The 544,709-nt window shown below is 36.6% G+C and overlaps 1 protein-coding gene and 1 pseudogene across 1 annotated transcript; both read left to right on the top strand.

Moving 5' to 3' along the window:
* Positions 1 to 121,233: 121,233 nt before the first annotated feature.
* On the top strand, positions 121,234 to 395,092 carry NXPH1 (neurexophilin 1). The gene is made up of 3 exons (XM_010972100.3): positions 121,234 to 122,802; positions 123,666 to 123,829; positions 393,122 to 395,092. Exons 2-3 carry the CDS (start codon positions 123,776 to 123,778, stop codon positions 393,881 to 393,883), a joined length of 816 nt encoding a protein of 271 aa, XP_010970402.1. The 5' UTR covers positions 121,234 to 122,802; positions 123,666 to 123,775; the 3' UTR covers positions 393,884 to 395,092.
* An 83,883-nt stretch (positions 395,093 to 478,975) lies between these two features.
* Positions 478,976 to 544,400, top strand: LOC123613791 (large ribosomal subunit protein uL6-like; annotated as a pseudogene).
* The last annotated feature ends 309 nt before the right edge of the window (positions 544,401 to 544,709 follow it).

Here is a 544,709-nt window from a genome sequence, read left to right as displayed (position 1 = left end):
GAATTACTATAAAGCTACACTAATTAAGATGTGTGATACTGGCAAAAGAATAGACAAATCAATGGAACAGAATAGAGAGCCTAGAAATGGACACTTGGAGATATAGTTATCTGATCTTTGACAAAGAAATGCAAGCAATTCAATGGAGAAAGGATAGTCTTTTCAACAAATGGTGCTGGAACAATGGACATCCACACTCCAAAAAATGCCATCTGGATACAGAGACATTATACCTTTTGCAAAAATTAACTCAAAATGGATCATAGACCTAAACATAAAGCAAAAAGATATTAAATTTCTAGAAGATAAGAAAAATGTAGATAAACTTGGGTTTGATGATGACTTCTTAGCTGTAACATCAAAGTCAAAATCCTTGGAAGAATAAAAAAAGGATAAATAGACTTCATTAAAATTAAAAACTTCTGCTCTGCAAAAGACACTGTCAAGAGAATGAGAAGACAAGCCACAGACTGGGATAAAATATTAAAAATATATATATATGCAGGAGAGTATACCTCAGTGGTAGAGTGCAGGCTTAGCATGCCCAAAGTCCTGGGTTCAATCCCCACTAACTCCCTTAAAATAAATAAATAACCTAATTATGCCCTCCCAAATATATGATAAACGACTGTTTTCTAAATATATACAAATAAATCTTTAAACACAACAATAAGAAACTGAATAACCCAATTTGTATAAATTGGGCAGAAATTCTGAAGAGACACCTCATGAAAGATGATATACAGATAGCAAATAAGCATAGAAAAAGATGCTCAGTATTGTACTTCATTAAGGAACTGCAAATTAAAACAATGAGATACCACTGCATACCCACTAGAATCCAAAACACTGAAAAACACCAAATACCGGCGAGGATGTGGAGCAAACAGAATTCTCATTCATTGCTGGTGCAAATGCAAAATGATACAGCCACTTTGGAAGATAATCCGGTAGATTCTTTTAAAACTGAGTATGTTCCATGTTGCTGCAAGTGCCATTATTTCATTCTTTTTTAAGGCTGAGTAGTATTCCAATCATCTGTCCATTGACACTTAGGTTGCTTCCATGTCTTGGCTATTGAAATAGTGCGCCTATGAAATTTGGGGTGCACGTGTCCTTTCGAATTATAGTTTTCTTTGGATATATGCCCAGGAGTGGGATTGCCAGGTCCTAGGGTAAGTCTATTTTTAGTTTTTTAAGGACTTATAGATTATCATATTAAGTGAAGTAAGTCAGAGAAAGACAAATATCATATGATATCACTTATATGTGGAATCTAAAACAAGATACAAATTTTATTTACAAACCAGTAAAAGGCTCACAGACATAGAAAACAAACTATGTGACCAAAGGGGAAAGGGGGGAGAGGAATAAATTAGGAGTTTGGGATTAACAGATACACACTACTATATATAAAATATAAATAAGGACCTACTATATAGCACAGGAAATTATATTCAATTTCTTGTAATAACCTATAATGGAAAGGAAATGTATGTACGTATATGTATAACTGAACTGCTTTGCTGTACACCTGAAACTAACATTGTAAATCAACTACACTTCAATAAAAAAAAAATAATTAAAAAAACTAAACATGTCCTTACCATATGCCCCTGCAATTGCATTTCTTGGTATTTAAGCAAATGAGTTAAAAACATGTCCACACAAAAGCCTGCACGTGAATGTTTATAGCAGCTTAATTCATAATTGTCCAAAACTGGGAGCAACCAAGATGTCCTTTAAATAGGTGAATAGATAAACTGTGGTACATCCACACAGTGGACTATTACTCAGTATTAAAAAGAAATTTGCTGTCAAGAAAAGACACAGAGGAACCTTAAAAGCATATCGCTAAGTGAAAGAAGCCAGTCTAAAAAGGTTACATACGGTGATTCCAACTACATGACATTCTGGAGAAGGCAAAACTATAGAGACAGTAAAAAGAAAAATCATTTGCCAGGGGCTTGGGTGGAAGGAAGGAAAGATAATTTTTTCCCCTAGTATCTAATATTTGAGTGGCATTTTGTCTGTTTTACTTATTTCAGGTAGGAGCATGCATCTGGTCACTGTTACTTCATCTTAACCAGAAGTAGAAGTCCCTCCATTAATGAGTTAACAGTAACTTTGCATTATGTATGTTTGTGATCAATTTATATGATATGTATTACTACTATTTTGTGGAGAAGAGTCTAGGAATTTTTCGATATTGAAGAAGGGTTCCTCATAAACTCTCCAACTGGAAAGTGGGCAAAGACCAGGGACAGACAATTCATAAAAGAAGAAACTGAATAGTAAAAGTGCAAAAAAAATTTTTTTCAATTTAAAAATTTCAACTTAAAACACTTTTATTTATCACATTGGCAAATATGAAAAACATAGTGCTCAGGGTTGATGAGGCTATGGGACATGGACAACGTCATACTCTCATAAACTGAGGATAGAAACAAAGTTTTTTCCCCCAGTTTTATTGAGAAATACTTGACATACATCACTGTACGAGTTTAAGGTATACAGCATGATGGTTTAATTTGTATATATAATGAAATGATTACCATAATAGCTTTAGATAACATCCATCATTTCATATAGGTACAATAAAAATTAAAAAATTCCCTTCATGATGAGAGCTCTTAGGATCTATTCTCTTGACAACTTTCCTATGTATCACACAGCAGTGTTAGCTTTAGTCATCATGTTGTACATTACATCCCTGGTTCTTATTATCTTACAATTGATAGTTTGTACCTTTTGATCACCCTCCTCCAATTTCCCCTCTTCCCACCCTTTGCCTATGATAACCACAAGTCTGATCTCTTTTCTTACAAGTTCAGTAGTTTTAGGTTTTATTTTTCTTTCAGATTTCACATGTATGTGAGATCATATAGCATTTGTCTTTCTCTATCTGACTTATTTCACTTAACATACTGCCATCAGGATCCATCCATGTTGTTGAAAATGATAGGATTTCCTTGTTTTTATGGCTAAATAATATTCATATATACGTGATAAATATATATGTGTGTGTGTGTGTGTGTGTTTACACATGTATCTGTTGATAGACAGGTTAGAAACAAACATTTTACACACCTTTAAAATATGGAGGGCAATTTGGCAATGCATGCAGAATGTTAACTGTGCATACCTGTGACCCCACATTTCCAGTTTTAGGATATTTTCTCACAGAAATAATTAGGTGTGTGTACAAAAGTAAACATTAGAAGATGTGCATCACAACAGTGTTTAGAATAAAGCTTTGAAAACAGTAAATTGTCCTAAAGGAAAGTTTAGTTAAATTAAGGTATATTTACATATTAAAACACTGAAAGCTATTAAAAAGAATGAGGTCGAGATGTTTTCCTTTTTTTTTTTTTTTTGAGTGAAAATAGCAGCTTGCACAACACCATGTGAAATATGATTCTATTTAAGTAAATATTTTATACATAACATTAAAAGAATAGGCTTTTAATAATATTAATAAAATGTTAACAGAGGCTGTCTCTGGGGAGTGATCTCTTCTTGGCTGAGGTTGGAGGAGGGGGAAAATTCAATTTTCACTTATACTCTGTGGTAATGCTTGCATTTTTCACAGTGTACATATAGTATTTTATAATTGGCAAAAGTAAGGAGGATTTAAATTTTGACACTAGAAATAGAAGAGATCCTCACCCTTGACAATATTTGGAAATATTGGTTATATGATTTCTAAAATTCCTTACTGATTTAATATTCTGTGTTTCTAATGTCAAGACTAACCTTTCAGATTCCTTCCAGTGCTCAGTCTGTGGCTTCCTCCCCACTGCTGCTGCTGCTGCTTCTGCTTCTGCTGCAATGACAAATGTCATGTAAGGGTCAGGTGAAGGTCTTGGGTAAAGCTTAGACACTCCCTGATGGAGACACCCTTCCACTGGCTCAAGGGCTACTTAGTTTCCTCATCTTTCCAGGGATTTTATTCCTAGGTGACAATTTTGAGCTGGTTATGGGAAGTGATTTTATTCCTGGGTGACAATCTTGAGCTCGTTATGTACATGTACAGAAGGCACTGGGGCTGGAAAAGCTAGAGGTGGTTCTAGGAATCTCTGTACCTCCTTGGGGGTTGGGGTGGACCAGATTTGAGTGGGAAGGGAGGATTGTGAACTGACTTTTCATATGTATCTAGAGTCTTCTATTTTTACTCTCACTTTCAGGATATCACTACTAGGATGGCTTATCATTTATTCAATAAGAATTTATTGCTTTTTCCTAATAAAATGATAGCAAGAAGTAGCAGAATAAGATAACATCCTATAAAACTCAAGTAAATTTTTTCATCACTAAGCTACATTTGGTTTCTATGTTCTAAATCTATACCCAGAAATCTGCTTGTTTGAAAAACATTTAAAGATTGTTCAAAACCCAACTTGACATGACTCAACCATGTCTTCCTCCCCAAGCTCTTTCTCTTATTTGTCCAGGCAAGCTGAAAAACCTCAAAATTGTTTTGAATTCCTTTCTGGTAGTTTACCTCATGCACTCAATTTGTTGTTAAATTCTGGCTCATTATAAATTTATGATTCATTACAAGAAACTACTGTTTCTTTTCTAGTCTCTCAGCTTTTCTGTCCATCTCAGTCTTATTTACATTGTCTTTCCAAACCTGGCTGTTTCTTACCTTGAATTTAAAAACGTCTTTCCGTCTAGGATTTTATTTATTTAGTGTTTAGACCAATACTGAGCCAGTTTAGAGTCACTATATATGTATTTTAAGTACTTATTTTTATATCTACTTTATGGTAAGAATTACACATGTGTGTGATTTTGTGTATGATTGTTTGGGTGTGGTGGGTGATGGTGGGGTGGGGAGTTGATGATGGGTAAAGTAATAGAAGACAGAACCCATGCCTTAGAACTACACTTTAAGTGTGAGGTTAAACTCTGTTACGATTGTCTGGCTTCAGTCCCAACTACAAAATCTTCCAAAGGTTACATCATAATCAAATGCCTGATCAAGAAATTCAAAACCTTTATCAGTCCTAATTTGCCTTACTCACCTTCCAACACTGATTTCTGCTCATCCTCTCTTGTTCACCATCCCCCACATTCACCCTCCTCTCCCTGGACTTACTCGCCCAAGAATGATCCCTGTCTCCAACTGCCAAGGCCAAACTTCCACTGAACGTGTCCTTCAACTCCTGGTCTGGGCTCCCTCAGTACCTCCCGGCCCTCCTCCTATCACAATCACAATTGCTGCCACAACGTTTTCTGCATCTCCCAAATACCTGTTAAGAGTTCTCATTAAAGTCTTGTGAAACAATCTTAAATGAAAACTTTCTCAATTAGGAAAATAAGGGATACTGGACTTATAACCCACACCCAGCTCAAACAGTTTATATTTTTCCATAAGAGATGTACATAGGTCTTTGAGGGCAAGGTTTCTGTCTTCTTCTTGTGTGTCCCTTCCACATCTGCCAGACTGCTTTAGATGTACAATCTTAGGAGTTTAGTGAAAGCTTGTTAACTAATGAATGAATAGTTTGCATACAACTAGACCCTCTGAGGGTGGGGTGTCAGCTATTTCTCTTGGCTTTGTTTTGGTAAAGTCTCTCCATTAATTCTTAGCCAAACTTTAAAATCTTATTTTAGCATTCAATACTATTGTTTTACAATACTGATATAACTTGATATTCTTCATTATAGTTTCTTCCACTCATATTTTATCCTAAAAACCATGTAAGCATTTGTTCTATAGATTGTAAACGTTCGTATCCTTCCAAATTTGTATGTTGAAATCTAATTCCCAGTGTAATGGTATTTCGAGGTAGAGCCTTTGGGAGGCAAATAGGTCTTAAGGGCAAAGCCCTCCTGAATAGGATTAGTGCCCTTATGAAGGAGACCCCAGAGAGCTCCCTCTCTGTGAAGACACAGCAAGAGGATGACCATCTGTGAACCAGGAAGTGGGCTCTCACCAGACACTAAACAGGACAATACCTTGGTCTTGGAATTCCCAGCCTCTAGACTATCAGAAGTAAATTTCTGTTGTTTCTAAACCACCTAGTCTATGGTATTCTGTCATAGCATTCCAAACAGACTAAGACAACCTGTGAAACACAAACATTCTCCAGCCTTTTCAGCCTTTGCCAAATCTACTGAATCAGAAAATTCTGCAGAAGGTCCTGAGAATCTGTATTTTTGATGCCCAACTCAGGTGATTTTTATGGCCAGAGAAATCTGGAAACACTGCTCTATTGAGAAACTTAATAAGTATTAGTTGAGGTTAATGGTTATCTTTGGTCCTTACGTCAAACACAATTCTATAAGCATTAACATGACATCAGAATTCCTGAACTCCAATCTCATGAATTACCATCTGAGTGATTTGGGGGTAGTTCAGTGTTTCTCAAACTTGTCTGCAAATTAGAATCACAGGGTCTCTTTTAAAAATTCGAAGACCCAGGCCACACTCAAGGCCAATTAAATCTCATTTTCAAGAGCTATGACATAGGCATCAGTATTTTCTGACATTCCCCAGGTCATTGATTCCAAGATGCAAACTAGTTTGGGAATCACCAGACTAATTTACTGTCTCTAAGCCTGTTTCTTCATGAGTGAAATGTGGACAGTAAGTGCCATTCTAAAATGTTACTCTAATCATGCAATATATTTTATAAATGATAAAACTATATAAATCTAGTTATATTTTAGGCTTTAAAATATTTTGAGTAAAAATTACACATGTGCAGATAATAACTTTAATATTTCCTGCATGTTTTCTTTTTTAATGATTATAATTGTGATTGTCAGTTCAAAAGTTAAGCTTGCTGGATTCAGCTTGCAGAGGAAACCATCATTCATAAAGCTATGCCTACAATTCAGGCACATTTCTATCAGCTGGCAGTAGTGTGTTTGTGGCCCTGGTTTAAAGCAGTGGTTCTAAGCTCTTACAGTGTATCAAAATGTTCCTTGGATTGGGTTTATCTCCAGAGATTTTGACTCAATAGGTCTGGAGCGGGACTCCAGCAACTGTAAGTTCATAAAGATCAACATGTCATTCTGTTGCCCTGTTGCTAATCATGGTGAGTTTGCTATTTCTTTTTAGGTCTTCTGCTTTATACACCAGATTTAGTCATAAATGTTCTACTTTTTTAATGTCAGAGATACCTCTTCATTCATGTAAAGCAGAAAACAATTTCACAATAGTTAAAAAAACATTTAAATCCATATGGGTACCTCTCTTTATTGCCACTATCATTCAATCTTTATTCTAATCGAATCTTATCATTTTTATTTAAAATATGTCATGGCCTTCTTAATGTATACTCGAACTTCCCAATGGCTATGATTACTATTTACGTTTCTAAAAAGTCAGAGTGTGAAGGAAAAACCGGGCTGGTCTAGCAAGATAACTCACAAGTCTAGGAATGTGAAGGAGAGGCTGGGCTGGGCTAACAAGATAACTCACAGATCTAAGTATTGGAATACTGATCTGAGTTCTGCTGGACTAACTTGTAAATCTAGGTTAATTAGTGTTGGTTTGCTGTTCATGTTTTTTTGCTAGCCAGCTGGATTTTCAAAGATACATATCTGGCTTTGGAATGTTGGTTTGATGCCTCCCTGCCTCCACTTTTGTGATATTGACGCTGCTAAAGCTGTTCCATGCCTATTGGCCAAATACCCCAAGCTTGTACTTCACCCTATAAAACCTCATGCGCACGTCTTGGAGGTGCTCAGAGCTTTGGAGCAGAAGCCCCTTTGAGCCCGCCGGCGTAATACATCTGAGTACTCCAACCCTCCGAGTGGTGCTTGTTTCTTGGCTGGCCTGTCGTTTCCGTAACAAGAGATTGGATGGTTCGTCTGCTAGCCTGGAATCTGTCTCTCTAGGGCAGTGATTCTTAAACTTTAGTTTGCATAAGTAGCACCTGAGAGGTTCATTAACAATGTACACTCCATCCCAGACCTGGTGGATTAACCTTTGAGTTGAGAGCCAAAACTCTGGATTTTTTAAAAATTGAAGTATAGTTGATCTACAATGTTGTGTTAGTTTCTGACATAGAGCATAGTGATTCAGTTATAAATACATATGTGTGTGTATGTAAATGTATATATGTATGTATATATATATTCTTTTTCATATTCTTTTCCTTGTAGGTTATTACAAGGTATTGAATATAGTTCCTTGCGCTATACAGCAGGACCTTGTTGTTTATCTATTTTGTACACAGCAGTGTGTATCTGCTAATCCCAAACTCCTAATTTAACTCCCCCTCCCCTTTCCCACTTTTGTAACCACAAATTTGTTTTCTATTCCAGGACTCTGGATTTTAATCTGTCTCCCTAGGTTATTCTGATGCACTTAAATGTTGAGAACCATTGGTTCTATGGAACTAAGAGGCTTTCATTGCAGAAGAGGTTCTTAATAACCAGGAGAACAAAATGACTCCTTTGGGAGACAGTCATCCTCCTTTTCTAGCTAGTCTATTGGTTCATGGCCATCATGGCCATCATGGCCAGAATGCTTGGACTCAACAACATAAATTTCCTTTCACCAAAAAATTTCCTTTCATATACTGTTAGCAACAGTGACTAGCAATGAACTTCTAGGGGACCTGGTCTACTACCGTGTCAGGTAAATTACTTTGAGTTGGGAATGCTCCTTTATCATGGAGGAGCAGCATTTATCATCATTGGAGTAGTCCTTCTGGATTTGGATTTTCTTTCCCTGCTTACACGCCTCCAAAGCATCACAGGATTCCACACATGGTTTCTGACTGATGAACTCACTTGCATTGCAAAACAAGCAAGGCAATAGGCTCCTAACTGCCTGGCCTTGCTGTGTGGATATCCAATCATCCTGATGAAAGTAGGCTTCACTGGAAGCTTAGCCACAACACTATTTAAGAGGCAGCCCTGTGTGATATTGGTGTACTGTGTAGTAGGATGTAGACCATGAGCAGAACCAGTGACCAGTACATTTGATATTGTTTGCACAGCCAGGATGTCACCTAGGACCTACCTAGGGATGAAGGCACTTCTTTCATTACACCTACTCTTTCATTTTCAAAATTTTTGCCTTAACTCTTTACAATTATTTCTTTAACTTTTTTAGCTTAAGGAATTCAGTACTCAATGGAGGAATGCTTCATCTAAGAGTTAAAAAAAAAAAAGTAGGTTTTATTGAGTTGGAGCTGAGACTGCCACCTGGATATGTTAGATTATTTGTGCAATCAGGACAAAGATCCTTGGCAAGCTGTGGTGTTGGCTGAAAGCCAGGAGAACTTGAAACAAGCTGAGAAGGAATCTATCTTATAAGTCAGTTGCTTTCTTAAGAATGCCAGCAGAATGGTGGACTTGCACCAGTATTTCCTTGCTAAGTATGCTATTTATTCTTAAGTTTCCTTTTCAAATGATAATTAAAATAATATTTTTCTTTTCTTTCCTCTTTATTTCTGGGGTATATAATATTATCTAAGTGGTGGTTGAATTTATCATGTAGTATGTCGGCTGTAGAATCCTAGGATGGGATTGTGGCAGACCTGAAGAAGAATGGACATAAGCCAGAGGTCTTGGACTTGGTGGCCAATATCTCACCTCTGTGTGCAGTGGCTGGAAATGACTGTGGTTGTCTCCCATTGCAGTCATGTGAGGACTGGTTGGATCATGGGTTATGAGTTTTTTTTTTTCTGGATATAGGGGGAAAATGTATGTACTCAAGAGGGAGAGGGTGAGAGAGAATATGAATTATTGTGTGTGTATGTGTATGTTCTGGGCAGCCAGAGGGTGGACTGTAGCAGATGGCTTTGGGTTAGCTGTATGGTCAACTGTGATTTCTCCTTTCTAAGAGAGATTATTCCTTCGCACACAGACACAGGCCCCAGGAGATTTCAACTGTGCTGTGTGATTCTGTCTACCTGACCACAGGTATCTGCCTGGGAGTTGCCACCTGATTATGTTCTGCATCTCAGTGGTTAACATCTGGAATGGTGAGACAGAGTTGGAAAGCCATTAGATCCAAGTCACATTAGTGACAAATTCTAGAGAGAGATCTATAAACTCCTTGATGCCCTGGAGGCTCCCCACTTCTTGACGTTCTGAGACTTTGTCCTTCACTCCTCCCTTGGATTTCATGAAATGCTCCAGAACCCTTCCCATGATCTTCCTTTCTTGTCCAATTTAGCCAGAGTTGTTTTATGTTCCTCACAGCCAAAGAACACTAGTTAACTCGTGCAGAAACTGAAGACTACCTATGTTTGGGGCGATCCTTGATGTAGTTGTTTAATTTTAACAAAAAATCATCAATTATTTGTGAAGAAGAAAGTTACAAGGAGAAAGGAAGACTTCCAAGCTAATCTCCTTCTTTATGATGTTACACTGCCCTCCCTCTTCCCTGAATTCTTTGGTGGAAAACAACTCAACATTAATTACTGGAATAATTATATTTATTTTTCTAAAGTTAAAATGTGGGTCCACAGAGGAGATGGCATGGGGAGGGATGAAAAACAGCCATCTGGAGTGATCAGTAGCCTAGTGTAGCTGGTTTAGTGAGAGAACTGTGTCAGATGGACAGGAAATGAAGATACATAGACTTGGAGTAATGGCAAGCGGAGGAGGAAAACACGTGTAACTACATAAGCCGGATGGAGTCCTCTGGGGCTACTTCCTCATGGCTGTACCGTTTCACTAACCCCACTGCAATTAGGACACAGGTAGATGTTCTGGTGGTAGTGGCTACAGGTCATAAAGAAAACTGCCAAATAATAAAATTACATATTGGTGGCTTTAGGTATATTATTCAATAAAGTCACTTCTTCCTATTTATTTTTATTCACTGGACTTTCCAGCTTTCTCCTCATTGGAATCTAATATCCTCTAACACATATTAAAGCAGTAGTTCTCAAACTTGAGTAATCCTAACAATTACCTATGGGGTGCTTGTTAAAATGCATATTCTAGGCCTGCCCCTCAGAGGTCCTAATTTATTAGGTTCAAGGTAGAACCCAGGAAGCTCTACCTTTAAAAAAGAACCAGAACTTTCAAATGCAGTTAGTCATTTAGTTGAGTGACTGTAGGTAAATTATTTTCCAAACCGGGACACTTTTGATTGTGAAGTGAGTTGCTACTAATAATTATTCTGGAAGGACAGGTGCAAACCAGCACTATCCCAGGCAAACCACGACATGACATGGCCAGTAGTTGATCACATTTGAGAAATATTGCTAAGTGAAATTAAATGCCAGTCCTAGCAACTCAGATAATTCACACTGAAACTGATTGTAGTTGTAAAGTTCTTGTTATGTATGATAAATTTAGGGCCTTAAGAAAAAATAGTTGGAAGTCTATTTTTTAGGTGGGGAATTGCCTGCCAGCTATACCCCTAGAAAATTAATATAACCTTTGGTTGTTTTGCCCAGTGATTTTTAAGATAGTTCAAGCATTTTAAAATCACACACACACACACACACACACACACACACAAATCTTTTTCCTTCCCTCCTTCGGTCCCTCCCTCCCTGCCTTCCTTCCCTCATCAATTGATTTATCAAATGTTCATTGAGTAATCTAGAAGACTGAGAAAGTCAGAGTTTGGGAGAATGCCACCATGGACCCTCATTCCTTTAACTCTCCATAAAATGCAGAGACAGCCCGGCTCCTGCAACTGGTGTGATTTGCTGCTGTTCTGGATAGATGTTTTGTTGAACATCATTAAAAATAAAACGGAAGCAAAACGAAACCATGTATTTTACTTTAATGCTAGTTTAGCAATTCAACCAGAAACACTTTAACCTTGAATGCTCAAAGACTAGTTACTTCAAAGTATTTTTAAGCGATGTTAGACTGTAAATATGAAATTACATCTCTTTTGTCTGGCATGATTGTCATTGTGTTTAGAGTTACTCTTGCAGGTGAAGATACAGTTTCACTTTGTTCTTTTCCAGTTAATTTTGGGTTTGCATTGTAGAAAACAGATCAAGTGTGTCAGAAAGTAAGCACCTGCGGGGGCAGGGTGTGTGTGTGTGTGTGTGTGTGTGTGTGTGTGTGTGTGTGTAGCGTTAACTCTTTCAGGCACTTAAAAGAAATGGTGCTTGCTGCAGAATTAAATTAGCCAATTGCATTCATGGTGACATGGATAAATTAATGTTCCTTTAAAAATTCCTGACTTTCTGAATTATTTGCCTCATAGAAAATGATCCCCCTCCCCAATTTTTAAAGTTTAGAGTTCTAGTGAGCTTGGAAGAGTTTTATGATTACTTTTTCTCTCCTTTATCAAAAAGAAAAGGCATTTACTTAGGAAGATAACATCATCATTCTTTGATCTTTGTTGATGCTGTGGCATCTAATAGATGTTTTTAAAGACTTGGAACAACATGAAGCACTTTGATAGAGAGATAGATGCTTTTTTAAAGTTATTTTTTTCTTTGACTTTTCATCTTTCATATACTAATTACTGGAAACGCAATCTAAAAATCACAAGTTGAAATTCTTAATTTAGACTTAGCTCTCCTTAAGGAATTCAAACGTCAACTCTAAATACACCCTTTAAAATGCATAGGCCATGCTATGGTGTATATATTTTCTATAAAATAAATGTCACATTCAGCTTCTGTTAACCCACATTATGCCAGGAAATTTCCTAATGACTCTTTTAGACATTTTCTCTTTCTGTAAATCTATTACTGTGAAACTAGTTCCTTCCTGACTTCCTGTTATGTTTCTCTGCTATTGCATTATTGGTATTTATTGTGTTGCAATAATCTGTCTTTATAAATTAATTTTGTCTTTTTGTCTTAGTTTTTTTCAATGCCCTTGATTTTATTCAACTTGTATTAGCATTTTTATTATTAATTTCTTTTTGAAGAGGCATTCATACTTAAATGAGATTTATTCTGTTTGCAAAATTTAATTAAAATTTCCTTCTTCCTCAATACATTAAACCTGTCATTGTTCTTGGATTGTAATATTTCCTATTATTTCAGATCAATAATGGAGAATGAAAACATTCATACATTGACTGAAATGAGTTTCCTCTACTTTTCTATCTTCCCAGCAGCTACTTGAATATAATTCATCATCTTTGAGATCCTTTAATATAAAAACATATTCCTCTATCTCTTCTCTGTACAGAAGGCTTCTCTATAGCTCTTCATCTATAAATTGACATACTCCACAGCTGAGTTAGTTGTCTTCTCCGTATCCATTCACTCAGCCAGACAGTCATTGAGCACCAATCATGGATCAGACGCTGTTAGGTTATGTTTATTTGTTATTGCTTCTTTTCAACTGCAGGTTTCTTAAAAATTATTATTCTATTTCTAATGCTGCTCACAGAAAGTATGCTTAAAACACAAAGTCTCTTACTCTGATTTAAATCTTTATTCACTTGCATAGTTCATTGAGCTGTAGTGTGTTTCTAGATTTAAGAGCCACGACTACTAAATAAATGCACTAGTATTTTTCATTCTAAAGCTACCCAGTGAAGTCATATATCTATAAAGATGGTCTTTGTGCATGTATAAAATTTCACTGAGATCTGTAAAAGTTACAGAAAATTTGATGACCTTTATTGGCAATAATTTTACTTAAAATGGCAAATTAAACACAAGTGAATAAAAGCTGTAACTTAATATCATTTATTGCACACCAACTTGGTCAAATCAGTAATTTCATCTATCATAAAAAAAAAAAAGCTCTAGATATATGAAAAAACTTTGGCAGTCATGTTGAAATTATTCCATTCACTAAAAATTGCCCCTTTTCAAATAAAGTTTGCTTTTAGATCTTTACAGATTATTCTGTGAGGAAAGAATCAGGAGAAACAGGACATAAATTTTAAATGGATGTTTTGTTCAGATAATTTACTTAATTGGAAGCTGTTGCTATTAGTGGACACTGTTCAGCCAGGATTGGCAGAGCAGAAGACACCTGATGGCACAACTAAATGCTGTGGATGTCCTGGAACAGCTGTGAGAGGAGTTCTTGACTTTGGCCTCTGTTGCCATCAGTGCCCACATTTTGTCTGATTGGACCCAGACCTGGCCAGGATTTTATAACTCGCAATATATGTGATTTATAGTAAGAAATATATATTTTGTCTTCATCCCTGTTTCTGGCATAGAGCTCCTAAAACCCTTGGAATTTCCTAAATGGTGAGAGAGATAAATGTGTCTTTTGTTATGTTAATGAAGCGATTCTGTAGCACCTAAGGAAGGGGGCCCCACTTCCCAACCTCTGGGGAGGGGTGAGGGGCTGGAGGTTGGATCAATAGCCAATGGCCGGTGATTTAATCAATCATGCCCATGTAATGAAGCCTTGCCAGAAACCCAAAGGGCAGGTTTGGAGAGCTTCTGGGCTGGTGAGCATCTGGAGGTGCTGGGAGTGTGGCGCACCTGGGAGGGCATGGGAGCTCTGCACCCTCCCCCATACCTTGTCCAGTGCATCTCTTCCGTCTGGCGATTCCTTTTATAATAAACTGGTAACCTAGTAAGTAAAATGTTTCTCTAAGTCCCGTGAACACTCTAGCAAGTTAATCAGACCCAAAGAGGGTGTCATGGCTACCTCTGGTTTAGGCTCAGCCTAGTCTGAAGCACAGGTAACAATCTGGACTTGAAACCAGCATCTGAATTGGAGGAGGGGCAGTTTGGTAGGATGGAGGTCTTAACCTGTGGAATCTGATGCTCTCCCCAGGTAGGTAGTTTCAGAATTGAGTTAAGCTATAGGAAACTCAGCTGGCATCCCCAGCATTGCTTGGTGGTATAAGGGAAACTCTTCAGAACCATTTCAGACTCATTTGTTTAAAACCTCATTTACAGGTACTCCTACGAGATTAGCACACGCAGGAGCAAGATAACTCTTCTCTAGTCACATAAAGATGAACTGAGCTGATGAAATATGAATGCCACAGAAAAGTTGTCAGTTAAGGGTGGATGCTGGATCTAAAAGGTCAAATGGACTTGAGAACCGAAGTCTCCATTTAGATTATGGCAATTTAGTGGCAGAGAAACCTTTGTAACTCTGCAGAGGAAGCCAGCTGAGGTGGTGTTGGGTATTGGAGGGAAAGCAGGGCGGAGTGGCTAAAAGAAGAGTGAGTCTGATAAGCAAGAGAATAAGGAAGGGTGTGTGTGTGTGGGTGTGGGGGGAGAGAGGGAGGGGGAGAGAGGGAGAGAGAGGGGGAGAGGGAGAGAGGGAGAGAGGGGGAGAGGGAGAGAGGGAGAGAGGGGGAGAGGGAGGGAGGGAGAGAGAGGGGGAGAGGGAGAGAGGGAGAGGGAGAGAGAGAGAGGGAGGAAGAGGGGGGGAGAGAGATAGGGAGGAGGAGGGAGAGCAAGGGGGGAGAGCAAGGGGAGGGAGGGGGAGAGAGACGGGGAGAGGGAGAGAGAGGGAGGGAGGGAGGGAGGGAGAGAGAGAGAGAAAGAGAGAATGAATATGAACATTTAGTTTTCCCTGGTTCTGCAGAAGGATTTTGTACTGGTCTCTCCTCTCACTGCTCTGTAGTAACCCACCCTCTGATGGAAGAAGTGAGACAGACAGTTCAATGTGGAAGAGTCAGGAAAATTACTTAGGTCTTCTGGCCCAAACTATGTCCTCCAATCTAGCTTTCTTAAGAGCTGTGTCTCAGAGTATTGGCTACTTCCCAAGTTTTATCAAGTTGTACTTTATTTCCGATCTGCACTTGGATGTTTGCTTTCTGGGTAGGAAATACTAAAGGAGAAACGAGTGGCACCTGGGCCTCACAGTTAGCTTTTATTACATTATTTCAAATAGAATTTAAATTCAAATGATACTTTAGAACGATTTTAGTCATTTATCTATGTGGATCTTTTGTTTTAATAATGTGAAAAGCTATCATTAACTTTTATTGGGCCCTTCTAATAAAGTTTATGTTGTTAATTTAAATTCTATTAGAGGGAAAACACACACACAGATATACATGCTAGAAGGTCACAATTAATTCCAAAATCTTGGGATACAGGAACGTCTAAACAAAATTCTAGTTCAGATCAGTCTACCTCATTGAACAAATATTTACAGAACACCTGCTCTGATCCTGGCCAAATGCTGGGGAGGCAAGATGACTCCCTTGAATCCTGGGGAAGGACTCCACCTTACTTGTGCTAGATTTAAGGTGTGGGAAGCTCACTGGAAACACTTTGAAAACCTGTTGCCAGTTGAATAGGATGAGATACAATTCTGAGCATTGTTTACATTGTTTAAACATTTGATGGTCTGTGTTGCCAGCACACTCATTTCCTAAAACCAAGAGATGAGGCACAAGCCAAGACGAGACCCAGGCTCCACTCCTGCACCCCGCTTACGGGTTTTGTCACCTTCTGCCCAGTTGGATCTCCTGCCAATCCCTCTTCTAACAGGAAGTTTCATCTTCTCCTCGAAATCTCCAACTGCTCTCTAAACTAGGTTTATTCATCTTTGTGGTCACTGGTGTTCCTAGGACTTAGTAGTTTATCTTTGAAAGTGTACTTTCTTTCTGAGATTCATTTTTCACTTGCATTTCCTGCCTTTATTATTGAGAGCAACTACAAAATTTATAGATTAGATCTTTTTCCTTGAGTTAGTTTTTGTCCCTCCCCATAAGATACAAGTTATAAAGTCATTTGCATTTGCAACCCAAGATAAATCATTGTTGTTTCTAATCCAATACCTATAAAGGTGTTCTAGCTCCCTATAGACTGTTAATATTAGTTTTCTTAGTTTGATCCATGTGGCTTTTAAGTATTTAAAGTGCTTATGAATGTAGAAGTACCTAATATGAGCAACTCATCATTGAGCAGGATTACACAAAATATCCCACGTGTGCTTACCGGCTGTGATGCTTAATGGTCTTTCTTGCTCAGGAAGAATCATGGCATCTATAGCTCAACTTCTTGGAGAATTCACACGGTAGTTAGAAAAGGCCACTTCTCACCAAGTGGAGTTTAAAAATGTTGACAGGTGTCCCATTCTGAATCAGATAGTCTAATACTTGAGGTTTTTTTTTTTTTCCCCCTAGGAAATAAAATGAAAAAAAAAAAAAAAGGACATAAATATGACTTGATGTATATATCTGTCATTTTTACTCAAATGTTTTATTTTGAAGAGACCTATATCTGAGAAGTTTTATGTATCCAGTCCTGAGATATCTGATATTGATCCATTTCCATTGGCAGCACAAATGGATGCACTTCTATACAGGTGGACCTTGATGCAGAGCAGAACAAGCAGCAAGTGTTTTGACTGTGGTGCCCATTATAGAATTTTCTCTTAATGAGGCTTATTTCTAGTTGGCCATATTGGGATTATATTTGGTGCTTGCTAAGTACTCAGTAAATGATAATTTCAAACAATATATGAATGAAGGAACACATGAACTTGAAAGTAGAAAAACAAAGCTAATTCTATGCTCTGCCTCTAAGAACAATTTATAGAAGTGGACAATATAAATTATCCTCAGAGGATGAATCTAGTAAGGACAAGGATAAGACTTAAGCAAAGCCAGAACAATGCGTCTAGAGTGGGGATGAAGTAATGAGAAATGTACGTACCAGCACTATGCTGCAAACTTCCACAGATGTTATCCTCTTTAAATCACAAAATAATCCTCCAGAGGAGGCATTACTAGTCTTGTTTTAAAAGAGAGGATAGAGGGGCTCTGAAAGTTAGGTCACTACCCAAGATTATAGAGCCTTCAAGTGGTAGAACCCAGATTAAACTTTCAACACCATAGCTAGTGATCTTATGACAATGGCCTTGTCTGGATTTTAATATTGTTCTACTGAAACAAATGGGCTCCCCACAGTTATAAGGTGAGTTCAAGCATGAGAAAGAATGAGAAAGAAATATGGTATAAGATTTCATTTATCAAGGAACTATAGGGATTTAGGAACACAAATTAACCTAAAAGATATGAATTCCAGACTAGTTCATTTCACTTATTAAAGATTTATTTATTCATTCAATAAATATTGACTTGATATCCTCCATGTACCATTAAGTCCGTGCTGCTCACACCTGGCATGTGTCTTGGGTACCTCTCTGGCACTGTGTTCTGTAACCAAGCAGGACCCTACTGTCACTGGTGACCATCTAATATTGGTAATGGTGTTTGTAACTGCTTAACTGTAAAATGGTTTAAAGGGCTTTGCTCATGCTCTTGTGACCATGGTTGGGCTGGAGAAGAGGGAGGCTTGGGTGATCTGCCCAACCCCTCCAATGGTGCTGCATGTGAGGATTATGCTCCGTGCCCTGCTCCTGACCTCAGTGCCCTCTTCTTGTTCCCAGTGCCCTCCTCTTGACACCTTGTGGTTTCTTTGTATCCTGTTGTTTGAGCTGTAGGCCTCAGCCTGCAGCAGGAGACCACAGGCCTGAGCCTGCTTAAAAGGCTGAAAGCATTTATTAGCCTGACTTTAAACTAGACAAGTTTTTCTCTAGAGCTCTTTTCCATGAACCCCCTTCCTATGTATCTTTTGTTCTAGGCACAAGAATATTAACAGAGTCCCAAAGCCAGAGGTGAACTTCATACTCAGCAGAGGGAAGCGGACCACTGCATCTGCAAAAATAAGAACAACTTTGCAACAATCTGTTACCCTGTATGTGATCTCTATGGAAACTAGCTCTGCCCCTTGAACTCTTAAAATTTTAGTATAAAACCCCCTACCTTCTCTCCCCAGCAGGCTCACAGACTTAGTGGCATTAGCCCATTGCGACCTCCTTTGTCTGACAAAGAAATAAAGCTGACTTTTCTACTTCATCCAAAACTCTATCCTTGAGTCTCAGTTCTGTAAGTGGGGCACAGAGGTTGTGTTCAGCAACAGTTTCATTTTATTTGGTTCTCTAGAGTAAAACCTATGTTTGCAGGTCCTGTTCTTGCAGGTTTTACCCACTAAAATTCAGATGGTGATTTGCCTCTTGATTGTAGCCAGGGGCTTCCCAGTAAGTGAGAGAGCCTGATATAAAAGGGAGTGAAGAGCCAAAGGAGGTAATTTGTCTCCATTTCTGCTGATAAGGCCACCCAAGCAAGTTTTCCTGAGGCTACGATTATCTGGAGAGCTGTCTCTCACTTTTTACCCACAGAATCTGGAAGCTCTGTGACTAAATTGCAAAGATAAGCTAATGAGTGTATATGACCCAATAACAGACACCGAATTATCTAATCTTCCTTTGGTATTAGAAAGGTGGCCTGGGAACACCAGGTGTTAGAAACAGGTTTTCTTGTCACTTGTCTAACCAGTTGCATGTGCACAAAGTGCATGGGTGAAATACCTAAACCAGATTAAAAATTAACCAGTTAACTGTGCATATCACAGAGATAAAGTGACTTCTGAAAAATGCCAAAGTGCTATAGCATATTGTTATTATGAGTCCTTTATGATGAACTTCAATGGACTGGCTGTCACATTTAGTAGGTATTAAAATCTCATGAAGATTCTCTTATGAACAGCCGAGTGGTATAAGGCAATACTTCTCTAATTTTAATGTGCAAATGAATCCCCTGGGGAACTTGTTAAAATCCAGGTTCCGATTCAGCAGGTCTGGGGTGAGGCTTGAGAGTCTGCATTTCTACAAAGCTCCCAAATGATACTGATGCTGCTGGTTCATGGACCACCTTTTGAATAACATGCATGTAAAACTGAGGGCATTATCACCCCTTAATTCCTGGGATTTAATGAAACTTTTGCCCTAGAAATATATATATATGTAATATTTATACATGATAAATAGTAATATACTATATATAGTATTTATACTCTATATTTATAATGTATTTATAATTTATAATATTATTTATAACATGTAACTGTATTTATAATACATAATACTTATACTATATAAGTATAAATATAATATATATATAATATATAAATAAAATATATAATGTATCTGGTGCAGGACTCATGCTGTAACATCAGATCATCAAATCATCTTTATTTTCATCTTTCCTGCCCCAGTAATCATTGGGTGCCCTTGGATGAAAATTTCTCCAGATCCTGTGACTTTTTTGCTCATGTTTAAGTAATAGATCATCCTACTGTCAGTTAAGATCATGAACCAGGCTCAACTCAATAATCAGATTCTGGAGCCCAAGATATTAACTAAGCTCTAATCTTGATTTCACACGCAAATCACCCTTAGCCCAGCAAGAGCCCACTTCCCCGGACAGTCTGCCCTGGAAAGAGGCCCTCATTATCCTTTCTCTATTTACTCATCTTGGACCTTTTGGTTTAAAGCTGATTCTTTCCTTCTGGAGCTCTGTAGTGGAGTCTTTGCCATTCTGTTTGCGGGGGACCTCCCTCCTGCAGTTCCCTTGCTGCTGGCTGGCAGAGCCACTTGGATTCCACTTGGTGGCCACTTGCTCTTTCTGCTTTGGACCCTAGGCATCTGGCCTCACCTCCAGCCTCTTGCTGAACCTTCTTTAAGCCAGATTCTCTCTTATCACTGCCCACCTCTGGTCCACAGGAAACACTTGTGAATGGAAAACATTGTCTGCCATATGAGTAAACAAAGGACACTGCAGACATCAGCCTCAGCCACTACTGCCGCCCCCATAGGTGAGCTGGAGGGAGCTCAGGATGGAGACAAGCAAGCCGCCTGCTGCCAAGCTCTCAGCCACTGCAGCCACCGCCGATGGTGGCCCCGAGGAGACTGAGGATGCAAGTACAGGGTACTGGCCCCAGTTAGCTTAGGTGCACATAAAAGGAATGATTTTAATAAGCCCAGACTTTTGTGCCTTCCCATACAAAGAAAAACGCTAAATTCTTTAACTTGAGATGTCTGGTTTTCTTTAGCTAACAGTAATTTTTTGATGTTCCAACTACCTGTTCTTTGTTGTAAAAACTCCTATATATTCTGGTTCCTCTCCTGCCTCTTTGGAGCAGTGCCTCAGAGCGATCTGAGAAGCCTCATCCCAGGCTTAAGTCCTCAGAAATGTTCACCAAATAAAACATAACTCTCAACTTTCAGGTTGTGTGTTTTTTTCAATCAACACACTCTGATGTCCTGCACCCTGAAAAACTCTGGCAGTGTAGATGGATCTGCCCCCAGAGCAGTTATTCAATCATCAGTGGTGCTCTGGATTTCCAAAGGCAGAAGGCAGGCCTGGGTTCCCCAAAGTGCAGGGGTGTACCACTCAGGGTCACCAAGGGGGCCCATCTGCGTCCTTCTCAACAGAGCGAGGTGGTGGAGACTATTAACTAGGCATCAGCTCTTTCGAAAGTGTTCTCTTCAGACATTCTTTCTCCTTCCCTCTCTCAGTCCTCATAGTCTCAAAGTGGGGTCAGAGGGTTCAGAAGTTATGGCGCAGATTCTCAGAAATTTCCTTTGAAATGCTTCATATGGCAGTTTGGTACTCACTTTTAAATGTCGCTCTCATTCTTGTTACGGAGCAGAATGTCAACAACCTAAGTTTAGCAAGCACAGTATACCATGAGATGGGTGTGATACATGTCCCCATTGTACAAGTGAAGAAACTGAAGCACAGAGAGATTAATTATGCTGTAGGTGAACCTAAGAAGTTTTGCTCTCGAGTTGGTAATCTGAACCACTACGCTGGGCCTGCGGTAGAAAACTTCCAAATATTTGAAGGCAATATAATGATATATTCAAAAGAGAGTATTAAAAAGCAAGTGTTAGCTCAGACCTGCAAAGTAAAATCTTTGGATAACATTTTTGATTCTAGGCCTTATTTTTTTATTATTATTTTAATTTTAACTTTTTTTGGGGGGGTAATTAGGTTTATTTTTGGAGGAGGTACTGGGGGTTGAACCAAAGACCTCATGCATGTGCTCTACCACTTGAGCTACACCATCCCTGCCCCCTCATGTCTTATTTATTATTGCCTGAAAAGATAAATGCTTGGACTGCATTTCCTAAAATGTGTTCCATAAGACGGATAAAACATTCAAAGAACCATTCAACGCATTTACTGCATGCTACACAGGGAATTCTGTTCTTCTTGGAGATTTAGAATCTATTACCAGATTTCTAAGAAATCTTGTAGAAAAAAAATTATTTGATATTGGATTTTGTCTTTGACTTGGTGTGTGTATGTGGTAACATCAACAATGTTCTCTGGAAATTCCAAAGAATTGGCTTTTGGGAATTTTGTAATGGATCCATTGATTACTTCAGAGATGAGTGAAGGTGCATCTATTAATTATATTTTCTTCCTTCTTTGACTGTAAAGAATATTTAGTTTGCCACCTTTTACAGTGTCAAAAGCACATTTTAAAAACTAACTTGGAACTAAACCCCTTTATAAATAACACTGAAAATAGCAAAGCAGAAATGTGTTAACATGAGTTTATGTAAGATGTAAGGTTTGTTGCAGTGATTCTCAACCATGTCTGTACTTTAGAGTCACCTAAGAAGCTTTTAAATATCTGATGTTCAAGTACTCCAGGTGGCCCACTCCTCTGGGGGTAGGAGCCAAGTACATATCTAGATACAGGCTCTGATCTGACCTTCCCCCAGCCCACGTGAAACATAAGCAAGATACTTTCGTGCATTCAAACTACCTCTCTGAAAAGAAGATCAAATTACCTACCACTGACAGATTTAGTCTGGCTGAAATAAAATGGCTAAAAAATGTAAGATTTTCTTTCTTAAAAAAAAAACAAAAAACAAAATGCGTACTACTTAATGTTTCTACATCACGGCAATTTTCTAGGATATTCCTTATTGAGGATTTGTAATTTATAACCTTTTGTGTAAGCCCCCTCTCCTTATTTGGCTCCCATTTGTCAACTTTGTATTTCCAAACTGCACTCTACTGAAAATAAGGTAATTAGATCAATATAGTCATGTTAATGGATGTAATATGCAGCTCATTTGAAAGAAAATGGCAATACATATTTTCATAAATTCTACATTGCTCAACTCATTGATCAGAAATGTGTTAATGCTATAATGCTAGTATTTTGAATGTCTGAGAGCTTCATTGATGGCACCTTAGAGATAAAAAGCTACTTAACGTGCATGAAACTAGAATGAATGATTACACTGGATATATTTAAATTATCTTTAATGTCCTGTTTCTAGCAGCAAGTTTTATTCAAATGCATTGACTATTATTCCTAGAATTTAAATAAACCAGTTATGCATTTTTGTTCATTTTAGCTCATACAATGCCTTGTCATTTTGTTTGAATAGTGAGCATAATCCTGTTTGTCAAATAAAAGAGCAGCAAAATCATGGAGCTACATATCATCAAAAAGTCTACAAATAATAAATGCTGGAGAGGATGTGGAGAAAAGGGAACCCTCCTACACTGCTGGTAGGAATGTAAATTGGGGCAGCCACTATGGAAAACAGTATGGAGGTTCCTTATAAAACTAAAAATAGAGCTACCATATGATTCAGCAATATCATTCCTGGGCATATACACAGAAAATATGAAAATGTGCACAGCAGCACTATTTACAATGGCCAAGGCATGGAAACAACTCAAGAGCCCAAAAAACAGATGACTGATTTAAGATGATGGGGCATATATACACGGTGGAATATTATTCAACCATAAAAAACAATGAAATATTGCCATTTGCAGCAACATGGATGGACCTAGAGAATATACTAAGTGAAGTCAGAGAAAGACAAATATATGATATCACTTATATGTGGAATCTAAAAAATAATAAATCTATATAAAAATGATGATATATATACAAAACAGAAAACAGATTAACAGACATAAGATAACAAATTTACGGTTCCCAAAGAGGAAAGGGAGGAAAAGGATGAATTAGGAATATGGGATTAACAGATACAAACAGCTGTACATAAAATAGATAAGCAACAAGGATTTACTGTATAACAGGGAACTATATTCAATACCTTGTAATAGCCTACAATGGAAAATAATCTGAAAAAATATAACTGAATCACTTTGCTGTACACCTGAAACTAATACAATATTGTAAATCAACTATATTTCAATTTTTAAAAATTTAAAAAATCATGGAACTGTAAAAAATACAATGCCAGAATCATGTGATTTAATAAAAAGAAACCAGAAGTAAATTTTTGGGATTTTTTTTTTCCCATAGAATATTTGTTGCACACACTTCTTTGCTTTCCCCTTTGGTCCTTGCTCTTACCATGTATTGTTCCTTGGTTCTATTTGTAGTGGGAAAAACAATAATGATGGTTTCTATGTAGTGAGGAACTTTCAAGATATTTTGTGGTATCCTTAGGAAATAAAATCATTAGATGTTTTCTCCCTGAGAAGGCAGTAAAAGTTGGAGGAATGGGAAGGAGGAGACAGAAATGTAAAAGAATTGCTTGTTGGAATATTTGAATGAGGGTGAGGATGCAGAAGCAGTTTTATTAGAGAGAAAATGGATTTGTGTAAATAGAAGGCTACTTCTTATTCTATAAAGAGAAGCCAAAGGATTAGCGACAAGAGACATTAACGTTTAATCTTTATACTGATCAAAATTAGAGAAACTAAAGAATAAAGTCATCCTAGGTACACATACATAGTGAAAAAGTCATTTCTAAATTTCAGAAATATGAACTGCCTTCTAGGGGCTACTATTTAAATGTCACTTGCCTAAAAATAATACATTTTAATTGGACTTTGATTGGCAAGTTCTTCACTACTTCCTTTCTCTTTGTGAAGATCTGTTTCAACTGGCAACACCCAGGAGCAGGACATTTTTAAAATGGAAAAGGTGAGCAAAGACAATTACCTGCATCTGAGCCCCATGACACAGACAACTGTTTAAATATAATTCTTCTTAGTTGTAGTTTACTAGCCTAAAGGGCAATATTAAATTAGTTTCAATTTTTTAAAAATAAAAATACATGGTACAGAAAGCACTAGAAAGGGAATCTGAAGATGCTAGACTGAGTTCTAATTTCTCTGTAAATACTAAACTAACTGGAGCCTCGGTTTCATCAGTTGTCCAGGTAAAAAGCCACTTAATGTCTCTGAGACCCCAAAATTGCATGAATTAGCCTAGAGCAAGGTAGAGCAAATTTGCTTAAGCCAACGGTGCCATCTGGTGGCTAGATATGCTAATAACGGCTTCAGCCACTTCCCAGCTTTCCCAGGGCTCCGAAAACCAAGGCCTGTTTTTTAAAATGGCTGCCTTTTCTGTTCGATGAATGGTTCAGGGCCATTTGGAAGTCTTACGGTTCAGATTTGGTCTCTCTGATTTATTGTTTCTATTGTGAATTTAAAAAAAATGACTAAGGAGGTGAGTGAACAACATGTTTTTCGGTGAATCACAATTTGATAATCATTTTCTTTCCAAAGCTGTAAAAAAAACTCTAACTTCCTCTGGCTTTAGAGTTGCCTCTCTAAAGCAGACTAGGCTGCTGCCGGGCAATTGCTTGCAGTACAGGCTGTTAAAAGATAACTGAGGCCTATTAAAAATTTTAAGAGTTTATTTGAGCAAAAGTCGATTCAAATTAATTGTCAGGTTTCAGCTGGGACAAACAGTAAATATTCCTGGCAGTATCGAACAACCATTAGGTGCAAAAGGCGTCCTAAAAAGGATACAGAAGATACTACCCTCGCAGAACCACTTCTAAAGATAAGAAAGGACAAGAAAGAAAAGCAATTCCCCCGAGAGCCGCCAGCGGTCAGCAGGACCCCAGCCTTAGATGGAGTGCAACCGCGTTTTTGTCCGACCACGTTTTTCCGGGCCCACAACCCGATTCTCAGGACAAAAAACAACACAAACTCGGGGCCACTAGCTGTCCCTGGAACAGAAGGGATCAACAACCAACGGGTACCCAAAAGCAAATTCACAAGTCGCAATTCAAATATGTAATTCTTACAATTCCCCCTCACCCCATCTGCACTTCGGAGGGAAGGGACAGCGTGAAAGCGACCTTCCTCTCTTGCCCAGGCACCCTAGACAGAAGTCTGAGGAGATGACGTGGTTAGAATGCTCACCCTTTGCTCACTTGTGCCAGTTTTTCCAGGGTCCTGTGCACAGCCTCTGGAGCAAGTCGGGTGTCCCAGTGGCTCTTATCCTGGATGCCAGGAACCGTAGAGGAGGAAAAATAATGTTCGCTCTACCCATTGTGGTGAGCGTTTGGCAGAGACCGTTTTTTCTCTGGAGCACCTCGTAAATGGATAAGCTTCTAGGTCAAAAGTTTTCCGCTGCGGCCACTGTAATTCAAGATTATTTTCGGCAAAGTTAACTTGCTTGTTCAGCCTGAAAGCAAAATTTTGTTCCCCTGAGGCCTCACACTGGACCTAGTCCAGCTCAAGTTGGACACGGACCCGGTCTGGTTTCCAGGTCGGACCTCGGCTGACCCCCGGACCCGGTCCAGTTTCTAAGTCGGAACCAGTTCTTCTCCAGCCGGTTTCCGGACCCCCTCCGGAAAAGGGGACACTCCAGTGAATCCCGACACTTCCGTCCCAAGAGCAGCAGAGCTAGGGCGAGGGGCTCGTCCGTGGCTCGAGGGGCCGCGAGGACGCGGCGGGCGAGCTCGAGGGGCGCACAGGTACCTTCCCCGACTTGCTTATTGCTCCTGGGGACCCTCAGGGTCCCCTCCGGCGCCCTCCTCTGAAGCCAGGACTGTTAAAAGATAAACTGAGGCCCACTAAAAATGAGTTTATTCGAGCAAAAATTGGTTCGAGTCAGGCAGCAGCCCACCTAGCAGGTGGAAAGGAGCTCTGAGGAGCTGTACAAAATGAGAGACTGTATTTTATAAGCAGAAGTGGGCAGGAACAGGACGTTATACTACACAAAAAGACGGTTGGGTTCTGTGAGGTCCCTTTAGGGGGTCGGTGAGAGTCTGTCAGGCAGGTTACCTAACTAGTCCTGATAGATGATTCTGACTGACTGGTTTAAGACTCCATTTCTGGTAGAGCACAAACTGTAATTATGTCTTGGTTTGGTGACATGGGGTTTAACAGAAGCAACTCCATTTTAGGCCTTTTTTTTTTTTTAAACAAGGTTTAAATTTAAATATAAATCAACTTATTTATTCTCTCCTTATTCAGTTCCTACTCTTGTGTCAACTTCTGTGTGGACCAGTAGGGATTCAGAAACCAAAGGACGTCCCTCAGCTACTGAAGCTCTGGTTTAGAACCTGTGCTACTGACAACACACTGGCCTGGGTTTGGGCTCCCTGTTGAAATAGAGTCAGCAGCAGGGTAAGTCTCAGTTTCCACTTTCTTTGTCATTATTTCCTGATTTTCCTTTCACGGTGGTGAGGTCCTCCCCACTGTCTTCTGAATCCCCACTCTCCTCTCAGACAACCCTTAGTTTCTACACACGAATGAATCAGCGAGCACACTTTTATGTAATGCTTACTATTCCTTTACACGTTTAATATTCACAACTTGTGATACGTAAAATCTTGATATTCCCTCCACTGCTGTGTGACCAGCCCCTCCAGCTTAGTTCTTTTCCAAACTATCTGGCCGAATCAGAATTCCCACCTTTCCCAGTCTCTGCTGTGGTGTTCCATTTTATTTTTTTCATAGCATTTAACATTATTTGCAATGATCATTTTTGTTAATTTTTCTATTGCTGTTTTTTCTCTACGATGTAGGATGAGAAACCTGAGTCTTAGCATGTTGAAAACACTTTCTCTGAAGCTTGAGTAAGAGGCAAAGTGAGGAACCTAACCCAAGTCTTTAGATCTCCTAGTCTGGGGTCTTTACCACATACCCAAACCGCTTTAACTCCTGAAAGGGTGAGACCCTCTCTATCTAAGTCCCCCTCTTCAGCTCTTGAGTACTGTGTGTATTTTTCTGAGATGTTTGTGGACCAGAAAATGGAACCAACAAGAGAGAATGTGGAGAGAACTTCTCTCCCCTTTCTGTCCTTGTCCACTGTGGCTTATGAAACAGGAAAGGGAGTCAGAGGCAGGTATAGATTCGCTTTGGTTTCCCCAGGAACACTGACAGGTGGTGCAAACAGAAATCTGAATTATTTATAAGTGACTGTAAGGAAATATTTACTCTGGGGACTCTTAACCATTCTATGCTAGACCTATTTATAGTCTTTGTGATTTAGAGCTGCAGTTGGCTTTACCATCATTTATTCATTTATACATTGAGTCAGTGAGTCTTAATTTGGCAGCTGCAATGAGAGTAAACCAGAATAGATTATTTTCTTAAGCATTTAGGAGTCCAAGTAAATTTGACAGACTTACAGTTGTGTTTTAAATATATTGCTCCCTCATTCATGTCTCCCTATATTATGTAGGGGAGGATGAATTCTGGAGCCCACAACGGTGACATACATGAGGGCCTGTTGTTTCTCCCTGAATTCAATGGTATGCATGTACCAGCACCGAACAGTCCCTGTCACATGGTGGATGGTCACTACATACTTGTTAACTGACTACCTGAATGAATATGATGATACCGGCTTTCTGCTTAAAATCCTCTAAGGGCCTCTTATTTTACATATAATAAAGTCCTTGACTCTGACCTTCAAGCCCTGCTTACCTTTCTGACCTCACTCCTGCACCCCATCCTCACTGGTCTTTTTAAAATTCTCCTCTATCCAAGGACTTTGGCGCATGTTTTTCCTCTGCCTGGAATGCTTTCTTTTTTTCTTTTTTGCAGGCCCAGTTCAAATGTCCCATTCTCAGAAAGGCCTTCCCTGACCCCCTTTTTAAGCAGGTTCCCTTACTATTCTCCATTTCAGCAATTTGTTTGTTGCCTTTGTAGCATTTACTTCAGTTTTCAATGATTTAATATTTCTGAAAAAAAATTCCTATTTGACATAATACAAGTTTATGAGGTTAAATGATCCATCCACACTCACACAGCTAGTAATACAGTCTGATTTACTAAGAGCTTTATTCAGAATTTTAACAATTACCCCTGTCATATTATTTTAAGCTCTTGCATTCTGGTTTATTGTTCATCTTTTAAACTTAATTAATGCTCTTTTTATGTAGAGAATTTCACATTTTCATGTAGCTCTGCATATTGATCTTTTTCTTTTCTTTTCTTTTGTGCATATGTTTAGGAACACTGTCCCTACTAGGGATCAGATAAGAATTTAGCTTTTTTGCTTTCTAGTTTTATTATTGGTAATTTTCTGTATGGAATTCTGCAATCCATTTGAGATTTATTTTTGGTATATTTTGTGAATTAGGAATAAAGTTCTTTATCAAATAAAAAAATTCCTATTTTTTTTTGCTCCCCAGACAGCTAGCTCAGGGCCTGCCTATGGTAGATACTCCTGGGATAGCAGTTCAGGGATCAGGTGATACATAAGTAACCATGAAGTCAGGCTGCTGTGTGTGTCTTTCAGACAACTGGAGAGAATATGCAGATAAGACAATTTTTTTCTCCACTATATGCCTCAGATTTTCTGTAATCTTATGGGGTTAAGGTTTCTCTAATCTTCTAAAGGGTTAAGAAAATTTCTTCTTGGTCTGTGGGTCACATAATTCTGGTTTCCTATTTTATAGATGTTATATCTCTACTATTATAAGCTTCATTCTGTAGGAGCAAAAGCACTGGTACTTTGTTAGAGCAACAAGAATGGACTGAGACAACAACTATTCTCATCTCTTTCACTGTCAGTCTTACATATAAGCCCCCGTCATCTCTGGCCCTCCTGCATTGTGTCCTCCACATTGCAGCCAAAGTGAACTTTGAAAATAAATCAGATAGTTCGTCCTAGTTACAATACTGGCTCTGCTGCCTACAAGCATATGTGATGATACATGATGAAATCTCTCTGAGCCTCAGTTTGCTGATTTGTAAAATAGGGATAGTACAGTTGACCCTTGAACAACATGGGTTTGAACGGTGAGGGTCCACTTACATGCATTTTTTTTCAATAAATACATATTACATGATCCATGGTTGGTTGAATCTGCAGATGGAGAACCTTGGACATGGCGGGCGGACTGTAAAGTAATATGCAGATTTTTGGCTTCCAGGGGTGTCGGTGCCCCTAGCCCCTGTGTTGTTCAAGGGTCATCTGTAGTAGCACCCCTCTAACAGGGTTGTTAAAGGATTAAACAAGTTCATATTTGTAAAGCACTTAGAACAGTCTAAGATCGTAGTCAGTGCTCTATTTTAGCTTTTAACATGTAACAACTAAAACTCCTATTACTTCTCATTACACTTTAAGTAAAATCCAGACACCTTTATCACTAGTCTACAAAACATTATCTTATTTTCTTGCCTCTCTCTTCAAACTGGCCACTTTTGACTCTTCTCCTTGCTCACTGTTCAGCCATATGAGCCTTTTCTTCTGGGCTTTCCATCTTAAAACCGGCTTTACCAAGGCCAAGAGTTCTCTTCCTCCAGATCGCTGTTTAGTTCTCTCCTCATCAATTCAGGCTCTTCTATGTAACCTTTCCTGACCACCTTATCCCTCCCCTCTCCCCTGGTCATACTCCATTCCTTTATCCCTATTGTTCTGAACAGTGCCACAGCCTGCAGTTATCTTAGATATTGATTTATTTACTTGTTTTCTCCAGTCTCCCACGCTCTCAAGATATCTCCAGGATATCAGGCACTTTGTCTGCCTGGTTTACCTTTGTATCCCCAGAATATAGAACAGTGCCTGCTCCATAAATATTTGTTGAATAAATTGCAAAACAGTCTTACCATTGGTGGAATTATTGCCATTTCATTCTTCTTGGCTAACGCATAAAATCTATGGTGTAATATAATCTCTTTAAGCACTTAGGAAGTTCCAAACTTACATGATTAGAGTACAAGGAATTGGTTTGACCTCTTGTAGTTGCCTGTTTCAGGGCTTTTTTTCCCCCCCAGTGCCCTGAGTTATTTAAATAGGTCTGCAGTGTGATTTTTTTCAGTCAGTACCATTTTAATTAAATCATTACGTAAAAATGCTCTCTCTGGTCTTCCCTGCTAGATGCAATTTAAATTCTTTGAAATAGTTGAAGGAGATAAAGAAAGAAGGAAATAAGGCTGGGATGGTCTCTCAAGACTCCATAACCTAACATGCTTTGAGGAATGTGTAATCTGATTCATGGCACATTTTACCAGCTTGGTAAAAATGGAGTGTAACGATACTTCACTGCAGTGTTACATACAAAATATAGTTGAAAGCCCTAAGAAAAACCATTGGAAATCCAAGTGAGGACTTCCTGTGCATCTGAAACTGAGATTAGGAAATCTGCTTTGTCCTGGTATCCTCCCTCACTTCCCTCATCTCTGGGAAGAAGCAATTTAAATTCTTTGGATGGAAACCTAATCAAATGAGGCTGGCCTAACAAAAAGGAAGCACTGCAAAAAAGTAAAGACAGAGTTCAGTCCATCTTTTCACTTGCAAAATAGAACAAGATGCCATTATTAAACAATTAAAGAAATTTATTTATTTATATTTTTGTCTTTTTTTAAACTGAAATACAGTCAATTACAATGTGTCAATTTCTGGTGTACAGCACAATGTCCCAGTCATGCATATACATACATATATTTGTTTTCTTTTTTTTCATTAAATGTTATTACAAGATATTGAACGTAGTTCCCTGTACTATACAGAAGAAACTTTTTAAAGAATTCGGCAAGGTAGCAGGATACAAGATTTACATACAAAAATCAGTTGCATTTCTTTACACTAACAATGAATTAGCAGGAAAAGAAAGTAAAGAAACAATCCCTTTTAAAATTGCATCCAAAACAATAAAATACTTAGGAATAAATCTGACCAAGTAGGTGTAAGACATTTAAATAAAAGCAGATGATTATTCAATGTGTGGATCATTCAAGATACAGGTATCGGAGAATGAGAGAAATCCCATTTAGAATCATCGATGTTCCCTTCTAAGATATGCAAATATGGCAAACATACAAGTCCTTCAAGAGACAACCTAACTTCAGCCCATCCCTCAGTTCTTTCTTGACCCCACCTTGTCTTCACCCTCAGTTCCTGGAATCTCAAAGAGAGAATGAAGCTCATTCCTTGGTAGAAAATGAAAGGTGGAAATCTGACAGTTTGTTTTAGGTAGTGTCACAATGTTCCTGCCTCAGATTAGTCTCATCCTGTTATCTTGGCATCAAATTGGCTGCATCAAAGCAACTTCATCAATAGATAATATGCTCAAAATAGAAAACAGGCACATTACCTCACCACAAGAGTGGTTGTTACACCATCTGCCTTTCTGAATATGCCTCACTGACATCCACGCTAATTAAATCAAGTCGATTAGAACTCAGCAATGACCTAATTCCATGTTTAGCACATCAAGAGCTGTTTGTTTATACCAGTTATCGCAACAGGGTTACCAAACTGTGGAAGTAATTTAGGATGCACTTTCTAAATAATGTAGATCAATTTAAAGTGGATTCACTGTGGTGACTCCCTGTGGAATAATGAGATCAAACCTGTAGTTAATAAGGTCTATAAAAAAAATGAATATGACAAGAATGGAATATCTTAATTAAGTTATTAAAATTCTTCAGACAAATCAATTTAGTTAACTATCTATTGAGTGCCTACCACCTACCTGGTATTAGGGGTATAGCAGTGAACAAAATGGACCAAAAAATTCCCTACCTTCATGGAGCTCTCATTAGTGAGGAAGAGTCAATACAAACATTGGCAGTTAAACGTGCAGTACATCAGAAAGTGATGAGTTCTCTGAAGAAGAAAAATGCAAGAAAGGGGAACATTTCACATCTAATCTGTCATCAAATGCTGATGTTTTTACTTTCAAAATATATTCAGATTCCACCCACTTAAACTTCCACTACTCAGGCCAAGCCACCAATGTTTCGAGGGCAGAATAATGCAGTAGCACTACTGCTACTCCATTGCTTCCAGATTGGCCATCGTGCTTTAACTTGGCCCCTTTCAGTTTATTCTTAAGACAGCTCCCGGATTCATCCTGGGAGGAATTGGATAATTTCATTTATCTCCTCTAAACTCTCCAGTGGTCACCCAGAGTAAAGCTCAAGTCTTTAAAAATAGCCTCAAGGTCCTTCATTTTTTGGCCTTTGTTTGCTCTTTGTGTTCATCTCTTGTTGCTCTTCTCTTTTCTCCAGCCCTACTGGTCTGCTTGCTCTTCCTTGAACGCTGGGCATCTCCTGCCTCAGGGCCTTTGCTCTTGCCATCCCTCTGCCTAGAAGTCATCTCCTCTATTTTTTTTGCTTTGGATGTCACCTCCTTTCATATCACCTCTGGTATCTGCCTGGGGCTATGCTGATGGTTATTTCACAAAGCAGAACAAATAGGGAGTTTGACCCCAATTATCACCTTTCACCAGTTTCCCCCCAACACTATCAGGCACCTGTGCCCCATTAAAAGGGTGAGAGCACATGTTACATCTCGTCTTGTTCTGCACATCACTCTGATGCAGTTACTCAACTACTAGTTTTCTCATTTCATCCTCACCTTATTCATTGGACCTGTGCTCTTACCTTCCTGAATTATGCTCTTGGCTCATTAGCACTAGGACCCTGCCTGTCCATCCTGGTGGTGATATACATTTGAACTGCCTTGGGAATGCACCTTCCTTCTAACTCAGATCCAGGGGATGTTTCTAATTGAAAGTTGTCACCAGGCTCACCTGTGTCTCATCATAGGAGGTAGGATTTGGACATCTCTGGCTTAAGAAAGCAACTTCCATTTTAATGTTAGTAATAATAGAAAAATGGAATCCCAGCAAAATTTTGCTTTAGAGTTGATAATGGCCCTTAGGGTGGAGTGGAAGTTCATTATGCAGCTCTTTATTAAAGAGGAGGAAATGTCATTTTTATTGGATATTTAAATCATTAATTATGCCATCTGGGGGGTTACTAATAGGTGTGCTTTCTGCACTTTTCCTGTCTATCTCTTGCCCTACATTGCAGCAGTGGTAAATTCTGTTATCTTTCACTCTTTTGGGTCCTTTCATATTGCTGATCTTTGGATGGTAAGATTAAAGATTCAGGTATGGTCTTGGAGGAGGAAAGAGGACATGGTCCCACTAGCTTTCCAGAGTTTTCTGCTAACAGATAATTTCATTTAAATATTATATATGTCGTATATTAAATTACATATTATATATTAAATATTATATATATAATTACTCTGGTTGGGGCAACTTAATTATTCCTATTTTTCCATAATTTATACCATAGCATCTCAGTTCCTCTTTTATTTCCAACAGTAAATATTTCAGTTACCTACTGCTGTGTAACAAACCATCCAAAACCTTAGTGGCCTAAAACTAAAACCACTTTTTTACATACATGAAGTTTGTTGTTTGAAGTTTGCAGTAGGGATGGCTTGTTTCTGCTCCATGATGCCTGAGACCCCAGCAGAGAAGAAATGAATGGCCAGAGGTGATTGGATGGCTGGGGACTGGAGTCACCTGGAGGCTTCTTTTTCCACATGTTTGGTACCTGGATTGGGATGACTTGAAGGCCAGACTCATTTGGGACACCGTAAACTGGTGTTTGTACTTGTGTTCTTGCCATGTGGCTTGGGCTCCCAATAATAGGATTTTCATTACACATTAAAATGTTTAGTACCATCTAAAATAAAACTGTCAAGTAATGAAAAATAACTTTCACAAATTTCATGTTCCAAAATCTCCTAGGCCCTTATTCAAGAAACTGTTACTCTTATTTTACAACTTCATTAGGGGTGCACCTCATGTCACTTGGCCTGTAGCAGTTTATAAGCAGCCAATTAGATAATCAAGGCTGACTGCCGCAGGCAGGTGAACCAACAGGGCAGTAACTGTCAGATTTGTATAGGGGATGCAGATTCATTTTTAATCTTTCGGAGGAGTTATATAAATCATCATTGCAGCTCAGAAGGAGCAACAGTGGGGACCACTGAGTGTAAGAATCACTAGCTCAAAACGAGTCACTAGCCCTTTAAAACAGTATGGTGTGGAAGGGGACTGATTTTATGTACCAGTTACGGACATCTTTTGTAGCAAGGCACTTGGGCTCCTATTCCTAGTTCTATTATTTAACAGATGTGCTCCCTTGATTCTATAAAGTGGACTTATCAGACCCATCTCATAGGTTTATTTTGGAGCAAAGGGCGGAGTAAATGAGGTAGTGTCTGTAAAGCCGAGTGTAAATGGTAAGAGCTGATAAACAATCCTACCATCTCTGAGAGTCCCGCTGCTGACCCCGAATTATTGAGGAGGGCACGTTATAAATCAGTATGCTCATTTACTTAAATAGACTAGGAAATGTGCCATAAATATTATAAAGTTTGAAATTATAAAGTTCATAAACTAAAACATCTGTATCAGGCAAGGTCCTGACAGGAAGGAGCCCATTGAAGTTGGGTAATTTGAAGAGAGTTTTGCAGATATGTAGGCATGGTACAGGGGGCCCCTGGGGTATAGTGGAATAGAGAACAAGGGTGGAAAGGTACCATGCTGAGCCTCAGGGGGCGGGGACGGGGTTACCAGGAGACACATTGAGGCTGTGTGAAGAGGGCTGCTGGGACCCTTGGTGGAAGGATGCAGCCTGCCTGTGGGGACCCCTCAGGGAGGGAGGTGTGGAGATCATACCCTGACCTCACTCTCTCTCTAACCTGCTGGACACCAGAGGGCAAGGAGGGCAGCCTGCTCAGAAGACCCATGCCAGTTAGCCGTCTGCGGCTGGGAACAGAGGAAACCAACAGTATCCTTTTTTGTCTCCCAGGCAAGGGAAGATGAAAAGATCAACATGTGCAGTTTGTAAAATTTAGAACAGAACTTCTGCAAAGGAGATTAATGGGGCTTCCCTCTCCCCCTGCACCTGTTTTGATGTTCTGTGGGCGAGGCATAGGGTGAATGAAGATGCATTTAACATTTGGTAGTTTTGCAGCAGGCTGTTTGATGCAGATATTCTTGTTCCTACACTGCCATTCTCACTCAACAGGCCTGTTAGATGTTGAGAATTATGATAGAAGCTGTGGGAAAACAGGCTGAGGAGGAAGCTCGAACCTTATCTTGTAAGAACTTACATATACTTAGGGAGATAGGACAAACCCATGACAGCAAGCCATTCAAGATGATGTGTGACTATACATGTGGCAGGAGTTGAAAAGGGCAATTACCGAGGACTTGGAAGGGTTCTTGGCGGGGACAGTGTAGGGGACCTGTACTTTGGAGGTGGCTGAGGTAGAAAGGAAGACATTCTACATGAGCAGAATTAGCAAGGAGTGATATGTGGGCTCCAGTACCACCAACCAGAACAAGTACTATGCAATGAGCAAGGTGGAACCAGTCTTAGAGTTGGAGGTTCTCACATCTGGTTTAGGGGAAAATGTAGTAAGTCACTAGGGAATGAGGTAGATTTACTTTTTCATTTGATGACCTGGTAAATCTGGAAGGAACATCATGGAAGAAATAAGAACAATTCCTAATGTTGACTTCCTTGATTAACATAGAGTCTTTAAATGTGACCATTTGTATCTACTAGTTTTTGACAGTTTTTTAAACTGCTGAATTACAGGAAAGTTCTGACTTAAAATCTTGAGGTTGTTGGATTTACATAAATTAATAGGGTTGCAGGAATTTAACCAATTCAGACATCTTCCTGAGACTAAATAGTTAACTGACAACTGGAATAAAAATAGAAATTCACAATATCACTACAGTTGGGGATATGAAAACAGTTATGTTTCAAGGGTCTGACTTTCAAATGAGTCTTTACAGACAATTGTATGCATCAATATCATATGTTATTTATGTATAATAGGCTCTCTACTTTTTTGTGATTTTTCTGTTCTTGGGGTTTCTACAGTAAATTTTCGGTGTCTTTGACACTTTCTTGAATTTCTTCTTGCCTGAATTCAAAATGCTTCTTTCATCTGTACTATTAGTTGATTTACCAAATCTACCAGCCTGTACCTCGAAGAAGGAATGAGGGTTGCAAACTGGGTGCCCCACCACAATCTCCAACAAATGCAGAGGGTGGGAAGAAAATAATATTTGTCTAGAAACTTCTATCCACCAAGTCCTTTTGTATATATGATGTTACTACTATCCATAGAAACCTACATGGAAGGTTAATAGCATCCTCATTTTATAATTTGAGGACACTGAGGCTGAGAGAGTGTAAATTGACTAATGTCAGACAACTCTAAAGAGATGCAGCTGGGTCTTAAATCAAGGGTCACCCAGCTTTTTATCCCAACCTAAATATCTTTATTTTAACATAATCTAACTCTTTGTTGAATTAATTCCCAGAAAGTCACAACAGTTTTTGTTAGAATTTCACAAATATTTCATAGACAGTGATGTCTCTTATTTCAGAGAATATTAAAGCCATGTAAAAATACAGGACTACGTATCTTTCCTACTCTCTCAAACCCAGAATGGAATTAGGTTTTCTTGACTGATGTGGAAAGTGAAAGGAGATGGTGGACTACAATACAGGGAAATTAATTTACTTACACTTTTTTCAGTTTCTTTTTCCTTTGAGAGCTTCAATTTGTTCTGTTTTTTGGTTATGATTAATAAATTTGTTGATTTCTTTGTGTGTATGCATGTTACAAATTTTTGATATGGAAGGGGTAGAGGAGACAAAGGAGTTTCAGCCTTAACTGAGAAAAGATTCATTCTGGTTGGTAGAACTGCAAATTGAGTTGGTCCAAATCCTTTGATGTTTTGAGTACTGGGTGCTTACTCTTGGCTGACTGGGGTGCAGACACTCTGGAAGATACTAAGGAAGATAAAAATATAGCCAACTGCCCTCAAGCTGTTTCATTCTGGGTGGTGCTTAAAACAATGCACATAAACATCTTCATTTTTGTGTGTGTGGAAACATGCTATTATAGAAAGTAAACAGCAGGAAACAACGTTGACTGTTGTTAGAGAAGACAGAAGGGAAGTAAACTGGATGATACTGGATGCTGAGATTTTGTTTTGTTTTGGTTTTTTTTTTCCTTTTTAAAAATTTGTGAAATATAGTACATTCAGGAAAAAGCCTAAAGCATATACGTATAGTTTAATGAGGTACTGTAAAATGATAGTCACGTAAAAACTACCCAGATCAAGATAGAACGTTGTCTGCTCCTCAGAAGTCCCTGCATGCTTCCTTCTTATCAGAATCCTTTCCCTGCTCCAGAAGCAGTCCTTATCCTGAGTTTTGTAGTTAGCGCTTCTCTGCTTTCTTTTTTGCTTTATAGGTTTACCTATGAAGAATGCATTCCTAAATACATAAGGCTTATTTATTTAATCCACTTTTTAGCTTCATGTAAATGAAATTACACAGTGTATACTCTTAATGTGTCTGTTTTCTTTCAGCAATATGTTTTTGAGATTCATCCACACTGAAGTGTACTGGGGTTCATTAATTATCCTTGAGGTATAATATTCCACAATCTATTCTGCTATCGATGGGCACTTAAAAAAATTTTTGGAGTTGCTGTGAATACTGATGTTATATATAAACTTTCTTGTACGTGTATTTGAGCCCAAAGGCACACATTTTCGTTGGGTATATATCTAGGAGTTTAACACTAGGTCATAGGATATTTATATCTTGAACTTTACTAGTAATGCTAAATTATTTTCCACTTGTACTAATTTATACTATCATCAGCAATGTTTGACAGTTTTCACTGATAAGCATCCTTATAAACACTTGATATTATATATTTTTTAAAAATTTAGCCATTCCAGTGGCAGCTTAGTCATATTACATTATGGATTTAATTTACATTTCAAAGGTTACATAATGAGGAAGGGATATTTCCCTACATTTACTTTTATTCATTTGGATTTCCTCTTCTATTAAGTGCCTGTTTAAATCTTTCCTGCATTTTTAAGTGGGTTGTCTTTTTCTTACTGATTTGTAAGAAATATATGAGTTCTACATTGACTGTAAGTACTACAATTAGTGTTTCCTTCACCCTGTGGCTTGCCTGTCACTCATTTAGTGATGTTTTTAGATGAACTGAAGTTCTTAAGTCAAAACAATCTAATTTACTAAGATTTTTGGTGGTTTTTCTTTTCTCTCTTTTTAAGTTTTATTGTTTCTTTCCTTTGTTGTAATAAAACATTTTCTATCTCAAAGTCCTGAAGATATTCCATATTATTATCTAAAAGCTTTATTACATTGCCTTTCACACTTAGGTCCATAATAGGTTTAAAAACAAAGGGGAGGGGATAGCTCAAGTTGTAGATTGCATGCTTAGCATGCCTGAGGTCCTGGGTTCAATCCCCAGTATCTCCTCTGAAAGTAAATAAATGAATAAACCTAAGTACCCCCCTCAAAAAAAAAAAAAAAAAAACCGTGAAAATGACTTTTTGTGTGGTGTGAGATGGATTCTAATTTCATGTTTTCCCATATGTTTACACAATTGTGCAAACACCATTTATGAAAAACATGGTCATTTTCACTGCTCTGCATTGTCACTTTTGTCATAAAGTGTTTTTATATGCACAGGTCTATTTCTGTTCTCTCTATTCTGTTTCATTGGTTGTTTTGAATATTCTTTCACCAATATCACAGTCTCTTCATTACTTTAGTTTTATGTGAAGTTTTGATATTCAGGAGAGAAAATCCTCCCACCTTGTTCTTTCCTTTTGGAATGTCTAGAATATAGACTATTCTTAGACCTTTGCCCTTCCATCTAAATCTTAGAATCAGCTTGTCAAATCACACAGACACACACACATGATCTGTTGGTGTTTTGATTGAGATTGTGTTGAGCCTATAGATCATTTTGAAGAGAATTAAATTTTTGTAACATTGATTCTGTGAACACAGTAGATATCCCTGTTTCTTTAGGTCTTCTTTCATTTTGCTCAACAAAGTTTCATAGTTTACTCCATAGAGATTTGTGTATCTTTTATTAGTTTTATTCCTTAAATATGTGATTTTTTCTTGCTATTTTCAATCATATTTAAAGAATTATTTAAAATAAATATTTTTAGTGAAGTATGACTTCCAAACAGAAAAATGCACAAAACACAAGTATGCAGCTGAACGGATTATCACAAAAACATACCCTGGTTTTTACTACTTAAATCAAGAAGCAGAACATTACCCATGCATCAGAAGGCATCCTCATGCCCTTCCCAATTCTGATATCTTTTCCCTTCCCCAGAGGTATCCTTTAATCTTATTTCTAACACAACAGATTAATTTTGCATGTTTGAATTTTATATACTTTTGAATGCATTATGCATTCTTTTTTATTTGGCTTTGCCTCAACAACATATTTTTATAGTCATCCATGTTCTTGCATGAAGCAATAGTTTGTTTTCTTTTTTTTTTTTGCATTGTTTACTAATTTTTTTAAATTACAGTTCGACTGCACATACACATTATATTGCATGTAAATATATATATATATATACACAGTATACTACACATTTTTTAAGTTTACAAATATGTACTAATTATTGTTTCGAAGAATACATTAGATCTTTAGCTTTTTAAACTTACATAATTGTCAAAGGAATAAAGACGACTACAATAGTTTGTTTTCATTGTAGTTCTGATTTACCATACCTAATGACTATTCAGTTAACAACTCTATATTATGACTCTTGAAAATTTATTTCACTTTATTGGAACAGCTTCTTTTTATTCAGTAAGACTTTTTCAACCCTAAAACACACTAAATAAATATCCTTTAGGAAATGGCATTTTAACATTTGATTTCAGGCAGACACATTCACCAAAATCCTGAACAATTGTTCCTAGTCAAAGAATACCATGTAGAACAGATTCTAATTGTATGTCATATTTGCATGAAGCCCAAATGTGGTTTTGATTGGACACGAGACAGTGGCAGAAGTGGTGTCTTCCATGACTCTTCATACTGCTGTTTCCACTTGCTTCCAAGAAATCTCATGTTTAGCCTTTATTTTGCCCCCATCTTGTTTTACTGTACTGTACTTTGTTTATAAGTGCAGCTTGAATGCAAAAACTGTAACCTCCAAGAGGTTGAAAAGTTGTTATAAAAAATGATGCAGAAAGAAGAAAAAAATGAATACAATAAATCTTATATCACATTACATTTTATGTGCAAATTACTTTTTAACTATTACTTTTCACTTATATAAACTAATTTTCATTATTCAATTGATAATATATTCTATCTGTGATATTGTTTGGGTCTTTATGATTGGAATAAAATGCATTAATATTTTTTATTGAATATTTTTGCTTTAGCTTTTTAAACTTACATAGTTATCAAAGGAATAAAGCCGACTACACTAGTTTGTTTTCATTGTAGTTCTGATATTTTTGCTTTAGCAGTTGTGATATTGTGATTTATCGTAAGAAATAGATATTTGGTCCTCTTCCACTTCTCCTGGTAAAGCTTTTAAAACTGTGGGAACTTCCTAAGTGATGAGAGCCATAAATGTGTCTTTTGTTATGTTGAGGAGGCAACTTTTGGACCTCACCTAAGGATAGGGGCTGGGTTCACGAGAACCAACTATGTGATTGGAGGTTTGGACTGTTTCAACCCACTGAGGAGGAGTGAGGAGCTGGAGATTGACTAGATGGCCAATGGCCAATGATTTAATAATCATGCCTATGTAATGAAGTCTCCTTAAAAACTCAAAAAAGGACAGAATTGGGAGAGCTTCTGGGTTGGTGAACACATGGAGACTGGCGGAGAGTGGCGCCCTGAGAGGGCATGGAAGCTTTGCACCCTTTCTCCATACCTTGTCTTATGCCTTTCTTTCATTTGGCTCTTCTTGAGTAATATCCTTCTATAATAAACTGGTACTCTAGTAAGTAAAATGTTTCTCTGAGTTCTGTAAGCACTCCTAGTAAATTAACTGAACCTAAAGAGGGGATCGTTGGAACCTCCAGTCTATAGCTAATCAATTAGAGTGCAGGTGATAACTGAAGTTACGGAAGGGTGCAGTCTTGTAGGACTGAGCCCTTAAGCTGTGGGATCTGATGCTGGCTCCAGGTTGGTAGGGTCAGAATCAAGTTGAGTTGTAAAACATCCTGCTGGTGTCTGAGAATTGTTTGGTAATGTGGGAAGACCCTCTTTATACACTAGAATCAGTGATTAGAGTCATTAGTAGCAGTGTTTTCAGGAATGAATTAGTCATTGAACAAAAGATTGGTATATTTCATTGAATGACTATACTACAACTTATTTTTCCATTCTATTGCTTATGGATTTTTGACTGTTTTACTATTTCTGGTAATTAGTAATGTTTCTATAAATATCCTGAGCAAGTTGTTTGGTATGCATATGCTCAGATTTATGTTGGGTATAAACTTAGGAGTTGTTTTTCTGGGTCATACACATATGTGCAACTTTCACAGATAATGCCAAAGAGTTCTCAAAACTGCTCCCACCAAATAACATTACCACAGGCAGTGTATGAGAGTTATATTTGCTTTAATATTTGCAAACACTAGGTATTGTCACTTTTAAATAGTATCCATTCTGGCAGGTGTGTAGGGATATTCTATTGTGGTTTTAACTTGCATTTCCCTGATTGTTAAAAAGTTGAACATCTTTCCATAGGTCTATTGGCCATTCAGATATTCTCTTTTGTTAAGTGTCTGTTCAAGTCATTTGCCCATTTGTCTGACAGGTATCTTGACTTACAGGCATTCCTTATGCAATCTAGATACTAGCCCTTTGTCTGTTATTGGTGTTGCAAATATGTTCTCTTATCAAGTGACTTGCCTTTCACTCTATTAGTGGTGTCTTTTGATAAGCAGAAATTGTTAATTTTATTGATGCCCAGTGTATCAATCTTCCCTTTTATGGTTAATGTTTTTTGTGTTGTTAAATAAATCTTTGCCTACCTCAAGGTCGCAAAGTTGTTTTCCTATGTTATCTTTGGGATACTTGATTGTCTCACCTTTCACATCTAGATCTATAGTCAACCTGGGATTGATTTTTTTGTATGATGTGAAACAGGGGTCAAGTTTCATTGTTCTCCATATGGATATCCAATTGACTCAGCACCATCTTTTGAAAATACGACCCTTTCCTACAGCTCTACAGTTCTACATTTGTCATAAATCAAGTGACCATATATGCATGGGTTTTTTTCTGGACTCTACCCCTCCATTGATCTATTTGTCTATTATTGTATTAGTAGAACACTGGCTTAATTCCTATAGCTGTATAATAAGCCCTGGTGATTGGTAGAGTAAATCCTCCATTTTTGTCTTCTTTTTGCTTATCTTGGCTATTTTTGGCTTGTTGCAATTTATAAAAACTTGAATATCAGTTGGTCAACTCACACACACACAGCTGGAATTTTGATTAGAACTGCACCGAAAATATAGTTTAATTTAATTTGGGGGAGAGTAGGTGTGGTACATCCTTTTATTTATATAGATATTTAATTTCTTTCAATAATATTTTATTTTCTGTGTAGAAGTCTTATATATCTTTTATTAAATCTGTTTCTAAGTATTTGACTTGTAGGTGCTATTGTAGATGATGATGTTTCAAAAACCTCTTTCTCCAGTTGTTTCATGCTGGTACAGAGAACGACAACTGATTTTGGTCTGATAACCAGTGACCTTGTTAAATTCACTTACTAATTCTAATAAGTTATTTGTAGATTCTTTTGAATTCTCTATGTTCTCAATTATAGTGTCTGAATAATGACAGCTTTATTTCTTTGGGATTCCCCTTTTTCTAAGGGTGGAGACTTTTGAGATCTCAGCCTAAAGTAGAGGGTGGTTTACCAAGCTTACCCACTCTGATGGGCCTTGAACTCTTACTTTGTCTCCCCAGCCGTCTAATTGTGGGCATTGCTGCCAATTGTGCAGCTCAGCATCTCAGGTACTCCTTCCAGATAGATGCATGTTAACAGGTAAAAGCAGCCCACCAGCTCTGGATTCTCTCCCCTTTGGCCTGGTTGTTCTTCACTCTCTTGTTGGCTCTTTGATATTTTCAAGAAGCTGTTTTAAAACTATTCCTTCCAGCATTTCCCAGTTTGTCTTCAGTGAAAAGATTGGTATTGATTACCAAGTCTGCTATTATCCAAAGCAAAGGTGTATCAGATGTTCTTCCAAGGCAGCCTTGGGAGAGAAAGGGTGCTGGGTCTAAGGACAGAATTCCGACATCTGTTTGGGAGAAGAGGGTTGAGCTGTGGGTGAAGGGAGTGGACAGAGCCAGGTCAGAATGACCTGCTGGCTTTGGCTGTGCTCTGGGGTTGCAGTGATTATGGATAAAGCCAAAATGCAGAACTCTGTGTACTGGGGATGGGTGTAAGGAATACTACTGGGTGCACATGGAAACTTCTTTCTTATCTATGCTAAGCACAGTGATTGGAGTTTACCCAAAGTGGCTTCTGTCTCAAGCATCCATTTTCATTTTTAATTCCTGAGACTATAATGGCACACGGAAATCAGTTCAAGGAAGTAAAATTGAGTTCTAAGTTGTATAGTTCTGACAAGCAGGTATAATAGAGAAGTCCTTTCACTTGTTCAAGGACCAGGGATAACATTTATCGAGAAGGCTTATTTTACAGCCTTTGCCAAGTGAGATCTACAAATAGTTGGCACACAGAAATGGCTTTGTTCTATAGGGACCTTACTTGAAATGGTATTCATTATACTAGATTTTAACTATAGTAACTGTGGGCTGGGTTTTCCCTGTACAACATATATTCCTGTGAGTTTCATCTGAAAACTTGATATAAAACCTTGAGGTAAGTAGCCTGCCCTAGCAGAGGGCTGACCCCTGATGTGTACCATGCCTGAGCCTTCTTGAAATGTTGTTCTTCCCCTTGCCTTTCACTTTTTCCCTGTTTGAAAAATACCCTATTTCATTAGGAAGTATTACCTCTTTAAATTTTTTTTTCCTACAAAAAAAGAAAAAAATATAAAATCCTTCGCTGCTGATAGAGCTGAAGGGTCAGCAATCAATTTAAATTTTCACGTGAAAAATGGCTGCAGGCCTCTGGGAGTCTCTGGTTCCAACATTCATCCGGTTTTAGTTGATTCAGGGACACTTGAACACTGGAGAGTCAGCTTTTCCTTTTCTTTGCTCTTTGAGAGTCTGGGACTTTGGACATTCTTCATTAGCTGTTACGAAAACACCGTTTTTAACTATATATGCATTTCCCACAAAGTGGTGTTTTAAAGCCTTATCGGAGGCAGCATTTTAAGGGAAATGAATATTTTCAATAAAACTTGCCTGCTATAAAGTTAAAAACAGTTGGGCTTAAGTTGTTACTAATGCCACACAACCAAAACATCTGGATGAACTGCCATAGCTAATGTTTTTCAAGTGAGATCCAAGCTAAAGATTGTCCATCTTATTAGGACTCTTTTGGTTAGAACTTACCCTTTGCAACCAAATATTGGAAATGAGTCTTTAATCAATAATCATCAGTACAACATAAAAGTGATATAGCAGAATGCATAAAAATCCTTTTAGGCTATAAAAGCAATTTTAATAAAATTATAGTAGGAGAGATAAAAATATAACAAGAGGGAGTATGTAATAACAATGGTGACAGCCACAAATGCCTCAGACACACAAATCACTCACGCACACACCTGTGAAAGTGTCCCCTCCCCTCCCCCACCCCTAGAAATTAACTTAATTAAATGGGCAAAGCCTTGAATGAAATTGATCTTGTATACTGCACTCTACTGCCTAAGAAAGCCCCCTCTGTTTCATGTGATGGTAAATACACATAAATAATAAGGGAGGTCAGAGGAAAACAGAATGCCTTTATGTTTCTAGTTGGCTTAAAAGGATTTACAAATTTTGTGGGCTTAAAAAATAGCAGATGTTCTACAGTCACATTTTATGCTATTGACTTGATATTTCAATATAAATTGAATAAAACCTGGATATACTTTTTGTTTGCTATTACTTCTTGCAGAGTATTCTCAAAGGTTTTCAACAGGAAAGACTGAACTGATGTCATCAGAAGGAAGAAAGACATGATTCTCAGATGAAAGTACCTTAAATGGCGATGAAAACAATACAAAGCATTGGCATAGTGCCTTGAGAATCAAACTTTAGAGAAATGTAAGGCACAAAGAGGTAGAAAAAAATCCCAAATTATAGTTTCTTTAGAATAACACTATGTGCAGTGTCAACATATGACAGGTATTACTGTTGTGTTTAATTGGGATACCTTGAGGCAAAATGTTGGATTACATTCATTTTAATCAAAGCCCTGTAATGTATAGAGACATACTTCTGCTATACATGATTAAATCAGCTCCATTTGGAGGGGAGGAAAGGGAGGAAGATGAGGAATGGAAACTTAGGAACTGAGTAAGGGAAACAATCCCCAAGACCCATGTAAATACTATTATTTTTTCATATTATAAACTATTACCTCAGACACTCACAAAACTGAGTGTCTGAGCTGACCAAAGCATAGTTCTTTTCTTCAAAGTTACCATGACTAGTTGGTCAATAATTGTAAGTGCACTGGACACTCACTACAAAACAGAGACATAGGGATATGGAGGGAGTAAGGTAGAGGTGGGTGTAGAGAAGGCATAGGGAGAGCCCAGAAAGAGGTGCCCCAGAGCTAAACACCTAAGAATGCACAGGAGTTCACCAGGCAGGGAGGGAAAAGAAGGCATTTTGAGAGGCAAGTAAGTGCACAGACCTGGAGGTGTTTAACAGGTCAGAGCTGCACATACAGCACGAAGTGTGATACTCGGCATGACTGGTGAGATGGGGGAGAAGATGCACACTGGGGGTGACAGGCGGAGGATGACAGGATGTTGTCCTCTGTGCTGGGAGCTGGGTGTGGGGCACAAGTAAGCGTTCCGCATAGAAGCATAAAATAGTTCCATTTGCTCTTTAGAAAGAACATTCTTTCTGCCCTGTTGAGGGCTGATGGGAGGAGGCAATACTAGACGAAGGAAGGTTGATTGGGAGGCACTGCCAGACACCAGGGTTTGAGTCGGGACAGAGTTGTGGTAAAGAGGAATGTGGTGATAACTACCAGATGTCAGACTAGAGCTATGGTGGTTTAACTCACTAGGACAGGGAGTACAAGTTTGGGAAGGAGGGTAATTAGTTGAGTTCGGACTTGCTGTGTTTGTGGTCCTGGATCCTGGGTGATACCTCCATTGATAAAAGATAGTGGAGAGCACAGGTAGAGGGTGGGATGGTTTGGCACTGACCTCAAAGGTAGACGGATATTCATCATTCAGAAGCTGGCAGAGTACCTCTCTGGAAGGCATCACCTGTATCTAAAATTCAGGAGAATAAGCAGCTTTCACCCTTTCTTCTCTGTGGCCAGTGCCAACCCCACTCCCTAGCACTGCAATGGATGTGGATTTTAAAAGAAACATATCTCTTGGTAGTTTAATGGATGCCAGTCATTCTCAACCTCATGTTAAATAGAGTAATTACTAATTTAACTGAACTGATCTTTGGTTTGGAGAAAATGAGAGGAACTAATTTGAAGATATGGGGGAAACTGCAGTTACTGGATGATGGCAACTAGGCAGCTGGGGGTGCATGGCTCCACCCAGATTAGGAGGTTAGGATGAATAAAAGCCAACTTTCGGGAGAGAAGTCCAGATAGGGAGGTGGGAGAGCCCAATTTTAATACATGGGATCTTTTTTTTCTAGAGGATCCTATTTGCTCTACTGCTACTAATTTCCAACAACTGAAGTACAGTTGAAGGAACTTAACATTTATACCGTAGGTGCTTTTCATTTGAAGTAGGTACCGTCGTATCTGTGAGTCCATTTTACAGATGAAAAACCTGAGGCTCAGAGGGCTGAGTACCTTGCTACGTGGCAGAGCCAGGTCTCTCGGCCTACAAAGTCCACAGTACTCTTTCTACTCTATTATATTGGGTCCTGAGAGGAGAGAGGGAAAAAAATCAATAGGATGAACATGAGTGTGAAAGAGAAAGTGTGAGTAAAATTATTAAAATGTGTTTGATGGATATAGGTCCTTGGAAAAGATGGTCCCATGACTTCTTATTGCAGGGCCTGTGGTCAAGTGTCTTTCCAGATCCTCAGATCTCTAAGGGCCCTGAGGGTTGCATTGGAAATAAACCAAATCTGAAAGTCAGTATTTCACTTTTTCAGGATGTCAATTAATCACTGATTATAAGCTTTCCATCCAGTGGCTTTGCTTCCCAAATTATCTAACATGGTGGGAACATACTGACAGCATTGTGTTTTCAGAATATGCAGACTAGAGGTTTATAATTTTCAGTGTGCTTAAATTTCATCTCATTCAGTCCTCACATCAGTCCTACAAAATGACAGGTTTTTTTTTTTAATTTCAGAGTTTAGGAAATGGAAGATCAAAGAGGTTAAGTGACTTTCTCAGACCTTCACAGCTAGGAAGAGTTGGTGCCAGTAATAGGAAAAGCAAGTTTTTTGACTTAGTAGAGATATTCTTTCCACAATACCAAATGGACATGATGGTGTTTGTCTGTAGATTTAGAGAGAGACAGAGACAGAGAAAGAGAGAGAAAAAAGGAGAGGGAGGGAGAGGATATAGAGTAGAGAAAAGAATGAAAATCAAGATTCAATAAAAATCCAGAGAACTGACAATTCCTTTGCTTTCAAATGCATCATTTATGCCTTTAAAACATCCATCTTTTTGTTTTGTCCAGGGTTTTTCAAAGATCCTTAGGTTCTCAAAGTTTCAATGAAGCACCACTGATGTAGCCACACAGGCTGTCACTGAAGGGTCCTGGAGGCTGGGAAGTTAATGGGGCCCAGAAGCCCACTGCACTGCAGTCAAGCCCAGCGCCAGAGTTACAATTTGCTTGCTGGTTATGAGCTGAGCTGGCTCCCTGCTCTAAAGTAAAACCATCATAGAATGCTACTTGATGCTAGTAACAGCAACTATGAATGGTATACATGTGAGGCTGACTCTAGAGGGCAGAACTCTTAGCACCCCTTAGATTAAGTTCCTTCTATCGGTCAGCTTTAGTGGGTACCAGACAAAATGCCTGGCTTTCAAAGTGCAGTGCTGACTCTTTACCAAGTAATTCAGCCATCAGACCCTTCCAGGGTGTTCCTACAGCCCTTCTGCATTTCTCAGGAAATATTTATTTCTGCTGATTGACCATTGTTGACCAAGGAGTAAGTGGCTGTTGTTCTGTCTTTGGAGAGGAGCAGAGATGGCACACAGGCATACCTACAAGGCTCAATGACACCTTTCCCTGATTGTCTTGCCTAACGCTGCTGTTGAAGGCAGGCTAATTAGCTCCTTCCCGAAATGTCCGTTTAATTCTGTACTAGCCAAATCAAAATATCTTCATAATACAGCTTTCAAGGTACAGAGGGATCATTGATCCTAATGTCTCTTTCCCTTTGAATGCCATGGTTTAAAAAATAAAAAAAAAAAATTAGTTTCAGTCAAAAATACAAAGTAAAATTTTAAAAAATCTGTCAAAGTATTAAATGCGTAAGTAATAGCAAAACAGCCCAAAACTCTGCACTTGCAGCAGACTCAGGGTAATTACTTTTGATGAATATTTTCCTTTTTAAGAGGCATAGCTAATATAAGTAAGTAGACCAAAGAGGATATTTAAAATATGTCCATATATTGCCTTTTGTTAAGATCTTTAACCCTGGAAAATCATGTCCATAATCGTAGCTCATTATCTTAATTAGATCTGTCCTACATTATCTCACAATTTATTCTCATTATTTCATAGGTGATCAGCCTTTTGAAAAGAATGTGAGTGGAATTTTCTGATTTTTATTGTGATAGTGTCTGTCTTCTCTTTCGAACTCTATTGAGATCTTTGGGGTGTTAGAATGGTGATGCTATATTTAATTAAAAACTACATTAGAAAGATATTAATATTCATTCTGATGAATGAACACAGGATTAACTCAAGAATTAAAATCTCTATAATGGTTAATGAGGTGAACTATGCTGGGATACCCATAAAAACAGAGATGAATCATAAAAATTACTAAAAATCTGAAGCTTTTCTGTCTGCCATCATGCTGTGTACAGGCAGCAGGCCTCTTCAGTGACAAGTTACTTCCACATATGCTTGTCCCCAGGAGTGTGATGGCATTTGACTCAGGATCCTACCCTCAGGCTCCAACCCCTTAAGGGATCAAGATTCTGTTGCCAGAAAGCTGTATCTTCTCTCTTCATCTGTCCCTCTCATTCAGGGTAAAAAAAACCAGAAGGAATAGCTGGGTTTCAAACAGCTTGTCAGTTAACATGGGTTTGTAATCTTTTGATGTGGGAAATAAGTACTCTTTTTCAATTTTCTGGTTTGTAATATAGATTTTAGAGAAAAACTACAGTTTTTAACTATTTGTGCAAAATAGGAAGAGAAATTTGCAAAGTGAAGGTTATCAGCAGCTGTTTGTGAGGGCAGTGAAGAGCATAAACTGGCAGGAAATTTGGACATTGTTGGGCAAATTCTGGGACCCTCTGGGGTGGGTTGGGCAGTATACTCATGGGCAGAACATAAGTCCCAGCAGAGCAGGATGGGACCTCAGTGAGGGCACCACAGCTAAGAGACCAACAGTCTTTGCTGGCTACTGTTGGTACTTTTCCAGATAATTATTTCGTGGCAAATGTGGGTTAAAAAATGGAGAACAAAACCAAGTTTTGTTGTATCTTAAAGGTATCCTTGGTAGAGAGGATAGTACAGTGTGGTGGAAAGAGCTCTGAGCTGAATCAGAATTAATTTCTAGTTCTCCTTTAACTATTGGAAATTCATCACATTGCATAGCCTCTCTGGGCTTCAGTTTTTTTTCTCTCTGAAATTAGGAGGTTGAAATTTAAACAATATCACTAAGATCCTTCCAACTTTATAGTTCTGGGAAACTTACGGAAAGTCTAAGCAGTATCATGATAAAAGAAATAATCCTGATGTGGTGGATTGATTGCAAAAATGGTGTCAATCATTTCCCTCTCAGTATCTGCCTCCCTCTCAATGGACTTTGCCAATTTTCCCATCAAGAGGTGGAGTCTATACCTGCAGCCCTTAATATGACCTGGCCTTGTGATTTGCTGTGACCTGCAAAATGGGGAGGGGGGGAATTGCTGGTGTTCCAGGTCCAAGCCTAGGCCCCAAGAAGTTCTGTGTCCTTTGGCTCCCTTTTTCTATCTTGGACCCCTGCCTCCACTATGAGGACATGCCTGGATAAATTCACTGGCTGTATGTAAGAAACGTGTGGAGGAAAGCGGATCATTTCAGCGAAGACCACCCCAGCTGACCTGTTAGTTGACCACAGACACACGAGTGAGCTCAGATGAGAGAAACCAAGCCCAGCTCAAGTCACCAGAGCTGCTCAGTCCCCTAGACTTGTGAGAAATAATAAATGGTTCTTATATTATGCCAATAAATTCTGGGGTGTTTTTATACAATAAAAGCTAACTGATATACGAGACTTCTCTGGCTCTGCCCTCTACTCATTCACGCAAGAATTCAGTTCCTGGCTGAGTCCTCTCTGTCTGGCTCTGGTTATGTCTCAGGCAGTATTTCATAAGTGCTCATGAAAAGTCTGATGATCAGCCGAATAGCACTCACTGGGTCCTACCATCAGTTCTGCTGTTACTGCTGTTCCAGATGGGCGGGTTGACCCTGCACTGGTGGCAGCCGTTGCTCCTTCCTTCTACTAGCTGCCACTCTGGCTTCAACAACAAGTACTCCAAGGTGCCAAAGCTTTGGCAAGGGAAGGGTGACAAAATTACAGAAATGCCTTGTTTATTCTATTTGCTGTTACATGTTTATCAAAGCTGTGTCGATACACCCCAATGTCTTGAAGTTTGAATGAAATAAATTTTAGGTTTTATTTATAGCGCCTTGTCTTCCTAGGGCTGAGTGACTGGGCCAGAGAAAGAAATGAGTGAAAATGCCATGTTATGCCCAGAACACTTCTCCCCTTCAATGATTATGCCTTTGCTGTTGGGTGAACGTTGTCATGCCCAATGCTTTCCTTCCTAAGGATGAATGTTTTCTTAGAAGGCTCCTTTGTACTCCCAGTAAATACACTTCTGGAAGTTTGCCACACCATTCTAGGATACAGACCTAGATGTGTTCAAATCCTGGCCTGGGATGAAACTAGGATATCCCATTGCGATTGTTTTGAAATCTGCTCCCTGTATTCAGAGAGAGGAACACTGGGAGCCACAAGGTAGTTACTTAAGTGTCACTTACCTATCAGCTGATTCTCATTGCAATGTGCACTTCTAATTGCACATAATACCTGAATATTTTCGGTTCACTTTAACCCAGACACTGACAGAACCTCTTCAGACCCATTCTTCATCCATTCACACAAAAAACTTAGTCATCAGCATAGCCCCAGCTAAAAATTTTGTGGGAAGAACGAGGATGGGGTTTATATTGAATAATGTATTAGTTAATCTAATCTAAGCTGTGCTGGGATAATAAACAAACCCCTGAATCCTAGTGCCTCTGCACAAGTGATACACATTTCTCCCTCATGTGGACTCTGATGCTCTTCTCCATTTTTTTCTAGCTTTATTGAGATATTGACATATAATATTATAAGTTTAAAATACACAATGGTGTTAATTTGATACAGTTATATATTGGAAAATGATTTCTACCATAGTATTAGTTAACACTTTCATTGTGTATCATAACCATTTCTTTTTTGTATGAGAACATTTAGGATTTGCTCCTCCTAGCAACTTTCAAGTATATAATACAGTATTATTAACTAGAATCACTATACCCTTTCTCCATCTTGTAGCTACACCATCTGGATCACATAGTCTCTGAGGTCACCAGATCAGGGAAAAGAAAAGAACGGGAGAAGATTTAGGTGGGAAGTTACATATCTCTTTTGCTAACCTTCCATTGGCATGATCTGGTTGCATGATCCCACTTAGGTGCATCGGGCTTGGAAATGTAGAGAAACTCATTAATACTTGATAGGCTCCTATAGTCTGTACACTGTCTCCCCTTCTAGTCATCAGATTTCCAATTACTCCCTTATTCACACACACAGGACATCTCAACCCAGCCTCAGAGGAGACATCCCAAAGTTCAATCCAGTCACTACATCAAGCTCTATGAAATACATGAGCCTCTTTTCCAGGTCTGTGTGAAGCTCTTCTTCATCAGATGACCTATGAACTGAGAGGAAAATTATATAGATTTCCCACCTCTACTGGATATACATTGGTGGAAAGGGGCAGGATAACCACATTACACATTTCTACTTGGAAAAGGGAAGATTGGGGACCCAAAACAATGATGAAATCCCATTAGGAAGACATGGTGAAGGCTTCTCTATCTTGGGGATGGTGTATTCTTAGGTTAGACCTTGGTTCTGAGCCTTGAGAGCTATTCTTTCATCCATTGTACCCCATGGCTGCAAGCTATGCCCTCTGAGATGTTCTTTCTTTTCCATTATTCTCCTTAACACCTCTGAAGTCGGTACTGGGGAACATGGTCTCCTAGGGAGCTGCACAATTTTTTCTCAGCAACATACTTTCTCATGGAACATGGGGGACCCAAGAGTTGCAAGTTTCAAACATCAATAGTTTTTTAAGTGCAGACTCATGGTTTCTTTGGCAATACAGTTCTCTCACAAACATAGTAGGCTTCTGATATATTTGCTTCCAATAAGCTCCATGTGCTGAAATTCTTTTCTAGACAGAGCTCTACAATCTGCTTTGTTTCATTGCTTCTCACTTCCATGCGTTTCTCTGTCAACTTTATGGTGGCTACTTGAGGATGTCTGAACAATAGGTAGGAAATTCACATACTTAATGTGATCATTGTCCTGAGTCATTTCATCTAATAGGAAAGTTTCACTGTGATTTTGTTGCAAAGTTCTTTTAAGGCCCCAAATTTTACTGTTTGAGCTCTAGAAGTAGTCACTTTTTCAATTTGCAAGTCCCTAAATTTCTGAACTATTCCCATTCCTTTCATTTCTGTTTGAGCTTATTTCATCCTTATAATCTTTTGTCAAATATTGCCATAGTTCACTTTCAACATTTTCCCCCTAAATCAGTGGGCTCAGAAGCATATGGTCTGATTCCCAAATTACTGCAGGAAGTAATTTTACCAAATGTTTCCCCACTGCATAAAATGCATCCAACATTGGATTCCTCACTGCCTTCTGTCTAATTGCTAAGCCATTGCTATGCATTTTAGGTTTCTTTGTTATGGTCTCTTCTCACTGGTGCAATTTCTGAATTTGTTAAGATGGGCTGGAATATGCTGTGGAAACAGATACTCTTGTCCCCAACCTGGTTGTTGAACACAATGAAGTTTTCTTTCTTCGTGAAAAATCTCTAGGGTCCTGTCTTATTTCACTATAAGCCATGGTTATGAGCTACCATCAGATTAGAGGGGTATGAACTGTAAGAAAATTGGAAAAGGAAGTTTAGGGTGACATTTTGTTTAGCAAATTTGGATTTTATGTCAATACTATTGTTTAGGTATACTTACTTGTATGTTTATTCAATGTGATTAAGAATATAGTGCTTGAATCATTGGTTTCCCTCCTTTCAGAGAGCAATGGATAAGAATAGGGAGAGGAAGGTATTTTATTACATTTTCCAAAGTGAAGATTAGCAGAAAGTTTGTGCTAGTGGACATATGAAATAAAATCTCCTTTAAGTTATAATTAGATTTAACTTTTTTGCATAGGTAGTTAAATGACTGTTGCACTATCTTCTGGTGGCTTATTGGTGGAAAACAAATGCTTTTATTTGTTTAAAGTTTATAGCAGTGCTTTCAGCAACCTTGAGAGGCAAGCATGGCCGGTATAATTATTATCTTCATTTAATGGTATGGAAACAGAGGCATTGGCCCCAGTTCCTGGCTCATTGAGGGTCTTAAAGAAATGTTCTTGAATGAGTGAACAGGTGAACAAAAGGTTGAATGAGTAAATGAAACAGGTAAATAACTAGTTCTAGATGGGTTAGTAATTGACTTAATCTAACCAAGTTTTCTAATGTTCTGTTAGTTCTGCCTCAAAGAAGCTTCAGAATGCAGGCTTACACTTCTGCTATAAATATTTTCTTCAGAGTTTTGCTGATGAATTGAAGTTTCATAACAAAAAGAAAGCAGATGGCTTTTGGGAGGGGCTTATACTTGCTCTTTGAACTGTGTTTCTGTTTTGCTTGTTTATGCAGAGTGTGCATGAAGGTTGCCAGAGCCTTAATTTCAAACTACATCATTTAATAAAATACAATAAGGAGAATTAAAAAGAAAGGCTGCAGGGGGAACATCGTGCTTATTATCTCTGAAATGAGAGGACTATTTTTTCTACCATCAGTTGCCAATGATGGGGTTTTTGTTTCCTTGCGTCCGGGCACAATTGTGATATTCAATGAGAGGAGTGTGAAGTGTCATTTCAAAGCCAAACATTCAATTCCTTCTAATTCACAAGGGAGAGAAGGATCAAGTTGTGCAGCTGGGAGGTGATGTTTCTTCCCAGCAGCTGTCATTGAAGAGACACGTGCAAACCATAGAAGTCATTTGTCACAGAACCCATCCAGAATTTGCTATGCGTGTCTCTCTTGCTAACGTGACATGAAATAGTGAAGCTTTCAAAATCAAGTATGGAGACTTCGTTGTGTTGACATGGGCAAAATGAAATGGAGAGCCGAGGCAATTATGTGGATAAATCAGGCCAAAAATATCCAACCATTGAGAGTAAAGTTCTTTTTGCTTGAATTATTCAGAGCGACTGCCTGTGTTCATCAATTTATCAGGATAATGAATTTTATCCTATACTTTACTTTCTCACTACAGATATATCTTTAGTCTATGAATTTGAATGACTCTGTGATATTTTATTTCACTGGAAATTATAATAGGAGTTGAATGAGCAAGCACTATGTTAAAAGATCGCTACTGCAGCTATGATAATGAGCCAAGAGAATTTAAACTTCATTATTCAATAGCTAACAGATATGGCTATTGGAATGGGGGTAGAGAGGGAGGTATGAAATCTGTTGAGAATCAAACGCTTGCAACTAATCTCTCTCTCCTATTTAGCATCCCATTATCCTAAAATACCTTGGTCCATAGCTCCTGGCTGCTTTTATGGTAATTTGACAATTGGTTAAATGAGTCCGAAAATTTCACCAGATTTCATATAAATAATAATATATTATTATATTATACACACAATTGTATCCCTTTGTGTATTTTTAATATCCCTTATTTATATACAAAGAGATAAATATTTCAAATACATGATGGATCAGCAAGGTCAGTTCTTATGTCTGCCCATGCACTGGCTTTGAGCTTCTTGCCTAGAATCCTCAGTATGCTGTGCCCTTCAGAAATCCTTTCTATTTCTTCACACTTCCAGAGCTACTAGAATCATGCTCAAGAGGCCTGGAGTCTCCCCGGGAGCACTGAAAAGCTTGGAGCACCTAGCTACCTGGGTGATCTGGTCTCTGCCAGAGTTTCCTGTTTATCAGGGACAACTTGCCACTCAGAAGTTACAAATAAGCGCCTAATATTGACAGGCTTTTAAATTTTTTGTCACATGCCCTCTTCCTCAAATTCATAGGTTGAAGACCTAACCCCAATGTGATGGTATTTGAAGATGGGGCCTTTGGGGCATAATACAGATAATAAAGCTGTAATCCAATAGGACTAGTGCCCTTATAAGCAGACGGAAAGATACTGGAGCTCACTGGCTCTCTTCTCTCTCTGCTGTGTGAGCGCAGCGAGAGGCCATTCACAAGACAGGAAGAGAGCTTTCACCAGAAACCAGCCCTGCTGGCACCTTGATCTTAGACTTCTAGCCACTGAGACTGTGAGAAAACAAATTTCTGTTGTTTATGCTATCCAATCTATCATATATTGTTATAGCAGCCTGAGCATACTAATGCAGACTAATGTTTTTATGTCCTTTTATACTTTAATATTATTTTAGAATAAAAAATATGTATACACACATAATACATAAATACGTTCAGAGATGGTATTATAACCAATGGTTAAGATTAGAAATTGGACATTACTATTGGACAGTAGAGTTATAACAGAATTGTAATTGTGAATTACATACATAAATAAACAATTTTAGTGGCTACATTTAAAAGCAAAAAATAAATAAATAAATTTAACAATATTTTACATTTAATCCAATATATCTAGAATGTTGTCATTTCCACCATGTGATCAATTTAAAATTACTCGAGATAATTTACATTCTTTTTATATTTCAAGTCTTTGAAATCTGTGTATATTTTATATATACAACACATTTCAATTTTGACTGGCCACATTTCAAGTGCCATGGCTACCATACTGAACAGGGCAGGTTTAGATCCAGGGCTTTCAGTTCTGGGTTTGGGTTGGGTCTCTGTGCCTTATTTGCCCAAAAAATCTTTGGGTAATTTAATTAGTCCTTTAAACTCTGGGTTCCATATGTTTAAAATGGAAGTAATAGGAGTATCTACATCATAGTGTTGTCATGGCCCCTAAGAGATAAGCTATGTATAGCATGAACACTGCATGATGGATAATACTCAATAAATGCTGGTGAAAATTATTTTTGTAGTCATAGAATATGTACCCTTATTTTTCAATAAATACTGACTTGTATATTTGAAATGATTTTCCCACCTAATAATATCTTTCCATAAAGTCTAAGTTTATAGACACATGCTAGAAAGTGAAATGTGTTACCAACAAGGGTCATGTCATCTCATTGCAATGCAGTGTGTGTGTGTGTGTGTGTGTGTGTGTGTTTCTGACTACATTTTGAGAAAAGTACACAGGTGAGAACATGCTATCACAAAAATCTTCCATGTCTGAGAGATGCCTTTATGCCTTTATTGAACTGAATTCCAAGGTATAATGGGTTGCTTTATGTTGTGAGCTCAGGAAAGTAGTTGTAATGGTGTGAATGATGAAGCATTTTTTAATTTCTTAGTTGACATGCACCATATTACTCCAACCATTGCTGAATTAAATAGCCATTTCATTTATTGACAATCTCAGCAAAAAGGCCAGGAAAATCAATTCTGAACATGAATTATGGCATTTCTTTGAATATCAACCATTTCTATTGTTTCTAAAATCTGCACTATGGTAGCCTCTGTTTCTGAGTGGTAGGTTATTAATGAATTCTGGTTGTACCTTTAAGGTGCTTGTTATAATTTTTGTCAGAAAGATAATAGCAGTTCCTGGCACAATAACCTTTCCAACAATCTGTAACTTAATTTGCTGACAATTCCTATCCTCAGTTCTTGTAGCTAGAGGAGAAGAGGTGATGTGGAAATGTCGATCAAGGGACAGAGATGATCAAAAAAAGTTTAAATAAATAAATGATTAAAATGCTGGTATCTTCCCACATGATGAAGATATTAACAAGAAAAGGAAACAGTATACTATGAAGGCATTTTTCATGAAATGACTATAATGGGATTGGAGAAGAGAAAATTATATGAACCTACTTGAGTTCATTATAGTCTGAATATTGACCTTTGGTATTTGTCTTCACATGTCCTGGTTCCTGTCCTCATTCTCTGTCAAGAACAGCAGCAAATCAGTATGGTGCTCTTTTGTGCAGACCTGAACTGGCCTTAAAACTATATTTTTTAAAAAATTAAACTGTTAAATTCATCATTGTTAAGTGTATCCAGTGGAAGCTAATACCACTGTGATTTCTACCACCACCTAGTTAAAATTACTAGAACAAACTCTTTGAGTCAGACATTTTACGTTGTTCTTTTTCTCACATCCCCAACAGAATTGTATCCCAATGAAATACATACATTTTTGAAAGTTTTAAAAAATTAATTATCCTATCACATTTCTCTGCTACCAAAATGTTTATAAATTGGAATTACTTAAAAAAATAATTTTGTAAAGTTCTGAGTTAAAATGTTATCCTCTATGGAATTATAACATTTTTATTAACTAAAACTTTATAAAACCAAAGTAAACATTAAATTTTTGGTACATATTATTGCAAAACATAAAAAAAATTAAGAACTTATTTCTTCATGAGAAGAAATGTGTCTCTGTGTGTGTCTCATGGGAAGGGGAACTTAGGGTGTCTTAATGCAAGAATGCTTCTTGGAGAGCAACATTTCAAATTATCCCTGGAAACAATACACCATAAGGAGGTGTGCTTTTCTTCTGCAAAATGGTAAGAGTGACTGTGAAAAGGAAATGGGGTAGGGAAAGGAAAACTGAATAGATACAACTGCAGGTGTATTCTGCTGCAGATCTGTTTTAGGAAAGAACATACTGTATGTGGAAGCTGAGGATCCGAGCAGGAAACTTGAGTTCCTTAAAATGTGCCTATGTTTCCCTTTGGAGTAATCTTCTTAAATCCCCAGGGGTCAGCAGTCCCTTTTGGAAGACTTGGATTATAACTTTCCCATAATTCTTTGTAGAGCATTGACAAATGGAAAGAGTTTAAAAAAAAAAGAAACACTTTCAAGCTCTCCATCACGCTGTAGGTTAGGGGCTGTGTTTAACAAGGAGCAAGTTCAGTCAGTGTGGCATGCTGGAAATGCCCTGGGTTTTGGGGGGCTGGCTTTGATTTGCTGTTTTGTTACTCATTAAAAACAAAACCACCAGTTTCATCATTAGTGAAATTGGGATATCTGTAAATAGATGTTACAGTGTTGCTGTAAAGATTCAATGAAATAACATAGTTAAATCACCTGGTTCATAAAACTGAGTAGGTGCTAAATGAACAACATTTTTAAAAAATGTGTATACATGCCCAGTATTTACTTTCAGCAAAATTCTTCAGAGGAAGGATTGGGTCAGAAAGGCCTCAAGATTGGTCTCAGATACACCCGCAGTGGTAACCAGGTATTTACCTGCTGACTCAGGGATAATCTCACTTGTCATTTTTCAAGAAAAGGGGAAGAAACAACAAATTACTGCTTTTCCAGACTCGGCTTGGAAAATTGTAGGAATTTTCTTAGCCACCTGCCAGCATCAGATGATATATGCAAAAGCCACTCAGAGAAAAGGCCTCTTATTCCAGACACTTATCAGCTGAATACAATGCCCAACAAACAGCTAGAAGTTTTCATTTCACCAGAGAAGAGCTTCTGCTTTGAAAGGTTTTTTCAAAGTTTCCATGACAAAATATTCTTTCTCAGTCTCTGCACCAGTGAGCTGCTTTGTGTTTCTAGCGCAGCTAAGCAATTAAAAGAAGATGAATAGATGTATTCCGGCATGTGTGATAACAAATGGCATACTTAAGGTGACAAGGTTTTCTGTGTTAACTGGCTTTGCAGTCACTTGCAAGTTTTTGAAAAATATTCTCTTTTATCAGGAGTTTTTTCCTGCTTAATCTCAGCTTAAAGGCTATTTTTTCTCAAAGCAAATTGGAGGAGGACTTTTCAAGTCATCTTTGATGGGACAAAATATATGTACATATTCCCTCTGTGCAGAGGAGCTGCTGCTTTTTTTTTAAGACGGCTCAAAATTGACTAAAGTTTTAAGCGTTAAGCTGTTCACCATTACAAAAGATGCTCATCTTGTCAACAAATGAGACTGCTGCAGGAAGCTGAGGTGGTCCATTTAAATTGCTTCTCTGTGGCTCACGGTTTTTGGTAAGGTCAGTGCAAACTAGGGAGGCTCTCCATGGATCTTGGACTCATGATGTTTTTGAATGTAGATTATTTGCAGGAGCAGGGAATAATGGGAATTTAGATATCATTTTGATTGCAAATTGATGGGAAGAGAAGCAGATGGCATTAAAGCCCTTTTAATTTAACCTTTGGTCCTCATCAGGTCTGTTTTATTTTTTCTTGCCTTGGGAAAATTCACCTACCCTGGACTTCAGTTAGGATCTCTCTAGTTACATGAATTTATGTTTATTAAATCTGATAATTAGAATAATAGAGCATACTAACCTCCTGCTCATTTATGTGCTGTTTTACAGCTTCAGGAAACAGGCAGTGTGGTATAAGGTAACATATACAAACTTAGAGGAAAATGGACCTGGACTCAGGTTCTAACTCTGATGCTTTTGGCTCTGTGACCTTGGGCAAGTTACTTGACTTTGTTTAGCTACAAGTTGCAAATGTAAAATGAGGCCCTGGGATCTATCATACTCCCTAAGGGTGGTAATATGGCCTTGTGGTTAAGAAGCTGTCTTTGCCATCAGACAGACCTGGATTTGATAGACCTCTTCTACTCTGAAACTGTGAAACCCAGGGAATTTTATTAAATCTTCCTAGGCTTGCTTATTTCCTTACTTAAAAAAAATTTTTTAATGTTAAAATAGTAGTAACTACCTTGTAGGATTGTTGTGAGGATTAAAAGTGATAATGCATATCCTTGATAAAGAGTAGTTAATGTTAGATGAAAACTCCTACCCTAAAAAAATTATGTACCATTGTAAGTTCCTTAATAAAGACTCAAATCATAAAACATTGAAAAGGAACTCAGATTATAATCTAAAGTTCTCATTTTGTAGATGGAAAAAAAACCAAAACAAACACCAAATGGAGACTGTGACGTGCTCCAAATCCAATATCGCATACCTGACTCCAGCTCCTTCCATAACATGAGTGCATGGGGCACACTCCACAAGTAAACATGCTGTTCACACCAAGAAATTCCCAAGGTAGTATTTCACCCCCAAGTCAGTGAACTCACCAAGAACAACCTCTTTGTGGGGGAAAAAGAAATCTCTGTGATCACTGTATTCTCTTTCCTACCTAAAATAGCAATTTTTTTCCATGAGGAAACAAAGAAATGGCTAAGGTAGAGGGTAAGATAGAGGATTTAACTTCCACAGAAGAGTTGAGACATTCATCAGGACAGTCCTTTGTCCATAAGAATATGGAAGTAAAATCTCTGAGGGGGAAATGAGACAGGAAGGAAGGGGTCAGGACATAGCCATTCAAGGAATGACACAGCAGTTAGCACCAAGATAGTGGAAAATTCAACTCCCAACAGACCTTGAGCCCTAAGATGGCAGGAGACTTGATTTTCAATAGACCTTGAGCTTCATTATATGCTCACTGTAATATATTAGCATGGTAAATGACACACCCATGTCCCCCTGACAGTTCTGAGGCTAACCATAAAAAGTCAAAAAGTGGACGGTGGCCTAGTCATCAACAGCAAAGAGACAGAGTCCTGTGTCTAGTGAGAATCCATCTGTGCCTTTCAGTAAATGAAAAAAAAAATCTGCAGACCACTTATAGAAGTTGTCATAGATTTTTACACTGAATGTAAATTTTGTATTCTTGTTCTCATCCTTTCCATAGAAGGTATTTCCAACCTTCTCCAACCACAAGTCTTTCAAGAATTATTTTTATCGTACTTGCACAGAAACATTTTGTTCCTTAGTTTCATTTTAGACACTTCATTTGACTGAAACTAACTAGGGTTCCCAATGGAGGAAAGGAAAAATGTGAAAATTCAACCATGAAACAAATACGTATTTTATGACCTGCACTTTGTGACATTACCTTGCTGTGTGTCCTGGCTAAATGGTGCCCTTAGACATAATGAATCTTACTGTCTGATAGACTGCTTGAAGAGGTTAGAGCACTTCCCAGCTATTTAAAACTCTAAAGTGGGAACATTAAATGACAGAATGCCTTCTAGTGTTGTTATGGCCTGCATGGTAAACACATTTTGCTATTTCACAGTTCTCTGCATGGTGTCTTTTAAAGATATCCCTTCCACTGTTCCTCTCACTCCCTACTCTTTTCTTCTTACAGTGGGAAAGAACCTTATGCAAAGGCATAGAGAACAAATACTGTGCAGGATTTATCTACAAAACATGTTGAGGCTAGAGCTGTAATGTTTACCTATATTCTCCAATCTCCATCTGAATAAATAAAGTGGTATCGTGGGACAGGCTGCTCTACAGACAACGCGTTTCAAACTCATTCAGCCTGAGAAATTTCAACTGATACAGTTTGCCTATCAAATGGATTTAAAGTTGTATTGTCACTACGCTGCTCTCCACGGTGATTGCTTCTGCTCTGCGGTTCCATGCCTCAATAGACGGTTTGATTGTATATATCTGCTGCTTTGTTCATATGATTCTGTTTGTAATGGTCTGTAATGCACAACCCTGCTCTCCAGTAATAAAGCAGAACATAACCCCTTCCGTGATTTTAACTAAGGAGTTTATCTGTTTCTAGTGCTATTTTCTGAGAGTAAATGAGGATACCCTTTTTGCTGATGACTCTTTTCGTCTTTCTCTCCCTCCCTGTCCCCCACCCCCACTCCCTTCTTCCTTTCTTTCTTTGATCTATGCATCCTTTCACAATTCGGGTTTGATGAATATTTCTGCTGAATTTTTGTGAAGAGAAGATAAGTTATCAATGCATTTTCTCCTTGTTAATGGCTTCAGTGGTCTATCATTTATTATCTGAGTGCTGTGTGCCTTGAATAGACAGTGGAGCAGATGAAGTAGGCTTTCACTTGGTGACCTGCCCCCAACTGTCAGGGAATAGTCTTGGATCTTTGATCGAAATCAAGGACTGTCATTTGTCTCATACTTCGCTGGTTTCAGGAAGGATGCCGGGATTATTTTCCCTTGGAAAGAGAATCAGCTATATTTCCTTAAGATGCCTAGATTTCACTCTCAAGCTCAATTATCTATAAAAAGGGCTTTTATAGCAAAGAGACTTCACCACAGAGAAATGATGTTAAGTCAAATGGAATATAAAGAAAACCATATTCCAAATTCCGTCTGATAAGTAATTTAATATTAACTGAAATCTGCAGTTGCAGAATATAAAAAAGAAATAAAAAATAACTCTACTGCTTTCTCAAGGGAACGATTACTCAGCTGCCTCGCTGAAGTTGGCCCCTGTGTCCTTTCCACAAAATCACCCTCTTAAGCACTCTCTCTGACTAAAATCCTTAAAATGTCAATATAGGCATTACAATTTTATTAAATTTGATGCTGACTCAAAATGACTAGGTGTAGAACACCATTGAATTTCAAACTGACCTTGGCATATGGAGGAAATGGGCAGCTATAAACAAGTTGAGCTGGTCTAGATATAAGGTGAAGAAGAAAGACTATATGTACAGAGACCAGAGGGGAGAGAATTGCAAGTGCACAAACTGAGCAGAAAACAGGTCAGGAGACATATGAACCACTTCATTCCAGATTCTCCTTAAATATTACCTTCTCAGTGGAAACTTCTCTGAACATCTAATTAAATATAGAACACTTCATCACTCTCTAGCCCTCATTCTGCTTTATTTTTCAATATATAACTGTTATTATATATATTAAATGCCCATTATAATATATGTTAGACATACTAAATAGATATTAGATTTATATTATAAATATAGCTATTTGAAAATGTGATTATTATCTGAATTTCCCACTGTAGTATAAGCTCAATGAAATCAACAACTTTGGTTCACTGCTATAGACTCAGCACCTAACATAGTACCTGGCACTAAATAAATATTTGTTGAAACAAAAAATTAAAAAGTGGAAATATATATTGGTTTAGTTAAAATGAGGTTGGAAAGTTTAATTAGGAGCATGGATTGCTAGTAATTCTCCTAGTCACTCAATATTTTTTTTTGGTTGTGTGTGAAAACCATGTTCTATTTGGTACACAATGGTGATAATAGGAACTTGTCACAGATCTTGAAAAGATAGATGAAAAATACACATAGTTCAGCCCTTGCAAGAATTTCCTATGGGGTCTGTTACATTTGGGAAAGTCAAGTTCTACTATCTCTCTTAGGGAGGAAAATATAACCAGAGTATGAGATTTAATAGTTCTTACTGAATAGTAGCTAACATTTCTGTAGTGCCAAGCGGTGTTTCAAGTACTTTACATTCATTAGCTCTTTTGATCCTTAAAACAACCCCGAGGTAGGTTTTGTCATTAGCCCTGTGGTATAACGAAGACTTTAGCTGACCCTTTTTCCTGGTTCTTGGGAGGGAGTCTAAATCCTTGGAATTTTCTCGGTAAAAGGAGTGTTGTTATTCACGGTGGCCCCTGAGAGTTGATGCTAATGAGACGACTCATGGAGGGTCCCTAGTGAGTTTCGAGATGGGTGCTAGTCTGACTATGCCAGAAAGACTAACTATGTGATTAGAGAGTTAGGTCTTTGAGGTGGGTGGAGATTGAGTTCAACCATGTGGCCAGTGTTGCAGCCAGTCATGCCTTCACAATGAAACCCTAATGAAAACTCTGGACACTGAAGATTGGGGGAACCCGAGGATGTGTCCTGTCTCTGTAGGGAGAAGACATGGAAAATTTGTGTTTGGAATCCTCCCAGACCATGCCCTATGTGTTTCTTCTTTTCACTGGTTCTGAGTCATATTCTTTTGCTATAATACAACTGTAATAGTATAGCACTTTCCTGAGTTCTATAAGGTGTGTTAGCAAATTATTAAATTTAGTAGTGGGAACTCCCAAATTTGTAGCCAGTTGGTCAGAAGTGCAGGTGGCCTGGGAGCCCCTGAGTTTATGGTTGGTGTTTGAAGTGAGAACTGTCTTGTGGAGGCCTGAGTCCTTAACTTGTGAAGTTCCACCTAACTCCAAGTAGTTAGTGTCAGAATTGCAAGGTAGTCTCACTTTACTGGTGGAGAAATGGAGGTACGCAGAAATAAAATAATTTGCCCAAACTCTCACTGCTAGCAAGTGGCAGCCTTAGAAATTAAATTCAGGCTATCCACCTACAAAAAAAAATCTGCTCTTAATCATTATGTTATTTTCTCACTTAATCAAAGAACTCTTTTTAGTTTTCAGTAGGAGTAGGATTGGAATGAATCAAGTAGGATTTATTACCCTGTCCACAGTTTGATTTTGAACTTCTGGCATCCACAACTGTGAGAGAATAAATTCTATCATTTTAAGCCACCCAGTTTGTGGTAATTTGTTATAACTGCACTGGGAAACTAATACAGTATCTCAAATTTAATATGACCAAAACAGAAGCCTGGATCTGTCCTCATCCAAAACTTGTTTCCCCTTAGTCTTGCTTTCTCAGCAAATGACAACCTTATCCATCCAGTTGCTAAAACCAGAACTTGAGGAATCATCCTTGATTCCTCTTTCCCTTTGCTCCCACCTCTCATCCTCTAACAGGATTTAAAAACCTCTCTGTTGCCTTTATTCTACCAGATCTACCTTTCCCACCTCCATTGCTCTCCAGCTGCACTGTAACTGCACTGGTCAGAGCCACTGTCTCTCTGGCCTGGACTACAGTGACAACTTCCTTGGGTTCCTTCCTTACGTTCTTGCCCCTCCACACTTAGAATGAAATCCAAACTTCTTACCTGGTTTGCCAAACCCTGACTTGGCCCATGCCTACCCATCTGAATTCACCTCACCTCACTGTCACTCACTGTGCTTTAGCCATACAGATGCTCTTTGTTTCTCAGATAGACCAACTCAGCTTACCTTAGGCCTTTGCACTAGTTGTTTCCTCTGCCTGAAATGCACTTCTGCCTGCTCTTAATGTAAGTTTCTTCTTGTACATTAAATCTCAACTTCAGTATCACCTCCTCTGAGAGTCCTCCACTGACCTGGTTTAGCCAAACTTCCCAGTATTTATCCTCTGTCACATTAGCCTATTAAAATTCCTTGCACTGCACCCACCATTATCTAACATTTTTTGTCTTTATTTGTCTACTGTCCCTTTCTAGAATATAAGCTCTATGAGACTAGAGCTTGACTGGCTGACCACTGCTTTGCCAATGCTGGAGCAGTCTTTGGCATTTAAGAGGAGCTCAGCAAATGTTTGTTAGATGAATAACTCCCATTCTCTCCACCCCTTGCAAAACCATTTAAAAAATATTGACACAGGTATAGAGCCTAGAAGGTTTGGGCAAATCTGTAAGGCAGGGTGAACAATCATCTTACATGCTCCCTTTTTCTTTATGAGCGTTCCTTATACACTTTAGTTCCCTTGCTGGGGTTGTAAAGTTCTTCCTGATGTTGGCCTATGTTTAACACCTAATCAGGATGATTACATGTCAAGGAAAAAAAAAACATATTTATTTTGCAATAAAATGTGTAGAAGCTCTAAAGTTGTTAATACTGGGGGGTGGAATCATTGTAAAAAGTAGATAAATACATATACTGCTTAGTGGTACCTATAAGCCATTAAGACCTATTGAAGCATGCCTCATTTCATTATTTTAAATCACTACACACCCTGAAAACAATTTTTACAGTTCACTGATAGTTTTAGAAATTTTTATTGTCATTAGAAAACAATGAAAGGCAAATCATTAAATTTCTGGAAAAAGTTTACCTTTTGAAAAAGCATTTATGATTGCCCTCACTTTTTTTAAAATATAAATTTCAATTCCATATCTAACAATGCTTTCAGAAGTTGAATTTTAGGTTGATGTGAAAATGCTTGATAAAATTCATATAGTATCTTAGCATAGGCAATATCCTAATAAGTAATATGCTGACACAAAAATGCCTGATTTCATATGGTCTTAGTTCAGAGAAACATTTTTAAGTGGGTGAAGCAAAACTCAGTATTTTGAGCCAAGTGAAAATTATATGAAATTCAAATTTCAGTGTCCATAAACACAGTCATGCTCATTGATTTATGTACTGTCTCTGGCTGCTTTCCCATTACAGTGACACCACTGAGGAGTTGTGACAGAGACCACATGGCCTACAAAGCCTAGCTGTTTATTACCTGGCCTTTTATAGAAAAAGTTTGCTGACCCCTCTCCTAACATGTAAAAGTATTTGAATAATAATTTTACCTCTATGTTCATTTTAACCATCTAATTAGACAGCAATGCAGTGTGTTCTAAACTCAAATCAGTATTTTCTTGTATCTGAGAACTGTTGCCATTCAGTATAAGGACAGCAGCACAAACAGATGTAAGAAAATGGACTTGCTCACATCAACTGTAACAACATATGTCTCTAGAACCTATTAGTCAAAATATTCTTCCCTAGACCATGAGAACAGAAGATTGTCTTTGTTAAGGCATCTATTTACATTCAGGTACACCAGTCCATCAAACTTGTATTTAAAGTCCTTGGTGTTGTGATACAAAGATGACTGAAGAAGTCCCTACTCTCTAGGAGTTCCTGATCAAGCAGGAAGTCCACATTTTCATTCTCCAGACAACTCAACCAGTTACTTCTAATTGCTATCGTTGAGGAGAGGCGACAGAAATGCAGAGAGATCAGGCAATTTGTCTAAGACACCCTGAAACATTCGAAATCCCTGTGGTTTTTTTTTTTTTTTTTTTTTGGATGCAGGTTAACATAGTAATGAAAGGTATAGATACACTTTTACAAATAGCACAGTGCTGAACAAGTATGTCGGACAAAAGAAGAACCTAAAGATGGTCCAGACCTGGCAGGAGAAATCTGACAGGGAAGTCCACTCCAGAACTTCCTGGCCCATGTTATTTCTTTCAACATCTAACAGATTCCTGTATATGTCCCAGGTTTAACAAGGTTGAGGGTCAAGCATAGGGACATTGGGAGTAGGAGGACTTCAGACTGGAGTCTGTCTTTTAGCAAATATATTTCAATGGATCACAGACACCATACTAAGTTCCCCATTAAAAAAAAAAAATCTCAAAATAGACTTGGTGGAGCCCTGTAAAGTGTAGTAATATAAGGAAGAACAGCTTGGGTGCTGAGAGAAGCTCTGAAGTCTGACCTTTCTCAGATTCAGATTTAATGACCCACTTTTATTCCAGCTATAGGATAAATTCAGATAAAAATATATGCTGCTGTCCTGTGGAGCCCACATGTGGCCTTAACAAATGAGCATATTGCCAGAGCTCAGAACAACTGGTTTACAGATGCACTTATAATCACTTCTTTGGCACCAACTGGAGAAGCAAATCAAAAGAATAAAGGTCTAGACTGTAGACTTTGCCAATGTTAGGAAGTGGCTCCTCCCTCTGGCCTTAGCTATGTATATGAAATTATATATGTATGTAAAATTATATACATGCACACACACTTTTTTTTTCTTTCCCTGAACAATTTGAGAGTTACTTGCAGGCTTGCAGGATTCATGTCACTTCGCCTTTCAACCTGTGTCTTCTAAGAAATGACATTCTAAGAAATGGACATAGCCAAACATTATAATCATATTCAAGATGTCTAACATTAGCATAACACTATGATCTAGTTCTAATTTGCTGCCCATATTCAAAATTTCACAATTGTCCCAATGATGTCTTTCATAGGCTTACATTTTTTTTTTTCCGAAATTTAAAAATCCAGGATCTAGTTAAGGATCATGTATTGCATTTACTTGTCATACTTTTTTAGGGTCTTTCTAAGAGAGTTCCTAGCTCGATTTGGGGCATTTTTTTCATTTTTTTAAATTGAAGTATAGTTGATTTACAATGTTTCATTTGTACAACAAAATGATTCAATTATACACACGCACATACATATAAATCTATGCTTTTTCAAATTCTATTACATTATAGGTTATTACAAGATATTGAATATAGTTCTCTGTGCTATATACAGTAGGACCTTTTTGGTTATCTATTTTATATATGTTAATCCCAAACTCCTAATTTATCCCTCCCATCCTTTCCCTTTTGGTAACCGTAAGTTTGTTTTCTATGCCTGTGAGACTATTTCTGTTTTGTAAATAAGTTCATTTGTATCGTTTTTTTCAGATTCCACATATAGGTGATATTATATGATATATGTCTTTTTCTGACTTACTTCACTTAGTAGGATAATCTCTAAGTCCATCCATGTTGCTGCAAATAACATTATTTCATTTCCTTTTATGGCTGAGTAATATTCCATTGTATATATATACTCCACATCTTCTTTGTGTATTCATCTTTGAGAAGCATTTAAGTTATTTCCACTTCTTAGATATTATGAATAGTGCTGCTATGAACACTGGGATGCATGTATCTTTTTGAATTAGAGTTTTCTCTGAATATATGCCCATGAATGGAATTGCTGAATCATATGGTAACTCTATTTTTAGTTTTTTAAGGAATCTCCATACTGTTCTCCATAGTGGCTGCACCGATTTACATTCCTACCAACAGTGTAGGAGGGTTCTCTTTTCTCCACACCCTCTCCAGCATTTATTATTTATAGACTTTTTGATGATGGCCATTCTGACTGGTGTGAAGTGATACCTCATTGTAGTTTTTATTTATCTTTCTCTAATAATTAGTGATGTGCATCTTTCAGTGTGCCTATTGGCCATCTGGATGTCTTTGGAGAATGATCTATTTAGATCTTCTGTCTTTTGAGCATTTTTGAAGAGTCAAGTTTAGTTATTTTGCAGATTATCCTTTAATTGGGACTTGTCTGATTGTTTTACTATGACTCAGGTTTAACTTTTTTTTTTCAGGAATACTAAAAAGTGATGTGCTCTTCTTAGTACGTTTAATTCAGAGACACATTAGGTCATTTTGTCCTATAATTGGTGATGTTAAGTTTGATCATTTAATTAAGGTGGGATCCATCAGATTTTTCCACTATGAAACATACCTTTTCCTCTTTGAAATCAGTAACTAATTAGTTGGAGTGAGATATTCCGACTTTGTGAATATTTCCTTCTTCAACAATGTTTCACCCATGTTTTGGCACCTATTGTTGATTCTTACCTGAATCAGTTACTAGGGTGATTTGCCAGTGGTGATTTTCTAATTCTTTCAACCCTTCTATATCTATTAGTTAGAATTCTTCTGTGAAGAAGAGCTTTTTCTTCTCTACCCCACTTGAGATATTATTTATTTATGATAATGACACACATATATATAAGCACATAAATGTGTGATATATTTTGTATCTATAGAGACTGATGAATTTTTAAAAATTCATTGTGCTATGATTAGTTTCTGCCATTTTTCATTATGATACTCAGTTTAATATTGATCCACATTAACTTAGTACTGCTCCTTGGAATCTGAATCTGTGTGGTTGTGACTCTAACCTGAACCAGAGTTCTCCTGAGAAATGTAAGACTATGGCCCTAAAGAGTTGGAAGAGATATTAAGCATTACCTTCTCATGGACAGTAGGAATTGTCTATATTATGTCTTGTGTCCATCTGTGGGAAGTGTCCATCCTATTTGCTTTCTCTGGAATGCCTTTCTTCTCCCCAGTCAAGATGCCTCATGCATGGGATTCATCACACATCTTTTGCTACATGGTGGTGGGCTGCTGAGCCTGCAAGAAGAGACCAGGCCGACTCAGCCCTTAGACATTCAGAGAACAAAGCAGGACCTGTGCTTTCCAGTACTGTCCACACACCAAATGACAATGCCTAATTAGCAGGTTATTTTCTTTGTAGGTACGAGTCTTTCATTTAAAAGCTTGTGAGTTTTTGTAGGAGGAAAGAGGATATGGAATATTTACTGGTCTCTGTGCTAGCACCTGTCACAAATGCTAAGTTAAACCATGAGTAGCTTTATGAGGTAAACTCTATTATCCTCATTTTACAGATCAGGAAACAGAGAGTTAAGTATTCTGTCAAAGTCATGCAGCTTGTAAGTGGTACAGCCAATATTTGAGCCAAAGTTAACTGACTTTGAAGCCTGTGTTCTCTTCACTCATTACACTGACTCTAAAGTGTGCTCATCCGTGTGTGTGTGTGTGTGTGAGAGTGTGTGAGAGAGAGACAGACAGAAGCAGTGCTATTTATAATGCAAATTATTGGAGGCCTCTCAGAATCTCATACTGAAATCAACTAGATTATAAACAATTAAGATATGTTAGAACATAACATTATATACATTTTAAGGTGAATGCTCTTCACTGATACCAGATTTCCTCATTTCCACAATAAATATAAGGGAGGCAGTAGGGTCATGTATTTAAGAGACCCTGGATTTAGTAAAGAGACCTGACTTAAATGTGTGGATCTGGACAAGTCAGTAGGCGTGCTAAGCTATAGTGTCTCATAGATAGAAGGGTAATGCATATATAATATTTGGTTTATGGAACTGTAATCCTTGAGTTAGATAATATATGTAGAATACTTGATTCAGGGCCTGATAGAATTTGTGCTTAATAACGGATGACGATTGCCATTTTTAATTATGAAAGGGGTGAATGAGAATCTTTTTAGGTCAGTAAATATTCCTCACATCTGAAGACTTTCTTGACACATATTTTTAGAGAGAAAGCAATGAATTACCCTTGTTTTTTCTCCTACTTAACATTTAAATTAAAGTGTTTCTTAGCCAAACAGTTTCAGAGCCTTAGTAACTGTTAATTAAACAGCCATCTGTGCATGATACATGGAGACTCTTAACTTTTTCTTTTCTCTACTTGTTACTGATCAGAGAGAGTCCTCAGAGACTACCTGACTTGGGAAGAACAAGTGTTTGAGGTCATCAGGACTTAACTTGTGACAGTTTTAAATGATTGGAGGATACATGTATTTTAAATGACATTTGTAAGGCGGATTTTGATATTTATGCCAATGTTGCTGACAAAGAAACAGAGCACTACCTTTCATTGTTTTCAGATATTCTTAGTGTGACTTTTTTTTGTGAACATGTGCACTTTTCCCTTTACTCACTGCTTATAAATAGAAATATATTACATTTAATTGATTTGATACACTTATTGTCTTCTATTTCATTATTTTATAGGGTACTTTGCAATGGATTCGCTTAAAATATCTATTGAGTATTTCTTATATGCTAGGCAGTAAGTCACTTTACAAGAAAGGGTATAAGAAAAAATTAGTAAATATAAAAATATATGTATCAAGCACTATGCCTAGCTCAGGTAATATAAAACTTAATGTAAATTTATTAAGATATATTTTTTTCCTCAGTGAACATAAAGCCTGGTTTATCATCCCAATTTAATATTATTAAATATGTTTAATGGGGGATGAGGAAGCTGAAGTTAAAAGAGGTTGAAATAACTTGCATGAGATCACACGGAAAGTGAGTTGTAAATTGCAGTTTGGATTAATCAAATATTTTTATAACATTGTTTTATTTCCTACATGGGCTCTGAAACTATATCTCATTTTTAAAATACATTGATCTGGGATAAAAATATGCATTTTAAACTTGTTATAGTTTATTTAGAATCAGTATTACACAGCCTTTCATATACTGTAATCATCATACTCCATTTTCCCCCTTCAAGCCTTTGGACTATTTTTATCATACACTTTATTTATGTGTATGTTATAAACCCAGTGATATATTGCTATTAGTTTTGTTTGAATAGTAAATTCTCTTTTAAATTGATCTAAGAAATGAGAATAAATCTTATATTTATCCATGCAGCTACCTTTTCTAGTGTTCTCCATTCCTTTGTATGGATTCATGTTTCTGTCTCATATGTTTTCCATTCAGCCTGAAAGACCTCATTTTACACTTCTTGCAGTGCATGTCTTCTGGTGATAAGTACTTTCAGCTTTTGCATGTCTCAGGAAGACTCCTTTTTGCCTTTATTTTTGCAAAATATTCTTGCTGAGTATAGAATTCTAGGTTGACAGTTGTTTTTCTTTCAGTATTTTAAAGATGTTGCCCCATTCTTGCTTGCTTTGTTTTGGATGAGAAGTCTGCTCTCATCTTTACTGTATTTTATTTTTTGAGGTAGCACATTATCCCTTCCCCTGTCCTCACTGCCTCTCCCCAGGATACTTTTAAGAAGATCTTCTGTTTATCACTAATTTTTACCAGTTTGATTATGATGCATCTTGGTAGTCCAGATTTCTTGTTCTTGGGGTTTGTTGAGCTTCTTGAATCTGTGAGTTTATGGTTTTCATCAGTTTAGAAACATTTGGCCATTTCCTGGGTCCCTCCCTTTTTTCTCCTTCAAGGACTTTAATTACTAAATATTAGGCCCCTCAAAGTTGGCCCACAGCTCACTGATGCTCTGTTCATTTTTGTAAATACTTGTCTCTTTCTGTGTTTCATTTTGGATAATTTCTATTGTTACTTCTTCCTGCTTACTATTCTTTTCTTCTGAAATATCTGATCTCTTATTATCCTTAGCCAGTGGAGTTTTCATCCCAGTTGGATTGCTCCAAATTTCTGGCTTTAGAGAATCTCGCTTTTAAAAAAATATTTCTTGTCTCAACTTAGCATTTTGAATATATGGAATACAGTTACAATAATTATTTTAGTGTTCTTCTTTGTTACTTCTAACGTTGGTCTCAATTTGGGTTGGTTTCAATTGGTGTACCTCCTCTTTATGTATTGTATGTTATAGATTTTTTGTATTCCTGATTAATTTAAATTGGATGCCAGACATTGTGAATTTTGTCTTATTGAGTGTTGAATATTTTTAGATTCCTATAAATATTCTTGTGCTCGTTAAGTTACTTGGAAGCAGTTTGAACCTTTTGGGTCTTGCTTATACAATTTGGTGGATCTGACCAGAGCATCAATTAGTCTAGGGGTAATTATCCCCCCACATCTAATTCAGTACTCTTCTGAGTACTCTACCCAATGCCCCATGAACAGCGTGGTTTTCTGACATGACTGGTGATAACAGGCAGCAATCCTCGTCCTGTGTGACCACTGAATACTATTCCCTCTAATTCACTGGCCTCAGGTAGTTTCCTTAAATGAATGTGTTCGTACTTGAAGAAGACTCGCTGGAGATTTCCAGGCTTCTCTCTTTGTGTAGGACTTTCCTTTCTGGTCCTTTTGTCCTGTAAAGTCCATCTGCCTTGTTTTCTCTGGATTCTAAGTTTTATCTCCTCAACTCAGAAAGTCTGATGGACTCTGCTTTGTTTCTCCCTCCCTGGAGAGTGGCCTACAAAATCACAAACCAGGGAGCTGGGATAATTATGTGGCTCACTTTATTTATTTCCTGTTTTTCAGAGATTACTGTCCTTCATTGACTGATGGCCAGTGTCTTGAAAATTGTTGTTTTATATATTTTGTTTTTTCCTCTTTCTTATTTTAGGTTAACCTATATAAAAGTATATTAATTTATTATTAAAATTTATTAATATATGATAATGATGATGATGATGATAACTGTCTGCTATTGCATGCCTTCTGTTACCAGGCAGTGTGCCAGTAGACTTACATATCTTTTATTTTATTTAATGCTCACAGCAGCTCTATTTTCCTGGTTTTGTGTTTAAGAAAACTGAGGCTCTAAGAAGTTAAGTAACTTGTAAGTTTTCAGAGCTATTGGAATGACAGAGCTGAAACATAGACCTAGGTCTGTCTGACTCTAAAGCCTCAAATGTATCTTAGTCAGGGTAGGTTAACTTCTGTAGCAAACCACCCCCAGATCTTCAGTGGCTGAACACAAGGACAATTTATGAAAGCGTTCTCATTCACGTTACATTCTAGCGTTGGTTGATGGAAACTTCTGCCTCACACAATCTTTCTTTTAACTGGCCCCATCATTCCCAGAGCCTTGGAGTCCTCTGCTGCTCTGCTTCATCTGAAGACAATAAAAGAGAGTGTGGAGGATTGAGCTGGAAGCTTTTAAGACTGATCTCTAGAGCATATCACTTCTGATTACATGCAATTGGGCAGAAGTCACTTGTGGAGTCCCACATACGTACAGAGAGGCTGGGAAATACAGTCTAGCTATGTATTTAGGAGGAACAAGGAAAGGGTTTTGGTGAACAACTAGCTAGTCCCTACCATAACACATTAAGCCAAATTCTCCCCTAAGTTGCTCCTTGGGAAGCATTTGTATACCTTGCTCTAAATGCAGTTTTTCTAGGCTGGGGGCCTGGTTTAGTGTCACAGGTAATTCTCTAGGCTGATGAAAGTTAATGTAAAACATATCCTGAGAGGATGTGGATCTTCAGTTCATGTATCACACTGTCCCTCATTGGGCCACTAATTACCATCATCATCTTTATCATCATCCTCAATTTTAAGGAATGTAGTTTTCATAATTTCTGACATTTTAATCTGTAGGTACCACCTGTAAGATTACCCTTTGATTAAGGCACTATACTTGCTTTCCTGTCACTCTCACCTTGGACCTAAGCCTCCATGGAGTCAATGCCTTGTGCTCTTGGCCTTTATCTTGTCCATGTACCAGGCTTTCAGAATGGTGTCTTCCATGAAAGCTCTGAGTCTGTAAACCCAAAATGACTGTCAAGAACTTTCTAACTGCCCTGAAACAGTATCAGTGCTAAATTAGTAGTCAAAAATTAATCACAAATATGAGGAAGACACTTCCCAAGAGGGCTGGCTTATGTTCCTTTTGGAACTGGTAGTGACACCTGGGAGACCACGAGTTAACTGGAAAAGAGGCAAATCTGAAGAGCACTTCAGTCAACTTGCTTTGCTCAGCCCATCTGAGTCTTTCTTTTGATTTGAGAGCATCTCTCCCATCTGGTTGGAGTGTTTGAACAAATTCCTTAAATTCCATTCCAAATGCCCTAATTCAGGACCTCCTTTTCCCTCCTTCTTTGTCTTTAGTATCTTCCTTCCTGACTCGTCCTACAGAAGACTGCTGTGATCTTAGAAAGTGCAGTTCACATTGTTTTATTCTTGCTTGGAAATTTTCAATGGCATGCCATCTCCAGTCTTCCCCCATAACCCTCTGATCAGACAGATGGATGCCCTTTGTGCCCCCAGAATGTGTTCCATGTCATCCCACACCCATGCTCTTACAAATGCTGTCCCATGTACCTGGATAATTTCTCGTTCTCATCTCTATTCCTCATATCCCCACCCAGTAAAATCTCATCTCTTCTGTGAAGTATGCACCCATGTTTCTGGTTAAATAAATCCCTCCCTTGCTTGTACTTGTGTAGCACGCCGTGCAGTCACAATGTGATCTGTGTCTCATCTTCCCCACTAGATCACAGGCTCCTGGGGAGTAGATGTCACGTGAACCTTCTTATACATCTCCCACAGTGCTGGGCTCTGGTTCAGTGAAGGTGCTTAGAAATGCTTATTGGGCAAAATTAAAAGCAGGATGTGAAATCAACTGTACAAAGACCTTTTCCCTGAATTAATCTGAAAACTAACAACAGACTATCTCAAATGATTTGATGATAGGCTTAAGATAAGCTACTTATCCATGACCTAAAAAGTATTTTTAAGTGGTCATTTTAAAATAAAAAACTATTCCTTCAAATAGTTAATTTTTAAATAGATCTATAGTATCTTTTAATAGTCTGTATTTCCTTAAAGATAATATTAGGAAGGAAGAAAGATTAGAATTATCTCTATAAAATGTATTCTAATTTCAAATTTCCAAGAAGACATCTTAAATGATAGGCAGTGAATGTGCCTGGGATGGTGTCACTGCAGGTGTCTTCTGTAGCAATGTCCTGGATACAGTTTGGCATCTAGATTGTCTTTACAGGAGAAGCACAGCTTTCGTTGGAAAGTGCAACTGTTGGTGCAATGGGGCAATTGGACAGGGTTGCATTGAGGAGAGATCCTTCAGAGAGGGTGTGTATCTTCATCAAAATTCTAAATGCATTGAAACTGTCATTCAAAGAGTTAACATCTGTGAAGAATAAAAAATGCAATGGAGAGGTTTCAGGCAAAGCATGGGGAGACTGATAAAATTATCAGTGAATTAAATTCAGACAGATGGCTTTGGAAAGGAATGAAGTACACAAACCTTCCGTAGAGCATAATGACTCTCACCGTGACAGGGCCTTTGTCAACAGGGTAAGACTTTTTTAAAAAAATCTGGATTTTCAAGCAATTGGAAGTCAAATTCTTCTCCTTTTCTGAAGATGTTGTTTAGGACTTAAAGCAACAAAACAACAAAAGCTTACAAAGCCACTGGACAGCCTAAGACTCCTCACTGCCCGGGTGGATGCACAGCTTGGTGGAAGGCACCTGGTGGGCACCAGGGGTGCTGCTCCGTCTCACCGTCCTCAGACCCGCTGCCCACATCCGTGGGTCCTTGGCAGTTAAAATACTTCTACCAAACAGAAGCCAGTCATTAGCTCTGCTTACAACAGCAAGATGACAAAAGAAGCTTTCGGCCATTAAACACACGTGTGCACCCATACATGCACACGGAATTAAGACACAAATCAACTGATTTCTGCTCTTTAAAATTTGAATTTTTATCATTGTTGGTTGCATAAAGAAACATAGAGCTCCTAGAAAGAGCATCCTAGCTGATACTATCCTTCTACATTTAGACCAAAATAATGAGAAAATAATGTTACTTCTCTCAGGATTTCCTTTTTTCCATATGGTTTCTATTTTGTCTTCACTTATTTGGCCCTAGGGGCCCCCTCTTTCAGGTGACAGGCCCTGGCATATTTACACTTGGGCGAGGATGGCCAGGCTGCTTCTAAGCAATGGACGTCCCCTTTGTTCCAGACCAGATGTTCTGTTTCTCCCTGGTAACAGTTTGCATTGTGGTACCTTATTGTCCAGTGCTTTCTGTAACTGGTGCCAGGGTAGCCTCCAAATCCGCCAAGAGCAGCGCTGAATCAATGAGACAGCTGGCAGCCTCTCTGGGGAGGAAACATTTTTGCCTTTTTGATTCAGGCGGTCTCCACTAGTTCAGATCCAGGATGCCATGAATGATTTTTCTTAGCGACAGGTGAAAACAAAAAAGCTTTGTAAACCTAATTCAATAGAAGCTGGAGACTCAGTGTGCTATTGATTAAAAGGAGAAGACGGTGCAGAGGAAGTTTACACACGGTCCAGTTGCATTTTCCCCATAATCGACGCCTGTGCTTCTGTCTGTGTTGGAGTTGTCAGGTTTGCCAGGAAGAAAAGCTTGAGAATCAAGAGTATTGTGTTTATTGACCTAGGATTAGGATTTCATTCATGTCTCTGAGATGCATGTTACTTACAAAAGCAAGGTTACTCTTTTTTCATTTTTTAGATATAAAAGTCACGGATCTATTGCTAACTTTGCTAATAATTCAAGGTTCCTTTAATGAGTTTGTTCGCATCATTCACACTTTAATGTTCGGGATGTGTTTATTTATTGGGGCTATGAATTAGGGTAAAAACCATCCTGGTTTACCTTCAAGCAAAGGATGATAACTCAGTTTGGGTCCTCGTCCTAGGTCATACACATGTCAGCACACTTTTTCAGTCGACAAGAACACTAGCCTTGCACACCCTGTTCTCCTGCTGCTCCCAGACAGCAGGCCAGTTCTTGAGCCATTGCAGTCGGTGGGCCATTAGGAGAGGAGATGGCACCGTACCTGGGAGCTCCAGTCCTGGTGCGGCTGAAGCAAAACTATAACAGTAGCAGAATTCAGGGAACCTGTAGTTCATCCTCCCCATCAGTCGTGGCGGATGTATTGGCAGCATGATGGATCACACCCAGTCACTGACCTTGGTGGGTTAGCCTTTGTTACATAAATATCAGAATAAGTCAAAGCAGTGGGTCGACCCACTATCAAATAAGAGCGTTAAGCTGTGGCAGCAGCAGAGGGAAAACGAACATTAGTGTCAAGTGTTGTCCATATTTCTGAGGAGCAGGTATCTTATTATTCAACCACTGGATGGGATGGGATATTTCAGGAAGAGGGAAAATCAATCATCAATGCATGCTTGTGGCAGTATGAGTTTTTGTCTCTTAACTAAGGTTTAACTTAGAGAGTAGTGGGTCTGTAAAGTAGTTACTCTTATAGGGTAAAAACTATTAAATATTTCTTTACTTTAAATCTGAAACAAAATAGTCTCACCACTGAGAAAATTCAGTATAAACTTAAGTTTCAACTTGATTTACAAGACGTTGGCTCATCTACATGCAGGTCAACATTCAGTTGGTGACAGATGGCTTGGCTTGGGAATAGAAATAATTTAGTCTGGGATTCTGGGTGATTTTCCCCTGATGGTTCTAGAATTTATCTCTCATACATTCTCCCAAATCTTCACATTTACAAATGACCTACCTCAAATCAGTTTTCTGAATTTAAAGTTTTACTTGATCAGTCATGGAAAGAAAGGAGAAAATTTCAATGAGATATCTCAGTAGTCTGCAGCAGGACATGTGGAGGGCTCAATGGCTATGGAGGATCAAGGAAACAGAGGAAAGATTATGGTCAACTTGTTTTTCATTGAAAAGTTCATAGAGGTTAGAACAGACTGAAACAAAACTTGCCCATTTAGTTTCCAGATGACTTTATATCATGTGGTAAGGGTTTCTATCAGCTTTATCAGTAGCAAGAGTTAGTCCCTGTAACCGTACCCCTAAGCCAGTGGAATCACCGAAAATATAATATCATATCTTTTGAAATCAATATTAAAAAAGCAAGAGAACCAGATATGTGCTTGTCTTTCCTTCCAAGCCAAAGCATTCACGCTGACATTCTGAGGCACCCAGGCAAGGGTAGTAGATCAGGTGATGTGTTAACAGTTAACAGTCACACCGGCATAATTTGAATCCAGCCAGTTTGAGCTGATACGCATTTCCCCCCAAATATCTTCTGTGTGCTTATGACTGTGCCAGCCATCAGTAAAGAGGCTGTTTTAAGGCAGACAAAGGAGTTACTATTTATCATAGCAGGGTTTATAAATTTTGGAACTTCAGGAAGTGGTACAAGCTGAAAATGCACATAGACTCAGGAAGGATTTAGAGGGGAAGAGGAGCAAGATTATGTGCATACTAGCTTCATTAAGGAAAGAAAATCCAAGGGTGTTTCAAAGTGAACCTTCCTTCTTCTGAGATTGGTGTGACAGTGGGTGAACATTCCTCTCATAGACGACCAGAAATAAGCCATTTGTCTGATCCTGCAAGACATTTCTCCTGTTCTCTAGTTTTTGCTGTGGAGGTAGACACAGAAGTCAAAGCATTTGGGTGCGTGTGCTGTGTTTGGCTGTGAGGACTGCCTATAGAGAGAGAAGGTAAAGTGTAAGCCCTGATGTTATTCTGAGTGTATTTCTCTCCTTTCTGGGTGAATGCTTGAGATGTTGCTAGACTGAAAACTGAATTAATTCTCTTGGTAATCTTTCTCTTTCTTCTCAACTGCAGGACTTATAAAACATTGCTCTTTGGTTCTAGGTATCATTTTGGGATCACATCATGATAACTCTATGTGTGTGTGCTGGGAGGGCAAAGTTGCAAAGCAATTATTCAGCATGCTGAGGAAGGAAGCAATTACCGGAACATGTTTTAGCCCTGCTTGTCAGAGTGAGTTTCACTTGGGCACAAGGGAAGCATTTAACTTGGGCAGCATCCCTTTTTGGAGGCTTAATTTGTTTTTTCTTTCCTTTAATTGTGTGATTCCAGTATTTTAGCTACAACCCCTAGGCTGTAGGAACCTTTAAACAGCTCTTGATTATGAAGCAGGGCATTGGGTTTTGAAGAAAAATGAACAGGGAGCTGCATAATTTATAGGAAAACTGCATGATGGACTTTTTATTCATAAAGAACATTGAGGTTACATTGGCACAAGCCAAATACCTTTTTAATGAATAGTCAGTAATCAGCAGCAGCTACAGTAAGTGCTTGAATTTTTTCTCTTTTATGTGCTATGAGTCCATAAATTAAGCATCTGATTCTGATTGCTGTCATGGATGCATACGCTAATTGCTACCCGCCCCCACTGCTCAGATCTCCTGTATCAGCTTGTGCTCAGTTTAGAGCATTGTGAAAAATGGAAGACAAGTCTCTTTTAATATGTTCAATTTCCATCCACTGTAAATACCAAAATGGGAAAAGAGTGTTGACAATACATTCCACTTTCCTTTTTGGATCTAGATCACAGTTTGGATTTGAAGACAGCAGTGTTATGTTCTAGAATGTAAGAAAAGAGTTTATACCAAGAGCCACTAAAATGAACTACCAAGGTGGTTTTTTAAAAACCATTGTTAGTATAATTATTATTTTAGCAGAGCTTTATCAAAATTATAGGCTTTCAACTTGTTCATTCCTTTAAGATTTTGCACGTTTCCATCACTTAGAATGTATCCTCCCTTTTTCTATTTTCTGCTTCTCAAAATTTCCAATTCTAACCAAAAACCCAAACAAAATAGGAAAATATTCTTTTCTAATCTCTTCTGCAACCAGATCCTTTTCACTCCCCTACTGTTTCTTTGGCTTCTGTGAAATTAATGTGAACAGATAGTTATTAATGTATAACTAAGATGCTTTCTAATAGTTTGAGTATTTTTTAAAAATCTAAACATATTTTCTAATTGGAACAATGTTATATGTGGTAGTTATGGCTGCAGGCCAAGTCACAAAAATTTATTTACCCCAAAATATGGGTTAAGAGCAAATATTTAAAGTTAAAAAGTAGCATTAGAAAATAATATTGCAATATTGACTATAAAATAAATTATTAGAGCTTTATATATGTCAGCAGTGTTTTAAGTCCTTTACAAATATTAATTAACTGATTTTTTCACAATATTCTTATAAGGACTATGATTTTGCTCATTTTACAGAGGAGGAAATTAAGGCACAAGAAAGTTTAAGCAACTTCTTATGTTTGCATAGCTAATAAGTGGTAGAGCTGAATACTGAATCAAAGTTTAACACAAAAGCCTATGATTTTAACTGCAGTCTTAATTGTATTTAAATTTTTTTTAATTGTGGTAATTGAAGTATGGAAGAAAGCAAGCTTAGCAGACAACTTTATTAAATGTATTCAGAAAATAACTTTGGGACCTTAACTGCTTTAGAAGTTGGCAAAAATTATTCTATGGAAGTCTAGACACTTGCTTTCTTATCAAGTTTTTTGACTTACAAAAGCAATAGAGAGTAAAGGGTGTAAGGAAAATAAAGCAAGTCAAAATTTTCTGTGAATTTGGTAAGAATTCAAAACAGAAAAGAGGACGGGAATTAAAGAGAATTAGGGGAAACATAAAAAGTTTAAAAAACTAAATAGTGAATATGAAAGAGAAAAATTCAAAATTGTAACTTATGCCTAAGTTCTCTTATAAATGATAGAAGAAAAAAAAAGGGTTATGAGATCCGATAGTTTCCTCAAATGCCCACTAGGCGGCAGTGTTGTATGGGTCAGCTTTGTGGCTAAGACCTCTTAGCCAGGATCTAGGGTTTGTAGGGGAAGTGAATTGAGAAACGTATAGGGGAAGTTTATTATTCAATTGTCATAATTTGGAGAATGCCCTAATTATTGTCACCTGCTAGCCTTAATTTTTTTTTTTAATTCAGTTAATTGTAGTATTTTAAGGACAGAAAATGTATCTTCCACAGAGCCTCAAGTCAAGTTTCTCATATTTGGAAAAATAGCAGAGGTCATTCCTCCGGAGTGAAAAAGCTGAACTTTGCTTTGGGAGAATCACTTTCCTGATCAAGATACCTCCTCACACAGGTAAGTTTCTTACTGCATCTCAAGTGGTTATCTGAACATCCATATTCACCTAATTAGCATTGTTGAATAGATGTCATACAGCATTTGAAGCCTTGATTTTTATGTAAGTACCATGATTTTGTAGTTTAAACCTGTCATTCCATCAGCTGAGGACAGTGACTTTTGCTGCTTTCTATCTCACTGTTACTTGCCTGAGGAGGGGGCAACATTGAATGGAGGAAACCCAAGAGAACCTTTAGGTAGAACGTAATCACTGTAGAGATTTGAAGTGTTCAGCTTTGCGTTAGGTAAGCAGAATTCCAGCAAGTCAAGATCAGCAAATTTGTGCGATATTCTGGTAAGCCACTTCCCTTCTGCAGCCCACTCATTAATTTTCGGAAGCCTGACAGAATGGCTAAAAGGATGATCAATTTCAAGTGTCACTCCTGGCGTGTTTTTAGCCTATGTAAAAGGAGTTCCTGACAAGTAACCCTGTTAGTGCCCTCAAAATGTCTTCTATTATTAAATATCGGGAATAAGCTGAAATAATGAAACCAGCTTTTTTTCTATCACCAGAATGGTTGGTTTAGAAGATGATGAGATTGGTGTCTGTTACTGACTTTTAGGTGGGCTTCAAAAGAGCAAAACCTTGAGAGAAATGAACATTATTTCAGGAGAACTACTTTTCCTTAATGGATCTGTGTGAAACAAATGGGGTATCTCTACTCATGTTCTAAGTGATTGCATAACCTTGTTATCTAGTAGATAAATGCCTAACCCTCACTTCCGCCTACTCCCCAACCGTTTTTATTCAATGTATTACTTTACTTCTGGGTAGATAACTGATGTCACTGGGAACCCTGAACTGCTCCTGAAGGATCCATGGGTGGCAGTATAGATGTCTGTCTACCAGATGTCTGTCTACAAGATGGGGTGTCTTTCCCTCCTTGAGTTTCTTCTTTTCTCTTTTCTCCTTCTCACTCACTCATTTCCCTCTCTTTTTTCCTGAATGTCATCCTTTCCTCCTATTCCTTTTGATAATACTTTCTACCCTTAAATCTTTAGCCCCAATCATAGGCATTTTGTAGACATTTTGATGTCTGCTGGCACTAAAGCATTTATATCCTAATATTTGATGAATAAATATTAATCCCAGTGTACTTGGTAAGAAGTGGGGAGAGAGTTATTGCAACGATCTAGTTACAGAATCTCTACTGCAAAGATGTGGAAAATTCTAGGAAAGTTACAGCCTTCAGGTCGGACAAACACTGCATGGCCTTGTATGTGAATAAGTAGTGGCAAATGTTAAAACTACCCCCAGGGGCCTGACAGATAAACCAAGTAAATGGCACAGGCCTACTAAGGACAGAGAAGACTAGGAGAGCAGCTGGTCTGCTTCCAAGGGGCGGCTGCCACCCAGCTTCACCGCCTCTGCCCTTCAGAGTATGGGGTCTGCGTGAATTTACTTGGTTTGATGTTAACTAATCAAATATATATATGGTCCTGGCAAAGAAAGAAAGAAAAAAAGAAAATGAAATGGAGAGAAAAGAAAGGAAAAGAAAAAAGTAAAGACGAGGAAAAAAAAGTATCTGCAGGCCTAGAGTGCCACAGGCAGCTTGTTTGTGATCCCTACCATAAATACGATAAATTCTGGAGATAGAATGTTGTAATTTTGTTACACTTGGGAATCCTAATGTTACCATGGTGTTCTGAGAGAAGTTGGAGCACAAACAGTTTTCTAGATGAATGTTCATCCACTCAATTAAAACTCTGTAATTCATCAGAATGTGAAATTCTGAAATAAGATGGGAACCAATAAACTGACTAATTAAACAACATCACCTACTGTTAGGATATAAAGAGCTACTAATTTATAAAGCTAATTGGATTGGAATCCAGCTAAACTCAAACCAGAGTTACATTCTAATTGCTCTTTTACTTTAGAAAATATCAAAGACCATGAGGTGATTTTTTTATGGTGACAGTTCTTAACAAGCCATGCAGGTCTGCAATAGAAGCCTTTATTAGAGTACTGGTATTTGAAAGAATTTAAGTGAACAGGCTGACTTTATGGAATTGACTCCAAGTGCACCAGAAGAAAAAGAATTCATGAAGGACTTTTAAGACGCAGCCTTCATTCCGTGTACATTGATATCTAACAGTCTCATAATGTGGTTTTTAAAAACGTTGTTTTCTAGAATGCTGTCTGAAACATGTATCTTACAAACTGATTTGTTTTCAGTACTTTGAATGGGTTGAGAATTGTTTCCTTTGTCTTGATAGAGCTGTCAGGCTGTTTATAATCATGTTGGCTTTGGTTCCTGTCAAGAACAGACACACAAGGAGAAGGTGGGGAGACCTGTTTGACATGGCACTCCCCGTAGCTGCAAAGAGAGGGACTTAACCAAGTGGGAGAGCGTGTACAGACAGTGTGACATGGACTGGAGGACACAAGGTCTTCTTGTCTGAACTCCCACCGATGTTTCAGCCTCGGGCTGTGAACCCTTCCATTCAGAGTTTCTCAGATCTCACGTGCTCGTGCTTTCATAATCTAATTTAAAACCACCTCAAACAGACCTGAGAGTCATTTCAGGTCTCCTCATCAGTGATCTAGCTTTTACCCAGCGCCTTGAACGTGGGGGGCCTGCCGGGCTTTCGTGGGAGTCCTCACAGCCCCGCCAGGAAGCGTCAACTCCAGCTTTATCCTCAGCACCCAGGAGTATCAGAGCACAATCCCGCACTGCAGGCTCTCAGTAAAATGAGTAACACCCAGGAACGGTGCTGAGTCCTTCCACAGGACTCAGCGGCCTGCAAGTGTCAAGGTTGACCCTCTCGGTAGCCGCCGGCCGGTGGCGCGGACCGGGAACCCTGCGCCTCGCCTCTGGCCTCCGCTCCTTGCGGAGCCGGGCTGTGCGGGAAACCGCGCTCCGCCAGCTCCCTGCTGCTGCTTGCCGCCAGCAGGTGCCTCTCGGGCGGGCGGAGCGGCGGCTTTTACCTTCTGGGGTTCCATCAGCCATGCATTCCACCCACTGACCTTTCCTTCCTTTCCTGGGCGCCCATTTCCCGGTGCAAACAAAGGCTCATTATCAGTTCCCTGCTCTGTCTTTTGCCGCCTTGTGTCAGGCTGCAGCCTGTCAGCAACCTGCCACCCGCAGTCCCAAACCAGCGCTCCTGCTCCGTGTTTCCCGCACACGTCTCCTCTGTCTAGCGCTGGGAGCGCCGCAGTGCCAGCTCTGGGCGCTGTCGTGTAGCGCCAAGGCAGACAGGGTTAGGGGGACCAAACTCCGTCACCTGTCAAAGATTATGTCTCTATGAGGCAATTTCAAGTAGACTTCTATATTTTCCCGACACCCCCCTGCTCAACTTAGCACTTATCCATAGGCCCCCAAGCGAGGGCTGTGGTAGATGTGAAGTGAGGTTTTAACCTGATCAACATTAGGACTTGAAAGGGGAAGGTGGGGGATATCTATGCAATGAATGGAAAGCAAAACCCCCCAAGCAACCAAACAAACAAAAAACACAATTGCAATTAGATTGCAGACAATACACCTCCTGAGGGCAAAATGATAAACAATGGGCCTCCACGAAACATTGAGGAGGCTTCTTTAAGGGTTTTGCACAAGAGAAGAAATAATCTATTGTGTTTTAGAAATAGATGTATTGCTTCTGAGGCCAAATAGTATTGCCACATAACTACATTTTCTTCTCTTCAAGTGTTTCGTCTTTCTCTTTCTTTCTTCCCTTACTATAGATGTAGAAACCTACTTCCTATTTTTATGGCACTGAATTCAGTAAAGCTGCATTTCCTTGAGAGTAAAAAAGCCACACAACCCCAAAATGTGTGCGACATGCGTTTATTTCATCTCTGGGCTTGTCTTTCTGTGAGCAGTGAGTTTGAACACACACACACACACACACACATTACTCTCTAACAATCTCTTTGTCATATCTGCTTCGATAGGTAATGTCGTATGTAAATTAAGTCTCTAATTAATTTTTACGACCTTGGCAGCCTTCTGCAATTCTTTTTCTTAACATTATTGTGTACAGAGTTAGCATAATATTAAAAAATTTTAAACAATTTTTATTCTGTACTCTGCTAAACTATTTCCAATCGGTGGCACTTTAAATATTTTTCCTTTTTCTTTTGAAATCATTTTTTCCCTTTCAATGAGGACATTTTTTAATTAGGTGCCATGATAACATCAGTAAAATAAAAAAGATTTCTTAAGATTTAACCCATTATATGCTATCTTTAGACAGCAGTTTGCAAGCTGGCTGAGAATGCGTAGCCTGAGAATTTCTGTTTGGACTGCACTTTTTAAAATAATTGAAGTAATAGTTCATGTGTGAACACAGAGTATAAAATTCTGTAATATTCCCAGCTTATTCATATTTTATCCTTGCTGCCAGCATCTGCTTTATTTTCCAGCTGCATTAAATGTTCTCAAAGCTGTATGAGAACTTAACCTTCTCACTTCCAGAGGACAGGGAAAGACTGACAGATGAGGCTCTAAACGGGTCTTTGTCTGTCTTCCCATTTTCCAATCAACCAGTGCACTTTACGCTATTTCAGTTTTATGACTGGAACAGTAAAGACACAATTTCATTCATATTACCTTAGTCGAGTATGTACACCAGCAGGCAACTGAGAAAATTCTCACTTCTGATTGCAGAGAACTTCCTTTTAAAATTTCTTGGTAGTAGGATTTTTATATTTTAATCTGGAAGCACAAGCATTTTTCTAGTTTCTTCCTTTTGTGTGTGTGTGTGTGTGTGTGTGTGTGTGTGTAACCAAAAAAGTCTCCAAAAGTCAGAAGCTGTGTCTTCCCTTGGCTTTGTTATGGGTAAATTGTAGAGGTTTCTTGCTATAGATTGTACACTTGGCATCAGCTTTACAAGCACAACAGATCTTCCACTTAGTTACAGGATGTATTTCAAAAGAAATTAAATCCTTTCCACTGAGAGCAGAGAAACCTTTTTCTTTCCAGCCAGAAAAGATCTAGTTAGTTTATGTTACTTACAGGATCCTCCATATTATGACATAACTTCCTCATTGTGCATCTTCTAAAACGCTGCTCGCGCGATTAGGTATAATCAGGAAGTGAGTGGTACAACCAGATTGCCTTAAGCTATGTTGGAGGCAGCCTGGAGCCAGAAGCTTTAGAAAGCAGCTATAAGACCTCCTCACATTTCTGTTCTGGGAGGTATCCTGGGTTCCATTCCAGACCACCACAGTGAAGTGAATATCACAATAAAGTGGGGCACATGAAATTTTTGGTTTCTCAGTTCATATACTGTGTACTGTGTACAATAGCATTATGTCTAAAAAACCAATGTACATACCTTAATTAAGAATATTTATTACTGAAAAATGCTAATCATCACCTGAGCCTTCAGTGAGTTGAAATCTTTTTGCTGGTGGAGGATCTTGCCTCAGTGTTGATGGCTGCTGGTTGATTAGGGTGCTGGTTACTGAAGATTCTGGCAATTTCTTAAAATAAGGCAACAGTGAGGTTTGCCACACTGATCAACTCTTCCTTTCACAAACTATTTCTCTGTAGCATGCAATACTGCTTGGTAGCATTTTACCCACTTAGAACTTCTTTAAAAATTAAAGTCAATCCTCTCAACCCCTGTTGCTTCTTTATCAATTAAGTTTAAGTAATATTCTAAATCCTTTACTGTCATTTTAACAATCGATTAAGTTTGCTGACTTATATGAGCACAGTTCCTAGTGCCCCAAAACAATTATAATAGTAACATCAAAGATCACTTATCGCAGATCTCCGTAACAAATGTAATAATAGTCAAGAAGTTTGAAATACCGTGACAGTTACCAAAACGGGACACTGAGACATGAAGTGAGCAAATGCTGTTGGAAAATTTGCACAGATAGACTTGCTTGACACAGGGTATCCACAAATCTTCAATATGTAAAACACGCAGTGTCTGCAAAGCGCAGTACAGTGAAGTGCAATAAAACAAGGTCTGCCTGTATTTTAATCAAACAGTTTAACATGTCCTGGCCGCAGTTTTCAGAATTTGATACTCCATCCCACCCTACCCCCAACTCACTAAATATTCTGTTGTAAATACACTGAATTCGTATAATTGGTCAGAAATTCTAAATAAACATACACTGATTGCTGGTAAAATGGTTTTATTAAAGCACTCAGCAAGTGGGGTTGAAGCCAGGGCAAACTAGAGGGAAAGACCTGACGATGTCATCCCTTTCAGTTCCTTAGGTTGGGTCCCTGCCCCAGAAGCAGAGCCTGAGATGAGAATGTGGTATGGGTGACTTACTAAAGAAAGGCTTCCTGGACAAACACCAAACCAAGGGTGTGATTCCATGTTAGGTTCCAGAGGAGACTGGCTTCGGTCTACCCCATAGGGAAAGCCTTGAGGCAAGGGAGCTGAGCTTTCTTGAGCCTGCACTCTGTGAGTCACTTGGCTTAACACCCCATGAGGGGGAAGCAAGCTGATCCAGTAGCTTGAGGGCCGTCTTCCATAGAAGACTAACAAGTGTTACCCACTGGAGGTTAAAGCACACTGCAGCCACAAGAGGCCGCAGAAACAGCAACAGGACCCTAGGCCCACTGGGCAGAGCAGCACACAACCGCATGCTGTAACTCCTGGGAAAGCTGTTTCTTCGACGGCTAATTATTTTCCCTTCAGTTAAGCTTACTATGGTCCTAGTTCATTAATAGGAAGCTTGAATCCTAAATTGGAGTGACATTCTGGGGCCCACTTCAGTCTACTTGCAAGAGCTATTTGTGCACATCTCTAACTCCCTGTTCGGAGATGCATTGCTAGATTCAGATCAACTACAATGGGAATATTCCTATATGGAAATCCAATGTTGTTATAAACCCGGGCTTTTTTGTGGGGTAGGGTATAGAGAGGGAAGCTGATTGTTAAATGATTACCATCATACTATTCAGATGCTAAGCTAGAATGTTAGCAAAATATTGTTGAAAGTGAATATTTATCCCATTAAATATGTTAAATAATGTATGTGGAAACATTTTGTAATCATGAATTGCTATACAAATGTTAAGTCTTCCAACAATAGCCTTGAAATAAAACATATGGTGAAACGTAAGACATACAAAATATCTCCCCAATGTAAATACACTAGTAATACATTGCAAACGTAATTGTGAAAAGGGGATTCTTCAGTTGTTCCAATATAACTATTGCTGATACTAGGCAACAGCTGTGACAGAATAGAGTTCAGTTATCATTTCTTCTTTTAATCCTTTCCCAAAGATGGCTAATTAATTGCATTATGACTCATGTCTTACATTTTACTTCTTTGATAGGCAGATATAAAATCTTTTATTGGGAGAGGTGAACACATAAATGTGGAATACTCTCCTTTCTCATGGTTATTGTGAGGAAAATAGGCTAGTCCACTGCAAAGAAACCCCAACAAAACAAGAATTTCCAATATGTTCAAGCATTCTCAAGGAGCACAGTGGTCTTCAAACTTTTAAAAAATTCATCAATGAGTCTCTTTTTAAAATTCAGTGTTATGAAGCCCTGTGTGAGGGCTGGGAGGGTCACCTCTGCTCCTTTAGCAACCTCTAACACATTCTGACCAGCATCCAGGCCCTGGGGAATGCAGCAAGAAAAACTGCCCTGAAAGGATTGATTCCTACCATAGCCCTTCTCAGATTCCTACCCCCTTCTCAGATTCCAGAAAGTCCTATATTTCATCACTGAAGTTTTGAAAGTGCAAGTATGGTAGACAGAATAATGCCCTCCTCCCAAAAGACATCCACATCCTAATTCCTGAAACCTGTGCATGTGTTATTTTACAGGGCAAAAGGGATTTTGCAGATAAGATTAAGTTAAGGATCTTGAGACAAAGAGATTCTCTTGGATTATATAGACTGGCCTGTAGGACAAATGTCCTTATAGGAGGAGGCAGGTGCTGATGAAAGCAGAGGTCTGACTGACGTGAGGAAGGGGCTATGAACCAAGGAAGGAAGGTGGTCTCTAGAAACTGGAAAAAGCAAGGAAAAGGTTTCTCCCCTAGGACCTCCTGAAGGAGTCCAGTTCTGCAACACCTGTTTCAGACTTCTGACTTTCAAAACATAATACATTTGAGTTGTTTTAAGCACTAAGTTTGTGGTAACTTTCAGAGCAGCAATAAGAAAATAATATCCCAAGGTTCTAGGCTCTTATTGAAAGGTCCCTGTGACGATTCTTTTTTTCATGGTGCTCTTTAGTGATTTCTGTGAGCTGAGCAGGGACAGAAATAAATACAGCTCCAGAGAGGAATGCTACATGTGACTTTAAATGAGCCCCCAAACTTTTCCGTATTGATTTATTTATGCTAACAGATTTTTTTTATTAGAAAGGATTTATTCTAACTTAGCATGCAAAACATTAACAATTTCTAATATATGGAGTCTTTTCAAATTTTATTTATCTTCCTGCTAACTTGATTTTTACAAGATAAGCATTTTCTATTATAAATGAATTAGGTATTCATTGTACTAAATTGGAAATAGACATAGAAGGAAGAAGAAAAAGCTTCCATTTCTCATTATCAGAGAACACCACTCAATATTTTGATATACTTCCTTACAGTTTCTTCTAAGCATTTTTTTATATCTATTGCACTCATTTATGTATACAACATTTTGTTTTATGCTATTTTCACTTAATGTTATATAAATACTTACTTTATACTTGTGAACTTATTGTAATTATAATTTTTGCTGTTCTCCAATTTAGGGGCCATACAAATAAGGGTTCTCACATGCAGGTGTGAGAAATTAACTCTGGCTAATGGAAGCAGAAAAGCATTGAACTGAAAGAGTATTCAGGTGACTTATGGGACTGATGAGAAAACTGGGGAATTAAGATACGCAAGATTTAGCCAAGATCGCAGTGCACAGTACGCTTAGGGTCCTGGTCATGGACCTCTCACTTCTGACCCTCCCATCCTTAAATGCTGCCTTCAGTACCCAAAGGGGCCCAAGGAACACTATGCCTTTCTTTGTGGTTGGTGGGGTTTACTGCATGGTAACTTCCCCATCACCTTGAAGAGAATATTTTGACATTGGGCTTCCGCAAATTCCTTCACTTGGCAGTTCCCTATATTTTAACAGGATTTATATGCCAGTCTATGATGTGCAGATATATTCCCAAGGTTTCTAGGGTAACTTCTATATTGATTTCCAGATCATATCATCATGTCATCCATATAGGGGACAAAGAAGATGACCTTCAGAGGGGTGTAGCATTCAAAATTTTGGGGGATTAAATCTGCCTCCAGAGATTTTATATAGTTTTGAGGGAAGGTAGTAAAGATATACTATGCTCCTTGCCAGATTATAGCAAACTGTTTTAGGTCCTTTCTGATTTTAGGGATAGAGAGAACATAAACACATTTTTAAGATTAAAAGCGACATGCTAGTTGCCTAGGAAGTGTGTTTATTTGCTTCAGGAAAAACAGTACAGCTGGAGTGGCACCTTCAAATAGAGCAACCAACTGAGAAAGCTAACATGTTACCACTACCTTAAGTTCTCAAAGACCTACATGTCTTCTGCACAGACTAACTTAAAGGTCAAAAGGAATTTTCCATTCATTTTTCCCCCACAAATGTATTTTGAGTGCCTACTAAGTGCCAAGTCTATTCTACACCCTTGAGATACATAAATGAACAAAACAGCCAAAGCTTCCTGCCATCATGTAGCTTAAATTTCAGTGGGAATCTTCCCCTTTGCATTTTTCGGGTTTGGAGGAAGATACGCACCCCTGAGATTTACCATTGTGGTAGAGAGGGAGGGTGCCAGAAGCTTCCAGGTGGCCCTTCCTGTTGTCACAGCATCCACCCCCTGAGCTTGATCTCAGCCAGAGTGCTACCACCCTGAGGGACATTCTGGGAGTTTGATATATTTGATTGCTACAATGATTTATCAATGCTACTGAATTTAGTGGGCAAGGGTCAGGGGTGTTAGTCATCCTGTAGTTTGCAAGGCAGACCTCTACAGGAATCATCCTACTCCTGCAGAGTTGTGAATGCCACTCCAGATAGTCTACAGCCTAAAACCTAACTTCATCTTTCACAAAGACACTAAGTATTTTTGCACGGTTTTGACACTCTTTGAATCTTCCAGGAGTAGAACTACCATGTAAATTGGGAGTGGATTTTACTTCCTTTGCTTGGAAAAATTTAAGAGTTGCACACCATTTTGCAGCATCATATCAATGGTGGCAATGCTGCCTCTGGTCCTTGAGTTGCTGATGTGGCCCACGTATATCAGTCTTTATTGGAGGCTGTAACATTCACAGTGATCCTGTGTATGGGGCAAGCATCTGACTAATTCAGACTGAGGTGCTGTGACTTCAGGGTCAGTTGCTATGACTGCTAATGCAATCATGCCTAAACATTTCCTTTATGTTATTACGAATTAATTTACTTTTATTTCTTTTTCATACAACAGGAAAGGCATTCCACTGTTCTTTTCAAAACTGTGTGTTTAGATTGGTTCATATTATCTATGAATTTCATTTCAGGAAAGTAAAGCAAGCTTTAAAAAGTGTTCAAAGCAGTCTTGGGTCTGATTGACTTGCGAGTCACCACTTCAATGAAATCAAGGAGCCAGGGGAGGGGATTACGCGAGCTAATGAGCTGGCAATGGTATATCCAGGAAATGGGGAAATAACCCGTGTTATTGAGTTATTTATTGGGTTATTATACCCACAATGTGTTTGGGGTTCCACCAGGACTACTGTAATATGCTCTTAGTTCAGGATTTATCACTATTTATCAGCAGACCTACGAAAGCCCCTTTCTAACAGGTGAATTCCAGTGGTTCTTTCTCTGAGGGGCCAAGATTTTAAGTTAGCATTAGCAAGTGCCAAAGTCCCCAGTGCCACAGTTCCCCCTTTGAAAGCTGGGGGAAACTTCACAGTAAATACTTGTATGGTTGCAAAGTCCTCCTCAAAAATCCCCCTCCTCCCATTCAGTTAAGGAGCTCTTTGTCTGTGAGGTGTTGTGATTATTGACACTTGTTGCTCAGGTCATCAGCCTGGAGACTTGCCACTTATGCAAACCAAGAAGCGCTTTGGTTATCTACTCATATATTTTGGTTCTATGAACTTCACGGTCAGTCATTCTCTGCCAAAGAGCCCTGCAAGACAACCACTCCGATTTTCACCCTGGCCCTCCTTTGTGTTTGGTACCCACTCTTACCCTGTGTGGGGTGGTTCAGTGGTGCTCCAGAGCCTTGGTCATCTCAGGATCCTCCCATCCTCTTGGAAGTCAGGGAGACCATTTCACTGCAGTGTCTCCCACCAGTGTCTCGGACTTAGGTAAAAACCACCTAAGTGCTTTTCAGAGATGCCAGCACTCTCCTCACCAGTGTATTTCTCAAGGCCTGGGAGAATGAAGTGTTAGATCCCCTTGAAGGACATAGAGGGTAGGGGGTGGATGAGTTGGATGTGATTAATCTATTCCAGTATCATTTCATGAGCTCTTGTATATCTTCCTGTTTAAGAATGCTTTTTAAAATGGCATCTCAGCTTCATTTTGTGTTGTCCACTGTCATGACTAGTTTCAGGAAAACCATCTAAACACTAAGTAAACCCACTTCTAGCTGCTTGAATTAGTTTATCAAGTCCAGAATCTCTGGTGAATGTACTTATGCTGTGAACACTTGTTGGAGCACCTTCAGAACTCATTTCCAAGATTTTTCTGATATGAAATTGTATAATCCAGCAATTTCATTTGTGTATAAGCCTTCAGCAAAACCATTTGACTTTTTAATTGTATTCCCAAGACATTCTGGGATCTGACTCTAATTATAAGACTAGAACTATAGAGAAGTGAATGATAAAGAGAATTGGCTTTTCCTTGCAAAGTAATTTCTCCAAATGAGGTTACTAGAAGGTCTTCAAGTATAGTAGGGACAGCTTTATCAGACGAGAGTGGCAGTTGAAGTTTCAAGGAACATAAAAGTTCTCCAAATTTTCTGGTATGTATTACCCAGCTTGGGCTGCAAAAGCAAAACATCAGTGACTGAGTGGCTTAAAATCCTAGAAATTTATTTCTCACAGTACTGGAGGCTGGAAGTCCAAATCAAGGTTGTGGCTGATTCAGTTCCCAGGTGAGGGCTCTCTACCTGGGTTGTGGATAGCTGCCTTCTCACTATGTCCTCACATAGTACAGATTGAGAGAGAGAGAGAGAGAGACTATAAGGACACTAATATCACCATGAGGGCCCCTCCCTCATGACCTCATCTAAACTTAATTACCTCCCAAAGGGCTTATCTCCAAATACTATCATACTGGGGGCTAGAGCTTCAACATAGAACCTTTGGAGGGACACAGTTCAGTCCATACCATCACATATTCTCAAAGCTCAATTACTTCCTAGTGACTGTCCTGATTTTCACCTAAGACACATGGTAAATGTATGAATTCAAATGCTTGTTGTAATTTGGTAATTTATAGGATAAACATCCTCAATTGTTGTTAATTTCTGACTGCCTCTGGTTGTTTGCATCACTCCCTCAATATTCAAAACTCCAGGTGTGAGTGTCTGATTGGTCAAGCCTATGTTGCTGGCCGTATGGAAGACATTGTCTTCCATAGTGGGAGACAGAGCCCTAAATTCTTTACCTCTTGAGATTTCCCTTTACTAAATCAAAAGGATGTTCAGGTGTTGTGCAGCAAAAAATCCCAGCTGTTTACTATAATGATGTTCAGTTATTTTTCTTCGATTTTTTAAATGACACTGATAAATAGCAAGATTTCCATTTGTTTCCCTGGATAAAGTCTCAGAAGTAAAGTTTTGGTGTTAAAGGTTTTATAAAAAAAATTAGGATGTGTGATGTATCTGTCAAATTGCTTTTTAAAATTTTTGTTCCTATTTATTCTCACTCCAGTCATGTTTGAGTGATCCTGTTTCACCCTGTCCTCACTCCTACTGACCTAAGATGTTTCCTTTTCTGTTTTCCTTGAAAACATCAACTTTTTATCTTCTAAGGAAACTTGGCCTTTACCCCATTCCTGTTTTGATTTCTCTGCTTTCTTCTCAAGCCCCTCAAGAATACATGTGGTGAGAAGCACACACTCTCACTTCTGTGGTATTCTTGCCCCAAATACATAACCCCAGTCTGATTATGAGGGAATGCCAAACCTAGCCTGGATAGTCTACAAGAGAACTGGCCATCAAAAGTGTCACAGTCATAAAAAAGACAAAGACACGGGGACTGTCCCAGACCAGAGGAGACTAAAGAGGAAGGACGACTAAATGCACAGTGTGATCCTGAAGTGGGTCCTGGACCAGAAAAAGGCTATTAGTGGGAACACTGCTGAGATTTGAATAAGGACTGTAGATTGGCTAATAATATAATATCAATGTTTATTCCTGGTTTGGGGAATTGTATTACACTTAACACAAGATGGTAACATTGGAGTAGGCTGGGTGAAGTGTGTGTGGTACCTTTCTGTACTATTATTGTGACTTTTATGTAAGCCTGAACGTTTGAAATAAAAGTTAAATACTTTAATAAATACTTTTAATTTATGAAATATGCTCTATGTACAATGTTATGGAAGACAGCAATGGATGGAGGTGCTGTCAGATTCAGTAACAGAAAGGCTTTTCATTTCTAGATTTTTTTTTTATAATTCTGTTTTACTTCAAATTTTTGTTCAGCCTTGCATGGTGGACCTGGCCATTTCTCTTAAACCTGTATGCAAGGTTTACTTAACTGTCAGGGGCTTTGATAAAGTCCATGAGTGAAACTTTCCAAGCTGAAAGTACTCGCTCCTGCTGGGGCCTTGCTCTTTTGTGCATCTGTGGGTTCATTCTGCTCTTCACTCCTCCAGTGCATCCCCACCTCCAGTCCCTCCCTCCCGAGGACAGCTCCTCAGTGCCTCCAAGAAAATGAATACAAGTTCCTTATGAAGCATGTTTGATTTTTTTTGTTATTGTTGATGATCAACCTTTTCTCTGAAGACAGTAAACACACTTGCCATGGTGAGGAACTTAACTTCCACGTCCATTTGTTTCAGCAGTGCCTCAGGAATGTGCCTGCCCCTTCTTGTCTGCCTCTTGGCATGGACACAGATAGCCCCGCATGTGGTCACGGTGCTTACTGGCCCCTCCTGCCTCAGGAGGACACACTCATGGATGAAAATTCTAGATGATGCTTGTATGTCCCTGGACATAATTATCACTGTAAGACAGTTGGTCACGATAGGGCTTGCTATCTACAGTTCAGTACAGTACAGAAGTTCGTCCACAAAGTTGGTCCATGGATCACTGTATCAGCAGTTCTAGGAGACTTGTAAAAGTGCACATTCCTTTGGCTCCTGTCAAACCTACTGCTGGGTCAGAATCACTGAAGTCTCAAAGAAATATTTGCATGTCTGAACTGTCTTCATTCTTCTCTTCCTCTTGATTGAAAGTTTTTCAGAACATATAATTGAAAACTGAAAATAATAATAGTGTTTATTCAGAACTTGAGGAAAATACCTGATGGCAAGTATTTCCTGGAAGAACTGTTTCTTTCTAAACCTGGAACTATTATTGGAGAGTTAGCCAGAAAGTCTGAGGCACAATATCTTGACATTTAAAAATTTTTTGTTGAAGTTTAGTTGATTTACAATGTATTGGTTTCTGGTGTACAATATAGTGATTCAGTTATGTGTATATATATATTTAATTTTCTTTTTCATTATAGGTTATTAAAAGGTATTGAATATAGTTACCTGTGCTATATAGTAGAACCTTATTGTTTATCTATTTTATATATAGTAGTTTGTATCTGCAAATCCCAAACTCTGAATTTATCCCTCCCCCAACCCTTCCCAAATAGAAGGAGAGATAAAGAATTTCTTAGACAAGCAAAAACTAAAAGAATAAGCAACAGTAAACCTATCCTAAAATAAATTTTGGAAAGAATCTGTATTTTTAATAGGAATTTTTTATCTCTGTTATTTGTTTTTTTGTTTGTTTGTTTGTTTTGTCTTTAGCCACAACTACTTTGCTCTGTATTTGACTTTTCTGGACTTATTTTCATACCTCCATTTCATGGGAAGAATAGTTGATTCATTCTCTGAGAATCTCTGAGAGTCTACTTTGATTTAGACACTGATACAAAGAAGGGCCAAGGTCCTTGCTTTCAGGCAGTTCACACTCTTGAGGCAGAAGACAGACGAGTAAATAGTCAATTACATGCCAGTTGAGGAGGGCTGGGAGAGAAGAGGCATGCAGGAGAGCTGCCAAGTCAGCCTGCGGGCACGGGGCAGGGCTTCCTGCAAGGACTAACACCTGGGCGGGCAAGGATTGAGGCAGCAAGTGTGCCTGTGGTTTCCACTCTGTGTGTGAGCACGATGCCTCTCCCTCTCTCTGTTACTGTGATTTACTTTAGCCGTTTCTTCTCTACTGTTTTCAGTTCTGCTAGTTAAAATCCCATTTGTTTCTTACATCCCTCTTCCTTTATTTTTTTAACTAAACAATTCTGGAGGGTCAAACTTCTCATCTCCCTTGGACTTGACCTGTCAGATTTCTCCAAGTCTCAACCACTTATTCCTTCTGCCTCAGTTTCTTCTTCTCCTCCCTGTTCTCGCTGGACCTTGAATGAATAAATGGATGTGTCCCTTCAGGATCTTTGCCTTCCCACACCATGTACTGTAGGCCCCATTAGTGACTGAAAGGGCTAATCTCTGACACTGAATGACAATCAGTGAGGAGGTATTATTGGCCCCAAACAGGCATAATGATTTCTCTGCACAACCTGGTGTGAGTCAGGAGCAGGTGGCTTACCACAGCCCTCTCTTGCCACAGCTCTGCCAGGATCATGTTTTCCCAGTCTACTTGCTGCTTCATTCGGGTGAGTGAAGATATTGCTGGTCCTCCAGAAAGATTTAAAGACTTGTTCATAAAGTATCTGTCATACTTACTGATCTCTGCTTTGAGTCCCTTAAAGCATTTAAGGTGATAGTCATTTTGGTTCATTTTGGGTCAGTTGCTGCCTTCTTTAGAGTGTTCCTAGCCCAATGACAAATTTTCTTCTCATTGGGCCTCCTCATACCTACTTTCTTCTTTGGAAACCACGCACATCTCAATTTCCTTTTCATTCTCTTCCTTGAGGCAGGCTTCAAGGTAGGGCAAATGTAAGACATGGAAACATTAAATATGTGGAAGGAATTGAGCTAAGGAAAGACTTAAACACGATCACAAAGGTGGCCTCAAGAGTGTGCTGGGCACTCACGTAGGTCACCTCTTCTGAACCACTTTATGTCCTCTTTCCTCTTACCCACACTTCAGTGACTAGCTCTGTGCATTGTTCAGGAAAGTGATATCTGTCTAGTGGCACCTCCCCTCTCATGCTGAGTATGTCATGCTTCCTGCCTCTGAGCTTTTCTGGTGCCAAGAGCTTGACCTCTGTGCAAGCTCTGAAAGTGGAGTCATCCTTGGCCACTGGAGACAGAAGCTAATGGATAAAGTACATCTGTCTCTTTTGTCCCCTGGGTGGACAGTTCTGACATTTCCTAAGGCTCCTTTGAAGGCCGCAGGAGGATCAGTCATGAGTCATCTACAGCAGTGACGGACTCAGTAATGCATCTTTATAGTGTTCTTTCCTCTTTCTCTGTTTCACTCTCCTTGGTTCCTCACTGCTGCTCCCTGGATCTTATTCTCCAAGTTAGCTAGCTGTGCTTAAGACTTTATATCAATCTCTGCTTTCAAGGGGAGCTCAGACACTGACATCATGAGCAATTTTAGCATATATGCTTAATAAAGCCATGTTTCTCTTTTTTTCACTTTAGGAAATTTGGGGGCCATTACTGAAGCACCAGGAACATATTACTCTATTTTTTTGTTTGTTTGTTTCTCCTTCCTTTCACATATTTCTTCCTTCCTTTTTAAATTCAACAAATATTCATTGAATACTTACAATGGGCTAACCATTATTCTACAACTTTGGGGTATATCAATGAATAAAACAGACAAAGATTCCTGCCCTTGTGAAGCTTACATTCTAGTGAAGGGAAGGAGGCAATAAACAGTAAATCACTGAGCAATAAGTAAATCACAAAGTCTGTTAGAAGTCAATAAAAGCTATGAGACATGTGAAAATTAAAGGTAGGTAAGAGGAAATCAAGCATCCCAGGGGTGGGATGGAGGTTGCAAATATAAATAGGGTGATCAAAGTTGGTTTATAGAGAAGATGACATTTGAATAAAGACTTAAAGAAGAGGAGGAAGTTACCCATACAGACAATGGGAGGAAGAAGTTTCCCTCAGAGGCAAGCACTAGGCAGGGGCTCGCAGGCTGGAGCAGGCATGCCATTCTCAAGAAGCGGCAAGGGTGAACTTCTCTCTAGGCTATTTTGGCATTTTCTATGGGCTACTCACCTTAAGGCAGGTGTGAACTTCACACACACTGAGTTTCTCTGTCTGGTTATTCATAGCTCCCGCTCTGTTCCCCACAGACTCCTAATTCCTTCACATTGTTCTCCCCATTTTCATCTCCTTCCCCTGCACACTCCTAGGAATATCTTGCCATCTCCTCAGAAGTAGTCTCAGTGTATCATTCCTCTCATGCAGATGGAGCAAACATTTTTTTTTATTCTGTAAGATGAGAAGAGAAGGAATATTCCAATTTTGCAAGGGAGACTAAAACACAGGAAACTTGTGGTTGACCCAAGGGAAGGAACTTCGAGTCTCATGCACAATGGATTTTATTAGTTTGATTATATAAAAAGAAAACCTCACACCCATTATGATGGCTACTATTACAACTAAAAACCAGAAACTGAAATACCAGAAAACATGCATTGGCAAAGATGTGGAGAAATTGGATTCCATGTACACTGTTGGTGGGAATGTAAGATGGTGCAGCTGCTGTGGAAGCAGAGCACGATGGTCCCTCAAAAAATTGAAAATAGAACTACCATACGATCCAACAATTCCATGTTCTGGGATATACCAAGAAGACTTGGAAACAGGGTCTTGAAGAAGTATCTGTATACCCATGTTCATAGCAGCATTATTCACAATAGCCAAAAGGTGAAAGTCACCAAAGTGTTCATCAGTGGATGAATGGATAGACAAGATGTGGTATATACATACAATGGAATGTCATTTAGCCTTAAATAGGAAGGAAATGCTGATATATGCTTCAACATGGGTGAACTAAGTGAAACAAGCCAGTAATAAAAAGACACACACTGTACGATTACACTTCTATGAGGTACCTAAAGTAGTCGAACTCATAGATACAGAAAGTGGAAGGGTGGTTGCCAGGGGAGGGGACAATGGAGAATTGTTTAATGAGTACAGTTTCAGTTTTCAAGGATGAAAAGAGTTTTGGAAGTTGGTTGTACAAGAGTGTGAACAATGTGAATGTATATAACTACTGTATATCTAAAAATGGTTTAAGATGATAAACTCTATGTTATGTATATTTTATCACAATTAAAAAAAAATCTAAGTCACTGCAAGGTTTCAAAAGACTTTGATAACCAGTTTATGGATGGTACTTTGAGAATCATTAGACTAGAGGAATTATCCATATCCATGATCTTGTCATCTGTTTACTAGTCCAGAATCTAGATGCTTTGTGGGTCTGTCTGGCCACTCCGGAACTGTGCTGTAAGCATAAAACAGGGTTTGAGGGAAAAGTCAATCCAAGGCTTAGGTGATCTGCTTGAGTCTTGGGTTTCCGTACAGGCCAGTAGCCTAGATCTATGGAGGAATTCACAGGCTAAACTATGTGCTTGTCCTGAACCCCTTTGAGGTGGAAATGAACCCCAAAGAGGGCCCAGGAACTGATTCTCAGGGCATATTATCCCCAAATTGGAAGGAGTAATAATCACACTAGGAGAGGCTGGGCTGTTGTTGACAATCTTATCTTTTTTTCTTTTTTTTTGTTTTTTGACTTTTTGTATTGAAGTACAGTCAGTTTACAATGTTGTGTCAATTTCTGGTGTACAGCATAATGTTCCAGTCATATACATACATACCTATATTCATTTTCGTATTCTTTTTCATTATAGGTTATTGCAAGATATTGAATATAGTTCCCTGTGGTATATAGAAGACACTTGTTGTTTATTTATTTTATATATAGTAGTTAGTATCTGCAAATCTCAAACTCCCAATTTATCCCTTCCCACCCCCTTTCCCCCTGGTAACCATAAGTTTGTTTTCTATGCCTGTCATTAAAGTTTTGCCTACTAATTTTAGTGTAAATCAGTGGCTCTTATCTGCAGGAATTATTATTGTGGCTTTCTAATGGTGATTTTCTGTTTCCCTTATTCTTTCTTGAGTTCACTCATAGCCAAGCAACTATATAAGGAAAATTGTCTCTTCTCCATTTATTTATTTATTCAATCATTTGTTTATATCACTACAGATTCACAGATGCTTATTTTATTTTTTGGGTTATAAACCAATATGGTTTATTTTGTTGCTCAATTTCTTTCAGCTTTGGCCACTGGGAACTATTAAGGGTTGCATCCTTTTGACATGCTTCTGTCTTCCCTCCCTCCAACTCTCCCTCTTTTTCCTCCCTTCCTCCCTTCCTTCCTTCCTTTTTTCCTTCCTTCTTCCCTGTCTTTCTCTCTCTTTCTTTCCACTTTCTTATTTTCTAGGACTACAAGATATTGCAGGCTCCTCTTATATTTCCCATGCCTTGTCCCTAGAATCAATTGTTTGTAAAGGAGCCGTGGTTTCTTTTATTAGTAAGTGGTATCTGGAAACCAAGACCTGAGTGATAGCTAAGAAAATACATTTTAAGAAAAGAGTGTATGTGAAAGTTGAGGATCTGGAAATGGAATCCCTTAACGCTATTTATATTCACATATCCTGTGGAAATTCTTGTGTGTTGAACATTAGGATTTTGTAAGGTTTAAAGATATAGTGTGTGTAGTACAGTTCTACAAAATTACTGAGAAGTAAGTTCTACAAAATGCTAAAACTGTGAATGTGTTTATAACCTGTTGTATGTGATAGCTACCATGCTTTATTAGAAATAAGAGTAATGGCAGGTCAAAGCTGGTGAGGAAAAATGGTGCCTGTTGACCAAATGGTATGGATTAAGTCCATTCTTTTGTTTGTAAGATTCCTTAAAGCAAATTACCTCATATATACAGTTAACTAAATGGCATTTCACTTCTTGAATGCTTACTTCTGAACACTTGAGCTCTGTTGCAGGGGCCTTACGTAAGTATTAAAATCTTGGCCTTTTTGCTCGGTGTCCTCACGTTTCTTCTCTTCTTCCAAATGTGTTGCATTAGCAATTTCCTGCTTCACTGCTGTTCCCTATAAAACAAAATGAAAGGTTTCAAAGTCTTATGGCAGAGTTGAGTAACGGCGCTTCCATCTCTCTTTATAAGAATCAGCCTTCTCATTCTTGCCTGGTGTCTGCCTTACCATGATCACTCAGGCTTTGAGGATACTTAAATGGTAACAAAGAAATCCAAGAAAACCACCCCATCAACTGATGATAGCTCAGCTTCCCTGTGATTCCTCTGGACACTGTGGCCAACTACACAGCCCCTGATCTAAGTTGTGGAAAATGTCTGAGATCAGTGCAAGACTGGGTACACACACAGAATAACTGAGGGAAGATTTGGGCTGTGCTTGCATTCACCCCAAATACTTTGGGCTTAAGGAAAATTTTGGCTCTGAATGTGGGTGCTGTTGTCATTTCTTCTTTTTTTTAGACTATTGCAACATTCCTCATTGAAAGAGGAGTACTTGAACTTCTCAGAAAGGGCTAAGATAATTAAATTTGTACCCAGTGTAGAGTTCAAGCTAAAGAAGGGCCATTTAAATGGCATCCAGTAAGTGCCCACCTTTCCCATCACCACCAAATTTACACGTGTACTCTCATGCCAATTTAAGTGGTTTTCAACATTTTTCAATATGAGGAAATGTTTTTAATGGCTTTCAATCTCTAAAATCCCCATAGGAGAAGTTGTATTTTTAGGATCTTCTGAGAAAACATTTGATGATAAAAACTATAATTAATTCAACAATGCTTTGAAATAAATTTGTATTTTTCCACAACAATATATAGATATATTGGAAAAATAGTAGTCTATAGGATACATACTTTTTATTCGATCTCTGAATAACTCTCGGTTCACACGTAGATTCTGGGACTCCTCTTAATAAGCTTGGAGCAGGATCAGAGCACGATAGCCCAGCAACCACAGACATAAGCAGTAGTTGATTTATTGATATTACCAAGAGTTCTTAATGAAGGATGGTAGACAAGCTAAGATTAAGCCTTAGAGGCAGAAGCATAGCCCCTCAGAAGATTTATTAATAAAAATAATATTTTACAATTCAAGTGACATGCACTCTTTTACTGTTTAATCAGAATCAGAGCTTAACTCTTTTTGGAATCACTTTATACTGGTAGTAGGAGGCTGAGTTAAATTAAATTGTAGTTGGTCATGATAAGAATAAGGCTGAATTCTAATGGCCATTCATAGAGATTGCTCTTAAACAATAATATTAAAATGTGGCAGTGAAATAACCACTCTGATAATGTAAGGGAGAAATAAATTAGTACAATTTTCTATGATAGCAATTTGGCAAAGTGTTTTGAAAACCTTAAACACCTTGGCCTAGTGATTCTATCTCTTGGAGATACAAAATGAATTTCCGGATTTTTTGTATTGGTAAAGAACGTGGAGCTATCTATATTTTCAACAATAGAGACATGGTTAATTAAGCTCATTATGGTCTACTGACTGGATGGAACATTAATTAGTCATTAAAAATTATACATACAAAGTATTCATTAGGTGTAGAAATGCACATATGTTATTTATGAAAAAACAGCATACCAAATTGTACATATATTATAACTGTGTAAGTAACTTTTTCAGATTTTTATAATAAACCTGAGTATCTTTTATAATAAAAACTTAATACATCTGTTTATTTTCAAACTGTATATTACAAACTAATTTTCCCTTTTAAAAAATAATACTGGAAAGCAATATGTAACATAGCAAGATAATTAACATTTTAAACAGGCAGTCTTGAGTTCAGATTTCATTTCCAGACTTGGTAGATGTGTGACCTCGGGCAAGTAATTTAAAAGTTCTGATTTCAGGCTCCTTATCTATATAATGGGTTGTCATGAAGACAAGATGTAATAACATATATATGTAAAGTGTCTGATGTTAAAGATGGTGGCTATATGGGTTAACAACTCAGAAACTGCTCTGCGTGTATACTGGAGCTGAACAAATGAATACATGGATGGTGGATGGTGGGAGCCCGACTTCTCCAAGTTGGAGAGGGAATTTACAGAAAAGCAAGGAGAGGGCAAGAGGGGATAGAGATACCATGAGATACTGGATTAGAAATGGAATCATCACGATGAAACTGTATTTAACTTAAAATAGATAAAGATGGATAGATACAGAAATAATTATAGATATATATAACCCAAGTTACATATCTCGGTATACATACACATATATTTCTAGTTCTGTCTGCTGAGAGGGCCTAGAAGCAGTGCCTCCCCAGTAGCAACAAGCATACTCAGCATAGATCTTCGTTTCTAATACTCTTTTCTAATAAAAGGAACTAGGGGTCCTTGAAGAAATTGCTGATTTTAGGGTTGGGGCAGGGAAGACTCAAAATGAGCCTGGGGCATCTTGTAATGCTAGAAATTAAGAAATGCTCAAAAAACGAAAAGATAGAAGCATGTCTAAGAGACACAGGAGGCAACCTGAAAGAGTTGGAAGGATTTGAGCAACAAAATGAGCAATGGTAACACTGAATTGTAACCTAAAGAATGAAATACATACTTCTGAGTCCATACTGAAATACGTGATCAACTGGTAAACAAATAAATAGAGAGAAAAGACAAATCTTCCTTACAGAACTCCAAATAATTTATGCAGATACTACCTCCTCCAGGAGGTGGAGCTCAGTTCCTTCTGCCCCTCAGTGTGAGCTGTGCAGTGACTTGCTTTCAAAAATTAGGAATATGGAAAGGGAGCAAAAGAGTAACTTTACCGTGGAGAAATCTGATCTCCACTGCCTCAGCCAGGTGATCAATGTTAACATCAGTAGTCATAAGTCATGTTGATAGCATGTACCCTTGATGTAATGTGATTAAAAATGACACTTTACCTTTGTGATTTTTAGCCCCCAAACCCATAACATCAGTCTAATCATGAAGAATTAGACAAATTCAAATAGGTGGACAATTTACAATATGTCTCAAAGTTGTCAAGGTCATTCAAAACAAGGGAAATCTGAGAAACTGTTACAATCAAGAGATACCTAAGGAGACATGACAACTAAATGTTATCTAGTATCCTTAATGGGGTCCTGGAACAGAAAAAGGGCAGTAGTGGAAAAGCTAGTGAAATCTAAACAAAGTGTTCAGTTCATAGTAATGCACTGATGTTAGTTCTTTAGTTGAGACAAGTGTATCATAGTTATATGTGAGATGTCACCTTGCTGTGCCCAAGCAAGTGGTTGAAAAGTTCCTTCTTGAACCTGCCAAACCACAAATGGAGGGATACTGTTTCAGCTTTGGCCAGCTCTGAAGATTAGATGGTTCACTCTTCATTCCCAATCATTCATTCAGTTATCACTGATTTTATTCCTTAAGGCATCCTGCTAGGGCATTAAGGTACACTGGTGAGGAAAATAAGTGTGGCTTCTGGCCTCCAGGGTTGATTAGAAAGTGCATCCCTACAAAAAGCAGACATTTTCAAGCAATATTTACCCAGTGGTCCTAGTTCTCCCTGTTGTGGTGCCACAGAATGTATAGATGATTTCTCTTGCTCAAATAATTTTCAAATTTAGGGAAGCAATGACCATACTTTTTAAAACATTTTTTAATTGAATTATAGTCATTTTTACTATATATATATAGTCATATTTACATGTTGTGTCAAATTCCAGTGTAGAGCACAATTTTTCAGTTATACATGTATATACATATATTCATTGTCATAATTTTTTTCGCTGTGAGCTTCCACAAGATCTTGTATACATTTCCCTGTGCTATACAGTATAATCTTGTTTATCTATTCTACATTTTGAAATCCCAGTCTGTCCCTTCCCACCCCCTGCCCCTCTGGCAACTACAAGTTTGTATTCTATGTCTATGAGTCTGTTTCTGTTTTGTATTTTCACTGTTGAGTACTATGCTGGCTATAGGTTTGTCATATATAGCTTTTATTATGTTGAGATATGTTTCCTCTATACCCACTTTGGTGAGAGTTTTTATTATAAATGGGTGTTGAATTTTATCGAATGCTTTTTCTGCATCTATTGAGATGATCATGTGGTTTTTGTCCTTTGTCTTGTTCATGTGATGTATTACATTGATTCATTTGCATATGTTGAACCACCCTTGTGTCCCTGGGATGAATCCCACTTGATCATGATGTGTAATCTTTTTTATGTGTTGTTGGATTGTATTTGCTAATATTTTGGTAAGGATTTTTGCATCTATCTTCATCAGTGATATTGTTCTATAATTCTCTTTTTTGGTGGTATGAATTGTTTATTTTTGATAACCCCAAAAGTTGATATTGTTACTTCATGTTACTGATGAGAAACGGATAACTTGATCAAGGACATTAATTTGTTCTACAAAGAATTAATTGAGGAACTACTTTGTTTCAGACCCTCTTCAAAGTGATGGGGATAAAACAGTGAATAAAGCAAATCAAGTCCCTCGCCTAATGGAGTTTATTATTCTAGAGTAGTGGTGGCAAACTACCAGCCATGGGCCAAATCCAGCACTTGCCACTTGCTTTTGTAAGTAAAGTTTTATTGGAACATGGCCACACCTATTTATTGACATATTGCCAATAGCTTCTTTCCTCTATAATAGCAGAGTTGAGAATTTGTGACAGACAAAGCCAAAAATATGGCCGACAAAGCAAAAAATAATTTACTATCTGGCCCTTTATAGAAAAAATTGATCACCAATGTTCTAGGGAGATTGAAAGTGTAGGGAATGGTGGTTAGGCATCGAGGAAGATAGAAAAAAAATAATGTGAAGAATGCTATGTCAGATGGTGATGGATGCAATGGAGAATGATGAAGCAGGGTAAGGGGGACAGAGTGCAGCAGCAGGGTGTGGGGGCATGTGGTGGAATTCAGGATGAAGGAGGAACTGGTGACCTGTGAGTAAAGACGCCAAGGTATGAGGGAGTAGACAGAGAGGGTTTGTAGGAGAATGACATTCCGGCCAGAGGGAGCTGCAAAGACCCTGAGACAGAAGAGGATGTCCCTAGTTTTGAGGAACAGCAGCGGGAGAAGAGAATCTGAGGGAGGAGAAGAGTGGGAGGAGACGAGGCCTGAGAAGAGAGGGGGCGTGGAGGTGGTGCAGGGCCCCCGTGCAGTGGGGCCATTTACTTCTCCGGCAGGTTGTCTAAATCACAGCACTGGCTCTACAGTGAGAATGTGAGATTCAGCAAGAAGGGAGTGGCACTTCACTGAGTGAGTGGGGAGATATTTAGGCATATGTGAACCTTATGGCACCTTTTAAGTCACATGGAGCAAGTTACCTATAGAAAGGACTATGTTAGCTTGGATGTATCATCTATTATATTGACATAAAATGATACTCACCATTTTTCAAAATATAAATGTATTTGTATATGTTTTCCTTTACATATTCTTTTTCATGAAAAGTTATTATCAAATATCGAATATATTTCCCTGTGCTACTTAGTAGAACCTTGTTGTTTATCTATTTTATGTATAGTAGTTAGTATCTACAAATCCCGGACTCCCAATTTATCCATCCACACCCCCCTTTCCTCCCTGATAACCATAATTTTGTTTTCTATGTCTGTGAGTCTGTTTATGTTTTGTAAACTAGTTCATGTCATTTTTTAAAGATTCCACATAAAAATGGTATCATATGGTATTTTTCTTTCTCTTTCTGGTTTACTTAGTATGACAATCTGCAGGTCCATCCATGTTACTGCAAATGGCATTATTTCATTCTTTTTTATGGTTGAGTAATATTTCATTGTATATATATGCCACAACATTTTTATCCATTCATCTGTCGATGGACATTTATGTTGTTTCCATATCTTGGCTATTGTAAATAGTGCTGTTATGAACATTGGGGTGCATGTATCTTTTTGAATTAGAGTTTCCTCTGGATATGTACCCAGGAGTAGGATTGCTGGATCATATGGTCAGTCTATTTTTAGTTTTTTAAAGACTCTCCATACTGTTTTCCACAATGGCTGCACCAAACTGCATTCCTACCAACAGTGTAGGAGGGTTCCCCTTTCTCCACATCCTCTCCAGCATTTATCATTTGTGGACTTTTAAATGATGTCCATTCTGACTGATGTGAGGTGATACCTCATTGTACTTCTGATTTGCATTTTTCTGGTAATTAGTGATACTGAACATTTTTTCATGTACCTATTGCCCATCTCCATTGGAGAATTGCTTGTTTAGGTCTTCTGCCCATTTTTGGATTTGTTTGTTTGTTTTTTTGTTATTGAGTTGTATGAGTTGTTTGTATATTCTGGAAGTTAATCCCTTGTCAGTTGCATCATTTGCAAATCTTTTCTCCCATTCTGTATGTTGTCTTTTTGCTTTGTTTTAGTTTCCCTTGCTGTGCAAAAGTTTATAAGTTTAATTAGGTCCCATTTGTTTATTTTTGCTCCTATTTTTATTGCCTGGGTAGACTGCCCTAGGAGAACTTGGCTAAGATTTATAAAACATTAACATATACATATAAAAATATATTATAAATTTTCTTTGGTACCAAACAAATGTCCCTTTTGAAATATTTATTTGCGACTAGGATGATATCACATCTCTCTCTGAGCATCAAATGCCTTTGTTGTATTTCTTCTCCCATTCATATTTTGTAAATGAAGAAATTGAAGCACTTTTACAGGAAACCTGGATTCTTCTCCATTCATCAATTTGACTGGAAATGGAAGAAAAGGACATTCAAGCCTAAATGATGAGCTTTCTCCTTCCTCGTTTGTTACCTGACTAGAGTTCCACAGAAATGTTGGCTTTTCCATATGCTGACTAAACTAATCTATTAGCCTGGTGTGTGCCTGGATTTGAAAGCTCCAGACTGCAATTCTATTTCCTTAGACAATGCTTTTTATCTGACCCAGTCCTATCTTATCTAGAAGCAAAGACATTTTTCTGGTTGTTGGATTACTTTGATAAAGAGATTTGAGAAAGAGAAAACCAGAACAAGAATAATAGGATATTTTCTCAAGACACATATATACACCATCTCATTCCCATGTATGTTCAGGAAGAACAAGGGGATTTTTTTTTCTTAGTTGGGGTTATTCTGTGACATACCTAACATATTTGACACTTGCAGTGAATCATTCTTTTTGATACCACCTTTTCTCAAATGACAAAATTACTTTCAGTAATTATCATGAGATAAAATTAGAGATCTATAGCTTTAATCCATAAGAAGAATGCCTAAAGCTTTATGTCTAAGTGGTTTTGTGTTCAGCCATTGGTTTAGGATGATTTCTGGTTGCCTGATGTTGATCATAATACAACAAAATTATACCTCAAGGATGTTTTCACATCTGCCTCTAGTGAATCTTTCATGCAAAGTAGTTTTTTGGGCACTAAAAAGAAGAGATCTGGATTTTTGTTAAACTTACAAAGTAGATTGTATGAATAGTTTTGTACTTACTTGCTACTGACTAATAAATGTCTTATGTGCGGCATAATTTGATCTGAGACATTCTTTCATTATAATTTAGTAATGCGATTGTGGAGGAGTAGCTGTCATTCCCCTTAACATTCTTTTGTGACCCCTACCTTAATAACAAGAAACTGAGAGTGTTCTCTACTAATTTTAAGTCAGTTCACAAAAGTTTAGTATTTGGTGATCATCCTTTGTTTCCATGTTTGCTTGGGTGTTTCTGTAAACTCAGCACTTACATGTGTAGATCCTCAACTCTGATATGCTCAGAAGAGTAAGTTATGAAGTGACTTACCTTTTGTCAAAAACAAGGTCAATCTTATAACTGAATGGGTTTGCCAGGATCAATAGTGATTAGGCTAGGCTTTTATCAATGGGAATGAACCCCAAAGGTGTAAAGACTTTGAGTTCAACAAAAATGGCAAGAGCCCTTCAGCAATTTAAAAGTACTAAAAGAAAAGAATGAAAAATACCTTGACTATAAGGTTTCAAAATCAAGCTATGAAATCTTCCTGTTTCGTTTTATTTGGGATGTATTTCCTTTGCGAGTTCCTTTGCAAGAAATTGGTTCAATAGGTGAGCTGGGCTACAGCAATATGCGGAAAACACTAGGTGGCGCTAGAGGACTGTAATAATTGACCACAATTAGAGCCCTTAACAAATCACACCATTGTCAGAATCAAGAGGAGTGTGAAATTTTACATTAAAAATGATGCAAATAATCAGATTTCTTTCTCTTCTGACTATGGCTTCACTCACTATAAATTCAAGTGCAGTTTTATCACGAGTGAAATAGAGTTTATGCCGTGCTCACTGGGCATTAACTTTTCAAAACAAACTACACTGTAGAAACAATATTCCTTTGTTTGGATGCTCCCATTTTCGAATTTCATTGATCCTCAAAGTCATTGTCTTAGTTTGGTTAACAGTCATCAACTCATTGTAAACTATCCACATAAAAATATACTTGATAGTCAAGGTTTCCTTTCCTTATTTTGTGCAGTTTTTTTTTTTTTTTTTTTTTAATTTAAAGGATCACTGTAAATCTTGGCGCAGAGCAGAGCATATGATGAAAGGTTAAGGCTGTTCCTTCATCCTCCATTTGCTCACGTTGTAAAAAATAATGAAAAATGTCTGCTGCATAAGTCTATCTTCATGTTTCATCTTCAGTCCTCAACAGGAAAATCCATTTTATAACCATTTCATTGAGGATTATTTTTGTCCATTTTCATTGAAAGGTATACACTTTCTGGAAGTCAATTAAGAGGTGGGAAAAGAGAAAATAGTGCACAAGGTTAATCATCATTAAATTTTTGTTCATTCTTTGAAAATGATAAAAGAAAGCTTATACCTAGTTTTTCAATCAGCTTATTTGTCAAATTCTTCTGCAGTACTTGGAAAGATTCTGTCTCATTGATTAATTCTGAAACCTAAGATACAAGGTAGAAATAGTAAACTTGAGATTGAAAATATAAAAATACATAGTCTAAAGATAAAACATCTTTGTATCTTAGTCAATTAGAATATCAGTTTCACAAAATTAACACATATTAAATATAGTTCATCGTGTTTTGTTGTGGAAGCTAAAATCCAACATCTCTACATTGCAGATTCACCATTTACCATGACATAAAATGAGAAAAATAATTACTAGTAAGTTAAATTTAAGTTATAGTATTCCAAATTTATATTTCTTTATCAAAGATAATTTTTAAAATTAAAAATTAGCACAAGTTTTATATACAACTCCTTTGACGATCTCAATGTAACTTCAAGTTTTGGAACAAATAAAGATTTTAGGCTATAAGCTACAGACTGAAGGCACCTGGGCTGCTGAATGAACTCCTTGACTGCTATAATGGGTGGGTCCATCTCATTAGAGAATATATTTCTTTCATAGCATCATATGTTGCCATATAGCTTTCCTTTCTTAGTTTTTTTTTTTTTTTCTTAGAGCCCATGACCAAAAGTAATGCAAATAAGATCGCCAGACTTTTGTTGCTAACCTTGAAGGATTCAATTATGTTGGAACAGTTGTTAGTAATTATTCACTCAGATCTCTAATGGTGCCCCAATGACATAAGAGGGTTAAGGAAGCTTTCAAAATCCACAAGAGTTCCCCTACTGAGGAAGTAAACAGAACATCTTTTAAAATATATTTGAGGTGTACAGTTCGTATTAGGTTCAGAAAGCACTTGCTTAATAAACTATTCTTTGTTTTGTTTTAAGATCAGAATCTGAGAGGAAGGTCTTGTGGCAAAAAGCAGTCCACTCCAAAGAGGAAATTTATTCCCGGAGAACATTTTTATCCTGATTTTCAGAAACTCAAGATTTGTTATTCATTACTGTTTGAGTCAGTGGTAGTTTGACAAGCTTTCAAGATGTAAAGGATCAAAAGCAGAAAGTTGTTAAAGAACCGTTTTGTTGATATTTTGTTAAGTAAATGATCAAACCAATTGTGAAACTAGTGGTTCCTATGTTATTAAAGAGGAAAAAGTAGAATTAAAGAATTACCATTTCATTGAACAACAAATTCAGCAAAAGGTTTCAATTCTAAATGAAAAGGCTTAGAAAACAACTTTGAACTAGGGTTCAAGTGGTTTTATATTTTTATTCAGGAAGCAACTATGGTGGAAATAAGAAAGGAGTGAATTCTAGATCTAGAGATTTGGGTTCTAGGGTACTGGAATAACCTTGGGCAGGTCAACCTCTTTAAGACTACATAGTTTTAGAAAATATATACTACTCTTATCCCATGGCTCTTGAGGAGATTAAAGGAGATAATGTATGATGTGTGAAATAATTGTGCAGTATAAAGCCTTTTCATCCATCCATCCATCCATCCATTTATTTGCTCACGCTAACATATATTAGTCCTTCACTAAATGTCTTCATGTGTGCCTATATTTTGGTTCTCAATTGATTTTTCATTGATTCTGAAAGTGCTATCTGACAGATAGAATAACAGAAAACTAAAAATGCTAAGCTTGGTCTAAGATTTTTTTTAAGTGGAAAGTATATACAAGTATAATGTTTGCATCCAATAGATAGTACAAGACTGGTCCTGATACAGATCTTGAGGTACAGATGATAAGCCTAAGATCTGGAATAACTATATATCAAAGCAGCAAGCACCAAAAGATGAGATTAGGGGTCTTTCTTGGTTAGTTTGAGAGAAAAGAAAAGCCATTGGGTTGGAGCAGGAATTTCCACACAAGGACACTACCATAATTAAAATGGCATGTAAAAATAAGTGACTTCTTTTCAGGAAATGGTTAGTAAATTATCCAGACTAAAACAGAGGGCTATATAAAAAAATACTAAAAGATACATTTTGGGTAGAGCCATTGCATGAAGGTAACTAAAGGTCAAAATGAGGAGCAGGAATTTGACCCACAGTCTGCTTAAAATATTCCGACAGAAGGCTTGATGAGATAATACGCGTGACTGACCTATGAAATACACAGAAAAACAATGAGAGCTGATTCTAAGGTTTAAAGGCTGTATGCAAAGAAAGTTTGGGTGCCGCTAATGAAATTAGGGTAGCTGTGAATAGGACTTTGTTTGTGAGCTGGACAGGTGTTGGGAGTATTGGTGAGGTCACTCTTACATACTGAGTGTCGGGCAACAGTATACATTTGAATGACAATGCCCTCTGGTAGCTGAAGATGTTAAGCTGCCATTTAGGTCAAAGGGCAGGGCTTAAAAAATAGAATATTGACAGCCTGGGGAAAGTTGGTCGGAGGAACCAGCATAGGAGACAAGAAGAAACTTTTAGACAGGTTAGAAAGAAACCTGGAAAGGATAGTTTGGTGGAGAATTGATGATACGAAAATTGAGAAAGTCCACTGAATTCATTTAATGTAGGCTACAGGTTACTTTAGAGTCTTATCAATGAAAGGATGGAAATAGGATTCAGGGATGCTTTGTCAGGTCTCAGAGATCATGAAGCAGGAGCTACAGGTGCCTATGACATCAGGAATTTAACTGTGATTGGAAAAAGTGCTAGCGATTTTTCTTGACCAAGGGCCTTACAGTTCTCCTTTCTCCCAGAAAAGTCATTCAGAAGCTTAAAGCCATAAAGCCTAGAGTCCTGTTTTCCTGTGGGTCTGTTAATCCCGTTTACCAGATCCAAAGCTGGTGGTTGTTATGATAATGGTGTTCATATTCCTTTCCTGAACTCTCCATCCCCTTTCTTCTTTTACCTGGTGCTGAAGGTAGAGGGCATAGGCAGGATCTGAGAGTCCTGAAATGGGATTCACGATTTGGGGTGTACTTATGCAGAATGAAACTAGAATTTAGGAACACCTGGGGACTTTTTGGTACAACATCACACTTGGCCCTGGAAGTGAAGGGGGTTAATGAGTCAGTCATTGAGTAATTCATTCAGGCCAAATTTCTCGTCAGCCCCTGATTCTGAGAAGAGTGTTTGAGGGCATTTGGGCTGAGAGAACTTGTGTCTTTCATCCTGAGCCTTTCACTCTGGTCCTATTCCTTTTGCTCATTTCACCAGGCTGAGATTTACCTGACATTTTTTGCAATTATGGACTATTTGAGCACTTCATAGATGAAGTCTTGTTATTCCAGACTCTTTGATATGCTCTCTTGCAAGAAGGTACACTAGGCTGTTTTCTGGACACTGTGTTTTCCAAGTGTGCCTGAAAGTTCAGTTCAATCTAGTTCAAGGTAAGGCAAGGGATACAAAAGTGAATGACACAGTTTAGTAGAGAAGATAAATGTATAAACAGCATGATGTAAATGATTAAAATATGTTTTAATGCACAGATCTCTGAGAAAAGGGCAGAGGATAAAAGGTGACCCCTGAGCAGAGTTTGTAGGAAGATTAGAAGTTCACATAGAGGCTGAGTTGAGAGGATTCAAAGCAAAGGAAAGAAGGTGTGCAGGCCCCAGATTGAGACATACAGTTGTGTGTTGGAAGCTGTAAGGATCCTGCAACATGAGTGTGAAGTATGCAGTCAGGCAGGGGCCAGGAACAGCCCATGAAGATGGATGAGCAGACAGAGATGAACTGAAAATCAGTCTTCTGTGCTGAGCTGAGGAGTTTGACTTGGTTCTGTAAGCAGTGGGAAGTTGTGAAGATATTTAAACAAGTGTGTGATGTGAACACATTTTTGTTTTAGCTCTATCAAGTGGCACGGAGGAGGGCATCTGTATGGAGGTAGATGCTGAAAAGGGGAGACCAGTTAGAAGGCCATTGCCATAGACCAAGATGACTGATGATATGAGCCTGAGTCAGTAGCAGGAGCAGGAACAGAGATAGGAGGAGAGATATGAGTGTGAATTAGGTGAAAAACTGAGAGGTGCTATTACTTTTATTTTGAATGTGTAGGGAAAAAAAGAAGGCATAAAGAAATCTGATTCTTAGGTTTTCCAGTAAGGTGGTGATGTCACCATTTAGTCAGCTTTGGGTATGATAATGCTGTAAAACAAAGTAATCCCAAAATATTGATGGTTAAACAATAAACATTTATTTCTTACTCTTGGATTTGCAGGACTGTAAGTCAGCTTTGCTGGCTATCTTCCAGATCACAAGGCAGGTTCTGGTTGGCCTCATGCATTTTTTCATTTCAAGACCCATGCTGAAGGATGTGGCTCTTACCTGGTGTCTGCTGTTCTCCTGCAGGAGGCTAGAGGATCAGGTAGGAACATGCTATACCTCCTGAAGGCTCTGATTAGAATTAAAAGGTATCCAAAGGAAGCATTTCCTAGGAAGTAAGGAGAGAAAAAAGAAAGGGAAGAGAAGAAAGAAAATAGTTTTGCATATATGAGGAGGTATATTCCTCCATTTCACTGTGAGGTCACTTGGTAAAGGGCATGAGCTTAGTCGTATTATAAATTGAGAACTCCTGAATCTGTCACAGCAACTAACAGGATATGTGTGTAAAGTAATGATGTAATGTGTTCAGTTTAGGCATGCTAATTCTAAGTATCTGTAAGACATCCAAGTGGACATACAGACAATTGAAGAGCTGGGTCAAGAAAAATATCAGAGCTGGACTTATGAGCTGGTTGGTCATTGGGTGTTAAGTAATAAATAAAGCTATGGAAAAAGACAGGATTGTCTAATCAGAGTGAAAAGAGAAAAAGAGTTACTGTTGAAGCCCTGAGAAGCACCAATGTTTAGTATATGAAGATGAGCAGCATGTAGATAATATGAGAAGAAATGGTCAGGGGGTCAGTCGAAGCATTGGAGAGAGGATGGTGGTACTGACTAAACTAGAGAGGAGAGTTACAGGAGGAGGGAGTGGGGATGAATGGTCCAGTGACTCAGATTAGTTTTAAGTTTGCCTCCATGGAGAACCAGAGTGAAGAAGGAGATCTTCTGTAACCTGAGAGATTTCCTTTTAAAAGTAAATTGCAGATTGATGCTCACAGAATCACTAGGGAAACAGTGGATAATGTAAATAAAATCCAAGATATGGTCCCTGGCACTTAGTAAATGGAAGGCATTATTATCCTATTGAAAACTATGATGCTTAGAGAAATTACCACCAGTTTAATAGAAAATTTGATGTTCAACCCTTTTGCTTTGAATTTTATCAAAAGCATTTTATTATTAGAACCAAAAGAAGCAGAAAAATGTAATATTATGTGATTTTTTAAGGCATAACCCTTGAAGTTAATCATGGTGAAATTCCAGTGTAGTTATTTTCATTAATTTGATGTTAAAAAGGGAAATTGAGAGGGTTGTTGCATCCCTGTGATACCTCTTATTTAAAAGGTGTCTAATCCAGGACACTCTTACCATTGTGACCTTAGGGCTGAAAGAGCCATTTGCTCCCTGCCTGAATAAATCATCTTGTTTTAAGATTCTGTCTTCATATTGGCAAATCAGAATAAAAGCTGAAAAAAATGGATGTTTCAAAATACCCATGTACTTTAAATTATGGAGATGAGATATGCATTTGCAGACTTCCTTCCGATTTTCAGACAACCACAGAGCTTGCAGTATTTTCCTCATAATTTCTTCCATCTCTACGTGGTTCAGAGTCCCAGTGTTCTTCCTGGCTGAAAGCATATGCTGTATTTTGCTTTGTTAACAGAACATTGGTTATCAAGTTCTTTATCTTTAATTCTGCTTTAGGGAGCTGTCAATTAATAATTCCTGGAGGGACCACCATGAAGAGTTTCTGTAATTAGATTATAATGCAGAGGTTTGCTTAGTCACAGTATTTTAAAAATTTTTAATTATGATTTTTGGGCACTAACCTCAGTCTTCCCATCTTTTACTTTCAACTGCCTTTTAAATGCTGATTTTCTTCCATTTCTCTTATTGTGTTCATTCCCCTTTTTAAAGTCTGTGAGTATAATTAAAACTACTCTACCTTTGAGAACCTTCTGTCCTCATCTAGCAGAATAAATGAAATATGGATACAAAGACTGAGCATATAAATTACCTCTAAAAAAGAAAATGCCTTCTATGTAAAGCTTTTTGAGTCCCTTTAATATTTTTTTTTTAATTCCAAAGTTTGATGGCTATTTTTTCTCTCTAGTCCAGTGAGCTTGTTATTAAAGCATTCTTGTAAAGGTAATTTAGCACACCACATGCCTCATAGTTATTAACCAAGTTCTACTATATTCAATAATATCAAATCACTTTGCAAACGATACTTCCTTCCAGTAGCAAAATAGCTTGGGTGTGGAGGGGCTGGGGGGTTCTTAATTGTCCTGAGTGACATTCATGAATGCTGTGAAAGTAGCGGAAATAGCTTTGGGTCTTTTAAACAAATGTTCATAAGTATAATAAAGATGCCACTCTGAGTGTAGATTCTCATAAATCAGTGACATCAAAAATATGTGCGGAACAATTTGTATGGAAAAAATAATGTAATTAATACAACACAGCCAACCTTTGACCTAGAAGAAAGGATATAAGGATGGTGCAGAGAAGAAATGTTCCAAAAGGCCTTGACTCAAACCCACAAACACACTTAACTTACCTTAAAATATCTGAAATGCGCTGAACAGAATATATTCTTTTAAACTGTCAATATTTTTGAAAATCATAGTGCAGTATTCAGTTGTTATTTGTGAAGTGAGTTTTTTAAACCAGATTTGACTCCACATTTAATCATACAAAAGTAGAAAAAAGTTATTTTAGAACTGAAAGGCACTTTAGATATCATCTAACTCTACTTCCTCATTATATAGGGGAAGGTTCTGAGGCCAGGGGAACCTTCAGGTACTTTCCCAAGGTCATACAACATGTAAATACCAGGTTATACTGAGGTCAAGGCAGATGGATAGTGCATGCTTTATAAGTTTTTTGGCACTATGAGGGGAAAGATAGGTACAATAAACTTACTGTGTACAAAATGATATAATTTGGCCTGAAGCTTAAGCAAGGCCACAGCTAGGTGCTTCGTAACAACGTATTTACTTGGATTTTGGGTAAAAGATGATGATATTCATGCATTTTTAAGATAGGTTCATTTTAGGGCAGAGTTTCGTAGAACTCAAAGTTAATCTCTTTCTTTCTTTTCCCCAAGCCCAAGATAATTCAAATTTTCAACTCCTGTCCTCCCTCTCCCCCTCAGGAAAAAAGAATCATACAAATGAATTACAGGAAATCAACCAAACAACTAATTACAGTTAACAGGATTATCAGTTTATTTCAGATGAATTCTAATTTTAATTCATTCTAGTTCTAATTATCAGGAAAATTGTTTAGTATCAATGTTTCCTTTTGAAGTCAGCCAACTTTTATCCTTCTAAAAATATATTTCTTGGAGATAAATATATGCTATTCCTTTATAATATTCATTTCAGAATGGATCAGGTAGACTTGGGGGAAAGTTGAGGGCAGAGAACTGTGTTTTACTGTGGTTGTAATTCTTGCTAAGTTTATATGGGTATTAAGTTGCATCACACAAAATTTAGAGAATGATTTCTGAAAGGATTCTCAACATGACTAAAGTATGAAAAAAATGGCATGAAGACTACACTCTTTAAGGATAATCACACCTTTGTTCTATCCTGGTAAGGCTGGCTATGGATGAATTCTGAGTGCTTTTTAGAGTAGGGTACTACTTTAAACAGAGGAATATATAAGAATTATGCCTTTACTGTTTTTAGTTCTTTTTAAAGCAGATGATAGGACAGAAGGAGGGTGAACGAGCCATCCTTGTCTCCCTTACCACCATCCCCCACCAATATGATGTCACTAATATTGGAAAGGTTTAGCAGAAACAATGGTAAGTTTTTCAGTGTTACTTGGCTTAGTGTCCTTTTCTGACTGAGTACTACAGGAGATGAAAACTCCTACAAAGAGACAAAAAATGACAATCTACTGCTGTTTCATATCCCAGGCCAAATGTCTCATAGGATCCATCAGAGTTGAATGTCAGGACAGAAGGTCTCAGGTCATTACCATAAAAAGCTCTTTGGCACCCTGTGTCATAGAACAAAGTGTCAGACCAGTTCCCTTTACTAGGTACCTGTGGTGCTTTTCTTAAATAATCAGTCCCATTCAGACAGAGATTTTAAGGTCTGTGATCGTCTTTCTATTTCACAAGCAGTAATTTTTTTTTAAAGGCTAAATGGCACTAGAGGCAGAATGTTTTTGAAGTGAGGTTTAGAAAAAGAACTTAGTCTATCCCAAAGCTGGCCTGATTCTTTCTCATTTTTTCCAAAGGTCAGATGCAAGTTCAGCTCTGACAGCATTGAACTTGGGCATGTGGGTAGGGGCAAGCAATATTCACTCCAGCTCCACACTCCAGCAGGGGAGAGCCTGGCACCTAATGTACAAGTGGGGATCAATTTTAGGATGCTTCCCAAATCCCAGAGAGTGGAACCAGACAAAGTTTCCTTTGCCCTACTTGGACCTTCAGCCTCAGGTATGGGTGCTTATTTTTCTTCTTTTAACTTTTTATGAGCATGAAAAACCTGGTAAGTGAAGATAGCCAAGATAACATTGCAACTATGCTATATATAAATGTGTATTTTTTCTAAAGTGCATTTTCAGAGTCCCAATTAGAAAATGTGCTTCACAGCCTTACTCTGCATATGCCCCAATGAATTCTAAGAGGTCACAGAGGCTGAGTACAACTTATGAGATTAGAAGAGCTTGCTCTTTAAAGAGCTATTTTTAGCTTGGAAGGGAGAGTGTGGGCCTCAAAGTGCCTGGCAGATATGTCCTACAGTGGGATTCTAAATTGGAGGTCTGATTCCAGGCCAAGGTCTCAGTAGAGCTCCTCCTGCGTTTGCTCTAGTAAAGGATGGTTCTGTTGATTGTCACTTCTCTGTTGTTGGGTGAGGGGTTCCCCAGCGTTCCCCCAGGGGAACTCAACCTGTACTCTCCTGCGACCTCTTGTGTAGAGCTTACATTGGTACATTGTGTCTGGGCCCCAAATGACCTGAGCAGAAACGATAAAGCCTGAGGTGTCCAATAGCCACGCTCGAGGAAAGGACTCCCGAGACTCATTAAAAATCACGATTCTATTTTGATGGCCACTAACTCGGGGTCCTAAGATAAATTTCAACGCAACACTTACATAGAACTGCCATCCTGCAGAGTGCATCATTCGCAGGCTCTGGTGAAAGGCAGGCTTAGAGAGGTAGTCAGCCTCACTCAGACTTGTGGACTGAGTCTGGGAATCACTGAGGAGGTGCTGGCGGCCCCGCACGCATGAGAGGGCCTGGGCCCGGGGTCTCACCGGATATACGCGAAGCTGGCCTGAGGGTTGTGCGCTGGACAGGGTGAAAGGGAGAAGAAAAGGACAAGGTTTGACAGGGAATGGAGAGGGTGAGTGAGGAAGAGACACAGATATACAGAGACAGAGAGAGTCAGAAATCCTGAGAGAGACACAGAAGGAGGCAGAAAGATGCCGAGGCACAAGCAAGGAGTAAAATAAAGAGAAAGGAAATAGAAGAGAAAGGAGGTATCTCTATTTTAGTAAGAGACAGAGACAGCAAGGTGGAGATTGAAGAAGAGACAGTGAGAGTCAGAATGAAGAGGCGGAGACTGGGAGATACTGGTTGAGTAGGAGGTGTTAGGATGGAGGGAGGTAGCAAAAGCTCGAAGCATTCCCCATTGCGCCCCCACCTCCACTCCCAGGCGGCCCACCCCTCCTCTCGCTTGGCCCAGCCCGCGGCTAGGAGTCGAACGCGCAAGGTCGCCCAGTCCTCTCGGCTGTCGAGCGCTGAATGGCTGGCGGTCCGCAGCGCCCGGGTCTCCGTCCTCGGAGCCACAGGTCCGCGGCATCCACCGTAGGCGCCCAAGGCGGGCGGAGGAGCCCTGCACCTTCCTGCTCCCATCCCCGCCCTACGCACCGCCCCGCTATACTTCCCGCCACTCCTCTGGCGAGCGCAGTCTTCCTCACGCCCCCCGGGAAGGGGACACTGCGGCCACCAGAGACACCGCAGGAGCCACTTCACTCGGCGGGCCCAGCACACCGAGAGCCTAGGAGCGCGATCCATTTACATGGGGTATTAATTGGTCTATGAGGAATCGTTTACCCACGTGCCGAAGTAATTGCCCAAGTCGGGAAGGTAGGCGAGCCGAACTGTTGACCTACGGAGAGAGCATCACGGCAGCATCGGCGCCAAGAACCCCAGCGCACTCCAGAGCGTCCCCCAGTGGCCGGGCAGGACCAGGGACAGACCCTGCAACTACGCTCCGGAGTGGCTCCGGGCGCTTCTCAGTGTCGCTGGTAGAGGTGCAGCTGCTGAGAGCGCTAGGATCCTTCGGGTTTTGGCCACCCCACCCCTCCCTCAGAAACTCGGAGTGCTTGCGCCTGTTGTGTGGCTTTTTTTTCTTCCGAAAAGGCAGTGTTTTATCTCTCAAGTTTAAGTCCTGAGGACTTGCCCAGTCTCCTCCCCTTAAGTCATTTTTACCGTCCTTCGGCAGCCTCAGGAAGCAGGGAGCCTTGGACTGCATGTCCCAGAGCCAAAGCGTGTAGTCCCGGTCCGTCCGGCGCAGTAGCCCAGCGCATTCTCTTCTCTCCCTCCCTTTCTCTTCCCCTATTTACTCCTCTAGTGCCCCCTCCCTCTCTTGCCTCTTAAGTTTCCTGCACCGTGAATCCAACTGTGCTAAGCTTAGGCTCCCGCGGAACCAATCCTTAGCGCGACCCGGGCACTGGGACGCCGACTCTGCGAGTCTGGACGAGACAGAAAGACCGGTCCGCGCTCGAGCGTGGAGATGAAGCGCCAGGGAGGGCATGTCCGGGGCGCCGGAGACGCCAGGCCCCAGTAGCTTCTCCATGGAGTCTATCCAGAGCGGTCCCTGCTCGCCGGATTCGTCCCCAGTTCTGTGTGGTACGTACCTTTTTTCCTCCACAGTCCTGGGGTGGGGGATACCTTGGGGTGTGGTGGTGGGGCACCAGGAAAGGGCAGTGGGGAAAGCCACCGTTTAGGGGACGGTGCGCCTGGCCGGTGACCCTCACAGACCAGAGCAGGCTTCCACTTTAGAAGTTAGGGACTGGCTGTGCCCCTTGGCTCGAAAAAAAGTAGTATGTGTATTTGCGCTTGGACCTCTGTGAGTGCAGGAGGCTCGAATGGGTAAACTGAGCCCGGCTTTCCTGTATGCAAATTGCACTCCCTTCCCCCCCCCCCCCCCCCACCAAACGCGTGGAGATACCCGGCACCTAATCCTGGTCAGCTCTACCTACCTCTTCATCTTCCAGCGCCCCCCTCGCTCAATCCCTCTAGCTTGCTCTCCCTCTCTCTTTCTCTCTTCATCTCTCTCTGCTGGTGTGTACGTGTGAGAGCATTGCCAGGGCTGGCTAAGAACCAGCCGCCGCCTTCAGTCCCAGCCGCCCGGCCATCAAACACTAGAGCAGGTCTCGCTGCCGGAGACGTTTGGGCTCCGAACCAGCCTGCACGCGGCTCTGTGTGCCCTGCCACCTTCTGGCTCTACGGCCCAGGAACTCGCACCCAAGGAGCGCAGGGCACAAGGAGCACCTCATACTCTCACCCTTCTGCCCGTCTGCCTGCGGACCTCGCGCTGGGGGGTTTCAGGCGTTGGATTTACTCGCTTTTCAATTTTTCCTGCCCACTCCCTTCTTTGAGTTTTTTTTTTTTTGGTCCACCCCTCCCGTCACGACCCCCTTTTCCCGCTTGGTCGCCAAGCCTAACCTTGCCCGCGTGGTCATGGGATGTCTAATTTCATTTGTATCTAGGCTGCTGAGAGCGCTCCTTGCTCTGTAAAGTGGATGTCAGGTGGATCTATGTTTTTGAAGGAACAAAGACTCAGCGAAGGCACCGCCGAGGAAGTTTGAGACGCGGGAGGATGCAGGCTGCGTGCTGGTACGTGCTTCTCCTCCTGCAGCCCACCATCTACTTGGTAAGTCGCTGCCGATCCTGCGCCCCCGCAATCCCACCCTGGTGGCGAGGCCAGGCAACTGGGGGCGCGCGGGAGGAGGGTGAGGCCGCCAGTTCAGTGAGAGCAGCGTTCCTAGAAGCGACTGTGTTGGAACAACTTTGACAAGCTGGCCTCCCGATCCCTGTGAGATTTTCTGGGGTTCCCACCCCATTTCCTGCTCCAGTATCCCCTCTCCTGTGCGTGATTTTGAACAACGTCTAGGGCGACCTAGATATCCAGAAACCAAGGAGATAGTGGGATGGGGCGTTTTATGGGGAGAGATGGAAAAGAGAAGGGGTGGAGGACAGAGCTCGCATTAGTTTATCCAGAGTTAAACGAAAGGAAATGGAGGTGGAGAGTGGAAAGCAATGAATCTGCGCAGGTCAGTGACTTTGAAAGTGAATCCACCCACCTAGCCCCCAGCTTGGAGATGTGGCACAAAAAGAAGTGTAGGTTACTTTGTTCGACTTGTAGGGTTCAGACAGGACAAGTTTAACTGTCAGATAGGAGCACCATTAGCGTCCAGTAAGAGTTAGGTCAGAGATGCTCTGGGAAACATGCCGCACCCCACTTCCCAATTTCTCCTTTCTTTCAAACAACCGAACCTCAGTTCCAGTGCTGAGCCCCTTATAGCAGACTTTGTCACTGGGGAGAGAATTCTGAACAGAGGCGCCATCCAGGTCCTCCTGTAGCCGAGTTTTTGGGGGTCTGGACTTTGCACTCTGTTGGAACTGGGGTTTGGAGGATGTGTTGAGGGAAACACTTTATTGTGGCAGCAGTGGATTGGTAGCTGTGGGCACCACGCGGAGCCAAGACAGACAGTGCAGTTTCTCTGGTCTGGTTTCAGGGAGGGCCATGGACAATCTTATCCTGCTGGTGAAGTTGTGCTCAGTGCGCAGAACCCTATAGCCCACCTCTGGGTCTCAGGAGTACACTGAGGGTTCTGTGTGCTCTGACTAGGGGTGAGAAGCACTGAGGCGACCTGATGTGGTTGGGTAAACGGGAGTTGGGGGAGCAGTGCCTTCTCTTAATCCCAAGGGATTCAGAACCCACAATCCTGGGAGCAAAAGCATTGCCATTCCTGCAATTGAGAGCGTTTGCCAGCCGTTGCCCTGGTGCACGTGACTGCAGGGCTGCTAGTTGTATCAACTCTGTGTATGTTAATGAATGTGTATGTAAACATGTGTGAATATGTTTGTGAGGGTGTGAGTATGTAATGGATTTCAGTTTGAATCCAAGAACCCTCAGCGTTGCCTGTCTTTGCACCTTTATTGCCTTAGCATAGCAGCAGCGGACGCCAGAGGGCGCTGCGCATCAGTGTCCTCGCCTACAGGACACCTTGGGGTAAACAGGTGAAAGCCAGGGCAGCCAATCCAAAAGAACGGTCTTTCTGATTGTCACCGAAGTCTGCCTTCCCCGGCTAGAACGCAGACAGAATGCAAAAAGTGTCCTTCCCATTTCCCATCTGCAATCATTCTTGCCCCCACCTGTGTCCAGTAAACCCAATGACATTGAGAGCTTAGAGACAGAGGACAGAAAGTTTGGCCAGAGGAAATACAGAAATTGTTTATTGAAAGAAGGGGAGGGACCGCAGAGTGAAGGCTACGGAGGGGAAGTATTAACGATTGCCTTGACCAAGGAAACCCTCCTGCCCCTCTCCTCTGCATACCTTTACACAGCACCTGAACCTCAGGACTGTTCTTATGTCCTTGAAGTATGCTCACACACACGGCAAAAACTTGCGGCTGTGGCGCAGTTTATTGCCTGGAGCAAGTATTTCGATAGTCTAGAAAATAATCTATCAAAAGCAGAAGTGAAATCAATACGTTGTGTTAAATTTTAAATGTGTTTGTTGGCAGTTAAACCGTTTTCCACTCATTACAACAACGGTGCTGGATTTATTCTAATGCGCTGCGTTCTCAACAACAAGCGCATTAATTCTCCTTTAATTGTAAACTGGGAGCATTTGAAAACTATTCAGTGTGCAAATTATGCTGATTCAATTACCGTTTAGTTACAGACTTCATTACCTGAATGCCTTTTGGCAATACAGAGAAAGGAGACAATTTTTCCAGTTTCACTCAAAACAATACGAAATGTGAACAATAAAACAGAGAAGGCGATTTAGAAGTCCATTCTTTTCTCTCTGATCTAAAGTTGTTTTGTGTGTCGGGGATTGGAAGCCACATGCACCACCAAAACAAAAGGCTGATGGCTGTGACCCAAGGCAATATTTCCAGGGTTTGTAGTCCCATCATTATTTGTCCGCAGAATCCCGAGCTGTTTTCCTGAAGGAGGAAGAAGCTGACTTTTACCATGAAAATGAATTTAGAAGGGTGAATTGGGCAGTCAGGACAGGTTGGTTTTAGGCAAGTAAAGAAGAGGAAACCCTTGATTAAATCTCTAGGGCAGTGAAATAGACCAAGAAGTGGTCAAAGCTGCTTTCTCCATCTATTTTATTAAATACCAGATACAGTAACTGAATTTGTCATTCATTTGTAGCCGCACCCCAGAATATCCCAGACCTTTGCAAGAAACTACAGTAGATGCCTGCAGGTTGTCAGGAGCTGCTTTAAGTTACACTCCAAAAAGGCAGGGTGGCAGAACCATTATTTTATTTTATTTTTTCCCTTGAATTGACATAAGCTAGGAGGGAGTTTAATGAGTAATTTTTTGTCTTTATGGACTCACATCACAAGTTAAGTGACAGGGGCACTCTATTTTTACATTGCCTTCTAGCTGATATCATAGTGCACCTTTCTCTTTAAGCTCCTTGAATCCTGCTTATATTTCCCAAGGAGTAATCACATTATGTTCAAGGAGCAAGATTTGTTTAGGTATTTCCTATACAAAAATATTTAGGCTTCTGCTTATAGAGAAATCCCTTAAATACCAAATTTGGGATGATTTTTAAAAAATGAAAAACAATTTTCTATGCTCCATATTTAAGCTTCAGTTCCTTGCCTGTATTTATTTTAGGTGAATGTTCTCAAAGTATGTTTCTTGACTAAGGGTACTTCTAGGTTGAATACCTCTTCTAGGTTGAGGGTTTTGAGTCTTTTTGTGTTTATTGAGAAATAAGTCCATCCTATTTCAAACTAGAAGCTTATTTTAGTACTGCAATGGGAAGCTAATTAGAAATGTGTCTGCAAAGTTACCTTCTGAAGCATATTAGCCAGGATACTCAAAAATCACCACAGGGCTAACTCCAGCCGTAAATGCAGGGAAGTGGGAAATTATTTTTTTAAAAAAAGCAGGGAAATCTTCTGTTTGCTCAATGTTATTGAGTTGCAGATTTAAAAGTCTGAATTCAGCAGGAGAGGAACCTATGGTGTAACAATACTTGTTAAAAATTTTTTTTTCAAAGTCCTGCAATCTTTATTCTCTTGTCAGTACTAGACTGTTTCCAGGATATTTTCAGTATGATATAATGGGGTAACAGACTATAGAATTTTAGCAGAACTGAAGCACATGCTGGATAAACTAGGGAAATGTGGTTTCTCTCTCTGAAGAATGAGGGGTCCTAAACTGAGTTATTCTCAGTGGAACAAGCTGAAGGACAAGCATGGGCACACAGGGAGGACACCTACCAGCAGAAGCCAGAGGTGCCCTGCTTGGGGGCTCACCTGTGGCAATTTTCAGAGTCAAGAATGAAGTCTAATGAGCACTCCCAGGACACGTTAACAAAAAAGTTATTCAGAACTTGAGTCCAGAGATTTTAACAAGAGATTGAATGATGTTATTTTGGTCAAGTCATACATCCACAGTCTATTATAATGAGGAGAGGCCTCTTGCCCTCCAATTTAGTTCCCACTATTTCTGTTAGGAAATAAATTTGCTAATAATCTGGTTGCTTTTTTAATCAATCCTGGCAAAAATGGAAAGTTCTTTTTAAAACTTGGGCTTAAAATATTTTGAGTCATTTGTTCCCTCAAATTTAGGGTATCCTTAAAATATGAATTCAACAGTAATTGTCTAATAGAAATTAAAGAATGATTAATAAATCCATGAAATACTACCTCTACACTGTTAGAAGCCAGACTATTTGGATGCATTCCATTCATTATGCAGGTAACTTGTTAAGAAATGTAGGAGCTGAGGGAAGAGCAGCAGCAAAGAGACCACCAATATCTATTCTTTGCACTAGGTATATGTACTTCCCATCCTTTGAAAAGTAAGCCAGCTGCCCACTGAGCATTTAAATCAGTTTCAGCTTATTTCTGAAAAGAAAAGCACATTAACTACCTAACAGGGGCTATTCAGTGTTCTCTATTAATTACAGTTCTTGGAGGCAGTACTGTAAGTTATCCAATCCCACAGAATTTCCTCACTCTCCTGCCCTAGATCAGCCTTCCTGATATAGGATCAAACCTAGATTTTTGAAGGAGCCTATGCCCCAGCAGCACACCCTGAGAAGTCATCACTCTAATCCGTTGTATTCCAGGGCTCTGTAAGAGGTGAAGTTGCTACCATTCCAGGCATTTTCCTGAAATATTCAACTTTCCATTGACCAGGAAAGCAGCTTCCTGGGTGTGTGGAAAGCGCTTGGGTGGGTTGTTCTTCTGCCTCACTTTCAGGAGGATTATAGATTATAGTGGTCTGGGGCCTTCTAGTGATAGCTCCCAGGAAACTGCTTTCAGTATTAGGAGAGAACCAGAATTGCTCCAACTTTCTCAGCAATATTTTCCCAGAAAGCCATTAAGTTCGTGGCTCCTCTTTGTGTGAAGTTGATTTCCATTTGGCTTTGAATTGTTGACGGCTATTTCCTCCTTAATGAAAGTGTTGTCTGAGTGAAAAATATATCAGGTGGCAGGGAAATTGGTTGTTTTTTTTTTTTTAGATAGGTGCCCAATGTCCCACTTTTCTGTCTGCGGGAAGATTTTCTGCAGACTACAGAAATTGACAGTATTGTCCGGGTAATAACCAGTGGTGACGATATTTTCAAAAGGGCGTTTGAGTGATGAAAGCATTTGGATATTGCTTTTTCAAATAAGCAATTTTCTATCTTGGGCTTCTCTGATTTTTATCGGGGGTGTGGGAGAAGGGGCCACGCATTGGCAAAAGGACGTCTTCCTGTTTTCGTCCAGTTCTGAAATGCCACAGTACTTGTCAACCTTGCTTGGAATTTTTGGGTCTGAAGAGCCCTCACTGAGTTTGGCTGTCGCGATGGTGACATTAAGGATCAAAAGGGAATCCTGAGAATGAGGAATAACCCTCTTCTTGCACTCTTTCACCCATAAGGAAAGCTGATGGAAGCCCTGAAAGTTTGCCTGCTCTCAAGTGCCCAGTTAGGAAGTGTACATTCTTTCTGATTTCTTTTTTAATGCCTAGTTTTGATTCGACTCAGGAAAATTCCCTTAAAGCAACCACGTCCTTTAGGAGTTTAAGATTTCTTTCTGAGACCTTAACAGTCCTCGCTGTTTTAATTAATAAAGGCAGGCAGGCGAGTCTGCCACCCGGGCGCCGTCGGGTCAGCGGCTTCCAGGAGCAGCTGTATGGCAAGGCGTGTCTGCTCCCTCGCCTCCCCCTACATTCTCCTAGCCAGTCCTGTGGCGTGTTTGCAGGAAGTTGCGGTCTTGATTTATCCGCTACTCAAGTGCTGGACTAGCTGTTTTTCTCTATGTCAGCACTAACCCCTCCTGGAGCTTGGTAAACACAGCGCGCGCATTTTTCTGCCGGCGATTGGCATGTTGACGACTCCGCTTGAAGGAATGTGACAGTAAAGTGGGAACCAAAGCTTGGCAAGCACTTAATCAAGGATAAAAAGGTTCCGATGTAAGGATGTCACTCAATTTATTGTGAAAGTCGAATGAATTACGTTTAATGAAAGTGCTCCCCAGATGAATATTACCAGCAATTTCCTGAGTTGGCTCTGTCAGATCGAGATGAGGAAATGCCAGCCCAGATCAGGAAAGAGCGCCCATCTCAATTACTATGCAAGCTTTCCAAGAGTGGCTTTTTATTGAGATGATGTATATTGGTGGCTTCTTCAAGCCCTTCTGCGCGCCCAGGAGCGCTTTTGCGCATTTTCGAAGTTTGCAGTCTGCCCTCGCGTGTTTCTGGTTGTTATTTAAACTTCTAATGAGCTCACCGTGTTTCTGCTGCGGGCTGAAAACCTAATTACCTCCTCTGTAAACAGCTTTCCCAAGTATGTTTTGTTTACTACGGAGGTGGGGTCTGGCGGGGGTGGGGTGTGGCAAAGAGAATTCCCTTTCTCGGGTTCCCTTTGTTATACAAAGTTCCTCTGCATCTAGTCTGGGGCTCCGGATATTGGAAAGCAAGGTGGCGCCCAGAGCGGGGGCGTTGGGATAGTGCACGCGGTGGGGTCCCAGGAGCAGCAAGAGTGCAGCACGTGCCTCTCCGACCGCGGCTAGAAAAAAGCCTTCTCTCTCTCCCACATCCTTTAAATTAATGAGGGTATTTCATTTGTTCGAGCAGGAAATACGATAGGGAAGGGGTGGGATACACAGGCCGCAGCCGGAGCGCACCAGTTCATCTGCATGAGAATGGAAAACTGTGAGGCTTTTCTTGTACTGTTTCTTTCTCCCACAATAAGACAAATTGCTGCTTATAAAAACCGAGTGTTCCCTTAGAAACTGGCTCTTGGGGGCTCAGCTTGTCCCTGCTGAATCTGACTCTGGCCAGGTCTCGCTCATCACCCCCGGACCCTAATGGATTCTGACGGGAAGGATCCGAGGCAGCGGCGGCTAAAGACGCAAAGGGAGGCAGGGCACCCTCACCCCACCGGCGGGAGGGAGCGTCCTCCTGACACATTCTGCCTTACGTCTCAGACCCTCTCCTCGCCCATTAATTTTCAAGGCCATTTCAAGTCTTCTGCAGTTAGAGGCGAGAAACTTCCTTCAACGTGGGCTTCATACCCTCGGCTACGGAAACTCAGTCCTCTGACCGAAGCCGCGGAGTGTTCGGGGCCCGGGGAAGTTTCCCAGCCTGAGTTACCGTCGTCGCAGCTACGCGCTCTATTGTCTGCTTTTAGCCTCAGGTGACCTCCAGCAATCCCAACTGGTTTATGAAGACACAGGTGCAGCCCTCTAGCATCTGGACCCCAAGTCTTCACACCAGAGTGTGTCTCCTGGGGAACTTTTCGTCGACGCCGCCAAGCTTCGATGTTCCGGAGGCAGCAGTTAGGACTGCAGCGGTTCTCCGGAGAGAGGGCGGCGGCGTTGAGAGTGAATGAGGCAATGGCCGGCGGCTGGGTAAGCCCAGCCCATAGAGCGACTCTTCAGGACCACGGACAGCGCCACAGGCTCCGCCCAACCTGGTGCCGGCGTCTCGGCCTCGCTCCCTAGCGGCGGCGCTGGTTGGGTCGCTCTGGAAGTAAAGTGGGCGTTTTCCGCAGATACTTCGCTGCTGCCCGGACGCGATTGTAACGACCAGCCTCCCCCTTCCAGTCATTCCGGAAGCACTGAGCTCTGATCGCTAGGTCCCCAATGTTTTCTGAGGTGAGAGCCTATGTTTCGCACCCCTACCCCTCACCCCCTCTTTGGTTGCGGCGTCACATGATTGACACCGAGTTTGTCCGGAGGCGAGGTGAATCTTTTTTCTTCCGTTTCTCCTCCCCTGCCCCCATTCCCTCGCACAGTTCGTTAAATCTACCCCTCCTCCCGAACAGAAACGTGAATCTTGTGCTGTAGAGCTGTAAGTTTATTTAAAAATTTAAAAGCCTCGTTTGACAGACAAGGAAACTGAGGTAGGAGGAGGGGAATCAACTGTCACGAAAGAATAAAACCAAGTGGGAAAAAGTGATTCCTGCCCTATCTCCCACCAGGGAACACGGCACGAACCACCAGAAGGGTCACGCTCCTTTAAAAAGCAGTGCGGGTGGGGGTAGGTTGATGAATCCTAATTATTATGAATTTCTAAAGGAGCTGTAATTATTCACGGGGAGCAGGACAAACCACGGCCTGGGCAAGGGAATCAATATATTTGCTATCGAAAGTGCCTGGCTCGCCTTTAATGCAGACGAATGGGGATGCAGCCTCATTATTTTCCTTGGTTAGGCTCTCCGGCGTGGGGCCTAATGCAGCGTGGAATCTATCATCATTAGACCCTGGACGAGGTGGGGGAACGTACTCCTCATTTACGTAGCAAAACAAACACCCCCCCAACCCTCCCCCCTCAAACACTAGTACACAACCATCATCCCTCCTCCTCTTCCCCTCCCCTCGTCCCCTTTTTCGGCTACTGTTGTACACCCACGCGGGGCCTTCCGGAGCATTCTAGAGCGGACACTGCGGTCACTTAAAGTGCGCGGAGTTCCTCCTTGGCGGCGGTCACACGGTTGATTTGGTACGGAAATAAGCCGGAGAGTACCGAGCGTTGGCCCTAGGGATTCTCTGTGTCAAAGGCGAAGATTGGCTGGGAAGTTCTGTCCTTTTCTTTCGCCTTAGCGTCACAGTCAATCCTTCCTGCACACCGGATTCTGCAAATCCCCGCAGTATTAAAGGAGCAGAGATCTAGCAGGTAGTTCTCCATCAACCCGTGTGAGAAGCCAGCTTGGAGAAATGCAAGCCAGTGAGAAGAGAACAAACCTGGAGGTGAAGAGAGGTCAGAAATTGAATAGGAAAGGAAGGGAAGGTTTAGGCATAACGCCTCCAGGGTATTCTCAATGGCCCTTGTGAGAATGGCCTTCTTTCTGCTCTAGGTGAGATGCTGGCCTTTTGCCTGTAGGCCAGCCTGCTGCAGTTTTCCAGGACTGGAAATGGGCCCCACCTGCATCCACCGAAGTCGCTAAACTGTTTAAAGCTCTGCCTACTGGATTGTACGGTGTTTCCACGTTTTTCCTCCTTCTGCAGCTGGACTCCCTGGCATGGTCTTTCTCACTCTTAGAGTTGCCTGACACCCCTGGTGGGCAGCTAACTGCTGGGATGAAGTTTGTATTCTTGTACTGGTGTCTTCCCTGTTCCCTGAAATACCATAATTTGTGTGGTCAACTGAGGGTGTGTGTATATATTTTTAAGTACTTGATTTTCATCTGGCAGCTCATCCCTATTACAACAGATCAGTGCTCCAGAGAAAATATGGTGTGGCACTTAAAAAACCCTTCTCCTTAATTTCAGTAAAATTATCATAATTACAAAAACATTTATAATAACATTAATGAGAACAGAATTTAAAATTGTGGACTTCCAGTCACTAAAGTAATAATACCCTTCTCCCTGGGATTTTCTTTTCTTCAGAGCCTAACCTTTCATGGTATATTGTGATTACCTGAGTGTCTTTTGTTTCCTTGCGGGCAGAGACAGCCAGCCAACACAATACCAGGACTGTATGATCTACTGGCATCATTTCCTCCCACCATCTTCATTTTTAGAGGCTTTATAATTAAACTCCATGAGATATATGTAACATAAATCTGGTGGAGGACCTTTTTATTTATATTTATGCAGCAGTCTGAGAAAAGAAAATTAAGGAAGTGCTTATATTGAAGTAATAAGCCTGCTTTGATATTAACAGAAATGTCCTTTTGATTTACTTTTCTTAACTCTTAAAAGACTATCTCTATGAGACCAGACCCCACACTCATGCCTTTTTGAGGAGAGATCCCAATAAAGTAAAAAAGACATTTGTCACCTTGTACTAATTTAGTGGGGAAGAAAGGCCAGGCTAGCCACTCACTGGGAATATATACTAGGCTAAACATGACAAAGTTACAGTAGGATGCAGGAAGCTGAGCAGCTAGCTGGAAATAGCTGCAGAGCCCTACGTTTTTCTGCCTCTCCCTGCCCCTAACCTATCACAGTGCACATTTACACATGGTATAATAGGGCCTTCCAGAGCCAACACAAAGACATCTTGCAGCAAATCAACAGGAATTTTAATAAAACTGAAAACCATAGACTAAAAGGGAGGAGGCACAGATTTCCTTCTCTTAGATAGGTATATTGCCAGAAAAATTATGATAGAAAGATTTGGAGAAAATTTCCTGGCTTAGAAGAGCCTTTTTCATTTATAGATTAAACACACACACACATGCAGAGAAAGAGAAAGAGAGAGAACAAGACTGGATATACATCTGTATGTCTACTCTTTGAAGGATTTCATGGAAAATTATAATGGAGAATTCTTTTGTTTTCATAAATTGTTGGACTTGAAATTCCAGCTTGGGTTTATAGTACCATTTCCTTGATAAAAATCTGGTACTTGACACTGCACTGTTGTCCTGTTTATGCCAGTATTTTTAGCTATAGAATGAAAGCAGTTTTGGTAAAGTGGAACTACTTGCATGATAGCTGGGATTTTAGTGATGTGTATATATGTATATGCCAGCCTCTCTGAACTAACTTTAGAAAATGATTCTTCTAGTAACCTTGTAGCTGAATGTTATTAGAGGCCCACAGGTATATAAAACAGCTTATATAAAATTAATGGACTGCTTTACACTCACAATCTCTTACTTGTGAAGCCCTTGTAAAATATCACATCTATTTAAAAATAGGAAGAATATAAAGTCAGGTTTGGTGTGCAATCCATAGTTGTAAATGGTTCGGTGAAATATTTGATTGTTTTGAGTGAGTTTGACAATGTGATGGAAATTTATTGTTTGTGCCCTGATGTACTAATCATAAGGCTGCCTCTTTTATGTACTTGATCAGTTTTGAAACTGATCATAAGATTCCAAGGCAGCATCTAAGTACATAATAAAAATTTTAGGAAAGATGCATTTATTGATTTACTAGATTACAAAGAGATTCACGGGTCATGATGAAGTCACACATGAGAAAGAAGAAAAGACCCCTCCAACAATGCTTTATTTTGTTTAAAATGATCAACACTATATCTATTGGAGTTATGTACTCTGGATATTTTATACACATTTTTGAATAAGAAAATGGACAGAAGTTTTAATTTAGCATCAAACTTCATAAAAATAAGACTTCCTGAATATAGTGATATTATTAAAATAAACTTCTTGTTTTTCATAAATGTGGACAACATTTGGAAAAACAAGAGTTTCTCATTCTTTTTTTCCTTCAAACATATATTAAAGACAGCATTACTCTTTATTCTGTTACTTGATTTATGATCTCCAAGATAAGCCATAAGCCCCACTATGAATTTTTTTCCGTACTGTGCATTTTCATTTGGGGAATAAAGCATTTTTTCTCTCCTGCTTTTTTGGACTGAGAATTATACAGAGCCTAAAACCATAATGACATTTTCAAAACCTTCTTCCCCCTCTCCCCAACTTCACTAGAAGTTTACCTGGAATAATCATACTTTTTTTTTTCTCCTTGTAAAAATGACCACTAGACTATTGTGTTAACATGTCCTCTAAATAAGAAACAATGCCCTAACCTACCAGCCATCTACAGACATAGCTGATGCTGCTCAATACTCCATGGAAAACTCTTAGAAACATGGGTTGGATTGCATGAGATCCATTATATTTTTTGTTTGAAAAGATTTCAGTGAAAATGCCATAATTAATCCCAGGTTTGATTCTAAAACTGATTTGTAGGGCGATGAGTTGTGTTTTGTTGTTCGAGCGGCTGTGGTGTTGGTAATAGGACTGACTGACTACACAGTCTCTGAAACTGAAAATATGAAATACCTTTACTCACATTTTTTCCCCCAGTTATTTGTGAATAGTTTTTTTTTGTGCCAGGGCACCATCATTTATTGCTTCACAGAATTAAATGCAGAGAAAGATGCAAACCACTGCATGTGAAAAGAAGTTATTCATGCATAGTCAGTGTAGTATTTCTCTGGTCTTGATGTGAAACTTAATTGCTATTGATGTCGAAATTTTGCAGAACTTGGCAGAGTTTTTGCCACTTTCACAAGAAATATGTAATTGAGTGATGAGTGCCTCATGTTAGATATTCAACTTATTTCTTTTGGTTTAATAAGGCAGAGTTATGAGCAGCTGCACCAGAGGCAGCCACTATTGCTAACCATTATCAAACTAATGCAGATCTGGCATTAGCACATACAAGCTGAGCTACCACTTTTGGATCTACAGCTCTGCTCTCAGGCTGAATCTTTTCTGGAGTGTGGAAGCATGAAAAGAGAATGATTTGGCTCGAGATGTTTAATCCTGCCTTGCATTCTTCTTGACTGAAATCCTTCAAAATTAGAACAGCTCTAATTAATGTGTGGTCAGATGCATTTGCACATCTCTCAGACTGATGGATTTTCCTTCTGGTGTTCCTTGAACAAATGGTGAAAAAAATGAGAAGTTTTAACAGCAAATCCACATGTGGAAAGATGGCTGATTTCCTCCCAAAGACCACTATTTTTAGCTGGGTGGATAATATGATGGCACCTGTGCAACGTCAACACTGAATTTGTGGTAGGAATAGGATAGTTATGATGAGAAAGTTGGTGACTTCTTGGTCCAGTGAAGATGTGGCCACAGGAGAAAACAGGCCCCTTTCAGTCATCCCAGACCTTTCTCTTTTTCTCTCTTTCTCAGATCTTTCACTTCAACTCTTAAGGAAAATGGCATTAATAAAAGACTTATTAGGAGAAAAGAAGAGAAGAAAATGACAGAGTATTTTCTTAATTCTGTGACCTTGGGCAAACTTTTAAACATCCCAGATCTCAATTACCTAACCTGTAAAATGGGGCTAACAATACCTCCTACCCCACAGAGTTGTTATGGAGAATTAACTGAGTTAATGTGTTGCAAAGTGCTCAGAAAGGTGCCTGGCACATAGCAGTGTCACCACCAGCAGTAAAGAAAAAAAATGGAGGGAAAGGTTTCTGGACCAATTTCCCATGCTCCCAGCATAGCTGTTTCAGGGGTGAAACACAGCTCTACCCTGTGACCAATCCTATCTTTTGTTTCCCTCTTGCAGCTGGCTGATTGTTGTACAGTTTGCCCAGTGCTGCCCAGAAAACCGTATGTGTTTAATGTAACTAGTAAGCATTGTGATTAAAACAAAAGAAAATGACCATTTCTACAGCAGCTATCCAAATGTTTATAGAAATGAAGAGACAAGTCTGCAGGCCCTGTGAACAGACTGCCTAATTGAAATGAAATTTCTTGTGTGATGTTTTAATTTCAAGTGGCAAACATTATGGACATTTATTAAGATCTGATTTTAAATATTGATTAATGTGTGAACAGCATTTGCTTTTAATTACTCTTTTAACACTTGAAATTCTCTTAAAATTTGCACACAAGGTAATCAAAATGTACAGCTCACTGGTTTTCAAAGTCCAAAGACCTTTGGCCAGGGGATAAAGGCTGCTTTTCATTCTAGCTACATGCTTAGTTGTGGCAGCACATTAACTACCCAGAGTACTAGATGAAATTGTTTGGCAGGATGAAAGCCACAGCACTCTTCCCATATGCCACTCAGAATATCTCCTGTAGGTCATCATATGCCTCCTTCCAAGACATTGTGCTGGGTAGACAAGAGGGGTTCCTATACAGAGACAGCATTTTGTGTCTTAGATTTGATTTGAGAGTGGAGAAGGTGTGGAGATGACTATAAAAGATAAAATCTACTACCTTCTTGTTTACACCCTGAGCTAAGCGCTGTGCCATGACTTCAGCAGGGAATTTTTTTTTTCATTTAGTTCTCTTAATAACTGTATAAGGTGATAGGTACTATCAATATCAGTTAAGGTACTGGTAATATCATTAATATGAATATATTAATATGCCCATCTTAGCCATATCATTAATAATACCCCATTTTATAGATGAAACAATTGAGGAACTGAGATTGTGAGTGTTCTGGACAAGGTGGCAAGATTCTGTCCCAGACAGTCTAATTCTTGAGCTACTGCTTTTAATTACAACACCATATTGTGTGTGTGTGTGTGTGTGTGTGCAAGTAATGGAGAAGGAAAAAAGTGAATTTCACTTAAAAATCTTTTTGAAAGAAGGAACTGTGTTGCTTTCCACTTTACTCAGTTCTTCTTTCCCCTTCCTCTGGATAGACCTCATTTGGATAACTGGAGTGTGCATAAAATTGCTGTCAGAGCTACTGTAATTCAGTAGTTTTGTAAACTGGTTCTTATTCTTGAGGGGCTTCCTATCAAAAAGGGGATACGAAGGTAGCAAATATAAGTTTGATATTGATACTTGTGACTCTAGCTTCTGCTGATGGCATGTGGGACACAATCTCTTTAAAAAGTCTGCATCTGTTGACCTGACCAGTATGAAAAATGATCCCTGGGCTTCAGGGTAAGGTAATAAGTGAGACAAGAGCATAAAGCACAGCCCTTACAGTCATCTGTGATGGAGTTAAAAATGATCCATAATATCTGTATCTCTTCTAACAAACCACACAGCTGTTTTCTGAATTATTTGCCATGTCTGGACAGGGGTAGGTGGGGAGAGGAGAGTTTATTTGTAAGGGGATAACCACATGCAAGAAGCATAAACTCTAGTTTTTGCCATGGCATTTATTCTTGTGAGTTCCGTGTTTCTGACAGCTGACCAGATGTAAAAGACAGATGCAAATCCATATTCTTTTAAAAGTAAAATCTTGGCACATTGATACAAACTAAGAAACTTAAAAAAATCTGTTTAGCTTAATACCTTGCAGTCAAAGTGGTCCCAAACATTAAACTAGCTTAGCATGGGCATTTTCATTGTTGTCTGGATATATGACTTAAAAATAAAATGGAAAAATGCTCACAAAATATTTCAGTCTATTTTCTATTTCCGAAGAATAAAAGTAGACCCACGATACTCCTGCCCAAAGTGGAAGCTCTCTGGCATGAGATGAGGGTGGAGGGTCTGGCTTCATTTCAGTCCTGTACTACATTTGACCTTGAGAGAGCCTAGTTATGCCTTGGGGCAAAAAATTAAATGTTCCATTTTGCAGCAGTATCATCCTTCACCTTTATGTGGATTTAAAAATGTAAATAAAATTGCTTTCTGTAAATGGTATACATGAAGGTCATATTCATATTCTCTGCAAGGATTCAAAATGCCGTTTGACCCATCATTGGCTCAATAGATAATAATGTGTTCTATTAGTTTCTAGTAATCTACTTTTAAAGCATTTTATGACCCAATATTTTTATGCTTAGTTCCTAGTTTGTGAAATAAGAAATCAGAAATAAACCTTTTAGCACTTCATTGTAGATTTGTATGTACGCTTTCAACTTTGAACTTTTAAAAATGCCAAATCTTCCCAGAATACATAGTCTGGCTGAAAATCTGCAATGAGAGAAGAATATGCTTTGGAAAATTTTGAGGTCTTAAGCTTATTCTAATGATCATCTGTGTTCCTTTTCCTTATAGATCAGTCAGGAAATGGGGTTTGGGAACTCTCAAAGCAGAGGGCAACCAATGAACTTAATAAAGTAACTGCTCTTCTATTTGAGAGAGAGGGTGTTTGAGTTCTTTTCATTGAAATTTGGATAATAAGAACCTGTTAGGTTCTTGTATTTAATTGTCATGACTTTGATTGTTAATGACTTTTGATTGCTTCTTCTGGAGGTACCTGTCAGCCATTTGCGAAGCACAGATGGCTTTATCAGCAGCATTAGGAGTTCCTTTTTCTTACTAACCTTGAGCTGAAAATTATTTTGGGAAGATGATCAGACCAATGTCATCACAAGGTTTTCTGTCTTTGGGAGATTATTTTGTTTATTGAATAATGAATTGAGATCACTCTGTTTTAAAAGCTTCTAATTGTTCTTTTAATTGTGAAGAGTATTGGTCCTTTCTCTGAGTAGATATGTCATGGATATTCAGTGACCAATACTACAAGACAAAGATGATAATACACCCCTGCTTGCTTGGGACAGTCCTGTTTTATGCCTATTTTCTGGTTTTTGGTTTTTGTTTGTTTGTTTGTTTTTAGGGGAAGAGGTTACTAGATTTATTTACTTATTTTTTTAAGTGGAGGTACTGGGGATTGAACCCAGGACCTTGTGCATGCTAGGCAGGCACTCTACCACTGAGCTATCTGCTCCTCCCTTTTTTTCTTTTTTTCTTTTTTTTATGCCTATTTTCTTTATCAAAAATACTTTCTCTTATTTTCAAAAGGGTTTTGGCATGAATGATAAATTATATGGTCATCTTATGTACGACTCAATCTTCAAAGGGCTGACTGAGAAAGATTGATTACAAGCCTTTATGAAGGCTTATGGTTATGAAAGATTGTTGAAGAGGCAGGAGAGTCATTCCTGTGTTTCTTTTATGCTCCCTTTTTGATAAGGCATTCAGGGTCCTCATGAACTTGGCTAACGGTTCACTAGCATAATGTGCTTCATGAAATGTATCCCATACTCTCTACTTAAAAATTTGGTAACATTTCAAATTAAATATTATGCATTACATAGTGATGGGAAAAGCTGATAGACAAGGTCTAGCTGATTAACCACCCAGAGGTCCTACAGGGGGGCATCAGCAAGGAGAAATTGCTTTGGTCCAAGGCCCAGAAACTGAACTTTGCTTCTAGAGTCAACATTCAGAAATAGACTCACCCTAACCACATATGATGGCCAATAGGCACATGAAAAAATGCTCAATATTGCTAATTATCAGAAAAATGCAAATCAAAACTACAATGAGGTATCACCTCACACCAGTAATAATGGACATCATTAAAAAGTCTAAACAGTACATGCTGGAGAGGGTGTGGAGAAAAGGAAACCCTCCTACACTGTCGGTGGGAATGTAATTCGGTACAGCCATTATGAAAACAGTATGGAGATTCCTCAAAAAACTAAAAATAAGCTTACCATATGATCCAACAATTCCACTCCTGGGCATATATCTGGAGGGAGCTCTAATTCAAAAAGATATATGCATCCCAATGTTCATAGCAGCACTATTTACAATAGCCAAGATATGGAAGCAACCTAAATGTCCATTGACAGATGGCTGAATAAAGAACTTGTGCTGTATGTGTATGTGTATACACACACACACATATGTATACACACAATAGAATACTACTCAGCCATAAAAAAGAATAAGATACTGTCATTTGCAGCAACATGAGTGGACCTGCAGATTGTTGTACTGAGTGAAGTAAGCGAGAAAGAGAAAGAATAATACCTTGATATTACTCATATAGAGAATCTATAAAAAAAAAGACACAAGTGAACTTATTTATAAAACAGAAACAGACTCACAGACATAGAAAACAAACTTACAGTTACTGAGGGAAAGGGGGTGGGAAGGGATAAATTGGGAGTTTGAGATTTGTAGATAATACTATGTATAAAATAGATACACAACAAGTTTCTTCTGTATAGCACAGGGAACTATATTCAATATCTTGTAGTAACCTATAATGAAAAAGAACATGAAAATAAATTTAGGTATGTATATGTATGACTGAAACATTATGCTGTACACCAGAAACTGGCACATTGTAAACTGACTATACTTCAATAAAATTTTTTTTAAGTGAAAAAAAAATTGACTCAATCTAACCAGCAAATCATTTTCATAATGCCCTTTTCCTGTGAGAAGAATATATGAAACACTATTCAGAGCACATTCCTTTCAATATGGTAACTCTGGGGAGTCTAATTAGTAATCAGAACATTGTGTATTTATGGAAAACTTTAAGGCTGTTTCATAAGAGGCCATGGCAGAACCCAAAGTAGAATCGATGATTCTCTTTTTCTGTCTTGTGACTTCCTATCCTTGACAGTGCTGTGCATGCATCATCTTATTTGCTTCTCTTAATCCTATGCTGACAAACCTACACGGTCTTTCTGGTACATTCTTCCTCTAGATGTGTTTCTATCACTTATACAAACTTCAAACAGCTGCTCCCATGGACCTATTGAATGATCTTCCTATTCCCATTTTCTGTTTATTTTATTGGCTCTCTCAAAGGCATTAATATCTTGGTTCTTGATGGGCTAGAACCTTGTTGACACGCTTGACCCTCCATCATGTCATGTTTTACATCTCCCTTTTTTAAGGCTCTTCAAGGCCTTGAGACTAGAAATGTGAAATATGTGATATTGATTTAATAGGTTTCTCTTTCACACCTCTACTTAGGGATTATTTGTGATGGTAATTTGAGCAATTAGGTTTGTAGGCAAAGCCGTTCAGTATGTGGTGGGAATAGGGGAGAAGAAAGCATTTTCCATGTATCTGTTCAAATGCTTGACCTGTTTTTACAGTAGGCATCCTATAGATATGTCTTGGTTTTTCCAAATTTCATGAGATTGTAGTTATTGGTACCTGATAAAGCATTAAAAAGAATGGGGGATAGGTGCGGTGGCTGCGGGCATTGATACTACAGCCACCGCACAAAGTCTCCTCTGTTTTGCAAATGCACTGGCAAAAGTTAAATGGATCCTCCTTGGTAGGAATCATCAATGCAGATCACTTCTTTTGACAGCTCAGGAGATGAGTGTGCTTCCTACTTTGCTCTTCTGGAGAAATCTCATGAGGAATTATTCCCTAGGAATCTAATTTATGCTGGTCTCTGGCAAGGATAGTTAAATTAAAATTTTTTTCTTTTATTTTTAATTGTGGTAAAATATACATAACATACAACTTACCATCTTAACCATTTTTAAAGTTCAGTAGTGTTAAGTACATTCACATTGTTGTGCCACCAATCTTCAGAACTCTTTTCATCTTGCAAAACAAACTCTATACCCATTAAACAGCCATTCCCCATTTTCTCCTCCCTCCAGGGCTGAGCAACCACCATTCCACTTTCTGTCTGTTTGAATTTGACTCCTCTAAGTTCCTTATATAAATGGAGTCGTATAGTATTTGTCCTTTTGTAACTGGCTTATTTCTCATAGCGTAACGTCCTCAAGGTTCATCCAGGTTCTAGCATATGTCAGAATTTCTTCCTTTTATAATTAAAAAAAAAATCTTTAATGTGAGCATATATTAACATTTTTTATTGTCTGTTGATTTTAAGTCCTAGAAAACTTCAGCCTATATCCAGATAATACAGGAATTCATCCATATTTTCTTCCTGCACATACATGTGTGGTTTTTTTCTTTTACGTTTAGAACCCTGATCCATTTTGAATTTGTGTTTTGCATATGGTGTAAAATATTAGTCTAATTTTTTCAAATGGTTAACCAGACATCCTGGCATCATTTGTTTAAAATCCCATGTTTGCTTCAGTGTTTTGAGATGATGCTTTTATCACATACTAAATATCTTTGCATCTATTTCTATTCTGTTGATCTGTTTTGCCTCTGTATGCACCAGTGCCACACTATGTTAATTAGAAAGGCTGTCTAGCTTTATTTAATGTCTATTGGAGCTGGTTCTCTCTCATAGCTTTTCCTCCCAGATTTATTGAGTTATAATTGACATATAACATTGTATATATTTAAATGTGATGATTTTATATATGTATGTAGTGGGAAATATTTACCACAATAAGGGTAGATAATACATCCCTCACCTCATATAATTACTATTTCATTGTTGTTGTTATGTGAGAACATTAAAGCTCTACTCTCATAGCAATTGTTAACTATAGTCACCATGGTGTACATTAGATCCCCAGAACTTATTCATCTTATAACTGGAAGTTTGTACCCTTTGACCAACATTTCTCCACTTCCTCATCCTGGCGACCGGCATTCTACTCTCTGTTCTATGAGTTTGATGTTTTTAGATTCCACATATCAGTGAGATTATACAGTATTTGCCTTTCTCTGTCTGACTTATTTCACTTAGCATAATGCCCTCACAGTCCATGCTATCACAAATGGAAGGATTTTCTTTTTTTTTTTTATTGCTAGATAATATTCCCATTGTATGTATATGTGTGTGTATCTATACCTGTATTTCACATTTTCTTTCTCCATTCATCTGTCAATGGACACTTAGGCTGTTTTTATGTCTTGGCTACTGTGAATAATGCTTCATTGAACATGGGAGTGCAGATAGATATCTCTTTGAGATAGTGATTTCTTTTTCTTTTTTGGATGTATACCCAGAAGTGGAATTGCTGGATCATGTGGTAATTCTATGTTTAATTTTTGAAAAACCTCCATACTATTTTCCATAGTGGTTGTACTAATTTACATTCCCACCAAGATTGTGCCACAATTCCCTTTTTTCCACATCCTTACCATCATTTATCTCTTTTCTTTTTGATAGTAACAATTCTGACAGGTATGAGGTGATATCTCACTATGATTTTGATTTGCATTTCCCTGATGATTAGTGCTGTTGAACACCTTTCATGTACTTGTTGGCCATTTGTATGTCTTTGGGAAAATGTCTATTCAAATTCTCTGTTCATCTTAAAGTCAGATTGTTTGTTTTTTTGCTGTTGCATTGTATGAGTTCCTTACATATTTTGAATATTAACTTCTTACCAGATATATGGTTTGCAAATTAGATTGCCTTCTCATTTTGCTGATTATTAATTTTGCTGTGCAGAAGCTTTTTACTTCAGTGTAGTCCCACTTGTTGATTTTTCCTTTTGTTGCTGTGCTTTTGGTGTCATATCCAAAAAATCATTGCCAAGACCAACGTCAAAGAGCGAGGAAAGAAACAATATAACGTGACAGAAATTTCACTCCGGTCTGGAAAATAAAGTGGACTGAAAGATAGAAATCATCAGACTTCTTTTTAAAGATACTTTTTTATTTTCATTGAATTAGGAGGTAAGGGGAAGGGAGAGGAAGAGGGAAAGAAAAAAATTCAGTATTCGTATCTATTCTGTATTTATAAACTATTACAAAAATATTACCCTCTTCAGTGAGCTGAACAGTTGACATGAGTTCTTGCCTTCTTAGTTACTCAACATATGAAAATGATTCTAAATATTTTGATTAGCAGGAAAAGAGACCAAAGGGGGGAAAAATCCAACCAACCAAACAAATAAGAATCGTGCACAACTGCAAAAATTTTTGTGGAAATGTCTTGGTTTCCAAGATGTCTGTATATCCTAAACAGAGCATTTTGCAGTGGGGTTGTTTTGCTAAATATTTTAAATGGCTGAATATGCTCTTAATCCAGAGCTGTAGAGAACCATTTGCTTTAAGAAAATGTAGTATTTTGTTTATTAAATGTCCTTATGTGAGGAGATCGTAATTGCTTTGAATACTGTCATGATACTGGTACTAGTGAATTCCAAAAGTGAAAGATTTTTCTAATAAATGCTTTGTACATAATTTTGAGAGAAAATATTAGAGGACTGCCTTTGTAACCTGGCAGGTTGCCAGTAAACAGTGAAATGTGGCTGAAATCACAGATGATTGTCTATGTCATAGGTGCCTAAAGTTTAAAGGGAATGATTGGTTTTAGCCATCACAAGGTCTGGGACAAAGCAGTTCTCCCCTGCATTGCTCACCATGCTTCCCTTGCTACACAGTTCTTCATCTTTCCTAAGCCTTTAATTCTATTCTCATATTCTAAGGGAATGGCTTCTAATGACTGGGGAAGTGGCAGAATTAGGACCATTCAGAGAGACATAAAGATTCTCTGATGATACATTCTGGCCACTAGTTCCTCTTCCTCACCCCTGCTGTATCTCTCTTCCCTCCATCTATGATATACTCAAAATTAAAAATGTGTGTGAAAGGGCCCTTTAAAAGGGGACACATGGTTCTAGAGAAACATTGCTGGTTCATGGTAAAGGTAGAAGGATGAAGCAACATTTCTTGCAGTCAGAGTTCACTGGAGTCCCAATATTGAAACCAGAATTCACGTCCTCATTGGTCAACATAATATGTTTTTGTAAATCATGAATTTCTGTCTTCTTGGGGGTTACCACAGCTAGGCATTCATCTTTCCTAGGAGCCACTGCCTTGTATTTATGTGCTCACGGTAAATTGTGTTTCAGAGACATGAATGGAGATGTGAAAAGGTTATGTAGAAATCTTTTTTCCTTTGGTAAATGCAAAAGATAAGGGCAATTTTTAAAAAATGGAGTCTAGAAGTCTAGCTTATGCTACTGATTTCATCATTTGAATTGCCGTGTACTGTAGAGAGAACTGTGGGCCAGATGGGCTGAATATTTGTGTCCCAAATTGTCAGAAGTAACCTTGTAATGGTATGCCATACCATTACTTTCCATACGACCCCAAGTGAATCACTGAATTATTCTGTGAATTATATTGTTAGTTCTCCTCTCTGTAAATTTAACAAAAGAGGACTAAAGCTGTGTTTGCAGAACTGAGGTATAGGGCTGAAAAGGAAATGACTTGGCTTAAACTAAAGATCAAGTTGTGTCCACTTTAAAAGTCTAATCCTGAGGCTTTAATCAGCTGGTGTAATATTCCATGCATGAAGAAAGCTGATGTACTATATTTTGTGTCTTGGTAAGAAACCTCTGGTCTTCTTTTCCTTTGTGGTGCTGTTGAAAAAGGAAAGGAGTGGACCTTTTAGTGGAAATCAGGGCTGTTAGAGCTTTAGCAGAAGGGTGAAAGGAAAAGCCTTATTTTGAAGCCAGGGCATTTCCGCTCACAATGAGGACAGACTTCCCTCTTTCTGTACACCATCTGCACAACCTTGTGGCCTGAGTTGCCATTTAGTGTCCAGAGAGAATGGCACTTCCCAGAAAGGATCAGAATTTGAGCAATGTTCCAGCCTGGAATTTTAACATTCACAAGCCATGTGTGAGCATGAGTTGGGAGGAAATTGCCTGATGCTTATCAGGACCCACTTTTTGTCACTTCTTCCAAAAGTGTTTGGGCCAATATTAAATATCAGATGCTGCTGGAAGCCACTAACATATAAAATGAAAAGTGGCCTGTTACAGTACACACTGGTGAGCTTGTCATTCATTCAAATCAAATATGAGATGCAGGGTTTTCTTTCCATGTGTCCTAAGGGCTGTTTCTTTGCCAATCATTTATTTGCTGACTCTTATAGAAAAACAAACAAACAAACAATTTTTGAAATGGTACACACCATTCTTGTAAAATCATCAGGCACTTTTCTAGATGTAGCCTCTGCTCTGAAATTGGAAGGAACGAAAGCTAGGTGTTGGTAATTTATTTTATAAGTGGTGAAGCTGAGATACAGGGTAGTTAAATGTCTTACCTGGGTCACACATGTTGGAGTTAGAACTTAAATCTGCCGACTTCCATTTTTGCCAGTAAGAGAAATTAAGAGGCACAGGATGTCATACTATTTTGCCATTCCCTGTCTACACAAAGGTGAAAGCCTAATGTATTGACTTAGGGGAATCTTACCTAAAAGCACAACGTTTGTAAGAAAGATAAAGAATTCTGGTTCATCCTGGTGCTAGCTGATTAACTCATTGATCCCTGGCTTGAGAATAATAAATAATGAGTAATTGTTGTAATTGTTCACTGTTATTTCTTGATTCCAAGGTTGCCGTAGTTTGAGCAATTTTATACAATAATCTGCCCACCTCTTTAGAATTCACAGAGGCTGTGGGACCTTGAGTCTGGTCCAAGTGGCTGTGTGTGCTCAGCATGTGACAAAAATGATGAATGAAGATGCAGGTTCAAGGAAACAGAGGTCTTATTGGAATGACATCTGCTTCTCTTCCAGGCCAGACATGACATACCAGGGATCAGTGAATCATGGTAGAAAGGAATTCGACAGGCTTGAAAATGTAACTTTTTTTCTGGCCTATTTGATTTTGAGCAGAAAACCAACAAAAACAAAAGTAGTTGATTTTTCTATTTCCCATACTTTGTACATGTAAATTAATAAAGCTATATTAAATTAGCTACAAAAGGAAGCATATTTTTGGCTTTATGAGACTTATAATTTAAGCCATGGTTGCCCTTTTATATCTATCCACTTATTAAGGTCCAGCTTGCTGAAAACAACATTTAGCTTTTGATTTATATTTTCAATTTGTTTCTTTGCCAGTGATTTCTAACTCTGTACTTGCACCACTCTCCCCACCACTGTCTAAATAAACTCTTCAACCCTCAAACTATATTAAATTGTCCAAATGGTGGCACGTTATCCTAGATATACTTCCAAACAGTGCACCGCACATCTAGCACAGAGAATCTCTTATTTCCACAAAACTCAATTGAATGTTTATGCTCAGCAGATGGGCTTCTAAAAACACTTTGTGGGAGCTTTGGGTTCCTCACATTTTAAAATGGCTTTTAAGAGGTATTTTCAAACTCTCTCTAGTTATGGAAGAGGCATTCCTTCTTGGCTTTTCCACTTCATTTCTGGTGGCACTAAAGAAATACCCTTTGCTGTGCAGCCATTTTGCAACAGTTGGCAACTCATGTGAAAGGAACAAACCTCTACTTCTCTGGCCCAAGTAGTGTAATTTTCTCAGGAAGTTCCAGAGCTTCTTCCTAAATGAGGGGGAAGAAACAACCCTCAGATACAATCTGTGTCTGGTATACACTGGGTCAGAATTGGTACATGGATGGAGAAAATGTTTGTCATACTATGTAGCTAAGAATCATGGTGCCTATGACAGCTCAGCCTGGAGGCCACATTCTTAACATCATTGAGAATTCAAGGATCTGGTCACACACCATATTTTCCATTGGTGGGATGCTTTTCATTGCTCTAATTCTTGCCATTTTTTTTTTTTTTCCAAAAAGAGTTGAAAGGAGCCTCAGAAGGCAGGTAAGCCAATTTCACTGGTCCATTAGGTCCCATAGCTACTGGCACTCTCCCCCATTGTTCATGCTTAGATTTCCTCAGCATTCTCTTTGGATTGTGCTCTCAGTGAGGATCCACATACAGGACTCCCGTTTCTGCCCTTGTTTCTCAGCCTTCTGGCAAAGACTAGGTGCAGGCTATTTTTACCCACTCTGTGTGTGTGTGTGTGTGTGTTTCTTTGAAGACTAACATAGGCATTTCTACGTTAAAATAATCAAAATTTTCAGAGCTGTAAAAAATTTAGGAATTATTTAGACCAATTTCAGTCAGATGGCTAGTACAATGCTTGGAACAGATTCCCAGAGCAGTTCTTAATGATGTCATACTAAATGTGTTTATTTAATTCATTGAGACTTGTTTTAATTGAATTGATGTATTTTTTTTTAATTATGAAAATAATTGCTGGCCCACAAAAATAATGAAGGGGTCTGACTGAACTGATGTTTAATGAAATTGCACATATTCTGCTCTTTTTCCTTCATAGTCTATTGGATTGTGTTGATATGAAGTGATGAACAAAGATGTTCCAGAGAGGTAGGGAGGATCTTTTACTTTCAGGTTTATTGACTTAAGCAGTGGAGAGAGGACCAGATGAGTTATTGAAGACCAATATTCTAATTTGGATTCTCTCAGTGGTGGACAAGCCTCAGAATTTAGAGCTGAAATACACTTTACAGTTAATTTTTACCAAGTCGCATCTTATTACTAAGGAAAATGATCTGAAGAATGAGGAAGGGACTAATCCGGGAACATATAGCTCATTACAGGGGGAATAAAGTAGAGATTCTTGGACTCCTGGCTTCAAATTCTTCAGTATTTCTCCTACATTAAACTGCTCTCAAAGTCATTCAGCTCTCCAAATCTCAGTTTTCTCAGCTGTGAAGTGATGATTGTGTTGTTTGCTTAACTATTTAATAAGGTTGTTGAGAAGAGTAACCTGCAATAAATAAGAGAGAGAAAGAAGAAGAGGGAGAGAAGGATAGGGAGGGAGAAGGAGGGAGAGAAAGAGACAGAGACAGAAGGGAAGAAGGAAAGTTATATTACAATAATTTAGTGGAGTAGGAATTATGGATGAAACTGCACATTTAGCAGGTTGAAGTAATCTTGACAGAAAGGACCATTTTACACAACTGTTTGAAAAGGTGCTTTCTGGCATGGAAATGGAATTTTGGGGAAGGGTTTGGAAGTTGCAAATGACCCTCTCTTTTTCTTAAATTCAGTTTATAAACTGATTATTGTCTTGGGGGCATTCTTATCCATAAACTTAACAATTACGTAGAACAGCACCCTTACCATATAGTAGCTTTTTGATGCTAACCTATTAATGATTTTTCTTTGATTTTTTTTTCCAAGCAGAAGGAGTCAACTTAATGAACATCTTGTGTTGTCTCTGTGGTCTAATAATTTAATGCTTATCTAAGAATTTTGGAATTTTGCAGGCAAAGTGTTTAATGAGAACATAAAATTACTCATTTTTTACCTGAATTCTAGATGAAGTGATATGAGAGAAGGATGATTAATTTTATCATGTGAAGACTTCACTGAATTTTACAAATTAAAGCCAAATACCCTTCATGAAAATTCTTGGAGATGTGACAAACCGATTTATATTCCATTAATTTAACTCTGTTTAGGCAGAATCATGGACTTTTGTAATAAAACACAAAATTAATTAAATTGCCCAATAGTATAATTACAGTTTCATCAACAGTGAAAACAACTTTGAGTGCCAGGGTTTTGAAACGTTCAACTGCATTTTCAGTTTAATTTGGGAAAATGTGTAATTGTGCGCTGCCCTGGCCTCTTCTTCCTACTAGAAATATTAATGCAAATGCACGCGCTACTTTCGCCTACTAATGGCTTCGGTTTTGATTCCAGTCGATTAAGCTTGTCCACTGTGGGTGCTCTAGGCTGGAAGGAACTGTGAAGGTGGGGAGACAAATGCATCGAAATGAAGTGGAAAAGGTAAAGGAAATTTAAGTGGGAAAGAGGAAGGTTGGGTAGTAGATATAAATCTCATTATGAAGTCTGTGTGAACGGAATATCAGAGCAATAAAGAGCTCGATAGGCAATAAATATTTGTTGCATGAATGAATTCATGAATGAATGATACAGGGCTGAAGACCCCTTGAAAGTGAAAGCAGCCACGAGGTATATAAAATATGGATACTTAGCCAAACTGAGCTACGTCACGGTGACCCACAAAGTTGAATAAAATAGGTGGTTTTCCTGGGGATTACAGTTCCATGTGTGATATTTCTTGTTTTCATGTTAGGTCCTTTGTCAGTATTGTTCAGATAAGTAAAAGCTTCTCTGAATGTAAAAGGAACTTAATATGTGTTTTACTTATAAATATAAGAATGACATAATCTATCATTTTTTATTCAGGCTGTATATTTGAAGCCAAACTTTTATTAATTTTATCTGAAATTTAATACATACCAATTTTGCGTCTCTGTTCTTTTACATTCATTCTTTCTCAAAGCTCCAGACTTCCCATTCCAAAGGAAAATGAAGGTAAAGAGGGACTGTCTTTTCTTTTCTATGTTCTTTTTTTTTTTTGGATTAGATTCCATTAAGAATTAATTTTTAAAAACTCAAGCAAGAGTGTACAAATCTATGTGTTAGAGCCTTGACTGCAAAATTAATTTCTTTTTGCGTGATACTTTGCTTAGGAGTTTCCTGAAGCAGGTCTGTTTCGTTAGTAATAGAATGGGACCAACGGGAAGGTTTTCAGTAGGAAGGCTAACTTTCAGACCTAGCATCGACCATTGGACATTTCCAGAGGAGTAGTAGCTTAGGGGAAATAAGCCCGCAAGGTTTACTTCTTGCACTCAAAGTTTTTGTCTCCTGGCATAATGGGAGATAGAAAGTAAAGTAGCATGAGCCTTGGAGCAGACATACTTGAGCCTGAATCTCAGCAGTCCTAATTATTGGCTGCCTATCTTTGGGAAAATTACTTAACAACAGCCAAGGCTCTGATACCACATCTGTAAACAGGGAGATTATAGGAACCATTTCCCCGGACTTTGTGAGAAATTAATACAATAACGTATGTGAAAGTATCTGGAACACAGTAGGGCCTTGTTACATCCCCTTATCTTCTGTTTCCTTTCCTTTTGGCTCTTTGTGCCTTGAGCTTTGTGATATTAGGTAATACAAATCACTGGCTTACACTGCTCTTGTCTATTTAGAGGGATGGGAAAAAACACAAGGATCTGAGGGCTGTTTGGAGATGGTCTCAGCACTGGGCTGCCAAAGAAGAGACCATTTGGATAGTGGGTTCTGTCCCCCAGCATTTGCTGTCCAAATGTTGAATTTTTCAATTCTCGGTCCTCCCTCTCTCAAGTCACGTGATCAGGAAGAGATGCTAGTTGGCACAAATCTATTTCTCACTCTCCAGTTTTCCGTCTCTTTCTTTGTTTTAAACACCAGTTGAACAAAGAGTAATGTCAACTACTACCAGGTTCTAAGGAAGAGGAAAAGAAAAAGAGAAAAGGTAAATGAAAAGAATTAAGGAGACTAGAAGACAAAGACACTGGAGTCCAGTCTGGAGTCTGGAACTTGCAATATACCAAAATTCTTAGATAAGCAATAAATTATTAGACCACAGAGACAACACAAGATGTTCATTAAGTTGACTCCTTCTCCTTGAAAAAAAAAATCAAAGAAAAACGCCTCTGGACTATCATTAATCTGAAGTAGATAGTATTACCTAGGTCACTGAATTTCCCACAGATCCACATTACTTTGTTAGCATTAGGATTTACACACACACACACACACACACACACACATTTACATGCTTTTATGTGCAAATATACCAATACTAAAAATTCTTAGAAGCAGAATTATAAGGCCAAAAGGCATGTAAATTTAAAATTACATTAGATATTTCCAAATTGTCCTTCAAAAGTTTTGTCCCAAATTCTATCCCCACCAACAGTGTATGAGAGAGCTATTTCTCACATTCTCACCAAGATTTTTATCATCAATGTTTTCATAGATGAAAAGTGGGAACTTATTTTTGCCATTTGCATTTACTTAATTTTCACTGAGTTTGAGAACCTTTCATGTGCATAAAGCCATTTTTTTTTTATAGACTGCTCACAGTCTTTTCTAGGCTAGTCACTTAAGCTTTCTAAACTTCAGTCTTCTCTTCTATAAACTGAGGGTTTCTGTAAATGAGAATGTAAGGGGGTTTTGCATAGTATCTGGTAGAAAATAGGCAATGAATAAATGTTGACTATTACTGTTGTTTTATAATTTCTACTAGTTCTTATACATCAGCATCTTTCTCTCTTCCTCTGTCCTTTGGACCTTTCTCTGGAGTTCCAGATTCATATTTCTGTCCCTCTCTTTCACTTAAAAGAGCATCTTCCCAGGAACGTATCTCCTTTTCCTGCTTCTCCTCTTAGTTCTCTGCCTGTGAAGTGGCTTCTTTGTTTTCTTGCTAATCAGATTTGACAGTTCTCAGCACTCTTCACCCTTCCCTCTTCTTCCTCCCCCATATCTGACCAGCTGCCAGATCTTATCAATTTCACCTCAGTAGTCAGTCCCTTTAATCTCCTTCCTTCCCAGCTCTCTGTAAACATTTTTATATGCATTGGTAGAGGCTTTCCTACTTTCCTTAAGTCACCCCTTGCCTCTTTAATCCATACGCCTCATTGTTGTGGTAATTTTTCTTTGAAAAGACAAATGAGTTATTACGCATCTTTTAAAAATTACTTAATAGGTGCCTGTTGCCCACAGGCTGAAGTCCAGAATCCTCAGCCAAGCCTTCAAAGCACTTTGCAATTTAAGTTCTCCACTCTTTCAGCCCACCATCCTGGTCCTCTCCATGACCCCAAGCACCTCCCAGATATTTCACCATAATTGCCCTATTCTCTACTCCCTAAATGTGGTCAGGCTGTTCCCTCCACACCTACCACTTGCCTGTTGAAACCTTACCCATCCCTGAGGGACACTTCAAATGCTAGTTCTTGAAGTGCTATTCTTACATGTTTGTGGCCAGAACGAATCCTCTTTATGTGAAAACAGCACTTTGCACCTATGAGGTCTTTTGAAATAATGTGACTTGTTTTAAAGTAGGCGTCAAGCAGACTTAGATTCAAATAATCCTAGTTCTGTTAAGGTGACTTGGGAAAGTTGTTGAGACTCAATTTCCTCATTTATTAAAATCTAGGATAACAAAAATGAAATGATGATCATCAAAGAGTTCAGTGGAATGAGAGGCACGTAGTACATATGTATTCCATGCCATTTTCTTTTCTTATCCTTGAAGACTATCCTTGATAGGTTATCTGGAAGTCTCCTGAGAATTCATATAGTGAGTGTACTGCTCATTGGGCTGGCTCCATTTATTGCCAAGGATTCCTACATACATACTCTGAAGGGCCTTAACATTAGCCTAAGTAGTTTAGACTTTGGACTTTTGATGTTTTTTGAGTGAGGGAGGGTTATGATCAGAGTGTACTTTGGAAAATTAATCTGGCAGTATGTCCTAGGTTAGATATGAGAGAAGGAAATTCAGAGACCAATTAAGAGGTGGATATAGATACTAGAACTAGGGGGTAGGGGGCAGGGGAAAGAAGCTCTAACTAGGAATGGTGGCACTTAAAACAGAAAGGACACCAGGAAAATATATAGGCAGGAGGTCTTCCCCCCCCCCCCCCCAAAATCTTTCAATTACACAAGGAGTTCTTGGTTTGATGGAAAAGCAAGGGTGAAAACCAGTTGAAACATCTGGAGAATTATCATGGCATCCTTACTGAAACACTTGGTTTCCCTTTAGAATTTCTGATAAAGCCCCTTTCAGTGGGATCTATATACAAAATTTAGAGTAGAGGAATTTCCTACTTGTTTCTCTATGCTCAGGTGACATTGGGAATTGTGCCTCCTGGAGGATTAATTACCATAAAAGGCCTCTCACCCCTGAAAGGCTTCTTTTTAGGTCACGGTCCAGCTCAGCCCAGGTCGTGCCTGGAAGACTTGTACGTGGAATGCCTGCAGTGCCCCTGACAAGTAGATAGATGAGCTCTCATTTCCCATATTGTGCTATTAGACTTCAGAGCCGGTGTAGCACAGGATACCAGGAAAGTATTGCAAAGCAGGGGGCATTGTTGCAGTCCCTTTCCAGCTGTTGGCTGTTAGCAGCAACATCCATTCTGCTGCTGACACCCTGCTCTCCCCGGCGGCACTTCTGCTTAGAAATTATTTAAACCACTTAAAGACAGTAGAATATTTAAAAGTCAAAATGCCTGCGTTCTAATTATTCCCTAGACCTCACTTAGTGATAGCTGGCTTCGTGTCACACAGTGTGACTCTCATGGGGATTTCAGCAGCCCCCTGAGCAGAAGTGACAGCGTTGGCATGCTATTAACAAAACTGGAGTCTGCTGTGCCCACAGCCTTGAAGAAGGAGGCGAGAAGCCCCTCCCTCTCTCTTATCCACTCTAAAGTCTCTAATCCAGTGGACAGGGCAATTTCAATGGGTTGTTCTTAGGTATTTAGGGGCAATTTGAGGCTATTCCTTGACTTGCATCAATTCATTCAGGTCATTCCTAATGAAATGATCTGTGAAAAATGGGGAGCTGTGAAAAGGAGATTTGGTACTTTTGGCTGCTCTTGACCCACACTGACTTTCGTGAACATCTTGAAAAGTGGTGACAAAATACAAAAGAATTAATGGGTTAAAAGAAATCAAGACCAGGACCATCAGATTGGCAGGAAGTTTGTTAAATAGGCTTTTGAATTTGTTTTGTTAAATCTTGAAAATGGCATTAAGCAGCTAATGGGATTGATGTATTAAATACCACCCTAGTCTGTACACAAAATGGACACTAGCTAATCAGTGATTTGGTACATCAATTGATATGGGAAAGATGAGCTCTTTTTATTAGGTCAGTGGAACCAGTGATGTATGGAGGCACTAAAATGAGATTAGGCTGCTCTTTGCAATTTTAATTATGAGTTTTTATGAACACACAAAAAATAAAATGTAGACATCTTCAACTGGGGGAATAAAGGTGCCTGCATCACTTGCTGGAGTTCTGAGATATTGATGTTTCATCTTTCTTTAGCCTCACATCTAGCAAAAGATTTGAAGGGACATTATGAATTTACATATTCTTAGTACTTAATATATTAGTAAAGAAGATGAGTTGTGAAAAATCCTTTTATCTGATTTCCTGTGATGTTACTCATATTACCCATTTAAAAAAAAAAAAAGTTTTGGACCCAGAAAACTTAGGGGATGCTTAGTCCTATGATGGCAAGTCCTAGTCCTTTGTTCCTTAGTCCTGAAAAATCACTCTTTCCAGTCCGTGCCCCCCTTCCCCCCAATTGTGTGTGTTGGAGGTGGTGTACAGCAGTGGTAATGAGCCCAGGATCTGGAGTCATTAGAACTGATGCAAATATGAGCTTTGCCATTTGCTATGTGATCTGGGACCCTTTCCTTAATCTTTCTAGACTATGATGGTTTCTACAATTGTAAAATGGAGATAATAACTCTCTAGGGCTGTTTTGAGGCTGAATAATATGAATGAGAGAAATATAAAACACTTAGCACACTGCCTGACACTTAGAGTTGAGTGAGTGTTTTTTTATTATTTGAATATGAGTCCTGCAAAATCTTCCTATTGTAGAATACATTTTTCTATATGGAAATTTGCGACTACTTTGGGCCTCTTCTAGTATGGCCAAATTTAACTCAGATCTAGTTTAAAAGGTCAATGTCTTTTATAGGTCTATGAAAGGGTATTAGAAGCTACATACTGCCAAATGAGGAACCATAGAAGCATCAGGTGATAAGGCCGCTTAGAATCTCCCTAAGGCCATAATCATGCACATTTGCATATAGTTGGCATATGATTTACAGATGATTCCTATCTGTTCTGAGGCATTTTCAACTTAGGCATTTATTACGGCTCCCCTTAGGACATTAATTTCCTGAGTTTCCTTAATTTTCTTGCAGACTTTCTTATATCTTTTGCTCTTTATGTTGTTAATTTTCTGAAAGCATGAGCCTGAGACAGCAGATATATAGGCTAAGTGAGGGATAGATTGGGGGATGGCATAAACTTTTGCCATGGCATTTTAGCCTATGTGTGAATTTTCAGTCTAGCATCTTTAGATCTTGCTAGAGCATCTTGGTAGTTCATGGGTATCAGGTTGTAATTAGGACCAGTTGGTTAATATGGTGATCAGCAAGATAGCAAACATTTTCAATTTGGAACTTTTTGATTTAAAGTGAATAATCATGAATAGACATTTTCTTGGAAGAAAGGAATTACTGGGTATTATGCCTATTTTCTGTTACTAAATTATTACCAAGCACTGCTATTTATTTTGAGGCCAAGTCCGTTTTTCGGGCATTTCATGCTATCAGTGTTATTGATTGCACTCTGTAGGGATGCCTGTAATTTGTATGCAGTTAATTAATAAAGTTTATTAAGCACTTGGTTGTGAAATAAATTGCACAAAAATAAAAAAAGGGAAAAGAAATTGTGATTCATCCATACTCCATTTAAATGAAGTAGAAAAAATAAGTAAGGAAAGGGTGTTGTACTGTGTTTTAATATGCTTTCACCAAAATTTCAAAAACAAATATATCAGGTTACAGAATAAATCATAAACATAAATTCTTCCAGTATATAACATGGGATGCTGTATGAAATCAAATCTAGAAGTTGACTAGAGCATTAAAAGTAATGCCAGACTAATTTCTTAGCAAATGGCCAAGTAAAAGTGATCTTATCTTAGAATTTCTTCTAAAATGGGTAGGCAGAAGAGTTTATAGAGATTGAAAAAGATTTAAAACCAGTTCAGAAATATTAGGCCTATTTGCATTTTATTTTTGAAAGCCTCTTCTCTGAAATTGCTGACCATTAGATAAAAGCCATGCTTTATTTATGTTCATGCATCTCATTCTATTTGTGAGATGTAGTCCATGAATAGAAACTCTTGTGCTTGGTTTTTGGTTGTGAACTTGTGTCGTGTAACCTAGGATATGTCCTATGTCTTGCTACTCCATTTTTCACCATTAGTCACCACTGATCAGGGAACTATGGCCTGAATGCTATAGAATGCTTCTCTATTCCTATACTTGTGCACTTTCCCTGGAAGCCTCAAGATAATACTGGCCTTAGGTAGAAAGTTCAAAGCTTTGAGTTAAGTTTTTTTGTTGCTTGCAGTTCATCGTTTGAAGATAATTTTTTCCCCGTTATTTGTAATATTTTCCCTAGTAGTTATTCTGTAATGATAATTTCAGTTCTTAGATTTGAGCTATAATACTAACTGTATTAGTGTGAAAAATTACCTGAGATGAAATTCTGGAAAAGTGATTTCATCTGGGAGGATTTACTTCATTTCCTCCTGTTTCTGGAAAAATATATAAGGGGAATAATTCATTTGAATAGATTATTATATTTTGTCTGTGGTTTTAAGGTGATCTCTCTTCCATGATATTGCTATAATAATCTTGTTTTTAACTAAATGCTTATATTGAAATATTTATTTTTCATTCATGAATTCCAAGTATACCTAAAAGTAGATATTTAAGTCACAAGTATCTTTAAGTTACAGAAAAAAGAAATATTAATGTAGAAAAATCACATAGGTTTCCTTAGAGTTTTGTATTATACAAAGAAAAAGGTGAACACATTAAAATCTTTTTAAAAAGCACTAGTATGAATTTTTGAGATCCAGTAGTCTTTGGAATTTTAAGACTTGGACTTTGCTAGACTTGCATAATGAATGTATCTAGACTTTGAAAATGACTTTTCTTAAAGTGACCCATGGGCTCTCTGTGATAATCGTCACAGGGACATAAATATAATCTTTGTCAATGCATTTTTATTGAGTAGTTATCAAGTGCCAGACACTGGGTAATTCAGTGCTAGTTTAGGAGCTCTTGGTTTTGTGAGAACAACCATCTAGGACATAATGGTACAGAAGAACAAATATGTCTTTGTGCTCCTAGCTGTTTCTTTTCTAAGTCTTTTTTCCCCAGTAAGGTTCCCTCTCCCCTTATCCTTTCATGAAACTATTGGTCTTTTCTCTTTCTTTTTCAAAGCATGGTCTCAGGAAACAATCAGAATCAGATAATCAGATAACCTACATTTTATCTTGAATAAGTTAACTATGAATTAGTAGAATTAGTTCATTACGAAGGCTCCCAAAGATCTTTACACCCCTAATTGTGGATTGTAATGCATACTATGTTGAAGGTAAAACACACGGTTACTATATTATTTCTAGCTATAGAAGTCTACCATGTGTATAGCATCTACCATACTCTAGACATCATGGCGAGCATTTTATATATATTATCGATAGTCCATTCAACAATCTTTGTAAAATGTCATTACCACTACACTGATTTCACATGAGGAAGCTGAACTTCAGCGATGTTGAGCTTGCTCAAGTCCCTTTGGCCTATGATTGGAAGAGCTGAGGTTCATCTGTGTTCTGATTGCTTCCAAAGCCCAGCCTGCTGCTTGGCCTCTTAATGTTGAAAACATTAGGCAGTGTGGATTGTAAGTCTTGTTCAAATAGTTAAAGTGCATGTGTTATAGAAATCCACCTCAAGCATAGTCAAATTGATTGAAAGTACTTTTGGGTCAAGTTGGCTGTGGCTTAACCTGCCAGTCTTATAGAAAAGACTCCAGCATGTGCCATTTATGCTGTACTTGCATCACCAGATAGATCATTCAGAGACCTATGTTGACCACTAAAATGGTTAAAATATAGATTCCAGTCATTGGATGCATGGGTAAGTGGTGTTAGTACAATATTATCTAAGAATGAGAGGGATTTAAGGAGTTGAAGTTTTTGATATAAGGTCAAGAGTAACAGACTAACATTATTGATAAATCTTGAATCTGGAAATAGGTTTCCTACAAAGGGAAACATTTCACTTTACTCAGGGTATGCTCTTTTCCAAAATTCTCACAGACTTTATGCTTTGTTTAAAGCTGAACCACTTTTGAATTTTAGGCCATTTAAGGCCAACTTGAGCTTTGTAGTGCAAAACGCAGAGTAGAAATAGAGATAGATCTCAGGAAGAGAGACCTGGTGTCTGGGGAGGAGGCAGACCTGTACTGGGGTTGATGAGGGGTGAATCTAAAACAAGCACCCGCATTAAGCTCCTTGATTATGCGTTTCACAGTCTTATTTTCATGTGGGTTTTTATAATGGCTCTTTACACTATTGAGTCAAATATCCTGTAATAATCATAAAAACCTTGTTGCAGGTTTTTTTTGTATAATGTTTTCAGGGCCGATGATTGTGAACTCTGATCCTCCATACCAGCTGTGCCCTGGGGATGGTGAAAAATGACCTTTTTAGTCAAAAAGAAAGAAATGGCAGGATGGCAAGGACATAGGGATGGGGTCTTATACAATTCTGTTTCAGGGAGAAAATTGGGGGTCAGGGCAAGAGCAGGAAAGGGAGTAACTACTTGAAACTTCTTGGGTTTCTTTTTTGGGCATTTGAGTAGTGAGCAGAGGTAAAATGCTGGCACTTGGGTTTCCCGTGGTTTTGCATCTAAAAATCAGAGCTACTTCAGGAGCTGTTTGATTTATGTGGAACTGCCAAGTTTAGAATCTCAGAACTAAAGAGAATAAACAATAGGACATGGTCATCCTTGAATTTCACTCTTTAAGGTAGAAATTAGGCCAATGAGGTAGCACTCTACAAAAAGGTTGCATTTAAGGGAATTTATAAGTAAAATGGGCCCTCATGCTGAAAGGAAGGATTTGTGAGGAGTAAAATCTCCGGGTCACAGACCTATTGTTAACATAAAAGATACATTCTCATAAAACTGACCTTTTGTTCAGAAGATGGATGGAAGGACAGAAGGTTGAGAAGGATGAATATTAAAAGTCACAATATCTCAGTTTTGCTGCTCAGGGTAGGAGATGCTGAGTCAACAATTGCTTTGGAAATAGATTGTAAATACAATAGAAGTGACATCTCCTAGGATCTCGTTTTGTTGCCTCATACAGGACATGTCCTGACTTAGCATGGAACATTAGGAGGACGGATTTGTCCATGGCCTTCAACTAACTGGAGAAACCACTTTTTAACTTTTTTATTCTTAAGTTGTCTGTATTTATTCTTTAGTCCCTGGAGAATAGATCAAGAACTTTATGGAGGTTTCCTTTCCTCAAGAAACCAATTACTCTTTTATGTCTTTCATTATTAACATGCTTCATCATTGTTACTTAGTTGAAAGATACAGGATACCATTTTAAATTCTTCTCATTCAAAAAAGCAGATTACATAACAGTATGTAGAGTACAATCTCGTGGTAAATGGTATTTACCATAATGTTAACACTAATGTTTTTCCTGGGAAAGGGATCATGGATTATTTTTATTCATTTATATATTTTTTGCTGTCCTAGTGTGGCCATAAAAATGGAAAATATAAATAATATTATTTTATATTGTTTGCAATGTAATAGCAATATGCCATTTATTATGTATTCCAAACTTGGTGGCTTCCCCTGATTACTTCCTTTTATTTCTATAGGCAATCTTTTTTGGTGCTAAGAAGAAAGGGAAATAAGTTACTAATATGTTTACAATCACATTAGACTATACTAATTTATAATGATTGTGCTTTGACTTGTATAGAAGCTATGCTTCTGTTTGACTTTGTTCAAGTCATTTAAGCACTTGGGGACTGTTTCCTCCTCTGTATAATAAGGGGCAGCACTAAATTAAATGTTCTCTAAGGTCCTTCTAAATTCTGTAATTTTATGAGTGAATATTTTTCAAAGTGCTTTCATGTTTATGATTTTATTTGATTTCCCAACGACCCTGTGAGGGAGATAAGATTATCACTGCTTTATAAAGGAGGGACTGGGCCACAGAGGGGTTCGATGGTTTGTCTAAAGTCACGCTGAATCCGTGTCAGAGCCTGTGTGAAGCTGTGGCTCTCCCTCTCTAGGTCTGTGTCTCTGTCACTGGGCCTCCTGCCTCAGTGCCTCCAGTGCTCTCAGAGGCTCTGGTGAGTGGAAATGCTGTGGATGCCAGCCTCATGGGAGGCCCCAAAGCCTGGTAGGAAAGAGATTCTGGCTGGGACATCACATCCGAAGCATGTCCCCATGGCAGGGGAGTGTGTAGAAGGACTTACCAGGCCAAGGTGGAGGAACTACTTACTGCAAATCATCCTTCTCAGACTAGTAAAGAGTGGAACTAGGCTGAAGAGGGAACCAGCCCATTAGCCACTGTAGATTCGCATTTGCCTAGTGGAAACAGGAGGACTGTCTGCCTGGACTGAAAAAGGGAAACTCACTTGGTTTTAGTACCTAGTTCTGGCCTTCCCACAGGCTTCTAGAAGTTCGGAAAAATCATGACTGCTCTGATGTTCCAGTTTTCCCATAGTTAAACAACAGGGCCAATTTACCTCCTCAGTGAAACATCACCTCATGGATCTTACCTAAAAGGGGTAGATTATTGTTAGTGTTATGTGCTGCCCTCCAATTCTAGAAGCAGAGAATGATTTGTGGCCAACAGCTACTTTATGGCATTCAGAAATGGCATAACTGATGGTCCTTTCCACTCTTTCTTTTACCATACCCAGAGTTTTCAGGGAACACTTTGGGTTAATTCTCTGATATAGGGGAACAGCTGCTGTCAAGTGCCTAGAACAGTAAACGCTTTAGCAGTGCAGCTGTTCCCAACCAAGGCTTGAAAATCATTGACCAAAGCAGTCTGCATCATCTAAGTTAGTTGTTTCAATGCATTACACCCAGGCTGTGTTATCCATCATAAATGTACAAGAAAGCCTTTTTCCCACTGCTATTGATTTTCACATGGTGACTATTTGTCTGCACTCTTGACAGCATGACAGTTGGCTGACATTGCTAGGCTTGAGTGTCCTTTTATACCTCCTGCAGTCTAAAACTGGCATTTTGGTGAGAAGATTCAGACTCAAACCCACTTAAATAATTGCTCTTTTACTGGTTTTTTTTTCCATATCATTTATTATTATATGATACTGTCAGTTCCAACATCTTGTCTCCTTCCACCAAATTTTAGTCCTGTTTTTTTTTTTTTTAAGTATTCCTTCTCCTGTTGCTGTGTTTTCTATATAAATAAGCTTACATTCTTATTTACTAGATTCCAAAGTCCTTCTGAGGCAGTAGACAGCGACTTGAGCTGGATATTAAAATGCCATGCTTTCTAGGAGAGGAGGCAAGTTGCCAAACCCCTGCAAGGACAGACCTTCCATTTAGTTAACTTCTCAGTCCAATTTGACTAGTCTGTGTGAATCTACCCCGAAAGAACAGAGGTTTTAAGCTTGGGTAGGATGTCATGTCCCCTTTCTAGGCTACTCAAATTTCATTTTCCACGTGAACTGCTGCAGGTATCCTGTGCTCCCTTCGAATTACACAGAGGCTTGATGAATAGCTGGACTCTCCAGTGAGTGGACAGCTCATTAGCCAATCTGCAAGGGCCTGCTGTGACTATTCTTAATCAAAAAGCCAGGTTTTTAATGGTGGATAGCCAATTAACAGAAAATGTACCCTCATGAATTTTAACTGTTGCCTTGTCAGAAGTCTGAGTTTCATGTTCTCTTTCATGATGTTTATTTTCCTTATTGTAACTGGGAACACAGGAGGACTTGGTTGGAATTAAGAATCAGGTATGTAAAGACAATTTTAGGATCATGATGATTTTTGTGCATACTTGGTGTTATTGTTTTTCTTTCTCTTCAATCAATACCAACATTTTTATCACAAGTCTCCATAAGATGGGTGCTGGCAGAAACGATACAGAAAAAGAAGTAGTAGTAAAGCTTTTTTATTTTTATTAATTATTATAATTGTATATTTCACAAAATTGGAAAATATAGGGAGGCATAAACAAGGAGAAAATCACCCATAATCCTATCACACAGAATAAACTCATACTAGCTTTTTGTTTGTACGTGTATTTTCCTGTCTCTTTGGCCTTTGTCTCTACTCGTTTCTCTCTCACACACAAATGCATATACAAGTATACTAACCTCCCTATGTTTAGACATATTTACAAAAATGAGTAGATTCTACAAACTACTTTGTAACCTGCTTTGTGGTTGAACATTATATTGTGAGCATCTCCCTCCTATCACTCCATGTATTAGAAACATAATTTCAACAGCAGCATGGTAGCTCATGGGTTTTATTCAATCCAGCCCTAATCATTCACCTTTTTCTTTCTAGTTTCCCTTATCCAGGGCCACACTTCTTCATTTTTCTTTTTCCCAATCTCACTGTCGTGTACCTTTTTTCTATCTTGAGTACATTATCCACCTTCTGTTGACTTTTTCTTCCTCCTCAGCTGGAGTTCAAGATGAGTGCTTTATGGGGTTGTGACCACACTGGTTCTTTCACGAACCTTCTCCCATGGTGAGCAGAGTAAATGCAACCAAGACCTGACTATAAGGATAGAAGCAGCTGTGAGAGCAGGGATGCCTCTGGCAAAGCCCTGGTTCTGGGCGTCGCCTCTGCGTGTGGGAGGCCGTCCTTGCTCGTGCTCATGATGTGAGGCATGCTATTCCTGTACTGTACTTCCCTTTGGTTTTGTTTCCACCTTCCTAGACTTCTTCAGAAATCCCTAAACTTTAATTGTTTAAATCTTGTGTAGACAGTTCTAGGATGTGAAGCCTGATTCCTGTGTTGTGGTCTGTCTCCCGCAGACTCCATGTAAGCTCTTCTGCTTGGTCTCCTCAGAGGGAATCTCAGGGACCTTACGCTTTCTTTGATATTTCCGTTTAATGTGAGCCTTCCTGTTCCATAACCAAACTATAAAGTTGTACCATTTAGATTTTGTCTAAAAGTAATGGATCATTTGGAATGATTTGGTATTAGGTATATGAAGGCAGATTTGAATGTGATTTACAGTTATATCATACAGAAACCCATGGAATGGAGTGCCTTTATAAGAAATGGCACTTAGCCATACTGAAAAATCAAATAGACCAAAAAATAACCATCTGTGAATTACATGAAGCTGGTTGCCTTCATACACCCTCCCCCTCTGCTGCCCAGTGCATGGTAATTATTACGGGATTAAGAAGAAATTCAGTGTTCAAAATGTTTCTTCTTTGGTGGGAATATCCTTTAACTTCTCCACCCCTTCTTTCGTTTCCGCTTTCCCCCCATTAAAATAAGAAGGATCTGATATCACATATCTAAGTGTTGATTGGGGACTGCTGAACTATTTGATTGAAGTAAAACTTAAAGTGTTATCTCAATCAGGCATTTGGATTCTATGACCTTTATCTCTAATTGTTTTTATTCCAGCGAATAGCCATGTCCTCCACCCCTGCTCTACCTGTCCAGTTACCACTCACCTTGCCAGCTGGGAATATTGTTGTTTGTTTTTAGGACGATAGGAGTGGGGGTGAGTGTGAAACAATACTAACATTAGTCTGTGGATCCTGAGACCAACTTAAGTTCTTCTTTGGAAGGTTTGTTAACATTTTGGGGCGTCATAGTCCCTTTGGTGAATATGAAAATATTTAGTTTCTCTGTTGTAAAGATTTCATATCCTCTTCTTCCATTATGTATACTTTTTTGTTGCTGTTGTATATATATATATTTACTGAAGTATAGTCAGTTTACAATGTTCTGTCAACTTCTGGTGTACAGCATAATGCTTCAGTCATACATGATCATACATATATTCATTTTCATATTCTTTTTCACCATATGTTACTACAAGATATTGAATATAGCTCCCTGTGCTATACAGTGTAAACTTGTTGTTTATTTTATATGTACTAGTTAGCATATGCAAATCTCGAACTCCTAATTTATCCCTTCCCACCCTCTTCCTCCCCTGGAAGCCATAAGTTTTTTTTCTATGTCTGTGAGTCTGTTTCTGTTTTGTAAGTAAGTTCGTTTGTCTTTATTTTTTAGATTCCATATATAAGTGATATCATATGGTATTTTTCTTTCTCTTTCTGGCTTACTTCACTTAGAATAACAATCTCCAGATCCCTCCATGTTGCTGCAAATGACATTATTTTTTATGGCTGAGTAGTATTCCAGTGTGTGTGTGTGTTTGTGTGTGTGTGTGTACACACACATATCTATCTATCTATCTATATATATATATACTATATATACACTACAACTTCTTTATCCAGTCATCTGTCGATGGACATTTAGGTTGTTTCCATGTCTTGGTTGTTGTAAATAGTGCTGCTGTGGACTTTGGGGTGCATGTGTCTTTTTGAATTAAAGTTCCCTCTGAATATATACACAGGAGTGGGATTGCTGGATCATATGGTGAGTCTATTTTAGTCTTTTGAGGTATCTCCATACTGTTTTCCATAACACTATGTATACTTTTAAAGGAGTTTCATGAATCCCTGACTATGACGCATGTTTTTAGCAACACTTGGAGTATTGTCCGTACATGTGAGAAAATCCTGGTTATTTCTCTATCAGCTGATCACCTTCTTCCCTGAAGTACTTACCTACTTTTTCTAATCTTTTTCTATTCTTTCAGACTTGGATTTGTGTCTTCATGTCCTGACTTTAGATAGGCCCTTTGGCTGTCTCTACAGAACCTTATTGCTCTAAATCATTTCTTATCTGAGATAAGACTAAATTCACTTTTCCCTTTCTAATATTGTTCAGATATTAGCTTGTTTTCTTTCCCTTCAAGATTTCTAGATTCATATTTGATGTTATTTGACACATACAGTGTTATTTCAGTTTTTACTGACATGTTTTTACATTAAACTTACTCTGATCTGACATCCTTAAATGCAACTCAACCAATTAGCTGTTTTCCTTTTTTAAACATTTTTTTATTGAGTTATAGTCATTTTACAATGTTGTGTCAAATTCCAGTGTAGAGCACAATTTCTCAGTTATATATGAACATACATACATTCATTGTCACATTCTCTTTTGCTGTGAGCCACCACAAGATCCTGTATATACATTAGCTGTTTTTCTATCTTAGCTATGAAGTATGTCAACAAAAGACATGCTTTCTGTTAATAAATATATTAACATGGTTTCTACTAATAAATATAATAAATCTATCATTGCATTAAAAATCTAAAAATAGTGTAGGGCTGTTCCCAAAGCTGACTTCTGGAGCAGATTACAAATTTATTTCAAATTGAAGACTGACTGGGAATTTTAGCTAAAGGAGGGTATCTAAGTTCAAATGTGGTCACATTTTCATGAGACTTGGGTCTTGTCTGTATGTTAAATAGTACCCCAGATACCTGGTATCCGCGCAGTTGGGAGAGTGAGTGGATGAAGAATTCCTCCTCTCCTTTTTGGTTCTAAAAGGGAGACAACAGTCTGAGGTACAACTCTAAAAAGGCACTTCCCTGGTAGGTGACCTAGGATAGCAGAATTCCACAATTCGACGAGCAATTAAAAAAAAAAGAGGAAAACTCTGATTTGCCCAAAGAGTGGTATATTACTACACCTTTTGCTTACCTGCCTTTTCTTGTTTTGTTTTTTTTTTTAATAATTCTATTGCCAGATTGTAGGTAACTGATGGCCATAGGTTACCACTTCAGCTGAATAAATATATATTTCCTTGGGGTAAGGATGACTGCGGAAACAGCAGTAAATTCTCTTTTCTTTCTAGCTTTTTTTTTTTTTTTGCCTAGAAACACATATTAATGTACTATGGATAGAGAGAACTATAGAGTTAAAAAAAAAAAAAAAGGACATGTCAATGTGCCTAATTTTATCACAAGTCTTTACTAGGCATTTTAATATAATTCTAGGTTTAACAGCATTTTAGTGCTTGAGTTAGACTAGTGATTTTTTATAAAGTGTACAGCATGATGGTTTGACTTACATTTATTGTGAAATGATCACCACAATAGGTTTAGTTAACATCCATTATCATATATAGATACAATAAAAAGAAAAGAAAAAATTCTCCTTGTGATAAGAATTCTTAGGACCTACTCTCTTAATAACTTTCCTGTATGTCACACAGCAGTGTTAACTATGGTAAGCATGTTGTACATTACATCCCTAATACTTACCTGTCTTATAACTGAAAGTTTGTACCTTTTCACCACCTTCCTCCAATTTCCTCCACCTCTCCTTGCCTCAGGTAACCCCAAGTCTGATCTCTTTTTCTGTAAGTTTGGTGTCTTTTTAAAAAAAAATTAGATTCCACATATAAGTGAAATCATACAGTATTTGCCTTTCTCTATCTGACTTATTTCCCTTAGCATAATGCTTTCAAGGTCTATCCATGTTGTTGCAAATGATGGGATTTCCTTGTTTTTTTATGGCTGAATGATATTCCACTTTATATATATACCACAACTTCTTCATCCCTTCATCTAGTGAATGGACACTTAACCATTTCCATGTTGTGGCTATTGTAAATAATGCTGCTATGACCATGGGGGTGCAGATATCTTTTTAAGTTAGTGCTTTCATTTCCTTTGGATATATTCCCAGAAATGGAATTACTGGATCATATTGTAGTCTATTTGTAATCTTTTTAGAACCCTCCATACTATTTTTCATAGTGGCTGCACCAATTATAATCACACCAACAGTGCACAGGTTTTCCCTTTTCTCTGTAACCACATCAGCATTTGCTGTCTCTTGTCTTTTGATGATAGCCATTCTAACAAGCATGAGGTGATATCTCATGTGGTTTTAATTTACATTTCCCTAATGACTAGTGATGCTAAGCATCTTTTTATGTATCTGTTGGCCATTCATATATCTTCCTTGGGTAAATGTCTGTTCAGGGTCTGTGCCCATTTTACATTGGATTATTTGTTTTCTTTTTTGCTATTGACTTGTATAAGTTCTTTGTGTATTTTGGATATTAACTCTTTATCAAATATATAGACCAATGATTCTTATAGGAATCACTTCTTGCTGCAGGGGTGGTGGTAGGGAGGATGGCTGTATCAGAATTGTGTGGAGAACTGTTTGATGTTCTTCCTTAAGTTACTGTGTTTTCTGAGCTAAACAGTCATCACTGCCTAGTTAGCTTGTTGCCTATTGCTATTCTGTCCCTCATGTATGTTATGGTAGAGGGTTGAGAACTAGACCACAGAGGTAGGTTGCCTTCAAGTCCTTGATTATAATTACCTGTTTGATTTTCTGACTCCTCTCTTAGGTTGTAAATCTGTTATGGTTTAGACAATGTCTGTCTCTTTAATTATTCATCTTATTAATCATTAATTACCTTATTAATAATTCAGTCCCTATTGCATATACATATATAGTAGGTACTCATTAAATGTTTGTTGAATGAATAAAAAATTGAATGTATGATGATTGGGAAGACATTGCAGATGGAAATTTCTCTGAAATTTAAGTTGAATTATTTAGTTAGGCATTAACTTGTGTAGGCACTTGCAAAAAATTTACCCCTTCTCCCACCCCCTCCAAAGCAACACCAGAAAAACATAGTTAAAAATATAAAAACTGTAATATTTTATTTAAAAACAAGCTAAAACATTAAGAAACTGGTTCAATACATGGACCAATCAAAGCAAAATAAAAAATACTTAGAAATGAGGGACTATAAGTCAGAAAAGAATCAGAAATAAAAGAAGAATCAGTTCAGAAATGAAGAATAAACTAGAATAAATAAAAATAAATCAACACAACAGATGCAGCCTTAAAAGAAATATAAAGTGAAAAGGAAGAAGATTTTAATGGTCATAAAGAAATGAAGAAAGAAGTAAAAAAGTTTTGAAAGAAAAAAGTCCAGTATAAATAAAACAGGAATCCCTGAAGAAGTAAACAAATAGAACAGAACAAATAAAAAAAAAATTCAAGAAAATTTTCCTGAAATTAAGTAAAAGTTTGAAACTACACTCTGAAAGATGTAGCTGAGAATATAAATCCTGAACAAATAATACCAAGATTAGTCCAATAAAATTTATTAAGTTAAATCATTTGAGCATCTTGACAAAACAGAACATGACTTATCAGGGAAAGAAAATTAGCTTATCATCACAGTTTTTTGACAGCAGTGCTTTTTGCCAGAAAAAAATGTAGTAACGTATTTTAAGAAATTCAAAGAAAAATGTAAGTCAAAGGTTTTTATAGCTAGACAAACTGACTTTCAAGTATAAAGAGCACAGACTGTTATTAACATGCAATGATCCAAATAATATAGTTCCCATCAGATTTTTCTAAGGAGTCTACTACAGAATGAACTTCAAACAATGAAAATAATTAGAGGGACCAGCATTGCTGTAAGGACTAGCAATGAGTATTAAACATGTAGTTACTAACTAGAACTAAGACTAAACGAGGGCTAAAAGGGAGAAAGTATTTATAAAATAGCTGTATTCTATAAAATGCAGATAAAGAATAACTATAAAAATGGGGATACAACACTATGCTGCACATTGTAAATCAACTATACTTCAATAAAAAAAAGACTACATCAAAAAAATGGGGATACACACAGGCTAAGCTTATGAAAATAAATGTTTCAAAATTGTTCTCATTACTTATATTGGCAGTGGTTGTACTAGTACTGTTATTCTGAGACATGCATACCTATAATAAGGGGAAAAAGTTAATGTTATGTGATTTTCTCATTCTATCATTCCATGTTCTTTGAAAATGATAATTTTTGGTGTGGAAGAAAGGAGATACAGGTACAATATTGAAAAGGTTGAGTAAAAAACCCCTATATTCTGGAATTGGAGATATCACTGTGAACTTACGAAGTACTGCATGTGCATAAATATTTATATCTTTACCTACTTCTTATCCCTGCCTCTTGGAGAAGCCTGAAACGAAGAGCAACCCAATGGCAAAGGGACACCTAACATCCAGATTGTGGTGGCTTTGAAATAATACTTCTCATTAAGGAACTTGGTGAATTGGCTAATTTTAGGTCTGGAGCAGGAAATGCAAAAGATTAACCTGGAAGGTTTTGTTATACCGTATACCTAGGAGCTATCAAAAACTCCTGGAGTTTGTCAGAAGAACTTAGGAACCAACTTTAAGAGCTTCCCATTGGGACAATTGAAGCTTCAAAAGAAATAATAATTGCAGTTGAATGAAATCTAAAAAGTATGCTTAAATTCATGGACACATAATTGTGTTTTTAAAAAACCTAGCTACCTTCAGAAGATTCTAAAGAACTGATTCATTTTCTTGAAAATGGGTAAGTAGAGGGAAAGATTCAAACATTTATTCTTCCTTTCCAGTATGAATCATGGAGAAACCAAATAGTGCATGAAGGGAAGCATTTATTTAGAAAAAATGTTTAACTAGTAAATGAAAAGGAATGGATAAAATTTAACTATCACCCTTTTACAAACCCTGAATGAATGACCAGATTTAGGCATTAAGCCTCAATAGCTGCTAATGGAAAAAGAGAGATAACTAGACATTAAATGCTTTCTGATGGAAGACCACACTAATGAGAGTCTTTGCAAAGGCATGGAACCCAAACTGAGTTGAGATTCTGGATCCAGCTGCCAATTTGCAGGAAATATACAGGACAGGGTAACTATGCCGTGTCTATCAGCAATATCTGGACTTTGAGAAACTCTGCAGGTCAAATGCCCCAGATCCTTGAATAATAAATTGTAAGACAAGGAAAAGGATAGCTGAGAAACCTGTGGATTAAAAGAGACTTAAAAAATGTATCAGATTTAATAAAATGGGCAGAACTGAAATGTGATGTCTAAGAATGTATACTTATAGAAAAATGTGATTATTGTAAAAATTGGGATAGTGCTTATTTTAGGAAGGAGGATGGTGTTTGGGATATGGATGGTGCACATGGATAGGGCATCTGAGGGGCTGGCAAAGGTCTGTATCTTGGCTTAGGTGGTGGTGGCAGGATGTCTGCTCGTTAAACTATGCATAAGTTTTGTGTAGTTTTCTTTTACAATTAAAAAGTTAAGAACCAAAAAAGGAAAATAAGATTGGATGAGACTTTTATTCCCTCTCCCAAGTAGATCCTGTGATTATGCCTCTGCTCATATGTATAGTCTGAGATCTTATTAATGCCTAAAGTTCAAAGAATCTTAAAGCAGGGTGCAAATTCATCTTCACATGAGAGTATGCTCAATCTCTAGAGACTTGACATGGTTCAAAACAGACATAATTTTCTTTTGGAACCCAGCACTTTTCTGCATTTTATTTGCCTCCAGGGAAAATAATGTGACTTTATAGGTTCATTGTCATCAGTGAGAATTTCTAACACTGGGGTGTCAGGGAGCTGGGTAATAAATCTCAGTGGACTAAACCACTGCCTTAAGTGGCTTACTTATGCCTTAGCACTCCCTGAATAGCTGCTAACAATGACTGCAAGCTGTACTCTGCAGAAGCGAAAGTTGATCTTTATTTAATCTATCCATCCATTGTGTGAACTTGGCCACCTGGGAGTTGTAAGAAGAAAAATGAGTCACCAAGATTTGTACACTGCAGAAGCCAAACTCTCCCTCCTCCACAAGCAGTCCTAGAAATTAAATCTTTTTTTCCTTAGTGATTCACTAAGTGTTTGCAATCGTGGTCTGCACATTTAGTCGTTGTCAAGATGGATGTTTCTAAAGGAATTATTTTTTTCATTTCGAGGTGAGATTCTTTTTATCTTCCAGACACTTCAGTTACTGACAGAAACAGGACATGAGAGGCTCAAGTAGTGAGGTTTCATTTGTACATCAGTGCTCAGGGATGAGGGTCACCTGCATCATGTCCATGCCTGATGAGCTATAGCCGCCTCTTTCGTGGACATTGATGGAGATTCCTGAAGTTCCATTCAGGGTCTACCTTTTCAGTCAATATCTAAAAAAATTAAAGAAATAACCAGTGATGATTACCACAGTCAACATTTTTTTCTTCTTTGCAGAACTCACGTAGAATAAACTGCTTCATAAATAATGCTGGAGAACTGTAGAGGCTGAAGGCAAATTCTTTGCATTAGGCCATGAAGTGTATATCAGAGAGTTACTTGCAAAGGTGCAATTTATCCAATGCAGTGGTGATCAGATGTGTAGAGAAATATCTTGGGAGAGGAAACAAGCAAAAAAAAAAACTTCCATAAAAACATTTGTTGGTGGTTGGGAAAGAGTTTTTAATTTGAGGCTTTGGGAGTATCAGGGAATGAAGTAAATACTATGAAATGAAACCCAGAGGTCAGAGGTGAAAGAGTGAGCTCATTGTGTTGCTTTTGGATTTGTTCAAAACTTGAGACATTTTACCATGAGGAAGTTAGCATTCAGAGGAAGGAATGTAATTTATGAAGTTGAAAACCATAAAATCCTCTACCACCATAAAAATGCTTTATCTCACTCTAATAACTACTTTTAAAAATGAATCCTGATGACTTCAGTTTCTCTAGTTTTTGCATAGACCAGACTCAGTGCTGCAGACCAGGCTGACCAGGACCCGGTGCCCCGACTGCTTCATTTTGCTTGCACGTAAAGCACGTGGAGCCCTCTGGACTTGTAAGAGCTCCCTCTAAGACTGGCTCTGGAGGCCCTAAGCATCTGGCCAATGTAGCGAAATCCAGGGGCTGGGACTATGCAGAAGCTTTGGCCCAACAGAGTGAAACTGCTGAACTTCAGCTTTTTCACTAGTTTGTTTCACTTTAAAGAGCAGCCTCAGCTTGAACAGCTGGGGCTAAATTGCAGGGGAGAGTGTTTCCGTGAGCTTCGCTGGCTTTCCCAAATGAGCTTGTGGAATCCGGTCACTGTCAGCAGTGCTCAAACACACCATTTGATTGTGCCTCAGTGAAACGAGGATGGTTTCATTTTCCCTTTTAAAGTCCATTTCCCACACAATCAAAGGCCCATTTCTGTGTTTAGCAGGGAGTTGTTTAGGTGAGGGTGATATTTGGAGGCACTTCTTGGTTATATGACTTGGGAGGTCTTAGGTCCCCTTCTGGGTTTCCCAAGCCTGAACTGGCAGATAATGCAACTTAAAGCTAGCTGCCCTAGCCCAGGATTTAAGTCTTAGTAATTCAACCTTTTTCTATCTTTTGAACTTTTGTCATTTTAAATCGAGAATGGTGATGACTTGACACACAGGCCCCTGTTTCTTCCTTCCTGTGCCAAAGGCTGACTTCGCTTATGGTCACTGACACCTTTCTGCGGAATCTGTACTCAACCTCAGAATACTTGTCAATATGGTCAATCAATGAGTTAGCCTATGTGCTGAATCCTATTTCCTATCTTTGGTAAGAGGTATTTCAGTGACAGTTGAGTAGAATGGCCCAAGACACTGGTAAGCTGGCCTTGCCCCAGTACTGTAATAAACGTAGCCTTGGATAGAATGGTTAGAACTGTGTTCTTGTCTCAGCTCTGCCATTTGCCAGTTAACTCCAACTACACTGATCTCTTTGAAACTTAGTTTTCCTCATCAGAATAAATGACACACCCACTCTGAATATCTTGCATTTTATTGTAAATGTACAGAACCAAAAGGGCATGGATGCCTTTGCAAACTGCCTAGTGTGACACAAATAAAGCTATTAGCAACATAATGTATTGCAAAAAGTACTTTAAGGTACTTTGACAATATACCGAAAACTCCCAGGATTAATAGTGCTGTGGAAAAAGTACTAGATCAAGATTCAGCATATCTGGGTTTTTGTTTATATCCTATAACGAATTGCTTAAACATCTTGAGTGTTTGGAATCTCTATCCATATTTGTAAAATAAGTTCAAATTAGATGAATAGGTGTTAAGCATTGTTTTTAGCACTTGAACCTACACTGCTAATAAAATTTTATGAAACCCTGAAATGTAAATGAGATATATAAAAACAGCTGTGCTAAATCATGTGGGAGTGGGATGTCCAGAGACCTGCCTGATTGATCTCTTCTGCAGGTGACCCAGAGTCACCCTTGTGGCACCTTAGGATGCCCTGGAACACAATTTGAAAGCCACTAGACCAGATGTTCTCCAAGAACCATTCAAACTTTAACATTCTGCAATTCCAACCTTGCAATAAAAGCTAATCTCTCAATGCCTTGATCAATTTTTTTCCTAATAGAAACCACTGGAAATTTATAGTCATGACTGTGCAAGCACAGTTAGGAGCTAGACTAAATTACACACCATTTCCTTTGTTTTCTTTTAAGAAGTGGACTGTAGAGGATATCAGAAATGTCTGTCACACTCCATAGAGCCATCTTGTCTATGGAGTCAGCTGTTTCATTAAGCCTCCAATCTGCCACACTCCCTCCCTGTAACAAATTCAGGTCCAGAGAAATTTGTTTAGTGTTGTCTTTGCGCCAGGCATGATGCTGCCTGCAGTATCTTTGTACTGGGTTACAGTGGTCACTAACACACAGCCCTACCTCATGGGTCTCACGCAGTCACAGTAGTTTTCAAACTGTGCTCAACAAATTACAACTTTATGTCTTGGGTCTTACATATCAGAATTGTATTAGTTTTTTAAGGGTTGTAGGGTTGTTCTAACATAATAGTTTGATTTTTGTGCCTGAAATCTGTAGTCTGCTTTATTTCCTGTAGCTTGTCTAAGTCTACACCAGCAAGCAGGATGACAGCAATGAGTGTGACTCAGGGCTCAGTGATGGCAGCTATCAAGGAATAGGTTCTGGCCTCATTTGTGAGTTCTACAAAGCATTTGGACTTTCTTTTAAAAAAAATAAGAAGGAAAATAAGTTAGAGATTTAAAAAATACATTTAAAAATTTTTAGAAATTAAAGCAATAGTGAAATGGAATTAGCCCTCCCCTTTTTAAACTGTACACAACATAACCACTTCATAAGTTGCTTTTGGGTTATTTATCCTGAACTTGGTTAAGTGTCATATAACTGAGCTTCTCTAAAAATGATGAAAAAAGGTTCAATAAGCTGTCACTCTGGGGAGTAGTAATAGGGAAGTGGGCATCCGTAGGTGTGTTTAATTTTTTCTTTTCTCTCAATAAAAGTGATGGTCTTTTCTTCATCCAGGAAAAATACTGTATAATTCAGAAATGGACATTTTCACCTTTCATATTACATTCCAAATGTAGTCCAACTCCAACAGTGACCTTTAACCTCTGTCATTCCATGCTATACTTAGATATAGAGATGCTCACCTAGGCAACTTGCAAAATATGTAAGCTTCTGACCCAAGAGAAAATGACAGGTGAGGTAATCAGGAGCATGAAGTACACTTATTAAGACACCAAACCCAAAGGTGAAGTTAGACTAGATGACAGTCTCTCAACTCATCCTCCAGAGTGTCTTGTTCGTATGCATCTCAGAAGTTCCTTTGAGAGGAATTTTGATTTCTCATCACTTCCGCAGAAGGGTGACACAAAGAGCCACCCTATTCTCCAGGTCCTGTGAGATTCCATTCTGTTTCAGGACATAGTGGGGTGGAGCTGGGCTAGACTCCAGGTGTATTTTGGTTAAGTGGGGGAGTGGGCTCAAAAAACTTAACTTCTCACTTGGCAAACTTATTTTTTTGTGGTTAAAATTTGAAAAGTATTAAAAAAAAAAAAGGAGACCTACTTTTTTCCGACTTCAGGCTAATATATTTTAAGGAATACATCAGAGATAGAATATGAGAGACAGTAACTATAAATTATTTTCCTGAAGAGAACATTTTGGATTCAGGTATTGATCATTTTCCTCTGTGAAAATGAGTGGAGCAAAGGTTGATAAGCTCAAATCAATGTCATAAAAACAAGAACAGTAGCTGCCAGGACCATTTGTGGATTAAACATCATTGGTGTTTATCTGGCATTGATGCTGGTTATAAAGATCAGTTTCCAACCTCTCTAGCTAGGATAAAATGCTTAGAATAAGAGTTACTTCTTAGATTTTAAAACTACATGTATATTATGGGATCTAAGATACCCTTATAAATATCTTTCCCCAGTTGAGAGGTGTCAGGAGGATGAGTTTAAAATATCATCTTTATTTCTGATAAAACAGATTTTGGAGAGTATGTTTTTTACCTGCTTGCAAGGGAATTTCCTTTCTGAAAGCAGAACTAGGCAGAATTCACATCAGCCACAGATAGCAAAATGGCATCGTGTAGCTCCTAGTGTAAGATGTGGAGGAGCAGAACAGAATGTGTGCTTCTTTAAGAAAGAGAAAGAGCATAGGCTCTGAGGTAACCCCCATTCACCTTCCAACTCCTTCACTTGCTCCTTCTGCAGGAGCAGAGAAAGGCTGGCCTCCTCTGCCAGAGGAGTCCCTCTTTTGAAAGGAATTATCTAGGGCAGGGTGTGAAAGGACAAAAGAAAATTCCCTCAAAGGATACATCCTTATAATAAGACCACACTCTTCCACTGACTTGCTGTGTGAGTGCAGAGCCATCCACTAACTTTTCTGAATCTGTTTCCTCATCTGTAAGATGGACATACTAAAGACCTACTTCTATCACTGAATTGATGAGATAATCCATGCATGATAAGCTGGATCTAGCCCCTGCCTGCCTCTCCAAACTCATCCTGTGCTAGTCCACCTTATTCTCAATGTCCTGGCTTTCCAACCTTTCCTTTTCTGCATACATCATGCTCTCCTTGTCTCAGGACTTTTGGTATTTAGTTATCTCTACCCGGACAGCCTTCTCCGTTTTTCTGGATCTGATTAATTCCCACTTACTCTTCAGTTCTTTACTTAAATGTAATTTCCTTAGTCAAGCTTTTCCTGACCCCTCTCATTATTTAAATTGCTGGCCCTTTAGTATTTCTCACTCATAGCCTTTACGTTTTGGAATTTATATTTACTTAAAAGATTATTTGCTTAATGTCTATTTTCCCTGACTGGAAATTATGCATATGACAACAGGGACCATGTTGATTTTGTTTACTATCGTATATTGACAGCCTTGCAGAGTACCTGACGTGTAATAGTTGCTCAATATATATTTGTCGAATGAATATGTTAAGTGCCTAGCATGTAGTGTGTCTCATTGATACTGGTTGCCTTTTCTTCCTCCTCAAAAATCATCAGTGCACTGGTTCATATGATGGTAGACCCCTCACTGGATAGCTTCTCTCTTGTCTTCCATTTTATAACTCTACTTCTGTAAGTCAAGTGCTACTTGTGAATTGGTGCTGTATCTCTTTAATCACTGTGGAAGACTTTTAGGTTTCTTGAAATAAAGATCTTTTTATCTAGCTTTACTGACCAGCTTGTCCTGAAATAAGTAATGCTACCCCAAAATGGGAAGTCTTAGAGAGTAAAGTTACTCTTCTCATAGAAATCAAAATGATTGAAACCCACGCCTTACATCTCTTAGTTTTGTGTCATTCCTTCCAATTGTGTCCACTTACAGAGCTATAGAAACTACATAATGAGAATTCTGTTTTGTGTCTCTTATTCTAATTTAGATTATTTTGGTCTTCTGAAAGTTATTGGAGGACTTAAACCTCTTTCACATATTCATTTGCATCAGCATTTCTGACTAGGTCTGCCACCCGCTAGCTGTAAGATCTGGGATAAGTTACTTAACCTCTTCTGGACTGAGTTTCCTCATCTGTAAAATGGGCATGGTGGTAGGACTCATCTCAAAGTGAGGTTATGAAGGTTAAATGAGATAATTTATGCACTGCACAGTATATATTTTCTGACAAATAGTGAGAGCTCAGTAAATCATAGCTAATGTTATTGGTTCTGTAATGCAGTTGTCCACTAACTCATCTTTTAGCAGAGTACTCAACCTCAATAACTGTTCTGAATTCTATATCAAATCTTTCACAACTCTCAATATTGATTATGATGGAGGGTCTTCAAACTCAACCCTTTCAGAGACATTTTATTGAGTTCCTTGAATTTGTAAATCATAACATACGGAGCTCTGAAGGATGGTACATAGATATAGAATTCCTGCTTAAAGGGACTTCAAGTGATTGACAGCCTCATTATCCAGGACTGAAGGATGAGGGTAAAATTGCAGTGACTTCTGCCTCCGCCCTGTGTTAGAGTGGATCTGGCCTGTCTGTTTGTGGGATGTTCCTTTCTTCCCTCAATGCTCCACATGAGACCTTCTGGAAGGTGAATGGCCTTTTCAGATAGAAGACACTCTGTCATTCAAGGGTATCTGAGTTTTTGTGATGTCAGTAGTCATTTGTTCCAGTTCCAGAAAACTCTGATGTCATAGTTCAGGGCATTAAACCACTAACCACCATAATGAAGGAGGAGAAAGAAACTAAAATTTATTGACTGTGTATGATGTGCCAAGTACTGCTCTTGGGTTCTTTAAGAGCCATCTTCACAGTTAGAGCCTACAGCACTCCTAGAGGTCTAGCTGGGGCTAATGGTTGAGTGGGTGGTGCTGTTACTATATTTGAATGGTTGATTCATTCATGAATGCCTGTCCTGTGCAGAGAGAACCTTCTCTTAGCTAATAGTGGCCCCTCTGAAAATAGTTGTCTATCAAATATCAGGAGCTCCCAATTTAGGAGGAAAAGCTCAATATTACTGCCTTGGGATTCTGGTCTATAAAACCACTTAGGCTGATGCCTATTAGTGTTGTGAATAACTTGTTGAAAGGACCTGCCACAACATACCCCCAGTTCCCTAGCTGGACACTCAATCTCTATCTTAAATCTGCTCTAGATTCAGGGACCAGCTTTATGGTTGGATCAAGAAAATTTCTCTGCATCTCAGTAGTTTTGCTGGATCCCATTTTGACTTGACATCTGGTTCAAGGTGATTGGGTCCCTAGTTTAACTTAGTCAAGTTCCATCTCATTCTCTGAGCCCGTACCTTGGTTCCTCCAGCTCTCAAGTCCTATTGCATCCTCACTGATAAAGCCAGGAATTCACAAGCCTGAGACCCAGCCTTGAGAAGGGTTCCTTCTGAGTTACCTGCTGACTTAATACTGCTCTTTGGAACATCTCTCTCAAGATAAGCTCTTGATTTGGGCATTCAAATTCCATAAGTCTCCAAACAATATACTCAGCCACTTTTCTATTAATAAAAAGGGCTTCATGAAGGCTGCTTAGACAGAAATTAACCAAATTATTCTGGCAGTGCTTCAGAGTAAGACTAAATGAAAAAAAAAATCAAAAGAAACAAAAAGAGTCCATGAACGGTATTCTAATTAGCACAGAAATTGCTGGACCAACTTTTCGATTCACTTATTCCAATATTTTAGCTGGAAGCTCAGGGAGGGGAAGTAACTGTTTGTTCTCATATATACACAGGCTGTATTTCTAACACATTTAACTCACCAATTGCACTTTTGTAACCAAACTTTCTACTTTTATAGAAAAGAGGCTGTTTTTCATTTTCACTCAACCTTGTGTGAGTGAAGCACTGTGGAAGTGATGATTCATTTTGTGTGGCACTACGTTTAAAATTGGGAGAGCCTGGCATTCTGTGAAGTAGATCAGTTCCAACATTCGTGGGAACACTTTGACTACCACTTTGACTACTAGTATAAAAATCTGTGTGAAAAATGTGAGAATCACTGCTTTCTATGTAAGATGTCAATAGTTTTATAATGGCAATAAATATTTAAGGGAGAAAGGAGTCATAGTGTTTAACTTATTCTAAAGCTTGACATCCCAAGTGATATAATTTAATCACAATGGCCCCACCCTCCAGTTCTTTAATATTTTACTGAATACATTTCAAGAATAAATATTAGTCAAGTACTTCTGGAGTTTGTGATTAAATATTAACAGGGTTATTTTCACAAAATGCACAGGAACATTTCACACGGTTGTGTCTGTGAATGTAAATAGGTCTAGAGACATTTTGACAGAAACTTGTGGTTTCTTTTAGTGACACTTTCTTTAAGTATTACTTGTTATTTAAAAAAAATTTTTTTTTAGCTTCTTCCTCATCAGTGTAATTTATGGCTTATCATCATCTGAAAGTGTGATTTTTACCCGGGCAATAAGGAATAAAATTTTTTGTAATTTATCCTAATCAGCTTGAATGGGAATCCACTTGCTTTGGACATTTCCAGCCAGGCATAATTTATCCCCATCCTTGGCTGTGAAACAGTGTGGATCTTCTTAACTGAGTCCCTGACAGATGGTTTCAGTGTTTTCAGGACTCCATTTCCAATCATTTTGCCCATATTGCAAAATTGGCCTTGAAAAAGGGTAAAGAGTTGTTATGCTGCATTAACATCCCTTCAGGATTGCTTGCTGTGAAGGGCATGAAGAAATGAAGGAAATCAAGAGAGAAATGCTCGAAAAATATGTTTCTGGAAATTAGAAATGTTAGCGACATACTGATGGTCCCAGATTACATCACGATCTCCATTTAATTTTGATTGTAAATCCCAGAGACACATTAAATGCAATAATAAAAACACAAATATTCAGGTAATGTGGCTCATAAGCCATTCTGATGGCATCCATAATGTGGAAAGTCAGACAGGGCTCCAGTTTAGGCTGGCTTCCTGTCATCCTAAATCCTGTTGCTAGGTACCGCTACCAACTATTAGATGAACAGAGATTCTCATAGTACCATTCAAGTCTTGCTACCGGTCCATAATGAAAGCACTCATATATCTACATTCATTCCCAAGAAACGTGAATTGATCACATTCAGCATGCCAAATTTCTATTTTCTCTTGCAGCTTCAGCTGACTGACTTCTTCATCTAAAGTGCTGTTCTTTTCTTTTTGTCGCCTTTTAGTTTATGATCAAAATCAATGAGGACTGAAGCCTTCCACAGCCATCTATAAAATGCAATTACTGTATACAACACACAGTAAACTCCTGTGGTGTGTATGTTGAGACATAATTTATGCCACTTACCTCCAGAGAGGTATCGATCTTTTTCTGTGAATGTTTTACAAAAGGGTCTCTTGAGTGCAAGTGCAAGAAAATATGTGGCTATTGGGGCTGATCTATAATTTGATTAATAATGACCAATCTCTTGAACTGGACTTCTTAGTGTACTTTAATTGTGATTTGACCTTAGAATTTTATCTTTTTTCCCTTTTGCCATCTCTTCAGAGGCATAGTTATTGCTACATTTTGACGTGCTAATCTTATTACTTGCCTTATTTGTGGTGTAGCTCTCATCAAGTTTGGCAGCACTGTAGGGGATGAGTGTTAAGTGTGGAACCAGAATACCTTAGTTTGTCTTCCAACTCAGCCACTTAGTAGTGTGTACCTTGGGCACACTGCTTACCTCCTGGATTCTCAGTTATAGTCTCTGTGAAATGGAACCAGTAATCCACTTCAGGAGACATTATTTTCTGAGGATTAAGGGAGATATTTAGTTTATTTATTCAAGAAGCATTTATCAACCAGGGATTTTTGACAGGCACCAGACATTTTGACAGACTTTGAGGGACATGAGGCTAAATGAGACAGACATGATTCCTGCCTTCATGGAGCTATATAATCAACTGGTATGTCAGTAAACTCCATGTACTTGAATGAGTTGCACATATGGAAGGTGGCATCATCATCATTACTGTCACATTGTTGTTGTTGTCATGCCTGAGAGTGGAAAGCAAAACCATGCGGATGCTGTTCCTGACAGTCGGTCCCATTGGTGGAGGGAGCAGTTAGAGCTAACGACATGGAAATGGTTCTGACACTGTACAATGAGCCTTCTTAATGCTCCAAAGCTTAGCATTTACTAGTTTATCCCCTTAAGTTTGGCTGGAAGCTCTATTTATTGATTATTTCCCTTGTAGCCAGTATGTTCTAAGTGAAAGAGACAGAAATAAAAAGAAGGAAAGGCCTTTTCTTTATACTTTTCTAAAATGTAATCTATCAGAGTCAGTGAGCATGGGAAGTTCATTTTCAAAGAATAAACCTTCCTATTTCATCCGTGATCACTCAGGACCTTATCTTGGGTTACTATGTGACGAATAATCTGCTATCTCAACTGTGTCTGTGAGGCAGGACAAATCAGTGATTAAGGGGTTGTGCCCTTTGAACTTGAAGATTTTAGTCATCACTAGGGTTATGTTATTGGCTTTTATGGCTCCTAAATACTGTGGGGATTATGGTTAGTTTATTTGGAAGAATGTCTCCCTCTGAGCCTTCTGTACCAGCGAAGGAAGGGAGTGTGTTTTAAATTACTTGCAGTTTTAATACTATAGCTCTGGCTACTTTAACACTGCTGAATGAAGTTTGGGATCAAAGCTGGTACTTTGCTATAAAAGATGGCAGCGAAGTCAATGATAAATGATCATTCTGCCTTGTGCTTTGCCTTTGCTTACTGCTCTTCTCAGAACCTCATATTCTCCTGAAATATTTGTCTGTACTATGTGAAGAAAGAACACTGTGTCCTAATAGAATGAAGAATCAGCTCAGGCTAATTTACCTTGAGCAGGAATCTGGAGAGCAGTATAAACTTCATTGTTATATGACTGCCATATATTTTCCCACCTTGACCTGGAGTTAGTGTCCACTTTTGAAATTAGAGGAAAATTAATTGCCTATTTTCAGCTCACTGAGGTCAGCAACATAATAAAATGCTCATATATATGCAATCAGAAAGATTATATGGTCAAAGAAACTTTCCAGTGAGGTCAAGGTCCACTCTTTGGCTGAGGAACATGAGTCTGGAAGAAGTCGCTCCTAGGCAGGTGAGATCCTCATGTGTGCATGAAAGTGAACTCACTCTCTCTCTCTTAAGTTGAGAGAATTTTCTGCATGTTTGTGGCATCAGGAATAACATGAGGGTACTGCTGGATAAGATCAACAGGATGTGGCATTTAATCCTAATTTTGTTTGCTTAAATATGTGTGAGAATCCAAAAATAAAGCAGTTAGTTGATTTTAAAACCATTGTTCTATTAGGAAGGGCCATACCTGTGTGTCTTAGATTTTTTACTGTGTCCAGCGTTGGAAGCCGTTACTGAGAAATAGGTGGTCAGCAAGTTCATGGGAGGTATATATTGGTACACTTTGTTCTCTAATCCCTGCTTGAATTTTTATAACAGAATAAAATTTTTAAACAGGTAGGTGTAATTTCTCTAGGTAGGTATTTATTTCTGCAAAGAGAAGGAACTAATGTTTATTGAACACATAGAATGTGTTAAAACCTGTGATAAACCCTTTTACATGTATTACTCAATTTCCCTCTCTTCATATCCATTTTTGAGGTAGATATTATTTTTTTTATATTACTGCTGAGGAAGTTAGTCTTTAAACTTATTTGTTGTGCAACCTTATTTGACATCTGTGAACCACAGTTTCTTGTTTGTTAAATGAAACTAAGAATACGTTCTTCATAGATGTTTAACAATATAACATATAGAGTGAGTGAAGATCACACATGGTAAAGATTTCAGAAAAGTATTGCCTTAAATCTTTTTACTATTATTACAAGTTTATTTCTTCCACAAATACCTTGACAAGGCAAGCAAAATGCAGTCAATCATCTGAATGTTGGTCTTTGTGAATTGCCAACCAATTGGTTCAATCAAGTCGACAAATTATCTTGAGCTTAAATCATGAATAGTTAACTGTTCTTGTTCTAGGCATACATAATTTCATGGGTGAATCCACATATGAGATGTAACTTATTTAGTGGTTCAGCTTTTATGGGCATGTGGTAATACTTTGTGGTGGGGAGAGTATGGTCCTTGGAGTTAGAGAGACCTGTTCAAATCCCAGGGCTACATCCTAATCATACCTTCACTGAAAGCTGTCTCCCTGGTTAAGTTTATACTTTTATTTTCTCATGTGTAGAATGAGGATAGTATAAATTTTTTGAGGTTTAAAAAGGGATGTTAAAATAGAAGATTCAACAAAGCATCATGCATTTGTCAGGGTTCTCTGGAGAAACAGAACCAGTAGGATATTTCTCTAAGTTGATTTACAGATGTATTTATTTTAAGGAATTGGCTTGTGTGATTGCAGGGACTGGCAAGTTGGAGTTTGCAGGGTAGGTTACCAGGCTGGAAATTCCGGCAAGAATGGATGTTGCAGTCTCCAGTCCAGAGGAGTCTGGAGGTAGAATTCCTTCCTGTTCTGGAAACCTTAGTGTTTCCTTGAAGGCCTTCAACCAATTAGATGAGGCCTACACACATCATGAGGTTGATTTTCTTTACTCAAAGTCCACTGGTGTAAATCTAAAAGAATATCCCCACGGAGGTGACGAGATGTAATTGAAGAGAGGTAGAGTGTTTGTGGATCTGTACTCTGCCTTACCCCAAGAAAGGAGTGAGGGCTGAATATTATCTCCTTTGCCTCAAGCTTCATGGGATTTTCATAGGTCTACTTGGAGAAACTGAAATGAGTTCCTTGCATTTGGGAGAAGACCTAGAGGACCAGGGCTTACACATGCATGACGATGGTAGAGGGGCCTGTGGCTGCATCCAAGTGGCCACCGTGGGACTGGTGTGTATTCCTGGAATTTGTCCAATGAGGTATGTGGTAGTATTTCTGGTGAAACACAGGAGAGAGAGAGCTAATGTGGGTGATCGTAGGTTTCTTCAGTAGGGCTTCCTGAAGGGATCAAGGGACCCCATTCAAGAACCTAGAGGGTCAACACGAGATTTCTAGAGGCTGACAAAGGAGTAGGTGGCAGTTAGTTAGAACAGAGATATAGCAGATAACTAGCAGCATTGAGATTCTCACATAACCCACTAGAGGACCCACTGTAGAGGCAGTTTCAAACTCTGCCTGACTGAGAGCATGTGAAGCCTTTTACAACAGCACCAGTTCCTCTAAGGGCTTTCTTCACCCTTTATCTCTCTTTTCTCCCCCATCACAAGATGCCTTCCACCAACCATAGAGGAGCTGGTATAAGTGGGGAGGTGGGGGGCACAGGGCAGAGAAGTCTCCAAACCAGCCATGCCCCTATTTCCCTCTCTGCTGTCTTCCACCTGAGAGAGCCTGCAGAGAAAGAGGGGAGTCGTTTTAAGATTAAATTAAGTTCAGAGTTTTGGTTAAGATCATAAACTAGATATTCTACTTTCTGAATAGAGATTATTTGTAATTTAGAGCAATAGTATTTTCAGTTTAAAAGAATCCAACAGAGAGCAGAAAAGCCTTGTGACCTTCTCAAATTTTCATTTGGGGTCAGTGGGAGACAAAAGAGAATTTTTATCTTAAGTACCTGATAAATAGTTCTCAAAGCATGGTACCTCAGACACCCCTCTACCCCAGTGTTGTCTGAGAACATGTTAGAAATGCAGTCCTCCCCTACAACCTACTGACTCAGAAACTCTGGGCAGTGGAGTTCAGCAATCTCCAGCCCTTCAGGTGATCAGGATGCATGCTAAGCCTTGAGAACACTGGTCCTAGAACACTGTTTGACAATAGCACAAGAAAAAAGTTAGTGCTCTCCCACCATGGTCAAATAAATGTAATTAATGACCAATGCCTCTCTTAATATACATAAAGAAGACATGTAACTAACAAAAAATTTAACCTGTTTCCTTACAGCAGTAGTATTACAACTGATGTTTCCTCTTCTGTATCAGATAATCATCCCTGCTATTCTTATTTTATGAAAATATTTTTATCAAATGAGCTAATATATTTGAAAAAGCTTTTTAAGCCACGAAGCACTGTACATATGCAAGTTATTATTACAAGTACCTTATTTACATGGACATCAATTTCATTTTGAAAGTGGTATCTTTGGGGTTTGCTGATCATTTAGCTTTCATTATCACATCTGTCAACCAGTTTCTACCACTAATTAATAAGATATCAAGCAACAGCCAAATTAGGGGGGAAATCAGTCATATTTTGGCAAAATGCTTTGATTTTAGTGAGAAAAATAGAGTTGATGGATTTTGTCAAGGCTGAGATTGGATATTTAGAATAACTTAATGACCACCGGTTTAATCAGTCTCCCTGCTTTTCCCCCTACTTTCAAAAATGTTTCTGCTTATCATATAGACATGACCTTGGATGAGATTAATGATATTTGCAAACCAAAAGCAACCTAAGGATAATATTGACTGTTTTTGAAATTTCCATTTGTGGAAATTCTTTTCTGTATTGAAAATTATTTCTCATTTTGCTTGTTCTTACTGAAACATCTTTTTTTCAGTTCTTTTGGAAAATCAGAGCACAGTGGGATTTTTGCCTTTTTAGATACTGATAATTTTGTGTCATGAACTTCAGTTTTGCCAGCAGTCAGTGATCATACTATTTTGTGGAGCTATTATGTGTAAAGTTCTAGGGGAAGATATCAAATGTGATACCTTTTTCCAGTTGTTCTCAGAGCTTAGTTAGAGAGAGTGATAAGATTTAGACCCAGGGAAGGGGGAACATGTAATGTCAGTCGAAAGAGTAGTATGAACAGCGTCCAGGTTAGGGTTGGGTAGATGATGCGTGTGTGGGTGGGTTCGTTTACAATCTGGGATTTTATCTCTGGTCAGATGGTATCTATTTTGTTTAACATGAGAGTACAATGCTTGGTAGTTGGCATTCCAGCAGTTTGGACTTGGAAATATTTAGCAGGAAGTAAACAGATTCTATATAGTGTAAACCTTATATCAGGCAAGACAAAATGAGGCAGTAATGCTAGTGGGAACCCCCCTCCAGGTGCTGGGTGATGATTGATGGTGTGAGACAGGAAGTCTTTGAACTGGGCCAGTGGAGGGTTGTTTTTCAGTTCCTACATCAAGCAGGAAGAGACTATTAAGGAAGGGGCTCAAAAACCCTATCATCACCACTACAAAAGAAATCAAGTTGTTTGAGCATAAGAGTGTTCCTTCCAGCTGAGACCCCTCAGACAGAATGCCCAGGAGACCCCCAGCCAGGACAGTCTTCTGCAGCTACTCCCCAGTACAGGCTCCAAGTCTGTACTTTCAGCAAGTGCTCAGGCAAAGACAATGACTTGGTAATAAGGGCCCTGATGCAAGCAGCACAGATCCCAGCAGCTTCGCCAGCCCACAAAGGCCATTCAGGGTTTGAAGATTAGCAGGAATGGGACTTTGATTCGGTTTAAGTTGCTTACGGTTTGGTCAACTGTTGAGCTACTTAAATAAGCACTGTGAAAGTAGGGTGCAAATGAGTGAGTGGATAGAGCAGCACCTTCCCAAGGCCTCTCAAGTCTGCACAGAGATCGATGCCCCCAAGTTCTGTGATCAGTACTAATGCCTGGGGGGAAACTAGGTCCAAACAGCAAAACCTGGGTTCCCTGTACCACTGGGCTGGGGCAAGGCCCAACCAGCCCTCCAAGATTTGTCCACATGGGGGTTACTGTCCCTGCCATAGTCGCACAATTCTGAGTGTGGACTTGTGCAGCTGGCCTAGCCACGGCTTCTCATACCACCCTGGTGGACTTCACAGGGAAGAAAAGGACGAGACCAGCAAAGAGACTCCTTCTGCAGCCTCATTAGTTACAGGCAATCTCCGCTTCCCTCATGAGGAAGAGCCACAGACAGAAAACTCTCTTTAGGTCCTTTGCAGTTTGCTTTGTATGAGATCAGTGAACTATAAGATACAATGAATAATGTTTATATAATAGAGTGTGGGTTCCAAGTTTCTGAACAAATCTTTTTGTCGTTTTTATATATTTGTAAGTTAAAATATTGTCTCCAGATATTGTTATGTGCAGACTCGCACTGGTAAAAGGTCAAGGGTCAAGATTCTACAACCAAAACAGGGCAAAAACAAGGCAAGGCTTTTTTTGATGTCTGGGCTTAAAAAGATGGCAAAAGGCTCAGGTGGCAGAAGGCTCAGTGTTCTGGAAGCATGGACTTAAGTAGTGGTCATTTTTGCATTTTAAATCTGTTTCCATTCACAGCATCAATTGCCATCTGTCAAATAGCCCCTCATGGTAACAGCGCTGATTCAGGCATTTGCATTTCTTTATTTATGGTTTCTCTGGAAAACCGATGACTTGCTGATTCATAGAAACAATTCCTGACTGGGTAGTATTTAAAGTTTGTTCAGCTGGGAAGAGTCAGGATATAACACTCAGACCTTTAGGATCTAACTGCTTGAGTTTGAATCCCAGCCTGGCATTTCCTAGCTGTGTGACCTTGGGCAGGCTGCTAACCTCTCTGTGATCCAGACCTGGTACCTGTCTTAGGTGGCTATTGTGAGGATTAAATGAATTGCTGGGTTTTGAACTTTATAACAGTGCCAGACAAGTAAGTGTTTGCTATTATTGTTTCCAAACACAAGGCTCCTCTTTTGTGAAGAGCACACTGTTATCTAGACTGCTCAGTTTTGCCTGCTGCTTTAATGAAGAATTTTTGAAAGGAACTTATTTCTTAACTGGATTGGTAATAACACTGTCTGTAACCATTGGAACCAGCTGATGCATTATCTTTAATCCTGATAGCAAAATACAAACATATATTACTTTCTTAACCTCACCTTTCACAGAATCATTTAAGTTTAATGCAGACTTTCTCCATTTGGACCGTTTTTCAGACATATGACTAAAGGTTAAGTAAGTGGGTGGCAGTTCCCTAGCTCATAGTTAAAGTCTGAATTTGAATACGAGTCTTTGTACTTACTTAACTCTAGGAAGTCTCCAATAAAACATAATGTTCAAAGGTAAATACCATAGATGAGGCCTCTGTGACTCTGATCTTGAAAGATCTGGTCTGTGGTCATGGAAGTTGTCTTACTAAATCCTTCAATGATGCCTGTTTTTGAGTTGAGATCTTCAGTATGTTTTTGATTTTTGCCATTAGAGCTTTGAAAAATCTGTCAGCTGTCACAAATAAGATTTTTGTCATCTGGCTCTTTCAAGCACTAAGGATCTGTCATTTCTAAATTTTATAATATAATGCGGCTATCAGTTCTCAGCACTGAACTGAAGTTGGGCTTTTCATGTGCACCGTGCCAAAATGAGAAACTATAATTTGTTATTGAGTAATGAAATGGCAAATAATCAGTTTCTGGAGGTTTTAGAAGTTGTGCTAGACAAGTTATGACTGTAAAACAGTGAGCCTGAGTGCCTGGAAGTAGTGGTGCTCTCACACAGCTGTGTAATCCCTGGCACCCAGGACCTTTTAAAATCTAGATTTCTGGGCCCACTTTAACCCTTAGAATCAGGATATCTAGCATACGGAATTATTCTTAAAAATTACATGGTGATTCTGATGAATCACTTTCCCTAACAACACATTAAAACAGACTTGAAACTCTGGAGTCATATTTCAAGTACTAGAATCAAAGCACTTGGGCACTGGTAGGAGTAGGGGGATGTCAATGTAACATCCAGTTCAATTGAACATTTTATAGATGAAGAAAGTGAGATTGTGACTGGCTTAACGGTTTTAGGATTATAGAGGTTTCAAGGAGACAGAAAGATCGTAGATGATCTGATATGTCATTAACATTTTAGAGATGAAGAAACTGAGAACCAGAAGGTTTGTGTCTCTGGCCCTAAGTCATAATCAGAGCAGCAAGCTGAGACCTAACATATTCCCATCACAGAGACAAGGGAGCCCTAAAGGCACATATCCACGGTCCTTCCCAAGTTGTGGACACCAGTGGTGGAGACAGGGATCAGAGGGTAAGGCCCAAGGCCTGTCTACCCATCAAGCTGGCCTGTATGCCTCTTTTGAACTTGTCTTACAATATTTCACATTTAGAAAAAATTTAATTCAAGATGTCATTTGAAGTTAGATTAATCTTGATCATTGTTGTTGAGGAGATAATACTGTGGAAGGAAAAAAAAATGTTTGGCTGAGAACTGGGAGATCCAAGATTTGTTCCCACATCTGTCACTAATTAGCATTGCAAGCTTGTAGGTGGTCATTTGACCTCTTCTAGCTTCATTTTTCCTATCTCAGAAATTATAGGGATAATACCTTCCCTAAATACATTATGAATATAAAATTTTAAAAAATATATAGGAAAGTACATTAAAAATAAACATTTTATACATTTTAATCTCATTATATGGGAAACCATTTAAATAGAAGTGCCTTTTTATGAAATAGGGGGATGTTAGTAAATTAAAGATTAATTTATCAGCCAGCCATTGCTAACATTGCTCACCAATTAAACCACTAAAATATATATGCTTTCACTAAATATTTGTTTTTAATGTCACTAATTTAATGTAAATGCCTGGTCTTTACCTAGTACAGCAGGCAATAGGTTTTATTGTACTAAACATATATAATGGCAAAAGCTGTAAATAAAATGGAAGGAAACAAATAGATATTCTTTCCCCAAGGATACCAGTTTATATGGAACATTTATATGGAACATTTATATAGATCTAAAAGTATACTTACTCCTTTTTTTTCTGGCCCTCATATTAAAAGATTAATATAATAAACACTTTAAAAGTGCTTATTATGTACAAGGCACTGTTTTACACTTAACAAATAGGATTTTATTAATCCTCCTACATCAGTCAGGGTTCAACCAGGAGACAGAAACCACACAGTAATTTGAATAGTGAAAGTAAAATATAAAGCATTAATAAGTGTAACAAGGGATTGGAGTAATGAGGGATTGGCTAGTAGGAAGTAAAGAGAACTCTAAAAAATATAGGATTAGCAAACACAGGAGCTGTCACTGCCTCTAGGCTAAGATAGAGCTGTAAAGGGAGAAATAAATCTGAAAGTGGGTCCCCTACCCAGGATAATATCCAGACCTTATTGGAGAGGGCGTGGCCATGGCACACTGGCTGGCAGAGGAGATGCCAGGATGCTTCACTGGTGGGACCTGCTGGAAACTCATCCTCTGGAGTGCTGGGGGAAGAGGTTCAATATTGCTCAAGGAAGTGCTGGGGTTGGGGGGAGGCTGCTTGGTGCTGGTGCTGGTGTTGCTGGCTGCGGCACACTGCAGAGGCTGGGTGCTGGAGAACTCATTCCCTGCAAGAGCCTGATACTGGAAAGACTGCAAGCTGCAGGAGCCTGCTGAATGAGCTGGGCTGGAACTGGGAGGGAAACCCCTTCCTTCTCTAGTGCCTCTCCATTGTCCTCTAACGGTGGGTGGCACTTAGCATCATGCAGCTGACAAAGGAGAATATTTAAAGGGCCCATCTCTATTTGTGCAGAGCAGGCAAATAAGGTTGGAGCTTTGAGGAAATTAATTGTTACCTGGGACATCTTTCAATAGTTCTGTGAAGTAGGTACTTCTATTATCCCCATTTTACAGATGAGGAAACTGAGGCAAAGAAAGGTAAAACAGCTTGCCCAAGGAGGGCCACATGTGTAGTAAGTGGCAGAGCCAGGGTTTGAAACTCTGTGTTTGGACTCTGACATCTATTCTAAATTACTCCCCTAGGAAGCCTCTGTGTTATTTACTCACCTGTGATGCATTCACAGCATTATCTGGTGGCTTCATGTGTATAAGACTCACTGTAGTCCAATTTGGTGAAATAATGTCATTATATAAAATCTTTAAACTTTAGCACAAAGTTTTAACTAGTCACCTGTGTGTTTTCCATGTTTCTTCAGTTTTTTTCTGAAATCAAATATCCAAACCAAACCTGAAATCTACTCCCTTACTCCCTTTCAACATTTCCTGTTGTGTATGAGGGAGAAAATGTGAAGGAGCAGTCTGTGGATTCTCTCTGAAACATTTCTAGGTCCATACACTTCCACATCTGTTTTCTGCTTTTCCTTTCACTACACTAGTGCAGACCCATAGTACCTCTTACTTGACTATGAACATGGTCTGGTGCCAGTCAGAGGTCCGGTTCACCTTTAACACCAGCACCGTATTTATGAGCCTTCATGAAGAGCAGCCCTGATCACATCACCACCCTCCTGCATAATCCCCAGTGGTCCCTCAGGCACTACCGTATTAAAGCACATTCCCTCAGTCCAGCCTTCAATGCCCTCTGTCTTATCCTGACTAAACAGCTTTCCAGCCCTAACTCTCCTCTCTTCTACCAGCACCGATTCTTGTAGCTAAAGGGGCTGTTCAGTGTCCCTCCAGCTTTGTTTCCTGCTCCCTTCGTTTGTTTCAGGTATGCATTTTGCCAGAAGCTTTTCTGTCCAGAGGCGTGTGCCCAATCCCACCTTATCTCAGAGTTTTGATTCAGTAGTTCTGGAAATGGGCCCAGGCATTTGCACTTTTACAGTACATAGCGTGGTTCTATGCACGTGGTGTGAGGACATCACTAAGAAATATTAAATTCATCTCTAGAGAAGATGTTCAAGTCTTTAACAGTTTTTGAAGTGCTTTCTCAGTTGAACTCTTAAGATACTGCTTAGGAGTTGTGGTGGTTTTCAAAAGCAGTTTATCAGAGTATAATTTACATGCCATAAACTTCACCTACCTTAGTGGACAAGCCCATATTTTTAGCACATTTGCTGAGTTGTACAACTATTGTTGTGATGATTGTTACCTCTTTGCCTTTGCCTGGGTTGGTCTATCACCTAGTCCATTATGCCACTTGGTGACAATGTACACACAGTTTCTTATTTGGAAGGCAGCAGAGTGTTCTGGGAGGACCAGAAAGTCAAAAAACTTGTTTGAGCTTTGGCTCCATCACCCAGTGGCCTGAGATCTAGGGCAAGCGACATGACCTTTCTGAGTCTTAATCACCTCATTTATAAAAATGGGGTTATGTTATTTAAGCTCTCTTCTACAGAGTTCTTGTGAAGATTAAATGGGAAAAGGTATTTGGAGTATAATTTGTGAGTATGTTAAATTATTTAATCAGTGAGTACTTGCCTTTGGTTGCTTAATTACTGATCTAGGAAGTGAATTAATTAGGAATTACATTAATGAGTAAGACAGACACCATCTCTGCTTTCCCTGAACAAATAGTAGGGAAAATGAATATACATAATATATAACAAAGAAATTTGACTTGAGTAGGGAGTGAGGAGTCTGTGCAGGAAAGGCAGGAAAGTTTTCCCTAAGTTTGAGATGAAAGCTGCCAGATGAATTGGCATTAACTAAGCAAGGGGATGGTGGTGCTAGCATTCTAGATGGCAGAAATGGGGGACAGAGTGGCAGAAGGTACAGGGTACACTGGAAGGATGTGATCAAATGCTGGAGTAGCTGGAGGGGCTCAAGGGAGAAGGTGGTACCAAGGAGCAGGCCCCAGACCCTGCAACACTCTGCAGCCCATGTAAATGTTCAGGGCCTAATCCTTGAAATGTGTTAAGTTCATGGGCAGGTGGGTGTGACATGACCAGATTTGCAATTTCCAATGCCTGCACTAAGAAGATTTATAGGGAGTGAAGGGAGAACACAGGATGTCAGAAGGCCAATTTGGACACTATTGCAACAGTTTAAGTGAGAGACATGTGTTAAGGTGGGGCTGTGGTAGACTTAGAGAGATGCTGGTGTATTAGAAATAGACTTAGAGTATGAGGTTGATTGGATTTGGCTATAAGTTATATTTGGAAAGTGAAGAGGGTGGTGTCTGGATGACTGTTAGATTTATGACTTGCATAATTGAATAGTGGTACTTCATTCACTAGGATATGAAACATTACAAGGACAAAAAGTTTGAAGGTAAAGGGGGGATCTTGAGCATATGTAAAGCACTTAGAACTGTGCCCGACGGTCAATGAATGGTAGCCAAGAAGATGATAGTGATGATTTGAAGATGCCTTTAAGGCATCTTAGTGGCTATCTTGAGCTATAATGAGCTATACAAATGTTGGTTATTACTATTATTTTGGTCATATAACATGGCAAGTAGTATCTTCATTCATGTTTTAATTTCTTTAACTTATACTTCAATATCACTTATAATAGTAATCCTCCCCCAATGGTATAAAGGTAGGATTTTACTGTATTAAAGAGGAGCCCATGTTTCATAATCTTCCAGGCTTATTGATTGAAACTGAAAGCTTCAACTAGATCATTCCTCAGAGCTGCTCTAGGGAGTGTTACATTAGAAAGATAACAGCAGGCTTGTAAATTAGTGCAGCTTACCAACCCACAAGCATTTGTCACACTCTCCCCTCCTCATGAGAGAGCAGAAGGGAAATAAGCAGTCTTTCCTCAGTGGCTCCTGCGTCATGATTTGTTTGGCATAAATTGCCACCTGCCTTGTGGCTGGGCAGTTAGCTAATTTAAAGGCTGAATGAGAAAGCTCTGAGAACAGCCAGAGTGTTCTATTGATGTAGATGGCTAGTCAATAGGGAAAAAAGAGAATAAGCTGATTAATGACGAAATCAGGAACACCCTTTGAAAAGAATCCTTATGCTTTGCCTAGCTGATTTAAGTGGATCTCATATTACTAGTCACCCGGTGCCCATCCAGTGTTTCTGATTTCAAGTTTGGACAGTTCCCAGTATATCATTATTAAATCATGGCTGACATTTTTTTTTCCCAATGGAACAATACTCAGATAATTGTGACTTAGCTTTTTTTTTTTCCTGTTATTAATTTAGTTGTTGCTCTACCTGTGAAGCAAAAATTATAATTAGATGAATACTAGCATATTTACAGGTGTATTTCAACCCAGCAGAAAATCTAGACATTTTCAGCTAACAAACTTAGATTGCTAAGGGCATGTGGAGTTAGTGCTTCTTTGGTGTCTGATTTAGGTTAGCATTCTGATTACTTCATTAATAGTGTGACATTGCCATGTTGAGTTACCTAAGCTTTGCTATTCTCATCTGTAAAATAAAAATGGTAATAATGTTACCTCCCTCATAGGGTAATTGCCAGAATTAAATGAAGCAAATATCTGTCGTAAATATCTGCAAAATGCTTTAAACAGCGCCTGCTGCACCGTAAGTGTCTTACTTCATTCAGGCTGCTATAATAGAATAGACTAGGTGGCTTGCAAACAACAGAAATTTGTTCCTGACAGTTCTGGAGACTTGGAAGTCCAAGATCAAGGCACTGGCAGATTTGATGTGTGATCAGGACCCACTTCCTGGTTCATAGATGGCTGTCTTCTTGTTGTGTCCTCACGTGGTAGAGAAGCATATGAGCTCTCTGGGATCTCTTTTTTGGGGCACTAATCCCATTCATGATGGCTCCACCGTTATGACCTAATCACCTCCCAAAGGCTGCACCTCCAAACACTATCACACTGGGGACTAGGTTTCAACACAGGAATTTTGAGGGAACACAATTATTATTCTATTTCAATAAGCATTCATTCAGTGAGGGCTATACTTACTGTTAAAGAGTCCCTTCCTAGCTCAACATGGTGAGAGAGGCATAGATATTTCTCTGTCACTGGTTGGGCACTGTGGCTAGAGTAAAAGCCATACCAAAAGAAATTGTTCTTCACTTGTGAGATCTTGTATTTGCTCAACATCTTTCTTCTAAATGTCTAATGCCTAGAATGTTCCAGGAGGGTAAAGACTCCATCTGTTCCTCTACAACCCCAGTGTCTAGCCCCATGTGCTATATAGTGTCAATCAATGTACGTTGTATAAATAAACACATAGGACAGTGATTTGTAGGCTTTTCACTGATCCCCAAGCTTCCATGGAAGGGATAAGTCAGGGTCTTCTAAAGTTCTCATTGTCATGTGGGGAGGTGATGGATATTTAGAAACAATGGGACTGGATCCATGGCAAAAGAGAAAGTTGATTCTTAAAAAACAATGTCTTGTAACACAATTGGAATAAGTGGTATCTGTAAAGAATAGCTCCATATTTGTGGGTGTTCTCGTCTTAGAATCAGATTCACCTGAAATAGGAATGAAACAAAAATTCCAATACTTTGCATAATTTTGATGTCTCTCTTAAATGATATTATCCATTAGTGCATGACTGCTGAGTCCACTGTTTACCACCCTAAAATGAACTACAAAACTTGCTCACATATATTATTTAAAAATTAAAATGTTGATTCCACAGGGTTATTGAAAAATCCAAGTTATGCTGATTTAATATTGCAAGATGGAATTAATTTGGAAGGCATTTTGTATAATTTGAGTTGCTTAATTCCACATTAATGGTGTCTAGGATAAACACTTTGCTTTGGAGGAGTGTGTTCATTTTACAAAGACAGTGTCAACTTGTTCCCTGTCATAGAGAGTGTATCATATGTAGAGTGTCTTTTTCTCTCTTCTTTTTTTCTTTTTTGTGTCTCTGAGGACAAACATTTTCCTTTACCTAGGGTCTACAGTAATTAGAGTCACCCTTAGAAAAGTAGTGGTGTATCTGATTTTTCCTATTATGTTCTCCCTCCATTTCCAGCCTGTGGGATTTGTAAGGGAGCTTTTAAGAGTATGCTGTGGGCAGAATCTTGTGTTTTATTAGAGGGAGAAGGGAGTTAGTAATAGGGGACCAGGAATGTTGGGCATGATATGTCTACTCAGTGTGACCTGAGTTTCTTTCCTTGTTTGTAACCATGAGCTTCACTAACACCAGTGAATACTGAACACATGTTCCAACAAAAGCGAAACTAGCGTGGGAATGTCTCATCAATGTCTTTGTATGGTGAGGAAGAGGAAATATGGGAGATGACATTTTATTATGTAGCTGAGAAGTAGCAATGATTATTTCTTCTGAAAGCATCTGCTTAATGACAGCTCTTTTAAACTCCATCAGAAAAGAGTTAGTAAAAACTCCATACTTTTAAATCTTGCAATGAAGGGTTCCGTCGAGATGTTTACTGTTTCAGAATCACCAGCTCTGAGCTGATCTCAGACTTTAGGATGCTCACTACAGACCCTGACAGGCTGACTGTGTGCCAGGCACTACTCTAAGTAGAGCTCCTACATATGGCTGTGAAAGGTGTTTACATACAAGGGATCCCAGCAAAGGGTCTGGAGGGGCTAAAATTGAGGTGTGACATAAGGGTAGTCTGGGGAGGCGAGAAACATAAACTTGACATTTTGCCTATTTTTGCCCATGAAATGACTGTTCATAAGTCAATGATGAATATAATCATAATCTTATTAGTAATTCCTAATGTTTGTCACTATACACAAATATTAAGTGAAATACTTTCATGAACATTATTTCACATAATTGTCACAATTACTCTGTTGAGGTAGTTATCATCTCATCTCACAGGTGACAAAATTGAGTCTCAGAGAGTTTGGGACATTTGTCTTTGGTAGAATTGGTGCTTGAATCCAGGAGTTATTTTTTTTCCCACTTGGCACATACGATTCCAGCATTAACCCCATTAAAAAATATAGGGTCACAGGGAAAGTTATAGTATTTTGAAAGGTTTTGAAGTTTGATGATTGAAGAAATATTAAAATTTGGTTGTAGGTAGAGTGAGGAGTATGGGAACAAAAGATGGAAAGCCTACTTCTTTTTGGGTAATTATATAAATATATACTCATAAAATATAGGGATACATAAATTTAAAAGGTACTTATATGTGCATATGTTTATATGTGTATATATTTATATATACCCATCATTAATATTTATTTTATATATTATGTTATAGGGTTAAAGTGAGGGACTATATAAATTTAAGGTACCTGTTACTCCTAGCTGGAGCTGTTGTCTCTCTCAATAATCACTTGCCTTTTGGCTCCAATTCATTTAAGTTTGAACTTCTGTACCCTTTCACTGGAAGGTTCCATTTATTTTGTCATGGGACCTTGGGAAATAAATACCTGTAGTATGCTGGTACTGGTCTGATCTTTGCTCCCTTGACCTTGGATCAATAAAAGAGAGGCTGCAGTAGATGTTCTCAACTGTGCAAACAAACCTTATTTTAAGTAGAACAGTGGAGTTTGGTTTTAACTGGAATCCAAAAAATGAATCAGACTTGATTTCCAATTATAGACAAATCTCTTGAAGAAATAATGCATTGTGTACTGCATTAAACAGTCATTCTAGCCTTTAAAGATAAAAGGCAAATTGGGACATTATGAATACCTCATTTATGAATCTTTGCTGTATTACCAGGCTTTGTGTTGGTGACTTTCTGAGTTAATTCCTGAAGCGTTTACGTCCTTTTCTGTAGAGCCCATCACTCTTATGTGGGAGTCTGCCAACCACAGTTTTGCATTTCCTTCCTAAGTGTGGAAACTGTCCTGCCTGTGAATGTTATCCTAGCCTTTGATTTCAGATTTCTGCTGCAAGTGGCCTTGGGTCTAATGGCCTCTGGCACCCTGCCCCTTCTTCCAGGTGTGCGGCCATTGTGTACAGTGTAGACCAATCACTCATTCAGCCAGAGACCTTGAAATGTCTCCTTCACTTTATGAAGACTAGAGAGGAGCAGACTAATAGTAGGGGGTAAAAAAAGAAGCTGCTGCTACACACTGTACCCAAAGGATTTGAGGAAGACCTTTCCATCTCTGCTGGACTCTCTTGGCCCCAGAGAACTGGTAGACTGTATGCCACTGTCACCAACATAATACAACTAATAACAGTTATTTCTGTTCTGGTGCTGGATTAGATTCTTAGCTTCAGATCCTTACACAGCAGGTTTGTGGACCCTGCTGAAGGTTCTGGTACAATTTCAGTCTAGTGCAGGCAGCTTCAATAAGACATCGGCCAGGGGACTGAATTGAAGGCATATTTCCTTTTATCAAGGTTGACTGAAAGAAAGTAGCCACCAGGAGGTTCTGACAGCCCAGGAATGGGAGACCCTGCCCCAGCAGCTCTGGCCTTTGGAGCCCAGCCAGGGCAGACGCTAGAGATGAGTCTCACCACAGCTGCAGATGCCAGGGCTCGAGATGCATAATCCAGAGCTTGACAGCTGCCAAACTAGCCCCCCGAGTGCCCAAATGAGTTGGCTCTTCTGAAGGAGATGACAGGAAGGAACCAGAGGGATTGCCATGGCTCCTCTCCAAATACAGCATTAAAGGGAAGCCAAGAGAACACTGCAATTTCCTCTGTATTTTAAGAAGCACAAGAATCATAATAATCTTAACCCAGTGTATCATTGCAATATTTGGAGGAGGTTGTGAGCTAAATTCTGTACATTTTGGGGATCCTTTTCGGTTTTTAAAACACTCATTTATTCAATCAGTTGACTTTTATTAAATGCCCACTACATGGCAAGCAGTGAGAACACGGAGGTTAAATAAACGTATAGTAACTTAAGACAGTGGTTCTGAAATGTTTTGAACATAGGAGAGGCTGAAGATTCTGTGTCTTACCAACGCCACCTCTTCCTCTTTCCAGTGGTGGAAAATTTCAGAGGATGATTTTGATGAATTTACTTAAGGATTAGTGACTAATATTTGAATCATGCTCCTAGTCTAGTAATGTAAAAACTATCGGCTCAAATAATTTTGATGTAAATACACATTTCTTCACAGTAAAGGATCAACCAAGTAACTCAAAGTAATTTTATGACGATAGAGTTAAATTGATAGTAATTTCTTAATAATGGTAACAAATGCAATCTATATCAAATTTGTAGTTCTGATAATGTGCTGGTAATAAAGTGCTTTTTCTCCAAACGCAAAAGTCCATCTATTTGCTTGTGTTTATGTAGAAAAGGAGCTTTGCAATGTTGACCAGCATTGCAAGGCAGCCAGACTTCTTAGTCGAACTCTGAGCCAGAATTCTAAGTACCTTCTCGGAAACACTGATTTTCATTTACAGATGCTAAATGTTAGAAACTTCTGGCACACTTAATACTTTACTAGCAAGTAGCCCTTTGTGCTATATTAAGATAAAGATATATAGCATTGACCTTCATTATCTCTGAGGACCTGGAGAAGGGTGTTCTTTTGGCAGATGTACGCAGTCAATGTGAGAATTGCTATATTCAAGATACATGTGTAAAAAATATCATGGAAGGAGGCGTGGAAAGTGCCCGACTGCCTAAGTAATGAGAGGAGGTTTCTTGGGATTGGCGCCCTTTGAATTGATTTATATAAACATGGCATAGGAATTTTACAAGGGTGAGGATGTCAGAAGGGCATTCTAGGTGAAGGAAACAGAAGACAAAGAGATATGAAGGAATAGAGTGATTTATAGGTTCTCAGTCTCTTACCTGCCATTCTGAAACCCCCAAGGCTTTAAAACCTGAAGATTTTTAATTCATTTGTCAACAAAACTGACCTGAAGTGATGTGGGGCTACATGTAGTTCCTACTTAGCACCATTAGTATCAGTATTCACATAGTTAGTTGCAGAAATATTAATGCGTGGTTTATAGGGTGTATCACCCTACCCCGGTGGGAGTTTTACCTAATAGATGCTGCATGCACTGTAATATTGTTATAAAATCTGGATATTTCTGAATTCCAAAACGTGTCTGTCCCTAAGGATTTCAGGTGAGGGATGCATAACTTTGGGCAGCTACAGAATTTCATTATGGTTTGGGAGACGGGACAACCGGAGGTGTGGTGGGTGATAGGATGAGAAAATTAGAGAAGCCATGTGACCCCCTTGAATTCCTTTTGAGCTCACCATGAAGGATTTCACAGAGAACTACATATGTCATATGGTTTGTTGGCTTGCCTGTACCTTGCTCCGTGGTCCAGTTTCCTAGGGCTGCCATAACAGGACCACACACTGGGTGGCTTAAACAACAAAAATTTATTGTCTCACGGTTCTAGGGTCCAGAAGTCTGAAATCAAGATGTCAGCAGGGTTGATTCCTTCCAAGAGGTGTGAGGAAGACTCTATTCCAGAACTCTCTCCTTAGCTTGTAGATGGTCATCTTCCCCCGCGTCTCTTCACCTTGTCTTCCTTCTCTGTGCATCTCTGTGTCCAAATTTCCCCTATTTATAAGGACACCAGTCATATCAGATTAGAGCCTATCCTAATGACTTCATCTTAGCAAATGACATCTCTAAAGACCCTATTTCCAAATAAAGGTATATTCTGTCATTCCAGGGGTTATAACTTCAATATTTATGGATCTTGGGGGTACACAGTTAAACCTACAACCCTCCACATCTTGCCTGTTCTCAATTTCTTCTGTTTCTTGTATTACTGAAGGTATGTGTTGCTTTTCCTTCATAGGTACTCAGTGATTCCTCTCCAGGCATTTATTAAGCCTTTAATATTTATAAAACCTGTGAGTTAATGATTATTGTTCTCATTTCTAAGGATGACTCAGAGAGGTCCAGCACCATCCCTAAAGTTACACAGTAAATAGGAGATTTGGAATTAGTCTTTGGCTTTTCTACCTCTGTAGACAAACTTTGGGGTTTTGCCTGATGTATTGGGAAATTATTAAACCAAAAAGAGGAATCCACCCTAGGTACAACCTCAGGATGGTATGTAAAAACCTCACTTTCCCCTCTTGCTGCTCACATCACTGTGGCTTTTTGAAAGCTGTAGTGTATACGTGCCAGGTGGGCAGGACCTGGCATCTCTTTGGTGTTTTACACGGTCAGCTCTGATCCACACAAGCACTCTGCAAGGCAGCATATCGAGATTTCCAGTTCCAGCCTGTTCCATTTCACTTCAGTCCACCTCAGTCCACCTCCTACCCCTCCACTCACCTCCCCTTGCCACAACTCAGTGATTCAACTGAGACGACAGCACAGATTACACAGTCTAAAGGAAACTTACTGTCTTATTTTCTAGATGCTTACCGTCAGTTTAATTCATATGGCCTGTACGTCCTCTGTCCCATACAGAAGCAGCTGCATGCTTAGTGCCTCTTCTCTCTTTCCAGGAACATCAGAATAATCAGAGCATTGCAGAAAGTGATGTGTGCCTCCCCCACCCCCCTCCCCCACACAGACACATGCAAGAGATAGTGAGAGCAAGAGTGGGAAAGAGAGAAAGATGCTTTGGAGTTTACAAAATTCTTGCCAGATAAAATGACCCTTTTCAGTAGTTTCTCGTCTAGCCGAGCTGCAAATGTTTCCCACAGGGACTGATTTTGAGTGAGGCAAAAAAATCTGCATTTCTGGGCAGATGTGTGTCTAGGTGGGAGGTGGGATAAATAAGAGAAGAGTTCTGCAGAACTCCCAGTAGTCAGTGTGATTCGGCTTCATCATCATCAATTAATATTTATTGAGTGATAGATCATGGGGCACATGGCTCTGTATGCTGTTCCAAAGCATAATATTTTATTTCCTGCCACGCGATCCTGGAGAGTTGCTACATTTCACAGCTAAATGGTGGATATTTGAACAGTTGGTTAAAGGGACTCACTCACACATTGTTTATAAAATTTCCTTACAGTCTTGGGAATCAAGAGAAACCTTTTATGAGTATGTATCATTTTTAGCTGAATATCACAGAGAGGAAATGGAATGTATATATTACAGTAAAAATTAGCTTTTATTCCTGCTAAGAGTATTAAAAAACACAGCTCATGAACTCCATATAACTTTTTACCAAGGCGTTCTAGAGTGCTTTAGATAAGACCTGGTGCATATTTGACATCATTGCTAGGAAGTGTGTTTATTGCAGGTTTTATGGTCTTCCCCCTTCAACAGTTGGGAGAACCAGGACGTCGAGCATTTTAATGACATCAGTAAACTCACATATGGGACATGGACAAAGTGAATAAAATACACATTTTCCTCTGTTGTGGCCCATGGGTTGCTTGTTACTCTATTGTCTCGTCTTCCTCTAAATCTTCCCCTTTTCCATTCTTACTCCCTGCCCTCCTCCCCCCTGCACTACCTGACTCAGCCACTCACACACTCATGCACACACACGGTACTCTCGCCAAGCTAGACGATTCACTACCTTCTGTTTTAGTCATTTATCTTCCTGCCACCAAACCTTTGCTTTTATTGTTTTCTCATCTGTAACCCCATGTGCTATCATACAAGTTCTGCTTCCTTAAATCTTGGACATCTTTAGGGAGCTGCTCAAATCCTACCAGTACTCGAGGCCTCTTTAATACTACTTTCTTCCCATCACTAGTAAGATCTCTTTTTTCCCCTTTTCTACCATGACACATCTTTTAGATCATCTGTTATGACTCTTTCCTTTCCCCTCATTTCTCATGCTCTGTCTACTTGGGATTTGCTTATTAGTTGCTGAGTATCTCATGTTATTGGCTGGGTGCTCTCTTGGACATTAAGGCTTTGGGATGATCAATCAATAAACCAATCAGTTAATCAACTGATTAAGACAGTTTTCGAGGGGGAGAGTATAGCTCAGTGGTTAGAGTGAGTGCTTAGCATGCACAAGGTCCTGGGTTCAATCCTCAGTACCTCCATTTAAACAAACAAACAAACAAACAAACCTAATTACCTGCACCCCCCCCACCAAATAAAATAAATAAGACAGTTTGCTCAGTTGCTCACTTTGAAGTAACAAAACCAACATAGATCAAAGAGCATTACAGTGAGCCTCAAAGGGCTGTCCAATAATGTTTTTGCTAACTAGGAGATCAGTTGTTTTGTACAAAGTATTGTTTGAAACTCTTTAGATATCTGGTGCCCAGAAATATCTTGATCCTGTTGAGATTTTCATCAAGTTGATCAATAAAAATAATATTTTTTTCTTCAGGAAAGTATTTCAACACCCGAGAAGGGAATAGCTTTATACAAGTTACTCTTGCCCGTATGCTCAGTTGCCAAGAGGTGGTAGAACTCTAGAATTGCTTGAGTTTAGAACTTTTGTGGAATGTAAAAAAGAGATCGAAGAGTCTCTTGTCATTTATTCCCACTCAAATGCATTTATAAAGCTGTTTATCAAACAAAAGCATAAATACTGCCCAGAGGTCCAATTCCCAGGGTATAGAACAGGGTATAGAAGAGTAGGTGGAAAAGAAAGAAGGCAGGTATTTTCCCGTGATGATCCTGTGTTTGGTCACTTTAGGGGTTTTATTTGTTTGCTGGTTTTGTCCTTTAGGGTTAAATCTGATAGGACTTATTATTTAATATCTAAGAAGTCATAAATTAACAAATTATAAATAAACATTAATTTGTGGATGGATTAATTCAATCCACTGATATTTACCGACCACCAACTTTGTGCAGGGATGGTGTGAGGCAGCGAGAACAGAATAGTGAAGAAGACAGAGGCAGTGCTGGTCCTCACCGTGCACGTAGACTAGTGTGTGTAACAGCAAGTCAGCAGTGAGCAAGAGTGGCGTGGCGCCAGGCCGGTACTGCCGGGGCGCAGAGAGCTACTTCACCCAGATGCAGGGGCTCAGAGGGAGAGTCATCTATAAATTGGGAACCGAAGTCTACCTAGGAGTTCTAGGGTCAGAATGAGGAGAAGAGGCGCAAACAGAGGGAAGGACACGCGTGAAGGCCTGGGATGAAAGAGAACATGGCATGGGTGAAGGTCAGCGTGGCTGCAGGACAGGGGCCGGGGGCACAATTCAGTGCTGCCCAGATGTGAGGTTTGTTTCTGTGAGATCTCACCTCCTGACCAGGGGAGGGAGAGGTAGAGTCTGGAGTGGAGCTTACAGAGTAGCTTTTACATGTGTTGCTGATGATCTGACTCGGAATTTGAAGCAGACAGATACTCACACATACTAAAGAGGTGCTCTGACTGCTTCTCTTTAAAAGGAACATATGGCACCGGAATATGGAGCCCTCCCAGAAGAGATCTCTACCCATATCTGTGCCTGGGCTTCTGTTTATGGGAATCGTAGAGCAGGGCTCAGGGAGGAGGGAGAGGAATAACATTTATTTTTGTATAGTCTACGAGGGACGTTTACGTAGAGGCAGTTTCTGGCAGTTTTTTTTTTTTGCACTGGAGAGAGGGCTACAGAGATGATCCTTGACATTTCTGAAGAACTGTTAGGCATGAACAGAGCTGCCTGGGACTGTTGTTTTGGAAAACAAAATTGTATTAGAAGTTGAAAGTTTCACATATGTCTGATGCCTTGAAGCAACATCTTTCCACCGTTGCAATATTTGTCAAACACACAGATAAAAGGCAGGTGGAAATAGCAATGCTTAGGTGCTGAATTTTAGTAACTATATTTGTGATACTTTGCAAGCCTGAGGTATGCCCTCCTCTAGATTATGACACAGTACCTTGTGCATAGTAGGTGTGCCAAAATACTATTGGATTGAAGTTGAATTTTGACTATATCACTGAAGGCTACAGATCAAAATGGAATTCAAGGAAAACTCCAGATTTATTTTCTTCCACATGAAAAACAATTTATTTACTTCTTTTGCATTACCCCTAGTACTCAGTTGGGTACTGGATGTGTAACGTTTGCAGACATGTTGAAGGAATGTAGTCCTAATTAATAGTAGCGTAAGAAATGTCTGCATCGTTAACAACACAGTTATTGTGATGTCTCACTGTTTCCAAAGTGCTTTCATATGTACCTGTCCTAACTCATAAATTTAAAAAAAGAGGAAAGAATATTGATAGTAAGAGCAGAGAAGAATTTTTAAAATACTCATTTGTTTTCTAGCTCCAAGTATCTCTTTCTAATCCACAGATTTTTTAAACCGTACAAGTCTGTGCTTAAGCCTAACCGTTTTTCACTGGGAGGAATATAGGGCAAGTTCTTCAGTTCTTTGTGTTTCCCTCCCCAGGTCCTCCCGCCTCCTGACCTTTTTTTCTCTCAAAATGAAGATAATACCAATTTCACAGGATTTCTGTGATGAATTATGAATTTTTATGTGAAGCCTGTAGCAGAGGGCCTGCTCAGAGGAGGTGTTTAATTGATATCTGTGTCCTCTGCATCATCCTTTCCTTTGCTCTGAAAATCCAAGCTTTGGAGCAGTATGGCTCAGCCTCATTAGTATTATCTATGTACTCTTCTTTAAAAAAAAATTTTTTTAAATGGAGGTACTGGAGATTGAACCCAGGATCTCATGCATGCTAAGCATGTGCTCTACCACTTGAGCTATACCCTCCCCCCAACTATTTACTTTTAAGTATTATTTTGCTGCGGTTAGAGCTTCACTTTTGTATACAAGGGCAAGTTTTTGAAAATAAATTGTGTCAGGAAAATTATAGGAAATGTGTTCAGTATACTCAAAAAGCATACTTTTTTTTTTTAAATGGTGGAGCAAATGACACAGATATTAATTAAATCTGCCCTGTTGTACAGAGATCCTTCCAAAGCAAGTTAAGTGTTACCTATTCTGTAACTCAGTCTTCAACTTCAGAATGGCTTTGCCATGCTGCTGGAGTTAGCAGCCACCTTTCCCAGCATTACAGATGCTATTTGTTTTTAGCAATGAACACATTTAAACTGAAAACACATTTGAACTAGGGGATTCCAAGGAGAGAAAAGGATCAGACTACACAAAGAAAGAGTTATCACATGGAACAAGCACATTCACCGCCTTTTTTGCTATGAAATTGAATTGTCAATACTCTTATCTTGATAAATTGCAAAACAGCATTCCTTTTCCTCTGCTTTCTTCTCTTCCCCAGCCCTCTCCCCTTTTACCTTTTCATATTTGTGTGCATTATCTGAAAGCCAGTTATGGGCTGAAGGATGTTGCAGTAGAAAAACAAGAAAAGGACAGACAAAAGCGTATTAATTTTCACTGTTTATTAACATGAAAGAATATATATTGGTGGACATGCACTTGTATATGAATTCACATATAAGTTGAAATGGAAACATTTATGAGAAAATATCATTTAAAAACTCAATGCCACATTGTCAAGTATCTAGAGGTAAATGTGCTAGTGCTACTCCCCCACTATCTTCATGATAATGCTCATCAACTATTATTTATGCAAAGGTATGTGTGATACATATTCTTTATTATATAAAAAGAATGGCTGTTTAGACCCCAAATGTAAAATCGAGAAGTCTGGACTGAAAAGCTGCTTGACCATGGAGTTATGAGACTCTGGAATAATCCTCTACTCTCTCACACTGACCTGGATGAGGCACTCAGCAAATCCATTGCAGTGATCCATCCTCTCCTGCCAGTAGACAGACAACCTAAAAGAAAGGGTTTTTTTGCAAGTCACTGTCTGACTTTTCCAGGCAATTCAACAATTTCTTTTTAAGGAAAGAAAAAAAAAAGCAGCATTTGTTTTCCTTCAAAGCATTTTTGTTCTGTGATTGAGATGACATGGTTTTTGGACTGTTCCCTGCAGGAGAAGAAGCCAGACGGAAGGCAGCTCTCTCCCAGCTCTGGCAATTATAACAAAGTCATAAAACCCCAGGTAAATGGGAACTCTTTAAACATTTGCAGATATAAATCCGACACAGTAGGAAAGTGACCCAAAGGGAAGTGCTTATTGATCCATTTTCCCCCAAAGCTGTCAGTGACGAATGAACAGCATCTAATTTAATAGAAACAGCTCCAAGCCTGCAACCTTGCAGGTACACTCCCTGGCTTTTCTTGGGTGGCTGTTAGACTATGACCAAGAAACTTAACCTTTTCAGATATCAGTTTCCCCACTTGTTAGTGGGGATAGCGGTGTCTCAGCTCTAAGTCTTTCTATGGAAGGCAGCTCAGGGGGAAAGTGTTGTGCTCTGTTGTAGCATAAACATATTTTTTGCCAGGCTTTGTCAGTTCATTTTCTCCTCAGTAGGGTCTTATCCATCATTGTTGATTTCCTTCCATCCTAGAGTACAAAGCAGCGAAGGGGGAAGTTTCAACATCGTGGCATTCATGTGTAGTCGATTGGGACAGACACAAGAAATTCTGACATCCTGCCACATTCATTTGTCCTGTAAGCGCACTTCCTCTGCAGGGAGAAAATGAAGCAAAGGGCTGTGGAAGAGACGTAACTTGATCAGATATGATGTTTTCCCTGTCAGTCTTCAGATTAAATCCATCAATAAATACTTTCTAAGGTGATTCTATTCTATCTGAGGCACAGTTCTAGAAACTTTGGCAGAATTCTAGTGGAGTGTGTGATGAGTGCCTAACAGACAAGCCAGCTTGCGACCAAACACCCAAAGCGCAGTGTAACTCCAGTTAGCATTACGTGTCCCAGTCTATCTGGGAGACGTGATACACACTCACCATGGTAGAGAGTACGAAGGCTCACCGTACCCGGTTCTCCTGTTCCTTTGGAGCATAGGGGAATCCTAGACTTCCCTTGCACAAGGAGGGATGAGATCAGTGGGCATGGAAGTGATTTGAGGATATGGAAGACCTGAATGGGAGAAGGACGGGGAGAGGAGGAAAGATATTCCAAGAAGGCAGTAGTACACTGTTGTGAGCAACACTTCGTAGCTGTGTGGGAGAGCCTCAGTGTAGGACACTGGCCCGGCAGCCTTGGAGAGGGGGAGTGAAAGGAAGCAAAAGTCCTTATCATTAAATATTAAAAGCTAGAAACCTATACTCATTTAGGTAGTTATTGTTCTTAATTAAGACATGATGTTTCAAAATTTCAGGTTGCAATGTATTACTAACTTTCAGGGGAGAGAATATCAGAAGACAAGTTATAATTGAACAAAGACAATAAGGACCTCAGGGCGATAGGTCATTCTTGTGAAATCAATGAAGCCAGCTTGAACTTAGCTCTCTCCTTTGGTCCCATTCTCTGCTGAGCTAGGTTTCCAGAGGTGCGTAGTTTTCACAGCACAAGTGTACTTTCATTGCACCGTGTTTGGGCCTGTAAATCAGTTAGTTCATACAATTGAATGTGATGACTAATTATGCCACAACATTGCTCAAGTCCCATAGAAAATGGATCTAATTTGTTTTATGCAGTTAATATTATTTTATTGAGTATGCATTATTGATTTTATAGAGCAGACAATTCTTTGACAGATATGTTCATGAATCTGTATCAACTTCAGCACTATTCTTTTAAAGCACAGAAGATGCTGGTGAGGGACTTAAAATTCAAGTCTGCATTTTGTGATTGTTAATTTTATTCCTTTGTCATTTAGATTAATTTCCTCCTAGGTTATAGAAAACTAATTTTGCTATTTAAAGGCTAAATTCCATCTCCAGCTTCTGTATCTTCCACTAGTGGCCAGAACTGAATCCACTGTTGCTTTCCACCCATAGGTCCAGGCCCTGTGTGCACTTTCTGATGGTCAGTGTGATTACCAGGCTCTGCGCTCAAAGGCCTGGAGGCTCTGCAGCGTCTGCTGGGCCCCTGTGGGACTCCCCCTTGGAGAGTGTTACAATGTGACACGGAGCATTGGCTTTGGAGGCAGACGGACCTGGATTTAAATCTCAGCTCTGTCACACATTAGCTGTGTGACTTTAGGCAAATCAAGTTTCCTCTACTGGCTTGAGTTTTCTTACCTGTAAAATGGGAATAATGCAGGAATGGTAGTTGTGAGAGTTACAAGAGATGATGAGTTTCACGTCTGAGGATTACAGGCAGTCAGTATGATCACTGCATTTATGAACCTAACAGCAGTACTGGCAAGGTGCTATCCCAGGACTTCCTGTGGCTACACTGGGCCTGATTTGATGTCCTCCTTGAGCCTACATCTTCTAAGATGTTAAGGCAGGGAGCCTATTGCTGCCTCTCACACATAGTGCTTTATGGCAGGCACCCTCAGAATTCCCTAATATTGGAAGATGTTGCTTATTTGATCTCTGTGGTATTTGCATCTTGAAGCCAGGGTCCTCCCTACTCCTGTATATTAAAGTTCTTAGAATACGTTTTAAATCTCAAGATTATATGAAAACAACTGAAAGATCTGATAAGTTTGACTATACCCTTGTTTTGTTTTAATAAGAATTAAGTACAATTTGCTCTGCAATCGCATTTCTAAAACCTCAGCCCAGGAAATACTAATTCTCTGAGATGGTCTAAATGTTCTTAGAAGGAAAAATTTTAGGATCCTAAGGGTAAAATACATTTGAGGAGCCTTGACTTAAATATTTTTTCTCAGTTCAGTGTTTGTCAGAACTTTTGTTTTCCAGTTTGTACCGTGGATCTCTGAGAGACCTGATACAGAGTGGGCATGTGAGAAATACTTGTTCCGTGAATGAATACAGAAAGAAACGGCTGAGTTAGACCTAGACTGCTGTTTCTGGACCCAGTTGTGGAGCCTCATCAACTTTCCTTTAGCCCTCACCTCTCACCCCTCCCTTACATGGGTCTGGACCTGATTTGTTCTTCTTCTCCACTAGCCATGTATTTTTGCAGACCTGCATGCCCCTGTTCAAATGTTCAGGTTGTGAGAAACACCAGTGTTTCTAGTATGTCAAGGATTCAGGAAAGCTGTTTCCATGCTTGTGTGTCCTTATGGCACTGGTAGAGTGACCCAGGTAGTCCTCGGTCAATATCCTCTTGAAGCCTGGCTTTTTTCTCCGGGGATACTAAGCTCTTAAAAAGAGCACATCAGCCAGGACTTGCCTGTAGTGCTCACTCTGCAAGGTCTGTTTCAGAGGCTCACCTGCTCTGTCCTCCTCTTCCTTATGCAGACCTGGCAACTGCCCTTTGGAAATCATAGGGAGGCTTGTTGGCTTATTCCCCTACTCTTTGCCAAAATAAGCAGCCCCCTGTGAGACTGGGCACAGCCTTTGCTCTAGAGAGACAACGCAGAGGTGTCTCAGCAGAGGTAAGGCCCAGGTAAATGTATTGTTCTGCATGGATGATATGGGCTATCATAGCTTTCAATTTCTGCTCTTCTTCTAATACCAGCCAGAACCACAATGATGATAGTATCTCATCAGGAATTCCCCTACTGTCATTTTGCAATAGAATTTCAAAAAGAAAGTGCATAGAGTTTTCCTCCTACCTGAAATTCAGCTAAACCAGACCTAGGAGCCCTCTCCTCTCCTATGAGTAGCTGGAGAAGTAATGGCCACTGGGTAGTAGAAGGTGAGGCCATTTTGAGTGGCAGCTCCTTATTATGCAGAGATTTTGTTTGGGGTCATTGTTGCCAGGGCCCATATGTTGACCTGACACCTCATTTCACATGCAGAGTGTGTAGAATTGAAAGCCTGATCCATGCACGGTGACTGGGCAACAGACAGGGAGGAGAGGTCTCTGTGAAGCTCTGATGATCTCTCAGTTGCTTTAGGATCTTATCTTCAGTACATGCAATACTGGTATTCCCACTTCAGTCTTGTCCTTTTTGATAAAAAAACAAGTCTCCTTATTAACAACAACTATGGCTTTGACAACCCAACGTGGAAGATAAGTCAGACCCACAAAATCAGAAGGGGAGGACTTATGTCATTAGTTGAGACAAGGACTTAATTGTTTCTAAGTTTGGCATGAATCAGTACAGGTGGTCCACACTTTTGAATGAGACTTCTTTACAAGCCCCCAAATGGACAAACTCTGGCATCCATGGACTTGGAAATGGACTTGCTGAATGAGCTGAATCTTTGGCATATCCTCCAAATAGCTCATTCATGCAAGACCCAACCTGAAACTGTTTGACACACATTTATCCCTCCTTTAGAGGCCCAACCATTGTGATTTAACATGACAAAGAGATACACACAACTCAGTGCACTTTTTAGTAGGAGAGTTATGGAATTGATTGGATGGATTTTGGTCTACTATTAATGGCCCATGACATACTATTTCTAACTGATTGTTTGGTGAAAAGATTCCTGGGGGAAAAGCTTTCCTCTCTATTTTTTGTTTGTTTGCTTTAGTCTTCACTTTGTAGCTGACGGAACTCACAAGGGTGGTTCTTTGACCCAGCTCCAAAAGCACAGTGACTGATGCTTGGATGCTTGGAGTGAGAGAGGAGCTGTGGTGTGAAGGAGCAGTTTCATTTATAGAAAACAGAGGCTACAAGAGGGAAGAAGACAAAAGCTTTTCTTGCAAAGGGCCCTTCTTTCCCTGAAGGGCGAGCCTGGAGGCCTGTGGCGGTGGCCACCACCAGCAGCACAGATTGTGCTTGTCTCCGCTGTACTTGGGCTGCTTGCTGTGGGACAGCTCTGTGGGGAGCTGGAGGTGGCGGGAGTGCCCACACAGCCTGGGGCTACAGGCTGGACAATTTTAGGAGGATGTGGTGGGATTTAGGCCTGACTTTGGATTGCAGAAAAGCTTTTGTTTTTCCAACAGATTGCATCCCACAAGTAAACAACACGCACAAACACATGATTCGTTTCAACATGAAATCTGCACAGATGAAGTGCAAGGCATGGACCATATTGAATTGTCTTTGTTTTAAGACTCTTTGTCTAGAATGATGCTTCATTTGCATATGAAAAATATGTTCCTTTTTGCAGTGGTCTTTTCCCCTTTATTTTTCTTTCAAGAAACAGCTCCAGTTTACCAATAAGTAGCATAAAGTTTGTACTTTGTTGTAGAGTTGAGCGAGTGGTTTAGTAACTGAAAGGAGAGACGTCAGGAAAATTGCACATACTTGTTTAATATTTGAAGTTTTATTTTAAAGTTGAGATATCTATTTTACCTATCCCAGATGGACCTTGAAAAAGGAGTAGAAGCTTGTAAGACAGAAGGCAGTTTTCAACTGCTGCTGTAACAAATTGCAAATATAGCATTTTTTATCTCACAGTGTCTGTAGGTCAGAAGTTCAGCAGGGCATGGCTGAATTCTTAGGGTGTTACCATGCTAAAATCAAGGTACCAGCTAGCGCTACAGTTCTCATCTGAAATTCGAGGTCTTCTTCCAAGTTCACTGGTTGTTGGCAGAATTCAGCTTCTTGCAGCTGTAGGAGTGGGCCTTGTTTCCTTCACATGTGGCCCCGTCAGCAAATCAAGAGTTGTGCTTTGAAATCTTCTCATGCTTTAGATCTCCTCTTCTATTAGCCGAGAAAAACACTGCTTTTCAGGGCTTCTGTAATCACACTGGGCTCACTCAAATATCCATGTCGCCCTATTTTAACGTCGCTAATTAGTAATGTTAATTACGTATGCAGACTACCTTTGGCAACATAAGGAATCATATTCCGAGTGTGGCATTAGAGGGGCAAAATTCTGCCTGTGACAAGGAAGAAAGAGGAAATTCAAGGCAGGAGATGTAGCACAAGAAAGGTATATATGGGAATGGGCATGGTATATATGGGAAGGTGGAGGGAGATATGATTAGTACTTTTACAATCATTAGTATGGTCATGTTTTAGAAAGAATGCTGGAGACAGGAGACTAGTTAGGGGTTATGATGGGGGTCTACATTTGCCATGACCCACTTTTCACACTGGCAAAGAAGGAAGGGCTTTACCGCTAGTACTAGTTAAGTAGGGACTGAAGGATCAAACAGCCTGCATTTTATTAATTCATTACCTTGATCAAATCATTTAATTCTGCTAAGCCTGAATTGTCTCAGGTGTATAATGAAAGATAATAGTAATACCTACCTTATAGGGATGTTGTGAGTATAAATGAGCAAGGGAATATCCTGGCATATTTTCAGTGGTCGGTCAATGTTTGCAGTTTTGATTATTACTTCCTCCTTTTTCTATATCAGAAAAAATTGTTCAGAGTAATTCATATCAAGCAAGAATATTTTGAATTTAATTTCTAGTCTCTCTCTTATACTGGCTAGCTGTATGTTCATCTGTTCTTTGTGTCACAGTTTTGTCACTTTTAAAATGAAGACACTGTTAATTATGCTGATATGTCAAAAGTAAGTTGGTGATATTAGAGCACTTTGAAATAATAACTGGTTATTTGTGAAAAGGATATGATTGTGTAGAGGAAAATGGTCTTGATTTCTTTTAGCTCATTCTTTATCACAGTCACCCTATAAGTAATGGCAAAAGTCCAGGAAATTTCCTGTGGGCCCAGCATTCAACAAGATGTGGAGAAAACCAGTCATCATGAAGAGCATGTTGGAAATTAACTTGCCCCATGGGTGGGCAGAACAGCTGGCTGACTCAAGGATGTGAGTTGAGAAGTGTCAAAAAGTTACCCCCCGCAAATCTCTTCTATCAATCTGTACCAAATGCCCCAAATACTAATATTAGAGGCTTTGTTGTTTTCCAATATTAAGACCTAAACAGCAATATAGTAGAGAACAAAGAACATTTGACTCAAAGCAGGAAATTTGCACTCAAGTTTGGTTTTAGGACAAATTAACCATAAATCCTATATTCTTTCTGGGTCCCGTTTGTGAATGGTGCAGGTTGGTCTAGGGTGATCTATAAGGTTCTTTCCTCCCTTAAGAGAACATGAACTAGACTACTGAGATAGAGTGGATTTGTAAAATCTTTGATCTCCGTGTATAACAGTTGGACAACCATTCTGGTGAGCAGCACCTGCTACAGGGGAGTTACTCTGAGGGTTGGGCAGGAGAGAGGGCTGTTGTAGGGATTCAGTGGGCAACAGTGGAGACTGGCCTGGATGGGGCCAGGGTTGGCATGAGGGACGAGGGGAGTCAACAAGAGAGATGGGCTTGTGGGTGAGGTGAGAGGAAAGAGCTGTGCAGGCTCTTGCTCACTTTCCCAGCCCTCCTGACAAGGTCTGATTAGAGAGGTCATCTATTCAGTCATCTGGATTGTACTATAAAGTTACTAGCCTATTTCTTGGACTGAATGAACTCTTTTGGTGAAAGCATCATCTATTAATGGGGTTAATACTAGTATATTTGTCTGAAGGCAGGGGATAAAAGTGACAGGGATTCAGTAACCCATCAGGGTCTCACCTCTTCCTGGTGAGGCAGAGATGATAGTATCTGCCCCGCCAGTCAGTAAAGCTATGTGAAGTGCTCTGCACAGTGCTTTGCCCTTAGTAAATGCTCCATAACTATGAGCTACTATATGGTATCGTCCCTGGAAATTTGAACTAGTAAAACAAAAGTTACTGAGTGAACGAACAACAACAACAACGAAAGTGTGATGTGGCGTTCAAAATAAGTCAATGTGTGAAGTGCCGCCGTGGGAGTAAGTATGCCCTGTACGTTGAATGAAGCAACAGCTGTACACACACAACAACGCTGTAGAAAAATCCTCAAGCATCTCTTTCTACCTAGGTGAGGTGGGTGGTGTAATTACTAGTGTGCTGCCTTATGTCAGAGATACCATCCCTCACCGCCCTGTCTAAAATAGAACTCCCTCTACTTACTCTCCACCCTTTATCTGGCCTTACTTTCCATCTCAGCAAGTACTAACTCCTGACCGGTCTATTTGTATTTATTATCTGCCTCCCTCATCACTTTTGGAATATAAGACCCATGAAAGTATATCCTTTGGCCTATTTTTGACTTTTCTCACTACTATCAATTGCATTTGTAGAACAGTACATAACACATGGTAGGCATACAAGAAAGATGTTGAATTAATATCTTTTGGGGATGCTTCAGCTGTGACAGTGACTTTTCTTAAATGATCAGGTGCTTTTTACCCTACCCGATAATATATTGCATCTAGTTTTAAAGCAATAGCAGTACCTTTCCTAAGTGGCTCGTAGTAGACATCATTGCATATAGATGGATCTTGTGACCAGAACCTGGAAACTGTTTGTCTATGATTGTTTGTCCTTTTAGACATAATCAGGAGAACTGCTTCTCAAATGGAGGTGCCCTCAATCCCAGCAGCTACAAAAGGTGTCTAAGTCAGGAGCAACACCAATAATTCTGCTCTGTGCACCATAAAAAATTAATAGCCATAAAAGTCAAATTGGCTTCCTCACTAGCAAATGAACTTTACTACCCGTTTTGGCTTACAGACTCTTAGTAACCAGTATGTAAAAAATACCAACTAGGGAAAGATATTTTCCTGCTTTATAGGCTTTAAAAAAAAAACATTTAATTCAATCTGGCACCCAGGCTGAATGTAAAATAGCTGCAAAGCGCTATTGATGGGACAACACATGATATAATTAAATATATGTATCAATCCATCAAGTGTAAGATAAAAATCAATCACATGCAAACAGACACCTTTAGGTGGGAAAAAGGCAGATGTTTGCTGCAGCCCTGCTTCTACATTGTGTCTGTTTGGGCTATTTTGGAGCAATATCTCACCCGTGGCAAGATTATCCTTTGATATTTTCTGAGGTCCTGTTCTGTGAATAAAATTTCAGAGTTTTTGAGCCGGCATCAGAGGTCTAAAATTCACCTGGGGAACTTGTTAAATATGCAGATTCTCAGGCCCGTTACAAAGGTTCTGATTATACTGATGGTGGTCCCAGTGCCATAATTAGCAAAATAATGTCATCAGCCACAAGCCCTGGGTGAGAATCCAGGCTCCATCACTCACAGATTCTATGGGTTTGGGCAAGATAATGAATTTTTTTTCTAAACCTCAATTTTCTCATTTGTAATTCAAGCTTATGGATGATAAAGTATTCTGGATACATTACCATTTAATCCTACTTTATAGGCTAGTGTAGGAGTAAATGAGTCGATGTATGTAAAACATTTAGCTCAGAGTCTGATAAATACATTGTACTGTTGCTACTGCCAGCAGCTAAAATGTTCCAAGTGCTTACTGTCTGAGGGGCACTGTTCTAAGTGCTTTACATGTATTCATTCTTTAAAATCTCAGGTAGGTACTGCTATTATGCCTGTTTAATACAGTTGAGAAAACTGAGGCACAGAGAAATTAAGTAATCTGTTTGAGGTCACACAGCAGTGAGGTGATAGACCAAAGACAAGAATCCGGGTTTCCATGATGTCAAACCTCGCATACTTCATCTGCTATTATTATTTTCCACTGGAGCGCACCTATCTTTATATTTGGTTCTTATCAGCCCAACATTGAAGTCATCCTACTGGTTAATCATCTGTTGTTCTCCTACGTGTTCTGGCACCAATATATTTATTGGTTAAGGGAAACTTTTAACATATACATTCTAAAATAAAAACCTGCCTTGTAGGTAATACCCGCCCCCAAAATATATATGTATAAAATCAACTTTAATTGGCAAATCAGAAGAACCAGCATAGGTTTTTTGACTCAGGCTAATTCCTCTTGAGGTGTAAGGGAACATTTAAAAGCCAAATTGCTAATTTAGTATTGTTTATGGCTTAGCTATGGCTAGTGGAATTGTAAATGATTTCTGTCCTTTTTTTTAGAATTTTTACCATTTCTGAATTTTGTATCACGATGAACTTATAGGATTACTTTGCAATTAGAAAAAAATTCCTTTCTTCTGAAGAAAGCAAATTAATTGCAAATAGCACATCACAGTTTTAATCTTGTGTTTCTTCAGGCTGCTGTTCACTCCTAGACATGCATCCTGGTCACCTCCATAGGACACTGAGAGAAAAATTGATCAATATTTTGGTGCCAAGGGGAGGTGGGAGGGGCTGGTGAGAGAGAGAATATTTTAAAACTCTGTGAGCTCTGTTAGAAGTATGCCTCAGTTCGCTGACCTTGAAAATTAACCTAAGGTAACCAGAAGACTAAGCCCCAGAATAAACAAATAAGCAAGAAAATTCATTTCCAATTTTGAGCAAATGTTAACAACATGTTGTGTTTCCGCAATGCCAAAACTTATTAATTTAATGAAAAACAACATCAGTCAAGTCATTGGAAACACAGAAAAATCAATATGGGTGTTATTTTATAGATCAAACTATCACTTTATAGATGGAGTTTTTCTACTGTTCATGTATTTGTTTTGTTACCACTTGAAATAGTTAGAGGTCATACTAAATTCTGAACAGATACTGGTGCTTCAAAGAGAAAAATTATGAAAACAACAAGTTGCAAAAGGAAATGTGATGAAAAAGGCTCTAGTACCTTTCAGGGCCACAGAAGAGCCACTGGAAACATTCCATTTTCTAATAAAGTGAATGCTAATGTATTTTTCTTTTTGATAGCACAGTGCAATCCATTTACTACTAGGTTGGAAACTTTTGGGTATAAAGAAATTGTAGACTATATGGAACAATTCTCCACGCCAGTAATAATCTCCCAGCCACATTGATGTGTTAAGCTACTTATAATAAGGGTTGCTTGGTATCTAATGGGAAAGGAGACTCTGAAACTAAGGTATTTCATAATCTTTTATATAAAAGCAAAGTTTCTAAAATGAGAAAAGATATTACTTGTAAGTTCTTGAGAATGTGGAGAGGAAAACCCTACTATACATGGAAGCCAAAAAAGATACGATACAATAATGGTATCTTACATTTATAAATTGTAATACCCTCAAATATTTTGGTGTGTTTTCACATCTATTTTATCACTTTATTCCTGTCATAGCTCAATGTCAGGCAGGCATTTTCACCCAGATTGATGAAGAAACTAAGGCATGGTTGTGTCATTTGCTCAAAGTTACTGGTAGGGTAAAATTTAAAACATAGGCCATTATACCTTCTAAGTTGGGGCTGACTTGTACGCTATTTTTTGTCTGTCTTGAGAACTTGTCGTGGCACAAAAATATCTGTGTGAAAAGTAAAAGCAAACAAGCAAACAAAAAGGAAAATAACCAGTGCAGCACCCAGTTCGCTTTGTCTACATCAACTTTCATGTCTAGAAGTGCTTAAATCAATGAATATGAATTGCAGGGTTCCAGGGAGCATGGGTCATTGATTGCTATTGGCCTTTCATCCAGATTCTTCGAAATCCCTTATACTTAGCTGAAGTTAAGACGTGGACAGACATAGAAATTCACAGCAAAGATTATCTGGATCAAATTATGCATTTTATAGTAGTTGTGATTTGGGTTTGAATATAGCTTAGATACTTTTCACCTTCAGATCTGTACCAAAAAAATAATCAGTGGAAACAGGACAAATTCAGAGATGCATAATAGAATGTTATGCCCCACTTGGGAGTTTTGGAAAAAATCTATTAGAAAGATTTTCCAATTTAAGCCCTTGAGGATGTGTTGCTGACTACCCTTGGCTATTAACAGAAAAAGGGATTGAAATGAGGTAAGTGGGAATTCTATCATACAGCTCTCATGAGGACATGTACTGACACTGTCTTGGTGACTGGGACTGACTGGGTTGCAGCATAGAAAAAACAGAAATAAGAACAAACCAAGACCCTGCTCCCATGGTGCTGAGAGTCTAGTGGGTGAAGAAAGAAAAAAGGGACCCCAAATAACTAATTGCAATTTCACATAGTAGTAAGTATTGGGATAGAAAATACAAAGGTGAGAAGAAAGAGACTGGAGTTCTTATTAAGATAGGGTAGTCAGGCAAGGCCTTTTTTTGACAAGGTAAAATTTTATTAATACATTTCAATCAATTTATGGTTATGCAAAAAGGCTGAGTTTTTCAGAGGTGTGGGATATGAACAGATGAAGGTATATGTGTTGGCAGAATCATGTCATGTTTATCTTATGGCCGCCATGTTGCTTCCTCTACTGGAAGCTTCTCCTTTGCTCCCATGTTCCACCCAGCTTCCCCCTTTGCCCAGGTGATTCTGGTAACTTTTATTTATTCTTCGGTCCAAACATAGATGATTCATTGCTCAGATAGGCATTGCCTTTTTAGTTCTCCCTAAACACTCAATTCTTCCACTTTGTAATCACATTTGTAAGTATGTGTTTGATGTCAGTCTGTCCCACTTGACTGAGCTATCAGAATGCTAGGATCATGCATCTCTGTTTACCTTTGAGTTTTTTTCCTTCTATCCCTACAAATGTGGAGATTTAAGAAAATAAAACTTTATCTTATTTGGGGAATTGGACTCCCATCCATAAACACATATAATAATACGGAGTGTTTTAAGTTCAGTTCTAATTACATGTTAGGGCAGCAAAGATGGCTGACAGTAAGTGGATTCTAGGGTGAAAAGAAAATGGTTTTAGATTATTTAGATTATTGCACCTTGAAGCTCTAACTAATAAGGAACTCTTCTGCTGCTGTTGTCTGCTCTTCTGAAGAACCGTGTCATGTAACATTCTGGTCACTGAAGTCACAAATGGCTCTTTTTTGCTAGTAGATTGAAGTTGATTAGGGATGCCAGTTGTATTTTCTTGGGTTTATCTAGAAAGCCACTTAACAAGCTCAGTTATAAACTACAGAAAGGAGGCTATTATGATCATTGGTAGGCTTAAGAAAGGAAGTGACATCATGTGGTTCACCTATTTTTGAATATATTCCACTTGCTAGGTAGAAAATATATTGTATGGGCCAGAGTGGAAGAAGAGAGACTATTTAGGAAGCTGTTATTAGTAGCCCAGACAAGAGAATAGGGTGACTTAGACTACAGTTGTAGGAATGGAGAAGGAGAGAAGTGAGCATATTTGAGATGTATCTTGGAAATACAATCAGGAGAACTTATTTTCTGTATTGGATACAGGGTGTGAGGGAGCTAAAGGTGCCTGCTGATTTTTGCTATGAGTAACTGGGGCTGAACGGTGGTGCCCTTTACTGAGTTGGTGACACTTAGAGGGTGAGTGAGTGAAATGGAGGGTTCCTTTACAGATAATTTAAATTCTAGGTGCCAAACTATACATCCAACTCTCTTTCTTGGACTAAATCTGCAAATTATTACATTTATTATTATGTGTTAAAATAATTCCTTACCCTGTTCTTCTTTGTTTTTGAATGTGAGCTCCTTCTAAGGACAGAATACTTTTGCACTCACTTTTGTACTCCTTGTATTTCTGGGGGCTCTCGATTAGCTGAATGAATGAATAGATAGTGGTAGGGACTTCCACATTGCTTACCTTTATCTCCCTGTTTTGCCTCTTTTTTTCCTTCCTTCCCTCCCTCCCACCCATCTTTCTCTTTCTTTCCTTGTTCCTTCCTTCCTCCCTCCCTTTCTTTTTTCTTTCTTTTCTTTTCTCTCCTTTCCTTCCTCCCTCCCTCCTTCCTTCCTTCAATGTGCCATCTCCCTTTCTTTTCCAGTTTAAGAAAAAGCACTAAACTGAGAATCATCCCATCTAGGTACTAGACTTCACTAGCTGTGTGACTTTAGAAGCTCCATTGAATATTTTTCTGAGCCTCAGTTTCTACATTTGAAAAATGAGGTAATTAGAGGTGATCTCTAAAGTTTCTTCCCATTTGAAAACTCTGTAACTGGTATTTTTCTCTCTGAGATGTGCAAATCCAATAAGCACTTGTAAGATTTACTATGTAATTGTTTCAAGGGAGTGTATTTTTAGAAAGAGACAATTTAGAGGTAATCAATTCAACTCACTCATGTGAAATGTGAGGGAAATAGAACCCTTAGGTATGCTTCCCACTTATAAAGTGAGTCTAAAAGTGACAATAATAGCAACGATAATAACAATAACCATAAGAACACCTACATCAAGACTCTTGTGGAACTACAATTAGATAAAACATGCAAAAGTGCCTAGCTTAGGGATAAATGTTCAATAAATGTTGGTTCTCACAATGATTGTTGTTGTTAGATGTCATGTGACTTGCCCAAGGATGTCTGATCAGCTAGTGGCAGACCTGGGGCTCAGTTGTTTCCTTAAGAGGCAGAAGCCTTTGATTTATTTTTTAGGCCCTTCCTGTTTTCTCTCCCAGCAACCAGAGCTGAATATGCTTCATACTCTATGGAGACAGTGCACTAAAATGGTTATGGACTTACCTTAGGGATGAGATAAAATCTGGGTTTGAAACCAGTTCCTTGTATTTTTATTATGTGACATTAGGTAAGTTATTGACCATTACTGAATCTCAGTCTCCTTATCTGTAAAATGGGGATAATAATAATGGGTACCATTCTCAAAGAGATGTAGTGAGAATAAATGATGTAATGTATGTCAAATAGTTGGCAATGTCCACGGCATGAATAAGGTCAATAAATATTACTTATCCTAATTACCTGCCGCTACCCGCACTTGCTAGTGATGGAAGTTCTCTACATTACCTACCTAGAAGTTATTACATGTATTTTTGATGGAAGGTCTGGCACTGCCAATCTGGCAGAGATGTCAACTCAAACATTTCCCTGGGAAATACTATCAGAGCAGGTCAATTTGGATATTAGAAGATGACAGGCTTAGGCCTGGATAGAAACTGGTATGGATTAAATAGGAGGATGGAGGGCCACTGGAGGGAGGTCTCTAGGAAAGAGATAAAAATTTTAAATTATCCAATGTGTTTGAACATGAAAAAAATTATTGGTGTTTGAAAGATCTGTGGAAACATTTAGAAAATATTAGTGATAGTTCATGTAAATCTACGTAAATGAGGCAAGTATCTTCAAGAAGATATGGATAGTAAGGGAAATGACATATCATTGGACCATTTGGCTTGATGGACAATATTACACAGTTAGAATTATTTAAACACAAATAGTAACTTCATTCTACTTAAAAAATAGGTGAGTGGAAGGAAAGGAGTTGAGGGTGGTGGTGAAGCAGAGCTAAATTCTCATCTAAAATGACAAGAAGTCAAAGAATAGTATCTAAGCTCAATAAATAAAAAGCAATAATTGTAGTTAGAAACATTAAGGAAATTACAAAGAAAAATGGCAAAAGGAGTTGAAAGTGGTTACTGCTGGAGAATAGGATGGGTGAGTAGGAAGGAGGCCACTATTTTTTCTTGTGTGCATTTATTTACTGTTTGACTTAAAATGATGATTACTTTGATTTAAAAAAGGTAGAAAAAAAGAGATGATCTACATCTATCTTTACTTTTTGTATGTTTCTTAAATGAGATACATATGAGTTATCTGTAAACTTTATATAAAGCTTTTTAAAAAAATGCTTATCAAGGCTCTCACAGTAGTTGAGAACTGTAACTCCCCCACATTATATGTAAGGATGCCTATAAAATGCAGTATTGGGCAATATAATTTTTCTGACATTCAGATACAAACTTAAGGTATTATTAATGCTGGAAATACATTTGTATTGATTATTTTTCAATAAGCTTATGTTAATAATATTACCAAATACATGTTATCAAACATAAATACAAGTTACAATTTTTTTAAAGTAAATGTCATAACACTTCTTATTATGCTACTTTATTACACTTTTAGCTCATGAAGGGCAGGAACTGAGTCTTTCTCATCTTCAGTAACTCTTAGAACCCGGCATTCAATATATGAATAACAGGCATTTCCATTAGGGACTTTAATTACATGGCATTTCTTACCATGAATTTAGGCAGGACAGTAAACCTTTATATTTTATTTTAGCTAATGGTTTACGTAGCCAAAAAGATAATTTTGATAGGCTCATTTTGCTGTTTTGTTTTATATTTTTTAGGAAAACATAACATCGTATCATATATTAATTTTATATTTATTAGTAGATCCTATACCCTTAAAAACAAATTACTAGAAATTCTTATTTGAGGTAGAAGGTGAATGATGTCACACTGTAATCATAGAATCAGCTTGGATACTCAAAATATGTCTCCAGTACCATGGGAGACTTAGACGGTGGTTCTTAGCAGAATCTGAGAAAAATAGTATTTAAAAATATTACTTAAGTTGATTCCATTACGACCTTACTGAGAACTACATTATAAACTCAATCTATTATTTCATAATTACAGTAAGAGCTGATATTCTCATAGAAGGCTTACAAGTAATATTAATGGGATTAAGTCAAGTAGTTTTTAGGCATGGTAATATATTTAAAGTAATTTACGTGAACTGGGACTTCTGCTTCTGGGAAAAATAAAGTGATGACTTCAATTTACGTTTCTACCAAAAATAACCAAAGTTGGTCAAAGTGTGTGAAACAACAAGTTTGAAGACATTGGACCTCATATTCTAAACCATAAAATAATTTCAATAAATTTAAAAGGATTCAAGTCACAAAAAAATATTCTCTGACCATAATGGAAATAAATCAGAAACCAATAAAACAGTCCACTTAATAAATTAACAAATGAAATTATTTATTTTATGCAACAATTCAAGTGAAAGTGTCCTTGGATTTTAGGGGGAAAAAACGTCTCAGTTCCCACCCCTGAAGAGGAAAAATCATTTTAGAGTGTATAGAATGGCCCGTATAGGAATGTCATTTTATGTATGAGTTTACACTGGCAAAATAATGTGGGTACTAGTGGGAAATAACTTATTTGGCAAATAACCATGTGCTTTTGAGAAATAAAATGAGTTAGGAGACTTTGAAATCTAGAAGAGTTAATGCATGGAGTAATTTTATTTTCTTCTTTAATTGAATATATGGCCTAAAAATCAGTGAAACGCATTTCAGTCAGACAACACTTAATTAGGATTTAAGCATCTTTGAACTAATTTTTTTCTTGATGGTTGTCCTTTGTGGTGGATAGACACTTTTTAACTGATTCTCTCACACATGTATACAACTAACTCACTTTACTTTTTATTTCTGCTCAACACAAGTTCTGCTGTCACAAGACCCTTCATTGACATCCAGTTACATCTCATCCACTCCCACATCTGAGCCTTTGTTCATGTTGAAACTCCACATGAATACCTTTCCTGGCTCTTTCCATCTTGCTTTCCAAAGCCCACCTATTTATACTTCCATCTTACCTGCTAGAGAATTTCCTTCAACTATTCTGACATGCCAAACTTTTTTCTCTGAATTCCTATAGAATTCCATATATAATAAAGACTAAAGAAGTACAACACAGACTCTCTAATTCATTAATTTTTAAATCAGTGGATTTTAAACTATGGTATACATCATAATCACTTGAGAGTGAATATAATAATGAAGGTTTTGGGCAAAATCCTCAAAAATCCTAACGCACTAAGATTTACCAAAGATCTCAGGATAACTTGTTGTGATGGTCTGCATCACAGGGGTAAAAACAAAAAACAAAAAACAAAAAACAATTCTTTAATGGATTTCGATAATTCAATCTAGTTTACTCATAGAAATACACAATGTCTAATTATATCTTTATATCAACAAGTAGAATGCTAAGCATAAAATGAATTCTCAATAAATGCTCACCAATTTATTGAAGCAGTGCAGTTACACATACATTTAATGTATGTACTCTTCAGAATTTTTTGTTTTTAGTGATTCCATAGCCAGGTATGTTAATTTAACTTTTTTTCTAAACTTGTGATTTGGCTTCTCATTTGAATAATAGAATTTTAGAGCTGGAAGGGATTTCTAGAATTAGCTTTGTTCTCTCATTTTTCGATGAAGCAATTGAGGGCATGAGAGGTTAAGTGACTTACCCAAGTTCACACAGTTAATTAGTGAGAGACCTGCATCTACAGAAGCCAAGTCTCCAGGCTCCCAAGCCTCATGTTCTTGCTGCTGTATGTGTGGTCTCTTGCTAAGAAATCTGCCCAGTAATCCTACGTAGTAACACCAGAGACAAAATTTAAACACACATTTCTCAATAAGTTAAGTGACGGAAAACTTCATGTCATTCCAAAGAACTTACAGCAGCTGTTACTTTAGCTTATTTGATATGGATAATTTGGGGTCAGATAATTTTGCTGCGGGCCTGTCCTGTGGGTAGTAGAAATTTTAGCAGGATCCCTGCCCTCTATTCACTGGTTGCCAATAGCACCCTTTACCACAGTACCAATAAAAAAAATCTCTGGACATCGTCAAGTCCTCTGGGAAACAAAATCACTCCTAGTTGAAAGACTTTGCTTTATACAGACAAGGAAATAGGTGCTTGGATTTTTGGATTCTTAGATTTTTGGAAAGACTCATAAAGGGTTTTTCAGTATCTTTACCAGACAGAGATTTTCATAAGAGGATGCTTTGCATTTGAAGCAATCACTCTCTGAAGACCCTATACACATATATTGGAAATAAAAGGCCAGGAAAGTTAAAAGGGCAGTGCAATGTTATAAAGTAAAATTACTAAGGCATATGATGGTATGATTTAGATAGATTTCTGTGGCTTTTTTATTTGCATGAATTTTTGTTATGCCTCTTTTAATTTTATTCCTCAGCGTTACAGTGCCTATTATTTCTTTATGTGAAAGATTATGTTACGGTATAGAGTGATTTTCATCATCTATAATCCAGTATATACATATTCTAGACATGAAGCATTTATCTTGTGGATTTTTTCTAACATTTTTTACTGATTTATAATCATTTTACAATGTGTCAAATTCCAGTGTTCAGCACAATTTTTCAGTCATTCATGGACATATACACACTCATTGTCACATTTTTTTCTCTGTGAGTTATCATAACATTTTGTGTATATTTCCCTGTGCTATACAGTGTAATCTTGTTTATCTAAATGTTTATCTAAATTTATCCTAAATACAGGACAGAAATAGACTCACAGACAGAGAATACAGACTTGTGGTTACCGGGGGGTGGAGAGTGGGAAGGGATAGCCTGGGATTTCAAAATTGTAGAATAGATCTTGTGGATTTTTTAAAAGTCAAGAAAAACTATGTAGATATACCTTTTGGAAAATGTAAATATATATAATGCTTTATCATATGCAGTGTCTTATTCTTCCCCTCCTTTCCTTGAATATAGAAGCTTAGACAAGCCTATTTGACCACTTTAGTCAAGCTTGATATTAATGAAATAATTTCTTAATGGATATCTGCTCATCATTGCTGCTGTGCTGAAGGAAATAGCATCTTTTGACTCTTACGGGATAGGAATTATGAACTGAAGTTTAATGAATGAGCAACATATTACTAAACAGCTGTCAGAGAGACATCTCTTCAGTGTAAGTAAGGATATGAAATAAAGGGAGAGAAATATTATTTAAGGAAAATTTTATCCCAGAGAATGGCTTGTGAAATAGAAGCATTATGGGGGGAGTGGAAGGTTGGGTTCCAGTCCTGCCTCTGTCACAAGGACACTCTCTGATCTTGGGCATATTTTTATTCATCAGATAATAAGGGTATTGGGCTAGATGATCTTGTACTTGCATATACTGCATATCTCCAGTAGAAATTCCAATTATTTATATTGCTCAGAAGAAAATATTTTTCAGCAGAAAGAAAAAGAAATAGCACTAGAGAAATGCTCCAAGTAATAGTGTAAACGTCATCATGACAAACTGTCCTCTTCTAGAGCTGAATATGGGATTTTACTTAGAGGACATACATAGAAACCTCATACACAATTGTTCTAACTACATTAAAACAAAATACTAGCCTCCAAATGATTTTTTCTTCTTTAGCTAAACCAAAATACTGTATTTGCTCTTAGCAATATTCTACTCAATTAAGTCAATTAGTAGTTCCATATTCAAAGGAAATAATATTCAGTGATTATAATGTTGATGATTTTCGTAATTTAAATATGGAAATTATAAATATCAACTGCTTAGACTTCAGTTACCTTATTAACATGCAACACAGACTACACACCTACTCTATTGGTATCATTTTTCTTATTTAGTTCGTGGCAACTAAGCACTGTCAATCTGTAATATGGTTTCATCAAGCTCTCATACTAGCTCCTGGCCAAAGTCTGACACAGACAGTCAATATCTAGGTTTAATTATGTTGATAAATTTTAAAAAGTCACCTTTTTGCGTGTGGGCTAAATGCTCACTGTGTGTAGGGAGATCAGCTGTTGCTCTTTTGATTTACCCTAAAGATTGGAACAGAAGAAGGTCAGGGATTCTTTGATGCAAGCTGATTAAAATGTGAATGATTGTGTATAACTCTTAAGTTTGTTCTTGGACGAGTGTGTAAAGCAGAAATTTCTTTTTCATATATATTATGACTGCACTTTGGGGTAATGATTTAGATGTCTAAGTGCCAAGAAGATCTACACGTTAACCTTTGAAAGAGTACTCAAACATACCTGGAGTTTTTTCTTCCTTTACAAAATTGAATATCTTAATGTCTCTTACTCATGCCATAGGGCAACTGAGCGTGGGAAAGAAAACTGCAGACACAGAGAGAAGTAGGTTCCATCAGATCGTTAATGAAACCAGATTGGGATATTCTTCACTGGTGGTTGTCGGGCCTCTGGACATGTATCTGTGGATATTTCTGCTCAACTGGATTACTTTTCTTAGAAATTTGTCTCTTTAGATCAAAGCGTGATCTATGGACTACCTCTTTTAGAATCACCTGAATTTCTTAAAATGCATGTTCCCTGACCTCATAACCAGCTATTCTGTTTCTATAGGTCTAGAGTAGAGCTCAGGAATAAATATGTCCTTACAAAAATTCCAGATGATCCTGATACTCATTAAAAGCTCTCAAACCACTAACTAATGTAGCAGCAGGCAGAACTCCATCAGGACAAACGTGTCTTTGTCTGCTTTTCCCAGTGACCCCTCATGCCTCTTCCATCCCCTACCATCAGCTTATCTAGGTTTCAGTAAACTGCTAGTAAGAGCTTAAAGTATTAGACCCTCTAGGAGCGTTTCTATTTCAATAAATTAAAAAAATAATAGTAGTAGTATTAATATCTGGCTTTATACATTTCAAGCTGTGTATCTCTTTACCCATGTAATTCTGGTGTCAGAGGCTGCAGGGCATTTTCACATTGTGAAATGACCTTGGCGCTGGACTCCTTGGTGATCACTACAGATGAGTGGGCACATTGGGAAGTAGTTCTCCTGGAAATGCTCCTTAACTGAGATGGTTAGCAAGAACTTAGGTCTACATGGAGGTGACTGTAAGCCACAAAAAAAATCCCATTAAAATCCAACTAAACGTAACTATTCACAACTCAGTTTCCCCTTAAGTGGAGGTACATGCCAGAAATCCATGCAGTCATTCCAATGCCGTGGTACACAAGGAGAGAAAGGAGGAGAGAGAGGGGAAATTCAAGGGGAGAAAGACAGTGGCCTTAACTGATTGTAGTTAAAATATCTTCTTTTGCAAATTTTGGGAAGATACGTGATTATGAGAACACATTGTTATGCTCCAGTGTCAGCCTTTCCCTTGAAGGGACTCAGGTAAGTGAGGGGCCCTGAAACTCAAGCTTCATTAGTGTCTCAGTAAACTCACTTTTTCCTAAACATAGCTCAGTGACAGACACCTGGCAGCTGTACAAAATAGATATATAATAAATGGATGAATGAATAGAAGAGATATAAATCTTATTTTCCCAGCATTTCAGATGAGGAATTTGCAACAGTTTTAAAGACATGTAACAATAAACTGACATTCATATTAAAAAGCAAGTTTCCTATTCATGGGCTTTGCTATAAACCTCAATGACCAATACTTCTAATATAGTCCATTGTTGCTTGGGTACCTTGTCTAGCATTGCCCTGGGTTCAGGGAGCAAGCTGTCCAAAAGTGATAGTCTCTCTCCAAAAAGATTTCCATCTGCGTAAGTTCTGTTTTCTGTTAAGAGGAATCCAGAAGAATGTAATGGCTAACGATCAGGTTATTTCTCCAGATATCAAAACCCTCTGACTTAGTTAGCTTATAAACTCCTAAGAAGGCTATTAGGTGATTGTATAAAGGCTAGGGGTAGAAACAGAAGGATATACTCGGTCCTCCTTACCTGTGGGATCTGCATCCTTGGATTCAACCAACTGATGATCAGACACCAAAGGCTAACTGTACCGCAGCTTTACCGTGCCATTTATAAGGGACTTGAGCACTCGCAGATTTTGTTATCCACGGGGGTCCTGGAATCAATCCCCTGCAGATACCGAGGGATGACTGTATTCATATTTTCTGGTGGTTTTCCAATCAGATTGCATAATATGCCTCTGATGCTGCCTTTAACATGAGGACTTTCAGATCAGTTCACTAGGCAATATTGTATAAGAATTGAGAGCGTGGTTTTGGAGTTAGAGTTCCTAGGCTCCCAATACAGTCTGCTGCTTACTGTGTGACCTTTGGCCAGTCACTTAAACTTACGGTGCCATCATATTTCATCACTTGTTGAATAAGACTGTTTGAGGGTTGAACGAATTAACATTGTGATTCATTAAGTTGCTCAATAAATACTAACAATTACCGTCGTTATACTTGATATTGTATTTTGACTCTAACTAGCTTGTGAAATTGGCAAGCCCATTATATTTGTGGACCTCAGTTTCCTCATCAGTAAATGGAGTATTTAAATGATAGTTGAGTCATAAAGTTCTATGATAGAAGTAGTCTTAGGTAACTCTACATCATACTCAGAAAAAATGACTTTAAGTCAAAACTGTTGTGGAACTCCTTTGTTTAGTAATTGAAAGATAAAAGCCCAGTCATTCTCTAGCATCTTAAGAAATAAATGAAAAAATCAACAAGTTAGCCTTTTTTTTTTTTCTGTTTAGAAACAAGTATATTGAAGAGCCAGTCTTGTTGCCTAATGAACTAAGAATCCAGACCTTGGATTTCATTATTGTTATGATTTCAGATCCCACCAGAGTCTCTTATCAAATGTGGCCTCATTAAGTGCAAAGGCAATGTACTTTCCATTAAATTGTGCTGATCTAACTTGTGGTTGATGTGAGCCAAAATGAAATGTAATTATTTTAGATCTGTTCTTATTGGACTGTGGTTGCACATTGCAGACAGATATAACCACATGCAAAACTACTTGAGATTCCTCATTTATCTAGGCTCTATTCTGAGTAAGTATACTGAGTATCAAGCCTATTTAATGAGGCTCTATCAATATAAAAACTAACATAAAACAACTCCAGGGTGTTATTCTGTTTTGAGTAAGATACCCCTAAGACAAACCAATCGTTTGGGTTATTTTTTCCTTTGAGGAAGATGGAACTTTCTAGAAACAGAGCCTTCAACATGTTACCTGTACATTTTGGTAGCCAGGAATTTTGTAAATATGTCTATAATCTTGGAAAAAAGAAAACACATCACTTTTATTTTGTGCCAGTTTTAGCCCATCCATAATCAGCATTGTGTTTCTACTGGCCCTTGTGGTTTTTACTAAGATTGCAAGTCGCCCTCAGCAATAACTATCTGGAAAACTTTGGAAAAGCTTATTATTTACAAGTCCTGGAAATTACGTGGCATACCTGAGGCCACACTGTAAGGCTGCAGAGAGAGAGAGAGAGGAGACATGTATGCTCAGGGTTTTACTTTTACTGGGGCTCAAGAAGTGAGGGCCTAGGATTTTGAGGGTTTATTCTTTATTGGTGAATTTAAATCACAGAAGAAGAAACTTTAAGTGCAGAAAGGGAAAAGAAAACAAGTGGCCTAATGGTTAGTTATTGGAATTCAATCAAGCTCTCTAATACAAGGGAGCCGTAGAAGGGAAGAAGGGTGGGGTATGCCTTAGCTCTTTATCTAATACTGTGGCTGAAAATGTGTTTATTTGAGATAGCCATTTCTGAAGCAGATGCCCCTTTGAAGCAGATGCCTCAGCAATCAAAACTTAAATCAAGCACCTGCATTAGAAAAAAAAAAAGCCAACTGTCAGGGCTTGCACTACAGCTTTCTAATCATAAGTGCTAACATTTGCTCTATACTAGAAATGGTTTTAAGTGTGTATTGTGTTAACTAACTCATTTAATCTATTTTTACAGAGGAGGAAATAGAAGCACAGAGAGACTGTGCAGTTTATCAGGATCATATAGCTAGTGAAGGACAGAGCTGGATTCACATCCAGGAAGTGCACTTTGAATATGTGGTTGTAACCACTAAACTATTACTATTTCTTTTTTTTTAATTGAAGTGTTAGTTTCTGGTATACAGCATAGTGATTCAGTTATACATATATATTTTCTTTTTTGTTATAGGTTATTACAAGATATTGCCTATGGTTCCATATGCTATCCAGTAGGAACCTCATTGTTTATTTTATATATAGTAGTGTCTATCTGTTAATCCCAAGGTCCTAATTTATCCCCCCCCCCACTTTTGGTAACTGTAAGTTTGTGTTCTGTATCTGTGAGTCTGAGTCTGTTTCTGTTTCTGTTTTGTAAATAAGTTCATTTGTGTCATTTTTTTAGCTTCCACATGTAAGTTATATTATATGATATATGTCTTTGTCTGACTTACTTCACTTAGTATGATAATCTCTGGGTCCATCTATATTGCTGCAAATGGCATTATTTCATTCTTTTTGATGGCTGAGTAGTATTCCATTGTACATATGTATACCACAATCATCTGTTGATGGACGTTTAGGTTGCTTCCATGTCTTGGCTATTGTAAATAGTGCTGCTATGAACATTGGGGTGCATGAGTCTTTTACAATTAGAGTTTTCTCCAGATATATGCCCAGGAGTGGGGTTGTTGGATCATATGGTAAGTTTATTTAAAGTTTTTTGAGGCATCTCCATACTGTTCTCCATAGGGGCTGCACCAAATTCCATTTCCGGTGAAAGTGTAGGAGGGTTCCCTTTTTTCCACACCCTCTCCAGCATTTATTGTTTGTTGACTTTTTAATGATGTGCATTTTGACTGGAGTAAAGTGATACCTCGTTGTAGTTTTGATTTGCATTTCTCTGATAACTAGCAATATTGTAAACTACTACTATTTGTCAAATTCCTCCTAAGTTATGTTGGTTTCTTAAGCACTGAATAGTAAGAATTGAAACAACAGAATCCAAGTTTGTATCTGGTGATATTTATGTCTTATTTTGTTTCTCAGTTAGGAAGAATATGATATCAAATGCAACCCAATTTTGAAATAGGAAAACCAGCTAATAAGTGGTTATAAAACTTGCCTGAAGCAACATGGAGATGTTAGTGAAAGCAGGAATAGGTACAAGCTTTTGACTGACTCTGTTTCTTGACTAAAGCCACTAGGGAATGTCTTTCCAGTGACAACCTTCAATGGCTGTAGGGGATAGAAGTAACTAGGAGACAATTAGTGATTCCAGAGGGAAGTGACAGAACATGAAATGCTTGAGGGTGAAAGGAGGGTGCAAGGGTCTAGCTTATGGTAATAAGTTTGCTGGCAAGCCCAACTTGAAACAAAATTAATGATATACTTTAAAATGGCATTCCAAAAGGATCTTACTATTCAACTTTTGTTTCAAGCATCCATGTTATAGAGTTAGCTTACATTTTTCATCCCTGAAGTCTTTTTCCAGAGGCAAAGACACATGGGCAATCCTACAAACTCTTCCCTAGATTTACTGGGAAGTACAGTCCCTTTGTATTTTGTAGATTTCGAAAGTAGAGTATTAATTTATATCAGAAGCAATGGCTCTTTAATAGACGTATTACATGCAAAACAAGCTGACATAACAACACAGATTGGAAAATAAAAATTATTTATAATCCCATTACTCAGAAACTATCAGCATCTTCCTATCCATATTTCTACTGATAACAACTATGGAATCATATGCATCTACAATTTAAAGTCTTGTATTTCACTTTATGTGAATATTTCCCCAGATCATTACATGTTTTAAAATTTTTGGTCTGAAAACACCATTGTATGAGTGGATAATAACTCATTGCACATTGTACCATAACTTATTTGATGTGCTCCTATTGTTGAACAATTGGGTTATTTACAGATGTTTGTTTATTGAATAATAAGTACTTTTGTATGTGAATATTTGTTTGAATTTTTATTATTTTTAGGATAGTCATCCACAAGGTAGGCATTTATTTTCAGACTGTACAGTTTAAAATAAAATCTTTAATATGTATTATAAAATTATTTTACAGAAACATCTTGCTGATTTTTGTTTTATCAGCTGTATAAAAAGGATGTCTGTTTTTATCAAATCCTCACAAACATTAAGGATTATTATGAAAAAAGTCTTAGTTACTTTAATAGGGTAACCATCATATCCTATTCAGTTCCCATTTCTTAAATATTTATTTATCATCTGTGTTTCCTCTTTTGCAATAAATTTCCTGCTTACATCCTTTGTCTAAGTTTTAAAATATTAAAGAAGTGTTTGCTATTATATGTTATGATCAAAACATTGAAAAGTCTGAGCAAACTTGTTGAAAGCAAACATACTAAATGCCAATCAAACAGCTTCATGGGAATTTAAAATTTTTCTTTACCAATCTTCTTTAACACTGTTTTCATGAGAAGTGTGGAAAGATTTAGTCAGAACAAATAATATGTTTATAGTATCTTACAGAAAGGTGATAAATTATAAATAGGGCAGAACTGTGGTTTACAATTTTGGAAAAGAGAAATGCATTCTGTGTGTCTGTGTGTGTATGTATATATGTGTGTGTGTGTGTGTGTGTGTGTGTGTATTCCCGAGCCTTTTTCACTACTCTAAGTATATATAATCCATTGCTTCTGCACTCCTGTACTGCATGACAACAATTTAGAAGAGAAAACAAATGAGCAAGAAAACAGACTTGTACAAATACTGTCAAATGTCTTTTCCCATGTCCAACCCCTTGGGTTAAACAGTCTAATCACTTCTTTGACCCTGTTCACCAAATTAGCTTTCAGTTTGTTCAAGTAGATCCGCAGCTTTGAAGATGTGCATTTTGTTCCCTCTTTGTTCCCCACCCTCCGCCCTCTGGAGTCTCCTTTTCTTAAGCAAAGGGCACAAGTTTGCTTAGATGCAAAATTTGTCTGTACTTTTCAGAAATTAAAATGAATCTTCCCAAGTCTGAGAACAACAATTCCATTTGGCTTAACTCCAGTAATCTTCAGGGGGAAAAAGAAAAAAACCCAGCAACTGTAAGGAGAGTAATGATTTGTAGAAATCTGCAGGAGGCCTTGGTCCTTGGTCCAGGAGTATTACTGCTGACAATTACACAAATAGTGTTCCTATGCAATTATCCCAGCAATAACCGATAGCAAGCAAAAATTATAGAGGCCTGATGCGATTTATGCCCAGAGGTTTCTATGTAGCACTTTGTTTGAATCAAAATGGCTATCTTTTTTTTTTCTTTAAAGAAAAGAATCAGTCAACTCCTTAGGAGAATATAATTTTCTTCCATCTAGTTTTAAATGGCATTAGCACAGCAATCAGATGTCAAGGTGAAAGATAAACATGTCTGCTCCAGGGTGCATAAATGGTGAAAATATCAGGTAATGTGTTACCATCTCCCTGGCTTTTGCATTTTAAATAGCATTAACGTTGTGTAGTGTACAGTTACGATTTCTTAAACTGTTTTCTCTCTACAATGGGCAATCAGTTACATGATTTAAAAATATACTGTGTTGTCAAGTTTTTCTATTGAATGTGAGTTCACAGAACAAAATTCAATTTGTTTTGTTTTTCATTTTTGTATGAGTAGTGCATTGTATTTATTTCCACGATTCCTTCAATGTCACCATTCAACTGCCCTTAATTGAAAACTGCTTGTGTTTACTCTTTTCCCAGGAGATTACATTTCAGGACATGTGCAATACATTTTAAGCAAATCAGACTGGGAGAAAAAAATGTTTCTTTTTAAAGATGCCAGTATTAACGATCATGTGTGAAGTCCATTTAAGGACTCTGGCAGCCATTTAACAAAAACTAAGTGCAACTGCAAAATGGAAGAGTAGGGGAAAGTTCTTGGATATCAGATCCCCCTCAAGTGACCTGTACTATCAAAGACTAGAGACTGCAAGGCAGTTTTAGTGAAACTGCCTTTGGAGATTGTGCAGACTCTGGCCAAAAGGGAAAAAGGCAGACCCGGACAAACAAATCTATTTCTCTATCCTTAATGCACTAAATGGAAAATGGATTCCAGTGGACAAACAAGTTACTTCCTCATTGGGGCTTAAAAAGAAGACAGTCCATATGATTGGAAATTTGGTAGCTTTTTATATAAGGACTCAAATTTTTTACTGAGGGAGATGGTGCACTTTTTTTTGCTTATTATATCTACTAGAAAAACAGAAACAATCAAATGTTTTTCTATATTTAAGTACTGGAGCAGAAATTGCCTGTTACATGATTATTGCTAAATAAACACTTCTTAGATTAAATGCTACTGGGCATAGCCTTGGCTTGAAGTGTGGGCCAGTTTCAAGACTATGTGGCTTATTAGGACTACACCCAGGTTTGAGTCCTAATCCAGAATTGATTTTATAGGAATAGAGGGGCTACTCAGAGAAATTTTGCACAGATGGAGCTCCAGATTGATCTCTCCAGCCAAATCTCTTTTTCCTCTATCTTCCAACCAGCTTATCGCCATGGACTTAATGAATCACCAGGAACCATCAGGCTAACATGTACAAAGAAGGGAATCAATCATCCTGAGTCATGATCATCTGAATTCTTTGTTCTGTTTGATAAAGTCTCCAAAGTCTATTGGTCTTCCCCAGTTGAGTCATATTACTAATTCCATATCATAACATAGTTCTCTGGTTAGTGTTGGGATTTTCTGTGGCACTGAGAAAACTTTTAAATATATTTCCAAGCACATTTCTTAGAAGAAATTCTTTGCTATAACTGTGGAATTTAGTATCGAATCTTTAGAGAGCTGAAAAGGTCATATTAATAGCCAGGGTGTGATTTTGATCCACAAAGCCTTAAAAGATACACAAGGTGTTTAGGATAGGAGCTAAACTTATGAAGAGCCAAAATCTTATTCCCAATAGGATGTGGGACCCAGGGAGCTTATAAAATCAAGAAGGAAATGAAAAAAGGATATGTGAATGTTTACACCTGTCATTGTTTAGGTCTTTGCCTGCTGGCATTTAGAGTGATGCTGAAGTTGTCTAAAAATACAGTACTAGCCAGGGGCAGTCCTTCAGTCTAATGAGACAGATGTGATCCAAATGGGGAGATGATGCACTCATCAGTGGAGGAGAAAGGTGAACCATATGGTGTGAGATCAGCTCACATCCATCAGGATGAGCCCATCAGTGGTCACTGGGTTTGAAGCTGAGGGTGTGGTGCTTATGGGGTTGTACACATGTTTGGGAAGAGGGTAGGTAAGTGAGCAGAAGTTCTCAACACCCTGAATTGTGATAAATAAATACACTTAAAATAGAAGAGTTCTTATTCTATTAGTATATGTTACTTATATTTTTTCTCATGCTTCCACATCCTTTCTCATTTTCAAAATTCAGGGAAAGCAAAATAGTATTTGGGAAGGAAAGAGGTTCTAGAGATATCTTCTTTGACATTTATAAATAAACAGAACATGGCTGATCTATTTCTTGGATTCTTTAGCTTCTTCCATTTCAAGCCTCCTATTCCCTAGGAAGGCTCTTTGCTTGAAATGGTCACCAGAACAATAGGATTTGTAACAGTATGTGCAGGAAGATTTTAAGGATTTTTTTTAAAAAGAGAGAAAGAGTAAGACCTCAGCTTTTCTGACTGCAGTTTAAAATTTGATTTGATTCTGTTAGAATTCCAGAGTGGGATCTCAGATTGGTGGGACATTGCCATGATTTCCTGATTCACATGGGCTTTAAGTGAATATAAAGCACTTTAAGATATCTAGATGCCATTTTCTACCAAAGCTTGACAGTGGGATGGCTAGCCCGTGCATGGTGTGTGGGAGGGCCCTGCAGTTTGGCTTCATTTCTGATAAAGCTAGGTCCATGATAGACGGCATTGAATGAAAAGATAGCATGCAACCCAGGTATGCTGGTGTCAAGAACCTGCTGTTTGAATGGTCAGGAGTGAACACAGTCCACCGGTTTGGGAAAACTGACACACAACTGATAGACTGAAGTCCAGTGGGAGTTATTTTCTGCTTAGCACTCCACTGGTGGCTGCATTTGTGAATCAACTAAGGGCAGCTTTTATTGATATGGTCACTTTGCTGTTAGTTTCCATTTTGAAGTGTGTCTCTTTGATGGATGTATAAGGAATCCACGTAGACACCTCTGACAGAAGACACCAGGCAGAAGATACAGCTAGATTTTGAGCAATCCTGAGTCCACAAAAGAGATGACACAGACTGCTGAGTAAAACACAGCAAGCCAGTTTGTAAAGAGACCAAGCGTTATGTGACAGAAGCACCTAAGTCACTGTTCAGGCTGCTTGTCTTTGAGAGCTAGAGAGAAGGCTTCTGTCTGAAAGGAGAAAAGAAAAACTCTCCCAAGGCTAAAGCACACCAGGTTATAAAAGCTTCGAGTAGAGATTTGTTGACCCTTTGTCCTGATCTCCCCAGCCTCATTTCTTTGTTCTCTTGGTAAGGACCCTCTGCTAGAATTTAAGCAGTCTCCTTCACAGGTCTTGTCTATGACTTGTTCATTACTGGTTTTGAACCTTCACGTATGTCATTTCTAACTTACAGAATATATTCTCTGCCTGCCATTGGTATACCTACGCTGTGTTTTTGCTCTCCTTCAAAAATCTGGCTTAAATCTAACTGTACTGTCAGTTTGATCGTACTATTGCTGCCTGAGGGCAGGAATGAGTGTGTTTATACAATGTATTCTTCCCTCCTCCCTCCATCCAGAACAGTCCAGTAATTGGCAAGCAGCAGGCACTGAGCACATGTTACAGTTGTAGATTCTAAAATAAGAAGTCTCTTTATGATGGACCCACTTAGAGAAGGTGAGTGCCAGGAAAGTGCAATAAGAGTGATTATATAAAATGCTGTGTTCTGAGTATCTACTGCTGCATAACTATCCCAAAACTTAGTGACTTGACACAACAATAATCTGCCATAAGGCAGAACTTCAAAGGAATTGCTTACCTCTGCTCCATGTGGCATTAGATGGACTCTAGATTCTGGAGGATCTACTTCTTTGATTGCTCACTGATCCAGTTGGCAAGTTGGCTCTGGTTGTTGGCTATGAGTTCAGCTGCAACTGTTGTCTGGGAGCCCTGGTTTCTCTCCATGTGGGTACCTCCACAAAGTTATCTGTGCTTCCTCTCAGCATGGTAGATGAATTCCAAGACAGTGTGTTCCAAAGGCAGGAAGTAAACACTAACAGGTCAGTTAAGGGCTATGTCTTACTTTATCAGACACAAATTCTGCCCCTTTGTCGGAGAGTGTCATGGTCACAGTGTAGAAGACCACATGTGATAGGAGATATTATTTTGGCCATATTTGGAAAATACAGTCTGTCATGCTGCTTTACTAGTGAAATTATTCAAAGTCACAGTGCATCAAGGGAGGAAACGCATTGATAGTGAACTCTTCTCAGAATTAATGATGATAGTTAACATTTATTTATCACTCTGTACCAGGCACTGGGCAAAAAGTTGATACATGATCATTTGATTCTCACAACTTATGAGTTGGACACTTATTATTGTCCCCATTTTACAGGTGAAGAAACTGAAATATAAAGAGGTAATATAGTTCGTTCAGGTCACAACTATTAAATGGCAAAGACACGATGCTAATCCAAATGGTCTAACCCTAGAACTTGTATTCTTCTGTCTCTTGCTCAGTGATCATATAGAGTGAGACATTATAATGTAGCACAAAGAGACAAGAAATAGCAGCATTGTTAATCCAGGGGTTAGGAACCTGGCTTGAGTTCATGTGCTCACGGGGTTATCACACAACATTGATCATGTGTGTGTGTCCTTTGTTATTACCAGAGTCATAAAAGAGTATACTCTCTAAACTCTTAAATGTTAAAAAAAAAGTAAGACATCCCCTTTTTCACAAGGCAGTCTTACTCTCAAATATCTTACAACACAATCAGTTAAATTCTTCCTTTAAAATCTTCTGAAAGAGGCATGCGTGTTACACTGGGAGCATACCTGCTTTGGGGCCTGGGACAGACTTGGTCAAACTCCCAGTGACTCTTTTGCAATCCTTATAATTTTGGATAAATTACTGACCCCTCCCCTCAGAGCCTATTTTCCTGGTTTGTGGAATAGGGCTTTGTAGGATACCTTTAAGGGCTGGGAGGACAACATAATATGCTGTGTTTAATGTACCTGGCAGTAATAGGTTTTCATCTGGTGTTATTTTCTTTAAAGGTAATTTGAGTGTTGCACAGAACTAGTGCAGTAAAAACATTTCCTTCTCAAGTAGCTGCTACCCTTTAAAGGCAGGAAAAATCCCTAAAGAAATCCATATGCCAAATCGCTTACATGTGGCTACATAAAAGGACCAGCCTACATCTCTGTGTTCAGTAGCATGCCGAGCGCCATATTTTCTTCCTTTGTCTCTTATCTGAGTTCCCAGAGTTAACTTCCAGCAGTAAGTCCATATAATGCACAAGTTATTTTCCTCATGTAAATGCAGTTAATCCATTCAGTGTTAATAGAGAGCCTGGGCTGGGTCTGGTGCCTAAGCAGAGCCAAGTGTAGTCCTTCTCAATTTAGGTCTGTATATTTTATTTCATATTCTCTTTCAAGATAACTCTAAGAAGACAGAGTTCAGTCATAGAAACTCAAATATTTCAATGACTACAAAATGCCAATTTAAAGTGGGTGTGACATACTTGGCCAATTCTCAACTTGCTTGCCAACTCTGACCTATTTATAGTGATTGCTGGAAGCACTGGTTTTCTGAAACTACAACCAGGCTGGCATGAAAGATCGTCGGGATTGATGATTCCCTCCGTTTCTTCCATGGAGGGAGAGATGGTAATGGGAGAGCCATGTATTTGCCATGTTTATTCGAGGTATTCATTATTTATTAAGAAGACAAAGAAGGGCTCCTTTTCATTTCATTTAGATGCCTCAGCTACAAAACAGGATTCTATTGAAAGGTTGACATTATTCGTTTCTGAACATCTTAACACCCACTTAACTTCCATAGATACATAGTTAGATCATATAAAAAAACCCCAGCATATGTAGACATTTATCATTATCAGAGAATTACAAGTTGTAAAGTTTAACTTCTCAGACCCAACCTCATTTCATGAGACTAAAGGTAGCCACGGACCCACTTTACTCCTTGGCAGTAGGTACCTCAAAGACTGCTGACATTTGGAAACCGGGGAAGCTGAACACTGACTCTCTAAAGAACACACTCTAATTCTAGAACAAAAGGTGATCTGATCTGTATGACTGTGTTTGATGTGATCTACTGCAAGGGAGTATACCTTGTGGTCACAGAGATGCTTTTGTTTTGGAAACAGCCATTCACTGAACCTACCTTATTTCTGTTGCGCCCTCCAATGGTAGGCTGTTGGCAAGTATTTATTGTCCTTTCTGCAAAGTGTTAGTTAAATTCCTTTTCCAAGGCAATGGGGCCCTGAGGGAACATCAAGGAAAGGGGGAGAGGGAGAGGAGTCTGGGATGAGCTGTCTGGGTCTATAACTTCCTTCCAGGCCATTAGTTGATCTATTGGATCAGATTTTCTCAACCTTTTGTGTGTAACTTTCCTGGCAGAGTTGCTGAATTATGTGCAGCAACTTTCAGCAAGCTGTTTAGGTCAGGGGGCTTTTCTCTGGCATTTAGCTCCCACATACTTAAACAAAACCTCAATTTGCTGAGGTTTTTAACACTAGAAGTTGTTCTCCTTATCCACTTTTATTATTTCTTCCTCTCATTGTTATTCATAACACATCTGGCTGCAGGTTATAGCATTTTGGCTGCGTTTCACCATGCTAACCTCTGTTACCTCTCCTAGGGTTTAAGAAACAGTTCCCTCTGGATTGAAATATTAATGATCATAAGTACCACAGCAACCCCTCTGCTTTTCAAGTAATGCAATTCTAAGCCGAAGGGCAGCAGTGCCAATTATAACTACGGGAATCCTATATATTCTCCCAGTAGGATACGCAGATGCACACACAGGGACTCAGCTGGGCTCTGATACTTGTAACTCGATGCTTCCTTGTGCTTTGGTGTTTTGAGGCTCTAAAAGAGAAAAATGATTCTAGCAAGGAGATTTGGTTGCTGAGGGAGAACCACTCACAACTGCTGAGCTAGCTGTGTAGGAAATTGCCCTTAAGTGCGTGGTGGGGTCTCCTCACCTCTTCTTGCAGCACTCAGTTGCGGAGATGAGGAAAGCCTATGACTGAGTCTCTCTCTCTCTCTTTCTCTCTTTCTCTCTCAATTTCTCCTCACTCCTCTGGGCTGTTTTCAGTAATTAGAATAGTGTACAGGGAATGTAGTAGTAGGTTTTATTTTCAACTCAACTGCCACCTGAGAGTCAGGCCCTCTACACCCTGGGACATTCAGCCCAAGGGTGAAAACAAATAAGCAAAGATTATGAAATGGGTCGAGTCACGTGGTGTAGGGAGCCTCTTGGCAGAAACAGATCTACAGATGGAATCTTTTGAGGCTGACTTTTCTGCTAGACTACTCCCTAGCTCCAAGCTGACAGTGAAAAGCCTTAGACTTTTAGATAGCACAGTCAGGTTTTATAAAGGTCCATGAGTTCTCAACAGGAAGAAAGGAGACAAAATGTAGAGCAGAGCACCGGGCAAGGAAAAACTGAGAGATTTACATAAAAAGAGAGTTGTGCCCAAAGAGTGAAACTACCAAAAGTGGCAAAGTAGAAATAATTGCCAAGAAACAAAACCCTCAAACAATGTGTGATTAAGCGACCAAATGAGAGTTGCAGATAATGACACTAAGCATTTATTGACCACCTGTAGTGTTCCAGGCAGCATTCTCAGTGCTTGATATACATTGACTTATGATCCTCGTAACGATTTTATAAGAAAGGGAATATTTTCATCCCCACTTCGCAGATGTAGAGCTAGAAGCACAAAAGATTTAAAAAAACTTGCCCAAGATCAACATTATATTCCTAACCATTATTCTTCAGCTTCCTCCCAAGACATATAAGAGCCTTTCTAAGAAGAGGTTGGAGCAGCTAGCCAGATGGACAAGATTGGTTAGGCTAGGCATACGAGTAGTATTATCAAACACACTCCAGCAAAAGGATATCTCCCAGAAGGGGGCCTCTGTGTATTCCGTTTTTAAATGTTGGTTAATTTCCTTAAAGATGAAATTACTTTCTTTTGCCTCCATCACTTTGGATTTAGCTCTGGATACAGTGGAATGATGAGTCTTTTCTTTTCCTTAAACCATTAGTTTCTTGATGTGAGTTTTAGAAATATTCTTTGATAATTAACATTTTGGGCTTTTGAGGAATGTTAACTGGAATTAAAAACTAACTTGAAAATAGATACAATTGATAGAATACTATTAGGATAATACTTAACACAATTGGGAATGCTCATAATATACAAATAGTATGTCTAGTATGAGCCCAATTTTATTTAAAAATGTATGTGTGTATGTGCACACATTCTAAAAGACCAGAAAGATATACCTTCACTTATCTCTGAGAATATCAAGGATATATATGTGTTTCTTTCTATTTTCCTGAATTTCCCAGTTCTTAAAAATGACATATGTTACCTGAATAAGCAGAAAAGATGCTAGTAAAAGTGAAATAAAGTTTGAGCATCATGTTTTAGAAATGGTCCCAGCAGATGCTTAATTAAGTTATGAATCCTAATCAACCAACATAAACCTATCTCCACTTTTTTTTTTTTAAGTTAAATCTTCTGACTCAAGATAGAACATTGACTTCTGAATCTAAAACAGGACTAGGCAAGCTTCAGAAGGTCAATTCTCTATCACACATCACAGAGAAAACTGTCCGCTCCCATTCTAAACTTTGGATCCTTGGAATCGTTTGCTGCTTTCTTAGTGTATAGCACTATTTAGGTAGGGAAAGAAAAAGAACATTGTGTGTTAAAAAGAGAATAAACTATGTCTTATGGCAAAAATCGACCTTTTTTTTGTGGATTATATTCAGCTATTGAGTTTGAATTATTGGAGCTCTTTAAGACTGCTCACTCAATCAGGAATTTGAATATAGGTGCTTCTGGTTTGTTCCTAGAATGGACAATGGAACCGGTGAATAGTATCTGGAGACTAGAAAGCTAAACTTATGAAAATATTCTATGTTGATGTTATCAATTTCATTGATGGCATAAGAAGGGAGGAAGCAAAAGGAATTGAGAAGAGACTTTAGGAAGCACTTTCTATCACTAACAAAAAATGAAAAACATTGAGATGTAGTATGAGGGCTGGGAAAGAAAAAAAGAATTTCAGGAGAAGTAAAGCTACCTTGGGGTGATTCTGGCTGGGGGCAGGGGTTACCCTCGTGGAAATTCCTCCCTCATAGGCTGAGACAAACTTCACCAGCAAATGCTTTATCTCTTTATTTGGAGAGCACAGTCACTATGCTCTCTTAGTAATGCTCACAGAGATTCCTCAAGAAATGCTCTTTGTCCTGGTTAACTGGCCTGCCCAAACTATAAACCCTGGAGACAGCTTAGTTAAAAATTGATGGGCCATTCAAATTAAAGGAGCAAAACAAACAGCCAAAACAAATGAATGAGTGATGCTTCTTCAGTTAGTTAATACCAGAACTACTCACTGCCAGACAGAACTTCTGCAAAGGACAGGGGAAATATCCATCTCAGTTCCATTGCATATGGAACTAGCCTCCCCCCCCATTCTTCCTATTGCATCCAAAGCACAAAAATTTTTATAGGTTTAGTTCATGCTTTATGCATAAATGCTCGCTCCTTAGGGCAGAATACCAATACCTTGCCAAACAGTTGCTCTGATGTGGCTGTGTAGTTTTTCCTTGTTCATTGTCTGCTCCCCATCCTAATCTCTTCTAGCAAAACGTATTCATGCCAACTGCAAAAATAATAAAAACGTAAATATTTTAAACCAGTGTAGCAATAAATTAATTTCATGCCTATTCTAAATGATCCTGTTAGTAAAAATAGAACTCCTCTGGTGCTTGAGAATGACTGTACAGAAGATGTGATTTTGCTGGCTTTCTCCTTGGGGTTTTGTGACATTGCTCACAGCTCTTCCCAACTGTTGCCAGAAGCTGTGTCAGTCGTGGGTTGTGGGTGCGCAACAGCCAACTGAAAGGAAAGTTGGCATCACCTAGTTGAAGGCATATCTCAGATCGACGGATTGTGGCTGCCATCTCAGTTAGTAAACACTGTAGCTTCCCTGCTGGATTGAATTTCTACTCCAGACTCCTGACGGGAAGAGAAAATCAAGAGGGAGGGAAGAGGATAAGCATCACCTGAATGCTTTGCTGACTGGCAAGTCATTAAGGCAGGATGTTTTTCTTTGAGCCCAGAACTCAATCCAGGTGAAGTGTGACTCATTTTTGTTCTTAATGTCATTAGGTAGAGCTAGTAAACTGCTTCCCATGCTTAGAAAGTGTGTGGGGAGGACCGTGCTCTTTAGAAACCAGAGTCTGAGACAATCTTTGCTGGAAATAAAAGGAGTAGGAAGGCACAGGATTATTTTGTTCTTTGTTTACTTGACACTTTCATTGCCAGTTCCAGGAGGCATGGGCAGTCATCCTCCTGAATCACCTTCTGTTATTTTCTGGACTGTGTCCTCTCCGAAAGTGGACATCAAGAGTCCTCTTAAACTTTGGATCAGAGGTAGCAAACAGTAGAGATAAAATAGGACACTTTTGTGGAGAACTCTTTTCAGTCTGATCACCTCTGGCTTATAAAATGGTACCTCAAAGCAGATGTGACGTGGTGTGTTTTTCCTTAGGATGATTCTCACAGACTTTATGGTCATTCTCAGAAACCTAGAGAGAGAAGATGGATAGATTCCAGTCCACTGTCATCGTGGGTGTGTCCTTTCAAAACAAGCAAAATGTGTTTTTGCTGTCAATAGAGTGTTCATTTCTTTTCTCTCAAGAGTACTTCCCAGAAAAATGGCTGGAAAGAATTTTTCTTATACCCATCTTTCAAGCATGCATGCAATATAGGATCTTGGCATTTTTAAAGTCAAGAACATGGAGGAAAGCATAAGTCAACAGAAAAATTGAAACACAGAATCCATATTTTCTGCTTAAATCTGATAAAAGGGCTCTAGATTTCGTTGGTGTGTTTAGGTGCCCCTATCGCATATTTTGTGGAATGAGCTGACGTTGTCTCTTGGCCCACTGTTGCGTTTTACCGAATTCTGAGAAAAACAACTTTACAGTGGATTTACATTTCTAAGGCCACAGCCTGGTGAACTGTAGGTTCACAAAATAAATAACAAAGTGGTTCTTTTGATTCAGTTTTCTCCCACAAATCTTGCGGTAGCCTAACACCTTTCGTTGGTTTAGACATCAAGGACTCCTTGTGTGCCTTAAAATGCTAACATTTGTCTTGAAATTTCCATTGGCCTTGACCACCCCTAATTAGGTGGGATAATGCCAGATAAGGTTTTCACTGTCAAGAGAATCCATTCCTTATTGCTTCCTCTTCGTCTGCTTTGGTTTCCAAGAAAGCAAAGCAGTGTGGTTTCTGAGTCTCCCATCAAGACCAGCGAGGGAGCTTTATTCTCTCTAGTTCCTTTGGCATCATCTCTTCTCCTGATGACTCAGGCATTTGACCATTTGGAATCATTGGAAGCTTTTCTGTGTGACTCTTTTGTATGACCATGAGAACTGATCCCAAACTAAACCTTTGCTTAAGCTCAACTGGGTGGATGAGACCCATTACTTACTCAGATTATTTCAAGGAAAAAAATATTTAGAGTAAGTATTCATGTGGCCCAGAATTTCAGTAACAACACTGTGAGAAATCCCAGCCCCTCTCTTGACTAGTTGGCTACTTCTTCTCTCCTACATAGGTATCTCTGATGAAAGTTTTGCTTTTCTATTACCTCTATTATACCTTCTCTACTAATTGTCTTTACTGATTGTCTCTGGTTCTTCATGCTCCCAGCTTACTCCAAGTCTCATGATTCTAACTTTAACTATGCTTTTAGCTCTCCCAAATGATGGTTAAAATTCTTTTGGGTTTTCCAGAAACTATTTCCTGAGGAGCCCTGTTCCAGTTTTATTTTAAATAACAAGTCCTTTCATAGGCCAGTTGCTAAGTATGAATTATTTGCATTTGGTTCATGTTTCCACCTCTGGTCAAATCATCTCCAGCGGGGCTCTTGGTAAATAGCATGCCAGGGAAGTGTGAGCAGGACATTTCTTCATGGAAGAGGCTACGGGCAGGGCCTTCAGTGACTAATACCTGTGTATATGACATGCCATCCTTAAAGTGGGTCTATTTCTGTAGGACTACTCGGAGCCAGACATATATTTAAAAATGAAGGAGGCAAAATTTATATTATTCTAAACTTGGACATTTTTATCTGCATTATCCTTTGAATAGCTCAAAAGAGAAATGTGAAATTATGAAACAAAATATTGAAATATTATGACTTACATCAGATCTTTTCAAATTCTATTATTCTCTTTGTCTTGGGTATTGAGTGCCACTAGACTGCACATTTCTCTGAGGTGAACTGTATTTGCTGCTCTCTGAGGTTAGTTTTCTGCTAGTGAGGCTATGTTGAGTGTGATGTTCATAATAGATCTAAACAGTTTAGTTCAAGGGGAACATATGGTCTTTTGGTGTTGCTCTGGGCATGATTTCATCGGTCTATTCAATCATGTACTTTCTCTCAGTAGCACTTAACAAAATCTTAGGCAGTTTGAGCTGGGAGTGGCTTTACATCACCTAGTCCAATATCTTCATATTTATAGGAAGGATTGGTTGAAAATCAGATAATTAGTGTCCATGTGGAAATTAGGAGTTGAATTACAGAGCAAAGATTTTTCAGATGCCCCATGCTGTTTCCAAAGATGGGTAAACATTTCTTTAAAATTTATATTCATCATCAGCTCTTTAAATACAGGTGAATAGAATAGAGAAGATTATGTAAATATTAACTAAAAAATATCCTGCAGACGTTAGAGACTTCTGTCACCTATGACTGGTTGTGAACCAAGATGTTGGGCTTTAATTTCCTCAAATGCTTTCAGCCTTGAATTTCCCTTGTATGCTTCTCTTCGGGACCCAATTTCCTTTGTCAATGGATAGGTAAACAAGAACTAATAATGGACTTTCATTAGCTACATTCTCCTCCTTGATGCTATGAATTTCTTTATCTGATGCTCTGTGCAAATGTTTTGGATGATATTTTATACACAAACCCAGCATAGCAGCTTATTATGGGGCTTCTTAAGGAAAAGGCTATATTTTGTTGGGTAGGCTATGTTAATGCGATGAGGAGAATATTTTTTATTTAAGTTTCTTTTCACAGTATTATTTTCTTAACTATGGTTCTACTTTTGTGTGTATGTACCTCTCCAAATGCGATGTTTTGGTTAGTGAACAGGTGATCAAATATCTCTTCCATAATGCATAAAAGTACGTTCACTTCCTCAGCAGAATCCTACTTTTAACAGGATAAATGTTTATTGAATCAGTGCCAAATGTTCTTTGAAGACCTCTGGTACTTGAGGTCTATGTCAACTATGATTTGATGGAGGATGTTTTCTTTTGTCCTTATATGGATAATAATTTCCAAGACTAAAGACCTTTATCTGTCTCTAAGCCAATACTGAATGCAGTTTGGTATCTTTGCATTTGTATCCTGACCAATTTACTGAGCAACCTAACAGGGGCTGATAATCAATAAGAATTTCAACTTACAAATGCCAAAGGAAATGTAGAATCAGAAAAAAAAAATGATCATTTAAAAAATTCTAAAAATATTAGCCCTTGAAAATGAAGGTCAATGAGTTCTAAAACTATTTTGTTGAATTTGTTGGAATTAGTGGATCAGGCTGACAATTCTTGACCCCATTGATTAATCTTAATCTCACTAAATTTAGGACCACCAGACATCCTATGCATCCTGATTGGTGTCATAGGACATATACAGCCCCATCTATGAAGATTTTTGCCCAATTTTATTAAACCTGGATTTAATTAGGACCCTAGACATAGCTACCAGTTCAGCAAATAAATGGCTTGAGGAAAAAAAGGAAAGAGAACCATTATAACCATTATAGATTGAAAGAAATTTAACATTGATTAAAATAAAGTGTAATGAGTAGACATTGCTAGGATCCTAATTCAAACTCATCACTGTAAGAAGACATTTTTTTAACATCCACAGAAATCAAACATAGACTGGGCATTAGATTATATTAAGGAATATTAATTAATTTTGTTAAGTATAATAACTGTCTTGTGGCTATTTTAAGATACCTGTTAGAGATATATACTGATGAATTTACATGTGAAATGATATTTGGGACTTACTTTAAAATAGTTTAGTTACAAACAAACACATAAATAAAATGTGGGAAGGTAGGTGAAATCAAGAATAATATACTGTTGATGATTTTTGAAGCTGGATGATGGATCCATGGGAGATTAAATGCTCTTGTCTCTATCTTTGTGTATTTTTCAAATTAAAAAATGGAATAAAATAATATAACAAAGAGAACTTTATCTTCTTAGAATATGCAAGATTTTTAAAACCAGAACTCAAATTTGACTTGGTGAGAAAAACAGGTATTCTTCAAAGTCTGACACTACTCAGCTCCGAAGGCTGACGGCTTGTCTCTTAGGACAGGCCTGCTTTTGATACTAGTTTGCTATGTTACTGGTTGTGTGTCAACAGGCATTAACACCTATGAGCCAGAGTTACCATCTATATTATGAAAATGATAGTATCCACAGTGCACGTTGTAATGAGGTTTAAATATGACAATGTGTGAGAAACACTTGGTATGATGCCCAGCATGTGTTCACTCAGCAAATAGAGCTGTTACTATCTTTGCTTCATTTAACAAAGACCGATGAAGTGTCAGGTATGTTCCAGACTTGTGCTTAATCCAGGGGATATTTGTAGAGACAAAGATGGGGCATCTTCCCATGAATGGTTCCAAATTTATTGAAAAAGTTGAATCATAGGAGATTGCTGTTTTACAGATGTCAGAGTGAAATATCAGCACTTTTGTATGGTTCAACCCAGTATCATAGAGGTAGTGTGGTGCAATGGTTATGGTGAGAGACTCTGGTATCAGACTCACTGGGCTTGAAATCTGGCTCTGGGACGAACAAACTGTATGATCTCAGCAAAATCACCTTTGGTGCCTTGTTTATGATCTGTAAAATGGGGATAGACTAGTACTTACCTTACAGGATTGTTATGAGGATTGCACATAAGATACATACAACAATACTTCATACATAATAAGCCCTGCGTATTATTGTCATTGGTGCATGTACTGATGGTGTATGAAGAGACCTGTGAATACACCCAGTTGTGGGAGGTACAGATAATCCTATTAGTTGTTGGGAGTTGATGCTGAGTGGTGATGGAAAGTTTCAGAATAAGTATGACATGTGAACTTTAGCAGGAAGAAGGAGCCACTCAGGCCAAGAAAGTTTGCCCTAAGGACATTTTAGGGAAAGGCCCTGAAAGTGGGAAAGGAGAGTTCCAGGAGCAGAAGGAAGTGGAGTGGGATCAGAGTTTAGAATAGGGGGCTGGGAGGTGGAGAGGAACTGGACATGAAACTGGGTGCTTAATGTCTTGGTAATTCAGGAGGCAGAAGGAGTCACACAAAAATTTTACCTAGTGTAGTGACAGCAGTGTGGCAACTAGTTGGAATAGAAGGAAGACTTGCTGGCAGTCCATAAAAATAACTTACAGCCTTGCTATTCAAAGTTTGGTTCCTGAACAAGCAGCATCAGCATCACCAAGGATTCTGTTAGAAATAAGAATTCCTGGGCCCCACCCCATCTACGCAATCAGAACTTGCATGTAACAAGATCTGAAGATGATTCATGAGCATGTGAGAAACACTGGTCTGGATTCAGCCCCTGAGAGCCTAGGCTAAGGCAGGGACAGTAGTGATGGAAAGAAGAAACAATGACCATTAACAGATATATTTAAGATGTGAAACTGGGAAGAGTTGACTGATAAGGTATGGAAATTGAGGACAGGGTGGTTGAAGAGGATTAATTGAGAATGAATCTGTGACTCCTTATTAAGATTTCTAGATGGATGATTGGGAACACAGGAAAAGGGGAAGTTTGAGGAACAAAGGTGAGAAAAAGAATTTATTTTATGGCATGCTGATTTTAAGCAGCCTATGGGACACAGAAGAAGATCCATAAAAAATAGACTGAGGAAAATGGAATCACATTAATAAGAAAATCTGAAGAAAGCAGTTAGCTTAATGCGAAGGAAAAATCCAACGATAAATTCTAGACGTATCCCCTCTAACTGTTCTATAAAGAACAAAGGCACATTAGAATTGTCTCTCTAGTGTGCATTAAATGCTCTGAAAATTTTTCAAGTTGTAAAGTCAAATATTTCTGGCTCCTCTGTTAAGTATAAATGCATAAAAATGAAAGTGTAAGGCACAACAGAGCTTGATAATTTGTCTGTAATTCTCCCGTTCAGACTTGACAAGAATTCATGCTCCAGAATTTGGAGAGGTTAGGGAGTCCTGGCAATTCCTTGGCATCAGTATTAGTGGATTTTCTTTTTTAAACTTGGTTTGGAAGGATGTGGAGAATTCAGTTATCTGAGTTCACTATCTGCTGGGTTTAAATGAAATGCTACCCAGGGGTAGGTTTAAGAGGTTATTTAGCCAGATTGTGGAATCTGTAAATATGCAATCACTCTCCCACCCAGAGCTGCCAGATTTAGCAAATAAAAATACAGGACCCCCCCCCCAGTTAAATTTGAATCTAAGATATACTTGAATAATATTTTAATATAAAAATATTATGCCAAATATTGAATAGGAGATATATCACTATCTGAAATTGAAATTTAACTAGTGTCATTTATTTTATCTAGCAACTCCCTCCAACACCCTAAATGTAATAAAGATTAGCTTATGTATATATGTGTGTGTATGTATATATATATATATATACATACATATGTATACTGAAAAGATAGCAAATTATAGCAAATACTAATGTTTAAAAGTTAAGCTGAGAATTTGCAAGACTTTGTGTAGAAATTTATAACACTAATTCATACACTCATCTATATATCCAGTTTGGAGTAAAATGGCAGAACGGGCTTGCTAGGAGAATTATGCCATGATTTTTCTTGCTGTGCTTATGGTAAAATTACTGGCTTATATTTTTAACCCCTGCATCCATTTTAGCACCTTGTTCCAAAATGTTAATACAGTATTTAGTAGGAAGACAGTCTATAATTAAAACATAAGTTTTCAAACAAACTGCAGATGTAGAGCTGGAAGTGTAGCCTTGATGCTTGGTTTGTAAAGGAGATTCTAATATTAGACAGATGTGCTTCTCCTAAGCAAGGCAATGTGAAAATAAATCTGTATTACAGGTACTGTCTAATATATATAGAAAACTCCTCTTCAATTGGGTCTGTTTTTAGAAATTCTAAGATATGGATCTATGTTAGGTCTTCTTTTCCCAATCAAATTCAATAATTATATTAGGCAGAAAATGATTTAAAAATAGTTAGAAGTACAAAGTATTATGGGATACAGAGAAATAAGAAATTAATTCCATCAAGGTTCATTGAAGAAGTTTCACAGAGGGTGGCATGTGAGCATCTTAAAATATATGATTTTTAAAATATCTTTTCAGTGTGCTGTTTTTTTCTGGTTATTAAGGTAATAAATGCAGAAATTTTGTAAAGCTAGGAGAGCTTATAAATGCAGCAGAAAAAATTACCCCAAATCTCAAGATGTAGAATTATCTCAATATTACCTCAATATTATTGTTTTGATATATTCCCTTCCAGTCTTATCTGATTTTGTACATATTATGCAATTTGTATCCTGCTATTTCACTTAATGTATGTCTTAAACATTTATTCTTGTCACTAAGAACTCTCTGTTAACATCATTTAACAGCTAACCAATAATCCATAATATGGATGAATAATGATTTTTAATATAACCCTCTAACTTTGGGTTCTTAGGTACCTTCCAAGTTTTTTTCCCTTTTACATTAAGATACATTGTTGTACATTTTTAAAAATCTATAGTTCTTTTGATTATTTCTAAGACTTAGAAGTAGAATTACTGGGTTAAGTGTATAAAATAACATTAATGATCTTGATACACATACTACCTAACTGCCTTCTGAATAGACTGTCCCAATTTAGACTGGAAGAGTTAACAGAAAGAATGAAAGGGCAACCCTGGAGGACAGAGGTGGGAAAGTCTGGTATGTGGTCAGCAGTAGGAATAATCAGATTTATGTGGAGCATAAGGCATGAGTGATGGAAGGGTGACATCAGGCTAAAAGAACCATTTAGGACCAGGTTGTGCAAGATCTTAAATGCCAAACTACTGCAATGAACCTTCCTTCTACAGGGAGTTGTGAGCCATAGAAGGCTTCTGAGCAGGAGAATGCCATGACTTTAGAACTTTCTTCCAGTTAATTATAGGTTATTAAATGCCTCTGAACTTTTGAATCATGCCCAAATAATATTTAAGGTCATCAGCTATCAAAATTTGAATGTCTGGAAATAAACTATGCCATTGGCTCATCATGTTTAAAGATATCATTGACATTTACCTTATTGAACATAAATTGATTTTTACACACTTCTGTCAATGACTGCATAAAACACGTGGAAGGTAGAAAGTGCTAGGTCAATTCTATGTCATAGGAGCCTTTTAATGTGTACTGCGGTGGTATATAGAACTGTGAGTGTTATAAAGATTTATTGAGGATTTAAGATGTTTCCAGGACCTTCTTGTTTAATGATGTGCCCTGTAACCATTCCTAGCTCAGAGCAGGACTAGAAGAGCAGAAATACTATAAAAAAGTCGATCCCAGTACATATCGTCTACCTAAAAGCAGGATGATGCAGTATATTCTTTTTCCCCAAATGCTTGGTTTTGCTACGACACTAAATATTTATATGAAAAGATAAAGAAATAAGTTACTCAAATATTTAGTTTTATTTTTCATCTTGTAGGCAAAACTGAGTGATTTTATTATCTCCCATAACACAGATGCTTTCTGGAGCAAGTACAGACTCAGATTAGTGTTGCTCAGTCTGGTCAACAGAGATTGTCTCTTTTTGAAGAGAAGAGATGAAATCTGTTAACTTCTTTTATATGAAGCATGCCTACGCAAAGGAAGATGAGACACTGTCTGAGTCTGACAGTCACATGATTCTTACCAGGGCTGTTTTCCTGGTGTCCTTGTGTCACACACACTGAGGCTGGGACAATGCAAAGCCTTCCACATTTGGAATCTATTGAAACGCTGAAGGTTCTGAGTTTCAAATTCAACTTGATCTTTTCAGTCTTTGGATTCTATCTCCTGCTGTCATAACATCACTTCTCGATTCAAAGGGGGAAAAAGAGTTTCATAGTACCGCAAATAGAGCTTCTCTGGCATGGCCATGCGTCAAGTGTAAATGAATCACAAAACTGAGCATTAACTTTTACTTGAAATAGATAAGACTTTAAAAAATAGGGATAAAATTGCATTGATGGCTTGAAATAGCTGTTCAAGTATTTTATGGCGCCTACCACCAGGCATGCTTGGTTAAGAGCACAAGGCCATCCTTCCACGTTACCACAGACATTGGAGACATTTCGTTAAATCTAAAATGTAAATAGCCTCTCCCTTTTATACTATTCTTGACTCTGACATTAATGCTCTATCATTTAAGTGACGAAAAGAGTACTTCTTACCAGGTTTTCTAATTTTGTCATAAAACTTTGCCCAGAATGAATTTTTGCTTAAAAGGCCAACCGTTTAATACATTTTTCTTTTGGCCAATTTAAAGTGAATAAATCAGGTCAGTTCTTTTTATGACACAAAAGGGAAAAGTGATAAGTTTTCGTACTCCAGACTCTTTTATTTTTAAATTTCTACAACTGAAATGTCTCTTCTCACCTTTAAGTACAAGCTGACAGGTCATTAATCCTTAATGTAGATTTGTACCTTTGGGTATTTTGGGGAGAAAACTCATTAAAATTCTTTTGTTTTATATGTGACTGTCCTAATAGAAATTTGGAATTCATGTTTAGAGTTTGTTAAAATGAATAGAAAGCATATAAATCCTTCTTAAGAGTTGAAGTACACAAAATTACTTCTAACTATAGTCAATGCTGTCACTCTTTTCTCGAGTGTCTGCTACTATTCTATAGAAAGAACTTAAGTTCTGTAAGCTCCGTATTTTCAATATGAATATATTTATTCCATTTGCATTATCTGGGTAGATCTCATATCCCTAATGTAATTTTCTGTAATGCCTTCCTATATTTCTGAGAAGCACTGGCTATTTTTTATTTAATTCTACCATAAGGTGAGGCATTTGGCAATCATCCTGCTTTTCTTTTGAAGGAAATAGGCTCTTATTTAGTGAAGGTTAGCTAGCAAAAGTTTCGATGTAAGCAGTGAAGAATGTTTTCTAAATTCTGGTGAATCTATTGTGTATGGTTTTGCCACATTGTATTTTCCATTTTCTTCCTCCTTTCCCCTTTCCCTCTTCTACTGAATGTTTGAAGGCCTTCTAAATGGAAAAGAGCCACCATCAACAAACTTAATTTCATGCTGGTCTTGACAGATTTTACTATCTGCAAAAACTTTCCAACTACATTGTGGATTAGGATCCCCTTTCCCCTAATTGTCCAAAATAGATTTTATCTCTTATTATTCTAGCCATTGATAGTAACCCACCAAGAGACACATTATGCTTTTGCTTTTTACTTTACTTTGCTTAAATAAGTACATCATATTTTCCCACTGTCTAAGCTACATTCTGGGCATGCATTTGAAATTTTCATTTATTCAGTCATCTTCACACAGTGAACATCAACCCTGTGTTGAGCTTGGGGTCGGGCACTGGAAGCACAACGATGAGAACGAACGATAGTCACTGTTCGTGCCCTTGGGGTGAGAGTGGGGGGAACGGAGAAAATGGGATGTCAACACGACTCAATTTGTCCCTCTAGGAGTAAGCATTACAGCTGTGTTAAGAGCTACAAAGGAGACTACAGTGCTAAAAAGCATATAATAGGAAGAGCTAATTTCCACTGAGGCCATTCCACTGAGAGGAGGCTTGCTTGAAGTGACTTTTAAGAAAGAATGTAATGATGGACATTGTAGACAGGTAGGCAACAGAACAAAGGGGTGAGAGAACGCGTATCTGTGACTGAGAGAAAGCTGGAGCACAGTGTGTGAGGGACGGGTCTTGTCAGGTGAAACAGGAGAGTTAGATCTGGACCAGTTCATACATGACTCTGAAGGTCATGTTGACAATGTTTAAACTTTAATCCATATTCAAGATGTAAAAGCCATTGAAGACTTTTGAAAAGGTGAGGGATATGGTAGATCTTTTTTAAAAGGTCAGTTTAGTTGTCAAGGGGAGTACAGATCAGCATCATTAGAGTATGTGTGTTGAAACCTGTGTGGGGCTACTGTAATGATCCAGGGTGGTGGGAGCAGAGAGTAGGGAATGGATCTAGGGGATATTAATAATTGGATAAGGGAGGTGAAGGAGAGGAAGGTGTCCAGGATAACTACCAGGTTTCTGACTTGCTTCCTTTATGGATGGTGGTTGTTCTTCATTGAAATACTGTTTTGTTCTTGGAATCATTAGATCAAAAATCCCTATAGGGTCAGAGCTATTTTTCTGGAGTGAACTAATAAGCTTGAATATTAAAGTAATCAATTCTGGTCTTCAGTGTTCCCTTCCTACTCTGAATGGCCTTTACTGTTTCATGGTCATAATTTACAAATATTTACTGAAGTATTTAGAAAATCTTTCCAAAAACAGTGTCAAAGAAAATGCAAATAATGTTATTATTGGAACTTTGTAGTGATAATTATAGTAATGCTTGTATAAGTCAAGAATTCTAAAGGCTCACATCCCCCTTGTATTGTTTAATGTGTTTGCATAACATTCACGAGGGTAACTAAATTATAAATTTCCATAACAAGAATAATGCAGGAAAAAAAATTGGCAGTTTCTACGCCTTTCACCAAATTTTTCTTTGTAATAGGAAATTTCATTTATCTATACATTTTGTTCTCAGCTAGATAGTTAAGAGGAAGTAAGACTAGGTTTAGAAACCTAAGAATTACTCCAGGGCACACGTCCTCCTCCACTAACACTGACTCCTGTTTTGCATCTCTTCCCAAAACCAGTCATTACAATCTTTTGCTGTGGTGACTGGGGAGTATGTGTGTGCAGTCTTATTAACCGCTTTATCATTCCTTCTGACTTTTCTATTGCTAGCCTCAGAAAGTAGGTAGCATTCACTCCTTGCCACCCCCAATTCATCTGTTCATTCATGATTCCAGCCATAGATCCCTTCAAAGATTTATTTTAGACTACATACTGTGCACGAAGCTCTGTGCTAGTGACTTTGGCGGACAAAACGTCTGTGGCAGCCAGACTTGATGGCTACCAATGTCCCTTGCCTCCTGGTGTTCATGCCCTTTTGTAGTCTCCTCCCGCAGTGAATCGGGGCTTGTCTCTTTGACCCACTGAGTTTGACAGAGGTGACAACATGCCATTTTGAAGGCTTGTTTTTAAAGGGCATTGTGTCTTCCATCTTGTTTCCTTGGATCTCTTACTCTGGGGGAAATCAGTCACCATGTTGTGAGGACAGTTACCCTGTTTTGTGGAGAGACCCATGTGGGGAGGGAAGGAGGCATCTGCTTGGTACCAGCTTGTCGGCCATGGGGGTGAGCCACCTTGGAAGTGGATCTCTCAGCCCTACTGAAGCCTTCAGATCACTGCAGTCCCAGCTGACATCTTACTGCAACCTCACAAGATACTCCAAGCCAGAAACACCCACCCAAGTTACTCCCAAATTCTTTCCCCACAAAAACTGGGAAAAATAATAAAACTTTCTTGTTGTTTTAAGCCACTAAGTTTTATGGGTAATTTGTTATTCTGCAAAAGATTCTAATACTGGTCCTTGCTGTCGTATTGTACTTCCTTCTATAGCAGGGGAGGGTAATGTTTCATCTCTGCCATGTCCCACTGAATAATAGAGAAAGCTCAAATCACAGCTTCAGCACATAGAGACGAAGTTACAATTTGAAATTTTTGGAATTCAAAGCGTGCATAGATAATAGTAGTGACCTAGATTTTTATAGCAATTTGAAATTTACTTTTGCAGTTTACAAAGTGCTTTCACACAATAAATTATAACCATAGCCCTCTGAAAGTAGTGAGGATTTCAGAAGAGGAGCTAGTTACTAAATTTGAATTGAGTATCTACCATATTCCTGTCCATGAGCTAGGTACTGGGGTCGCAGCAGAGATCAAGTCAGGCAAAATCTCTCTGTTTTCACTGAAGGGGGCAGAAACACTTAAACGATTACAAGAGTCATGCTTGCTGCCAACGTTCAAGTACTAGTTTCTATGAAAGCATAAAATAGAGGGAGGCGAACGTAATATGAGGATAAAGAAAGGTTTCTCTGAAAATGCTATAGTTCAGCTGAGACAAGATTGAGGGAGTTTTCTAAGGAAAAAACAGTAGTAGGTAAAGGAGAGGCTAACTATTAGTAAATAAAGCTCTGAGTCAAGAGTTGAGTATGCTCTGTTTGAAAAGCTGAAAGAAGTCAGGTATGGGTGAAGCAGGACAAGGAAAGGAACAAATGGTGCCCCATGGTGCTAGAGAAATAGGCAAGAGACAGCTCTTCATCACCTTAGACCGTGTAGTACCACATGCTTGTAAGAGTTAAGGGGAATAAGTTGAAGTGCAAGGTTGTGTGTGGCTGAACTAAAACTCGCACTCGGGCTTTTTTTCCACTCCTTACATTTTACAGCAGTTACTCTTTATTACAGTATCCTGGACAGACAGAGAGCAAGCAACCAAATACCTACTTTAAAAGGGAGGAAGGAAACTAAGATTCAGTGAAGGCAAGGAAAGACTTACTTTAAATTATAACTCATCATAGTAGAGCCAGAATCTTGGATGTTGGTCTAATGCTCATGGAATTCAGGTTTTATGACTCAAGATTTCAGAATGTAATTTATTGTATCTACTTGGTTTCATTTGATCCACGTGATGGTTCCACCTGATCACTGGAAGCATCTTTAGCGTGTATGGCAGGGGATAGATCATGAGTTGGCTATTAGAAAGCCTGAAGGCTTGTCCAGCTACAGCCAGCCCTGTCAAATCCCTCGGGGGCTTCTAGAAGGGAGTCAGGCATTAATCAGCATTGAATGTCCATGGTTTCAGAATCTATAGAGAGTGGACACAATGTCTTTACCTTAAAAAATGACTTAGGTATTTGTCATCAGGAGCAGTGAGTGGAGACGGCTGGGAAGTGTCACTGCTACTCCACAGCTGTTTTGGCTGAGAACTGACAAGTGTAAAATGGGTGTTGGTTGCCAGTCAGGGAGTACAAATTAGGCTGAGTCCCTGTAGCCTGTTTCAGAGGGGAAGGGGGACATGAGGGTATGGACTGGGCTTATGCCCTTTCACAGAAAGAAAGAAGGGTTCCCAAACACTCTAGAGAATGGGTATGGCTGAAAGATAGTGCTGATTAAATATGGGGTTTAGAGGAGACAGTCACAGTCTGCTATTATTAAGAGTTTACACTCTACTGTCTATGACACCTTGAAAGACTGAGGAGAAGAGAAAGAGGGTTTTATGTGGGGTCTTACATTTAACAAACATCATTGATTTATTCCTGGCAGGAAAAGATTAGGGAACCAAGGATTCTTGAATTACTAACTGGAGACTGCTTCCCTAGGCAAGGAGAAGCTATTACTTTGCTTGGAGATTAGGGGACTGAGAATAGGAGAGGGGCTGATCCTTGGAAAATTGCAAAGCTGCTGAAGAGGCAGCAGCTGAACACATTTTCCTTTTATTTTCGAATGTTGCGATGTCTGAAGAAAAAGATATCAGTTTTAGTACTGACTGGCAGCGATCCAGCCAAACCTCTGGATAGCTTAGAATCCTGGTGATTGGCATTTGAGTGAAGTTCCCTGACATCCAAGCTGAATCTGCTCTATTCATGCAGGCTGACTGGTGTTGGTCATTTTTTTTTTCCTTCTTGTGGGGAGGGAGAAAAGTAGCTGTGCATGATACTGGGCCCTATTAGGCTTCTCCACAGATCAAATTCCTTCCAGGCCATTTAGGGAACCTCTTTCTTTCAAGCTTCAGCCCTTCTATCAGTGAAATATTTTATGTTCTGTCACTTGGCAGATGGAGTCATTCTTACATTCTTAACATTGCGCTTAGAGTTGGAGGTGTTTGTTTATTTGTTTGTTTAACTAACCATCAATCCATCCAGTCCTGTGAGGTTTCTGATTGTATCTTCACCTCTGAGAAATGCCAAACCCTTGAGCAGGAAAAGGAATTGTGCTCAAGGACCAAATAGGATTCACCTTTTACCTCTGCAATCATAAAAATTTTTGGTGTAACATCCTTGAATGCTCCATATTTATTGAAATTTTCTCTACAGAGGAATTAGGATGAAACAGGAGAAATCAAAAATTTTGTATTTTTCTTTTCTCATTTCCTTTCTTCTTTCCTTTTCATAAATATTTATTGAAGACACGTATGTATCAGGCACTGGGGGAAACAATGATAAGTGTGGCCTGCTAAAGTCCTCAAAGAGCTTAGGGCCTAAAAGGAAACACAGATGTGAAATATACCATTACAGTCTAGGGTATTAAGAGCCTTACTAGGACATTGCAGGGAGCTGGAGGACAAAGCAGTGACATGCAGCTTATTTTGGAGGAAGGTCAGAAGGGGGTCAAAAAAGACTCCCCAGAGAAATGCCTTTTTAACTAAGTAATAGTGAGTCAGGTGAAATGGAGCTGGGCAGAGTGTTCTAAACAGAGAGAGCAATAAGTTGAAAAGATCCAGAATGGAGAGATGATTGGCTAGTAGTATATATACAAAGGCTTTGAGAGAAGTTCATGCAGGTGGGGTGAAGTTTAGTGTTCATGGTGATGGGAGAGGGTGTTACTAAGGGTGGGGATGGAGATGCTGAGAAATGGTTCTGGAGAAATAAGCAGGGCCAATCCATGAAAAGCATGAGAGTCATGTGTAGGAATCTGTTCAGGCTGAGGCTAGAAGCTGTACTTACCCACAAGGGCATGAGGAGGACTCCCGCACTGACTTCTATATTGTCTGCCAGTATCCAAATTCATTATGACTTCACAGTGGGTACAGAAACCTAACATTCACAGAGCACTGACTGTATTGCCAGGCATTGTGCCGTGGTTTGTACACTCTGGTATCAGAGTGTCTGAGTTTGAATTCTGGTGGTGCCATTTATCAGCTGTGTGGCCTTGAACAAGTTACATGACCTCTCCATACCATGGATTCCTTACCAATATGTAAAGCTTGGATACTAACAGTACCTGTACCATATGCTGGTGTAAATTTTAAATGATGTAAGATCAGCATCCAATAGATTCTAAGCATTTAGTACATATTTGTACATGTTATTGTAGTTATTATCCCCATTTTACAGATGGAGAGACTGGGCTGCAAAGGGCTTCAGTTGTGTGCTGCACAACAGTAGAACTGGGATTTGCATTATCCTGGTGAAGGATGCTGCACTCCCTTTTTCTGCGAAGGCATTGAACCAAGGAATAGAAGAGCAAGTCTGGGAAGGGTCAGAGCAATAAGTGCAGTGACAGTGGTTCCCAGACATTTGCCAGATGATCAGGACTTGAGACATGATGGAGGAGGAGGCAGGTAGCCCCATCCCATTCCTTCTTCATCTCCGGTTGGGACTCCTCTAGGAGGCGGCAGTGAGGAAGTTATTTCATGCTACATAGCCTGGTCACGGAGCTCTCCTGCAGAGGTGGAACGAGGTGTTCAAAATCCCAGTTGCTGATGGCATGCAGTCAGAATGGTCTTGGACAGGGAATTTAACACATCTGAGCCTCTCAGTTCCCCTAAACTGTTAATAAGCTAATATGCTGACTTTTCTTTCAGCTATTATTCTGTATCAGGTGCTGCTTTATGTACTTTACATATATTAACTCAATGAATATTCATAACAAGTCTGTGAGGTAGTTACTATTATTACCCCCATTTTATATATGATTAAACTGAGGCCCAGAAGGATTAAACAACTTGCTGAAGTTCGTACAGCTGGGAAGTGGAGCCAGGATGTGACCCTAGGCAGTCGGACTTGAGTCTGTGCTCTTAGCCTCCATACTTAGATCCTTTTTGGTTGTGAAAATTAGAAGATTACATTGCAGCATCAATAGCATTGTGCCCCAATCACTGTTGGAACTCAGAACAGGATAGATTTTCTTCTTTCCTTACAAACTTTCTTCCTCAGCAGAACAAATTAGTTTTTCCTGATTTAACAAATATGCATTCATATTTTTATTATGTGTAAGTTATTACTTTAGGTTTCATAAAAGGATCAAGGATAAATGAGATGTCTTATTAGAAGATCCTGTGGGCCAAATATTCATACAGAGAGACTGATACACACCCAGAAGTCTAACCCAAAACAAAGTATTAATTTCTTTCATAGAGGGATGAAGTGATAAGGAAATATAATCCATATTTTGGGTTCTGAAGATTTGTTCAAAATGCATTAGTGACTTATTACATCGCTAACCACTGATTCCAAGTGGAATCTTTGAGATCAGAATGGAGACAGGGTATGAAACTGTCTGTGTCTATCTTTTTAACAACTAGTTCATTTCATGATTCTATTATGGTAAAGGTAGCTCTCTTCAAATTAGTGTTTATCTCAGTGGCCTTTTCTCATTATTCACAATCTTGTATTTCTTTGTGTTGTGGATCATGATATATTCTCTAGCTCACTTTGGTTTCTTTAGAGTGACTGGGTAGAAATTGGTTAGGTAACCAATACAATCCATGTCTCTTTCTATGTTAGAAAACAAAAACAAAAACCCCCAAAACTGTCTTAAGGATGTCTGAAGCAAATGAAGTGTTATCATTTTGCATTTTGATTGCTGTTCTTTATCAGAGATGTCAGTAGTGTTCAAAGTCTGGAGAATAGGTTTACACAGTGTTTTTATAGATTCCCCCTTCATTAGGAAATATCAATAATTTGTTTTTGCAAAATCATTCTATTTCTGGTAACATGAGATACTTCATCTGGACTACTTATGCTTCAATAAGCCTCTTTCTTTTGTGTTTTTAAAATGTAAAGAGATGCATGTCTCCTCAATTGATTGGTGCCCACCTCTACTTCTGGTGTCGAAATGAGCATGCTTGCTCTGCTCAGGGGCGAGGAATTCGCTTGATTTTGTGTTTCTGCTACAAATAATTCTTCATTAGGGATCTCGAACTGGGACTTTCATAAAACACAGAATTTCTTCCAAAGTAATTTAGTTGTTTCAATAAAACTTGATAAGCTCATCCATGGGTAAGCCATAACCAGGGTTTTGATGGCACAGTGAGATTTAGTAGAGGGGGTCTTAGGAACCAGGAGACCACACTCCAGTCCATCCACTCTTTCATCCAAGTTTCTCATGTTTAAGAAGCCTTAAATCTTAAATCAGTTTTGTGAATCTGTTTTCATTTTTTGTCCTCAATCTGGCAATGTGATATGCTTTGTCTGGACTGTTTTATTTCAAGAAGCTTCTTTTGTGTTTTAAAAATAAAAGGATGAGTATGCATTGCATATGTGGAGCAATTAGTTGGTATTACTCTCTTAGTTTGGGCAGGGAAGGCAGACTGTCAGCATTGGCAAACTGTTCAGATTCTTTTTCATGCCAACTTGCAATTTGTGACAGTGCCACGGTTTTATCAGGAGGGTTTTATTGAGCTTTGAAAATGACTATTTCTTGACCTAGCTAGGTAGATACTTGCCTGGAGTCATAAAACTGATTCTTCTTCAAATATTTTTCCATGAGGATACTTGGAATAATAATTTAGGAAGCTCAGAGTGAAATAGATATTGTCGCATTACCAGTAATCATGGAAGGATTTGGCATATAGAGTTTGCTGTAGAGGTGGAGAAATAATGACATAGAAAATCTGAATGGACACACCCTGTTTTAGTTGATTAGATAGGAATGGAACTAGTTGACTAAAATAAAATAAAAATTCAATCCCCAAACAGTGAGGAACCTGAAACACTGAAATTTCTGATCCCAAAACACTGTTTGGGGAGCTGTACTTCAGCCCCAGAGCATGAGAGTAGAAGGGGTGCAAATTGTGGAGGGAGACTGTAGTACATATGGGTTTAAGAACTGAATTCTGCAAAATGAAAAAGAATATGAAAAGGAATATATATATATGAATCACTATGCTGTACACCAGAAATAACATAACATTGTAAATCAACTATACTTCAGTAAAAAAAAAAATTGTGATAAATGTATAAAGCCTTGTTACTGGATTTTGTGCCTGTGCTGAAGTATCTGTTGTCAAAATGTTAATCTTACCTTTAGCTTTATCTTTTGTTCTTTAACCTTGTCCTAAATTCTGTATCTTTTCCTTTGTTTTTAACCCATTTGAATTGCATGTATTTATATAAGTTACTTGAAACTCATTTTGGAAAGAATAAGTAAATATATAAATTTGTAAACAAAAAAAAAGTGATTTCCAATTTCAAAGAGTAGATAGTTTAGTTTGGAATTCAGGATTGATTCGTAGAAACTTGATTAATGGAATCTGTGTCATATATTCAGAGCCCAATTGCTGGAATACAATAAGGACTATGATGTGTGAAAGGAAATGAAATCCCTGAGAATTGAGATGGTCAGAGGGGATTCCAAGGAAGATATAAGCTTTGTTTATTCTTGAAGGGTAGATATAAGTTTGAAAGGTTGAAAGTAATTCATGGAAGACTATGACCACAAATTCCTGCAGTATGAATGACATGTTAAGGGAATCATGAATAGATATATATTGAGCAAAAACTTTACATACTTTAAACTAAGTCAGAAATTTATCTTAGAATAAAAGTAATAATTATCAAAACTTTTTTTTAACCTCTTGCATTCTTGTTGGAGCAGTATCAGGGTTTTGGAGGGGTTTGGGTTTTCTCCCTTGCATTTATGTGTTCTCACAGAAGCCATTGTGACATGTTTAGGATAAGACATGTCAATTGATTTAAGCTGAGAATTTTAATTCATAAGACTTTGAAGAAAAAAATAAAATACTATGTAATAACAAAGCCCTTAGAAAAAAAGGGTCATTGTTAGCCTGTGAATATTCAGGCAATTCTCTATGAATATATAAATAGATAAGCAGATAAATAATTGATAGATAATCAGAAATAATTTTATAAAATGGGATTATACTGTACATGCTTTAAAAATTCTACTCTTATTATTTTTAGTGATATATAATTTCAAAATACAATTAAAAATTTACATGTCAGAGAATTCAAAATGATACTTCTTTTCCTTGCCTAGTCATATCTCAAGCACCATGTTTCTCATAAACTTTAATATATATATGACATTCATTTGTGTAGTGGCTGGGGGAGCCTTCATTTTTAATTTTCTAGGTTTGCCTGTGTAATTCCAATTTTACCCACAATGCTGCATTTATTCAGGGGTGGATTTTTTGAACTGTTAAAAAAATATTGTATTGATTGACACTCTTGAATTCAAGTATCAGAAAAATAACTCGAACTAACTCAGAAAAGAGAGAATTAACTGGAACTAATGGACATCTAATGTAAAGCAAGAAATTACAGGGGAACCTGGGTCTTGGGACAGGAGGAAATGAAGAATTGAATTTCTGTTTCTCTCTGCATGTCAGCCTCCCCTTGCAAAGTAGACCGTAATCCACATGGCAGAGAGCATGGTTTCTCAAGGCTGTCAGGTCTCATATCCCACAGCCCTCCAGAGAAGGACTGACTTGCTTCCCTTAGTTCTAGCTTGAGACCAAGTCTTATTGGTTTGACTTGGGTCAAGTGCCCAGTCAATTTTGAATGGAGTCACCTGGCACATGCGTGGTACTCGGGAGTCTATTTCTATATATCTGGTGTGTTCCAAGATGAACAAGCTGAACAGCCCCTCTCCTCTAATTGGTGTCAAATATATTTATAAAACTACACTTGGCCTAAAGAATAGAGAAACAGAGGAGGAGCAGTTAAAATGCTATTTTAAGATCATAGAAGTTCAGAGCATTCTAGCACTTCATTGTTTATAATTGTAGAAATAACGTTTGATAAATGTACAATTTATTACATGTATGCTATCATCTTTCTCTTTATCCCTTTACATAGTAGCATTATATAGAAATTCATGGGGAAAATATCCAGGCTGTTCAGGTTTGTAATTTAGAATAAAGCGGTGTGTTGTTATCAGTGCAGAAAAAAAGATTCAAAACAAGTTTCTGGTGGAATAAAATTTGTCTGCTTTCATATCTGGATAACTGACCTTTAAAAAATTTTTAACTTCTAAAATATTTTTCTTCTGCTCTAGGCTGTGGAAAGAATAATATAGATAAATAGTCAAAAAGGGAGACTAATATTACAGTATAAGATGAGAAAAGATGCCTAAAATAGAATCTGGGAATCAGGGAATTAGAGGTGGAGCTGAACTATCTTTGTTTGGCAGGCCTGACACTTCTATTGTATTAAGCCACGGGGTGTAAGGTTTAATAGCAGAACTTCTGGAAATTATAATTTTTTTTATGGGTACAGTATTGGTTCCTAAAGTGAAGGAGGGAGAAAATAGTTATGCTCACCAGTAGCCAGGAGAAGACAGCTGAGGACTGTGTAGGTGGATCAGCCCATGTCCATCAGAGGTGAGGATGACGAGATCAGCTTTGGACACTGGACTCCAGAGATAGGAAATGGCAGCATGGGCCACATAAACAGGACAAGTCAACAAGTCAGAAGAAGGAAAAGATGATGAACTGACAAGAAGTTGGTGAATAAGTATTAAATTTTGAACCAAGTATGAAATTGAGGCTGACTGATGGCTGTTAAAGAATATGTTCATGGAAATGACAAATACATTGGATGGTGGGACTAGTGTTCCAGCTGTACCCTGTCCAATAAGTAGCCACTAGCCACAAGTGTCTATTGAACTTTCTTAAAATTAAGTAAGATAAATACTCAGTTCCTTTTTCACTAGCCACATTTCAAGTGGCCAATAGCAAGGGCTAGAGGCTACTGTGTCGAATAGTGCAGCTATAGAACATTGCCATCATAGCAGAAAGTTCTATTGGAAAGTTCTGAGAGGTTCTGACAGTGGCAGTGAACCTGAAGGCTTGACTCAACATTATGGTTTCATTTTTCTTTTCATAGTTGGAGATTGACTATGTTGAGAATCTGCTTGGGTCCTAACATTTTAGGGCAACTGAAACTTGATATCTAGCATCACTAGAGAGAAAAATGCTGAGGTGGGTTTAGATAGGTTACTCTACATCCAGAGTCCTCCACTTCTTCCTGAAAGAGTCTATGACCCTCTGAGGGCCACCAGGCAAAGACTTGTGTTAGTTATGGTTAGCCAAACTCTAGAGCAAGTCCCCCTGCTGCTAGTCAAGGCTGCACCTAAGCCTTACAAGACAATTGAATAGCCAAACTATTTTCAGATGTTGCCTCATTTCTCAACAGAAATTCTGCCCATGTCTGGGATTTAGTGGCAAAATCAGATCCTTCCCTTATATCAGGAAGACATCTCTTTCCGTAGACGGACAGCTCCTGCCCTATTCCAATAATGCAGTAGTTTAAGATTCTGAAACTAAAGTCACATTTTCTTGCAAAAACTTAATGTGTTCATTGGGTATAAAACGATGCTAAAAAGTGGACTCTACATTTTACTTTTGGAAATATTGATTCTTCTAACTTGGTGTATTTATTTTAGCTTAGATCTTCCTGAGATCAATGATTTTCCTAGGGATATAAACCTCTTTTCACAGTAATTGACTCCAATTTTGTTGAATTGATGAAGAATTTGGATTTGTGTATTTATTTTGGTTTTTGCTAGATTTTGCTGGGTTTTTTTTTTAAGGGTGTTGAGGAAGAATGTCAAGGCACCTCATGGAAGCTCATTCTCTCACTGCCTGAACTGTTCCTATTTTTAACTCAACTTTTTTTTTAAATTGCAGCAGCTTTCTGAGACTATTAGGCTACTATTCAATTAGGTATTGCTTCTGTACACAATGGCACCCCAAGAGCTTTAAAGTGCTCATGCAGTTTCAGAAATGTTTAATTTGCTGCCAGGGAACAGCTTAGTTCAGAATAGCATGAGGAAAGCAGAAAGGAAAGAACAGGATAGTATTTCTCATATGTAAGGGAACTAAGGAAAGATAGTAAGAAAAATGAAAGATAACATTTGTTGAACTTTTATCATGAGATAAGAATTGTGTTTTATCTTCATGTGTTTTATTTGTCCTTCTCAAGAATGACTTGAGGGAAGTAATATTATTATTCCTGTTTTCTGATGAGGAAACTGGGATTTGAAGAGAATAATTTTCCTAATGAAACAGAAAGAGTAAATGGTCACATTAGGATTTGTACTCAAACTGTTTGATTCTAGATACAACCTTTTGTGTGTGTGTCACTGGCTTCTTTTATTTTATTTTATTATTATTTTGAGGTGTCTTTTTTTTATTGAAGTACAGTCAGTTTACAATGTTGTGTCAATTTCTGGCGTACAGCATAATGTTTCAGTCATACAAGTACATACATATATTCATTTTCATATTCTTTTCCATTATAGATTACTATAAGATATTGGATCTATATTCTGTGCTATACAGAAGAAACTTGTTTATTTTACATATAGTAGTTAGAAACGTTTTTAATGATCGCTTTTTTTAAGTTGACCAAAATGGCTAAGGTGGTACTGAACACATTCTGTACTTTCCTAAGTGTGTCTTTTCTCTAGTTGAACTGAAAACATGCTGTTCCTCCTAATTGCCCTATGAAGTTCTAACAATGCTTTAAGATTCAGATTGAATCTCATCTCCTCCAAGAACACTTTCCATATCTCTCCAGCCAAAATTAATATTCTCCCTTAACCCTATAACATTTTGTGTTTCCATTATTATCATTTCCAAAGTCTGCCTTGAAGTAGAATTTTGTGTCTGTCCTGTAAGCTTCTGGAGAGTCAGCACTTTAGCTTGTAAAAGTTACATTTCCCTCATATCTAGAATAGTGTCTTGAAATAGCAGGTAGTCAAAATACTTTTGTTGCTGATGATTTTGAAAGTTCTCTAATAACTAGTGAACATTGTTTTTTTCTGGTTCTGGGTTGAAAAAAAGAATAAAATGGCTTTTTTTCCCCCCAATCCCTTCCATTGTTCTTTATTATGCTTGAGGACAAGTTGTGCTTTAAAGGTGACTTCCAGGCTTACAAACATTTATTCACCAGGCACTAATTGTCACCTTTCAGTGTTCTAGGAACTGGGTATATAATGATGAGAGAGGTAGACTGTATTGCTTTTCTTTTGGACTTTAGAATCTAATGGGGAAGACAGATAATCATAAGTAAGTTGCCCCTAAATATATAATTATAAATGTGCTATGAAGGAAACAAAGGAGATGTTAGGATGGAGTGACTGAAGAAGTGATATTGATGAGTGGGAAGGAGAGAGCCTGGGATGAGCAGAATGAAGAGTGTTCTTAGCAGATGGGACATCATATGTGAGAATCCCAAGGTAGAAAAGAGCTTGAAGAGCTGAGTCTCACTCAAGTGTTATGGAACAAATGATACAGTAATGATTCCTTTCTGGCAGTCAGGTCTCCATCATGCATGCATGACAGTCTCTATATGTGTTTGCATGGTTATAGGTTAGACCATGCCAGCATTTGCATTTTTAAAGGAACCTTAGTGGCCAGTTACTTTACACGTTGATTGCCATGGTGGCACCCAAATCTGGGTGACAGTTGTGTTTCCTCAGGGGCACCCGATCCACAGTGGGTGATCAACGTGTAATGGGTAAGTCATGCCTTTTGTAGCCTTGTCTACCTTTGGTTATCAACTAATGTCTTAGTGATCAAACTGTGCAGTACTTGTGCGTTCTGGATTTTAAAAGATTTTTATTATGCATTGTATCAAATCTGCTACTGTGTCAGTGGGAATTGACTATGTAGTTTTTATATAATATTTCTTCAAATAAATCTTTCCTATAAATAAAATGTTGTTTTTGAAGTTGTACATTTGGTTCAAATTATAGCTTCTTACAAAACACTCATAATATTTACTGTTTATTAACACATAATCTGCTTATATATGATTTCATTCATATTATTTCTTTCAATTCTCTACAACAAGGGTCTTGGCAAATTTTTCTGTAAAGGGCCAGACAGAAAATAGTTTAGGCTTTGCAGGACACATGGCCTCTGTTGCAGCTATTCAACTTTGCTGTTTTAACAAAAAGCAGCTATATACAATATGTAAATAAATGGATGTGGCTGTATTGGGTGATAAAACTTGATTTCTGGACACTTAAATTTGAATTTTATATAATTGTAAAATATTCTTTAAAAAATTGATCTCACTTAAAAAAAAAAACTACTGTTAGCTCACAGCTCGTACAAAAACAGGCTCTGCTTAGGATTTGGCCCATGGGCTGTCACTTACCTATCCCTGTCCTCCTGATTTTTCCCATTTAACTGACAAGGAAGCTGAGGTCAGTGAGAAGTAATTTATAGCCTGAATTAAATCCCAGGTCTGGAAGATTCCAAGTTCTATGTTTTTAACCCAAATGCCTCATAGCACTAACAATTCTGTTGGATTCATGGAATGATTTCCTAATTGTTTCTGGTGTGTAAATCTTATTCCCCAACCAGATTTCATGTTTCTCAGAGGAAGACACTCTTTCTTCTGTTTGTCTTATTTCCCTCGAAAGCAATCATGGGCTTGCAGCAGGCATTCAAAAGTGTCTTAGCTCTCCTTCAAAGAGTTTATCTGAAAGTGACTCCAAACTGTAGGATTTGGGGGAATACATAGCAATCATATTTCTATTGCCAACATACTTTAGCCTCATAAAATGTAGCCCTGAAGACTGATTAGGAAGTATGATTAAATTTCTAGGTGCAACTCTCATGTCACATTTGTAGAATTAGTGTCATTTCATCTGTTTTCACATGCAAATCTTATAAAACACAAAAAAAGTTGATTTCTCTTCCTTTGTAGAATAAATTGCCCTTTGGTCCCCTAAACCATGGGGGATTTCTTTAATTTCTTGTTCTGAAATTGTGCCTGTGGAGTCAATTAAAGGTGAATGTAAGAGGCTTTAAAACCTAAAAAATGAGTAAATAAATGGACAATTCTTGAAAGGATTTGTAATCATTAAATAATATGTAGGTAGACAGTCTTACTGTCTTGCTGTCTCTCTGTCTTTCTCTTCATCTCTCTCCTTAGTTACCTTAAAATTAAAATTCAGTTGTAACAAAGTTGTCACAGGAATGTATTAACATCTAGATTATAGCTGATTATTTTAAAAGCGAGAACTGACTTTTTTTCTTTTTGTCACTTTTTATTGAGTTACATCTTGAGATGTTCACTTTATTTTTTAAGGTTACGCAGACATTTTCTATAAATCGAAAGACCTCAAATATATAGTATTGAGGTGTTGGTAAAAAGCATATTTAAATAGATATACAATATGTCACTTCGCAGAATAAATATCTTTTACAAAGATTTCAGCTTATGATAAAATTTTAAGATGCCAACTTAAAAATGTGTGAGTGGATACAGTGTTTCAAAATTCTTTTGGAGAGTACTACAGCAACAAATTTTGAAGTCCACTGGTTTAGAGAATTTCTTTTAAAAGGGTTCCTCTGAGAATGGACTTTTTTAAGATCCCTAATGATTATCTGCCATTAGAGGCATCTGTTTTACTGACCCACCCTTTCCACCCGCACATTTGCTTGAATGGTAAATGTGAGTATAAGAGGGTAAAGATGGAATGACACGCACACAAGCTACGGTCGTTTCAAAGTAAGTCTGTTCACTTTCTAGTATTTGCAGGAAATGGAAATGTGTTTTGATGGTTGCTTTGGATAGGGACATGAAAGGGCTGTTTTGAAGTTTCACATATTTCAGACATGCAGAAGTATGTTATTGTTGAAAACGATAAACAGCTGGAGAAGATAATTGCCTTGAACAGCTGGAGAAGGGAGTTCACGTTACCCTGTTTAGAAGTCTGGAAACAGAAAGCGTATTTTCTCATCTACGGTGTACCTCAGCAGCCCAGATGCATACATAGCCTATGTACCTATAAAGCAGCCATCCAAGCCAAAAATACGTTCCTCTTTGCTTGTTTGCGGGACAGGCTGTGAAAAAAAAAATTAAGTGAGTATGTTCTGACGTCAGCAGCTGATTTCCACAAAAATGACAGCAAAGACTGCAGGGAAGAGAAATGGTTTCTTTGGCCTCAGTGGCATCTTCTTCAGGGAGACTTGGTAGCAAATTATATTTCTTTGGAAGTCGACTGAACTTTATTGTAGTCCAGTGAAGGAAGATTGTACTCAATGGAGCCCTCATGTCTCCAAAGAATCAATGCTGCTTCCAACTGGCACTTTCAAATTTAAACAAATTATTGTCTTGTGGAGGCACAGCCTTCATTAGGTTTTCATGGGGAATAAACTTCCTGAATTTGCTGCGGGCTGAGTATGTATTTCCATTAATTAGCAAGGCAGGAAGCAAAGAAGCCAAAAGATGAGCTAGCCTAGGTAAGACTCAAGAGTTCGAGAACCTGACTAAAAGCCACCTAGGTTGACAAAAACAAACGTTTAACTTATACACCCAGTAAGTAGAATTTCAAGGTCACTCTGGTGGATTATTGGGCCTCAATTTTTTAATTACAACATCATCGCAATCTTCTTGGAAACACACTTTTATCTGTAGTGATAGTTTTTTTGTGGTATAAACAAGAAGTGTAACTAAATAATAAATAAATAAGCATTTGATTTTAAGAATTTAGCCTTTTCTCATTTTGAGAAACTTGAGTATAATATGAAATAAAGACAATAAATACGGATTTAAAGAATGCATGCGAGACACTGCTCTGGGAGAGATCCCTGGTGTCATATTTAATGCTACAAGTAATAATAAATCCTTCCTTCTCCCCCTGCCAAAAAGAATGTGCGAACTGAATTTTAGAACATTTAAAATGTGATTGTATTTACAAATAATAATTTATTTTTGACTTGATAAAAAAATGGATATAAAAATCATGTTACCAAAATTTAAAAAGCTGAAAAACGACAACCATTTGGAAATAATTTGGTGATATTGCCTAAAATTTTAAAAATATATGTCTATGGGGATATCATAGTTTAATCTATATTGTGGAAATCTTAATATTAAACACTGTAAATTATAAATTGGTAATTGAGTATATGATAAGGCCAATCTGCTAGGTATTTGCTTGAAAAGTGTTTAGTAAAATTCAGTTTCTGATGCTGGAACTTTCCACATTTTTTGAAGGTATAACTCACCTCTGCAGATTCTAGAGTGTATTTAGCTGAGCTTAGTATTTTTGTTGTTTGTATTTTTGAGGGAGGTGCTGTTTTTTTTTTTTTTTTAATTTTAAATTTCATGTCCTAATGAAAAGAGCATTGAAAAAAGACTACCAGTCACCACTTTTAATGGGTCATGTAACCATTTGTGGTTCAGTTTTACAAAGTACTGTCTATTCTTAAAAGGTTAGTTATTGAGTACAGAAAAGTAATAGATTGGTTTTTTTCTTGAGCTTAGTTTCTTTTATTTAAAAATCTTTTTAAAAAATCGTGATCAGTTTACAATGTTATGTTAGTTTCTGGTGTACAGCACAATGTTTCAGTTATACAAATATATTTCTTTTCATATTCCTTTTCATTATAGGTTACTATGAGATATTGAATACAGTTCCATGTGCTATACAGGGAACAGTAAAACCTGTAACAGTAGAACCTTATTGTTTTTCTGTTTTATATATAGTAGTTAGTATCTGCAAATCTCAAACCCCAACCTATCCCTTCCCATCCCAACTCCCCCACCTGCCTGATAACCATAAATTTGTTTCTATGTCTGTGAGTCTGTTTCTCTTTTGTAAATAAATTCAATTGTGTCTTTTTTAGATTCCGCATGTAAGTGATATCATATGGTATTTTTCTCTTTCTGGCTTATTTCACACAGAATGACAATTTTCAGGTCTATCCATGTTGTTGCAAATGACATTATTTTATTCTTTTTTATGGCTGAGTAGTATTCCATGGTATATATATACCACAACTTCAATGACACTTAAGTTACTCAGATGAATTAATTTAGAAATTAGTATTGTTTTAACATTCAAAACTTAAAAAAACAGTATATAAGTTTGACATGTCCATAGTGTGCATATTCACAATAAAGACAAAAGGTGTATGTATGTATTCACTTAAACATTATGGGTTTTTTTTCTAGGGATCTTGTATTATTCCTTGTATAAAATTAGGTAAGATTAAGGACTAGTTAAATTATGTTTTTTCCAAGGTAAGCAGTGAAGCTGAGATTAGGAAGTTATTTCCTGCTGAGTAAGTAAGCTCACTAGCTCTTTCTAAGTTACTTGGAGAAGTTCTGTTCAGGACAAGAAAGACAGCTTTGGTACAAAAATAAGACCCTAGGAAGGATGAATGTGTGTGAAAATCAAAGTTTGAAAAGACACAGAATAGCAGTACTGGAAGGAGTTACAATGAAGACATGTAGGTATTAGGGCTCTTGAAAGAATGTTTCCTGATTAAATGTCTTATAAAACCTAGCATCCACCACTGCCAGGATGTTTCTATTGGAATGAACTTTACCATTATTTCTTTCCTTAAGTCAGTTTCCACAGTCCAGTTCAACTGTCATATCTAGATCTTTACCACGTGTTCACTGGAACTGAAATATGTCACTGAATTTTCAATCTGATAAATAATAGTCATTAAAAACTGACTATACTTTATAGAAACCAGATTTTCTAATTGTCACGATAGCTCTCTAAGGTATATATATTGTCCTGAACCTCATTTTGCAGTTGAGGACACTGAGTCACAGAGGTTAGGTAAAGAGTGGTGCCAGGATTTGAAACCAGGTTGCTCCAGAGCCCATATCTCTCATCCCTGATTTACTTGAGGAGAAGCACTTGAAAAGCTCACCATTTTGTGGAAGAGAACAGGAAGCATGTGCTCATAATATGCTAATGATAAATGCAGTCAAAGAACTGTGCATAAGATGCAGGAATACTCAAAAGTGGGGGGGGGACTGCTAATATTGCTTATGGGGGTTGCTTTGTGGAAGGAATTTACAAAGCCAGTGACACCTAGCCAAATAACTGAGGATAAAGAGAAGCTTTCCAAGTGGGCAGAGCTGGAGTGATCATTCATAGCTGAGGGAAGAGTATATGCAAATACGGGAGGCCTGGCACTGCAAGAAGAGTTTGTGTAGCTACAAGTAGTTCAGTAATGATAAATGTTAAATGGGGTGGGAGGTGTGGAGAGACCAGGAGACGAGAATAGAGATTGGCAACAAACAGGAGAGGTGGGTCTTTTCAGCCGGAGTCAGGGGCTTTAGCCATTAAAGGGTCAGATTTGTTAATTAGCTGGATTGCTTAAGTGGACACATTTGTAGTGGGCAGATGGGGTGGGTGAGAGACCAGTTAGGGGACAAATATAGGACTCTAACCAAGGGCAATACCAGCTCTGTGGTGGCAAGCAGGTAGATGGTGGAGCATCTATGTTAGAGAATAAAGAGCAAGAGCAGGTTGGGGAAGATAGTGAGTGTGGTTATACAATTACTAGTTGTGTCACTTTGGTAATATTTTGTATCTCCTTTTTATCTAGAATTTTCTTCAGTATACATTTTAATATGCAAGTGTTCTAAATACAGTAGTCCCCCTCATCCTTTGTTTTGCTTTCCACAACTTCAGTTACTCACAGTCCGAAACTGCGGTCTGAAAACATTGAGTGAAAAATTCCAGAAATAATTCATAAATTTTAAGTTGTGTGCCATTCTAAGTAGCATGGTGAAATCTCAGGCCTTGCTGCTCCATCCTGTCTGGCATATGAATTATCCCTTTGCCCAGCTCATCCTACCTGTTAGTCACTTAGTAGCTCTCTAGGTTATCAGATCAACTGTCTAACTATAGCAATGCTTGTGTTCAAGTAACCCCTATTTCACTTAATAATGGCCCCAAATCATGAAAGTAGTGATGCTGGCAATTCGAATATACCAAAGAGCAGGTTAAAGTGCTTCCTTTGAGTGAAAAGGTGAAAGTTCTTGACTTAATAAGAAAAAAATTGTATGCTGAGGTTGCCAAGATCTGCAGCAAGGAAGAATCTTCTATGCCGAAATTATGAAGAAGGAAAAGGAAATTTATGCTAGTTTTGCTGTCACACCTCAGACTGCAGACGTTATAGCCACAGTGCATGCTAAGTGCTTAGTTAAGATGGAAAAGGCGTTGAATTTGTACAATGTGATATTTGAGAGAGAGGGAGAGAAACTATATATGTGTAACTTATTACAGTATATTGCTATAATTGTTCTATTTTATTATTAGTTATTGTTGTTAATCTTTTATTGTGCCTAATTTATAAAGTAAACTCTATCATAGGTATGTATGTATACAAAAAATAGTATATAGGACATTCAGTATTATCTGCAGATTCAGCCATCCACTGGGGATCTCAGAGTGTATTCCCCCTGGATAAGGGGGGCTACTCTACTGACTCTGAATGATCTATTTTGTGGGGACAGATACTCAGGGGACCCAGTATTGAAAACCAAACAGCCTCTCTCTATTTGCACATTCAGACTTCAGAGCTGTTTAAGGAAGAATGGGAACAGTCTGAGTAAATGCCTCCAGCGCTGCTCCTACAGTCAGATCCAAAATATAAACGGAGGGTCCAGGGAGGGGTGAGTAGTAGCTGTAACCTTTATATTTGACACCATGCCTTCCTAGTTGAAGCTAGTCCTTCTTTAGCTGCTGTTAATGCTGATTATACAGAAAATTGCACAACACTTCACTTTGGTTTGGCCAATTGAAATACCCTTTTAGGAAACTAGTGGCATTACCAAATTGGTCAATTCCTGGATCAATGCAGCTCTGAGAGTTCTTTTGCTGCAGACAGTGATCCTATCATCTCAGTGCAGTCAATTAGCAGAGGTGATATGAAAATGTCCAGCTCTGAGATAGAAAGCAAATAGGCTTTGGATAATTATTAAGCAGTTTTTTCATGCATTCCTTCCTTGCTGGAGTTAAAGGCATTAGGATTTGAATCCTGCCCACGCTCACTGTATAGAGCGTATGTCATTCTCTCCATCTTTATTGCTATTCATATTGAGGTCAATTATGAGCTGCTGTTTAATGTCACCATGAAATTGTTCAATTATTTTCTCTCAGCTTCTAAACAGCTAACCTCAAAGGGATTTAGGAGGAGCGGTATTAATACTGAGGAATTCTTAGGAAGCCGGTAGCCGTAAATGGGTCTCCTTTTGTGTTTCACCCCTTCTGCATTATGAGATCCAAAATGCCTGATAAGTTGTTAATGAATAACTTAGTATTCAATCTCCTCTTTGGTTACTATTGGGGAAAATAGACATGGTTCCCTTCGTTGGTGGTGGAGTTGTAATTAAAAAAGAGAAGCTGTTATCTTTGCCACTTTTTCCCCTTTCCCTCATACCTAGACTTTTCTGGAGCTCTAAGGGCTTGTGTTTATTCCTAACCAGGGAATTTTCTTTCTCTATTTTAATGTTGGAATGGAGGGAGTGGAAAGGTAAAAAAAATTTTTTTGCAGTGAATCACAAGTATCTTTGTATGATGCCAGTATTTTTTTTATTTGTATTTTTTTATTTTTTTGCAGTTTACAAATAAAACGCCCTTGAATCTCTGTTCCTATTGTCATGATTTGCAGGGAAATGCACTGAGAAGTACTTTGAGAAAGACACAAGTATCAGTGCCTACCAAGAAATATCTCATGTTGCAGCAGTTACTCTCTTTTTCTCTGTAGCTGAGTCTGGGTCTTCTAAAGCTAGCCTAATTGCTATGCTTCATTTTATGTCTGCTCTTGGCTCTGGCATTTGGTTATCTCTATAGCAATGCAAAACCAGCAAAGTGTTTCTTTAAGGCATTTCAATTGCTTTATTTATTCATCCAAACTATTATGTTGCAAGGCACCGTGCTAGATGTTCTTGGGTGAAGAGGAGTAACTGGGTGAATTAGTGAAGGACCCTCTTTCAAGGAGTTCATGGTGTGACGGAGGCTGTACACATATAAACTGCTAACTCTGATACAGAGCAGAATAAATCAAATGTTACAGAGGAGCAAACAAAAGGCTGTGGGAGAACAAAGGAACAGTTCTCAAAGAGGTGACTTCAGGGAAGAAGAAAACTTTGAGCTGAACATTGAGAGTGAGAAGACCTTTTACAGGCAGCTTGGAGTTCGGCATTCAGGCTGAGGGAATGCCATGGTGGTCACAAGTGTGGTTACCCTCTAGGATTTCCTTTTCTTACCCATGCCCTGCTGCTGCTTTTGTCCTGACCTTCAGAATTCTTCTCTTGTCTGTTGTACTTTTCTTCCTGTCCCATTCATTTTTGCCCTGTTCTCCATAATGCTACCAGAGTAAGCTTTGTAACTCACTAGTTTCATCCTGCTTGTCAAGTACCATAGTGTTACATTGCTCCCCTGCCCACACACACAATAAAGCCTGAGATCCCTGTCTTAGTATGTAGCACCTACCATGGTCTGGTACCTGCCTGTATCTGCCATTCCATGTCTTTCTGCCCTCTAACTCAGGATCACCTTTTCACCTATTTGACAAGCAAGTATTTGCACCTATTTGTCTTTCTGCCTTTAATGCCTTCCTCTCTCATCTGCCTGTCAGATACTAAGTTCAGTCATTTCCATCTCTACAGTTAGAGATCAAGACCTAGTTTACTCAACTAGTACTGTAGGCTGTTGTGAGTGGAGCAGGTAATAGCACCTGGTAATGGTGTGTAACCAACCTTATTATATCTAGTTGGCCCATCTGAGCCTCATATGGTAGGGATCTTTTTTGGGAGACGGGTTTGTTGGTGTTAGTTTATTAATAAATAGAATTTCCAGTTTTAATGATTATTTATGTATCATTTATTCATATTATAATAATGAAGCAGGTACTAGGATAGGTTAATTTTGAAGAAAGAGCTTAAGAAATGAAAGAACAAAGGAGTGAGGGAATGAGAAATATCCACGGGGAATATTAGTTGAAAGGGAGAAAGTGGCATAGTGGAGGGTATTTTTGAACATCTGCAAATCTCTTACTAAGAAATTATGTGTTTATATGATCTTGGTCTTCAAGTTAATAGTTGGCTTCATTTATTCATTCAGTAATCATTGGGAAAATGTCAACTGCAATACGCTGGTACGTGCTTGACCTGGGGCCTCTGCCTATTTTTTTTTTTATCTATTTTTTTTTTATCTATCTCTTTTAATGGATCCTAGTAAATCCATGCCAGTGATTGAGGGAAACGATGTAAAAAGCTGATTTAGAAACCAGCTCAGGGGATTTTGCAAGGCTCAGTGTACTTCCTCTTTATGCTTCAGCTCATGTAGTACTTGACCCACTTGGCTTCTTGTGGTGTTGGCTCTCCTTTCTGATCTGTTTAGGCCTGGTTACTGAGCTTTAGATTGCCTTCCTATGCCATTCACTTGACAGGTGGGAGATCCATTGTTGTGACCTAAACAGGCTTGCAGACCCTGCTGACTGGACCTGCAGCTACTCTTAGGCTCTTTCTGCCCAGGGTGGGGTGGACTGACCAGACACAGATGTTGAGAGCAGATTTGTGGATTATGTGGACTGACTGACCAGACCGAAGTCCTGAAATTTAAGCCACTTCCCTTTATGGAATCTTCTCTCCACTCTACTTATGATTTGTGTGTGACCTTTTGTTAGAGAAGAACATTCAAATTTTATTGCATAATATAAATGTACAGCTTTTGTTCTCTTCAGGAGATTCCATACAAATGCAAATATTCCATTTCTTAAAGGAAAAGTGTGTACGTATATTTTTTTCCCATACAGTAATCATACTTTTCTGAAGCTTATGTCATGTTACCATCTTTCTTCCTCTTTGTCTTTGAGTGTTTCTTTTTCTTCTTTTTTAATCTCACTTTAAAAAATAATCAAACCTCTTTTTTGGTATATGAATTTTAATCTAATATGATGTTAGGTCATAGAGGAACCAGACTGAGAGGATATAAAAAGAAGAATTATTTTTTTCAAAATTACTTCTAGAACATTAAGGGAAAAGAACTAAAATAATGTTACCAGAGTGGTGTATTCAGTGACCTGAAGTTACCAAAGTTCTCAGTGTAGAAACCCATTCCTCGGGATACCTCTCAGAAGTCCCTTTACTGTTTCCTTTTCCCCTCCAAGCAGAGAGTAAGTAATACTGTACTAGGAAAGGTAAGTGATGCTGATCTTTGTCTTCACCTGTGATGTATCTAGATTGCCTTGTACTAAAAATGGAGACTTAGTCCTTTAAAGGGACATAATTACCCTGGAATATATTATGAGGGCTTGATTTCCTAAAACCCAGGAAGTCAGTGTGCCCTTGTGCTTATCTGTTGCCTTCCTGCTTTGTGATGAGAAACTCCTTCACTTCCCAGATTTGTGATCCAACTGGTTCTTCTTCCTGTAACTCAAGGAGCCACAGTGCTATTCTAGGACGACTGCAGGATATTCTGGAAAATGCCATCATTTGCTGGCTGCTGGAAATATTTGGCTTTACATCAGTTTCAGTAAAAGTCCTGACCAAAGACCAATGGCTATATTTTGGCTTAATTAATACTGAAAGTTAAATACTTATATGGCTTTAGCGTTTTTGTTTTTGTTTTTTGCCTCCAACTCCTTATACTTATGTAATAGTAATAATAGTACTCTTATATTGATGGATATAGTCTATCAAGAAAGTATACAACTTGCTTTTAAAAATACAAACACCATTCATGTTCACTGTAAAACATTCAGAAAATATCAGGAAGCAAAGGGGTAATTAGTTGTTAATCATTCAAAATTACCACTTTTGTGAATATTTTGATATATGTTCTTTTAGCTGTTTTTCTCTGTACTTAAAATAGCTTTTTCAGTTGGTCCGCAAATGCTTTCCAAAATTTTCTTTCTGAACCAGAGGTCTGATCACATTATTGATTAATTTAAAAAGCTTTATTTGTGTTCCTTTGCCTGTAGAATAGTCTCGGGTTGCTTGGCTTGACTTTGAAGACCCTTCATGGCTTTCTGACTGTCTCCCTGAAGCGTTCTGATCCATCCTCTGGTCTCTGCCATTTGAATAGGTGCTGCTTTGGGTACTTGGTCCCTTTGTCCCAAGTGCCCTTCCCCCATCATTATTCATCTTGCTGAGCCTGTTCAAATCCTCCTTCCTTCCAAGTGTCCTCAGTTAGAATTAATGCCCTGCTTCACTCAGTTTCACAACTCATTTCTCTCTATTAAGCATCTCAGTCATCCTTACCTTAGCGCTAAGTTTGCATGCCTGCTTTGTCCATTCGATTTTAAGTCTGGAGGGAGGGGATTGTCATTCTCATAGTTTGTTGTGATGACTTGTTTAATGTCAGTTTGTTCTACTCTCCTATAATCCAAATAAGGACAGGGGCCACCTTCATAGCTCCAATATCATGTTCCTATTGGTTGGGGATAAAAATGGTACAGACTCAACAATATTTGAGTCCCATTTACCCTTGTGTCATTTGCAGCTGCTAGCATGGTGCCTAGAACATGGTAATGCCTAAGAGATATTGGTTGAATTGAATTATTTGTTATTGACCACAAATAAGAGCAGGCACAGGCCAAACACCAAATGGCTATGACTTGTCCAAATTGTTTGGAACATTTTCAAAGGAAATAAGCTCATTACTTTGAAGCTTATTCAGGAGTATAAAGCATTTTGCATAGAAATACAGTAAGTAGACATTATTCCAGGCAGCAGTGGGTGTTACAGTGTGTTCTTAGTGACCTCAGTAGCCACTATAAACTTTTGAGACATTATTGCTCTTACTATTTTTGTTTTCTGTTTAGCTGGCCACATCATCATTAAGGTTGGATCAATAAATTGTGTCATCAGCTACATTCCAGGCAAAGTACCACCCATTTACTTAAGACCACTCAAGTCTGCCTTCATTATTTTGGGTTTTATTGGTCATTTTTGTCATTTGCTCAGCTCTTCCACAATTCATGGTACTTTTTCAGGGTTTACCTATTATGGTTAGAATTATCTTTCCAAGTCTACTTTTGGATAGGAAATGATTTTACTTTTTTTTGATTGCCCTCTTTGTGACATTGAAAGGTACATACTTTTCTCACTCTTTCTAGGATCCTAATAGGAACAGGTACATCGGTACATCTTATTTTCTATCACAATGTTCAGTTTCTTCAGTCCCTTTTTCTTTGTTTGTTGGGCTTTTCTTTTAATTAAAAAAAATCACACCTGGTTATATTTTTCCGTTATTTATCATTCTTTTCTCATTTATTTTCTGGAAAACTAATCGAGAAAAGTTAGTCTTTAGATCTGTCTGAAAAAAAAAATTCTTATTGAAATCTCTTATTTTACATTCTTTAAAATAAATGTCCCAAATTATCGTTCTCTCATGGGACAAATGCAGTGACGGTAGTGCTATGTTGTATTAGCCAAAGTGCATGTAATTGAGAAACAAATGAAAATAGTGTGAGTGGTTCTATCCTTTCTTCTAAAAACTGAACTGGAATCTAGCCTCAATGTTGTTGGCATTTTCTTGGTTAAGATTGTTTAATAAATTCTACATTCTATGTAATAAGGAGAAATTTGTATTCAGTAGTTATAAAATATCATGTATTTTTTTAAATGTCTGTTGATTCAACATTCTCCTCAACTGTTTCTAATATAGCCTGGTCCTTTAATTTCCAGTTATATTCTACAAGTATTTCTTGAGTGCTTACAATATACCCAAACTGAAGAGCACTCTCAGAGGGGTACAAATGGAGTATAAGATGTTGCAATTAGAGAAATTTTCATCTGCATTTTTTCTTTAGTTGCACTGTTCTTGCTTTCTTACTATGTAATTACCTTTTTCCTTTCCATAGAAGACTGCTTTTCTCTCACAGATGTCTGTTTAAAATTGACTTATGCAAAAAGGGCTTTGAAACCAACAATATTGAAAAGCATAACTTTCAAAGTTTGAGCTTTGTGTTCATTATTTTTCCTTTGCATTTTGGAATCTCTAATATTTTATCTATCTATCTACCTACCTACCTACCTACCTACCTATGTATTTATCTACCTATCTACCCCCTATTTGTGATTAGAATTGATACTGAATACTTTTTAAAAGATGTTATACTCAGGCTCTAGTATGTAATGGACTACTGCTGACAATAGCATAATCAATATCAGTCTTTGGATTTGTGAATACAAATTCCTAACAAATTTGTGGATGGTGAAAATGCTGGCATCCCGATAAATTAGAAGTCTGTAGCCTAAAATAAACTTACCCCTTATTTACTCATTACATAAAACAGGTATAGAGGTTTATTCCAAATAATTTAAATAACATGGAAATAATAACATACTTGTGAATTTTTTTACCATTTTAGATTGATGCTTAAGTGTCACATTACATATCACTGCTAAGTCTTGGAACTACACAGCATATGCCATATTTATTTCTAGGGCTTTATAGTTGTGCTTTAAGGTTTGGAATCACATCAAGTGAGTTTATTCAGATTCATTTTTAATTACTAGGTTCTAGTAGGACTGTTTAAGGAATGCCTTAATCTTTGGTGTATGGAGAATGAAAGGTGATATAAAAATGCAGTATTGTTGGGTAGCTGCTGTGTAATTTTGGCTCACTGAAATGCCAGTTGGGGAATGGCAAAGGCTAATACTCAACAGATGGCAAAGTCCTAAAACCTGTAATAATGGTTGCAGTTATTTTCACTACTGTCATTTGATGACACATACAATAGTGTGAAAAGGCTTGAACTGGGTAATCACAGTAAATATACTCAAAGGGACCAGATGCATTTCAAACAATCAAAACAGTGATGGATATTCAGGCTGAGTGCCACTTCTGCACATATTCTAGGTGCATTTATTGCTAGGAATTAGAAGCAACATTACTTGTCACAGAGAGGAGCTCCATTTCCCCTTTTAGTAATAACAAGTAACAAAAATTGACATCTGTTGTAACACAGACAGATTATTTCATGTCCTTTATGATTGTGTGTCATTACCATGCATATAAATTTAGTTTGCAGATGTTCACCGTCAGAGATCAAAATACCAATCTTGCCCACAAAGGAGTTGCAATGGATACCGGAAACCTAAACGCTTTTGAAAATAGATAAGTTAAATCTTTTGGAGAGAGGACAATAACAATCAAATGAGACAGTAAGGAAGCACATCAAAAACATCAGAAAGGGATGTGTGGAAGTTTCAGAAGATCTTGGTATCTTTACTTCCAGCTCTGTAAAAGTACCCATTCTTGATTTTAATCTCCAGAGACTACAGTTTGGGATACCTGTGTTATTTTCTTCAATACAGTGCATAAAATGAGGCCATGTTTTTTTCCTTGAAAGACAGAATCTGCCATTCTAGAACATTAATTAGATCATCTTTGAATATTTATAATTCTTTCTGTGTCTAATATGTAAAAATAGTTCTTGGTGATTTCCTGTGGCGGGAGGGGTAACAATGACCTACAATAATAAACACTGTATAACAGACAAGCTTACCTTTTGAGGTGTTTAATACTCAATTTAACAACACTGTTTGTTCTATGTCTCTTTTACTTCATTAATTTCAGGAAGTATAGACAGGACATGAGAAGGAAAGTTTTTATATTCTGTGATACAACATAAAATATATAAAAATACAAAAGAATTAGTTTTAAGGAAAATATTTCTTCTTTTCCCCACCTCCAAACAACCCCAAACCACAAACAACTTCAAGGAAAGGAAAGAATACAAGTCACTTATTTTAACAATCTTGTCCCTGCTTCAAAGGCACTGTTAACAATGTGGATATATTTTGCATTTGCCTCTGGGGATTTACCACTCAATATTAAAATACTTCCAACTGTGACATTTTTTAAACTGTCTCTTTCCTCTGCTGAGCTAACAACATAATGGGAATCAAGAAAACAGTCTGGGAAAAACACAACATAAAATCCCTGCCAGGCATTGGAAGCTAAGACATGGTTTTTGAACCTTTTTTTGTAATAGGCAGAAGTACAGGACTGTTGTCCTCTCACACTCTGTGTTTTCAAAAGCTTGTTAAATGAATTGGCTCTATTATATTATAAACTTGAAATATTGACATAGGGTCCTTAGTTCAAGTCTAAGTATTGATTGGTGAATATACACAGAATAGTACATGTAAATCAAGATGTGATACTGATGACAATATTTGAAGAACCTATGAGGTTATAGAGCTGATAGGAAGTTGTAATGACTTGAGAACATGAAGGTTCTTGGAATATTGAAGAAGATCTGCTTTCTCTTTCTTAGATATTTTTCTATCTTGAGAAATAGAATGCTACTTTTAATGATTGTGTATTTTCCAGTATTTTTTGGATATAATCTATTTTAAGTAAATTTAATAATCTGGAGACATATTTTATTGAACACTTACATGGGGCTTTGATTCTGGTTTGTTCCAGGACCAAGAAGTTAAAGAGTAAAATAAATATTAATAAAATTAATTCAAAGAAGTTTGAACCTAAGCAGTATAAAATCACATTGGCTCATTTTAAATTCAGTAAAAATGATTGGACTGTCTGTAATTAATACAGTACTTGTATATATTGTTCCTTAAATAGGTATTTTAATTTTACACGCTTTGGATAATTTTAGCTTGAATGAGTTAAAAGCACAATTTAATTAAGACCAATGAGATGCTGAAAGGATGCATTTTGTTTCATACCATACTTTGCCTAGATGATGTCTCTCTATACAGCACTCATTTACCAGTGACAAATAAAAAAGTCAATAAATCCCTGTTTCCATCAACTAGACTAATGAACTTCATTAGCTGATCATGTTATCAGTATAATTACCACATATCACATTTTGCCCTTGATTATTAATGCAGTAGACTTCTGCAACATATTGTTAGGAGAATGGCCTAAGAAGACAAGAACTCAGTTTGCTCTGGTAATAACCTTGGCTCTTCTCTTTCAAAACTCGCCAATAAATCCTCCAGAAAAATACTTAGAATATTCCATATACCGAGGTGCAATGGTATTGACACTCCACTTTGGGAATATTTTGCTAGACAACTTTATTTTATTTATAGTTGGCTGTTCCTTTATGAGATACTATTGTGGGTTGAATTGTGTTCCCCAAAAGATATGCTGAAGTCCTAACTCTTGGTACTTGTGATGCAACCTTATTTAGAACTAGGGTCTTTGCTGATATAAATTAAGACCTAGTTCTAGGAGCCCTACTAGAATAGAGTGGATCCTTAATCCAGTATGACTAGTGTACTTATAAGAGGAGAAGAGGCACAGGGAGAATGCCATGTGACAGAAGCAAAGATTGGAGTGATACAACTGCAAGACAAAGAGTGCTTTGACAGTGACACCAGAAACTATGAAGGTGTAAGGAGGATTCTACCCGAGTCTCAGAGGGAATATGGTCCTGCCAACACCTTGATTTGGGACTTCTACCTTCTGTAACTATGAGACAGTAGAGAGAGGTAGAATTAAAATACAGAAACTGGAATAAGTTATCCCAGTGAAAAAGCCACTTTTGTACCTTTAAAATGTATGGGGGTTTGGTCTTTTTGATATGCCACTTAAAGTTTTTCACGCATTACACGTCACTAATGACAAAACCACCCCACTAAAAAGCTACCGCGAACTTTAGGTAAAATGAACCCCAAATAAAAATCTGTCTTTGATGTGATATGACTGGCAAATGATTACAAATAATTTTAATAATTTATACATAAATCCAATGAGTCATATTGTATGATTGACAGTTATACTAGGGGAGTTTTGGATCACATTTAAAAAATCACTTGTATAAGTAGGCAAAGCATTAAAATTAGAGCCAGAGAAATATATACATATGTATATTTCATTTTATTAATATTATCTTATTTACATTTATTTATATATAATTATATATACATAATTTAATCATACATCAGTCCTAAGATACATCTCAGGCTTTCCAATCTTTCTAGGTTCAGTTGATGTCCATACTCACTAAGCCATGAAAAGCTTAGAAATGCAATATACTCAAGCAACTAAGAAAGAAAAAAGAAGAAAACCAAAAACATCATTTTTGATGATTCTTCAACCTTTTACTCTAAAACTAGGGCAGGCATTATCAATAAGGGCTTTACAGTTCTTCTCTAGTCTGTATAGAAGGAGAATATAACAATTAGTAAACAGTTTAAACAATTGTCAATGCTCCAGAGGAAGAAGGAAGAGAAACACAAGCCTTAGTTATTCATGGAATTGCCTCAAATAACAAAAAGCTGGCGACATGCAAAGAGGTCTTGTGAGGGGGAAAGAGACTAAGATTGTGACTTTGCAGTACTTTGAGATACTCTCAGCAGGGCTGAAGGGCAAAGATGTTTCATTGTCCAAGTTATGTTATTATTGATTTTTGGACCGTTATCTTTGAACTAATATTACAAAGGAAAATCCTTATCACCTGTGTAATCCTCCATTGTGTACCTAGATTTTAGTGGTCTCATGATTTTATGTGAGCAAAGAATGAGCTCAACATGATACAATTTCAATATTACTTTCTGCCAAGCTCTCAGAGCTGTTTTTTTCTATTAATTCATCATAACAGGGACTGTAATTTTCTGATTTTGAATTTCTAAGGGAGAAATATCTTTGTCTTTTACTTTATGCTAGGTAAGGGAAAAACATTTTTGCAGCTAAAATAAATGAGGATGGTTGTTTTTGCCATTCAGGCTTTCAAGTCCCTTGGTGAAGAAGGTGTTGCATTATTAACATTTACTTGTTGATTTAGAAGTACTGCTGTTGGACATGACAAGAGTCTTGAAGTTTAATTTTGATTTATTTGCTTGCTGGAATGATAGCTTTGAGGAAATCATAACATTTCATTTTAATATAGCTAACAGAAATAACTGAACTTTATAGCCTTTTTGAGACAGTTTGGTTGCAGTTTCACATTTGGTTGTCAGCATTAAGAGAGAGGATTCTAATTAAAGAAGAGGGCAAATATTTCTCTCTGAACTTTCTGAAAAGAACTGAGTGCTTATCTATGAACCAAAGCATAGCTTGACATACACAGCTGTATGTAATCCAGGCACTCTCCATGGTACAAGAAGGTTGAATTAGGCAGGAATTTTCATTTCAGTGCCATTTTATACACCTATAAACATTCTCTCCACTTTTAAAAAATCTATTAATGTCTATTTTTTAATATTCATTCCCATGATTACATCACCCTTGATGTGTTAGAAGGAGTACAGGCACTATGGCTTATAACTTTTCTAAAAAGTGAAGTATAGTACCAAAACAGACATATAGACCAATGGAACAGAATAGAGAGCCCAGAAATGAACCCACAAACTTTTGGTCAACTCATCTTTGAAAAAAGAGGCAAGAATATACATTGGAATAAAGACAGTCTCTTCAGCAAATGGTGTTGGGAAAACTGGACAGCAGCATGTAAAACAATGAAGCTAGAACACTCCCTTACACCATATACAAAAATCAACTCAAAATTGATTAAAGACTTAAACATAAGACAAGATACAATAAACCTCCTAGAGGAAAACATAGGCAAAACATTATCTGACATACATTTCAAAAATTTTCTCCTAGAAGAAATAAAAGCAAGAATAAACAAATGGGACCTAATGAAACTTACAAGCTCCTGCACAACAAAGGAAACCAGAAATAAAACAAGAAGAAAACCTACGGAATGGGAGAAAATTTTTGCAAGTGAAACCGACAAAGGCTTGATCTCCAGAATATATAAGCAGCTCATACGACTCAATAAGAAAAAAATAAACAACCCAATCCAAAAATGGGCAGAAGACCTAAACAAGCAATTCTCCAAGGAAGACATACAAATGATCAAAAAGCACATGAAAAAATGCTCAATATCACTAATTATCAGAGAAATGCAAATCAAAACTACAATGAGGTATCACCTCACACCAGTCAGAATGGCCGTCATTCAAAAATCCACAAATGACAAATGCTGGAGAGGCTGTGGAGAAAGGGGAACCCTCCTACAGTGCTGGTGGGAATGCAGTTTGGTGCAGCCACTATGGAAAACAGTGTGGAGATTCCTCAAAAGACTAGGAATAGACTTACCATATGACCCAGGAATCCCACTCCTGGGCTTGTATCCAGAAGGAACCCTACTTCAGGATGACACCTGCACCCCAATGTTCATAGCAGCACTATTTACAATAGCCAAAACATGGAAACAGCCTAAATGTCCATCAACAGGTGACTGGATAAAGAGGAGGTGGTATATTTATACAATGGAATACTACTCAGCCATAAAAACCGACAACATAATGCCATTTGCAGCAACATGGATGCTCCTGGAGAATGTCATTCTAAGTGAAGTAAGCCAGAAAGAGAAAGAAAAATACCATATGAGATCGCTCATATGTGGAATCTAAAAAACAAAAACAAAAACAAACAAACAAACAAAAACAAAGTGTAAATAAAGGACAGAAATAGACTCACAGACAGAGAATACAGACTTGTGGTTCCCAGGGGGGTGGAGGGTGGGAAGGGATAGACTGGGACTTCAAAATTGTAGAATAGACTACACTGTATAGCACAGGGAAATATACACAAAATGTTATGATAACTCACAGAGAAAAAAATGTGACAATGAGTGTGTATATGTCCATGAATAACTGAAAAATTGTGCTGAACACTGGAATTTGACACAACATTGTAAAATGATTATAAATCAATAAAAAATGTTAAAAAAAAAAACAAAATTAAAAAAAAGCAAAACAAAAGAAAAAAAAAGTGAAGTATAGTTAGTTACAATGTATCAATTTCTGGTGTACAGCACAAAGTCCCAGTCATTCATATACATACATATATTCGTTTTCATTTTCTGTTTCATTAAAGATTATTACAAGATATTGAACATAGTTCCCTGTGCTATACAGAGAAATTTTTAATAAAATCTATTTTTATATATAATGGCTAACATTTGTAAATCTCAAAGTCCCAAATGTATCCGTTTCCACCTCCTTCCCCCGAGTAACCATAAGATTGTTTACTGCGTCCGTGAGTCTGTTTCTGTTTTGTAGATGAATTCATTAGTGTCCTCTTTTTTTCTTTTTTTAGATTCCACATATAGGTGATACCATGTAGTGTTTTTCTTTCTCTTTCTGGCTTACTTAGAATGACAACGTCTAGGTCCATCCATGTGGCTGAAATTGGCATTATTTTATTATGTTTTATGGCTGAGTAGTATTCTATTGAATAAATATACCACAGCTTCTTTCTCTAGTCATCTGGTGATGGACATTTAGGGTGCTTCCATGCCTTGGCTATTGTATATAGAGCTGCTATGAACATTGGGGTGCATGTATCTTTTCGAATTAGAGTTCCCTCTGGATATACGCCCAGGAGTGGGATTGCTGGATCATATGGCTTATAACTTTTTAATTGAAGACCAGGCAGTTATCTACATGATGTAATTTGGTGGGTTCTGTGAGGTCCCTCTTACCTCAGATCTCTCTTTTCCAGCTAGCCCAAGGACTTGCCGCTCCTCCCATATTCTTTTGGGTTAAATCATTGTGTCTTCAGAAAGTAACATAAAAAATAAATGTGTTATGTGGGAGGGACAATCACTCTACACAAATCACCTCTAAAGACATGGACAAAACAAGAATCTTGACAGAGGAAAGAAGGCAACCTGGTGGGCATGGTGGATCACTATTAGTAGTGATCAGTTGAAGGAATCACAGTGGAGGGGTCTGAGTCACCAGGATTCAGTATGAGAATCCTACATGCTTGGTGGGGCTTTGTGAAGGAAGATACTGAAAAAGGGAAATTAAAATTAAGAATATGTTCTGGGCAGTGAATCCTTGTAGCACATTTAACAAATATGTTTTCAACATTCCAAGTGGTCACATAATATGCTGGAATTTAAAATTTAGTTGAATTTACATCAAATTCATGGTGGAGTGATGATGGGAGCCTTGGTTAGCTTGTAGATGCAGCTAACCAACCACTCAGCATCTGCTTCTCAGCAGGGCTTTGTTGTTTGACTGAGTACTACAATGTCTGTAGTAACATAGAGAGTTATTTTGTAGTGTCTGGAAGTTCCCAGCACACATGTAACTCTGGAAGAAAATGTGATTTCAGAATAAGCCAGATGCACTTACAAACATTTCAAAACCGTGCATTTCTTGAAGTTTTCAAGATAATAAAGAGTATCAAGAATGACTCCCTGGAAATCCAGGGTGTTACAAGGGTAGGTAGGTATGTGAAGTTAATTTTATAGGCATGTTCATTGTTTGAGTTTCTATTGTTTATTTTCTTTCTCTTCCTTTCCCTTCCCTTTCCTTTCTCTTCCTTCCCTTTCCTTTCTCTTCCTTCCATTTCTTTCTTCCATCCTCCTTTTCTCCCTTTCTTTCTTTCTTCTTTCTCGTTTTTCCTTTTGAATATTTATAATGATATAATCAACCAGCTCAGGGAATTTGGCTACAATAAAGGATTTTTGGTGAATACCTGCTTCTTTGTCATTCTCTCAAAAATATTTGTAAGGAGGGGAGCTAAAGTAAGGACTCACAGGAGCACTAAAGAGAAACTTTCCTTGCCTTGTAAGTTCATAAGCATTCCAGTGCTATCACATTAAATCTACAAAAGTAATATTGACTTGGACAATTTTGCCAAGAGTAAATTAATAGGCGTTTGTATCTCTTAGCTTATAAAAAACATAATCAATTCTACAGCCTTAAAGCAACTCTTGGTTTCACTTCTATTACAGTTCAAAGAGAATATTTAAAATATTCCATATTTATATACTGACTTTTTGATATTAGATTACTACTTATTTTGTTAGTATTCTGTCTTCACTGTATGTCTTATTCATTTATCAAACCCTTTTCACAGTCTGGTACCATTAACCTTGCTTTGTAGATAAAGAGACACAGAGGTCAACAGTCTTGGCAAGTGTTTTGTCCACTCATTGCTATTGCTGATAACAGATAAAAGTATTGGGGGAAAATGCAGCTTTATTTCCTTGTTTATCTTGCCCAAAGTTAGATCTCAATTATGCACCAGGAGACTATATGCTGCAATGAGACTGCATAAACTAAATAAACCACAATACGGATGATCAGTGTGTTTCCAAATTACAGATATATGTGTGGTTTTACCTGTAGCTATATACATGTGTATCTATGTTTATATAATCTTTTGTTTGAGTTTTCATGCCACTGCTACCTTCTATTTGTTTGAGTGATTAAGAGTAGTTGATCCTGGGTCTTCCTTAGTGTATAGGATTCAGAATGTTTTTTTCATCATTAGCTTATTACCTTTGCATAGCCAGTTTTAATAATTATAGTCGTGTTTTAAAGAATGTACACATTTGTTTTTTTCAGCCAGACAAGCTCCATTTTACATGCTAGCGAACTCAGTAACTCAAAAGCTTTCAAACATAGTCTATTGTCCAGGGCTTTCATGGTACATGTCAACAAAGAGAATCTCTGTGCTCACTCAATTTGCAAACATCTGGAGGAAAATAATGTGATAATTAGGAGGCAACATGGGTTCATCAAAAACAAATCATGCCAAACTAACTTAATTTCTTTCTTTGATTTCTTAACAAGCTGAGTGAGAACACAGTGGGTGTTTTTATTATAGAAAGTCACTTGATGTAGCCTCTGAACATGCTTAAAAGACCTACGGAAAATACAGTTGAGGTAAAATGACTGGCTAATGCAGGGTATCTTTGTAAAAAGGAATAAACAATCATTATTTATGATATGGTTCAATATATAATTAGGGAGACTGTTGGGTGAGTTTTGTTTTATTAACTGTATCTTTTTAAAATATCTTAAGCTTTTAACTTTTGTCTATATATTTCATTTCTCATAGATTTTTTTTAAAAGGTAACTGGATATAAGGATTCAACTTTAAAAATTAACATGGTAGTTTTCTTTCTAAACAGAAGCAGCCTTGGCCAATTATTTTCATTGGAAAATTGTGAAAATCATCTGTGTGTGTGTGTGTGTGTGTGTGTGTGTGTGTGTATAAGTATATCTATTTGTTATATACGTATTACATACATACATTATAAACACACATATATAAAATAATTCCTTATCTCAGTTTTGATACACAACTAATTTTATTTTGATAATTGTTTTTTCAGTTCTAATGTTCTAAATGTTATTTTTATGTATAATATGTATGTTTTTACAAAAGTGAAAATATACTATACTTACTATTTTAAATTGATTTGTTTTCACTTAATAGTGTACTATTAAATATAGTCCCAGGTAAACAAATGTGCTTCTATAGTATTTCTAATGGCTGCATGGTATTCCAGGATTTGGAATGCCATAATTTATTGACTGATCATCTCTTGTTAGATAGATTCTATCTTTGTTGTTGTTACTATAAACCATACCAAGATAACTATACGTAATAGCTGAATCTTTCTGTATAGTCATAAGTGAGTAGATATTGTATTTTTGAATCAAAAATATGAACTTATAAAAATTTAATATATGCTTAATTGCCTTCTAAATGGTGGAACCAGTTTATATTCCTGCCAAATGTGTATGAGAGGAAGCTATCTATGTATTTATATCTATAGACATATACATACCTACATGTATATGTATCTCTGTCTCTATCTCTATCCATATACATCTATACACACACTTTTTTTTTTAAGGAAAAAAGGTAAGTTCCTCCTTGGGAAAAATAAAACTCACTGAAAATATTTAAATAATGAAAGTTTCCATAAATATTTTAGAAACTCCATGTTTCATTATGCAGCTGTGATGAAAGAATTCCAAAGAATAGCTTTAAATTGACTTTTCTCCTATTTCTCTCTAAAGATTTATCAGAAGAAGAGATTCATTTTGTGGCAATTATTGTTCTTATTGAACATTTTGAAATAAGAATTATTCTATACCTCACAATGACATTAAATTATATTCTTTGTTAATGTATTAAACAAACCAAGGCCTTTTAAATGGTGTTTGAGATGGAAGAGTCTGTCTTGTGCTTTTAGTACTGCAGCAAATACAATTTCTTAGATCTACTGTTAGGTGGCTCTGATTTCCCATTCTCTTTCCTTCCTCCTTTTTACTTATTATGCCTCATTAAAATTTCAAATGAAACTGTATGACACTGATTGGAATTGTTTCTGTTGGGTGGAAATGTACACACTAGATGTGCGGCAGAAATTCATCTGCATTTGAACCCTACTATTTGTTTGACATCATGGATTTTTAGAAATGGGGTTGCAGGAGCTAAATCCTTAATAAAAGTGTTATTGACTGTCCCTACAGGAGGCAGTGTACATGGTAGCTAAACAGGAACGTTTGAACTAGAAGCTCTGCAGTTTATTGGCTGTGTAACCAACCTCTCTAATTTGTTCATCTGAAAAATGTAATAATACAAACTCCTTAAGGCTGTTGAGAGGATTCAATAAGATAATTTAAATAAAGTACCTGGCATGTAGTCAGTGCTCAATAGAAGTTAGCTTTTACTGATGTCTCTTGGTGATCCAAACTTTCCTCAAATGGTAGGGCATAACCTTCCATCCATTTTTTTTCCCTACAAAATCCTACTCTGTTTGCCTCAAATTGTTGAATTATTTTGGAGCAATTATACCAGAATTGGCAAAATAACTGTTGTGTCAATGTTTTCCCTCCCTCCCTCCCTTCTTTCGTATTTATTGTGCACCAACTGTTTTCTATACACTGCTAGATGTTGGAGAAGGAAAAACTGATTAGATCTCTTTCCTATAGTAACTCATAGACCTATGGAGGAGACAAATATTAATTAGATAATCACACAAATAAATGGAACATTGCTACATTTATAGATGAAATTATGGTTTGTACTGTATCAAATATCCCGGTTTATTTTCTTAAAGAATATATATATAATTGCAAGGTTGCCAAGTGCAACATAAATTTATGCTAAACACACTAACCAGAATTCAAGCAATGTCTAATTATGTGTACCTCAATTGAATTTATCTGGACCCAGTTCCTTCTCTTCTCCCAAATGCATATTTCATAGCAGAAATCTGGTAGAAGAGGAAAATTGTAAGATTTAAATCTTTTCATATTATATCTTACCACTTTTAATAGAAAAAATTTAGTAGGAACAAAAGAGCTGTGGTCAACGAATTCCTGTGGCATAAGCTGGTTATTTTCTCTTTTTGCAAAAGAACTTGAGCTTAATTTTAGGATTGTGTCTGCTGTGGTGAACATTTCTACATTTGCCACGTCTATACGGCATAGTTCTGAGTGACATGCGTTTTGAAAGAGCACTAATTTCTGTTTGGTAGGAATCAGGCCCTCGGTGGAGGCAGCACTCCTTGTCTTGTCTTTTCTCCTTGTTCAGGTTGCCCTTGAAATCTTCTAGCCCTTCTGCCACCACCTCCCCCTGCACTTAACTTCTGTAATTTGTTTCTGTGCTCTTAACATTTATCCCTGCTTAGGGGATGAAGCTTTTGTATATGTCTGTTGTGACCCTTTACTATGTTCTTTGTTAGTCCTGATTTTACTTTGTTTATGTTTGCTTAGGTAAATGATGCTCAGTGTTCTTTCAGTTATGTTTTAAAGTAATGGGATCAGTAATTTAATGAGTTTGCATATCCTGCTTGACCCTGTTTGACCAATGTGCTCATGGTGTTCATTGTATCTACAACATCGAGCAATCTCATTGACCCCTATGGATTCATTCAGCTGTGAAGCAAAGTGAGATAACAGTATAAACTCAGTGTAAGAAAGTATTGGAGAGATCTCCCATCTTCCAACTTATTTTTCAAATGGGAAATTGAGTACCAGAAAATAGGAATGATGCCTCACATTTGTATAACACTCTGTAGTTTACAAAATACACTGACAGGGAACATTTTATGTGAATTTTTCCCAGGAATTCTGTGAGGTAGGTGGAGCAGGTTTTATTATCCTTATTTTACCAATGAGGAAATGAGAACATTGGGAAATTGAGACTTGCCTCAATTACTTTTAACAAGTGATAAATCTAGCCCTAAAAGTCAGGACTTGAGACTTCACTTGATTAAATGGTCTTTCCATAAACTCATGCTGCCTACTGGGCAGAGCTTTCCCACCAACACGTGGCAGTTCTGTGCTGTGTTCAGACACTGACTCTCTCAGCACTTAGTGTGTCACAGAGCTATTATTATTTTCTGTATGCTGTGATGTTAAAAAAGCTTGGACCCACAGTCCTAGCATTTAATGGAAGAAGAAAGACCTGTTTAAGTCATTGAATGAGTTTATTGAAAGATTACTATGTGCATAAGAGGCCATGAGTCCTGGAAATGTTTCCTCAGTTATGCATTCACCCACCCTCTGATACCTGTATCCATTCCCTCTAAGGAACCACCCTTCCCCACTCTCAGTCTGTGTGGTCACAGGAAGTCATCTAAAACCACCTCTGATCCAGGTGGGATGGGGGGCCTCAGTAGGTCTGTGTACTGTCTCTTCTGTCCCTGGTGATTGGCTTGAAGGCAGTCGTAGGATTCAAGCAGAATTAACCACATCTCATGAGACGATCTCTGTGACTTGTAGGAAAGAGAATATTGCCACCCTTCTGAACTGAACCAGGAAGCATGCAGACTGGAGCTGCTGCCACCATCTTGACTTCTTCTAAAGCCAAGACTATAACTGAGGAGAGCTGAGAGATAAACTGAGCTCTGTTGATATCATTTGATGTCAAAACAGCCCAAACTAATTCTGCACTTTAGAGTTATATAAACCAATAAATTCCCCCTTTCCTTAGAATAATTGGATTAGGTTGTTGTCACTTGAAGCCTGAAGAATCCTAATATATTTCTGATCAAACAACAAAAAAACCATCTGCCCTCTTTCACAAATGGTTAAAATTTTTGATTTGTCACTTTAAAGGCCTTGTGGAGACAGGAGAGATTTAGAATTGAGTGTTCCAATCTGATCTAATCTCTTCCAGCTTAAGCGTGTTTTTCTTCTACCTTTGGAAAGATGATTCATAACCTATGAATAAAAACTGTCACTGTATAAAGTCTCACATAATCTACGAGTTTCCAGAAGGTGCTTTTGTCATGGTCAGTTACCTGTATTAATTCAACAAATAACTATTGTTATGACACTGAACTAGGCTAGGAAACAAGACATCATGTTTGCCCTCAAAGTACTTGTAATTTAGTTGGTAGAAAAGACATTACTGTGGAAGGAAAAGTAGGTACAAGTCAATGTATAAGTAAATGTGATATGAGTGTCACTGGGGAAGTCAAAGGAGGACAAGGCCATCAAAGACTGAAAATGATAATCTCCATGAAAGAGACAAGGCTAAGTCAAACCTTTAGGATTTGGGGAGGTGGAGTGGAAGAAGTCCTTCCAGGAGCTGAAGCATAGCACAGGCAAGGGCTCAGCAAAAAGGAAAGATGGTGATAAAGGAAGGTGTGACTCAACAGATGGGATGCAGCAGAGGAGTACGGTGAGAGAAAAAATAGCTTGGAAATTTCCATCTGTTACTTTTGATAACAACTTCGGAAAAAAGGCTCTTTGCTTAGGGTTTGTATTGAGAAACAACAACATGATAGTAACCTTTGATTGAGCACTTACTGTGTCTGTGGCATTAGGTTAAACATTTCACATGGATTATCTCACTTAATAATGGCACTTTTGAGGTAGATATTATTGTTGTCTACATCATATACGGAGTTGCACTTGTTTACCAAGCCTGCGAGTATTTGAGGCAGAATCAACTGAGGTCAGTCTGCCTCTGAAACTCATGCGGTTGCTCTGGTCTTGAAATTCTCTCTCCTCTCTAAGATGAATGAAGCAGTTACTTTGCACAAGCTAGTTGATAATCGTGCTCTCACGATTCAATGTGTTTTTATATTTTTGGTGAGTTTAATTTACAGAGTTACTACCTACACATTCTTAGAATGACTGGATTTTGAGCATTTTAAGAGCCTCTCATTTTTTAAAAATTGAAGTATAGTTAATTAAGAGACTTTCCTTTAACAAGAGATTCATTGTTGTTTCTTCTAGACTCCAAGCAAGAGACTGAAATCCCATGAATTAGATTCAACTAACAATTATTGAGAACATCACAATAGCTGGAGATTGAGTTAATGTACTTGTTTCATTATTATTTCATTTTTTTCTCCAACAAACTGGCAAGGTAACTGTCATCATTCCCATTGTATGTACAATAAAACAGATCGAAAGTATTTAAGCGGCTTGCCTTAAGGCATAGAGTTAGTGTGGGCAGAAATGTGGCTTGAACTAAAGTCTTTTAAAGTTCAGTTCTTTCCCATTACTTTAGGCCATCATTGGCTGAAGAGTACATTTCTGAAATTGGCATTTGGATTTATTACTAGTTAGTATAAAAATTCAAAGTAATTATTGAATATTAGTGATGATTTGACAGAGGTTCTTCTTTCAAACTGTAATTTTTATTCGGAATTCTCATTTGTCTGTTTTTTTTTTAATCTATCAACGAGTAAGATAACAAATATTTATTGAGTACTTACTTTAGGTAAAATTATGCATCAACTTAAAAAGAACTTTACGTGAACTACGTACGCTAGTGGAACTGAAAAATATGGTTAAGGGACAAGGTGGAAAGTTATACAACAGTACATGAACAATTTTGTATAATACAAGAAATGCATGATCTATGAGAAAATATCAAACGACTGTTTTGAGGCAGTATGAATGATACCATATGAATGATACCATATGAATATTAAGGACTATGAGTTCAGAGGAAGAGAATTATTTGGAGTGGTGTGGAGAAGCTTCATGAAAGAAGTATTTGAACTAAGTCTGGAAGGTAGGACTTGAAGAGATGAGAGTGTCCTGAAATCAGAAAGAGGAAAGGCTGAGAGACAGGGAAATACATGGTGTGCTCCAGGGAACAGTTTGTCTGAAACCGAGGTTTAAGTAGGGGAAGAGTTAGGGATAAAACCACAGAAGTGGGTCAGGACCAGCCTAAGGAGGTCTTAAAAGGAAAACTAAGATTTTATGATGCAATAGGAATGCTGGTTGGGAGGGGTTAGTGCAGAGGGTTGGAAACGGAGGATTTTAACAGAGGAAGTAAAACATGAGAAGAGTTGAGATAAAGATTCACTTGGTATATTAAAGATTGGGGAAATCAGATGAAATGAAGAGGACCAATTAGAAAGTGATTGGGACAGACCAATCCTTGACAGGTAATAGGGGAATAAGTAAAAAAAATAAATACTTTTCAAGGAAACGATTAGACAAATTCAAGTTATCTGCCATTCTCTTAGACAAAGTAAACTGTCATGAATAATAAACAGGAAGGAGGAAAATAAAAAGTAGATGAAAGAAACAGAATAATTAAGGACAACTACAACTTGTAAATTGTGATTGAATCATAGTTTTTATAAAAAAAACCAGCTATAAAAACCATTTGGTGAGGAATCAGCAGGGACACTTGAATGTGGACTGTATTTTAGGTAATATTAGTGGATTATTATTAATTTTTGGTTTTGATAATGGTATCGTGGTAATGTAAGAGAAAATTCTTATTCTTAAGAGATGAATGATGTGTGCTGAGAAGTCTCTTAATATCTGCCCCTTACTTTCAAATTGCTTGACAAAATATCTGTATATGTATAATGTATACGTATATCTGTATGGTGTCTGTATGTGTATCTACATCTGACTTGTGTTTCTATCTATATTCTCACCTATTCCCATACCCCCACATTCCTCCCTATCTCTATCCCTGTACTTAGAGCTGGATCCTGATATAGATACAGAAAGAAAAAAAAAATATATATATATATATAATGTTAAAAATCATGAAATCTAGTTTTGAGTATGCAGATGAGCACTGTTATTATTCTTTTAATTTTCTGTATGTTGAAGATTTTTAAAATAATAATTGAGCCAGAGGGAAAAAGGAGAAATAGGTCAGGCCTGGGAGTCTAAAGCAGAAGCAGTAAGAGTGGGAAAGAAGGAGCAGATGTGCAGGGATAATTGGTAACACTGGGTGATTTGTTTCACCCAGAGCATCAGAGGACTCTCTTAAGCATGAGTCTTGACATTAAGGTCTTGCTGACTGGATGTGCTCACATTTTGTATTGAGACAGGAAAGTCTTCAGGGGAAGTAGGCTGGGGAGAGAGTATGTATTCAGTTTCAGGAGGTTTAGTTTTAAATGAACCTGAGCTTTCCAGGTGAAGTCGTGCTGGAGGAAGTTGGCCCAAACTGGGGAGATAGAGCTGGCCCAGAGATGCCACTTTGTCATTCAGTCACAGAGCATGATGAGTGAAGTCATGGAACTGGGTTCCAAGTTAGGAGTAAGGAAGTATATAAAAGGAAGACTGAGAAAAGCCTTGAGGAATGCCTATATTTAGGTGGGAGGGGAAGAAAAAGTGGTGGCCGCAAAGCAGACAGAACAGGCCAAGTCAGAAGGAAATAGGTTAATGTCCTGTAGAAAAATCGAGCGAGGACATGACATGCAGTGGGCACTCCACAAATCCTTCTGGACAAATGAATGAATGGAGTCTTATAGAGAAGTGAAGTTCATCAAAGTAAAAAGATACAGAGCAGTCGAGAAAACTGGGTAGTCGGGGTTGGGGGGAAGCATTTGAGATTAAAAGTTAAGACATTTAAGAGGTAATTTTAAACTCAGACTAGAGGTTTACAGGAGGACATTACAATGGTCACTGGAGAAACATTGAGAAGACGAGAAGCTGTGTTGAGGATGGATCTTAGGGCAGCTTTGAGATGGAAAAATCTGGGTTCAAGTCATGGCTCTTAACTCATAGACTTCCCTGGGCTTCAGTTTTTATTTCCCTAGGAAAGTAATTGGATTAAGTAGTGTACAATATTTCTTCCAAGACTCACATTCTATTGGCCCTTATATTTAAAAAAAACTATGTAGACAGGACTGTTCTAAGTTCCATATTATGCTGTCATTTTGAGAATCCTCTGTGTCCATAATTGTGTTGACCATTGAGACCATATGTAGAATTTGAAACATTTTACTTTTTTTGCAAACTCATTGATTGATAATCAATTATTAGAAAAGCCAATAAATATATCCACACAATATTTTGATATATACAAAATGTGACTTGGTAAAATTGCAAAACTATGTTTTGATTTTTTTATTTCCACTGTCAAAGATTAAAAAAAAATCCTGTCATAATAGGTTGCTATGCATTAGTAGCTATTTCTAGTAGGAAGCTAGGGAAGACCTACTCAAAACTCTGTATCTTTTCCTACTCCACTATAAACTTTCAACATCCTATTAGGTCCAAATATGCAGAAAAGAATTATGTGGATTGTACCATTCTGCTTAAATGACAAACCTGGAATGATAAATGCCTTCTCTGGTCAATTAACCTCTACCAGAGCTCTCAGTGACTAAAAGAAATGCTGTGGAACACAGTCTCAAGTAGACTATAAAATATATGAATTACAGATCTTCTGAAGAGAAATGTGTTGCGTTAGAAATCTGCCAGCTCCTTTTAACCCTACAGTTTCCTATTTCTCAGAACATTTACCAGAGGCTTGCGCAGAAACTGGCTCACAACCAGTTTTCTTAACAAAGCTTTCAGATCTTGGTTATCACAAAAAGAGATAAAAAGTCTCAGATCCTTTTTATGATTCAGACATCATCTGTTATCTTAGATCAATGTCAAGCTAAAGATTTTTGGAAAGGATTTTGGCAAAGTGCAATTGTAGATTAACCCAGAACATTCCATTAGATAAGTGACATAATGGGGGATTTTAAACATTGAATCAAAGGCCTGGGCTCTAATCTTGAGATGACTGGTTTTCTGTATGACCTTCAATTAGTTGCATAATCTTCTTTTGGTCTGTGAATCTGTTATCTGTGATATATGGTCACTGTTTTTCTTTTTGTTGCTTTAGGAGTAAAGGAAATAAATGCAAGGTGCTGTTATTTCTCATGTTTTGGGGAGTTCTGTTCTTCTCTTTACATTTCTGCTAAGAGATGTCTTTCTCTTTAAGCACACCAGATCTCACTGGCAAACGGAAGATGCATTAACCTGATGAGGAAAATCAATCCTGAAAAGAGCAAGAAACTTTTGTTAAAGAAAATGCTGACATTCACCTCATAGTAGATGTGACGCAGCATGGTTGGACATGCGTAATGGGTTACGTGTCTTTGGGTCTTAGTCTCTGTTGCGACCTACAACTTTGCTGAATTTCATAGACCATAAATCTGCTATTTCAAAAGAATATAATCATTGGCATGCAGTTTGCTTTCTTTTTTGGCAACTTCTAATATTTTCCCTACTCCAGGTCCTTCTTTCTAGGGTTACTTGCCACTCAGCTTTGACTCTGTGACTTTTTCACTGCCGTGGACGATCCTTGACCGGGCACTTTAGCTTCCATCTTTTTCTTTTAAATGGCTCTTTGCAATGGTCGATGAAGATGAGCTTCATTAGCACACTTGGCCAGTATTTTGTGCTAATATTATACTCAAGTTTGAGGCTTCAGGTCTTACAAAACTAAAATGTTCTTTAATTATCCATTTTGCAAATTCAAAATGCTGCATACGGCACTTCATGATCTGGTTCATGATAATGTCTTTCATTCTTTGTACTGGCATACTCCACTCAGATTTTATGCTTTAATAATAGCAAGCTAGTAATTCCCGAGTTGCAATGTAGTATTTATCATCTCCAAGCCACTATTTATGCTTCCCTTATTCTTGGGATGCTTTTTCCCACACTCTGCCTACTTAGCTCCCACTCATTCTATACACCTTTGCACAGACTTTTTCTTTCACCGTTGATCTTTCCTGATCTCCTCACTTTCTTCCTCAACTAAGCGAAGGGCCTCCCTGCATGTTCTCTTCACATCCTGTAATACCTCTGACTATACACTTGCCATCATGTTTATATTTGTGTTTTTGTATGTTATCTTCATTAGGCAATGTTCTCTTTGAAAACAAGACTAGAATTTTCTTAATCACTGAATTCCAATATCTACCACAGTGCTTGGCACATAGTAAATGAATAATACACATTTGAGTGAATTGGCCTACTTGGAAGGCAGAATAAAATTGTAGGCTCAGGCAAATTTTCACATACATTTAGTATTCTAGTAACGATTTTTTGAGTAGCTGGGTATTCGTGTGTGACTGTGGGCAAGGTAACGAGGGAATATTCTTTGGTTAAGGAACCACTATTTTAGACTGGAAATAAAGGACATATGTAGATAGGAAAGTCTATCTGGGAGGGGAAAATGGACTCAGGTGAAGTTGGCAACAAACTAAGCTTCTTAATTATACAGTGTCCATTCTTCAGCTAAGATCTCATATAAAACAAAGAAAAGACTTCCAAGCTTGTTCCAAATTGCCATGGTAGCAGCACCATCATTCTTGGCTCTTTGAGTGGTAGGGTTGCAGAGGAGAATGGCCTGACACTAGTAGGCAGATTGCCAAGGGGCTGGGAGAGGTTACTGAAGCATTTTATTACTGACACTGAAGAAATGATTACAGATCTTGAAGCAGGAGAACCTACCATACCGTGGCAATGAGATTCATTGGTTTCCTGAGAGTTGCGTTTTGACTTTTAAAAGGAGATTTTTTAAAATGATAGTCAGATGCACTTCCATGGATTAAAAAGAATAACCATTTTAAAAGTGAAAGGATAGAAGCTGCTAGAAAGTGAATTCAAATCCATGCTTCTTAGCAACCAGACCAGATTTCACCCTTAAAAGAAGGCTAGAGCTACGGTGATAATAATAAAAAAAAAAAGCCTCTTTGGTTCTCTAGAAAGTATAAAGGCATATTAGAGAAAAAGAACCACTTTGAGTTCTTTAGATGAAAGGCACAACATGGGTATAAATTATTTTTATAAAAAGAGAAGGACAAAGAAGTAGTGATGTCTAGACTGGATAGGTTATCTCAGGCATATATGAGAATAATTTCCAAAAATGAGAGAAGATCCGGCAAACAAAATCATTAAAGTGTTCATAAGTTATTATTATTTTTTTTATCACAACAAACATGATTTTTTTCCTAAATCAAAGTAAGGGAAATGTAAAGGGAGAATATGTGGATGACTTGGCAACTCAAGAGTATTTCCTCAATACCTTTCACAGTGAAGAGAGATGGAAAGGTGTAAATAAAAACGTCACTAATGTATTACAGAGTTAGATGTCATCTATCTTTAGATAAGAGTTTTAGTGAAATTCTACACAAGTACTTGGTTCTTAGTGATTCAACCAGTTAGGGAACACTGAGGCACTTAAACATTGTTCCTTGATGATTTAAGGTCAGAAGAGTCCTCATAAACAAAGCAACACCTAAAAAAGAAAAAGAAAAAGAAAAAAAAAAAAAGCTCAAAACCAACAAAACAAACCTTTAAGAGAGGAAAGTTAGTGGCAAGAATGTCACTTCTGGTGATATGAGTGAAAGAAATTTACTAGTTAAGCTAGAACTTTCATTTCCTCTGAATTAAATGAGACCTTTTTGTATAAGTGTAAAGGAAGAGAACAGACTATAGGGTGTGAAAGAAATGATTCTATTCCTATGCCAAAACAATGCATAGATTATCTTCTGGGAGATGAAAGTATGCTCTTGAGTGGTATACAAAAAGATTGATGGATTAGGGGAAAAAAAGAAATGCAAATCAATGTTTTCTGGATAAACAAAGAACCTAAGTTTGGAACTGGAATGTAATAAATTTAGCAGAAATTTGATGCCTTGGTTTGAACAGACTGTGGTGCAGTTGTTATCTGCCCAGGTTATTTTGTAATGGCTGCATTTTCCCTTGAAGCCAGACCCCATATGGGATGAGATGACTAAAGCCTCATATATCTCACTATCATTAGGCTAATGAGATTGGTCAAGGCCACATGCATTTTAAGTCTTGGAAATTTTTAAGACAAATCTAGTAAACTATTCTAATAGCTCTGTGCTGTTTTGGGAAAAGGGAGTAAAAGAACTAAGGAATGAACAAAAACAAATCTTCACTTTTACAAGACTCTATTTCAGAAATACTGTTGTATTACCAAAACAATTCTGAGAAACATTATTGTTTTATACACATTATTGTAGAATTTTATGATAACAGAAAAGATTTTAATCAGATATTTATAAAAATCCAATATAGAAATGCAAAACATTATACATTTTTTTAAATTTTCCTTTTATACACAAAAGTTGCCAGATTTTAAAGTTAAGTGTTTTGAAAATTATGATGCATGGACATTGAAAATAGATTAAATTAGTTCTGGTAAGCTTATTCTTGAACTGAGAACAACTTCTGGAAATTGTAGCCAAGTTATAATTGCTAAAAAAAAAGTTGGATTGGTAGGAGCCATAATGAATGCTTTTTGACATAAGGTTTATAATGACTTATGTGCAACTGAGGGAGATACCATTTCATTTAAAATCTTTGGATGGGCTTTTGGAGCTATTTAAAAATAATGCAAACTCATTTTAACTTTGCTGTGTTAAATAATATTACAAGCTGTTATGTGGATAATTCATTGAAATTACTGAAACTGCTCTTTATATAGGTAGGTAATAACTACATAGTATTGTCTACAAAGTAGGGGCCACTGGTGACAAATGTTCAAATTGCTGTCCAAAGGCTGAAGTTATGATACAGTGCAGAGCAACACTCAGTAATAAATGGAAGTACCATCTGCAGTATATTACAAATGACTCAATTTAAAGCAGTGTGTGGAACTCTCTAAACACAGTTGTAGCTACGCAGTAGAGATTTGAGAAATTATCTGGTACATTTATCAGCTTAGGCAGTCACTGTGGATAATTTAAGTCCTGCAACACTTCTCCTCTCAGAGAATTAGATATTCTTGGCCTGAATATCCTATGTAATAGCTTTAAATTTATGTATCTCTTTGCCTGATTTGGTTGTACTCTTCTAAAAAAGCCAGGATGGGTGGATTGGTGAATAGTTCCCTCCCTGACATTTCACCCCTTGGTCTTGGAAAAAAATATATTATTAACTTTGCCAGAACAACTCACGTTGTAAGGATTACTGATAGTAGTTCAGTAACATCACATTGACATACTATTATTATAATAGATTCAATTATGGAGTAGCATCGTGGTGCTAGATCCTGTGTTCATTAAGAGACTTCACATACCAAGTCAGTCCTACTAAAATTTTCTAAAATTGTAAGAGTTGAGTTAAATTCAATCCAATACTGAATGAAAAGCCAATTGAAGCATTAAAATTGTCCAGTGTTTTTTAGTTACTTACTGTTCTCAGGACATTAAATGCTGCATTTTGTGCCTAGTACTGAATGTTGCTCCAAATGCAGTGCATCCTTATGAGTGCTCTAAGATTTGACCAAAGTAAAAACCAACAAACAAATATTTTGAGGAAGTAGTGCAAGTAGAACTAGACAGTTTGACATGTTACTTATAAAAATATTTTATTAGCATAGGTAATAGAATTCATAAGTGTTCTCAGTAAGTTGTCATTTTTACCAGGGAAGAAACATGCCTAATCTCTTTTAAAATATTGAACTGATTTGTATGAGTCTTGAATTTTTCAGTTGTCTTTTTCCCTGTAGATGTTAATGAGCCAAACAAAATCAAACTATTGAAGATTATGCATAATTTGACTTCATTTTATTGTTTGAAAGTACGAATGCAGGGATTTTTTTCCAGCATGTTATTATTAATAGAATTAGTGCTATTTCAACTTTTCACTTTTAATTACTTTGCTCTGCTTTGAACTGTTGTTTTGTTAGTAGTGTGTACATGAAATTACCACTCAGAAGCACTTTAACAGTTTTCAGTCACCCCAGTGTTAAGTTACTCACAAGTTCTACAGTCAACATTTATAGGGCTGTGAATTATTGGCTATTCCAAGTATTAACTCATTTTAATTCAGTTCCATTCTTTCCCAGTGTTCTCTTGTTAGAAGCAAGGTATACCTTACAACTGTTGTCAGGACATGAAAATCATAATTCTAATTTTAATGCCTTTACATTATTTCAAATGCATTTGATCAAGATGGGTACTGTATCTTTCATAGTACAAATGTCCTCCTGGTCTGACAGGGAACACTCTTATATTATACATGCATAAGTTACAGGCCGTTCTTTAGTGCACCGTGAGATATCTACAGCATTGATAAAGAGCTAGAGAGTCACATAAACTCTGAGACCTTGTATTTGCCATTTGGGGAGCTGCTGTCAGATGGCTGTGGCAAATTAGAAAATTGCCTTGCTTTTCTTTTCCACTGTGGGGACTGGTGGCTGGGGATCAGGGATTTATTCATAATTGAAATTTTCTGTCTTCTAATTAATCTCTTTATTTAAAATAAATACATTGAACTAGGAAAATCTCTTTATGATGACTATGCAAATAATTTTAGTTTGAGGACTACTTAAGTGATAAAACATCGCACAGCTCGTCCAATAGTGTTTTCTCTCAGTATTTTTTCTAGAATTTACTTCTGTTTACTTCTTTATCACTGTTCCTGATCCTGTTGTTTACCTGTGTATATGTCAGTCTATCAATAACTCTGTGTCTTCAGGTCTTTTTCTCTGAAAGGCTTACTTCTGGCTACTCTGAGGCTTATCTGAGGTGAGTAGGATATCAGTCACTTTAGGTGCCAGGCTTTGATTTTTTATCACTTACAGGCCTAGTGTTGACCTTCCTTGTTTCCCAGACGTAGCAGCTGGAACAGTGACTGGGGCGTGAAATCTGTTTTTGACTCCTCATGTTTCTTCTGAACTAGAACACACTCTCCTCAAAGATGGCAGCTGTGTGACTAGCTTTCTTCTTATATGTTGACATTTTATTATCTCAGCTCACCCTCAGATCTTCCTTCCCAGCATGAGCATTTCTGTGGTGTAGAGTTGGAATTATAAAGTAGGGTTCTGAAGGCTTCTAGAATTCTTCCAGTTTGTTAGAAGGTTTTTAATATGGAATTTTTTTGAGGCATACTCTATTTAAATGAGCATTCTAGTAGATTTGAGTATGTAGTGATGAAAAGAAAACAAGGCAAATATATTTTGGGCAAGATTCTTTACTACTCTGTGCGATATTACATCACTTCGATCATAGATGTGGGGATGATTCTTTTTCAAAATGCTATGCATTCATGTATCTAGTGTGTGGAAGACTAATTAATAAACTTATATAGACATTACCAATGATGAATCCATGCCCTTACTCATGCAGCCAAACAACTCACATGACTCAGCTAATAATGATGAAGTTAATATAGTCATAACATATGATTAAAATAAGAGTAACAGCAAATGAGAGCTGCAGTCAACTCAAGTCATTCCTGTTGATTTTTGGACAAATCTTCCTTTCCTAAAATTGTGTGACTGTGAAAGCAGATACACATGGTACCCCAGTGTTGTGTGACAACCATATTTCTTAACAGAAGACTTAATTTCATCCTCCGGGTGCTCTATAATGAGCCAACATTTGTTTATGAACTGGGAACTTCAGAGATATTAGAAACATTTAATAAACCATTCAAAAGAATATTTAATAGTCTTCAATAATTTGTAAAGAGAAGTTTCTAGGCAATTACCCATAAGAACTGAGGAAAAGTAATTTCTGTATGGTCTATGACTCATCAGACTGGCCTGTGTGACCTGACAATAATGTACATATTTGACAATCACTATTTCAGTTGAATCCTCTTTTTGCAGATGAAAAACTGGTCTATAGGTAGAAGTGAATTGTCAAATTGTACTAAAGATAAATATATATCAATATATTATATATATATATATTTGTGTGTGAAGTATTTACTTATGAATACAAGCTCCTAAGTTATATTCTATGCCCATTTTTCTTATTTATTGAAAAGTCTTTGCTTAAAAGTATCTGTAAATTGGGATTTCTCTTCATAATAGAGCTGTTTATTCTATTACAGGGCAATTCTGATTGAAAGTTGAGTCTGATGGTTGGCTGAAATCTGTCTTATGATAACTTTATTTTTTCCTGGATGATAAAGTTTGTTTTGTCTTGTTATCAGACTTGCATGTTTCAGGCCCATGATACAGCCACGTCTGCATTAATTTACGAAGTAGTAGGGATGAAATTCTTCTGAGTGAAATCTTTCTTCTGCAGTTATTTGCATTAGAGGTTGTCCAGAAGATTTCTTTCCAAAGAGAGCTGCCTATCCTTCACTAAGGGATTTTCTTTGAAATGGAACTGGCCTAGGAACTGATAGGGTTTATATTTAGTTGCTTACCTAACAGGAAAGCAAGTGGACACAAAGAATTCATCTTTGGTCCAAATCTCTGATAATTTCCCCAAGAATAAGTATTGAGAACTCCAGAATTCAGAAGTTCCAACTCCTTCACCAGGTACTTTTGAAGTACTTGAACAGCGATTAATTTCTATGTAACTTTCTGCTGTGTGTAGAAATGACTCTTTTGCTTCCTATCATCATCATATTACCGGAGCACAAACAATATATTGAGGATATAGTTATAATATTCAGAATTTGTAAAAAAGAGTAACCATTTTTGTCAAAAGCAGTCTAGAAGTCTTATCTGTCTGAAGCAGTCAACCAGTAGGCAGTTTTTTAAGAGACAACCTAAAATGCTGAATAAGACCTGCAAATAGTAAGAATGCTTTGTCACTGAGGTAGAGGGAAATTTGAAGCCTGAGTGCTATACACATTTCAAAGGTTATGGGAATGACAGCTATTAGCAGGCTGAAGGTACAGTTCTTTAAGGACTAATACACAGCAGTCTTTGCTGCCTTTTGCCCTAAAATCTCACATCACATTCCATTTAGTTAGACAGCTATTGAACTCAAAAGAACTTTAGAGTTTCTTTCAAGTTTCTTTTTCTACCTTTCTTCTTTTGGTGTTATAAATATATTGAATCTCTTGGGCATCATTTGAATTATTCTATTAAATTCTACAAGATCTTAGTAATTGGTTTCTGGGACTTCCCTCATTATCAAGACCACTGTTAAATCTTAGAAGCAATTCATGGCCATAAAAAAAGAAAATGAAGACATATCAAGATATATAATTTGGATGAAGAATCATTGCTCAATTGTCTGCCAGAATGTTGGAGAGTGACTGTGGCAACATTAGGTCTAAATATGTTTGTAGTATTTAAAGAAGTAAATGAAAAATATTAAAAGAAATCAACACCCTGTGGACATTGTATTTCATTCTACTGAATTGTGTTTTGAACACATTTATCTTAAGTCTTTAACCAATGGAAAGATAAAATGATTTTTTAACAATTAAAAAAATTGCTCCAGTCATGTTTAGAATATATGCAATTGCAGTTGAACAGGTTGCCCAATTATTTGAATTAAGTGAGCTTTAAAATGTGTATTAATCATATATTTTATTTATTAAAGATCATTATTCTTTGAGAGAGAGAATCTAAGGAATATGATGCTTAAAAGTAATTCTTCTTACTTAGACCCACTGAAGGTCACTTTATTTATCCAAGGGTAAGGCTTTTCTTTGTCCCTTTTATTTCTTATTGAAGTTGGATTGCAGCCTGCATAGTTTCTTTTTCCTTTAAGGATATCGTTTTCCGCCTAATTGTGCCCAGCTTCATTTACACCCTGAAAAGAATTGTGTTTGAGCTTATAGACTCAGGAGACTCTTTCACTCAATAGCCAAACTCCAGCCACAGCCCTTTGGGATATTTGGGTAAATGTAAGTGAAAGCTCCCTGTGTTTGTCTCTGTGTTCCTTTTAAACAAAAGTTTAACTCAGGACACTATGGGAATATTTAAAGAAATTTATCTGTAGACCTGTCTTCCAGATAAGATCTGAAAAATACTTTTTGGACTGCAGAAGTGTTCATCAGTCAGCAGAATTTCCAATAGTGCCTCTGATGTTTTCAAGCCACTTTGTCCCCATATTAATAGGTAAAGGAATTATATCTGCCTACAGGAGATAATGACATTCCTTTAAAATTTTCCATAAAATCCTAACAGCAAAAGATTAAAAAGGAAAGGGCAAATCAAGGATAGCAAATTGATTTCACTTCCAATTGAATGGCAATTCCAATCAGTTAGTATGTGGCATCAATTACAGGCTAAGGGAGAGGATGAGAATGTATATACATTCAGTGGGAAAGTACACTGTGATTGATTTCTAATGTCTACCATGGGCATGGAGAGCAAGTCTTATATTTGAGCATATGTTCTAATGTTGACACATTCCACCTCTAGCTTATATCCTCAACATCAGGTTTGAAAAGGCCTGCAGTTATAGTGACCTGTTTGATTTTCTGAGCTACATCATTCATCTTCTCTTAATTTGGGCTGCATAGGCCCATCTGAAGACTCAATTCATCAGACTCTGCCATTGGATCCATACAATAGGTGAAATGTTAGAATCTGAGTAATAATTGAAGTTTCAAGAACAGGCCAGCTTTGCCAACTGGGTTTTCAAGTTCCAGAATTAGGAGTGTGACTTTGATGTTATGAATGTAACTTTAGTTTGTGTTCATAGTTCTAGTTGAACAGCCTGGCTTCCTCTCCCTGGCAACCCTGTGTGTTGTACTCCAATGCTTTCGTGTACTACTTTGGTCTACCCTTCCCTTCCAGGGAATAGAACCCTGGCACAGACCATAGACATGTGGTCATATTTTACACATAAACCAAGGAATGTCCAGAATCTCTGTCTTTTGTGCAGCTACAATCCCTTAAAACCGTGTCCTCTTGCATCCCATGTGCCTCCTCTTGCCTGTTGCTGGGGTTGATGCATTTCCTGTACCAGCCAGTGAGGCTGGACTGTCTCTGGTTACCCTGCTCTCACCACAGACTGATCTGTTGCTCTAACAGCTCCTTGTCCTGTAAGTTTTGTGCCTGTCTTCTTTTAGGCTCTGTGCTACTCTAGCCTTTATTAATTTGTGGAATCAACTCACAGTGCTGCACATGCTTTTCAGCTTTATTGAATTTATTGCTGAAATAGAGATTGGTATTACTGTTAGGTATGTGGTTTAAGACAGAAGAGAAATAAGTTATCTGACTGGGTAAATATATTAATAGGGGGCCTCTAGACATGATATAAAGCAAATCAAAGGAATTTATTTTAAATGTGGTACTAGGTTACAAAAAAATGAGTTGAACAAGCTCAGACCATACCTGGACTAGAAATCCCATTTTAGATTATCAAATTAAACAAGACAAACTTTCAAAAAACGAGAAGTCTGCTGAATAAAATTGGAGAATTGAATATAAAAATGGGTAAGGTGCAGGTGGCCATTACATTGAAAAGAAAATACTCCAACTTGTGGTGATGGAGATGAAGAACCTGGAGAGGAGAATGCTGATCTAGTGAAGCAGATGGTCCAAACAAACAGGCGCTGGGAAAACAAAGCAGAAAATCTGGGAGAAGAGCCAGCATCTACAATGGACTAATAAAAGCAAACAAACACCTCGGCAACCGTGTCAGACAGCTAGGAAGTTGAATTGGCACTACTCAGCTCTTTGTCTTGGGTGTAAAAATTTTTTAAAAAGGCTCAGGGACCATCTATCTGTAGATGCTCACATTCACTGTGCACCAGCAATCTCTGGAGAGAATTAGAGTCTTCCTAATGCTAGGAAGACTCTTGAGGTTTGCATATTAGCCATTGCTGGTGTTATTGTTATTTAAATAAATCAGCAAGCCAAGGAATTACATAAGATATTAAGAAGTTGTAATCTGCAGCAGGAACCTTTAAAGAAGGAAAATTGGTAGAATGAATGGATGACTTATTTAGGGATTGATTGTGGTATTATATTGTTCATAAATAGTTACATTTTTGGATAGATAAACACTTTTAGGGGTTCTTCTTTTCCCTTTTTTATTGAAGTATAGTTGATTTACAATGTTGTGTTCATTTCTGGTGTACAGCATAGAGATTTTTATATATATATATATATATATATATATATATATATATATATAACTGAATATGTGTGTGTGTGTATATATATATATATATATATATATATATATATATATATATATTTACATTCTTATTCATTACAGGTTACTACAAGCCATTGAATATAGTTCCCTGTGCTATACAGTAGGACCTTGTTGTTTATCTATTCTGTACATAGTAGTTTATATCTGCAAATCCCAAACTCCCAATTTATCCCTTCCTCTTCCTCCCCACCAGTAACCATAAGTTTGTTTTCTATGTCTGTGAATCTCTTTCTGTTTTTAAAATAAGTTTGTTTGTGTCATTTTTTTTAGATTCCACATGTAAGTGATATCATATGATATTTGTTTTTCACTGACTGACTTACTTCACCTAGTATGATAATCTCTAGGTCCATCCATGTTGCAGGCAGTGACATTATTTTATTATTTTTTATGGCTGAGTATTATTCCATTGTGTTTATGTGTGTGTATATATATCCACATGCATATATATGTGTATATATACTTACATGCATATGTATGTACATATATAAATCTATGTGTGTAGATGTAGATATAGATATAAATATAGATAAAGATATAGATATAAATATAGATAAAGATATAAATATAGATATATATCACATTTCCTTTATCCATTCATTTGTCGATGGACATTTAGGTTTCTCCCATATCTTGGCTATGTAAATAGTGCTGCTATGAACATTTGGGTGCTTGTATCTTTTTGAATTAGAATTTTCTCTCGGTATATGCCCAGGAATGGGATTGCTAGGACATACAATAACTCTATTTTTAGATTTTAAGGAACCTCCATACTGTTCTCCATAGTGGCTGCACAAATTTGCACTCCCATCAACAGTGTAGGAGGGTTCCTTTTTTTCCACACCCTCTCCAGCATGTATTATTTGTAGACTTTTTAATGATGGCCACTTTGACCTGGTGTGAGATTATATCTCATTGTAGTTTTAATTTGCATTACTCGGATAACTAGTGATGTTGAGCATCTTTTCATGTATTTGTTGGCCATCTGTATGTCTTCTTTGAAGAAATGTCTGTTAAGATCTTCCGCCCAATTTTTGATTGGGTTGTTTATTTTTTTGAAATTGAGCTGTGTGACCTGCTTGTATATTTTGGGATTAGTCCCTGTGGGTCACATCATTAGCAAATGTTTTCTCCCATTCCATAGGGTGTCTTGTCCTTTCATTTTATTTATGGGTACCTTTGCTGTGCAAAGTTTTCAAGTTTAATTAGGTCCCATTTTTTAATTTTTGTTTTTATTTCTATTACTCTAGGAGATAGATCCAAAAAAAATAATTGCTGTAATGTATGTCAGAGTGTTCTGCCTATGTTTTTCTCTAGGATTTTTATAGTATGCAGTCTTACATTTAGGTCTTTAATCAATTTTGAGTTTATTTTTGTGTGTAGTGTGAGAGCATATTCTAACTTCATTCATTGTTTAGTTTTCCCAACATTTGCTGAAGAGACTGTCTTTATTCCATTATATATTTTTGCCTTCTTTGTCAAAGATTAATTGACCAAAAGTCTGTGGGTTTATTTCTGGGTTCTCTATTCTGTTCTGTTGATGTTTTTGTACCAATATCATGCTGTTTTGATTACTGTAGTTCTGTAGTATTATCTAAAATCTGGGAGATTTATTCTTCCAGCTTCTTTCTTTTTCTTCAGTATTGCTTTGGCAATTCTGGGTCTTTTGTGATTCCATATAAATTTTAGGATTATTTTTTCTAGTTCTGTGACAAGTGTCCTTGGTAATTTGACAGGTATGGAATTAAATATGTAGATTGCTCTGGGTAGTATGGCCATTTTAACAATATTATTTCTTCCAATCCAAGAACATGGGATATCTTTCCATTTCTTTAAGTCACCTTTAATTTCCTTAGTCAGCATTTTGTAGTTCTCCACACATAAATCTTTCAGATTTATTCCTAAGTATTTTATTTTTTGGATGCGATTTTAAAAGGGATCGTTTCTTTGCTTTCCTTTTCTGGTATTTCATTGTTAGTGTAAAGAAGTGCAACTGATTTCTGTATGTTAATCTTATATCCTGCTACCTTGCCAGATTCTTTTATCAGCTCTAGTAGTTTTTATGTGGAGCTTTTAGAGTTTTCTATATATAGTATCATGTCATCCACATATAGTGACAGTTTTACCTCTTTTCTTCCCATTTGGATCCCTTTTTTAATTTTAATTTTTTATTTTCTATTTTTGGATCCCTTTTATTTCTTTTCTTTTCTTTTTTCTTGTTTTTTTTTTTGTTTGTTTGTTTGTTTTTTGGGGTTTTTTTTTGTTTGTTTTTTTTGTCTAATTGTTATGTCTAGAACTTCCAATACTATGTTGAATAGAAGTGGTGAGAGTGGGCGTCCTTGTCCTGTTCCAGATTTAGTGGGAAGGCTTTCAACTTTTCACCATTGAGTATTATGCTGGCTCTAGGTTTGTCATAAATAGTTTTTATTATGTTGATATATGTTCCCTCTGTACCCATTTTGGTTAGAGTTTTTTTTTATCATAAATGGGTGTTAAATTTTATCAAATGCTTTTTCTGCATCTATTGAGATGATCATGTGATTTTTGTCCTTTCTCTTGTTGATGTGGTGCATAACATTGATTGATTTGCATATGTTGAACCATCCTTGTGTCCCTGGGTTAACCCAACTTGATCATGGTGTATAATCTTTTTTGTGTGTTGAATTCTGTTTGCTGATTATTTTGTTGAGAGTTTTTGCACAGATGTTTATCAATGATATGTTTTCTTTTTTGGTAGTGTATTTGTCTGGCTTTGGTATCAGGATGGTGGTGGCTTCCTAGAATAAGTTTGGGAATATTCCTTCCTCTTCAATCTTTTGGAAGAGTTTGAGAAGGATTGATATGAGCTCTTCTTTTTATGTGTGATAGAATTCCCCAGGGAAGCCATCTGGTCCTGGACTTTTGTTTGCAGGGAGATTTTTATTGCTGATTCTATTTCACTTCTAGTGATTGATTTGTTCAAACAATCTGTTTCTTTTTGCTTCAGTTTTGGTAGAGTGTATGTTTCTAGAAACTCATCCATTTCTTCTAGGCTGTCCAATTTATTGCCATATAGTTGTTCATAGTATTCTCTTACAATTTTTTGTATTGTTGTGGTGTTGGTTGTAATTTCTCCATTTTCCTTTCTTATTTTGTTTATTTGTGTGCTCTCTCTTTTCTTCTTGGTGAGCCTGGCCAGAGATTTGTCAATTTTGTTAGTCTTTCAAAAAACCACCTCTTGATTGATTTTTAATTGTTTTTATAATCTCTACTTTATTTATTTCTTCCCTGATCGTTATTATTTCTTTCCTTCTGGTGACTTTATGTTTTGTTCTTCTTTTTCCAATTCTTTTAGGTGGTTGGTTAGGTTGTTTATTTGAGATTGTTCTTGTTTTTTGAAGAAGACCTGTATCACTATGAACTTTCCTCTTAGTATTGCTTTTACTGCATCCCATAGATTTTGTGTGGTTGTGTTTTCATTGTTGTTTGTCTTAAAGTATTTTTTAATTTCTTCTTTGATTTCATTGTTGACCCATTGGCTTTTTAGTAGCATGTTGTTTAGTCTCCATGCTCTCATTTTTTCTCGATTGTTTTCTGTGGTTGATTTCTAGTTTCATGCCATTGTGTTCAGAAAAGATTCTTGAAATAATTTCTATGCTCTTAAATTTATTGAGGCTTCTTTTGTGCCCAATTTTGTGGTCTATCCTAGAGAGCGTTCCTAGAATAGAGAAGCACTTGAAAAGAATGTATATTCTGTTTTGAGGGATTGTAATATCCTAAAAATATCAACCAAACCCAACTGTTTTATTGTGTCTTTTAGTATCTCCATTGCCTTACTGATTTTCTGTATGGAAGACCTGTTGAATTATGTTAGTGGGGTGTTAACGTCTCCTACTATTATTGTATTCCCATCAATTTCTCCCTTTATGTCTGTTGGTATTTGCTTTATATATTTAGGTGCTCCTATATTGGGTGTATATATGTTAGCATGTGTAATATCCTCATCTTCTGTTGCTCATTTGATCATTATATAATGTCCTTCTTTATTTTTCTTTATGGCCTTTGTTTTAAAGTCTCATTCTTTCTTGTTTTATTTCATTGGCTAGACCAATGGAGAATAGTAACTGTAGTACCAGAGATCCTTTTCTTTTTATTGACTTAAATGGGAATATTCCTAGTATCATGCTATGAATGTCTGGGCATATACTTTTCAAGTGAAGAAAGCTTTCCTTCTTTTCTAGCTTAGTATGATTAACATCAGTAATAAGTGTTAAATTCTTGCTTATCTACTTTGGCATCAATTTTCAATAATATGTATGCATATATGTATAGTTTTGCATTCTTGGATAATTCATTTGAAGCTATGTTGCATTGTTTTATAAAGAAACTGATAGATGGTAGATTTTTTTGAATTTTTACATAAATATTCTCAAAGGCTGTCTTTTTCATGTTTTCCTCTTTCTGTTTTGTTATCAAATTATATGTTAGCCTTTAGAAAATTTCTGGCTGGCGTTTGTTTGTAAATCTGAAAATTTGGATAGTTTACTTAAATATCACTTGTGTGAATGTACTGAGATTTTTTATTAGCCAAATACATATCCAGATTTTATTATAATTGTTGCAAAGGGCATTTGATATAATGTGTAATTTCTTTCATATACAAAATTTCTCTATACAGTTAATGTAAACTCATTAATTATTAAAATAACTAAAATTTTACTTTTGGGTACTTTATTACTATATTATTTTTGCATAGCAATTTATTAATGTTCCTCACTCTGGTTATAAGTTTTGACAATATCTTCTTAAATATCTAAGAATTTTAACTTTGAATGCTATGTTGTTTGATCTATAATATTTATGACTCTTTGTGGATTATGTCTCTTATCAATATAAATATCCATATTATCCCATTAATGCTTTTGGTCTTGTGTTGGTATTACATTATATTTGGTAGTAATAGTGTATGCTCATAGAAGGCCTTCTTTGGGGTTTCTGGGCAACAAAAGCCTGGAAGTCTTTGCTCTGGGGGTAGAGAAATTTGGTGTGTTTGCTTCTGGGCCTCAAATACTATTTGGTTTTCTCCCTGCCCTTTGTGGAAGTTTGGTTTTCTTTTCTCTGTGGCCTGGATATCTAGGCTAAAATCCCTCTCAGGGAAGATTCTCCTTTGTTTGGAAAGTAATTCTTAAGGCTTTATTCTGGAAAGCAAGTTCTAGTGTTTCCAGCTACTTTGTTTTTTTTGTCTCAGAGAACGAGGACCAATATTGGCACAGCAGCTACTGTTTGACTGTTGGTCTTTTAATTAATTGTCCTGACGACTGTCCTGCTCTTTAAACTTGCTGACTCTGAGCTTGGAATTTCTCTGGAGCTCTTTTGGGAAGAAAGGTTCTCACCTTGGCAATGGCCTTCTCTCAGGCTTTTTGGGTTGAAGTTTCCTCAGGGTGGTTTCTGTTAGTTTGAGCCATCTTTATTCTCTCTTCTAGAAATTGTTCTATATTTTTGGCTTATTCATGGCATCCCTTCTTCCTGATGAACACCATTAATGATGAATTATTTTTTAGGATCTATTTTCTCAGGAATATTGGCATTTGTAAGAATGTTTGTGCTGAATCTGCCTTGAGTTGATCTTGTCACACTCTTTAAAATACAAGGTTTTTAGCAGAAACAGACTTACAAACATAGAAAACAAACTTAGGGTTACCAGGCAGGGAAAGGGGGTGGGAAAGGATAAATTGGGAGTTTGAGATTTATAGATACTACTATATATAAGATCGATAAACAACAAGTTTCTACTGTATATCACAGGGAACTATATTAAATATCTTGTAGTAACCTATAATGAAAAAGACTATGAAAAGGAATAGATGAGTGTATATGTATGACTGAAACCTTATGCTGCACACCAGAAATTGACACAACATTGTAAAATGACCGTACTTCAATTTAAACAGGCATATATAGAATAGATAAACAAGATTATACTGTATAGCACAGGGAAATATATACAAGATCTTGTGGTAGCTCATAGTGGAAAAAAAATGTAACAATATATATATGTATGTTCATGTATAACTGAAAAATTGTGCTCTACACTGGATTTGACACAATATTGTAAAATGACTATAACTCAATAAAAAAATTTTAAAAACTAAAAATAAAAAGATAAGCTTTTTAAAAAAACATAAATATCTAGAATATGTAACTGTAAGAAATAATATAATTCTATCCAGTTAAAGAATTAGAAGAGTACAATGACCATTGGTTCTTACTATATATTACTGCCCAGTATACCTCTCTCCTTTCCAAGTGATAACCTCTAACTTCAATTTTGTGCAAATTTTTCCCTTGCTTTTTTTTAGTAACAATTTTGCCCTAAATGTTTATATCTCAAAACACTGTATCTAATTTTTCATACTTTAATACTTGACATAAGTGGAATGTCTTCTTTAGCAGCTCACCCTTTTGTTTAATATATTCTTTGTGAGATTCATCCCTGTTGATAAATGCACTTCTAATTTATTTGTTATTTTTGCAGATGTAAAGTATTCCACTGATTAAAGATAGTGCTTATTATCTTGTTGGTGAACATCTGAATGGTTTCTACATCTTTTAAAATTAGAAACAATACTACTATGAATCTCTTGCTTTTCTCCTGATATATATGTGAGAGAATTCTTACAGTTTATATGAATAGGATTAGAATGAGTGGGGAATGAGATACATATCTTTAATTTTATAAGATAAATTATTTTTTTCCAAAAGTGTGTACCTATTAGATTCTACAAGTCCTCTGTAAAGGTTTGCAAGTCTCTACACTTTCAGCAACATTTTGAAGCTAATTTTAAATTTCTGCAAATATGTTGTGTATAAGATTATATTTCTCTGTGTTTTTAATTTGTAATTTCTTGATTATTAATAAACTTATGCATCTTTTCAATTATTATGGATATTCAAATTCCTTCTTCTATTACGTGCTTCTTGATATTATTTGCACATTTTAACTTTTTTGTCTTTTTAATTTATTTCTAGGAATTTACTAAAATAAATTTTAGATAACAATCCTTCCTTGATGGTTTATAAGGAACACTACATATACAACTGATACATTCCTTCTGACTTTTTGGTTCATCTTTGAATTTCTTCAAATTATTTTCTTCAGGGTTTGTGCCATTTTTGTGTCTTTTTGTAGAAATCTTTCTCTATCTTGAGACCTTAAAGTTATTCTTCTATATTTTCTTCTAAAAGTTAAAAATTTTTTATTTCTTATATTTGAATGTTTAACCCAAGTGGTTTGAGTTCTGGGGTATGTTACCAAGTAGTTACACGATTTTATGGATTTTTTTTTTTTCCGTATGGAATTCTCAGCACCATTATTCTCCTACTGATCAACAATTTCACCAGTTATATATCTTGTTTAACTGTAGTATTTACAGGTCCAATTCTTTATGTTCTGTTTGTCTCTTGTCATCTTTTTGCTTGTCCCATGTTGTATGAATAATATTTTTATAATAATTGCTAATGTCTACAGGGAAAGTGTCTTATCTTTTCTGTGTGCACCTTAGTATCATCTTGTTAAGCACTTTGAAAACCCTGCAGGTATTATGATTTTGAGATGCATTAAATCAATTAATTTTGAAAAACTGGCATCTTTTAAATATAATTATCTTGTCCATGAATGTGGTCAATTCCTTTATTTTTAAAAAGATCTTCAGTGTCTTTCAGCAAAGATTTTTTGTTCATGAAGATCGCTATTTTTTTAGACGTTAGTAGGTAATTATTATTTATTTTATTTCTTATTGTAAATGAACTTATTAGAGACAATCTTAACTCTTTACAACTGTTACATTTAAGTCCAATTGATTTTTCTTACATTTGTTTCATATCCAGCCACCTTATTAAACTCTTGTAATTCTTACAATATGTCTGTATATTATTTCAGGCATTCTCTGTTTACAGGCTGTGAATAATGACAATATTCTTTCTTCTTTTCCTATTTGATCTATCTTATTTCATTTTCTTTTTCCATTTTCTTAGCTATGATAATAGGGAAATTCTTTTCTTGCCTTTAGGAAAATATGAATGTAAGTTTTATTGTACTGTTTGTGATTATATTTTTTATCAAGTTCAAGACATTCTCTTCTATTCCTAATTTATGAGTTTCAAATAAATTAATTTAATTTTTCCATATGCTTTTCCTAATCTATTAAGGTGATCATATGATTTTTCTTGTTAGATGTGTTAATATGATGAAATGCATTAATAAATTTTATAATGGTAAATTAATCTTCATACCTTGAATATATGTGTATATATAATTATTGGATTTAGTTTGGGGTTTTGTGTCTATATTCATGAGTGAGTTAATTTGTAATTTTATTTTCTTGAGATATTTTGATCTGGTTATCTCTAAATGATTTGGTGAGTGTTCCCTACTTTTTAGTCTCTAGTGACATTTGTATGATGTTGGAATTATGTGTTCCTTCAGCTTTAGTAGAAATATCCTATAGTGCTGGTGTTTTTCTTATGTGAGGATTTTTAACCGCTGATTTAATTTCCTTAATTACTCAAGTCTCTTTGTTCTTGCATCAGTTTTGGGAAATTACATTTGTTAAAGTAATTTTGCCATTTTACTTAATTTATCCTGACCCATTAGTTACCTACAAATATGCTTAAATTTTTCAATATGTGGAAGTGTAGTTATCTTCTTGATTTCTAGATATGTTTATTAGATCAAATGTATAAATTGCCTTGGAAACACCTGAACCTAATTCATTTTTCTTTTGTTTGCTTAGTCTATCAATTACTGAGAGAGGGACCTACCCAGAAAGCCAATGCCATGATGGTGGATTTGTCAACTTCACTTAATTTTTCCTTTATAAGTAATTAAAGCTATGTTGATAAATACATACAAGCTTCAAAATGGTATATCCTTGTCTTGCATTAAAACATTATTATTATGAGGACCCTTTTCACTTCAGTGCTTTTTCTGACTTAAATATCTGTCTTTGTGATATATTTATACTCTCTGCTTTTTATGATATTTAATTGATACATATTCTAGTCCTTTTCATTCAACTTTTATATAAATCTCTTTAAAACAACCTGAAGCTGGATTTTAAAAAATTAAAATTCTCTCTGATTATCTTTTTCTCTTAACTAGAGAATTTAGTCCATTTACATTCTATGTGATTACCAATATACTTAAATTTATTTTTGCTATCTTTTTTGTGCTTCCTACTTGTCATATGATTTTTACATTGAAAACATTTACTTCCTTTTTTAGTATTCAATGTTTATCTTATTCTATTTTTCCCTTTTATTTTAAAATTTACACTCAACTCATCTATTTAGTACAGACAAAAACCACCATGCCTCTCCAGGCTTGTACATGTACACACATAGTTACACACACACACACATACAGAGTTTTACAGAAAAAAAGGCCAGGAAAAATATTTTCTTACCATCTCCCTTTGGAGAGTAGATTTTTTTTAATCACAAATTCTTCAGTTTATTGGACACAATTAGCATACAACACAGGTTAATCAAATTAGGGAAAGAGGGTAATGACCCATTCCAAGGAGAAGTCTCAGCAGGAGACGCGGTTTCTGATCTGGCAGCAAGTCTCCGACAGACAAGAGTGGGAAGTCACCCTCTGCTCCAATAGGGCCTCTAGCAGCATCTGTCTGGAACAGCTCTCAGCAGCATGGAGTCCAGTCCTCCAGCCAAGAGCCTTCTGGAGGGTGAATTTTTTTATTTACTTTTTCACTGATTGTGTTGCTGTTTAGAGAGACTTTTTTTCAGCTTTATGTGTCCAGGTTCTAAGTCTACTACAAGTGAGCCAAGGCCTTGTTTCTTGTCCTTATTGGCTGTTATTAGAAATAGATTTCTGAGGCTAACAGAAATCCTTATTGTAGCTGAAGGCTTGTTATTGCTTACAATTTTCTACTTTGCTCTTATTTTATTATTCTCTTGTGAGTATTTTCCGTACTTCTTTGCAGAATCAGCTGTACATTTAAACTTTTTTGGTGTTTAGTAGTAGGGATGTTTAGGGGATATCTAATCCACCATCTTTCCAGCAACGGAAGCTCCAAAGAAGCTCTTTTGCTCTCCTTCCCTTTTCTTTGCTATTCTCTGTACAGGTAAGCAGGGTTTAAATTAAGGAGGGACTAAGAAGCTTTGATGTGTGGTGAGTGAACTGGATATTGGACAGTAACATTTAGTGAAACCCATTTACCTGGTGGACTCTACTCATCACTCAGGAGCTATGTTGCTGGTATTTTTAGACAGCTATACAAATAGGAAGCAGTGAGTAATTTTTATTTTAATTTCTTTTTATTTAAAAAATAAAAAGATACAGTCTTTGAGTGACATAGGAAAAATTTATCCAGTGACTTTTGTTCTTAGTGCTTTATCTGCAAGACTTGAGATTAAAATTAATTGAAAACTTCCAAGTCTGCTTTTATTCTTCTTTTCCTAATGAAATTATCAGCTGAAAATATGACAAATTAAAAGATTTCTTAATGAAATATTAAGGTTTACTAGATGATTTTCATCTACGTAGAAAGAGCAGATTCGATTACAGAAGCCTCTACCACAAGAGATTTCTATAAAATTTAAAAGACTGTCTTGTGATCTGAAGACTCAGTCTCTTTCAGTGAGCGCTAATCAGGAAGATAGGAAGTCTGAGCTTTAATAATGCCTTCATCATTGATGCAAGCCAGTTTCTATGCTTCAGCTTTGTTTCTATAATACCTACCTAAACTTACTCCCAGAGGTATGAGAATATAGCAGCCTCTTTTTTAATACTTAACTTTAAAAATACTTGCCTGTCTATACATTACAAAACAGTAGGCTCTCTTTGCCATTGAATAAATATTTCTAGTTGCCACATGACAATATTCTCTTCCATCCATGAGTTCAGTTTTGACAATATGCTTGTCATTATTCATTAGTATATAGGCAATGATTAGAAAAAGAGAAATGACAGTGCTGTTGCAACAGAGGTGGAAGCCATTAAGACAAACCAAAGCAGCAAATATTTAATTTTAATTAGACAGTCATTGTTCTGATTATGAGTTCAATTGCGAAGAAAATGAACAAAATTAAACTACATGGATAAACATTGGGAAACAAAATCACTGAAGATTTATCCAAAAGATGAGATTTACTTTGGGGTGCTGTAATTTTAAGTTATTAAATAGAATTCGTTTATGCCTGCAAACCTTTTTTTTAAATTGAAGTATAGTTGATTTACAAAGTTGTGTTAGTTTCTGGTGTACAGCATACTGATTCAGTTATATGTATATATGTGTATATATACATATATATGCTTTTTCATATTATTTTTCATTATAGGTTATTATAGTTATTGAATATAGCTCCTTGTGCCATACAGTAGGATCTTATTTTTTTAATCTATTTTATATATAGTGGTTTCTATCTGCTAATCCTGCAAACCTGTTGGATGACTGACTTTAGAACATTTAACTTGGTTCATCATTTCAAAATCATATCTGAATATCTTTATCATATATTGTGATACTTGAAGGAAAATGTTTTAAAACACTTCCAAATCAGAGTGACATCAACTCTTTGATCACTAACAGCATACTAGAAGTATTTTTCAATATATTTTTGTTAAGTGGTTGTAATGGATAATTTATTGTCCAAATATTTAGCTTGACCTCTTTTTTGGAGTCTCATTTACTGAAAATGAGTACAATCTTCTTTTGGAGACTCTTTCCTACTTTGTTTTGCATTTTTTTTTTGACACACAGAACAATATAGGAACATTTATCCTCACACCCCACTCTATTCCCTGCTCTTTTTCTTATGTTTAATCCCAGAGGATTTTTAATTCTTTTATCCCTTTTTAAGTTTTCACCTATCTCTGAGGGACTTTTTCACTTTCTGGAGCTCCTAGCTTTGGTCTCAATCTTTCCTTGACCAAATGAGCCTTCCATGTAAGCATACTTTGGGCTAAGCTTCCATTTAAAAATGATTTAAAAATTCCAAAAGCAATAAATTAGTATTATAGAATGTAAAAAATAATAAAAAGCTATAGAAATCACCTATATCTCCATTACCCAGAAATAACTGATGTTACAATTTGATATATCCCCCTCAAGGTATTTATATGTAAATATAGCCTTTACTTAACGTTATTTATCTTACATATAGAAATGACTAGAATCATACTTAACCTATGATTTTATCCTCTCTTTTTATTCATTCAATCTACATCATAGACAGCAACCTACATAATGGACATCTTTCCATATCAATAAGTAGTATATCTGTAAAATTTACATTTTGTATATGCCCAAATTCAGTTACACGGATATGTCAAGATTTACTATACTAATCCTCAATTATTAGAAACTCAGGAGGTTTCTAAGAACATTAATTTATTAAGACATGTTTGAATATCTACCATGTACCAGGCCTTATTCTAGGTACCAGAGTTTAGCAGTAGAAGGACAGGCAAACTTTTGCTCATATGGAGCTTACGTTTAGAGAGTAGCATTCAAATAGTCTCTCTACTTTGAGTGAGCTACTCTCCCATGATTACATAGGTACCTAAGTTTGTTGTCTACAAATGATCCTTTTTATACAACTTAAGGGAAAACACACTTAGGTGTACTTCTCTGCCCATCTACCCCTTAATTATAAAAGTAACTGTTAGGTTTCAGTGTTTTGTTTGGAGACTTTGATTGCAAAGAGGAATTAGTGTTCTTGTAAAAATCTAAAAGCATAGCTGAAAATATTAGTAGGTATTGACTTTAGAGTCATCTTTTAATGTCACTCATGAAAAAGTAAATGCTCCTAATTGAACGCATTTTAGTACACATGAATTACAGTATAGTTTTATCTGATTCTCATAGGCTATACACGTTATAATATTTGTTTTGGTGGTAGAATTTAAAAAGCCACTTTGTACTCCAGTGCTGCTCTGTGTGGTGTCGCTCTGTATATCCTCAACCATAAAACAGAGTTTGACTGGGCAATTTCTACAGTGCTTGTCAGCTCTGGAGTGGGAGGCTTTGCACTATGGTAAAGTAGGTCTTAAGACTTTGGCTCAAATGACTTCAAACATTTTTGGTATATGTACATCCATGCAGTCTCTCAGCTCCTGGTTCTGATTTCCCTTAAATATGTTATACTGTTTTTCTAAATCATAGAGATGGCAGGATTTTCAATTAAGTACAGTCTATACTAACAATCTATACTTAACTTTGATTTCTTTCCTCTCAATTCTGGGGAACGTTTGCCCTTGCAAATGCAGAAGGGCAGCCTGTCTACCTCCTCAGGGAATTTTCTTAACTGTCAAGCAGGCCCATAAACTGATAGGAGAACTTTTCAGAAGATTTTTTATTTTATCAGAAAGATGAAGTACCATTGGATGTTTTCTTGTTTACATTTCTTATAATATACAGGTGACTATTTCCCCTCTATATACTTTTGCCTGGCCAGGGTCAACTATTATCATTAGGAAAATGCAGATTAAAAGTGGCAATATCAATACAACAGTCAGTTAACCTTATTTAGATTTGACGAGTAGAGGTTCAGAGGTGGCTTTCTTTATAGCTTTGCTTTTTTTCATATCTCTTTGTCTATAAATCTACCTTCAGATGTTAGAATGCCAGTAGGACAGTAGAAATCAAAGGTTTCTCTACCTTTAACTCTTGGCAAACTCTTCAAGTTGCTTTTGGATATTGTCCATTTCAAAATTAGTGTTCAAGAATTTTGTTTTCTTTTTGGCAAAAACAAACTCTATTCATTTTTTTCAAGTTAGTCACTTACTACAGGTTTCATAAGGTCTGATTCCAACTAGTATTTACATTTTTAATTGACATTCAGGAAGGACTTTTAGCTGAAGTTAAAGACAGAGGAGGGACAAAAACTTATTATAGCTCAACTGTTCAGAAACGGATCTGATTTTCTAAAGGTTACAAAATGAATATGATTATCTTATTATTCTTAATCTGAGTTTACACCACTGAAACCATATTATACTGAAAGAACATATAATACAAATTTATTACCACATAGTGTCACATTGAGAGATTCAGGTGCAAAGGGAAAATTCACTCCTTTGAAAATTAGCCTACCCCCAGCTGTTGATAGAAGGATTTGTGTGGCCCATAAAACGGTCCGTGAAGCATGAGGCAATGGCCACAGCAATGGTGGTCTCATCTCTGCCGATCTTTTCATTCCTACTCAAGTCACCTCTTTGCTTAGCCAAAGACTGAGTTTAAGGAGAGGTGATGTAGATGAGATTCTTCTGTTAGCTTCGTCATTTCCAGACATCCATGGTGGTTCATTCTGTCTCTCTGAGCTGGAGACTTGGATACTCAGGGTGTGAATAGGAAAGAAGTGGCTTGGAGCAATATCAGCTGAATGATTTTGACAGATTCTCCCTATTATAGTGTGTTAGTGGTGGATGACTGGGTCTAATAAGGAAAAAAACATAGGGGATGCTAGCATTTGATCTCTAGTATCTCCAATGCATAGCAATTTGCTGGCACAAATTAGATGTAAGACAAATTTTTATTGAATGAATGCTCTTAATTTAAATGATATATATATAAATTGGCTTCAGCTTAAGTTTATGTCTTGGTTGTTTGTACAAAGTAGATATATATGCAGGAAATGTTGCTAAGGTGGACTCTTCTAGCTCATTCCTGATAATTTGAATAGTAGGGGTAATTGATAATGAATATATAAATATGATTTGCTTTTGTATTGTGAAAACACACAGTAGGTCCTTAGTAATATTTGTAGAATAAGTGAATAATCAATACAAAGTAGATTTAAAATACTTGTCATGTGCTAAACACTGAGTAAATTGCTTTATTTACATTATTTCATTTCTCTTTGATTACTCCATGGAGTGAGGTATTATAATCCTCATTGTAGATATGAGGAAATAGACTCAAATAAATTAACTAAATTTACTAACATCAGATAGCTTGCAAGCAGTAGAGCCAGTATTTGACTGAGGTCTGTCTTATTCACTTTCTCACTATATTCTTAAGCCCTCTATATGTCCATGAGTTTATATTCTTCAGTGAACTTACAGTTCTTCTTTATAAATCTATTAATGGATTTTTAAATTTTGGTTCTCCTTCCAGTTTTGTATGGCAGAATAAGTATTGAGTTTCCATAGTTGTTGTGTCAGTCCTGGGAAAATGTTTTAAATGCATTATCTCATTTTAATTCTCAAAACTACCCTTTGGATAGGCACTAATTTGTTTTGCTGTTGTTACTATTTTACAGATAAGGAAAATGAGATTTTAAAAGCTGAGTGTTTGTCTAATGGTCACAGAACTAGTCAGGAGTAGAGATGGGCACATATTTCATAAACACATGTGAAATTTCTGAAAGACACTAAGCAGAAACACAACTACTGCTCAAAATTAAGAACAACTTCTCCTACATGCAAGTAGCTTTAATTTAAAAAAATTACAGTGGTAAACTTGTTGAACTTTTTAGATCAATAAAGTTCAAATGTAAAACTCACTTTTTGGCATCCAAGGACAGGAAATGTAAATTTAAAATGAATTGAACAGCAGTGAAGCCACTCACTACAATAGAAATCCTTTCCAATAATAACAACTGAAGGCTTCTTTGGCACAAGAATAATTGTGAAATATTTATGTATTGTTGAAGCAGCAGTACCACACAAGGAAAAGATTCACAACCCTTCCAGTAACTAGTTTGGAAGTAGACAAATGTCTTTTTAATGCAGTGTAGGAACCAGTTTAAGTGTAGTTTTGAAGCTCAAACATTTGATTTTTAGTTTTCCTGTTTATCTTCTGTGTGTCAAAAATTTCCAGCTTAAAAATGCTTAATTTCACAAATGAAGAGAAATACCAATTTCATGAAAATTAGAGGGCATAATTTATATATCAGTTTCTTATTTTTTTTTTAAAGAAAGTGGCTAATACCATTATACAGAACATAACCTTAGATGGAATGATTTTTTCCTCGAGTAATCTCTTTTGATTAAGAAGGTGCTCAGTGGCATAGAAAAGGACAGCAGAGTGATTACTTCCTCTCCAAATCACATCTGAATAATAAGTAGTTAACTTGAGAATAACTTTGAATAGGGAGGTGTCTTCATTTTGTAACCTCCGATTATTTCATCAGTTTTTTTTAATCCTCACAATATGGATTTGAAACTTTTATTTCTCTTAAAGTTACAACACACAAATGATATTGATGGAGAACAGCTAGGACTGAGGATGGGTTATAAAAAGTCATTTTTTTCATCCTGAGTAACACCTATATCCAAGTGATCATCTCCTGCATCTACTGATTTTTAAATAGCAATTTGGCTCATCAAATCCTGACTTATCAAAAGAATTCAATCTAGTTGGATTTAACACCTGCCTTGAGCAATAATTAATAGATAAATAGGAGGGCATTAAAAATGCATTCCAAAGGAAAAACAAAATATAAATGGAATTAATGAATTAATGACCAAGTACAAAAAAGTAAACACTTAAAGTTGTAAATTAAATAACACATGTTAAATCAATAAAAATATAAGACTTTTCAGGTAGCTTCAAACTATGCACTTGCTCAGTAACTTGAAAACGACTTCATAAGTGCTTTTCATCTTGTTTCGTATTTCTAGGTTAAATGATTATTGTGTATTTTTGAGATATTATATATCAAGAGAAGCTGCTTATTCTTTATTTGTTTCCACGTTTGAGTCCACATTGCTGTATAAACTTGTAACTGGCGTTAAATGCTGTTAATGCCTTGTGATTTCCATAAATAAGAAAGGCAGGCAGTTGCCTGTCATTTAATTCAATTTACAACTGTCAGAACAGGTTTTGTCATTGCTGTCTGACTTCAGGTTCAATATTTTTCCCACTAACCCACAACTAATGTTTTAAATCTATTCAATATTGCAGTGGTATCCAGAAGCCATCAATTGCAATATTTGTGCTGCTGCCAGTGCTGTTACCTAAATATTTATAAAAGTGTATAATTATTAAATATTTGGAAGGTGCAAAAAAAGTTTGTGCATTATTTTCCAGCCTAATTAGGGGTATGATTGATAAATTAAAATTGTATATATTTAAGGTGTCAATGTGATAGTTTGATATATTTATTTGTTGTGAAATGATTACTATAAGCAAGGTCATTAACACATCCATCACCTCAAGTAGTTATCTTTTTCTTTTTTGGTGGGGTAAGGACTCAAGATCTACTCTCTTAATGAATTTCAACATAAAAATACAGTATTATTGACTATAATCACCATGTTATACATTAGATCCTCAGAACTTATTCATCTTATAACTGAAAGTTTGTACCCTTTGACCAACATCTCCCCATTTCCCCATCCTCTGTCCCTGGTAACCACCAATATACTCTCCAGTTCTATGAGTTCTTTTTCAGATTTCATGCATAAGTGAGATCATACAGTGTTTGTCTTCTTTGTCTGGCTTATTTAACTTAGCATAATGCCCTCAAGGTTCATCCATGTTGCAAATGGCAGGATTTTCTTCTTTTTATGGCTGAATTATATTACATTGTATATTTGTGCAACATTTCTTTATCCATTCATCCATAAACACTTAGGTTGTTTCTGTGTTTTGGCTATTGTGAACAATGCTGAAATGTGAGAGTACAGATATTTCTTCAAGATACTGATTCCATTTCCTTTGGATATATGCCCAGTAGTGGGATAGCTTGACCATGTGGCAGTTTTATTTTTAATATTTTGAGGACTCTCTGTACAGGTTATGCGTTTTTAAACAAGTGAAAGAATGTCTAAGATCACCCATGTTAACTGTTTTTATCTCACTTAAGATGTTCAGTGGTTATAGTACAGTGTATGCTAAAGAATGGACGGAATGGGTGAGATACTCTGATCTGGTGCAGGTGCAGTATTTTGGTGTGCTGGGAGATGGAATGGCTGCTTACAAAAGATTGACAACAAGGTCAGAGGGCATCAAGGTGTAATTGCACAGAGAGCTAGAAACTTGGCCCTTGGGAATCAGATATTAAATGACTAAGTCACTTATGTATGGGAATATAAGATATTCTTCTTACTTGTAAAAATGAGGTAAAGGGTTCCTCATAGTGACTGCTGGCTGATTCTTCCTCCTCTTTCCTTTGGCAGGTATAAGATACACAATCTTCCTTTTTAAATCTTCTATGGGGAATAGGCACTTGACATTACACCCTGGGTCCCATCACACTCTCTAGTCTTAACAATCTATCTAATTCACAGGATTATTACTTCTCTGGCCCCAAAGTAGATGAATTCCAAAGTCCCTTCTTGCTCAAAACTTCTGTGGCTTTTTCATCTACAATGGGTTGATTATATATGTAATTACACACAAATAATAGCTAAGGTCTGCTTCTGTTACAGACCGATGAGAAGTGCATTGGTTACTGGCCTCATTAACCAGGGGAGCCAAAGTTAGCTTTCTCAAACGTAACTGAGCTGAAGGGAGTCTAATCCTGTGAAACAAAGAAAGAATCAGGCTTCCAGTGTCTGATGGTCTTGATTCATGGAGGTAGCTTTCCTCTTTTGAAGTCCCTCATCCTAATCCTGATTTCCTTTTAGAAGAGGGTTATACTTGTACACTATGATATATATATATATGTGTGTGTGTGTGTGTGTGTGTGTGTGTGTGTGTGTGTGTGTGTGTATGTATAATATAAATGATATATACACCTTCATATATGTAAGTATATATAATCATATATATATACTGTTGTGAAATTGTATTTTAATAGCAATAGATATTATTACTCTTTTTGCACATCTCTATACCATGAAAGCTTTCTCAGCTCATTGAAAACAGCAGTATACACATTCATTTCAAGTGTACATGGAATATTCTCATGGATAGATCACATGATAGTCCACAAAACTAGTCTGTATTATTTGAAAACCAGGTGTATTATTTGAAAACAATGATTTTTAATGATTGTTTAGTATTTTGTTTTGTACCATAATTTCAGAACTTAATCTCCAGTTGTTAAGCATTTAGGACGTTTTCTATTATAAATAAGTACTGGAATTGCTCTTTTCAAAGTTAGCAATGACCATCCCATGACATCTCCTGGCATTTGGAATAACTGCTGCTGCGTCTGGGATGCGTGTCCCTCTGCCTTTGATCCTCTTTCCTTTGGTCTGTCTGACTTTTCATTCCTCTCCCTTCCATTTAATCTCACTTAAATTCACTCTTCACTATTTCACTTGAACATTAATTCTGTTCGGCTTACTTTTAGGCTGCTTGATAGTATCATTAAAAAAAAAGTCATCTTCGAAATGGAAGTCAGTGGTAAAACAGGGTCTAATGCATAATATATAACAATATAAAAGCAATTTGAGCAACTCTTTGTTACTTGAAGTACCTGCATCACAGAAGAGTTTTATTGTTCAGTATAAGGGGATGGGGACAGGGTGTCTTTGTTCCTGTTTCTCCAAGGATTTCTGTCCTGTAACATCTTTCAGTATGCACACCCCTCTGGGATTGCTTTGTAATCTTGAGATCAATATACAGTGTGTTAGATGCACCCAAGCTGATAGCACCTCTGACCTGTCTCTGATGTTCCCATCTCCCTGAATCATCATCATGCTCTTTAACAAGAAATACCTCAAAAATTGCCCTACCTTGGTCTGCGGACAAAGTCAAGCCAGGCATTCCAGATACATGTCATTCCACTCTAATAAATGATGTGCATATTTTAAATGCCTTATTACAATGGCGAAATATTTCTGTACAAATATGTTAAATAAATAACACATGGTATTTTTGTGTACTGTATTGCTTAAATAAACAGTTTGATTTCTATGTGAAACAGAAAAAAAATTGGGAAAGTTATTATAGGAAAGTACTATCGTGTGGAGAAGACCGTATGTTTGACTAAGGATTTTATCGTATTAAGCACCCAGCTGTCTTTGGCCACTGAAGCTTTCTTGGACAGATCTGTGCCTGTGCATTCTAAAAGCACTTTTCTGATTGCCAATAGAGTTTGGCTTCAGGGACTCTCTCTCATATATTTGCCAGAAAGAATGAAAATACTGATGCTTTCCCTCAGTTTCAGCGAGAGAAACATTTCAGAGCACTGGAATGAGGGACTGTGGAAGGTTGTATAATTACCTCCCATTAAGGCCTTTAAAAACAGAATGGCTATTTATATTCCTGAAGTCCTTAATTAAGCTCTTTTCTGCAGTGAAGGAGCAATTCTGTGATGATTTCTGAGGTCATTCTAGGTCTTGTTTTGAATAGTTCTAATGTCTTTGGTTCAAAAAAACACTTCTGTTTAGAAAACTTGGGTCTGTTACCAGCTCTATCATAAAGTTATTGAGTAAATCATAATTCTTTCACCATTCCTGAAGAGATTGTTTAAGGTTAAAAGAAATAATAAATGTAAACATTCTGTTGCCTCTTTAGAAAGGAACTTCAAAGAGAAATGCTAAATCGTCTTGTCCAGTTGCTTTCTAATCTCTCTACAGCTCAGCTACTGTGATGGTTGAGGCAATTAGTAAAAGGACTTTGTATTTTGAAGAAATAAAAAATGAGGCTCAAAGCCAAGATTCCACATTATTTCATAGAGATGACCCAAGTAGTTTCAACATTACATGCTAACTTCAGTGCGTTACTTGAGGGATCTTTTCTCCCTTTTCAGCTTTGAGGATTTTGTACCGTTCTTGTCCTGTGGTCTCTTCTGCCATCTCTTTCCACATTATTTTTTCCAGCCCCAGTATCTATTCTTTCCTCTGTATGCTGTTAAGGGAAGAGACAAGGTGGTAGAGTGAAAAGCACATGAATTTTGCATCAGTCAGACCTGGGTTTACATCTTTGTCGCTTAGGATCAGGATTGACTTTGTCAAGTTATATGTCTTCATGTGGAAACAGTGAAATAATCTCTGCCTCTCAAAGTTGGTGCAAAATGAGATGGTATCTAAAAAACATCTGAGCACAGTTGCTGACACAAAATGAATAATTATTAGGCATCATTGTTCTATTTTCATATGTCCTGTTGAAATCCCACTGCCAATTTGAATATAATTATTTTAAGCCTGATAAGAGAGAAATGAATTGGCTCTAAAAAAGGAATACATGATAAATAAAAGCAAAAGATATTTGGAAGAGATAGCTCAAAATAAAAAGAAGCAAGTATTATTAACACAAAGAGTTTCAATTAAGATGCAGGCTTTTAAGTCAAAAAAAATACTGACAATAGCAGTGAGTTCTCAAATATAATTTGATCATGGATCCTCCAGTAATCATCCTAAACTGGAGGCCCCTATGGAGATAATATTTCGGGTATATTCTTGAAAATGTAAGTGTAGATCGAGGTTGTACGTTTATTTGGGAAAGCCATGTGTCAGTTTTGCATGTGCTATTTTCCAAGTTAGAGAAGCTGTACAGCATGGAAGCTGAGTTTAGGTTCTGTTTTTAATAACTTTAAATGGAGCATAATCTGTATAAACATTGAATGTTGTACACCTGAAACTAAAATAATATATATCAAGTATACCTCAATAAAAAATAAATAAAATAAAAAATTTAAAACATATCATCAGGCAAACAACCACAAAATAAGTGTGGGTTCCAGAGCTGAGTACCAGGGTCTGCGTTCCACGTCCATCAGTTAGTAGCGCTGTTACCTTGGGCAGGATACCTAACTGCTTCGTGCTTCATGCTTTCATTTGTAGGGATAATAGGAGTTCTGTGCGATACAGTTTGTGTGTGTGCGTGTGTGTGTGCGTGCATGCATGTGTGATAATTAACTTAATAAATACATGTAAAGGAATTACAACAGTGCTTAGTAAACATAAGTGCTCTATATTTGCTAAGAGCTATTATTATTATCAGTAGTACTAGTAGTTAGGTACAGGGAGATAGTGCTCCTTGGAAATGATTGTGTTTGGTAATCTGCCCAGAATTATTTTACGGCTAATGCTGTTTTAAACACTGAATATCTTCAGAGACAGGAAAAGGCCACTATTTGAGGCTAAAATAAGGAGATCAATAGTATTAGTACTTTATTCACTGATAAAGAAGTTAAAGAGCTGTAGTTTGGGAAGCTACTTCATGTGACACAGGAAGGATCTATCATCTATTTACATTTGCAAACAAGTTACAGTATTGGGGTTGTACCTAAATCTAAAAAAAGATTTGTTTCAAGGAGGTATAAATCTATGATGAAAACATGAATTACACTTTTATTTTATCATAAGATGCAACTCTAATCTAATTTTCTGGTACATGCACACATACTTGATTCAATCCTTGCTGCAAATCTGCAAGGCAGTTATTAATATTTCTATTGTACAGATGGGAAAACTAGAGATTAGAAGGATTTTGTGGCTTGCCTAAGACAGACACTGAGTATTCTTGACTCTTTATTGGGTCACTTTGTCTCTCTGAAAGTATATTCATTTCCTGAGACTATTGCTGTTTTACTGCTCTGTGGACTTTTGTTATATTTTGTTGTGTTCAGAAAATGTATCATATTTTAAAAGAAACTTCATTCTTGTAAATCAATCTCTATTAAGAAACAAGGGTGCTTTCAAATGCAGAGCTGCTGAAGGTCTGAGGCTTGGAGGCAGAAAGGGAAGTAAACTCACTCTAAAGGAATCCAGGGCTCTGGGCTTCACAAGAGCAGAAGGCTAGAGATGAGAAGCCCAGGAGAAGCTGATCAGCCGACAAACTGGTGAAATGTGACCATAGAGACAGAGAGGTGGGATTGTAGCCACGTTAATGAAGCAGGTTCTTTTCAATTTTGGGTGAATCATGCTGACAGCCAACAGCATGCACCAAAGAATAAATCATGCTCTCTGGAGGCCTATCACACAAGGGAGGCAACTAATGAGATTCCATGCATCACTCTGATGAGGTATGAACGAACGCTCATCAGGAACAATTGACCTAGAAACTAAGGCCAGTATTTCAAGGGGTATCTTATAGCCAAACCCTACCAGTGTAGGCAGCTCCTGATGAAATAATGTGATTTTTCTAAGCCAGGTTAGTGGCAGAGGAGTCCTGACTTTTTTCTGCCACTGCTGACAGGGTTTTTTGGACACAGTGTGCATGGATAAGTCCTAAAATAGAATAAAGCAAGGGTAGGCTAAATCTTCCCAGTCTCAGACGTAGGAAAGAGTAGGAACTCTGGGGTCAGAGAGACCTAGATTCAAATTCCAACTCTTCCATTTATTTGCTATAAAATTGAGTAAGTTACTTACTGTCTTAGTAAGTTTTTTCATCTCTAAAATGGGACTAAGAATATTTCCAAATGCCTAAGATAACATATGTAATACCCTGGCCTACAACACCTATTTAATAAACAATGGTTCTAGTTGTCCCCTTCTATTTAGCAACAGGAATTGATATGCAGTGTGCTCTCTGTCTTCTCCTGATTATAATTTCCTTGCATTCTTTCTCCTTTCCTAAAGCTTAAGATTCATTTATTCAGCACTCAGATATTGAGTATTTACAGTGTGCCAGGAACTGGGCAAGGTTCTGGGATTATAGAGATAGAGGACACAGCCTCTGCTTCCACGTTGCTCACCGATCATTGCAGAATTAGTGGATAACTTCAGTACATTGTGATGAGTACAGGATGCTGAGGGAGCACCTAGGACAGGTAGGGTATTGGTCATCTGTGGAGCCTTCTAGAATGTGAGTATGGGTTATCCAGGTAAATGAGTGTCAGGGTAATGGTGTATCCCCTGAAAAAAATGACATATTCAAAGATATGAAGGTCTTATGTAGACAACCATGAATCTCTTTCAGGTACTTTAAAGGCGAGTTTTAAGTTTTAAATTAACTTCCAGTGAGTTAGTCAAGGACATACATTTCCATTTAGTCTCTCTTCTGTCACTCACTGCCTCCCACTTGTGTCTCCATCTACCTCTAATTCTCAAAAGTTTTCTATGTTGCTTGACTGTGTAAACAAACCAAGCTCTAGAGCTAAGATCTAGAATCGTGGGCACAGTCTTCAATGTTTTTCTAAATAATTTAACAATTTACTGTGGTCAGTGTCACAGGTGCCTTAGTTAAAAATATGTGTAAAGTTCTGTTGGGTATTAACATTTCAAAACAGTTGCTTCTGTACTTTAAATACAGCCTTTAAAAAGAGTTTTTCAGATTGAATAACCAAAAGGAATTATGCCTCCCTATTCTTAAGATGTGTGTTAGTGAGTGTCTATTGTGTGCTGTAAGGGACCTAGCTTAAAAACGTGAAGTCTTGTTCAAAATATTCTGTCAGAGCAAAGGATAGAGTTCTGGAGTTCTGTACCTCAGCTGCGTTGTGTGAGCTAAAGTAAGTAGCAAAAAAAAAAAAAAAAAAATGAAGTCATTTGTGTAATGATCCACTTGAGACCCCCCCAAATCAGTCCTCACCTATAAAATTATGATTATTATTTTAGGTAGGAAAAAAAATGTTAGAAAAGACCTTTTAGACAATAAAATCCTTTTGTTTGTATATTATTGAAATGCAGGTTTTTAAAACATTGCTTTGCCTGGCAAAGTCTAGGTACAGGGAAATACATGAATATATAGAGAAAATTCTGAATATATACACTTACATCACTAAAAAAGAAAAGAAGTAGCGTCTGGTGACAATATTTCAGGAGGTGCTTTAAAAATTATTTATATAGAGCTTGGTTGTGTCTTTACAGTTCCAATGCTTCTCACATGTTGGATAATTGCTTAAACAGGTAAAAGATTTATTTAAATAAATCTGATATTCCTTGATATGGGACTTTAAGGCCAGAAGAAAATATGGTGGTGAGATCTGTAGTTTTATACTCTGTTGTTTCAAATCTTATTATTTTCAAGAGTAGAAAAAAACCAATGAAAGTGATTAAGTAGGAAAAAAGACTGAACCAAATAGAAGTTTACTTGTTATTCTAAAGTATATGGGCCAATGCAGAAAAACTAACCCTAGTATAAATTTATGTTCTTGAGCAAATATTGGCTGTCTATACTTTATTTATTTTAAGGATCTCATTTAACTTTCAGTCTCTAAACAAGTGCTATAGGTTAAAACAGAGCCATCTGTGGTGTCCTGTCTGACAGATCAGAATTCTCTTGACATCAGAGAGCAGTAGGTTTGTAAATGTACTATATTTTTCCCAGTCTAGTGTTGAGACCTAAAGAAACTAAGATAATGATTATGAAGGGCAATTTTTGCAGAAATCCCCGATGCTACATTTAACCAGATTGATAATGGCAGAACTTCCTAAAGTTATTATGTTAGAATTCTTGATTCTTTAGAGTGTAAACATATTAGTTGGGTTCCATTTCAGTAGAAAGTTATCAGAGTGTGAATGTAAGAACTATATAGGTTTTTAAATGGAAAGATACTTAGAAGTTCATTTTAAAAATGACAGACCAAAGAAAAAGTGCTAGTTTGTTAATAGAAACAGTAGATATTAAATAAATTATTTGCTAAGACATTTATAGGGAAACACAGGAGACAGATGCCAGCAACAGACATGAAATTCCCTAGAGAGGAAAAGAACTATGATAGCGCAAAACCAGATGATCAAGGTATTAGAATGTGAAGTCTGACAAAAGCTCCAGGCCATATATAGCCCATCTCAGAACTGTGAAACGGAAAAGGGAAGAGATAAACCTTTCTTTCCACCTCTGATTCCCAAAGAAACAAGATTCACATTTAAAGGAAACTCAGATATATTTAATTTAGAGCAAGAAAACCAAAGATAAATTTAGCTATGAAAACAAGACATTTTTACTAATATCAAAACCATGCATTTTTCCAGGCTATAAATTAATTAAGGTTTACTTGAAACTTATAAATGAATTGGTAAAATACACTCTCAATTCGACATATTATGTAATCAATGTAATTAGATCTTAGTACCAAACAGTTGCCCGAAGAATTAGTGCATAATAGATATAGGTTATATTGTTATAAAAAATAATCTTTAGTGTCAGAAAATATAAACATCTCAGTCTTATATGGTACTAGTGAAAAGTGAAAAATAATTGCAGAGAATGAGTTAGTGTGATGGAGCTGGAGGAAACTTTAGAGATAATCTGTCGAAGAAGAGGAAGAAATGCATCCTTGGGGAGGGTATAGCTCAGTGGTAGAGTGTGTGCCTAGTGTGCATGAGGTCCTAGGTTCAATTCCCCGTACCTCCACTGATTAAATAAATAAACCTAATCCCACCTCTCCCAAAAAAGAAGTGCATTCTTATTTCAAGCATTTTCTAAAGAAGGTGATTTCCTAAGTTTCTTAGATTCCTAGTACTATTGTTTAGTAGCCCAAAGGTCAACAGGACTCATCAGGTTACAGGTACAAAAGAAGGTTACGCTGGCAGTCAGCCCAAAGGCTCCATGCACCCCACCACTGGGTGTTGGTCTAATTGCCAATATGTAAGTTTACATCTCTCCCCAGAGTAGGAAAATTTTTCTTTTTCTTTTTTTCTGCTTAGGACCTGGACTTTGCCCTTTTGCCTCTCTGACAGACCCTCCTCAATTCCTGAGTGTTTCTGAGAGTCTGCGGGAGTTTCTCATATAGAGTCTCTGCATCTGCAGTGTAGTTTTCCCCAGTAGCATCGTACCTTCCTCTGATTGTTGTCTACTGAAGCCCGCGTTGGAGCTGCCTGCACCACTGGGCAGCACCGCTCGTGTCCAGAAACAGCCGCTTCCCCTGGACCCACCTCTCTTGTTCTCACTCCACTGTTCTCAGCCAAATTGCAGACTCCCACCAATCCCATGGGGCCTCCTGCTGGGTATGGATCACTTTGTGCTGATTTCTGCTCCTGCCATTTACAGCTCCAGGCAGTCACCACTCCCTCTAGGTTTGCGGTCTGCACGTGAACTACTCATAATAAGTAAATAATTTTCTCTTTTTGTCGTCATTTTGTTTATTTAAAGTGGTCCCATAGCAGAATTGCTTGGGTCTCTAGTATTGTATCTATTTTATTCTCGTAACACTCTCCTCCCTTCATTTTTATTCACCTTTCTAGATTTATCTTTGCTTTACTTAATTTACCATGATATCTCAATGTCCCCTAACAGTTCAAGAAATATTTACATTTAAATGTAATTCACTGCAATTTTCAGCTTTATGAACTAGGCAAATATATTCTCAAGATACTGAGGTACTAGAAATCTCTATGAAATAGACCTGCATTTTATTTATGTGTATCTTACATATTGACCAGAATTTTATCTTAATCAATTTAATATGTTTAATTAATAAACACTTATCAGGTAAAGTAAAGTAAGGTATACTCAAGTCATAAAAGAACTGTTATTAGTTAAAATCTTATTTTTAATTTTCTCTCTTATTTTGTATTTGTTGTAAATTAATTTTTGTTATTATTTTTGGTGTAAGTTGAAAGTCTTTTGGCTAAGATTAGTATGTATTTGATCAGATGTGTCTGAATTGGGTGAAGGATTGTTTCTTGGTGGACATAATCTTCCAGTTCTTTTTGTTGCAATCTCTTCATTAAGATTTAAACAAATCAGCTATTTAAAAATCTATTATTTCCTCATACATGGAGTTGTATTCATTCCTGGTGTGGTTACTATCACCAAGATCAGAAATCATTCATTCAGTGCCTTTTGTGGGTTTGCCTATGTTGGTAACTGTCCAAAGGAAGTTAAATTCATTTTAAAAGGCACTGGAGATTATGGAGATGCATTAAAGGCAATAAGGGTGTGCTCATGGTGAAGAGGGGAGAGAGATCATTTGTCTCAGATGGAAGGAATAGCATGTGCAGAAAGCATGGAGTGTGGAAAACACATGGGCTTTCTGACATCGGATGAATAGTCAGCCACAGCTAAAGTTACAAAGATAGGGAGTCTGTTCCTCCAAACCACATAATCTAAGATAGTGGATTTCGGTGAGGAAAACAAATCTCATGTCTTATAGATTATTTCCCCAAGTGATTCAAGAGTAAATGTAGGTAGCATACTCACATACTTAGGTAAAATGCATTTGATGACAGGAAAGTATTTGCAAACAAAACCAAACCAAAATATATTCCTGGTAGAATTAGGAAGATGGCACAGATAATGTTTCAAAAAATGAAGTACTTTGTCAAGAGATTTAGTTGTGACTGAGGAAAATTGTAGAATCATCATGCAATAATCAAAGAGAGAATTCACATAATACAAGAGATCATTGTAAGAGTTATTGATATGAAGGTAACACCTGGAGCTGCCACTGCTAATGAGGTAGCTTCAGTTGAAAATACCTGCTATCAGCATCTTTTATAAGTAAAGAAGTGCTAAAACATCTCCCGCATAATCCATGAGGGAAATTTTTAACAGAATGTTAGTACTAGAGAAGTATTATCATGATCTGAAGCTATCAGCAGCCTTCTGAATGCTTCAACTGGGACAGCCTTAATCCCTTCTTTTACAGATGAGCAAACTGAGGTTCTGAAAGGTAAAGCGAATTGCTCGAAGTCAGACAGCTGGTTAGTAACAGAGCTGGTACTAATAATGTCCAGTACTGTGTTCTTCTCATAGGTTTTGCTGCCCTAGTCTGGCCCCTTTATATCAGTGAAAGAAAAACTCTTTTTCGGAACTCAACACTTCTGACACCAAATGTGTAGGTGTTTCATGCATTGCAACTCTGACACTAACTGTCTGGAGTTAGTGGAGACTCCACAGGTTAAGGGCTCAGTCCTTCAAGACTGACCCCCACTTCAGATGCCAGCCACAACCACCAGGTTGTCACCTGGACTTCTGATCAGCAGAATATAAATTGGGAGTTTGCACAACCCCTTCCTTAGGTTAAATAATTTGCTAGAATGGTTCACAGAAATTAGGAGACTACTTGGCTTATTATTACTGGTTTACTAAAAAGAATACAACTCAGGAAGTGCCAAATGGAAGAGAAACATAGGGCAAGGACTGCAGAAGGGGTAGGGCAAGGACTACAGAGCTTCTTTGTCCTCTCGCAGCACTTCCATGTATTTACCAACCTGGTAGCTCTCTGAACCCCTTCATTTAGAGTTTTTATAGAGGTTCCATTATACAAGAACAATTGATTAAATCATTGACCATTGGTGATTGAATTCGATCTCCAACCCCTTTTCCCTCCTGGGAGGTCTGGGAGGTGGAGGTGAAAGTTCTAACCCTGGAATCACATGCACATGGTTGGTTCTTCTGGTAACTAATGCCCATCTTCCAGGAGTCACTCCCTTGACATAAACTCGGGTATGATTGAAAAGGACTTGCTATAAATAACAAAAGAAACCTCTAATACCTCTGTCGCCCAGGAAATTCCAAGGGTCCTAGAAACTTTGTGCCAGTAACCTGAACAAAAACCAAATATTAATTTTCATATTACATTAGGAGCTCTGTACCAGGAACCAGAGGTGAAGAACAAATACAGTCATCCCTCTGTATCTGCGGACTTCATATCCAGGCATCATGTACTGTGGCTAAGATGAGTGGTGTTGAATCTGCAGACGCACAACTTGAGGAGGTGCAGGGCAGGCTGACTGTGGGACTTGAACATCCTCAGATTTTCGTATCTTTGATGGGTCCTGGAACCAATCCCCCTTGAATATCAAAAGACACTGTGTATATTTCTTATTATATCATATATTAGGTAGTTAAATAGATATTTGTGAGAGGATTAAGTGGCCTTCTCAAGTCAATTAGTTTCAGAGCTATAGTAATAATAAAAAGCAGCCACTTTACTTTTAGATTTGAGGTATTTCTACCATATCATACCACCTTTCATAAATAGGTATAGGTGTACCTTGGAGATATTCCAGGTTTGGTTCCAGACTGCCGCAATAAAGAGAGTATCACAATAAAATGAGTTACATAAAATGTTTGGTCTCCTACTGCATTTAAAAGTTAAGTTTAGATTACACTGTAGTGTATTAAGTTTGCAATAGCATTATATCTTAAAAAATGGATACTTTAATTAAAAAATACCTAAGTGCTAAAAAATTCTAACCATCACCTGAGCCTTCAGAGAGCAGTATTCTTTTTGCTTCTGATCTTGCCTCAGTGTTGATGGCTGCTGACTGATCAGGATGGTGGTCACTGAAGGTTGGGGTGGCTGTGACAGTTTCTTAAAATGAGACAATAATGAAGTTTGCTGCATTGATTGACTCTTCCTTTCATTAAACAATTTCTCTGTAGCATGCATTGCTATTTGATAGTATTTTACCCACAGTAGAACTTCTCTCAAAATTGGAGTCAGTCCTCTCAAACCCTGACTCTGCTTTGTCAACAAAGTTAATGTAATATTCTAAATCTGTTGTTATCATTTCAATAATTTTCATACCATCTTCACCAGGGGTAGTTTCCTTCTCAAAAACCCATCTCTTTGCTCATCCATAAGATGCAACTCCTCATCCATTTGAGTTTTATCATGAAATTGCAGCAGTTTTGTCACATACCAGGCTTTGCTTCTAATTCAAGTTCTCTTGCTAATTCCACCACATCTGCACTTATTTCCTCCACTGGAGTCTTGAATCTCTCAGAGTCATCCATGAGGATTGGAGTCATCGTCTTCTAAACTCCTTTTAGTGGTAGTATTTTGACCTCTTTCCATAAATTGGGAATGTTCTTAATGGCATCTAGAATGCTGAATCCTTTCCAGAAGTTTGTTTTTTTTTTTCTCTTTCCAGAAGGTTTTTAATTTACTTTGCCCAGATCCACCAGGGGGATCAGTATCAAAGTCAGCTATAGCCTTATGGAATATACTTCTTAAATAATAAGACTTGAAAGTCAAAGTTACTCCTTGATCCATGAGCTGCAGAATGGATATTATGTTAGCAGACATGAAAAATATTAATCTCATTGTCCACCTCCATCAGACCTCTTGGGTAACCAGGTGCATTGTCAGTCAGCAGTAATATTTTGAAAGAATTTTTTTCTGAGCAGTAGGTCTCAACTGTGGGCTTAATATATTCAGTAGACCATGTTGTAAACAGATGTGCTGTTATCCAGGCTTTGTTGGTCCATTTATAGAGCACCAAAAAGAGTAGAGTTAGCAAAATTTTGAACAGCCCTAGAATTTTTGGAATGATAAATGCTCATTGGCTTCAACTTAACATCACCAGCTGCATTAAGCCCTAACAAGAGAGTCAGCCTGACCTTTGAAGATTTGAAGGCAGGCATTGACTTTTGCTCTCTAGCTATGAAAATCCTAGGTGATATCTTCTTCAATATAAGGCTATTTCATCTTTATTGAAAATCTGTTGTTTAGTGTAGCCACCTTCATTAATGATCTCAGCTAGATCTTCTGGATAACTTGCCACAGCTTCTACATCAGCACTTGCTACTTCACCTTGCACTTTGATTTTATGAAGATGGATTCTTTCCTTAAACCTCATGAACTAACCTCTGCTAGCTTCAGGCTTTTCTTCTGCAGCATCCTCACCTCTCTCAGCCTTTATAGAATTGAAGAGAGTTAGGGCCTTTCTTTGGATTAGACTTTGCCTTAATGAAAAGCTATGGCTGATTTGATCTTTGAACCAGACCACTAAGACCTTCTCCATATCAGCAATAAGGCTGTTTTGCTTTCTTATTATTCATGTGTTTACTGGAGTGGCACTTTTAATTCAGACATCTATTAGAGGTGCAGGTTTTGAGTTATGTATCAGGAGCTCCTTGGGACCAGATTCCCAGGGTGGTGGTTAGGAAATGCATTCTGACTTTGTAGGTCTTTGGTCCCGATTAGAAATCTGTGTTTTCAAAAGGCATCCTAAAAGATTCTGATACACAACTGGATTTGGGGTACACTCCTCTAGAAATTCTTTACATTACTAACACAATTACCCAATGATTATATTTTAATGTTTAATAAAGTCTCTGGAATGATTGTATTTTAGTATTTAATGAAGTCTCTGGAATGATTACAAGAGATTACTTTCACTTTACCAAATTTCTTTGGTCTATATAAATGTCATAAAAATAAGAAGCAAGATTTTCCTCTCCCACTCTTAAACCATCAGAAACAAACAAACAAAACTACCACTTGATATAAGCAGAAGTGAGATCACCATACAAATACAAAATTGAAAATAATTTCATGTCTTCAGTACTCAGTGGGAATGAGTACTCACTGAGAAGACTCTGGGCATGAATAAACAGAAGTATTGACCACTAGTCAGAAGAAATCACTGTAGCATTTTATAAAGCATGAGTGATGCCTCTTCAGGAATGTAACACAAAATATGCCATTTAAGGGAATGCACACACTATTAACCTTTTTATAGTTCAAGTCATTAGAATATGATGTTGAATATTTTCAGACATCAGACAAGATGGATTTACTATGAAGCTGCCTGTTCGAGCAAAAAGAGCCCTTGATTTCAGTTCAAGAAATCTGGGCAATACTCCTCACTCAGCTACTAATATAGAAAAGAACAGGGCTACATCCTATAATATTTGTCATTGTAACTTAGAATTTGCAGACACACATGGGCCAGATGACTGCAATAATACAGTGATTGGCAGAAAGAAGTGCACCAAGTGGGTTTTCATTCTTCCAGTCAGAGGCTACAGCTGACAAGATCATCTTGGGGTTTACCATTTATAGCCCCTAAATCCTTAAAGCACTTTTAGTTACATATATAAAAAAAAAACAAACTCGTTTTTTTTTTGGGTCTCTAATCTATTTTCATTTTATAGACCATCCTAACTAGTCATTCATTCATTTAACAAATATTTATTAACATAATTTATGTTCAAGACCCTGTGATATTTACATGTTTATGAAAATTTACTCCCAAGGAATTTAGAAATTAGTAGAAATGATAAGAAAAACACAATGTCCAAAAAAGCACAAACATGTTAGAAAATGATGATTATCATAGAATTCAGACTAGGAGAACTTATTTGTGGCGTGACTCATATTTATAAAGATGACTTGTGAGTTGCATCCTGAAGTTCAGGTAGGATTTGGAATTATAAATTTTGTGGGGAACAGCATTTCAGGCACAAAGAGATGAAGGAACAGGATCATATTTAGAGAACAGTAAATAATTTAGCTTAGTGTGCAGGACATGTGAAGGAGATCCCTGCGAAATAAGCTGAAAAGATGGGTTTAATTTGTAATGCATAGTACCTGTCATGAGGCTCACAGGTAGCAATTTTCTACAGATTAGGCCATTTCTGGGCTTTTTAATCTCTTACTTCTGCCTTCGAGGCACCTTTGCCTTTAGCTGTGATCACCGCAATAGTGTGTATATGTTTCCTCACACCAGGGCTTATTTTCAGGAAGACATTTGACTGGTACCCTGGCTTTGAAAAAACTTGGCCTTTGAGACGCGACACTGGGATGCGAAAGGTTAGATTTAGTCTCTCTGCTTTCTTGACTGTTTTCTCTCAGGCCATACTTAGATTTTATTAATTCTTCATCTTACCCTTTCAGTCTGTTTCAAGATGGTACGTGTGTTGGAAGAGAAGTCTGTTTCTTGGAATAAAAGAGACAATCTAGGCCTCCTGGTACTAAGTATAGAGAGTCTAGATGTTTAGACCTTCATTATTGCCTTCCTAACGACATAGCAGACCTAACGGGTCTGTAATGGCGAGAAGAGGCTGCATGTATTTAAAGAACAGACCAGACCTAATCATTAATTCTAACCCAGCTTTTGTCACCGAAGGAATAAAATTCCAAATCATTTTCTCCACTATCCAATGTTTCCTATGTTATTTATCCTATTCCCCTGGCAACCGCTTTGCCTACCTCTTTTAAATCTATTAATTTTGCTCCTTTGGTGACATTTAGAATATTCCATGGGATGTATCTGCTATGTTAATTGTTTAAACATCTTCCATCAAAAATAACATGTGGGTTTGATTTGGAGTGTGGGTAATCCGAAAGGCGAATTTTGAAAGACTCCAATTCACTGTGTTGCTTTGTCTACCCGCATTGGGTGTATTCTGGGCAGAACTGGAAGTGGAAGAACTCTGTCTTTTCACTCCTTGCTCTTCCCTTTCTTGCGTGGATCCCTGACGCTTCTCTCAGGAGCAGTTTCTGCCTGTTCCCTTCAAAACCCACTCTTAGGTAATATTCTCTTGAACTCATTCACACAAAGGTTTAATAAACTGATAACTCAGTGGGTTTCCTTTAAAAATTCTTATTTGCTTTTAACAGCTTGTAATGCCCAAAGGAGTTATTTTCTAATTTGGTATGTTTGAGATAGAGGGGCATTCCTGACTTCTTAAAATAATATGCTGTTTACCCTCTCCAACCCAATCAAAAAGAGTAATTTTTTGCTATTTCTAAGGCTCCTTGTTAGGTATGACCTTAAGTTTAACAAATGTGCCTGATATTTTATACCTACTTCCTGCTTCTAGTTTGCATTTAGAATATATTCCATTTCTTATGTGTTTAGTGTTTTCTACCTACATCTAATGAAAATTCTGTACTGCTGTCAAAATTCAAAAAGCACAGTTATCATTTCACTGTGGTAGTTCAGGAAAATTTAAATTAGATTTGTACTCTTCAAAATCATAGTATGTTTAGGCATAAGAAAATTACATGCAAATAATGTAGAAAATGTCAGGTGTATTTGTTACACTTGAGTATGACCTTTGGGAAAATAATATTGGAAAGTGCCTGACTGTGTTGTAGGACCGACCAGTGGAGAGGTCTGACAGAAGAGAAGGTCATCTGCACACAGAAAAGCTATAGTTTCCTTATGCAACTGTGCATATGAGAATTGTTTTCTGCTCTGTTAAGTGAAAAACCAAGATGATTAGCACCATTAATAATCTAAAGACAAAGGAACAAGTGGCATTTTCACCTGCTTTTAATGCTAATCTTTTTAAATTAGGGAAGAGAATAATGTTAAAAAATGCTGTGTTAGGAGAATGCAACTCAAATCTGGATTCCTTCAAATCAGCTTAATTTTATGATAAACTTGAACTGACGTTATTAATGCCCCTGTTGTATTTGTGGCTGCATTTTATTCTGGTTTACATGTTATGGTGAACAGATTATGCTAATTTTACTGCCTGTAAGTTGTTTTAAAGAAAAAACGGGGGCAAGAAGTTGCTAAGTTTTCCGTAAAGACAAAGTAAATCACTGCCAAGATGGAACAGTTTGGGAAGTTCTAAATAGAAGACTCTCAGTCTCAAAAAAGCCCCCTTCTTTGACTTAAAACTATGCTTTGTGTCAGGTTATCCCTCACCATCCTACTCCTTTAGGTAGATTTCATATTATGTGATCCATCAGTGCTCATGTTCTGAGGATACCATACAGGGAAACCATGATGAGGCGGGGCTGGGTGGTGGTGTTCAAGGATGTTAAGGCTAGCTCTGGATTTTATAGGAAAAGGCACTGCCACAGTGAGCTAATAGAGGTGAGTGAGGCATTTGTGTAGCTAAAGGAAAAACAAGGAGATAGGGGACTATATGGAGGAGGAGTACTAAAATGGGAAGACAGGGGTTGAAATTTCATCAAATCTTTTAATATCAAGGAAGGCTAATTTTACATCTAATGTAATTTATTTTCCCCCTTGGTATTTAAACTTGTAGAAAGCCATCATGACGTTTGGGTGGGGAAACATGTTATACTGGAACATTATTTTAGCCTCATTTTTCTAAGCATAGAAGCATGGTTCTTCTTTCTGTCAAATGTATGTGTCTGGGTGTTTCTTTCCCTCAAAACACACAGACACAGAATCAGAGCGAAATGGGTTTAAATACTGGCATTGCTACTTAGGAGTAAAGTGAGCATGGGCAAGTGAAATAACTGCACTGAGCATCCATTTTTTTAATTTGTGAAACTGATATAATAGCCTTGATGATATTTTTGAGGAGAAATATAATGATATTTGCACATGATCTGGCTGAGTGCTACTACCTGTAAATGTTCAATATCAACCAGGGTCATTATTATTAATATAGCTACCTCTCTTCTGACACATTCTGAAAAATATTTCTTTCTGGAACCAAGTCTATTGGTCAGACTCCACACAAATAAATGTAATTTCATTTCTCTTCATCTTTGAAATCAGAACGATTGGGCTGTGTCATTCTTTTCTTCTCAAATGGTACAAATGTCTGCATAGTTAACTTGATGTCAAAAAAATAAGTAAAGAGAATCTCAGTCAAATCTTTTCATGTCAAGAAATATAAATATTTTATGATTGAAAATGGATGTGGCTCTTTGAATAAATGTACTCATTATGAAATGTGCATTATGACCTGCTTTCCCCTGACATCTTGGACAGGGACTCCTGCTTACATTGGCAGAGATCTGTGTGTAAAAGGATATCTTCAAAATGAGCTGATGGATGCTCTGGGATCTGATGCTCTCAATGTGGGTAAAACTCATTATTCAGAAACTTGATAAATAGAAATGTAAACTTTTAAAATAACACTAATGTAAGTCATGGAACTGATTCATTATACGCCATAAATTCCTTTGCATATCTTATGGTTAACTCAAATATTACTATTGCTGCTTCTGCTCTCATTTTATATGTCCTTCTTTCCTTAGTCCAAACTAACTGCAGATTTCTCACATCCAAAGTTTCTCAACAGAACTGGGAATTACAGCTAAGGAAAGCAAAGGTCACAGGTAAAATTAGATAAATGGATTTATTTTCTTTTAACTTTATGAAGTTATAGTCATGAAGACCTAGTCATCCTTAAAACAGAGGGGAGGCTAGAAAAGGAGAAACAAAGGTCCTGTTCTCATCCAGTTTATCATCTGATGGTCTTATGGAGAGACTGACTTTGAGATTGCAGATAAATTTTCCTCGTTAGGACACAGTTAAGAATCAGGATTTTCATTTATTGTAAGGTAATCAATAAATGTTACAGAATCAGGTCATTGCTTTCAAGCACATCCCTCTAAAGATGCTCTTAACTGCTCTGTATTGTCACATTTAAACCTGATATTCCAAGGAGGACTTTGTTTTGACCTCCTCTTCTAGTGCTTTTCCTAATTAGCACGTTACCTAATTCATACTGGTCACTTGACCAAAAGTATTTGTTGAGTGAATATATGTTCATAAGTCACTGGTATTTTAAAGAGTTTATTGTGTCCTTCATTACCTAATATAGAAAGGGAGTCTGTAGATTAACTAATTTAATACAGGGGTATAACCCATAGGTTTCAGAGTCGGGGGCACCCAGATTTGAATCTCTTCTATCATGTACTAGCTGGAAAAACAAAGTAGCTTTACTGAAAGTCAACTTTTTCACAAGTAGAATGGGCATGCTTTCTACTACGTGGGGTTTCTGAATAGATGAAGTAAGAAAAAAAAATTCTTTCAGTCAGCTTCCAGACAGGAAACATAGGGAACACTCAAATGGGAAATGGAGGGGAGAAACTATTTTACAAAGGTACAGGCAAGGTTAAAGGACATCTACGAGGTATTGTGAAGCATCCTAGGGCTAGCAATAGTGGGGAGTCATTGCTATGGCTAGATCTGAAGAAGCAGTGGGAGTGAAGAGTTCACAGACGCCAGAAATAGTGCTGTGCTTGTAGGAGAGAGCCATCTGGAGCTGTGGCTTTGGTAGAGGGACCACACCAGCTAGACCACAGCCAGGTAGGGAGTGAGATGAGGAAATAAATATCCTGACTTCTCTTTAGTCCCACCCTCCCATTTCTTGCTAGTGCCTTTGATTGGCCAAATTCACTCAGAAGGAACATAATAATACAATTCATACAGGTCAGCCTCTGAGGAACAGAGAAGGGTGGAATAGGGAGAAAACTCTCTTTCTCTCTCTCTCTCTCTCTGTTGATCTGTGGATCTATCATCAGCTTACTGCTTGCTGCTTAACACATGGGATAACTATATAATTTATTGTCTAACGTGCAACATTTTTGAGTGAAAGGGGATTCTATGATTAGTAATTGTACTGGGACAACAGGCAGAAAATAGAACTGTGCCAGATGCATCAGGGCTTATTGTCACCTCACTAACAGAGCTTGATAACAGTAGGTAGATGTGAATTTCCCTCCCTTCCTTCACCACTTTCTCAGATTCTTTCCTCTTGCAATAGAGTAATGTGGGTATTTTGAGAAAGAAGATTGGGTTATTTTAATAAAGCAGTTTATACTCTTCCCCCAGTGGCAGGCTTTCCAAAGTTGGTAATTATAACTGAGTCCCTTGCTAATGTCTGATGGAAGAATGTGAAGGATTTAGATTATTCTTTAAACCTAAGACCTGATTATCTTGTTTAGTAGGCTCCCTCTGCTTAGAAACCTCGTTTGAACACTGAAGACAGTAGAGGCAAAAGAGAGTCTGTTATTCAATGAACGGAATGTATCTACTGTGCACAGGGGAATTTGGTGAGCTATTGATTCTTCTCTGGCCATGGCTTTTCTGTCTTATTTATATCTTTTTTTTTTAAATTGAAGTATAGTCAGTTACAATGTGTCAATTTCTGGTGTATAGCACAATGCCCCAGTCATGTGTCTACATACATATATTTCTTTTCATATTCTTTGTCATTGAAGGTTATTACAAGATATTAAATATAGTTTCCTGTGCTATCCAGAAGAACATTTTAGAATCTATTTTTATATATATTGGCTAACATTTGCAACCATCTCATTTATATCTTAAAACCAATTACTACACACTTTGGTTGCTTTGATTTGGAAGACACCTGTGAATAATATTTTTAGTCTGGGTAAATATTGGTGATTGACCAGGAATGGTTTTCAATGTCATTATATATAACATAGAACAAGGAAAGAGGGAATACTAATGAGTGCAGAGAATTAAAGAGATCAACAAGCATTACAGAATATGCTGATGGTACATAGAAGTTCAAAGGCAAAATTAGTTTTAGTTAAGCCAAGAATCATCAATGTGATCAAATGTGATGGAGTTGATTTGGAACAAGGAAGCTCTGGTTATGAAAATTGTGTGTGGTTCCCCTGCTACACAGTCTTGGCTGGAATTTTGAACTACATACTTGGGAAATAAATAACTTTGGTTATTTATGCTTCTCAATATTTTAGCTTTTATATTTATGTTTTTACTGCCCTGTTTGTGACAGCCCTGTCAACATCAGTGACCTGATACTTTACTTTGAGTTTCCCTGCAATGAAGGGCAGTGTGGGCTTGAACCCACCTCTGACCTCTTGCTCCTAGCTTATCGACTTTCTTGAAAACATTACATCTGTGCTCATAGATTCTTGTACTGCTCCTTTGCCATCCATCCAGATTTGAATAAGGTCTCCTCAAGGAGTGACTTACTCTTTCCCTCCAGAGACTTCTTTTTAGTTAACAATTAGGAGAATCACTTGACTGTAACTCTAATTGGTTGGGGTGACATATGGCTCACTCAGCCCTAGTAATTTCCAACCTTATTCAAAGATAGGGTATATTTTTTTAACAAAAATGCTTACTAACTTTCCAGTGAAATTTTTAACATTTTATTGATAAGGAAGCATTTAATGTGGTCACTCAACCTGTTCTGTGCATTCAACAAAGTCTTAACTCTCTCGAGTTATGGTGCCCTAACCTACAACATACAAAATTGCCCAGTTTGGGGTGGATACAACCTTCTAGAGGCAAGATTTCATGTCTTTTAATTGGACATGAAATGTGTCATGCTATCAGAAACCCTCTTTAACCAAGGTTGGTCATAGCCCCAGTTAAGGGTCATGCCCTCCTAAAAGTACAGATTAAAGACTTCATTAGTTTTTTGTATGTCTAAGAGTTTTTAGTTTGGGCAAATTCTTTCTAGAGGTTTCTGAGGTCACACCTACAAAAAAGAATCAAGCAATTTATACAATTTGACATTGGTAAACACACTTCTAAAAATTCATATGTAATTATAATTTGCTACCAAGTATGTTTTTAAATTGAAAAGTGGAAATCAAAAAAAGTTATTTACTGTTGTTATCCTATAAAGGTAAAGCAAACATTCATAAATAAATTGGCTGACTAATGTGTTTTCTGTTCACTAATGCTTTCTGAGTCCTGCTATGCAGCAGATGTTCCTCTAGGCATTGGGGATACAGTGTTGAATAAGATGAACATATTCTCTAGTCTGATGGCATTTATGTTGTCAGTAGGGGATACAGGCAATAAACAACTACAAAACAAGTAAATAAAAAATAAACTGTCACAAAGTTTCAAGCGCTTATGTCAGGGAATAATGGAATGGCTGCCCTTTAGATTAAGGAAGGTCTTTTAGAGGAGGTGACTTTCAAGTGACAAGGGGCACCAACCAAACAACAGTCTGGGAGGCATCATTTCAGTTAACAGGAATAGTATGTACAAAGGCCCCAGGGCCAGAACCAGCCTGGCACATTCCAGGAACTGGAAGAAGGTCAGGGAGACTGAAGTGGGCCTGGAGGAGAGTATGGTAAGTTGGTAGGAAAGGCCTGCAAGGTCCTCTTGGGGTTTGTAAGCCATGATAAGAAATTCAGGTTTTATTCTAAATACTATGGGATATAATGGGAGGGTATTGCTTAAGGGAGTAGTAACATGATCAAATGAACAGATTTAAAAGATACTCTGGCTGCTGAGCGGAGAATTAACCTTTATGGTTATGTTGGTCCTTTATGGAGCAAGAGTGGAAGCCTGGAGACCACTGTAATGCTCAATATCGCTAATTATCAGAGAATGCAAATCAAAACTACAGTGAGGTATCACCTCCCACCAGTCAGAATGGCCATTATTATAAAGTCCACAAATGATAAATGCTGGAGAGAGTGTAGAGAAAAGGGAACCCTCCTACACTGTTGGTGGGAGTGTAATTTGGTGCAGCCATTACGTAAACAGTATGGAGATTCCTCAAAAAACTAACAGATTTACCATATAATCCAGCAGTCCCACTCCTGGGCATTATCCAGAGGGAATCTTAATTCAAAAAGATACATGCATCCCAATGTGCATAGCAGCACTATTTATAATAGCCAAGACATGGAAATAACCTAAATCTGTCCATCGACAGATGACTAGATAAAGAAGTTGTGGTATATATATTATATATATGTATATATATAATATATACATATATGTGTATATATATATAAAATACACACACACACAATGGAATATTACTCAGCCATAAAAATAATAAAATAATGCCATTTGCAGCAACATGGATAGACCTGGAGATTGTCATTCTAAGTTAAGTAAGCCAGAAAGAGAAAGAAAAATACTATATGATATCATCATATGTGGAATGTAAAAAAAAACAAAACCAAAAACACAAAAAGATACAAATGAACTTATTTACAAAACAGAAACAGACTCACAGACATGAAAAACAAACTTCTGGTTACCAGCGGGGGAAGGTAGTGGGAAGAGGTAAATTGGGAGTTTGAGATTTGCAGATACTAATATATAAAAAATAGATAAACAGTAAGTTCATACTGTATAGCACAGGGAACTATAGTCAATATCTGGTAGTAACCTATGTGAAAAAGAATATGAAAACAAATATACATATGTTCATGTATGACTGAAGCCTTATGCTGTACACCAGAAATTGACACAACATTGTAAACTGACTATACTTCAATAAATATATATACATATATACAAAAAATAAAGGAAAAGCTGTTGCACCACCAGTGAGCGCTGGTGGTAGCTTGCACTAGGATGCAGGTGATTGGGATAGAGAGGAGTAGGCACAATGGGGAAAGTCTTGCTTTGTGGATATTTGACTTTAGAATACAGCCTTCATGAATATAATCCTCAATGACTACCATCAGAGCATAGTATGTTTCTTATTAGTAGAAAAGGACTTCCTAAGTAAGAATTCAAATGGGATTTATATGTGCCCTTGCTACACTACCTCTTCTTTCATTAGTTTTCTTATCCTCTTTTCTAGAATGTGTTACTTCAGCTGTCTCATATGATACTGTGGGAAAATTCCTTTCAATCTGCTCGTAGTGAGAGAGTGCTTTGTGTTAGCTACCTCCCTGCATCTTTGTGTACACATCATGGTTTGCAGATTTTCATACTATTTAGAGAAGATAGCTTCTCAATACAAGTTGAAAGTAAGACCAGTTTGGCAGGAAGGGATGCTGTGGATAAGTTGATTTGAAGGATGAAATGACCCATCCTGAATGAATTTCATAAGAAAGAAGAGGATGTGGACAAATACAAATTAGAAGAAACACAGACTGTAAGTGATACGAGGGATATATTACAGAAACAAATTAGTAAGCTAAGGTTTCTGACAAGCCCAGTTCTGACATCTTAATTAAACATTTAGAAGAAGCTCTGAGGAAAAGAAAAAAAGAGGCAAGTGAGGGGCAAAGAGGGGGAAAGATGAGAGTGGAAATGGAGCTCAAGCAAAGATTACACAAAAAGAGGGAAAGACCCATCCCCCATTCCCCTCCAAAAAAAAAAAAAAAAAAAAAAAGGAATCCACATAAAACTAACCAACCAGCCAAACTAACAAAACATCGTCTCTGAATAAAACCCAATCAATATGTTGGTAGTAAGAACACTGACTTGACTCGGGCAGGCCTGAATTTGAAGAATCCATATTCCATAGTATATGTGAATCTTTGAACAGGACACAGCCTCTGAGCCTCAGTTTCCTCATTTATAAAGTGGAGCTGTAATGCTGTTTATAAATTGGAGATTTATAAAATTGTAGTGAGTTTAGAAAAAATTTAATGAGCTGGCATCATGTTTGAACCCAGGTTCCATCTTTTTAATCTATGTATCTTTGGCAAGAGACTTCACCTTCTGGAACTTTGGGTTTTTTGTTTTTTTTTTTTTTTAATCTGTAAAATGGGACTAATATCTATGTCACAGATTGTTGTCTAAAATGTTATCAATACTATATATACTGTAATTGTTGGAGTTTTTATTTTTTAAAAGCTTGCCCTAAAGCAGGCAATCAATAATATTTTTTTCTTTCTGCTATTTTCTTTCCTTCAACTCTTATATCACATTACCACTCCTCCTCCATTGTAGAAAATCTTTTTTTTTCCTCTGCACAATGTTCAAGTTTTAGTCTCCAAGTTTGCCTAAATAAGGGTATATTTGCTCTAAACTTTTTTCTATGAATCCTGTGTGATTTCTTCTTTAGTGTTTGGCATAATTATTAATAGTTTCCCTTTTTGCTCTCAAGTGTCATGGTTTGGACAGCAAATTAGGTAGTCATTCCACTCATGGTTCTTATTACTCATGTAATAGTTCAATATGGAGCTGGAAATACATATCTTTGGAGAATTTAGTGCCCTGTGATGGAAGGTTCATGTCAAGATTACATTTGTAAAAAATGATTTTCTGAAAAAAAAGCAGTGTCTTGTTTACCAAATTGGCAGTGAATCCACCAGTAAGCCCTGATGGATGGGAGCACTGATGATAACCTGTCACTCCTGGAGCATTCTGGGGCAAACCAGATGCACTCCTGTGGGAGTATCCTCAAGCTGCATGTTACAAAAGTGCTTGTGATGTTGGAAAACATTCATGACTCCTCTCTCTCCCAAGTGCAGGTGCAAGGTTATCGCTATGATTCAAGTGTCTTTTCGAGCACGTGGGGAGAGGTTGAATTGTTTCTTGCCACCCATGTCATGTGTGCTTGTCAAAGAACTACAGCTTCCTTTGGGAAATGAGCTTTCTATGTCCCAAAAGAAAATACGGCAGAATTGTGCTGGAGGAACCACTGGTATGATATTTTTCTGGCATGATTATTTCATTTCTCAACCTTTCCATATGGTGCAAAAAAAGCTCTTTTAAGCATAGTCTTGACCTAGCCCCTAGCATCATGTCATGTTGGAGAAACCATGAAACTTTGAATCCTGAACATTTTATTTCTGCTTAAACAGATTATAACATTTACCTATTTTCTTCGTAGAGTGATGATTGATTACTGTACATTCTGTCAGGGAAAGAGTAGAGGAATTTTTCATGTTATAAGTAATAAATGTCAGGCACTTTTAACATTTGTATCACTCCCCTCCCTATACCAGCTCATTTTCCACCACAATGTAACTAGAAATTCATATAAAACAGTCACACAAAATAGTGTCTGCCTTCAGGTAGCTTGCTGACTTTTTAGAGGTATACACATGAAAGAAGGTTGAAGAAAATGAGAATTTGGTTTTAAAAAGTGCTAAATTAAGTTAAAAATGAATACTTCAGTGTAGGATTTTGATTATTCAGTTCATCCAGCAAAGAAAATCTCTGTATATATTATTACTTTAGATGCAAATATTGGACAATTTAGACTTAAAGCATTGTCTATCATTTTAGGTGTCTGGCAGAACTAGGGTATCGACTTTTATTAAAACATTTCTTTTAGGAAAAAACCATGAAATATTCATAGCTAATATTAAACCAAACTTCCTTTTATATTAAATCTGGAATTAGAATAGAGTACTTCTAATTTTCGTAATGGTAGGTACATTATCATGCAACAATAGTAGCTGTAATTCAAGTGCTTGGTGGGTGCTAGTTCTGTGATATATACTGTCTCATGTAATCTCCCCAGTCTTCTTAAGAGTTAGGTATTATTTTGTTCATATCACAGATGAGGTTAGTAACTTGGTCAAAGTCACACAGTTATTGACAGATAGTTTTTAGTGCCAAGTGCTATTACCCACTATTTTGCAGAATACAGTTTTTTTTTTAATAAGATCATTATGATTATATTTTCTTCCTAGATGTCATGATTACTTTAGTGGAAGTCACAATTTACTGCTGACCTAAATACTTCTCAAACATCTTTTTATCACTTACTTAGGTTGTCATCATCAGACTTCACTGTACTGCTATTTCTGTCACCCCTCCCTCTTAGTTTCCTGAGAGTTAGGGAGCTATGCGACCACTCTGGCTTTCCTTGTTAAGAGGTTTTGGATGTTTCTTGGTTCTGGCCTACAGCTTGACCTCTAATACGCTAAGTATTTGGTGCCGTAGTTAACATTTACTGCCACTGACAGGAACTAGCATCACTCAAAGCTTTTCCATAAAGAGAAAAAAAACCTTGCAAATGGTATGATTCAATATTGGAAATTACCCAACGATGAGAAACTTTGCTTAAGTCTCTGGGAGTATTTTTAATGGAATATTAAACATGAGCTTCCCAACTATTTTCCTTAATTAATGTTCATTAAGTCATTCCTTGGTTTCTCTTTTTTTTTTTTAATATGTAGACTTAAATACTCATTAAAACTGAGGAGAATGACACCTTATATTGGGATATTTGAAAGCATAGTCTGAAGCAACTGGTAACATTATGAAATCTCACAGAAATCTTGTTTTACATTAAAAACTCATAAATATTATATTCTAATTCATTATGCATTCTTATCTTTTCAATATAAATATATTGTTTTAAATACTTCAACGTAAAACTGATATTTTAGGAAGAAATGACATTTTCCTGGGGCTTGAACTCTTTGACAGACTAACTCATGCTTTCTGGTGATGCATATGCTCTAGTTTGGAAACCGTCAAGTTAAAGAATTTTCTCCAGGAAGATCTTGTTAGAGTACTGAGCCACTCCTTTCTTTATTAATTTTTACTGAAGTATAGTTGATCTACAATGTTGTATTAGTTTCTGGTGTGCAGCATAGTGATTCAGTTTTACATATATATATATTTATATATTATTTTTCATTATAGGTTACTGCAAGCCATTGGGTATATTTCCCCGTGCTATACAGTAGGACTTTGTTGTTTATCTATTCTGTGCATAGTAGTTTGTCATTCACTTAGTTATTCAACAAATATTTTTTCAATGTTCACTCTAAGCAATGACTATTCAGGCTTTGGATATAGACTTAGTGCTGAGTTCTTCAAGGTTCTTGCTTCCATGGATCTTACATTCAGTGGATAGGCATTAATAAATAACTAAGTATGCAAAAAAACCAATACTAATCAATTATGTGGTGAAAATAAAGGAAAGTATTGTGAGAGAAAGTAAGGGGGGAGTTCTTCAGACATGGTAGGTTGGGAAAGGCCTTTCTGGGGATGTGACATTGTAAACTGACACCCGATTGACAGGAAGAAGTCAGTCATGCAAATATATGTTACAGTAATTTACAGACATATAGTTCCAGGTTGCAGCAAAAGTCCTAAGGTCAGGATGAGTGTGACTTATTCTTTTATCAGAAAGAAGGCCAGTTGTGTAGAAAGTGAGTGGAAGAAAGGTGAATGATGAGGCAACGGACCAGATCATTAAAGCCTTTGTGGACTGTAGTGCCCAGAGTTTGGGTTCTATTTTGTGTGAAAAGTATTGGTGGATTGGTTGAAATGGGGGAGAGACATGATTTGATTTATCCTTTTTAAAGATCACTTTGGTTTCTGTGTGGAGAAAGGATTACAGAGGATAAGAATAGAAGCACCATGACCAACTAGGCAATCTGTGAAATGGTAGAGGTGAGAGATGCCAGTGGCTCAGACAGAAATAGTAGCAGTCGTTATGATAAATTTAGGATATGTTTTAGAGGTAAAGAGAAAAGGACTTACTCATTGATTAGGTGACAAAGGCAATGGGAAAAGGAGACAACTGTCAAAAATTTTAGCCTTAGCAGCTGGCTGTGCCATTTGGTAAGAGGGGGAGGATAATGATTTGAGGAGCAGGTGAACAAATTTCCATTTTGGGAAATTCACCATCCAGGTGAAGAAGTCACGTAGGGTATAGGAGCCAGAGAAAGACTCAGGTGAGTGTGCTGCATAGAGCAGGAACTGCAAATAAAAAGACCAAGTATGAATAAGTCTGATAAATGAGGTCACAGAGGTTGGCTACAGGCGGGATCATTCAGGGCCTGAAGATTGTGCAAAAGAGTTTGGATTGCATTTTAAGTGTGACAGGAAATCATTGGTGGGTTTAGCCCAATCAACAAAGTCTGATAAACACTTTTTAAAGGATCACTCTTACTGTTATGTGAAGAATTGATGGGGAGAGGGTGGTGCAGGGAGCAAGAGTAGAAGAGGAGGGAAAAGGAATTCATTAGAAGGCTATTGGAGCCAGTGATACTAGGTATCTTACAATGTGTGGATGAGCTTTGCACAATCACACATTTTCCCACTGACATTTTACATGACCTTTCAACACCCAACTGGAAACTCATAGAGGTGAAAAACCTATTTACAATTACGTATTATATATAAACACAAATCATTGTACATAGTTTTAGTCTACACTAAATTTTCTAGGAATGTAAGTATTCTGTATATTGAAGGAAATACTGTACTTCTAATAGATGTTCACATTTGGAAAATCAAGTCATTGATGGCAGTGTCACCTGCAGAATTTAAGTGGCTGGTACCTCCTATCTGTATGTATGTGCATTTGTAATTGTCAGCCTATTGATGACTCTTGCATAAGTTCAAGCATCTGATACCAGTGTGTTTTGTAGAATAGTAGTACCCATACATTTACATATTGAAATACATCTTATGGGACATAGTACTGATTTTTTGAAAAATATATAGGTTAGCATATTGATGAGTTTTATTTCAGAGTGATAAACTATTGTTATTTAAAAGAAGCCCTGAGTCTGATAAATGGAGAACCACAGATCTATGTAATGATGGGTGACCTGGGAAGCTTAGGTTTCTGCTGTTGACTGATAGTAAACTAGATGGAGTTAGACCTGATGTTCTCTTGGATTGATGCAATTTGCCCAAGAACACATAGCTAATTAACCAGGGATGCTGGTTTTGAACCCAGCTCAGAATGTCTCCAAAGCCCACGTTGATTATATAATACCCATTAATATAAAGATTTATTTTTAGATGTTTACTCATTGTAGTGCCCTGCTTAAATTCTTGGCCCTATGAAAGTGTTTTAAAGCTGCATCTCTGCTGGTAATAAAATAAACTTGTTAATTCAACCAATTTAGTGATTAAAATAATTAAATTTGGAGGGTAAGAAGAGATATAATAATTGTTTGGTCCATCACATGAAGAATAAATCCTGATTGTGGCTTTTTTCACTTCTAGTTGTTGGGACATTTTGTAGAAGAGGCTAGATTTTATCATGGTTTCTAATTTAAACTTTAAAATATGTTTCTTTTTTTTTAATTACCTCCCTCTTATCACAAGTTTCTCTCATTTTGGTTAGGTAAATGCTTCATGATTATTACAAATGGAAAACACATATAGATTTTTACTCTAAGATTTTAAAACTAATCCTTATTTACTAGAAAAGCTATTGTTTTTATCTCTGATTTTCCCTTCATAGAAATCCACCTAGCGAAATGTTCTTTTTAGTATCAGTGTTTAATGAAGTACCAACAATATTGTTATTCTGTAGAAGGGTAACCGAGAAAGAATTAACTTGGCAGTAACTCTTATGTAAAAAAGTAATTTTGAACAGATATGACAGTTTTGTGAGCAATAGTTCTAGGGACTATCACTAAAGCATTTTAATTTTAATGCTGTAAGAACTCGCAATATTTAAGAAAGATAGTTGCAAGAGAATATATCCACAATATTTTGTTACTCTATCAAAGGATTTTTGATAGGGTTTTGACAATGGGGAAAATGTAAGTTAAAAAACCAAATCTGTCTTCTATTTGGACCACTTTGCATTGGAAATTGACATGGTATTAAAAATTGATTTTTAACATTTCACTTTTATTGTGAGGCAATGAATAGCTTGATCCACAACATCATAGGAGATTTCTTAATCTTCATACTGCACCTTGCTCTTCATGGTGATTTGTGTCTGGCTTTGTCTTATGGATAGAAAGGGAAGATCCACTTACTGTGTCAAAGATATAAAAGAAATTAATTACACTGCCTGTGGTTACTATCTGCACAGAATCAAATTGCCTGGTTTAGGAAATATTTCATCTGTTAAAAATCCAATGTGGATGAGAGATACTGAGTCTCAACCAAATAAATAGAAAAACCTCAAGGTAAATTCTCTTTTCATTATTGTGCCTGTGAAAGACAGGGCAGCATGTGCCCAAAAGCTCTTGAGTGAAGCACCTGAGAAACTGTCATCCTTTCTTTACCAAATTGAATTGTAAACTATTCCTACTTAGGACTGTTTATGAGTGGTTTGAATGTTACTTAAAAAGCGTAAGTAATGTTGTAGAGTAGTGTCCCATATTGTCTGAGAAGGTTTCTACGACTTCTATTTATCTTTTGCATCAGTGTTTGACAGGTAACAAATGAAATTCCTTTTCTCAAATTAAATCCAGACTCATTTCTGTCTTTCACCCATAAAGGATAAAACATTATTTGCTTCTTGGACGGTTCCTGTACTCTTTCATCTTTCATTACTTTTATAAGTTCTGTCATAAATGCTTTAGCTCTTTGGCCTTGGCTTCTAACTGCCTATTATATAGATAAGTATCTGAGTTTGATCATATAAAATCCTCGAATATTGCCTTACCTGAAATTAAAAGTTACTTTAAGAGCAGCATTAGGGTATGATAATTGTCTTTTATTTCTCTGTTGTATTTGCCTTCTTATGTAGTTTTGGTTCTTTATGACCATGAAGAGCAGTGTTTCTATAGCATCTGGGACACCTCCCTTTACTGAGGTCCAGCCCTGAAAACCTGCCTTCTGTTCACCCTCACCTGGATGTCCCACAACACCTTAAACTTAACCTGAATGCTGTTCCTTCCTTTGTTTTCTCTATTGTAGAGGTTGGCAATTTATGGTCCCTAGGCCAGATCTGTCCCACTGTCTCTTTCTGCATGGCCTTTCAGAAAGGTGGGGATAGTTTTTACACCTTTAAAAGAAAATGAAAATAGTATTTCATGATGGGTGAAAACTAGATGAAATTCAAATTTCAATGTCCATTAAAATGTCTTATTGGGACACAGGCACACTTACTTGTTTCTGTATTGCCTATGGCTGCTTTTGTGCTATAATAGCAGAAATGAGTAGTTGTGATGAAGGCTGTCTGGCTCTCAAAGGCTTAAAATAGCCTAAACTATCTGGCCCTTAACAGAAAAAGTTTGCTGACCCTTGCCCTGTTTGAGAGGAAAATTTCACCACTCTCTCAACTCTTAGTCTCTCAATATCAAAATCTCTAAATTGTCTTCCAGCCTTTCGTTTCTTGTTCAGATGCATGTCCTATTGGTGTATATAAGGAATATCTCCAGACCATACTCCTCTTCTTCAGTCTCGCTCCTACAGCTTTAGCACATAGGTCCTGCCTGTCTGTTGCCTAGACAACTGCAATATTCTCTTTAACCCAGTTTCCCTGCAATAAAATTCAAATTCTATACTAGTATTGAAGCTATCATGTGAAAATCAGTATATTAAATCATTTCACGCCCCTATTAAAGATGGCATTAGGACCCTGCTCCCATAGAACTAAGTCCAAGCTCCTTAGCATGGTAACAAATCCCCTCATTCATTGGCCCTGACTTCTTCTCCAGTTTCATCTCCGTTGGCTCCTGTACCCTCCACTCCCACCCTTGCATCCTAAATTCCCACAACACAGTGCTTCTTATTGTCCCCTGATATGTTGCTGCCTTTCATGACTTTCTGCCTTTGCAATGCAGCTGCCTTTTTCTTTACTACCCTTTTACTACTTTCTAAATAGCAAACTTGATTTAAATATTTGAGATTCAGCTTAAATGTCACATTTAAGAATCCTTTTCTAGAGCCTACAGGTAAAGTTAATTGTTTTCCCACATCTCACCACTGTCTGTGTGTCATCATCTGTATAGATATCAGAGCAATTCCTCACTTTTGTATCCTAGAACCTAGCAATTGTTATAAAGAAGATAGTAAATATTTGCTGGCTGAATAAATAAGTGCTCATATACTTTTAGAGAGATTCTTCGGTTTAATTCAGCAGAGCTAAAATTCTAAAATAATAACAATCGAGTCTGTTAATTCTATCTGGTCTGGAATGAAACTCTGAAATCTTGTGGGTGATTACCCAAAAGTCTCGGATAGGCATCTTCAACTGCTATAATCTTCATTATTTCATTTTGTGGTTTCCTAACTTGCAAAGTTATTGAATCAAATGCACCAATGTACCCATTAACTATTTCCTTCCCAAATAATTATTTATGACCTTAACGTAAAAAGAAAGTCCTTTCTCTTCCAAATTTTATTGTTTTATGTTGACCTACTATTTACTTATTTTTTTCCCCTATTTCTGTAGGCGTCAGTTAAAACCTCAAATTCAGCTTTCAGGAGAATTAGGTTACATATAAATGATTTGTGCCTATGTTTTGTTTATTCAAACTGGCCATTCACTTGGAGAATTAGCTAAGCTCCTCATATCCTGTCATTTTCTGCTGGTACTGGCTTTGGATTCACATTACTGCTTGTTAGCATCTTCACGGAAGGCTAGACATGGGGCTAACTGAGCTATTTTGCATGTGCCTTGGTAAAGACTGGTTAGATGGGAAAGAATATAAAACCATCTAAAAGGAGATTATAAGATTATCTATGTGTTTCGTTCATCTATTATTTTCCTGGCTCCATTTAGTGTGGGTAATAATAGTGAGACAAGCTTATGATTGTATAGCACTCTGTACTTATTCAAAGTGCTTTCACCTACATTAAGCCTCCTAGGAGGAAAGCATGGGTGGTATTGTTATAGTAATTTTTTTCAAGCGAAACTGATGCTCAGAAAGTTGAAATTACCTGCTAGAATTCTTATAGTTTGTTTGTGATATAGCTGAGACCAAAACCTAGTTCCTGACCCCATGAAATTTTTCTGTGATTTTTGTTTTCTGCATGTAAATACCTCCTTGATATCAAGGTATTGTCTCTTGGCTCTAAAGCTACCCTTTCATACTCTGGTTTGTACTGGGGCTAGGACTCTGCAGAGTTCTGCTCTTTATCAGGTGGCTTCTTGTTGGGTTCTGCCAACGAGGGATAAATGGAGGAGGCTGGATATTAGGAGGCTCATATTCTGCTTGCTGTTCCTGTCAGCATATACCTAGCAATAGAAGTTGAATAGAAGCTTCTTTTGGCTCTCCCAGAACAAGCCTCATCATCATACGTTCTCAGAACTACTAGCACCAGTAGGGCAGTGCCTCTATTCAGATCTCTGAGGCCCCAGCCTCTCCTATCAGCTTCTAAATTCTGATACCCACAACCTCTGCCCTCTATTTCTCTAACCTTAGGGGTAGTAACTGCTTTTTACGATTATTTGTCTATGTTTAGTGTTCCCTTTGTGCTTTTTCAGTCCTTCAATATCTGTGAAACCAATTCCCCATGCTAGGTGCTCGCTATTGAAATTCTTGGTTTGGTTTGGGTTTTCTCCCAAAATGCTGCATGATAGACAATATACTTAGTATCAGGAGTGGTCCTAAGAAACACTCTCAAAGATGATATGCTGGCATTGGTTTGGTTATATACTTGTCTTGAAAGTAGTGCTGACCTCCTTGCTTATGGTATGCAGTGGCACAAGATTAATTAAACCATTAGGGCCTGTGATTGATTGAAATGCAGTGTCTGCTGAAGCAAAGTGTTGGCGGGTATCAAATGGATGCTGAACTTGACTTGTGTAGTAATGATAATGACTACAAAAACGGTGGAGTAGAATGGCTTTTTATGACTACACTGGAAAGTGTAAAGAAAACAAAGCACAAACTCATGGCTTTAAACCCTTGTTTCAAAGCACTGTTGGAGAACCAGAGAGCATTTGTAGTAACCCTAAAAGATTCTCTTTTCTTTTTCGCTTTAGAGTTAACCTCACTGAAAACAGATACAAAGTTATATGAGGCTCCATTTGTTTGATGTCCCTGTAATTAATTACCCTGAGACACTTGCCTTGTTAAGGGAATATCCATTCTCCCAAAGACCCATCCTAAATACCTCCTCTTGCCTCTAGAACCATAACTAGAATCAGATCTCAGACTACTCTAGGGGGGTGCAAGTATAAAATCTTACCCAGTATGAGATATATTCCAGAATAATTGTAAGTTTTTGCTAATTTATATTGAATAGTTCCTTAAAGTTTTAAACTGAAAGGTAAAATGTATAACTGGAAAAGACTGTACTTGTTAATGTGATAAACTTGGTAGAAATTCTTGATTTAGTGTCTTAAGTTTGTGTAGTTGGAAGTGATTCTAAAAATTTTCTTGGCTAGTTCACTGAATTTTTGACTTGATGGTAGCATACATTTGGTGAGATTGAAATTCCAGAACAGCTGTGGCATAATAATGAAGAAGGAATCAAAAGGTATACAGAGGTAGGTATTTTACAGATTATCCTGTGTGACTGTCACTATCAGTCTTCCCCGCATCACCACCACCGCCACCACACCAGTACATTATATTTTCAGAGAGAGTTCAAAGGACATTCCTTTAATTTAGGCATTGGAGATACATTAATGAGTAGAATGCTCCTGAGATCATTGTCCAGAGATGATCATGGGAGATGATGATGTTGAAATAGGCTCCCTGAATTTAATGTTGGAATTATGAAGGGGCAGGGTCCAAGTGTCAGTACCTTTAGAGTTAAGAGCATTAGTGGAAGATAGCTGGGGCAAAGTAGCATAGAGTATTTATTCATCTGCATGGATTTTGTTGTAGATAATTGTCGTGGTATTAATAGGAGCAAAAGATATAGGCACATTACTAAAATATCATTTAAACTGTAAGAAGACAAACCTGGAGGTCTGGCAGCCAGAAACCTGACTTGAGTCACTACAATGGCAGGTCCTGGTCTGTCACCAAGTTTTCATATTAAGCCAGTTTGCAGACCTAGCAACCAAATCCTCCTGAAGATGAACTCTGAAACACTGTCACAAGTATATGCTTAATCTTCTTCCAAATTTCCCCCAAGGGGGCCTGCAACCACTATCTAGGGCATCTGTGTACTTGAGAGAGTGAAACACTCAGAATTTTTAGGGATTACAAAACATTGTCTCTAAATTTATGCTCATTCATGGGGACCCAAAATAATATTACAATCCATTAGTAGAAGTGGAGATATACTGGAGGTCTTGTGACACAGAACTGGGTCTAAGGTGAAGCAAGTGAGGAACTTAGAGCACAGGACTTTACGAAGTACTCACAGGTTTGTTCAAGTACCAGGCTGCCTGAGGTCTCAATCCTGATTAAAAAGTGGACTTGTGGACAAAGCTTATCCCCTCAGTGGATTCATGGAGCCATCCTGTGATTATTACCCTGATAACTGTATGCGTATTTGGAACACACTTATAGGGCAACTGCTAAGTTCATACATTGGTTTCTGACTCACAAAGTTAGGGCTATTCTGGCAGGAAGGGCATGTGGAAGCTTCTGTAACTGTCTATCTCTGCCAGGATGGCAAACCTTATGTGGTACTGCAGTCCTAGGAAAACTGTACACTAGTGCCACTATCAAAAACTTGAGGTATGCAGGGGTGGTGATTTCCATTATATCATCAGTGAATTCACTTGGTTGGACTTTGAAGAAGATGGAAGTATCTTAGAGAATTACTGTGGCTTATTTAAATATAATCAGGCAGTGATTCCAGTTGCAGCTGTGGTTCCAGATGTGGTTCCTTTACTGAAGCAAATCAACACGGTCCCTTAGATGTGGTGCACAGCTGTTACTCTGGAAAATGCTTTTGTGTCTATAACAATTTGCAAAGATCACCATCAGCATTTTACCTAACAGGAGCGACAGTGCATCTTCACAGTCTTGCTTGAGGGTTATATCAATACTCCTTCTCTCTGCCTTAATTTAGTCCTCAAAGATTATGGTGACACAAAGCTTGGTCGGGTGATTTGGATTTGAGAGACAGCATGTACCACATTTGAGTGTGCTGCTCCACCATATTTATTGACTAACTCAAGGCATAGCAAAAAAATGCTCTGCAGCTAGTAACACAGCAGTGCAGACTTCTCTTTCGCTTGAGCCTAATGACTCATCATTTCCAATAATATTTGATGTATCTGGAAATAGAGATGCTTGTAAAACTTCTGAAAAACCCCTGTAGAAGAATCACAGTTATGATCTCTAGGGTTTGGAGCAAAGCTATGACTATTTCTCTAGATATCTTTTTGAAAAACAGTTCCTGGAAGGCTGTCAGGCCTTGGTAGAGTTGGAATACCTGACCATGGGCCATCCAGTGACCATGAAAATTTGGCTGTCATCATGAAATGGATATTCAATAGGCATGTGCAGCAGCAATTTATCACTGTTGGAATAGTATGTTTGAGGTCAGGCTTAGGCAGATCCAAAAGGCATAAGCAGGTCTCCCAGACTTTTACTGCACATGTTCCTACTGTGTTACCTCTCTTACCACCATGCATAACTAAGGCCTCATGGGGGAACTTCTTATGACTAATTGAGTGGTGAAGAGTACTCGGCTTGGTTGAAGTAAATTCATGATCTTCTTGGAACATTCAGAAATGTGAGGATGTTCCACTTGAATGGTCAACAAAGGACATCTACCAGAAAACCGGCTCTGAATAATCATGTGGATGAGATGACCCTGTCCTAATTCTCAGTTTGCTTCTTTCCTCAGCCACTCTTATTCTTGCTCAATGGGCTCATGGACCCAGGAATAGAGGCTATTCCTGGGCTCAACAACATGGCCATCCCCTTACCAAGATGGGTCTGATTGCCGCCAGTCCTGAGTGACAAACATAAAACCGCAAAGGCCAGTAATATTCCTCAATATGGCACCATACCCATTTGGGGTGGGAGGAAACTCACCTGGAGGCAGGTTGATTTTATTAGACAGATTGCTTTTAATTATCTAAAAGTTGAGTATTAAGATGTTTTTGTGACTTACTCTGTTAGGTTGACTGTTACTATTTAAGCTAGAAACTTGTGTGTACCCTTGATTTCATTTCTTTCTCTCTAGCTCTTAACTCTCTCCCATCCCATATTTCCCATGGTTAAACTTATTTGGTATTACTCATCGCATTGTGCTTTTCTAATTGCTTCTGCTTTTGGCTGACCTAGCTTCTCTATTCTACCAAGCCAAAACATACCCGACATTCAAAACCCATCTCAAGTACAGTATCACTTCCTTTAATTCCTGACAACACTTTGTATGCATTTGTAGCATAGTCCTCCCCAGGCTGTATTATAAGGACGTAAGTGCATGTTTACTCCTACTAAACTGTGCATCCCAGGAGGATTTGGCAGTGCTATCCATTATTGCACACTACCCCTTGGCTCCCAAATCAATGGCTGTCACGTCAGTGGTTCTCAATACATATCCAGTGAGTGAACGTAATATGCCCCTCTTTCTACTTTTTTTTTTTCCCACTATACTGAATCATAATAATGTTGGAGGTCTATAGGTCGATTTGAATAATGATAGTAAAGCAGTGTGACATGTGAAAGACTTAGTCAAAAACCTAACTCTGGGGTTTGTAAGCTGTGTGACCTTGAGAAAGTCACTTAACCTTCTTGAGCCTCAATTCCTTGTTTTCTAAAAGGAGACTTCTTTTAACATTATAATTCTACTGTTTCATGATTTGCTTCAAAATAGGACTAAATTGTATTATAGAAATAATTAACTTTAAAATTTTTCTTTCCTTATACTTTATTTTTACATAGATTAGAATAATTGCTTAAATATTGCAGATAAAAGCTTTTCTTTTCTTTTGAAGGTGATCAATGCTTGAAACTTAGCTTGGATAGAAAACATAAATCTTTAAATAATTTAATATTCATTTGTATATATGAATATGCAAATGTTATATTGGATTAATTTGAAACTGAAAATATTTATAACATGCTATTACAAAGGATTTGTCCTACATTTTGAATCACTATAGTGACAAAGAACCAAATCAGTCTATCAAGAATTCTTAATTTTTTTCTTCACTCAGAAAAGTCAGCACATATGAGGAACTTAATGCCCATTAGCTCATTCATTCAGCTGACATAAAGAAAGATATGTTGTTCACTCTGTTTGTATAGATGTTTTAAATTTTGCCTTTGGGCCAAAGTAGGCATTAAGAGATATGTATGCCTGGAATGCATGTTTTTATGTTCTGCTCATAAAATTACTTCCATAGAATTGCACTTACTGAATTGATAGAGCATCAGTATCCCATGAAGAATGCTATAGGAAATTAGGCCCATTATCGATGGGCTGCTAACAAATATATTGTTGATATTCTCTATATCTTGCTATTCAACATGATGTTCCTAGACCAGCAGCCTTGGCCTTAGCCAAGAGCTTATTAGAAATTCAGAATCACAGACCCCAACTGTAGATGTTCTGAGTCAGAATCTGCCTTTTAACCAGATTCCCTGATGAGCCATATGCACATTAAAGTGTGAGAAGCACAGACATCGCCCAGTGTTGTCTTTTTTATGAGATTCCTCATAAAATTATTTTATAGTAAAATTTATTTATCATAAATAATAATACAATGATTATTATGAGTACACATAATCAAGGAAAATGCCTGTGCTTCTCCAAAATAACAGATTTTTGTATAGTTTTTTAATCTTTCGAACTCTGTGAATTTTGTGGTTGATCCCATTTTCCTCTCTGCTTCAGTGGCCATATCTCTCGTAGCCCATGTTGTATCTGTTGAGTACTGCATGGTGGCCTTTTTGAAAGTCCCTTCCTTATCCTTTTGCTTGTTCATTTGTATGTCATCCACATTTTCCCTTTGCCCCAATATTTTCAACTAAAAAATTGTTATGTATTGTACTGAATGCTTCAAATCCTTTGCAGAATGGGGTAAGGTATAAATAAATAAAATCAACACAAACACCTGAATATTTCCAGGATTTGTTATATGATTTACACATTGCAAACCTAGACCCTTCACTCTTCACCACCTACCCCTCTGAGTATCATAATTAATGTTCAGTATGAAGATCTTGAGATACTCTGGGGGTTATAGTTATCAGAGAAGTATTAATTATACTCAGCACACTATACTGTACTTACTGAGCCAGAAACATAGACTAATGTGTTTTATAAAGATTTTAGACAAGAGTGGAAACACAAAAGATTTCTAACTAAATCAGAATATTCACTTCAATTAAAACATCCCATTTCACGAACACCCCGGTGACTGTCAGTCTTTAAGTCTTTTATGGATGCATTGTTTTTCTATTCCTCTTTTTATTAAACTGGGTGCAATAATTTTCTAGGAATTTAGAAGTCATTTACATTAAACATGTGTTGATAAAACACATAGCAGGTAAATTCTGAGCTAATGTCAGGCTATCTATCTTTACCAGCAGGCAGCCAAACAGTTGAACTTACTGCCTGAGGAAGCCATTGAACTGACGATGGTGGCTGAATAATTTTATGGCCAGTAATAAGGCTCACATGTTACACATGCTAAGAGAAGGGTAATCAAATCTTATGCTTTGGGGCATAAGTTAATCACTGCAGGGGTCAAAAGAGAATCTCCTTTGCCCTCTGAACAGAATTGAATAATTAGGCAGTAGCTGTATTGATATTTTTAAAGCCTTCCTCTTAAGGATCAGTGTTGGTTTTAAGAACAATTCTGAGACTTTGTGACTTCGTGGGGGTGTTGGAGCTCTTGATTAGAAGAGGAGGGTGCCACAAGTTGAGCAGTTCATTCTGGCAGACAAACAGGTTGGTCGGCTTCCTGATACCACACTGTTCAACTTGATTTTCATTAAAAGCTCAAAGTGCCTGCTGTTAAAATGTCTCCAGGCAGCTGGGGCAAATGGGCCTCCTTGCCTATCTGGGAATCTTGAGGTGGATTTTCATCTGTTAATCAAGTCTCCTTGTAAGGTGGGGGGAGGGGGGCGGTGGAGTGGTTTACTAACGTGTGAGGTTCATTCTCTTTCTTCTACAATTCTCATTTTACATTTTAAAAAGACACATTTCTCTAGGACTTGAAGATTAAACCTTGAGGATTTTTTTCCCCCAGTAAAACAGGCTCAAGGGGAAACCTGTTAATCAAATGGCATTGAAGGCCAAGTGTGATCAACTGCCAAACACATACATCTTTTCATGTTTGCCTACATGGTTATTGAACAAAGCATGTCAAACGTGGCTGTGTGATAATGCAGGGTTACTGTGTTTCATGGAAAATAAATTTTATTTCCTATATCCTTCTGCTATACCCCCATATTCAGCGGTTTTAAATTTAGATAAAGCAAAATAACTTCCAAGTCATATCTCAGGAGTATTCCCATTAAAAGGAAAACTGAAGAATGAATCACTTCCAAATAATGACTGCACATGAGTGACCCCAATACTCAATACTCCTAGAGATGAAAACAAAAACTTTATTGATATTCCTTTTTATTGGCTTCAGTAGCCTTCCAGATGTTTGTATATTTAATTTTCTTCACCTTTTCTTGGTCTTCACTTGAAATCAGTCAAATATTGTTGTGTGGCTAGTCCGGCAGTGGGTTAAATATATTTACTTATGCAAAATAGTATGATTTTCCATCAAAAGATGTACTGTATTCTTCCTATGAGCCTGACATTGAGGCAGGCATAGAAGTTGAAATGGAGGCAGTGGGTTTTCCCTTTAGATGCTCACAATCCGGTTGAGACAGACCCACTAAATATGGTTAAGTCACATTATTAAAGAGTCACATTAAGTGTCAGTGAGGCCTGTGTATGTTCAGGAAAAGGGAGCTCACCATGGGATGGCATGATTCATGACAGCGAGCAAGGCTGCTGCTGGGCCTGAGGAGTATGCGTGTTTTGTAGGGATGTGGGAAAAGGGGTATTGTGTATGTGCATGAGAGTGTGTGTGGTTGTGTGTGTGTATGTACATCTGTGGGGGCATGCACACGTAGGGAGTGCATATTTTGCAGAATGAACAAAAGCTTAAATTCAAGAAGGAGCTGAGAATGAATTGGGAAGGAGTGGGGTATGTTTTAATGAATAGGAGACACATTTAGGTAGGTAGAGGATTCTGATCCTTTAGAAACCTGAATGCCAGGCTAAGTAGTGTCCAACAGAGATTAGGAAACCATTGACTTTTTTGAATAAATAATTGGTATGTTGAAAGTATATTTTGGGAAGAATAGTATGGTTACAGTATAGAAAGTGAATTTGAGCAGAGAGGGACTGAAGTCAGGGATACTGCTTTGAGTGCCATTCAGTCCTGAGGTAGTTATGTTTATATTATCTGCCATTCACTTTCAGGTTTCACGATCAGAAATTCTACTTGATCATATTTTTTGTTTGTTTCCTTGCTTGTTTGTTTTATTTTTCTTTTTCTGGAAGCTCAAGGTTGTTCTTTGACAAAAGAGAAGTGGGGTTTGATTTACTGAAATTTTGCTAATGCAGCCATAGCACTGGTATTGCCTGTTAGGTACTAGATTCAAGTATCTTTATGTTTAGACTGACAGTGAACACAATTAAGTATGTGTCCCTAAACTAATGTTAAATTTACTATGCTTAATTTCAGGATTGATTCTCTCTCTTCTTTTTATGTTTTTTTTCCCCAGCAAAATGTCCAACATTTTTTCATGGCTGTTTTCCTGAATTAAGTATACATTAAATATCTCATCTAGATAATAAATCTTTGAGTCAGCAACTATTGTAATATCACCAGATTTCACATTGCTACATTTTCATAACACTCTAAGATCGCAAAGTAAATCAACTGCTCAGACAAATGAGCAGTCCAAACTCCTTTGAAAAGTCTGTCAATATTGGTAGAGTGCCCACTGAATGAAGAATTCTTCCCTCTGTGCCTTGGGAAGATAAAAGAATTAAACGAGTAGTCTGCCTTTTGGTAAGACTGTAGCAGAATGAGGGAAAGAGGAAAAGCACAAATTAAAAATTAAACTAAAACCTAAAAAGACCCCTAAAAAACTAACAGCTCTGAATTGAATAATTACCCTGTACCAGACACTTCACAAACATCACATTTACTTCTTGTACCAGCCCTATGGATTATAGTCTCAGTGTCCCTAATTCTGTCGGATAAGGAATCTGAAGCCCAGAGAGGTTAGCTGCCATGCTCACAGTCCCACAGCGGCAGAGCCAGAATTTGAATTTGTGGCTCTCTAACTTTTGAGCCAGGTTTCTTTTCAGGCTGCTATAATCAGTTATGAAAAGGAAAAAAAATGCCAAATTTATTGTTTTTAATTCCCAATAAATTGATCTGGGAAGGTTATATAGAGTCATGACTCGAAATCATGAGAAAGAAAGTAACACAGATTAGGTAAGTGTCTTCAGGAGAACATTCCAGATCAGAAAAATGGCAGACTTGTAATCAGAATACAGCAGGCTACAAGTGCGGGGAGGAAATAGGAGTAGTTAATGGAGGTGAGAGGTGAGGGAGCAGGTGTCCCCAAATTAGAAGCATTACTAGGGCTTGAGATCTGATTAGAACATTTCGTGCCGGGCACATATAATGTGACTGACATACGCATATTGAGATGCTGGTGACTTATGGAGTTGAGCACTGATGGGAGTTCATGTGGTGAAGACAACAAAGAGGGAAAAGCAGACAGGGAGGTGTTAAAGAAGCTCAGATCATTCTTTAAAACTTTCCTCATAGTAGCAAAGCTATGTGAACATCAGGTGGCTTCTGCTTCCTCGTTTCCACATCACATGCCCCAAAATATCAGGAAGCCCTCTCATGTCATTTCTTCTTCAAGAAGGCTCTGAATATAACTTTAATCTATAATTACCTATGTAAAAGTACCAAGGAAGGGAATTTAGCTAATATAATTTTTCTAAACCCTAAAATCTGGGATTAGGACTAGTGGATAAAAAAAACAAAGATGGAAAACAAAAAACAAAGCACGAATATAATCTCATGAGAAGGTCAGTTGAACAAAAATATTTACTTAGAAAATTTATAATTAAATTTAGAATTAAGTAGAGTAGATTTTGATCCAGTTTATTGTTATCAGATAGCAATAATTCAAAAGAATTCTACCAATGCATTACAGAAGTGTAACTAGTAAAGAAAGTGTGTGTCTGTGTTTCCATTGCCTTTTAGCCATTCTGAATTCCTTGGCTTTTGGAGTTAAATGGATATTACTGAGATATACAGTTGACCCTTGAACATGAGTCTGAACTTTGCAGGTCCATGTACATGCAGATTTTTTTCAGTAGTAAATACTGCAGTACCACTTGATCTGTGGCTAGTTGACGCCACGGGTGCAGAGGAACTGCAAACATAGAGGGCCTACTGTAAGCTCTACAGAGATTTTTGGTTACACTGATGATCCACCCGCAACCCCTATGGTGTTCAAGGACCAAGTGTATTTGTGTTGTAGGCTGATGAATGGTGAAGGGTAACTGATGAAAAACAGAAGGTGGATATTCAGCTAGTATGCACCAGTGTTAAATATGTAAATACTTATATACTAGTTGGTAAATAGCCACTACCCTGCGCCATTTGTGTGTCCCCCCACCGTACACCTTCCTGCTGTGCTGGGCACTGTGGCCACTCTAGCCTCTAGCCCTTCCTCAAGGATAATTTCTCCACCTCTCTAGGGTCCAGCACCTAAAGAGTTGACTAGCATAGTGGAAGAGCTTCAGGACAATGCCGGCAACCATCCTTGTGTTGTATAGTTGTTAACCACTGAACATGCCAAAGTGGTTGCTTGAATGTGATTGGAAAGGCAGCCATTTCTTCTCTTACTCAAGTTGTCCTGTTCCTACATCTTATCCCTCTACTTTTCTTCCATTCATTGGCTCCTAAAGGAGCATAAAAGTATGACTTTGGGGGTGATACATTCTTTCTCTTGAATTAAGGATGCCTCCAGGTATACTCATTTCCTAACTTCTTGCTCTGTTTTATGCTACCACTTGTGAATGTGACTGAATAATGACAAATAGTTTGCTTTTTACAGCATTTATGTCTAGTTTTAAATGGCTTCTAGAGTAATGGATTCTAGATTTTCTTAATAAATGTTAAACCATAAAATTAAAAATTGTATCATGTGTATGTATACATGTTTGTATACATACAAAAAAACTCATGTTAAATGTGTGTATATACAAATATACACACATATACATACTCATTTTGGCTTGATGGTTCAGGATTTATTTTAAAAGTCATAACTATTAATACTTAATAATATATTGATGTATTCTTGGTACAATATTTCTTGACGTGCTTATAACATTTCTTATAATGTGGCACTGTTATTCCTTTGCATTTCTCCTTGAAATGCATTTGCCCTCTCTCAAAACAGAGTATGCAATCATACTTAATGTGAAAAGGGGATCTTTCTTTGCACGTATTATATGTAAAGCAGGCTTGAACTCAGCTTTTGATTAAAACGTAGTTGCGTAGCCTTCTAGCTCAACTTTAATTGCATTTAAAATTCCTTTCTGCACCTGAACTGAAGATTGCAAACCAATATTAATAAAGTCGGCTTAAAGCAGTGCAGCACCTGAGCAATAGGTTCTTGACAAAAGTTATTTACCTAACTGGAGTTTCATTTCAAAGTTAATATGTCTCTGTGCTGCTTGAATAAAGCACTCATCTGAAAACTGTGTTAGACACTTTAACCCAATTTAATTTATTCCCTGAAAGTTTAATCCCCTGATGAAAAGAGTAGTTGCAAATTTTCCAGAGTCACAATCCACTGAAGTGAAAAATGTTTAATGACATCATAGGTACTGAGCTTCAAGAATTTAGTTAAAAATCTTCTTCAAAATGTAAAGCAGGGGGCAAGAGTTAATAGGATATTTTATATAGTTATATTTCAATCCTACTCCAAATCTTTCTAAAGTCCCTTGCATCTCTACCATTAAAGCTGTATGAAATGAGTTACTTAGACATCTCCACGGAGGAGAGAAGAAAGAAAAAAAAAAAAAACACTTAAATTTTAAACCAGAAAAGCAAATCTCTTCTGAGCTTTGACGTTTAAGTGTCTCATTCAGTCATTTTACATTTTATAAAACTCTCTTTGTAATTACATCAACCAAACAGAGCAAATATTAGGCACCAACAATCCACAGTGTTCTACCCAACTGTACAAGAAAGCGGCCCACAGTGCACAACACAGAATGCTTTGGCACCATGTAACATCAACCCAGACGTCGTTTTATACAGTAAATTGTACAGCAGAAGTCTGTTTATTGGTTATTGAAATATTTTTGTTCTGACTGCCAGAGAGTGAGGATTAAAAACAGGGGAGGAGAGAAAATAAAATCTGAATTGACTTTTGTTTTTGGCACAGTGGGAAGCATTTTGGTCCTCTTTATAGTCTCCTAAAAATCTAATTATTCATTTGGCAGTTATACCTTTATAGCGCAACTGGATAGTTGTTTTAAAATATGCAAAGCACAGATTTCAGATTTAATAGGAGATAATGACCGCTTTATAGCCTGTCAGGTCATGGCCTATTTGGCCTAGTTACAGAGATATTGCTTCATGGTTCACTGCATGAGAGCTGATGATGGCTCCAGGCCAAGGAAGGTGTCATTGACATAATAGAAAGTAAGGGTTTCTCTGGAACTCTAATGGGATGCTCTGTAAAGAACAGATCAAAAATGTCATGGCTTGGACAGTACAACTCTGATGGGGACATTGGGTGCTATTTCTCTATACTGTGTCATAGAAAAGGAAGGAAGGAAGGAAGGAAAGGAAGGAAGGAAGGAAAGGAAGGAAGGAAAGGAAGGAAGGAAGAAAGAGAAAGAAAGAAAGAAAAGAAAGAAAAGAAAGAAAGAAAAAGAAAGAAAGGAAGAAAGGAAGAAAAGAAAGAAAGGGAAAAAATTTTAAATCTATGATTTAAATCAGGTTTCTCTTAAAGTCATAATTTCACATTCTAAAACTAGGATTATTAGTGAAAAATCATATCGTGTTTCAAGTATTACCACTTCAAAAAGATAACAGCATGCTGGTTGCCAGAATGACTTGGAAAGTCACCATTTAGGCAGTTCCCATGGACAAGGGCATCTGCCTTAAGAGCTGGGATGTGAGCCTGTGGCCTGGCTCCAGAGTCCCTGTTTCTACCACTGAGCCAAGATACCTAAAATGTGCAATTTTTCTACATGAGTTTAAATTACAGAAATTAAATTCTTTTATACAAAATTAACCATGTGGATCAATATAGCCATCTTGATGATTTTTTTTAAACCCAAATTAGAGCAAGTATTATTAACATCTTCCATTTATTGAGAAGAAACATTCACATACATTGTCTCTAATTCTCAAAATAAAGCTGGGGCAAGGTATTTATATCTTTAATTTATCACGAGGAAATTGAAGTTTAAGAGATTATGGCTTTGAAATTAATTGTTATTTGACCATGAAGCACCTGCTCGTACGTATAGTTGAGTGTCTGGATACCTGAGCACCTGGTGTGTAATGAACACTGATATGCTAGTGTGCTGTTTTGGCGAAATGATGATTCAGGTTACACTTGAAGTTCCATGTCCAGGGTTGAAACATGAGGATATCACTATTTGGTCAAGGTCAATTGGCTCATGCCCATTCAAGGAACTGAGTCACCATGCAAACTCTTGTTAAATACCACTAGATAGTACAGTTGTGGTAACAGCAGAACAATTGGGGATTTTCATTCAGAACCTGAATGTTGCTTCCTAGATGTGTGATTCCAATGAAGTCTTTTTGCCAGTGGGTCTTAGTTTTCTGCAATCTATCATTGGGTTTTTGGTACTTAAACCCTGGGAAGGTGGCAGAGTTCAATCTACTCACATAACATATCAATACGTGATGGAAAAATAAATACCATGCAAATATGACTTTGAAAATCCTTCTGCTTTAAACAATGGAGTGTCAGCCTCAGATTGATTATTTAATTCAAGAAACAGATTTTTTTTAGAAACAATAGCTTCATTTAAACAAAATGTAAAATGAAAGAGCCATAAAATGACAAAATTAAATGAGTTTATTATCAAAAGTAGTAAAACAATTATATATAATGCAAATTAATTATCTGTAAAATTATATTAAATAGTCTAAATGACTTACAAGGCTATGATTTAGCACAGTACAATAATATTCTTTCTGCAACTACTTAAAGCATTGCTTCCTTTACTCTCAAATCAAGGAACACTCTTTCCCCACTATCATCTTTGTCAGTCAAAAACTCTCCAGCTATATGATAAAGTGATTTGCAGTACACAAACCCAAACTGGGGAACATTTTACAAATTAAGTAGCCTATAATTTTTATATTTTACAAAAATGTGAAGGACAGAAACAGAAAGAAAGGCTGCTGAAGGGTCATGACAACTAATTGCAATGCATGACACTGGACTAGATTTTGGACCAGACAGATTAGTAAGTATAAAGGGTATTGTTGGGACAATTTGATATTGACTATAGATTAAATTATAGTAAAGTATTAGAGTTAACTTCTTGATTTTGATAGCTATATTATGTTCGTGTAAGAAAATACAATATTTTAAAGAATTACTTTAGAACTTAAGAGTAAATGGGCATGATGTCTCCAACCTACTCTTAAAATGGTTCAAACACACACACATATTATATACACACATGTATATACAAAAACCTATACATATATACATGTATATATAAATATACATGTATATAAATGAAAAAGAGCAATAAAGCAACATGGGATCAAATGGAATTAATTGGTGAATCTGGGTAAAGAGTATATGTAAGTTTCTTATATGTTTCTGTAATTTGGAAATTATATCAAAATTTTAAAATTACAAAAATACATAAATATAAATACTATTTTCTGTGCAGATTCCAATTAAGATTGATCCTGCTTGCAGTCTATCTAAAGAACCAAGGTTACTTAGCAAAAGTTAATTTCACTTATAAATGCATTTCTTGATTGTTTAAAATTAACCTCTGCTTTAAGAAAAAAAAAAAACAATATCTCGCACGTTCCTTTAACATTATGTCAAATTATGAAACAAATATTTTGACTAGAAGCAAATCAGTGATACACTTGGAATAAGCTTTGTAAGACTGGACACATTCCAGCACCCCCACTGCCAATTCTGCCATGATCCTCAGTGTATGTTTCAGCGCACGTTACCCTGGCTTTACTGTAGTACTCTCTTTTGCAGATCACTGACGTTCAAGGCTCATAGCAGGAGGGAGGCTCCAAAATAGTAGGGCCTTTATCTTTTAGAGAGTATAAAGTACTGAGGTAGGTTATCTAGAATGAGCAGACATAGATGGATTTAAAGTGAGTACAGTGATTTCCCTGAGGTTAACTTTAAAAAAATTTTAAAGTGTATTTATTTAACAAACACTTACTGATGGACTTATTGAAGGAAGAATCTGACAAACCTTTGCTTTAACTTGGCTCTTTTAAAAAATAAATTTTCTGAAAATAAGGATTAACAAGATTTTTGAAAACAAGTATAAAGCACTTTCTCATTTAGAGACTAAAGAATAATCCCCTCTATATTATCATTTTCTTAACGGAAAATTCATGGCAGTGGTTCCCTCACTTAGATCTTCTCTTCCTTCAGAGCAGTCAGTATTCAGACTTAAGTCTCAGAAGGTCTGAACATAAGTTTGGGCATGCCGTCAATCCTGGGGACCCCAAACTGTAATTGAGATGCCCTGGGTTAGTGCCTCTTTGTTTTAGGGTTAGCAAATGATGCAAATTTCCATAGTATCCCTTGCCTTCACAAAATCAAGAGACTCTTTAGCAAAGATAAGCCAGCTCCTTATTTTGAAGTTTGCACCCTGATTTTGAGCTTCAGTAAACTCTGAAGGAGACATAAGGCACCAGCTCTCAATAAAAGGAAACTTTGGAACTCAAGAAGAGTGGATTGGATACTAGGAAACCTTCACTACAGTTTTTAACTTAGCCTTTAATCACCTTGGGAAATTTAGGGGAGTTACTTCAGCTCTGTGGGACTCAGCTTCCTAAGTTACGAAATAATTTTCCAGGTCCCTTTCAGCTTCAGATGCTTTGTGATTCTAACTTTCAACAGTCATGGATTTAGTGATATAGATTCAAAGCAGAAATGTTACAGTCCTGCTGCGTTTATTTATACTCTATCAAATCTAGAGTAAAGCCAAAAATTCCTTTAAGACTCATACTTTTTTAATCACAATTTAATTTGTACTGTTGATGGACATTTTTAGAGCTCAATTTTGAGCCGTGCAAACATATCCATAAAACTGGTTATATTGCTCCACGTTTATAAAACCCTACTGCTTTTTCCAAGCAAATGGGCATTTATGCAAGGAAATATCCTGACACATGCCTAAGCTCCCTGTTTCAAAGCAATTATTATTTCTCAATACAAGTGTCCACTTGAATAGTACAAAAAAAAAATGTCCTCAGAAAGTTTGGCAGACTCTTGTTGAAAGAAACTCTGCTCTTAGAATCCCATCAGCGTTTTCTTTCATTACTGTCTTAGCATCAAATTTCTGTAAATTCAGGAAAGAAAATCCAGACAATGGAGCTAACTTTCCTGCCACCCAAGAGACCATACTCATTGTTTTATTAAGCTTTTCTGATGTTTGTCGAACCTCCAAAATGTAGTTATGAACACCTAGACATTTTTGCTTTTATTTACTTTTCACTTTGATTTCAGTGCAAATACTCACATTTATTTAGAGATTTTTGATGTTACATTCCTGACTGGTTATAATAACTTGTAGCATCCACTCACTTGTACTTTCCTAGAGAAATACCACCTTTCCTCTTGCATCCCTTTGTGTACAGAATTACACAAATCCTCCATGAAGGCTTACAATATATACATGTTTATCTACACCAGAAAATGAACTATTTATCTGCTTCTAGAGCAAGCTCATTTGTGTAGGAATATCATTATGCATGGGTAGGCACTCCATTCAAACATACAGTTATTCAATCAGCCAATACTTGTAGGGCATCTCCTTGGAACCTGGTATTTTATAAAGTGTAGTAATAGTGACCAAGGCATTGAATGACCTTCCCCCCACCATGGAGATAACAGTTCAGGGAAAGAAGATAGATAAATAGATATGGATAGATACAGATAATAGTATTACTTTTATGAACAAACAGTAAAAGGTGCTGTGAGAGAGACGACCATTCCTGTGGAATTAAGTTTACGCTGAGCTAGAGAATTAGTAGTGGCTAAGGAAATGAGCATGGGTAGGAAGGATTCCAGGATGGGGAAGCAGATGGTACAAAGGTCCTGAAGTTAGAAGAAAGAGAACTCAGAAAAAAGTCTGATGTGATCTGATTTCTGAGGCCAAAGGGAAGAATAGCCAAAATGCAGCTGGAGATGTGGATGTGTGTTGCACTGACCTAGACTATTTTCCAAATGAGTGAATATAAATACCTAAACCCTGAACATACCCTTTATGAGGAATCGAAGGCTCACAACAGCTTCTTTAGTTGGTAATGGTTTCTATAGTTGTCCCTTGAGCAACAGTAACTCCCTTTTTGTTTCTGCAGTTCATAGAAGATGTGGATCCCAAGGGCTGCATCAGTCAGCAGGTACCACAAAGCTTCCTTGTCCATCTACTTTTTTCAAAGAGCTCTGGGACCCTAAGTAACACAATTCTGTCTGACTTCAGCACCAGGAATAGACAGCTGTCAGGTGTCCTAGCTGTGCCCTCTAGTGGCAGCTAGAGTGTTACCCAGCTCTTTTGAAAAGGGTAATTAAACTCCCTCTCAGAGTTTGGTAATAAGTGAGTGTGGGGACACACCAGGGAAGGGAATTCTACTCTAACAGCCTGTCTTTCTTTCAATTCTCCTATGATACCTTCTATCCACAGTGTTCACGGCAGTTCAGACTAATGCTGTGATAAGTCATTTTAAAGTGCATCAAAGATCAAGGGGATCTCAGAGCTCTGCTTGCACACATATTTTTATCCAACCTTTCTATTGTGACTTCTCTAACAGCATCCTCAGTCTCTTTAGGGCTCTGTTTGCTCTATTCTCTCCATGACACATCTCCTCCTATAACATAATCTTTGGGCGAACATCCTTGTTTGATTTAGTGAAACTGTCCCCTTAATTCCCTTGGTAACAAAGAGTGCCAAGTCTGTCTGTCTGTCTGTCTGTCTGTCTGTCTTTCTTTCTTTCTTTCTTTCTTTCCTTCCTTCCTTCCTTTCTTTCTTTCTTTCTTTCTTTCTTTCTTTCTTTCTTTCTTTCTTTCCTTCCTCCTTTCTTTCTTTCTTTCTTTCTTTCTTTCTTTCTTTCTTTCTTTCTTTCTTTCTTTCTTTCTTTCTTTCTTTCTTTCTTTCTTTCTTTCTTTCTTTCTTTCTTTCTTTCTTTCTTTCTTTCTTTCTTTCTTTCTTTCTTTCTTTCTTTCTTTCTTTCTTTCTTTCTTTCTTTCTTTCTTTCCTTCTTTCTTTCTTTCTTTCTTTCTTTCTTTCTTTCTTTCTTTCTTTCTTTCTTTCTTTCTTTCTTTCTTTCTTTCTTTCTTTCTTTCTTTCTTTCTTTCTTTCTTTCTTTCTTTCTTTCTGAATGTAGTCATACCACTCAGTTTTACATCCCATGAACTTAAAGCCATGGCACCTAAATCCAGAGGCCATCTTTTCCCTTGTTTATGATACCTCTCTGCCTAAGCATACTTCTACCTCAGCACTTAGCTCTTGGCAGGAGGTTCCACAGCCATGCTTTAAGAAACTGGGAATAAAGGAAAAGAGTGGGGCAAGACCAAAGAGAAATGTGGCCTGGACTCAAGGAACAGGTACAGCTGGTTCCAAAGCGAGCAATAACTGGGTAAGAGATCTGTGGAGGGCAGAGTGTGTTTACTCAGTGCTAGGAATCTTACAAGGAGGAAAAAAATGTCAAAGAATGGAGGAGCTTTAGAAAAGAACAGCTTGGTTTAAGAGCTTTCCAGGGAATTGTTTCCTCCTGGCCTTTGAAGTTCCCTCAGTGCATGAGTTGTTTCTTCCTTGAACTACGCTTAAGAGACATTGTTGGGCCTGGTGCTCTAGGCTGGATATGCTTGACCACATGTTGTTCTGGCCAAGACATGATCCGAAGACATGTATTTCCTCAATGTCAAAAGATTTGACAGAACTCAAACTCCAGCATCACAACCTTGGATGAAAGGGTGAAGGGTCCACTCTCTCTGTTGATTTTGTCTCTTCTCAGAATATTAGATTTGTTCTGCTTCAGGTAGTTGGAGATTCCCAGTTTATGGGACTTTTACAGGAGGATGAAGGACTGTATTTCTAGGATCTGCACCCTCTTCTGTATTTCTGGGTTGACTGTCTGGCTTGTTGTCTATCTGGGAAACTCTGAGTAGTGTCCACAAGTTGTAGCCTGATAAGGAAGAGGTCCTAGAGGAATTTTTGAATGAATCCAGGAGCTAAATGGCATAGAGATGGTGCTCCCCATCAGCTGGTCTCTATCACTTCATTTATGTAATGAGTTCTTCTTCTGTCTATTGGAAATTTTCCAGATCAACATCTGGATAATCAGAGTGTGTTAAGAAGGCATATTGGCTCAAAAAAAATCAAAGCCATTATTTCCTCAGGAATTGGAGCTTCTATTGGATAAAGTAAATTATTGTTACTACTCAGTTTCTCATATACAACTGCTGTATTTAAGAACATACGTACACATAGGTTGCTGAAAATAGGACTGGAAGGCGAGTCAGTCCTTCCTCATTTGGTCCATTCTAGATAGATGTGAACTTCGACTTTAAGAAGCTATAAACTCCCAAAAGCCTCCACATAGCAAGACTTATTATGGACAATCACTCATATTGGCCTCCAATTCAGAAAGAAAGACCCTCAGTCTAACCCAGGTATTAATACATATGCAGTATTTGTCTTTTCCTTAAAGACATTTGGATTTACTGACAAATTAAAATCTCTTTATGGATAATGAAAAATAATGCTGAAGTGGCTTTGTTTCAGCCAAGAAATAGTTTTTCAATGTTATTTTAAATGTTTTGTTCATTATTATAACCAAGCATCCAGAGGTCCTCACATGAGATAGCTGTTATACATTTTAAATGGAAGTAATATAAAATACTAACAAAAGGAGCAACTTTTGCAATGTAAACCTGGGTAGGGTAATCTGTAATTGGGTTTTGAGAGAGTGGGTTAAGTGGGGCTATGTAGAATATAATTTTTAATTTCTCATCAATGTTCATGTGTCAACATGTCAAATCTTATATATATATATGTTTTATATATATATATATCTGTATGTTTATAAAGTGAGCATGAAGGAAGAGATAATATTTTTGTACAATGAAAAATTCTGTTTCCCAGTACCAGAAACAGTAGTTCATGGCTCTTCACAAAGCATGTATTTTTCCCCTGGCAGTTAAAGAACGAAAAACATTTTCAAGATAATTTTCATAAGAGGACTTACAGGAGGAAGAATCAAAAGGAAAGCTAGTTGGTATATTTACACAAACTTGCAAGGAGCTCAATTACCCATGACTCAGAACCAGTCTCCAATATAATAACATAGGGGATAGTTGGTGCCCTAATGTTAGAAGTGATCCATCCTGCATGGGATCATGAGAGCTCATGGAGGACTATACCTAAAATTCTTAGTCATTTCTTCGAACTGATAGAGAAATGCACCATGTTTCTGGTTCCTAAAGATGACTGATCAGAATGTCTTCTCTTAAAGTTATCATATTAAAGATCAATTACTGCCTCCATTTGCCAACACTAAATTGTAACATAGTGTGGTCTCCTACCACACCACCTCTGGCTAAAGATGACCACAGAATTGTTACAGTTATTCTAATTTCCATCTCAGTCTGTTTGGACCACTTGAGAGGAGTAATGTCTCCATCAGAAGACAGGGTTAGAATAGCATTGTGCATTCTGAAAGCCTTGTTTTCCTTTTCTTCAGGGTTTCATAACCTAGCTAAGCACAATAGCTCTCAAGTATGAACTCACACTATTTTCCATATTTTTATTTGTGCTTCATATAACATCTTTTATTTTATCTTCACGAAAGCCCAGTGAGTGAGGTGGGTTTTCATCTCCATTTTCTAATTGGAGAAAACGTGGCCCTAAGGTCATTGGTGATGAAGTAGCAGATTTGGATTTAGCCCTGTGATCTCTGACTGCAAAGCCCATTTTCTTAGTTTCTATGCGACACAGCCTCCAGCAACTACTAGGTTAAGGGAGAGGCATGGAGTTCCTTTTCTGCTTTTCCATTGTTAATGCAGCACTGCTGTTCCTGGAGCACTGCTTTGTAGCAGAAGGAAATGATGTATTTTTGATGTATTAAAATACTAACCCATTTCCTCTGGCTTATCCTATGTAATACAGGCACTCCAAGGATTGTCAATGAAGTGCAGGCTCTAAACTTGTAAGAGAGAAACCTCTGTGGGCTGCGTGTCCCACCAAAATCTTTCTTGGTTGTGTCTAAAGAATCAATGAAACTTCACTATTGAATTAGATGTAAGTAAGAATATAAACCATACATGTAATTTATTGAGTACTTACTCTATGCTAAGTACTTCCTCCCCCAACTTACAAAACGGCATAATACAGAAAGAACATCCCTCAAAGAGGTTATAGGCCTTTAGGGGGAACTTTATGAAAAAGAGCCTGACATTTCTAGAAATAGCTGCATGCTTTTCTTTAAACTCATCAAGAAAGGGGCTGGAGAAGGCATGAACACATGTAGCCCACTTTGTGAGATTTTGCAATACCTGAAATAGAAAAAAAAAATCCTAAAATTTTTGGAGAGAGAAAAATAAACAGAATGAAATGAATTAACAGATGACTAACTATTCTGCCCAGTGGCCAGGCCTACTGCCAGGAAAGGCATTTTTAGTCATGGACAACTCAGATAGTTTATCCCTTATGAACTCTCAAAAGAATCACACAGATCTATACAACAAAAGAAATGAAAATGCAACTCAAGAGAGGAGGGAGTGAAGTATCTGAAAAAAAATGAGTGGAAAAAACCAATGGAATTAAGGCTAAAAAAAATAACTCTAGGTAACCTGGCTGTGAAACAGTGTAATGATTACGGATCTATCACAAAACGTACACAAAAAAATGAGTATGATGCATTCATATTATAGAAATCTGTTTCCCATTTAATAAAGATGATACACCTGGATGTACTTGGTTTGGAAAAATATAAAATGTGATTCATAAACTATGACACTGTTTATGTAAAATATTTATACATGAAAAAATGCTGAAAATATTTAGGAACAATATACATCAAAAATTTGAGTTTTTACATTTGGAGAGAGGTAGGGTTATAAGGGAGCAAAGGTTGGTGATGAAAATAGGCTTTTATTCTTTACTTCATAAAGCCTATAATGTTCAAATGTTTTGATAAGCATATATTAATGTACAATTGCATGATTTAAATGATTTTGAAAAATAAAGGAACTGTTGGGTAACCGAGCAGTAGTGCTTTCACTTATCAGCAATAATCTTGGACAAGTTCTTTTTGAGCTTCTATATCTCTATCTGCAAGTTGGAAATAACAATACTGACCTTAAAGTTTGTGTGTGAGTGAGTGGATGACTGTGTGTGTGTGGTTTAAATGAAATGCGAGGCCATATGTAAATGCTAATTACAATGTCTGGAATATAGTAAGCCCTTAACCAATAGCAGTTAATTGTGTGCAATATATATTCAACATAGCAAATCATAAAACTGCCAAAATGAAATTGTAATCACAGAGCAAGGCCATTTTGTTGATTAGTTATTCACTGATGAGAGATACTGCTTAAGCATCAGGTTATCTAAAATTTTTGTTTGGCTTAAAATATTCATACAGTTGATGAAATAAATATATGATTTTCAAAGTAATCTTGAGATTATTTGTATTGAACAGTAATAGATCAACAGTAAATGTGCAGGTTGGTAGAAATTAAAAGGCATCTTATTGCTCTTTTGTTAAAAGAGGTACACAAACATCTGGAGACACCTCTAATTGGAGATGTACATGTAAAGGAGTAAAATGTTCATAAAAAAATCTCATAAGGCCAGCAGCATAGCTGATGTGGCAGTGAAGTTGAGAGGTATTTTATTTTCCAAAAATGATGTCTTTCAGCAAGATTTTAAAGGCTAGTGTATTGACTTGTTTGTTTATTTGTTTTTGCAGGAGGAGGTAATTAGGATTACTTTTTTTTTTCATGGAGATACTGGGGATTGAACCCAGGACCTCATGCATGCTAAGCATATGTCTTCCTCTCAGATATACCTTCCCCTGTAATATTGGCATTATGATTGAAGCCTGTAATGAAAAGATATTGGAGAAAGCAATGTGAAAGCATGGCCCTGAGAAAGGAGAGCAAATCAGGGTGGAGCAACTCTTGCTATGTTTACACTCCCACCAGCCAGTGGGAGTCTTTTCCCCTGATCCCACCACACAGCCCCTGCTCCAGACAGGCTCCTTTCATCTTAGAGCCAGGCCCTGTCTTTGTTTACAGCTGAAGAAAATGACCCTTCCCTTTGCACCTATTTTTGAATGTTCTCAAAAGAAGCATACATTTTAAACTGCATATACCTAATAATGTTGACTCTATGATTCTCACTATTTCTAAAACCACTAGATAAACAGCACATATAATTTGTGGAAGTGGTATCATTGGACTAGTGAGTCAACTCTTTTGTAGTGGACATTGGCCACTTTTGACATGGAAAATTGTATTCAGTTAGGAAGTATATTTGGTAGTTTTTATTGTTACAGGAAAAATTACTTTTTGTAGAAAAAAGTTGATGATGCTTTGCCTTTTTGGAATTGAGTTAATTAGAAGTTGTCAGTTTTTTCTTTTGGACTCATTTTATGCCATAGTCTTCACCACTTCTTTTATTACTCAGTACAGTGACAATCCAAGGATCTTTAGGTAACTATTGAAAGGAAACTATCTTCATTATATTTGTAAAATCAGTGGTAGAGTGGGTTCTGAGTGCGAGAGTTTCTTTTTTTAATGATATTGTTTATTCAGTACGGCTCAAGATCTATTTCAATTTTATGTGTACATTTGTGTGGTTCAAAAATGAAAGTTCTTAAGATGTAAAGCAATGTAATAGAATGAGAAAGCCAAGGACTCCTGACTGCATCTGGGAGTAGATGCAGTTCTTCTTTCTATCTTGCATCATCTCTTCACCACCACTGAAACTAGATTTGAGAAAGTCCTTAGAAGTGAATTCAAAAGTCAAGGGGCTTCTTTTCAATTGTTTGTACTTTTTAAAAAATACTTTTACATGGAATTTGAATCTTAACCTGTGCCCCCTTCCCTCTTGCCCACTTTCCTTGGCTTCTACAATATTGTTTTTTTCCCCTAATATCCTCTTTTGTCTCTAATAAATCTGGCTTCTCTTCTGCCTGTCCTCACAGCATTGAAATTTCTTAGCTATTATCACCAGCCTTCTTCTGTTATCACCATGCTCTATCTCAATAATATTATCTACTCATTCTACAAAATCAAAATCACCGTCTCCCTCATTTCTCCAGACATTCAGATCCATATTACCAACTTTGTTTCAATAACATCATCAGAATGACTTGGAGGCACTTCCACCTCTGAAGCCCCTCTGAGATTTAATTTTATTTTCCAGCTAACTTATTACTTCTGTATTCCTTACAGATGCAAGCAAATTCATTAATTCTCAAATTTTTCATGTTTCTGCTTAGCCAATAAATCATCAAGTTGAGTTAATCTTACCTCTGAAATATCTGTTATATACATTTTTTCTCTTTTTCTCTGCCACTCCCTTGGTTCAGGCTCACTTACTTTCTCAAATGAAGTACTGCAATTAGTTATTTATAATTATTCCCTCAAGGTCTCTCCCTACCAATCCACCTTTCAATGTCCCATCAGTAATTCTTTTAGGGCAAGGGTGATCTACTTAAAAGCAAAACAAGACAACATTTAGTAATTTCCTATTATCTATAAGGTTAAGTTTAAATGCCTTCACAATTTGACCCTAGAACCCTCACAATTTGACCCTAGCCTACCTTCTTCAGGTTCTAATGACCTCTTGCAACTTCTCTTTTTCCTCCTGTCACTGCTCCCCAAAATTCAGTGGTAAGGAACTGTTTTCCATTCTTACATTTAATGTGTTCCTGCTCAGCTTTTGACTTTTGCATAGTGTGTTCATTTTGCTCAGAACTCCTCTGGCCACTTTGCTATTTGTTGACATCCTAAACCTCTTTTTTTTATCTCCCAGATCTGAAGATCATCTTTTCTGTTCCATCTTCTCTATCTTTTAACTTTGACTATGACTCCAGGGATGTTGTGCGTAGTGTTAGTCACAACACACTGCTACTTGCTTAACAGATTTCAATCTAACTTGTTAGGCTGTGAACATCTTGAAGGCGGGAAACACATCTCATTTGCCTTTGTATTCCTATTATTTAACTTAATATTAGCCGAATCTCATTATATAGGTATGGAATTAATAAAATAAGATGAATTAGGGTTGTTTATACTGAACTGATCTAGGGACTTTCCTACGGGACTTCCTGTTTTTTTTGTGATTGATATTCTCTTTTAGACATTGCCCTGCTCCTCTCCTAACCTAAGAGAAAGGGAAGGGAAGAGAGAATAAGAATATTCTAGGCAGTATTGATGGTTAATGCTAAAACCTGCTTTGACTCTGTAACCAAACTGAGATGTTTCAGAGAATTTTCTTGACTGTTGGCACTACTGGAAGCCTTTCATATCACACCACTGAAGGTAAATAAATTCATTGCATTTGGTAGTTGAACCGTTAACAGCTCATCTTTTGTTAACCTGAGCATTTTAAAAGTGTATACACACACACACACACACACACATATATACACACAAATATATATATATATAGTTTGTTTTAGGTTTCTGGTTAGGAAAAGGGAGATTTTCTTATAGACGTACCATTTTCTCTCAAATCCCATTGTAAGTTATTCATTTACATAAAATATTACCCAGTGGAAGTCAGAGGTAAAATATTTGAGGATGATAATAGCTAGAAATACCAATGTTGAACACTCGTGTCCAGGTACCGTCCTTTTATGCTTTAAATGGAATGTCCTATTTAATTCCTACAATGGCCCTGTGAGGGAAAGGGGTATTATTCTTCTACTCTCTAGAAGAAAAAAACAGAGATGTAAACAAGTTAAGCAACTTGTCCACAACATACAGCTGCTAAAAATCACAGCCTGGATTGGGATTCAGGATGTCTGACCCCAGAGCTTACACTCGTAATCACTACAACTGTGGAGAGTATAATTTGGAAGTAAATTTCTATTCTACATGAACATCAGAGTTGGTCTGCTGTCAGAATCTTATCATACTATTGAATAGATTTGTTCTTTCTCCTCAAAAATCTCTGGACTTCCACATTTTTTTCCCCTTTTATTCCCTATGTGCCACTGGTAAATGCACTCTAAGTCCCTTTCCACTTCTTTTTATGGACAATTTCATTACTGCTTCATGAGCCAGTGCACCGTGGATGCATCTCATTATAGCCCCTCTCCTTGATCAACTGTGCTGATGCTGAGAGACAAGTGCAAAGCCAAAGCTAAATGCATGCTTGTATTTATTCTTTTTGCCCCCCAAAGAATGAGGAACTATCTGTGTAGTTCCAGAGAGTAGAATATGTGTTTATTTCTTTTATATTAAGGATAAATATAGAGTCTGCAAATAAGAACAATGCTTATATAATTAGGTAAGTACAGATTTGGATGTTTGATCAATTAGATTTCACTGAAACAAAACAAACAAATACACAGACAAAAACTCCAAAATCAAAAGATCTGTACCACTGTTATCAATTAATGTTTGTTTTTAATTTTATATTATAGCTACTCTGCTAGAGTAAACTAGTACATTTTGAAATGCACTTCCTTTGGTGAATTAGTAGGAAAACTTTAGTTGTTTCTACTAGTTTTGTAATTATAATGATACAGTGTTAACTATGGGACTACTTGGGATTACACTTTTGATATTAGAGAAAAATTGTCCCAGATAAGACTGGCTTTATTATCAGAGACGATAAGTGGGAAGCTTCATTTTTTCCCTTGAGAAAACTTTCTATGCATTGTCCTCTACCCCAAACAATATTTTCTTCTCCATTTCATCCCTGTAAGACTTAATCTGCCCATTATTTCTGGGCCTTATCCCATCCCTATGATTTTGGGGGGATCACAGAGGATGCAACTGGACCCATGCTAGCAGCCAAAAATAGTTAACAGAGCTTTTGTGTTAACCTACCCAATGTTTTTCAGTCCTGGTGTTTCAGAGGGCAGTCATGGTACATAAACCCATCATGAAACCTATAAACTTCACATATCAGCTTGAGATTCATAATAATAGCTAAATTTAATTGAGCTCTGCCCAGGTACCAGCCACTGTTTTAAAGATTTAACATGTCTTAGGTCACTCAGTCCTTACCAGCAGCCCTGTGAGGTAGTCACCACTATTACTCCTGCTTTATAGATAAAGGAAACTGAGGCAGAGGTAGGTTAAATGGGTTGACCAAGAGAATGCAGCTTGGAAGTGGCAGAGCTGAGAGTAGATTCCAGGGAAATTAGCTCTGAAGTTCGTGCTCTTACTCCTTAGGGGTTGAAATGGAGTCCTCCTAGCACAAGTAGCTGAGTGAAAAGTTATTCTAAGGCCAGGGTTATATCCAAGCAAGAAGCCTGCATGGCTGAGTCTACAGAGAGGTCCCTGAACCGCACCTCTGATTTCTGGTGGTTCTGAATTTTAAAAGCTCTGCAGGAATGACCTTTCATTTTGAGAACAGTTTGGAAGGAGATTAGAAGGTCCAACTCTTACTGGAGAGTAGATTGTTGTCTCATAGCAGAAAGAATTCAGAGACCAGATATGGAGGTCAAGAAAGTAAGGTGAGGATTTATTAAGTGATAGGATGCTCTCCAGGGGTGAGTGGGCAGACTCAGTTGAGTGGCTTTCCTGAATTTCTTTGGCAGGCTGGTTGTATGGGGTGTAAAAATGAATGGGCAGAATATTCATTGGAGAGGACAGGGTTTGGGGCTCTTATTCCCTGATTTTCATCCTAGCTCCTCCTTCCTGAGGGGAGGAGAGATTTTTGTTCTTATTTAGTCTTGATCCAAAGTATCCTGGTGTCGGTGCATGATGGGTACTTCTTATCTGCAAGGCTAATTTTCTCATAATTAGGGCATAATGAGCAAAAGGTTATATTCAGACACCAGATATTCCCACCTTTTCCCACCTTTCTTTATCTGCCTCCAGGACCCTTATCACCCCAAAATGTGTGGTTTCCTGTCAGTTCAGAGGTTCCTGCTTTCCTTTATCTGCTCAAGGACCCCAGTTGTTTATAAGATGTATGCTTTCCTGCTATTTGGCCCCTGTGCCCTACTTTCTCAGTTCATATCTACCTATCTGCCTGCCCTAACACAATGACTTCTAAGTGGTAGTCAGACAGGACTCAGAACTTGTAGAGGAGAGACCCAGTGAGAGAGGTTTATTGTGAAATTTGGCTTTTTAATGGGAATTGGGTGACTCCCTTTAGCAGCCTTATGCTAGAACATTCAGTCCACATCTTTAAGGGTTTAGCTGCATTGGCTGGTTTGGTTCCTGTGGGTCCTTGGCTGTGTTCCTGCCTGTACTTGAACTCTCTATGTCAGGATCGGAAGTCACAACTTTAACTTTAGGTTAATGAGGCCATTGTGGATACACGTTTCTTTCTTTCATTTCTTCTGTACTAAGGTATAAATATAGGGGCTGTGACAGGGACAACGCTTATATAATTAGGCAAGTACAGATCTGGATGTTTGACTGATCAGTTGGATTTAGGGTTCCTCTGAATCCTTAATCTACTTGAGGATCTAATTCTTCCTAAGGAGGGAAGACTGGAGTCCCAGGAGAACAGTCTTCAAGTGTGACTCTCACACAATGCAACCTGAAATGACCTCTTTGTCACTGACCATGTGTTATTTCCTTCTCTAGATTGATAAGTATCTATAAGTCATTGTGTATTAGATGTTTTCCTTTGTGTCCCTTTTCCTAGGCCACATTTTTAGTCTCTTAATGGAAAAATATTGTATCTTATACAATGTTTCTTGCTAATAATAGGTGATAATAAACATATTATAAAATATAGATAAGATAGTATATGTTACAGATAAAATATACCAGAGTCTCCTTGCAAAACTAACTTTTCTTATGTGACTGTGGCATGGACTACCAAGTCTATAGAATGTCAGTAGGCATATTTCTGAGAACCATATAGTTTTAAAGTTCATGGTAATTTTGAAGTAGAAAAGTAATGTAATGATGTATAAAATTTTACCTTATAAGTGTGGACTTTGATGCTGAGAAATAATTACTTTATTTTGATCTATGTTTGAATTCAATTTGCTTTATTCATGTTAGATGGTGTTTTTCTCATCAGAGTCAATGTTTCCACATAGACTTTCAGTCATGTTTAGTGGTTTTTATCTGTCGACACCTTCTCTCTCTCATCATTATATAAAAATAGAAGGGGCATTTTATCTTGTCTTAATAAATATTGGCCAGGTGTTGAAGGTACTATAATTCCCAGCTTCTGGGAAAGGGCTTGGATCTTTGTGTTGAGTGTTCTCAGATACAGAGTTGTAAGCTCTTTTCTTTCTGTTCTATTTTCAGGTCACATGCGCCAATTTAACAAATGGTGGAAAGTCAGAACTTCTAAAATCAGGAAGCAGCAAATCCACACTAAAGCACATATGGACAGAAAGCAGCAAAGACTTATCTATCAGCCGACTCCTGTCACAGACTTTTCGTGGCAAAGAAAATGATACAGATTTAGACCTGCGATATGACACCCCAGAACCTTATTCTGAGCAAGACCTCTGGGACTGGCTGAGGAACTCCACAGACCTTCAAGAGCCTCGGCCCAGGGCCAAGCGAAGGCCCATTGTTAAGACGGGCAAGTTTAAGAAAATGTTTGGATGGGGTGATTTTCATTCCAATATCAAAACAGTGAAGCTAAACCTGTTGATAACTGGGAAAATCGTAGATCATGGCAATGGGACATTTAGTGTTTATTTCAGGCATAATTCCACCGGTCAAGGGAATGTATCTGTCAGCTTGGTTCCCCCCACGAAAATAGTGGAATTCGACTTGGCACAACAAACCGTGATTGATGCCAAAGATTCCAAGTCCTTTAACTGTCGCATTGAATATGAAAAAGTTGACAAGGCTACCAAGAACACACTCTGCAACTATGACCCTTCAAAAACCTGTTACCAGGAGCAGACCCAAAGTCATGTATCCTGGCTCTGCTCCAAGCCCTTTAAGGTGATCTGTATTTACATTTCCTTTTATAGTACAGATTATAAACTAGTACAGAAAGTGTGCCCTGACTACAACTACCACAGCGACACACCTTACTTCCCCTCCGGATGAGGATGAACGTGGGGATGAGACTGAAGCCTGAGGAATTAAAGGTCATATGACAGGGCTGTTACCTCAAGAAGAAGGTCACATCTGTTGCCTGGAATGTGTCTACACTGCTGCTTTCGTCAACTGGCTGCAAATATGCTAGTGGAAAACAATCTGATGTAATTTCTACCCAGTCAGCTTCATCTCTCGGTATAGTTGTAAATCATCACAGATTCTAAAGCCACACTTGAAGACATGCTCTCACACATAGCTGTACACAAACACTATCATACACATTTCAGCTGGCATCTGTCATGATTCCTGTCGAGAGGGCTTTCATTGTCTGACTCATAATGGTTCAGGATAAACGATCATCAAGCAAAAGGATTAACTAGACAGTGAATGGTTTTTAGCACTTGCTGTTATGGAAATCTCCTTTAAAGTCTTGAGTACATGCTAATCAATAATCCCCACTCATGCATTCCTACTGCTTGGAGTAGCTGTACTGGTAAATACTACTGTAGGAGTATATGCTTGTTACAATGGAAAAAAAAATGTGTCTTTAGAGCTCAGTATTCTTTATTTTATTAACACAAAAAACAAGTGTAGTAACTTTTTTCCAGCATAGGGTAGGCACATTCAAGGTGATACAAGATGGCTCTTTTTTCTTTGGAGGGAGCCTGTTCTCAGTAAAGATGAGCAAACATTTGGAATTTACATGTGGGCAGACATTGGATTACAGCTTTCATCACCAATCAGTGGACTTTTGCAAAGCTGAGACCAGCTAAGGCTGCTTAAAATAAGTTCTGATCATTACATAAGAAGGGAAATGCCTGACAGACACCATGTAAGTTATAAGTGTCTGTCTTATCTTTACTACACATATTGTAACAAATTCAATATTCTAGTCTTCATTTGTATGAATGGTTTGTATTGTACATAGTTTAACCAAGTGTTATTTGAGCTGCTTATTAATATTAACTTGTACTCGTCTCTCTGCTTGTTATTGGTTAAAAAAAAGAAAAAAAAGGATATGAGGAATCCATTCTATCAATGTAGCTGTGAACTCCATTAAAAAGACAAACTTAATGTACAAAGCATTTATTCAGCTCAAGTATTGTTGAAAGCTATACATATACAACATTAAAGTCTGTCTGTATTTAGATATTTTATTTCTGGACAAAATGAAATGTACATAAAAATAAAATGCGTAAAGTTGAGTTTCAATATGTACTTGTGTAAGATGGTGATTTAAATGGTTCTGACAAGAAGAATGTGCTGGAATACAGTCATGGTTTTGCATCTCATGTCTCTAAATTTGTACAGAACTATCTAAATTGCTATTAGTTGCCTAGTCAAAACAACTTAGGAGTTTCAGTCTCAAGCCTGGGAAACAGTTGTGGCATTCAGCATTGCACACATTTTGGTTTACTGTCATGCTAGTTCAAGAATAACAAAAATCAGTGAACATAAGGAGATAATTGAGGTCTTCTAAATTAATTATAACTACATTTTTTTTCCTCCTGTACAGCATCTTTATTTAGCAGGTAGAGAAAAAGGTAATTTTTTCCTTAAAAGAAAGCTAAGCTCTCTGAAGACTGTGGTTGACTTTCCTTGATTCTACCATAATGACAATTCAACTGAGAAAATTACAATAGCAGTGGAAGGCTTCAGTATTCAATTTACGTATCTCAAAAGGTATCAACATATCTATACAGCATTGTGTTTGGACATTAAACTTTATTTTTAAAAATGATTACTGTGTACAATCCCTGCAAAATAAACAGAAGAACTATGTGAGGTAATAACACATGTTTAAATTGGGGATTGGAGTATGAAAAGTCTCAAAAGTGAACTAAAGAAGTCAAATTAAGAACACTCACCTGTTCTCATTTCCTGTCCATACTGCATATGGATAAGTATGTTTTCATATAGAAAATAATACAAGTACTACAGGGAACCCAATACCACAGGGTTCTAAAGTAAGAACTCAATGACTGTTTTAACTAAAGAGAGCCTTCCATTGCCAATCAAAGACATCATTCTGTTAAATGTCCATCTCTCAAAATCCTCCAATATAGCTAGACAACCATTTATATCAATGTATTAATTAATTTGCTATGGAATTTAGAGCTAATGTTAGAAGAGACTTCTCTGGCACAGGCAGTAAGAGTGTCTTGAGTCCCAGCTGCAGAACATATTTTCCACAGATAGATCTTGTTATTCTGAGGTTTATTTATCAAAGTGATCACTTTAGAGTTAGTTGTCTCTTTGAAAAAGAGGAATAAGTGAGAAAGGGAAAAAAATTTTTTTTGATCATTGGATCAGTGGCCTATGGCTTTCATTGTGTGGTCTGACCTGTCCTTCTGTATACCAACATTCAAGATGAGATGAAAATATGCTTCAGTCTTCACCTATCTATCTTATTCTCCAACCTCCTCATGAAACGTGGCTTTTACGTTTTTATAAACTTACAGGATGTAGCTAACTAACATTCAATGAATTGAATTATTTTCCTGCAGTTTTTCTTTAGAAGAAAAACAAAACAAAACAAAAAATGTAGCAATTTCTCAACAAAGATTTCAATTTTTAAAAGTTGAAACTTTTAGAACTCTTTTTCTGGGACTGCACACACTTATCCCAAACTCCTACATCATCAACACCTCCAACTGTAATATAGAAAAGTCATGATAATATAGAACTTTGATTCAAAAGATCATTTATTTGTATCCAATATACTTCTGTTTTAGATAAGAAAGTGAGTGAAGGAAGATGAAGGTTGAAAGGTCCACATTAAAAACTTTACTAGGCCAACTTGTTCAGCAAACTGGTTAGGTAAGTTTTAATTATTCTAAAAAATTACTTGTTATTTGGGGAAAATAAACTTTAAGCTGCACTAAGGAAATCACTTTTTCTAGAATCTTAAGTATTCTTTCACACTTTTGCTGAGACAGAAGAAAAACTTCAAGGTGGAAATAGATAGCATCTGATGCAAGCATTGGTTTGTCATCACCTATTGTTATTTTCAGAAACATTTTAGTTAAATTGAGGTTATTATAATGAAATGATTATTGTAGCTTCTTTCCTCATGGAAGAAAAATGATACAAGTTATTGGTTTATCTATTTATGATTTTAAAACCAATGAATTGTTATGGTATGGTTTCAATTGGACAGTTTTGAGTCCATAGCTCTTGTGAGGATTTCTCTGCATGAGTAGAAGGGGTCTAACTGTTAATAGTACACTACTAAAGTTCTGGAAGTGATTATTCTGCAAGTAGTTGAAATACTTGTTACATTCAAAACTGTGGACTGGGAATCTTCAGGTTCCTACATTTTGGCAATAAACTGTAAGCCATATTTTTGCACAGAATAGATTAAAAAAAATCATGAGAAGCCTGAGAAAGTGTTTGTCTTTTCCCTATTCCCCACTGCTTTACATAAGATAAGAAGCAGCTTAACCAATGTAAACAGCATTTTGGAAAAACAGTTTGCATCTTCACCATCAACTCTGAATGCCAAGCTTTAGCCTGAAGCAAATTCAAATGGCTGTGTTTACTAACTTTTGAAAGACTTGGCTGATATACTAGTTTCAGACATTTATTGGTTATTTATTCAATTATCAGTCTATTTAATATTTGTTTTTATCTTTACATTTTTACTTAAATAAAAGTAAAATCTGTAGATGCATTCAAAAATAAAAATGTAAAAAGTTTAATTTGCATAAAAATGATTACTCTTTACCTAGTTTTAGGTGACAAAAATTGAGTACCTTACCAGCCAGAATTGAATCCTGAAAAACTGATTGATAGGTCAGGCTTTTCTCAGGAGTCCCATGCACATCAAAGAATGATTTCAGGGTTGGGAGCATAAGGAGAACAATCTTCTTAAATTTAAAATTGTGGTGTATAATTGAGTTTTATATCCAATACTATCAGAAATACTTTCAAGTAATACATGTACATATTTTTACTAGAATGGCAAAGAACAGAAATCTCAAGAGGGTTTTACTTTCAGTTTGTTTGTTTGAACAAAGTCTAGAGAAATTGCCTAAAATTAGGAGACTACTAGTGCCAATCAGCAGGCCAACTGTCCCACATTTGATGAAGAGTAGTTTAATATTAATAATTCTGCATTTATAATGTGCCCTTTATTACTGCTAGATTGTAGGATGACTCTAAAGGTCCCAAAAGTAATGGATGGCTTAGAGACTTTCTTTCATTGGCTGTAGTGGCTCTTACTGCTGGAGGTGCCAAGTGTACATTCTCCCAAATTCTCACCAGTGGATTAGACATACAGCCAGAGCTCTGTTCACATTATCCTCACCTGACAGGTGCTGGATTTTCATTTCTTAATTCTATGAAAGGGCTCTAAATAGACAACTAGAATGTTACTGATTTCTTATGTTCTAATTCCTTAACTCAAACACAGGAGTAAATTTGGTCATTGAGATAGTGACTAAAGAAATAATATTACAAAGTTCTAGAATGCTTCTTCTGTCAAGTAAGTATTAAAAAAAATCTACATTGTTTCTGTTACTGCCAAAATTCACTTTATTAGTCTTCTGAAATCCAGTTTCCTAAGCAAGCTGAAAATATTTCATGGACTTTTTTTAATTGAGGTGGAACTGACATGTAACATTATATTAGTTTTAAGTGTGCAATATAATGATTTGATATTTGTATATACTGCAAAATGATCACTGCAATAATTCTAGATAACATCCTTCACCACAGATAGTCACAAAATTTTTTCTTGTGATGAGAGCTTTTAAGATTTACTCTCTCAGCAACTTTCAAATATGCAATACAGTATTATTAGCTATAATTGCCCTGCTGTACGTTGCATCCCCATGATTTGTTCATTTCTGGAAGTTTGCATCTTTTTCACCCCCTTCACTCATTTTGCACCCCCACCCCCCAACACACTGCCTCTGGCAACCACCAATCTGTTCTTTTTATCTATGAGCTTGGTTTATTGTTGCTTTTCCCTTTTTTTTTTTTTTTAAGATTCCACATATAAGAGAGATTATATGGTATTTGTCTTTATCTGACATTTCACTTAGTATAATGCCCTCAAGGTCATCCTTGTTGTCACAAATGGCAAGATTTCATATGTTTATAGCTGAATAATAGCCAATTGTGTGTATATAATATAAATATATAAAACAATTTCTTTAGCCATTCATTCATTGATGGACACTTGTTTCCATATCTTGGCTATTGTAAATAATGCTGCAATGAACATGGGGTGCATATATCTTTTTGAGTTGGTATCTTGGTTTCTTTGGATGAATATCCAAAAGTGAAATTGCTGGATCATACGGTAGTTGTATTTTTAACTTTTGGGGAACCTCCATGCTGTTTTCCATAATGGCTACACCAACTTACACTCCCCACAACAGTGCACAAGGATTCCCTTTTCTCCACATCCTTGCCAATACTTGTTATTTCTTGTCTTTTTGATAATAGTCATTAAACAGGTATAAGGGGATAGCTCATTGTGATTTTGATTTGCATTTCCCTGATGATTAGTGATACTGAGCATCTTTCATGTGCCTGTTGGTATTTGTATGTCTTCTTTCAAAAAAATGTTTACTTAGATCTTCTATCCATTTTAAAACCAGAACATTGTTTTTGTGCCGAGTTGTAGGAGTTCTTTACATATTTTGGATATTAAACCCTTATCAGATATATAATTTACAAAATTTTCTCTCATTCAGTACATTTTGTAAATGGTTTCCTTTGCTGTGCAGGAGATTTTTTGCTGATGTAGTCCCATCTGTTTATTTTTGTTTTTCTTGGCTTTGCTTTTTGGATGTCACATCCAAACAATCATCGCCAAGACTGATGTCCAGGAGCTTACTACGTATGTTTTCTACCAGGAGTTTTACGATTTCGGGTTTTACATTCAAATCTTTAATCTATTTTGAGTTAGTTTTCGTGTATGGTGTAACTTGGTGGTCCACTTTTCCCAACATCATTTATTGAAAGGTTTTTTTCTAAAGATTTTTTTTCATGCTTTTAGAACTATTTTTGAAGTCACTTTGTCTTTTTGAAGCTTCTGCATACCAAAGACAGCATTCTGTTGTCTCTGAGAGGTTTGAGATTCTCTCCAATCAAGAATGCCCCTCAAGTTAAAATTTGATAAATTAAAGTTAAGTTAAACTTTAAACTAAATTAAAGTTTCCTCTAAGTGGCCACTACAATTTCATATTATCAGAAAATGCACCCATTTTCCAAAAAGGCACAAGAGCTTGGTCCACAGGGGTATATATACAGAGAGAGAGCAGGAGTTTTTTGAGGGAAGAGGAGAAAGAGTTTTATACCAGGTGGAACCTATGGATTCCATGAGAGGTCATAACTAAGAGGGGTACTGTTTCTTAATAGTTGCTTCGAAACACAAGGAATCACATGTTCTCCTTTTCAAACAGAATAGGGGGACTTATGAAGAAGCTTTAACAGAGAAATATAGGCAGGCACAATAAAGTTAGAGAGCTCAAAACAAACAAACAAACAAACAAAAACCTCACCAAAAAACCAAAACGCAAAGATAGTGAAGCCTGGGCCCACGAGAGAATTGCCCTCAAACTCCAGGGTTAGAAAAAAGCCGTGACCACAGCGGATTCTGTGGGTACAAGCACCTGCTTGCTCACCAGTCTCAGTCACTGGAGCTCTTCTTTGGATCCCACTCTTTTGTTATGACCTGCCAAAAGTTAAGAAATAACAGAAGTAGAACGATAAATCCCTTAAGTAGTAATTAATAAAAGTTTATTGGGCACACACCAAAGAGACACTTTGCAAACTGGCAGCACTCAAACCAAAACACGGAATGAGGCTCAGGACTATATTGTTACAGAGCAGCTTATGTAGTGAAAAGGCAAGGACTGTTTATTCTTCACAGTGACTGATTATATTTGAATTTTCTTCACTTACAGGGAATTGGTTAGTGGTTACCTCATATCAATTTGCGTAAACACTATACGTTTTACTGATGATTTTAATGAGGAAAAAAACAAAACCAAAAACATGGCGCCTTCCTACTTTACTGAATTTGGCGCCCAAGAGGATCCCAGCAGGCCGCTGCCCTCAGTCCAGTTGCTTTATATTTAGCAAATGAGCTTTCTTCACAAAAGTCTGCGGCTTTTCAAGGGCCGCTTCTGTGCGGGCACCTGGGTGGCAGGTCGTCTGTGCGCGGGCCCTTTAAAAGCTGTTCTTCAGTTCGCCAATGTCCGTGGGTCTCGTGGGCTGTGGGCGGGATCTCCGTGGATTTTTCAAGCCAGGCTCCCCCCTCCCCCCCCAGCGAGGCTTTTTAAGAGCTTGTCTCTCAGGTGCAGGTCTTAGAAGTTAGTGCGCTCGACGTGGAGGAGGAGCTCCCGGTTTTGAGTTCCCTCACAGTTTGAGTCGCCATGGAGAGACTGTCTCTGGCTTTTCTGCCCGCCTTGATGTGCTTTCCCTCTGGTTTGCCCGACCTGAAGGAGCGGCTCCGCTCTGTCAGATTCTGGATTTTTCCCTGAGAAAACTGTTCCTCGCGTAGCTGTAGACTCGGTTTGTCCGCGAGAGGAGCTGAGTTCAGGATCTTTCTCCGCTGCCGTCAGGGACCGACTGTCCTACGTTTTTAAGAGAGGTAAGCAACTGTTACTGTAACTACTTTCCTCACCCAAAAGAGGAAGGGGTGCAAGTTTCTGATAAGTGAACACTTAAGGACGAGCCGTTGAGTATGCTAAGCCTTTTCCATGTGTCCGTGTTCCAGGAGGTTGTAGAGAGTCTTTTGGGCCCCTGTGGCAACGAGGAGTTTGAGGCTTGGAGACAAGTAACTTGTCCCAGGTAATGCGGTTCCTGGACAATACATCAAATCCCTTCTCCATGACTTGAGAGTTTGGCTTTTTCAGCTGTTACCTCTATTACCCTGATATTTAAATTTTTCAAATTGCATTGAAAAAACTTAGATACAAAATAAGCACATTTAATATGAACAGACACATAGTATGATTATATGAAAAAGAGGTGAAAAGTTCCTTGAATCCATGTGTTTTTCTGCACCTGTGTGCTGTTTCTCTGGTTAATTCAGGACCCCTCCGAGTCCGCTCTGCGGGCAAGTCAACCGGCTATGGCAGCCGGTGTGGTTCCTCAACTTTCACTTGTTTTGTGAAGTTAGTTTGATGTGAGGCCAGAGCGGTCTTTGAGCTGGATGACTAGGAAAGTTGTAGGTCTGGGAGGAATAGAGCTGTAATGTCATTTTGAATTACCCATTACCTGCGTCGGAAATCTCTGTTCAGGGAAATCCTGAAACTTTCCTGAACTTTCAGGATATGGCTTCAGTTTTTCCTCAAAAATGAGTCGAGTAATTTTAATCTGGTTTTTGGTCAGCTGTTTAAGTCATTTCTTAATATGTTTTTTTGCCCTTCTATTATAGGCTTTAAATTGTTTTTTTTCCCCCGGAGGGGAAATGAAAATATATGGTATTTTATGCATAAAGCTTAAGAGGGTGGGGATATTGGAAAGGATTGCTCAGTCCTCTTTTCTGACGTACTTCGTTTTTCTTTTGCTGTGTCTTGTTTTTAAAACTGACAAAAAAATTGGAAACCACTTTCTTGCTTTACTTCCTCAAGTTTTTTAAGGACCTGGCTCTAAACGTAAAAACAGGGATTAAAAAATCCGTAATACTTTTGTCTCTTGTACTCTGCCCTTTTTGATTATACTGGTGATACTTGTTTTATTTTTTTCTCTTATTCATGGTTTTGCTCATGTTTAAAATTAATATTCTTTAAGAGAACCTGTATGTGTGAAGGCAAGTTGTACTCTATTGGTTTAAGTAGGATCGTGCTGAAATTCTGTCATCTTATAAATAATTTATGAACTCACCATTGTTAACTGAGCCTGAGCTCTGCCTTTTCATTTTTCCACAGATTTTAGGGAAAATCTAAAATATCATTAAAATTACACGGGTTTAAGACTATAATATTTATAATATTTAACTTTGTATAAGTTATGAAAACTAAGGGATTAGTTGAGTTTACAAATGCAGTTCTTAATTTTCCTTAGTTCACAGGTTTTTCCTTCCTTCATTCAATATTTGTCAGATATTACTTATGGAGGAACTTTTGAATTAAATACTGTTTCTACCCCCCTACCCCCCCCCCCATTACACACATCTATTTGTTTGGACCACTTGGGGTTTCCTTAGGCAACTACAGCTTTCCACATTTAATACTCGGCTGCATCTGCAAATTGAGTTTTAAAAATTTAGCAGAGCTAGTGGGTTTGACCAAAAAAGTTTGTTTGTTGTTTTGTTTTCTTTTAGTTTAAATATATTAAAAAGGGAGGCCTTGGAGCATTAGAGCACAAACTCTACATCATATATAATAGAAAAACTTAAGATTATACAGAGCCAGTCCCTCCACACTGATTCCTCTCTTTCAGAATAGGTGCCCCTTACTTTACACTATGAAGAAAAGGAATTCAGTATTGGAAGGCAAGATTATGGGTCCCCATGTGATTCTGAGAATAAGCCTTGTGCTCTCCAGCTCGGGGATCTGAGAATAGAATGCACCTACTTTGGGATGGAATCTAGGGAAGCAGCAAGCCTTGCAGTAAAGTTGAGATAGCTGTGTGGAGTATGAAGGTTCCTGGGAATGGGGTATAACAAGTGTCCCGAAAACCGCAGAAAGTTTTCTTTTGTATCCAAGAGTGACAGAGCCCAATGTACCCATGAGGACTTGAGGTTGGGATAGGAATTTCCAGGAGCAATCAACCAGACCTGACTGTTGGAGCCCAGATAAGATATGTGTGTCTGGAAGACCAGTGTGGGCTGATGATGAATGAGAATCAGGTGACATCTCTTCCCAACACCAGCTGAAACTTTTATGCAACCTTGGGAACAGGCTTGAAAAACCCCTAGATAGAGTGAAATTGGTTCTAGTTGGCTGAGATTTTAGTATTCTCCATATGGTAGACTTTGGGCTTACAATAAAAATTAAGTTATAGAAAGGTAAAATTACATTTGTTCCACAGTTGATTATGTGACTTGAAATTAACATCTGCTAGATATTATTTCATTCATTTGATAGAATGTGTTGGTATCTGTTTTGTGGAAGGTGCAGTCCTAGCACACTGATTCGGAAACAGACAAGTTTTAATATAGAGATACCTATACTGAAGGACAAAGTAATTTATTAAAATGCAGGGAGGATTCTGTGACCTTTATGATGGTTTCCATCTAATATAAATCTTTAATTTTATGTTGGCTTAAATAACCTTTATAAATAATGGTTTTGGATTAGAGGGATAATTATAGAGATATGAAGGAGATGGAAAGAGGGTTAAGGATAAATAATGTTTTCAGCTCACAACTTGAGTCATTTCTTTTTTCCTCTCTTTTCAGTCATGTTTTTACAGTTTATGGATAAATATAGAACTTATTTCCAAGCAGTGACACACTGAAAGGAATAGAATGTCTAGGATATCTTATAGGGCCACTGTCAAAGGAAATGCCCCGCTGTGGGAGTAGAACTTAACTCATCAGGCGTCAAGTTTAAAACTCTTTCACTTACACTCTAATTATACTTTCCCCACTCTTCTTGGGAGCTCCTTGTTGTATATTTGTTAAAAAAAAAAATAGTATTTCGAGATTTGTGTCATGGTTGGCAAGTATATTCTAAGAACCCCTAAATTTCCAAAGATAGGCCTTCTGGGTCTTTGGAGTGAGACATGGAGCCCGAGGAGGGGTTGTACTGAGCTATCTGCCTAACTTTTCACTTAAGTATTGACTTACTCATTTGACACAAATTTATGGAATGCCTGCTATGTGTCATTTGCTGATATAGGTCCTAAGGATACAGCAGTGAACAATACAGAACAGGTCTCTGCCCACATGTGGCTTAGAATCTAGTGGAAAAAGAGAGCATTTACCAAAACAATATGTCCAGTAGTAATAAACGCCATGACAAATGAAGCAGAGAGAAGGTGTAGAGGATTATTATTATTATTATTGTTGTTGTTGTTGTTGTTATTATTATTATCATCATAATAATATGGTTGTGGTTTGGAAAAGTGGCTCTTCTCTGGTGACCTCTGAAGAACGTGAGGGAGGTAGTCACATGGATATCTAGGTGAAGAGCATTCCATGGACAGGGAAAAGCAATTGTAAATGCCCGAGTCAAGGGCTGGCTTGGTGCACTTATTTAGGGAAAGGCAGAATGACTTGAGCGGCTGAAACAGAGTGAACACTGGAAAAACCTTAGAAAATGAGCTAAGAAAACAGGAGTTGGACTTTACCTATGAAAGCAGAAGGCAACTGCAGAGGGTTTAGAGCAGGTGACTGATGTGATGTGATTTATGTTTTAAAAGGACCACTCTGACTACACTGTGAAGAATGGAATAGAAGGGGGAAGGGTGGCAGCAGGGAGGCCAGGTGTGAAGCTACTGTGTTAATGTAGATGGGAAATGATGATGGCTCAAATTTAGACCATAGTGATAGCAATTTTGGCAATGAGAAATCATCAGATCCTGGATATTTTCCAAAGGCAGAGCCTAGGTTTGACTGACGAGCTGATTGTGATGTGTGATGTTCTCACAGTCAAAAAGTAGCATGGTCAAATTAGTTGGGGAAATACTGAGCTAAAAATTAAGTTTTACAGGTTTCCTCACTATGACCATGAGATTTCTTAAAATATTGAACATTCAAATATAAAAATACGATTTTCAAAACTTACTTTACTGCTGTCCTTTCTTTCACAGACTACTTCATGGGACCAGATTTCTTTGGATCATGCTATGGGAAATAGCGTCTTTCAATTTTGTAACTCTTTATGTGTAATTTATTATCAGGGCTGTCTTCTCAACTGATATTAGGTTGGCCCTAATAACAGAATATGAGAGAAGAAGAAATTGAGGTGTTAGGGTATGTCATTGGATCAAGGCACAGGTCTAGCAAAACCTGGAAGTTGAACTTGAGTGTTCTGACTCTGGCTCCATTAACCTTTTTCCACTGTGGTGTTATTTCTTATTAAGTACAATGCAAAGTCCATGTACACAGGTCAATATAGTCAATTGAAAAGTGAAAAGAAAAACAACTTAAGCATGTTAATATGAAGAAACTTACATTATTCAAAATAACTGAGATATATTTTCTCTTACTGGATTGATGAATTAGTTTGGAGTCATACAAAAGGATTGCATTACAATGTTTTGTGCCAGGTGGTTTTCTTGAACCTGAATCCAGTTCATTTCTTTAACTTTGTGATAAGGTGCTGATGTGGCATCAATTTTCTAGAAAAATTCTGACATGATATGAATAGAAGAATACCACTCTCTCTTACAGATACTAAAAATACTCTCTTTCACTTGATATTTGAAGATGAAAATGTAGATTGATGTATTTTTTCACTAACCAGTAGATTAAAAACTACTATGTGAGAGGTTCTTTACTGAAGATTGTGAAGGAAATAGACATAAACCTGCTGCTGATTTCTGAAAAGCTATTTCTTGTGAAACAGGAAGGGAATAAGTTGATGATACAACCTCTCTGAACATGATTTTCATAACTTCAGCGATAAGGGCTTTACTCAAAAGAGCTTCATCTTTTCATTTGCATGACATTTTATGGGTCAAGCAACCTCTCTTAGCTGAAGCTAGGCTGGTGGAACATTTAGCCTGGAGGGAAGATTTTTATTTTTGAACACGTTTTGTGTATCAGTTGATAGTAGAGAATTTTACTACTTTGGGTCCTTTCATTTTATTTTTTTTTAATGAGTGTTTTTGCTCAGAGTTGCTCTTTACTGGTAGCTGAGAAAGTGTATGGAAATGCATAGGATTTAACTCTGTTTCTGAGATGATTTATGTACAAACAAATCCTGTAAACCATCACTCCAAAGCATATTTATGGCTTCAAATAGCTCTGTTTCCACTGTTCTTCATCAGGCAGGAAGCATCTCATTTTGGATTCAAGTCCTCCAAGAGGGGAAGAAATTAGTTAATAGGAGTTTTTGAGGATGTTTACCTAAAGTTTTCTCCCATTATTAAAATCTTTTTGAAGTCAAAATACAGACAATTGGGTCAGTATTCAATTCTTGATATTAATTAATTGAGGAGTACAGTTTACACACTCTGAAATGTGTGGACTTGATTCCACAATTAGTAGATACAAAGCCAGAATCACTTGCAAGAAATTGGTGGTCGAATTGGAAAGTAGGGGGAGGTTGGGATAGATATTCTTTATGGATTTGCTTTTTAAGCTGTTACGGTTTCACTTAGTGTAAATCATTTTACCTCTCGAGTTTCAGATTCCTAATCTGTGAAATAGATGTGATAATACTTACCTCCAAGGGTTATAAGGATTAAATAAATTAAAGTTTATAAAGTAACCCAGTATGGTGCTTTACACATAGTAGACAGTCCATGAATGCTAGGTGCTATTGATTGTAGCACAGGATATCTTTTAACCTGAGAATCCAAATAAAATGTTAATGACAACACAGTATTGTTTAACTTTACCACAAAAGCAAGCAAATAGTCTTTTAAGATTTTTGAGCCAAACTCACTCATAAATGACTGCCCATGTTTGTCCAGAAATGTACCTTTAGTCTAAACCAGTAGTTCTCAACCACCTGCATAGTAGATTTGACAATGGAGCTGGGGAGCTTTAAAAAAAAACACACACACAGATACTGAGACCCCCCACCTCACACCACTTAAATCTGGAGGGTGGAGCCCATGCATCAGTAGTTTTTAAAGGCTCCTCAAGTGGATTGCAGCCAGAGATGAAACTGTCTGGCTTCAAGATTGATGTATAAATCTGTAAATTGTCTGCAATAAGACAGTCAATTTAGGTTAAGACTGTGCGTGGCATTTTAGAATGTAATGCCTAATCACACTTCCTAAACCTTTACTGCCTGGATTATGAGCAAGATTAGAAACTTGGAATAAAAGCAAGTTTAGAAAAATCTGCTTTAGGGTTTGTTGCGAAGTGTAAAAACTGTAAGTAGACACAGAAATTTTTAATTGGAGTAACACTAAAAACGATAGGTTATTGATTACTAAAAAGCCCTCTGTTTTAACGTTATTTGAATTAAAATAAAATATGATTAACTCTTAGCTAAAGCTGATCTCAAAAAAAATCTAACAGGTGAGAATGAATAAGACCTGAGGCTTTTATATGACCTGCTACTTTGTTTTGTTATAAATCATCTGCCTGGATGCTGATTTGGGGTTTGGTCTACTTAACCAGAGTATGAAAAGGAAGAAGCATGTTGCATTATCAGATCAATTTTGAGTTGATGAGGTGCCCAACTTGGTTGATGTAGCCAAAGTTTGCCTTGACTCTGAAGCCCTGGATTTAATCAGTGTTTATGATCCTAGATCGTATTAATGTTCCCCAGTCAGTCAGCAGTAGTGTTCATTTAGGGCATCAGTCTCTTCTGCCATGTTGGAATGGTAGATATGGACATACATGTGTAGGATTGGTGACAGTAATTTAAATGTGGGTAATAAGTGATTTTTTATTCCCGTGTGATTCTGTCATTTTATATAAAACTGGTATTTTCTTGATGACTGGAATAACACATTTCTCTTTGTAGGTACATAGTTACTATAGTGAATGTGCAGACATATCTAGATGGTATGTGCTGGTAATATGCATCTCTTTTTAAAAAATATAAAGCTATAGTTAATGTATATCATTTCACCTTCTTATTCCTTCTGCAAAGACGCTACATTGGTCATGATACTAGTAAAGATGCATTATGCTATAAATTATCTGTAAGCTGAATAAGCAAACTACACCTGTTTCCTTTGTTGGAACTTATGCAACAATTAATTATTTTAATTCATAATATTTTGTTCAGTGAGAAATGAAGGTGTTAATACCTAAAGGACGAATGTGGCATCATCTGGGATAGTAGATAGATTGCTATGAGAATGATAGACATACACATGAAAATGTTTTTCAAAATTATAAAACACAGTATTAAAAACACTTCATTCTTGGACATTTAGGATTGACTTGAACTAACAAATATGCAAACTACCTGATTTCTTCTTTCCCTGTTTTTTTTTTTTTTTTTTAATATCTGAGTCATTTCTTTTGACATACAGGTCTATATTGTTGAACCTTTAGTTGTTGGTGTAGTCTTGTCTCACCAGACTGCATACTCATCTGATCGCTTACTATAACTTAGTAGAATCTACTACAATATTGAGAATATAGCTTATGTGCTTAATGAGTTTGTATGAATTGATTATACCATTCAGTATTGCTCTGGGTAAAAGGTAGTTCCCTTGCTATTAATTTCTTTAAAAAGAAAAACTGCTTTCTTACTAAAACATGTGTTTTTATATATAATTGTATCCTAGAGATGTTAGAAGTATTTCACACATTTTGAAGATATGCTCACTTTGCTTATTATAATGGATTGTGTAATTTTGTCCATGAAGGTCAAGATACTTATCTTTATTATGTGAACTTTTGCTGAATAATTCTATGAAATAATATTAGGTAAAACTTGGAAGAAAATAGTACACTCTGCGGCTTTACTCTTGTCTTTAATGAATTTCAAAATGAAACAAAAAATTTATAAGAAGCATCTTTTGGTCTAGATTTGTTCTTTTAATCTATTTTTATATATAGTGGTTAACATTTGCAAATCTCAAACTCGCTAATTTATCCCTTCCCACCCCCTTTTTTCTGGTAACCATAAAATTATTTCCTATGTCTGATCACTGAGTAGTATTCCATTTTGTAAATATACCACAGCTTCTTTATCCAGTCATCTGTCGATGGACATTTAGGTTGCTTCCATGTCTTGGCTACTGTATATAGTGCTGCTGTGAACATTGGAGTGCATGTGTCTTTTCAAATTAGAGTTCTCTCTGGATATATGCACAGGAGTGGGATTTCTGGATGATATGCTAAGCCTATTTTTAGTTTTTAAAAATTAAAGACAGTCTTAATGCTTTTTAAAAATTATTGCAAATTACTTCATGAGCAGTCAGCAAAAATTGACTTAATGTGAGTATGTTTTTTTTTGGTATAAAGTACTTCCCAAATGCTCATAGAGGGGAATTAATAAATATTAACTTGTTATAATCTTTTACTTACTCTTTCCATCTTTGCCATCAGTTGTCTCTCTTAGAGCAAGGAGAGTATATTGGTATAAGTCTTTTGAAGGACAGTTAGGAAGTCTATACTGAAATCCTTTAAAAATGCTGATACATTTTTGCTCAGAAATTCATCTAAGTTTATCCTTAGGTGATAATCAAAATTCTGTACAAAGATTAATGTTCATATACTTTTATCAGGCAAGAAGACCATGCAAAATGAAAAAAAAGGTTTAATGTCTAATAATGGAACTGTTAAATTACGGTGTAATCCATGCTGTTGGATGTTATGCTCTTTCAATTTGTATTTTCAAAAGGTATTTAGTGGCATGAGAAAGTCTCATTGTATTATGTTACCTGAAAAACTCAGGATTGTAGGCTCTTTGTAGATATGGTCCTGGTTGTTGTGGTAGTGGCAACAGTATGTGAGTTCCATTTTATGTTTTAATACTTTCAGAAGGAAATGTACTGAATGTTAAGAGATTATTGCTAGCTGGGAACACTAAAAGTAATTAAGAATGTCTTAGAATTTTCTTTTTGATTTTTACATTAAATATGTATAATTTTGCTGATAGAAATATGTTACAAAAGAAAACCGTATCAGTCCATATAGCTTGGCAAAGATGTCAGTGAGCAAAGACCATCATTCTAAAGAACAATGTTTTGTTAGTAACTGGGGAACATAGTCTGCAAGGTGACTGCTCTCTGAGAGAGCAGATCATCTCAGTCAAAGAGAGGAAGATAAAAGATATTCAGAGGCCTCCACTGATCTCATGCCAAACTCAAAGGCTTTGTGTTAGCTGTTATTCTCCAGTTCAATAGCCTTGGTAGCAGCAAATACTTGGTTCAGATCAAACAATAAAAAAAAGCTGATGTAGTAAAGTTTTAAACATCATAATGTGAAAAAATACAACTGTTTAAGAAGCAATTGGCAATAAATATGAGCTATAAAAAGGTTCATATTTTTGCACTTGTTAACTTCAATTCCGAAGATGAATCCTAAAGAAACAGTCTTAAATGTTGAACAAATTTAATTTAAAAACATACTCAGGGAAGTGTTACTTTCAATGGAAGAATATTAGATGGGAGCTAAATATCTATGGGAGAATTATTAATCATAGTATATTTACCAATGGACTATTGTGCAAATACTAAAATATAACAATTTTGAAAATGTTTAAGACATTTTAAGTGAAAAAGTACTATCAATGAATCTAAAGAGTTTTAACGACTTTGCATAAGGATCCCTATATACAAAAAGAATGGTAGGCCAATAGGGTAATTTTTAAATTTAATTTTCTCTATATTTTAATTTTATTTTCTGAGTTTCCTTTTGTAAGACAGCACAGGAATTTGCTAAGAGAATGTCTAGTTGCACATTCTAGTAGTTGGGTAGCCAAAGGAATTTTAAGAGCTAAAATGCAGAGTGATCCTTGTTTGTTCTACTGTGATGTGAATTTCATCCATTGACTCTGCTCTCCAGTAAGTCAATTGCGGACATAGCCTTACATCAGGGGCTGTTTTGAGAAATAAAGGAATCAAGATGCTTTCCAGGTTGGAATGATTTAGTGAAGGAAAGGGACAGTATAAATGGGATAGTAAGACAAGCTGAACTAATTGATGGGAAAACTTGAGGCAGTGATTACAAGGAGGGATGTAAACCTCCCAAAATTCCAAGATACATTGAGATACTTCACATTTGGTTGGCAAAAGACAATTTTATTTGTATTTCAAATAGCAAGATGTTACCACTTGGCATATCATTTATAGTTGTGAACGATAGAATTTATTATAGAAGCTTGGGATCTCAATGAGCTACCTGATGTTGAATAAAATCAGAATAGCCAATCTCCCTTGCCTCTGTTGAATTTTTTTTTTTTTACTTCTAATAGTTAGAAGAGGGTTCTCACATCACAGAGATAAGGGAGTTTATTTTCTAAAATTAATTCATTCACCCAACAATATTTTATACTGTCTAATAAATGCCAGGAACTGTTACAGGCACTTGAGATACATCGATTAACACAACATATAAAAAGCCCTAGCCTCTTATGGTTTCCATCTATTCTAAAGTTAAAACCATAATGGAAAAAAATCAGTAACAAAACCAGTGAAATACAGAAAAGTTAATTGCATTTTGTCACATTTTGGAAGAAAATAGTGATTATTTTGTAGTGATATTACAGGGACTTTACCAGGTCTGGGAAGATGAGAGCATTAACTTCATGTGGTTTTGAATTACGTTGTGTTTTTGCTACTAACTGAGTGACTTAAGATTGAAAATTCTAGAGGTTTAGGGACAAAATATAGCCCTATCAATTATTCTAACCTAGGTAATACACAGAGTGGCTGGATTGAGAATAATTATTTAGAAAGAATTTACTCCACATTCTGGTTGGAAAAACTTGGAAGTGGATTTGGGTTAAAGATAAGCTATGGAGCTGAACTGTGGAAATACTGGTCATAATGGACCTCATGATAAGTTAGTATTTCCCTCAAATATTACTGACTTTATTAATTCCAGGCTGAATAATTGGACCATATGGTTAGAAGTCTCTTGATATAATGTTGAGAATTGGCTCTACCTAAGTTACTGCGACATACTCGAATAGCAACGAAAGTGAAACAACACAAACACAGAAGCAAAATCCAGTGAAGTATAATAGAGGTTGTGTGTTACTATTACTGTTTGGCCACACATACTTAATACGACTTTTATTAGGGAAATGTAGAAAAGTATTCTCTTGTAATACTCCTGGAAAAAAGATTCAATGGTCAGATGACTTTGAAAAACCATGGAGGCTAACAAGACATATTGGTCCAATAAAGTCTAAGATATCCATCAGTAAAGAAACCTCTTTACCTTTGCTTACCCAGTTTTCTGAAATTTTTGACTATGAAATCTCATTTATTTATTTTCATGTTTTCTTGTTTCAAGAAACATCAATTATCATCCCACAAATATACCTTGAAAATTACTTTAAAATGATTTAAGTTTAATACTAGAAGGGTAATTATGTTAGGAAGAGAATTTACTTGAAGTTCATAAATAGTGCATAAAACTATATTTGGTAGGCATAGACAAACCTGAAAAAAATATTTTTGAGGTCTTTGTGATGGTTTTTTTAATATTTAAAGTCAAAGTGATTGGAAAGTAGCAGATAGGTTCCTAAGCCATACATGGCTGATGGCAATTTGTTGCACACATTTGCACTGGTAGATAATCGAATTTTTACCACTCATTTCAAGCTGATTACACTCTTTGAAGATGTTCTACTTTTTCTCGACTTTGCATACGGGGCACACATTAGCTGGGCAATTGCCTGCAGTTTTTGTTTTCCGTTCCCTAGCTTTTAATGCCCCTTGAAGATCCAAAAACTTTCAAGAAGCAACAAAGCAAGAAAGTACTATTCTGCTTGCTAAAAGAAAATAAAACCATTTTCAAGTTATGCTTATTCCTCCAATTTCATGGATGCTAAAATCCATGAATGGGTTCCATCTCAAGGCCATCTTGAGCAGAATTACTCTGCTTTGCATCTAGTGTTGGATTTCTCCACCTGGGAGTCTTTTTCCTGGGAGAGCACTTCTTATTAAAGGTGAGCAGCAGCATTTCCCAAGATTAGGAAAACTCTGTAATGACTTGGGTTTTAGACACCTGACAGGATATGCTAATACAATCAGAACTGCCTCTCTGAGAGAATAACAGCATCCTATGGGCAAAATAAAACAGGATATGCGTTTTTACTTTTGCTGCTAATTAAACTGTTAGAATTATAAAGCTTAAGAGTAGATTTTTTGTCCTTTATCTTTTCCTTATAAAAATATCATTAACATTTAAAAACTATTTCTATTTCCTTTGTGTAGAGAGGCCCTTGTTCTAAAGTTAAGATGAATGGCTGGATCATGAAGAAAATTAATATCGATAATATACTTTGTTATCTCTAAAAATAACACAATAAAAGAAATTAGCTTCAAAGTGTGTGGCTATGTGAGAGAGAGGAAGGAAGAGGGAGAGGGAGAGAGACAGCAGAACTCAATGATGGAGGGATTTGTGGAGCCTGGCAGTTGAGCAGTGGTGCTGGTGGAGAGTGGATGTTGGAGTATGACAGGCATACTAGAGTGCTAGTAGATGACATTCATAATTCACCATTTGGAACCAAAGGTCAGAGATTTTTCTCTCCTTGTTCAAGGAAATAGTGATTCTGCTTGTGGTGAGGCAAGGAAGTGGATACTTTTGGGATCCAAGTCTTGGTCTAGGTGGTTAACATGACTCCTTTTTTTTGGTCATGACACTAGTGCTTCTGTAGACTAGTAGTTTTACTTCTTCAATCATATATCTCTTATATATCTTTAATTTTTTTTGTTTCCATGATGTAATTAAAATTTTTCCCCAAATGAAATGTGCAGCTGATTGTGAAATCAAAACTAAAGCTGCTTTGTGCTGTGAGTATATCAACTTTATTAATCAAATGTTCAAACCATTTCCCCCATTCATTCCTCACAGAGCTGTCAGATTCTTTCCTCTTAAAACACTTTTTCAACCTTCCATATACATAGAATAAAATCTTCAGTGACCCTTTTATTCACATATGATGCAATGTCATTGCCTGGAACATGGAAATAGTTTGTTTTAAACAAGTCATTAAAACTCTTTGAGCCCCAGGCTTTCTTAGTGCTATAGTCATAATCTTTTGGATACAAAGGGTTTTTTAGATATGAGGAACAGAATTCAACTTAGTTAAAAAGAAAAGAGATACAAAGTGAGGCGAGTTTTGGGAAAGGTTCAGGAGTCAGGGATTATTGGCAGGCATGGGAGCCAAGCTAAGTACAAGAACCAGAAATTAGAGTCAGTTGTTGTGCTGTATCTTTCTCCAGGCCTGCATGGTCTCTTAGCTCTGCTTTTCTCTATGTACCTGTTTCAATTCTTCTGTCTCCAGAGTGGCTGTTTATGTGTGAACTAGAGGTCCCAATCACATCTCTGTGTAGTTTTTCTAATCATGACCCCAATAAAAATAGCTGTCTGTAACTCAATTCCAAAATTAAAGGAAAGACATACTAATTAATTCATCTTGAGTCAACTACTAGCCCACTCTCATCATTTAATGCCAGGGAACTGGGTCACATGGGCCAGGAGCCACTTACTGGGGATATAGAGCAGAGGGTCTCAGAATGGAAAAGCTCTCCAAAGAGGACATATGTGGGCAGGAAGAAAATAATGGGCACCTCTGAATCCCTAGCTGAGTCTTATTCCTAAACCTGCTGTTACTCTCCCATCCTTTCTTCCTCAGAGCATCTAACAAATCTCAACTTAATCTAAGTTCCAACTCTTTAATTTAGATGCTAATGAGCAGTGGAATGACCAAAACATGGACATGAATAAGGAAAAGGTAGAGAACAAAGGTCTAAGGGGAAACTCATGAAGAAGATAACGAACCCTTAAATAATCAAGCATTACCTGGCATATCTGTGACCTACTGTCTGCAGGGCAAGAGGACTCACTCTTCTTCTCAAACTATTGGTATGGTTACAGGGACCTGAATTTTCCCCTGCCAAAGCAGAACAAGCTGAATTAGTTCTATGAATCTTTCCTGGAAACTGCTTGATACTTAACCTCTCCTCACCCTCTGGCTAGCAATTCAGAAGTGCTTATTTTTCTTGTTTCTATTTGTGCTGTGTTACTCTTTTCACAAACTGCACCTTGAGCATATTGCTTTTGCTTTCTTAAGTAATATAAATGTCCTTAGAAGCAAATCATGTAAAATTTAACTCTTTGTGCCTTTTCATGTGAACAAAAGCTTTCTGGAGTTTCTTTACTCCCTTTAGTATGTGTGAAAGAATGAGGATTTATAGGTACAGGCATATTTTCTTTTCCCTGTGGATAATCCAAGATTATAATGAGGGGTAAAGGATAATGGTCTTCTGTTCACATGACTTAGCTTTGGGTGAAGCAGCAGTGGAGCTTCTGGGCAGGTACTACCATTTTGATGCTGAAGTAGTGGCTCAACAATGAAAATATGCAAACAAGTTTTTAATGGATTTATGTAATTGTGGTTTGACATATAGTCTTATTTCAGGAGCTACTTCCCTAAATGATACCCTCTCCATTGAACAATTGTCTGCTCTGACATTGGCAGAAAAATAAGGGAAATAATTTATTGTTTTAAAAAATAAGACCATTCACTAAACCAGTGTTTTTTCAAACCCTTGGTGCTACAGAGGTACATCTGAAGTGTTACAGAAACAGTGAGGCTGACTGGCCAATCCCCTTGAACTAAAAGAGCTACAGATTTGAGTGTTTTGTGATCTATGTGGAAAGTTGACCACTGTCTTTCACTTGTCAATTCGTTGACCTCTTTATTTCCAGTTACCTACTTTTCCTTCACCTTGACAGCTTACTTCTGTAGTCACATTTTGCCCCACAAGTGCTCCACCCTATACTTGCTAATTCAAGAATACACTTTTTGACCCAGATTTTCTTTCCAGACTACTTGTTAATAACTTTCAAGATGCCTGTTCTTAGATCTTGACAGGTCCCCTGACTCATTTCCCAATTCATAAACTCCCTCCTTTCTTCACCACCCTCATACTCAGTTTAAATCACAAGGTCTATCACATCAAAAAAAACCCTCTCAATTATAATTTTCTTTTCCCTTTCCTTTTGTTACATCTCTCTGACAGAATCCCATTCCTGGATAAACCCAACTATCTGTTTTATTTTTACCTGTGCCCAAGTAGCACAAATGTCCTGGAGAAAGTATTACAATAAAACAGATGGCTGCTTCTATAAATTCATGACTTTCAACTTCAGATTGATTCTTAGGATCATTTAGCAATCCTGGTACATTTCTCTTGCCAACTCTCATACCCTTCATATTGATAGTTTAGGATTTCTCCACTCTTCTGAAATCTGTGATGTATGCTGTCCAACTCCCATTTTGACTCGCTCAGTGTTCGCATATTATCTTACTTTGTATTTCTAGAGACAAAAAGGGATAAGGATAGAAAAAAGAGATTTCATTCACAAACTTAGTTGTACTTCTACCCATTATACTCTCATATTACAATGAAAAAGCTGGCCTGCCAAATCCTCCTAGCTAAGACCAAAGTAACTCTATCTGACTTCTCAGAAATTGTATGCTATTGCTTATTTCCTTACTCTTTTTGAAAAATTGCTTTCAATTGCCTTCTCTCTCCTGGATTTTTCCCAGTTACATTAAATAACAAAAGCACAACAAATACACTTTTGTAGCACATCTTCTCAAAGAAATTATCCTTACTCACTGCCCAATTCTCAAAGAGTACTGTTTTTTCCCCCAGGTGGACTAAAAGGATAAAGAATCTCTCTTTGTAATTTTTTGTTATTTTTTATTTAAGTATGGTTGATTTACAATGTTGTGTTAGTTTCAGGTATACAGTATAGGGATTCAGTTATGTATCTACTCTTTTCAGATTCTTTTCTATTATAGGTTATTACAAGACACTGAATATAGTTCCTTGTGCTATTCAGTAGGTCCTTGTTGTTTATCTATTTTGTATATAGTAGTGTGTATATGTTAATCCCCAAATCCTAATTTATTCTACTCCCCCTCTTCTCCTTTGGTAACTGTAAGTTTGTTTTGTATGTCTTTGTCTATTTCTGTTTTATAAGTAAGTTCATTTGAACCATTTTTTTCATATCTCATATATGTAATATTATGATAGTTGTCTTTCTCTGACTTAGTTCACTTCATATGATAATCTCTAGGTCCATCCATGTTTCTGCAAATGGCATTATTTCTTTGTTATGGGGGAGTAATATTCCTGTGTGTGTGTAGCACATTTTTTTGTTCTAGTTCTGTGAAAGATGCCACTGGTAATTTGTTAATTTGATTGCATTGAATCTGTATGATCATTTTAACAATATTGACTCTACCAATCCAAGAACATGGTATATCTTTTCATCTATGTCACCTTCAGTTTCTTTCATCAGCATCTTACAGTTTTCAGAGTACAAGTCTTTTGCTTCCTTAGGTATGTTTATTCTTAGGTATTTTATCCTTTTTGATGTGATGGTAAATGGAATTGTTTCCTTAAGTTCTTTCTAATATTTTGTTCTTAGTGTAAAAAAAAATGCAGCAGATTTCTGTATATTAATTTTGTATCCAGCAACTTTACCAAATTCACTGATGAGCTCTAGTAGTTTTCTGGTAGCATCTTTAGAATTTTCTATGTATAGTATTATGTCATCTGCAGACAGTGACAGTTTTACTTCTTCTTTTCAAATTTGGATTGCTTTCATATTTCTTTATTCTCATATTGCTGTGGCCAGGCCTTCTAAAACTATGTTGAAAAAAGTGACGAGAGTGGGCATTGTTTTCTTGTTCCTGATGTTTGAGGAAATGCTTTTAGCTTTTCACCATTGAGTATGACTTTAGGTGTAGGTTTGTCATATATGACCTTTGTTATGTCGAGGTATGTTCACTTTGTGCCCACTTTCTGAAGAGTTTTTATCATAAATTGATGTGGAATTTTATCAAAAGCTTTTTCTGCATCTATTGAGATAATTATGGTTTTTATGTATTCAGTTTGCTAGTGTGATGTGTTACATCAATTTATTTGCACACACTGAAAAATCCTTGCATCCCTGGAATAAATCCCACTTGATCAGGGTGTATGATCCTTTGAATGTATTGTTAGATTCAGTTGGCTCAATGAGTACTTCTGAATAAATAATTTGAAACTATTTGATAATTTAGCAACATAATCTTTCTCAAAATATCTTTGCATGAAGTTTTAAAACCACTGAATAAATATTTATGAAGGTCATCCTGTACTGAGTGTTAGAGATATAGAATGTATAGCAAAGTTCTTGCTCTCTGTTCTAATGGAATTACTGTCTAGTAGGGAAGACTGACAAGTAAACACACGTTAACAACAGAGTTTGATGCGTACCATATGAAGGTGTATGTCTAAGACTAAAGAATCATGTCTATAGGCAATTGAAATTTTAAAATGAAAGTATAACACATTTTTCATGGAGGCAGGGGAAAATACAAACGTGTTTTAAAGTTAAAACTTTAAAAAGTTCTAAAGAAACTAGCATAGTATGTATTTTTCCACAAAATTTAAATATCTATACTACAAGACATATAAGCTATATTAATCCAAAAGTATTTTATTTAGGCAAGGAGAGAAATACAGACCAATTTACCAGAAACCTATCCAGAATAAAGAACCAAACATATGTAAACACTTGATTATGAGAAAGGCAAAATTCCAAGGCCGCAGGCAAAGGACAGACTTTTCCATCAGTGCTGCTGAGATAGTTTAAAATCATATAAAACTTTTCTAAAAATAATCACAAGAGAGCATGTTCATGGCTTTTGGATATACAAAGATTTCTTAGGACAAAAACATACGCAGTAAACACTAAGAAAAGGAAGGCTATATTACACTTCTCCAAAACTAAAACTTTTTTCACCAAGCATCACCATTATGTGGTAAAAAAGAATCCAGATAATTCAAGAAGGTCATTACACTATTACAATTGAAAAAATGAGGTCTTATCTAGAATATATAATGGTCTCTTATAAATCAAGAAGAAAAAGAAAACAAAGTTGGGCAAAATACTTGAACAGGTACATTACAAAAAGGATTCCAAATGATCAAAATAACATGAAAAGACACTCAGTTTCATTAGTCCTGAAATAAATGTAAATTAAACCTGTAAACTCCAACTGCACATCTCCATGAATGGCTAAAACTTAATGACTGATACTACTTGGGATTGGCAGGGTTGTGGAGTAATAGAAACTCTCATGCATTGCTGGTGGGGGTGCAAGTTGATACCTCTTTGACAACCATTTGATAGTATCTGATAAAGCTGAACCTAGCCAAACCCTATGACTCAATAGTAACATATCTGGGTACATAACCATCAGAAATGCATACATAAGTTCATTAAAATTTTAAAAAAACGTTCACAGCATTGATAGTAATAGACAGAAACTGGAACCTACCCCAATGTTTACCAAAGGTAAGGACATTATGATATATTAATATAATGGAATACTGTGTAACAGTAGATGTGAATGAAATATTTCTGTATCCAATAGCAAGGACAAATCTCTCAAACATAATATTTAGTGAAAGAAAGTGGAAAAAAAGTGTACAAACTACACTATTCTGTTTATGTAAAATTCAAACCCTGGTAGGATAAATCTCTTGTGTTAGGAATCAGGACACTGGTTACTGAACAGGAAAGAGGTAGTGTCTGAGAGGAGTTTGATTTGCTAGTAGTGTTCTGTCTGTTGGCGGGCTAGAGTTAGATGGATGTATTCTATTCATCCTGTGTACATTCATTGAGCAGCACCTTTTTGATGTGTGTGCTTTTCTATATAAATGTTATACTTGAATATAAATATTAAAATTTTGGAAATGCCTATATAATTTTGAATACTTATAGTTACAGGTAGTTGTGGGGGAAAAAGAACCCTGATACTGTTTTGAGCAAGGAAAACTGAAAAAAGCAAGATGATACAATAAAAGAGCATGGGCTTTGGGACTAGGTAGTTGTAAATTCTTTATTTACATAAATTATCTAATCTTTAGCTTCTAAAAAATGACTTGAAGGAATACTCCTTATCTTAACATATCAATAGACCTGAAGCCTTTTTTTTCCCTAAAGCTTTTTGTGTTTAGCACTGCTTCAAAAGTAAAGCCACTGTACTCCCAGGGTGGCCAACAGCCAATAAATGTGGCTTTGGTGGTTATTATATCTCTGGTTTTAACTCATTTGGGAAAAGCCAATTTAGAAAAATAAAAGCCACTTCTTACACACAAGCTGTAACTACTTTAGTTTGCAACCTGTGCTCTTTCACGGCTAGCTCCTAGACATGCTAAATCATAGTATCAGTAAACACACTAATCACTTTCCTATACTGAAGACTCAGTCAGGAAACTGGCTTGTCTCATCTGTGCCAAAGCAAATAGCTTCACAATCCTCCCTGCTTTGCCTTTTAGGTGACTCAGAACACCTGGTTGCCACTTGCTAGCTTACGATAATTAGCTTTCAATTATCACCAGTTACATTTTCACCTGTTCAATTTGCAAATTCCTGAATTTTTTGGCTTGTCCTATTAACAAATTCTGATCTCTTCTGTCTTCGGTACACCTGCTCTGAGAGTGGGGAGGCAGTTCTCCCAATGGGAAATTCCCCCTTCACCTGCCATCCTGTCCAGTTTTATCCATCTGGTGTTAGACAGGTACATGCTCCACAAGAGACATTTTGAGAGACTTATATTCTTAGTCTCAGTCTCTTATGTTTCTAGGGCTATCCTGCTTCCCTGGAACTATTTCTCTGATTTTTCTCACTTTGTTCAAAAATAGTCAACCCTTTATTTCTGTAAATTACCTTTCCTATCAGATAACAAGAACAAGAGCCAGACAATATAAGGAAGGAGTGAATTTTTAACAATGGGGTGGGGTGCCTCTAAGATTTGAAAATGGATTAAGATTCAGTAAACCAGGATATAAAGTGAAGTTAAAGGAGATAATGGAGTAATATTTTAAAGGGGAACAGGAAATACACCCTAGGGAAATTTGGTGGTGGTTATACTTGAAGTCATTTATGTCAATTAAATGAAATATACTCATATAATATCTGATAGGTAGTCTTGGAATAAACATAAGTTAAGTGGAACCCTGTAAATAATCTAACACCATGTACAAGGCAATATTACAATATAGAATATTAAACCTAGTATTAAGTGGATATGTGACATTGATTTATGCATTAAGGAACATGAACATAGCTCATATGTAAGGAATTTTAAAATGATGTTAAAAACACAGCACACAAAATAATTTACTTGCATCATATATTTGCCTTCACTTTCTATGTAAAATCATTGTTTAAATGAGAAAACAATAACAAAACTGTGACATTAAAAGTTTTAAAAAGGAAGAATACACAACACCTTTCTGTGACTTTGTAGATATTTACCTTTGTATATTTTCATCTTAACTAATATATATTTTATATCGTTGTAGTTATAGCTTATAATAAATATTGTTTTTGATCTAGCACTGTGTTTAATGTTTTTCTATGTTTCTGTAGTTTTCATTACTTTAATGAATGCAGGTTGGTTCACCAGAATGAAATATTACAGTCTACTATTTGCTAAATCATTCACATATCTTAGGACATTTGTTCTGCATCTGTTTATTTAATTATTGTCAGTAACATTCTCATGGACATTCTTCTCTTTTTATAACTTTTAGTATTTTGAGGGGGAATTAATGTGGTCAGAACATGTGATCGAGTTCTTGTGTGCCTTGGTATATTGTCAAATTTCCTTTCCAAATACTATTTATAAATTTGTGGTTTCCAGTTCAAAATTTGCATTGCTAGAGTTGTGTTTTTAACTCCATTTATGTTTTTTCATAAAGAATGTATTTTTACATTTTTAATATTACAAAATAATTCACACTTAATGAAGAAATCCTATAAAAATAAGAAATTGCAGAGAAAAAAACCCCAAAATGACTAATACTGTGGGTCAGAAAATTCCTTAATTTTGGAATATATTGTTCCAGTCCTTTATAGGAAAATATTTTTAAAAACCATTATAATGCTGATATTTTGGAACAATGAACAATAGCTGCTTCATAATCTAGTCTCCCCAATTACATTTGGAATTTTTTAGAGAAAAGCAGTCATACGCTATATTTATTTTGAATCTACACAGCGCAAATCGTAGTTCTATCATATAAAGATAGCTAAATTCATGAATGATTTTTGAGGTCCACTGTCTTCCTGGAAGCAGGCATTTACATTAAAAATTTTCAATTTATTTGGACTGTAGACTTATTTTAAGTTTCTGCTATCTCCCAAATATGATTTATTTATATATTTATTCATTCACTCAAGGGACATTTATTCAGTTGTTAATAAAACACAAAGAAGGACATAATCATTCTGTTAAGATGGGCCATAGGCTAACCGAAAAAGGCTTCATCACTAAAGTAAAATTTTACCTGAATATTGAAAGATAAATGGGTCTTTATGAGGCTTGGGAAGGCAAGAGAAGGAAGAGTATTTCAGGAAGAAGATACAATGTGATGAAAAACTCAAACATGTAAGAGAACCATGATATTGACAACAGCTTTATAAGAGGAAGTTGCATTAAGAAATAAGCTGGAGAAATGAGGAGCCATAGCAGAGTGTGCATGATGTGTCATGCTAAGGATAGTTACCAAAGGGATTACAAAGCAGGTATTAGTGATAGAAAAATACCTAACTCTGTGCAGTCAAGTAACTTAGGTATTTACTACATCAAATCTTAAGTTTCCTATACTGTAGAAAACAGGTTTCATCTAACTAGTCAGTTTAAACAAGTGTATATGGGAATTGCTTCTTAAATACTACACAGTCATTGTTTCACATAAATGCTGACAATCTCAGCAATGTTAGCATGAAACAGTTTCATGAGTATCTCCCTTATATGGTAAACACAAGAAAAGGCAGTTTTTGGCTTCATCTCAACGAAAGTGTAACCTTTAAGTCTAGACTTCGATAAATAACTACCACATTTTTAGAACAGCAGGTTCTAACCGTGAATATATACACTAGGTGACAATCAATTCCAATACAGACCCTTTCACCTTGAAACTAGCACTCTGATTATTTTAAAAAATCACAATAAATATAAGAAAAACAAGTAAAAAGATAGGCTATATTAAGTCAGGGGTGATAGCTAAATTAGGCTGCTATGGGTGGCCAGGGACTGAAAATATACTCAGTGTATGGTTAGCAATTTTAAGTGAAGGAGGTTTGTGAGACAAAGTTGTGGTTCTAAGCACACATTAAGATACACACAAATGACATTGGACCCACAACAAGTGTTAATGCTGAGTCTGAATGTGCAAGAGCAAGTGTAATGGAATTCAGTGTGCTCCATTTGTATTTAAGCATTTTTTGAGTATTACAAATAGCATGTCTGCAGCCTCTAGAGGGTCCCTTCATCAAGCTTTGACTAATTTTATTTTAGCTGCCAGGAAATGTATTGTACCAGTCACTGAAAAGTAATACTACAATTTTCTCTGACTTCTGTAGGAAATCTCTATAGGATAGAGAAGAATTTGTAGTAATTACTAAATTCTCTAAACTAGTTTTGATTGATGAGCCTCAGATCTGAAAATACGTGTTTGTAATTGATTCAATTATTTAATTCCCATTCTATTTTTCCCCCTGATTTTGGGACTTTCATTCTCATTGAAGAATTGTAGTCTCTGGATTTTTATGCACTTGTACACCACTGAAGTTTTTCATTACAAATGAAACATAGTCAACAAAACAGAGTTCACGGAACCTTTAAAGATCTGACGTATACCAGTGAGTTTGCTGTCTCTGGATGATCACTAACTGCTTACATTGGTAAGCCACTTACATATCAACTACTGGCTTCAGTGGTTCACTGACTCTGTGATTTATATTTGTGCAATTTGGCACATATGTAGAAAATATACTCTATTGTATTTGTAAATTGCTTGGGACTTTTTAACTGATGTGATTTTTAAAATCTGCATTCACCTGATAAGAATTAAGTATATCAACTGTTTATTCTTATGGTTATCATATTTTTTCAAGATGAAATTATTATAAAAGACAGAAATTTTCTATCATGCATATAAGGAGACAATAGAGTGAGAAAACAAAAACCCTGGAAAATCTGGGTCTTTTTTTTGCACTTCCGCTATGGCTTCTTATTTCCTGATAATTGGTGAGTTGATATAAACTACCTTGTTGCTCTCTTAAACAAAAAGACTCTAGAGCTAAAGTGGCATCTAAATGTTTAATAGCAAGGAATCAATTATTAAAATTACAGTATTTCCATACTATGAAATACAACTCACATATTACAAATGTTGGAGAATATTTAATAAAGTGTGGATTCTGGATCTTCCTTTTGATATGGGAATGTTAGAATCTTCCAGATTTCAACAAATCTACATCTCCATGCTTTCCCTATCCAAAGTGGTAGATAAGTAAAATGATTTTAGTCAGTTAGATGTGAGAAGAAGTTTTCATGTGGGAGCAGATTCAGCTAACAATCACCATCTGTCTTTTTCCCTCTGTTTCCTGGAACACAGAAACAAAGATAAAGGTACAACAACCATTTCTCCTTCACAAGGCAACAATAATAAGGGTAATACCACTTCTAAAGAGACTATGTTTGTGTTGGCATCATGGGCCTTCCATGCAAAATTGCATTACTTGTCTCTGATCTTCTTGTGTGAAAAAGTATTCCTTTTTGGTTAAGCCACTATAGTTCAGATTTTCTGTTATTTGTAGTCAGGTTCAAGTTCTAACTCATGTAACAGACAAAATATTTACTGTATAATGCTAAATTTAAGAAAGGAAATGTAAATGTTTGCTTCTGGCCAGGGAGGATTAACTGTTATTGTATTACTTTCTTCACCAAAGGAGAAAAATGGAAACAAAATAGAACCACTGCTTTCAGATACTGGACACCAGACAGCACAGAACTGAGATCCCTGAGAGAAGAGAAAATGGTTAGGCCCTGCTTTTGACCAGGCTTACTGCCGGGAGGTGATTTCTGTATGGCAGGGCAAGAAAGGAGAATCCATTCAGAGTCTGTAAATCTTGCTAATTTAAGGAGACAAGGAGTTGTCCAGTCAAAAATTAGATGTATTTCAAGAAATGTGATCCACAATCAAAAGAAAAAAATTGGTCAATAGAAACAGTTGAAGAAATGACTAACGTGATGAAACTTGTCAGACAAAACCTTTAAAAAGCTATGCACAAAAGATTTTTAAAAAATGAAAATGTAAAGAAGAATTAAGTTGGAGCTTCTAGAAATGAAAAATACCATGTACAATTAAATTTCACTGGATGGTGTTAAACAGAAGATTACAAACTTCAGGATAAATGACCACTGAACATTAAGACATATCATTAGACATCATCCAAGATGAAACACAGGGAATAGAAAGGCTGAGAAAAAACTAACAGAGCCTCAGTGAGCCTCGGGATACTATCATGTTACATATGTGAAATTGGAGTCACAGAAAGAGAGTAGCCAAAAAAACCCCCAAACAAACATTTGAACAAATAAAGGCCTACGAGATTCCAAACTTGAAGAAAAAAGTCTTCTGTTTTTAACTCCTTGGGGTAAATATCATGTAGAGCAATTGGTAGATCATTTAGCAAGAGTATGTTTATATCTGTAAGAAACAACCAACCTATCCTCTGGAGTGTGTGATTTTCCATTCCCACCAGAAATGAATGGGAGTTCTTGTTGCTCCACATCCTTCTCAGTATTTTGTGTTGTCATTGTTCCAGATTTTGGCCATACTAATAGGTGTGTAATGGCATCTCATTGTTTTAATTTGCGTTTCCCTGATGACATACAATAGGGAGCATCTTTTCAGATGCTTATTTGCCGCCTTTCTGTATGTCTTCTCTGGTGAGGTATCTGTTAAGGTCTTTGACTCATTTTAAAAATTGGATTTGTTTTCATACTGTCGTGTTTTAAGTTTTTTGTACATTTTGAATAACAATATTTTATCAATAAATCTTTGACAAATATATACTTTTTAATAATTATGTTTTTTAATATTCTTCATTTCATATATACTTCAAGTAAACATATGTTGACTTTATAAATAGAATAGTAAAATAGAAAATAGAGTTGGGATTTCAGGGTTGGAATACACACATTAGGTTTTGGTGCATTAGACAGGTTTGTCAACATGAATCCAGGCTGTTTCCTCTGGTCTTTTATACAGACATCATGATCATTTACAAAAATCAAGCTTTGTTCCATTTGCCCAGAAAAATCTGTTTAAAAATTACCAATTTTTGTAATGTCTAAATGACAGCATTAATTTTCTGATGAAACAGAAACAAGCCTTGATTTGATTTAACAAAGTGATGGTGTATAGAAAAATCTTACATTTATATATCCTAAACGCAGTATCTGGTGTTTGCAGAAAATGATCTAAAGAGAACATATTTTAGTTCATTTCACACTGTGTTAATTGTGTAACATGCTGTAACCATTACCTTTTACCAACTACAATTACTCTTCTAATGAAAACTGATGAATTTAACAAGAAATTATTAGATCTGTTTGATCTAAGCATGAACAAGTGGTTGATGGGAAATGCTTCCTAATGAATATTTCATTCCTTTTAATTCAATTATAAAATTGAATTACATGCCTCAATTTAGTTAAAGAAATAATAATTTAAAATATTTTGTGTACAAAATACCATAATATATAACCTTAACTGTAAGGAATTGTCTGTTTTACACCAGAGAAGTTATTGCCTGCCATTTGCTTTTTATTCATTTAGTATATGGAGGCAAATCTAGTTTTATTTTCTTAAGAAAATTTTCGTCTTCTTCATTTTTCTGCATCTCAAATATCTTTGAAATAGTATACTCATATATTTTCTTCTTTTTGTCACTGTCTGCACAAAGCACCATTATTTCTGGCATCCCAATTTGCTGATTCTCTTTCTTCCCTCCCATTTGTCTTCAAATTTCCTAGCATAGGCATCTTTAAAATTGCTTGCATTTTGACTTAAGTCTTTCAATAGTCTCCCATTGCCTTTAGAAAAGGTGTTAATACCTTAGCATAGTGTAAGTCCTGTGAGATCTCTTTCCCGGCTATTTCTCAGCGTCATCTTCCCTGTGGCATCTAGTGCTCCAGTTAATACTGGACAATTTGCTGCTCTTCAAACATTTCCTAATGTGTTTGTAGGCTTGCCTCTGAATATTCAGTTTTCTCTGAATGGTTATCCCAAGACTTTCTCTGTCCCCCACACCACTTACTAAATTTTCGTTCATCATTCAAGAAGAACATTTAAACATTTTTTTCTCAATAGGAGGGCAAGATGTCAAAGTGCATTGTAAGCATAAACCTTATCCTAAGAAAATTATAAAACCGTTTCTATTTTGAACCCACCCTCCATGTCAGTTTCTCATTTCTTTATTTCTACTATATTTGCAAACAGAGCCTTCAAAGAATTTGTAACGAAGAGGACTACAGGTCAATTACCCACCCATATCACCTCCTTTTTACCTTTCCCATGGATACCAGAAATTCAGAGAATTAGTAAAACTCTGGGAGTAGCCCTGAACCTACTATGAGGAAAGCTGTTGTATAAGTGCACCAGTTTCTTTGCCCTCTAAGTTGGGGTTTATATGAGGTGTTCCTCATAGTTAAGATCTTGTAACTCACAGTGGTAACCTGCCAGATAATTTTATCCTTTATTGGTTCTCTTTTCTTCCTCTCACATTTTCCTCAATTCATTTCTTGGAATCATCTCCAAAATAAACTACTTCCACTAAAATCTTCAACAGTCTACTTCTGGGAGAATACATGCTAAGAAAAACACTGGTAAATACCACTTCTCTATTGAATTGTTTTTGCATGTTGTAATCTATTAATGTCAAGCTTTGCTAATCAGAATGTCTTAAGAGTTTCAAAGTGAATAATTATAGCTTCTACATAAGTATGTAAACTTACATACAGTTCATATGTGAGTGTACAAACCTAGAGCATGTAAATTTCATTCAAACTCAAATAAGTGAAAGCAGTTTGAAAATTAAAGAACAGGAAAAAATAAACCTAGGTTGGTGATCTAAAACCAGTCACAATCTATGGATACCTGGCATTATTTGACCTATGGGATTCTTCTCTTAGTATGGGGAACAAAATTTGAGTCAGTTTTAGTGCCAAAATACTAGATCTATCATGTGTTCTTATAATCTTATAATACAGTGTTTTATAGATTTGGTTTTGTTATTTATGCCATTTTATTCTAAAATAAATTATAATATAGTAAATCAGAAATCAGAAGAAAATAAAAACGATAACACTCACCATTTTTCCCTTAAAGATATCACTATTAAAAGTCTGGTATATCCTTCCGTACGATTTTGCATATGTATAGGACTATATAAATGTAGACCAACACTGTTCATATCACTTAGTGAACTCTCTTTCCCACTAGAGTCTGAATTTTTCAGTATCATTAAATATTCTACTATAGTATTTTGATGATTTTAGGATACTTTGAGATATTCTGTTTGGTTTGCTTATTTTAAGTGACACATTTATAAATCCTTCTAGTTAAATTTTATAAATTGATGATGTGGGTCTACCCACAGTAATCATAGCTTGGCTCATAAGACTCTTGGGAAACTTCACCAGCTGGCATCAGAGAATCAAGTAATTCAGTGCCTTAAGTCTATTTCAAATATCTCTGTTCATATTTTGTTGTTGAGAGATCCCTTTTCTACGTAAGACTCTCATTTCCTAGCTAACCCATCTCTCTTATTCTGCTTCTCCTTCCTCCCATAACACATACTATTACTACCTGACTTATTACATAATTACTTACTTTTAATGTTTATTGTCTATCTCCTCAATAGACTTTAAGAACCATGAATATGAAGGTAGTGCCTAGCATGTGGTGGGTGTTTAATACATTTTTGATAAATATAAGTGCAACTTGTAAAAGTTTTTTTCCACATAGTATAATCTCTAATTCTAGCTGTTCCCTCTCCTTATCATAAGAACCAGTATCCCAAAATAGTCATTAGGTTGTATCATTTCTTCAGTTGAAATTTTTGTCCATGGGTTGCTGAATTGCTAATTTTCTTGTGAATTCTTGGGCTATTTTGATCTATATCATCTGTTCATTTGCACTAGAAAAATCACAGTATAAAAAACTGGAAGCTCAACACAGAGGAGCAAAGGACTGATGTCCAAATGTGGGTGTGGAACCTGACATTCACATGAACTATCTCAAAGTCCCCATCAAAGTTAGGTCATATATGTAACCATTGTAAGAGTAAATGCAAATTATCATTTTGATAAGTATCTATAATCTACTATATGTTAAACTCTATACCAAAGGCATTATACTTTCCCATGGAATATCTTTCTAGTAGAAATAAGTACATGAACCTTTTAAGACTGTTACACATTATTTTCATTTAGATTTTTCTGTTAAAGATGTTCATATAATTTGGATGGGAAAGTAGAACTTTTATTTTTACATATTTTGTTTCCTCTTTTAAAATTTTATTTGCCCTTGCTTGCTACTTTTGGGGGCAATGCTAGGTACTTTGAGAGGAGGACCCTTCTTTCCCTTTTTCCCATTGAGCTCAGGCATCAGAGTACCATACCATGAAAGAGGGAATTCCATCAAGGTGTTGCTGCTGGTCAGCCCAGGTCTTGCTTGACACACAAGGTCGGACTATTATCTTAGCTCTATAATTAAAAATACTGTTGTGTAGCAAGAAATTATTCATCTCTCTTTAGAACCAGGTTTGCTATTTGACTCCATGACCTCTAGAGTTGAGTCAGTACACTAAGCAGATTTATTAGGTTCTATAGGAAAAAGAAGTCCCTTGATTACAATTAGATTACCATTAATAAAACCAAATCCCCTTCTTGTCCCAGAAAAAACCTAATATTCAAACATCATGTAACATTCAGAAAGAAAAAATAAAACATAGGTGCATTTAGATTATAAAAACTGAGAAAATATTTTATTGTATTTGTTATACTGCAAAAATCATTTTTAGTACCTTTTTGATGCTAGTACAACTCAACCTCTACACCCACATTTGGAGGATTAGTTCCTCAGATTTTCCAACCTCAGTAAACACAAGGTAACTAACAAAAACCAAAAGCACTGATAAGTTGTTTAGTTACAAATTGAATAGTTTACATTCAAGCCAAAAAAAGGGCACGTACAAAAATTTAAAAGATAAGCCAGAGGCTGGAAAAGAAGTTTGCAATGCATGACACCCTCAAAACACCAAGACCCAGGATATATAAAGATTCTTAGATTCAGTTGGAGAGAACCCCAAATAAAAATAAGCATGAGATACAGAGAAAGTCCAAAGATAAGGAAACCTGTATGTCCAATGAACATATGAAGAAGTGTGTGTTTTTAATGGTAAACAGGAAAATGAAAAGACATTGATGAGATACTTTTTAACTCCAGTAAAAAAGCCTGAGAGGGTCATAGCTGTCATACATGATGTCAGTATAAGTTTATATAACCCCCTGGAAAGCAGTTTGGCAATATCTAATATAATTGAGGGTGCAGATACCATGTGGTCCAGTAATTCTACCTTTAGGCACATTCTAAAGAAAATCTTTCAAAAACAGCCTGCCAGCCACCACAACGTGAATAGGTTTAACTTGTCATTATGGTAAGGTTTTTGTAACATTGAAAAGTGGGACATAGAGCCTGAGTGAGTTAGGCCAAAAATCCATATACAGTTTCCTATACCTAAATGGTAGAGAACAAATTATAATCATCAATTAATTGATGTCCAACAAGTGTTGGACCTCAGTATATTAAGAACAGAATCAAGATGATCATCTTTGAATTTTATCTGTGTGAGGCTGGGACTTTTTCTCAGGAGAAATCCCTAAATGTGAAAATCTGGATCAAAAGGTGTGCACAGTTTTAAAGTACTTTGTAAAATTGTCTTTCAAAATGGATATATTGATTTGTTCATAGCTCCACGATGTACTTGGAGTTTTAACAATGCAAAAGTGGTATTTTAAATTATATCTTTTTTAACTACATACAGCTATTTCTAGCTTTCTTATCTTGATCTTCTCTTATTTCACAAAACAACAGAAAGTTGTGAGTTATCAGCACAAGGGTATCAAAAGGTGCCAAGCTGTTCTTAATTAGAATAGTTGATATTCTTCCCACTTTAGAGGTATTTCTGGAAACTTTGAAATATAATTTTTTATGTTTAAGTTATCCAAAGCTATTTACTAAATTTGCTTGCTTCTTTCTAATATTAAATTCATATTTGATTTAATGTCAGGGAGTTACTAGAATTCTACTTCTGTGACTCATTTTGTCCAGGTTTGTTCTTCATTATCTTATTATTTATTTAGCTTGCATGATAGAGAACTGATAAAGGAATTCCATGTATATTATAAATACCTCTTGGTTGATTTACAACACTTGGAAACTCCCAAGTGAAAGGAAAATGAGAGAGATTGCATCTTTGATAAGATCAGAGTCTCATCAGGAAGTAACATTAAAATTGGCTTTCAGAATATAATCAAGCATTTGTCCAGTTATCTTTAATTGATCTGCTATAAAAACGAGAGTGCAAATTGTAGATGAAATTGCAATGCATTATAACTCAAAGAAGAGGATAAAATAAAGCAACAAAGTAGAATGGAGATCTTTTTCATCTGTGCACTCACGGGCTACTTAGTATTTTTCAATATTGCTAGTGAGAGAAAAAAATTTAGTAATTTAAAATAAACCTGGACTTGAAACAAAAAAGAATGTTCTCATATATTTGGTTAGTTTTCATTCGAAAAGGAATTCCTACCACAGGCTGCCTACTACTGCCTTGCCTGACAGCCTGGAGAAACTATTTACTCACACAGCATGGGTAAAGGTCTGATTACGGCAATGAGGGGAGAATGGGGATAGAAATTAATGAACCTGAATCTCTCTAATGCTGTCACTCCCTACTCCTTATTTCTAACTTAGGTTTGTAAAGATGCCCATTTCTTTTTAGCCAGAAATGCTCAGAGAAGCAGGTAACACCATGCGCTCGGACATCAGAGATTGAACCTCGTCCATCTCTTACTATCTAAATTTTAAGTTTTTTTTTTATTGAAGTATAGTTGATTCACATTATATTAGTTTCAGGTGTACACATAGGGATTCAGTATTTTTATACGTTATACTCCACTTAGTTATTACAAAGATAATGGCTGTTATTCTGTGAACAATATATTCTTACTGTTTATCTACTTTATACATAGTAGTTTGTATGTCTTAATCCCATATCCCCACTTGTCTTGCCCCTCCATCCCCCTCTTGACTGATGCACACTAGTTTGTTTCCTAGATCTGTGAGTATGTTTCTGTTTTGCTGTATACATTCATTTGTTTTATTTATTATATTCCACATATATGTGATAATAACCTGTAATATTTGTCTTCCTCTGAATTACTTCACTAAGTATAATACTCTAGGTCCATTCATGTTGCAAATGGCAGAATTTCATTCTTTTTTATGGCTGAATTATACTCCATTGTGTATGTCTGTCACATCTTCTTTATCCATTTGTCTGTTGATAGATGCTTGGGTTGTTTCCATATCTTGACTGTTAAAAATAGTGCTGTTATGAACACTGGGGCACATTTTGAATTAATGTTTTGGGTTTTTTTTTTTTTTGAATGTATATACCCAGGAGTGGAATTGCTAGGTTATATGGTGGTACTATGTTTAGTTTTTTTGAATAACCTCATGTTTTCTATAGTGGCTACACCAATTTATATTCCCATCAACAGTGTACAAAAGTTCCCTTTTCCCCACACACTCACCAACACTTGTTATATGTGACCTTTATAATGATAGCCATTCTGACAGATGTGAGGTAATACTCATGGGTGTTTTGTATTTTAATAATTAGTGATGATGAGTATATTTTTTCATGTGTCTGTTAGCCATCTGTATGTCTTCTGTAGAAAAAAGTGTCCCCTTTTTTATTTGGGTTTTTTCTTTTTTTTTGGTATTGAGTTGTGTGAGCTGTTGATGTATTTTGGATATTAACCCCTTGTTGATCATATCATTTGAAAATATTTTCTCCCATCAAGTAGGTTGTCTTTTTAGGTTGTTTATGGTGTCCTTCGCTGTGCAAAAGCTTTTAAGTTTAATTAGGTCCAAATTGTTTATTTTTGCTTTTATTTCCTTTGCTTTAGGTGACAGATACAAAAAAATATCGTTACATTTTACTTCAGAGTGCTCTGTCTATAGTCTCTTTGAGGAATTTTATGGGTTTACAGTCTTACATTTAGGTCTTTAATACATTTTGAGTTTATTTTTGTATATGGTGTTAGAGAATGTTCTAATTTTGTTCTTTTACATATAGCTGTCCAGTCTTCCCAACACTGCTTATTGAAGAGACCATCTTTTCTCCATTATATATTCTTGCCTCCTTTGTCATAGATTAATTGACCATAGGTACATGGGTTTATTTCTGGGCTCTCTATTCTGTTCCATTGATGTCTTTGTCTCTTTTTGCATCAGTGCCTCAAACTACTGCAAAAAATTAAAGATAGAACACTCCCAAATTCATTCTTTGAGGCCACCAGGCCACCATTACCTGATACCAAAAAAAACCCCCAAAGACACTACAAAAGCATAAAATTACAGGCCAGTATCTTTGAATATAGATGGAAAACTCCTCAATGAAATATTGGCAAACCGAATCCAACAGTAAATAAAAGGTTCATACACCAGGATCAAGTGGGATTTAATCCAGGGATGCAAGGATGGTTCACTATTTGCAAATCAATCATTCTGATACATTGTATTAATGAGAGGATGGATAAAAATCACATGATCGTCTCAGTAGTCACAGAAAAGGCGAATGACAAAATTCAACATCCATTCATGATAAAAACTCTCACCAAAGAGGGAACATACCTCAACATAATAAAGGTCAATTATGACAGTCCTATATAGCTAATAACACCATACTCAGTGCTGAAAAGCTGAAAGCCTTTCTTCTAAAATCCGGAACAAGGTAAGGATTCCCACTCTTGCCCCTTCTATTTAATATAGTCATGAAGTCCTAGCCACAGCAGTCAGCCAAAAAGAAAAAAAGGCATCCAAATTGGAAGGGAAGAAGTAAAACTGTCACTGTTTGCAGACATAATACTATACATAAAAACCCCTCAAGTCTCCACGAAAAAAACCTATTATAACTAATGAATTCAGTAAAGTAGCAGGATATAAGATTAATGTGCAGACATCTGTTGCTTTTCTATATACTACTAATGAACTATCAGAAAGAGAAAGCAAAAAAAAAAAAAAGCCCTTTAAAATTACATCAAAAAGAAAGAAATTGTAAATTGTTAAATCTCCTCGAGCTTCTGTTGCTTTGTCTATAAAATGAGAAAAATAATAGCGATCTCACTGGGTAATTGTAAAGCTTAAGAAAGGCAAATACGTATGCATTGTCTATGTTTGTATGTGGCATATATGAAGTCTTGAAGGATAGTTATATTATTTTAACTTTTAGTTTTTGGTACTATTCTTACTACTTTTTTAAAATCACTGTTGTAATTCTTTACTTTGGGGATTAAACCTTTTACGAGACATGAAGGGAGCATTTCATAGGATTGAGCTTTGCTAACAATCACACTTAAAATGAATTCCAAATAATTGTTTTCTACTAGTGTCAGTAGAATGGACTTTAAGTCTAGAGAAGGGGGAATTCTTACTAAAATTCTTACATTGTGTCATTGTTCAGAAACTTAGATCACAAGTGTAAGTATATAATTCATTTTTGACAATAGCTATAATGTAAGATAGTTCAGTAGTTACTAAAACTGGGTGATAAAATAAAAAATCACCTGGGGCATTTTAAGACATACATTAACTGAGGTCCTATCCCAGACTGTCTCAATTAGTTTCCAAGTGGATTAACTGTATAATAAGGGCACTTCTGATGATCAGACCAATGTGGCACTTGCTACTGAATTTGAATATTAATTTTTAGAAATATTATGCATTTGGTAAAATGGTATAAATGAATTGTCCCTCCCTCTTAATGGCACTTAACTTTGTGATAGTTTGAGGATTAAGTTTTAGAAATGGTATGAGGAGTAAATGTTTTCTCCCCCTTCCCTTTTACTTTTCTAACAATGTAGACCTTAGAGTTATTCTAGTCTAATTCCCTCCATATGAAGAGATTCTAGCAATCTTGACTCATTCAGCAAAAGGAGTATATATCAGTCCATAATACATCTTATTTAGTTCACAGAAATCTGTCTTCTTGGAGCTAAAAAAAACCTTTTTGAAACATCTGCAAAAATTTGGGGAGATACTCTGATTTGCTTCTGTGTTTATATTTATAATTATTATTTAAAAGCCAACAATGTACATAAAATTTTGGGAAATAAAATACAGCTGTGGTTTGTGGGAGAGAAATGTGAGAAGTTTAATGAGTCTTCTATCCTTTGGGTTTTCTTCATCCAAACCATCATAGGTTTCTCTTCAGAACAGGTTTGCAAGATAAAATGCCTACCAGCATATGTGAGTGAAGCTTGTGGGGACTCTTTAAAAAATGGAATGGTATCCATAATTGACTAAGTTGAATTCTTTCTGTGTTGTTTTATTGGCGGGTTTTATATGTAGAACTGGTCTTTACTTCTCAGAAGGTGTATATATTCTTCCAGTTTTCATGGAACTCATGGTCCTCTTGGTAATGTTTTCTTTTATTTTAAATTTTGATAGAAAGATGATGAGTTCAGCAAATACTTAATTTTTCCCTTAACTCTGTTTTAAGAAAACCATGCAGATGTGATCAATGGCAGCTTATTCTTGCAGTGTAAGAATCTGATATCTTTTGTTTCTCCAAGAGGGCTCCATATTCTTAAGAGATGGGACTTTATATGAAAATTAAAAACATTTTAAGAGATGGAAATTAATTTAAAAATTAAAAATAGACTTTTGTCTACATAGTTTGGGCCAATCAAAACACATCTATGGGGTAAGATATGGCCCATCTTGTACATTCTAACTTTTATTCTAGACCCTGAATTATTTCAAACATAAAATAACCATGGATACTGGCATTGACCCTTAGTGACAGTGTGCTCCTTTTATTATTTTTCTCCCAAAATTCATGAAGGTTGAGTTTTCTTTGTGTCTTGTTTTGGTGTCTTTATTTTGATTTTGTTAAGCACATGTATTATAAGTAGTAAATTCTAGACCATTTTACAATAGAATTCAGATCTTCTAATGCAACCATATTTAGGAAATTGCAGGTGATAATGCAGCTATTCAGTTTCTGTTCAAAATCTGCTGTTTCTTGGTGCTGAAAGATACAGCCGAAATCTCATTTGCAGGGTTTATTACCTCTCAGAATCTGTGAGCAAGCATCTTATCTGGTCCTTTTACTTGTCTATCTTGTCTGTTGACTATCCATTTTCCATTGTTGTCCAAGATTGGCTGCCAGTGGTACATTTCTTAGCCACTTAATAACTTAGATTTATAAGAAGCCAAGTGCTGTCAAGTCCCTGAGATGTATAGATTGAGGCTTTCTTCCTCTCTTTCACCCCTTGCAACTTTACAGTGTAAGTCTGTCTCCTTAATAGCACTTTGGTCGTAACAAAGTATGTCTCTCAGAGTCCAGCATCAGCTGCATTGTTGGAGCATAGCTTATGCTCATCTCTTCTGCACTGGGCTGCAGTTAAATAGGAGCAATTCATTTCTGCTCTTGTCAATATCACATTTCATGAACCTGAAACTCATTACATTTTTTTTTTCAAATTGCCTTCTTTGACTTTGTAAGGATATTTCCTGTTTGCCACAGATCATTCTTTTAGATTTGGGAAGAACTGAAACTTTTTGTTACACTTCTGATTGGTATAATAGTGAACCATTTAAGCTAAGGGTGGGCAGGAGAAGAAAAGCACACTGTAGAAACTGCATGCTGAATCACAAGGATAGTGATTTTGGAGCTTCTAGCTCATGATGCAAAGGAAGGAAAAGAAAGAGCTCTCACTTGAAGTTTATAGTAACACATCACAAAGACTGGAAGTGTTTTTTTCAAAAGGAATTTAAAAACTTTATTTGAGGGGCAGTTATGAGTACTATTAAGGAAGATGTCTTAGTGGATGTTGCAGTAATAGACGCAAATAAAACAGTTTGCTCTATCTTCTATGCACACTTCGTATTGCAATTAGGGCCTTTCCCACTTTTACTTGTAAGTTCCTCTAGAGCAGAAGCAGTTTGTAAGACAATTATTTTTAACATTCTTAAATGATTGACAAAATTAAAAGAATAATATTTTATGACAGATGAATGTTATATGAAATTCAAAATTCACTGTCCACAAATAAAGTTTTACTGGAACATGGCAAGACATTTGTTGACTTACTAGGTTTGTGGCTGCTTTCATGCTGCAACAGCAGCATTGAACAGTGGTGACAGAGACTGTTGAGTTCACAAAGTGTAAAATAAACACTCTCCAGCTCTTCACAGAAAGTTTGCTAATCCCGGTTCTACAGCACAGTGCTAGGTAATCAGACATACATTTTTCTTTTCTCCTCCCTACACTACTACTTAGAGTAACGAGCTACCATGTCAGGGTTCTCTCTGCCCAGATGGAGTTGCATAAGTGAAGTGATTTAAGGATGCAGCAAAGTTCCCTCTGCTCACCAATATCTTACTTAGTGTTCTGTCAAAATACAACTCTTCTATTCTTATCTGATCTGAGTCATTCCTTTAGTTTAAGGATTCAAAAGTGACCTGGAGGGTCATTATTCATAGAAGACTATAGAAAAAGTGATAGACTAGAAAAAGTCCTAGACTAAGACTCAAGAAACTTGGGATCTAATTAGGATTTACCAGTGAACGACTCAGGTACATGTACTTCAGCAAGGCGTTTGAGCTTTTTGAAATTTTCTCGTCTGCATGGATGATGAAGGTCTATTTTAACTTGTGAGTTCTCATTCTGTATTTCCCGATATATGAGAGGGAAGCCAAGTGTATTGTTCGGACCTCTTTCATTTACTACCTAAATGAATTGTTACAATGAGAAAATGTGGATAGTTTGTCCTTTAGTGCACATTACTCGCCATTCTATCCATACCTAGCAGAAAGAAGGTGCTTAATTACTATTTTTGAATTAATGGATAAATTAATGCTTGAATGAACTAATCTAATTATAATATGCTTAGCCTACTTTTTAAAAACCTGTATTCTATCTTCCCCAGTGGTCTTCTGAGTTATAGCTCTACTTTACACTTATGAACTGGGAATGAACATACCCTTTTGCTATATCCTTCTCACAGTCATAATCCAGATTCTCAGACAGCCTTACACAGGCTTTGCTTACCTGGAACAAACAAATGAGTGAATTCAGCTGGAACACTAGACCCTTGTCAGAACTCCCCCACCAGGCAGGCTGAATTCCCACAAGTAGGAGTAAAAAAACAAAATAAAACAAAACAAAAACCTTAGAGGGCTGAGAAGTAATCATAGAAAACTAGTTTTTTTTTTTTATTAACCCAACAGTTAGACAACTATCAGTAATAAATTTTTACATGTCTCCCATTTGCCCAGAACCAGTGCTCCATTAAATGTCAAGTACTGATGAGTGTGTATTGGTTTTGCAGATTTTTGCATTTGGAAGCACCTGTAGCTCTAGTGTTTTCTAATTTCAGAGAGATGCTTATTTCTAAATAATAGCTAAGCATGTTTAAAGAAGCAAAACATACGCTCTTTGTCATTAAGAAGTCCATAATTTGTTTTAAAACTTAAATAGAAAATATTTATAAATGGACTTTGCACTGAGAATGTTTGCCTTCGGAATAGAACTATTGTAAAGGAGCCTGTTTTACTGCAGGATTTTTTGATCACTTCTGTAGAGCAGTACCTTTAAATATTAGCTTTCCATGATCTAGAAAGAGAGAAAATTTATACATGTTCATCTAAGACCTAACTTCACTCAATTTGAGAATTTAATAAAGATACTTCTTAGCCAAGTAACGATAGTATCTCATAAATACAATGAAGTAAATACAGATATTTGTAAAAGACACTCTTATTTGTCCTCATTGCTCTATTCATGAGACAATGGCTATGAGAAGATGACAGGCATTAGAAGAGTAGAGTGGGCAAAAACACAAAACAAAACAAAATATAAAAAACCTGTAATTATTCTGCCTTCCAGACTGAATATCAATATAATCGATATGCATACCTTAGTGCTTTCTCTCAAAAATTGCTATCAATTGCCTATTAGAATAAAGAGCCAGCAGTTTTTGGACTGTCATTGTGTACCTAGCAGCGTGAAATTCAATGATTATGAAATAGGAAGAACAACTTTGGGTCTTCCTAAAACTAGCAATCCCAGTTTCTAGAACGCATTTGGGAGGGTTGGGTTATGGATAAAAGGGGAAAAAAATTCAGATGGTTATTTTTTTACTTTGGTTTTCTTTACCCAAACTGAAATAGCTGCTATATGTGCCCTCACATGTAAGAGACAAAGTAAGAAGACTGAGTTGTGTTTTTAAGTCAGTCTTTTATAGGTCTCACTTTAAAGACTTCTATAGGAGAAAATTCTCAACTTTATCCATAACAGTTTCTTTGTCAGCAATCTTTAACTTTTTCTCTTTCAACATTTAAAAATTCTGGTTCTTCATGTAATTCAGGTGTTCTTAGCAAAGTGAAGTGAACTAGTATGATGCTTCCCCCCCCTCCATTTTTTAAATTGAAGTATAATCAGTTTACAGTGTGTCAATTTCTGGTGTACAACTTAATGTTTCAGTCATACATATGCATACATGGACTCCTTATCATGTTCTTTTTCATTTTAGATTACTACAGGATACTAAATATAGTTCTCTATGCTATATGGTAGAAACTTCTTGTATATCTATTTTATATATAGTACTTAGTATCTGCAAATTTTGAACTCCCAGTTTGTCCCTCCCCACCCCACCCCCTTGGTAACCATAAGTTTGTTTTCTATTTCTGCGAATCTGTTTGTTTTGTAAATAAGTTTGTGGTTTTTTTTTTTTTTTTTTTTTAGATTTTAGGTATAAGTGGTACCATACAGTTTTTTGTTTTTTGTTTTTTTTTTTCTCTTTCTGGCTTACTTCACTTAGAATGACAATCTCCAGGTCCATTCATGTTGCAACAAATGACATTATTTTATTCTTTTTTTATGGTTGAGTAGTATCTCGTATAAATATACCACAGCTTCTTTATCTAGTCATCTGTCGATGGACATTTAGGTAGTTTCCATGTCTTGGCTATTGTAAATAGTGCTGCTATGAACATTGGGGTACATCTATCTTTTCAGGATATATGCTCAGTAGTGGGATTGTTGAATCATATATTTAGTCTATTTTTAGTTTTTTGAGGAATCTCCATACTGTTTTTCATAATGGCTGCACCAAACTACATTCCCATGAGCAGTATAAGAGGTTCCCTTTTCTCCACACCCTCTTGAGCATTTATCGTTTGTGGACTTTTGAATGATGGCCATTCTGAGTGGTGTGAGGTGATACCTCACTGTAATTTTGATTTGCATTTATCTCATAATTAGCAATTTTTTTCATTTCAGACTACCCTAGGAGAACATTGCTTAGATTTATGTAAGAATATTTTGGCTGTGTATTCTTCTAGGAGGTTTATAGTGTCTTGTCTTAAGTTTAAGTCTTTAAGCCACTTTGAATTTATTTTTGTGTATGGTGTGAGAAAATGTTCTAACTTCACTGATTTACATGCGGCTGTCCAGCTTTCCCAACACCACTTGCTGAAGAGACCGTCTTTTCTCAGTTACATATTCTTTCCTCCTTTGTCAAAGATTAAGTGACCATTAATGTGTGGATTTATTTCTGGGCTCTCTATTCTGTTCCATTGATCCATGTCTGTTTTTATGCCTATATCATGCTGTTTTGATTACTGTAGCTCTGTAGTATTGTCTGAAGTCTGGACGGGTTATTCCTCCAGCTTGATTCTTTTTCTTCAGTATTGCTTTGGCATTTCTGGGTCTTTTGTGATTCCCATATAAATTTTAGGATGATTTGTTCTAGTAATGTGAAAAATGTCCTGGTTAATTTGATAGGGATAACATTAAATCAGTAGATTGCTTTGAGTAGTACGGCCATTTTTAACAATATCAATTATCAGTATCAATCAGGAGCATGGGCTATCTTTCCATTTCTTTAAATCACCTTTAATTTCCTTAATTCATGGTTTTTAGTTCTCCAGGTATGTCTTTTACCTCCTTGGTCAGATTTATTCCTAAGTGTTTTAATTTTTTGGTTGTGATTTTAAAAGGGATTGTTTCTTTACTTGTTTGATGCTGTCTTTGATTTTGATACCATGTTGCTAACAACATAATTATGTTTATTATGGGCACATTGATACCACATCAGATGATAAATAAAAGACCATGCCAGGGAACAGCAGACTATTATAATGGCTAGTATTTATTGAGAACTTCAATATACCAGCAGTAGTTCTAAGTAATTTGTAAATTATACCATGTATTTTCAAAGTAATTCTTTTGAATGGGTATTCCTCTTCCTTTACCTTTATGAATGAGGAAACTGAATGTTTAGGCAACTTACTCAAAGTGAGACAGCTTTTTTTTTTTTTTTTAAATGGAAGTACTGGGGATTGAATGCTAAGCATGCAGTCTACCACTGAGCTATACACCTCCCCCACCCAGAGCCAAATTTGAACCTAGGCAGTCTGATATCAAAGCCCACATACCACCTAATTAGTTTATTTTTAGGTATATTTCTGAGCTTACTGTATTTGTCACAAAATATTACTAATTTTTAGATTCAGCTTCCATAGTTGAATTTTCCAAACTCTTCCCTGGAGTAAAATTTACATAAAGTAGTAGCTCATATGGGGCAATCCTTGGCTGAATATATTTGAGAAGTGATGGGTTAATCAACCAAACCAATTTTTCCTACTAGGCCTTCTCAGGGCCATGTTTAACATTTACCATGTTAATGCACAGTGTAGTGCCCCCTAAACTAGGAGTGTGAGCAATGTTTTCCTCTCCTGACGACACTTTGGGGAAAAACTTACTTTCCTACTGATTTTAATCTATACACCTGCATTGTCTGATAACCACTAGCCAAATGTGGCTGTTAAATTAAAATTAAATTAAAAATGCAATTACTTAGTTGCATTACTCACATGTTAAGTTTTTAATAACCATTAAGTGGCTTATGGCTTCTACATTGGACAGTGCAGATACAGAACTTGTCCATCCTCATAGATACTTCTGTTAGCACTGCTGTTGACTTGTGTGCCAGCATTTCTGGCTAGAGGGAAATAATGCTTTGAAGGTTACTAAACAACTCAGGCAGACACTTGTGGCACTGAAAGTGAATCTTGAGATAAAAACAGTACATTTTGACTGACTTCATTTAGTTTTTCCTCTAAAATAAATCTTTTGATTAAAACAGAATTGTATTATTTATAAATCACTAATTCCTTGTATCTATGGAAAAATTGGAAAGATTTATAGGACTTGGAGTTCAGAGTTTAAATAAATATAAACAGTAGGATAAAATAGAGGAAAAGCAAGCATGAAGAAAGGATAGATTAGTAATTGATCTTGAGAGCAAGAAGCTGGTTGCAGGGATTCCCCTCTTTGTGCTGGATACATAAATCAAATCTAACTGTGTGATGCAACTGGCATAGTTATGCCTCATACTCCAGAGAAACAACAATTGTGATACTTAACTTGATAAAGCTAATGATATAAAAAGACTCTCCCATCACAGTGGCATTAATGGGGGAAAGTAAAAAGACTAAACCTAGGATTACTTCTTGATACTTAGCCAGGAATCCTAAAAGCAATGATCTTTAGGGATCAGGCAGGTGAGGTAAATACATAAAGTAGAGAGCAAACAGTGGTGGGACAGGGTGTAGGAGGATGGGTATAACATGAATAAGGCTTTTGTTCACATCAGTAATTCTGATTCTGATTGTCACTGTATGACATCTGAATCCTCATTGCTCTGGAATAAATGGAATTCAAAATCCCACATTCATTAAAATAAGTACGGAAACTATTTTAAATTAAGGAACAAAGTATATATTTATAGTGTCATACCTGGATAACTAGAAAGCAAGACATCGTCACCATCTGGAGGTGGCTACTCTGAATTGCAGGTACACCATCTCAGAGATAAACTCAGATTGGGAAGTTTATTAAGTAAATATCTGGAAACATCTATAATGTTTGGTGATATTAAATATTTTTCATGTTAATGATATTTTAATATTTGTAAAGACTGAAGCTCAGAGATATAAGCAAAATTGTGGGCAACTTGAGAGCAGGGACAATGTCTTATTTTAAGATTATTCTTATTGTATCAAAGTAATGCATGTATATTGTATTTTATAATATACTTATCTTTAATAATATAATTTTTTCTTTTCCTGTAAAGGAAAGTAGATATTTGATCCAATCATCAGTATTTCCTTCCTTTCCCAAATTTGCAACTTCACATGGCTAAATAATGTGTTTCTACTCCTACTTAATCACCAATTTTAGATGTGAAATTGACTTTTTCTTAGAGAAGTTATAGTCCTCTGCATCCAGTAGCTTAAGTCAGTGTTCAACATTTACATGATTATAGCTGTGTAAGTATATTTCCTTCTCAAATATACATTATAGATTATAATTCTGTTTTTTGTTCAGTTTTCCTGTAATTAATCATTGCTTTTTTTTTTTTTGGCTTAGGTTTCCATGTCATCATCACTTTTTTTAAACCAAATTTTCAATAAAAATTATACATTTGTTACACAAATCCAAATGTATTAAAATTCTACCCCTCTGCCTTCCCCCATGCCTGTTTTCTTGGTGACATCTCTCTGGAATCCCTCCATCTTTCTGCCCCAGTCTGGACTGGATGTTCTCCAGTTGTCATTGTAGGACTTCCCTATTCTGTTCCCCTTGTTGGACCTCCCGTGCTCTGTGTTTGGTATTCAGTTTTCCTCCATGTTGCTGTGTGCCCTCACTTGGCACAAGCTGCATGTCTTTCTCTAGTCTCTAGAGAAAGAGGATAGGGGTTTTTTTGTGTGTAAAAAGATACTTATTTTATTCCTCACCTTATAATTTTGACTGGGTGAGCATTCCTAAGTGAGGGATGATTTAATGGGTTGCTATTGAGAAGCACAGTACTATTTTGCCTCTCAAATCTTGTGTATAAATCATTTTCTTCCCCAAGAAGTCTTTTGCGATTTTCTCTTTATTATTCATCTGACATTTTATAATCATGTGATCTGGAGCAGGTTTATTTTCATTTATTGTTCTTAATGCCAGGTAAAAATTAAATTTTTTCCCTTCTCTTCTGGGAAGCTTTATTCTCTTAATATTATTTTAGAAATACATTCCTCTCTTTCCCTGTGTTCTCTCTTCAGGAAATCCTGAGAGGCTGAACATTCTGGATTGTTACTTGTATTTTCTTATCCTCATCTGTTTTCTATTTTTCTTTTCCATTTTCTGGAAGAGTTTCTCAATCTTGTTTCCAGCACTTTTGTTTAATTTTTATTGCTGCTCTTGTTTTGGATCTTTCGACAGTATTTGCTAAAGCAGAAAGTGCACAAATCATTATATGGGTTAAAGAATCATCACAAAGCATGTGACCATTACCCAGGTCAAGAAATGAAATGCCCATTATACTCTTTTGTGCCTCTTTTCAATCACTATTTCTTCCCTCATTCGCAAAGGTAGTCAATCACCATGCAGACTTCTAATACCATAGATTACCTTTCCGCCCCAATTTTATACCAGATTTCAGGTGATCCCTCCCCATCCAGATCCCCCCCCCCCAACAAAGGTAACGGTGAGAAGATGGATATGTTAGTTAGCCTGATGATAGTATAATTTCACTATGTATGTGTTTATCAAAACATCGTGTTATAGTTCCCTTTCAATATATGCTTTTTATTTAAAAAGGAGGAATAAAAATAATTTATCCCCCCCAAATAAACTTCATGTTAATGAAATCATATGGTCACACTGTCTCATTTCGTGTTAAAATTCTATTCAAGAGATACATTCATTGTTATTCCATCTAGCAGTAGCTTGCTTATTTTCACGGCTGTATATAAAATTGTACATTGTACAAAGTATATTGTAATTTATATATCCATTTCTACAATTGAAATCTTTGTTTCAGTGTTTGATATTTAAATAATACTGCTATAAGTATTTCTGTTACTTGTATATTTTATGCATATATGATGCATCTCTAGAGGTGGAATTGCTGGGTCCAAATGTGTTTATATTTTGTGAATGTTGTCGAAGTGTTTCCAAAATGGCTGCACAACTTCTCACTCCTTCTGGTAGAGTGTGAGAGTCCAGATGCTCCACAGCCTTTGAGATAAGTGGTATTGGCAGTCTTTTAAATTTTAGACTTTGTTTTTGTGTGTGGTGCTTCTTTAATGATGTTTTTAAATTCTTTATCCCAGGTGACTGATGAGGTTGAGAACCTATTCATATACTTATTGGCTATTTGCATGTCTTCTCTCTTGACATGGCTATTAAATTTTCAGTTCTTTTCTTATTTTTCCATGGAATTAATTACTTTATTCTTAGTGATATATCAGAATTTTTACCTGTTCTCAGTGTTATTTTCCATTAAATGTATTGCAGTTATCTTCTGCCACTTGTGATTTGATTTGTTTCTCTCTTTATGGAGTATTTGGTTGAGCAGAAGCTCTTAATTTTAATATAGTTCAGTTTATCATCTATTTCTACTAACTTCAGTGCTATTTTGTCTTCATTAAAATTGTTTAACTACCTCAAATTCATGAAGAAATTTTTTCTGTCATCTTGAAGGATCCTTGTTTTGCATTTCTATGTAGACTGACAATCCATATGGAATTGATTTTTGTTTACAGTATGAAGTAACAGCCAAGTTTGATAATTTTTCCTTCACATAGATTTACAGTTAACCTACCTCATTTATTATAAAGAATATCCACTCATCACTACACTACAGTGTCAGCTTTATAATAAATTACATGCCTTCATTTGTGTAGGGCTTTTCTGGACTCTATTGTATTACTTATATCTTTGTGTCTATTTTAATTTCTGTAGATTATTTTAAATCTTTATATATAATTGTGTAAATTCTCTTCCTTATATCTTCTGAGAGTTTGAATTTCTACATATATTTTAGAATTGACTTTTATTTCTAAAAATCTGCTGTTTTAACTGTGGTTGCTTTGAGTTTATCCATCAATTTGTGGAGAATTAAAGTATGTAATCTTCCAGTCCATAAAAATCTATATCATCCCATTTATTGAGGATGTCTTTAGTTCCTTTCATTAATGCTTGACAATTTCATTCTGTTGAGATCTTACACATTCTCTATCAGTTTTATTGCTTTGTTTTTAATGATATATTTTAAATGATATTAAATGGCATGTTGAATTTTGTTTTTCTAAATATTGCTTGCCCGTATTTAAAAATTCAGTTGACTTTTAAAATAGAACTTGGATTCAGTGGTCCTTTAAAAGTTTAATTAATACTGAAAATTCAACTAGAGCTTTTGTGGGGGTTTCAAATATAGTTTATATTGTCTGTGGATAGTAAAAAAAATATTTTTTTCTTCCCCAGTTCTTTAAAATTGTTCCTTTATTCTTGCCATATTATACCAATTAGGACTTCCAGTAGAATAGGGAATAAAAATGACAGAGGATATATTGTCTTAGTTTCTTATCTCAAAGAGAAAGCTTTTTGTAATTTATAGGTAAGCATTATGTTTGCAATAGGTTTATTTTTTGAATTAATCCATTGTGATATTATGTAAGTGTCTTTTATATCACTGAATTTAATTCAATAATAATTTAGTTAGGATTTTGTTTTGACTTTGCTTATGATTGAGTTGGCCTGCTAGCAGTAATAAGCACCCAGAGATGATAATGTACAACTTTGCCTTATTAAAGTCTAATATAAATTATACTCTAACTATTAATGTAAGGAAGTTAAAACATCTCAGTATCATTTATTTTAAGACTTAAATGCCAAAGTTGTCTTGCATTGCAATTCAATGAATAGACACCATGATGCATTATTGTTATTGTATATGTAGTCAAGAATTGTTTTGATTTACCCACAGATTTTATCTTTGACTTGCTTTTTAGTACATCCTTCATTTTGGGGGTCAGCTTTCTTATTCATAAAAATATATTTTAAGCAACTTTAAGTTGGTGATAAATTATCTCAGGTTTTTTCTTATCGCAAAGTAATTTTATCTTTGTCTTCATAAAATCTGTTTTTATCAGTTATAGAATTATGGGTTGATACTTTTTACTTCATTTTTTTGACCTGTACTACATTGAAACATCAGTCTGTTGTCTTTTGACTTCTACTGCTTCTGTTAAGAAATTGTTTTTACTAAATTTTTGCTCCTTTGACAATTTTGTCTTTTTCTGTTTCTCTTTATAGTATTTTCTATGTCTAGAATTTTTAGCAGTTTTACTATGACATGCCTAAGTCTTTTAATTTAAAAAATGAACTTGGTTTTAAAAGGATAAACGCATTTATTATTTAAAAAATGTGTTTCTGCTTGTCTCACATAAGGCTCATAGCAATTCTTGAATCTATTGGCATTATAGAAGTTTTGGAATATTCTTTGCTTTTATTGCTTCAAATGTTGCTTCTGCCTTGTCTTTTTCCTTCTGGGATTCCAATTTCACAAATGTTGGACCTTTTAACTATATCTCATATATTTTTTAATCTGTTTTATTTTCCTTTTTAAACATCTATCTGTGGTAGATTTTTTTTTTTTTAGATCTGCTTTCCATTTTGAAATTCTCTCTTAAGTTATGTCTGTCAGTCTACTAAATTTACATATTTCTTAAGTGCTTTTTAGTTCTAGAAGTTCCATTTGAACCTTTACAGTTTTCTCAAAATTATTTTCTTCTAATTCTTTGAGTAGGTGAATCATAGCTGTTTTTAAAGTAAATGTCCTAAAATTCCATTACATGGTTTTAGTTTGTTTCTATCAGTAATTTTTCTGTTAGTTTTCAGTCAAACCTTTATATATAATGTTCACTTTTTTTATGGCATGCCAGAAATTTTACATGAAAATCATAGAGATATTTTGAAGCTCTTGATAAAATTAATCCAAATAGGATTCACTTTTTCTTTTGGAAGGTAGCTAGGCTACAGACACATGTAATCACAGATTGTGTCAGTGTAATCAGGGGGTAATTTAATGCTAGATTTCAGTTTTGAACAGTGCCCGGTATATTTCTAGTTCACACTTATTCCTGAACTGTAGCCCTACATGGTTACAGTTCAAAGTGTAGTGTATTTATCAGGCCCCTCCTCTTTGGAAGATGCCGAATCCCATTTTCTCTCCTACTTTTGTGAGCCAGCTGAAAACAGTGCTTAGATTCTCAGCATCTCAGTTGCTATTTTGATTTAGCCAGTGTCCAAAAGTATGAAGAATTACCAAGCTCAGTAACTGAATTTCTCTTCTGTTTTGCTTTTTGATCCTGATAATTTTTGCTATGCTGAGAACTTTCTGATGCTCATATACTGGAATTTAAAAATAAATTGTCCAGTTTTTTCTAGTTGTTCTAGTGATATAATTCATCTAAAACAATGCAGCTTGTCATTGTCAAAAATGGAGATCATCCACTATATTTCCTTTAGTTTCTTTCTTATTCTTTGTTTATATTTTATAGCCTCCCCTTTTATATTCTTGGCCTCAATATCTTCTCTGTAAACATACCAATTACTTTTAAATTCATTTTGGAGTTTTCTTCTGTTTCTTGCATTGTTTCTTTTTGTCCCCAGTTTTGAGTCCTCACATTTTTTTCTGTTGGTCCTTTTCTTTCATAGGGGAGACTTAACTCAAGTATTTTGATGATTTGTTGTGACCACTCGTATTTATGGGTTCTATAATACATTTCTATTAAAGCCTGTGTTTGTGGAATTGGGGCTTTAAAATGGATCTGCTTTATTAAGTTGGCATTAGCTACTTTGTTGGATGACTCCCATGTGTCAGTGTATATCATGATTTCCCCTGGAGCTTGTGGAAAATCCTTAGATCTGCCTATTGTGTATTTTATGGGTTTCTTATGATGGTGGAGCTGTGCACTGTCAGTAGATCTGAGGTTCCATCATTTAACATAGTGATTTTCACCTGACCTCCATATTTTTAGAACAGCTATTCCCACTCTGTCCCTACCTTCCAGTGTGACTGGTATTCCCAGATCTTGAAACTCTATATTTAATTTCTCCAAAAAGAAAGCCTATATTTTACTGATAGTATAAGGGAGGGGGAATTAGCATGACTTCTTGATAAGTGAATAGGAGAACAGGAGATCTAATATATCCTTATATAAAGTTTCAACCAGTACTCTCATTTTCTATTCTGCACCTCACCATTCCACTGGGGTTCCAGCATGACTTAACTGCCTTTTACAGTGGAGATGTGGAAAAAGATCAAGATAAATTAATGTGTTTAGTACAACAACTTTCACTAGAAAGACACTAGTTGTGTCTTTGTATTTTTGTGTTCACTACTTAGTCCAGTGACTGCTATGGGTCAGATAATTATTTTGTTGACTAAATGACTGTTTAAAAACTTGAAAAATTAAATTTAAAAAATTGTTTTAAATAAGAATAATATTAAGAATTAAAATCATGTATTTGCATAAGCACTTGTAATCATCCTATATAGCAAGTACTCTAAGGTTAATTTTAGGGACTATTTAAGTTACAGCTATTTCACTAGGTACAATGAGAGTCTTCGCCACCATGAACAAAAATTTATTAAGAATGTGAAATAAAAGTTCTGGACTCTGAAAAAATCAATGTAGACAAATCATGGAAAGTATTAATGTAGACAAATATTTGACAGTTTTAATGAATCAAAAATACACTCATGTGACCCTACCAAATACAGTTGTCAAAGGGACTATATACATGGAGGAAGTAGAGTCAGAATATAAAAAATTGGAACTCTAGTAGGAAGCAGAACAATATTAATATTACAGTCCAAGAGCAGAGTTCATCAGGGTTCTATGTTTTAGTTTATCTGCTATAAATTTTGTAACTGAGGTTGTTGGCATAGCTCTTGTAATTAGTTCCTTAGGTGTCATTGAAATAAAGATATTAAAATATTCTCAGTCCTGGAGCAGAGTAACATTCTGTCTAGTTTGAAATCTTATTCTATCCTAAAGCTAAGTATAGTTGGGACAGGGTAAAGGATTAGAAAGGGAGCGCTCGATAATCAATACTTCCCAAGCCGGGCATTGTTCAGGCATGGCACTGGGATGGAAAGGACATGGGCTCTGAAATAAGGCTGAATTGGGTTCAAACAATGACTGAGCCACTTAAAGGTTCTATGATCTTAACCACATTAGTATTAGCATTGAAATGGTATACTACGTATCCACTTCAGAACAAGAAATGATACTTGAAAAATCAACTTAGCATGTAGTTAATACTTAGTTAGCAGCTCTGATTTTAGCCTGGTACTTTAGCTTCAGTTTTTCACTTTAGCTTCCTCTCTTGCCACTCTGTTTACCCCTAACATACTCTGCTGCCATACAGAGTTCTCAAATTTTATCACTATTCCAGGTATTTTTTCACCTATGGATTGCTTTACCCTGGCTTATCACCTTGCCTGGTTAAATCATTTTATTTCTTGATGTCTCTGTTTAGATACCACTTTCTCTGAGAGCCTTACCTACACCTGCAGGTCAGGTTTGATGCCCCTTCTCTGTAAGTTCCCACAGAACCAAATGATGCACTTACAATACTGCATTATAATCGCCTGTTTACTTGTCTTTCTTACTACTCTGAAAGAGGATAGAGACTATATCTTCTTTAATGTTAAATCCTTAGTGCCTGTTAGCAAGAGGACACTATTAAACTTACTGAGTAGTTGACTGAATATTTACTGAGTATTCATCCATAAACATTATACAACTTATAAGTGGGGTTTTGGTTTAATGGAGATAGCATTTCAGAGATTGAAAAATACATTATATAAGTAAATTACATAAGGGATCATTGAATTATAATTTTTATATGTGCTACAGAGAAAAATGATGACAGGAGTAGAAGCATATAACAGGAGATCTTGGCGAAATTGTGACTGAAGAATTGTCAATTGGTGATGGCTAATCTAATGTGTCAACTTGGCTAGGCCACAGTACCCAGATACTTGGTCAAACACTAACCTAGATGTTAGGTATTGTTTAGTTAAGATTAACATTTAAATCAGAAGACTTTGAATAAAGCAGAATACCTTCCATATATGGGTAGACCCCATCTAATCAGTTGAAAGCTTTAAAAGCTAGAAGTCCTGAAGAAAGAAGTAATTCTACCTCCAGATTGTCTTCCAACTCAATATCACAACGTCAGTTCTCTGGATCTCCAGCTGGCTGGACTGCCTTGCAAATTTTGGACTTGGCAGCCCCCACTATTGTATGAGCCAATTCCTTAAAATAAATCTTTCTCTTTGTATATACACATCCTTTTGGTTCTGTTTCTCTGCACAGCCTGACTAAAGTATAGCTGTAGAAAGACAACATTGGGGAATTGATGTTTGGCTTGAGCTTTGAAAGAGGAGAAGTGATTCATATGTGAAAGAAAAGGCAATAGGTGCAACGTACCAGCAGAAGTGAAAACACGTCCATGGGCCTTCAAGCGGGAAGACACACTATATGTTGAAAGAATGAATGCGGAGAGAAGTGAGGGGAGTGCCATGAAATGAGCTGGGTAAGGCAAGCAAAGTCAGATGATGGAGAATCTGGTCATTTCATTTGAATAAAATTCACAGGAGACCATCTTTATTATTTGACTATAATCTTTAAACTACTTTTAAAAATTAGATCTATATAGCATTGTGATTAGCTATAATTTAAATTGTCTTCACCCTTCTCTTGTCCCCATTAATGGGATGATCAAGAGCGAATACTTTCTTTTTACTATCCAAACTTAGGCACATTATGAGAAAAGTAATGGAAACAAATACCATGTGGCTCAAATAGATGTTTAAAAATGTGAGAAAAGATCAAATATCTGCTACATTGAATCAAAGTATCAGTAAAACATTAGCAGAGCTTGAGTGAGCCTGACAAAAGTTCACCAAACAATTCACTTGAGATAATGGGAAGGAAGTTCAAGTGTGAGGCAGGCAGAATGAGATTTAGATTATTTAATATTCCTCAGTTATTATATTAAAAAAATGAAATTTGGCCTTCTCCTAAAAATGTCAGTGCACATTTCTGTAAATTTCACTGCACATCTATTAGTTGTATAGTTTCTTTAAACCTTTTAATGCTATCGTGTATGTTCTCAGGATTTTCAGATATTTCTGAAGCCATAAATGTAGTAATGCTAAAGTTAGGAAAAGGCAAAAGGGTAAAACACACACACACACACACACACACACAAAATTTGAAATAGTTTTATTATAGATGCTTTTACAATAATCAAAGATTTGAAAATGAGAATAGCTTTTAAAAGAAGGGATATGATAGCAAATGAACACATTAGGTGTTTCCTACTCTCTTGTCAGTGTTTCATAATTAAAAAGTTGGATGTGATGGTGGGAGAATGAATTATTTAGTATATAAGAACATAGGCTACTTCTAAAATAAGAACTTAATGGATAACCTTACACGGAGTGCATTAATTTATGCATATTGTTCAGGGGCCTGAACAAGTTGGGTGACAGTAATGAGGACTAGGTGATGATGGCCAGGACCACCCTTTGATTAAATGGCCAAGGCATTGGGAGCATGTGTGGCTGACCAAATCTGAGTGGTAAATGAATTGAATCTGTCACAAATGAAGTGTCAGTTTTCACTCAGTTGTACTTTGAGCCATGGTGTTAATTTAATTAAAAGATACACACTTTTCCTCCATATTTATTGAGGTGTAATTGACAGATAACGTATAAATTTAAGGTGAACAACTTGAAGATTTTATGTATGTATGATTATGTACAAATGATTACTATAATAGTTACCACATCTATCACCTCCTGTTACTTTATTTTTGTGATGAGAACACTTAAAATCTACTCTATTAGCAAATTTCAAGTATATAATAAAGTGTTATTAATGATAATCACCATCTGATGCATTAGATCTCCGGAACGTCTTAAATTTATAATTGAAAATTTGTGCCATTTGACCCACATCTCCCCATTTCTCTTACCCCCTAGCCCCTGGAAACCACCAGTCTGCCTTTTGCTTTCATTAGTTCAACTTTTAAGAATTCCACACGTAAGTGAGGTTGTTCAGTATTTTTCTTTATCTGCCTTATTTCACTTGCTATAATGCCCTCAAGTTCATCCATGTTGTTGCAAATGGCAGTATTGCCGTATTTTTTATGGCCAAATAATATTCTATTATATATATGTGTGTGTGTCATGTTGTCTTTATTCATCTCTGCATGGATGCTTATATTGTTTCCATGTCTTGGCTATTGTGAATAATGCTGCAGTTAACACGGGGGTGCAGATACCTCTTTGACATAGTGATTTTGTCTTCTTTGAATATATATCCAGAAGTGGGATTGCTGAATGATAGGGTAGTTCCATTTTTTATTGATTTTTAAATTGTGGCAGCAGATTATAGATTATTGAGCAACACCCAATATTTAACACAAAGTCTCTCATTCAGTCCTTATAAACAGCTTTGTAAAGTGGGCATTAAGTACTTCATTTCATGAACTTGCAAAAAACTATCAGGGGGAAATTAATTTGGTCAAGAGGATAGATACAACAGAAGAACTTGAGTTCAACTTCATTCTGTTTATCCCTGTTCATTTCCAATACATTCATTTGAGGTAAAATAAAATGAGGATAATACTTAGCCCAGAAATACTCCATTGCCAGTGTATACCAACTTAATACCAACTTAATTTTAAGTAAGTTTTGTATTCTATTGATTGCAAGTCACTTTCAAAGATTTACAATGTATACACTGAGATTTTTGAAAACTGAGCTTCTGTGTAAGGTCCTTAAAGTGTTTTTTGAGAACTTTTCTTAATCTGTAGTTTATTTGTTAAAAAGTTAAGTGATTAGCTGTTTTCAGGGAATTTATTTCTGGTATTCATATTCTATAAATAAGTTTTATGAAAACAGGACTTTATTTTGTCTTGGAAGACGTTATTTTGGGCACCTTTCCAAAGCTGGCAGCATTGACCTATTGAGTGCTTGGTATAAAAAAACTTAGCTACAGATCCAATTTATATCAGATACAGATTTACAATTACACAGAAAGTCACTTTAAAATATGTTATGAATGGTATATAAAATTTTTTCCTGCAAAAGTAGCAAACTAAAGAGAAGACCATAAGGACTGAGAGGACATTAAAAACAAGTGAGACCCATGAGGTCAAGCTCCTCACTCAGTCTTGGTTCCAGCCCGGACTACTATGTGACAGAAGAGCATGATTATTACTCTGTAATTATACTTTGCATCTGAGAACCTCTCAGTCCCTCAATACTGCAAACTGTTTTGTGTGATTTACATATTAGCTAATAATATGGTATGTGGAGGGAGGTGGTTATCGACACATAAGTGTCAGAGCAGTTATTTTGACATACATACGTTTAATTTTCCTTTCTTTGAGCTAATTTCTCTTTTGAGAAGTGTCACCAAGCATAGAATGAGGAGAAAAGAAAACATGTAGACAGAGCAAATATGCATAAGCAAATTGAATTAATTAGGAAAAAAGCAAACTTTATCCCTTGCTCTAGTATTTAATATAACTTTGAGAGTACATAATCTCTGCAAGAACAATTTGCAAAATGGAAGGATGGTATTCTAGATTGTATAAAAAAGATTAAGTGTTCTGAACATAATAATAAACTCAGAAAAATAATGAAATTCACTCTGATGCTAATATGCAAGCACCAGGGGGGCCCTAGGAAAAAATAAAACAGTAAAATCGAGTTTCACATTAATTATGCCATTTGACAAACTGAACATTGGGTTGCTTATGTCCAACAGCCCTTATATAGACAGGATCACAGACATAGTCTGAGATGTTAAAATGCTGGAAATCCATCTTCCCAGGAGGATTTTTGCCAATTAGTTTGAGACTAAAGAATCCTGCCAGGCATGAGGCTGCCCAGCAAGGTAGAGGATCAGAAACAGGAAAAAAGAAGTATTTTATAAGAGAGAGCTGAAAAATCAGCAGCTCAGCTGGCAGCATGAAACTATGCTTGAAAGCAACTTTAGGATTTAGAGGCTTTCATAGTGAATTGCATTATAATTTTAGAGGTCTGTTTGGGGAGATTTGCTGTATTTCTGGTGTTGGAAAATTGTATAAAGATTATATGATGTACTTATTCACTGTGATAGCCTGCACTTAGTGAAGAATCTTATCAACTGCTATGCATATATTATAGAGTAATTGATGGGATCATGATGGGCCAGTTTCATAACTTCAAAATCAAAAAAGTATTTCTGGATATTTAGACATCTTTAACAATCGATTAAATGACTCTTCACTTTCTAAGTCTTTCTTTGGAGATGAAACCTCAAGATAGGTGGGGAAAAAATCCCTACCCCTTAAAAAACAAAACCTAAAATATAAATATAACCTTCGAGTAACTGAGTAGCTCTAACACGTGAAAAAGCAGTAGGGTATGAACTTTATTTATAGGCCTGAGTTAGCTATAGAACTTGTAAAGAAAAAAGGGAAATACGTTTTCTGTTCATTCTTTTTCATCCCCTTATTTCTAAACTCTTCAGCCATAATTTTTTTTCCTGAGAAACCAGAAGCCCATGCTTGTTGAGTAAAGAAAACATTCTAGCTACTCTTGAAAACTTGCAAGAATTTCTTTGCCCTTTTGGGGCCTTTTGTCAGTTTTCAATTTGTGTATCATGATACAATTAAAGATTATTAAATGGCAAGAAGAATAACAATGACAAAGGAGAATTTAGGAATCTTGAATTCACTCTGTAATTATAAATGAACTGAATTTTCACTGATACTTTGTACTATTTCCTTACTAAAAGTCTTTCATTGGCCTTGGTAATACTATACACTTCTATATTTTCTTTTTCTTTTTGGGGCAAAAAGTAGGTAAGATCTCCAATGTATTCTTAAAACATCGAGGATACTGTTGAAGATTCTTTAAATAGGCAAATAGCACCTACTGAGTGATTAGCGAACTATAGAGAGGTGGGCAGTAAAACACCTTTAGAAAGAAATTTTTCCTAGTACCAAGATAAATGTTAGGAAAGTAAGGTCCAGAACATTTAAGTGTTTGGGTATATATTAGTCAGAGTCTAATCAGAGAAACAGAATCAGCAGGAGATACCTATTAACAATTTATTTCAAAGAATTGCCTTACAGAATTGTGAGTGCTGTCTCTGCAAGCCCAGAACCCATAGGGCAGGTTGTTAGGAAGGGCAGGCTGGAACACTCATGCATGGGCTGATGCTGCTGTCCACAGGTAGAATTCCAAATTCTTCAGGGAAGCCTCTGTTCTGCTTTTGATATTTGATATCTGGGATAAATCTCTCTTAAAGTCAACTAGTTAGAGACTTGAATCACATCTGTCAAGTACCTTCAGAACAACACTGAGATTAATGTTTGGTTGAATAACTGAGAACTGTAACCTAGCCAAGTTGACACGTGAAAGTGACACACAGGTAATTCTCAGAGGACTTTCACAGAAAAAGAGGAAAACTTTGGATTTAGTAAGATTTGGGACTTAACTCAAACTTGACCTGTTACTACCTGTGGGATCCTGAGTAAATTACAAAAGCTTTGTGTGCTTCCTTATTTCTAAAATTTGACACGTTCTTGTTAATGAATTTTATCATTACCTAAATGGAGATAATATGAGTTTAGCACACTCCCTGACACAAAGTCAGTACTCAATGAGTGCTAATTCCTTCAACTCTTAGAAATCACATCTTATGGTGAGTACAGTGTGGTATTTCTAAATAATAATGCTTTGTATGATTTTATACAAGTAAAAAATAGTAGCAAAAGCAATGACACAAAGGTGGTAAAACATATTAAAGTTACCATAAGGTACATTCTCAAGGTTGTTGAAGTAAGGCCTAAAATTGAATGTTGTCTTCATTATTGAACAGTTTTAACACCTTGGCGCATCACTTAATTACATTGAACCTCAGCTTACTCACCTATAAGATGGGGAAATAAATATTTGCTCTACTTTATCATTATGAAAAACAAATAAAATTCATATGGATGGACTCTGTAAACTACAAGAATAATTCTGATAATGATCATTGTTTCTTTTCCTTTCTCTAGTGATTAAATATAAGGAAACATTTTCATTCTTCTTTAAAAGGTTTGGAAGATCTTAGCGTTTTTCTAAAACCAATAAAAGTGAGGGTGAAAAAAACCTAAAACTTCTTAGCTATTTATTATAAGAACTAATTTCTTAGGGCTGAGAGAAAAAATAAGTAACTAACTAAGGTATTATGGCATTTTGCCAGGCTTTAAGAAAATTACTTTAAAATAATTTATCTTGGCAAGCGGTGCAGCTAAGTTTAAAATTCTAATATGACATAGACCTCCTCAGTCTGAACAGGTTATGAAAATTTGAAGTTATCAGCAATTTGCTTCTGTGTTAGTATAATTAAAGAGCAAGCTTCCTGTGCTTTATATATAGCAAATTTTTATAAATATGAAGTTTGTGCATGTATATATTTCAGTTACCTATTGCTTGGTAACAAACATCTCAGAACCTAATGGCATGAGAAAAATGATGTTTTATACTTATCAATCCTATGGGACAGGAATTCAGACAAGGCATGGTGATGATATCATGTCTCGTCTCTATAATATTTGACAATCTTAGCTGGGAAGAATAGAATGTCTGGGGGTGACTTGAGCAACTAGGGGCTAAAACACATGGAGGCTTGGCAGAAGTCCTGAGATATTTCAAAGACTGGGCTCAGCTGGGACTGTAACACATTATTTCTCTGTGGCTTTGACTTCCTTAAAGTATGATGGCCACAGAGTAGTTGGATTTCTTATGTAATGGCTTTAGATCCAGTTAGTGATCAGGGCAGAAATGACATCCCTTTTTATGATCTAGTCTCAGAAGTCACAAATTACCATTTCAGTCACATCTGTTGGTGAAAAAGTCACAAGCCAATGCAGATGGAAGGAAGGAAGGGACATAGAATAGAAATCTAAATGGGTCACAGAATCAGTTTTTTTTTTAAATTTAGTTCTATGATATATTCCAAATCAATTTTTGCAGATGGGCTAAGATACTCATTCAGGTTCATTTTTTTTTTAATGGGCCTCCATTTTTCCCAGCTCCTTTTATCGAACAGATTGTTATTTTCCACAGTATTTAAATATATATGGTATAATGTTTATATAATATAAAAAAATTTAATATCAAATACGTGTTAGATATCTTTTATCCATCTACCCATACACACACATGGTTTCCTGCATGAATTAGATAAACAGGAAAATGAAGATATTTAAGATTGTTACTACCTCATAAACCAGAAGAGATAAAGGAAACAAATCTAGCAGAGTCAGAATCTGATGTATTATCTCTGAGTATGACATATTTTCTAATGAGCTCCTATGTATCACTGGTGGTCTGGTAGACTGAGCACATTTGCAAAACCATGCCCACACTCAGGAGAGACTGGAGACAGACTTAGCCATCTATTTGTTCCAGACTGAAACTGTAGCTTCACATACCAGAAAGTAAAAGCCAGAGTAGACTTGTAAACTGACAAGAGTTGGAGAACATTTCCCAGACTACACGCAGGTCCATTAGCAAAGGGTAAAATCTTAACTGCCTCAAAGAGTTTAAGCACATCTTCTTACCAATTACTGTCTGACTGCTGAAGCCATGTTGACCCAGGTGTAATTCTTAAGAAATCATGCTTAAAAGCAAAAGTACTGTAACACTGTAGAAGAGGCAGACATTGCTCTATTAGTCCTGACAAGTAAACAAGTAAATGAACAAATAAAATACAACCAAAAAACAAAACAGCAACAATAGAAAAATCAATTCAGAGCTCTTACAATACAGTATCTATTATGTCGAATTTTCAATATAATTATGAGACATGAAGAATAGGAAAGTATAACCCATATACAGGAAAAAGTTAGGAAACCATCTTTACCGAATTTAAAGAAACTATGACAATGACTCATTATGTAAATAGTACCAATAAAGAAATTAAATTCTAATAAAAAGCTAAATGGAAATTCTGGAATTGAAAGATAAAATTATTAAAATAAATGTTTCAGTGAGAAGCCCAAGAGCAGATTTGATCAGAAAGAAATACAAAAACATGAAAATATATCAGGTGAAGGTAAACGAAAAAAAAGAAAAAAGATGAATAGGACTTCAGGGACCTGTGGGACATCATCAAGTGTACCGACTACTTGTAATAGGTGCTCCCGAAGATGAGAGAGAAATCTGCAGAAAAAATATTTGAAGAAATAAGAGCTAACAGCTTCTCAAATTTGAGAAATAATATTAATTTACACATCCAAAAAGCTCAATGGGATCCAACTAGGAAGACACAGTAAGAGGCACACCTAAACATGATAATCAAACTGTTGAATGCAAAAGACAATGAGAAAATGTTAAAAGTAACAAGGGAAAATCAAATAACCTCATATGGAAAAAATATATAAACAGTTAACGTCTCTTCAGAAACAAAAGAGGCTAGAAGAAAGTGGTATAACATATGTATGAAGTCCTGAAATTCTATTAAAAACTATCATTCAGAAAAGCAGGTTAACAAAAGACGTTCTCAGATAAAAATGGAAGATTTGCTGCTAGTAGAACTACCTATAGCAAATACTCAGGGAAGCCCTCAACCTGAAATAAAGTGATTCAGAATGTAACTTGAGTCCACAGAAAAATACACAGCACTGGTAAAAGTAATAATGTAGGTAAATACAATCCAGTGTAAATATTTTTTCTTCTTTTAATTGACTTAAAAAAACAGTCACGTAGTACATTAATTATGAAAGTCTTGTTGGGTTTATAACCTTTAAAGATATGTTAATAGAAAGGGAGGAATGCAACTATAACTAAGTTTCTACTTTTTAAAATTAATTATGAATCTGAGGTAGACTTTTTCAAATTAAAAATGCATATTGTAATCCCTGGAGCAACCACTAAGAAAATACCTTTAAAAAAATAGTACAAATGACAACAGCAGCAATAGAAAAACAAAAGAGAGGCATGAAGATTGTACACCAGAGGATATCTTTTATACACAAAAAGCAGCAAAAAATGAATAGATGAAAGAGAAAGCATGAGACATATACCAAACTAATAACAAAATTCTTTTCCTTTTCCTTGTTCTTTTACTTTCTTCTTCCCCTCCGTGTCCCTCCCCACCCCTTTCTCTTTCTCCTTTGGCTTACTTAGTGCACTGCTAGGGCTTCCAGTACAATATTGAATAGAAGTAGAGAGAGTGGACAGTTTTGCCATATTCTTCATCTTACTAAGAAGCATTCAGTATTTCACAATTAAGTGTAATTCTAGTTGTACTTTTTCTTACATGCCTTTTATAAGTAAAGCTGAAGAAGTTTCATCATATTTCTAGTTTTCTGAGAGTTTCTGTCACAAGTTAGTTTTAAATATTGTTAAATGTTATTTTTTATCTCTTCTAGTAATGTGGCATTGACATCAGTTGAGTTTCAAATATTCTAATTTTTTGCAATCTGGGGACAAACCTTCTGGCTTGTGGGATATTATCCTTTTTACATACATAGCTTATTTTTTGTTGAGGACTTTTAGATCTATGGTTAGGAAGAATATTAGTCTATATTTTTCTTATCTTGTAAATTCTATTTCAGGTTTTGGTATAAGTTGTATTCTGACTTCAAATAATGATTTAGAAAAATGTTCATTTATACTCTGTTTTCTGAAAATGTTTGTGTAAAGTGGTACTAATTCTTTGCTTAATACAGCCCACTAGTAAAACATTTTGCATGTGGAGTTTTCTTTATGGGACTTTTAAGAACTTTTGATTTTGAAGTACATTTAGATTTATAAAAAGAGTTGCAAAGATATAACAGAATTTCTGTATGCCTTTCACTCAACTTTCCCTAATTTTAATATATTACATACTTGGGGTACCTTTATCAAATCTAAGAGGTTAACATTGGTAAAACAATTTCAGTTAAACTGCAAAGTTTACTTGGATTTTACCAGTTTTTCCAGCAATGCCCTATCCTTTTCAAGGATCCAGTTCTGGATACCACATTGCATTTAAGCATCATGGCTCCTTAGTTCCTTCTAATCTGGTACACAATTACAATCTTTCCTCATTTTTAGTAACCTTGGCACTTTCAGACTGTACTGGTTAGGTCTTTTTTGAATGCCCCTCAATTTGGGTTTGTCACATGTTTTCTAATGATCAGTCTTGGGTTATGAGTTTTGATGAAGGATATCACAGAAATGAATTACTTTTCTCATTGTATCATATCAGGAGATTCATGATATCAGTCTGCCTCATGATTGGAGATGCTAACCTTGATTAGTTGGTTAAGGGCACATTTTCCAGATTTATCCACTATAAAGTTACCAATTTTCTTTTTTGGGGGAGTCTTAAAAATTACAAATAGAATGTCTTTAACAGATACAGATATTTTCAATTTTTTGCCATGAATTAGTTGTGGTAAGTTGTGTTTTTCAAGTAGTTTTTCCATTTTCATGTTGTCAAATTCATTGACATTAATTTGTTTTAAACAATCCATTATTATCCTTTTAATGTCTGTTGGATCTGTAGTAGGATCCCAATTTTCTTTCCTTATGTTGATAATTGGGTTGTTTTTCCTCTTTTTTTCCCCTTGATTGGTTTTGCCAGTGGTTTATCAATTTTGTTTTAAAAAAATCAGACTTTGGCTTTGTAATTTCCTCCATACTGTGTTTCTATTTCTTTCTTTTTTTGTCTTCTTATTAACTATTTTAAAATTTATTTTGATTTCTTTTATTAAATATCTTTCTATTTACTTTGATTTAATTTGCTGTTGTTCTTCTAGCTTCTTAAGGTGGAAATGTAGATAATTAATTTCAAACTTTTAATGTCATAAATTTCTGTCTACATTCTGCTCTAATTCCATCCCACAGATTTTTGTTTATCATGTTTTTATTATATTCGTTTTGAAAAATTTTAAATTTCTTTTGATTTTTTTCCTTTGTCCCAGGGGCTATATAGAAGTGTTTTTCATAAGTATCTAAACATTTTGGGATTTTTTTCTAGGTATGTAGTATTTATTGATTTCTACTTTAATTGCATTGTGTTCAGAGAATATATTTTTGTAAGATATCAGTTATTTGACCTTTTCTGAGACCAACTTTATGGATCAACATGTCATTTATCTTGTCAAGTGGTACATGTGTGTTGAAAAAAATAGATTCATTACAGTTGGATTTTTTAGCAGTTGTTTGGTGTGTTCTTTGTTTTGGCTTCACTAATTTTTGTGCTTTTTATTAAGTGCATATACATGTTTATTTTCCTTGTGATTGTTCCTTTTAACATTATATGATATCCCTCTCACTCACTTATAAAATTCTTTGACTTGAAACCTAATTTGTCTAATACTAACTTAGACATGTCAGTTTTCTTATTGTTACTGTTGGCATGTTATAGCTTTTCTGTCATTTACTTTTAACCTATCTTTGTCTTTGTCTTTAAAATTAATTTCTTGTGGGAAGCACATGGCTTTGTAATACACTGATTTTCTAAGGAAACTAGAATCCATACTATAAGATGAAGGGCCTTCTCCGAACCTATGAAAAGTTAATTTATTTTCAAGGATTGTTTCAAGGTTTCTTTTCATTCTTGAAATAAATCAGAAATGGGAAAATGGTTTTAGCTGTATATTTAGTAGAAGATTGCAGGAAATGTCAGAGCAGCTCTAGTAGATTTACTAGAAGTAGTGATAAGAGTTCATGGTTAGAGATATGGAGTATTTAGATAACTGTCCTAATTCTCCCAACTCCATGGAACTATCCCCAGTAGTTTGCAGAATTGGAAACAGCTTAATGGGCTTCATTAATTCATTAGAATATACTTAATATAAGTAAATATAGTATTTAGCATTATTTATGCTCTAATTTCCTGCACAAGCACTTATTTTTACTTTGATTCATTTAAACATCCATACTGTTTTTAATGTACGAAAGTCATGAGAAAGCATAGCTGTCATATTTGCAAGGTTTTAATCTTAGGAATTGGGGATTATTCTAAAGTAATTAATTTTATTTACTATTTTCTTCAAGTGATCTTGGCAAACTAAGAATCTTTCAAATATTAATGCTAGTTTATTTTTTAAAGACCCACTTATTAGACATACAAATATCAAAAGTGATATGTTTTCTGATTTATTCTCATTTTGTCATTAATTTTCTCACTGTATAAGGCATACACAACTCTGATTAAAAAAATAAGACGGGGAACCAATAGTTTCAAGAGGCGGGTCTTAAAGATCATTCTATTCAGCATTAAGTAAATCTGAGGTGTCATATAAAAACTCTTGTTCATTTGACCAAGTGTAATATGAATTAAATAAAATGAAGTTTTAGTTCTTTTACAAATAGTTTTTTTAAACTGTAAGCACAATTTGTGCCTTATTTAGTCAGAGTTTTTCAGATCTAAAACATTACTTGTTATATACTAACTTGTCATTTATTTGCAGTCTGGGACCACTTACATTCAGCTGCACCTGTGAGGTTGTCTAGCACATAATGAATTTGTGGGGTTTTATTGATCAGCATACACAAACAAACACACATACTCCCATTTATAACCAGTTCCCCTCATTGCCATTAGTTGATAGGTGAATAACACCTCAGAGAAAAATACAGCAGTTAATATGACAGAAAGCACTTTGGATAACAGGACAAATTTAGAGGTATTTACCTCTGGTGGATTGAAGAGGAATGAATTGAATTACTTAATTTCTCAATCAAACACACTAAAAAATAAAGAAAATTCTTGATCTAGTCTAGAGTAGGAGAAATTCACAGATGTCTTAAGGAATGTGATTAACCTATTCATTTGCCTTATTTGTGTTATTATTTTAATAGATTCATAGCATAGACACATTTGAATCAGAGATTTGACTGAATTATCCTAACCATATGTGAATATTGTTCTAATATAACTACTTAAAATATGAATTTTAGAAATTTTTATGTCAAGGAGAATCTTTCCATTTTTAACCTCTCAGTTAATTAGTGAATCGGCTAGACCCTTACCAATGCAAGACCAATCATTCTGGAATAAGAATCTCATTATAACATGCAGATGCTATATGTAACCAAGCAAGTATAAAAATGTTACTTGTAGAACCTAGGTAGGAGATACATAGATACATAATGCACAATTCTTTCAGCTTCTTTGAACATAGAGCAAGTATCATAAAAATATTAAAAATAGTTTCATTTCTTACAAATTCCATAAGTATGACAGCAAGATAGACTCTGCACAAAACTCCACTATTTTGCGTTCTAATACTTCTAGAAATCTTACTTTAAAAGTATAGCTATTTAATTCTTATGTCTAGTTTTTTTTTTCATTCTGTCTCATAAGTATATGCTGCCAAAAATAATTCTGTTACCAGTTCCAAAATGGAACATCCCTTCATAAAATAAATTAACACAAATATGTAATTGTTGGGTGGTTTTAGAAGAAGCATCCACTTTATATTACCACTTATTATGGTTAATCTTCAAGCAGGGTTTATCACAAATTAGTGACATACGATGGGTCTCCCCTCCCTTACATCAAGTTGTATACCAGACGACATTTCAGTTGCCTCCTGTATTTATGTTCCTTTTAATTTTAATTTTTTTATCATATAATATTTTAAGTTAAACCAAAAGTCAACTTAGAAAGGCTATTCTGCTTAAGGGATATTTTTCCATTAAGTATTATGACATATTGGTGGCCTTGGGGGATTATTGGTTTTTGAAGAAATATTAACAGCTGGAAATTTGCATTTTAATACAGTTCTCCTCAGCTACTCAAGCAATTTTATTTTTAAGACCTGTGACAGGTTTCAAAGCCTTAGTTCTAAAGCAATCTAGTCAAGTACGGCTAACGTAATTTTATTACAAATAACTAAGTTTCTAATAGTTTTTTTTTTCTTTTTCACCTGAAAATTTTAGTTTGAGATGTCAGGGAAATCAACACCCAAACTTTATCTCTGCACTAAAACTGGACTTGATAATTAAAACAAGTGAGAGAGAATTCTTTTTAAGCTTCTACTTTCAAAATTGAGGAAGAAGAAAATAACACATTTAATTAGTTTTTCTGATTAGTAGTTAAAAATGAAGTTGATGCAAAGCATCCCTTCACAACAACTGTTTCAGTCTAACTAGGTGGTTGTCTCTGGGGGAAATGATTCCTCGGATAGGAGAAGAAGATGCTGTGAAATGAGAACAGAATCCACCCTCCTTGATCCTGGTATTAAATACATACTCTGAATTGCTATTGAAATTAATTGAGGATTTTGAGTCAGGATCAAGTGACTTACCGTCATTTACAATGGTGGCAGTGAATAGAGCTTGAATGGTAGCCTTAACAATTACAAATGAATCTTTCTTCTAAAAATGTCTAAGTGGCTAAATACCTTGGGATGCTATAGGAACACTGACTTCCCTTTTCATTTTCAATCTGAAATGAAAATTTGATTTGTTAGTCAAATTTAGACATCTGAAATGACAAGGCCACACCATGGACAATTGCTCATTTGCTAATGACTAAATAAAATCCTATGGTTTTCTGTCCTCAGCACATTGTAGTACATACAGTGTCATTCTGGGAAAAGGGAAGACAAGAGAAGAAAAAGTAAGAAAAGGGCACCTGAATTTCTAGCAAATGGATGTGTGCAGTTCTTACAATATTAAATTAATGTTATCACTATTATAAATTACTAAGTTCTAATCCTGCAACTTTTAAAATTTAAATTCACCCGTATTTAGTCATTTTCTTCAATATTTAAGTCTTTGTCAAGACAGGAAGAAAATATGTAAACATAAAGTAGCCCCAATAAGCAAAGAGGTTTTCTTCTGTAGCTAGTCTTGGTTTCTCTTAACTTCTGTGCATATTTTGTTTGCTTTGCTATTAAAACCATATGTTCCCAGTTATGTTTTGAGTGGTGCCTACAGTATTGCTTTTGCTAGGTGCTATTAGAAAACAGTATAACAGAGAGCTAGACTCCTATTCAGAAAATACAAGGTAATGGAAATACATCACTGTTTTATGGATGTAGAGAAATAATTTCTTTTCCAACATAATTCAAGTCACAGCAAGTTTTTGGGTGTAAATTACATGCCTATCTGGCTCTATAACCTACATTCTATTGCTAGAGAATCTGGCTAGTGATGTCTATTGATGATAGCATTTTCATGAACAATGTCAAATACAAAAACAAAAACCAATTTTGACAAAAATGTTATTTGCTTATGGGATATTGACTTAATATACTTGACTTTTACAACATCAGACCATCTGTGATGTTATGCCTTCATTGTACTGTGACTTTGAGTACCTTAACAGAATTTTGGTGTGTTAGAAAAGACTTGTGCCTTGGAATTATATATAAATAGGTTTATGTCCTCTTTATATACTTGTAACATGGAGATATGGATAAGTACTTTAATTTCTGAGCCTCAGATTACTTATTTCTAAAATGGTGCTTACTCTCAAGGGAAGAAGGGAAAGAATATTGAACAAGATAAAGACAGTGTAACAGTTATTTACCACAGAAAATATACTCAGTAAATACTGATTGTCCATCTCCCTTTGCTTCCAGGAAATATCTCTTTTTCCACAGTTCCTCCAAGGCAAAGGACATTTGTATAGCACTAGTTTACTTGTGAAAATGCTTGGGCAGTATTTCTGTGTCTCTGCCTATTAGGAGACAAGCAATGTTTGTTTTAAGGAAATTGCAGGGATAAGGAAAACTAGAACTCTCAAAGTACTTTTCAACCTAAACTTCTCCAACTGTCCTGGCTGCCTCCTGCCCCAAGTCAAAGTAATACTAGCACCAAACTTTCCCATTAACCTATGGATTTCTCTTAAGTTTCTTTTGCTTGGTGTTTCCTCTATTTAGTTTCTCTGTTGTTGATCTTGGGGAAAAGGGAACCATAATTCTTGATAGTGCTGGTTCAGCATTTGGTTTAAAAAAAATAACAAGAATCAAACCTTAGGGGCTACCAGGCACTGGGTTAGATTCTAGGTATGAATTGGTAAACAATACAGATAAGATTTTTTGCGTTTCAGTGAGGAAACCGTTTAAACAAATGCAAATAGGTATGTAATCTGATGAGGAAAAAAACATATTTGAGACAGGAAGTGGCATTTAAGTCCACATTTGAGAGATAAATACGAGGAAGCCTGGTAAAATATTTTGTGGTTGGGGCTTGAGAAGGCAGTAAAGCAGAATATTTCAGGTGGAGGGCAAAGCATGTGTGAAGACTTATCAGTGGAAAAGACTGGTTCATTCAAAGATCAGAATGAGAATCACTGTGGCTAAAGCACAAAACATACGTGTAGCCCAACATACATAAAGAGTTACAATTAGCTTCTTAAAAACTAGTGTCCAACTAAACTGTCGGATAAATAGTAAAGCAGAATAATGACTTTCATCCAAGGAATGGTAATGAGAGGGACCCTAGGTTGGGAGTCTGTCAGAGCTGAGGCTGGTCTCTACTTTGCCAGTAGTAGTTGTGTAGGCCTAAACAAATTACTTAATCCTTTCTGTGGCTCAGCTTCCTCACTTATTAAGTAAGTCCAAATGTAATAAATATTCAGTGAAAACTTGATGATTTCCATCTGAGATATGTCAAAAATGGCTGGTAAGGAAGGCTAGAAGAATCCAGGTAGATGGGACAAAGTCTTTAGCCAAGAGTCGTAGTCAGGTAGATGCTTAGGAAGTGACAACATAGTCTTATTTTAATCCAAGGGGAACCTATGTGTTTCCCATGTGCATATTAAACTAAAGATAAGAGTAATAAATAGTGCTGCAGGTACAAACAACAGTAGAGATAGGAGAGAAAAATGTCTACAAACATAAGGCCTCAGAAAATAAAATAGTCAAGGGTACATGGTAGTGATAAAAAATTACCCACATAAAGACAGTCATGTATAGCAACATAAAAAAAAAATGGATGTATATTATGAAAACTGTAGTCATTCAGTAACCGTTCAACCTGCATTCTAGGAGTTCTCAGTTTAATAGGGGAAAAAATATTTAAGATTTTTTTTTTTAAGAAAAGTGAGAGATTTTAGGGTTCATGTGAACAAGGGAAAAGTGCTTCATTTTGCTTACAGAGGTCAGGTAAGGCTTCAGGGGCAGGTGATATTTGTGCCAGATTGAATGTGTCCTGATCTGAGAGATCATCCATGATATACCTGATAAACTACTCAACTGAGATTTATTTATCCAGCTCAGCCACTTAAGGATGGCTTAAACTTTTCTCAGTATTCATGTATCCCTTTGAATCCTTTCAATCTCTAAAATCCTATGGGGCAGTAAGACATCTGCAAAACATACTTGGGATGTTTGTACTAAAACTCACTTACAAGAGCAAAATACACCATTATAAACTTTCTCTTTTGTGTTTCTTACAGCCTTCTTACTTGGCTTTCAGTGTCTTCAACCAACTTACTTTATTATTGAGAAAAATGAGTTACTGTCAATGTAAAGATCAAAGGGAAGACTGTCACATATGTTCTTTTCTCTAGAAAATTTTATTTTAAAAATAGAATGAAATGAAGTTGGCATCAAAGTACCTGCCCTTTTGCAGACTGATAAAAAAGTATTATACCTGATTGAAGAATAAATGCCATTTTAAGTGTCAAAACTCTTTTTATAAAATGAGCCAATAGGATTTGTGACAGCCAGGTGCAACACTAATTTCTCATTTATTTAACAGCAGTATGCAGGTTAGCAGGTTAATGGAAAGGATTGGAGGAGAGCTTGAGACATGGGGCAGCCCTTGTGGGGAAAGTAAAAGAAAAAGAAAAACTTTGAAATTCATAATATAGCCATTAAATTGTACCTTGTGAGCCAAGAACTCAGAGATTCACACTGAGATTCAGATAGTTTCATTTCATGTTGGTTCTATGTACCACTTAGTAAGACTGTTCAATTTTCATTTTATATGTAACTGTAGGATCAATGTGCCTTTGCAGTTTGTTTTTACATGTTAATTATTTTTGTATGTATAAAATAATTTTCACACATTTTACTTACATTTTAATTCCTAACAATCATATAGAGTAAGATTTGGACTCATTCTCTAGATGAGGACGCTTTTAAGTAGTTCTGTGTCATACAGTGCTACAGGTAAGTGTCATACATCCATATATGTAGGAAATGACTGTGATTGCTGTAGTGATGAATGTAGAAAATATCCATGTTCTTGTGGAGCATATATTTGAGTGTATTCCTGTGATGGAGGGAGAGAAGTAAAACAAATGAATAAATAGGGTAATTTTATGTAATGATAAATGCTATAGGAGGGAGAGGGTCTATGTCTCATTTAAGTGATCAGGGAAGTCCCCTATGAGGAAGTGATATTTGAACAGAGAAGAGTCAGCGAAGATCTGGAGAATCATGTTTCAGATGGGTATTTGTATGAGGAGACACTGTAGCATTATTTTTATACCAAGTAGACCATGACAAAGAAAAGGCTCTATCTGAGGTCTCCATGGCACATAGCTGCTTTGGAATGTTTGATGTAGGCACTGCCTTTTAAAATTGTTTATACGGTAATATCCTATATACATGCTCTTTGATATTCAAGAGTGTCCTTGCAACTCTGGCAATAATTCTAAGGGTAAGTTTAGGTCCAGCCTGTCCTTCCTTCCTTTAAAAAATTCTTATATTCTCTGGCAGCTGTAATACACCATGAATATTAAATTAAAATCAACTGCACACTTACTTATCCTATGCTAGGGATAAAAAGCATAAGCTAACTTAGAATTAACTTCCACTTTAAAAACATGACTTCATTTCAAAAGCTTAGGGTACTCTGAGAAAGTTTGAGATCCTCATGTCTCTCCGTTAGAAGTCTTAGGCAGCTAGTTTGGATAGACATAGGGAAAAGGAATAGTATTAAAATGTACAGCATGCACACATAAGATCAGCTCAGCCTTTTTCCTTGGATACTTGAGTACCCTCGGAGTGTTTAGTAGATAGGAATCAGATTTTCTCCAATCATGTCTGTTCTCTCACTCTATTGATAAAGCAACCATGTTCTAAACTAGGAAGAACCTTAATACTCTTCTAGTGAATGATGCTTCAAGGGCTGACTGCTACAAAGAAAGCACTCTTGCAAAGTTCCAGAAGAGCCACAAGTTTGACAAGAAAGATCTTAGGGGTCTGTCTAATGCTAAGACCCAGCAGCTTGTGCTGAACATGGAGAGGTCAGGTCTGCCCTCAGATTTGAGCACAGAAAAATGCATCTCAGGTTATTTATGGTTTTGATAAAGTGGTACTTAAAATGGTATATCTATGAGTGTGGAAGTTTAGGGGAAAAGGAGAACGATAATCCATACTTAGGGGAGGGCCAACTGAAAATCTGGGACATTGAATCAAGACTAGGAAAATGAGGCAGAGATAATTCACAACACAAAAGTGGTTGGCTATATGATTTTGTAGGTCAGAATGGATATCTGATATAGAGATATAAATTAAGGGGTCATTAACAAAGATGTGGTATTGAAGGCTATAGGATGATTGGTATTATTTAGGGAGAAGATATGAAGATGAGGAGTTTTGGAGCTGTGGACTAATTCCAACATTTAAAGATAAAAGAGATGGATCCATCTATAAAATGTGAGAAAAACCAGAGATGGAGAAAAAGACTAGGATATTTTGTGTTATGGAAGTCAAGGAGAAGAGTATTTCAAGAAGTAAGAGATCGGTTATGTTTCACTAATGCTGAGAGATTACGATGAGGACGAAAAAGCCTCTACTAGATTTTAGCACTCATTAGATTTAACAAAAAAGAGGTTATTGGTGATCTTCCCTAAAGCAATTTTAGTACAGGGTGGGGAGGAAGAAACCCTAGTAGAGGGGATTTTAGGAGTGAATGGGAGGTGATGAAATGGTACCAGGCTGTATAGTCAAGGAGCTTTTTCAGGAAGTTGGAATGTGAATCTGAAATGGAAATATGTTGAACAGTAGTTGGAATGAGATCACAGGGATTGATGAATGTTTTGTGTGGAAGATGGTACAGATTTCAGAATGTTTTTAGTAATCTTGGGCCAAATCTGCCAGAAAAAGTAAGGAAATAACAGGAGGAAACAGGAGTAAGTGTCCAGATGAAAGGACTGACTTTAATTTGAGGAGAACCACCTATTCCCAGCTGGATTGAAAGAAACCATGGATAGAGAAGCAAGAAGAAAATGGCAGGGAGTTGGTAAGTTTCTCTTCTCTGCAATATAGTTGGTAGGGGAGGGATGAAAAGCTATTAAGTACATGAAGCTGTTTCAGATGCAGCATTTGAAACCATCAGAGTTCTACTCTGGTGGCTTTTGCTTATGGCCTCCATCTAAGGCTTAAGTCACACTCCATTTACTGATTATATGTAGAGAATGCAACAATTCCAAGAAGGCCACATCTGCACTAAAGCAGATACACTTTGCTTCTGCTTCCCATCTCTAGGCAACGTGAAGGTTTTCAAGGCATTACAAATTAGGCCAATTGTGAAAACATGAGAGAAAAATCCCTACCATACATTGACTGCCATCTGTGGGTCAGCTGTTTCACTTTAGTCCTAAATTTTCTGTGATGAAAAGATTCTGCTTTAATTGAGGGAACTGAGACTTTAAGAAACTAGAAGTCATATAGTCAGTAAGCAGCTGAGTAGGATTACCCCCCGCCCTTTGCCTTTAGGAGACAGATAATGATGTAAATCAACCAGAATGGCTTCTTCTCCCAAGTTATAGCAAATTGCATAATACTTCATAGCTCTGGAAACCTGAAGTTTCTCTGTTAGATTTATTTAAACTTTATTTTTGTTGACAAATGATTTAAAAGTGCCTCTATACAGAGGATTGTCCTCCTATTTAGAACTTATTATAATACGTGTCCCTTCTTTATGGAATATTCAGTTAAATGTTTAAACATCTAAGCACTAACAAGCATAAATTAACAATAGTTGAATGACAGATAAATCACCTTGCTGTATCAATATTCGTAGAATTATAGTTTAAAAACAATCTTATCCAAAATTAAGAATAACCAAATTTCTGCTCTTCCTCAAAATACTCATAACTACATTTCAACACCCACTTTAAATGATTGTCCTGTCTAAAGAATAAATTATTGAATAGATTATTTTATATGTAGAAACTAAGTGTTGCCTGGCATTTAGTAAACAAGCAGCTAATATTGACTGAATAAATGAAAAATGGAAATAAGATAGAGTGCTTCAGTAACTATTATTACTAAATAATATCTATGGCATTGCTGGAAATGTTGGCTTAGTTACTGAAAAGTGTACTCTAAAAGATTAGTTTTATCCATACTGACTCATCATTTGATCATGACTTTATCATGTATTCAATTTCTGTAGCATTTAAGGACAGAGTAAAATGACCGTGGTTACAACTTAAATTGATAAGACTTCCCAAATAGGCAAAGGAAAGTCTATAAATGAGTCTACCATTTTTCACCTTTTACTTCAAGTATGAATGATTCATAGCACTTCTATATCTGTGACATTTTCATTATGAAAAGTTTATTTAATTCAGTATTATGCCCTTTTCTATTAAGAAAACCATATTTTACATTGACCATTCCTTGTGAATGGAGTTATCAGTGTCATTCAATCTACTTGGAAGTCTGAACATCAGTTCCATTAAGCTGATGGGGTTTGCTATTGACAGGTTAAATAGAGTACATTTTCCCAGGGCTCTAGCAACTTTTCCACATATTCAGTTGAACTCTCTTGTGCTAGTAATTGAATATATATAAAATGGATTTCTTGTTGTTTCTCATTTATTTCTTTTTGGTTCTGGAGTGCTAATAAATTCAACTACAGTGCCCACTTTATACTGTTTTTTTTAGATTAATTTATTTTGCTGTATTTCATTATAAATAGATGCATGACAAGAATTACAATAATCACTGCTTGTAAACTAACAACTGGACGCATACACTGACCACATTTGTTATTTTCTGTTAATGTTGGTTGTTTCCAATTTGTCTAAGTACATAAAGAACATACTATATTATGTGAATATTAAAATTAACATATTTTACTCCATTCACCTATTTTTTGTCTTCCATTTCAGATTCAAATCTATTATTAAGACTGATCTTTAATTCTTCTTGTGCTTGAAATTGAATTCTTCATCAGAATAGATAGTAACTATTTATTTGAGAATATTAGAATTTCTCCAAACAGAAGAGGCTCTCCGCTCTTAGTTAAATTGGTTGTCATTCTTAAACAGTTTATTTTGCTTTGTTGCTAGTCCAGTTTTTTTTTTTTTTTTTTTGACTTGGAAAACAGTATCACTGTATTATAGTAGTATAGGTAACATAACAAAAGGAAATGCTAATAAGATTTCTTTGCTTTGGTAAATGTCTTGTCAGAAAGTATTTTTTCCTTGCCACGTTTTCATTCTTGCTACCTTCTCTGGTAACTGGTAAGCTGGCACAGAGTTCTATCACCAGGCAGTCGTTTTCTTGGCATACCTTGGAGATCATATCAGATTTCTATTTAGGAATTTCTAGGACGACATGGGTTCTAATTATACTCTGTCAGCTACATATTTCTACATGTTTTCAAAGGAGATGCTTGTGTGGAAAGATTTGACAGAATGAAAATCAGATAGCAGCCGTACATTGTAAATACTAGCTTCTTTTCAAAGACACAAAAAAACTATATTGTGCCAAGAGATTTTTTAAAAGGCCTATCTATTTCTCTATAACGGAAGAATGGCATTTCCTTATTTTTCACTTTAAAATTTTATTGTAAATAATTTCTGTCTCACACACACAGAGAATAGGACAATGAAGCTCTTTGTGCATTGTCTTTGGAAACTCAGTATTCTGAAATTACGTAAGTGACTAATCTAGGTAATTAATAACTGGCTTCACAAGTAACTAAAAAGTTAACTGATGGCCCCTTTGCCCGAAAAACTTAAAAGTGTTTTTCCAGCCATTTTTTCCCTCAACTAACATAGCACCTGATAAGAAAGTCTGAGATTTTATATTTAAGCAGTATCATAGTTATATTATTACAATCACATCTTAATTGAACAGCACTCTTTCTTTCTATGAAAAAGTTATACAGTGTAGATTAGATTTTATTCCTATCTTCGGGAACCTTAGATATTTATTACAGAAGAATATGTAAAGATATTGCATATGTATTAGTCCAAGCTAGACTTGAGTTAATATCTATAGAGAGGAGCTATTAGCATATTATTAATTAGGATCATATTTGCATTTCTATTGTCATGAAAAAAATCTGTGTTCTAATTTAGATCTCCCTGCTATATTACTCTCATTACTGCCTCTCAGTAAGAGATAATCAGCTTAAAATTTATATGAATATGTGAATAATGCTGGCTTACATTTGGCAGAAGGAACTCATCCTGGTCAATATTTCATAGCATGACATTTCTCCAACATACTAGGGTTGCATTTAGATTATTAGAGAGATATGCTTTGCCATATAGCTATTAATAAAAGAAACAGCAATAATGAACATTCCTTATAGCTCTTTCATGTATTTGGACATTAACCCTGCTTACTGTTTATATAGAAAAATGCAGATACACTCATGTATTAAATGTAAGTGTGTGCTTACACATAGAGAAAACATGGATAGTCTTAATGTTATGTGTATGGCTCAGCATTGGGCCTGTGCTAACTGAAGAATATCTCAACATAAGTGAATTTTTTCATGAGAAATGAGTAGAATGAACATATCTGGCAATTGGAAACATGGTGTAAGAATGCTATATGTAAGAGACAACAGGAAAAAAATGCTTAGAAATGGGAAAGTAATGGACATCAAAGGACACTGAAGAGGCTGGTAACGACGTAATTTGAGTAGCTGTATTCAGAGACCAATAGAAATCTAGCATTAGACTAATACTTTAACCTTGGAACATTTGGAAGCCTTGAAATACTAGTACAGATAATGTCCTCAAACATTTTAAAAAATGAGTAGTGGATTATAGTGCAATGGATAATATCTCTCAGGATCTATATAGTTGAACATGCTTGTTTATATTGAACTTGTTGGAAATTATACAGTAATGTAGATTGCCATATTTTGTTTGATCAACATGTATTTAATAATTATACCCTCATAATTTTCCAATTAAAGTGTCCTTTTCACAGAAACTAATCAACAATTATACATTTTGGCAATTTGAGAATGAATTCAGGAAATATAACTGGTTTACATACAATATTACAAGTTAAGAATTTCACTGGTCTGATCTTTTTATCATCTAAGGAAAAAAAGCAAAACTTGAGTTCAGTGTATCATCCAGCACATAAATACTTGTTGAATTGAAATATTGAGCAGAAAAGCAAGGCTGATTTGCTGGTGAAATTTAGCTCCTAGGAAGGATTAGAGTCCATCATTTTGAGGAAGATCCCTTCTATTACAGCGAATGTAAAGATGGGCTTGCTTATTCAGCAGAGTGTACAGTGTTAACCAACTGTTTTGCTTCAATACACTTATTAAAGCTCCAATTATTGTGTAGAGCCATTTTTGATTAATGTTGCTATTTCTATTTGATGGCTTTGCCTCAAGGTTATAACTGTTTTGTGAAACATAATGCAGTTTAAGTTTGTTAGGATAGATCAATTCCCCTATCAGATAGTCATAAACACTTATAAACATCTTTTAATCTAAAAGTTACATAATAATATATTTCACAGGCTGTTTAGTGTAACTCATACTAACCAGCCATCAATGTTTCTGAAACTGTCTATAAAATATTTGTATGTGAAAAATGATAAAGCAGCATATAGGATGTTTAAAAATTATATGGTAGATGGATTAGTGTATTGAATTCTGTATGAGGCCTTTCATGATTTTTAATAAGAAAAAAGATGCTGCATGGTAAATGTCCTCAAAACATTATTTTGTGGTACAATATCTTATATGTAAAACATGACTTCGGGATTCAAAGATAAATACCAACACAGTCAAACGCTGACAATTAAAGGTCACTTGCAATCTATACATATTTATATCAGTGAGTGCTTCTTTGGGGACTGATATTTGGAGAGATACAGTTTGGTTTTCAAGCAGCTAAACTTTTCAGATGGATGATTTCATTTGGTTCATGGCTGAGTAAGATGTCAGAAATCCAAAGGAGATCTTTGAGCAATATTGATACTGGCTTATATAAATCAGTATAAATACCTTGTAATTAATGCAAAAATTGACTGATAAAAATAAAAATGTAGCCAAATACATTTGTCAGCATATGCAGTACTTATTGTAGCATATTAATCAAATGAGTCAGATTGCCAATAAATAAAGCATTACCATATTTCACAAAAGATATAAAAAATGAATCTAAGATTTTACATCATCTAGAAAGGAAAAGTAAGACAAAAGTTTAATATGCTCTCTGGGTGCAGAACACTCTGTTTACTTGAGGAAATCAGTATCATTATTATTTCTGTCAGTATCCCATGGTTTAACTGGTAGTATTTGTTAGATAGCAAAATAAAAGGGACTTTTGGAAGATCCACATGACTTGAGAGAACAGTATTCACATTGATTCTAAGTACTATTAGCTATTTCCTCACACAATGGTAATTTTGACAATATCAGGACTGAGCAACACAGTAGAACTCAGTAGGGACTCAGTAGTGGTGGTGGCCCAGATCAATCAGAACACCATGATGATCTTTTGTCCATAATACATGAAACAATACTCTTCAGGGAAGAAGTGGATATATTCTGTAGCTGGGCTGGGGTGAGGAGAAACATGGATATTTGATAATTATGCCTTTGTGTGAAATGAAAGGAAGTGGCATAGTGAGAAAAAAACTTTACTCTCGTAATGTCCACTAGTAGGAAATATAACAGTGCGGTAGACATACTAGTTTTCTTAGTCTTTATATCATTTGAACTTACTACGGCCCTTGAGATAATTCATATGTAATAAGTATAGTGTGATTAAATGGTATGGAGATGCAGGCCACATTAAATGTATGTGTTATTTTAACACTCATTACTCATATGTGTGTATATGGATATACACACCTAAATTATGCGTATTTCCTTTCACATTTGTGTCACATATAATATACATAGTTATTAGCCTTAAAGCTAGTGATCCTTAAATGTTGACAATGCCTAAAGCAATGATAAAAAGCTCATAAATTCTTTTGAAATAATTTGTGTTTATAACTCTTACCAGAATGGAGTACTATTTTTAGTAGGAAGTTGTATCATAGTTTAAGTGTATATATTTTAATTTTACCACTTTTACGTTAGAATGTCTTATTCATTAAAGATTTTCTTAGAGCAGGCGATGATTTGGCCTGAGTCTTGAGTTCTAATCCTAAATGCACCATTAACTTGTTGGATGACCATTCAAATGATTTCAAATCTTAACTAAATTATTTTGGGAAACAGTAATCCTTGCCTCTCTCTTCCTGCATCATTAATTTTTCTATCAAAATGATTATTCACATTAGTCATAAACAGTAACAATTACAACAGTCCTCTTAAGCCTGTGCTTTTCCTTTCACTTGATACTCTACTACAGTACTGCCCATAATTGAGAAGGTCCTCTTAACAATTTATCTGTGTTTGGAATAGTCAATTCCTTTGTTCTTATTCCCTCTTAAACCTGTGTGTATCTGCTGTCCTCGCCAAGCAGTCAAGGAAATTACTGTCAAGATCACAATGACTCACATTGTAAAATGGAATGCTTAATTCTCAGTTTGCCTCTTACTTGACCTAATCAGTTACATTTGACAGAACTGATGATTCCTTTGCCCTTGAAACCATTCCTGCTCTTGGATTTCCATCTCCTTTTGGTCTTTCTTTTATCTTGTCATCCTTTTCTCAGATTCTTTTGCTTAGTCTTCCTTATCTGTTCAACCCTTAGATGTTGGAGAGGGCAAAGCTCAATCATTGAACTTCTTTTGTTATAGCAAAGCCTCTATTTATTTTAGATGCAGGGCTTTAAAATACCAGTGTATTAGCAAAATCAAATCAGGACACAGAAACCACATTGCAATTTGAGCAGTCAAAGTTTAATATAAATAATAATTATACATAACACAGGATTGCTTACTATGGGGAAAAGCAAACTAAAGAATACAGGAAGGCAAATATAAGGAGTAGCCATCTAGGTATCTGAGGCTGACAGAGCACCCAAGATAGAAACAATATGGAAAGGGACTTCTTTCTCCCAGGGATAAGATCCAGATTTTATTCGAGAATGTGTGGCCATGGTCAAATAGTTAGGGAGAGGTGTTGCGTGTTTCTTACTGCCTCACTGCAGAAACCTGATAAGAGGAGCACATTCCCAGGAATAAAAGCCCCTCCTCCACCAGGGACCCTTCAGAACCTTCCAGAAGGAAGTGTTTCCAGGTACCAGCTGGCAAGGGACAAGTATGCTAGTGTTACAAGTATGATAAACAAAGGTGGAGATGAAGCTGAAAGGTGATATTTTTGATAACTGATACAACTATCTCTTAAGTTTTTGAGTGATATACATAAATGCACATATGTTTATACATTTAAGTAATAAATATAAAGCTCCTTATGGATACCTATATAATTTTCCATATTCTGTATTTATATGTGATATATCTCTATATATCTACCTATTTATAAAATAAATAAATGTGCATTTATATATCTCTGCACTCTTCCTAAGCTCTAGGCTACTATATCCAATTACCTGCTTGACATCTTCACTTGAATGTCTAATTGAAATCTCAAAGGTAACATGTTTGAAACAGAACTTTGGATTTTTCCTTTAAACTTTTTTTATCTAAAGCCTTCCCTATCTTATTAAATGACAAATTTAATTTGTCTATCTTCCCAATTACTGAGCTCAAGAACTTCAGAATCATCCTTAAAAACTTCATTTCTCACTTTTAAAATCCAATCTTTAACATATCCTATTGACTCTACATTTAAAAAATTTCTGACATTTAACCACGTCTTACCATAATCAACATTGCTACCATCATGGACATTGCAAGCATCATCTTCTGCCCACTTATTTCAGTGGTATCCTAGCTTATTTTTCTGCTTCTGTCCTTGCTTCTCTAACATCTTAGAGAACAACTATTTTGTGTATCTTTAATAATTTAAAAAATAGGACTGTGTTGTAGGTACAAATATATCACGTTCATTGTATTAATTGTAGTAGGTGGTTAAATACAGTTGTCATATAAAGTATGTATAAAGACCATAATATTTCATATATTATATAATAAATATTAAATTGTAAATTTATCGTAATTCTGTTCATCTTGTAGAATAACTTTTTTAGGATAATTTAGGTGCCACAGATCTTTTTCAGTGCCACAAAAATTAGAACCATTATTCCTTTTCCCTCATGAGATGTTTTTTTCAGAAAGCTAAGGAATTCAAGTCATTCCACTAACCACACAGCACAATTAATTCCAGCACACACAAAAATAGTCAATGATGATGTTATATTTTCCACTTTGAGTAATTTTAAGAAGTAAGACCTAAAGCCACATTTATCTCTATCTTCTAACTTTTGAGGTGACTCCATAGTGTGGTTGTGTCTGTTTACTAGTAGCAACTGCAAGGAATCCATAGTTAAATTACTCTCTCAGCTTTTACTGAACCTGTACAATAGGAACATTTCACACATCATTGGAAAGCCAAGGAAACCGTTTCCAGATTATCATCATAAACTCTGAAGGACTGCTCACAGGATTGCTTGCTTAACATTAATGTTACCTTCTTTGAGGGCTTCACTGACCAGCTTATTATCAAGCTTACTGAAACATACTTGATCAGCCACCCTTCTGGGTTGGCGTAACACTGTCTATAGTCCTCTATTGACACTTCATATTTTGCAATAATTATAGCATAATCTCTTACAGGTACACAGAAATTCTCATTAAATATGTATGAAAATTTGTTTCTAAGTTTTGTTTCTGTATTGTCATGTGTCTTCTTGAAACACTTTAAAATGTTCAAATTTACATAATTTTCAGTATTATACAACAAAATTAAGGAGCCAGCTTTCTTTCTTTGTAGATTTGATCTTTTGTATTACACCCAACATGGTGTAAAAGTGAGAGTAAGATTAATCTAAACAGTGACTATATGTCTTGTACACCTTTGTTATACATGTTTTATAAAAACAAGTGCTTGATGTTAAAACATTAGTAAATTTTCAGCTAATGTGACTAAAAACAAACCATTATCAATATTTACATATATTCATTGATTATAAATTTGCTTTTTATAAATTTTCATGTGTTTTCTTCACCGAATAAAGTGTCTGGTCTGATTCAGCTCTACAACTTTATGACCTGTCATAATGACTGATATGGAAGTGACAGTTAAATGTTAATTTAATTCATTCAAAAATAATTTATTTGGAGTTTTGGTTTAAGAAATGGAGAAGTGGCTTTTTATCTGACTATCCTATCTAGAGATAACAATTATAATCTCTGTAAAAATATTAAAATGTATATTTGAAGATATTGAAAAGTAACTCAAGCAAGCAGAAATGAGGACATCTAATTCTCAAAGTAAGAAAACAGCATTGGGTGAGATATATGTTTATATGTCTCAAGAAGAAAGCTTCTATTCTCAAAGTATGGAGTCCAGGACTGTAAAAGGAGCTATTAAGAGAGAAAACTAGGAAAGGGAAGGATTCACAAAGGAGGATCCAAAACTTCTGTAATATACTCTACTTAAATCCTATACATATCTAGAAGGGAATCTAAAAGTCCAAGGGAAAACAACAGCTGAATAGTTGAGCATGAAATTGAACATCTTCCCATTGCAGTGTGAATTTGCCCATATATGAGATATTTGGTAATAAATACTATGAGTTTTATACTGAAACTTTAAAATGACCACATTTTAGGATTTGTGACTAAATTTCAGGATGAAAAGTTGTATTTCAGAATAAAACCAAAACCAAGACACCCTTTCTAAAAAAGTATAAAGGCAAGACAAGCCATCAATTGGACAGATTGCTGGAAGGAAAATCTATCCACTTCAGAGAAAGATAAGAATCCAAAGCTCCTATAATGCTTCATTTACGATGTCTGACATACCAAAATAACTTGAAACAAACCATTGTTTCATGCAAAAATGGTGGGAGTGACTCAAGGTCAAGGGAAAAAGTAGTCAATAGAATCTGACCACAAGATGCCTCAAACGTTGGAACTAACATACAAGAATTTCAAACTACACACACACACACACATATACATACATGAAATAGCGTATATATAATAAAACTATACTAAAGAATTTAAAGGACGTAATAGTCATCCTGAGTAAATACATGGAATAGAAACTGTAAACATGGAAATTCTAAAGCTAAAAACTATGATTTCTTTCTTTTTGGAGAAAAAAATTACAGAGCAATTTAAACAGAATATTAAAAGATATTGAAAAGAAATCTAAAATGTTTCAGTTAACCCAAAGGCAATCAGGAGAGGAGAAATGAAGAAACAAGAACCAAGTGGTATAAGTGGAAGAAATAAAACAAATGGTAAACCTAAACATAACCACATTAATAATTATATGAAGTATCAAGGGATTAAATACTTTAATTAAAAGGCATAGCTTGAAGTTGGCAAACAATGTCCCTTGGACTGGTCATCTGTTTCGGTAAATAAAATTTTATTGGAACATTATTACACCCATTAACTTACATATTGTCTATGACTAATTTTGTGCTAGCAGAACTATTTGTAACATGTGACTCTTAAAAAGAAAATCTAAAATGTTAGAGACTTGTGGCCTTTTAAGAGGATGCTTGCCAACCATGGAGTAGTTAAAATGCTATTTGGCTGTTTCTTAAAAGTTTGAACATGCACCTACCTTATGGATCTGAATCATTTATTCAAGAGCAATAAAAACATATAGTCACAAAAGATTTGTATACAAATGTTTGTTGCAGTGTTATTCACAATAGTTTCAAACTGTAAATGCATCAAATATCCATTAAGTAGAGAATGGAGAAGCAGATTATGTTATATTCACGTAATGAAATACTACTCACTCAGGAAAACAATGATACAACCACTAGGTGAATCTCAGAAACATCATATTGATTAAGAGAAGCCAGAGGGGAAAAAGTACATACTGAGTACATTTATATAAAGTTTAAACATATGTAAGATTAATATATGTTTAATAGAACAGTGGCTATTTATTTGTGATTGGGGATTGATTAGAACAGAGCACAAGCAAGTTTTCTGTGATGACCAGAATATTGTGTATTTTGCTTGGGTTGTTCTCGCAGTGTATACACATCAAAACTCAGAGTTCTGTAATCAAGATCTATCCATTTGAGCTTAAGTGAATTTTTCTTAATTAAAAAAATAGAAAAACAAAAATAGAAAAGCATTAGAAAAATACTTTAAACCTAGAATTCTAAATACATTACTTTTGACCATTCAGTAGTTTTTTGGTACAATAAAATGTTAATTTTATTTTGAATACTGGTTTAAAAAAATGACAAATTGTCCTTCAGCAGATGACCTAAATTGTTCTTTTCTTGGAAAGTATTTTGCTATTATTAGTCTTATTCACTGACTTTGTAATACATAAAGTGGATACATTACCACTTGTCTGTTCGCCTGTTGCATTGAGTCTAGCTTGCTTTGTTTTGTTTTTCAATATACACAAACTATGACTCTTTCAGGGATATACTTTGATTTCATTAACAAGTGCATATTTGATCTTTGTCTCTAAATTTCTCTAATGTCCTTGGAAATTTTTTTAAAATTTTGAACATTTTTGAATAAACTGTAGAATGCTATTCTATAATAGAATGCTATTATAGAATTTAATGATATCTGTAATAACAAGTTACTAATAAGACATAAAATTACAGTGATGTACCAAGAAAAACATTTATTATTATAATTATTACTGAGGGTTGAGGAATAATTTGAATGAAAACAGTAAAGTGGAAAAATCTCACTGTATCTGTGAGTGAGAGAAAAAGATCAAATATTTGGATATTTGTCTTAAGGTAATCTTGTATCAAGGACTTCCAGAAAGCTAGGGTTGGCAAAACTGCTAAATAAAATGAAGAGCAATGCCATAAAAGAGGATTTTGTGAAACTCTTGGATTATGTTAAAAAAAAAAAAAAACTCATATTAAAACTCACTATTTCTATTCAATTTAAACTATATCTTAGTTCTCTTTCTACCAGAAGTAATGACTTTGAGTTACTGTGTGTGTGAGAGTTGGGAATATGCAAACACATTTATCTGTCTACTTTGCTATAACTTTGTACTGTTCATCAAATTCTAAGTCGAGTTCTACTATAAACACATCAGGAGAGAAGTAGGGCTAGCAGGCGGTAGAATGTGGACCTGGTATGTTCCTTACATAACTGGCTCTGTGTATACATTTGCTGTTCTCTTTTACGATTACGTGCAGCTCTACACTATAAAAAGAAAAGCAACCTACTGTTTAAAATACATTTAGGGAGCTATGAAGGTCACAATTGAAGTGTGAATTTATTTTAGTTGATTTGAGTTTCAGTTCTAAATGCTTTTACTTTACTGTGTAAAATCTGTCTCTCTTGCTGTTTTGAAAATTGAACTGTACAGAGAAAGGTCTCATTTAATTCAATATTACTTTACTTTTATATATAGTCTTCCTTTAAAATCATGTTCCAAAAGGCTGAGTTAAATAACGCTCTTTAAAGCGAAAATTAAAAAGTAAAGTTAGGGAGAGAAAAAGCAAGTGTCCACCAAAATGGTGAAACACTAAGATGGATAATTTTAATGTCATTGTCCACAAAGACACATCTTTGGAGGCATCTTCCTTATTGTTGAGCCAGCACAGGAAGAATTGTAGCTAAAGTACCTGCAGTATTGTTATATAGTTTCTTCTGTCTTTACCCCCAAAACTTTCAGGCCCCTTCTTCAGAAGTACCATATTTAGTAAATAAAAATATATAATACCAAGTTAAATTTGAATTTCAGATACACAGTAGATGCTTTGTTTTATCTAAGTATATGCCATGCAATATTTGAGGCATACTTATCCTTAAAAATATATCCACTTAATTTACCCTGATGTCCTATATTTTATTGGCATCCTATTTTTTCTCACACTGGAATACTCAGGAGAAAACAAGGTGGTGGTATTTTATGATGATCAATGGCTAGAAGAGAGATCAATGTAAAATCTTGCTGAAGACTCAGTTTGTTAAATATAACTCATATCAATACAGTTTGGCAAAGGGACAATGAGTGTATATTAGAGGGCAGGGATGGCTTTACATTGTAGAACTTCTCTACATGACTATTTCTAGAGCCAGGTTGCGATGACACTCGCTCATATTTGTCTTTTAACTGTCAAAATTCTGGGTACTTCCAAGATCCATAGCTCCTTGGTACTGGTTTGACTCTGATTATACAGACACTTGCTTCTGTTCTGCAGATCCAAACTACTTACCCAACCACAAGCTCCAGTTCCCAGGACCTTTAATCACCATAAAACCCTATCTGGTTACTCTTTGATGAAACACAGTAACATCATCATCAACAACAATAGTGCTTTTCTCTGTAAGTCTACTTTTTCAGATTTTTTTTAAATAAAAAGAATTTCATTGCCAATATGTTTCACTGTATTTTTTAAAAAACTATTCTCTTTAGTCACTTATCAGACTAAAACTGATGATAAGTTATCATAGTTTTTCAGGCTGATGATACTTTCCATTTTCATATGTAGTGATTAATTCAATAGAGAATATACTTCCCTTAACAAGTAGGCTTATCATCCAGGACAGATTTATCCATCCTATTAGGGGATTAATGGTACTGTGAATATATCAGGAACTCAAAATGCAGACCTTTCTCTAGAATATTTTATCTACTCTTGATAAACCCTACTTAATTCTACCATACCCCACACACTTTATTTACCTTACCACAGAATTTAATCTCAAAGTATACTACAACATTTTATCTTGTGAACTTATTTACCATTGAGAAGGATCAAAACAATATGTATGGTAATGACATTTAGAAACTGATATTTCCTAAAACCTAGAGTTAGCTCACTGCTATGGAGAAGAAAACCTCTGAACCCCACTGAATATAATTAATACAATCAGAAGCTTTATAATTAAAAATAAAAGAATGAACACATGTGTAATCATCCTTAATATTGGTATCTGGCAAGCAAGCTTTTCAGGATTCATTAAAGAGTTTCACTGATACTCTGTAATAGGATGTGAATAATAGGATTAATATAGCTATGGGCAGTGTTAGGTCAGCTGGCAATAGATCAATCCAAAAAGCACAGCATATTAAAAGGATTATAGATTAGCAATTAGATGGATTCACAAACAAGGAGTAATAGTTCCTTGAGCATCTCTAAAGGTTAACAGAGATAGAATGTCAGTTTTTTTCAGTTTATAATCCAGCAGTGTCTGAAGATGAAAGAAGAGATAGGATTTAGGCTATAAGTACAATTGACCTAATCAAACCAAACCATCCTTTAGTATCAGCATCTGGACTTCAGAGGGAAGAGATCTTGGTATAAGGTGAAAGGAGCATTTGTGATATAATAATGAAATAGTTTGAAGGACAAAGGTTTAGGTGTTAGAATTCTGGGAGACATGTCATAATCAGTTATTCAGATCTTATATTCAGCATTAAGCTTCCAAGCATTTGTGAGATCCCATGGTATGTGTAAGTGAATTCTCAATTTCTGTGGGTGAAAATCAGTGCTGTGCATTACGACTACCCTGTTCTATTGGAATTTGGGCTTGACACATACTTTCAATTTATGAATAATATATAGCTATCTGAGTGTCTGCTTTGTTTTCTACTAAGATATTTCCAGCTGATGGTGTTATGCTGCTTTTGATTATATCTTATACAGAGAAAGCCTTTTGTAAGAACCTGCTCATATTTAGGATTTGATTTTTTTTTTTAACAATTTAAAAATTGATGTGTAAGGAATTTGCACCAAGGAGCTATTGTAACTAAACTGTTTCCAGGAAACAGTTTTTTTGAATGCCCTTATAAAATGATACAAAATTACTACCGTTTAGCAGTGTAGGGTATAGGTATATATAGTATTTATTTGCTTTAACAATCTATATAAAAGCCTGGGTTATATGCCTGCTGTATCACGCAAAGAAAGTATGTGGAATGGGATTCATATCTCTAGTGGGTTAACCCCATTATTCTGCTCTTCACCTCCCGTGAAGTGTTTGCCTTTCTTGATTAGGTAGTTTGGCACTGAAAAGAGAAAAGTTTAGTGTTTAACAGCCAGGTGTATATAGTGGTGCTTTCTTCATGTGTAAGCTTCTCCATGGCCTTCTGAACTCTGCTCATCAATTTCAATTGGAATTGAGCTCACAAATTTCCATGCGCAGTTTGACTCACATATTCAGGTACTTAGTTCTTATGTCTGGTTTACTGCATATAATTGGTAAAGGAATGCAGCCTATGAGTAAGTCAGTCAGGACGATATAAAAACTTACAGTCTTGGTGTCCTATTTCAAGTTTATTCACCAATTACTATGTTGCATCAACTTTTGTCAAAATTGGCACATTTTGTCTTGATTTTCAGTGATGCTAACACAAACTTGTTAGGTATTTATTTGAGCATCTAAATTATTTGATAATTATCTGCTTATTTTGAAAGAATAGATTACCAGACTTAATGTGGAGTTTTGGTATGAAGATTTTTACTAAGAAGATGCTTGGTTTTTTAAAAGATAGTAGAGTGACTCTGGGCTTATTTGACTGAAAATGTTCAGAACTCATTGCCATACACATCCTGTGGGATATGTGCCATCCAGGGACTTTTCTGATACTTTATTCTTCATAAACATTAAAGTGGGGCTCTATAATGCTATAATGCCTGGAAATAATAAGTAAGGGAATAAATGAATGAATAAACAAAAAACAAATACCAATTAGGAGTTTGGAATTAACATACACACACTACTATATATATAATAATAAACAGGGACCTACTATATAGCACAGGGAACTACATTCAATATCTTGTAATAACCTGTGATGGAAAAGAATCAGAAAAAGTACATTTGTATATGTATAACTGAATCACTTTTCTGTACACCTGAAAACTAATGCAGCACTGTAAATCAAGTATAGTTCAATTTTAAAAAGACCCCAATAGAAATTTACAATTATTTGTTATAATATCACTCAAATGGGTGTTTTAAAATTTGGAAACTATTATGGAGATGGGGTAGCTTACATAGTAGGCATATTGGCAGATATAGAATATATATTTTGGGTCCCATAAGACACCTAAAGGCTCAGACAGTCATGCTTCAGGGCAGCTGGGATTGAAGGAGAAAGTTGTCTGTGTGATTGTTGGTAGGAAGGGCAAGACCAGATATGGACAGTCCCCAAAACTGGAAGTCAGATGTTCAAATGTCAGGAATGGGTTTGCTATTAAGCTGCTTTTCATCTAGGCAAATACTTTTTATGTATAAAATATCACATAAGGTAATTTGGTATATATTTATGCTACAGGATTGGGCTTATCATTAAAAACTTTATTCTTTACAGAATGTGAAAATAATCTTTTTTTGATTTCTGGAAATATTTAGGATAACTTTCTCAATTACTTTGTTAAGTTGTTGATCTTTTCAGATGTACTTTCCCTGGCTTAATTTTCTGTTAATTTTTTATATAAATGACACTGATTTCATGGAGATTTTCAGGTTTAATTAGAATATAACTACACTTAATATACTTTGGTGATTTTTAAAACAATTTATATTTATTATTTTCTTTTTTTTAACAATTTATAATTTTACTAGTTATTTATAACTTACATGATTTCATTTTATTTCATATTTTTAAAAATTGATATTAAGTTTATGATTTACCTATTAGAATGCATACACTTAACATTTAGATTTTTTGCTCAGTACTACATAAAATATAGATACTGAATTTCAATTATTATATTTCTATTTGATTTCATATTTTATTTTAGTTTTTATCTTTGAATTATTTTTGTTTAGGGTAGTCTTAGAAGTACTAGTAGTTGGTTTTATGTTCGCATTCCAAAACTAATGTCTGATTTTATTGTATTATGGTGGGAGAATATAGACTACATAATTATATAATTTGATTATTAAGATTTTCTTTAATAGGGTGAAAACTGTTAACAATAAGAGGTTAATTATTTCTGCCTCTCAAATTTAACATATCAGTTTTATTATCAATTTAGAAATGCTGTAAAGGTAGTTGCTATCCTAAATCAAAGAGCATATTATAAAAGGAAATCAGGGAATTGAGGGAAAAACATATGATAAAATGGACCAAAATTTCCACTTATCTAATAGGACTGGAGTGTCATAAAATACTTCTCAGAGGAAAAGCTTTATAATTAAGTTACACAGGTGCTGACTGAGTTGATTCAGTCAGCACCAGGAACAGGGAAAGTATATGTCTGGCAATGGGAAAGCGTGAAAAAGGGCACTCAGGAGAGAGAGCATCTAGGAGAGGAAGGGTCTAGTTTGACCCCAGGTTTCTGGATTGGCTGACTAAGTGGATGATATACTTTATCAAGGTGCAAAAAGAGGCAGATTTAGAGAATGAAGATGTCAAGTCTAGTATTAGCTGTCTAACCATGCAGTCATATCATTATTTGTACTTTTCAAAGCAGTTTTAATATATCTGAAAGATGCCAGTTTATCCTTAAAACAGTGCAAGAAATAAGGCAGTTAATACCTCCATTTTACAGATGGAGAAGATTAATTGAAGTGATTTGCTGAAGGTCACATAACAACTCTAGAGTGGACTCAGGAATCAAATTCTGGTTTCCAATTTACAAATCCAACAATTTTTATGTTCTACAAGAGATCCCCATTGTAACTGTTTAACATTATCTTATGCACATGGGCTTATATGATTTTGAAATGAAGTAGATGCTTATTCATGTCCTTTGATATATATTCAAATGTGTATATCTATCATCGGAGAGAAAAAAGTTGACTTCCTGGCATAGTGGAAACTAATGATATAACTTCTTTTTATAGATATCTAATATTAAAAATTCCTCATTTTTAACTTCAAGGGAGACTGCAAATGATAGACAAAATAAAAGTAAAGTTCTTACACCATGACACTAGTTCTAGAAAAGTTATTTCTAAAGGCAAGAATTTAGCTTAACTGGTAAAATGAAAACCATTCCTTTCATTACAAATAGCTTAAATCTGTAGTCTTGTAACCCCCCCAGCCATGAACTTCAAAGCTCTCCCGGAGCAGTCCTGGAACAGGTTTCTTATTTCCCATTTGAACTTCTTAATCGATCTTTTCCACTACCTACTATTCATGCTTTGGAAGCAGAAGGAAATACGAATCTGACTTTTAGCTGAATCAGACAAACAAAAGCTAGGAGCTGGAGTGAAATCTGCCATTCTTCCCAGCTCTTTTTACACTAACTCTGTAAAACTTTGAGCTCTAACTTCTTTATAATAAATCAGATTGAATTTGTCATTTGCAGTTGCTAAGAAGTTTGTACTTTAAAAAGTGGATGTATTTGTGTAAATACAGTAGCAGTTTAATAAGGAACACAAGAAAATGGGTAGTGGGAAGACACACTGAATGTATTAACTCCACTTTATCTTGACTGTATATGTATTATTTCAAAAACATACATATTTGTGATGGAGCCCAACTTATCGCAATGGTTTGTGTTTATTTAATTCCATGAGGAGCAATACCTAAGATTTAGGATTGTAAAGAGGGCAGAAATAACTTGAGATATGAGACAGAGTGTATTTTAAAAAACCTGAGTGGCTTTGAACAGAAATTAATGTGTCACAATTCTGGAGTCTCAAAAGTTCAAAATCATGGTGTCGTCATGGCCTTGATCTCTCTGAAGCCTCTAAGCAGGTATTCGTTGCAGGCCTTTCTCCTAGCGTCTGGTAGCTCCCTGACACTATTGGACACCTGTGGCAGCACAACTCCTATCTTCACATGGCATTTCTGTGTGTGTGTATTTGTGTGTATGTGTGTCTGTTTCCAAATTTCCCCTTTTTAGAAGGATATCAGTCATACGGGGTTAAGAACCCACTGTACTCCAGTATGACCTCATATCAACAAATATATCTGCAGTGACCCTATTACCAGATAAAGATATATCCTGAGGTACTAGAGGTATTGAATTTGGGGGAGATGACACTTTTCAACTCATATAGCAGAAAGCAATTTGCAAATATGTCAAAATTTTAAATGCACATAGCCATTAAGTCTATAGATGAGCTCATACATGTGGAAATGCAGCAAACATAAGAAATTAATTGCAGCATTGACTATAATAGTAAAAAACTGGAAACACTAATGGATGACTGAAGAATAAAGAAGATATATATATATATATACATACATACACATAGGGATATTACTGAGTTATACTGTTAAAAGAATCAAGCAAGGTGTACAACAGTTTTATGACATCTTACCATTTGTATGAAGATGTGTTTGTGTATGTATACACACACAAGCTTACGAAAGCATATCTACAATATTTTGCAGCTTCTCTTATGAAAAGGTGGCATCTATTCCCCCTCCCTTCAATCTGGGCTGACTTTGTGACTAACTTTGACCAACAGCATGCAGCTGAATTCCAAGCCTAGGGTTCAGAAGTCTTTGTATATTCTGCTCTTGCCCTCTTGGCTTCCTAAGACCACCATATGAAGAAGTCAGGCTTAGCTCTTCTAGGATGAGAGACCATGTAGAAACAAAGGCCCAGCTGGACCACCAGCATCAATTGCCAGAAATGGAAGTGAGGCCATTTCCGACTTTTCAGCCCCATTTAAGTTCCTGATGATTGTGACCTTTTGAGTGAGCCCAGACAACATACACAGAAAACCACCAAGGTGATGCCAGCCCAGCCCAAATTACTAAAGAACAGAATCATGAGTAAAGAAAATGGTTGTTATTTTAAGCCACTAATTTTGGGGTGTTGTACAGTGTAGCAGTAGTTAACTGATGCACACAAATGTGTAGATGGGTTCATATGTGTGCATCTGTGCACAAACACATACACATGTACATGTTTGTAAATAAATAGAATATTTCTGGATGTAGATGCAGGAAAGGTATAACAATGGCTGCCTCCAGAAAAGAGAAAAGGATGTTTAGGAAACGAAGGAAGGAAGGGAGACCAATCATATTATTTGTTTTATTGTGTGTACTCTGAATCTTTCAAATTTTGTGTCATGTGCACATATTATCTATTCACAAATTAAATAAAAACTCAGTACTCTACTAAGATATCAAGCAATATATATTGGCAGCTTATTCTTAATGAATATGAATATTCATATATTCATCCACATACAAATGTGGTACATACCACATTTAAGAAAAAAGGAACAGACCGAGGGAATACTGGAGAGGGAATACTGTAGAATAGCTTTGCTGGAGAAATAAGTTTCTGAAGTCTTTTAATCCTAAAATCTCACAGAACCTTATCAGAAAGTGAGTCAGCAGTGAGGCTTGTTAATGAGGACGCAAGCAGTTTCAGCAGAATACTCAGTGATATTCTGAGGATGGACTGAAAAATCAAAGTGGATGACAAATGTTAAAACATCTAATACCATCTTTTAACAGTCTCAGTCAAAAAAAAAAAAAACAAAAATAAAAGCAAAAAAATACAAAATAATATAAACCAAACCTTTACTTTGTAATTTAATATTGCTATATTATTAGAATAATACACATGTACTTAGCATAGAGTGAACAATTCCACACAAAAATACAAAGATTACATGTGTGTATGTGTGTGCGCCTGCCAGACTGTTCTATTTATCAAACTATTAATTAGGCAGAATGTCTGTATCACAGATTTTCATTGTGAAATGTTGCCTAATGGGAGTAGGAAAAAAATAGAAAACACCAGCATTGGAAAAAGTTCAAATGGCTGGTGATTAGTGGAATGGGGGTAAGAGAATAATTCCAAGTGCAGGCAAGTAGTGAAATACATCTATATAATTCAGCTAATTAGGTAAGTTCTATTCAAAATGACAAAAATGAATATTAAAGTTTTTTTTCTCCAAAATCTTCGTTACAGGGGAAAAGTAAGTTTTATTATATGTCATATACACACTTGATTTTGCTAGGAAAAGAGCAAATTGTTCCCTAAGAATAAGATGTTCCCAGGAAGGCATGCTTTATTATTTGAAGTTCTGTGCTTTTAACAGTCACAGATCTATAAATTGGGCTGATCATTGAAAAACATGATTTTAATAAATGGCAAGAATTACGTTGTTGCAGTAATTCTTTGTGTTAAAACATCACAAAAATGGAAATTACAGAGGAGAACATAATGAATTAAGAAGTAATGAAACTGTAATTTACTGTTTTAAATACCTATTATGTGTCAGGTATTTTATACTTATTATCGAATCTTTAAAACTATCATCCCTCCAGTTGCTTTGATTCTTGCCTTTCCTGATCTCAGTAATTATGGATATATTTGCCTCAAGAATATTTCACAAACTTAACCCTTTCTCTCCATTTCTACTACTTTGACCCCCTTCTAGGCCACCAAATTTACCACACCTTTCTCTTGTTTCTTTGTATTTTGTCCTACTATTGATTCTCCATGTCATTGCAAGTTGATCTCAAATCACAGCTAGTTGAAACTCTTTAACAACTAACCATGGCCCTTAGAATAAAATACGAACTGCTTACTCTGGGATGTACATTTCTGCATCATTTGGCCCTGCCTAACCCTCTTACGTCATTTCAGTTCACTCTCAATGGCTGAGCTACAGTTACCGCTGTAGTCTCACATTGCCCTATAATGCCTGCTCCAAACTGAGCCTTTGTAACTGTTCTCTATTTGGCTTGTAAAGATACTTAAGCTACACTTTGCATTTTTAGCTCCTGAACTCTGTAAATCAGCCCATAATTGATGATTCTTCCTTGAGGATATTATTTAAAGTAAATAGTGTCCTATCCCTTCATCATTCTCAGTCAGCAGTAGTAGGTAATGTCCACAGCACTTTTTATGATATACACTTATTTTTTTCAGTATCTATACTCAATTATCATTAAATTTTAAGCTCAAAATAAAAACATTTTCAAACAAAAACAAAGAGTTTATCTTGAGAAAAAGACTCAAAATACACTTAAAAAGAGTGAATCAAGAATACAGGAGTGGACTAAAAGCAAAAGTAAAGCTACTATATTTCTGTAGTAATGATCAGTTACATTTATAGTATTGAAAAATAACTGAAAGGGGTGCAAATGTTCAGCTGTAGGATGAACAAGATCTGAGTATCTAATGTAAAACATTGTGAATATAGTTGATAATATTGAATTCTATAGTTTTTATTGAAGTATAGTTGATTACCATGTTATGTAAGTTACAGGTGTACAGTATAGTGATTCACAAATTTTAGAGGTTATATTCCATTTACAGTTATTATAAAATATTGACTATATTCGTGTGTCATATCCTTGTAGCTTACTTTATATATAATGGTTTATACCTCTTAACTCCCTCCCCCTTTACAGCCCCTCCTCCTTTCCTCTCCACACCGGTAACCACTAGTCTGTTCCCTATATCAGTGAGTCTGCTTCTTTTTTGTTATATTCACTACTTTGTTGTATTTTTTAGGTTCCACACATCAGTGATACACAGTACTTGTCTTTCCCTGTCTGACTTACATCACTTATCATAGTATTCTCCAAGTCCATTCATTTTCCTGAAAATGGCAAAATTTCATTCTTTTCTATGGCTGAGTAGTAGTCCATTATATATGTATGTGTGTACCACATCTTCTTTATCCATTCATCTGTTGATGGACACATAGGTTGCTTCCACATTTTGGCAGTTGTTGATAATTTTGATATAAATATTGGGGTGCATGTATCTTTTTGAATTAGTGTTTCTGTTTTTCCTATATATATACACCCAGGAGTGGAATTGCTGGTCATATATTAGTTCTATTTTTTTTTTTTTTATATTTCTCCATACTGTTTTCCACAGTAGCTGTACCAATTTACATTCCCATCAACAGTGTACCCTTTTTCCCACATTGTCACCAACATTTGTTGTGTTCTTTTTGATGGTAGCCATTCTGAGAGGTATGAGGTTATAATCTTACTGTGGTTTTGATTTGCATTTCCCTGATGACTAACAATGTTGAGCATCTTTTCATGTACCTGTTGGCCATCTGCATTTCCTCTTAGGAAAGATATCCCATCACTTCTGTGGCCCATTTTTTAATTGGATTGTTTTTATGATGTTGAGTTGTATGAGCTGTTTATATATGTTGGACACTAACCTTTTATTGGTCATAACACTTGCAAATAGCTTTTGTTATTCAGTAGGTTGTCTTTGCATTTTGTCAGTGGTTTCCTTTGCTGTGCAAAAGGTTTTAAGCTTAATTAGGTCCCATTTGTTTATTTTTGCTTTTATTTCTTTTGCCTTAGGAGACAAATCCAAAAAAATATTACTGCAATTTATGTCAAGGAATGTTCGGCCTATGTTTTCTTCTAGGAGTTTTATTTTATTGGGTCTTATATTTAGGTTTTTAATGCATCTTGAGTTTATTTTTGTATATGGTTTTGGCGAATATTCTAATTTCATTATTTTATATATAGCTGTCCAGTTTTCCCAGCACCACTTATTGAAGAGACTGTTTTCTCCATTGTATATTCTTGCCTCCTTTGTCATAGATTAATTGACCATAAGTGCATGAGTTTGTTTCTGGGCTGTGTCTTTTGTTCCATTGATCTATGTCCCTGTTTTTGTGTCAGTACCATGCTGTTTTGATTACTGTAGCTTTGTACTATAGTCTGAAGTCAGCGTGTTTCCTCTAGCTTTGTTCTTCTTTCTCAAGATTTTTTGGGGGGGGCCTATTTGGGGTCTTTGTGATTATGTACAAATTTCAAAATTATTTGTTGTAGATCTGTGTAAAATGCCAGTGATATTTTCACAGGGACTGCATTGAATCTGTATATTGTCTTGAATAGTATGGTCATTTTAACAATATTAATTCTTCCAATCCAAGAACACAGTATACTTTCCTTCTGTTTGTGTCATCAATATCTTTCGTATGTGTCTTGTAGTATTCCAAGTACAAGTCTTTTATTTCCTTAAGTAAGGTTATTCCTAAATATGTTTTTCTTTTTGATGCACATTGTATTCTATAATTGAAATTTCTTAAGAATAGACTTAAATGTTCTCACCAAAAAATAAACAAATATGTGAGGCGATGTATGTGTTAATTACCTAGATGGGTGGAATCTTTTCACAATGTGTACATATAGCAGATTACCATGATACACACTTAAAATATCTTATTTATTTGTCAACTATATCTTAAGCCTGAAAGTTAATAAGAAGGAATGGCCTCTACATTTTTGTCAGTTTCTTTGAAAACCCAGATGGACTGGGCAATTTCCCAGGAAAATATAACTCAGTAAATAATATAAATCTAAATAGAACTTTTATAGTTACATAAGTTAAATTAATATCTAAAATACCTCCTTTCAAAAAACTCCAAATCAGAAATTCTTATTTTCAAACATGAAAACACACACACACACACAATGCCTATCATATAGAAAACTGTCAGAATAATAGGGAAAAACCTCCCCCGGTTTCTTTCACTGGATTACTAGTACTTTGACAGGAAAACATTGCAAGAACTTGTTAGATTCTAAAATTACAGATTAGCTTTATGAAAAAACACAGTTGGAAAATTCCTAAATAAATTTCTAACAAATTGAAAGTGTATATAAAAATAAGATAACTTAACCAAATTGAGCATATTCCACAAATTAACAGGTGAGCCAATATCTGAAAAATCTATTGATGCAAGCCACTATGTTAATAGTTAAATAATAAATCCCAGTAATAATTTTAAAAGATAAACAAAAGACAATTAATGAAACTTAACACTTATTTATAAAAAAAATTAAGCCAACTCTGAATAGAAGAGCATACTTTTAACTGATAAAGTGTTTTTAATTATAGGCAATTAATCATGATTTTTAGAAGCATTTCAACAAAGTCAGAAACAGGACAAGGATGCCTGTTGTCACTCTTTCCATTCAGTGTTGTACCAAAGGTAGTAGTGAAACCACCTAAAGGAAAATATGTGAGGGAGAGCGAAATGGAGGAGAGAAGGGATAAGATTGTTGACTGTTAAGGACATTATAAAGTCTACTTAAAAAATCCAAAAGAATCTAGACAGATAATTAGAATAAGATAATAGTTTTTTCAAGGTATGTGTAGAATATCAATGAAAGAAAAATTAAAATAGCTTTTGAAGTCTGTATACAATAACCTGAAAAATATTCATGGATGAGAAGGCTCAATTTTATGAAGTGTCCAGTTCTTCTCAATTTATGACAAATTTTCATCATAATTCCTATGAAAACCCAGTATGGTTTTCATATGGAACATGATGAGCTGAATCTAAAAGTTCATAGACAGTGGTAAATGTCTAAGAAGAACCTAGATGATAAAGAAACTAGGAAATAAGAATGGAAGAGGAGCATTGTGATGATACACCCATCTAGGTGTCAAGACATATACTCATGGATAATACAGTATGTTACTCATGCAGGAATGGAAAGATAGATCATTGGAAAAAGAGTAGAAATTCCCAGCATGCATGCATCTTAGAATATGATAAGAGATACCACAGGTCAGTAGAAAATAATTACTTGTTCAATAAGTAGTGTTGGGATAATCTACTTTCCACCATAATCTAAAATATACTTTTTTCATTTAGATGTCTTTGAAACCATGGTGTATCCTAAAGGCAATGCCACCTTATGATTGAGGTGACAGTTGTCATCTGAACATAGTAATGTCCTTTTTTATTTTTACTCATGTTAATACCACTTACAGGCAGGAGAATTTGGTTCATCTTTTGGAGTAAATTAAAACATAATGAGTATCTAGAGTGACTGATTTGAATAGAACTATTGTTAAAGCATCAAACATTACCAGCGATTTCTTGTTTTCTATGAAGAGAAACTACTTAATTTCTAACAGTGTATGATTCAATCAAATGGATAAAATAGGATCGAGTCAAAAATAATAAATTAAAACTTGCAGAATAGGCCTAAGTTAACTGAAAGAAAATCCCAGTTATACCATGCTACACATTTTTTAAGGAAGAATGTAACACAATGCTTGGTATTGGTGAGAATGAGGTGGGAAATTCTCTTAGACATCTGTTAGTATTGAAAATTACTCCATGCTCTTTACAGGGCACTTGAGGAATATTTAGTAAAACTCAAAATGCATGCATGCTGTACATAGCAATCATTTTTCTGGTTATATGGTACCTTTGGAACTCAGAGTAAGGTCCTTAGACCAGCAGCAGCAGTAGCATCACCTGGGAATTTGTTAGAAATGCAGCCTCTTAGGCCCCACCCTGGTTTTTAATCAGAATCTATAGTATAACAAGATCCCCTGGTGATTTCTGTGAACACTAAAACTTAAGAAGCACTGCCCTAGAGTATCTCACATACCTTTTAAGGAAATATGTATAAAAATGTTCATTTAGTCTTAAAGAGATGAATAGAAAAACACAAATGTCAATTTGTAAGAAAACAGGTAAATAAAATGATATACTTATTTGATGAACTATATAGCTGTTAAAATACGTGAGCTAGAGCCATAGTCTTAATACTGATCTTTTAAAAAAAAAAGTTGGATAAAACACTAAGTTACAGGACAATAAGTACCATTTGACAACATTTATATAAAACAAAATAAGAAAACTACTAAGCTTATAAAAAGCTGCTCAATGTCCCTAGTTAAACATATATAAAGTAATGAAACACTCTTTTGCCTCAAATAACTAGTTTAGCCAAGAAAGAGAAAACGTTTGATACAGTTTTCAGTAAATTGAGAAAATAAAGACTCATATACTATTTGTGGCTATGTAAATTTGTTGTTTTTAAGTTTGGTTTATGTCTCTCAAGATTTCTTAATGTACAAATCTCATTGACTCAGCAACTCCAATTCCAGGGGTTCAATATTTCAACGTTAACATTGTATACAAAGATTTGTGTTCAGTAATGTTGATTACCACATTGCTAAAATAAGAAAAACTAAAGTATTGTAAAAATAGAAATTAGAAACAATCAGTATACATCATGGGGATTAGTTAAAATATGATAGATACGTTTATTCTGTGACATGTAGAAGTGGCCAAAGATCATGAGAGACTTTAATTTTTATTTTATGAATTTCTGTTTTGTTCAAGAATAGTTGTATTGCTTTAGAATTTTAAAAAATTATCATTTGTCAAAATAGGTATAATCCCTTTCATTTCTTCCTGTATAATATAAATAACAATTTTTCCCAATATTCCATTAGGTGAATGCATCACTCTCTCATTTTTCCTTTTGTGAGTGAACACAGAATATCTTATTGCTGCTATCACAAAAGAATACTAGGAAAAATGGAGAATGTTTTATTTGATGTTCATTAGATTCTAAGAATATAGTTGAATAGAAATTCTACTGTACCTTTGTGGTTCTTCACTCAAAATAAAATATATAAAATGATTATAGATACTGCTAGTTCTCCATTGTTGACTGAGGGAAATGAGAACATGGCCAAGGTACAGAGTTTTATGTAGGTTGTAGATTTTGCTATTGTTTTATGAGAAAGTATAGTCATTGTATTAAGGAGTTCTATATATTATACATTTCACTCATCATTAATATTTAAATTTTATGATTTATTTAACTTTTGAATCCTCATTAATAGTTAAGCATTATGATTTATTTAATTTTATAATATTTCATTAGATTTTAAAATTTAACATTAATCAAATTAAATCTAAATCAGTGTTATTGGAGAAAAATCACAAAGTGTCAGAAGATGAGGAATGAATACATTCTAGAACTTACATATTTTTTCACAAAAAGAACACCAATGGTAGTCATTGTTCTATGTAAGTGTACTTGAAAGCATCAATTTCTAGAATGCAAAGAGGTGGATTTGCTTGCTTAAGTTTATCTACGACTATCCTAAAATATAGCCAAGTACTTAGTAAATTATTTTACTAACGACTAGCAAATTTCGGTTAAAGTGTTATATACATTATCTACATAAAAATATAGATATGGTTATAAAATCACCTTTTAAAAATTATGTCATGATACAATCCTCATATTTAAGTACCTGTGTTGTGTGGGGTCACTGCATTATTTTGTGTTTGTTAAATAGTACTGCATAATTGCAACTTGTTTATAGCCAGAATTCCTTTCCAGAGTAGAGAATGAAATAACATACTATGACTTCCTTCCCATCTTATTCTAGTTTCCTGACAAGTAAATAGAAAGGGTTATCAACGCCAGTTTCAGGTTCTTAGTTATGATGATTTTTCTTCATGTAATAACATACCACTTTTTGTGAGTTTTATCTCTTATTCTGTAGTCACTGACCTGGCCCCCTAAACCACAGTTTTATAGAGTATTTTCTTATACAGCACTTCCAGAAATGTCATCACAGCACTAGAGAATTGGCATTTTCTGTGCCAAGATGTCATTCCTAATAATAGTGTGTCTGAGGAAGTAAAGCTGGGAGAAAGAGCTGGCAGGGTGGGGAAGGGCACATTTGCCTCATCTGTAAATAACAGTGATTTGTCGATGATCAGCTCATCAACAGGGCTTTTCTCCTCCCCCTCATTAGGACATTCCCCAGGGCTGAGTGAGGCTGTCAGGACCCCAGTGGGAGCTGGGAGCGATGATGGGAAGCTCCCTGTTCTATTTCACATTTTAGAGCCATGTTTGTACTCTAGTTCTCTCTGTTGCAGAAGGTAGAGATCAGCATGTGATGGAACGGTTTTCCTCTCTCCTTGCTGTTAAGTAGTTTTTCTCTGTGACAGAGTTAGTCTTACTCTGTAATTCAGCCTAAAACTATTTAAGCAGATGTAGTTAGGTAGTGGTGGAAGAGGCAGGGCCCATATTCAGGTAAGAATTTAGTATCTTACACTATGGTTGCTGTAGCCAAGCTCTGGGGAGAATTTCCCCAACCACTGAACCAGAAAGGTATTAATGAGTTCATTTAAGTTTTCCCTAGGCAAAATTGTCAAAAGCATAGTGTCCATGCTCCTTTGAATCACATTACATAGAACCTGCAATACCACCACACTCATGATCACAGAACATTTTCTGAAGATACAGAACTGTATGTATATGAGAATATATCTATGTGTGTGTGTGCATATGTCTGTGTACATTTATACACACACACATACACATACACTTAAAATTTGAGAATTTATTTTAAAAGATTACCTACAGACCAAATGATAGGAACCTACTTCAATAAAAGCAGCTCCCACTAGGGACTAAAATGTTTAATTTCAGGGGACTTCGGGATAGATGGCATCATAGGCCCACTACATAGTCATTCTGTAGTTCTGATTAGAATGTCAAAGTTATATACAAGCTGTTTGTCAAGGTAGATGTGAACCCAAAATGGTAATTTTCTCTCCACCTCTTCTGGTTCAGATGTTCTGTCTTTTCCTTAGAAAAACAATACCACTCCATATCTTCTATTTAGAACAAAAGATGATCCTTTGAAATTTTCTCTCCATTTTTGTAAATCAAGAAATTAGGAAGGTTAAATAACTTGCTCTTAAATGGCAGATCTAGGACTTGAATTCAGTTCCATTTGGTGGCAAACCCATGCTTTTTTTAACACTGCTATATGGCCTCTCATTCTTTTTTAGTTATAAGAATGTCAAAATTAAATAACAAAGGTTGCTCACTAGTTAAAAAATGGAAAACTCCAGAGGCAGTGTATTAGGCATTACTGCTAATCCAGTATCCAATTTCTTCCTGCTTCTATGTGTGTCTGAAACCTAGAGTGAACATGGACCATGCTCTACCTGGAACTCTGACTGTAGCAGAGTCCAAAGTTTTCTAAAAGTGGACTGGTTTCAGTGGGCCTTTTCAAAATTATCTGTCTTTATTCAGCCATTTCTCTTTTCTACTTCAACTAGGCAGGCTTGGTAATGGCCCAGGAGCACACACCTTGTGTCTAAATTCAAAAGATCCTGGCTTTGCTCTGTCCAAACTTAATTCTACTCTATTTAATATCTGCTTCAAGACCAAGTTCTACATCAAAGCCTTAGGTCCTTAGTCCATTTTGAAGAATAAGTTATGACTTATTTAAGAATCAAAAAGTCAAATTGGAGCTTAGATTCCATTAAAGAAGAGTGAAGGATAAGTGTGGTGACTGTCATGTCTCACCTAACTCTAACTCTTCTAAGAGTATATCAGAGATGATGGTGATGGTAGCTAACATATAATGAGCACTATCTACTAGCCCTTGTTTAGATTCTTTGCATGTATGAACACATTTAATCCACATGAAAACCTTATGAGGTATGTACTTGCATCTTCAGTGTTTCACAAATGAAGACACTAAGGCAACAAGAGGCTGGGCTACTTGGAAAAGCCATGGAGTTACTAAGTGCCAGGGCCAAGATTTAAATCCATACATTATACTACATTTACCAAAGGATATCATTCTTTAAAAAGATGATAGTCTAACTATTGCTTACCCAGCAAGTAAAAATCAGAATGAAAAAAACCCAAAATATCTCAAGCCATTTCAGAATCAAGTGGGACAAGACATGATAAAGAAAAATTTAGCATAGATATGTTTACTGTCTTCAGGTATTATGCTGGCTGTCACATAAGAGAAGGATTAACTTATCTTGAATAGCCCTAAAGATTAGAATTAGAGGCATCTGGCACATATTTTCACTTAAACATAAAAAAGTTATTTCTACCTGTCAGAGCTGTCTAAAAATAACTTCAAAAATGCTTTTGTGAGAAAGCATATTTCCCATATCTGAAAGTTTCCCCACATTATGTTGGTTGACATCTTCTGGCAAGAGTTTTGTTGGTGGGATTTAAAAATCAGGAACTAGTTAAAACATAAATATTTTAAAGGCCTAACATTCCATGAATTCTCAGAAGATTATTCCTTCTGGTTGCTGGGACTTGGAGGTAATATAATACCATGGGTATGTCAAGGATGGAAAACAAAAAAGAAGTGAAGTAGGAAAATTAAAACGGAAATGAGGGTAGGTGGGTAATGCCTAGGAATTGAATAAAAAAATAAATAAATAAACCAGGTCGTTTATATCTGAGACAGAGAGAATTGAGCCACCAGACAGCCCTTCCCTGACCCTTCAAATGTTCACATGTTTAATGGTGGTTTAAAGTTGGCTTAACTTGGTTGTTATTTTTTCCTCTGAGACAGCTTTTTCCTCTTTAGTTAGGAAGGCAGAGCGCTGACTCTGTTGTGAAGAAAAAGCTATTAAAAGGAGATTGTGGTATATAAAATGGAGACACTTTTCTGATCATATTTCAAAGGATTTGAAGGGAAAGACAAGAAAATCAATAAATGCATGGATTCCTTTACACTTTAAAAAGACAATTCTTTCCTTTCTAAAGTCTGTTTCTGGGTGTTCCTGCTGTGAAATCAGTCCATAACACCCAGATTTAATGGAAATTTACTTGGTAAAAGGATAAAATAGTAAACAGAACAGTAAAGAGTTCAGCTGTTTCTCTCTCTCTCTACCTTTGACAAGTGATAAATACCTGCAATGGAAACCATATAATTTCCTGATTATTATTTATTTATTTATTTACTTTCTTCCTTACTTATTTATTTTGTTAGAGGAGGATTGACGTTCACTTTCAATTGTGACATGTAGAATTAAGTCCTTTTTATTTATCATAATATCTGAAAATATTTTATGTATTTTTGTCTATGTCAAAAAAGTTGTCTATGACACAGGAACTTCTTTCTCATTGTTACTTTGGCTAACAAAACTCATAATGCAAATGTTGTGTTATATGTAATATTTTAGCAAAGAGAACATGTAGCTAACAATAAAATCCCTGGCAACTTGTGAGGGTTCATCACCATTTTAGATGCTTGATAGGTTATTATAAAAAGCAATTCATCTTGAAAATAAAGAATATTCTTAATTTGAAGGGATTTTCTCCAAACCAAATCCTTTCTAAATTCTACTCTCTTCAGTAAGTATAAAAAGGAGGTGGAATCTCCTTTATTGTAATAGAAGTTTTATCCAGATGAGCTACATCTTTTGATTCTTGCTGGGAATACTGTAACCTGTTATTCTCTCTCCCTCTCTCTGTCTCTCAATTTGAGATTTATAGCTAGTTTTAATTAAACTTTTATTTTGAGATATTGTGGATTCACATGTACTTATAATACAGAGAGATCCTATATACCCTTTAGTCTGCTTACTCCAATAGCAACATTTTTACTAAGCCATAACACAATAACCAGGATATTAACAATGGTAGAGTGAAGATAGAAAATATTTTCCTATCACAACAGCGCCTTATGTTGTAACTTTATAGCCACTTTTTTCTTTTTCTTTTGCCTCTACCTACCCTTAAACCCTAGCAACGACTGATCAGTTCTCCAGTCCCATAATTTTGTCACTTCAAGAATATCTTATAGATGGAATCATACACTGTTGTGGTCTGCTCATGCTGCTGTAACAAAATATAATAGTTGGATGGCTTAAACAACAAAAATTTATCTTCTCATAGTTCTGAAGACTGGCAAGTCCAAAATCAAAGTGTTGGCCAATTCATTTCCTGGTGAGAGCTCTCTTTCTGGAGAAGACTGCCTTCTAATTGTGTTCTCACGTTATGGAAAGAGTAAAAAACAAGCTTTCTGGTATCTCTTCTTAAAGGGAACTGTTCCCAAGGTTTAAGTCCCCACCCTCATAATCCTATCTAGCCCTGCAAACATCATCACATTGGGAGTTAGGGCTTCAATAAGAATTTTGGAGGGATACAAATATTTAGTCTGTAATATATAATATCAACCTTTGGGGATAGACTTTTTCACTCATCATAATTTTGTAATTTATTCAAATTATTGTGTGCATCTTTAGTTCTTTTTTTCCTTAATTGCTGAGTAGTACTCTACTATGGATGTACCATGGTTTGTTTAATCATTTACCTGTTGAAGGACATCTGGGCTGATTGTAGTTATTAGCTGTTACAAATAAGGTGCTATAAATACTTATGTACTACTTTGTTTAATGTTTGTGAATGTAACTATTCTTTCATCTGGGATAAAGGCCCAGAAGTACAATTACTGGGTCATATGGTGACTACTTACTTAGTTTTTAGAGAAACTGTCAAACCGCTTTCCAGGGGGCTCTACCTTTTCACATTTACACTAGTGATTTTCTCATTTTGTAACTGGATATTTTTTGAGCTTTGGGAGTTATATGTTCTATATCCTCATCCTTTTTGGATATGTGATTTGCAAATACATATTTTCTTCTGACCTGTAGCTTGTATTTTCATCCTTTTAACAGGGCCTGTAGCAAAGCAAAAATTGATAATGTTATTGATGTCAAGTTTATTGAGTTTTATTTTGTAAGTCATGCTTTTGTGTCAGGTTTAAGAAGTCTTTGTCTAGCTCTAAATCCCAAATATTTTTCTCTTTTTTTTTTTTTCTTAAAGTTTAATGGTTTTATATTTTACATTTTATGTTTAGGTCTGTGATCCATTTTGAGTTACAGTTGTATAAAATGTTGAGTCTTAAGTTGAGGTTAATTGGTATTACCTTTGGATATACAATTGCCTCTTCACTGTTGGTTGAAAAATTTCCTTGATTGAACAAGAGACAGAATCTCAAATGAAGCATGAGCTTAGCTCCTCATCCCAAACTAAAGTATTTTTTGTTGGAGTGTTTTTTTTATTTGAACTCCTCCCACACCCCACTTACCATTATATGACTTTGTACCCATACACAAATGACACTCAGTTGGTGACAGTTCTTTTATTTTTCCAATTGGAAATGCTCACTTGTCTTATCAATAGAAGGAAATTGGAAATTTCTCACTTGTCTTATTAATAGAAGGACATCAGAACTCTCCCTGTTAAACCTGCATAATTTTTTATATTGTCCAAAAAACAGAATAATTTACATAGTTCAAATGGGGTCTTTTGGGTTCTTTCAAGCCAATTGGCATGTTACTGGCTAGTATTATCGTTTCATCTTACTGTCAGACAAAATTTCATTGGGAGATTGCCTGACAGATGAAGCCGGTGCCCTGCTGTAATGAGTCTTTGCAGGTTTAGATCCTTGCAGAGTCTGTAGTGGTCTTTAAGAAATGATGGCCTTCCTTTTTCAGTGCCAACCTAGTCAACAGAGCTCCGTGCTAGGGATCCTGAAATTGAAAGCCCAGCCTTTAGCTCTTTCAGCTAGTATACAAAATCACTCACCTCAGAACGAGCAGAACCTGAGAGAGCTACTCAGGCATGGTTTGGGTGTATGGTTCCTAACATTCTCAGAAGCACTTTCTCCCCTGTTTACTCAACTCAGTCCTCCTTTGAGTTTACCCAAGGAGGTGATAAATTATCTTTTAAGTTAAACACCTTTAAGTAAAATATAGAAGTCTTGAGAACGTCTATCCTAGATAATTGGGTGGCACACTCTCAAACCATTCTTGGAAAAAAGGCTTCTCACAGATATGAAGATGATTTATTCCTAATCAGTGAAGTACAGTTCATGGTCATGCTTTCATCAAATTAAAAAAGAAATCTTTAAACATTGACTTTAAATGAAAGATGCTATAATCTATGAGGAGATGAAATAGATAAGCTTCCCATACTTATCTGACCTTAAAATCAGTATCTCCTTGGAGTAGTATATTATTAGTATCTATATAATGTTTTGTTTTTCTAAAGCTTAAATTAAAGAAGAGGGGAAAAGCCCCACTTTTGAAAGCAAAAGAATGTGGAATTAGGAAGGTAAAATGACCCTCTGAAGGTCATACCAAAAGTTCTGGTCCAGGTCTATTTACAGTTTATCTTTCAGTGTCTCCAGACAGGCACCTGTAAAATGCTGACTATGTTCTAGAAATTGTCATCCCAATTGAAAGCTTTAAGAAGATCCATAAATTTATATTCTCTTAGATTTCATGTTAAAAAACTTCTTATTGGCAGACTAGTGAAAGAAAAAAGAAAGTTGTGTACTTGTGTTTCACAAATTTACAACATATACAATCTTAGGTCCTTGAGATTTGTTTTTATTTGCAAGGTCATTTGCTTTCTTTATGAGTTATCTATGCTACCTCTTCTCAATCACTGAAATGAATGTCTCTGTAGAAAACCAATAATCTTGAGACTGAAAGGAGTAACATATTGTCTTAAGGATTGAAAAGCTATAAGGAATAAAATGCTACTTTTTTATGGCAGGATCTGAGGTGACCCTTAGTGTGGAAAAACACCTTTTGCTCCTTAGAATGGCAAGTTAGTGTCATAATAGTATTACCAGCTTTGTGGGTTGCTCCTTTTTCAAAGTCACATCTTCCAAAAAAAAAAAAAATCTTAAAGGGTAAAGCAAAACTATTTTTTGGGCAAAAATATATTAATTTTCTAGTCTGAATTTCTGACTGTTGTCGGTATAATTACTGGTTTGACTTCACATCAGGGTACAGGAAATTCTTTAAAATAGTTTTTTAATGTTAAATTGTGACAGCTGCTTTGATTTTGACAGACATCCAGTGAAGTATTTCCGATGCAATATGACAGTGCCAGCAATGACGTTAATTGCATCTTTTGTTGGAAAATGCCACTTGTAACATTTCAAACAGAATCCAAACACCAGAATAACTATTCTTTTATTTCACTTTGCAACAGAACTCTGAAATCTTGGCCTTCGTTTTGTCTTCCTCAGTTTCATAATTGACTATTTCAGCTATGAGCACTGATCATATTAGCCAGCACTATCAGTTAAGCAGACAGTCTAATCAAGTGTGTCTGTTGTCAACAACATATTATACCCAATCTATTTAAGGAGAAGGCATTAGAGTTGTAAATTATATTTTACTTTAAGGATATAATTAATTTGAGAAACAAGTCAATGTTATTTTTACCAGAAAGTCATAAAATGTGAAGCATAACTTCAAGTTTGGAAATATTGATATGAATGGGGAGAAAGAATGTGAATTAACTGCTTCAACTGGAATTAGTTTTTTGGGTTCTCTGTTGCCTCCTTGTTTAAAAATAGGATCATCTTTCTTAGCATGAGTTTAGTGTTACGGCTAAATTTTTGCATTCTATGCATACATGTATTTATTCAGTCTTACAATGATTTAATGAATATTTTTTTTAAATTCAGTTCCAAGCACAGTGGTGAGCAAAACAGTAACTGATTGCTGCCTTCATAAGGATTGCATTGTATCAAATATTGCTTTAAAGTAATGTATAGTCAGTATAATCAAGTGACACAACTTTTCTTGCATTTAGAGTCAGCTTTACTATTTGGGATATAATAACTTTATCTGGAATCAGAAGCTCCAAATTTTACCCTGGAAATAGTTTTTATCGTAATGTCTTTTCTCATGACCGCAAGTTGTCCTCCTCATCTACCTATTGCTTGAGTTTTTTTTTAATCCATATTTATTTACAATACCACAATGCCAACCTCAGGAAATTAAAGCCTTCCTGTTCATTTTCTGATTTGTTATTATCATGGCAGTGCAGAGAAAATAAATAATGCAAATGGCAGTCATTTCGCCTGACCATAAGAAACACTTGCCCTGAACCACTCATTGTCTTTTGTACTCAGTAGTGATTAGTTGCTCTTTCATAATAGCTATTTCCACATGGATAATGTCAGTGTATTTACCAGATTTGAATTTATACTGTTGCAGTTTTTTAAAAATTTGGTACCAGTAACTGGTGACATCTGATGTGTTTGGAAACATCAACCAAAATATAAAAATTTAATATCCATTATTGATGACACTAGAAAAAGAGACATTTAGAAATAATTAAATATATTGATTATCAGATGTTTTTAAGATATTAAAGGGACTAAATGTCCTCAATTTTCTATTTAGCATCTTGAGACATTAATTAGCACTACTTCACATGATAAATTGATTTGCTTACAGAAGATGTTATCATAAGCACTTGAGAGAAACCTGAAACTTGCTTTCAGCCATGATGCATTATTTAAATATAAGTGATTTGCAAGGTTCTATCACCATCTCTCTTATGTTTTATGTTTATATTTGCTTTGAGTGAATTTGTGTATTCTTATGACTTTTAAATATTTTAATGGCTATCAAAAGATACATGTACCCCAATGTTCATAGCAGCACTATTTACAATAGCCAAGACATGGAAACAACTTAAATGCCCATCAACACATGACTGGTTAAAGAAGTTGTGGTATATTTATACAATGGAGTACTATGCAGTCATAAAGATGAATAAAATAATGCCATTTGCAACAACATGAATGGACCTGAATATCATCAATCTAAGTGAAATAAGCCAGAAAGAGAAAGAAAAATACCATATATCATTTACATATGGAATCTAAAAAAAAGACAAATGAACTTATTTACAAAACAGAAACAGACTCACAGACATAGTAGACAGACTTATGTTTACTGGGTGGGAAGGGATAAATTGGGAGTTTGATCTTTGCAAATACTAACTACTATATATAAAATAGATTAAAAAGCAAATTTCTTCTGTATAGCACAGGGAACTATATTCAATATCTTGTAGTAATTTAAAATGAAAAAGAATCTGAAAATGAATATATGTATGCATATGTATGATTGAAACATTATGCTGTATACCAGAAATTGACACATTGTAAACTATACTTCAGTTAAAAAAAAATTTAATTCAGAGTATGTCCCAATACTGCTTATAAAAACAATGCTAGAAACTTCTCATAGCTTCTAGAATACAATCTAACCTGCTGAAGAGCTGTGCATAATCTAGCTCTGACTACCTACCTACCTTCCCACGTTCTATTTTTGCCACTCTGTTTTTTTCTTGCTATGTTCTGGAAACACTGTCCTTGGTAATCAAAAGTACATAGTTAATAAGTATTTTTAAAGTACTAACTGGGATGACAGAGAAAATAATGTGCCTTGCCAATTTAAACTGGAAGGAGAGAATTATATGGAGAATAACTGCTATAATTCACTTCGCATTACCACTAATACAACCAAAGTAGTCGTACTCACTAGGAATTTTCATTAGTATGCTTCTATTTTATCATAAAAGTCTGAAAATGGTTAAGTTAACAATTTTTGACATAATTTGAGTTTGGGTAGATGTATAGATATAAATGTACAACTTCACTCACAGGAACACAGTCAAGATGCAAATATTATAATTATAAGTTGTTCCAATACTCACAGTGAGTTATGTTTCTGGAAAAAACTACAGATTTTTCACAATTTTAGCAGATTTTAAAGTAGTCTTTTTAACTTTTCCACAATCTTAGCTGACTTTAAAAATAGTTACTCTACTGAAGTCATTTTCAGTACCTTTTTCTTGGTATTACTTTTGATCTCCATCATCAGGACACCTCTCGTTACATTATAGTCATAGACACAATTCTTTGTTTTATAATTAATATTTAATGAATACTTGTTCATGTATAAATAGCTGTGCATTGTGTGCAAGACAGGGAGATAAGCAAGGAAGGTTGCATGGCTACAGCCTGGTTAGGAGACTCCAAGAACACTAATAACTGTCTTGTCTTGTATATTTGTATTATTCCCTTAATTCCATTTTTTTCCTTCTCTTCCCAAAATGGGAAGATTCTTATGAGGTCTTCTAATGAGCTAAAATAGAATCAAAAGACGATAAGCTCTGGGGGTAAATTAAACTGGGGACTTGAGGAAAATATTTATGCAGGAAGCAGACTGACTCTTAAGTTTCAGTTGCATCATTTCGTTGTGTGTTGGTTTTATTAGCTGTCAGCAGTTAAAAGTACTCTGTCTTAAGTAGATTTAATGAGGATTTATCATTTTTATGTGGGATAAAGACTGAAATTAAAAGCTTGGCTGTTTATGTCCTAATACAGTAATGAAGATCATACAGAACAGTGTCTATTTCTACACAGATCTGTGAGTTATCATATCATGATATAATATTTCTACAACATGTTTAAAAATTAACTGAACATCTTTTTTTGGATTACATCGTTAGTCAATGTTTACTAGATTTTGTGAGCTGAGTTGTCAGATGCCAATTTGTGTTACTAACGGAAAAACTGGCAATCACAGTTAGTATCACAGTTAAATTAGAAAATTGCCAATGGGAAATTGTATTTGATTTGAAATAATTTTTTAATCTAAATTCATATTTTTGGATAATTTTCTTTAAAAGGATATATAATTATTCCCTTAATTTTTCTAAGATTGACTTCTCTCTCTTTCACAGTTGTCTACTTCATCTGTTTATTCATTTTCGTAGGTAGAATATTGAAAATTTTACAGGAAGCTGTCTGTTTTTTATACTCATGTGAGCTGAGTTTGTGGGTGGGTTAGGGACGGAATTAAATCTGCATGAAATCATCACATTCCCCTAGATGTCACCGTGAAATTGGTACTTTCCCCTGAAAATTTCCATGAAATTACAAAAATTATTGCATCTTTGTCTCTGGATGTCTTGCTTGGAAAAATAAAGGAGACTGAGTAAACCTTTCTTGTATCTCAGTTTCTGGTATAGCTAATTATTCAAGAAGGCTAATATCATAAATTAAGCAGTAGGAGAAAAAGTGTATGGTTTATTAAGAAAATTTTAGAAGAAGGTGAGTCTTACTAAATGTCTAAATTCAGTGATCAAAGAGTCCTAACTTCTGTCTGTTTTGAATGAATGAGACTGTGACATCCACAAATTGTCCATTTTTGCCAGTTTCATAATTAATGGTAATCAATGTAGGCAAATAATATAATAATTTGCTTATTAAGATTGGTTACATTGATGAATTAACTATAATGAAGGCTACTCTTTTATTGTCTATGGAAATGACCTTTTAGGTATGATTTAATACACATACATACACACACACACACACCCCTTCTCATATTGGTAGGGGAGATCTTTAAGTATAATTTTTGCCTCCCTATTTTGGGATTATACATCCCCGTACTTTTAATGACACCTTGGACATATGACTTGCATCGCCCCTCCTCACAAGATGATTCTGGCATCCTGCTGCACTGACACCACAGTGGCGTCTGTGAAGGAGAGGTTAGAAGACACTGAAATTAGAATGAGCACGTATAATATATATCTATTCAAAGAACAGATAAAACATATGAGAGATAATATTGAAAGTAAAAATTGATGACAAAGGCAACAAAACAGATTCTGGAGTCCCAATGGATTTAAATATTTCAGACAAGATAAATAGATACTTAAATCCAAACATATTATAGACTTAGAACAGCAAGATAAACTTAAGTTCTTAGAAGTCAGGGATTTTAAAAAAAGTTTGTTTATAATTAAACTGGCAACCGACTACTCACAGCAGAAGACAGGTAAATCGTATTTTCTGTGTGCTGATAAAAAATAACCCTTAACCTAAAATTACATAAGGCATAGTTATATTTTGAGAATTAGAGGTGAAAATCAAGACAATTTCTGACAAACAAAAATAGAAGGCATTTAACACTAACAGAACTTATACCAAAAATTCTCCCTATTGAATATATTTAAGGGAGAAGGATTTTAATCTTACTTGGAAGGACTGAGAAGCAAGGATCAATGATGCACACAAGAACTGGTTAATGTGTGTGTTACACATAAGCTTTGCATGAAAAACAAAGCTTAATATTTACAGTGTTGTATGAAAAAAGATGTAATTAAAATGCTGAATAACATTATCTCTTAAGTTGTTAAGAGATAGTGATTTGTCTTCTTGTATTGTTTGAGAGGAGCGTATAGATACTGAACAATAAAACTTTTGTTAAATATCCTGCTGAAATCACCAAAAGAATAGAAACTGAGTATAAGTTCAAAATGAAGAGGAAAAAGTGAAATGAAAATTAATAAGTACATCAATATAAATAAATGAAAGGGAGAAGGAGCAAGGAGAAGGTACAGAAAATGATAAGAATAAATCTAAATGTATCAATAATCACAAAAAGTTAAAAAGAAAAAAAGATTCCAGGTAGGATTTTAAAAATTCAGTTCTATTCTATCTTATAGAGACTGACAAAAAAATGAAGGTAGCCTTTCCGTTTTCAGTTCAGCACGTAAGGAGGTTAGAAGTTGCCACTCATTACTAACAAGTAAATAACTGAACACATTGAAAAATCAACAGCTCTTAGATTATTCCAAGAAGTAAGGTCACAGGGCAAACTACTGCCACCAAATTGGAGAGACAGATGGGGGAACACGAAGAATCACAGCTTGCTGCAGCATAAACTCTTAAGTAGAAAGCTCCACAGAAACTAGTACTGGGATAGGAAAATCTGAACTGTAGCTGATAACTTCTTGGGGCTCTGTGTGGACAACTCAGGTAAAAACCACAGGGCAAACCAGCCATAGGGGTGGGGGCGTGGTTGGGAGTTGACTGTGCCCTTGCAAGTTTTACCTCCTGGAGCTATGCCAGGTTCTCATGGTCAACACTGGAGGAAAATTTCCCTCTTGCTTCTAGCAGAAGGGGGGAAGGAACCAATATGAAATATGCCAGAGTATCCTATCCTTCTTAAAAAGCCTTCCCTCAGGAGAAACTATTAAAGAGTCTAGACTACTAAAGTTTTATCAGAGTCAGACTGATCTGGCAGAAGGGAAATGCCCAAGTGCTACCCATTCTAGCCTTCTGTATGGGGAGGAGAAATAACCCACTTCAGCCTACTGTAACTTTTCATGTGGGTGAAGCACCTATAGTCATCGTGTCCCACAAAATGACAGGAAAAACTGGAGAAGCAATTGTGCAGCTCACAGTTCAGAAGCATAGGCTCTCTCAAAGACTAAGACTTAATTATGGGGCTGTAGAATGCCACCCCCCAACCCCACACACTCACCATTATGTTACTAAAGGCCGATTTATCTCAGTTCCTTTTATCCAGTACATCATGTATGACTATCAAGAAAAAAATCACAAGGCATACTACAGGCCAAAACCATAATTTCAAGAGACAGAGCAAGCATTAGAAGCAGACTCAGATAAAACAGGGATGTTAGAATTATCAGAATGTGTATTTAAACAACTATGATTAACATACTAGGGGCTCTAATGGACACAGTCGACAACATGCAAGAGTACATGGGCACTGTAAGCAGAGAGTTGGAAATTCTAAGAATAAAAATTTTCTGAAATCAAAAACGCTATAACAGAGATGAAGAATTCCTTTGATGGGCTCATTAGTAGACTGGACATAGACGAAGAAAGAATCTAAACATCAGGATATGTCAATAGAAACTTCTAAAACTGAAAAGCAAAAAGGAAAAAACTGAAAAAAAAACATATTTATAATAACTATACGAGAACTGTGGGACAAGTACAAATGGTGTAGATGAGTATACTAGGAGTGCCAGAAGGAGACAGAAAGGAAAAGAAGATATATTTGAAGCAATAATGATTGAGAACTTCCCCAAATTAATGTCACACACCAAACCATAGATCCAGGAAGTTCGGAGAACATGAAGCAGGATAAATGCCAAAAAATCTATACCTAGGCATGTCAAATTAAAACTACAGAAAATCAAAGATGAAGAAAAATCTTGAAAGGAGCTGGAGGAGATAAAAAAATTACCTATAGAGGAGTAAAGATAAGAATGGCATGTGACTTCTTTTCAGAAATTGTATGAGCAAGAAGAGAGTAGAGTGCAGTATTAAAGGTGTTGAGAGGTTAAAGAATTAAAAATTCTTTACCCTGTGAAATTATTCTTCAGAAGTGAAGGAGATATTGTACATCAACTAAAGCTCAATGTTAAAAAAAAAAAAGTGAAGGAGAAATAAAGACTTTCCCAGACAAAACTGAAGGAATTCGTTGCCAGTAGACCTGTCTTTTAAGAAATGTTAGAAGTTTTTAAGAGAGAAGGAAAATGAAACTTGGACTTACATAAAAATAGGAGAGCATTGGAGAAGAAAATAAAAGTAAAATACAAAATTTTTATTTTTTTAACTGATCTAACAGGTAAACATTTGTTCAAAATAATAGAAACAGTATATTTCAATTATCTATACTTGTGAATAGTAACTTATTTATGGTTATGTATATGTCAAATTAATAATGACAGCAGTGATAAAAGAGAATTGTTATAAGTGACATGCCCTACCCATGAAGCAGTATGGTATTATTTGAAAGTGGACTTTAATTAATTGTAAAAACATATTACAGACTCTAGGGCAACTAATAAAACAGGTGGAAAAAAAAGAAATATATCCAATATGCTAAGCAAGGAAAGAAATGGAATTTTTCCATATGCTCAGTTAAAACCACAAGAGGCAGAAATATAGCAGAAGACCAAAAAGTAGAAATGAAGAACAAGGGCAACAAATAAAGGTAGTAACAAATATGGTAGATACTAATCCAACCAGATCAGTCATCACTTTAAATGCCAGTGGCCTAACAAATACCAATTAAAATACAGTGGGTATTGGAATAGATCAAAAACAAGACCCCACAATATGTTGTCCATAAGAAACACAATTTAAATGTAACTGTACATACAAATTAACATTAAAGGAATAGGGAAATATATTCCTTGTTAACACTAATCACAAGAAAACATAAGTAGCTATGTTCATTTCAGAAAAAGAAGATTCAGAGCAAAGAAAGTTCTCAGAGTACAAGGGAACTTGCCATAATAATAGAAGATTCAGTTCTTGAGGAAGACATAAGTCATTAAGGTGTATGCTTCTAACAACAGAGAATCAAACCTTGTGAGGCAAAAACTGATAGAATTGCAAGGAGAAATTGATTAATTCACTACTACAGTTGAAGATTTTAACACCTCTCTATCAGAAATGGACAAATCCAGCAGACAGAAAATCAGTAAGGACATAGTTGAACTCAGCAGCACCATCAGTCAACTAGATATAATTGATATCTATTGACTTCTTCATCCAGCAGCAGCAGAATATACATTCTTCTGAAGCTCACATAACACATTCACCAAGATAAATAATATTCTGGATCATAAAACACACCTTAACAAATTTAAGAGAATAGAAATTATACACTGTGTGCTCTCAGAACACATTAGAATTAAATTAGAAAGTAATAACAGAAAGATAGCTAGAAAATATAAAAATATGTGGAGATTAGAAAACATACTTCTCAATAACACATGGATCAAAGAAATCTCAAAAGAAAATTTAAAATATTGAGACTGAATGAAAATAAAAAACAATTTATTAAAATTTGTGAGATGCAGTAAAATTACTGCTTAGAGGGAAATTTATAGCATTGAATACATATATTAGAGAAGAAGGAAAATCTAAAAGCAAGAATCTGAGTTTCCACCTTAGAAAATTAGAAAAAGAATAGCAAATTAAATCCAAAGAAAGCAGAAGAAAAATAATAAAAATTAAAGCAGAAATCAGTGAAGTTGAACACAGGAAATCAACAGAGAAAATCAACAAAACCAAAAGCTAATTCATTGAAAAAATCAACAAAATTGAAAAGCCTATAGCCAGGTGAAGGAAAAACAAAGAAAACACAAATTACTAATGTCAGAAATGAAAGGGGACATGACTACAGATACCATGGACATTAAAAGAATAACAGAATATTATGAACAACTTTATAATCACCAATTTGATAATCTAGATGAACTGGACCAAGTCTTTTAAAAGACACAATCTCTCAAATCTCACACAAAGAGAAATACACAATTTGATGAAACATTTATTAGAAAAATTGAAACAACATTAATAACCTTCCAAAAAGAAAGCACTAGCTCCAGATGGGTTCATTGATAATTTTGCCACACTTTTAAGGAAGAAATAACACCAGGGCTACATACAGAGAGAGCTGAAAGAGACCTTGAACATCAACTAGTCCAACTGTCTATTAACAGGAAAGAAATGAGGGTCAGACATCCCTAAATCCCCAAATTCTACGTGACTTGCCCATTCACATATGTCCATAGCATTTTGTGTATTTCTTATTGTAACAGTATATTAAAATTGCTTTTTACTTGTCTGCTGTCCACTAGAATGAAATCTCACTGAGGGTAGTAACCATGGTGTTAGCATTGAATCTTCATAACATACAGGGCATTTTCTTATTTAGAACTAAGATGATAACAACATATCGTATGATATAAATGATATATATGACACATTCTGATATATCCTTTTTTTTTTTTACAAGAAGAAATTAAGACTGAGGAAGGTGAATCAACTTGCCCAAGGTCAGTACGCACTTAGTAAGTGGTGGATTCAGGATCCAAACGTAGCATTTTAATTACAGAGCCTCTATTCTTAACCATTACTTAAAACCATCATAGAGTAAACTTTTCATAAACACTGTTGAAAGATTATATCTAACTGAGGGACTAGACATGTAGAACACAATTATAATTCAGTGCACTAGGTTGCATAAAACCAGTAGATACAAGTTATGCTGCATATTATAATACTGTTTATATACTATTTACATTTGAAGTTGTCAAAGAAGCTTCACAGAACATTTTGAACTGAAATTTATACTACTATTTTAAAGGAACAGTTTTAATTCAAATAAAAGAAAAAATTTTATTTTTTCTTTCTCATAGTCATACCCTCATAGGTTCTTTTTCTGCCTTACCAATCAATGTATTTAACTAGGTGTTGGTAAAATATACTGTGGCTCTTTCTAAAACCATTTGACTCTAATTCTGTGTATTTGCATTTCTCTGTATATCTTCAGCTGTACTTTTGTTAAAAAAAAAAAAAAGAAAACCAGAATGAATAATAACCTCCTTTGACTGCTGCGATGAAGTATCTGATCTTTTTTATCACTTGTTAAACTACCTATTCTTGAATTAACATTTGGTTAAACAGACTGGGATTTGGGGAAAGGATATCCTTTTTTTCTGGATGAAACTAAGGAATTTGTTGCCACTGATATGCATTTTATACTTCATAGATTTAAGGTAATATGATGGGATATTGGAATTTTGTATGTTTCTATGAAATAATTTGAACTAAAGCTTTTCAAATGATTATCTTTTTTGTAGAACTTAGGATCTTTATAATGCAACTAAATTTACTGATTTTAATTTTGAAAGAGCATTATCAAGTTTCTTTAATTCAGTTTTTAATTTCTCTGATAGTCAGTAATGTTCATCCTGCCTTACCCACTTACCCCCTACCTCTTCTGTTAACTTGGAATTAGGGTACAGAGTAACATTTAAAAATTGCATTTAAGAAAACAGTCTAATGCTAAAAATAATACCTCAAAAATACTCTTTCTGGCCAGATATAGTATTCCATTGTTTTAAATGTTGTGTTACAGGGAGAAACATTTATACAGGTTTTGTGGGTTGCCATGTCAATGGAATATAAGATTTAAATTTTCCCTAAGGTTTCACGTTGCTCCCCACTTCCAGTTTATTTTAAGATGATATTTGAGATATACACAACAACAATTTGTTTTTTGTAATTGAGACTTCGAATGAAACCATAATTTCCAGTAATCCTTGTATCTAGATCTTGGTTTCTAATACCAGTTTCCAAAAATGGTAGTAGGTCTCCTTGGAGAAATGCCTAATTGTAGCAGTGGGGTAGGAAATATGCAAGATAAGTCTAGAGCATCTTGTAGAGATTAGAAAGTAAGAGAGTGTCACCCTCTCCCCCCAAAACCCCACAAAAATCCACAATGACAGAAAGATATCAAAATGACACAGGGATCAATTGAAAGATCTCCCAATGGTGAAAACTCAAATAATTTGAGCAAAAAAAATTAAGTATAATTAATTTATAACACAAATTATAAAATAAATATCCATGAATCTGAATTGACATAAAGAGATGATTGAATGGGTAAATAATGAGGGGAATGGACAAATCTTCAGTGTGTAAAAATTCCAAATAGTTTATGGAGATACTTAGCTCTCTAGGAAGTGAAGCATAACTCACCACTTACTTAGTGCAGAAAGTGCATCATGACTTTCTTCCAAAGAGTACATTGTAGAAAGGAGAGAAAATGGAGTCCCTTTATAGTGAAGAAACCTAACAAACATTCTCTCATGTGAAATGATTAAGGTTAATGTTAAAGAGCAAAAAGTCATTTAGCAGTTCAGGGGGGTAGAGGGAACTTAAGTGGCTCCACCATACTTAGCTCCTGAATGGCATGAAGCACAGCCCATTCTCTGTTCTGTCAGCCATTGCTCTGATTGCACTTAATCTAGAAGGGGAACTGTTTGAATTACGATTTAAAAAAAAAGAAAGTCAAGATGGTGGATAATGGTAATGAGCCAAGGCTTGTAGCCTGTCTGTGCCGGCTGCCTGATTTGTCCTGATGGGCTTGCTCTTCTATGCCTGGAGGGTTAGCATTAGTATCTGCCAGCATCCCCATTAAACCTCACCTTACAAAGAGCTAAGGCCTGGATACCAGTCCCATCTCTTGTGTTTATGGAATGTGTTAGGAACTTCTACCATCTTAGGGAATACCAGGGACCCTGCTTAAAGTTTGTGCTCCTGAAAACAATTAACTGAGAAGGCACAAACCTCTCCACTTGAAGGTAAGAATTTTTTTTTGGAAAAAAATAGTATCGTTATTAAACTCAACATGGGAGACAATCTGAACCAGGATCTTCATCAATCAGATTAACTACTTTCCACGATGAAAACAGACGAGGCACAGTGTGAGGCTGAGCAGATATTTATCAAAAGCCATATTAATAACCACTTTCAGCTTTTTCCTGACAGTTTCATCTGAGGTTCCATGTTTAACATTTGAGTATCATATGTTTTTGTCAGGATGAGGCTGCTAAGAGCATCAATTAATTAATTCCTTTGAAATACAGTTCAGAAAGGTAATAAAGTTAAAGTCCCTAAGGCCACAACCAGTAATGGTAAGCAACTTTCTGGAGGTAGACAATTTGTTACTTCTGAGAGAAATTAAAAGAAAAATGTCTTCTTGAGTCTACCCAAGAGTAAATTCAGGTATATATTTGCAAAGTGGCAACAAAGTATATATGCTTTTATATATATGTGTGTATATATATATATACAGACACAAATACATATTCAGTATGAATAATTGCCTCCCTAGCTGAGCTAGTCCTCATTTACATGCTCATGTACAGTCTAGCATACACACACACAAAAAATGGCCTCTTTAATTTGCTTTATCTAAATGGGCTGTAAATAGGCCAAAATTAAACTTGGAAAAATAATGAGGAGAGTTTTATATTATTAAGATTATCAACTACACTTTAGTGTTTGAGAAAATTAATTTGGTTGGTTAAAGAAAAAACTCAGCTCATGAAAATTAACACTTCAAGTGATGCAACTCAGAATGTAGAAGACATTTGTATCTTGTCACAGCCAGATGTAGGCTACATATATTCAGGGAGATACTCTGCCATCTCCACTTTATGCAGGGCACATCAAAAGCATGGTTAATGTAGTTCTCATTTCAATGATGTAATATCAGCAACTGGCAATCAACCAAACCACAGTAATCTCAGAGAGACTTTGTGTATGTAAGGTGTCAAGCCAAAGTGGAAAATAAAAATAGGACAAGTGTGTGCTGATGTGGGTTCATTTCATGTGGGATATTTCTTCAGTCTGGAGGCATATTTTCTATGAATTATTTAGAATGAGCTCTCTTTCTGTTATTTGAAGCTTCATATTATCCCTGTCTGCTTACTATGATCCAATCTTATGACAGAAATCTGTTTCATAAATTCCTGGGTGAGATGATTCACTCTGTAAAACACAGACTAACAAACATAGGGGCTAATGGGAAGTGGCATTTCTTAGGGGAGGAGGAACTAGTCTGGGAGTTAAGAGGCTAGCTTAGGTGATGTAATTAAGGTGCCTTCTTCCTCTGATCTCTTATGAGTGACAACTCTCAAGTCCTGCGCTCCTGGATTAGTGGCTTGGATCATAACCTTCTTGCTGTTGTGATGTGGGTTTATATATTTTACTTTTCTTTCTTTTTCTGCCATTCCCTATTCCTACTCTAAGGTAATTTATTTTTTCTGCTAATTGATTGGATAAAAACCATAGGAGACATTGATGCTTAATCGGTTTATACTCCATCTTCCAGTATAGGAGTATTAGCAGTTTTGTGGCCTCATTATCCTTTTTTGTCAGCTGCTATTTCTGAGGTCCTTGAACTGCTGCTCTCTTTTTGGAAGGCTGACATCCTTGTTCTTCAGACAGTTGTAAGTGGAGTGATGATACTGTATTTCTGTGAGACAAATGATGAGGTTAAACATCAGTGAGAGTTACAAAAGTTTGATTAATTAAACAACCCTTTCAAACTTCAATGGTCAGCTGTTTTTTGGGGTTTTTTTTGAAATGCCCCTTTAAAATAGTTATTAATAATGTTAAAATCTATTGTATTGTACTTTAAAGTGCATTCACGTGGGTTATGTAATTTCCATCTCACGATAAGCCAAAACAGGATAATTTTTGAGCATATGAAGGAGAAGGTTGTCATAGGGGAAGATGAGCCTGGGGAGAGACTGGGCCATCTGTACCATTTGCAAGTGACACATTTAACCCTATTTTAATTATAGAGTCACAGCACCTGTGATGACAATATGAGCTGAGAGGAGAATGAGTCAAGGGAAAGGGTGGGTGAGGCTGAGGAAAGGAACTGAGGTTGTCCACCTTCCCTAGGAGTGGGACTTTCCAGAACATGGGACTTTAACAAACTCATTCTAGTTATATGGGTGACTGACTCCAACTGGTTCTTCCTTTCCCACCAAACTTCTCCCTCTTCTGTGGAATGTTTTATTACATTACCATTTTGAGCTTCTGTTACAAATATTTAACATATGGTAACTTGGAGTTGTTATAAGTCATTCTACTGTCTTGATTTATGCTCTGTTTTTTAGAGTTCCTTTTAAATTCTGTCTTGTCATTTGCTTCATGCATTTATTTCCTTTAAAATTAGTTCTCTTTTAATCTTGTTTATGTGTATGTTTTATTCTATTTTTCTTAACTTCTTAAACATTAATATGGCTTAAATTTATTACCTAATATTATTAAAGTAAGAACTATTTATTTCATTCTTATTTGTTGAATATTTATGCTAGGCATTATCCATTAATAATGTATGAATGTGGTTCAATTTAGAACCATCTCTAAACCACTTGTATTGGTCTGTTTATTATTCTGAGTGTGAGGCTGCATATTGTTTCTGATGGTTTTAACCATTTGCACTACTTTAGTAGATTTTCTGTTAATGTCTGATGCCAATTTTTCCTTGAGGTGTTTGTTTTTTTTCATATTAGCTTTGAAAAAGAATTTTATACAGTTACATGTATATTACATATATAAAATATTTGCCTTTTAAATCAGTGTTTATTGATTCATACTATGTGCTAGTCATTGTGCTAACTTTTTACAAAGATTATTATATATAATTTTCTTTAACTATTAAATTGTATTATAATCCCCATTTTAGACTTGAAGAAAGAATGAGAGAATTTTACACAATCTGTAGAAAGTCACATAGCTAGTAACAGATAGGCTTGTATTAAAGGTATATATATAATTTCAAACATGTGTGCTTAACTCCATTTTATGCTAGCTCTCTATCTATGCTGTAACTATTTCCTGCAAGCTTTTACTTTTAACTTTGTTAATAGTTTCTTCCTCCATAAAAATTGTTTGATATTTATGTAGTTAAATCCTTCTATATTTTCCTTTAAGGTGTGTGCTTTTGCTGTTAATCTTAGGGAGTCTTTACCTACTTCAATATTATATAAATATTGCTTGTATGTGGGAGAAGACAGCTATCTACCAGCCAAGGAAAGAGGCCTTAGGAGAACCCAACTGGGTCTGATTTTGTACCTCTAGAATTGTGGGAAAATTTATTTCTGTTGTTTAAGCTACCCAATCTGTGATACTTTGCTTTGAAAGCCCTAGAAAACTAATGCAATAAGATAGGAATCTAATTATTTTTGCATGTTTGATTGTTTTCTTTCTTTTATAAATGATTTTATCTTCTCAGCACCAATTTTTCAGTAACGTATTATGAGCTTATTGAAGAACTCACTTGAATCATATTCTTGATCTGTACTATGTGTGTGTAATGTATGTATATTGCTCTCTGGAGTGTATATACACACATACATACACACACACATGAACTTCTCATTCCATTTCCATTCATATGCTAAAATCCTATGCCTTAGTTATCCTTGTTTTTAAAAAATTTACTGAAGTATGGTCAGTTTATAAAGTTCTATCAATTTCTGGTGTACAGTATAATGTTTCAGTCATACATAGACATACATGTATTCCTTTTCATATTCTTTTTCATTATAGGTTACTACAAGATATTGAATATAGTTACCTGTGCTATACAGTGGAAACTTGTTTATCGCTTTTACATATAGTAGTATCTGCAAATCTTGAACTCCCAATTTATCCCTTCCCACCCTCTTTGACCCCTGGTAACCATTAGTTTGTTTTCTACATCTATATATCTTTAGACAGATGACAATGAAAACACAACCACACAAAATCTGTGGGATTCAGCAAAAGCAACCCTAAGAGGGAAGTTCTTACTGATGTTGTGTTAGTTTCTGGTGTATAGCAAAGTGATTCAGATATCTATATCTATATCTATATCTATATCTGTCTATATCTTATATATGTGTGTCTTTTCCATTATAGTTTATTGCAGGATATTGAATATAGTCCCCTGTGTTATATAATAAGACCTTCTGTTTATCTATTTTACATACAATAGTTTGTATTTGCTAATTCCGAACTTTTAATTTATCCCTTCCCCACCCCCCTCTTCCTTAGTAACCATATGTTTGTTTTCTATGTCTGTTAAGTCTGTTTCTGTTTTATAAATAAGTTTATCATATTTTAGATTCCACATATAAGTGATATCATATTATATTTGACTTTCTCTTTCTGACTGACTTCATGTAGAAGTAGAAAGATACCATATCTTTTTTATCCATTCATCTGTCAGTTGACATTTAGGTTGCTTCCGTGTCTTGGCTGTTGTAAATAGGGCTGCTGTGAACACTGGAATGCATGTATCTTTCTGAATTACAGTTTTTTTCTGGATATATGCCCAGGAGTGGGATTGCTGGATCATAAGCCAACTCTATTTTAGTTTTTTGAGAAACCTCCTTACTGTCCTCCATAGTGGCTGCACCAATTTACATTTCCACCAACAGTGTAAGAGAGTTCCCTTTTCTCCACACCCTCTCTATCATTTGTTATTTATAGGCTTCTTAATGATGGCCATTCTTGCTGGTGTGAGGGGATATCTCATCGTAGCTTTGATTAGCATTTCTCTGCTAATTAGCAATTCTGTGCAACTTTTCATGTGCCTATTGGCTATCTGTATGTCTTTTTAAATAAGCTAACCATACCATAGTAAAAAGTTGTGGTCACTATGAAACATAGGCTTTAAAGAACATGCACAAAATAAAGTGTAACATAATCAGGTAAACTATATCAAAAAAGTCTTTTAACTTTAACTAATAGGATAATTTAATTATTCTCCTCTTTACTAAGTATACAGGGGTTCAACTTGTGACCTAATACTTAAAGCATACTTTGGCGTCTAACTAACCCCAGAGTCAATGAATGTTTTGTTTCCAATATTTAATAAAATGCTTTTTTTCTTTAAAATTTCTACTTGTCAATTTACTTACATAAAGATATGGATACAGAATACATATAAACAATGAAATATTGGACGAAGTTATGTTGCCCAATTCTCATGCTGGCATAGTTTTTATTGGGAGAGATGAAGGTCAATATCCAATTTCCTGTTCATGGGTGATCATTTGGGCATTTAAAAAAGACATCTCTCTTCTTTTTTTCAAGAAACTACAATAATACAGTATGACAAGGGGTAATAAAAAGAAACAGTATTTAATGAAAGACTTACTGTAGTGAAAGAATCATAAAAAAGGAGACAAATACAGACAGTCCCCATCAACATGTGTAGCATTTCTGACTTTGGGTTTTATCACATGCTAAGAGAGCTTCAGTAAGTTTCTTCATCTTTTTATGTATCAGTTTGTCATCCATAAAATGGACTTAACAATAGCAAAAGCACATAGAACTGTTAGAGGAAGTGAGATAATGCATGTAAAATTTTTAACTCATGATATTTTAAAAAGTTAGTTCTTTTGCAATTTTGTTCATAATGGGAATTTCAGTGTTATGTACCTTCCCAAATGAGGGTTTAGATCCATCATCTTCATTACAACAACACCATTTGAGTTGGCTAGTGAGAAAAAGTTTGGCCCAGTGTGAGACAGGGAGGTCTAGGTGTGGAAGAAGCAGATCAGTTTGAATCTGGGCTCTCCCAAATGAAAAACACACAACCTTGGGCATATTGCTTAACTTTTTAAGTGTAAAATTTTCAAGAGTAGAAGGGGGACAAAAATAATTACTTTTCAGACTTTGAGAAATTACAAATTAAAATGCTCAGCACAATGAGAAACATATAATAAATCTCAAAAATCAGTGCTTCATTTTCCTTCAAATCATACAGTTCATTTATGTCAATCACCTAGACTTGATTCTTTGTCCATACTGATGTGAATTTATTGAACTGCTACTGTTCAGTGTAGATGGCTTGAGACCATTTATGAAACAATTGGTTGAAGAACTGCTCAGCTATTGCAGAGCACTTAGAAAGGCCATGGTCACCAGTTAATCACCCATATGGTGACCTGACCAGCCAGAAATACCATTATGATAATGTTTTGGTCTTTATATAACAGATACGTTACAATGGGGCGCCTCATGTGAACCTTGCAAAATTTCCACGGAGGCTAGTAGAGCCAACAAATGAGGAAAAAATACTTAAGTGCGCAAATGAACTACTTACACTCCTGCCTTAGAATATATAAGAATTCCATAGTGTTGGCTTAGAGAATTCATTCTTGAAATGTTACATGTAGTTCCATCAAGGAAAAAGGGGAAATTTTTAGAAAGTCACATTTAAGGGAATACGTGATGTTTTGCTTTAGTGTTTGGCGTTTATTCTTGCTAGCCTTAATATTTGGCATTATACTCAATGTCCCCAACTCCTTTTTACCACTCTCCACACCCACTCCATAAACACTTTATATTGATTTTACTCACCAGTGTCTTTCAGATCTGCCCACTCCTCTCCTTGCCCATAACACTGTGTCCAAGTCAGATCCACCAGTGTTTCTCTACTTAACCTTTGCAAAAGTGTAATTGACTCCATTCTCTGCATAGCAGTTAAAGTGATCCTTCAAAGCACTCTTAGTGCAATATTCTTTAATGTCATTCTGTCTTTCTTAAGATAAAGACCAAACTCGTCGGTATTGCTCGCTTAGCTATGAATGATTGCCTGGGAATGTGATCTCTCTATCCAGCCTCATTTAGCATTACTCTCCTCCAAATATTACAATCCAGTTAAACTGGTTTCCGTTAAGTTTTCTGAATATAATAGTCACCATTATCTACTGGATTGAAATATCTGTTGGGCAGAAAGATTTATCAGTTTCACTAGTATTTCCTTTTTTGCCACCATCAACACATGGAGCAAAGTAAGGTGGTAAGTTTTCAATAAATAACTTCTGGAGAAGATACACATGACATGGTGTGTCACCTCTTAATGATGGTGATAGTGCCCAGTGTCACAGAGTAGTTTAGGAAGACATTCAAGGTCAGTAAGACCTACTTTCAAAGCATCTTTTATGAGCAGGAAGAAGTCTTTTTAGATAATGCAAATGAGTAGGAAAACTGCTGATTTTAGTTTTTTAAATCATAGTCAGAGCAGGCTGTTCAGGAGTATGATTTAAATCATTATCTGAAGATATTTACTCTTACAGAGTTTAACTAGTGAAACCACTTAGTATCTTATATTACCTCTTGATCTGCAGTGTTTGTATTTAAATTTCCACGTTAGTTCTGTTTATAATTTCTACAGCAAACATTGATCTCGTCAACCTGCAAGGAATTTGGTATCATTGTGTACATAAATGTACATTGTCATTGAGTATTTTTAAATGCTTGTTAATATTTGTATTTCTGGAAACTTTAATAGCTATAGATTTCAAATTAACACAAAAAATATTGATTTGCTGGTAATCTAATCTATGTTAACTGCTTAGTTATTTTACATATTTCTTTATAACAAAGCATTTTCCTTGTGCAGGTTAATTGTTGGTTGGCCTTCTTCACCTTTCCTTTCTGTCCATACGTGTCTCTTCTATGATTGTGGGTTCTTGGTCCATTGTGGCACCAAGTGGGAGTGTAGATTTTTACATTTCTGCAAAGCAGGGTTGAGTTCACTTCTCTAATTTTACATATCTCGGTGAATAGCACCTCCATCCTATTGGTTGGATGAGCCAGAATCCTCCCTTTCCTTAATCACCACATGCAGTTAATCAGCTCCTCCAGCCTTCAGAGCATGGTGATAGTGGGCACTGGCTAACATGACACTATTGCTTCTGCTGACCTGGGGGTAGTAAGTAGTGTCCTGAGTTATTAATAGTAATGTGTGAATAATCTCATTTTATGCATTTTATTTGTTTTCTAGCCTCTTCGATGCTTTAATACTGTATTAAATCTCCTGGTTGAATGGGTGTAGTAGGATGGACTGTGCTGGTTATTGTGCACTGTAGCCTCTCTGCTATATTGCAGGGAACTAGAAGTAAGATTAAACAGACCTTGCTGACAGTACGTCTCTAGTTAAATTCTTCAAATGGAAAGACGAGGCATGTTACTGAAAACTGGAAAAAAGGGAGACGCTCTTTTTATTTGCTTCTGGTTGAGTCTCAGAAAGCAATAACTGAGATAGTCAAATGCAGGCACCTGGCTATCTGCTTGGGCAGCAATAGTATGAGAAATGGTGACATCAGTCACTCCAGTGCCCTCAGTAGATCAACAGAGATTGTCACCGAGTACAGAGCAGCAGTGAGCGCTCTCTTAGTCTCAGTGGCAGAGTGTTCAAGGCTCTGGTTCTGGCCAAAAATGGCAACATGGGTGGGCTTCTGCAGGCTTCTCTGCTGTCAGTGGTTGTTCAGTATTTTGGCTTCTCCTGTAGCATCCACAGTGGTGGTTCTTTAAGCAGGCTCAGCAGGACAGACTGCTGGACTCTTAGTTGCATTATTTTTATTTTTCTGGTCCAAGTAATTGTGTCACCTTCATACGTTTGCTGTTCTCTAGTATCCTAGTTTTTCTTTTATTTCTTTCTAAGCCTTTTTGTTACTTTAGTATCTAATTCTCTCTATTAACTGCACTTTGTATGAAATAACTAGGATGGTTTCTGTTTTCTTTTTTTAACTAAATGCTAACTGGACACTTTTTTCCCCACATTTAAAATCGAACTGTATATACTGTATGTCAGGCTTCCATTTTTATGATTGTAAAACTAATCATCTTACTATGTGTTTGTATTTTTTTTTTGAATTTCAATTTCTTGGTCCTTTTCTTGCCGAATTTATATTTTTGAATAAGTGTTTAATATTTTATATAAAATAATTTTAGGGCTTCTGAATCATGGTACTCTCAATTCTGACCATTTTTGGTGGGTACATTATATAACGCCACTGAATTAGTGAATATTGAACCAGTGCTCTTAGGGGAAATACAAGGTTAGGTTCCTGGGGGCCTCTGGTCATGTTATCCTCAAACTCAATCAATATATAACCTTGTTTTAGGTACATTTCTGTTTAAGGAGACCTTATTTTGTATACATTGTTGATTCATTAACATTGACTTCACTGCCAACAGCACTGTAACTCATGCCTAAATGTAACTTATCTAGCATGTGTATATTCTTCCTAAGGCAAATCTAGCTAGCTTTCTTACACTTAGGAACACTAGACAGCACTTCACTATGCTTTGGAGATTATTTTAAACCAGAAATCATAAAAGAGCAAAAAATGGCAAAAAAAAAAAAAAATTGGCACTACATATGCCACAAAAGTGATATTTGTTTATAGTATGAAAGCTGAAACAGGAAGGCAGAGTGTCACTTTGACCTCAGCTGAGAATGTAAGGTTGGCAACTCAAACTTTCACTACTCTATGCATGTCCACAAATGACAGTGAAAACATTGTAAGTATTGATTTTGGGGGGGCTACAAATAAACTTTAGTGAGTACGCAAATTTGCAAATATGAAATTATTGAATAATGAGGATTAACTATATCTGGCTAGGATAGAATTTTATTTCCCTTGTAGGAAAATTCTTTGTTCAACCAGTTATTGAGATGATTCCAGTATCTGAGTTAAAAGCATTTAGAAATGCTTGTCTTTTTTGGTGGGCTTTAAACTTCAGATTGTCACATTGACACTATAATATTTTCAAGATCTCATTTTAGCTGCATAACAGCTGTCTTTTAAACACTTACTCAGTGCGTAAGCAGCTTAGGAATCCCCAAATACCTTGAGAAGAGATTGTGTAAAATAATGGACCTTCATCTTATTGTCTCCTTATCTCCAAGATGATCTTAGCTCCTACCTTCTTTCCTGCTTCACTGGAGCCTCAAACTCCAGTTTTTGACTTCCTTACTCAGTGAGGCTTCTGTGTCCTTCAGGCAACTTTCTGTTTGAACTCTCTGCCCTGCTATGCAAATTAGAAAAGAATTCCCCGAGGGAAAAAAGCAGTGGAGAATATAGAGCTCTCGTCAATGCATTTTTTTTTCTCTAGGACCTTTATCTCTGAAATCCTGAGCGTTTTAGTTGCTCTTCTGTGCTTTGAAAGGAATTTTTCTGGATTTTTTAAAGTTTACCTTAGCTCTTGGTGGGAAGATTAGTATGATACAAGCTATCCCTTTTTTGGCTGATAGAGCAAGTCTGATATATTATTTATTACATGAATAATGATTAGCCATTCAGTTCACTTACCAGATGTTTTAAGGATCATTATTGAAACATATATTTTAACACCTACTGTGTGCCAAGCATTGGAGATGTAACATTGAATAAAATGGATATAATGGCTTTTCTCAGGGAGCTTAGCATCTAATGAATAGTATAGAAAAGTTTTTAAAAGTAGCATTGTGTTACAAGGGTGATAAGAATAGAGATCCATTGTGCTGTAGGAATACATACAAGGAGCACTTACTGGGACTTGTGAGTTCAGGAAAGAATTAATAGAATAAAGGGCATGTAAGTGTAATCCTGAAGACTGAATAAAAGGTAGGAAGTAGGAGGATTGGGAAGAAAAGGGAAAGAGAAATTTTAGGAATGAAAAAATTATTAAATATCATAGAAGAAAGATTTGGCCTTTAAAAGAAGTAAGAGAAAAATATGACAAAAGAATGACAACAGATGAAGTTTCAGAGGAAAAGAGTAATTAACAACAATTCATAAGAAACCTGTTAAGTTCTGTTACGAAAGCTGAACTCTATCCTAAGATCAAACCAGGTTCACTCAGGAGTGTAATGTGAGCAATAGTTTAAGTTTTGCACTTAAAATAATCATGCTGGTTGCTTTCTTAGGTAAGATTAGCGGTAGAAGATCAGATAGAAGCTTATAAGAATAACACAGATATGTGAAAACGTTAAATTGAAATATTTTATATAACAAATATAAAAATCATTTATTTTTTATTGCATAGTATTTGAACAAACTATGCATGTATGAATATATAGATGATGAGTCTTCCTGCTTGTTCCCCAGAGTTTACTGTAACTGCTATCAACAGCTTAGTGAATACCATACAATAATTTTTTTTTAAAACAGAAGCATATTCATACACAAAAGACTATATTGCAATTTAATTTTTTTCCAAGGAGATAACCATTTATGAAATATGAACTCTTGATATGAGGGAAAGAATAAGGAGCCTTGGGAGGAAAGTAAGTGTGTTTGTGTGTGTATGTGCACCACCTGTGTGTGTGAGTGAGCAAGAGAGAGAGAGATTGTCTTCTCTCTGTCATCCTCATCTTCAGTGAAACAAATGACAGGGAAGAGAATTTAGCAAGAGAGCAGAAATATACTATATCATGAGGGTTATTAAATTATTTGTCTATGCTGTATTTAATGTTTTCCCTTTTTCTATTTGTCTACAGTATGTTGAGTAAAAAGTTATCTGAAGCTTTAATTTGATTTCTAGGGGAAGGTTAAAAGTTTTGGATCTTGCCTTGACCTTAGACTGAAACTGAGTATGCAAAAAAACAATCCCTCATGTGAATAATATCTACCTATTTATTCTATTCTAAACATATATATTTATATCTATACACAAAATCTATGTATAATCTATGCATACAAATATATATAAGCATATATATAAAATAAGCATATATGTGTAATTATATGAATGTAAAATTCATATACTCATGTTATATATACATTTGTGCAACTTGCTTTTTTCACCATGTGTAACAGCTGTGTCCCTATATATATCCGTTTACTTGAGTTTGTCAAAGGAGTTCTTCTGATTACATAGCTTTACCGTAATTAATTTAGCCAACTGCCTTTTGTTAACTATTTAGGTTTTTCTATTAAAAGAGTTTCTGATCAATGCTCTCAAAAATGTGTCAGGAAAATATTTTTGCATATTCAGGTTAAATTGTAAAGATTACATGTGTGGTAATCATACGATCTTGGAATGTCTATTTGAAGATTTTGTTATGTGCTGTGAATTTGATGTTTAGAAAACCTTTACCTAATTGTGTTCCCAGCAGAGGCATTTGAGTGTGCCATGCCTCTGTTAATATGAACATTATGCCTCTGGTAAAAATAACACAGCAGTGAAAACATTTCCTTCTGGAGGTAGTAAAGTTGCTTCAGAGGCAATTTGTATTGCCTGCTTTCCTTTCTAGTTGCTACATCTTTTTCTCAGCTGGAACATTTTGTCAAGATTTCTCTTTTGCAATCTTATTGCTGGTTTAGTCTTTACAATACTTACTTAGCTGGTGTGACAAGACACTCTACTGTTGGCTTTGCATGTTCCCAATTCTCTATTTATCTAACAACATTTGAATTTTTATTGGCTTATCCAATTCTAACACCTTCTTGGCTAACCAAGGAGAATATTACTTTCTCGTAATGACTTGGATTCACATCTTCACTAAAACCAGTTTATTATCCTGACAAAGTTTCTCTCAAGAGTGAACTTACTGTTGGGATAACATTTCAGAATTAGTCTGTGAATTTTATATTTACAAGCATACTCAATAAAACTCACTCAGTATAAAAAGAAAGAGAAGATAATTGTAATTACAGAAAATAACATCATTTCCCTAAATTTTGAATAATAGAGTAAAGCATTTATATGAATGATATATCATATCAAGTTGACAAATTATTATTATTAAATATTTAGGACAAACTTTTAAAACATTATTTTCTTACTGTATGCATGAGGATTTGCAAATATTTAGCTCAAGTTTTCACATTTTTATTTAAAGAATTACCTAGTTTTAAGATAATATAAAATCTAGCCCTTAAAGACTATATTAGATAATGGTTTATACTCATTATTAAGCAAAGATAATTTCTATGGAATGTGTTTTTTTGTGTTTGACATTATGTATTTGGTAATTTATTATTTTCAGAGCCAGTATATAGTATGCTGTTTTTTCTAAAAAAAAGTGTTGCCTTAATTAAAATAATGTATTATTTTATGAAACACAAGGAGAATTTGTTAAAAAGTAATTAAGTTGTAGTAAGAACATGTGGTGGTTTCTATTGGGAAGTCATTGGTTGTTGGGCAATGAGGATCTCTTGACCTTACAACTCATTTTTCTTTAGCATGGATGAACTCATAGTCTTCTGAAAGAAATGAAATGGAACACCTGAGGATGTAGGTCAAAACCTCATTTGAATTAGAATTAAACATTAAAAACTTATTGATGCTTTCAATAAATTATGACTGAAAATTGTCAGAATTAATTATACAAGGATGCAAATGAGTTTAATAACAATGTGGTTAAACATTTGAATTCTTTCACAATCAACTTTGAAATATACTGAATATGGTAATTAGGACATTAGAAATTTTATATTACAAGATTTATTATTCAGAATTTTAACTGTTCATGAGAAACCTTGAATGTCTGTGTGCAATCTATCTTGTTCACCACTGTGTCTAGATTGCCTCACATAGTACTTTAATCATGGCAGGTATTGGATTATAGATGTGTACAATGAGGTGGTGCAAAAGAGTGAATCGCTTAGAAAGTTAGCCTGGACAGCTACCCAGAATCTCCTTTAAGTAATGATTTTTAACCTCTATAGTAACACTTAGTAGTTACTCTTAGTCCCATTTTCCAAGGGAAAAAAATAGAAGAGTAGTATTTGCAAATTATAATATTAAAATCTTACTTTTTTCTTTCCCCTCCATTTCTGTTATACTGTTCAATTATACTTTTATTTTTATATTGTCAAGGTATGTACTGCTTATTTGTTATTTACATTTATGCAATCTTAATTCTCTCCTTTTTCGAGTATTAGTTTTGTAGTTATATGTATATAAAATCTTTTTACCACATCTCCATTCTAGAATCTTTCAGTTTAATTAATAGTTTCTCATCAAATATAATTTCCAATATGCTATGTTTCTCATGTCAAAGCTTGCTAAAGACTGTCTTTTTGCTACAATATTTTTGAAAGACAAGTTACCTATATATAAATCTTCTTGTGCTATCGTCATTTCTCTCAGAAACTTTTAAAATATTACTCTACTATATTGTGAAGTTGAGTATTACTATGGAAAAGGCTAAAGAAAACATTTAAAAAACATATTTGTATGATTTGCTTTATAAGTCCTTAATTCCAACTACAGTTTCAAAAATGTTCTTCAGTTATATTTTTAAATTATTTTGGCCCACTTATTCCATTTTCCTGTATTTCTTCCCAGAGTCACCCATTATGTACTTTTTCTTCCAAATAAAATATATTTTCTATAGTATTTTTCATAAATATATACTTTTATATGCATTGAGTTAGATAACATTGTATAAATATTAAGTATAATAAAATAGTTGAAAGTTTGTAGATGAATAATTGCCTAACTTCAGTGTTCTACATGAATAGATAAGTGTTGGTTGGATCAACATCTTTTGCTTTATAAAGAATAAAGTATGGGACTTAATGGCATAGACGAAGCTGAGAACAATGTTGTATCTTGTGTTTTGTTTTGTATGGTTTCGTTAAAAAAAAAAACAAAACTCTTTAAAATGCTGATAAAAGTCTGGGTTAGTCCATTTTAACCACTAACTTTTTCAAAACTTTATTTCCACTTAATACGATTTGAAAGTTAGAAGGAAATTATGGAAAATTGAGTCATCTTGGTGATCCATGCTAGTTTTAGAACTCTTTGTATGGAGTAAATCTTTTCTGTTTATCTTCCATCGTTTGCTTCCAGTGATCTAAACAGTGGATTATTTTATAGCATTTTAGTTAAGGGATGTTTGTTTTCTTAGTTTTTTGCCATAAATCTTAATATTATCTGGTAATCTCTAGCAAATTCCAATTTTAGTAGCATTTCCATTCTCTGTACTTCTCAATTTACAAGAGATTAAACTCTCTACAGCTGCCCTGATTTTTGTCGTTTTCTTAGAACTGAATACTAAACTCTTCAATTGTATGAACTGATTAGCATCCTTAAAATTCTCTCCTCTCCTCTCTTTGGTTGGTTTCTATTGCTTGCAACTAAATAACCACTTACAAATAAGAGAATGAAATAATTCTCCCTGTCCTGCTCTTTGGCAAAAATAAAAAAACAAACAAACAAAAAATTGGATGTTTACTGAGTCATACTCATCATGAATTATTTGTCTTGCAATATTTGTGATCATTTTATAAATCCTTCTAACCTTAATCTCTACTGTTAATCACAGTGTTCTTGGAATGAGATTTTCCTGTATTAAATTTTTTTAATAAATATTATTAATAGTTAGGAAAAGAGTGAAATAGAGATTTAAAAGTGAAATATGTGGTAAAACATAGCAGTATTGAAATAAAAGTTTTTCAATGTGGCTTGGGAAAGGCAAAAGAACTCCCTTCTTGTCTTTAAAAGCATAGGACCCAGATTTGCATGAGGGGGAACTCTGAAGTACACATGGTATCTTGTACCATCCTAATGTGCATATAGGAGGAGGTTATAGACATAGTATCAGGCTGAAACTAGTGCATCAGACAGAAGATCAGAAAAATACCATGAGTTTCTATTGTACTACCCTTATGGCTTTGCTCAGCTAAGGTAATGCAAATATTTAAAATAGCTTGGGCTATATCTAACATCCAAATTACTTTTTCTTCAGAGGCAGCAAATATTGGAAAAGTTTGTTAAAGCCTATTCTTCACTTAGTAGCAAAACAGTAATTCACCTTTTAGGGTTAAAAATTATGGAGAATTGAATAAATTTACTATTCTGTATATTAGATTCACATTTCAAAATATGACTTACAGGTTATTTGAAGTTAAATCTGTACTGAAATACCAACTAAAGATTCTTTTTGAGAATCTTTCAAAGTCTATATTTATATAACATTTAACAATTACATTTCTCTAGCAACACTTCTAATTCTATCATTTGATTTGGGGAAAAAAAAGAGTTACTATATTGTTTGAACTTGACAGTTTGTTCCAATGAAAATTTTAAAGGAGGCTTGGATGACAAATGTGTTGTTCAGTTTTATGCTCAGCTATTAACTTTGTTCTAAGTAAAAGATTTTTACAAAATTCTTAGTCACAATAAAAAGATCCAACAAAATATAACATCTATGTCCTAACCTAAAGACCTAAAAGAGTAATAACAAAATAGTAGATAGGTAACAAAACATGCAAGAATTCCCTAATTGACTGCTTCATAAAAATAATCAGGTTAATAACAGTAAGTTCACAGCAGGACCAGAACCTGGCCACAAGGAGATAGATTCCTGTTAGAAACTGAATTGTGTATCTGTGTTTGTCCCTAGCCTGCTGACCAAATTCGCATATTGAAATTCTAACCTTCAGTACCAAAGATGTTAGCTATATTTAGTGATAAGCCCTTTTAAGAGGTAATTAAATTTAAATGAGGTTATTTGGGTGGTCCTAATTCATGTAGCTGTATTTGCATATAGGACCTTCAAAGGTGATTAAGTTAAAATGAGACCAGTAGGGACCTAATACAATATGACTGATGTCCTTGTAAGAAAAGAGAACGAGAACCAGGGATGCATACACATAGAGAAAGGCCATGTGAGGACACACCAAGAGGCCTGCCATCTGCAAGCCAGGAAAAGAGGCCTTAGGAGAAACCAAATATGCTGACACCTTGATATTGGACTACAGTCTCCAAAACTCTGAGACATAAATTTCTGTTGTTTAAGCCACCCAGTCTGTAGTATTTTGTTCTGACAGCCCTAGCAAACTCATCCAATTCCCACCTTCCCAACATTTTCTCTTTCATGATAATGTTATTTATTCCCTCTTAGTATGAATTAGATCACTTTCATAGTACAATCAAACCGTTATTTATGATGTAGCTAATTTTTCAAGCTTCTGAGTATTTGATCCAGCACAGGTATCATGCATGCTGCATTCATGCAGTGGCTTAACTATGTTCCTTAAGAACCCAGTCTTTAATTCTACAGCAAATGTTTGATTTTTGTGGTATACTAAAAATTCAACTGTCTCCTGTTGAAGCTCTCTTATTAGCAGAGAAAAATCTAACAAAAAAAAATGTTCTATTGAATTGAATTCATGGTATTTACACAAGCCAGAAGACATACAACCAAGATTTTAATCATATATTTTCACTGTTTTAGTAGGCTGCAAAGTTCTCTAATATGAACCTCTGACTGAATCATTGTTCTAACGCCTATATTGACTAAAATTATCAGTTGAATATCCTGTATCCTCTTAGCTAAATTAAGTGGAATACAGGTGTATAAATAGAAAGATGGCTGAATTCAAACTTGTAGGATTTCCTTTTATTTATCTACTTTTACTAGGTTTTGATTTGAGACTTTTGGTGACCACTGAAAAGTTACAAATAGTTTGCACTTCCAAAGTCTGGTATTTTCTACTGGGAAAGTAATAAGCCATTGCTTTCGTATGAAAAATCTGTAGCCAAGATAGAAGTGCGGGTAATCATTTACTCTTTGCAATTAAGACTCCTAAATTCAAATTTCTTACAGCATGTTTTTCACTGAATTCCAAATATATTTGCATGCATAGAGCTAGACATAAGGGATACTCTCTTCCTGATTGCTAACTGCCCTTTGTGGCAGCTCTGCTCTTCATAGGGCTGGTCTAGTCTTGGGTTTGTAAGTTGACTTGGATTGAATAGAGGTTGCCAAATTCTATATATATATATTTTTTTTTAACTGTTTTTAAGATCATACACAAGAAGTCACCAGACTGGCATGTGAAAAGGAAGAAGGGAATCAGTAACGTTGAGTATCTTAGATCATGCAGTTGATATAAACCTTTCCTACAGCATTATATTAATCCCTTCTGGAAACCTTCTAAAGAAGATATTTGTATCCCCAATTTAGAGATGAAACTGAGGCTTAGATTAGGCTGAAAAAAATTATCAAATGCCTCTCTAACCTTGTCTCAAGATCAATTCCTCTAAAATCATTTTAGACCACCTGAGTCATCTGTCTGTCTCACAAATACTTGATAACCCCGTGCGCTTGCATAGCTCCTTGTGACATTTGAGGTCACTGTTAGCCCTTAGATACAGCAGTTTCAATAGCAAGTGGCCGTATCAAAGAAGAAATTCTTATATAATAGCATTTGGCCAGAAAAATAATATCAGATGTACCATGAATCAGCACAGTTTTTCCCCCAGTATATAATATGAATCCACTCAATTGGGTTCCTCTGTTAAAACTGTTTGTATTGTGACTTATTTCACAGTTTTTAAGTAAAAAGTTACACTTTGAGTTATGTAATATTCTCTCCTCTGAAAGAATTAACTGGACTTTAAAAATCTACTTTAATACATGGGGGAAATGTTACATTTCGGGGTTTATGAAAAACAACAATATTTAGAACCACGGTGTTAGGCACTATGCTAAATGATTTCACTCATGTTAGGGTGGAGAGGCAGAATCGTTTAAGTTGTTTATTTGAGAAACAAATCCTGTATGAGTGGATCATCATTAATATGTAAATTCACTGTATTTATTCCTTTCTTACTTGTCCGTTTCACCACTCAAAAGAGAATCATTCAAGACTGAGTTACTTGTCATTCCTTTTGACTAGACAAAAAGCAAAGAAAGAAATGAAGGAAGGCATTCGCTTGTGCTAAGAAAGCCTCCTTTAGGAAACTGAAAGGAGCAGTAATTAGTTCTAAAATACCATCTTATATCCACTGTGCATATATTTTTCACACAAGAAAATTGAACGTTGGAGACCAAAGGGCCTGGAATGTAAAATGATGCAACTAAACTCCATTTAGAAATAGTTGTAATGCAATTCCCAGTTGCTGGATTGATTTGATCTTCTTATCTTGGGAAGAAATTGAACCCTGCAATATCACCAATATTTTCTAACTCCTCTCTGATTATTGTTATAAACCGACAGTGATTGATTTTGAGTAATTATCCTGAAAAATGAATTAGATTAAAAAATAATCTTCCTGATTATAGAGGAGCCTAGTCCATTTTTGTAATTAGTTTCTTTTTAGAATGACTGATGATGTCACGTTTGACTCACACAATGGATTTCTTAAATGCTAACTATTTGACTTTGCTTTAAAAAAATTATGTAAGTTAAAGGCCAAAATTTTAGTAAAGTCCCAATTGTGAGTAAAATTCTTCTGGAAAGAAGCAGCATATAATAAAAATAGCCAGGAAATCAGAATCAGTATTTTCTTGGCTTCACCATTAGTTATCTTTGTGAGCCCAGATGACCTCTCTGGGTCTGATTTTTCTGCATCTGTAAAATGAAGGAGTTCAAGGAGATGCTCTCTAAGGTCCTCTCCTCTTCGAACATTCTGTTTTTATGTGTTACATAATTCCATCTTACAAAAATTAATGGTCTAGTTCCCATGTAGGACTCTAAAGTAACATTGGAGAGTGATTAAGTGAAAGTGTAAAGAAGGACTAGCTAATAGAGGAAATAATAGTTCCTTTATATTTCATTGCTTAGAGGAAGATCCTCTCAAGAATAGTGCTTCTTAAATTTTAATTTGTATTCAGATCACCCAGGGATCTTGTTAAAATGTGGACTCTGATTCCATAGGCTTGAGGAGAGGCCTGAGAATATGCATCATCACAAGCACATTCCAGGCTGGTGTCCTTGCTGCTGGCTCCAGAACACATTTTGAGTAGCACGGCTCTGATTATAAAGTTAAAGTGGATATAAAAATCTGAGGAGTATTTGAAAATTCAGATTCCAGGGTTAGATTTCCCAGGTTGGAGATTTGGTTGCGGATCACAAACTCTGAATGCTTGACACATCCTGTCTAGTACTCATGCCAAGGGTTCAGGAACCAAAACTAACCACATTTAAGAATTACTATCACAGAGTCATGGAAGGGATTTATCTACCAACCCTTCTTTATTCTGTCCAGGTTATCTTTCCAAACCCAGCTCCTGACTAATTTATTGCTGTGTTTGTTTCCAGAATAATCTTCTGAAACCAATTCTATGGTTTGCATGTATTAGTCTTTTCATTTCACGAATTATCTGTTGTCTACTTATAACGGCATTTGAGTGTGTAGGGCTTTTGTTTATCTTTGTTTCTTTGAAATTGATGTCCAGGGATCTTTCTACCTCCTTAACAAATATTTGTGAAATCACCATAAAGGAAGTATGCTGTAGTGGAGAGAAGACCATACTAGAAGTAAGAAAGCCCAAGACCTGATTCCAGCACTGCTCTTCATTCATTCATCGATGTATTTATTCACTCTGTGCTTTTCTCATACCTGAATTTGGGAGACCTTGGGTATTACCAGTTAAATTAGTTAGTAAATTACGAGTTAAGTTAATTGGGTATACTCAACAGTATGGTGGTCTAGTGGGAGTTGCCAACAATGAAAATAATTATTAGAGTTTAGAGGGATAAGTGCTATAATTCATGGAATGCTTTGAAGTAGTCACTGAAGTTCTTCAATCCTAAGTAGAGTATTTGACCTTCCTATGTAATTTGTGAGTGTAATAAGAGAAAATGAGATTAGTTTGTAAACTGGAAATGGTATATATATGATCACGTGGTTCTGTTGGGTAATACTGAAAGTTTGTTAAATAGCCGTTCTCATTTTGGAGACTATCTTAGTCAAGGTTCTCCAGAGAAACAGAACTAATAGTAGATATAGATAAGAAGAGGTTTATTATAGGAATTGGCTGACGCAGTTAAGGAAGCTGAAAAGTCCCAAGGTACGCTGTCTGCAAGCAGGAGAACGAGGAAAATCAGTGATGGATTAGTCTGAATTTGAAAGCCTGAGAATTGGGAGACCAGTTGTGTGAGTCCTGGTCTGAGAAAGTCTGAGAACCAGGAGCTCTGATGTCTGAGGGCAAAAGAAGATGAATGTCCCAGGTCAACCAGAGAGAAAAGCAAATTCACCCTTCATCTACCTTTTGCCCTATATGAGCCCACCACAGATTGGATGATGCCTGCTCAGTTAGGCAGGGCCATATGCTTTACTTAATTCCCCAGTTCAAATGGTAATCTCTCCTAGAAAACCCCCTCCCTGAAACATACAGAAATAACATTTTATCAGCTATCTGTACATTCCTTAGTTCAATCAAGTTGACACAAGAAAATTAACACAGAGACATAGGGGGAAAAAAAGGATATGAAAACTTCATGTAAAAATTTTAGAGACAAAAGTTGGCAAATTACATTAGAAGCTATAAATACCTTCTATCATGTGATACAGCAATTTCTCTTCTGTTCATCTAGGCTAAGGTGCCCTCTTGCTCTCCTCTCATGCCTTCCCTGTATTAATCTATGATGCTTCATGAAACAAATATTTATTGGTCTCAAACTATGTACCAGAAATTGTTCGACTCTGGGGATAAAGTAGAGAAAAATTAAAACAAACTTATTGTCAAGTATATATCAGTATTCTAATGGGATTTAATAGGTGGAGGGACCAAACAAATAAACATTCAACTTTTTAGCATGCCAGCTGGTGGTGGGGAAAAAGGGGGAAAAAAAACAGAAGAAAATGGGGCATGTTGGGAGGAGGGTGATGGTAATTTCTTAGGAAAGAAAAACTTCACTGAAAATGTGACATTTGATCAGGAACCTAAGGAAAACAGAGTGAGCTTTGCAATTCCATAGGTTCTGTCGAGTCCTCCAGAGGGCATAGGAAGAACAGATGCATCATGCATGTGGCAAGTTCAGTAGAAAGATCATGCTGCTGGATTACAGGGAGTAAAGTTGAGGAGACATACTGTTTAGAAACTTGATATCCGATGCTAGGAATTTTGGCTTTTATTATGTGTCGAGTATTTAGAATGATCTATTTAAAAGCAGTTTTGAATAGATGCATCATGTGATTTGATTTTCATTTCAAAAGGATCATTGTGCCCCTCGTGTTGAGAATAGGTATTAGGAGGGATATATGAGTCAGGGAGACAAACTAGAATAGGTGTTGGCAGCCTGTAGATTAAATCTGGCCAGCTTCCTGTTTTAGTAAATAAAGTTTTATTGGAACACAGCCACATTCATTCAATTACATATTGATGGCAGCTTTCCCATTGTGGCAAGAGTTAAGTAGTCTCAGTAGGACCCAATGGCCTGAAGTACCTAAAACACGCACTGTCCCATCCTTTGCAGGAAGACGTGCACACTCCTGAACCTAGAAGGTTATTATGATAATACAAGTGAGTGATAGTGGTGGCTTGTATCAGGGTAGGAGTAGTGGAGATAATGTAAAATGTTCAGATATTGCATATATTTTGAAGGAAGTAACAAAAGAATGTACTGACAGAGGAGAAGTATGAGAGTAAGAGAGTAATCAGATTATGATTTTTTTTTTTTTTTTTTTTTGGCCTGAGCAATGGGACAGACTGAGTATTGATTTCAGAAAGATTGTGAGAAATGCAGGTTTGGAGGTACAGGTTGAGTTTAGTCTTTGAAATACTTAACACACTGCAACGCATAGCAACAGATGTATGTATTAGAAAGTTGCACATCTAACTCTAGAGTTTAGCACAGAAGTCCAAGATGGTGACATTAATTTGGAAATTTTCAGCATATAAAATTCATGAATGTGTTTAAAACTGAGGCTGGAGGTTTTGGGTCATGAGATACTAGAAATCCAGCAAAACTGAATGAAAAAGAACAGCTAGAAAAATTGTGAAAGAAGAGCATGTAAAATCCTTGATGCCACATGAGGAGAGTATATCACAGAGACCATCTTCAGCCTTGTTGCTATTAGCACTCCTAGTCTTGTAGATTAGATGAGGGTGGAGAATTTATTAACAGCTTGGAACAATGTGCAGATAATGATAACTTTGATGGAAGTTTTGGTGACATGTAGATGAAATCCTGATAGGACTGGATTCAAGAGAATGGGATGAAAGGAACTGAAGAAAGCTTGTACAGAAAACTGTCTAGAAGTCTTCTTCTAAATGAGAGTAGATATGGTAGCAAAAGTATGTGGTACTGAGAATTTTTTTAAGATAGGAGAAATAGCAGAATGCTATTGGGATAATTTAGTCAAGAGGAGAAACACTAATGTCCAAGACAAAGAAAAAAATTCCTGGATTGATGTGTCTGAGCAGGTGTACAGGTGAAAGGAATGTCTGTCCTTCAGTGAAAGCACAGGCTGTTCAAAGTTTCAAAGTAACAGAAGGGAAGACAGAATGCATAGGCACAGATACAAATAAGTGACTTGACTGTAGCAGCTTGGAATATTTTTCTTTTGTTTACTTCCTTTTTTCTCTTTCTCTCTCTCTCTCTCTTTTTTTTTTTTTTTTTTTTTTAAGCATAGGAAGCAAGGTCAGCAAGATAAGGGGAAAAATAAAGAAGAGGTTTGGGAAGTATGGAAGGGTAAAGGAGTAGAGGGTATGTAAACATTCTCTAAGAGAAGAGGAGAGTGAATAGACTAGAGGGGTATGGGAGAGCTTCTTCATGACACCAAGGTCTAAGATTTACAACAAAGCAAAAATTATGGTAACAATGTAAAATGAAAAGATTCTGAATATCCTGCAAGAGAATAATAGATAAATAATGATTTTGAACTTTCAACAAATGAACCATTTTGCAACTATTAAAATAATTTTCTAGTATGTTTAGTAACATGGGAAAATCCCCTCAAACAACGTTTGAGGAAAACTCTTTATGTTCTTGACTATTATTATGACAGTTTGACAAGTGGTATAGATATTAAGTCTCCAAAGATACATTACTGCAAAGTGATAGCCTGGATTAAATTTCAGGTCTCTCAGATTTTAAACTGATTACTACTCAGCTTAAATTTGCATTTTATTATAAGTACCTGAATCACATGGTTAATTGAAATTGTCTTTATTTTTTAAACCTCCAAATTAAAAAAAAAAATAGACTATTACATAGATATTTACCCTCCATCTTCTACTTGAATAACTGTTTCAAATGAAATACATAACTTTTCATATAAACTAATAACCATTTCTTTATAATGCTCTGAGTCATCACTCTGAAACTAGTTTTTGTGAAAGCTATTTCTTTCATTCAACACCTAAGCCATACCTTTGTCTACAAATTCATTAATCAGCTCTTTGTCATTTGTAGATGTAACCATTCCAATGAAGTATTTGCATAAGTCATCAATATCATTAACATACTAAGTGATTCTTTTAAAGTAGTGTATAAAAATGATTGAATTACAGAACTTTCTTTGAATCAAGTGAGAAATGACTAAATTTTAGGCATAAATGAATCAAGAAACAAAACTCAGATTTAATGTGGGTTGCTCCTCTGTGATGATTTCTTTAGCAAAAATGGTTTCACGGTTTAGGTTTTAGCCTCAACTGACTTTTTAGTTTCTACACACATGTGACTTACCTTTGGTATCTAACAACTGGCCCTTAGATAATCTTACCTACTCCTGTGACCATAAATAATATTTATGTCCATGCTCATGACTCCCAGATTCATATCTTCTGTCCAGATCTCTTCTCTGAGCTTCAGTCACATGTATTCTGCTGTTTTCCTGACATCTCCCTTAGGGTAATTCAAACATAGTTCATTCAAAAGAGATCATTTGAGGTTTTGCCACATCTGTGAGAAAGAAGATGGTTCTTATCAGGCTGTTGATGTTCCAGGAACTATTAACATCACTCTAAAATGGTGCATAGTTATTTTCAAGAATCCCAGAGGAACTCTGTGGAGGAACTTCAGTCACATCAATATAGAATTCAGTCATGCTGGAGTGAAAAGAAAAGGCTCCAGCATTGACAAATGGTAGAGGAGTAGAAAGGAACTGACTGCTTTTTGCACTATTTATAGTCATGTATAGAATGTGGTTAAGGGTGTCACGCTGGGCTCCTGTTACAAGTTGAAATTTCTGCCAATTCCCCGTTTATTCCTTATTATTTATTATCTCTTGTTGAAATCAGAAATTTCTTGGTTGAAAACCACATCCAAAGGGTTCTAATGAGACAAGGCATTCCTTGCTCAGTATCCAGAAAGATGAGTTAATTCTTGAAGAAAAGGACTCTGAATGTGCATCAAGTTTAGCTGTTTTGATTCAGCAAGCCACAACAGTTAAGAATATCAGAAAATTTGAGGTTGATATCTGTGTCTCTGAAAAAAGGAAAGTTCAGCAAGCTGATGAATAAAGTCTAAAGAGTTGTCTAGCTATGGAAATAGATTGATGCTCAGTGATTCCTAACACCTGTTTGTAATATTTTAAAGATGCAGTAAAAACCCTCTATTGAAGAAAAAAAAAACACAACAAAAAACAGCTAGATCATCTGATTACCCCCCTATATAAAAGCTGTGTTCTGTTTTTATAATGGAACCATCACTTGCTCAAGCCAAGAATTGTCAGTAATTACTCTCTCTCTAAATTGTTTTTACTCAGTGAAAGTTTGTTCTACCTCCAAAGTACACATCATTCAATCCACTCTTCTTTGTCTCCTCTGCCC

The sequence above is a fragment of the Camelus bactrianus genome, chromosome 7 (assembly GCF_048773025.1).
Source record: "Camelus bactrianus isolate YW-2024 breed Bactrian camel chromosome 7, ASM4877302v1, whole genome shotgun sequence".
In the NCBI taxonomy this organism is placed as follows: domain Eukaryota; kingdom Metazoa; phylum Chordata; class Mammalia; order Artiodactyla; family Camelidae; genus Camelus; species Camelus bactrianus.
Note: the sequence above shows the minus strand (reverse complement) of the source record. Positions and strands in the feature narration are given on the sequence as shown.

Excerpts from the sequence above, each read along its gene's own strand:
- NXPH1 (XM_010972100.3), top strand. The coding sequence starts at position 123,776 with ATGCAGGCTGCGTGCTGGTACGTGCTTCTCCTCCTGCAGCCCACCATC. Across the intron at positions 123,830-393,121 it reads TGCAGCCCACCATCTACTTG|GTCACATGCGCCAATTTAAC; the intron begins GTAAGTCGCTGC and ends TTCTATTTTCAG.